Source organism: Pipistrellus hanaki, assembly GCF_964339955.1.
Source record: "Pipistrellus hanaki genome assembly, chromosome: 2".
Lineage (NCBI taxonomy): Eukaryota > Metazoa > Chordata > Mammalia > Chiroptera > Vespertilionidae > Pipistrellus > Pipistrellus hanaki.
In genome coordinates this window covers 160,919,209-161,495,924 of record NC_140504.1, presented here as the reverse complement: position 1 = coordinate 161,495,924, position 576,716 = coordinate 160,919,209, and the positions used below count along the sequence as shown (strand labels likewise).

Here is a 576,716-nt window from a genome sequence, read left to right as displayed (position 1 = left end):
TTAGTAGACTTGGGTCTCTCTGATCCAAAGTCCACTGTCTTTCACTATGTCATACTGTGTCCTAAAAATTTGTCCATGAAGTAAATGAGTCAAATACCCTATATTTATTAGTAAATCCTCAACTAAACAGAAATTAATTCATGAAAGCATTTGTAGTAATTGGCATCTTAATTCTCATTGAGTGAGTTAAATTTTTTTTACTCATTTAACAAATATTTGATGAGTAAACTTTATGCTGAGGAAGGAGGTAATTAAATAGGATAGGATAGGATATCTGTTCTCAAGGATCTCCGGTCTAATGTAGGAGACAAAATTACACTATGGCATGTAAGAAGTGTTATTATAGGGATATATAGATCCATCAGGGAGAAGAGCTACCCCATATCACTTGGTGAAGGGAAAGGAGGGAAGATCAGCTAAGGTTGTGCAAAGATGACAGAATCAGGGGTGTATTGAAGGAAGAGGGTATAGCCTAAAAAAAGGTCCAGGGGCAAGAAAGTCCGAGTTCATTTGGGGAGATTGCTTTTATAAGAACATCAAGATTCCCTCTAGGAGAATGGGAGGAGGAAAAGACTGGATAAGGAGAGAGACCAAGCCAGGGATAGCCACCTTCAGTAGTTTGAATGCAGTCCTGAGGGCAATCAGGTAATCTTGTCTCAGGAGTCTGCTCTTAAAACAACTGCAAAGCCAGAGTTTGCATCTGGCCCTCTCATCTGTGCACTTGAAGGGGCAGAAGATAAAGCCTTCCCCTTTCCTGAGTCCCCTGGACTAAGGGAATTCTACTGTAGGTAGCTAGAACCAATTGGTCCTGAGCCCAATGCCAAAGAAATTTTCATATTTCTTGGTTTCCTTAGATCACTCTTTGATGTCACAGGGCATTTTGTAGGGAAAACATATGCCAAACATTCCCCCAATATCTGGGCAATGCCCCCACTGAGATGTGAAGAAGGAGAAAGCCCCTATTTGGAAAGCCCCAGGTGCCTACATTTCTGGCCCCTTTGTGTTTTCATTCTCCCTCTCTGAAGTCACCATCAACTCTGAATCCCCGTCAGAGAACACAACTCACTCCTCCACTTAATAAGCCCAAACTTCCCTGGGCCAGTATGCTCAGTGGTTAGAACATCAGCGCACACACCTACAGGTCTCAGGTCTGATTTCTGGTCAGGGGGCATGGACCCAGGTTGCAGGTTTTATTCCCAACCCCAGTTGGGGTGTTGATGTGTGAGAGGCAATCAATCAATGTGTCTGTCTCATTGATGTTTCTCTCACTCTCTCCCCCCTCCTTCTCTCCCATTCTCTCTGAAAAACAATGGGAAAAATATCGAGTGAGGATTAACAAAACAAACAGAAATAAGGCCAAACTCACTATCTTGTCACCCAGCACACTGAGGTGTTGCAATCACAAAGCTGGAGAAGAAACTTTACTGTTTTAAAAGAGGTCATAGAGGCTCCTTGAGCAGTTGAGAGGCATTTCTGGTGGGTGGTCATATTTTTAAGTACCTGACAACATTAACAATAGTTCTTTCTTGGGGTGGAATCACTGGGGCACATCCACATTCTGTGTTTTTATATTTCTGTATTATTTTAAGTCTTAACCTCCTGTTTTATATGTGTAATTTAACAAATGAATGTGTAAGTATATACTTGAACCCACTGGAAACATTATTCTTGTCACTTTTAAAAGAGTGTGAGGTGTGCAGAGTGCAGGAGCTGGAGGCGACTTTTGAAACACCCTTATTCCAACTGTGGTCCAGCAGCAAAAGTATCACCTGGAAGCTTGTTAGAAATGCAGACTCTTAGACCAAGCCTAGACCTATGGAGTCAAAACCTGCATGTTCACATCCTCTGGTGATTTATGTACACATTAACATTTAAAAAGCCCTGATCTAGTCTAGCCAACTTCCGGATTTTTATTGCTGAGGAGCCTGGAGGAATCAGGGGGAATCATTTGTCACACGTTCACACAACTGTCAGCACCAGAACCAGGGCTTCAGCTCCTGTCTTCCCACGTCCAGAGCAGACCTTCAGCTGTGGGGTCTTCCTAGCACCTCAGTTTATTTTTCTTTCCTTCATAAGTGAATGCATTCTGAGTCTCAGGGCAACATGGAAGGTGAAGGAAACTTAATCTCTCAATAAAGCTCAACACCCCCAAGTAAGATAAAGCACTGAAGACTGGGACTTGGATCCACCAGCCCTATATTGTCCGAAAATCTTATTCTAACAGTGTTTGAGAGAAAGCTGTTTAAGGTGGATTTAGAAACGAAAGAAGGTGGGGAAACCAACAGGGCCAGCGACATCAGGGTATTGCTGGAAACCCAGGGGAAACATTTGGGAATCCCTTAGCTGTTAATCCCATTTGTACTGTTGGAATGAGTCACATGCTGGCTGCTGCCTTGAGTACGGACTGCTTACGACAGCTTTCACCAGCTGAACTGGTTAGAATTAGAATTCAGCCCCTTCTATATTCATTCAGGTGAGCTCATCCTAGCCCTTTGGCATGTCTGGGGGAAGAAAGGCTGGGTCTGAGAACTGGCTGCTCCTATTGAACTAAAGGCATCCCTCAGACAGGGGCGTACCTGACTCAAAATAAGACTGAGCCAGCAGAGGGGCCAGATCAGAGAGGCCACAGGTCTGAAGCTGGTCCAGTGGTTTATGGGGTTCTGTCCCTCAAGGTCATTCAAGGACTCAGTTTTGTTCTTTCTTGATGCCTGCTCACTCCCTAAAGGGCAGCCCTTCTCCTGTGGTTGTAGCCGCTCACCACCACCATGCCCTCCATCCCCGTACGTGGATAGTGGGAGAGAAGACATGGAGGGGAAGCAGCGTCCTTGTAAGGAAGTGAATTAAAACCTCACACATCCAAAGCCTGGTCAGCTGGACACTTGCCGGATGATCTAAGAAAGGGTTCTTGACCCCAATCATGCTAAAAGCATGTCGGAACCAGACAGACATGTGTTGGAGATTCAACTCCCCTCTTATGACTCTTAATACTCTATGACCCTGGACCCGTTTCTTTACTTCTCTGTGTTTTGGTTTCCTCACTGTAATATACGGACTACAATTGTTCTTATTCCACTGGCTTATCAGTGGAGAAGGGAGATAACATTGATTACTATTGTGAAATGAGTAACTCGGGAAGGCATTCAGCACAGTACCTGGCACAGAGCAAACATTCAGTAAGGAAGGACTATGGGGGAGAAAGAAAAAAGCAGAAATAGATTTATGTAGTAATGGGGCAGAGAAAGAAAGGAAGAAACCAACTGGATAACATCATTTAAACTCATACCACCAAAAGTGATTTGCCTACTCAAATCCACAAGAATGAATTGGGAAACTCATTTCCCTAAAGAGGGGATGCAAATGAGTGTGTCTGTCTGTGAGGATTACATTTCTCTCCCTATCCTTCTCCTTCCCCAAAGAGAACTGCTCAGGAGAAGAGACCTCAAGTTTGCTAAATACCTACTGTGCGTAGGGCTCTTTGTCAACATCTTTCTTTTTTATCCACCAACACCTCTGTTGGGATGCAAATTTTATTTACTCCATTTTATAGAGAAGGAACCAGGACTCAGAGAGGTTGACAGCTACACTCAACATAGTGATGGGTCTTGGATCCAGACCCGCCTCTGTAGGACCTTCTCCAGAGCTTTGAAGGGTTTGTTTAGTGCACTGGAGGCTCTCCCTGGGCCCAGCCAATGGTCACCTTGACTTGTGCATTGACACCATTCATCACCAGATGGTCCGAAAGTGCTTCAATGGGAACAGAATCATTCTCCCAGGAGCCGCCAAGGTGGTTAACTTTTATTAGCCCCACTTCACCCTGAGAGGAGGCAATTGAGTTAATTGAGCTGAGAGCTCCTTAGTGGTATCAGTGAGATAATGATCACAGCTCCTGGCTGCCAGCCCCAATGAGAAGCTTTTGTTAACTATCTTCCCTCAGAGAAACTCCAGCACTCAATTGCTCATTAACATGATTTGGATAATTTCCCCAGCAGCCCTCCAGTGAAACAGCTAAAGAAGAAAACTATAAAGCCCATCAGTTCAGATGCCAGCATCCCCCCTCACCCGCCCCCCCAATCCCCACACCTTATTCTTCCTTTCTTTCCCCAGATCTGAAATTCTGGCTGGGACAGTCACCAGTCACTTGCTAGGTGGTAATGTCCTAATTTATGATGTCCTCTCTAGGCCTCATTGTAAAATTAGACAATAATACCATGTCATTCATGAGTTGTTTCAAGGACTAAAATGGTAAGGTTGACTGTGGTGCCTTGGACTGTGCCTTGGGTATAGGTGGTATTTGATGAGGGAGGGAGAGAAGAAGGAGGGAACTAAGGAAGTAAATGGATTTATGGGGTGCCTATTGGGTGGCAGGAAATGCATAAACATTATTTTATTTGATCCTTACAACAATTTTATGAGATAAGACAGACGTCTCACCCTCATTTTACATAGGAGGAAACTTAGAGTGCTTTACTAAATATTGTACAGATAGTAAAAGCAGTGATTCAAACCAAGTCTGGGTGTTTCAATGCCTTATTTCTTCTTTCTCTTTCATTCATCTCTCTGTCCCCTAATTCCCTCTGTTTTACTTTTATTTGCTTCTTTTTACTCTTTCATTTTCTCTCATTCACTCATATTCTCACTAGAGGCCCAATGCATGGATTCATGCATTGGGTTCTCAGCCTGGCCTGTGCCCTCTCAAAATCTGGGACCCCTTGGGGGATGTCAGACTGCTGATTTTGGCCCAATACCCACAGGCTAGGCCAAGGGACCCCACCAGTGCACAAATTTGCACTGGGCCTCTAGTATGTATATAGGATCTTTGGTTAATCTCTTCCTGCCCCCCCCCCCCCCTTCCTCCTTCCCTCTGAGATTCATCAGTCCCATATTTCCATGCCTGTGCATTAGAGTCTGCCCTCTGGTGGTCAGTGTGTGTTGTAGCTACCAGCCAGTCATCTGGTTGTCCAGTTGACCTGTCGCTTAAGCTTTTATATATATAGGTTCTCTTTCATTGTTGGACCCTCTCAGACCATGTTATTTCTCTAAGTAACTAATTAAGAAAAAGGCAAGGGGAAAGATTGGACAAAGATATAGAAGCCAGAGTAGTAGAGGAGAGGTCTGAACCTTGTTTTGCATGTGGACTCAGCCTGAGAGGGGCAAATTGAGAGAGAGAGTGAGGAAAATTAGGAAGGCAGTGTTTCCACTATGAATTTACATACTAAGGGTCAAGGCCAAATCCCAGGAAAACTTCAATCTCTAAAATATCTTTAGAAAATGAGATGAAAAGGCTAATTTTTTTCATCTCTCTCCATAGGAGAGGCTCAAATCTCATCTAGACACTTGGCTCAAATATCCAGCTTTGCATTTTATCACTCAAACTTTGGACAAAGCCCTTTATGTCCTCTGAGCCTCAGTTTCTCATCTGTAACATGGGTATCATAGAAACATCCCTAGGTTGAGCCCATGCAATGCTCTGCACCTGCCTGGCACCCAGCAAGTACTTAGCAAGTGTTCAGCAGCACTAATACTGCTGCCATCATTAACCTAGGCAGAAAGCTATGTCTCTGATTCCTCCAAACTGCTTTTTCTGACATAGAGGCCTTTTGTAAATGTGAACTTTTCCCTTGCTGCAGACTTCCCATGGTGATCTGGCCCCTTTAACTACAGAGGTGTCAAGGAATCTTTGTGAATCAGCCATCAAGTGTGGGCTGCTTGACGTGACTGTGGGGTTGACTTACAAGTTACTAATTTTTGGAGGTGCAATTTTGAACCTTCCCACTGGTGGCACAGTGCATGGGTGTAATTACTGCTGATGAGTTTACTGAGGGGCTCATTAAAGTGTCGGTATTAATATCCATATGAATACTTTCAACAAAACCTTTTGTTCTTGGAGTAGGGAGTGTGGGAGGTGGTTACAGGAACTGTCTTGCTTTTTCAAACTTAATTGTCTAAATACAATGCTGTCTCAGCAATTCAGGACACTTTTTTCACTCACTCTTTCTTTCTTCGCAGGGCTCTGCCAAAAGCCTACTCTGGTAACAGGAATGATTAGTTCGTGTTTCAATAAACTTGCTCCATCAGTCACTTTATCTCAGCAGGGGAATGGGGAGTGGAAATGAGCTCTCTTTAACCAGTTCGAGCTGTTATTTATTAGAGATGAGTCTGCGTCAAGGGCTGTGGGAGTTTGGGGTGAAGAGGAGATTCATAGCTCATAAGCAAGTCATCTTTCTTTCAGCCAATACTTTGGGCTACAAATGAATGTCAGGGTCACAGTCCACCTAATGATAGACCTACCTCCTTTTGCAGTCTGCTGTATTGATCATCGCTAGCCTAGCTCTGAGAGTTCTTCACTGTGCAAAACTTTGCTAAATTGATCTTCGCAATAATGCATGGAAGAACTATTATCAGCAGTTTCCATTTGCACATGGGGAAACTGAGTCTCAGAGAAATTAAGTAATTGCCTACGTTCACTTGGAAATCAAGTAATGGCAACAGTATTAGAACCCAGGTTTGAATGATTTTTGAGCCTAAGCTCCTAATCACACTCTGCTGTTTGCAAAAGTTTTAGGGTTCCTGCCACCCCACCCTCTGACTTGCACAGGGTCATAGTATTTTATAACTGGAAGAGACCTTCAAGTCCTTGTTTGCCTGAGAATAGGGGTTCTCACCATATGGGACTTACAGTTTTAAAATCAGGACAGTCCCAGTCTGACCAGCATGAGTTGTTCACCCTAAGAACTGTACAGTTGGCAAGATTATCAAAGCCATAAAAAACACAAGCTTCTAGACTACTATGAGGTACTCTTATTACCTCTTCACAGGTTCCTCAACAGACAGAGCAGGAGCTGGAAAACAGATCCTGAGCCCCTCATGCCATTTTTATTTTCCAATAAGTGAAGCTGTGAATGCGAGTCAAGGAGCGTTGATTAAGCTCCTACTTTGGAAGAAGCTGGGCTGTGGGTTAGCACAAGACCAGCAGAAATAAGAAGAATCTAAGCAGTATTGTCCACTAGAACTTCCCAGGATGGGGGAAATGGTCTATAACTCTGCTCCCCTATGGAAGTCATTAGCCATGTGGGACTAGTGTGACCAAGAAAGTGAATTTTAAATTTTAATTTTTAGTTAATTTTCATGTCAATAGCCACCTGTAGCAAGTGGTTGTCATATTGAAAAGTGCAGGTCTAATGGATATGATTAGTATATCAAAGGGATTTTCTTCTACTTATTTCAGAGGCATTTTCAGAGAGCAGATTCTATAGTACGTTCACTCTTAAAAGAGAAAAATTATTTCTTTTCTAAAGGGCAGGAGAGATGAGAGCAGAAAGGAAGCACCATTTTGGGTGGTGGCCCAGGTGCCAGTCCTGAGGAGACAGTGGTCACTAGGACTGTGGCTGGTGAGTCTGCATTTCTAATAGCTCCCAGGTAATGCCACAGCTGCCAGGTCAAGGACCACACTTTAGGTAGCAAAATCCTGCCTTTCTTTAAAAACAAACTCCCTCCTTTTCTTCCACTGTCCAAAACCACTTACTATGGAGAGAAGGAGAAATGACAGGTTGTAAGAGAAGCGTTCAAGCTCTGAGAAAGAGTGTGTTTCCTTGTTAACCTGAAAGAGGAAATCTTCACCATTGGAGAGTTGAGGGTCTCCTTCTCAGGTGAGTTTCATCCAACATCCATTTCCTCTTGGTTCCATTGGATGGTACACCCAGCCAGGAGAGGGTATTGAATCAGAGGGTGGGCACTGCTAAGAATGTGTGCTTTGGATTGAGGCCTATTTGGGGAAGGATCCCAATTCTGCTCCCTACCAGCGATGCATTCTTGTGCAAATCGCCACCATCTATTCTTCTGCAACTCCATGGTCACTCCTTAGTCTGTTGAAAATTGAGTTTGTAACTCGTGGCAATGTGATAAGAGAAATGATGTGGAAAGTGCTCGACAGAGTACATAGCTAACAAGTGTGTCTTCCTCCCTTTCTATCCCTCTCACCATTCCTTGGCCTCATCTCTTCTGGGAAGCATCATCCAAAGGCAACACTGCCTGGTGGAGAGACAGGGCTTCTGGAGTCGGATTGAATTCCCCAGGACTTTATTCCAGCCTCACTTCCCACCATGCACTGCTGGCGGCAGCTCTGAAGGGAAGGCCAGGAACCTGTTACTCCACCTTCTTACCCAGTGCCCAGCACAGACAGGTCCTCAGGCCTATGTCACTTCCTCCTCTCTGCATCCCTCCTCTAGATTGGAACCACAGAACAGAGAGGTAGAGAGCAAGAGTGCAAGCCTACTCACTACAGTGTGTCTGTGCTGAAATTCAAGTAAGTTTTGTTTTGTTTTTTTTTAAAAAAAAGTAATTATGTCATTTCTGTGACAGAAATGACATAACTTCACATCAAGGGCCCATGTTTTCATTGATTCTAATGATGTCTTGCCTTGTGCCTCAGAAGAGTCCTAGAGGCAAGACCAGGATGTTAATCTAAAATGAGCACAGCTCTCTTCAGCAGCCTGGCCTGTGAAGAAGGGGATCCTACACTCCCTTCCAGCTCTTCATCTCTCCCAGGTGCGTGGTGAGCGGGTCTCTTCACGAGGGCCCCCCGGACTTGCAGTTGCTGACTCTTGCTGTATAAGACATTCGAACACTCTTGGCTGTCCATTACCTGCCTGAGCCACCTACTGAACTGTCAGCTTCTGGGTCAGCAACATACAACTCACCATAGCCACGTTTGGCATATACTTGGAGTTCAATAAGCATGTGTCAGAATGTATTGGCTGTTCATTGTTTTGATACTACCTAATGTGCTAGATTGCAACATTGATTTCTATTCTTCAATCCACCCCCCTCGCCATCTCTCCTATGACTAAGCCCCTATGATGTCCCTATTCTGTCCCCATTCACCCCCCCCCCCCCCCCCCCCACACACACACACACACTGTCTGCTGCTGTCGATCTGGGATGAAGAGCTTGAAAAAGAATACAGCTCCAAAGCATGCATTCTTCTTTTTAATATCAATGGAGAAAGAAAAGAAGACCCCATTCTGCAGGGAGCCTATTTTCCTTCTCGAAATGTTCAGAGGACTACATTAAGATAGAAGTTGGACAGAGGCCATGCAGACACGATAGCTCAGCTTTTGACAGTTACTCATTTTATATCTGATTAAGGATTGCCTGGCAATTGACAAGGGTTTCTCCTGCGAGCCTGGTTGAATCCAGATCCCCTCTGTTGGGCCTTCCCCTCATAGTCCCGGGTCTTTTCAGGGTCTGTGTCCAGGCTGGGGGCCTGGAGATTCTGAGCTCCTGTTATTTCCCTCCCTCCCTCCCTGCTTCCTTCCTTCTTTCCTGGCAGAGGCTATATCCTGTTGCTCTGAACAAGGCCCAAGAGAAAGGCCAGCAGCACGTTATTGTGCTGGGAATGAAGACAAATGAGCCCCTTGCTGCGGGGCTCCTGGCATCCTGCTGGAGGAAGGAAAGGACAATGCTCAGAGCAAGCTGGCTCTGTTGACCCCTGGAGGGGCTCCCCCACCCCTTTCCGGTGCAGCGTTTGTCAGCCCCAAAGCCTCTACTTCCAGAGGAATCACTGGGTGCACATGTGAGGTGTGTGGTGCCCCCTGCCCGCAGGTTCTGATTCCAGGCCTGCCTCAGGAAGTGTGGCTCAGAGAGCCCTGCTGGGTTCTGGAAGAGAGGATTGGCTGCTTCCCTCTCTGCCATGGTGCCTCGGCCGTCACTGCACATCCCTGGGCCTCTGCTGGGCATTGTTATAACGGCACTTCGTGTGCCTGAAAGTACCACCTGTCTCAGTGGTCCCCAAACCTTGCTGCTCACCAAAGTCACAGCCCTCCATCCTAAATGCCAGGCAGCTGTGCAGGCACATGAGACAGACATTTCAGTGCACCTAGGAAGCATGCTGTGATGATCCCAGCTCCCCTTCCCTTATATTGCTCCCTTCCAACCCCCTCTGGTAAATAGGTGGGGAGAACTGGTATGTGCCAGGAACCAGAAGTGAGTCTGGAAGGAGTAGCAGTTAGGAGGCTGAGCTTCAGAGACAGGTTCCGGGCAATGAAAACACAAACCCACCACCAGACAAGTGGCCTTAGGAGAACGTATGAGCATTAGGTACTTCCCTTTATTCATCTAAAAAATAGCAATAATAATAATCACAGTAATAACTTCCTAGGATTATTGTGAGGGTTGAGTTGATATGTCCAAAGTTCTTAAAATAGTACTTGGCAGGTTGTAAACACTATATAAGTGTTGACTAACATCATTATCCTGACTTTCACAGGCCTATCTCTCCTTCAGTGAGCATAGAATTAATAACTTTTCTGGACCTCATGGCGGGACAAGTACTGGTGCTTTAGGAATGAATAAAGTGAGCTCCTTGCCCCCAAGAGGTGTAAAGGTTAGTAGAGTCTTCCTGACTCATTAAGAGTAAAACAATATCATCACAGGCCAAGTCAGAAGGTGTTTAGCCCACAGGACATTTGTAGGGAGTGCTTTGGGGTTAACATCTGCAGAAGGGGTGAGGGCAGAAGCAGTATTGACAGTGAAGAGCAGTCCAGGATGCAGGCCCACAGCAAACATGGCCAACCCCAACGAGGTCTCTGGAACCAGAATGACTCTTCAAAGTGTCCAAAGGTAGGCCGAGGTGGCCAAGTCAATCCTGCATCAATCAGTCACTGGCTGTGGGCTGCCCCAGGAAGGGCATGACCTGGGGAAGGTGGCTCCACAGCTGGGGCATCTCTGAAGGCTGTTAGCTGGCAGCACTCCCAGTAGCTGGAGTAACAACAAGCTCTTCATTCAAAGGGGATCAGGATGGTGCAAAACAGCTTCTACCCCGAACCTGGAAGGGCAATTCTGATTAAATGACAAAGAGTAAAAATGAATATTTTAAAGGATGAGTAGTTATTAATATATTTTAAACCCCTGATAGTTCTATGGCATTTCATAGTTTTCAGAGCATTCTCCATACAAAAGCTTATTCATGCCTTCCATTCTGGGGTCTCTGGGCAGCTGAGAAGCCATATGTTGTAACAGGAAAAGCACTGGGTTTGGAGCAGGAGAGGGCACTGTGAATCCTGTTCCACCACAGTGTAGTGGAGAGTCATTAAGCAAGTTCCTCATGTTTTTTTTGGTCTACTCTGTGAAGAGGAAATGATCATACATAATTCACAGATCTGCTATAAGCATGCAATTAAGTAATAGTCATAAAACAGAATGTCTGGCACATAGCTGGAACTCAAAAAGTAATAACAACTTAAAAAAAAACAATAAGAAATATTGTCTTCCCTAATTACAAAAATACTGAGGTAAGACCATTTTCTAGGATCGTTTCTATAGGTACATCCAAGTCTATGGCTTACCCACTGAGTCCAGTACTATGTGACCCAAAAATTTATCATCTTACCTACAGAACTTGTAGAAGTTGATCAACCTTGGAAGGGTCAATTCAGGTGTTTTGCTTATGATTAACATTAGAAGTTGTTAGAGTTCATCTTTTTGTAACCTTCATAAATCCAGGGTTCTGGGTGGTCTCATCTCTACATAGAGTTGACTATAAAACAGTGGTTCTCAACTTTTCTAATGCCTTGACCCTTTAATATAGTTCCTTGTGTTGTGGTGACCCCCAATCATAAAATTATTTTCATTGCTACTTCATAACTGTAATTTTGCTACTGTGATAAATCATAATGTAAATATCTGTGTTTTCTGATGGTCTTAAGCGACCCTTCTAGTGGTTCTCAACCTGTGGGTCGCTATAAAGGGACATAATCCAGTAGTAATTAAGAACAAATCTCCAATTTTTCCTGTGTTTCTTGTGAACTTTAAGGAAGACCAATTCTCATTACTAACTTATTAAATTATACTGTTCCAGAACCACACACTATGCTTCCTGCAAAGCACATACTGTGTGCTCCAGTGTTCCAACAAATACAGGAACACCATCTCACAATTCAGCCTTCAAGGTTTTATTTCCTTTCCTATATTTCCTTCTCAGCTCTTGGTTCCATAGATCAATTAATTTTTCCCTTTCTTTCTGCTTTTCCCTCTACCCATTTCCCTCTACCCATTTCCTAGATTTAGCATCACATAAATCAAGAACCCATATTAGCCAAATTAAAACTTGCATAGATGAACTGTGTCTGTGAAGGAGGAGAAGGAGGCTATGGGCACTGGCAATAGTCAAAATTATTAACAACTGATGCAGTATAGAAACCTATGACTCAGAATAGATTGCCAAAAAATTGAATTAAGGTCCCAGAGGCCCTCAGATGTGCAATGACTTAATTACTTGGTTGCTGAAGGAAGAAGTCTGAGGAGTCTTGGAGAAGGGTCTCCAATAGCTGAGGCAGCAAAGGGGCCTACTCAGGAGGCTAGGGCCAGCAGTGACTTAAGAATTAGTATAAAATATTTGTTTCCACTATTTTAATAACTAGTACAGTCTTACAAGTAAGTTGCACTGTGTTGTCTATCCATTAAGCCTGAGCTCTTACCACCACCTTATATACCCCAAAGAGCATCCAAGGAGTTTGACTGTGGAAACCATAGCACATTGCTTCCTTTCTCTCTCTCTCTCTCACGACATTATAGTAGTATGCTAAAGAGAACATAAGGGCTGGAATCAGAAGACTAAGGAACTACTCAACTCTGCCCCTCACTGGCCCCGAGAACTTGGACAAGCCTCTTACCCTCTGAGTTTCAGTTTTCTCCTTTATTCAATGGAAATAATAATACCAATGTCTAGGAATGCAGTGAAGATGAAACTTCATCATATAAGTAAAAGCCATTGGCAGTATGCCTGAGATATAGTGTGTGCTCAATAACTGCTATTCCCTATAGTTTCTGTCTCTTGTGATCCGTTTCTCCTGGTTTCATATCCCCTATCTCTAATGCCTTGGGTTCATGTCCCTAAAGTGGAGACACTCAAAATAAAATAGAATTAAAAAATCCTATGGAAGCTTGACAGATTATCAAGATCTATAAAGTCTGGCATGGAGCAGATAGTTCTAAAAAGGGGAATCCCATGGTCAGTCCCTTTCTGCCTAAGAATAGCAGACCTTCCTTCTTCTCCAGCTGCGGTGGAAAGCAGAATTCATCAGCTTTGGGGTCAAGGTTAACTGCTTTAGGAAGATGATTGAAATAGACATAAACTACTTAAGACTTTCTGTATATGTTACACACACACACACACACACACACACACACACACACACACACACCTTTGTTTCTCTGTAAGAGATTCAATAAGACATGCTAGTCCAATTCTCTGGAAGCGGATGAATGACATTTGGAATTTTGATGATTTTGTCTAACTGCTAATATTGCTTGGTGGCCATCTGTATTCTACATCAAGCAAACTCATGGCTATTTTGTTTCTCTTTCTCCCCCAAATGATTACTGCTTTTATAAAGAGCAGCTGTCCTTGTTATTTAGAGAGTAGGCAAGAATGTTTCCATACCAATTCAACCTTCCTTATTGATTTATTTCATTGATTAGTTTCAAGCAAATTCTAGTTTTAAAAAATGCCATGACATGTAAAACTGTGGTGGCTTTATCATTTGAGCAAATATTATTAGTTAAGGCCACTCTAAGGTGCATTTTGTTTTTATAAAGATATAAATTAGTGCAAAACTACTTCATTAGTTATATATATTTCTTAGTAGAGCTCAGTAAGGGCTGCTTTCCTAAGAACAAATAAGAATGTCCTATAAATAACAATAACAGTTGCCATTTACCAAGTGCTTATTATGTGCCAAAGTACCCAATATAAGTACTACATGGAGGATAAATGAATTAGATAGGGGAAATTTTACTAGAACACCATTCATGGAGGGCTCTGTGCTTTTTTAGAAGGGACTTTGGTAGGCTGTGTGGGGTGGGGGTGGATCTGTGATCCCTAAAAAGTTAAACTACTTTTCAAAGAGGATCAGCTGGATAATAGCACCCCTTTGGGTTTACAGAGTAGGATGTGCAAGTTTAGATGTGAAATTTGGTCAAGAAATAAAATGGAGTAAGAGATTGAGGGAGGCTCAAGGGAGAATTTGAAAGTGGGGAAATAGAGCTTGATGTGGTAAACAGATGAGCAAGTTTAGGGGCAGCACCAAAAAATAGATTCAGGAGAAGAAAGATACCAAAGAAGGATTTCAAACGCTTGTTCTGTAATGTGTAATGTAAATCACCTCCTTATTCTCCCTGCTAAGATCCCCAGGAAAATCCATCATTGGTGGTAATGAATTTCTTTGGGAGAGTAAAAAGGTGCTGAGACCCACATTAAGGTTGGTCTGAGGTAAGGGTGGAGCTGTAGCTATGGACTGCTTACTTTTGAGAAATAATAAAAAAATAGTAATCCTATCTAATAAAAGGATAATATGCAAATTGCTGTCACTCCAACACACAGGATGGCTGCCCCCATGTGGTCAAAGATTGCCACCTCTATGTGGACACAAGATGGCTGCCACAAGATGTCCAGCAGGGAAGGGCAGTTGTAGGCGATCAGGCCAGCAGGGGAGGTCAGTTGGGGGCAATCAGGCCTGTAGGGGATGGCAGTTAGGGGTGACTGGGCCAACAGAGGAGGGCAGTTGGGGGTGACTTGGCCTGCAGGGAAGAAAAGTTGGAAGGGGGGGGGGGACTAGGCCAGCAGGAGAGGGTAGTTAGGGGCAACCAGGCCTGCAATGGAGGGCAGTTGGGGGTGACCAGGCCTGCAGTGGAGGACAGTTAGGAGCAACCAGACCTGCAGGGGAGGGGCAGTTAGGGGCAATTGGGTTGGCAGAGGAACAGTTAGGCATTGATAAGGCTGGCAGGGAAGTGGTTAGGGGGTGATCAGGCTGGCAGGCAGAAGCAGTTAGGGGCAATCAGGCAGGCAGGTAGGCAAGCAGTTGGGAGCCAGCAGTCCTGGATTATGAAAGGGATGACCAACTGCCACAGGTGAGTACAATTAGTCCCATTTTACAGATAATAAAACTGAGACCCAAAGAAATTAATTTTGCCCAGGTTCACACCAAGAGCATGGATTTGAGCCTTGAATTGAGGAACTCCAGATTTGTTGTCACATCTACTGTTGCCAGCTCCTTCCCTCTGCCACTAGCTCCCAAAGATTCTGGATTTGGGAAACTATGAGCCCTACACTGGTTCTATAACTGCAGCCCACTTATGACTCAGGCGTTCATGCTGAATCAACACACATGCTGTGGTCTTCCTAGATTCAGCTTTACCCTGTATTGCAAGGGACCAGAGATTGAAGCTGGCAAGTCTGGCTCCTCTAACATCCCAAGTTCTGGCATGGATGTGAGCATGCAATGTTTAGTCTATTGTTTGTTTCTAACAAGTCTACATCTCAAACCCTTTTAAAAGAGGATTATGACTTAGGAATCCAGAACGAATGGTTTTTCCAAAGCACTCCTGGTCATGTCTTCTGCATTTATTCATACAAAGATGTTTTATCATGTTACCTTTTCCAGCTATGCAACTGAAAATGTCAAATATCACGGGAGCTGGGAATAACTGACAGGCCATTCAGAGGTGCTGTGTGTTTAGGCCCATGAAACATATTTTCACTCCCAAAAATGTGTGTGTGTGTTTTTTCTTTTAATTGAGAGCTGTTTGCAATGACTACATTAAATATTCAAACTCCTTTCAGTCACAGTTATTCTAAATTGTTGAAGGGCATTGGGAGGTATGTGATAATGGACTCTGACTCTAAGGAGATGAATCCCAGATCCATTACTTACAAGATGAGTGACCTGAGGCAAATGCCTTCATTTGTCAAGGCCTCAACTCAGTATCCTCATCTATAAAAAGAAGATAATAATAGACTTATTATACTCCATGACGATAGGTGTGAGGCTTAGTGAGCAAGTGCATGTAAAATGCTTACACATGCCTAGATACATGGTAATAGCTCACTACTGGTTAGCTTTTATTATTTGAAGTCAATACCCCTCAATTCCTTGGGGGGATTTAATAATTTGGGTAAAATACTGGCACAGAATAAGTGCTCAAGTAAACGGCATTAATAGCATTGTGATTGTTATTGTTGATGATCATAATTAACCCTGGAGTCTACCTCTTGTGCACTCATCCATTCATCCATTCACAAACCCAAAGTCTGATATTCTCTCAGCACTGGAATGAGTCAGATTCCATCCCTGGTGTTGGGGGGAGGCTGGCTGATCAGGAGAAGGGTTTTAACCACCTCCACAGAATGAGAGAGTGTTCTAGGGCCAGCCAAGCAGAAACCAGAAACCAGTGGAAACAGTAACTTCTGGAGCAGGAATAAAGAGCAGGAAAAACTCTCAGAAGGCACTAGCTGAGGGCTGGCTGAAGGAAGTGTGGATGTTCACTGGGGAGACCACTGCAGTCCGGCAGCCTTGAAATATGAGGCAGCATATGTTGAACTTGGGAAAGTACAGATGGTTTGAAATGTTTTATGCATAGGAACAAAAACATGGAAAAGGAGTTGAGTGAGAAAAGAGCTGGCTAAGGCACAGGGTGGAGGGCTGTCTATGTATAGTAAGGACTTGGGCTCCATACTCAGCCTGTTTGAGGAGTAGGAAGATCTGAGGGGCTAGAGAGTTGTGGGGGTGGAGGGAAGGAGATGGAAGGGAGAGATACAGGAACTAAGACTGGAGAAAGAGGCAGGGCTTTATCACTGGTGAAAGAGGCCCCCGATTTTCTTGCTCCCCTTTTTAATGCTCTGCCTGCCTTGAGAGGATCCTGAAGGCCACTGTCACACAGACTGAACCCAGATTTGACCTCAAATGTCCTTCCCAGTGGAAAGCCTCCATGCTCCATGTGTGGTCACGCCCCTGGCTCACATGTTCTCCAGCAAAAAGGGCCCGGGCACCTTCTATCAACATATATTTCTCTCCCTTTAGCCCCCTCATCCTCCTATCTTTAATTTTAAAAAGGGGGGCAGAACATGTGATTTGAGGAGGGAAGCATTGCTTTGAAGGTTTTGTATTTCACTCTAAGGATTGGAAAGGAAAAGACTCTACTCCCCCCCAAATTTTTATTTGGAAAATTTCAAACTCACAGAAAAGTTGCAAGAATAATACAATGGTGCCTTTGCCCTTCGAGTAGCCCCACCAAATGCTCACATTGGACTCATTTGTGCGCTCTCTCTCTCTCTCTCTCTCTCTCTCTCTCTCTCTCTCTTCTTCTTCTTCTTCTTCTTCTTCTTCCCTGTGTTTATCCATTTTACCTTTTTGCTGAACCATTTCAATATTATGCAGACAACATAATAGTTTGCTCCCAAATATTAAGCATGGGTCCCTTAAGAACATGCAAACAGGAATATTCTCCTATTTAACCACAGTTTTCACAATTAGGAAACTTACATTGATAATATACTATACATATTATAATATCATGTAATATGCAGTCCATATACAAATTCCCCCAATTGTCTCCAAACTGCTTTTTATTCCTGTCTTGTTTTGTTTATCCAGGATCCAATCAAGGATCATGCATTTAACTAACTTTTTTTTTTTCAGTCTCCTTTCATGCCAGTGAAATGTTTGAAGAGTCTATGCCAGCAGTTGTGCACAATGTCCCTCAATCTGAATAGGTTTATTTTTGGTAATTAGATTCAGGTTAATCAGTTTAGTTTCATCATGAATACTGTATAGATGATGCTGAATCCATCTTAGGGCCACAGCAGTCCCATCATTGACGATATTATCTTTGATCATCTGGCTAAGTGGTGTCTATCAGCTCTCTACACTGTATAGGTTATTTGTAATTGATAAATAACCTATAAACTGGTACTTTGAGGCTATAAATATTCCATTGCTCAACATTTTTAACCTAATGATTTAGCATCATTGATGACTCTTTTTTGAATCCAACATTATGCTAGTTGTAAATGGTGATTTTGTATTTTTAGCTTTCCTGTCATACTTCTTAATTTATGCTTTCCTTGCCACCCATCTGTAGGACACACCCACTTCTGACAGTCTTGTTGCTTACATTAAAATGTCCAAGATTCAACTTCCATTCAAATTCAAAGTCCAGTTAGTCCAGTTTAGGAAAAGGTGTGCGACTTAATCACAGTTGCACCAATGCTAGGGGAAGGGGTTATTCCTCAAAGAAAGCTTGAGGTGCAATCATTAATAGTGGGAGCAATACAAGCCAGGCAGGCAGAAGCAACAGATACCTATTAGAACAAGGAATTAATATTGCTAGGCCTTCTCCCATCACTGCATGAGATACTCTAATCCCAAAGAGCACTTATTTAAAAATAATAGAAAAAATGTTACATCAAAATATCAGTAAGATATTCAGGAGTGGTTCAGTGCTCAGAGCGGCCCAGACTCCTTCCATCCTATACTTCACCACGTGTGTGGCTTTCATTCCCAAGGATACTTGTTGGTAGCTCATCCAGCTCAAGTTTTTACTATTTCACCCCAAAGCAGGAAACAAGTAAAAGTAGAAACTCATCATACTGATGCCTTATGTATAAGGATATTTTCTGGAAGTTGGACATAGCATTTCTGCTAGCTTCCTTCTTAGTCACATGGCCGTGCCTAGCTACAGTGAAAACTGAGGAAATGTGGTCTTCTTTACAGACAATCATTTGCCCAGCTAAGAACTGGGGGTTCTATTAGTCCAGATGAAGGGGAAACCAAACTGGGAATAACTAGCAGCATCGTCTACAGTTCCCACAGAGACATGCTCATGTTAAAGATGACAAAAAAGAAAGCTCAGTGAAATTGAATAACCTGGTAAAAGTCACAGATAGTAAATGTGTCTGCTTCCAAACAATGCTATCCTGGAGTGATTCTGATTCTGTCTCATTTGCTCCCCACTCTAACTCTATATGTCAGTGCAGTTTTGTTAAAAGGCCTTCTTTGTGGATTGAGTTGCAGCTTCATGACCTAATGACATTAGCGATATCAGGTCTTTCTTAGAAATGGGCTCTTCCTTTCTGGCCAATGTTCCCTAGACCATCAGCACCGACAGCTGAAATCGTGGTATGTACATGACAGTGACAAAGATGCAGATGGAAAATAGAATGACAGTGGGTGTGTGTTGGAAAGTGCCCCAGCCTGGGAGCCTGGATACTGAGCTTCTCCTCACTCATTAATCATGTGCTCCTCATCGGATCAGGACCCACTGTCCCCTGTTTCCTCCCCCACATGTTCCCTCCTGCTCCGATTCTTTCTCATTTTAGGTGATTACTGCTTGCAGGATGATTAAAACTGGAATCTGGATTCTAAAAGTGTTTAGAGCCTCCACTTCCCTATGGGGTACAATTGTAGAATCTGTTGAATTGCAGGGCCTGGCTTGCTAATTGGCTTTGCATTTTGATTTTGTAAAATCTCTGAAGATTACTGGGAGATGCTCATCAACCAGATGCTCTATGAGAGCAGGAACCTTGTTTGATTTTCTCACCATTATATCCTCGGCAATGGTCACAGCTCTCTGTATGTGGTGAGCTCTACAATATTGATTGACTTACTATTGACTGACCTAGATGATATCCTTGCTGGACAACTGTGACCAATTATTCCCCTCCTCTCCCTCCTCAAAAGCAAGCATTGGCCTCTAGGAAAGGAGTCAGGAAACTAGGATTTGTACAGGATTTATTTTATCTCATTCACTTTTCACAATCACTCTTCAAGAAACCTACTAGAACACCCCTTTCTTTCCTTTCTTTCTTTTATCTTAAAATATATTTTTATTGGTTTCAGAGAGGAAGGGGGAGAGAAAGAGAGAGAGAGAGAAAGAGAGATAGAGATAGATAGATAGATAGAGAGAGAGAGAGAGAGATACAAATATCGATGATGAGTATCCCTGGTGGGGGGCACCCACTGTGTGCCCCCCACCGGGGATAGAGCCCTTAACCTGGGCATGTGACCCTTTCTTTATGGATGAGAAATCTGAGGTTCAGAAAGATAAAATCACTTGTTTAAAATTACATCCTTTCTAAGGAGAAATGTTCAGGAAATATGGGGAAAAAATACAAAATACACCTGAAATACCCAGGAGCAGACCTGAACAGTGTTTATGCCACAAAGTTGCATGGAGGAGCAGCAAATAACTTGTGGCCATGATAATCTCCCACAAACATGCACATCTCCATACATGGGGTGTGGAGTGAGTGCCAGGAAAAAAGCAAAGTGCAAACATGTACACTTAGGGCACCACCTTTTGAGTAAGGAAGAAGAAAACACAAGCATATCTATCTGCTTACTTTTGCAAAAAGAAATGCAGAAACAATCTGTATATACAAAAGCCTAAGTGACCATTACAACCAAACAACCAAAATGACCCGAACAAATGGAACAACTGGTTGACCAGTCACTATTACACACACTGACCACCAGGGGGCAAATGCTCAATGCAGGAGCTGCCCCCTGGTGATCAGTATGCAATCACAGCCAACTTCCCTTACTGGCCAACTTCCCTCGGCCCCTCCCCCAGGTGGGCCCCAATAGCAAGCCAGGCCTAGGGACCCCAGCCATGCATGAATTGATGCACAAAGCCTCTAGTAAATGAGAAAGCAATACAATTCTACCTACAAAGGGCTGGGGGAATGACGTGGAAGAGATCAGGGAAAAAGAAAACATCTCTATATAGTTTTGACTTTGGAAGCATGTTAATGTCCTAAATATTACACAAATAAAATAAATCAACAAGGAAAAATGTAAAACTGAATACAAACAGAAATAAATGTACCCGGTAATTAATTACACAAGATATTCAAAGGCAAAAAAACTGCTAAGTAAGACATTATTGGTTCAATTGGGGGAAAAATGGAATATAGACTATATAAAAGTGTTCTATTAATTTTAAAGTTCCTGAAACTTCACTGAGGTTATATAAGAAAATATATTTGTTCTTATGTAATACACACTAAAGTACTGAGGTCTAATATATGGGGCATGATATATGCCATCTGTTTTCAAATGTTTACAAAAAATAAATTATACATTAATATATAATATTACAATGTCCCAAAATCTTCTTGCAGGTTTAAGCTTTAACAACTTTGGAAGTATAAATGTTATATACTTAGAAGCAGTATTATTTTAAAGTTTAGGTATATTTCTTTACATTTATTTCATCTTGTGACTTGTGAATAACTTTTTATTTTAAATTTTTGTTTCAAAACCTATTTTTTGTTGTTGTTGATAAACATTTCTCATTCAATCAGAGTGATCAATCAAAAAATTAAAAGATGAAGAGAATGGGATAGAAAATGTGGCAAAATGTTAAAAATTGGTGAATCTGGCCAAAGGGTACCTAGGAGTTCCCTGTACTATTATTGCAACTTTTCTGTACGTTTAAAATTTCTTCCAAAAAAAAATGATTGTATAATTGATGAGTGAGCTCTCCATGTTTTATTCCTAGGATAGTCTGATATTAAAGACCAGGTTCATTCTTCTTCACTGCACCTCCTTTCATTTCAAATGGCCCATTCTCACTCTAATCTTTGGGCCAGTCAGACCATGGGCACCACTGGCCAGGACAGGGCAGTCACCCTGCAGCTGTGGAGCAGAGGAGGAAAAAGGCTCCTGATGCCCTTGGCTTTGAGGGACTCACACTCTAATCCACTGAGCTAACCAACTCCAGACCTTTCCCTGCAGAGAACCGTGTAATAGGCATGTAGAAACGATGAAGGGGATTGCTGTGGAAACTTGTGTAAATAACTCTTTGGCAGGAGAAAGATGGCCAACACTTGTTTTTTTGTTCTCTGGTATTCATTAGAGCCACCCTGTGAGGGACCTCTAAGCCCTGGATCTTATTCATCTATCTGAGTTCATTCTTGGTTCAGGGTCCACATGGGTGTGGGTGTGGAAAGAGTTGGCAGGGATCAGAAGAGGGTCACTGACTCTGGCTTTCAGTAGTGAGTATGGTTCAGATGTCCCCAACTAGACAAGAATGATCTTGAGGCCAAATCTGATTGCTCATTATGTTTTTCCTAACCCATAACTTCCCTCTCCCCTCTCCTCACAGTCATTTATTAATTTATCCATCCAGCTATCTATCCTTTTACTCACCCATTTACCTACCCACTTACCCACTCAATAATAATAATAGTTAGATTCAAATCATGACAGGCATAGTGCTTGATACTGGGAATATAATGATGAATGAGACTGGTTCTTGCCTTCAAAAAGAAAAAGGGACAAACAATTTAGTACAGTATGGTAAATACTGTGATAGTCACAGATACAGGTAAAGAGAAGAAGGCAGGCCTGTTATGGTCAATCCAGGGAAGTCTTTGGAGCTGGGTGTGAAAAATGATGGGAATAGTGGGTTAGGCAGAGAAATAGCTGAGCTAAGGCAGGGTAACCCAAATTCTTGTTACTCAAAAGTGGGGTCCATTGATCAGCAGAAGCAGCATCACCCAGAGCTTAGAAATGCTGACTTTTGGGCCCTAGCCAATTTTGCTCATTGATTTGAGCATTGGCCTGTGAACTGAAGGGTCCCAATTTGACTCCGGTCAAGGGCACATATTGATACTTTGGTTGCAGACTCAATCCCCACCCTGGTTGGGGCATGTGTGGGAGGAAGTCAAGCAATGTGTCTCTCTCACATCAATATTTCTCTCTCTATGTCCCCCCTTCCCTTCTTCCACTCTCTCTAAAAATCAATGGGAAAATATTCTCAGGTGAGAACTAACAAAAATAAAGAAGAAAGAAAAATAGACCCTTGCCCCTCCCCACGTCTCTCTCCCCCCCCACCCCACCCCTACCTACAGAAGCAGATTCTGCATATTAACAAGATCCTTGGAAGATTCCTATGCACATTAGTGCTTGGGAAGCCCTGATCTAAACACAACTTCTTGGGGACATTGCCAGCGGTTGCCAGGCATTGCACGCTTAGTGCAGAACTCCCTCTCAGTCATGGCCACCTTCCATAAAAACTCAGATTCAGCTCTGGGCTCTCCTGCTCCCTAACTCATTTCAAACATCAACATCCCTATCCTAAGGTTTTTGGGAAATAAGGAGTTCCTTCCTCTGGAAGCATTGCTAGGTCAAGCTTTCTTCTTTAGCTATATCATTTCCTGTACTTTTTTGTTTTGTTAGTTTGTTTGTGTTTTGTTTTATTATTATTATTTATTTATTTCAGAGAGGAAGGGAGAGGAAGAGAGAGACAGAAACATCAATGATGAGAGAGAATCATTGATTGGCTGCCTCTTGCATACCCCCTTCTAGGGAAAAAGCCCACAACCTGGGCATGTGCCTTTGTTGGGAATCGAATGATGAGAGAGAATCATTGATTGGCTGATTGGACCCTTCAGTCCACAGCCTGATGCTCTATCCACTGAGACAAACCGGCCTGTCCTTTTTTTATACCTATTAATTCCACTCTGAAGTTATTTGCCCAAGGGAAAAAAAATAATCCCTCCAAAATGGCATTTATACTCAGAAGTTTGATGTTTACAGCCGTGTCTTCTTCTATCATGAACAATCAAAGGAGAAATAACCCGAATGCCTGGCAGCAGCGCAGGTGTGGAGAGAGGAGCGGCAGTTTCCTAAGCACAGCTGGGGACAGCCAGCCTGTCTTCAGGGACCCTGGGGATGTCGTGGAAAATGCCTGGCTGGGGAGTCAGGAAATCTAGGCTTATTTTTAGTTCCATCCCTCTACACCTGATCACCTCGGGTAAGCCCATGTGTCCCAGGGCTTCAGGTTCTTCAGTGATCGGTGATCACCAGGGTCCTTGGTGCCCCAATTCCTCCAGCACAGAGAGGAGAGGCTGGGAACACCAAGCCCCTGGGAAGGGCGGCATGGAGACAGATTCAAGCAGAGCTGATAGCTGTAGGTAGGGAGAGAAAACCAACATGTATTGAACTCATATTCTGTGCAGACTGTGATAATCGTAAAAGTTCATGGTTGCTCAATGCTCGCTGTTGCTGGACACTGTATTAAGTGCTTTATGTGAATTAACTCACGTAATTCTCAAGTCAACACCATAAAGTAGGAATTGTTATTTCCTCATTTTCCAGGTAAAGTTGAGGAACAGGCCCAAAATCACTCTGTTGGTGGGCAGAAGTGGGCGTCCAACCCTCATGGACTGATTCCAGGGCTCATCCACTGAATCCGAAACTTGAAGACAGGCCCAGCAATCTCACTTTTAACAAGCCCCCTGACCCAGGTGATACAGATGCATGATACTTTTCTCCAACCGCGGCTTTTAGTGTTCATAACAACCCTTAGAAGGAGGGATAAGGAACACCATTATCCCGAGGCCACTGAAGCTCAAAAGGATCACATGCTCAGAGCCAAAGAGCTACAAAATAGCAGAGGCAGGATTTGCACCCAAGTCTGCTGATGCCTGAACACCAGCTCTTTCCGGGATACAGTGTCCCTCTGCAAATTCGGTAGAGGAGAGGGAGGCAGAGAGGAAGGCACTGGCTCCGATGTGGGTGGGGAACAGGAGGAGAATGGGGGCGGGGGGTTGGGGGAGAAGGACGCAGGTGGGTATTTCACCAAACCTTCTCTCTTTGGTCACTGGGCTGGTGGTGGCCTTGGTTCTGCCTGGTTGGCCAATCGCATGCTGATTTTCCTGGGCCCCACAGAACACAACCTATTTTTAGCTCAGTCCTGATGGAACTAGTTTGCCAGGTGTTGCCAAATCACAAGAACAATCACACCCTGGTAGTAGGCGGGCTCTGCTTGGCTCACAGACCACATAAGGCTGCCTGGGCATGCACTCAGCCTCCACCGAGATGCTGGTCCCACCTGGACTAGCCCTAAGTGGCAAGAAAGTGATCCCAGGGGAATTCAGACCAGGGCACATCCTTTCTCTGGCCATGGGATGCTGTGGATGAGGAGGCTGTGCACAATCAGAGGCCCAGAAGGCCACTGTGACTTACCCCTGGTCACGCACCAGTTGGGGGTAAGGTAGGAATCCGAACCCGGCTTTTTGATCCTTTTCCCTTTATAATGCAGACAGTCCTGGAGTTCTCCAATATGTTTGTGTATTTGTGTTCTGTCTGCTCTGTTAACAACAACAACAAATTAGCCAACAAACGCCAGTGCCTATTATAACAGATGGAGCTTCCCAGGAGGCAGTTTGCAAATGGAGGCAGCAAACCAGAGATGTCCCATAGGAGGCAATTCTATGCACAGCAATAGCAATCCAGTGAGAATGGAGCAAAAGCAAGAAGTGTGGATCCTGGTCACAACTGTAGGTGACATTTTTATGCTAATTTTCCTCAAGAGAGTTCGAAGTTCCTTCCACTTTGTTATCTAATATCCCATCACAATGTACCCCAGAGGGAAGAGTAGTCAGAGGAGTCGGAGATGTTTTAATATTATTAATTATAAAATGATAATAACTGCTATATGTGGTGTCAGCCTCTGTGCTTTGCATTTATTAGCTCGTTTAAGCTTCACAATAGCCTCATGAGGTTGGTAACATCAGCCTCATTTTATGAGCGAGAAACAAAGACACAGAAAGTGTCAGCCAGTCACTCCAGATCACACAGCTCAGATCAGAGCCAGGCCTGGCAACTCCCAAGCCTATCAGCTTAAACATATAGCATACCACCTCTAGAACAGAGGAGACTAGTTGGAAAGCAGGGGATAAATAGATGGACACACAGACATGAGAGTAACCTTCACATAGCAAATGGGTTGTTTTGTGGAGTGAGGGATAAGCAAGACCTGTTTCCTAGCCAAAGCAGAGCTGTTGGAGAGAAGTTACCAGGCAGCAAACATGATTCAGGGTAAGAAATAAGCATTGCGACTCACAAAGTAAGCTGCCTCAGAGGTAGCCTCCAACTCTGGGATGTGCAAGCAGAAGCTGAATTTGATTCATATAGGATGGAGTAGAAGAGAGAGAAGTCTGCATGGGACATTCCAAGACCCCTTCCAGCTCTGAGATTCTGCAGGTTGTGAATCTGTCTGCATCTGCTGGGTAGAAACCAACCCAATATTTCACACTCAGTATTTTGCTCAGGGCACCCGGCACAGGCCTGCCTAGGCAGCGGGAAGAAAATGTTTCCCAGGGTATGGATTCACTAGAGATGCAGTTGACTTCTGCTTTGTAGGTCTTGGAATAGGCCATCAGAGTGTAGCTTCCTCTTTGCCGCACTAGCAGGTCTTCACCCTAGCAAATGATGGCCCAGAGTAAAGCCCTTCTATTCCAGGCTCTCTTGCCCCTAAGTATGTAATGTGATTAAAATCTAATGTGATTAGATGTAATTAGCAGATTACTAAAGAAGTGGAGTGTGCCAATTTCAAGCAGTATCCTCTATCTTCCCATCCTCCTGCCTGAAAACAGATCTAATAATGAAGTTGGAGCGGTATCTTGAATCATGAGGTGGAAGCCATGAGCTGAGAATGGCAGAGCAGGAAGATAGCAAGAGCCTGGGTCTGATAATCAAGAAGCAGCCTTACTGGGCCTGGCCTGCCTACATGACATAAGAGAGAAAGAGGTTTAGTGTTATTAAGGGTTTCTGTTACTCCTAGCAGAAACCAATTTTAATTCTTATAGAGTTGAAAAAATTCAAAAACAACCAAAGAGGAAATGATTGTGAAAATGAGTCCAAAGGACTATTGAGATATAAATAACTATAGAAGAAAAAGGTAAAAGAAGGAAAGGAGAAGAGGAGGAAGAAGAGGATGAGAAAAGGTTACCAATGTTAAGAATGTGTCCTGTTTACCATCAGGCTCTGATATTCCTGATGCCCGATGAAGAAAGAACACTACCTACTGCCCATCATCACATTACCACTGTTCTAGTTCACATAACCATCACATTTCACCTGAAGTATTGGGTTGGTTTCTACTTGGCATCTGTCTCTAGTTTCCTGTACACAATTGTATAAGACATCAATATCACTCACTCCCTGGCTCCAAATCCAGGCCTCCTTTCTAGATTAGATAAAGGCCCCTTAGCTTGACACATTAAAAAATCCACCATTCCTGCCTTGTACCCACATCACATCCCAGCCCCTCATGCACTTCCCATTTCAGGAAGAATAAATTAGCCACTATTCCCAAATATGCCTGCTAAATTCCTGCTTCTGTTCCTTTGCTCGCTCGCATTTGTTGCTCCACCTTTGTCCTCATCTCTAAGTGCTGACATTTCATTTGTCCTTCATGTCCCTGCTCAAATGCCCCCTTCTCCACCTGGAATCAATCTTCAAACCCGTGAATTTCCTACTTTGAAGGGCTGACTCCTTCAACCCCCACACTAAGTCCTTCAACAACAGAAAGAAGGAGAGGAAGACAGTGTCTCTCTGAAGCTAATGATTATGACTAGTCATTGTTAAACTCTGTCCAGGATTCCCCAGAACCTCTTAGTCCCAACCCCTTTATGTGACAGCCTAGAGTTCCCAATAAGCTGCCCTTTGCTGTCTCTTCATTCCTGTGAAGATTTATCAGGCCAGGGAAAGTAAATGACATATCTCAATATTTTCCATTCAGGAGACTACTTTCTATTGTTGTGGTATTCATTGTAATATTCTCTTCCCCTATAAAGACCCACCTCATTTTTCAAGGCTCTGCTCCACTTCACTCCTCTATGGATTCTTTCAGTCAACTATCATCTCTCCCTACCCAGCTTTCTCCTTCCTCCTCCCTGCCCCCCACGCCTTCTCCTTCCTCCATGATATAGATCTGAACTTTTGTGCTTGCTAGACAGGAATAGCACAGAGCTTTGGGGTTAGACAGACTTGTCATTGGACAAGATAGTAGCTTTGCCCAGCTTTAGTCTCCCTACCTATAAAATGGGGACTCTGCTCACAGAGTAGTGAGCAGATTATGAAGATTACATAAGACTTTATTTATTTATTTTCTTATGTAATCTTCATAATCTGCTCACTACTCTGTGAGCAGAGTCCCCATTTTATAGGTAGGGAGACTAAAGCTGGGCAAAGCTACTATCTTGTCCAATGACAAGTCTGTCTAACCCCAAATAAATAAATAAATAAATAAATAAATAAAAAATAAAATAAAATAAAATTTAAAATTGTAAAAAAAAAAAAAAAAAGATTACATAAGACTAACTGGTGCTAGAAAGAAAGTTAGCATCACCTGTCATTGGGGACTCAGCAGCAACAAAGAATCTGACACAAGGGAGGTGCTTACTGTGGGGCTAGTGAATCATTGAGCTGTTCAATTTGAAGCTCCTGGAGGGAGCCACATTCTTTGAGGTCAGCTGGGGGTCAGTGATTGCAATCCTACACGTTAAGTGAGTGTTACTGTGATATTGGCAACACCTGAGCAAGGTGAGCTTGATGGTGGAAGATAAACCCTGAAACTTCCCAAGACAGAGAGAGAACACGACCTCACGCAAGAGACTTCTCAAGTGCCCAGTTTGGGGTGTGGGACAGACAAACATCTTGGGATAGCCTGAGCCTCCCAGTCACCAGAAAGGAGAGCAACATGGAAGTCTTCATTGACCTGGTAAGTCCAACAGAAGGTTTGATGAAAGATCTCAGGAGATGTGAGTCCATGCTGGTGAGACCCATCTCAGGGAGCTGGATTCTCTACCAGTCCTGGTCTGAGAGAGTGCTTTGGATAATTGCAAGTTTTCAGAAGAGCCATTGGGGGGGTGGGGGTGGCGGGGGGAGAGAAGAGAAGTGGGGGAAGGACAAAGACTCCACCTTCTGGGAAAATTCACTGAGCTAAGGCATCAAGGCTGAGGAAAAGAGCCTAAGTCCTGGTGTCCCATATTCAGTGGGTTGTCATGAAAACAAATGAGTGAAGTGGTCCCAGTGGGAGAGCCAATAGGGAGTGGTGAGAGTATACACAGGAATCTGAGTATAACTAACTATTGCATTTAGGGCTCTTGGTTCAGATCCTCCTGGTTGTCTAGAGCAGTGTTTCCCAACCTTCTCTCATGATGAGAATCACCTGGTGGAGTTGTTAAAACACAGATTCCTGAATCCCAACTAAGAAGTGCTAAACTAGAATTTTTGGGAACATATAGGTAAAATTGTATACTTAACTAGTACTCTAAGACAGATGTTATATACAGAGCACTAAGTTAGGTATGCAATTTTACCTATATGTTCTCAAAAATTCTAGTTTAACACTTCTTAGTTGGGATTCAGGAATCTGTGTTTTAACAACTCCACCAGGTGATTCTCATCATGAGAGAAGGTTGGGAAACACTGGTCTAGAGAATATATAAATCTGGATCTCACAATTTTTAGTTTTTGCAGTTTATTCAAAAAAATTTATAGCTCTGTACCAATCAACATCATGCAGGCCAAACCCACCATATTTCTAGAAAATACGAGGGTTCCTGAGCTGACAATCTTTGTGGGAGATGTTCTCTATGTCTATAAAATGGTCCAAAATTTGGAGTTGGTTGACTCACATGGTGGTAGCTGCCATCATGTATCTTAGAGAACATGCCCTGTTAGTATGTTCCCTTTAGTGCCCACTGTTATTGCTACCCTAACCAAAAGCTGAGCATTTGAGAGCACATGGAGGCTGGAGGCAGACAGATCTGAATTCTAATTCCAGCTCTGCCACTACCCCAGGTCTGTGATCTTGGGCAAGTGATTTAACTTCTGATCTCATGTTTTTTCCACTGGCAATAGTAGCTGAATTATTGGGATTTACAGGTGCTCCACCTATTAACCTCTTCTGTCCTCTAAACAACCTTATAAATTAGGCAAATTACCATTATCTCTATTTCACAGATGAGAAGGCTGAAGCAGAGAAAATGAAGATTTCACAGCTAGTGAACAGGGAGCTGAGATGTGAACTCAGACATCTATCTGCAGGTCTGTGTTCTTAGCCACTTTACTCTGCATACTGCATAGAATCTGAGAAATGGGGAAGTTGGTGGGAGTGACTCCAAGGATTTCATGAGAATAGAAATGAGGCCCTGGCCAGGTGGCTCCATTGTTTGGAGCATTGTCCCATATGCCAAAATGTTGCAGGTTTGATTCCTGGTCAGGGCACACACCTGGGTTGGGGTTCAAATCCCTAGTCATGGCATATATTTCTCTCTTTTTCTCCCTTCCTCTCTCTAAAATCAATAAGCATATGAGGATTATTTTTTTAAAGAGGATGTATGTAAGATAATTAGCTAAGTGCCTGCATATACTAACAATACAATGAAAGGTGCCCATTATTATTATTAATTTTCAATGTTTATCCTCACTTCTCCTCCATTTTTCTCCTTGCCTCTCCCTCTCCCCTTCTTTCTCATTATTACAGTAAGGATTATTGCAGCACCCAGCTCAGGACAAACCCCTTTTTTATTTACCTCCAAACACCATGGCTATTTCCTCTTCACCTTTCTTTTGCTGTAATCCCGCTCCTGTCTCTCCCTTTTTTGTTTAATCCTAGGGATTATTCTCAGGTAAATCTATCATTAGGTAATGTCTTAATAACACATTTTCCATAAGATAGTGAGTATTACATATTCCTTATAACCAGTCATGCTCTATGATAGATATTACCCTAAAAAGGAAATCCATGACTCACCATAAACTGAACAGCCAACTGGGAAGCCAGGGTGTTCTCACATGAAAATTATTATTGTTTGATTGATTTTTAACCCACCCACTGCCTGAGGGCCCTTTGAGTCATGCTGTACATACGTAGCATGCAAACTAGCAAGGGCTGATTGGCTGGGGATGAAGTCAGGGATATTTAATATCCTATATTTATGATATGCACTTACAAGGGGAAAATCTCATCTGTTTTTAAGCAATTACTTATAATCAGGAATTTGCTGGCAACACACACATGTGTGCACAGGCACACACACACACACACACACACACACACACTGACAATGGGTTCCACACCTCACCTGCCCCGGCAGGCCAAGTGCAATCCCTCCCCATTTCTTCCCTCAAAACCCAGGAGTGAGCTGTGCGGAAGGTGCTCCAGTCTGGTGATCAATCGCTCATGACTAGTCTGAACCCGGGCACTGTTACTTACTTTCTGTGTGATGTTAGATGGCTAGCAAACTCTCTGAGCCTCCGTTTTCTGAAATGGAGATATCTTGGGGATTAAGTCAGATAAAGTGCCTGGCACAGAGCAAAGTGTTTAAAATGTGGCACTGCTGAGGGGGCATAGAAGAACACTGTGAAACAATTGGTTCTCTGGTTTGTATTGATGGATCTGGAACCATCCCTCCAGAACACACCAAAGCTGAAATCCAGGTCCTTCCTCAAGCACTTGTTGCATGTCAGGGACTGAGATAGATGGGTGCAAGGTCACTTAGCGAAGAGTGTCAGATCATTCTTGCTACCACAGAGCTTACAAGTAACCATGATTCTCTAAGTTATGCCTAGTCTTCAGACCACCTGTCTCTGAGTCACCTTGATTCCTGTGCCTCAAGCCCAGACTTAGTGTATCACAGTTTCTGGAGGTAAAGACTCGGGTCCTGCATTTTTTTTTTTAAGTTTCTATGATTAACTTTTAAAATTAAATTTATTGGGGTAACACTGGTTAATAGCAGTATATAAATTTCAGGTGTGTGACTTTATAACACAACATCTGTATACTCTGTTGTGAGATCACCACCCAAAGTCTAGTCTCCTTCTGTCACCTTGTAGTTGACCCCATTTACCCTCTTTGTCTTTCTCCCAACCCCCTTCTCCTCTGGTAACCACCATTCTGTTTTCTGTATCTGTGAGTTTGGTTTTTTTATTTGTTTTGTTAGTTCGTTAGTTGTTTTTTGTTTCATATGCTACAGATGAGTGAAATGTTCTTGTCCTTTTCCATCTGACTTATTTCCTTAGCACAATACTCTTAAGATCATTTCATGAAAATGGCAATATTTCATCTTTTTTTCTGTCTGAGTAGTATTCCGTTATACATGTCACATCTGCTTTATCCAATCATTATCAAAGGACACTTGGGTTGTTTCTATGTCTTAGCTATTGTGAATATGTTGTAATTAACACAGAGGCACACATCTTTGCAAACAAGAGTTTTCAAATTTTTCAGGTAGATACCCAGAAGGGGAATTGCTGAGTCACATGCTTGCCAGCAGTTAGCAGCATCCAACACTTAAGGTGCATTGACTATTCATTCTACAAATATTTGTTGAGGGCATTTCTGTGCCAGGCAACATGCTAAGTATGCTACATGCATTATTTCATTTAATTCTCTAAAGAAATGTATATGGCAGATGCTGTTAACTTTATTTCTCAAGTCAGAGAGCTAAGAGAAATACATACTTTATATCACTGGATATGTTAAGCATCATGACAAAGGTACAGAAAATGTGCTCTGGAAACACCCAAAAGGGAAAAGCCACATCTAATTAAGAGAGGTTGTACAATGGAGACTCTAAAAAGGCCCAGAACAAATGTCATTCCAGCTGTCCTGGATTCCTTTTGGGATTGGCAGGTCACTACCTCACAAAGAAGCCAACTGCTTGCAGGTCTCCTGGTTACCAGGTATAGAAATGTCGATGAGCCATTCCTCAGGGAGATTCATGTGTCATTGAATTGGTTGGCAGAAAAACTGATCACTTTATAAAGATTTCCATATGCACCAAGAAGTTAGTATTGATTTTTTCTATTTGACTATGAGGAGATGTGAGGTAATTTTAAAACAAATCACCATTCTTCAACTATTTTGAGTTAGTGACACTTATTTTCTCTAAATAAAACTAAGTCGGTGTGGTATTTGTTGTTACGAAGCTGTGAACATGCCTACCAGATAAATAGGATTAAAGAGAGAGAATATTTCATGTTGGCAAGGGTGTGGTGAAATGGACCTTCTCAGAAACTGCTAAAGTTGATGAGAATATAAATTGTAACCTCCTTCTAGGGGTTAGTTGGCAAGATGTGTTAAGAAGTTGAGTGTACATTCATGCCCTTGAACTTTATCATCCCCACTCTGAAAAACTCTCTGAATTAAAGAAGCAGAAGACTTGGATGTAGATTTATAAATCAGAATGCTGTCCCACAAACAATGCTTTTTAAAAAGACATTAGATCAAAGACAGTTTAAGCATTCTGCAATAGAGGTTGGTTAGGTACATTAGCACAAATTCATATGAGAGATGTGAAATTAGAAGCTCCATCAGGATAGGGAATCTTTGTCCCTTTTTGTTTGCTGCTGCATCCTCGTTGCCTATCACAATGCCTGTCACATAGTAGACACTCAATAAATATCTGTAGGATGAGAATAGCTTATCAAAGTTAGAAAGGAGTGCTTTGACATTGGACTGCCTGGCCCTCATTCTGCAGTGGTGAGAACTTTGCCTTGGTACTCTAGTCTGCAAAATAAGAGTGAACAGAACTTTTGCATAGGATTGTTTTAAAAATTTAAGGCCATAATAAATACAGAGGTGGCATAAACATAGAAGCACTAAATAAATGTTAGTTGCTTTATTATCCTTGCAAATTAAAGGGAATGTCAAGGTTAACAAAAACTAGCACTCAACCACAGATAGGGAGATTTTGCAATAGGAAAGTACAAATATAGTATTTACATTTAAAGACAAGAGAGAAGCTTACTAAGTGATATGATCTCTGGACCATGAGAAATACCCTAATTTTCATAAGCAGAGGAACAAGTTGTCCCTTAAAGACTTGTATAGCTAAAGATCAAGTTTAATGCATCTATGTTTCAGTCTCTACATTATTTTTTTTCCAGTTTTTTTTTTCATATAGGGTTTGTTTTTTTTTTAATTGATGAGAGAGAGAGAGTGTGTTATATATATTATATATATTTGTTGTTCTACCTATGTATGCATTCATGGACTGATTCTTTATGTGCTCTGATTGGGTATTGAAACCTTAGTCTATTGGGATGATGTTCTAACCAACTGAGCTACCTGGCAGGGCCAGTCTATATATATTCCTAACCCCTGAAGGAATCATAGCAATTCAGCAGGATCTGGGGGAATTGGGGGCGGGGGTGGAGGAGAGAGGTGAGAATCATGCTGTAATCAATTATTGGAATGTCAAGGATGGAGGGCTTTGAAGACTTCATTTACATCAAGCCACCGTTTAGTGTTGATTGTTTATCTTTGTCTGCTTGCTGATAAGAGACCCCCCCTCCCCAAATGAAATTTAGTTTTTGGAATATTTCTAGGATTTGTAAAGAAACTCTGGGGAAGTTCTTTCTTTTGCTATTTCAAGGTTTTCCTTTAAGCACTGCTTTGATTTCAGACAAAGCACATGCTCTGAGCACTTTTCCAGAACTCTGTCTAACAACTTCAATCAGATCTTGACCATCTAAAGATCCTAAAGGATAGTGCATGTTTGCTGAGTTTGCTGTGAAACTTTCTGGTGGCATGGGCCGCCCACAACAATCTGTGGTTAAGAGCAGGGATACTTGTTTGGGGTGACTTTGTGCTTTAAGGAGCTATAGACAGACTTCCCATTATGCAGTCTGAAGATGTTGCCCAGGTCACCAGCCTTAAACACAATATGAAAGCCAATAGGAAAGATTATGGCGACAATGTTTTGTGGCTTCACTCTCACTTCTGTATTGTTAGGCTGGTCTTCCAAAGTCTGGGCCACGGACCGAAACCTGGAAGAGGAACCAGGCCTATACATAAAATGCAAATATCAACTATTGTAATCAAGGGTGAGTGAGCCCTGACTGGAGGACATGTAGAGTATATTGGGAATACTTTTTAACCATAAAACAAGGATAACTTTTTTAGTTTTAAATGGTTTTAAAAAAATCAAGGCAGCCAAAACCAGTTTGGCTCAGTGGATAGAGTGTGGGTCTGTAGACCGAAAGGTCCCAGGTTCGATTCGGGTCAAGGGCATGTACATTGGTTGCAGGCACATCCCCGGTAGGGGGTGTGCAGTAGGCAGCTGGTTGATGTTTCTAGCTCTCTATCCCTCTCTCTTTCTCTCTGTAAAAAATCAATAAACTATTTTTTTAAAAAAAATCAAGGCAGAAAGGTTTGGTGAGGTGGTGCGCTAGCTGAAATGCAGACTCCCAGGTTCTGGGCTAAGACATTTTTATTCAGTGAATCTGGCGTGTGCACAGTTATATGTATTTTAAACTCACTAATCTGGGAAAACTTTCTTTTAGGAAATAAATGCTCTTTTTCTTGAGAAGTTACTTCAATTGGCACTTTGTACTCTGCAAATGTAGGTACCAGGATTCATCATGATGGAAGATGACAAAAAAGGGATGAGATTGACATTTTTCTATTTCACAACATAATAGGACTAGAGGGTTTTCTATTGTTTGCCCTTGTCTGAGTCTTAGCCCTTGAATTAAGGAGAGAAAGGAGCAAGGCCCCTGGCAGGCTGCAGCCAGGAGTGGAGGCTGAGTCACTGCCTTCAAGGGCAGATGATGAATACCACTGTCGGACAGCCAGCTTTAATTGCTTCCTCTCCTGTGATGTGACTTCCCTCCCTCATCACCAAACCTTCAATAAGATGCTCTGTACAGCATGGCTCTGTGTTGGTGGTGCATTGCGGGATGAAGAGAATTTCCTAGTGAAACACTAGATAGAACTGGAACAGCCCTGAGGAGCAGGGATGGGAGAACTGGGTGAGAAATGAGGTGGGAAGGACATCATAGAACAAAGAAGCAGGGGTTCATAGGGAAATATCCAGAAACGTGAGGGGTCCTCCCTTCAGAACCCTTGAGAAGTATTCTGAACAAAATAAGGGTAAAGGTATGGATGTATGGAACAGAATAACAGAGCTCAGAATATGGGGGAAGGGGGATTTGAGGGGGGACAGGAAGAGTTTAACCAAAGAACATATGTGCAGATATGCATAACCCATGGTCACAGACAATAGCATGGGGAAGAACTCAGGTAATAATTATAATTATTATTTTAGGTAAATGTGGAAAACACAAAAATGAAAATAAAAAAGATATCCACCACCATCACCTAAAAAGTTTACTTCTGCCCATCCAATCAATTAACCCCAAACACCACTGACCACAAGAAACTGCCAAACAACTTATTGTCACTGTACATTAGGTTGCTGTCTTCTAGAATTACATGTATAGATAAATGGAATCATAAAATATATATACTTTTGCATATATACATGGCATTTTAGGTTTATCCATGTGTTGCATTTTTCTGAAGATTGGTTGGTTGGTTGGTTGGTTGATTTGATAAGAAAGATTTCATTGTATGGATATGCCAAAGTGTGTTTATCCATTCACCCATTTGGTGATCATTGGGCTTGTTTCCAGTCGGGATAATATCAATAAAGCTGTTGTGAATATTTGTGTGCAAATTGTTGTGTAAACATACGTTTTATAGAAATACCTTGAAGTGGAATTGCCACAGTTTGGGTCAATATATTGATATATGTTTAACTTTATGAGAATGTACATATTTCCCAAAGTGGTTGTATTGTTTTTTGTTGTCACCTCTGAGACGTTTAGTTTCTACACATCCTTGACCATACTTGATATTATCAGCCTAAACTTAGCCATTTTAATGATTGTGTTCTGGTATCTCACTGTAGTTTTAATTTGTATTTCCCTAATAACTAATGATATTGAGCCTCTTCTCACTTACTTATTAGCCACTCCTGTATCTTTTGAAAAGTGTCTTTTTCAAGTTTTTGCTTACTTAAAAATATTTTCTGTCTTCTTATGAGTTGTAAGAGTTCTTTATATACTCTGGCTACTTGTCCTTCATCGGATTTATCTATGATAAATATTTTACCAGTCTATAGGGTGTCTTATTATTCTTTGGAAGAGCAGTTTTTAATATTGATTAAGTCTAATTTACCAATTTTTCATACTCTTTATGTCCTATTGAAGAAATACTTGCCAACATAGAGATTGCAAAAGTTTTGCTGTTTTCTTCTGGAAATGTATAGCTTTAGCTTTTCCATTCAGATCTATGATTCATTTTAAGTAATTTTTGTGTGTTGTGATTTAAGTTAGTAAATCAGTGGTCTTGTTTCCAACCTTAGGATGAAAACATTTAGTCTTTCATTTTTGCATATGTTAGCTATATGTTTCTATTGATACTTTTTAGTGGGTGGTGGAAGAAGTTCCCTTCTGCTCTTGGTTGACAAGTGTTTTATTTCTTAAAAAAAAAACAAACAAACACATGAATGAATATAAATTTTGTAAAATGATTTTAATTTAAACTTGTACCTCTGGAATAAACCCCACTTGGATACATTCCTTATTTTATTTGATGATTTTTAGAAGGAGATTTTACATTTATGCTCAGGAAAGATATTAGTTTGTATTATTTTCTTTCTTATAAAATCTTTGGTGTTTATAGCAGGATAAGGATAGCTTCACAAAAGGAATTGAGAAGTATTCCCTCCTCCACACTTTCCTGAATCAGTTTATGTATGATTGGTACTATTTCTCCCTTAAATGTTTGATGTGATTTACCTCAAAAGTCTTTATTGTTATTTATGGGAAAGTTTTAACAACAACTTCAAATTCTCTAGTAGTGTTAAGGCAACACAAGTCTTCTATTTTTTTTGGAACCAGTCTTGGTAATTTGAGTATTTCAAGGAATTTGTGCATTTCATTCAAATTGTTAATTTTTGCCATAAGGTTCCTTATATTACCTATTTCTCATTTTAATATCTGTAGGATTTGTAATGCTGCCCCCTCTTTTATTCCCATAATTGATCATCTGTGACTTCTTCCTCTCCTATAGAGATTAGCCTATAGAGATTAATTCATTTATTGATGTTTTTTTAAATGCCAGATTTTAAATTCATTGCTTTTCTCTAAGATAATTGGTCTATTTTTTTGTTATTGATTTCTGCTTTTATTTTTATTATTTTCTTACCTCTACAAATTTGAGTTTAAAGCAGTTTTCATTTTCTAGCTCCTGAAGGTGGGTACCTAATTTTGGACATTTCTGATTTTCTAATATAAGCACTTAAAGCCATAAATTTCTCCCTGACCACTGCCTTAGCTGCAACCCACAAATATGAAGTGTGTTTTCATTTTCATTCAGTACAGTAGATTTTTCAATATACTTGGTGATTTATTTTCTGAGCCATGAGTTATTGAGAACTGTGTTGTTTAATTTCCAAATATTTGAGGGTTTTCCAGACATGTGTCTGGAAATATGACTTCTAATGTATTTTTATTGTAATCAAAGAGCATACTTTATATGATTTTAAAACTTTTAAATTTACTGAGACCTGTTGTATTCCCTTGCATGTGATAGATCTTGTTAAATGTTCCATGTGCACTTGAAAAGGAGGTGTATTCTATGTTGCTGAGTGGAATCTCATATAAATATTAATAATATCAAGTTGGTTGATAACTTTGTTCAAGTTTGCTATAGTTCTTTATACTTATTAACAATACTAGAGGCCCGGTGCAAGAAATTCGTGCATGGGGATGTGAGTGGGGGAATGTTCCTCAGCCCAGCCTGTGCCCTCTTGCAATTTGGGACCCCTCGGGTAGGGTCCCTAGGCCTGGCCGGAGATCAGGGCCTATCAAGGGCTTTCTTTCCCCCACCGGCAGCTGGCCCTGCCCCCGCTGCTGCCATTGCTTGCCATCTGTTCAGTGCTGCCTCCCCACCCCCGCTACTGGTAACCTCCTTCTGTGGGTGACAGGTATGGGGTATGATTGCTTAGCTGGCCTGGGCCTCCCTCTTTGAGGCAATCTATCATAGGGCACAAAGAGTCCCTGCCCACCCAGCTGGGGCTCCGCGATCAATCACAGGGTAGAGGGTGGCCTGGGCCTCCCTCTGTGGAGCAATGGTGTGGCAATGTTGGGGCCCTCCTGACAGCTAATCAATAGCATCACACCCATCTTAGCTGGCTGGCACCAGTGCGTGTCATAGCCTGGTCATCTGGAAGGTTGTCTGGAAGGTCATCCGGATGATCATTCTGCTGTTTAGTCATTTGGTCAATTTGCATATGCTTTTATTATTATAGATTACTGAGACAAAAGAATTGGAATCTTCAAATATTGTAGTTTTGTCTATTTCTCCTTTCTGCTCTGTCAGTTCTTGTTTATTCATTTTGAAGATCTGGGGTAGGGATTCAAAATTATTCTGTCTTTTTGACATGATAAAACATTCCTCTTTCTCCCTGGTCATATTCTTTTTGCTAAAGTCTACTTGTCTGGTATTATTATAGTCAGTCAAGCATTCTTAGAACCGGTATTTTCAAAGAATATTTTCTACTGTTTACTTTATGCCTTTATATTTAAAGAGGTTTCTGATTGAACAGCAAATTGTTAATCCTTGCTTTTTCATCCAATCTTTTAATATCTGATTTTTTTATAATCCTCACCTGATGATATATTTATTGACTTTTTTAGAGAGTGGAAGAAAAGGAGAGAGAGAAACATTGGTGTGGCTGTTCCTGCATGCCCCCCCACTGGGGATCAAGCCCACAACCTGGGCATGTGCCCTGACAGGAAATCGAACTGGCAACCTTTCAATGCACAGGACACCACTCAACCAACTGAGTTATACCAGCAAGAGCTAGAGAAGTCTTTACTCTTAGTATAACCCGACAATAAGACATGACATTCTATGATCTCTACTGAATGTCCTAGGAAATCTGCAAGGACATTCCACTCTTACTGGTTGGTGTCTCCCAACACTGTGATCTCTCTGAGTTGCACAGCCTATATCTTCCCATCGATTCACTGCCTGATCTCATGGTTTTACTCTAGGTATACATAACTTAGTATTCAGCAAAGATACTGAATATTGCTTTGTACTTTGAATACTGTGCTCCACAATTTCAGTCACTTCAGCCTCCCAGATCACTGATTTCTTTCTATCTTCTTGACTTAGTGATACTGTTGTGTGCTGATTGGGACTCCCCTTCTGCAACAAGCTCCAGAATGTGATTCCAGGCAGAGGGCCAAGGATAATGACTTATGAGTGACATCCTAGGAATGAGTAAGAATTGATCAGAAGAAGGAAGTGGAAGAAGTTGAAGGTACAGCACACACATGAAAAAAGTCCATTTTATTTTTTCAGGGAATTGCATGTATTTCAGACTGGCTGAAGTGTCAAATGGAAAGAGAGGAGTAGTGTAAGGTGAGGCTAAAAGAGATGGAGGAGCTGAGGAACATAAGGTCTGGTTAAAATTTTAAATGTTACTTTAAGAGAACTAAGGAACTGTTGAATGGTTTATTCAGGTAAATAACATGGTCTTTTTGTGTTTTGAAAGGATATCAGTTTAGAAAACGGGTCTGTAGGGAAAAATAGTGGTCCATCAGGAAGATACATCATTCATACAAGTAATCGATTATTTGGGCCTGAACTGTTATTGGAAATGAGAACCAGGATTAGTAAATGGATGAGAGATATTAGAGGCATAAGCCCCTGAGCTTGGGGATTGGTAAGAAAGAGGGAGAAGCCATAGATAGAGAGCATGTGGTGTTTAGATGACTTGAGCATTCTACTAAGGTATAGCAGGTTTCTTCGTCTCTGTCTGGATTGACTTTTGTCTTGTCATAGATGTGATTCCAGCCTCCTGGTTACCTGGGTCCATGCACTGTGTGTTTGATATTGTTTCCTATCCTGTCTGCTAAGTTGCTTTCTAACAATCATAATCTGTGTCCACCAATACCCAATAGCCCGGACTACCAGTTGGGTACCTTTCTGGTTCTATCTCACTCCTCTGTCTGCCCTGGCCCCTGTAGCTCCAGCTTGACAGTTACACCATATTTATTTCTATGATTCATGGAAAATTATGACACAGAACTGACAAAATGATACTTAGAGATACATATTAGAAGGAATTAGGCAACATGTGGTGTAATGCCAATTTTACAGCTGAAAAAAATAAAACATAGTTTTATCATTTCATTCCTACATTCACTAACCTGTGTTGACTGTATCACCCTTTTTTGGGTCAAAAAGGACTAGTGAATAATTATAAATCTACTAGCTGTAGATTTCTTACAACCTTATATAAGTTATAAAAGATGGTGGTTTCCTTATATTATGAATATCAAGACTATTGGAGAGAAGGTTCCACCTGTAGTGACTAGGCCCAAAAACTGACCATAAAGACTGGTGGGACCATGGCAAAGACTAGTAGTTGTCCATAATATGGGGTTTCCTCTCCCTTTGGGGTAATAAAACCTTTAATGTTTAGGTGAGGACTTGTCCCAGAATAAAAGCCTTATAGTTAGGTGGTGTGTTTTTAAGGCCCAACAGAAAGGAGATGACACGCTCAGAATGAGATAAGCTAAGGAGGGTTCATGCTGAAGGGGCTATTTACTAAGGTTGGGTGTGGAAGAGCTATAAACACAGTGCAGTAACCCAGAGCTCATGGCAGCTAGGCTGTCACCTCCTTTAGGGCCCAGTGAAATGAAGGGAGTGAACAATTAGAAGAACCTAGAAAAAGAGAGCAGTGGGTAGAATCAACCATTTGCAAAGATCAGGCACCCTCCATTAAGGGACAGAGCCCCAGCCTAAGCGTACCTTGAAGAGAGGGATCTGGAGAAATATATATTTTGCTTTCAATGCTTCTGTTTTTCTGACTTCCTGCCAGAGCCCCTATTGTCTGAACTAGAACCATGAATGCCAGAAACTCCAATTTCCCATTGATATGGTCTATGCAGCCTCCTAAGGCAGAGGCTAGATGATGAGGAAAGGCAGTGGGTCTAGACAGGTACATGGGAAGCCAATGAGCATGCAGAAATTATGTAAATGTTGGCCAATGGAATAGAAGCAGAAATCATTCCATTTGGGGGGCACACCTTTAAAAAGAGGGGGCATGTCTTCCTTTTTCCTGTAGGCTGGATAGATGACATGATGATGGGAACATGAGCAGCCATCTTGATCCATGAGATGGAAGTTACATCCTAAGATTGGTAGAAAAACATAACAGAGGGAATGTGGGTTCCTGAGGATCAGGCAACGAGTTCTGTCACTTACATTCACTAGTTCTGGTCACCTACATTGACTTGAGTGAAAAAGAAACTTATATCCTTTTTGAAGCCAATGTGATTTTGGGTTTTCTGTCACTTGCAGCTGATGCAAACCCTAACCAATTCAAAGACCAAACAGGAAATTCTTTGGGGGTTTAGACTGTATTTGTTATGATTTGTTTATTTATTTGTTTTTACGTATAAGCATCTGAAATTGACTTTGTTTATCTTAAGCAAAAGGAGAAATTTATTGGAAGGATGCTGGAGGTGTCTTAGAGAATCAAAGGAAATGCTGAACAACCAAGAGAGGAGAACCCAAGGCAGTCTGGTACCTCAAAATTTGTCATGGCCTCTCAGCCTGGAGGGCTGCCACCAATGTGATTCAACCCCTACAACTCCGTTCTCTTCAGGAATCCATTCCAAATGTCACGTTTCTATTAGAGAGAATCTGAGTGGGCCAGCTTGCGCCAGGCTCTCCTGTCTTTGCTGGAGGAGGGTCACAACACATACAGGGTCACTGGAGTCCCCAGGATTCCTATAGCCATGGACACATTGTGTATCAGACTGTCACCCCAAGAGTTATGGTTTAAAGTAGTAAAGGTACCCTCACTTCAATCTATAGCAATGTCTAAAACATGCATGTCCGTAATAAAGTAACAAGTTCTTTGAGGCTATGTTTAGAAACATCATAAGCAATAATAATGCCTGATCCACAGTAGATACCAAATGCAGACTCATTTCCTTTCTCCCTGCAACACCTGAGGTTACAAGCCTCATTACAAAGTATAGATAGGCAACAACTCAAAGCCACAATTTTGTGTAATTTGAAATTTTGTATACCTAAATCCACCAAGATTCTCAATATCATAATGTTCTAGGACATGTTTTAAATACGATTGACAGGGGGTTAGGGGAAAGGACTAAATGGTTTTAAGAGTACACAGACTATCAGGGAAGAGAAGCATGTACAGAAATCAATAATAATAAACAGCGAGTTGTGTGCCATAATAGAATTAAGTATCAGTCTCCTTGAGAGCAGCTGAGAGAGTTGGAAGAGGTGAGGTTTGAGGTGTATAAGTAGGAGTCCTACAGACATAAAAGGGGAAGGGGGATTCTAAGCCAAAGTAATAGCATGTGTAAAACTACTGAGACATAAAAATGCTCAGCTATGTTCAGGAAAAAACCGACACCTCCAAGTGGCTAGACTCCTAGGCACTGACTGGAAATTCATTTTATTCATTCAGCAGTAATTTACTGGCTACTGGTTACTGAAGAAATGATCTGTGGTCCTTCCCTTTCTGTAGAGAGACAAGCACAGTGACTATGATAAGATGAAGGCTATAGCAGAGGGCAGAGTACACCCTGCTATGAGATAGAGGCAGGGGAAGAAGCAGTATCTAAGAACTCAGAGCTGTATGCAGGAGTCAGGGCTTTGAATGCCATGTTAAAACCACTTGAGTTTTTTTATCTTGTGGGTCATGGGGACCCTCTCAAGTTCTCCTGTGTTTGTTAAAGCGAGATGATCCCAATTTGTGGAGGCTGCTTCACAATCTTATGATTCAAGACAGATAAACCTCATTTGTTTTGGCCTTGTGCGCCAGGCACTGTGCCAGGGATTTGACATATGTTATCTCATTTGAACTGAGATTGGCCTGCAGGTAGAGAGGGTTATGTACCCAGCTTTGGAGGTGAGCAAGGCAAAGAATAGAGAAAGGCGTACTGTTGTGTGATAGGGAAGGTTGGAAGCTTTGTGCTATTTTATGAATAGGATACAGGGCTCAAACTCTTCCTTCCCTTTAGAGTAAGGTCCCTGCTTTAATCAAAGTGGGCTACCATTTATTGTACAACATGTCAAAGCCTTAGATTACTCCATCAGTCAGGATATGGGCAACTCCAAACTGCTTAAACTAAGATTTATTTCTCACAAGCAATGGGAAATCCAGGAAAAAGCAGCCCATCAATACCATTAGAGGTGCAAGCTGCTCCATTTTGCCAAGATAGCTGCTGGACCCTGTTCCTGCCATGCCTTGGATTGTACTTCCATTCCAAGAAGGAAGAAGGGGTGAGGAAAGCCTTTATCAAAAGAGGTTAGCTTCCTTATTTCTAGAGACTTCAGCTTACATTCCATTGGCCAGACCTATGTCACGTGGTCATTTCCAGGTGCAAGGAGGCTGGAAAGTGGTTGATTTGCTGCCCCCTCGACCCCCAACCCAGACTAAGTCACCAAGGAAGCAGGAAATAGGTAGCAAGTTGGCAGCATATGTAATCTCATTCCATTTTCCCAGCAGTTCTGTTGGGTAAGGTTATCGCATTCTACATATGGGAACATAGACTCACAGAGGAAAGTAAATTGTCCAAAGTCATCCAAGTATGAGTCATGGAATAAGGATTTTAAAGCAAGTCTGTATCACTCCAGAGCAAATGATTGTTTTTATGATACCATTCTGTCTCCCTTAGCAGTGTGACCTTGCACAAGTCACAAAGCCTCCTTGAGCCTCAGTTCCAAGATCCATAAAATGAGGATGATCATCTCTGACTCAAAGGTTCTTGAAGCATCAGCTTAGATGATGGTTGCAAAAGTGTTGGAAAGGCTAATGTCTATGGCACCCTGATTCTTATCCATTCACCCTTTGCTGAAATGCTTCCTCCGTGGTGACAAACAGGAATGGTCCTCAAGGAGCACAGCTCCGACACTGGAATGTGAGCTTGGCACCAGTCAAACCTCTTAACTGGCATTTCCTATTTGGTCCCCACCACAGTTTCCCAGGAATTTCCACTGGCTGGGGTTCCTTTGTCCACTCCGACAGCTGCCTGTGCAGATGAGTGATGAGCCACATTCCACAGCAGGTCAAGTTAAAATAGCTTGCAAACCAACCATTCTGGCTTTCTTGCCTTCTTCTCCCCAGTGCTAATCCCCAAGCAGAGATAGACTCAGACTCCTCCTCAGACTGTGTTTCTTCTGGGGCCCGATCCTGAGATGAAATAAACCATGTGAGCGCTGAGGGAGTCATCCCAGCCCAGACCTGCAACAGCCCACCTGCTCTCTGTCTCTAGGTTTGGGCTCTTGGGAGCATCAGCCTTGACAGCTTTGCCTTCATTTCCCCTAATGAGTTTCTTACTCCCTAGCCAAGGCCCAGGCTGAACCTCAGATCCCCTTCCTCGGTGCCATTAGGCCCCACATGTCCAGTCAGGTGGTTTGTTTCACATTTTCCTCTGTATTAGCATGGGGCTTTGTCCATACTTTTATTACAGTGCAACACTTGTTATAGCCATATTGCATTAAACCTCCTAACAAGTCTGGCTTTGCTTTCCTGGAAACCAGAACTTAACAAAGAACAATAAGGTAATAGTGATGTAAAAAAAAAATCATGTTCCCTCCTAAAGGAGGGAAGGAGGGAAGGAAGGAAGAAAGGAAGGAAGGAAGGAAGGAAGGAAGGAAGGAAGGAAGGAAGGAAGGAAGAAAGGAAGGAAGGAAGGAAGGAAGAAAGGAAGGAAGGAAGGAAACTGAAGTCCCTTTCCCTTCCCATCTCTGTACCTTATCATCAGTTTTGCCTTATCTGGTGTGTCATAGGCATGGACCAATCAGAATAGGCAAAGCTAGAGTAGTCTGTGGAGAAAACAATTCGTTTCTTTTTTTCTTTTTCTTTTTTTTTTTCAGTTTACAGTATCTGTTTTTCTCCATTTCAGCACATATAGACCTATTGAATGTGTTATCACTTCCTAACCATTGTATGAATATACCACAATGTTTTAAAACCACTTCCTTACTTTGGAAGCTTCCAGATTTTTACTATTACTAGAGTGTGCTAGAATGAACATGCTTGAAAATACATGTATGAGCACAATGTGCTGGTTTTCCATGTGTCAGAGTTCTAGAAATGGAGCTTTGGGGGCATCTTCAAAGTTAATCCCCACTAAGTGGACATAATCACACCCATTTCCTCAGAGCCTCACAGACCCTGGATAGTATCAATCTTTTTAACTTTTGCAAATCTTGAAAAATATCTCATTACTTAGCTTACATTTCTATAATGATTAGTGCAGTTGAGCATCATTCTATATGTTTATAGGTCATTTATCTTTCTTCTCTACCATGACTGTTAGCCTCAGCATTTGACCGCAATGCCATTCAATCCTGAGATCCATCTCTCACATACCCCACGAAGTGTTTCAACCAAGACTGGATGACACAAGAATTTAAGATGACGGAGACAACACTACTCTGGAATCAGAACTCCAAAACATTTTCCTGTAGCATTTGCTTGGCATCACTGTGTTTGCTACCACATTTACCCTTCACTGGAATTCTGAGGACAACTCCCAGGCCATCCACATTAAGCATCGGTTGCGGGGCTGAGGGAAGAGTTGTGTGTGGGGGCTTTTGTTTTGCTTTGTTTTTGGTTGTCTCGTCTGCATTGCTCTTGTCTTTGCTTTGTCCCAGTCTGGCTGTGTCCCTTTTGTGTGAGATGATGTCTAGCTCTGCCACACTCGGACCTGGGAAGTCACCTTCTCAATTCAGAGCTCGTGGTATTAAATCCTCATTGTCTGTTATATCTGCATGATGAGTCAATTTTGTTTCATTTCCAATTCAAGGAGCACCTACTCTGTGCTAAGCCCAGGAAATACAGACATGAATAGCACTCAGTCCGTATTTCAGGGAAGCCCAAAATGCCATGGAAAGGAAAGCCATATGCAGGGCATTGAATGGTGATATGGTCAAGTCACCATGGAGTGAAGCCCAGGGCACTGTGGGAGACAGGACTGCTTACCCCTCATGAGATCTTGAGTAGGTAAATTAAACTCCATGTGCCTCAGTTTATTCATGGCAAAATGCAGAATATAGCAACACTGAGCTCCTAGGATTGTTATGAGGACTAAAAGAGTTAATTCAAATAACGTGCTTAGAGCCTGTCATGTAGTAAGTGATCAATAAATGCTGGTTTTTAGTGCTATCATCATCATTGTTTTTATTAATATTATTAAAAGTACAGTAGAAGGGATTTAACTCAGTCTGGAGGCTACTGGAGAAGGTGATGGCGGGGTCAAGTCTTAAAGAGAAAGTGGATATAGCTTTGATCTAGGGGTAAAATATTCCATTGTTACTAGTACATTGTGTTGAGCAGTGACAACAGGCTGGACATTTAACTGCTACAACCTCATTTACAAATAAAATGCTCAGGCACAGAGAGGTCATGTAATTTGCCCAAGGTTACAATATTGGTACCATACAGTATTCTTAGTTCCTCTGTTTGATAGATAAGAATGGTGATGTGCAGAGCAGTCAGTGTCAGGATCAAGATTCAAACCCATCTCTCCCAAACTCCTAAATCCACATTCTTCCCATCACACTATGTTGCCATCAGAGGGAATGCATGAATCTTGTCTCGTGGGGACTTTGGAACAAAACAGTGGCTGTGGTTGTCTTATTTCTAAATGAAACATCTCCATGCCTCTCTTCTCTGCTCACAGTTCCCCGTGAAACCTCTGAGAGAGGCAGTGATAGTGAGTGGGCCCCCTCTGCAACATGCCTGGATGCTGTGGTGGGAAGGGCAGCAAGGAAATGTGAAGTGTGGTGATGGTGGCCTTCTCAAGGGTGGGTGATACATGGAAATTTTCTGGCATTTCAAGGGACAACATCTGAAAGGAAGTGGAATTTTCCTGAAGCCTGGGCAGGAGATCTCTGTCACAAGCTATTGATTTGGGGCGTGCAGCTCACATTTAATCCAGTGATTAATTTGGAGGGAGGCAACGTGCATGCTGGGCTTTCATTTATCGAGTTTAAAAGCATACGGCTCCTGATTTATTTTGTCTTCATTCGTGCAGGGCTGTTTTATTGCCAAGGGTTGAATGACAGGCTTCCCGGCAGGCTGTAGAGCCAGGTAAAATTTAAATGAGGAACATAAAATCTTTCAAGGCACTCTAGTTGTCTTTTGTAACTTATTAATCACACCTACTGAAGGCTGGTCGACCCTCTGGGAACAGTTCAGCAAAGGAAAACTATTTGGCCTACTCAGCTTGCCAATCCCTTTGCTTTCATTTTTCTATTTTTGTATATGGGAGAACTAAGGTTCCCCAAAAAGAAAGGGACTTGCCCAAATCATACTATGGATTAGAACTAAAATTAAGTCCTAGACCTGCCCTGACAACTCAGGACCCCTGAAACACAAGGAGTGTGTAGCTCCAAAAATGTTCCTCAAATGTTTACGTGGTCTCATAAAAAAATTAATGAATTAGTCCTGGCTAGTTTGGCTCAGTAGATGGAGCATTGGCCTGTGGACTGAAGAGTCTTGAGTTCGATTCTGATCCTGGATTGTGGGCTCGATCCCAGGTCCTGGTTGGGGCATGGGCAGGTGGCAGCAAGTAGTCAATGTCTCTCTCTCACATCAGTGTTTCTCTATTTCCATTTCTCCCTCTCCCTTCCACCCTCTCTAAAAAGTCAATGAAAAAAAATATTCTGGGGTGAGGGTTAACAACAAAAATATTTTGATGAAATAACATAAGCACTCACTTATCTATATCTCTTCAATGTCCCAAATAAGATATGCTTCTTTTTACTGCTGGGTCAATGCATATGTTATCCATCTGTCTGGAACATTTCTCTCTGGATGGTGGATAGATGGATGGGTGGGTGGATGGACAAACAACCTCAAACCTCAATTTATAGTTCATTTCACTAGAAGTCATTGCCTCTTTGTATTAGTGCTCATTATATCAATTGAAACTGCTTCTGACTCACTAGAATTTTACTTTCTCTAGCATGACTTTATCATTTGCCCGTGACTCTCTAATTGTAACCTTTGGGTCTGAAATGACTCCACTTAATTCAGAAAATTGCCATACTTCTCTTGGTACAAGTCTTTGCTCTTAAAAATTCAAGAAACTCTATTTGATGCATTGGGGAGGCAATCTATAGGCATGTGGATTCCCGGAAATCAAATAAAAATTAAATTGAATTCAGAGTGAAAAAGAACATTAGATTTATGTAAGTGAACCACATTAACTTGACGGGTGGTACAAGTTCAAAAAAGCATGCATTTCCAAAAGGGATTGGGAATGTGCAAGGCATGATATAAAGAGGATGGACTGCTAAGGAGCAGCTATAGACCACAGAATCAAAGGGAGGGGTGAGCATGAAGAATGTGTCTTAGACTATATTGTTGGCATCACGGAAAAGAGAGATACCTAAAAGGGTGGATGGCTGGGGTGCTGGGAGACTTGGGAGATAGGTTATTCCTTATTTAATGTACGTGTTCTTTTTAGTGCCTATTATGTGCCAGGCCCTGATCTGGGAGCTGGGTATATAGCAGAGGGAAAAAAGTGTGATAGAATTTGTATTCCAATTTCAGGTCTGTTACTCATTAGCCACTTGACCTGGGATAGTTTGCTTTGCCTTACTCATTTGTAAAATGTGTGTATCCTTTCATGCTTATTGATAGCCTACCATGTTTTGTGGCAGACACCATGCTAGGCATTGGATACTCAACAGCAAACAAGACAGATATGGTCCCTGCCCTCTCAGATTTTTGACTAAGGGAAGAGACTGACAAGGTATTAGAATAAAGTATTTCCTCTGAGACAATAAGTAGGACTGACTGAGCTAGCACTTGACATACGAAACTATTAGGACTAAATGAGATAAAACATTTAAGGGCCCTGTATACCTAATGGCACAGGCTCTGGGATCAGACTGCTTGGGTTCAAATCCCAATTTGGTGACTTATTAACCAAATAATTTAAGGAAGTTACTAAACCTGTCTCAGTTTCCTCATCTATAAAATGGGAATAATCATAGTACTTAACTCATAGAGCTGGTAAGATGATTAAATAAGTTTATATTGTAAAGAGTTTAGAATAGTACCTGGCACATATTAGGTGCTCATTGATATTTATTTATTAACTAGAGGCCTGGTGCATGAAATTAGTGAATGGGAAGGGGTGGGTGGCGTCGCTCAGCCTGGCCTGCACCCTCTCACAATCTGGAACCCCTTGGGGGATATCTGACTGCCAGTTTAGGCCCAATTTGGGGTCTAAACTGGCAGTTAGAAAACCCTTTCACTATCCAGGACCACTGGCTCCTAACTGCTCACCTGCCTGCCTGATCACCCCTAACTGACTCTGCTTTGGCCCCTGCCACTGTGGCTTTATCCAGAAGGATGTCCGGAATGACATCTGGAAGGTCATTTGGCTGTCTGGTCTAATTAGCATATGATGCTTTTATTATTACAGATTGTTGTTAGCACAGGCCCTGGCCCATGGTGGGTGCTTATGATGGCTAGTTCCTTTCCTCCTACCCATTGCTCTTCTGAAAGTCCCACATTCCTGGCAGAGAACAGTAGTCTGTGTTTCATGTTCCATCATTTATCAAAGACCCAGACTGTGACCACAAAAGGGATTGTTCTCTGTGTCATTTATAATTTCTCCCTGTCCTGGCATGTTAAGACTTTGCATGTTAAGACTTTGAAGAACACAAAGGTCTTTTCCTGTGTTTGGCTGGACTGAGCACAAAAGGTTGTGGTAAAATTAGAGCGACAGGGATGAGAGAACTTGGAAACGAACTTGGGGCTCGAATGGATGAGGCTGGCTCCTTTCCCAGAGCCTCATGGAGCTGAGAAGTCCTGGCATTGCTGTTCAGCTGTAAGCTTGGTCTTTGGGGCTCGCACACCTGTTAACAATGCTCGGCTCTGCACTCACAACTGTGCAGTTTCCTGGGTCACATCTATCTCACATTACTACTGTGAGGATCAGACCAAATGACTGATTCTCAAAGGCCTAGAAGTTAACAGAACTGTGGCCCAACCTTATCATCAAAGATCATTCATTAAATACTTAGAGCAAGCTTCCTTCTCTGTGCTGAGTTGGGAGGTATTGTGGGTTTATGTTCTGACAGTCCAACGCCTTTCTCCTCCAATGTTCGAAGGACTGGTCTATACCCTCCTGGGAATGTAGCCTTAGCATTAGGCTCTCAAACTCCATGAATACAGGAACTGGAGAGTCTCTCTCCTTGCTATGCCCCCAGATGATCCCTGCCAGGCAGCAGAAATGCAAGAGAGTCCCACCAAGAGGATAAACTGTAGGAAGACAGGCAGGCAAATGCAGTGGCATGGTGAAGCCACATTGTATCAGGAGTACTTGTGTATCTAAGGCTGTGTTAGTGCAATTCCCTTCAGTTTCTGTCCGAAAGCAGGAATGGCAAATCAAGCAGAAAGCAGCCCGGTTTGTGTATAGATTTTTAAAATTCTGTCATGTTTCATATGTTCAATAAACTGTTGGTTTTACATGTAGGAGCCATATGCAAACAAATTGAAGAACAGACTTAAAAATGTTTATAAACACTGACAAAAACCAAATATATAGTGACTTATTTGTAGAAGACCCCTCCCTTTCAAGATAAAATTTAGCAAGAAATGTACCAGGAACTCACATTTTTTCTAAGCAATATATTAATAACCAATTTACATTATCTGTTTCACAAATTTTAAAAGTTATTTTTTTAAATCTAGTACTTTACAATTATTATTGTTGTTAAGATTATTGTTAATTATTCTGTGTAATTGTGGTTGCTACTGAGCAGATGACATGCACAGGGCAGGCAGTCAGGAAGGAAACCCTGGGAAGCCACAGCAATTGCAGACCCTGCAGGCTTTGTGGATGAGGAGTTAGGGTTAGAGTAGGGAATTCAAAAAGAGGAAGATTCAAACAGAGAGAAGGGGGCATTTCAGGGGAAAATATAATGCAAAAGGTGAAGGGTCAGGCTTCTGGTTTGTTCCTGGGGCTACCAGTCAGACTTACTAACATCAGCCCTGAGCTGGTCTAGCTGATCACTTACACGGGTGGAGAACATTTTTCTGCCAAGAGCCATTTGAATATTTATATCACATGAGGCCCGGTGCACAAAATTTGTGCACAGGGGGCAGTTCCCTCAGCCCAGCCTATACCCTCTCCAATCTGGGTCATCCCTCTCACAATCCAGGACTGCTGGCTCCTAACCACTCACCCACCTGCCTACCTGATCACCCCTAACAGCCTCTGCCTGCCTTCCTGGTTGCCCCTAACTGTCGCCCCTGCTGGCCTGGTCAACCTTCACTGCCCCCCACTCCCGCTGACACCGTCACCCCCAACTTCCCCCCTGCCTGCCTGGTTGCCCCCATATGCCCTCCCCATTGGTCTGGTCGCCCCTCACTCGCCCCCTGCTGGCCTGGTTGCCCCCAACTGCTTCCCCCTGCTGTCCTGGTTGCCCCAAACTGCCCCTGCCCCACGCAGCCTGCTGTTCAGTGATTGCATGAGGGTGTCCCGACCAATTTGCATATTTATTAGAATAGATTCTCAGGCAATACAAAATTATAACTTAAAAATTAGCCTGCTAAGCTCCTCCCTGGCCCCAGACCCTGATCAGGGCTCATGCAGGAGGCAACCAATACATGTTGGTTTCTCTCACATGAATGTTTCTCTCTGTCTTTTCCTCTCTTTTCCACTCTCCCTAAAAATCAGTGGAAAAATACCCTTTGGGTGAGAATTAACAACAAAAATAATTATCCTGCTATATTTGTTCAAACATTTAAATAACTCACCCCTAATGCCTGGCAGGGCCAGACCAAATGATTGCTCCAGCCTTATATGGCCCCCAGGCCAAGATGTTCCCCACCCCTGATTAGAAGCTGTGTGGTTTCTCTGAGCCTCAGCCTCCTCACTCATTAACTGGGTAATTGCTTCACAGGGAAGAAAATTGGGACCCAGTCAAAGAACGGGCAGGAGTGAATAAGAGTCACTGATATTGACAGGCCAGGTGGGAGGGTGACCTATGAAGATCCTTCTCATGCCCAGCATTCTATGATCAATGAGTCAGATTCACAGGCCCTGCTTCTGATGTTGCTACTCACATATCTGCCCCATTCAAACATTCAGTCACCCATTTGTCTCTGGTCTGCTATGCATTGCACTCAGCAAGGTAAGATCTGAAAGGCAGTTAGACAAAATGATATCAAAATCACTTCAGTTTTTAAAATATATATTTTATTGATTTTTACAGAGAGGAAGAGAGAGGGATAGAGAGTTAGAAACATCGATGAGAGAGAAACATCAATCAGCTGCCTCTTGCACACCCCCTACTGGGGATATGCCCGCAACCAAGGTGCATGTCCTTGACCGGAATGGAACCTGGGACCTTTCAGTCCATAGGCCGATGCTCTATCCACTGAGCCAAACCGGTTTTGGCCAGAATCACTTCAGTTTTAACATCCAATAAATCTTTTTCTAGGAACTGAGAAGATTCCACACACACACGTCCTTAAATTAAATTGCAACAAAAACAGGACAATTAAAACTATATATGCCAATTTGGGGTGTTACTGAATCTGTGGGGTCACATGTGGCTTGGGGAAAATGCTTAGACCTCACTGCTCGGGCAAACATTTAAGTCATTCATTGCCCACGTTGGTCTGTGGTGAATCAAAACCACTCCAAATTCTACATGAGGAGGGTGACTCTCTCCAAACTTCAAAAATAAGGCATGAACCCTTTCACCCCTGGAAACCTCCCAGTTAGCATTTCCTCTTCCTGATGTGACCTCACAGCCTGTTCCGGTAGCTAATGTTGTGTAACAGCACCCCAAATGCAGAGGTTGAAAACCACAGAAACATTGACGTTGCTGCTGAATCTGCAGTGTGGGCCAGCTGAGGGAGGACTTCTTCTCTGCTTCACTCGATGCTGCGTGGCTCCAAGGCTGGGGCTGGAGTTACCCAAAGGTGAGCTCCTTAGGCATCTCCCTGTAGCTCTGTGACTTTTCCACGTGGTGGGCACATGCAGCAGCTGCAGGGGAGCCAGATCAATAACAAGTCAGTCAGGGCTCCCGATGCGTGTGTCCCAAGGGAGAGAGCACCTAGCAGAAGCCCTATCATCTTCTGGTGGCCTCGCCTCAGAAGTCACCTGTATCCCTTCTGCCTTCTGCTTGGGTGAGAGCATGCACAGACCCCCACCCAGATCCAAAAGCAAGGAACACAGACCCCCACACACTTCGCTGTCCGAGGCAGGCCAGTCCTATTGTGAGGAGAGCATGTGGGGTGGGAGACAGATCTTGGTGAATCCACGTTGGAAAGTGTAACATGCACCCACTCTTTCTGTATCTGAAGAACTTCTCATGCTTCAAGACCCAGCATAAACCTCACCTCCTTTAGAAAGCCTCCTGGCTCTCCTAAAGCGAGTTCCTTCTCCATGAAGGCTTCATACCTCTACTTTCTGAGCACTTGGCCTTCTAAAATGGCATCCTTTGTGTGTCTCTTTCTGGAGACTGGACCATGAGCTCTCCAAGATCTGGGGCTGTACCTCACATCTCTATGCCCCTAGCTTTCAGCAGTGGGAAGTGCTGAGGAAATAGGTGTTACTGCAGGTTAGGCTAGGGTTTCTCATGCCTGGGCTACATGCATCGGAATGTCTAGGTGCTTCTTAAAAATGTAGACTCCCAGCGTCTCCATCAAACTTCCCGCATCGACTCCTGGGGCTGGGACTGAGAAGCTGCATTTTAGTAAACTCCCCGGAGGATTACCATGGGTAGCCACCTTTGTAAGCTATTGTGCCCCCATTGCCTATCTGTGCCTGGCACAACAGATACCTGATGAATGGATAAATGAGTGAGTGAGTGAGTAAATGAACTGGGCACACAAAACTCAGTTTTCTCTTTGGACTAACGTGATATCCAGTTCTGGTTCCAGCATCAGATACATGGACATCCCTCAAGGTCGTGCCCAGGTGGGGCTCAGTGCCCCACTTCTTAAATGGGCTGGTCCCCCAGAGGAGGTGGCTGAGACAGTGGGTGGAGAGGATACTGGCAGTTATAAAGTTGGTGCATCATCTTACCCTCTACCAGAAGGCTCCTGTCCCACTCCCACCTCCTGGTGTCCTCACCCCCAAGCATCCTGTCACATCCAGATCAGAACCATTCTGGAAGCAGCATTTGCTAGTTTGACATTTCAAAATAGCATCAAGGAGGCTAAAGATAGCTAGGTTACAAGGGAGGTTAAACAGCTTGCCAGATGACGCCAAGCGAATCCAGTCTTGCCACTTGCTGGTCCGAGGAGCACTTTGATGTTTTCCCTGTATTTGGAGGAGGAGAGGTGTTAGACAGAGCGAGGGAGGGTATTGAACCAAGAGCCAAAGGGCACAGGGTCCGTCTGACTTTAGTGAACGGTAAGGAGTGTGGCAAAGGAGCACCTCTATTTCAGAGGGCTCGGTGAACACACTTGCTTTCTCTAGTTGTCTAACGCAAAAAGCTTGGCATAGCAAAACCCACCCTCGGGGCTCCCAGGGCCCTGTGTCCATCTCAGCATCTGGTTTCCCCTCAGACCAACATGAGAGGATTCATTTGACTTGGGGAAACAGGTTGTCCACCAGAGATGGTAAAAAACAAAATATTTGTCGCCAGCCCTTTACTTCCTTTTCATTTTAGCTGCATTTCCCAAAGCCAGATTGTCTGATTGTGGATTGGGGGAGGTGAGGCCAGAGCCAGGTGACTGGGGGGGAGGGGACACCCTGTTCCCTAGGCACCCAGTATCTACTGAGAGGTCAGCCTGTACAAATGATAAGACCTATCATGTATGGACTGTTTATGGTTTGCCAAGCACTCTGCTAAGCTTACACACTTCACCTCATTTATTCTCACAATGATCCTATGCTCCTATGCGTTAGGCAATAGTACCTCCTCCATATAGCTGAGGAGCTGAGGGTAAGAGAGGGGAAGCCACTGGCTTTGGGTACCCCAGATGGTGAGCTGCAGAGCTGGGATCCTAACTCAGGTGCATCTGACTGCCAAGTCTGCTGTCCATCCTCCCAACCATGTTGAATCACCTCCCTTTACAGAGATAGCCAGAATAGTTGAGCGACCTCCTCCCCTGCGTGCCTGGAATTGAATCCATTCCAGGAAACAAACCGGCTTTAGAAAGGGAACCCTTGAGATGGGCAGGCCACAGGGACGACACCCGCGCCCTGTGACTCAGCAGCCAGCCCACTTGTCTGACCTTTTCCCCTGTCACTGACATCTCATGAAGGGCTATTCCTGCTGGCATCCTGCAGCCCCGGGGGAAGAGGCAGCCTGAGTCACAAGGGACAGATTGAATGTCAGAGTTGAAGTGAGTCTCTGCCTCCCCCGTCTGAGTGTGACTGCAGCTACCCAGCTGGTGGCGGCAGTGCTGTCCCAGCCGGAGACTTTGGCAGGCAGGGTGGCTGAGGGGCAGGATGCTGGTCCTCTGGCTAAAAAAGGGGGTGGAGGAGGAGATGGCCACTCAGTTGTGCTTGGCTTTGGTTCCAAGTTCTGTAATAAGATTCAGGTGTCGCCAAAGGCCCCCTGTCTCTCAAGAGCAAATTCAGTTAAGAGCAGGGGAGGGTGCACTAATGGTTTCCACATTTGGGCCCCTTTGCATCAAGGACTTTCAAAGCTCTGGGGGCAAAGAATCTGACCTCACCTCTGAGTACAATTTTGCTCTATGGAACCCAAACGTGCTCGTTAAACACCTCTTATGAGTGAGGGTCTTGCGGCTGGACTTTGAGAATATAATGAGAAGCAAGCAATCACTCCTTCTCCCATTCTTCTCCTCTTCTTCCTCCTCTTCCTCTTCCCCCCTCCTCCTCCTCTTCCTCTTCCTATTCCTCCTCCTCTTTTTCTTTCTCTTCCTCCTCCTCCTCCCATCTCCTCTTCTCCTCCTCCTCTTCTCCTCCTCTTTCTCCTCTTGTTCTTTTTCTTCCTCCTTTTCCTACTCTCCTCCTCTTCCTTCTCTCCTCCTCTTCCTCCCCCCTCCTCTTCCTCCTCCTCTCCCTCCTCTCCTCTTTTTCCCCCCTCTTTCCCTTCTTCCTCCTCCTCCCTTTTCCTCTTCTTCTTTTTCTTCCTCCTTTTCCTACTCTCCTCCTCTTCCTTCTCTCCTCCTCTTCCTCCTCCCTCCTCTTCCTCCTCCTCTCCCTCCTCTCCTCTTTTTCCCCCCTCTTCCCTTTCTTCCTCCTCCTCCCTTCTCCTCTTCCTCTCTTCCTCCTCCACTTTTTAAAGATTTATTTTACATTTGCAGGGTTATTTTAATGAGCAATCATTTTTACTGAAATGGTAACAGAAACAAAATAAAAATATTAAATTTATTTACATACAGGTGGCATACCATATTTTGATAAATGGAAGGGAAATAAAACAAAAGGAAGAAACCAGTTTCATTTAGCACATTATAAAAATGTTTTTAAGAAAGTACAATAAACATGTAAGAAAATACAAGCAAACACAGATGCAGCCTGCCTGGAGCTTACAACTGGTGGGAGAGAGAGACAGTACGCCAGAAAATTCCAAGGCAGAGTGCAGAAGGCTGTGGGTGCCGTGGGAGCAGAGGAGGCCACCTACCCGAGCTTTAGGGGTTCAGGGAAGGGTATATTCCCATGTGAGTGACCTAGACCTGCAGGCTGAGGAGGAATTCATTGGGGGAGCTGGAGGAGCCAGGACCAGGGAAACAGCACATAAGAAGAGCTTGTGTGGAGCAGGGGGGAGAGAGGCCAGTGCAGAGGTGCAAAGGAAAATATGTAAAGAGCCCAACCAGTGTGACTCAGTGGTTGAGTGTCGACCTATGAACCAGAAGGTCATGGTTCCATTCCCCATCAGGGTACAGGCTCCATCCCCAGTGGGGAACATGCAGAAGGCAGCCAATCAGTGACTCTCTCTCATCATTGATGTTCCTATCTCTCTCTCCTTCTCCCTTCCTCTCTGAAATCAAAAATATATTTTAAAAAAAAAGAAAATGTGGAAAGCAATAAGTTAGAAATGTGCAACAGTTGGTACAAACTTCATGTCTTGAAGTCCATCAAAGAGAGCAGGTAAAGAACTGCGAGAAGGCCAGGGCTACAATGCAATTCACTTAGAAATACCAACCAGTCTGGGTCAGGACAAGCTACGTGCAGGAACAGCACTTAGGCTGCAGCTGTGACTCAGGGCACCGGGCTCTCCACCAGAGTGATGGCCAAGGGGATGGAGCAGCGGGGAAGGGGAAGCTGGTTACAGGGTCAAATTAACAAATTATATGGTCCTTACCTTCCAGGAGAAAACAATTTTGGCTGGAAAAACAGTTTCTCCCTTAATTCATCCCAGTCTCACATGCCTGGAGGGCACTTAGAGGTCATTGAGTTCCATCTCCCTTCACAAGAAGCCCAGTGCTTTACAACCTGGGTTTGAATTGGCTTTTTCAGTGTTGGGCAGTTGGGGGAGGAGTCTGGGTGGGCAGCTGGCCTGGACACCAGCGTTCTGGTACTTCCAGAAACCCCTGGACTTGGGAGAGTGTGCATCCGGTGGGCAAGGCCCATGGCGCCAGGTAATGGGGCAGTTTCCAGGCGTCACCTATTCTGCCAGCTGGGATGGGGCAGCCTGCCATTGCCACCAAGCGGAGCCCCCAACAGAGGGAGCCACCAAGGCTGGCAGGGGCTGAGGGCACCTTTCTGCCAACAGACCCTCCCACAGTGCTGGCGGAGTGACAGCCCCGTGCCCAGGCTTGTTCCTGGAAACTGCTGTGATAACAGTCTCTGAGTGAGAACCAACACTCACTGACCTTTTCCATGGGCAGAATCCACTGGAAAAGGTCATTCTTTTTAGAGTATGTTAAAAACGTAATGACAGCAATTCCTTCAGCTTGTAAAACCCTTTTAACATCCTCTGGGCACAGACAACACATCTTCTCTTTCCCTGAGCAGCGTTTTACAGCTCCGAAGTACTTACACAGTGACACCCTTGATCCTTAGACAGCTCTGGGCAGGAGGCAGAGATCCTGGCCCTAGAACCTCCCAAATCCTTGCCCTGCCCCCACTCCTCCCAGACTGCAGGTCCCAGAGCTTCCTCCTCTGTAAACTGGGAATAATAGAGCCATCTGAAAGATAGCTGTAGGCATTAAAGACACTGAGACTGCCCCTAGCCCATTGCCATATTGCAAACAAGGTTGCACAATGAGGAGTTGGGTCTGACACGTAGTCTTAGTCAGCTCAGGCTCCTGTAGCAAAATACCGTAGACTGGGTGACTTCACAAACACCTTTATTACTCACAGTTTTAAAGGCTGAAAGTTGAGTTCAGGATGTGGCATTATTGGGTCTGGTGAGGACCTTCTTCCAGGCTCCCAGAAGGCCACTTCCAGCTGTCGCCCTCAGAGTGGGGCGAGGGAACCCCAATGTCTCTCCCTCTTCTTATGCGGTCACTGATCCCATTAGGGGAGCTTCATCCTCATGATTTCATCTAAACTTATTTACCTCTCAAAGGCCCACCTCCTCCTAACATCGCTTTGGGAGTTAGGGATTCAACATGAATTTGAGGGGGACACAAAATTTAGTCCATAACCCAGTGAGTCTGAAATAAACTGTACTTTCACTTTTCCTCTCCTTCAAGGCCCCACGTGGGAGCTGTCTTCCCCCGCGCCCCCCGCACTTTTCCTTATGCACCCCTACTTCTCCTTATGCACTCCGACTGGAGATCCCATTGGCAATGTAACAGCCAAGGAACCTCTCCCCAAAAAGGCACACGTACTGTATGTCAATAGGCACCACACATGCCTTCCTACCCACACAGTTCTGCTCAGTTTCAGGGCATTCACAGGTCCCCTGAAGCTCACCCATAGACTCTAATTTTAAAACCCGTTACAGCACCCACATGACACAAACCGTCTCAGCCACGAATGGTGGTTCAGTCATCTCATTCCCCCTGGGAGATGATCAACTCCATGACGTTGGGGATCGGCTCTTCTCCTTCAAGCCTGCATTCCATATAGTGACTGGAGAGTGACTGGTAAAAAGTGGACATTAACTGAATACTTTGGTAGATACATGAGTGGATGGTTGAAAAGGATGGGTAGGTGGATAGATAGGTGTGTGATTTGGGTGTATGGATGAGTGGGGGACTGGATGAGTGGATGTATAAAATGGTGAGGGGTTGCCATGTTCAGAGAAAGATCCAGGCAAAGAATAAGAAGATAAGTATGTGGTTGAGGGGGACTCACGTGCTGGAGGACGCTGGACGCTGAAACCCTGGCTGAGGAAATGATCAGTGGAGAACATGGGATCTGGAGGGATCAGAGCTGAGGGAGACCAGAGGGAACGCTGTCTTAGAGGCTTGGTCTGAAGCGGAGCTGTGTGCTGGGTGGGTCAGGAAGGCTGTGAGTCAGAGAGCCAAACCAGAAGCTGGGCAAGAAGCAGGAATCTCTGACTGAGAAAGGAACATTGGGACTACCTGGGAAGCAGAAACTGCAAGACCCATTTCTAAGGACAAAAGGAGAGCCGGCAGGACCCAGGGTACAGTGGGACAGCTGAATAGAGACAGGAATCCAGGGCATGTGGGATTCTCTGTCTTTCATTTAACAATCCTATGCTGAGCCTCTCCTGGGGACCAGGGGTTGGTTTAGGGACCAGTGAGAGGTGTGCAGGAGGTAGCTGATTGATGTTTCTCTCTCATCGATTTTTCTGACTTTCTATCCTTCTCCTTCCTCTCTGAGGATAAGACCCAATCCTAGCTATCAGATAAGAAAGAGACATTAACAAAAGTTGAAATTTATGGAGCATTGGCTATGGACCAGACACTACAAGTTTGATATGACTCTCCTCAATCACAACCATCTGAGGGAGGTCTCCTTATCATCCCCACTGAAAAGATTCAGAAATTGAGGCACAGAGAGGGTAAGTAACTTCCCCAAAGTAACTAGCTAGTAAGTGTCAGAACCAGGATTTGTACCCAGGTTCCAGAGCCTATGTGCTTCCTCCCTGAGATACTACTGCCACTACAGGAACGATTAAACAATAGTCATAATGCAGGGTGATGAGCCACACGACGGCAATCTGTACTGTCACCAGGCTACACAAAGGGTTGGGTGAGTCTGGGAGGATCTTAAAGAGAAGACTCTTTGGAGCTGGGCCTTGGAGAAAGAGTAGGCGGTAAAGTTGAAGAATGAAGGAAAGGGCACTCCAGGCAGAGAAACCAGCTTGTGCAATGTGCACAGACACCAAGGCCTGGGACAGCAGCGGCCTGTGTGGAAAACCCAGAGTGGAGTGTGTGTCTGCTTTGCAGGGTGGGGAGCTGGGAGGGGGAAACCAGCTGCATACTGGGAATGATGCTTGGGAATGTTCCCTCATGCTGTGTGAATTGTTACAATGGGCAACATGCTTTCCAATTCCTTTGATCATCCTGAACTACTCCAACATATTGGCAACTCAACTATAAAGTCTATCCCTACTTTGGAGATAAACAGGTCAAGGAAATTAAATAACTGGTCAAAGGTTCCATCCCCAGCATGGAGCAGAGACCAAACTCCTCACCACAGTAATCTGGGCACTTCTGGCACAGAAAACATTTTGCTGAGCGCTGTTGGAGCAAAGGTAAGGAAGACGGAGTTCTCTGTGTTTGCTGCTACAAAGGGAGATGAGGCAACTCAGTCAGAAAAGAACCGGCTATCAAGCCCTGACAGGAAAATAACTGTCAAGATAATCACAGTGCTTCACAGTTCAAGGTACATGAACATGCAGAACCTTAGCATCTATGAGGACACTCTGTAGCGAAGTGGACCCATAATCCTTTGGTTCCCATTTTTTAGATGAAAAAATTAAGGGGCCGAGATATTAATGGATTTGCCTAATATCACACAGCTTGTAGGTAAAGACCTAAGACTCAAACACAAGTCTTTCTAATGACAAATGTGTTAAACCCACGAGGCTGCTAACATGATAATGGCCAATATTGATTGTATAATTACTGTGGGCTAGCTATGCATTCAGTGATTCCTTACAACATTTCATTTCTACTAATATGAAATGAAAAAGATGCTGCTATTGATCTCATTTAAACAATAAAGACAATACATCTTCTCTTACCCATGAAAAAATATGCAAATGGAAAATTTCTCATTGATAATTTTTATTTTTATTTGTATGCTGAAATGATACTTTGGGCATACTAGGTTAAAGAAAATATGCTGTTCAAATGAATATCTTTGAACACTTTTTAAATGTGGCTACTAGAAAATTTAAGATCCCACATGTTGCTCATATCATTTCTATTGGGCAGTGCTCATGGTGACCAGCATTTGGTACATACTAGCTGCTCAATAAATCGTTGAATCTATGAGTGTCTAGCACCAAGGTAAAAGTGAGTGCATATTAATCTTTCTCAGCGAGGTGACCCCCCTGGGACATGGCTATCTGCCTTGGCTTACTCAACTAATTTTGGTTGAGGCATGAATAGCTGATAACAGTTTAAATGATTGTCCTGGTTCAAGATAAGATTGACATTTTAATTTTAATTTTCCAGAAGTCAAACAAAAATAGGCTTTTTACTCCAACTCTGGGCCCCTTGCAGAAGAAAGGTTCCCTGAGGAAAAGGAGAGAGAGGGAACAGTAAGTGCTGCGAGGGAAGGCTTATTGTGGGCTGGAGAGAGTGGAGGACCTTGGAGATGCTGAGAAAGGGGAGAAAAGGCCAGTAAGCATCCTACCAGCAGGCACTGCATTTTCACCTTTGCTCAGAGCCTAGTACCAGTACCACCCAGGGCATCCAGCGGGCAATACATAACTCCTTGTTAAAAGGACTGAATGAGAATGGCAAAGGAAAGGGAGTGGGAAGAACAAAGTCGGACGGGGCGAGACAGATGGAAGAAAACAGGCAAGTCAGACTTCTAGCAGACAGGGCAGGATAGACACAGACTGGGACACGTAGAGGAGTCTGGCAGAAGGGGAGAGGCCTTACTCGCTGGGGCTGAGAGGCCAGGCTCCACCCTCCACTCGCCAGGGCGGTGCGGGACCGCCCATCCCGGGGCGCAGCGTCAGAGAGGGGCCCCTCACCCTTTCCTCCCCCTGCGGCGCGACGGCCAGGCGGCCGGAACGCACCTAGAGAGCGGCCGCCTAGGGCCTCAGACAGTCCGGGGGAAGGTCATGGCCTCGCCGCCGCTGCCGCAGGGACTTTCCCGGGGCAGGAGTGGGAGGACCCGGGAGCGCTGGCCTTTAACAGCCCAGGTCACTCTCGGGCGGGGACCAACCCGCCCAGCCTCTGACGCAAGGAAGTCACTCCGCTCCCCTGCCCGCCGCCCGCCCGCGGGGACGTGTTCTCTGGCCTGACCTTTCAGTCCCTCCCCAACTTCAAGGCGCCAGCGAAACCCCTTCTTTCCCCCAGCCCAGGGCTTTTCCACTTCAGTGCCTCAGAATAACCCGGAGGCTTTGCTATCTTTATAATTTCCTTATCATTAGAGAACATTGCCTGCCCCTCCCCTCCCTTGTCTGATTCAGTGGGTGTTGGGTGGGGCCTGAGATGCATACATCTCTATTAACTTGCCAGGTAATGCTGGTGCCCCTGGTCCGGGGACCATCCCCTGGAAACCACTGTGGTGTAATATGGGGCAATTTTCTCCCACAGTTTCATCCCCAATGCACTCAGTACCTTGTTCAGCCTCTCCCTGAGCCTGGAACCCCTGACAGCTGTGGGAAATGGGAAGAACATGGGGCCTGCATCTGGGCACAGCCAGTGGACCCCTGGAAATGCCAGCTCCTGTCCAGGGCTTTCCCATTGCAGCAGCTGCTTTCTTCAGTCTCTTGGGAGGCCCGTGTGTGGGGTCCAGGGCAGAGGCCTGAGTAGTCAAAGCTGAGTGGAAGCCAGGTTAATCAAGTCCAGCTGCAGAAAGCCAAGTCGAGAGGAGAGGGTTCATGGAGAAGGTCTGTTCAGTCAACCAGTCTCCCCTAAGCCCTGCCATGGACATTTGCATTCAGTCAAAAAGTGTTAATTGAGCAGGTTCTCTATGTCAGCACTGTCTCTAGGGTGTTGGGGATAATGCAGGAAATACAGCTAAACTCATTGTCTTCAGGGAATATGCTTTCAAGTATGATTAACAGTAAACATAATCAGTAAATTACTGAGCATGCGAGAAAGTAGTAAATGCTGTGGTAAAAAAGAGTAGGGTAAGGGAGTGCCAGTGGAGTTTGCGATTTTAAATGAGATGGTTATGAGGGGCCTTATCAGGAGGGTGACCTTTGAACCAGGAGTTAAGGTCTTTGGCCATGTGACAGCTGAGGGGAAAATGTTTCAGGCCAGAGGGACAGGGCAAAGGTCCTCAGACAGAAGCATGTCTGGTATGTCTGAGGCTCATCAAAGAGATCAGTTTAACAGGAGTGGAGGTGGGGGAGGGGAGGAGCTGAGTAGAAGGGTCAGAGAGAGAAGAGGCAGGTGGGATGACTATAGGGCTGTGGGAGGGGCATTGTTAGGGACTTGACTTTTACCTTTAGAAGTTCTTCCACTTTACTTTTTTGCCATGATTGTTCTTGCCTCTTCTATCTACAATACCAGACTCAAGAATAGCCCTAACCATCCCCTGATTCACAGCTGGAGCTGGTTTTGAGGAAAAGGCAATTTTCAGTAAGTTGCGGGGCCTCAACTTCTCAGATTTGGGACTTACAGAGGTCATGATTACTCTTTCTGACCCTCAGGAGAGAAGATTGGGAGCTCACATTTGCTTTCAGCATCCTCTTTTCTCTTCTCCCATCACTCTCCCACCTGCTCCAGGCTCTGGTTCCCCTGATGTGCCTGCTCCCCAAGGCTTCCCAGCCTTCTAAGCAGCAGTGTTTAATCAAAATTTAATGTGAGCCCCACATGTGATTTAAAATTTTCTCGTGGCCACACTTTGAAAAGTAAAAAATAAAAATTATTTTATAATATATTTGATTTGCCTGGCTGGTGTGGCTCAGTGGTTGAACATTGACCTATGAACAAGGAGGTTACAGTTCAATTCTTGGTCAGGGCAAATGCCTAGGTTGCAGGCTTGATCCCTAGTGGGGAGTGTACAGGAGCCATCCGATCAATGATTCTCTCTCATAATTGATGTTTCTATCTCTCTCCCTCTCCCTTCCTCTCTGAAGTCAATAAAAATATATTTAAGTATACACACACACACACACACACACACACACACACATATATATATATATATATATATATATATGCTATAAAGGTTTGAAACACAGTAGATGCTCATGCTATATATATGCTTATGATATATATATATATATATATATATATATATATATATATATATATATATCATAATAATAAAAGACCAACAAAGAAGTGTCATGACCAAAATGACCAAATCACTGGTCACCATGAGGTGCATGGAACACCTCTCAGGCCCTCCCCTGTGGCTCCCAGGCTCTGATCACAGCAAGACTGTTGGGTGGCAATTTCATGTGCTGGGCCTCTAGTGTGTGTGTGTGTGTGTGTGTGTATTTGTTTTGACCCAGTATACCCATCAGGCCAATATGTAATCAATATATAAAACTTAAATAACAAACAACTTTTGTTGTTGTTTTTTGCACTCAATCTTGAAAACCCAGTGTGAACCCTTATGGCACACCTCAGTTCAGACAAGCCACATTTCAAATGCTCTATAGCCTTATGTGGCTCGTGGCTACTTGGACAGCCCAGTCCTAGACTGTACTGCTCCTCTCTGCCCTTCCCCTTTACAACATAACTAACTCCTCTTGTTTCCAGACTGAGCTGACACTTAGGAATCCTGCATTGATTTCTCCAATACCCTAGTTGGCCTATGAGAGTTAAATGAATTGATATATAGAATAGAGTAGTTTCTGGTACATACTAAGTTCAATTGAAGCCCTAGCTATCATTATTATGCCCCTTACATGGGACCTTGTCTCTGGCACAGATAAATAAATATTCCATATAAATTTAGCAAATGTATTACTAAGTGAATAAGAAAGTAAGCTTGAAGTTATGATAAGTACTTTAATTCTAGCATTACAGTAGATATAACCACAATCCTGGGTGACAGTGATATCAGATTTCATTTGTACAGAGGTTTAGATAGTAGACATAAAGAAAGGTGAAATTTGGTCTTACCAGTGTCACCCCAATAAATTCAATTTAAAATAGGAGGGGAATACATCTGAGCTTAAAACAGAAAGAAAAAAAAAATAGCAGGGTATTGTGGTGGAAAGAGCCCAGACTTTTAATTCAGACAGACCTGGATCTGAAGTTCTATTATCTTACTACTTGTATGACCTTGGAAAGGTCAGTTAACTTCTCCAAGACTCAGTTTCTCCAACTGCAAAATGGGGATACAAGCATCTATTTACACGATGTAACTATATACACAGTAAATATGTAAGTGGCAAGAACCTCAAGTATGTTACTTAACCCCTCTGTGCTGAGATACCTACCGTGTGTGTGTGTGTGTGTGTGTGTGTGTGTGTGTGTGTGTGTATTTTTAGTATTTAATGAGATATGATACTCTACTATAAAGGTTTGAGACACAGTAGATGCTCATGCTAGTGTCTGCTTTCTCTTCAATTGTCATCCAACAGCATAACATCTTTTTTTTTCTTTCTCATTTTCCTCCTTCAATGGAGGAGAAAAGTTCAAGCCATTTATTTACTATTTCAGGGAAATTGAGCCCTCTTGCCTAGTAGTTAATGTACAAGTTTAAGCTAAGCAAAGGCTCTTTAGCAAAACTGTGAAATTGCGATTGTCATCTTCCTGCCCCTTTGCCTCCTTCTCCAACCTCCCTTCTTCAAGAAAGCCCTTCTCTTGTACCATGTTAGTTCCTGGCATTTTATTCTCTCTCTGGCTACACACACACTCTGAATCTTGCTGCGCATTAAAGAGGAATTCCAGGCACCTAGAAAGGGTTGCCACTTGCTTCTTGGTGTGGTCAAAGCTCTCAGAGCTTTGCGGCCAGTGCTTTTCCCATTCGTTCCTAAAGGTGTATTCATGCATCTCCCCACTGGACCCCTGAATGGGATGGGTAGATGCAGCCACGTCTCTGGATCCCAGCTCTTAGTAATCAGCTGGACACATAGTAGGTGCTGGATAAGCTTGTGCTAAATGCATATGTGAATGCATGATGCCTGCGTGTCTGTTTCTGATTACTTTCCCTTCAAAACACCCAGAAGACTGACAGATGTGTGCAGTAAGAGCTGCCTGGGAGGAAGCTGGCTACTCATTTAGAAACAAAACAATACGAAGAAGCTTGTCTTGTTGGTGTCCTCTGGGAACAGAGAGGAGCGGGAGGGGAGTTGGGAGCGCAAGAGAGCTGACAAGGTGCCCTCTCTAGCACTGACTCAGCAACCCCAGCCCTGTGGACACAGGAGGATCCTGCTTTCAAGGGCTGAGTCACGTGAATAACTGGAAGAGTTGTTTAGATCAGAATGAATTCCCAGAACCTTTCCAACCAACCAGCAGGCACATGCTCTCTCCCTACCCTAAGCGCTTTCCAGCTTTGTGACTTAGCAGAAAAGAGCACCAGGCCTCGGTTTCTGGGAGGGGAGGGGCCGCAGGGGACCTGGGCACAGAAGTCCTTGCCATTCCCATCACCCAGCACTGCAGGTTGTTTCTGGACGCTTTCCTGTTTCCAGGAAGATGTAGAAAGAGACGAGCATTGCTGGCATGAATCCTGCACTGGCTGCAGGCTGTTGTGTCAATCAGGCGAGTGTGGACCACAGGTCCCGGCACCTCTCAGGGAGCAGTTAGGGTACCTGCGGATACTAAAGTCCCCCAGAGTCTAGGCAGTTATCTTGTGCTGAAATGAAATTAGAGGTTTGTGTACCCTGGATGAAACAAGATCTCTAAACTGCAGCCCTGGAAGAAACTTCATGGGAGGGGGAGGCCATCCTCCAAGGCTATGTGAGATCGGTCACAGATCTACAGATTTCAACTTATCCACAAGCTCCCAGAAATGCCCATTCTGGGCTCCACAGAATCCCTCAGTGAGTACCCTGTCCAAAATACTTTCCCAGTTCAAGCCTATGTCAGTGTTTCCTTCCTGAGATTTTGCTCTACCCTCTTTGATACCTCAGCTACTGTGAATGTCCCCTAAAGGACAGCAAGCAGCCCTGTCTCCACATCGCTCATGCTGGTGCTTGCTCTAGGGCAGTAGTTCCCAAACTTGAGCATACATCGGAAGCACCTAAGACTTGTTAGCTCAGATTTCTGGGCCCTACCCGCAGCGTTTCTGGTTCAACAAGCCTTGGATGAGGCCTGGAGATATGCATTCCTAACAAGTTCCCAGGAGATGCTGATGCTGCTGTTCCAGGGATCACACTTTGAGAACCACCACCCTAAGGTAAAGTTCTTTCATGTATTTTTAGGTGGAAGACCCATCTGAGAATCTGTTGATAAGACTTGCTACCACTCCCCGTCCCCCCCCCCCCCCAAAAATACACAAATTTAAAAATTTGACTACAATTTAGGGTGCACTAGACTTGCAGAAATCTATCCATGAATGTCTAAGTTAAAATTACTCCTGATTTAGGGTCCAAATCATAATTCCTAAGACAATTACAGGAAACAAATTGTATCCTTAAGAGCAGAAGCATTTTATAGCAAATTAGTTGAGTATTTGATTTCTTTTGTTGTTGTTATTGTTGTTGTCGTTAATCCTCACCTGAGGATATTTTTTACCTGAGAATATTTTTCCATTGACTCATTCTTTAGAGAGAGTTGTAGGGAGAGGGAAAGGGAGAGGGAGAAAAGAGTTTCAGTTTAGGTTCTAACCATGTCAAGTCTATCATATTGCAATATTTTCCCAACTGTTCTCTTTATTCCAACATCTCCCCCTTCCAAAGCATTTTTCACACAGTATCCAGAGCAACCTTTCTAAAACCCATCTCATTTTGTCATTCCCAAGTAAAACCTTCCAAGCTCCCCTGTTAAGTTCCAAGACAAAGTTCATGCTCTTGAGCATGGCACATGAGGTCTGCCTTGATCCCTGTCACCTCTCAGACCTCAACGCTCAATGCACTCCTCTCTCTCCCTTCTGTTCCAGAGAAGGAAAGTACAGGATGATCCTAGGTGGACTATGCTTTTTCATACTTTCTTGACTAAACTCAGAATGCTTAGTCTGCCCCACATGCTCTTCAGCCTCTTTGAGGCAAGCTTCTACAGGACAGTCTTCAAGACTCAGCTGGAGGAGCCATTTCTCTACCCCTTTCCCTGAACCTCAGGTGGAGCTGATCTTTCCCTTCTTTATGGTCCATCGTACCTTGCATAACATACTTCCTCTAACACTTTAGTGCATGTATTTGTTCATGAGTTCGTGGAGAGCCTGCTAGTCATTCTCCCTATAGCCACTTTCACCTCCTGCAGTGAAAGTCTGTTTCCCGGACATTCCTGTAATAGGGTTCTAGATGCAAATTAAGTTCCATCAAAAGATAGGCCTAGATGAGATTTGAAACATATAAATGAAAGAAGGGAAATCCCACTGGTTTTGATATTTCTGCTGGCAGGTACAGTTGTAGAGATGTGAAGTTTTTCTGCATTGTATTCCAGTAACTAGTAAACAGCTTTATGATTGTCAAGAGTAAGTTTTAACAGCACAATAATGGCTTCCAAATGCTACTCCCTGGATCCCCAGATTGCAATTTCTTACACATTTTAGAATCCAGAACTCACTATTCAAGTTGGGGCCTCCTCATTTCCACCTTTCTGCTGGAGCAGAGGTAGCAGCTCTCTCTCTGGTCATCCATATGGACATCTATGATCTTCATAGGCCTTACAATGGCTTTATACACATCCAATCATATTCAAATCTGTTCTTGAAATATCTATATTTCTTTCTTTTATTTCTTGAATTGAATGCTGAGTGAAGTATCTATCACCCTCAACCTGTTGAGAGCTATTAGTAAGCTTATCCATGTCTTGTTTATCATTGTATCCTTAGCGTTCCCAACTGCCAAGACAGACTTCTGGAAAATGAACCCCTTAAAGAAGTGGGTGAAGCCACTAATCTGAGCTGGAGAAGGATTTGATTGATGGTGGACTGGGGGCAGGCCATTGATCTGCGTTTACCAAATGAGCTTTGAGGACAGCACTGCTCTCAGACCAACTAGCCAACACACACACACACACACACACACACACACACACACACACACACACACCATAGCCAAAATAACACAAAGTAATGATTGCATGAGTGAGTGGAAGAGCAGTGCCAGCTTTGAAAGAGGGAGACTCAGATCCTGTTCCTCACTGTGCAATGATTAACACCCCCCCCCCCACACACACACACAAAGGCACCTGGCCCATCAGGAGGCCATCAGGAGAGAATAAAGGGGAAGAGGCTTGGGTAGTTCCAACCGGCTGGCTTATGAAGGTGCTTCAGTAAAACTGTGAAGAATGGAGAACACAATGAGTACCGGTGGGCACAATGTGGCCAGAGACCACAGAGGTTGGCTGTGTGGGACAGGCAGGTAGAGTGAGGAACATAGTCTGTGCAAAGATCTCAAAAGAGCATAGTGGGAAATCCATGCTCTTTGGGACTCAGACCGACTCATGATCATATTCCAGGTCCATTGCTAATCTCTATGTGTCCTGAGTCAACTTCTTCCAACTCCATGAGCCTCTGTCCCCTCACTCATAAATTGGTAGTTACAACTCTTATTCCAAAGAATAAGCCTCCCTGCCCTTGGGGTGGTGGTGGGGGGCTGGCATATAGTCAGCTTTCCTCAAGCCCCTTCAGGTCCTCACTCTCTGGATGCCCTTGAATCCTGCCTGGCATTTTTCTAGCTTTACCTTATAAAATAACTAATCTAGTGTTTTCTTTTATAATTATGGTGCCTGATGGTAAGGTACTAAAGTCTGTGTGAAGGGTGATTTCTCAGTCAATTCATCTTGCTTGAAAAGGCTTAAGGCAGGACTCAGATTCCCAGAAGTTTTTTAAGCACAGAGGATGGGAGGTAGGAAGGAGCCTTTCCAAAATGATTGTTCCAGCCAGCTGGGGAGAGAAGGCAGAACTTGGCCTTGCTGCCCTGTGTAATCACTTTGCCCATGCCCGTCAGTGGGGCTATTAGCATTTGACTCTAAGCCAGTCTTTCTTTGGCATCTCTGGATTGAATGCCCAGTCTCTTTCTGTGTGCCCTTTGTGATCTATTGCAGGGTTATTGTTGTGAATTTATCCACCCAAAGGAGCAGACAGTTTCTACTTAATGAGAGTGATGGCTATCTCAGATATGCCTCATCAAGATATGTCACATTTCCTTGCAGTAGAGAAAACCAGAGGTTCTTCAGGGAAGGCCTCTGCCCTCAACTACTGGGAAGGCTGTTCCCTGGGCCCTTGGCATCTTCTATAAAGCCTGCTGCTGAGTTCATCAGGACAAGTAGTACTGAGGGAAGGAGCCTCATAGGAATGGAAGTGGCCCTTGGGAGAGTGGTAGTGATAATACTTATCTAGAACCTCAGTGACATCAACCACAGGGGAACTTGGAGAAATGGCTAGATACCTGTTTGGGAGTAGAAATCAGAATTAAGAAGAAAGTGACCACTCCCAGGTTCCTATTGTGTGCACAGCATTGTGGCGGGGGATTTTGTAGCTCATGCAGACTAGGCATGAAACAGTTAAGCTGTTTTATTGTGAGCCTCTGGAGCCAGCAAGACTATTGATGTTACTGATCAGGAAGCATGTCCTATAGGGAATGATTCCTGTACAGCAGAGGAACTTTTTTTCTGGTTGAACTGTCTAGAAGTTGTTCTTTTCTTCTTGGAGTGCCAGAGGCGATCAATAGCTAGCATCCTGGTCTCCTGCCCCTGCCCTTTCCCCACCATGCTCATACCCCTGGAGCACACTGGGTAGAAGTTCATAAAGCCACAACTATGCTTGTGCAAAATGGAGAAAAACAACGCTCCTATAGGTGCTGATAACCATCTGTATCTTTAAGCTCCTGCAGACAAAGAGACTGGAAGCTCTCTACCATTACTTCAAAAAATAACTCATAGGGAAGTTCCTATTGTTTTGTCTACCTGAGTAGGATATAAATACAGAAGAATGCAGAAAGAGAAGAGGGCAATGTAAAAACAGGATGACCAAGAAGAGGAGTCATTAGATCAGAAGGTTCTAAGATCCCTGATAAAAGACTAGTCTCACAGGAGGCATCTGGGTGTGTCATGCCTGTGTGCACGTGCCTGTGTGTATGTGTCTGTGACAAGCTGTATATATTATACACCTACAGAAGGGAAGAAGAAGGAAAAGAAAGAAATAATATGCAAGATGCCACTCCAGCTATCATTCTACATGAATATCTGGCTTTGAGGGAAGTCTGACAATTCTTACAATCAAAATTCTCATAAGTAGCCTCGTTTTTAGTAGATGGCCTTAACAATGGTTATTCCCATTGTTTTGATACCACTCGTTTAAGAAAAGTGTTTGATCTATTTCTCATAGAAACACTGGGAGATAGGTTTACCAGATCCATTTTACAGAAAAAGGAACTAAGGTGCAAGGGCATTCACTGAGTTGCCCAAGATGAAATAACTTACCAAGTAGCAGAGCTGAAATGCAAGTTCAAATATACCTGACTATTTCTAAACCAATGCTCTATCTATTAACAATGTTCATCTCCTTGATCTGTGTTCTAATGTGAGAAATGTCCTCTGAGAGAAGAAGAAAGCTAACTACAAAGGGAAGTTAGGATTTCTTTTTTTAAGTAAACAATCCAAGTAAAAACAGAGAGCACAAAAGATATAAAAACAGAGAGCACAACAAAGAGAAGAAATACATAGCAGATAAGCACATGAAAAGATGCTCACATATTTAGTCATCATGGAAATACCAGTTAAGCCTAAGGTTAAAATACCTCTACGTGACAACTAGAATGACTGAAGCTGAAAAGAATGGTCAAATTAAGTGTTGGTGAGGATATGGAGCAACTGGAGCTCTCAGACATTGCTGGCAAGAATGTAAAATGGTACGACCACTTGGGAAAACTGGTAGGCAGTTTCTTAAAAATATAAATATGCATCTACCATTCAACTAAGCCATTGAGCTTCTCAGTATTTATTGAAATGAAAGATTTGTACATGAATATTCATAGTAGCACTACTTATGCTGCTAGGTATACTGCTATACACAGCAGCATCCATACTATAAATAATAGTTAGCAATAAAAATAACCAATTAATAGTGCCTACCTCTCATAGGATAGTTGGGATAATTAAATACACATAAAGCTCTGGAACAGTTCTTGGCACATAGCAGGGATTTGATAATGCTGGGAAGGGAAGGGAACGGAAGGGAAGGGAAGGGAAGCTTTCTGTATCTCAATTTTCTCATATGTTTAAAAAAAGAAAAAAAAAGGAAAACACTTATCCTTGGTGGTTGTGAAAAGTGAATGATGTTATAGGTTTATGGCCTAGTCCTGTGGTTGGAAAACTGCAGCTCAAGAGCCACATGCTGCTCTTTGGCCCCTTGAGTGTGGCTCTTCCACAAAATACCATGGCCTGGGTGAGTCTATTTTGAAGAAGTGGTGTTAGAAGAAGTTTAAGTTTAAAAAATTTGGCTCTTAAAAGAAATTTCAATCGTACTGTTGATATTTGGCTCTGTTGACTAATGAGTTTGCTGACCACTGGCCTAGTTTAATGCCTTGGAACTTGTAAGTTTCTCAAAGAATAAACTGTTCTTTCCTTCCTACATCTTAGTTCCCTCGGGGAGAAAGTACAAGGACAAGTTCAGGAAAAGCATGGGCTTTGGAGTCAAACATATTCTGTATCAAGTCCTGGCTCTAGCTATCTGGCTCTGGTAAATTATTTTATGTTGCTCACTGACAAATATTTATGTGTCAGGCACTTTTCTGCCTGCGGAAGATACAGGAGTGAGCAAGACATTGAGCTTATATTATAGTTTGCTCATTTCTTAACTAAGAAAAATAAAAATAATCCTTATGGCTGTAAGGATTCATTGAAATAATTCATGAAGAGTTCCTGTGACTTATAGATGCTCAATAAATGCTGATCCTTACCCATCCTTCCCTTCTTTTGCATTATAGAATGCTGAAAAAGCATTAGGTTGGGTGCTATTCTGGCATTCCCATTGTAGCCCTGCTGTTAACTAGCTGTGTGATCTCAGGCAAATACCTTAACCTACCCGGGCCTCATTTTCCTTCCCTAAAAACAAGCATTAAATGAAATAATCCGTAATATAACTTTTGGTTGGATAGAATTCAATATTTCTCAAAAGCAATCGTTCATCTTATATTGTGGCAGAGTGAGAATGCTATACGGTGTGATGATTTAAAAACAAATTTATAACTAACATTCATTAATGACTTACCAAATCCAAGCCCTGTGCTTTTTTGCTTTAACTCCACAACAACTCTATGATGCATGTATTATCATCTTTATTTCACATGAGGAAACTGAGCTTCAGAGAAATGAATTTGTAAAACCAATGGAATATAGTGACTCCATAAATTAATCAGCATGTCACATCAGGAAGGCATGCCTCCTGCCTCCCAGCTCTTATCCCTGGCTTCTGTGCCGCTGTATCTCCCTGTCTCCATTTCTGTGGTTGGGTCCATGTGATAAATAGGAAACCAATTATTGTTGTTCAGGAATGATTTTTTTTTTCTTTTTCATATTGGCCATCTGCTGCTTGTTTGGCTAGAAGTTTGGCAAGAGTTTCAGTTCATTGTGGAGGTCAGACCTAGAGGAAATAACTAGGTGATCATGGCAACCAGCCTCCCAGCCACACCACAGTGATGGCAAAGATGGAGCAGTCTATGGAGAGTCCAGATGTCCACTTTGCCATAAATGCTCTGGCCTCAGGTTCCTCAGTAGGGCCTCTGCTCTTTAGTTCTAACATGTTTTCAGTAGTAGAATGAAATATTTAATTCACACTGCAAGATCCACAGAGCACCTGGGGAGGTGGCATGGAGACAAAATCCATTGTAAGGGGAATAAGTCCAAGGAGGGGTGCAAAAGTAATTGAATGTAGCCTCGGAACAGGGAAGTGCTTTACACCAATGCCTTGTTAATCCTTACAGCCTTCTTATTTGCACAGAAGGTGAAATTAAAGCTCTGACAGTTAGAAATGACTTGCAGAGCTAGACAATAAAGAAATCAGGATTTGAACCTTGGTCTGGGTGTCCCTAAAGTTTTATCATAATACCTACGTTCAGTTGCGATGGTAACCTATCTTAAGATTGTTATCTGCTGAGGTGGAGAAAGGGCTGTCTGGAAGGTCAGATGACACCAGTTCTGAAGGCCATGCCATTGGTTAATGTAGTCACCCCTACACTGCCCAGGTTGGTGGGATTCTGCCCTTTGGTGAGACCTAAACCGTTCTAGCATGAGCTGTATATCTTTCCCTCGACCTGGTTCTTTTAAATCCATGTCCTCTCTGCCTTAGCTAGTTTGGCTCAGTGGATAGTGTCAGTCTGTGGACTGAATGGTCCTGGATTCGATTCCAGTCAAGGACACATGTCCAGGTTGCAAAATTGATCTAGTGAGGGGCATCTGGGAGGCAGCTGATCAATGATTCTCTCTCATCATTGATGTTTCTGTCTCTTTCTCCCTTTCCCTTCCTCTCTGAAATCAATAAAAATATATTTTGAAAAAAATAAAAATAAATCCATGTCCTCTCTACAGTATTTTTGTTGTGCCCAAGGCAGTATATCGCTGTTGTGTCTAAGCTCTAGTGTCTTCTTTTGCCTTATTGAAAAAATGACAGAATGTTCATGATGCTCTCCAGCTCCTGAATCATATACCTCCCATCTGACCTTGAAGTTGGATTGCTTTCTACCTCATAGATCTCTGAAAACTCCTGTTTCCCAGGGATGGTTTCAAAAAAAATCCCAATCTTTAGTGATTTTTCTTCCCTTTTCCACATTCCTGTAATTTTTTAGTCTTGTGAGATTATTATACACATTTTGCTTGATGAGGCCTGGTTGTCCCCAAAGACTTTAAGAACAGAAAATTCTTATATCCCCTAATATAGGAGTCAGAGACCTGCCTTTGAGCCCCTTTTTCCACCACTAACTAACTCTGTTACCCTGAGGAAGTGACTAGATATTTTTACATGTGTGAAATAAGAAGTAAGACAAACCACAACTGAGGCATCTTTCAATGCTAAGATTTGGTAATTAAAGTATTCCTTCTAGTAAACAAAATTTCATTTTCAATATGAAAGTTAAGATTGTTCAACCTGCTCCTCACTTTAGAATGGACAGGGTTACCTCTAGGATTGATACCAATTTACAATTGACATCTAGCATTTGTGTTTTTTTCACCTCACGTTTCTCTAAGTTCTGAAGAGGTCTATATGAGATTTTAGAGAACTGTCTTTCTATCTCTCCTGATGGGTACACCACTGGATAAAGGGCAAATAGAGATGATGATGGTGCCAATGAAGAAAGTAAACAAGTTAAATGATACCTTTAAGAAATTGAAGACAAGGGTTTCCTGGGTCAAGCCAGGCCACAGTAAGAGTAAGGAAATAGCCTCCAGACCTCGAGCAACCCCTCCAAACAATGGCATCCTTCTCTGTTAAATGTGGATAATGGTACCTTGATGGTCATGAGGATCAGTGATGAAATGGATAAAGCATTGACATTTGGAGACACATGTTGATACATTTACCAGTATGGATGAATTGACATGGTGTCTTGGATTTGCTTTAAAATAACTAAGAATAGCCCTAACTGGTTTGGCTCTATGAATAAAGCATTGGCCTACAGACTGAAAGGTCCCAGGTTCGATTCCTGTCAAGGGCATGTACCTTGGTTGTGGGCACATTCCCAGTAGGGGGTGTGCAGGAGGCAGCTGATTGATGTTTTTCTCTTATCAATGTTTCTAACTCTCTATCCCTCTCCCTTCCTCCCTGTAAAAAAAAAAAAAACAAAACAAAAAAACAAGAACAAAAAAACAAACAAACCACACACACAACAATAAAATATATTTTAAAAATAAAATAAAATAACTAAGTTTAATGGTCAATGGATATTCTACAAGGGAGAATTCAACAATCTTTTGAATATTCTTTTAAATCAATGGTGCTGAGACAATGAATACCCACATGCAAAGGAATAAAGTGGGACTTCTATCTCACACCACCCATAAAAATTAACTCAAAATGGATCAAACACCTGAAAATATGAAACTCTTAGAAAAAAGCATATCTTTGTGGCCTTTAATTAGTAACTATTTCTTGAGTATATGACACCACAAATGCAAGTAACAGCAACAACAACAAAAATAGATAGCTTGGACTTTATCAGAATTAAAAACTTTTATGCTTAAAGGGATAGCATCAAGAAAGAGTAGGCTTAATTGTAACAAATAGTCCACGCTGGTGGAAGATATTGACAATAGAGGATGCTATGCATATGTGGGGACAGGGGATATATGGAAAATTATACTTTCCTCTCAATTTTAAGAGCCTAAAACTGCTCTTAAAAAAATAAAGTCCTTAAGAAAATTAACAAATTAAAAATAAATGATTAATAAAAGGTGTTTGGGGAGATGTGGAGAAATCGGAATCCTATGTACACTACTGGTGGGATGTAAAATTGTACACCGCTATGGAAACCTATCTGGCATTTTCTCAGAAGGTTAAGTGTAGAGTTCCTGTATGACTCAGAAGTGCCTCTCCTAGATATAAACCCAAGAGAAATGAAAACACATGTTCATTTGTGCATAAATGTTCTCATACACAAATGCTCTTAGAAACATTATTCATAATAGCCAAAAAGTAGAACTCAATGTCTATCATCTGATGAGTGACTAATTAAAATGTAATATACATCCATACAATGGAGTATCATCTGACAATAAAAAATAAAGTACTGATATGTGCTACAAGATGAATGAACCTTGAAATATTATACAAATGACAGAAGTCAGTTACAAAACAACATATTGTATGATTCTATTTAATGAAATGTCCATAGTAAGCAAATCTATAGTAACAGAAAATAGATTAGTGGTTGATTATAGCTGGGGGGAGAAATATCTGGGAACAGGGGGAGATAACTAAAGAGTATGGAGTTTCTTTTTAGGGTGATGAAAAGTCTTAAAATTGTGGTAATAATTGCAATTCTATGACTATACTAAAAACCATTGAATTATAAGCTTTAAATAGGTAATTTGTTTGGTATGTGAATTATATCTCAGTAAAATTGCTATTCAAAAAATATATGTAACCTGGACTAGGGTATCAGGAGCGCATGAATAAAAGGAAAAAGGAAACAGGATTGATTGGCTACTATTTGATTATATTGAAGTTGGTACCATATGGAAGTTTATTATTCTATTCTACCTACTTTTGTATATGTTTAAATTTTATATATTTAAAATAAATTTAAATAGAGCAGTAAGATAAAATAGACTCGCAATAAATGGCATTATTATTATTATTATTATTATTATTGAGGCCTGGTACATGAAATTTGTGCACTGGTGGGGTCCCTAGGCCTGGCTGGCAATCAGGGCCTATCGGGGTCATCTTGCCCAGTCCTGATCAGGACTTGCCAGTTGATGGCCAGGGCCTGCTGGATAAAGGGATGGACCTTGGGAGGTTGGCTGTGGGAGTGCACTGACCACCACGGGGCAGCTCCTGCATTGAGCGTCTGCCCCCTGGTGGTCAGTGCATGTCATAGCGACTGGTCAACCAGTTGTTCTGGTTGTTCGGTTGTCTTGGTCACCTAGGCAGAGATAGATAGATGATAGATAGATAGATAGATAGATAGATAGATAGATAGATAGATAGATAGATCATAGAGCCAGGCCTCGAATTTAAGAATTTAAGTATATTGCCTTAAGCATCAATTATACATCTGACAGTTTTCTTTTAATTTACCTAAATTCTTTTTGCAAGAATTAGCACTTTTTTTTTTTTTTTTTCATCCTGGTCCCTGACTCATCCTCTTCTTTGTTTCCCCAGGGCCAAGCTGTCACTCTTGCTAATTTTTCTTCCAAAGGACTCTTATCTTTAGCCATCCTTCAAGCGCATTTTCACGTACCAAGACCAAGTCTTGGGAAATTCCTCCATGTCTACAGCACCCCTGGTCTTCTCTCACAGCCTTGGGTCATTCCCTCCCATGAGTCTAGCAGCGATCTCTCCTGCATACCACACCACCACACACTCTCTCCTCACATGCTCCTCTCCCCCCACCCCCCCCCCTGCTCAGAAAGTAAGAGGCTCTGTATTTCTTATAGAATAAACTCTCCTTTTTTCTCTTGAATTCCTGTCATCTGATTTGTACCCATCGCTCTGATCTAGCACTTCCATCCGCCATATTCATTCAGGCACTTGTGCATCAGGTGAGGTGAATATTCACTCGTCTTACCCAGTCATGTTATTCCATCTTTCTTCCCCCTGATTGGTTTGGGGAATGAGTATGTGATGAGATTCTGAGCAATAATGTATAAGAGAATGTCTGTTGGGAAAAAGTACTTCTTGGGGATAAAATGTTTTTCTTAAAAGACATGAAAGAAGAGACAAGCTCTCTCCTTCTGCCTCCACACCCACCACACTCCCAAACGCTCCCAAGACATCTAGGCATCTGGGAACAAAATGCAATGTGTGGAATTGCTGCAGCCCATTTAGACCATGAAGAGAAAACCAAGAATGAGAAAGATGCACTACTGAACTGAATTCATCCAGTCTTGGAACTGAGCTGCCTCTGCCCATCTTATTAAATGAAACACTGAATATCTTCATAGTGCAAGGCAATTTTACTTCAAATCCCACAATGTCATGAACAATCTCAGAGTCCCTCTGGGTCTGGCTCTGGTGTAAGAGTCAGCCAGTCTCTGATTTCCAAGTCTCCCTTTGCCACTTATTAGCTCTGTGAATTTGGCAAGTGACTTGTATTTTCTAGTCTTCTGCAAACTTAGCCTGCATCAGAATCACCTCGGAAGGGGGAGAGGAGTTGTTAAAAAAACAAACAAACAAAAAAAAAACACAGATTCTTAACCCCTTTCCTCCCCTACTCCCCTCTTCCTCTAATTTTTATTCTGTTGGTTGGTGATGGAGCTGAAGAATTTGAATTTGCATTTCTAACAAGTTCCCAGATAATGCTGTTTCTCCCAGAACCACACTTTGAGTAACAACGTGCTGGGCCTACGTTTCTCCATCCATAAAACAGGCATGAGAGCATTCTCTAGAAGGCTTTATGAACACTAAACACGATAATGTAGATACCATGCTTGGCACAGTGCCTGGCACAGAATTATGACTCAGAGATGGTAGCTATTATCATTAACTTGTGAGGATGTTAATCTTAAAGTTGAGGGCTTAGTTTGTGCAAATTCCAGGAACAGACACATTCCTGTGGCATTCTGGGCCGTAGCAGGCTTTCCCGAAAGAAGAGCCAGAAGAAACCTGTTGACTGCAGATATTAACTAGGTGGCTGTGGGAGAATGACATGAGTGATTTGCTGAGATTATTGAAAATCATCTGAATACCGCTAGGTTAGAAGCAGGCAGGAGGAAAATGGCCTTCACTTATCAGCCTTCCATTAAAAGGGTTTGTAGTGTGTATCTGCATTATCCAAATGATTAAAGAGGTGAGGCCTTAAAGAGGGGTGGGGGTGGCAACAAGACTGGCCGGCTGTCTCTAAAAGAGAGAAGGCAGTAAAAGATTAGTCATTAAATAAATGAAGTTTAGTCAATGATCCAATGTCTTGGGAGTGTTCAATCACAGGAGAGGAGAAGCTTCTAACCTCACAGCATTAAAGGAATTCATAGAGAAACATGCTGCTTCAGGCATGCCATTCTCTTGCTGATTCTGGGGTAAGAAGAATTAAGGAGACTGAGAATCCTGGCTTTTTAAAATTTTCTGTAAATTATTTTCCTTAAATTCTCAATAGACCTTTCTTTACTTCCCAGCAGTAAAGCAATGTTTCTACTGCTTTTGATGTTGGTACCTATCATATAAACATAGCCTGAGTCCTTAAAGCACAATGCTAATCATTTATCTACAATATCTCATTGAATTCCTTTAACAATGCCATGAAATGGGTTCTTTTATAGATGAGTAAATAGCTCCAGAAAACTGAAGTGGTTTGGGCCATGTGTCTAGTAAAAATAGTAACTTTAACCTGGACCCAAATGGTATTTTAAGTTTAAAATAATATGTATCTCTAATTTCTCACTTTGTTCTCCCCAGAATGTCATGTAGGTATTAACATTTCTGGTTTACAGATTGGGGCCTGGAGATTTGAAACTCTTACATGACACATCCAAATGTAACCATGGATATGAAGCTGTGAAATTAGAGTTGGAACTCTACTGTATCACCCTGCCATTCAAATTACTCAGAATTGTTTTTAATGATAATTTGCATGATATACATATTTACAATTCATTTACCATCAATAAATGAGACAAAAAGAGTTTCTAAAATCTTTTCTCACACCAGTTTCTTAGAAACAGAGTTCACTTTTATTTTTATTTATTTTTTTTCTCTCTCTCTTTCATTTTCATGTCCTGCCATCCTTAAAGTGGGTATCACCTCTCCAAACAGCTCATCTTCTGATTTTGTGGTGAATGCCTATATGTTAACATTTCCATGGCCCCTAGAGAGCCGGAAAGACTTAGTCATAGATCTTCTTTCTTATGTCATTTCTTTTAAATAGTCCTTACCACCTGTGAATTGCAAAAGGTCAGATATTATTATCTCAATATTAAAGATGAGGAAATTGAGTCAACAGAAAGGTTAAAAATCATGTCTAGCCGAAACCGGTTTGGCTCAATGGATAGAGCGTCGGCTTGGGGACTGAAGGGTCCGGGGTTCGATTCTGGTCAAAGGCATGTACCTTGGTTGTGGGCATATCCCCAGTAGGGGGTGTGCAAGAGGCAGCTGATCGATGACTCTCTCTCATCGATGTTTCTAACTTTCTATCTCTCTCCCTTCCTCTCTGTAAAAAAAATCAATAAAATACATTTAAAAAAAAATCATGTCCAAGTTCACAGCTGTAGTCCATCTGATTGTAAACCCTGCACTCTATAAAGCTTGACTTTGAGTTGGTCAGAGGTCTGACTTTGAGAAGAGTCTGAATTGGCCAAGGATAAGCTTAGGATCAGACTACTCTTAAGCAAATTTCTCATTTTCTCTGGTTTTAGTTTCCTCTTTTGTCAAATGGAATTTCTTTCAAGTGTGTGAAGTGCTTGCTACCATGCCTATTTTAGAAAACATCAATAAAATATTTTATATAAATTAAATAAATGTATTTAAACTTCTGAAAATGTTATAGTTTTAGCTCCTATTTTTAGATCTTTGATACATTTTGAGTTAATTTTTGTATATGATATAAGGTAAAGGTCAAATTTTATTTTCACATGGATATCCAGTTTTTGAAACACCATTTGTAGAGAAAACTGTTCTTCCCCCCATTGAATGGTCTTGGCATCCTTGTTGAAAATCATTTTGCTAAAAATACATACATACAAGGGCTTTTTCTTTGCTTTCATTCTGTTCCATTGGTCTCTATGTCGGTCTTTATGCTGGTACCTCACTGTTTTGATTACCATAGCTTTACAAGAAGTGTGAAACCTCCAACTTTGTTGTAGACTAAAAAGGAGCCACATGCTAAACCTGACAAGCTCAGGGGAAGCAACATGACCTGTCCTTCAAACTCAGAGACAGCCAGTAGCCACATAGATGGTCTTACCACAAAAATTCCTAAGTAAAGCAGGCCATGGCAGGTAGTCACATCCTAAGCCTGTAGATTTCTGGACAAAGCTCAATCTTCATCTTAAGTGAGCCTTTCTGTTGTCTTTTTACATCAAAGATAACATACCTCCTTTTCCTGTAATCTTCTTTGCCAACTATAGGACTCTCTTTCACGGCCCGCGTAGAAAGAGTTCCAATTCAGGGTTCAGGTTCTGGAGAAGGACCGCACACAAATGAAGAGAGACTTGAAGAAATTCAATTTGGTGACATGGGGGGCCAGGCGGTAGTCCAACTCTAGTGGGAGAACTACTCCTGCTCTGGCCCTGCCATCCCCTTTTATTGAGGCTTTGGGGAAAACATCTTAAACAACATAAACAGAAATTTACATGTAGCCCCTGGGCAGGAAATAACAGAAACTTACACAGGACAAATAAGGTAGATTCTGCTTCAGCTAACATAATCTCAACTAAAGGTTAGAACAATTAAGGTTGTTGACCAGCCTTCCTGGCTTCCTGTCAACATCACTTTTTCAGTGAAACTGATTTGGTTTCAAGCAGCCAACCCCCTTAGGGCACAATCACTACACCAGAGCACAGAATCCCTCATTGTTATCTTGTTCATCAAATATCATCTCTATGTGCTGTAAAAGAGGTATCCTGCACTCGATAATGTAGAAGTATGTGTCTCTTGTTTTACTCCATCTCAGAGATTTCCCCACTTTGTTTTCTCCTGCCCCTTTAATCTACCACCAATGGATTTCATGTAACTCTCCTCAGGTTTCCTCCTTTGATTTGAATGTATAAAATAAGCTGCAAAACTGCCATTTTCTGGAGCACTTTCTCAATCCATTGAGATTTTGCTTCCTGGCAATTGTCATTTTGGCTCAAATAGACTCATAAAAATTCTCTACAAGTTTGACCATTTCTTACATCCGCATTGTTCCCCCTTTTCAAAAATTTATTGGCTGTTATAGGTCCCTTAAGATTTTATATTAATTTTAGAATATGTATTTCTATTTCTGCAAAAACTTCATTAGGATTTTAATAGGAATTGCATTGAATCTGCAGGTAGCTCTGGGCAGTTTTGGCATCTTAACAACATGTCTTCCTTTCCAGGAACACAGAATTTAATTTCATTGTTTGTATCTTCTTTCAGCAATACTTTGTAGTTTTCAGTGTACAAATCTTTTGCCACCTTAATTAAGTTTACTCCTAAGTATTCTTTTTGATGCTGTTGTTTTTCTAATTTCCTTTTCAGAATGTTCATTGTTAGTGTATCGAAACAAAACTGGTATTTTGTGTGTTAATTTTGTATTCTGCAATGTTGCTGATTCATTTACTAGTTTTAACTGTTTGGAGGGGTTGGTGGAATCTATAGGATTGTCTATATATAAAATCATGTCATCTGTGAAGAGACATGATTTTATATATAGACAATCTTACATCTTTCTTTTCATTATGGATGTCTTTTATTTCCTTTTCTTGCTAATTACTCTGGCTAGGATTGCTACTGTTATGTTGAATAGAAGTGGCAAAAGCGGGCACCATGTCTTTTCTGATCTTAAAGGAAAAACTTTCGATTTTTCACCATTGAGCATAATGTTACCTGTAGGGTTTTTTCATATAGGGCCTTTATTATGTTAAGGTTGTTTCTTTCTAATTCTAGTTTTCTGAGTGAAGATTTATAATTATTAAAGACACTTTGGTTGCTAAATGGAGGATGTACTGGGAAGCTGGGAGTTGAGCTAATATCAAGGAGACCATTTTGAAAGCAGTTGTAGTAGTTTAAATAAAAGGTGATGCAACCCTGAGGTAGGGAATTGTCAGAAAGAATGGAGTTGAAGGAAAGGTTATAAGAAACTTTTATAAGGTAATAGTAGTAGATCTTAGTGATCCACTTGATGTGCTAGAAAGGAAAGGGTCACGGATGCTTTCCAGCTTCCTGAGTTGGGAAACTCAATAAAGGATACCCTGGAGAGGGATAGTTTTGTGAGGAAAGATGATGAATTCCTTGAAGATGAGGCCCTCAGGAAAAGGCAGTTAGGAGAGGTAGAAGCTTCAAGAGAAAGGCATGAACTGGAGGTGGGGATTTTGAAATATGTCCACACAGGTAGGTGGTGGTCAAAACTATTGCATGGAAGAGTTGAACAAAAGGTTACAGAAACAAATGCTTGGAGGGTTCAGACAGGTAGGAACCTTTGTGAATGGGACCTGATGCAATACTCTAAGGGAGCTGTAGGACATGGGACACATGACCATGCATGCCCTGCCCAAAGCTTTCCAATGTAATCAGCCAACCAAGGACTTTATTGTGCATGTAGGCCCTCTCCCATCCCAATGTTCTACCTCATAAAACTAAAGGAATAGGTTTCATCACATTAACAGAATTTTAGGGAGTGTGGCCTGCCAGTTGGGAGGTAATTAGAATCAGGATATGCCCCCTGCTTTCCCCCTAGCACTCTTGACATCATTCTAGGCTCCAGCTGCGATCGACTCTGTTCTTTGCTGTGTTTTTTTGCAGCATTACTCGGAACAGTGGCTGCGGGAGCTCAAATTTGGGAGCCTGGGGGTCCTTAATACGAGAGAGCCAAGAGAGCTCAAGGCCCAGGCCAGCAGATCTGGCTCCTGTTTCAGGGCCTGGAAGCGAAGTTCTTCAAAACGTCAACATATTAATGAACTGCTGAAGGCTTGGCTTCCCATGTGTGGGATTTTTGGAAAGAAAAGGTTATTTTTGTTGTTGTTTTTATACAGAAATAATATGATCTGACTTCTTAGCATTGCATTGAGTTCTGGGCAGCCAGGATAGGAAGACCCCCCACTGGAGTGAACTTCTGAAGCCAGTTCTTGCACGAGCCTGGAGCTCCAAGGGGATTCAGGCCCAAGAAGCCAGAGGTCAGCATCTCTGTTCCTGTTTTTCTAATGAATGGCAGGCCAACTAGGCCAGGGGATTGAGACAACTGGCCTGGGTTGTTGAGGCTATTTGTTTGAAATGCTGGTTTGAAAAAACTTAGCAAATCTGAATTTGCCTCTTTGATGGCTGTGTGGACCAGGAAGGAGATTTTAGGAGGCTCTTTCCAGAGATAGAAATAATCAGCACCATTAAGCAACCAGCAAGAAAATTCCCTCATCTTGCTGAATAATATCCCATTGTATATATACATATACATACACATATATTATCTATATTCTAAAATGTTAGTGGCTGTAACACCATAACAACCAAATGACCAGTCACCAGGAGGCGCATTGATGGGTCTTGTGATGCAGTGGGTCTCAGTCTCGAGCTGCAATGGATCTAGGTCCTGGTGGCATGGTGGGTTTCTGGGTCCTGCTGGTGTGGTGGGTTTCTGGATCCCACCAGCATGACAGGTTCTGGGTCTTGCACAATTATGTGTGCTGGGCTTCTATTCTATATATATATATATATATATATATATATATATATATATATATATATATATATATATATATAAACCCTGGCATGCAAATAGACCGAATGGCAAAACAACCAAACAATCAAATAACCGGTCGCTAAGATGTGTGCTGACCACCAGGAGGCGCTCACAGAACGTGGCAGGAATCAGCAGCAGAGCATGGAACATGGCGGGCATTGGCTGCGATGGGATGGTGGAGCAGGTGAGCGGAGCCCAGACCAAGGCAGAGTGCTGTCCTTGGGGCAAGTCTCTAGTGGTTGCTGAAAATTCTTTGCTCCTGCATGCCATGGTCCTGCCTGGCACTTACACCTGCTGCCTGAACTTGCCACTCACACCTGCTGCCAGTGCCTGGCGCTGGCCCCAATCACTTGGTGCCATCAGTGGGTGCAAGTGGTGGCTGCCGGCCCCAATCACCCCTCAGGCTCCACCTCCCCCTGCTACTGAGGGGGTGATCAGGCAGGGCCGGCAGTCACCTCTCATACCCACTTCCAATAATGGAGCTGCTGCTCTCACCCATAGGCAACGCTAGCCCCATTTGCACCCGCTGCCCATGCCCAGGGCTGGCCCCAATCGCTCAGTATCATTAGAACCATCAGCGGGTACGAGTGGTAACTGCTGGCCCCAATCGCCCCTAAGGGCTTCTCTACTTCCTCCTGCTTCTGAGGGGTAATTGGGGCAGCAGCTGTTACTCACACCCACTGACAGCGCAGGCCCCACTTGTACCCACTGCTGGTACTAGCCCCAATTGTTCCACGCCATCAACAGGTGCAAGTGGGGCTGGGACCATCAGTGTGTGGGAGCAGCGGCAGTGGAAGAGGGGCTGCCAGCAGACAGGGGGCTGAGGGCCACAGAGGGAGGTGCCAGTCAGGGGAGCAGAGGATGGGCCAAGACCTGTCCCTGTTCCCACTGCAGCCTTGCAACCCACAGTTCCTTTCAATGTGCACAAATTCATGCATTGGGCCCATGGTATATGTATAATATACATGTACTTATACTTCACAACTTCTTTATCTCTTCATCCATCAATGGACTTTGCCCATTTGAGACACATTTTAATAAAATCTGTGGCCTACAGCATACTCATGTCCTCTTTGGAGCCTCATGACAAACCTGTGCAGTGAGTATTTTTATTTTCCCCATTCTCGACAGATGAAGAAACTAAGGCTCAGAAAAGTTAAGCAGCTTGCTCTTGGCATCACAATAAATCAGTGAGATTCTCCACATCAGACACTCAGCTCTGTGTCTGGCCCTGTTGACATGCACAGCAACGTGTTTGTTATTATTTTGAATAGTTGGTCGGGACTTAAATTGAGGTGTCCTGGCTGTAAACTCACTATTCCACTTGTCCTCCATCCTGAGCTCTTCCTCTCCAATCTCCCTCTTGCTGAGTCTACCTTGGTAGCCTACCTGGTAATGATGAGGGCATCACTGACATGATGCTTCCCTATGTCAGGAACTGTTCTGTGTGCTTTCCAGTTATTGACTTGTTCCCATGCCCTCTTGCCCCAGACCACCAGGAACACCTCTGTGGTTGAACAGCATTGTGATGACTGAGGGAGAGTGCACATCATAGGGGACCATGGTGTATCTCACTAGCAGTTGTTAACAGGGTCTTAGAGAATGTGAGCTTGAGGTAGGTGATTTTGGTGAGAATTCAAAGAAGCAAGTGTTTGCTCTGCATTGGGCACATTTATGAAGCAAGTGTAATTCTATGATTGGATTCTTAATGACTCTTATCTCCAAGGAGAATAGAAAGAAGCTAAAGAATTAACTAGGAAAGGCCCAGCAATCCTATCAGCTGGGAGAGGGGGCATGTTTGGTGTTTTTGCTTTTTGCATGGTGACCATTTTTGTATGTGCTTAGAAGAAATTATAAAATAGTCTCTCTTTTTTTGTCTCATTTGTGAGATTATTTGTGTTCAGTGGAGAGCTTCACAACCCAGCTGCAGGTCCCCAGCCAGCACCTAACCACAACAAGGTTTTGCTCCCAATGGCCAACCACCTCACAGATGTCAGGGACTGCTCAGCTCATCCTTGTTTACTTCATCTTCACAACAAATGCATGAGTTAGGTTTTGTTAGTATCCTGGGTGCGACACAGAACTTAAGTAACTTGCCAAAGAAATACAGCTAACAAATGGGAGAGCTAGGGAGAGGGTCCAGATGGTTTGGCTTCAGAAATCTTCTCTCCTCACCACTAGGCATGCCACCTTTTCAGTGATCTTCCTGGGACCTTAGCCTACCTGTAACCCCTCAGCATTTGACCCTCATAGGACACTCTTATCTATTTCCAACCATATGCTGTGGATTCCCTGCCTGGATATTCATGTGGTTAGATTCCAGAAGTCCACGACAGGCCTCTGGAAAGCAGCTGGAATTCCTGAACTAATAGGCTGCCTGGACTATTTGCTCATTCCCAGCCCAGATTCTCTGAAGACCTGCTCCGCCTGCTTCGTTGGACAGCCCCCATCGTCACCTCCCATTCCTCCTCAATGTCCTCTCCACCCTGGTTAATGAAGCTTATTTCTGGAGAGGCTGGATTTATGGCCTCCCTGGCCTCCAGTGCCTATAGTTGTGACATCCTGAAAGAATCTGATGAAGGCCCCCTTGGGCGTTAGATGCTGCCTGCAATCTTGGAGGCCTCGATGCATGGGGGAAAGAGCTAGTTGAGTCTCCGCCTAATAGATAACTATTCTTCGGCAACTTATTTAACCCCTCTGGATTCATCAGCCATGCAGCTAAGGGTGACAGTACCCACCTCGTGGTGGTATGATGTATAATTAGTGGGAAACAGGATGGGATTAAATTTCCTGGCTGGGTTGATGTGGAATAGAGAGAGCAAACAAAATAGGACAAAACAAGCTAGAAACTGTTCCGCACATGGGAAGCCCTCCAGAACTGTTCATCCCCCTCCTCTTTGGAACTAGAAGTAGCATCAGGTTGGGGACTAGACCTTAGAGGCCATGAGAACAGACACTGGAATCAGAGTTTCGTGTGAGAGAGACAGAACAGTAGCCTGTTAATAGCTGTGGACCTGCTAACAGAAGACTGCTTATGTTCATGCAGGTGTGTTGGAATTTTGGATTAACTTCCAAGTGACTCTTTCTGCAATTATCCAAAAGGGGGAAGAGCAAGGTGCCAATGCACCACCAAGGAGCCTCTGCTTCGTGTTTATACACACACTTTCCAGGCCTTCCCACAGCCTGTCCAGGGGAGCCAGCTCCTTTTCCTGGGGCTCTGCATCTGTCCCAGAACCACCACTTCAGCTTCTCCCAACCCCTTTTTCTAGAGCCAGTGGAAATTCATTCAGGACAGCTTCTTCCCACCTCCCACTTGGTGTATAAAAATGCTCAACACTCCTGTTACATTTTTTAAAATACATGGTTCATATCCCTGTTCGATGCAGTGTTTATGCACCTTATACTTGGAAGTTTGTGTGATCCAGGGCAGGTTGCTTCACCTCGTGGGCTTTTCTCTCTTCACCTGTGAAGCTGGAGTCACTGACTTGCATGGTTGTTGGGATGAGTGGGGAGGGATGGGACTGAGGAGCTCCCAGCCCAGGTGGGTTCCCTTCCAGACCTCTTACCCCACTAGGGTGTTTGCATTTGGAAAGATGCAGAAGGAGAAAGGACAGTGCATGACTCTGAGATTGGAATTGGTAACACAGTCATTTCAGGCTTCAGGGAGTCAGGGAGGGAGGGCACTCCCTGACCACATCAGTGGTGTGAGTGGCACTGGAGAGTTTCAGTCTCTGAGATGCCTAAGAATGTATGATATTAAATGTAATGGGAAGACTATTGGATTGAGTATGAGTATGAACATCTCAGTTCTTGATCAGATGCCACTATTTCATGACTTTGGGAAAGTCCCTTAACCGCCATCTTTTTCTTCTCTGCCTCCTCAATAGCAGAAGGGAGGTTCCCATAAGCTAACTGCTAAATATTTTACACAATCATTTCTAGTGGGTACTATCATTAGGCCAGTTGACAGAAGAGGAAACCCAGGCTTAGCAAGGTCAAGAAGCTTGTCCAAAGTCACACTGGCAATGAGTGCTGGACAGTGAACCCAAATGGGCAGTCTCCAGAGCCTGTGCTCTCACCTTCTACCACAAGTTCCAGCAGCATCAGAAGGCTTCCCACTGCCTACCTCAAACCCAGGAGAAAACTGCTCACCCCACCCACCTCCCACCCCGCCTTCTTCTAGGGACCTCTGAGGATCAGATGAGCTGTGTGAACTCTGAGATGCATTGCAAAGACATGGTGGTATCCTATGCCCTGTGGCTTCCAAGGGTAGCATGAGCACAAAAGTCCTTAGCATGGACCAAGAAAGACAGATCTCAAGTCCAAGTGCAGGCAGTCTTTCCACAGGGAGTGCTCTGAGCAAGCTGGGCTGCCTCAGAGGCAGGGTGCCCTCCCCACGCCCACCCCTCAGAGCAGCAGGGAGTTTCAGTCATCCCCTAAGAGAGCAGGGTAATAGGAGCCCCTAGCACAGGGCTACCCCTAGAATAGGTAGTCCACTCAGTAGGGTTCCCCTCCTCTTCCTCTCTTCTTCATCTGTGTGGTGCTCTCGGCCACCATTTCCCTTCCCGATTTTGTGAATTCCCTTATTCCTGTGAGGTTGCCAGAGTCGGACTTGAACTGAAAGGCATTTGCCAACTCCATCACAGCCCTTGGGGCAGGGGTGGATATGCAGGAAAACATTTTTCCTAAACTCTGGCTCAGACTCCTTCAACATCTGTGGAAAACAAGGGAGTTTACCACACAGCTCTCACACAATCAAACACTCAATTAATGCTTGGCTCCCTGGCGCGACCTTTCTCAAAAAAAACACCGCATTTAAACATTTTTCTCCACCTCTCCCCATGCTTCTGAGAGAGGGAGTTCTGAGGCCAACCATAGAGAGAGTCTTTGGTTTCCCTCCTGCAGATTGTTGTTCTAATACTGGGCCAAAGCATGCAGAAGGGACCACTGAGCTCACCCCACTGTGACCTCCTCGGGACCTGGGAGGGGACAGCACTGGGACTGAGGTGAATAGCTCACAGGGAGCAGCAGCTCCTGGATGGCTCCTGGCATGGCCTCACGTGAAAGGACAGGAGAGCCATTTTCTTAGGAACTCTGGGAGAGGGGTGTGTGTGTGTGTGTGTGTGTGTGTGTGTGTGTGTGTGTGTTTGTGTGTGTGTACCTGATAAGGGAGAGAGAGACACACAAAGGGGGCAGAGATAGAGACAGACAGAGACAGAGAGATTGAAACAGAGATGTGCTATGATGCCTTTGGGAATTTGCCATCCCTTTGAGATCTGGAGCCCTGGCCTCAAAGTGTGGTCCATAGACCTGCAGCATCACCAGCACCCATGCACTTGAGCTTGTCTGAATCACAGCATCAGGGGCCTCACTCCAGACTGACTGCATAGGAACCTGCACTTCGTCAACACCCTCGAGCAGTTCCTAGACACACTGAGGTTTAAGGTTAGGTAGCCTCAAAGCTTCCAGCTATGTTCCGTGGAAGTCCAAAGCCCCAGGGCCCATTCTATGGAAGTCTAGGCTCCTCTCCAAACTGTGAATTTCCAGGGAGCTCAGTTTCTCAGGGTCACCACAGGGGACTCTGGACTCTGGCATAGCTGCTTCCCTCACATAGGACAGTGTATATAGCTTCCTTTGCTCTCTTTTGTTCACTCTCTCTGTTGTTTCATATTAAACAAGATGGGGAATTTAATTCCTTCCTCAGTTTCCACCAAAAAGCAACTCACTCAGAGCATGAGTGTGTGTGTGTGTGTGTGTGTGTGTGTGTGTGTGTGTGTGTAGATTTTCCCAAAATGTGCTGAATAGTGGGGATGGAGCAAAGCAACCACTGTAACCACTTTATACTGAACACTAGACATCTCTGTGCCTTGACCACACAGCCCTGGGAAAGCTTCCCTGGCCTAGGTGTCCCTTGCTCCCCCTCACCTCCTTTGTGTTATTTCTTCCACCTCTTCTCCTTGGCCCCTCTCCTCTCTTCTCTCTCATACCTCTTAGGCACAAAACACCCCCATTTTCTCAGACAGAACAGCAATGACATCCCTTCTGTAGTCTCACACTGTGTTCTCAGGATTCACCTTCTGCCCTACATGTCTCAAAAAGACAATGCCTCCCATCTATTGATATGTTCATAGCAGCACCATTCACACAAGAGGTGGGAACAACCCACCTGGTCATTAATAGGATAATGGAGAAACAAGATGTGGTATATGCATACAATGAAAAATTCAGCCTTAAAAGGGAAAGAACCCTGAGGACATTATGATAATTAAATAAGCCTGTCACAAAAAGACAAATACTGTATGATTCACTTATATGAAATATTTGAGTAATCAAATTCATAGAAACAGAAAGTAGAATGTTGGCAGCCAGAGATTGGGGAATGGAGAAAATCAGAGGAGTTGTTTGATGAGTATCAAGTTTCAAGTTTCAGTTTTGTAAGATAACAAAGTCCTGTAGAGAGGTTGCACAACAATGTAAATATACTTAACACCATGAACTGCACACTTAGAAATAGTTAAGATAGTAAATATTTTTTTTATTTTTTTTAACCACAGTTAAAAATAAACAGAACACCGATATTCTGAAGAAAGCATGTAGTCCTCTGAGCCTTAATATATATATATATATATATATATATATATATATATATATATATATATATATATATATATATATATATTAGAGGCCCATTGCATGAAGATTCGTGCAATAGGCCTTCCTTTCCCTGGCTGCCAGCACCAGTTTTCCTCCAGCACCCGGGACCCAGGTCTTTGCTCTGGCCGCGACCTTTCATTTTTGTCCTGGCCAGAGCCTTCAGTCTTCGCTCCAGCCGGAGTGCTGCTCTTGTAGCTCCCTCCATCCCCTGTCCTCTCCTCAGAGCAGGCATCCTGCCCCACCAGGCCACTCCCCACCAGCATGCATGCTGCCCAGAGGCCCGGAGCAGCTGGGGGGCAGGACTGCCACCATCTTTATCGGGTTAATTTGCATACTCACTGATTGGCTGGCTGGTGGACAATATGAGGTGACGGTCAATTTGATATATATATGTGTGTGTGTGTGTGTGTGTGTGTGTGTACATGCTGTCCTCTGACTATACCTCAAAGGCTGTTTTGGAACTAATATAATTTGATGACTTTGAACAACAACAACAAAAAAGATAATTGTTTCTCCACAAGGTCACTTTCCCTTGTGGCCTGTGTATCTCTCCAATTTCCCCTCTCTATCATATTCTCAGGCTCTCTCGTTCCCCCTACCTTGCCCCTCTTCCTCCATGATTTCTTTTAATGTTGGTTTGCCTCAGCATTCATTCCCTTCTCTCTCTTATGCTTCTATTTTCTCTGGGACTTCACTGACTCTTAAAGCTTCAGGTAGTTCTGTGGGCAGATGAACGCCAACCTTTAACTCCTGTCCAGATGTCCTTCCTAATTCAAACTAGTTTATGCTACTGTCTATAGGACTTCTCTCTATGAACCTCTACTTGGCATATTCAAAACTGAACTCATCACCTTTCCCCACAAATCATCTTCTCCAAGGTTCTACTCTTAGTGAAAAGTATGACCATCTACCGGGTTGAAAGAAATTCTGGAATCACCTAATGATTGCCTTCCTCTGATTCCCATTCTTAGCCTTTAAAGGCCTACTTTCCAGAGAAGGTCTCAGATGAGTCATTTCTCACAGGTTCATTTCTCTCTTGAGTAACCCTTGAAGGTGGCTGCAGGGTGGCTGAACTCTGCTTTGTATGTCTCTCTTCAATCCATGAACATGCCGTTCTTATGGCAAGGGGGGGAAAGATAGGATTGAAATTTGCAATGGTTCTTGATGTTTCTGCTTAATCTTGGTCTCAATTACTCCCACTTAGAATCCATCAGCTAAAACAAGTCCTATGCCCAAGTCTGATGTTAGTAGTCTGGGGGGGTGCACTTCTCCAGGACACAGTCCCAGCACAAAGGTTGGGAATGTAAAATTCTCCTATCAGGAGGAGTGAAGAATTATGTCCAATACTATAATGTACAACACTGCTTGTGTGTGAGATTGACTCCATCTGAAAAGAGACCACTGTTAGAGGGGTGCCCAGATGTTCTCCAACCTGAATCCCAGGAGGTGCTGCTCTCCTGAAGGGATGTCCCAGAAGCCTTGTAGAAAAAGTGTTGGTCTCATGGGAAAAGATCTGGAAGATCAATCCAAGGTGTAAAATGTCAGGAAATTCGCTTCGAGTTCTGGCTTCCTCTTGAGTGTTTTTCACTTACTCATGACCTTTGTACAGGAATCTACAGGAGTGAATACCCGGCAGCAATGTCTGGACATTGTGACCCCAGCCCTTGGCTGCAATTAAGCAGAGCAGGAGAAGGCCCCTGGCCTAAACTGGTCCAACAAAAGACTCATCTGTCTGTGGTAATGTGGAATCCAAGCAGAAAGAGAAGGCCAAACTCTCCTGTGGTTGGTGAGATAGCTTGTAAAGTTGGAAGTTGTTGTTTTTTTTTGTTTGTTTGTTTGTTTTTTTAATACATTTTATTGATTTTTCACAGAGAGGAAGGGAGAGAGATAGAGAGCTAGAAACGTCGATGAGAGAGAAACATCGACCAGCTGCCTCCTGCACACCCCCTACTGGGGATGTGCCCGCAACCAACGTATATGCCCCTGACCGGAATCGAACCTGGGACCTCCCAGTTCACAGATCGACGCTCTACCACTGAGCCAAACCGGTTTTGACTAAAGTTGGAAGTTTTAGGAGGCTGCTATTCCTCTAACCCAGTGGTCAGCAAACCGTGGTTCGCAAGGCACATGTGGCTCTTTGGCCCCTTGAGTTTTTAGCTAAGGCCAACTTAGGAGTACCCTAATTCAGTTAATAACAATGTACCTACCTATATAGTTTAAGTTTAAAAACTTTGGCTCTCAAAAGAAATTTCAGTCGTTGTATGGTTGATATTTGGCTCTGTTGACTAATGAGTTTGCTGACCACTGTTCTAACCATTGGCATTGAGCAGCAGAGAAAGTCAGTCTTCAGAGAAAAAAGACAGATGCAGCCCATCGGCCAAGTAGAGAAAAGAGGGGAGAAGGAGAAGAAGCAGCATTTCCCAAGTTCCCTGCAGCCCTCCTCTTCACAGTTCTTGTCATTCCTGGCACGAGTGTGGGTTCCCTAACTCACCTCTGCATCTTACAATGAATTTCTCTCTTTAGCTTAAGCTATAATAGCTTCAGTTGGTTTCTGTTGCTTGCAACCAAAGGTGCTTTGAGCAATTTATATTTACCATGCTGAGCCTCAGTTTGTTCAGATGAAAAGTCAAGATAAGGACTATTATTATAGGAGAGAGAGATCACGGATGGAGCAAAATGACTTAGCAGTTTTGCTCTGAATTTTTGAAAAAACAAGAAAAACAATGATAAAAGCCAATCAGAAATCTATCAGACACTGCTCTAAGTATTTTATACATGCCAACTCTTAATCTTCTCATCAACCTTATTTTGTGTTTTTTTTAAATGAATGACATTAGCATTTTATTTATTTATTTTTCATATAATTGTTTTTTTTTTTCTTTATTGATTAAGGTATTACATATGTGTCCTTATTGCCCCATTTCCCCCACCCCACCACACATGCTCTCACTCTCCAATTGTCTGTGTTCATTGGTTAGGCTTATATACATGCATACAAGTTCCTTTGGTTGATCTCTCTCCCTCTCCCTTTCCCTACCTTCCCTCAGAGGTTTGATGGTCTGTTTGATGCTTCTCTGACTCTGGATCTGTTTTTGTTCATCAGTTTATGTTGCTCATTATATTCCTTAAATGATTGAGATCATGTAATATTTATCTTTCTCTGACTGGCTAATTTCACTTAGCATAATGCTCTCCAGTTCTATCCATGCTTCATCAATCTTAATTCGAGCCCCAGTGCACAAATTCATGCACCAGTGGGGTCCCACAGCCTGAACTGTGGGATTGGGCCGAAACTGGCTCTCCAACATGCCCTGAGGGTTGCTGGATTGCAAGAGGGCACAGACCAGGGAAGGGAGGGACTTGGGAGGTTGGCCAGCTGAGGAAGGACCATGGGAGGGCCCCAAGGCACATCATAGAGAGCAGTTAGGTGGCCTTAGCATATCATTAGCATATTATGCTTTGATTGGTTGAACAGACAACCAGACACTTAGCTTTTATTAGGCTTTTATTATATATGATAGGTTCTGTTCTTACCCTTATTTTGCAGGTGAGAAAACTAAGATATAACAGAAGTTTAAAAACTACCCAAGGTCATATAATACTAGGTAGCAAAATACTATTCTTGGCTTTTACATGTTTCCTCATCTGTAAAGTGGCACAGATGATAGACTCCCCAGGGTTGAATCTTAACTAAAAAGGTCTTCACGGTGTAGATGATACATAGTAAGAACAGATAAGAATACTCATTATAAATCTATTTCCTTTATTGTATTGCAAATGAAGAAAATAAAACATGCAAATGTGAAGGAGTACAATTCTGTTTAGATGGCAGGAGATGGATTCATGACATTGATTAACCTAAGCAGGGAGTCAGCTTGAGAATCTATAGTACTTAAAAAAAAAAAAAAAAAAAAGGTCTAAGGCCCTCTCTATCTAGGGAACTCAAGACTTCACACTCTGCAGTGTTTGTTGACCATATGACCTTTAAAAAATAAATAAATAAATAAATAAATAAATAAATAAATAAATAAATAAAATTAAAAAAAAAAATCCTCAGCTTTGAGAATGGCATGTTTCGATTGGATATGAAGTAGGAGAGATCAAGGGAAGGGAGAATCACTATACTGTACTATATCTCAGGGGTCCTGTGGGCACCAGGCCATGTTACAGGTAGAAAAAGGAGCTCCAGGAACTGAAGTAACCAGCCTTCAGCAAACAATCAGGGAGCTGGAGCCCTGGTTTCAAACACAGGTCTCTCTGACCTCACGTTCTCTGCTTTCCTCCTCATTCTTAGATAGCTATTGCTGTTTAACAAATTACCCAGAGCCAATCATTTGACACAACAGTCAGCATTTACTAGTATTATCTCGGTTCCCGTGGGTCAGGAATTCAAGAGCAGCTTAGCTGGATGGTTCAGGCTTGGGGTTTCTTATGGGTTACCATCCAGGTATCCCTGGGGCTGCAGTTACCTGCAGTGTGACTGGCATCAGGGTCCACTCCCAGGGGCATGGCTGGCGATTTGCTGCTGGTGGCAGAAAGGGAGGCTTCTGTTCCTCCCCATGTGGGCCTCTCCACAAGTTACTTGAGTGGCCTCACAGCATGGTGAGTGCCTTCCCCGAAAGCACGCAATCCAAGAAAGTGAGGGAGCCAGGGAAGCTAGGTTAGCCTCCAAAGGGACTTAGATGTGACCTAGCCTCAGAATCATGTCCACCACATTTTATTAATTAGAATAAAACTGACCTCCTTCAAGGGAGAAAAATGAAGCTTTGCCTTTTGTAGGGAAAAGAATGCTGGACGTATTTTAAGACCACCACACAGAGCAGCATGAGAAAGAATTGACAGCTGCGGTCTGAGGTTGCCTCTCCTCTGCTAAAAATGAGTCAGAGCCTTCTAATACCTGTCAGGTTAAAGGTCAGTATCCTCAATGTGACAGCAAGGCTGTGCAGGCAATGCACATGGCATGCCCCAGCCTCAAGACAGGACTTTCCCCTTCCCCTTACATGCCTGGACTGCTTGTATTTCCTCCGAAATGCCACACTCCCCTGTGGAGACAGAGACAAGATGTCCGCTGCCTCTGCGCCCTCCCCCAACCTACTCTTCACTTCCTGACCTTTGGGTTTGCTCATCTTTCAGATCCTGGTTCCAAAGTCACCTCTTCAGAAAGACAAATATCACATGATCTCACTTATAAGTGGAATCTAAAGAACAAAACAAACTGATGAACAAAATAGGCCCAGAGGTATGAATGCATAGAACAGAAGAATTGACCTGGAGTGGAAGGGTTGGAGGACAGAGGATGAGAAGAGATTAAATAAACATATATGCATATATGCATGACCCATGGACACAGACAATAGTTTGGGGAGAAGGGGGCAAAAAGGGAGAAAATGGGAAACATCCATAATACTCTCAACAATTAAAAAAAAAAAAGAAGTTATTTCTTTATCAAACCTTCCCTGACTTCTCAGACCAGGTCAGGTCCAGTCAGAAGCTCTTATGGAAGCTTGAATTTTCTGTAAGGTTGCCTTTCCATTTGCAGTTAGGCAAGGATGTGCTTATTAGATCTAAGCTGGTCCCACTAGCGAGCAGTGCGTACGGAGACTGCATCTGTTGTTTAGTTGCCTGTGCATCCCCGGCACTTCCCACAGTGTTGAGCATATAATGTGGAGTCAATTACAGATGTGTTGAAGGAATGAATGCCCAGACAATGATCTCCTCCCAGCGGGGGTTGTGCGAGCGAGCTGAGAGGGAGCCACCTTTTTGTAATTAAGTGTGTTTCAGATCAGGGTTGAACCTGTGACTTTTCAGGTTCTTTTCTTTGAGGGGAGGCTTTGAGATTCTGTCTGCCTCCTGGGGTGATTCACTTCTGGCCCAGGTGTCAGGTCTTCTGGCTCCTAGGCCAAGCATTCTGAGGGGCAGCCCCTCCTAAGCTCAGCCAGCAGCCACCTACTCATACCAAGCCACCTACTCATACCAAGCCACGGAAAGGCTGTGTTGGAAATCTCTGGGAGTGGCTGCCTGGGGGCTCACGTGATGAGGCCCTCCATGGCTCCTTTAAGAAGTTTTACAAGGTTAAGGTTTGCTCTAAAATAAGCCCACAAGGCTTTTTTAAAAGTTTCTAAAACCATATGTCCACAACGTCCATTTTTTTGAAGGGCCAGTGAGCCTTTAAATGTTTCAAAAACCACTACTTGGCTTGCCTCCCACCATGGAGAAAGTTCAATATGTGGTGTGTTTAAAAACAGACCTGCTTTTAAGTCTTCCAGAATCTGCACCTGAAAAGTTCTGCTCCTATCAAAGGGTTCAAGATGGCGACCAGCATGCACGAGGCCTGGAACCCCAGAGGCCCGAGCTGGTACCACCATGAGCAGCTGCCCCAAATAACCACAAAATGGCAATTAAAGAGATTGGCTCAAGTCTTTCTCTTCTATTCCCTTTCTTCCCTCACAGGACTCTTCATATTAGGGCATGTTGTGGATTCTCCTGTTACATGAACACACATATGCACACACATGCACAGAAGCCATGGTGTGCCCAAGAAAATGTCCTCCCAGACAGAGCACCTATCCAATAACAGACAGCAAATGAAGAAGAGCATTCCTTTGTTGTTATCTTCCTTCCTTCCTTCCTTCCTTCCTTCCTTCCTTCCTTCCTTCCTTCCTTCCTCCCTTCCTCCCTCCGTCCCTCCCCCCCCCCCCTCTCTCTCTTCACAAATACAATATCTATCTATCTTTCAGGTGGGAAGGCAGGGGTTAAAAGTTAGCGGAAAGCAATAGAATCAGAAATGCATTCTCACCAAAGACATTTTGCAATTTGTAGGGATATTGGAGAAAAGTATGGAATGTGATGCACCCTATTTCAGGCTTCTTGAATCCTTCAAGCCTCAGTAAGGAAGCCTTACTGATCTCTTTACAGACATGAGGAAACTGAGACCCAGGGAGGTCAAGGCTGTTACTCAGGCTCTCACAGATCTATCAGCCTCCAGGCACACACATCTTGCTGCTTCCCTGACAGAAGAATAGAGCTGTTCTTAAATGGCCCTAGTGCAGGGGGGACAGGGATCAGTCCTACAAGAGACATATTAGGATAACAGGATACGGGAGGATAGAGGAAAGAGAGATCCCTTCCAGCTAAGAAGGTCAGAGAAGGTCCCCATATAGCTCCTTGGGGCCATAGGAGTAGGTTCTCTCTTCCCCAAGGAGCTCACCTCCATCTCCGTTCTGTGTAAGTGGCACATGTTCAGTTTCTGCACAAACATCAAAGGCTGAACCACCTGAGAGACGATTGTCTAACTTCAGCTCAGAGTCAGAGCATTGTGGGGAGGGAAAGAGCAATCCTTCTCTGACACTTTGGCAGGTGTCCCCCAGCTTGTGCACACACACTCAGGGAACTCACTGGCTTGCAAACAAGGTGAGACAATTCTGACGACTGCTGAATTTATTCTTTCTGTCAAGCCACACCTAGGTCTCCACCCGGTGGTTCCATATTCTGCATTTTGGAACAGCATCAAACTGGTCAACTCTCAAGACCACAATGGCCCTACAGATGGGTGGAGACACTTTTCACTTACTCCCCAATGCTTCTCTTCACTCAACTAAACATCCTTGGCTCTTCATTCTGGTATAAAGGGGTAGTGTAATAGGCAGAAAGTACATTGGTCCTAGAGGTTTGAATCCCAGCTTCACCACTCACTAATTATAAATCTCTGGGCAATTTATTTCACCTTGCTGAGTTTAGGTTTCTTTATGGTCAAAACAAAAATAGCACTATCTACCACAGAGGGCTATTGTAGAGATAAATTGCAATAATCCAGATGGAAGTATGATCAGATGCCTGGAAGATAGTAAATATGTAGAAAATGTCACCTAGTGTGAGAGGGACACTTCCCTGTTTGGGGACAGAAAGAAATGAGCAGAAAACTCATTTGGAAGGACTATGGCACCGAGGCATTTAGGAAGCTGAGACAGGTACAGACAAACTGAAATGTCTCAGAAGCCTTCTGAATGACCCTCAGAGCAGAGATTCTCAAACTTCAGCATGTGTCAGAGCCTTGGTAAACCCTGAGTGCTGGGCCCTAGCCCTGGAGTGTTGAGTTCAGTGGGTCTGATGTGGGGCTGGAGAATTTGCTAGGGTTGCAGATCCAGGGACCACACTTTGAGAATCGCTGTCCTGGAATTTAAATGGTGATCATGTGACAAGTTAAGAATGATTTTCCCCCAAGCATAATGCACATGCATTTTGTATCTTACCTCAATCAGTCCTCCTAACAGTCCTCTGAGGTTACTATATCATCATTTTCTCTTTAGAGATGAAGAAACCAGCATTGGAGGTTTGTTACCTTGTCCTTTCGGCATAGTCTATGGCAGAACTAAGATTGAAATATAAGTCAGATCACCCCCAAAGTCTGTGTTCTTAATTACCATTTAGCAAATGAGTAAAGGGAGGCACACAGAAGTTAGACCTTGACTAAGTCACCCATATAATGTGTATTTGAATTAATTTCAGATCCAAATCTGTCTGTCCCTGCTCCCAAGTCCAGGCCTTAGCTCAAGCTTCTGTGCGAGGCAGAGGGCATTACAGGCTGGGATCCTCCTGGCACAGAGCCTGTGACCCCTCCCCTGGTGTAGGATTTCCATTCCATCCTTTTCTCTTTGCTTGACTTCTCTGGATAATTGCCTCCTTTCTCCAGGCACTTGATAGGGGAGACATGGTCTTCCTGGGGATCGAATGACCGCAGCAGGAAAATAACTTAGAACAGGCAGTTCTTCATGCTTCCTCAGCTGGTGTTTTCCTTCGGAGCCTGGAAAGAAATGTGGCCTCTGCACACCTTAAATTGGACCATCAATTATTTGTGTGCTGAATATGCAGAGCTCATTAGCGCTGTGTTGGCCATAGCAGAGCACCTGGGCTGAACAAAGTAAACTCGCTTCAGCTATTGCCATCTGAGCCTCCCCTCTGAGTGCAGCCTGGCCACGACTTGCCAGGCACTAATGTGACCAATTATTTCTGTCCTCAGTTACTAGGTCATAAATCCTGCCTTGGCACCAAGTCTCTGGTTTCTGGTGGAAGGTTTGGTAAAGGAACGACTCTACCTTCTGGTGGTGGAGGGATGTGATGTTGTGGTTAGGAGTCTTGGACTTGAAGCCAGAGTATCACCAGGACCTCATTATGGCCTGTCAATAATCAGCTGTGAGTGACCATCATGGTCCCATTCTACCCTCAACTGTAAAATTGGCCGAGTAATACCCACAGTTGCTCAGTGACACCCGGTGTGAGAAGAGGGCAGGCATCTCTAAGGGGCTACGAGGTTACCTCGGTCCTCTGAAGTGCCTGGTGTGGTTTCCTAAAAAGAAGGTATGGGGTGAATCCTAGGCTTCTTTCTCTTCTGAGCCTTTGCACTGACTCTTAGCCTTTCCAGAATGTTCTTCCTTCTGCCTTCTGCACACCTGGATTATTATCACTCTTCAGTGATCTCCTGACACATCACCTCTTCAAAGAAGCCTTCCCTGGCAACTGAAATCCTCCTCTTTCCTCTCTCCACATGTCCCTATTATTTTCTGAAACGCCACTTTCTTTTCACTATCTTCAGCATGAAACACAACCTAGATGCACCTCGTTTATTTCTCTGATTGCGTGATTCTTATGCAATGACTTCACGTGCTGCCCGATTGTCCTTGTGCGATGTTCTGAAGGAGAACTTGCCGTCCCTTCTGTGAACTCCACTCCCCTGAGAATGCAATGATCGCTCTTTGAAAAGCCTGTCTTAGAACTGCTCCTCTGGGCGATTCAGGCTTTTTAAATTGAACAACCAAAACAAAGTTGAGTGTTGAGGGTGACAACTGGTTTAAAATGTGGGTGTTCATTAGCTCAGCGTCACTGTTTTTATTGGTGGTCATTGCATGTTGTAAATTTGATCTAATGTTTTTAAAAAGGCAGGGAAAACAAAATGGAAAAAGACAATCCCGGCTTGGAAGGAGCTCAGTTAAAGGGAGAGAGACATAAAGTGGCCGACAATGCAGGGCCATTTGCCGAGTTTGCTGACAGTGGAAATAAAAGACACAAGGGCTGGTGAGGTGAAGAAGGGCCCTGAAAGCAGCATGAGGATTGGCAGGACTGAGAGACAGTATAGCAGGTTCAAGGACCAAAAAGGAGCTCAGTGTAGGCCAGATGTGAGTAGAGGAAAAAAGAAGGACTCACAAATACCTCTCCATCTCTACCCTAACTTTGTGTTATGGCTATGTACTTACTTGTCTATCTGTTGGTCTATCTACTTGTCTGTAGTTGGAATCCCAGATTCCAAGTCCCCAGGACCAAGCAAATGCTTTTCCAGAAACAGCACTCAGTGACCACTTACTGAATGAAGTTGGAATAAAGGGCCAGGTTTTGAGGGCTGAGGGTACAGGTGCAATGGAGGTTGTGGGTGGCAGAGAGATCTGCAAAGTTGGACAGGGCTCAGTAAACTGAGGAGAGACAAGATTTAGGGGAATTATAAAATATAACTCTAACTTGTGTTTCTCAGGTGCTAATTATCTACCAGATTGTAATGATATTAGGTTATGGCATCTAAAGCTAGGACTGTGCTTCCCATATTTCAGTGTCATTTTGGCCAAATTTCTGGTCCATGCTTTTTTGAAATATCTACACACCAACCTGAAAGCATCTCCACATACACACTGAAAGGCAAAGTAAGGCAGTGGGACGTGATTAGGTTTTGGAATAAATAGATCTGTGTTGGAGTTCTAGCTTTTTACTTCCTTTATGATTGTAGGCTAATTGCTTAACTTCTGCAAGCTTCAATCCTTTTAACTCTAACAAGTATCATAAAGCTTAGGTTTCTAAGATATCGTGAGTGCTGAGGTCACTAATGCAACTCATTGATACAAAACTGGGTGTTGGGTATTTAGCAGCTCACTTTGACTTTGTTTCTTATTACATTTCACAAAAACCCTGCAAGGTAGGCATTGTAGTCCCACTTTATAGGGTAGGAAACAGGGCCTTGAAAAGAATAAGTGCTTTGCATAGCAACAGGTAGCTAGCAAATGGCAGATCTGAGCCTTGAAAATCAGCTTTGATTCAACAAGGGAAATGCCTTTTTATCCATCCCTGACACACATCCACCCTTTGTGGTCTCTTCAGAAAAGCAGATATAAAAAGCAACCACTTGCACACTTAATGATTGCCTGGTATTTCTTTTCCACTGGGGGTGGGGGGGGGGGGGGAGGGAAGTCTCCAGATTATAGTCTGTCCAATAATTTAGCACTTTAGAGTTTTTGAAATTTTCTTGTTTCTTTGCTCTTCAATAGCATATGAGCTAGGCAAGGCAAAGATTATCATGCCCATTATATAGATGAGAAAATCAAGACTTACTCTGAGCAAAATGACTATAGCTTTCCCTCATTCTCTGGGAGAGTATATCCATACTGTTTGCCACTAGGCAGACAGAAAAAGAAAAAGTAGAGGGAATCTAGAAGATGTGAGTATATCCATTTCCTTCTCATTAAACTGGTGTCAGAATCACCTTTTGTAAGGCCTACCATTAACCTTGTCAAAAAAGTGTGGCATCTCTGGAAGGGCATCATAAATAGAGGAGCATTAGAGCAAAATTGAAACAGAAGCCATAGAATAGGGGAAAGGAAACCAGATATCCAATGACAGACTCTGGCTGGCCCCCAAAGTAGGGGGAAGGAATATATACCCATGTCTCCCCACTCATCCACTCACCCACCCCTTTTCATTGCTAATCTCGCTCTCCACACAAATGTTGACATCTGCATGAAAACTCAACACAGGACCAGATATTGTGAAGAAGGCTACACCCATCTGTGCAAATAACCTTTTAGAAAAGTTATTTGGAGAAATACATGCTCTAGATTCCCTGAGGGTGACTTGAGAAGGAAAGCATTTTTAAAAAATTAATTTTGGGGTTGCTTTCCTCCCCAGCTATCATCCCCCTCCCCAACTACATAGAAAATTCACTTGGGAGTCTTCCTTTTCTCTTCTCCTTCCCTCTTCAGAACAAGATCAGAATTTTTAACACATTCTTGTTTCCAAATGATAAAAACCTGGAATGGTGGCCAAGCAGGGAGCTCTGGGCCCGGAGAGACCCAGCTTGTTTATGCTGGTCCTGTGCATTGTCACCAGGCAGTCAGATGACTCAGGTTGCAGGACCAGCTCCACCCCTTTCTCAGCCTTTCCCAGCTGTCTGCTGTGGACAAATCACAGATTGCCTCTGAACTTCACTTTATTCACTTGTAAAATGGGGAGACACCCCAGAAGAGTGGGAAGATTCCATGAGATGACTCCGGGAGACATGTTTCATAGAATGCTCTTCATGTGTATCTAGGGGAAGGGGGGCGAGAAGATGTAGGAGATTAACCAAAGACTTTATATGCATATATGCATAACCAATAGACACAGACAATAGTGTACTGAAGGCCTGGAGTGGTGCAGGGGCTGGGAGGAGGTGGGTAAAGAGGGGGTGAAATTGGGGGACATCTGTAATACTGTCAATAAAATTTAAAAATTAATTAATTTTAAAAATGCTCTTCATGTACATTATTATAAGGAACCTGACAGGCACATTCCCCTTAAATTTCAGAGCTTTCTCCTCTTGCTGCCAACTTATACCTAGTAGATATGGTCCATGGAAGAAATGTATCAGTCCCAAAGATAATTATATATTGAAAATGGGATTTGAAGGGAGGGGAGGGAAGAACAAATTACAGCAAGTGGGAAATCTTGTATTCTTTTATTGCTTTTTTTCTTCCTTTTAAAATTATAGTTTACATTGGGGTAACCTATTTTTGGGGGTGGGGGGTGGGGGGAGAGCCACTGTTATGGAATCCTGGAAAAAGAGCTCTGCTAGGAATTCACTGTGTGACCTTGGGCAAGTCACTCTGTTGTCTGAACTTCACTTTTTTAACAAAGGGGCTAGCCCAAGAAAGTCATTAAAATAAATGTTGAATAAGAGAATACAATCTAGACCCAAACAGAGCTGTCTTCAAATATCAGATCTTGTGACTTACTAACCATATGACCTTGACCTTTCTAAATCTCTGTTTCCTCATCTATAAAGCAAGGTTATTAAATATTGAGGATTATCTAAAATAAAATGCATAAGAGATTTAATAGTGTGTTTGGTATAGTAAGAATTTAAGAAAAATAAGTTGCTATATTATTAAAAATGTCATCATCATTATCGTGACTAAAACTATTTGAACTTTAAGTTGAGGTCAGTCTTAGCTTGAGTGTGGTCTGAATGGATACTGCCTTCTCCCCAAGACCCACAGCAATACCCCAAACTGATGCACAGCTTTGGAAAGGAAACCATGCCCTTCTATGTTCTTTTTCCAAAGTCTCCTTTTCCTCCTTGCCCTACCCTGCCCTGCCTGGCCCAGGGCTGAGAGCTGGAGCGGCTGAGCTTTGGTGAACCTGGTCAGGCAGCCAGGAGAGAGAGGAAACCAGAATAAACATGTTTTGCAAGAGCAAGGCTAGTTTAAGTGAAAGCAATTCTAAATAAGGACAATACAGAGCCTTGGCCGCCTGCTGGCGGCTTCCTCCACACAGGGGTGGCCATGAAAACCCAAAGGTCAGACTGATAAGCTGGGGGTGCCTGCAGTCAGACTGGCGGGAAGCTCAAGACATCCATCATTTGAACTCATTGTAGGCAATGGGGTGTGGCTACCCCTGTAGGGAATCAGAAAACCCAGGCTGGTTTTCAATCCCAGCTCCTCTATTGTGACCTAGGTCATGTCTTTCACCTTGCTGAATCTCAGATTCCCTCTTAATTTTTGAAAGAAAGAAAGAAAGAAAGAAAGAAAGAAAGAAAGAAAGAAAGAAAGAAAGAAAGAAAGAAAGAAAGAAAAGGAAGGAAAGAAAAGGAAGAAAGAAAGAAAGAAAGAAAGAAAGAAAGAAAGAAAGAAAGAAAGAAAGGAAAGAAAAGGAAGAAAATAAAAGGAAGAAAGGAAAGAAAAGAAAAAAGAAAAGGAAAGGAAAGAGAAAATCTGCTCTGAGTTCCCATAAAAATATTTTATTAATTTTTTTCAGGGGGTGTCTTTACTTATTTTATTTATTTATTTTTACATCTTTATTGTTGGAAGTATTACATATGTCTCCTTTTCTCCCTATTGACCCCTTCTAGCCCTCCCCAGGTTTTCACCATCCTATTGTTTGTGTCCTTGGGTTATATGTATATTTATACAAGTTCTTTGGTTGATCTCTTCCCTCCCACCACCCATCCAGCCCCTTCCCTCTGAGATTGGACAGTCTGTTCCATGCTTCTATGTCTCTATCTATTTTGTTCAACAGTTTACTTTGTTCTTTAGATTCCACATATGAGTGAGATCATGTGATATTTGTCTTTCTCTGATTGGCTTATTTCGCTTAGCATAATACTCTCTAGGTCCCTTCATGCTATCTCAACGCCCATAAAAATATTTCAAAAGACAATTAAATCAAAGTGATTACAAACTGTAACATGATTTGCAAAACTTGGGAGGTAGTCAGAGCCGGGTTTTAATCTCATCTCCACTGCCTGGGCAAGTCAATTAATTTTTCTGAAACTTAGTTTCTTATTTGTGTGTTTTATAGCTGTCCTGGGCTCTAAAGATCACAGGGGCCATCAAAGCAACAACATATGGTCACTGTGTATTGGTTTTCTACAGTTGCTATAACAAATTAACACAAATGTTAATTTGTGTTAATTTGATGGCTTAAAACAACAGCTTTATTCTCTCACAGTTTTTGGTGAACAGAAGTCTGAAATCAGGATTCTAGGAAAGAACACATTCCTTTTTTTTTTCCAGCTTCTGATGGCTGCCAGCATTTCTTGGCGTATAGCTACATCATTCTGATCTCTACCTCCATGGTCACAATGCCTTCTCTTCTGTATCTTTCAAGTCTTCCTCTTATAAGGACACTTGTGATTGATTGTATGTAGGGCCTACCTGGATAATCCATGATAATCTCCTCATCTCTAGACCTTTAACTTAATCACATCCACAAAGTTATAGCTACATAAGGTAATATTTATTAAGTTCCAAGAATTAGGACCTAATACCTTTAAGTTCCACTATTAAGCTACACTTTGAGATTTTTAAGCAGTAGAACCACTACTACACATATTAACTTCCTTATTATTAAAATGATGGAAAGTCTCAGAAGGATCCCACCATTTAAAAAATCTTGTGATTGGCCGAAGCTGGTTTGGCTCAGTGGTAGAGCGTCGGACGGAAAGGTCCCAGGTTCAATTCCGGTCAAGGGCATGTACCTTGGTTGCGGGCACATCCCTGGTAGGGGGTGTGCAAGAGGCAGCTGGTCGATGTTTCTCTCTCATTGACATTTCTAGCTGTCTATCTCTCTCCCTTTCTCTGTTAAAAATCAATAAAATATATTTTTTAAAAATCTTGTGATTGAAGCTAACAATTAGCTTCAGTAAATGTGACAGAACTAACAATGTGGAAATTCTTCATATTACCCTGCATAGAACTCCATTTTAATTATCTCTTTATCCCAAGCAAGTGACCCAGCAGAGACACTCAGTACAAGCTTGAATGGATAAATGGAAGTATGAAAATATTTGAAAATTTAAATTTCATTATGGGTATAGCAGCATGGCATATGTAGATTAAAATCAGTTTATTAATTGATTAAATATGAGACCTTGGGCAAGTACTTAGCCCACCTGCAAAGCTCCAGAGATCTAATATGTTAAATGAAAATAATTATAGTATCTACCACTTAAGGTTTGCAAAGAACAAATGAAATGATCCATGTAAAGACATTTTCATGGTGACTAGCATGTGATAAGCACTTGTAAAATATGAGAATTAGCTAATATTAACTTTAAAAAGTTGTCAAGTTCGATATTTTAACATATCCTTTATAAATAATAAGAATTGACTAATTAGGGGGAAAGAGATGGTTAGTTTTGGGAGAAATAGGAGAACTAGAAATATATCTTCAGACTTACACTAAAAGATTCTGTTTTCCTCTCCTTCTTCAACTCAGATTTCTACAAGGAAGCAGATTAAGCTTTTCTCTAGCTTTAATTCCTCCGTTAAAAGAACAATAGCAGCAACAAAATTTTAATCAACTAGGGTCTTTTATTCTTTCTTTTAGGAATTTCTTCAATAAATATTTTCTGAACACCTATGACCTAGAATTTCCCTGAACTCCTACCCATCATTGAGAGTTTCATGGATCCAAGGCTATTGTGTAGCATGGGCTCTTAGCTATAGCTGTGGCTCAACTGATTAGATGGAATTGGGTAGAGACATGATTGGTAACTGAAAGAATAATATCTTCATCCAGAAGATCTGGAAAAGACACTAAAACATATATACCAAAGTCAAAGGAATCAGAGGGCCTTGGGAATGACAATGAGTTGGGTGAGAAGAAACACCTAGAATATATGTTTTTGTGGCTACCTTTAATGTGCATGCTTTGCTTGGAAGAGCAAACTTCATTTAAAGAATTTATTTTCCAGGATTGTATTATCTACCAAGATAACAGATATGTACACAACAAATTTAAGATGGATTTTGGAAAATACAGTTCTAGAGGCGTTAGATTATTGACAGGGAGATAAAAGTAAAACAAACAAACAAACAACATAACATCAACAAAAAACCCTGGTGAAGGACAAAGGAAAGGGGGATGAATTAAGGAAAGTGTTCTAAAGAGGGTGACATGGCATTTCAATGGGTCTCATGCCATTTCCTGTAAACCCCAGCCCTTTCAAAACATACTTTGAAGAATCCCACACAAGAGATTATCTGGTTGAGACCTCTGCTTTCAAGGGCCTGTTTATCCACATTTTCAATGGTTGCCAAGGCCCAGAAAAACACAGGAAATGGTGGTGGACAGAAAATGATAACTTAGATTTTTCTGCTTCCTAATACTCCCTACTTCTAGACAGGATATATAAGAAGGAAATACAATCTTTTAAAATTGAATTTTCTAGATCCAGAGTAGCCTCTAAAAGTATGATCAGTTAAGAGAAACAAACAAACAAACAAAATCCAATTAGCAATGGGTTAAGTAGTCAGAAGTGTACTCCTGTCTTGTGTAAAAGGGATCTAAAGCTACTGGTCCACAAAAGTTCATAGCAACAATGTTCAAAATAGGAAAAAATAGAAATAACCCAAATGTCCATCACCAGATGAATGGCTAGACAACATGTAGTATATACATAAACATATTATTCAGTCATGAAAAGAAACAGAGTACTGATATATGATCTGGTGTAGTATGAACCTCAAAAATATTATGCTAAGTGAAAGAAACCAGATGCAAATAGTCCTATGTAGCATGATTATTATATATACAACTAGTGGACTGGTACACAAAATTCATGCACGAGTGGGGAGGGGGATGTCCCTCAGCCAGGCCTGCACCCTCTCCAATCTGGAATCCCTTGGGGGATGTCTGACTGCTGGCAGTTGGAGTTGGACATCCCTCTCACAACCTGGGACCGCTGGCTCCTAACTGCTCACCTGCCTGCCTTCCTGATCACCACTAACCACTCTGTCTGCCAGCCTGATCAACTCCAACTGCCATCCCCCCTCTTTCTGGCATGATTAACCCTAACTGCCCACCCCTGCTGGACTGATTGCCCCCAACTCCCCCACACACACGCCAGCCTGCTCGCCCCCAACTGTCTCCCCACTGGCCTTCTTACCCCCAACTACCACCCCCACCCTCCTGCTCATCCCAACTGCCTGCACCTTGTCCCCCACCCTCCAACCCTGGCCTGATCATCCCTAACTGCTTCTGCCTTGGCCCTGCCACCATGACTTTGTCTGGAAGGATATCCAGAAGGTCTCTGGAAGGTCTCCTGGTCTAATTAACATATTACTCTATTATTATAGATGTCCTTAATAAGCAAATACATAGACATTGAAAGCACACTAATAGTTTCCAGGAACTGAGGGAAAGGAGGAATGAAGAGTGACTGCTTAATCATCATGGTGTTTCCTTTTGGGTGATTAATATATCTTGGAACTAGATAGAGGTGATCATTGCCACCCGCCCCCCCCCCAATAGTGAATATACTAATGCCTGTGATTTAGTATAAATACACATTAAAATAGATAACGGTTCATTTCATGTTATATTAATTTTACCTCAATTAAGAAAAATTTAAAAATCCAGAGGTGGGATCTTCAGAACTGGTAGGCAGTTTTATGAAAACTTCAGGGAACCCAGCTCCTCTGTCTTGAAGTTCTTTCACCTGCAGCTTTAACATCTACCTTATGGTCCAGAATGGCTTCTCTAACTCCAATATCACAACTACCTCTCAGTCATCAGGAAGGAGAAAGGAACATAGCGGGGGAAAGAGGGAAGAGCCCTAAAGAATGACATATGAATTGGGATTAGATGAATGGACAGGAATTAGCCATGGGAATAATGACAAAGATGAATTTTCCAGAAGAGGGACTAGGAGTGTCCCTCAGGTCTGAGAGTATGGTGGGTGGGGAACTGGGAGAAGTCCAGGGAAGCTGGCAGATGGGGAGTGAGGAGGACAGTACCAGAGAGGAGAGCATGAACTGGATTATCCAGCCCAACATAGGCCCTGTCTGGCTCTGGAAATCCATCTTCTTTCCTCTTACTATCCCAGTGCTTGCTCATTTTAATTGTACTGTTCTCTCGTGCCTTAAGGAAACGGATTAAAAAAGTAACCCTGTGAGAGAAGAATCTAGCATGGCCTTTGGTACACATAAAAGCACACATTTTATCTTCCAGTCAAGGACTCCTAAAAGTTATTTACTTCTCAAAGACAGCTGCCATGCCCCCGTGACTCCAGGGTCCTCTCCGCCTCCTGACAGTGTGTTTTACTGCTGCTCTTCCAGAGGTCTTCTCCATTGTCTCCTGCCTCCTATGACCTCATTCTCAGTGCCAGCGAGAGCCAAGGTAAATTGTGGAGACTTACAGCCTGGGCCAGCTGCTGAGATGTGAACTGGTTATTTGTCTCCCCAGGTCCTGAGGGAGTAGCATTTTGTAGAATGAGGAGGCTGCTGTATCCTGGGGTCCAGCAGTGCTCAGGGCTCTATTTTGGCTTTGAAAGGAGCTGGGATTTTAGGTGCGAGGAGCACAGCTGGAGTCAGCATGGCTTCGCTGACACTCGCATGCCCAAAGAGAGAAAGCAAGAGCCTGCTGCCTCAGCTGGGGCTCAGGACATGTTGGCTTGCCCTGGAGATGCCACAGTTTGCTGTGATCACTAAGAATGGTTGAGCTGGAGGACCTGAGTCCCAGACAGGTGAGATGACTTTCCCAAGGGCAGACATTGACATTGAGGTAACTGGTCAGCTTCAGGGACTACCAGTCACCCCACTGAATGTCTTTTGGCATGAATCCAGGAGACCTCTATCCAAATTGCTGAATGCTGACCAGAACCCCTGAGAACAAAAAGGAGAGAAGATGCAAAAATTAATAGAGAATGGGGACTTCAACACCAGTGTATATGGGTGTTGTCTAGTGCCCTCTCATCTGGGAATAACCGTTCTCCATTGAGTCCTCTCCATAAGATGAAAGCCAGGTGCATTACATGTTTAACCGCACTTTGTCATCATTCCAGTCCCATACGGTAATATGCTTATCTCCATTTCACAGGTGAGAAATTGAGGCTGTAAAAGGTGACATGACTTGCCCAAGGTCATCTAGCTATTAAAAGACAGAGTCAATATCGACACCTCAGTTATGTGTGACCTCAATGCCCATGTTCTTGGTCAATATCTTTTATGATTCCCCTTTAAATGCTCCTAACCAGGACTTTTCTATTCAGACAGATATGGGATCATTTTTCATAGCACCAGGAAGAGATTTGAGGAAATCACCAAATCCCCATTTGATTAAAAAGGAAAACAAGGTGGCTGAAGACTTGAGATGCCAGATGGAGGCTGGTGATGGATAGAGGTGGAGGAGACGCAGGGCTTCCTGCCTCCTGTGGTCTGCAGAGTTCCTGCAACAGGCTAAGTGCAAATCCACTTCCACCTCCTTCTCTCCAGGAACCTGTCCTCCATGGACCCCACCCTCTGGTTTATAGTTTGGCTCAGGCAGTAGGAGCCCCCCTCAGGAGTCCCCAGAAAAAGAAAGAGAGGCCAGAGTATTTACTCCCTGCTCCCTTATGTGAGGCCATATAAGATGGACAGTTGTCTGTGTTCCTCTCCCACCAGCTTGCTCCCTTTGTGTCTAAGCCACTGCTTAGCTCTGTCTAAGGCACTGTTACCAGCCCCCAGTACTTCACTGCCTCTTGTTTGTTTCCCTTAATTCCATTCATACCTTTGTTAAAGGTCCCTCCACTAACTCTTCTCAATAACCCCATGCAAGGGAGCCATCAGTTTCCTGTTAGGATGCAGGCTAATTCAGTATCAGAACTTTAGTTCTGGAAGGCATGTCTAAAGTCTTCTATGGTTTTCAACTTTTTATTTTTACCTGCTGAGGTCAAGTAAGAAGCATGACTATAGCATCAATACAGTTAGTTTTAGGAAGCACCTTGCCTGCTCAGCATCCCCCCCAAAAGCACCTCTTCCAGGCCTCCTTGCACCGCTCCTCGAAGTGCGAACACTATAGGGAGTGCACTCCAGGGCCCGCTGACCTAACCCAAAGCCCTCACAGGACGAGAGAGGCGGTTGGCACATTTTCCAAAGTGTCCTTTGTTGGCCCAAGTGGGTCTGATTTATGCCCTGAGCCTTCATCAACAGTTTGCCTCAATCTCTTCCAAAGTGTAAGGTCCCATAAATCTTCTTTGGGACGACAACTCGACCGCCAGCCCGTGTTACACAAACACGAAGAAATGTCATTAAGGCAACAAACAGCCTCCCCGGCCTCGGCAGCGGCCTTCTCTGCCAGGCTCAAGTTACTTAAAATCAATATTGAAACAAGGACAAAACCACATGTTTGCAAAACCAAATTAGAGGGGTCTAAGACCAGACCTGGTGATGCGGTTACATCATGCCCGGCCCAGCTGGTCTCCTGGGACTCGGTCACTGGGCTTGACCCGGCCACACGGGCTTCCACCCCCTCACAGTCCCGGGAGGCGCTTGTCCTGAGTGTCTGACCTCACCAGACAGGTGATGCTGAGGGTCAGAGGAAGTGAGAAAGGTGGGCTCTCACAGAGCCAGGGATGGGGCCCACGTTCAGGAATACGAGGTGTGATCTTTTATGCCTCCTCAAGCGTTGACTTAGGAGCTGTGCTAGGTCTACACTGGGGTATGGGCATCCAGGAGTGAGCTCAATGGTGAGTCTCTGCTCTCAGGGAGCTCATCCACAGGGAGGTGGAAGAGGAGGCAACTGGGCATTTTAATACTGAAGGGCAAGTGTCCATGAGGCAGTGAAGGGCAAGGGTCCAAGGGCAAGTGTCCATGAGGCTACTGTGCCTGAGGCCCCTCAGGCACAATAGCCCAGCACTGCCTGGGGGTCTATTTGAGAAAGTTTCCACCGCGGATACCCTGACAGCTGCTCCATCTAACCTCTTTCTCCGCTTTGTGTGCGCCAGGCCCATCTGGAGGGGGTGAAGGAGAGAAAACCCTGCCTTCTTTCTTTCTGCTGAGTGAGGAACAGGCCTGGAGCCCACCCAGCGTGGCTTTTCTGGACCCTCTGCTTTCTTGGAAGCAGCCTGTCCACAGACACCCCTGCCGCCACTTAGTTTCTCTGCTGGGTGTGTGAACAGGATGGGCAGGGCTTCTGGAGATGGGCCACCCCTCAGACACAGGTGGCTGTGTGGGTCTGTCCTACTTGGAGGACACGGTGGCTGTGTGGGTGGATTTTCAGGAAGACTTCCCAGAGGAGGTGTTATGGCCAAGACCCTGAGGTTTATAAGATGGTTTGGAGTTATCCAAGCAAAGAAGTAACAAGTGTTCCAGGTAGGATCAGCTTGTGAAAAGACTCAGGGACATGAAACATTGATGGTAGTTCATGTGGTTTTTAACTTTCTTTAAAAAATATGTTTTTATTGATTTTAGAGAGAAAGAAAGAAAATCGATGAGAGAGAGAGAGAAAAACATTGATTGATTGCCTCCTATACACACCCCAACTAGGGACCGAACCCACAACCTGGGCATGTTCCCTGCAGGAATTGAACCGGCAACCTTTTGGTGCATAGGAATGATGCTCAACTAAGTCATACCAGGCAGGGCCAATTTTCAACTTTTCATCTCATAGCACGCATAAACTAGATCTGACAAAAAAAAAAAAAATGGGTATCCGTTTGATTTATTCACATGGGACAGCTATTGTGTTGGCTGTAGTCATTTTTTTATATTGGACAATCTAAGGGAAGGGAGGTCAGTGTCCCTGACTAAAATAGTTTTAAAAATCCTTGCAACACACCAGCATGCCTACCATGGCACACAAGTTGAAAATTGCTGGGTTAGAGCAAAGGTATGAGAGAGACAGATGCTAGGGCAAGTACAAGATCAGGAAGGACCTTGTATGCCAGGATAAGAGTGTAAACTTTATTCTGAATGCTATCGGGAGCCATTTGAAGGACACTCCACAGAACTGTAATCTTAAGTCACTGAGATGGAACTACTGGAATTTCTTGGATGCCTCCAACTGCTTACCTCTGGGGTCCTAGGCTCCGAGGTTTGCCCTGAAACTCATGCAGCCTTTGGCTTCATGCTCTACCTTGGGAGCAGGGAGTGACCCCCTGGCCCAGACAATGGGCTCATCGCCACGGTGTCGGGCCACTGGGTGGAGGCTCTCTAGGTGGTGCCTTTCAGACATGAGCTGCACCCATGATGTCAGAGGGGTGGGACATGGGGAACGAAGTGGGGTGTAACAGCTGCTATCACGGTCCCCCTCTTCCCTCCTAAGGAATTATAAACCACTCCCCAGGCTGCTGACCCAGGAGTTCTTGCACTTCTGGAGAAACTCATTCCTTTCATCAAACCCAACTTACCCCTGAGACTGTAAGGTCACAACCTCAAGTTGATCTAGATTTAGATCCTGGCCCTGTTATGAGCTGTGAGAGCATAATTACTTTCTCTGAGCCTTACTTTTTCTCTATTAAATGGAGAAAATAATGTCTCCCTCACAGGGTCATTAGGAGTACCACAGAAGAAAATATTTGTAAATATTTGGCAGTGTGTATTAGTTCTGCCCCCAGAGAGTTTTCTTCTTGTGAAGTTTGACTCTCTTATTTGTCATCTACGGACCTAGTCAGCTCAGATTTTCTGCCCTAATAAGAGAATTAGGAAAGTATTGTTTGAAAACATGAATATCATTGACCAAACTAAAAAAAAATCTGACTTATTTAAGTTTATATTAATAAACCACACTCTAGCCCAGACTGGTTTGGCTCAGTGGATGGAGCATCAGCCTTCGAACTGAAGGGTCCCAGGTTCGATTCTTCTCAAGGGCGTGTACCTTGGTTGCAGGGCACATCCTGAGTGGATGGTGCAGGGGGCAACTGATTGATGTTTCTCTTTCATTGATGTTTCCAACTCTCTATCCCTCTCCCTTCCTCTCTGTAAAAAATTCAATAAAATATATTTTAAAATAAATAAACCACACTCCAAGTCAGGTGCCATGAATTTATGAGAGTGAAATGCAAAGAACCCAGAACTCCTGGTAGCAAGACCTGAGTTGTGCCCTTGGCCAAGTCCTCCCTCTGAAAACAAGGTCCCTTCCAGTATTTTGTTTTTAATACTCAGCTGAGGGTATATTTTAATTGATTCTATAAAGAGAGGAAAAGAGAGAGAGAGAGGAAGAGAGAGATATATCAATGTTAGAGAAAAACATCAATCAGTTACCTCCTGAACATACCTTGACAGAAATCAAACTTGCAACCTTGTAATAAATAGGCTGATGCTCCAACCTACTGAGCCACCCTGCCAGGGCCCTTCCAGTCTTGATGATCTCCTGCACAAGTTCATAAACTATTAGACTCCGGTAGGTCACCCTTACGGCAGGGATAGGAGACAAAGCACCAAAGGGTGTCCCACTTTTTTTGTTCACATAAGTTTTGTGAGTTTCCACACAGGCCTGCAGCTAAGGAAAGAGAAGTTCTTCCATGGGAAAATAGTTAAAAAGTCGATGCTCCAAGAATGAATCATAAAATATTCCAAGAATGTCAGAGAGAAATATGACATACCCCAGGGGCCCCCCACGGGGAGTGCAAGAGGGGAGCAGCTGGCATTGCCGCATGCTGAGTCTGATGCTGTCTCAAGTCCAGATTCCGAAGAGATTAAGATGGTGCAGTGCCAAGGTGGGACTTCTCTCCCCTGCTTTCTATCTCCGTCTTCTGGACACTAAAGTCCTTTCCAGGGCAAACCCATTGATACTGCCTCCAACTCCTGTGTAATAGATAAGAGATGTTCAATGCCACTTACTGTGTTATTTGGGGCAAGTAAATCCATCCCTCAGAGCTTCAGTTTCTTCACCTGCAAAAAAGAGATACAAATATCTATTTCTCAAGATTATTTAAAGGAGCTAGTCTTTAAATGAGGAAATAATGTAATAAAGCCTTTAGCCCAGCATCTTAGGAAGGGCTCTATCAATGACAGCTAATATTTTGGGAGAGAACAGCTGGGAGGAGTGGCCGTGTGCTGCGTGCCTGGCCCAGGCCCTGTCTGAATCACCCTGGGTCTCAATGGATATATACAAATTATGAGGCTAGCTTTGGTTTGTCATCATAGATCTAGAGGTCTCCACAGTGTGGGAGGGGAAGTAGATACTTCTTCCAGCAACAGAAACAGAAAAAGAGTTTCCAAGAGGAAAACAGCCAGGGGTGGAGACCTGGCTACCAAGTCTGCATGTGGACCTGCAGCTGGGCCAATACTGGAAGGGTGGGTTCTGAGGGTGTGGTAAGCTCTGTGGGATTCATTGAGTAATTACTCAACAATCTCCCCTGGGTACCTACTACCTGCCAGCCACTGGCTTTGGAAACTAAGGATACAGTAAAGAACACGTTGCTGCAGGAACCATTCATAGTTACTGGGGTTGGAAAGAGAGCTTCTGAGGCCATACAGCCCAAGGAAGAAACCTCACTGTGGCCCTGGGCACATTACTTAACTTCTTGGAGATTTAATCTCCTGCTCTGTAAAAGGGGTTGCTATGACAGTTAAATGAGATGATAGACACAAGCTCTTGGCAAAGCCCTAAACTCAGAGTAAATGCTCAATTAAAGTTAACTATTCATGCCCTGGGCAATGTGGCTTGTTGGTTAGAGTGTCAGCCATGCATCAAAGGCTTGCATCCTCAGGTGAGGATTAACAACAACAAAAAGTTCACTATAAATTCTATTATTATTCTATTAATAAGCATGGCCAAAATTTGTAGGCTCATTTGGCCTGGGGCCGCAGAAACACAGATTGACTGCATGCATGACAACAATTGCATGACTAAGGCAAAAGCCCAGTCCTGGATCCAGAGGTGCATGGGGGAAGGCAGAGGACACTTGGAGTAGGTGTGAAGAAGGAAGACAACCAGGATTCCAGTGGTCAATACCAAGGATGGAACTTGGGCACTTATGGCAACAGGGCAAACATAAAGAATTCACAGGCAGCCTGAGGACAAAGAGAGAGTGAAGATTCTAACCAGAGTAGCTAGTGTTCAGAACAGCCCTCCCTCTGCACCCTTCACCCCCCAGGTGTGCCATTTTGCTTGTGCATTACTTTGAGCTTAATGAATTTACAGAATTTAAGTTAACGTTCTTGCCCCATAATAAGAGTTATCATGAGAAGTAACTTTTTATGTCCTATGTATAGAACAGGGTAAACTTTTAATTACTGAACATTTCTCCTTGTTGTCCTATGAATGACCTTCTCCGCTCTGAAGCCCCAAGATGTTTATCTCATCCTCAGCTCAGAAGGTCATATATACTTCATTTTCCCTTTTTGTTGCTGAAACTCTCATGTATATGGAGTCTCTTACTCTCCCATGTCTGTGGGATTCCCACAGAGCTTCTTTGAGTTCTGTGAGCTGCTCTAGCAAATTAATCAAACCCAAGGATGTGGTCCTGGCAACCTCCAATCTATAGCAAGTAGGTCAGAAGCCCAGGCAACAATCTGAGCTTGATATTGGTGTCTGGAGTTTGGAGGATAGGGGCAGCCTTGTAGAATTGAACTTTTACCCTGTGGAATCTGACTCTATCTCTGGGTACATAGTGTTAGAATTGAGTTGAATTTTCAGACATCATGCTGGTGCCCAGGAATTCCTTATTGGTGTGTGGGGGAACCCTCCTCCACACTTTGGCAATTGGTCTCAGAACCCCTTTACCTACATTCCAGTGAAAACATTTATTAAACACCCACCTGTGGTGACTGTTTGACCTGTGCTGGAGTCCTCACTCCCAGTTACTAATATAGAGAGGAGTTGGCACAATGGAAGAGCCTTGCCTCAGGAGTCAGACAGATGTGGATGGTAAATGAGGTGATAATGGGTAGTTTTTATAGTTTAATTCCTCAAGACTTACTTCAAAGGACACCCAGCTAGCATGGTTAGCATGTAGGACTGCACTGAATGGGGTATTGCAGAACAAATCAGAGTCCCTGTGTCAGAAGACCTGGTTGCAGGTCTCATACAAGTCATTTAGCCTGCAAGGGCCTCAGTGTCCTCCAGCATGAAACCAGAATGCAGGCCTAGAAGCTGAAAAGACCCTTCCAGGATGACAAAGTGACCTGGGACCTTGAACTAAAATCTTGAGCTCAAATCCCACGTTTACTGCAAATCTACCCTGTGACTTATGGTGATTCAACCTCCAACCCCTACCTCTCCCATATTATTGGTTTCTTTGATGAACAGAGAGAACTGATTCATCCAACACTGAGCAAGTCTCTTAAGTGATGGCTGTTTCCTCTCCCACATCCTTGAATCACAGGAACTGGGACTAAAGATCAATTAGGTGTTCTTGCATCCAGCCCATTGCTCCTTCCCACTTCCCAAATCCCCTGGCTTGGAAGCTCATTAGATACCCAAGAACTGGGAAAATGAGAGCCTGGGTCCTAAGAGGATAACTGGGGATACAGCATTTCCATTGTACTGTTGAATCCACTTGCTTTACATAATAACTTCAACTCAACTGGGAACAATGCTCTTGGATTCTAATTGTTTTCTTTCCCCAGAAGAATACACAAAGGAAAAAGAGTGGGATGAACTAATCTTCACCACTAGTCCATGCCACTACAGTTGCTTTTCTGGGGGCAATGGGTTTGCATCATTTCCCTCTCCTTACCTATTTTATATTCCCCTCACCTTCTAGCACCTCTGTTGATCTGGGTGGTTCATATGAGAGGACAAGAGTCATCCAGATTCTCATCCTGAAGAGGCTGTCATGCTTTTCTTATCCATTTACTATCAGTTTTGGGCAGATCTTTGTTGAGAGTACTGAAAAATGCCTCACTGAATCTCTTGGATGTCAAACCTACCCTCCTTGCCCCCATTGTATACAGTAGCCCCCTCCCCCACCTGCTGACAATCAGAATTAATAAACCCTGACTAAGATTGTCATTCCTCTCCTTGCCTGCTGGTCTTTAGTCATAAAGAACCCAAGGTGACCAGAAAGTAGTTATAGCTTATAATTTAATGGGATTCTTAGAATGTAGATTTTTTTTTTTCTTTTTGGAGCCAAGACCTGTAAATCCACAGTGTCTGGGATAATGGGAATAAAAAGTATTAATACAAATTCTCCAAGTTGAGTATCAGAAATAATGGTAAGCAAGACACTCCTACTTCCAGTCCTTGGTTCCTGGACCCATGAATTCTACCTCTAGGGGACATAGAATCATATATTGGTAATCAATATAGCATGTTTAATGCATCCTGGAAGGTGGGGTCCTTCTTTGCAAGGTAACTTTTCAAGTCCAACTCTTTAAATGATGCTTCAAACGGCCATTCCATAACCTTACTAGGGTGGCACTTTTTGGATCATACAAGATATGGCAGGACCAATGGATCACATTATGTGGCATGCCATACCTCCTTTGCCATAAAGCAGGTTCTTTATTGCAATATGATATTATGCAGAATCTCTTGTTGATGGATTAAATACTCAGTAAACCTTTGGATGGTGCTTCTGCCCAAGACCTGCAAGAAGAAATGGCGTCTTGCAACTAGAATATGTGCCACTAAGTGCCCCCTATTATTTGAGAATTCTATCATTCCCATTGCTGTGAGGTATCCCATTCTGTGATACTGTCTTCTCCTGCCATTAGCTCAGATCTATGTAGGACAGGCAACTGAGCTTCTCAACAATGCTTGTTCTCTTCTGTCCAGGTGATTCCCTATTGTGTCAGTAAGTGGAGTGTCTTCTCACAAAACATAATTGACTGGTGTGTTTTCTAGAGTTACCTGTATGTTCACTCTAATATGCCCACTTTGTTTTGATCCCCCCTTTCACCATATACTATGGATCTGCTATGGCCATTTTATTTATTATACTTGATCCAATGTTGGCTAACATGTTTTGGGAAGGTTCTATGATCCATTGTATCATCTCCTGAGGTCTTTCCCAGCATGCTAAATCCTATCTGACAGGAGAGTGTTCTCATACTGATAAGCTATCATTTTCCCACCCCAAACCTCAGAGTCCTTTTTCTTCCCAATCAGGGTCCTGATCCTAGTTTAGCTGGCTCACTGTGGTTGAGAATTCAGGCTTCTCTAGAGCTCTGGAACCTTTATATCAATAGTTAAGTTCTGGGCCTGAGCCTCAGTTTTTTTCCTGTCCTCTGGCTGCAGTAAATGAGAGTCTCTCTACATGCTGCCAAGTAAGACTTCTAACTTTCACATTTTGCATATATTAGTGATTAATCAACCCAAGTTTTCATAGCTTTTTCTGATGCATTAATTGTACTCAATCATCCTATTCCATTCACATTATAATAATCTTTTCCTTAAGCCTCTTGAATAGCTGAGATGTAGCAATAGTTATTGCATTCCTCCCCACCAGTCTTCCATTCACCACTGATTGAAGTGTTAACTATTGTATGACTGGAGCAACCAGCAGCTACCAGACTTTGCATTCCACCAGTGATAGGGTCCCTTTGCCCACAGGATACCCATTCACAATTATGCCCCACTGAGACAAGAGGTCTTTGTGTCCCTGCATCAACCAGTTATTGAGAGAGTGAGCAAAGCATGGTCCAGGAAGCTTCTTCCATTGAGGTCAGTTGCAGGGAGGGGTGCATAGGTGAGTTGTCAGGGAATGAATACCATAGTCCTGATATGGGGCACACAAAACAACATTGAAATTAAAGGAATACTCTTACCACCCCCACTGCAAGTGTCTGCTCAAAGTCATTTTACCAGTGAGGCCCCTCCCTGGCGCTCTCTATGCCTCTTACTTGGCTTCGTTTTACTGCCTAGCACTTATCTCCATCTGCAGCTCTGTGATTATTCACCTCCTACCATCAGACTTGTCTACTCCAGACTCCCTCGTGGTACTCCATCACGTAGAAGTGGGCCTGGCACAAGCTAGGACCCTAACAAACATAGACTAAATATCAAATATATATATATATATATATATATATATATATATATATATATATATATATATATATATCTACTGTGTGCACCTCACTGAAATTGCTGTGAGAACTAAAATAAATCTTTGTAAAGAGACTTAGCTCACAGTAGACACAATGCCACTAAATAATATAAAAATGTAAATGTAGGTAAAGAAGCGCTTGTGAATATATGTCTGCAAGTGACATAGGGATAAGAACAAGGACCTCTTGCCCTAGTTGGTTTGGCTCACTGGATAGAGAGTTGGCCTGCGAACTGAAGGGTCCCGGGTTTGATTCCCTGTCAGGGCACATGCCCAGGTTGCAGGCTCGATCCCCAGTAGGGGGCATGTAGGAGGCATATATATATTTAAAGGACCTTTTCACTTTGCAAAAAGATACTGCAATGGAATCTTCTAACCCAGAGCTAAGAGCAGGCCTTTGACTCTCCATAAGGCAGGGAGACTAGGACTTGCTTTTAATTTCTTTCAGCTCCAGCATTTAATTGCAGACTTAAGAGGGGCTGAAGCCCATAAAAGATTCACCTTGTTTCTCTGAATGGATACATTATTTACCATCCAGTCTATAAAATATTTACCCATTTCTCAGCCGACTGCACCCTGTTCAGTCTTGACATCACTGTTGCTCAAAGCTGATCAAATAGGCAACTGGCACCTTTCCAGAAAGGGACCGAGAAAGCAGCTGGTAGGGGGCCATATTTTATGAATTTGTCAGAGCACATAGTAATCAAAGGTGTTGAAAGCCTTTCTAAGGGGACTAGAAAGGGGTGTGGGTCCTTAATCCCTTCCCACCTCCACCCACTGGCTCTAAAACATGCCAGGCCCAGTACATTCATCTACTTAGGGTACACTCATAGAGCCCCTATTGTGTGCTACAGATCTCAGAGAGGTGAATGGAAATAAGGCACCTTTCTGTGCCCTTGGTGAAGAAAACAAGCCCAATGGTAAAGCACTGCAATAGCACCCAAGCATTGGGCTCTCTCTCCATGTGACCAGCATGTGTAAAGCTCATGCCTCATGAGCCAGATGTTTTGGTAGAAATTCTGTCTTCTTTTATCACTATTAGTGTCTGACCTAGGACAAGTTACATAACCTCTTGTTGCCTCAGTTTCCTCAAGACATTAATAGTCCCAGTTTCCTGGGATTACTGAGCATAGAACCTGGTTCATAGAAAGCACTCAATAAAAGTTAGAGGTGAGGAGGAAGGGGAGGAAAATCCTCAGGACAGCTCTTTGTGGTAATACATTATAATAATCATTTTACAGATAAAAGCCTGAGTTTTAGAAAATTAAGTACAAATTTATGTATAAAAGGGAAGGCCAGGATTCAAGCTCATGTCTGCCTAACTCCAAAGACTATCATTGCAACCACTGTTTATACACCCACCTACACACACATATGAAAAATGGCACAATTGTCAGTTTTACCATGATAATAATGGTAAACAAACAACCAAACAACCCTCAGTAAGATTAGATTTCTTTATTTGATTTTATAGCAACCCCTTTCTTTGCAGTCGTCATGGTAGTAATAATTTACCAATTTAATTAGTATTTGCTATTGTCTGAGTCCTGTGTTTAGCATATATTCCCACTATCCATGGTGAATGTTTCACATGCATTGCCATTTAATCTTCATGACAGTGATAGGATGTAAGTAATATTTTTCTCCCTATTATATTGCAAATGAAATTGAAGCTTAAAGAAACAGAATAACTCACCAAAGATCATACAGTTGAAAAATAGGAGAACTAAGATTTTAACACATGTTGGTCTAATTCTAAAGAGGGAGGATACTAGAGGAAAATGGGAAGGAACCAACTTCTCCCTATTAAGGGCCACTGTCAGGCATTATGCTGAGACTCTTCCTTTGTCAACACTGTCTCTTTTACTCCTGATGAAAATTTGTGTTCACAACAAGATTTTTGTTAAGACACGTTTTTTCAAGCTCAAGGGCAAGCCTTGCTAGAAGAAGTTGGCAAGGGGAGAGAGAATGCTGGCACTGAGCAGGAAGTGAACAGAAAACATGCAAGGCTACAAAGTGCTTCAATACAGCCCCTTGCTCTAATACTTCCTATCCATAGAGTGGGCCAGTTCAGATAACACATCAGGAGCCCAATCCAGGGAGAAGGGTTTACAAAAATGGTACCAGAAAATACAGGTACCATTTATCTTCTCAGTCTTTTATGTTCAATGGCTGTTCAAGTCTCAATGACCACTACTGGTGAAAACATTTAGCAGAAAACGAAATTGAAAATGGATAAAATCACACAAATATAATGGGTTACTGACTACAAATTGACAGTTATATCAATTCTTCTTTAATATGAATAGATTTTTTAACCAAATTTTGTAGAATTAATGTTCACAAGAGAAAACTGACCATGGCAGAAGCTATAATCAGTTTAGTTTGACATGGGAAGAAATGATGATTAATAAAATACTCATTTATAATTTATAAAAAAGTATTTAATTTTAAAATGTAAATGGAAAAATCCCAAATAGTGAACTGTGTTATACACAAGTTCAAGAAGAAAAGGAAAGAAAAAGAAAAAAAGAAAGTCAAGCAAAAATATAAACTGGTTTGATAAAATTTGCTTCCAAAACATATTTTGACCCATCAATGTGAGTATAATTTTGATTAAAATAGTTGACTCATCTAGTTCAGTTTAAACATCTTTTGGGTCAAATCCATGGTGTCCTTACATGGTATTTATCTTACTCAAGGTCTGCTGCTGTGTTGAGGGTTTTACTTAACATTCCCGTCATCTCAACAACAACACTGTGTTATAGAATTGCAATCTCCAATTGTTAAATGAGAAAACTAAAATTCAGAAAAGGCAAGCAATTTATAATATTTGATTTAGTACCAGGGCCAGGGTTATTCATTGATTAAAACAAAATAGTCTTATCAGGGAGTGTTGATGGTCATCTGGACCTCCCTTTCTGGATCTCAGGACATTTTGCAAGGGGTAGGAGCACCACTTATCTGCTTTGCCTCGCCAGGAAGGTAGGTGTGGAAATGTTGGGATTTCAGGAAAGAAATGAACTAGCGTAAGGTTTCAAATTATATGAAAGACCTGGGATTTTCCTGATCTCCAGTCCACCATGCTTTTCTGTAGAATAATGATATTTTTTAACACTTGACTGGAAGTAGGGAGCTCTCTGCTCCAAGAAGAATAGAGTTGCATGAATTGCAAAGTGATTGATTTATTCACAGCTGATAGCATTCAGGGAATTTTCTCTCTCCATCTCCAATTCCTCCCAAAGTAAAATTATCCATCAAAGATATCCTAAGTCATATATACTTCAAAGATTACCCTAAGGTCCTTGTGCTTGCTAGGCAACACTCAAAGAGTGGAGATAAGGGGTCTAAGTTTGGTCATTATAATATCAGTGTTTTCTCTTGTCACTGGTTTCTCTATGAAGCAGATCTCTCTCCTCCATTCAATAGCTATCTAAATTGGGAGTTCATGAAGAAGATAACTAGAGACAGCTCTCTGGGGAAAGAAATGAAATGTTTCTAGTGTGTTTTCCATTTAGTTATATTCAAATCAAGACAATGAAGTATTGAACTACATTTCAAGTACCTGGCATGACACTGTTGTAGTGATCATGATAGAGAACAATTTTCTAGGACATCGTAGGTGAGTGACCACCAGCCCTGTTTTTTCCAAGCCTGAAGGGTTTTCCAGGATATAGGTCTTTTAGTTTTAAAATGAGACACAGTGTCAAACAAATCTGGATGGTTGCTCACCTTCTTGTTCACCATGGTATCACCAGCACTCAGGTGAGTACCTGGCATGTAACAAGGCTCTGCCACTTTCAGTTCCTTGATTTCCTTCCTTGTAGAATGGGAACAAATGGGGTTAATATGTGTCTATCATAGGGCTATTATTCCATAACTAGGGGCTTTAGTTATCTATGAGAAGTGGGTCCCTCAGCCTGACCTGCACCCTCCCCAATCTGGGAGCCCTCTCCAATCTGGGAGTTTCTGTCTGTCTTTGAAGTCATATGAGCAAATTTTCTGAGACCCCAACCCAGTTTGGTTTGTTGCTCACAGAATAATAATGGCTTTTTTTCCTTTGCTTCATTAATGGAGATTTCCTGGAAGTTTTAGGGTATCTTCCCTTTAATTTTTCCTAGACATTCTGATTTTACTTTTCTCTCACCTTTGCTTTTTCTCCATCCCCCACCACAATAGTAACTTGCTCCAGGCTCACTTTGCTCTAGTGTCTAGGAGAGCCATCTGCCACCAGAACTACAATTCCCAGAATTCCTGGTGCTCCCGCACTCTTGGTTTTTCCTTCCTGCTCTGCCAAGTCCTCCAAGCCACTAGCTCTCCCTCTCTGCTCTGCATCTGGTGACTTGGGGAGCCAAGTTCCCTATGCTGCTTCACTCTCCACCAGCTCTCCAGCTCTGCTCTTTGCCAGGTGCCTGTGTTTGCAAATTAACCCAACATCTTTGCTGGGCTAATTTGCATACTCACTCCTGATTAGCTAGTGAGTATAGCAGAGGTATGGTCAATTTACATGTTTCTCTTATTATATACGATAGTAATGTTGAAGGAGAATTATTACTGTTATTTTTTATTATGTCTAATAAAATAACAGAGAGTGTTAATAATCGCTAAGAAATGCAATCCAAAGCATCAGCTTCTTAAGATTGGAACTACAATTTATGGTAGCACAGCACATAGCACCATGCCCGACAGAGAGAAGATGCTTCATGGTTAGATGAATGAAAGAATGAGTAACTGGATAGTCAGATGAATAACTTTGTGAATGAGCAGAAAATGATTAAATTAAATTCTTTGTAGGATTCTTTTTAGAGTCAAAGTTTACATAATGCAACCCCTACATTTTTCAGAGTCCACATTCAAACAAAAAAATTATTGGTAGGATTAGGTTAAAACTGAATAACCTAATTCATATATTTCATTTTTAACATATTAAAAATGGTGAAAAAATCTCAACTATTTTTATTCATTTTTTTTTCTGGTGACTTTTCCCAGCACAAGAAACTTTAACTCAGCTTGTAGTTTACAGGTACTCTTCCAATAGCAGAGTTTTTGGGTTTGAGTCTGATTGCATACCTGATCTCTGCTCTCAACCGATAATTGGTTAACTTTGGAGGTGGCTTCAGAAACAGACCTGAGAAGCTAGAGGGACCATCCAGCAGCCTGGGTCATCGAAAGACAATACCCTCAGCATCAGAAAGTGCAAAGTTCCTTGTGCCTGACCAAAGCAAGCTAGAACTCCCTGCCTGCTTTCTCTTCAGTTCTACTCTGCCTTTCAAATTCTAATCTCCTTCTGGGCCCCAGTCAAACCTCTCCTCTTATATCTTTGGCTTCTGTCATAGTTCATACTTGAGATCCCATTAGACTGGGAAACTTAAGGACAAGGACTTACTTTACTCATCTCTGTATCCCAGCACTTAGCACAGTGTCTTGTGTAGAGTGGGAGCCTAATAGATGTAAGAATGAGTGAATGCATAAATTTATTTATTTTTTTATGCTAGAAGTTTCAAAAGTGTGCAAAATTATAACATCTGCTGTTCATTTATTTGTTTGTTTGCTTTTCTGCAAAGAGCTTTATTGTTTTCATTTGATCCAATGTATGGGAGAGGGCTCAAGCATGGTTAAAAGAATGCTTAGTGGTCTTGGGGAGAGGCTCAAACAAAAGCCAGACACCAGGGGGATGCAGAGGGGCCCCTCAAAGGCTTCTGGGCTCCAAAGGCTCCTATTTGTGTTTGTGGGTGAGTGTTTCGAATAGATACTCTTCCAGCCCAGCCTGGGGGCCAGCCAGCCTGTGGAGGTGAATCAGGTGTCACCCATCTTCTTGATGAGTTTCACCTGTTCATCCAGGAAGTGGTTCTCCCGGAAGTCACAGAGATGGGGGTCTGCATGGGTAAAAGCCTGGGCATGCAGCTCAACAAGAGCCTGGTTCAGGTTCATCTCCAAGGCCAGGGTGGCTTCCATGGTGTCCTGAATTTTGCCCACTCACCTTGGGGAGACTTCAACACATTCTGAAAGATAATTCAACCACCATGCTGGTTTTGCATCTTTAAGTGATTGATGCTCAGTACCCTCGAGCCCCTTCTCCGCCAACTCTTGGAAATGGCCCACACCCTTGAGAGCCATATCATTCCAGTCAAAATAGAAGCCCAGAAAGAGGTAGGTGCAGGAGGCCCACAGATGACGGTTGGCCAGGCAGTTGACTGCAGCCTCCATCTCCATAAAATAAATCTGATAAATTTGGGAGCTCATGGTTGTTCAACAATAGGAATTAAGGTCAAACAAACAAACAAAATGGTGTTGGCTGGTCTCAGAGGCTGAGGGTGTTGAGGTGGTTCCAAAGGTGATGATGGGGAAAGAGGTTAGAGATTGGTTGGAGGATGGAAAAAGGGTGTTCCCAGGTCTGTTCAGTCCAAACACTGTTGAAGCAAGAGACAGATCCGGGACCACCGAGGGTGCTGCCTATGCTCTTTGCTTCAAGTGTGGTTTCAACAAATGGATGAGTTAAGTGATAAATGAATGATTGATATGAATAAATATTATTAATGAACTATTAATTATGTGCCAGACACTGGCTAGAACCTTTTAAATGTTATCTTAATTCTTTCAACAACCCTGCTTTATCTTTTTCTCCTTTGTGCTTAGCACTATCTAACATGCCATATATTTTACATATTTACTTTGTCAACTATCAGTCTTCCCCACAAGAATTAACCTTCAGGAGAGCCAGAATTTGGAGTGCTTTGATCACTGTTGCTTCCCTTGCCTAGAAGAATTCAGTAAATATTTATGGCATAAATATTGAATAAATATTATTATTCCTAACTTGCAAAGGAAAAGCTCAATTTAGAGATGCTAAAACATTTTTTAGAATTCCTGATCTTGTGTCAGATACCCCATGACTTCCATGCTTTCACTGAAAACTGGTAACTACATTCTGAGATAGGTATTATCATTACTCTAGCAAGGGGAACAGAGGCTCAGGAAGATGAGGTCATCAGCTCAAGTCAGAAAGCAGTGCATCTAATAAAGAGCTGGGTCACAATTCAATCCTTCAGTGGTGTGGCCTCAAAACTCTTGCTCTTCCCATGACCTCCATTCACCTTGCAATGAGAAAATGACCCAGACCCGAATCAGAATATTCAGGGGGAAGATGCTGTCACACACCTAGAAAAAAAATTGAGGGAACCTATTACAACCCAAGTCAACTGAGAAAGACCCCATTGAACAAAGAGCATCCTTTTAACATTAACAATGCAAAAAATGCTGAATGCAGGAGATTGGGAAAAAGTTATTAGGAGGAGAAAGACATGCCAATGACTTGAGCTCTTAATGAGATGCCTACCGTGTCTAAGAGTAAGCAATTTCCCAGAGGGCTATTTGATGTGAAAGGAATAGTAAGGAGCACTACAGTGGCACCCAGACACATTGTCTCCCATACACACCTGCTCGGGGCTCAGCAAAAGACAGTGCGTAAATGTCTGGAATATTACATAAAAGCTGTCTGCCTAACCAGTCAAAGCTATTAAAATCCATCTTGCTGAAATGAACCCTGAGAGCAGGTCAAACAAATCTAATTTTTATTGTTCTTTAAGGAGATGGCTATGTTGGAGACAAAGGAGGAAGGGAGGAGGCCAGTTAGAAAGAAAAAAAAAAAAACCAAAAAAAAAAAATACCCTAGAGGCCTTAAAAAATTAAATGTTCAAAAGAGCTGTGGCAGGCAAGATAAATGATATATTACAGTGCTGGTTTAAACCTAATTGATGACTAATGTTGTAATGCATCTGAACCTACACTGATCTATTATCCGTCTGGTCCAGGCTGAAGGGACATAGCAAGGAGAAAAATTGCTAACTGTTTTAACCTGATGGAACTTTAAAAAAATAACCAGCACAGTTACTTTAAAAGATAAATGGCTGGGTGTTGACCTCCTAATGTATATCAGGGTCTTGCAATGCAAAATCAAATGTTAATTAAATAGAATCTAGTGCAGGAACAATGCAGAAAGAGCGTGGTTCAGAGCTCAAGGGGCCATAGAGAATGATGTTGTTTGGTTTCCTACAAAATGTTTCAAAGACACTACCAATGGAAAGGTAGTGATGGAAGACCATAGACAAGTCATTGAAAAATCAAATATACATACAAACCCCACTTGGATAACACCTACATACAGTTGCACACCTAAATCACAGTCATTGGAAGGGGAGAGTCCCAACAGTGTTTAAATCCACTGAGATAAATTAGAGAGGCCTTATATTCTTGAGCTGTATCAATACAATCTCAGCACAACTCTCAGAAGGAAAAACAAAGTAAGATGTAAGAATGTTTAAGAATTCAAGAGCTAACTTGAAAAGGCTCCTGATGACCAAGTCTAGCATACATTAGCCACAATAATGACTGTAATAAATTGTAACCAAAGAGTTAAGTAAAATCAATGAGTTATTCTGATACAAATGAATAAATATGTGAATGAATGAATGAATGAATGAATGAGAAATCTCTTTGTTAAAGTAGAGTTCCAACTAATAAGTATGTAAGAAATGAGGCCCTAATTGGTTTGGCTCAGTTGATAGAGCATTGGCCTGCAGACTCAAGGATCCCAGTTTTGATTCCGGTCAAAGGCATGTACCTTGGTTGTGGGTACATCCCCAGTGGGGGGTGTGCAGGAGGCAGCTGATTGATGTTTCTCTTTCATTGATGTTTCTCTCTATCCCTCTCCCTTCCTCTCTGTAAAAAAATCAATAAAATATATATTTTTTAAATGAAATGAGGAAAGTAGAAAATCATCATAAGGCAAATAGCAGTTATGACTGTTTCAGATAATAAATCTTCAATAGATACTAAAATTAGAGAGAGAAAAAGATGAGAAACAGAATCCTTAAATGTTCCAGAATATCTCCTCTTTGAAGACACCTTGACAAAGGATCATGGTTAATATCAATACCAATGGCACAAATGGATATCATGTGCCTCCTGATAAAATGCACTAAGAAGGATACATTATTTCTGTAGCATTCTTTTTTTTTAAAAAAAATAGTTTTTATTATTGATTTCAGAGAGGACGGGAGTGGGAGAGAGAGACAGAAACACCAGTGATAAGAGAGAAACCATTGATCAGCTGCCTCCTGCATGCTCCCCTCTGGGGATCCAGCCTAAAACTCATGTGCCCTGACAAGGAATTGAACCATAACCTCCTGGTTCATAGGTCAATGCTCAACCACTGAGCCACACCAGCTGGACTCCGTGGCATTTTTTATAAAAATGCATAACCAGAATGTAAGCATGAGGAAATATCAGACAAATGAAGGAACATTCTACAAAATATCTAGTCATTTCTCTTCAAAGATCAAGATGATGTATATCAAGGATCAAGTGAAAGAATGACTCAGGAAAAATTTCAAGTTAAAGGTGACTGTGACAGCAGAGAGACACAAGCTGTGATGCTCATTTGCATGCAGGCCCAGAAAATAAGACATCAGCGACACAACTGGAGAATTTTGTATTAGGGCTGTAAATTAACTACTAATATTATATCAACATTCCTTTCACATATTCAATAATATTACAAAGCTAGAGTGGAAAAAATTGTTAATATTTGGGGAATTAGGGTAAAAGGAAGATATACATTCTTTGTTCTGTTTTTGAAACTTTTTTTAAAATCAGAAATTATTCCAAAATGAAAGGTTAAAAAAAGTAATATATAGAATGTCATCATCATGCTTTCTCTGAAGACCTACATCTGGGGAAGAGTCACCACCAAAGTCAGTATATCCTTATTCAATTGGAAAAGGAAGAAACCAGGGGCAAAAAAAGGTGATCATTTTGAACAAGTTCATCAAAAAAGATCAAATAGCATCATAGGCATGAGCAACCTCAGAACAACTCTCACCAAATTGCTTTTGCCTATGATGGTGCCTTGAGAGAGAGAGATGTTATTAATAATTATTATACCATTTATTTAATATATACATTAAAGCTTATGAAAAGATATTTTCAATATTTTAAGAAATGGAGAGAAAGAATGCTTGTTTTCTAAAACAGGCGTGTTTTGCTAAAAGAGAAATTTAGCCATTTGGCAATGGATGGAAGTGCTAACTCCAGAGTCTATGCTTATTACTGTTAGTCCTGGTACCAGAAGAGAGTGCAGAGCTCACCTACCAGTGACTTTTAAAATAAATCCAGCTAGATTTGATCCATAGCTTAGGATGAAAATTAAAATGTGAAAAGAAAAAAATAAAACAAGCAAGTTTTTAGCCAAGTATACAAGTAGTTAGGGAAGATTTCCTAGGAAAAACTTTACTTACTTCACATTAATCATTAATGGACTAACTGCTAATAATCCTCATTTGTTCAGTCAACAAGGATTTAATGACCATCTTCATATGCAAAAACAACAGCACATACATACACACAAAAACAAACAAACAAACAAACAAACAAAAAACCCAAAACAATGCTGGGCCTTGATGGGTAGGAAGATAAAAGTCACCTATTTGGACCTATTGCCAACTATGTTAAGATCCATCATACAACATTCCTCCTCCTTTCTCTCGTCCTCTTCCTGCCTCACCTCCTCCTTTTCCTTCTCTTTCTCCTTCTCTAGCCCTTTCTCTTCCACCTCCTTTTTATCCTCTTCATCCTTCTTTATCTTCTCCTCTCCTTCTCCTTTCCTCCTCCTCCTCCTCCTCCCCCTCCTCCTCCTCCTCCTCCTCCTCCTCCTCCTCCTCCTCCTCCTCCTCCTCCTCCTCCTCCTCCTTCTTCTTCTTCTTCTTCTTCTTCTTCTTCTTCTTCTTCTTCTCATTCTCTTCCTCCTCCTTCTATTAAACTATGGAAACATGAAAAAGGGAGGAATTCATTTTAACTGAAAGATTTAAGAAAACTTATGGAATGGAGAGCCTTGGGCAAGGTCTTTAACAAGGAGCAAGACTTTAGAAAAAGCTTTTCAGGCAAGGTACTCACTGGAACAAAACTAGACTGGTAGGGAAGTTCAAGGAAATGAGAGTTTGTGTGAATGGTCAGAGCATGTGGGTATGAGATGATGAGGGCAAGGAGTAAGGGCAAGGCACCAGGGTAGGAGCAGTAGGACTGCCAAGGCAGGTTGTGGCTGATCGTGGGAAAGACATTAGACCCCTCAGGAGGAATCCTCCTTTCACGTTATTGGCCAAATAATGGTTACTTGTGCAAGGAGTAAGTGTTGAATAGTAAGTGTTGGATTTCTTATTTTCATCCAAGATTTGAATCCAATTCCTAAGGGTTAGGCCCAGGAATTGCGTTTACACTATCCCAGAGTCTTACAAACACTAAAATGACTCCCTGAGACCTCTATTTGGACACAGGCTGTTATTTTTGTATTTCTTTGAAAGAACAAATTATATATGCTGTCCTTTAAGATCCCCTGTAATCCAAACCTTTTAAAATATAAACTGGCTGTCTCTCTGTGTTGTAAGAATGGGTAGGGTTTGCTTATAAGGGCTCATTTTCCATGACATATTTTGATGGAGGTGGAGGAGTCTCCAAGTTAGCAAATAAGAACAAACATTCTTGGGAAGAATTATTAACATCCCTACTAGTGTGGGGGCTGACAAGCCAGCTGCCCTCCACAGAGGCACCAAGCCACCTTCCAGGCTGGCCATGACCACTCAAGCTCCCGGACCACTGGCTGGAAAGGTCAAAGCCATATTTCATGAAGCTCAGTTAGTTCAACAGATACATCTTGTTGAAAAACCTCAAGTACTCTGTAAATAGATTTCTAGGATTTTCTTGAAAGGTTTATGAGAACACCATGGCTTAGCACTAAGTTATGTGAGTAAAAGGACCAGAATGCACCCTTTGAAGGGATGTATGCCTCGTTGCAAATTTGTGCGTAACTACCCAGATAAGCACACAAGCTTTGGGGTCAGGAAGACCTGGGTAAAATCACAGTTTTTCCATTTACTGGCTGAGGATAGAGGCAAGTGATTGAATTTCTCTGAACCTCAGCTTCTTTGTGGCTATAAGGCCTAGTTCTCAAAATTATTTTGAGGGCTCTTTTATCCCCAGATATCTGAGTGACTCACAACCACATTGCCTAGTATCTTCACTCAATTTTCCTTCTCAGTTAAGTCTTCCCCAACCTCAATATTTAATGCCCCCAACTTTTTTTCCCTCTTGCCATGCTTTATTTTTCTCCTCAGTACTTATCACTTAATAATACACTATTTTACAATTTTTATCTTCTTTAGTTTCTATCACCAACACTAAATATTAACACCACAAGGAGAGGGATTTCTGCCTGCTTTGGTTGCTGCCATATCCTTTGTGCCTAGGACAGTGCTTAATAAATATTTGTTGAATGAATGAATGGGCAATTAAACAGTTAGTCCATAGGAAGATTCCTGGCCCAGAACTTTTGGTCAATATGACTTGATAAGTTCATGCTTCTACTGCCCTTGAGTTCCAAATACCCAGAAATAAGATTAAAACCACCAAAAGAAAAACATTCAAAGTCTCACTATGCTACATAAAATGTTAATATTAGGGGAAGAAGCTGGGTGGAAATTATAGGAACTTTCTGTACTATCTCTGAAACTCCCTGTGAGTCCAAAATTATTTTTAAATATAAGTTAAAAAAATAACCATGGCAGAAATAAAAAGAAAGGTAATCAGCTCTATAGCCCAGAAATAGAAGCAAAACATAGCAATAATCAAGGACCAAAGGTGTGGTCCTGTAGGCTCTTCACCTAGCCAGCAAAGACAGCAGGCAGCTGAATTTCTGGTCAAGGAGAATCAAATGTGGCAAGGAACCAGAGAGGCCTTCATACACTCAAACTGAGAGTTTGGTCGGGACTACCAATCCATGAAGGGAGGCTTAAAGGCATACAACTTGTTGCCCAGGGCTGTAGTTTGTATAAAGCACCAGGAGATAGCAGAATAGCTGTGCAACTAGAATTTGAGCCAAGCTATCTGCTATTTGCTCTTTTATAGACAAGAGTGAAAAAGCAGTATTTAAAGAGATAATGCACAAGAAGTTTTCAGCATGGAAGTTAGACCATTAAACTCAGATTGAAAGCAGCAGGAGGGCCAAAGATAAATAAACATAGAACTGTGCTTTTATAAAAAGTACAGAACAGCATCAATACCAAGAAAATCTTCCAACCTTCTAGAGAAAAAAGACACATTATCTGTCATAGAACAGCAGAAGTTCAGCTGTAGGTCAATAGATGGATTCTGAGGAAAACCTTGGGTAAGGGGAGGGGCAAGAAAACTATTTCTCAACCCTCTTTGTGAAAACATTATGAAACTAGAGGCCTGGTGCATGTTTAGGCCCCATCCCTCTCACAATCTGGGACCACTGGCTCCTAACCAGTCACCTGCCTGCCTGATTACCCTAACCCCTCTGCCTGCCTGCCTGCCTGATCATTCCTAACTGCCTCTGCCTGCCTGCCAGATCACCCCTAGCTGCCCTCCCCTGCCAGTCTGACCTCGCCCCTAACTGCTCTCCCCTGCCGGCCAATTTGGTTCTGATTGGTCAGTTTCTATGCCACTCAGCATCAAAAGCTCTGCCTCCTAAGCAGCCATTGGCTCCTTACATTCACCCAGATTTGGTTCTGATTGATCAATTTCAATGCCAAACATCATCTCTGGGCCTATAAACAGGGCCTGATCAGAAAGGTGCAGCTGATCAGCAGCCCTGGTGGAGGGGTGGAGAGAAATGGAGGCATGGCTGGTTGTTGGCCAGTCCAGGAGAGAAAGAAAAGCAACTTCTGATCAATGGCTGCCACAGAGGCTATGAATCAGACCCTGCCTCTCTCTCTCTGCAGGACTCTCTCTGGGCCTGATCTGCACCCCCCTAAGCAATCAGTGCTGGGTCAGGGCACTGGCAGTGGTGCCAGTCAGTGCAGGGTCACCATGACAACCCAGCACTGACTTCCGATCTGGTTGAACCTTCTGTCATAACAGTTGTTATGACCCTGGATCTTTATAATATAAACTAACTGTCCTCCCCTGCAGGCCTAGTTGCCTCCAACTGCTCTCCCCTGTTGGCACAGTCACCCCTAACTGCCCTCCCCTACAAGCCTGGTCACCCCTAACTGTCTTCTCATGCTGGCCTGGTCGCCTCCAACTGCCCTCCCCTGAAGGCCTGGTTTCCCCCAACTGCCCTCCCCTGCAGGCCTAGTCCCCCCAACAGCCCTCTCCTGCAGGCCTAGTTGCCCCAACTGCCCTCCCTTACAGGCCTGATCACCCCCAACTGCCCTCCCTTGCAGGCCTGGTCCCTCCCAACTGCCCTCCCATGCTGGCCATCTTGTGTCCACATGGAGGTGGCCATCTTGTGTGTTGAGTGAGGATCAATTTGCATATTACTCCTTTATTAGATAAAATAATGTATATTTGTTGGTGCTTGGATCATGTGGTTATGAACCAACATATATTCACATACAAATAAACAGACATCTTAGAATCACAGTCATGAAGATAATATTGCTTTATTTGAGCAGATACATATCAACTTCTCTGCATTTTGGGAGCCCTCACCATCATCCCAGTGTCACTGAAGTGTTATTATATAGATCACATAGTTCACTGTGTTTTTGCTATTGTAAATTTGTCCACAGTTTATGAGCTAATTCACCACTGAATAGTTTCCATCCAAATGTAGATGCTAGAGACAGTTTAATTCATGTCTAACTTCAAGGCTGAAGTGGTTGAGAGCTGCAGTTAAAGAATCAAGCATTTGGTAGAGTGAGCATTATAAAGCCTATGACTACAAAATTTAGAATGTGAATTTCTGGCCAAAAATTTTAATATCAGTGATCTCTTTTAAGAAATCATATTAAAAAAACTTCTCTGGTTTTCAAGATATATCTTTTTAAGGTCCAATATTGGTGAGAAAGATAATAACCCAAATAACAATACTATGTGGTGTGCTCTTTTTGGTATTATAGATTGAGTTAGAATTTTAAATGTATAACCATCAATTTAAGCCTGGCATGGATTTTGCTCATGCTTTATTCTCTTCCAAATTACAAATGAGAAAAAAAATAAAGTTCCCCTAAATAAATTACTTCTCTAAGCAAAATCACATAGTTATGAAGAAGTAGTAGAAACAAGACTTCAACCTAGATTTTCTTGTCTAGTCCAAACACCCTTCCCAGTTATACCAAAGTCTGTCTGTCTTGCTCTTTACTTTGTGGTTATTTTTAACTGCCTCCAGATGTAGAGTCCCTTAGCCAAAGAGCTCCAATCTCTGATGTATTTCACAAAAGAATGACAGTCAGTAGATACTTGAGCTGATAGGGATCTTAGAAACTGTTCCAGATTCATGCTTTAAGATGAAAAACCAAGGCCCAGACTGATGGGGTCACTTATTGAGAGGAGACCAGGGTCAGAATCTCTCTCTCCTCAATTTTAGCTTTTCTGCTGCTCTCAGAAACTTCATAAGAAATGCTTCACCTCCAAATTCTTGCAATTGTATTTATTTACTCATCATTTGCTGTGGGTCAATTTGTGGTTTACTCACTAAGAACAAAAAAATTTATACTTCAGGAACTCTTAGTCCTATAGGGAAGATAAATACATAAACAGTTATAGTTACTATGTTGGTGGTTTACACAGATGAAATGAATTAGCAAAAGGGGAGTAATTAATTAGGCCTTTAGAATAAAGGAAGACTTCACCAAAAGAATTAGAAGTTGACTTTTCATGTAAGAAGAGAAATTTGCTATCCAGATTAAGGAGAAAGGGTCTTTGAGGAAGGAATTATTTGTAGAATGGAATTAGAGCTGTGAAAAAACCCTGAGAGATGTATGCAAGTCCTTGGGTCAGTCACGGGAGACTCAGAGGAAAGTGATGTGAAAAGAGAGAGGAAAATCAGGCATCAGATGAAGGCTATGCCATATCAAGGCATATTGACTCTTTCCACATGATATTCAGGTATTCTGAATTCAAATTCCTAGCTCTTTATTTAAAATATGTTTTTATTGATTTTTTGAGAAGAGGGGGGGAGGAAGAAAGAGAGAGTGATAGAAACCCTCATGGATAGGCTGCCTTCTGCACATCCCCCACTGGGATTGACCTCACAACCCTAGCATATGCCCTGACCTGACCAAAAATCGAACCAAAGACCTCTTGGTTCCTGGGTCAGTGCTCAACTGCTGAACCACGCCATCCAGGAACAGATTCCTAGTTCTTAAGCTATTACCTTGCCATCTCTGAGAGCTACTGGTTTTGAAAGGGAGAAACTGAGTCCTGAAGTGATTCCAAAGATATACAGCATGGAGAGTAAGAAGAGAGGCCCCATTAGTCTCCATCAGCTGTAGGAGAAATTCATGATAAAACCACAATAAGATAAATCCACTAGAATAGCTAAAATTAATAATACTAGTTACATTAAGTGTTATCAAGAATGTGAAGCAACTAATACACTTTCATGTATTAGTAGTGCCATTGCAAACTATTTCCGGCACTGTGGAAGACTTGTTTAGTATCAGTTGAAAGTATAATGCAAAAGTTCTAATCCTGGTATTTACTTAAGAGAAATGAAAATACATATCCACTAAAGACATGTACAAAGATATTTATAGCAACTTTATTCCTAAAAGCCCCAAATTGGAAACAGCATGAGTGTCCATCAACAGAAGGAGGGGTTAGCAAATTGTGAAAAATTTATTCAGTGAAATAGATCATAGTAATAAGAAAGAAAACAAAACTATTTATATAGATTTTTATAAATGGATGAACTTCATAAATGTTAAGCATAATAAAATAATCAATCACAAAAAACATTCATGCAATTATGAATGATGACAAGTCTCAAGATCTGCTGTCAGCAAGTTGGAGCCCCAGGAGAGCCACTGGTGTAGTTCCAGCCCAAATGCCAATAGGCTTGAGACCCAGGAAGAGCATGAGTTTCAGTTCAAGTACAAAAGCAGGAAAAAAATAAAATAAAAACTGATGCCCCTGCTTAAAGGTCATTAGGCAGGAGGAGCTCCCTGTTAGTTAGGGGGAGGCCAGCTTTTTGTTTTATTCAGGACTTCAACTGATTGATGAGGCCCACTATATTAGGGAGGGAAATCTGCTTTAACTAGTCTATCAATTTGCATGTTAATCTCATCCAAAAATACTCTTATAGAAATACCAGAGTAATGTTTGAGCAAATATTTGAGCATCCTGTGGCCCAGTCACATTGACAAATAAATTTAATTACCACAATTGTATTACCTATCACTATTAGTGAATTTTCTGGATTAAAGAATATTGACATTTTGAAGGTTCTTCAGATGTATTATAGATTTCTTTAAAATTGTTTGTACCATTTTACACTTCAGTCACCAGTCTAGGAGAGGGGCTGGGACACCATTTAATGAAGCAAACTATGTTTAGGTGTTACTGAATGTTAATGGCAAAGAGCAAATCATTTTGGTTTGGTAATAAGCATCAATATTTATGCTTTTCAGCAAGCCCAAAAAATATGAAGAAGGCCAGATATCATGAGATTTTAAAAATTCAAGATTAGGGAAGATTTTCAAGCTCATTTTACAAGGCCAGCATTATCCTAATTCCAAAACCAGATAAGACACTACAAGAAAGAAAATTATAAGACAATATTCTTGATGAGCATAGATGCTAAAATCCTCAATAAAATATTATTAGCAAAATGCATAAAGCAATATATTAAAAAGAGTATACATCATTATTAAGCAGGATTTATTCCAGGGATGCAAATTTGGTACATATATCTGCAAATCAATAAACATGATACACCACATAAACAAAATGAAGGACAAAATCTACCTGATCATATCAATAAATGCAGAAAAGGAGCATTTGATAAAATCCAGTCCCTATTTATGATAAAAACTCAGCAAAGTCGAAATAGAGGGAACATACTTCTATACAATAATATTAAAAACCAAATATGAAAAACCCACAGCCAACACCATAATCAATGAGCAAACACTAAAAGTGTTTCCCTTAAGATTGGAAATAAGACAGGGATGTTAACTTTCACCATCTGATTCAACATAGTACTGGAAGTCCTAGCCATAGCAATCATACAAAAAGAAATAAAGGCATCCAAATTGAAAAGGAAGGAGTAAAACTGTCATTATTTGCAGATAATATGATATTGTATATAAAGAACCCTACAGATTCCACCATAAAAGCTACTACAACTGATAAATGAATTTAGTAAAGTAGCAGGATACACAATAAATATCCAGAAATCAGTTGCATTTTTATACCCCAACAATTAACTATCAGAAAGGTAAACTAATAAAACAATGCAATTCGCAATTGCTTCAAAAAGAATAAAATATGTAGGAATAAATTTAGCCAAGAATGTAAAAGACCTATGCTCAGATAATCATAAGACCCTGAAGAAAGAAACGGAGGAAGATACAAGTTAGTGGAAGCATAAACCATGTTCATGGATAGGAATAATTAGCATCATTAAAATGTCCATACTACCCAAAGCAATTTACAGATTCAATGCAACTTCTATCAAGATATCATGGCATATTTCACAGAACTAGAACAAACACTTCAAAAATTTATATGGAAGACCCGAAATAGCAACAGTGATTTTGAGAAAGAAGAATAAAGTTGGAGAAACCACACTACTGATATCAAACTATACTACAAGGCCATAGTAATCAAAACAGCATGGTACTGGCATAAAAACAGGCATATAGAACAATAGAATAGAATAGAGAGCCCCAAAATAAACCCATGCCTTTATGGTCAATTAATATTTGACAAAGGAGGCAAAAACATACAATAGAGCAAAGATATTCTATTCAAAAACTGATGTTAGGAAAATTAGGCAGACACATGCAAAAAAAAAAAAAAGAAAGAAAGAAAGAAAAAGAAAAAAGAAAGAAAGAAACTAAACCACCTTCTTATACCATACATAAGAATAAATATCATAGTACTCCTTATGCTTTATGGATTATTTACTTTATTCATCTTTTTTCACTATTAGAAGGTCTATAAGGGTTAAAGTTTTATTCATTTTGTTCACCCTTTCACCTCCAAAGCCAAGTACACTGTCTCCAGCAGCTTTTATTCCCGTTTTTTATCTGATAGGTATTTGCTAAATGAATGAATGGTGTGTGTATGTGTCTGTGTATGTGTGTATGAACCTAGGCACCTTGAAAAAGTATAAATGCCAGATGTGTTGGTTAATCTCCATTTGCCCTCTCCTCTAGACCATTTTCTACCTTGCTTTGCCCTGCTCTATGCTTCTGGAAACTGATTTTGTCAGGTTCCATCACATTTACAATCTGGCCTTCAGTTGGATTTAGCCAATGGGAAGAACCAATAGAAAATGAGAAAGCCAAGCAGAGAAAGGCTGTAACATTTCTTTCCTATTCCCTCCTTTACTCTGGCAATAGCTGTGACTCTATGCCTGCAGCTTCTGCTGAGGCAGCTTCTCCAGGGCTCCAGTTCTTATTGGGCTCTAATATACTATTTATTCCCTTTGCCCATTGGGGAGATAATGGCTTCTCACTGTTAACACTCTCAGAATGCCCCCAAATTTTCTGTTTGCTCTTTTGTTCTGCCCACACTCTTCATTTAAACTATCTGAATCCTGTTCTTTCAGGGATCCTGACAATGTACTGTGACAAATGCAGATAATTTTTCTTTGCTCTCCCAGCTGCTAGCCCGAGTTTGGAGAGGGTGTACTCTCAGTTGCTTAGCACTTACCATTGATTCTACTTCCTGATCTCCCTTTCCCACTGGATGGTGCACAAGTAGAGGGCAGAGAAAACAGCTTCTTTCTCTCTGCATCCCCAGATCTAAGGCAACAGCCTCCACTAAATACCTAGTAGCTCACTGTTGGCCCGCACCTCATCTGTAAAGTGAAGCAGGGGGACTGAACTATCTCAAAAGTCATTTTTTAAGTCTTCTTAAGCAAATGAGGCAAAGACAATGTTATTTTTAGATCTCCCCTCTTGGAAGAGTTGCCCAGGAAGATGCAAACAGATTTTGCCTTTTCTGGGATGGTTTCTGAAGCTGTCTTCAGTGGGCAAAATGCCGTAAGAAGCCCATATTGAGCAATTTATGTTGGAGAAAAGATTTACTGCAAAAGATCATAGTTCAGATCAGATTTAATAGACCAGTAAATGGCTTCTTAACAAGGACATTTGGTTACTGTTACATTAAGTTTCCTAAGATACTTTGTTCTGTTCTACTGAAAGGTTGCAAAGGGCTATAAAATACAGGCCTTCCAAATTTGATAAAAATAATTTCATCTTTTTTGGAGATTGTTCTTCTTAAGTGACAGTATGAAAATAAGCCTCAAACGTTTTCTTTTTCAGGCACTTCCTTCATTTATTTTGGAGAAAGTTTGGCCTGGCTTATAAGGAAACCCCTTAATTGTCACTTAAAAGTAGAATTGCGTCATTGTGGATAAGACATGATGTTCAAATAGCTCCCGGGGGCCTAGACTCTTGGAAACTCAGCAGGATTTTAATTGTAAGCAGACAATTTGTTTTGGATTGTATGCAGAGCATGAAACTATAACTGCTATAGGATCTAACAACATAAAAGAGATTAAAGCCTAGTATTTGCTGCTTTCTTTCTTGATCTTAGGGAATCTTTGTAAGCAAGGCACTCAGATGTAAGGTTATTCTGTATCCTTTAAAAAAATCTGAATTGTATTCATTATTCGCTCCTGGCACCTTGAGGGGCAATATCATTCTGGTTCATTCCTATATCACCGATGCCTAACATTATTGCCTATATCATCTGCACCTAATACACTGTATTCCATTGATTCTAAGACATGCTTATTTTCAGTTTAACAACTCTGAATCAGCATGTCTTATATAATCAATGGCATGTCATAGATTAATCAGTTTTTCCTTCCTCAGTGGTACACAAAGTCATAATGCCTGTTAACCATTGATGGTGTCTTAGATTCCATGAAATGTGCATGTTGATTGCCCATGGTAAGCCAGATTCTATGTCAAGTTCTCTAATGCAGTATTCATTACAACATGTCATAATAACTCCTTAAGGAAAGTGTTATTAACTCACTTGACAGATAAGGCTCAGAGTGGTGGAGTCAATTGTCTAGAGTCACAATTTCTGCTTGAAAAAAATAAAGTTGGCTTCAAACCCAAGCCTGATTCCACAGCCCATATCGTCCCATTATATTGTGCTGTTTCCCAGTGGAGTCTCCAGTTAAACATATTTTTATTTATTTATTTTTAAACATTTTTATTGATTTCAGAGAGGGAGGGAGAGGGAGAGAGATATAGAAACATCAATGATGAGAGAGAATCATTGATTAGCTGCCTCCTACATGCCCCCACACTGGAGATTGAGCCCGCAATCTGGGCATATGCCCTGATCAGGAATCGAACCAGTGACCTCTTGGTTCCTGGGTCGACACTCAACTGCTGAGCTGCACCCGGCTGGGCAGTTAAACATATTTTAGAAACCTTATGTTAAAATTTAGGATGCTTCACTACAGTTTTACCTTTCTTTACTCTAGTTGTCCTTAATTTAAACAATATATGCCACCCCAAAGGACTCTCAGAGGTGATCAGATTGCAGAAAGGATTGTGGGTCCATATTTGCCTTTGGGCTGTGACATATCTTCTGCAGCAGCAGCCTTTCCTTCCTTATCGAAAACAATAGCTCCTCTGCATTCTTCGGGAGTTCTCTTTGGAATGAGACTCAAAAGGCAGGCGACTGTTGGCACTATTACTTGATTATTCTACCAGCAGTGTTTTGAACATAAAGTCAAAATGCATGATTTGACCACTAGAACCAACAATATACTAAAATAAATGTATTAATAATAATGTTATTGATCATAGTTACCATATACTAAGCATCCTTTAGTATTAAGAACAGTGTAAAACCGTGTGCATAATGAGTGTTCAAAGAATGGTAGCAAGATTACTATAAGTACCTGAAACCTGTATACTTTTATTAACCAATGTCACCCCAATAAATTTAATAAAAAAAATAAAGTAATAAATAAATAATTTTTTTTTAAAAAAAAAAGAGTACCTAAATGACCTGCTTCACCGACTTAGAGTGCAGCTGAGGTCACATTTTCACTATTTAAAATTAAAATTAGCATGGCTCTGGCTTCTCCCTCTCTTTTTGCTTTCACCCTTTGAATTGCTTTCTTACAGCATTTCTAACACCTCTCATGGGGTCATCACAGTCTAGTTACCTTCATTCTCATCTGGCTCAGTGACATTCTTGCTGTTTTAGACCCTTTCAAAGTTACAGAGGTTTTTTTGTTTGCTTATCTGTGTGTTTGTTTTCTTTTACACTTGATATTAGCTGAGCAGCAATCATTTCATTTATTTTTAAAGAAAGAACAACACTACACTTCCAGTGTTATTCTTGGTCAAGGTTGTTCCATGTCTGTGCTCCCAATCATCCTTGAAGCATGAATATTGGCCACACATTTGACAGAAATGACCTTCCTTTATACTATCTAGGTACTGATACTGAACCTGGGCAATCAGTCCAGAAATTTTCTCCTGGGGAGTTCTTTTTGAGTAACCCTTCTTGTCTTTTTTTTTGTCAGTAGACCTCAGTTGGGGCCATCTCTAGTCATTGCAAAGGGTGTAATAAAATTGAACATGTAAAGGAAAGCCAAGATCTCAATGGCTTCTGGGACTCTGCAAATTTTCCTACTTCCACCCAAGTGATTCTCTTTGCATATCAAGGAAGAACACCCCTCCCAAAGCAAAAAATAAAATGCTTTGTTACAGAATTCCCTCTGGCAAAGGGTGCCCACTGCCTTTTGTTTTTATAACTAAGAAGGGCCATCAAGTGAAGAAACTGTTTCCTGATAAAAGAAAGATAAATTTCAGCTAATTACAAAATATTTTTGTTGGACTACCTGCTAGGGTACTCCACAACAGTGAGACCACTGACCATTCTGCCTGGGTAAATGGCTCTTCCTGTTCCCCCTGTGCTAATAAAGGTGATTTCAGAAACTCTTCTCTTTCTTTCTCTGGGCCTCTAAATTCTAGCTCCAATGAGAAGATATTTGCAAATGATATGTATGATAAAAGGGTTAATGTGCAAAGAATATAAAGAACTCGTACAACTCAAAGTCAAAAAAAGCAATTAATCCAATTAAAAAATCAGCAGAGGACATGAAAAAAATGCTCAAATCATCAGGAAAATGCAAGTCAAAATCACAATGACAAATCACTTCACACCTACTAGAATGGTTATATAAAAAAGACAACAAATAACAAGTGTTGACACAAACGTGGAGAAAAAGAGAACCCTCCTGAACTGTTGGTGGGATTGTCAATTGGTACAGCCACTATGGAAAACAGTATGGAGTTTCCTCAAAAAATTAAAAAATATAACTAACATATGACCCAGCAGTTCCACTTCTGGATATTTACTGAAAACAAAAACAATAATGTGAAAGATATATGTACTCCTATGTTCATTGCATGCTCTATATAATAAAAGCCTAGGTGGCATCATGCTCTAGTGCAACATCATCACAAGATGGCCAACACAATATGGTCAGCAGGGGAGGGCAGTTGTGGGCTATAAGGCAGGCAGAGGAACAGTTAGGCATCAATCAGGCTGGCAGGGGAGCGGTTAGGGGGCAATTAGTCAGGCAGGCAGAAGTAGTTAAGGGCAATCAGGCAGGCAGGCAGGTGAGCAGTTAGGAGCCAGCAGTCCTGGATTGTGAGAGGGATGTCCAACAGCAATCAGACATTCCACAAGGGGTCCCAGATTGGAAAGGGTGCAGGCCAGGCTGAGGGTGCAGGCCCATGAACAAATTTAGTGCACCGGGCTTCTAGTTATTTATAAAAGCCAAGATATGAAAGCAACTGAGGTGTCTATTGTTAGACGCTTGGATAAAGAAGATGTGGTACATATATACAATGCAATATTAATGAGCCATAAAAAGAGTGAAATTTTGTCATTTGCAACAGCGTGCATGGGCCTAGTGAGTATTATGTTAAGTGAAAGAAGTTGGACAGAAAAAGACAAAAACCATGTACTTTCACTTACATGTAACCTCCAAAAAAAAAAAACCAAACACGAACAAAATGAAACAGAAAAAAACTGATGGTTGCTAGAGGGGAGAGGTGGAAAGGGGGAAGGTTATTAAGAAGTACAAACTTTCATTTATAAAATAAGTCATGGGATATAATATATAATGTACAGTATAGGGAATATTCAATAATATTATAATAACTGTATGATAATAGGTGGTTACTAGACTTACTGTGGTGATCTCTTTTTAAGGTATATAAATGTTGAATCACTGTATTGTACACCTACAACATATTATTGTATGTCAACTATAATTAAAAATAAATTTAAAAAAAATCCTAGCTCCAACATTCACTATGTTGTCGAATCTATGAGTCTCATGACCAGATCTCTATTCAGTACCTACTTAGAGTCTGGCACTTAAGTGGTGCCCAATACATTTTATTGAATAAATTTCTGCTTCTCAATGTCAAGAGATGCCTTCATTTGGATACTCTGTTTCATTAGAAACTACACATGTCTGAAATTGAGCTTTTCTGCCTATAGAGATTGATGTTCTCCAAGTCACCCTCTCTTAGTGGTGCCACCAGCTTCTGAAACAAACCTCAGGTCTGAAGGGTTATCTTGGTCTGTTCCTCCCTTCCACCTACTCTGACCAGTTTCCCAATTTGTAAAATGGGGATAATAATTGTACTTAACTCATAGGACTCTGGTGAGGATTAAATTAGTTTAAATGCAAAAAAAAAAAAAAAAAAAAAAAAAAAAAAAAAAAAATTCCAGAAGAGCCCCTGGCATATAGAAGGCAATCAATGCTAACTATAATTGTTTTCTATTCAGAAATGGAAATTACTACATGTGTTGTGACTGGGAAATTATCATAGTCACAATGAAGATGAAGGATGGACCCCCATCCAAATTGTGGTACTCAGGTCAAAAATAAGGACTCTACCTACACACAGAGTGTTATGATAAAAGCTTTATTACTAACATAATGAGGTTTCCTGGGGAAATTAGGGTGGCTTTTAAGTACATTAAAAAGTGGCTTGTGAAAGCAGCGACAAGATGCTTGGTTGGGGTACTTATGGTACTGGGGTAAGGATACCTGTGCATGGTTTGAACTTCCCACTAGTGCCAAAGAAAAGAGCAATGGATGTTCCTATCAGCTTGCCCAGATGTAGGGAAGAAGGAACACAGGAAGAGTGAGGCTTAAAAGCTATCAGCTATCAAACATTTTTTTAAAAAATGGTGTCAGATTCTTTATTGCAGAAATAATAGGACAAACCTCAGACAGTCAGCTATGAAATCTTTCCAAGTTTGAATCTGAATTCTCTCTAATTTGTGTCTTCTTTCTCCTTCTCATGATACTGAATGAATGAAGACACCAATCACTTCTTAACTTCAAGAAACACAAAATACCCATTTCTACACCTCTATTCCCTCTACCTCATCTTGCCATCTCTGTCCCCAGCCATCTTTTTTGCTAGTATAATAACTCCAATGTGAGTTTTCCCTCTCTCTCTGAGGTTCCTATGGGCCTTTTTTCCTGGATTTTTGTTGTTGTTGTTGTTAATCCTTACCTGACGATATTTTTCCATTGATTTTTAGAGAGCATGGAATGGAAGGGGAGAGACAGAGAAAGAGAGAAACATAGATTGGTTGCCTCCCATATGTGATCCCAACCAGGGCCAGGGATCTAGCCTGCAACCAAGTGCATGCCCTTGACCTGAATCGAACTCAGGTCTCTTTGGTACGAGGTCCAGTACTCTATCTACTGAGCCAATTGGCTAGTAAACTTTTAAAAACAGAATCCAAAAATTATTTGACATTCTTTTCAAAAAGATGTGGAATCTATGCCCCTTCCCTTGACTCTTTTTTAACTGATGAGGCACAGCAGAAGTGATGCTATTGATGACTTCCCAGACTAAGTCCATAAGGTCACACAGCTCTTATTGGATGCTTGCCCTGGGGGAAGCCAGTGACCATGTAAGAAGAATGATCCCTGAGTCTACCGTGCTATAGAGGCCAGATACAGGGGCACCTATTGACAGCCCAGCTGAGCTATGAGACCGCTAAGCATTCAGCCAATCCAGTCTTTAGATGCCTACAGCCCCAGCGGATGTCTGTCTGTAGCCATATAGGAGACACCCCTCCCTGCCCCCAGCAAAAAGTTCCCAGGAAGCTATTCCCAAAGTCTAATTCACAACATTCTGAGGAAATCAAACAGCTGCTTTTTGATATCACTAACTTTAGGGTAACTTGTTGTGTAGCAATAATAACTGGAAAAGTCTTATTTCTGCCATGAAAAAATTAGTATCAAAGTATAATTTTTAAGAAATTACAATTATAAAGTGAGCATATATGCAAGACGAATCTAATTAATTAATGAAGGAACCAGCAGGTTAGCAAAGATCATTCAAAAAACATGTGAGGCACCAATATTGATATGCACCAAAGAAAGAATGTTGGAATAATACTGCTAGGCTAAATACAAAACTGGTTAATGTCCTACAGGGCAATGAAACTAGAATCTTTGGGTTTATTTTTTCCTCTCAACAGAAATAATTTGTGTCTGTACTTTAAAAAAATCTGTCAATTATGATGCTTCTTTATAGAATCTGTGCCTTGAATAATAGTCAATAACGTGTCAAACAATAGAGAATTAAATAGTCCTAGGGAAGGACTATTAGATAATGCTCCAGTATGATATGGAAAGAACATGCTTTGTCTAAGTGATTGGAGATTTTTTTTATTTAGGACCTACAGTAGACTTCACTTTTTAATAGAGATCTTTTTCAGTTGCCAACAACCAAGGCACAAATGGAAGGTCACTGGAGCTTCGGTCTCTGTGACACTCAGTGGGAAAGAGACACGAGGAGGTTTTTTACCAACACCTTCAAACCACATCATATTGCCACCCACCTGCTTCTTGTGGCCATCATTTAGCAAAATCTGTGGTTTTCAGATATTACACGGGTTCAAGAGCTGACTGGGTAATTTTCCTTTGGAAATAATGGGACACAGTATTTATTTTCAGACTCTGTTGAAGCTTCTATCATAGTGTGATATATTTCATTTAAGTAGGAGATGTTTGTGTGGAAAAACATCAGTTTGTGTGGAAAAGTCATACCCTACACTTTTCTTAAACCACCACTCACCAGTTGAATTACAAGCTTGATGATATCTGGTTTCCGGATCTGCAAAATGAGCTGGTAATACTTACTTTCTCAACTCAGAGTGAACTTAAAAAATGGTACAGCTCTGTTCATTTAATAATTGTACAGCGATGGATTGTTGTTGTTGTTATTATTATTATTATTAGAGGCCTGATGCATGAAATTCATGCAAGAGTAGGCCTTTGAAGGCATGGAGGCTGCCTGGATCCCTCCCTCACAGCCACAGCAGCCTTTCCCATGGCTGCAGCCCCAGTTTTGTGCAGAAGGTTGTCCGGAAGGACGCCGGAAGGATGTCCAGTCTAATTAGCATATTATGCTTTTATTATTATACATTATTATTATTTTTATTACCTATTTGAGTATACAAATGATGGGAAAGGAGGAAATAAATTCCAGCCAACTTCAGTGTTAAATGCAGTCCCGCCCAACTGGCTGGGCCTGAAGTTATTAGTGCAGTTGACTACTACCCATGGAATTGCTTGAGTGAACAGGGTGTTTTGACATCTATGACAGGGGCAGCTCAGCAAATCCCTTCACTTCACTTTAGCAGTGACTCATAAAAGGAACTCAGAGAAACCAAAAGTGAGCTGAGGAAGTCTCCTGAGCCTTTAACACAGTGGATCTAGAGGAAAACTGGGCTTCCAAAGAAGAGAGGAAGGGCTACTACCAGTTTTGGATCCCCCACAAATAGGATGAAACCCAGGCTTTGCTTTTATGAAGCCCTGTGGTGGCAGGGAAGTCCTTACCCTTTATGAGTTTCAATGTCCTCATCCATAAAGTGAAGATAATACTCAGTCCAGAGTTGGAGATTTGAAACTGAGGATGAAATAAAATCAGAGAGTCCCCCCTAGAGTAGGTAGGTAATTAAAAAAACTCAAATCCTTGTTAATAGCAGAATGGATAATACATGGGGGTATATTCACATTATAGAATATACTCAGCTCTGAAAGGAATAAACTATATGTACCAGAGAGGCTGAGACTTTGTAATATAATCAACATAAATGTGTGTGCATGCATACTGTATATTAAAAGAAGGGAATAAACATCACAAGTTAGGAGAGTTTGGAGAGTGGTTAATTTAGGTAGCTTAGAGGGAGAATGAAAGAAGGGAAACACAGTCTTCTGATTCTAATGTTTGGGGGCAAGTTCAACAATATTTTATTTTACTATCAACAATGATGCACATTTACTCATTATTGAGTGTGAGAATATCCTTAATAATTAATTCAGTGTGTGCAACAACACAGAACAGGCATTCAATAAATAAATCTGTCTCATCTCCTTCTTGAGGTTTTCCTTCTGGAAATGTTTCTTAAAAAAAAGAAAAAAAAATGTTTTCCTTACATTATACATGGTGCCTTGTCTTTAATTAAAGCTAAAAATTATTAGGATAGCCATGATTACTTGTTCCCATCTTTGAGAACTATGTTACTTGTACAGTAGTTTAATTCTCTTCTCTATAATCAGTCCTCCCTAACTTCTATTTCCCACTCACATCTATAAAAGGGTAATATGCTAATTAGAGCAGAGACATCTTCCAGATGATCTTCTGGATGTCCTTCTGGACAAAGCCACAGTGGCAGGGCTGAAGCAGAGGCAGTTAGGCTCAATTAGGCCAGCAGGAGAGAGCATTTAGGGGGATCAGGCCGGCAGGGAGAACAGTTAGGGAGATCAGGCTGGCAGGGGAGAGCAGTTAGGGGTGATTAGGCAGGCTGGCAGAGGCAGGTCCAATTAGGCATGCAAGGGAGCAGTTAGAGGTGACCAGGCAGGCAGACATTGTGGTTAGGGGTGATCAGGCAGGCAGGCAGGCAGGCAAGTGAATGGTTAGGAGCCAGCAGTCCTGGATTGTGAGAGGAATGTCCAACATCTCCCAAGTGGTCCTGGATTGGAGAGGATGCAGGCCACCCTCCTCTAGTGCATGAATTTTGTGCACTGGGCCTCTAGTTTGTAATATAATAAGGGGGAAATATTAAAAATGTCCTACTTCAGACAAAATAAAGTCAAGACTGCCAAGCTATACATAGGCCTTTTTCAGTCATGCACCAAATTAAAATTCATCCTTCAATGCACTTCATTCCAGTCAAATCCAAAGTCTTACTTTTCCCCAAACACAATAACTGTATGCACCTCTATGCTGTATCCTATCCTTATGGGAATGCCTAACCACTTTTTTTTTTTTTCTGAAAAAAAAAAAATCCTGCTCTTCCTTCAGAGCCACACTTAACTGTCACTTCCTCTATGAAGTTCGCCTGAAAAACTCCACCAGAACTGTAGCTATCTCTTGTATGTTCCTATATTACTTGAAAAATACCACTATTTTAGCCCTGAACATACAATGATTGTAATTACTTCTTCACATGTGGTCTCCCTGACACTTGTGAGCAGGGACAATACCTACATCACCTCAGAAGTGTCTGGCACATTACAGACAGGCGGATGAAAACTGGCATAAGTGATCAGGTGAGAGATTGTTATGCTGAATATTTCATACCTCCTCTTCTCACTGCCAAGTCTTTGATTCTGATGTGGTGCTGGCTGGGAGTACTAAAGAGATCCAATGTCCAGTCAGGGAGGTTTCTTGGATAAAGGGATTCTCTCTGGAGCTTGATGGATAAGAAATATGTAAAATATGTAAAAGGGGTATCTTCTTTGCTGGCTCTGTATGTCCCTGGTTTTCTCCCTTGACCTGCACTCATTGGCATCCTAGGGACAGAGCTCCCATGGGTCCCCATAAAGGTGCAGAAGATGACACTCTCATGAGAGAGTTTCACAGAAACACACAAATACTGGAAGACACAATGTTGGGTGGCCTGGGAACACTTTCCCATGGGGAAAAGTTGGGAGCTACTTTTAGATTACTTTATTTGCTGAAGTATATTCCCTCTTCTGAAAGTTGACGGAGGGAAATTCAGTTTATAAGTGATGTCAGTGAGACAGTACATGATTTTAGGACCCCTATTAAGTGAATGTTCTACCACTCAGGGCTACACGTACACATGTGCAAGTACCATGAACAACAACAACAACAACAAAAATAGTATGGTGTATTGACCAGAGAACTGGATTGGGAATTAGACCTGAGCTCAAATCATGTTTCATATACATGTCTAATCAAATATCCTTGGACAAGTTACTACCTTTCCTGGTTATTTCGTTTGTCATTGATGAAATAGGCAGAAAATAACATTTACCTCATAGGATTGTTGTAAGACTAAATGAGATGTAAAACTATTCAGCACATCAGAAGCATTCAATAAATAGTAGCAATTACTACTATTTAAACTATTTTCTGGCCCTGACTGGTTTGACTTAGTGGATAGAGCATTGGCCTTTGGACTGAAGGGGCTCAGGTTTAATTCTGGTCAAGGGCATATACCTTGGTTGCAGGCAAATCCCCAGTAGGGGGAGTGCAGGAGGCAGTTGATCTATGTTTCTCTCTCATTGATGCTACTAACTCTCTTTCCCTCTCCCTTCCTCTCTGTAAAAAATCAATAAAATATGTTAAAAAAAAAATAAACTATTTTCTGCAAAAAAGAAAAAGATAAGGGGTGGGCAATGTTACCTATCTTCCAGGACAGTTAAATGAGGAAGCCTTTAGTAAAAATATTTAGAATAGTGTTTCCCAAAGAAGAAACCTTAAAAAATATGGAAATTTATCTAATATTTTTTAATATTCTTTCCACAGTGTAGTCAGAGACCCTCTTTAACAATACTTTAAAAAAATATTTTAATTGGTTATTTAGAGATAGAAGGAGAGAGAGAGAGAGAGAGAGAGAGAGAGAGAGAGAGAGAGAGAGAAAGATACATCGATTGGCTGTCTCCTACATGCCCCTATCAGGGATGGAACCAGAACCCAGGCATGGGCCCTGACTGGAAATTGAACCAGCAACCTTTGGTGCACAGGATAATGCCCAGAAAACTGAGCCACACAGGCCAGATCCCCTCTTTAACAATCTATGAATCAGCTATGAATCACTTAACCAGGAGAAAATATATATTTAAGGGTCCCCCAAAAATGTATACACACTTTAACAGCTGACTTCTATTACATTTTAAAAATTAAATGTATTTTAATAAACACTGCCTTTATTATTATTCAAAGCGTGTATGCCCCCTTTTTTTTTTTTTTTTTTTTTTAGGGGATGCCCTGTAGGTAGTATATGTACACACTTTAAAATTCTAATACAATTATAATGATGGCCCTCTGAATTATATATTTTTTAATGTATTACTTGGATCCCCGTATAAGTTTAAATCCCTGATCTCAACAAAGGAACAAAGTGTAAATTAGAGGAAATAAGAACTACTGGAAGATTATTTTTTTCCTTTGTCTTAAATTCTATTATTCATTTAAAAAACGGTTAACCAAGGCAGGCAGTCATAAGTATAAATTAATAAACTCTTTCGGTGGAAAAAAACAGGAAATAATGGCAACTATTTCTTCTTTCCTCTTCAAAGTTGGATTGGTTTAGTCTCTGCCCTCTTGAACACACTATAGATTCTAATCCCCTTTGGCCTTTTCTTTTGATTGAAGCTAATGGAATTGTTTCCCCCTTATGTCCTCATTTTCCATTCCTCAACCTATCTGGACTTTTGCCTCCGAAGGTTAACATTGCCATGAAGTCATATAAATTAATCATTACTATTTAGACAGATTTATTCAGAGTTCTCTCCCCACAGATATCTGTAAGCATAGTGACTCTGACATCCAGAATTGCCCAGTGGGGTTGGATATCATATTTACAGTGTGAAGCCCAAAACTAAAAAAAAAAAAAAAAACCTCTCAAAACCTCCACAACTTTAGGTTCAATTGGAATTGAATGAGAATGTGTATCAAATAATTGTCCTGATAGGTTAGGAAATTCTTCTCAAGCAGGATTGCTTAGTATTGGTCTGGCTACACATACAGATGAGCTTTGGTGAACTTTGTTCAATTAATTTGTCTTAATAGGAGGCATTAAAATTGGAGACATTGGAGCATTGAAGATAGCCTTACCCAACATGTGTGGGTTGGATAAGATGCACACATTCAGTCACAAGCATTCAGGGCTAGGAGGTGTCTAAAGGACAATATCATTTTTTATGGAGCTTCCTTGCCAGCAGCTTCTCAGCAGAGGCCCAGGTAGCTACCATCCATCAGTCGGAACTGCCGGAAGAAGAGAAACCCCTTTGCCATCTAAGCTAGGACAAAAATGCTTTCTCATTACTTCCAATTTTTTAAAATGTAATGAATACTAAGAAAAATTGTTAGACACAATTAGATACAATTTAGGTACATTTTTTAATTAAAATCTTTTAGACTTATTTGGATATATTTTTTAAGTGACATATTGCTTTTGTGTCTATGTACAAAAGGAAAATGTAAGCAAAATACCCATTTCTATGGTTTGTTCAACTATTAATAGGTAAATCCGGGGGAAAGAACAAAGCTAGGTGGTCTGCAGAAATAGCCCTTTTTGAATTTTTGGGGTTCAGTTGAAACCATTTCAGGATCTGAGCTGGTAGAGAAGTGGGGAGGAGCTCTGGACAAAGGGAAGCGAGGAAGAAGCAAAGCCATAGTCATTAGTCTGGTGTGTCTGTGTGTACGAATGCTCATCTACAGTACTTATATGTGTGTGGTGTATAAGTGAATATGAGATTGTGTGTATGCATGTGCATGTGTGTGTGAGTGTGTTTGAATGTACAGGTATTTGTGTGGTTTGAATGTCTGTGTGTTTGTATCTCTGTGTGACTATATTTGTGCCTGCATGTATATTTCTGGGCACTGTATTGTGGTTTCTTTTGTGTGTCTGTGTATCTGTTTATGTGTGGTATATGATATGAGTTTGTGTGTGTATGTCTGTATGTGTCTGTGTGTTGTGTGTAGAGTGCATATGTGTCTGCACATGTGCTTGTATAATTATGTGTATACTAGGGGCCTGATGCACAAAATTTGTGCATTAGCCCTGGCCCCCGCCTGCCACTGCTGTGGCCTGGGCCCTCTGCTGCCTCTGCCTCGGCCCCCACCCACTGAGGCTTTGTCCAGAAGGAAGGATGTCTGGTTAATTAGCATATTATGCTTTTATTATTATAGATACTTGAGCTAGTATTATGAGCCTGTGGGTATGTGTGCATGACTCTATGTGTATATGTGTTTGTGTGTTTGTGGTTGGGGGAGTGGGAGGACAAAGCTACCACTAGCTTACTCTATACTTTGTGCAAATTAGGAAAAGTTGCCCCATCTAGAGGACAACCCTAGGAGCAACCTCTGAGGGTCAGAGCATTACTAGCAAAGTTGGACTGGATTTGAGCCCTCCTTAATCCCTGCACTTGGTGTCTTAAACAAAAGAACAACTTGGCAGGTGTCAGGGCATCTTGGAAGACCTGGAAGTCCACTTGGCCTCTCCTTTGCTGTGCAGGTACCTTGTCATAGGATCTAGTCTGAAAACTACCTAAACCAAGGTTCTCTCATAGTTTCCAAATGACATTATTCTAGAGAGGTTCATGGCACAGTTTCTCCAACCAGAGGCAAGACACGGCCCAGGCTCCAGGGATGCGAGCAAGCCATCTGTCTCCCCGCTCCTTTGGCCTTATTGTCTCATGGCCCTGGTCTCTCCTCTTCCACCTGTTGCCTCAGTGCAGAAGAATGCCTTTTGGGGTTTAGGGTTGCACATTGTTGTCATGGCTCATCACATAGTTGGCACTTTTATTAAAATGACTCAAGGCCAAGAGGCTGTGGAGTTGTGTTTGGGTGGTGTTAGGGGAGAAAGATAGGTGTCAAGCCAGGTTAGATGGTGAGTGAGGTCTTGGAAGTGTGGAGTGGGAGAGGAAACTGGAGCCCCAGGTGGACACCAGTATGAATATTAGGACTTGCATTCATCTAAAGTAGGGGTGTCGAACTCAATCAGAGAAGGGGCCAAAATCTAAAATCCAGCCTAAATCGTGGGCCGAATGGTTTACTAAACAGTCATAAACTGACAATGTCATAAACTGACAGCGGAGTGCAGTGATGACAGCGTGGTGCGGGCCACATTGCAAGGCCTGGCAGGCTGGATTTGGCCCGCGGGCCTTGTGTTTGACATATGTGATCTAAAGCCTTTCTTTCCAACATGAGCACTCTGCCCACTTTAGCTTCTCAGCAGGGACTCCTTCTTTGGCAGTGTCACAGGTGGTATCTTGAGATAGACGACTGACCTCGTCGGCAAGTTGCTCCATCGTTGTGAGCCTTGGTTTCTCCAGCAATCATCTCTATTCCCTGACGTGGTGGTTGGGAGGAATCACTGAGACACTGCACTGAGGTGCGAGCACAGTGCCCAGTGAATGTTAGCATAGTCTTTTCTTCCCCTTTGCACTCCCACCCCTCTCTTCCCACCAGCCATGGGGTGTCCATAGCATTTTGTGCATTTGGTAAAGCATCCAGCTCTGACCTAGAACCTAGCAAATACTCACCATTCAGCAGATGTCTGTTTAGTGAGGAGATAAAGGCAGGCAGGCAGGCAGGCAGGCAAAGGGCACGAAGGAAGTAGCAGGTAAGTAATAAAGTAAGTTGGGACTTTTCCATCATTGGAAATGTGCTATTGGCATTCTTTAAAGGTGAGGGTTGAGCAGATTATTATTTTTTTCAGTCTAACTTTATTTTCCCCAACACCATTTATCCCCTCTATGCCCTTTTCTACCTCTGTCCCTCCCACGCACTGTCCCCACACTATTGTCCATGCTCATAAATTATTTTGTATCTGAAAGATGTCTCTTGGTGCTGGTCAGGGTGGGGAGCTCAGCAGGCACAGCTAGTCAGTGTGTTCACCTTGCTGACCATCTGTCGGGGGTCCAGTGAACGATTTCAGTTACTTTCCTCCTGAGATGACGGTGTGGATTTGGAAGACTTAGAGCAGTGTTTCCCAAACTTCTCTCATGATGAGAATCACCTGGTGGAGTTGTTAAACCACAGATCCTGAATCCCAACTAAGAAGTGCTAAACTAGAATTTTTGAGAACATATAGGTAAAATTGCATACCTAACTTAGTGCTCTGTATATAAAATCTGTCATAGAGCACTAGTTAAGTATACAGTTTTACCTGTATGTTCCCAAAAATTCTAGTTTAGCACTTCTTAGGTGGGATTCAGGAATCTGTGGTTTAACAACTCCACCAGGTGATTCTCATCATGAGAGAAGGTTGGGAAACCCTGACTTAGAGTGTCCAAGCAGTGCCACCTGATCCTGAAGGAGGATCACGTTCAAGGGAGGCTTAAAGGAGTTTGAATTGAGAAAGAAAGAGAGGAACAGAGACAGGAGAAAAGTTTGCTTGATGGTGAAGACCCCAGTAGGCAGAGAAGGGCTGTCTCAGCCATGTTATGCATCTGTGATTACAGAGTACTGTGTTGGTTACTGAGATTCTAAAGCAGAAGGCACATTTCTCGCCCTCCAGAGGCTTCTAATCTAGGGAATGAAATTTCTCTAAGCCTCAGTTTCCCTATCTGTATAATGGTTGTGATAATAGCCACTTTGTGGGATTGCTGAAGACAATGTGTTCCAAAGCCACTGTTTTCAGCAAATCACCAATCTACGTTAGACCTCAGTCTAAATCACGTTCCCTGTCTCATAGTATCCTATTTCCCCTCCTGCTTGCAACAGAATCAATGATATGTCTGCGTGCTTATTTTATTGAATGTCTGTTTCAGGACTGTAAATTCCCTGAGGACAGCAACAATATTTATTCTTCTCAACACCAACTCTTTAGTGGCCAGAGCAGTAGGCCCTCAAAAAGTCTTTGTTAAATGAATGGATATATACATGTATAAATGAATACATGAATCACTATACCGATTTCTGTGCCATGACTCCAAGAATCTCAGGGAAATCAAGTTATTTCCTCTGGTGAGGTGGCAGGTTGCTATCGCAGGAAGAAAAGCCTCTGGAGAGAGTAGTGAGAGGATCACAGGGCCTCTACGGGTCATCAGAGGGAGCAGCCTGTCTCCTGCCGGCCTCCTAGCGTTGCATGCAACTGTCTCAGAGCAGGAAGAAAATTACACAAACTTGCAGTTCAGCTGGTTCCAGGATTTCACAACCCAGCTCGTTCTGTTTCGCTCACGTCTGATGTGCTGCCTCACTTGGTGTGACTTGGGACGTGCCGAGTGAAAACTGACTCTGCGGGATCCCAGGCTGCCCGACAATAACCCTGAGTGAATGTCTAGACTTTCCAACAATAAAGTCTTCTAATTCAGAGCAACACAATAACCCTTTCTGCAGAGTAGGGAGGAAGAAAGGTGAAAAACAGATACGCTGATAATTGCCGGGCATTTAATGTATGCATTCTACGGGTTCCAGAGGTAAACACAGAGAACTGAAGGGTACAGAAATACTGTATAGTCCTGTCCTGGGTGAAACAATGTAAATTTAGTTAGATAACATTTGTAGCTTTTAGAAATATTACATAGGTAATCTCATCTTAGTCTCCCTGCAGCCATAAAAAATGGGAAAGTATGGATCACATTTGTATTGCTATTTGTTTCTAATATACAGGGCAAGTGAGGCAACTGGAGATAGTCCAACTGTAGAGCTGGTGGTAGCTGCAGATATGAACTTGCTGCCCATATCTCATGACTATCAGTATAGGGATCATTTTTTGTTTTGTTTTGTTTTGTTTTGCTGTTGTTTTTTTTTGTTTGTTTGTTTTGTTTTGTTTTGTTTTTTGCACTGCACTGTCATGCACTGGCCTTTATATTGGTCAACAGTGTGAGCATGCATGCTTTGTCACAATCCCCCCATCCTTCTATAATGTATTTCCAATGCACTTTTGGGATGGAACATTAGAATTGAATAAATCAAGGGGAGGCAAGCGAAGGCCCATGGAACAACTTGGCCCATTGTATGCTTATGTAAATAAAGTTTTATTAGAACATAGCCAGGCTAACTCATTTACACTGATCTACAGCTGTCTTTGCATTACAGAAGCAGACTCCTTGCTTTATTGTACTCCTTCCATTTTTAAGGTCCTCTCGTGGTCCAAGATGGTTCCTGGTGCTTCAGCCACTGTGCTGTTGTTGTTACTACTACTACTGATAGCATGATAACTAGAGGAAACAAAACAAAATATGAATACAAAAAGCCTAGAAACAGAAACATCCATAAAGGCAGCAAATAGGCTTTCATTCAAATCTAGCCAAGATGAGACTCCTGCCATAGTTCCTGGGGGCAACCAGCATATTTCATTCCTCCCATTCCTGGGCACACTGGGGAAGATCTGGAGACTGTGTCTTACCTGCATGCAGGATCTCACACTTTACAGAGTATTTCTATATTTATTACTTCATTTGCTCTTCACAATACTCTAGAAAGAAAAGATGAAGAGGTCTTATTATTATTTCTACTGTATACCACGAGAAACATAAGTGCTAAGTAACCAGATTCAGTATCCTCTGTCTTCCCAAAGATGATTAGATCTTCAGAGGTTTGTTAAGAATGGAAGGTGAACATTCATTGCAAAGAAGAAAGGAAATGATCCAGGACTCCTAGCAGATGCAGCTAATCATGTGGTCTCAGCCCCACTGAGCCAGTACCTGTAAAACAAGGATCAAAGCATCTTTGGACGTCTGGGATTGTTAAGAGGCACAGGGCACATAGGCCAGTCGCTGTCATTACCCAGGCTTACCTCTCATATCTGGTTTGTCCTTAGAAAGATATTTCCTTTTACTGGGCACCAGTTAACTTTTCTCGGAAAACAAAGGGCTTGGCCTCAACGATTTGCTAAACTATCTTCCCAATCTTGGGTCCCATCAGCCTAGGACCCGCCTTTTCAAAAGAAACTGCTCAGATAAGAGCTCAGGTTGGAATTCTCCCTCTGGCTAAGAGCTAGCTGTGTGTCTCAGTAAGTGCTAATCATATTTCTGACTCTGCATCTGAAAGATAGGGCCAAACAGTGTCTATCCTGTTTCCGTGAAAATAAGACCTACTTACAGGTTTCCTTCTGAGTGAAATATAAGGCATCCCCCGAAAATAAGGCCTCCCCCTAGGCTAAACATGAGAGATTTGGTCCACTGATTCTGAAAGAAATGGAATCACAAGAAATTCACCAGGAAATTCAGGAATTGGATTGTTATGATGATGTTCCAGAAGATGATGACATGATTGTCATTGAATAAATGAGTAAATTCTTGATACTGTAGGATTCACAGTTTGTCTGGTTTGTGTTGACAACTACCATACTACTGTACCGTATACAGGTAATAAATTTCCTTTATTTTCATTTAACAATAAATGTGTATCGTATTCTTCTTCATGGAAAAATAAGACATCCCCTGAAAATAAGACCTAGCGCATCTTTGGGAGCAAAAATAAATATAAGACACTGTCTTAGTTTCGGGGAAACAGGGCAAGGATTGTGAGGATAAAATTAGGTAGGTGTTTCCAGGCCCCACAGATTGTAACTCTTCAAAGGCTTAGGAACCCCTCCGTTTTGCAGATTTAAAGACTGGGATTCCACTTCAGAGGGTCGGCCACAGCATTAGATGAGTGAATTCATGTAAAGTACAGTCAAACCTCATTTTTTAAATGTCTCAAACAATTTGCTTCTCAACCTGACAAACCTTTCATGCTGATACCTGTATGACCTGTCACCGGTCTCTCAGACAAAGAAAGGGGAGAATGCCAGAATATGAGTCAGTGTACTGCTCTGTACTGCTCTTAACAGCTCAAGATATTGTGCTGTAAATATTTTTGTAGGTTTTTTTTTTTTGGCCTTTGTTTCTCTTATTATTAAATTTTCATTTTTATTGTACATTTCATTTCCTTTTTGCTAACTTTTCGTTTACATTTCATGTAGTTTGTTTTGAAAGTGTTTACAGATTAAAACAGTACATTCGATATGTACAGTATATAAGAAAAGTTAAAACAGGGGATCCTTTGGGGATCTGGAATGGATTACTTCCATTTACATTATTTCTAATGGGGAAAAAAAATACTTCAGTTTTTGAACAGCCTCCCGAACGAATTAAGTTCGAGAACCGAGGTTCCGCTGTACCAGGAACAAGACTTGGCACAAAGTAAGCATTCAGCAGATATTTTTTATTATTTTTTTTACATCCGTCTACAACACCAAGTCCTGGTGTTCAGTCAAGGTCGAGAAGTGGCTGTAAGGTGCACATAGACATGCACGATCCGGGGCGGCCCAGGGTTAGCGGGGGTGAGGTCTGGGAAGTGGGCCCCCGGACGGGAAACTCTCCGGGGGAGCTGACCAAACCCCGCAGGTGTCTTCAGAAGCACCGCAGGGATTGCAGTTGCCCTGCGCGATCTTGCTCCGCACTTACCAGCAGGGCCAAGCCCCGGGCGGCAGGGCGACGGGCACACCAATCCAGCCAAAGGGCCAATCGGGAAGCAGTTTACGGGGGCCGCTGCCGGCCGGGGGCGGGGCCGGGCCGGGATCTGGGCGTGGTCTGGGACGGGGCGGGGCTTCCTTCCCTGGAGGAGACCGCCCAGTCCGGTTGCAGTGTAGCTCTGCCGGGCGACCTGCAGAGTCCAGCTAGCTAATACGTGGTATCTGATTGGACAAGTAAGTGACCCTCCTCTCAGACCCACGTGTGCACCAGGGCCAGTTGCAGACGGGCAGCGCGCACGGTATCCAATCGGAGAGTGCACCCGTCCCAAGCCTCCCTCCCTGGTGGTGCCTTGGCCACCTCCTCTTCCTTTTCCTCCTCCGGGTGCTAAAGTCTCATTCCAGCCGGGCCTTGGCTCCCGAGACGTTGTTGGGCTCCCCCGTATCCTCTCCTGGGTGAGGCGTCCGGCCACTCAGCGGGAGGGTCGGCTTTTACTGCATCCCCAAAGCTGCCCATGCGATGTCTGGAACCCGAGGTCCCCTGCCATCACTGTCCATTTGACTATGTGCACTTCTCTCCCCTTCACCCCCTCTGTCCTGACCCGCATTTTAGGATAGTTTCCCCAGGCATGTCTGAGCCATTGAATTCAAATCTGGCTACAGAAGGTATTTTTAGGGTCGGTGTTGCTTGTAACTTGAAACGCTATCAGCAGCTTGTGATAAAGTTTGAGGTGCAGTTTAGATGGTATACTACTAGAGCTGTCTAGTTATAATTATCCTGGGGAGGTAAGTCCTTGGGACTGATCATTCCAAGATGCAAAAATATGAATTTCCTTAATCATTGACTATTTTCCACTGAAGCACTTCTCTTAACTCATTCCATTCCTAAATTAAAGTGGCAATCATTACCAAGAAATGGAAGAGCCATAATCATTTGTTTAATTTTTAAAATAGGAGTTCAGGGATGAGGAAGAGATTAATCTCTTGAAATGCTTATCCTCCCTTGGAATGTGGCTGTTATTTAGATGGCATAGTTTTGCTTTTGCTTTGTTTTGCTGGCTTTTCCTCATTTCCCATAAGCCACCAAGTGTATCATCACCTGCTTTTTTCTTTTGAAGTTGTCTGCTGGGTTTTTCAGCCTTATGACTTCCCCCTAGTCTTCTGGGAGTCTCCTGGTAATGAGGGCGGGCCTCTGCTTGGCTCTTGACCTGGTGGCCACTGGCCTGACTATGGGAGAGACCAGTTGAGGTGGACCTCCTGTTAAGAATGATTGGGGGAAACAGACCACAGATGTTGAGAAGGGCCTGGAGATTGATTTGAGGGGGGGGAGGAGGGATGGCGAGGGGTGGAGGTAAGGAAGGTTGGGAGCCTCTTTGCCTGGATTTGGAAGTCAAAACATGAGTATTTGGAGAAGGAAATAACCCAGAGGGTGAACTATGTCTTTCTAGACGGGTTTTAGTTTACTGGGAGGAGACTGGGCCTTCTTCCAGGTGATGTTAATCTTTGCTGTGGGCCTTGTCTTTTCCGGGAATCTGGTTCCCTTTCCCTAACCTTTCACTTCAAATCATCATCAATTCAAATCATCCTCAATTACCAGCTGGTTTTGAAAACAATTTGAAGTGGTGAATCTTGCCTTGAAACTCCCAGCCAGAGTGGGACCACCCTCCGCTTTCCCAGGGGATTTGATATCATTATTTTACCAGAATGTATTATAGGTCATTTTACTGCTTACCTGCCTGTCTTTTTATAAAATGGGATTTAGAATCAGCCCAGGTAGTATAAGAGGAGGCCATCCAAACCAGTTCCTCAGTTCATTCATTTGTTCACACATCTTGTGGCTGGTGTGGGCCTGGTGCTGTGGTAAAAGAACAAGACGTGGTCACCTCTGCTTTCTCCAGTCTGCTGCTGTCTGGTCTGACAGGGGGGATTATATCTATATGATAGGTTAGTGCTGTGGCAAGGTGTGCAGAAGGGCACATGGCCCAATATGGGGTTCAGGAAAACTTCCAAGAGGAGATAATAACTAAGCTGAGTTACAAAGCCTTGGTATGCGTGGGCTGGAGAAAGACAAAGGGGAAGGATTATACTTTATTTGGGAACAACATGTGCAAAACTAGATAAACCTGGCACATTGTTGATTAGTATGGCTCATCAGGAAAGGGTGAGAAATCACCAGAAAGGAGGCTGGGGCTGGGCTAGGTGACAGGCCAGAACAGGGAGGGTCCAGTGAGTCATGGTAAGGGAATTTAAAATGTGTCTCCCCTGTTTTAGAAAGTTAATTCTGCCTGCAGGGTGAAGACTGGAGGAAGGCTATTATAATACAGGTGAGAAAGAGTTAGGGTAATAGTTGTGAAACTGCAGAGAGATTAGGAGAATAGAATGATTAGGAATTAATTGCTGATTGAGTGTAGGGGATGAAGAAAGAATGTATTACTCAAGATGCCATGGGGAAAAGAAGGCATTCTTAACCTGGGTATTTTTGAATAGCTTTATCGAGATCTACTTGACATAAAGTGAACTACATACTTGAAGTGTCTAATCTGAGAAAATTTGACATCAGTATATAATCATGAAACCATCACAATCAAGATAAATAATATTTCTAATACTCCAAAAGATTTCTTGTGGCCCTTGGTAACCTCTCCCTATCTAGGACCACCCTTCCACCAAAGCAATCAGTGAATTAGCTTCTGTCTCGTTAGATTATTTAAGATTTTTTAGGACTTTATCTGTAGCGTCATATGATATGTATCTTTTCTTGTGAGGTGACTTTTCCTTAATCCTCATCTTAAGATTCATCCATGTTATATGTGCATACATGGTTCATTCCTTTTTCTGCTGAATAGTATTCCATTGAATTATACTACGAGAAGTCCGTTGCATGAAGATTTGTGCAATAGGCCTTCCTTCCCCTGGCTGCCTGCACTGGTTTTCCTCTGGCACCTGGGACTCAGGCCTTTGCTCCAGCCACAGCGTTAATTTGCATACTCCTGATTGGCTGGTGTGCATTGCAGAGGTATGGTCAATTTGCATATTTCTCTTTTATTAGTGTAGATGTTTTGTTTACTCATTTACCTGCTGATAGATTTTGAATTATTTGCTGCCTTTGGCTACTACAAATAAAGCTGCTATGAATATTTGTATACAGAGACATGCTTTCAATTCTCTTAAATACCTAGACGTGGAATAGCGAGTTCACATGGGAGGTGTATGTTTAATTTTTTAAGAAACACCACGTGTATGTGTATTTCAAAGTGATTATACCATTTTACAACCCCCTCAGCAATGTGTGAAATTCTCAGTTGCTCCCACAATTCCACAATTTGTGTGTTCACTTTCAAATTTTAGCCATTCCAATGTGGAATCCTGGCATGTGGTTTTAATGTGTATTTCCCTAATGACTAATAATTTCAAGCTTCTTATGTGCAGCCCATATATTTCATGTATCTTCTTGGGTAAAGTGTTTATTAAAGATTTTTTTTAATGGGCTGTTTTCTTATTGAGTTTTGAGAGGTTTTTGTAATATATTCTCATTATAAGTTCTCAATCACATCTGAGTCTTTATTTTCTTAACTATCTTTTGAAAAGCAGAGTTCTTAATTTTGATAAAGTCTGGTTTATTAATGTGTAATTCTTTTATGGATGATGATTTAGGTGTTGTATCTAGCCTCAGGTCTCAAGTATTTTCTCCTATTTTTTTTTTTTTAAAGAAGCCTTATTGTTTTTGGTTTTACATTAAATCCATGATCCATTTTAAGTTAATTAAAGTTAATCTGTAGCACCAGTTGTGGAACAAAGTTTATTTCTTTTTTTGGGGGGGGAGGGGTATGGTATCAATTGTTCCAGCACCATTTGCTGAAAAGTTTATTCTTTCCCTATTCAGTTGCCTTTGCATCTTTGATCAAAATCATTTTACCATATGTGGACCTATTTCTGGTTGTTTTATTCTGTTCTGTAGATCTTGTTGTCTATTTTGATGCCAGTACCAGGTAATCTTGATAACTATAGTTTTGTAATAAGTATTCAAGTCACATAATGCAAGTCCTTCAACTTTGTTCCCTTTAAAGTTGTTTTGGTCATTCCAGATCTGTTACATTTCCACATTAATTTTACAATGTTGTCATTTTGTCAATTTCAAAATAAAGGCCTGCTTAGCTTTTAATTGGGCTTTTATTAAATCTATACATTAATTTGGGGGAGATTGACTTATTTAGGTCTTAGGTTCAGCAATGTTTTGTAGCTTTCAGTAGATAGGTCTTGCACATCTTTGTCAGATTATCTGTAGGTATTTCATATTTTTCTTGTTATTGTAAATAACATTGTCTTAAAATTTTAACTTGTACTTGTTGCTACTTGTGTATTGATCATGTATCCTACAATCTTGCTAAACTGCCTGTTATTTCTAATAGCTTTTTGTAGATGCTATCAGCTTTTCTATGTAGTGATCATGGTATCTGTAAGTAAAGTTTTACTTTTTCCTTTTCTTTTTTTTTTTTAAAAATATATTTTATTGATTTTTTTACAGAGAGGAAGGGAGAGAGATAGAGAGCTAGGAACATCGATGAGAGAGAGATATCGTCCAGCTGCCTCCTGCACACCCCCTACTGGGATGTGCCCACAACCAATGTACATGCCCTTGACCGGAATCGAACCTGGGACCTTTCGGTTCGCAGGTGGACCCTCTCTCCACTGAGCCAAACCGGTTTTAGCTACTTTTTCCTTTCAATGAGGATGCCTTTTTTTTTCTTTTTCTTGCTATAGTGCACTGGCTACAAGCATTGCACTTTTTAAACATATATTATCATTTTTTAGAGAGAGAAGAAGGGGAGAGAGAGAGAGAGAGAGAGAGAGAGATATTTGTTGTTCCACTTATTTATGCATTCATTGGTTGATTCTTGTATGTGCTGTGACAGGGATGGTACCCGTAACCTTGGTGTACTGGGATGATGCTCTTACCAACTGAGCTACCTGACCAGGGCCTAGCTAGAAGCATTTTTTTTTTTTTCATCATTAACTTTGATGTATATTCTTTGTTGCAGCCCTTTATCAGGTTTAGGAAGTTTCATTCTATTCCTGCTTTTCTGAGAGGTGATTTTTTTGGTATTTGTTTTTAAATGAAGAATGGATGTATTTTTGTCATTTCCTTTTTTTCTATAACTATTGAGATCATTTAAAAATTCTTAATATGATGAATTACATTGATTTTTTTTTTTAATATTAAACTGAACTTGTATTCCTGAGATAAGTCCCACTAGGTTAGGACCTAGTATCCTTTATATATATATATATATAATTTGTTTTATTGATTTCAGAGAGGCAGGAAGAGGGAGAGAGAGATAGAAACATCATTGGTGAGAGAGAATCATTCATTGGCTGTCTACTGTATGTCCCTTACTGGGGATTGAGCCCACAGCCTGGGCATGTGACCTGACTGGTAATTGAACCATGACCTCCTGGTTCATAGGTTGACACTCAACCACTGAGCCATGCTGGCTAGAACATCCTTATTATATTTTGTTGGGTTCTATTTGGTAAAATTTGAAGAATTTTTGCATCTATTTAATAATGGATATTGATTTATAGTTTTCCTTGTATTATCTTCCTAAATTTATATCTAGCTAATTCTGGTCTCAGAATGAGTTAGGAAGCATTTCCTACTCTTCAATTTTCTGTAAGCACTTGTGTAAAATTAATATTAATTCTTCCTTAAATGTTTGATAGCATTCAAACCAGTGAAGTCATCTGGGCCTAGAATTTTTTTGTTTTGGGGGGGAGGGAAAAGTCAATAATATGGGACTATTGACATTGTTTCTTCTTGAATAAAATTTGATAGTTTGTGTAGTTTAAGATATTTGTACATATCTTCTAAGTTGCTCACAATAGTCCCCTATTACCATTTTAATATCTATAGAATCTGTTGTGATTTCATATCCTTCATTTCTAACATTGGTAATTTGTGATTTTTCTTTTTATTTTCCTGATAATTCTGGCCAGACTTTTATCAATTTTATTGATCTCAAAGAACCAGCTTTTGGTTTCATTTATTTTCTCTCTCTCTCTCTCTCTCTCTCTCTCTCTCTCTTTTTTGTTTTGTTTTTTTGTTCTGAAATTTATTTTTTCTTCTGCTTACTTTGGGTTCCTTTTACTTTCTAATTTCTTAAGGTGTTGATGAGGCCATGTGTTTGTGACTCTTTCCTAATATAGGCATTTAATATACATTTCCAAGTACTGTTTCAGCTTAATCCTACAACTTTTTTTTTTTTTTTTAAATATGTTTTTATTGATTTCAGAGAGGAAGGGAGAGGGAGAGAGAGATAGAAACATCAATGAAGAGGGAGAATCATTGGTCAGCTGCTTCCTTCATGCACTCTACTCAGGAATGAGCCCGCAACCCGGGCATGTGCCCTTGACCGGAATCGAACCTGGGACCCTTCAGTCCACAGGCTGACTTTATCCAGTGAGCCAAACCAGCTAGGGCTAATCCTACAACTTCTGCTGTTTGTTTTTTTTAATTTTATTTACTTAAAATCTTTTTCATTTTTTAATCTTTTTTTGATCCATGGATTATATAGAAGTTTGTTATTCAGTTTCCAAATATTTAAGGACTTCCTATTACTATATATTACATATATTTCTATTAATTTATTTATAACTTAATTCCATCTGGTTACAGGACGTGCTTTGTATAACTTGAATCCTTTTAACTTTTTGAGGTTGGTTTTTGTTTTGTTTTGTTTTTGCACCCAGAATATGATCTGTCTCAATAAATGTTCCAAATGCATTTGAAAAGGATGTGTATTCTCTTGTTGGATAGAGTGTCTTTAAGGTCAACTTTATGACTGCTACTGTATATTATAACTTGCTGATTTTCTATCTAATTACTCTGTCAGTTATTCAGAGAGAGGTATTGAAATCTCATGATCATTGCAGATATATGCATTTCTTCTTGAAGTTCTACCAGATTTTGTTTTATGTATTCTGATGTACTGTTATTAGGTACATTAATATCTAGGATTATTTGGCTATCTTGGTGAATCATCCCCTTTATTATTTCAATTTCGATAATATATTTGCTCTGAAATCTACTTAGTCATTTTTCCTGGTAGTAGTTGTGCTCTAAAATGTACTTAGTATACTAATGATATAGCTGCTTCAGTTTTTTTATTTTATTGCTGTTTTATGCTATATCTTTTTCCTCCTTTTACGTTTTAACCTATTTGTGTTCTTATATTTAAAGTGGGTTTCTTGCCGAAACTGGTTTGGCTCAGTGAATATAGCGTCGGCCTGCGGACTAAAAGGTCTTGGGTTCGATTCTGGTCAAGGGCATGTACCTTGGTTGCAGGCACATCCCCAGTAGGGGTAGTGCAAGAGACAGCTGATTGATAACTCTCTCTCATCAATGTTTCTAACTCTCTACCCTCTCTCTTCCTCTCTGTAAAAAATCAATAAAATATATTTAAAAAAAAAAAACATTTAAAGTGGATTTCTTGTAGGCAGCATATAGTTAGATTGGATAACAAAGCAACACCTGACATTTCCTGCCTTTTCATTAGGTTGTTTATACCACATTGAATGTAACTATTCATTTGGTTTGGTTTGAATATTCCATCTTGCTTCTTCTCCTCCTCCTCCTCCTCCCCCCTGCACTTTCCTCCTCCTTCTCCTCTTCCCCCTTCCTCCTCCTCCTCCTCTTCCTCCCCCTCCCTCCCCCCCCCCTCCTCCTCCTCCTCCTTCTCCTCTTCCTCTTCCTTCTCCTCTTCCTCCTCCTTTCTTTCTGTATTTGTTCCTTCTGTTCTTTGGTCTCTTTTCCTTTTTCTGCCTTCTTTTGGACTATTTTTTTAAAATAAATTTATTTTTCTCCCTTATTGGTTAATTAAGTATAACTTTTTAAAGACACTTACCTGAGGATATGTTTTTATTGATTTAAAGAAAAAGAAAGGAAGGAAGGAAGGAAGGAAGGAAGGAAGGAAGGAAGGAAGGAAGGAAGGGAGGAAGGGAGGGAAGGAGGGAGGGAGGGACGGACGAGAGAGAGAGAGAGAGAGAGAGAGAGAGAGAGAGAGAGAGAGAGAGAGAGAGAGAAACAGAGAGAGAGAGAGAGAGAGAGAGAGAGAGAGAGAGAGAGAGAGAGAAACATCAATGTGAGGGGGAAATATTGATCTGTTGCCTCTCATACACACCCTGACCAGGAATCAAACCCAAAATCTACGTATGTTCCCTGACTGGGAATCGAACCTGCCATCTTTTGGTATACAGGACAACGCTCCAACCAACTGAGATACCTGGCCAGGCAATTACGATTTTTGGCAGGTATAATTTCAGTGGTTGCTTCATGGTTTATATTATACATCTTTAATTTATCAGCCTACTTTCAAGTGGAATTATACTGCTTCATAAAAGGACCATTTAACAATAGATTTATAGTTTTTCCCTTCTAGCCTTTGTACTACTTTGCTGTATGTTGCCCATTTTACGTTTATATATGTTTAAACATCATAATACATGGTTAGTTTAGTTTTAAACAGTCAATTATATTTTTATTCACATACTTTTAAAAAATTCTTTCATGTACCCACAATGTTACCCTTGTCTCTTCATTACATTTTTTAGATTTCTATGCAATATCATTTCTCTCGCTGCTTCTCATAGTGCAGTTCTGCTCCAGAAGGACTTTTTAACCTTTTGTCTGGGAAAATTTTTATTTTAGCTTCAATTTTTTTTAAAAATATATATTTTTATTGATTTTGTACAGAGAGGAAGGGAGAGAGATAGAGAGTTAGAAACATCAATGAGAGAGAGTCATCGATCAGCTGCCTCTTGCACAGCCCCCACTGGGGATATGCCCGCAACCAAGGTACATGCCCTTGACCGGAATCGAACCCGGGACCCTTCAGTCCCCAAGCCGACGCTCTATCCATTGAGCCAAACTGGTCCCGGCTATTTTAGCTTCAATTTTGAAAGATTTTTTCTCCCCCAAGTGGTAAAGAATTCTACATGCAAGGTATTTTCTTTCAGTACTTCAAAGATCTTAGCTCAATTGTCTCCGAGCTTGCATTATTTTACTTTTTTTTTCCTTTTCTTTCGTGAATAATCTCCCTCCTCCTGCCTATCCCCCATCTGCTTTTAAGATTTTCTCTTGATCATTGCTTTTGAACAATTTGATTATGATGTTTATTGGTTTGGTCTAGCTTTATTTATATTTCTTGTGTTTGAGATTCATTGATACTCTTGAATCTGTAGGTTTATAGTAAATATGGGAAATCTGTGCCCGTTATGTTTTCAAGTACTTCTTATGACACTTTTTCTCTCTTCTTCAGAGCTTCCCATTTCACATGTATTAGGCTACTTAAAGTTTTTGTGTAGATCACTGATACTCTGTTCATTTATTTATTTTTAAAATGTTTTTATTGTTGTTGTTTTTTTCTTTCTTCTTCTTTTTTTTTTAATACAGAGAGACAGAAAGAGAAACATCGATGTAAGAGCTCAGCATCAATCGCTGCTTCCTACATATCCCCCACCCAGGACCCAGCCCACAACCTGGGCATGTGTCTTGAGTGGGAATCGAAATAGCAACCTTTAGGTGCATGTAAAGTCACCCAACCAACTGAGCCATACCATCCAGGATGCTCTGATTATTTATTTTAAAAATCTTCTTTCTTTATTATATTTCATATAGTTTGTATTACTGTATCTTGAATGTCACTAATATTTTCTTCTGTATTGTCTAATCCCATAAAGTCAATTTTTCATCTCAGATATTCCAGTTTTCATTTCTAGAATTTCAACTTGAGTCTTTTATATATATATGTTCTATGTCTGAACTTTTAAGCTCAATCTTTCCTCTCGTTTTTTGAACATATAAAATCAGTTAATCAGTTATGATTTTTAATAGCTATGCCTGTTAATTCTAACAAATGTGTCAGTTCTAAGCCAGTGTCCATTGACTTTCCTCATTTTGGGGAGTATTTTCTTGCTTCTTTGCATGCCTGGTAATTTCTAATTGATCAGACATTGTGTTTTTTGACTTGTTAGATAATTTGTATTTCTATAAGTGCACTTGAGCTTTGTTCTGGGGCATGTGTAAGTTATTTGGAAACAATTTGATCCTTTTGATTCTTGCTTTAAGCTTTGTTAGTTGGGATCAGAACTATTTCTTCTTCGCTACTGTGTGAAACCCTCTGCATACTCTACCCAGTGCTCTGGGAATTGAAGTTTTTCAGTCTGGTTCTTTCACATAGGCACTATTCATGGGCGTGTGAAGTCCATTCACTGTTCATTTTAATCCTGTCGGGTGTTTCTGGCTCCGATAGATTCCTCACATGTATACAGTGATTGATACTCTTGGTAATACTTGAGGAGTACCCTTTGCAGATGGCTGGACTTCTCCCTTTGTCTTGTCTGTCTGTCTGTCTGTCTGTCTCTCTCTCTCTCTCTCTCTCTCTCTCTCTCTCTCTCTCTCTCGCACTCTAGCCTCCTTGTTATCCATAGATTCCTAACTCTTTCTCCTCAACTCAGGGATACTGCGGGGCTTGGCTTGGGTCCCAGGCATTAAACTTGAACAATTTCAGAATACCCACTCTTTTTCATCCTCTCGAATTTCTCCAGAATCCCTTTGCTTTGTTGCCTGATTTCCAGTATCCCGAGAACGTCTGTTTCCCATTTGGGTTTGTTTTTTAAGTTGTTCTGGGCAGGAGGCTCAGGATGCTTTCTGTTACTCGTTCTGGGCTGGAAGTAGAAGTCTTCAACTAGAATTGTTAAGAAAATGTAAAGAGCGGACTACCTGAGGATGGGAGGAAGGGATTTTGAGGTCCCCAGGCACCAGTAATAATGGGGACCTCTTTTGCCACTTGCCGAAGCCTGGAAAGGGCACAGTGAAGGAGGTATATCAGAAGGACACATAAAATACCCTCATCTTAGGATATTTTTCAATAAAGGAACTACTTAGAAAGATGAGGGTAGCCTGAATCCCTGTGGCTAATCACAGCAGGTTTATTATATCCCTCTAGTGGGGCAAGGGGAGGAATGGTTAGCAACTGAAAAGGAGAAAGTCATGTGAAGAAGGCTGCCTTGAGAGGATCTGTTACCTTAGTTCAAGAGGTACAGCTAGTTCAAGGCCACTCCAAAGGAAGGGGTCCTGGCCTTACTCTCCTTCCTGCTTTGAGGCTTCTGCTAACATTCGCCATTGGCCAAACCCAACCAGAAGACAGAGGATTAGAGAGCCTTGGAGATCCAGACTGTGGTCCACAGGACACAGAGCATCAGAGAAGGATTGAGAATAGATATATATTTGGTGGGGGAGGGGGACAAACAGCAAATAATCTGTGCAAGGAGTCAGTGAGAGCCTCTCGATTTCTGGCTACAGGATCAGCGCGGCTGGTGGTGCCAATCTCTGACATGGGAGAGAAGGAATAGTAGATGTTTGGGGAGAAGGTTTGACATGTGAAGGAGACAGGATGAGGTTTCCTTCCCACACTCGTCATGTTTTCCCCTGGAGGTCTTATCCCCCTTCCCCCCACCCCCCTTCATCATCTTAAATTGTTTAGGAAGTTTTTATCAACCTGGATGACAAGGGAAGCAGAGTTCACACAAGAGGTACATTTGCAATGATTTATACGTGGGGCGGCTTTAGGGAGAGTGGGGAAATCAAGTAGAAATCATTCAGGCTAAGTGTATTACCAGTCCCTCGGCCATCTGGATTTGGGGCTGCGCTACATTGAAATCTGTTGCAGATAGGGTTGAGAGCCAGGTAGCTTAAACTCTGGTAAACTGGCTGTTGGATGCGGATATTAACAAAGGACTCAGGCCCTGGCTGGTGTGGCCCAGTTGGTTGAGTGTCATTCTATGCATGGAAAGGTTGCCAGTTTGAGTCCCAGTCAGGGCACATACTCCATCCCCAGTAGGGGGCATGCAGGAAAGAGCTGATCCATGTTTCTCTCTCCTTTCTCTCTAAAATCAATAAAAGCATTTATTTATTGATTGATTTTTAAAAGAAAGGATCCCAGCTAGTGTGGCTCAGTGGTGGAGCATCAACCCATGTACTAGGAGTATATGATTTGATTCCCCCGTCAGGGCACATGCCCGGGTTGTGGGCTCAATCCCCATTAGGGGACTTGCAGGAGGCAGCTGATGAATGATTCTCTCTATCGCCTCCCTTTCTCTTTCTGAAATCAATAAAAAACATTAACAACAACAAAAGACTCTGTGACTGATTGGATATGGAAAATGAAAATTGAGAAGACAAATTCTGTAAAATCAAGAATGATGTAGACAGATTAAGTTAAGTGTAATTTACCAAATTCTTGGATTATAGAATTATGTGGCCAAATGAGGCTGTTGTTAAGATGTTTAATGGTTACCACGTGACATAGTGGAAAGAGCATAGGATTGAAGTCCCACTCTGCTTTCCGCTGGCTCTGTGAGGTTGGGCTTGTGACCTGACTGCACACTATGGTTACCCACTCTGTAGTGGTGGCCACTACATGGCCATCTACCAAGTCACTAGTACTATGCCTGGCACAGATTAAATACTCATGAGAAATTTATTCATCCAAGATGAGGGTTGGCTCCAAATACAAATATCTTTGAGAAACATTTGGGTTTATATGAAAATATATATTGAGTAAATACAGGTAACACTAATTTCTAATGATATATTAAGGGAATAGTAGAGTATTGGAACAGGGTGATGACAAAGTCCCCCTTCAAAGACAGTTGGTGAAAACTCCCTAGCTCCTTTTCATTTTCTTCTGAACAGATTATTCTGATGTTAGTGTAGGGATTGCATATTTGGCTGTGGAGACCACTGGTTTGTTCCAGCACACGTTGCAAACAGAGGGCCTCCGGGAAGGTAGAGAAGACCTTACCTGTGCTGTTAGTCCAATGTATACCTCATCTCCACACAATGTCATGTGGAAACATGGGTATCTGAAACTCATTCTTGTTAAATGTATCAAGTGCCCCTTATCCCTCTCCCTATCTTATTGTTGCAAGCAAAGCCATAGGATAGAGGAACATCAGTTACAGGAAAATATTCAGCATAGAGGAGAGAAGACCCAGTAGGAGGTTGCTTACCTAGAAGGGATTAGATGGTTTGGATGATCCCATAGGATAAAAATGAGGACCAGAGGGTGGAGCCATACAAATCAGAGTTTAACTCATGACAAGGAAGAACTTTTTTTTTTTTTTTTTTTTTTTTTTTTTTTTTTTTTTTAACTAATAACTGCCAATCCTTTGAGAACCACTGAAAATCTATCCTCTTTAAAACAAACAAACAAACAAAGCACAGTACAACTGTGAACTTGCTTTTACCTAACACTTTTTTCTTTAAGCTCCTTCTTGTTTTTAACAGCTGCTTATTAATAACATTTAAATTGTTTCCAGGGTTTTTGTGAGTATGCTCTTGCCCTTTTATTTTATTTTTTAAATGTTGTAATGGACCTTTTTGTATATTTAGCTGAGACAATCTATAAATTCTTAGAAGTAAAATTGTTGAGTAAAAGTGTAGATTTTGAAAATGGGAAGATATTGGCAAATTGTTCTAAAAAAGATTCATCCAATTACTATCCCACTAATAATGTATGACATTATATCCTCACATTCTTGCCAGAGTGGGTATTATAAAAAAATTTAATTTTTGACAATTTGTGGTATGATTGTATCTCAATATTGTTTTGACTTGTATTTTCTATCGCATTTGAGAGGGGAAAGGTTCATATGTATCCATTGCATTTATTTTTTCTGTGAACTGCAAGTTTTTGTCCTTTGCCTCGTAGGAAAAGGGAACAAACAGTATGAACAAAGGTGCCAACCCTTTGAGGGGTTGCTAATACTTGTGAATGGTTGCAGTATCAGGGGTTGCAATCAGGGGTAATGGGAACAGTAGGGCAGGGACAGAGGAAAGGAGGTTAGAGAGGCAGGCAGGGCCAGAGCTTTGAGGTCCTTGTGGGCCAAATAAAGAGCTTGGACAGAAGCATCATTGGTGGTGGTTAAGCCTAAACTGTAGCTCTTGGTAATTTTGACAGGGTGTCTGTGTGTGTGGCATGGCCAACTGTCCAGTTCTCCAAGTCTAATCCTCAAATAACTCATTCTTAGGCCTTTCACCTTGGGTCTTAAAGCCACTGGGCCATGCTTGGTAAACAGGTAAACAGGAGAATAGGCCAGAGACTTCAGACATCGTCTGGCGGGGCGTTGTCTCTGGGAGGGTGTTTCTGTGTGGGGAATGGATTCTATTGCTCTTCCTAATACTGCCCTGAGCCCTTCCTGACAGCAGTCATTAAGGTCGGTGGTTTTTCAGTTCTTTTAATTTGAGTGGCTTTCTGGGAAAAGCTGTGGATGCTGGCCAATATGCTAATGATAATGGCACTGCTTTGAAGGTCTGGTTAGTTCTGTAGAAAATCATTTCAGAGTTAACTGGATCAGCAAATCAACAGCAGTCCCTTGGAGAAGAAAGTGACAGAGGGAGAGAAAATACATATGCAGAGTGGGGCAAAAGTAGGCTTACCATTGTTGTTTGAAAAATAACGTAATCATTCATAAACAGTAATACAAAAATAAACTGTTTCAGGTTCTCACGACTGTAAAACTGTTTTGCCCATCCCGTATATTTAATATTTCAGAATTCAAAGACTCATATTTCAAAAAGAAGAGTCCACATAATAATAATAAGTCGCTGCTTATAATTTTCCCTGCTGTGGGCTTAGCTGCGTAATTGGTATATTGGGGTTAAAATACACTGACTTGGCACTTAGAAGCAGGCCACCAGCCCTCACCCTCTTTGTATCTGCTCTTCCATCTTCCTGTCCCCAGAGTCCTGGCAGGAGAGTGGCCATCGGATTCTAAATCTGGGTTTCAGTGGACTCGGGTTTTCAGAGAGAGAGAGAGAGATGGACTAACATGGGGGTCTTGGACTCTCTCCATCTTCCTTCTCCCCTCCACACATGTGCTCATGGAAGTGGGGCCCTCGGTCAAGGAGGGAGAGTGTTCCAGGGGAGGGGCATGGCGCTTTATACAGAAGAGAAGTTTGCTGATATTGCTTCTACAACTCTCCATGCACAGAGAGTCCTTCAAGGCTTTTTATTTTTAAAATGTATTTGATTATTTAATATAGGGGTGGGGAACTTGTTTTTGTTTTTTTCTGCCAAAGGGCCATTTGGATATTTATAACATCATTTGCGGGCAATACAAAATTATCAACTTAAAAATTAGCCTGCTATATTTGGTCAAATATTTAATTAACTCACCCCAATGCCATGGCAGGGCCAGGCCAAATGATATAAGGCCCACGGACCAGGCGTTCCTGATTAAATACAACCTAGTAATTTCCCATTTACTATATCACACTACACTGTGCTCACCTGTAGGGACAGCGAAGCAGGGGACAGGACGTTCTCAGTTGATAACCAGTGCTTCCTGCCGTAGCCTTTATAGTGCCATGGGGTATTTATTAATCAGAGTGTGGAGAAGGCATTTCCAATCACTGCGTGGCTGAGAAGCTTCCCAGGATAAGCAGACCTGGAGGGGCATTGTGAGTGTGTCCATGATGAAGGCACCTTGTTAGTGTGAAAATCCAGGACCCTGCAGGGTAGTAGCAGGAGTGCTGCTGGGACTCAGGCCCCCTTCCTCTGGGCTTTGTGGCCATCACTGGGTGTTGACCCTCAGGATTGTGTCCTCCCCTGTAATGGGAGTGACAGCACATACCTTATACCTGCGGGTTCCCCTTTGCCTTTCTGTGCAAGAGGCTATCAGGGTGGCAGCATGAAGAGCTGGGAAGGCAATATGACAAGTGAGGAGGCTTGTGTTTTTTACCGTAGGAGATAGGAAGGGGAGAGTCAGCAGGGTTTCGTGGAAGAGGATTTAGGAGATTCAGAGTTTACTTTGCTCTCAGGTGCTATTTGCTATTGGAGTTTGGGGACATTATTTGAAGAGCCAGATTTTCCACCCACGATTTCTTTAGGACCTGCACTGTGCATTTGGCCTCGGCATGGCTAGATTTGGTATTTTCTTGGTGTCGACTATTGTGCCATCGCCGGTGTGGCTCTTTCTTGGAGGGTGGCAGTTTCTGGTCACTACCCAGGACTGGCCTTTTTTTTTGATTGTTTTGTAATAATTGGGCCCAGGCCTTGGCCATGTTACACCTTTTTAAATACTGAGCTTCTGATTGCTCTGCTGCCTCCTGCATTCCCCCTACCAGAGCTTGAACCCACAACCTGGGCATGTGCCCTGACTGGAAATTGGAAACAGTGACCATATGGTTCCTGGGCCAATGCTCAACCACTGAGCCATACCAGCGGCAGGATTGGCTCTGTTTTGATCCCTGTGGCTGTCATATGGTGAGGCTGGCCAGGGTGTTGGGTGAGTGCTGGCTTCTCTGCCTTTTGAAATCCAACGTTGAATTAGAAAGTTTTCTCCTCTCTGATTTCACACTATTCCCCTTCTTCAATCACCTTGTGTTTGTCTTTAAAAATGGGCTCAGCTGGCCACCATGGCTCAGTGGTTGAACATTGACCAGGAGGTCATGGTTCGATTCCCAGTCAGGGCACATGCCCGGTAACATGTTCGATCCTCAGTGTGGGGCATGCAGGAGACAGCCAATCAATGATTCTGTCACATCATTGATGTTTCAATATCTCTCTCCTTTTCTCTTTCCCTCTGAAATCAATAAATATATATATTAAAAATGGACTCAGTTGAGAGCATGAAGATCCTCAAAATCCTGAAAAATACTGAGTTTCTGATCGAGTGGTTGGAAAGGTGATGAAAACTGAAAATTACTGCATCTGTGTCTGCATTCTGTTGACAAAGGTGGAGTTGGAATAGGATGCTTGACCCTAGAAGTATGGTAGGATTATGGCTAGGATTAGGATTAATGTGAAGCCATTGGTACAGTTTTACTTAGGTGCATTATGTTTAGCTTGAAATACATAAACTCGAGGCATCACCATTTGAATTTCAAAAATAAAATTCTTACATTAAATTGTCGGTTCATAAAAATTAGAAATGATTTTTTTTCAGCTTTCTTTTCTTAGTGTCCAGGCATAGAAAACACACTTAATATTTGTTGGAATTTGAGCTGTTAGATATGTTGCAAACACGTATATATTATCTAATACATAATTAATATATATTAGATAATACATATTAAAAGATTTCAGGCATCTAGAAGTGATTTGGTGTTGGATGGGAAGATCGGCACATAATAATAGTCCTAATAATTGCTACAATTTATTGAGCACATACATCAGATACTGTGCTAGGCATTTTAGTTACATAATCTCAGTTAATCTTTGAGAGAATACTAGGAGATGGTAGCCTTTCACTTTAAGAGAAAAAGCACCTGTCAGCAATCTGCACTTTTTGTTCCATGTGTATTGTTGATAAAGCCAATGAGGGAGCCAGTTACTATTGCCATATGATCTCTTTCCTGCCACTGTGAACTTTCTCATCATCTTAGAGCATATGAGGTTTGTTTAAAGTGGTATTGAGTTCTTTATGTTGAGAAGACTGAAGGGGACAAGTCTACTATTGCATATCTTTTTCTTCCCAAATTTACCAGCCCCCATGGTAGTATAACTAACTAAATCATAACTAACTAAATCTGTACAGGAGCTCCCAGCAAAGTCTAAAGATCAAAGTTGAAAGAGGATATCGAGCTCCCTCCCAGATCCCTGGGGCACTGTGTCTGTGGACACAGCCACCAGATTAGTCCTGGAGGAGTGGCTCTTTAAGAAATAGGACTGAAGGTAAGCTCATCACCTCCAGAGGTTTGTTGTCTTTGGAAACAGCATTATTACTATTAGGTTATTTAGGGGAAAAGAAGGAGAAAAATAAAAATAAGGAACAACCCCTCAATGATTGGTTTTTAACGCAGTATTTGCAGCGTTAACCCCCCCTCCCCCCCCTTCTTAGAATTGCTGAAATAGTTTTGCAAAGAATAGCCTCCATGTCCAGGTCTCTCTCTCCTTTTTTTCACACTGCATTTGAGCAGCTTGCACATTGGTTGAAGAATCAGCCGTGAAGTCTGTGGTTTCCTGTGCACATTTCTAATAATATTTATACAGGCTCTTTCTTAATGAACCATATAAATATTTATCGTAAGAACCATCTTTTGATGATGAATAGGGGCTAAAAATCAGTCCGGTTTACGCTGGGGACTTGGACAGGCGGCTTTGCTGCCCTTTGAAGCGTCCTGTGGCTGAAGAGTTAGGGATGGCTCAGGACTTGTGGGCAGTGCACTTGAGTTTCTCTCCAGTATCTTTCTTTCTCTTGGCCTCCTCCGTCCATGTCCTTATTTTTCTTTGCCTGACCACTCTCTCCATACCCCCATCAGGTTTGCCTTTTAGAACATTCATCTTTGCCTAAAAAGAATGAGGTGGGACCATTCGTAAATTGTGCTTTGGAGCTTTATCCACTCAACCTCCAATCCCAGCACCTCTGCTTCTGTGCTCAGTGACCTTCAACAGCTATGTCGTGGAGAACCTGTCTCCTCTACTGGAGAATGGGCTCATCGTGCTGATCTCACACGGTTGTTAGAAAGATGCAATGAAATCACATGGGTGATTTGCAGAGCAGAGCTTACTACATGCTAGCTGTTGCTGCACTTGCTGTCGATATTGTCATTGGAGAAGTGGTCAAACTTGTTTTTTAATTTTAGGTTGGTGTTGTGGAAAGAGCCCTAAGGCTTACCCTAAGAGACAAGAGTTCAAATATGGGTGCTGCTATTTAATGTTGGTGTGACTTGGGCAAATTTCTCCATCCCACTGAGGTGTCACATGGGCAAGGACTCACCAACTCGATTGGGTTTTAGTCAAGAGAGGTTCACACGTGTGAAAGTGCCAGACACACAGCAGGGTCCTAATCCTTTAAAAAAAATTTAGTAAAGGGAATAATGTTTTCCATTTGCAGTGACTTTATCTTTGGAGCCACAGAGGCACTGGGATACAGTTCAGAGTCCAGGACTCCTGCAGATGGAACTTCTGACCCAGGAACAAAGGGCACAGAGTGAGTGGGAAGGCAAGGAAAGCCCTTTGGCAGAGTTTGTGTAACTCCCAGGGTTCAGTTACAGGGAAGCTGCCCAAGGGCTCGAACCTCTCTGCTTTCCTGCTTTCAGGGTCCATGTCTGGAAACAATCAACAGAGATCACTTAAAACTATAATACTGGAAAGCATGGTGAACCCGAAATATTTAATTAGGATCTGTTTCTTAGAAAAACATGAACTGGGAGGTGTGAGAGAGCCATGCTGGGAAGATAGGAGCCCTTTTCCTGTGGGTTTGACTCTTCACGACTGATCTTTGGTAATACGATCTAGAAATGATGGTTTGCCAGAGAGGCAGCGTGGCGTGGGGGAAGGGTCAGTCTCTGAAGGTGAACAGCCCGAGTTCTGAGTTAGCCTATCTGAGACAAAGTAGGCAGGGTCCCCCAGCAGAGTGCTTGGCCATTTGATAAATGGAGGGGTGTCAGGGGTGTAGCATCTTGAGAAAACGGTAGGGACTGTGGAGCCAGAGGGAATTGGATTGCTGTCAGCTATCTTACTTACTAGTTGCATAACATTCTGGAGTGAGTTTCTTTCCCTGTCTACAACTCACTCTCCTCATCTGATTATGTTCAGGGTTAGTGTCAGAATTAAAAGTGGGAATGTATAAAAAACAACTGGGTGTCAGACTTGGGATCTCTGTATATAGTCATATATATGTCACTGAAAGTGTATCAAGGACGGTGTGTTCAACTCTCCCATGAAAATTGCAGTAAGGTGTTCCACAGGCTATTTCTGAAAAATCCTATGATTTTTCTTTTGAAGGGCAGACATTAGGAGAGAGTTCATGTTCAGGTCAGTATGTCAGTGAGGTCAATAAGTCCTCAATGCAAATCAGATGAATTTTGGAGGATTTCCATGGCAGATATTAATAGGTGCCAACCATGGACATAGAAATATTTTAAAAACGTTACCATAGAATATGGTATTTCATGATTTACACAGATCCTGAGGAAAATTGCCCCAGTAAATTAGTTGTCTTAATGTTGTTGTAAGTAGTTTTTTTTTTTAAATTGTTTTATGTATTTTTGTAGGATATTTCCCAAATAAATTCTAATTTTAGAACAGTTAAAAAAGTGGTGATGTCAACAAGCTGCTTAGCACAGCAGAGACCTACAGTGAACATGGCACCTTTGATGATTTCCCTAAGGACAGGTGACCTGTCGGGTTCCTGTGGTGCCAGGCAATGGGCTAAGGGGACAGCCGTGACCCCAGCAGCAGTGCAGTGAAATGATTAATGAACCAGGAGAGGTGAGGCCTCCCCTGAAGGGTGGGCTCTTTCCTGTTTAGCAAAGAGATGGGTCTAAATGCTGAAACTGCAGAGTGGAAATCCTCCTCCTTGGATTTTACTGGAAATAAATCAGGATGTAAAATGGGACAGGGGGAGGGGTGGGAGGAGGGGTTACAATACTGTACTCCCTGCAGGGGAAGCCAGAGTCAAAGGGAAGAGGAACCTAGGTGTGAGGAAGTGGGCCCTAGGCCCCCTTCTTCTCCCTCCTCCCTCCCCCCTGCAGCAGAATCTCTCTTATGTTTGGGATTGGCAAGAGTGGAGACAAGTCTGGATGGTGGCTAACCAGGTCTGTGTCAGCAAGAATGTTTGTATTCTTCATTTTCTGTTGATTTCTTGTTTCTCCCTGAAGTGCTTAGAGTAGTCTTTGGAATGTTCTAGCCAAGGGCAGAGAGTTGTTGGTAGGCTAAGATCAGTGTTAAGGAGCAGCACCCCAGACCCCTTCCCAGTGGGGCTGTAGGAAGCTAAGAGAAGTAGGATGTGTGTGTGTGAGAGCAGTAGGGAGGTGGACCAGCCAGCTTGGCCAGCCTTCGTCCTTTTCAAAGATAATGACACGGAGGAAACTCTGAACTGGGGCACTGTCCCATTTTGTCCCTCATTGTATCCTGAGTTTTGAGCTGGGTGCCTGGCACAGTCCGCATTTCTTCAAATTGCAGCTATCATTCATTGCAAGACACATCGTTATTTCTGTTACTGCTAAGAAAGAAAAAAGGCTACCAATGAATTGTATGACGCCATTGATCATCAGGTTCAGTCTGATTTTGCAGAAGAAAAATGAGTGTTTAGAATTTAATAAAATGTAGCTATAAGCATCCAATAAATATTTGTAATTGGATGACTGAAGCACGTAGATATTAGAATCAAGACAAAACACTATTCCATCTCAATACAACTTAGGAATGCAAACTGTATTAAAACATGAATTTGTTCATCCTTGTCTTCTATTGATTCAATGATTTAGTCATTCACTCAGTAAACATTTATTGGAAACGGATTATGTACCAGACCCTGTGCTAGGAGCTGGCAATGTGGAAATCAATAGTTCCCTTTGTCAGGCTCAGGCCCGTAAGGGAGATGGATAAGGAATTTAAAAAAAAAAAAAAGGCGCAATTCTGAGTGGTAAGTTTCCACAGAAAGTAGGGACACAGCGGCCTGGTGGCTGCAAGGGACAGAGAAAAGCAAGGAGATCTTCCCTGAAGAGATGATGATGGAGCCAGATCTTACAGTGTGGGTCTGTGGTCACCAGGCAGGAGGAGGAAAGAATTAGGGAAGAGCAGGTCTGAAGTGATGGGCAGTTGGGCAGCAGTGGGATGCACTTGGGAATCTATGAGGAGTTTTGGGATGTCTTGAGCTGGGGGTGAGGATGGGCAGGACGGGGTTGGACACAGCTGGACAGCAGGTAGCAAGAAGCTCCTGGAAGCCTGAGATGTGATGCTGAGAGCCTGGGACTGTGTATCAGCCCTGAACCAAAGGTGGCCCACCTTCCCGAGTCCTGAGGGAAGGAGGAAGGTGGGGCCATGGTGATCTCTGCTTCAAACTGAGCAGCTCTGCTTTGACCTGCTTCATTTAAATTTTCTGAGAAGTGTCTTGAAGAAAAGATGTCACCGTTGAATGAGTGAAGTGAAGGAAAGCATGGTGTGAATACTGGTGCTGCTAGTCCTTTGGGGCTCCTGGAGGGTTGTAAATGAGGGGGAGAAGATGAGGAAGCAGTGGGCTGGAGCCTGAGAGTTGTTCTCTGAAGCTCTGATGACGGTAGCAAATGTTCTTACTATAGCTTCCCCGTTTTTCTCTCCATCTGCCAGCCAGCCAGCCAGCCAGTCAGCCAGCCAGCGGGGCAGGCCCTGCTGGGAAATCTTTGTGATAAAGTCAGAAGCAGTTGCTTTTAATGAAGCTGTTTTTGTCTGGAATAAATATCCAGGAAGCAGTAAGCAAACATCTGCTGGCTGGCTTCGTTTTAGTGTCCCCCAGTGTGACGTTGCCCAGGAAGTGTTACCCTTTGGAAGGGGAAGGGGCACAGAACGCTGCTGCCCTTGTTGAAATGGGACTCTGGGTGTTAGGATTGCCCCAAGCTCACCGGGGGAGCTGTAGCATGTTAACCAGCATGGCTGTCTTGGGGCAGGGGGTGGGGTGGGCTTGTTCCAGTTCTTTGAAAGCCAAATATGGCACATGAAAGCCTCTCTGAGATTTCTGTCCTGTGGGCTGATCTGACCAAAGGGACTTGGAGTGGCAATGAAGGCGAAGGCATTCCAGAGTGTCCTCCAGTCAGATTTCCTTGTACCTCCCAAGGGGTCTGTAAAGAAAACAGATTCTCTGCAGATTCCTGGTCCTGCCTCCGGCGTGGCTGCTTCCCAATTCGCAGTCTCTTCATTGCAGGACTGCAGGATGTTTGCCTCTTCTCCAGACCTGTACTGCCAGCTGTTAGAAACACAGGAAAGAGCGGAGACTCAGGAGCTCACAGACCTGGGACTGCGGGCCCGGGGTGCCCCTGAGGGCTGCTGGCTAAGTTCCTTAACTTCTCAGAGACCTATTTCCCCATCAGGATAATGTGCATGGTCATAATAATGCACATTTACTGTTCTTAAGCATGTGGACTTAGCATTAAGAGAAAACTTATGTACTTCTTGGAGCCTCACCTTGATCACCTGTAACATAGAGATTTGAATATACTCGTCTTGGCCCAGTCGGTATGGCTCAGTGGTTGAGTTTTGACCAGGAGGTTCAATTATGGTTAGTACACATGACAGGATTGTGAGCTAGATTCCCAGTAGGGTGCCTGCAGGAGACAGCTAATCAATGATTCTTGATGTTTCTCACCCCCTCTCTCCCTCTCTCCCTCTCTCCCTCTCTTCCCTCTCTTCCCTCTCTTCCCTCTCTTCCCTTCCCCCTCCCCCTCCCTCTCTCTCTCCCCCTCCCTCTCTTTCTTCCCTTCCCTCTTCCTCTCCGCTTCCCTCTCCCTCTCCCTCTCCCTCTCCCTCTCCCTCTCCCTCTCCCTCTCCCTCTCCCTCTCCCTCTCCCCTCTCCCCTCTCCCTCTCCCTCTCCCTCTCCCTCTCCCTCTCCCTTTCCCTCTCCCTCTCCCTCTCCTTCTCCCTCTCCCTCTCCCTCTCCCTCTCCCTCATTTTCTCTCTCTGAAATCAATACAAAAACATTTTAAATATAATCACCTTGGAGAATCCTAGTGTGGAGTAGAGGGAGGTTTGTGCTTTTCACAGTGCTTGGCACATAATAGATGCTCATATAATTATTTATGTGAATGATTGTGTAGATGAAGTTCCCATTCAGTATCATGGCCACTGTCCATGTTTTGACAAACTCAGTAAGAATAAATGCATATCAGTTACCTCCATATTCTCAATTCTCCTATAATCCTTTACTTACCTTTATAGTACTTTTCACTTGGTATCATAACTTTGCTTAAATAATCATACAGCTGTTCATAAATGTTTCACATCTGACCTTCTCCCAAGAATGGAAATTCTGTATCTGGGAAGATGCCTGTCTTGTTCACCCACCACCTAGCTCATGCCTGTTACCATACTGTTAGCACTCAACATTTTTGGGGGGTGAATAAATCATAGAAGGCCACCAGTTTGTTAGCTGCACCCCTTTCATTTCCACTTTCAGTAGGTCTTGAGCCTGACTTTGCAGACCCTCTTGGTCTTCATGTGGTTTGCCTTTGATCCCCGTAGGCCAAGAGAACGCCATGCCTGGTGGAGATCAGGAACCAGGGCGCTACTACGTGGGTGTGGATGTTGGGACGGGCAGCGTCCGTGCAGCTCTGGTGGACCAGAGGGGCAGCCTTTTGGCTTTTGCAGATCAGGCAATTAACAAATGGGAGCCTCAGTTCAACCATCATGAGCAGTCCTCGGAGGACATCTGGGCCACGTGCTGTACTGTCACCAAGGTAAGACCATAGCTGCGGTGCTCCCTCCTCACATGTGCTTCTGCTGAGTGTGTGGCGTGTGTCCACCTGGCTCCAGGGACAGTGTTGGCAGTAACTTCAGACACAGGCTTGGCCTTGCAGGAGCTGACATTCTAGTAGTGACAGAGACCAACAGCCAAGCCAAACAGGACATGATAGGTGGTGGGAGCAAAGTGATTGTGACTGGTGCTGAGGAAAGGGTTACCTCTGAGGGGCATAAGGTAGAGGGGACAGGGGATGGGAACATGCAGGCATAGCATGGTCAGGCATGACCTAAAGTGGAAGAAGTCACTGATAATCATCGCTAACATCTGTGCTTCACGTGTGCCCATGTGGTACAAAACGTGTTAACATGGATTATGTAGTTGAATCTTCACAAGGAGGCAGGACCGGAACCTAAGCACTCTGATTCCAGCACTGCACCCTTAGTCACTGGGCTGACCTGCCTTCCAAGCAGACAAGTGAAGGGAACCTCATTTTGTTCAGAGGTAACAGCATGTGCAAAGGCACTGTGGCATGAGAATATGGTGTGTTTTGAGAAAGCAAGGAAGTTGGGCAAGTGAGGAGCAACTCAGTTGTGCTAGGCAGATGTTTGCCTTGAGCGGCCTTGGATTGGAATCAGCTTGCTGGCTTGAGGAAGGAAGTGATGCTGGCCAATGCTAGTTCATTTTTAGTTTCACTTGACTATTCAGTTTTATATCCTGGTGATCATAAACAACAGAGATTCTTTCCTCCCTATTTTCCAAAGGAAAAAATGAAGTCCTGGGTCCTCTCTTTTCCTCCTAGTTTAGTTCCTCAAATATTCATGAAGGGCTTGGCAATTTACAATTCACCCTTCTATCTGTATTGATCAATCTGTTTAAACTTTAATGAGCCCTGGGCTCCTGTTAGTGCTCCAGGAGAAGATGGCAGAGAGAGGAGGTAGGAGTGGGCGGCACTGGAGCAATATAGGAATAAAAGAAGGCACATCTTCTCTTCTGCCTGTTTAATTTTCCTCCACCTCCCCCCTCAGCCCCACCATGGTGAGAATCTTCTGTGTATTGCCCTTGGGCCTCCTTTGTTCTTCTAACATATAGCCTTCCTTGCCATTAAGGAAATTGTCAAGAAGAAAATGTAATCCCCCAATGAAAAGCTACTTTAAGAAAGGTCTGCTCTAAGTACAGTACAGTTTAATGGCAGATTTTAATCATCTCTCAGTGGCAGCCAGCTCGCTGTCTGTGTGGGCCCCTTAGCCACACGAATGCTGTGGGCACTGGTCCTGAGCGAGGCTCTTTTGCTACAGCAAACCTGGATGGAGCTGCTCCCCTCCTTAAGGAAGGAGGCATCTGTATATTAGCCGCAATCACAGAGCACCAATTCTAGAGCCAGACTGCCTGCATCGTCATCCCAGTTCCAATGTTTATTAGCTTATCATCCTGTATCTCTCTCTCTTGAGGTCTGTGGTGAGGATGCAATGAGCTGGTGCATATGCATTGCCATCACAGTGCCTAGAAATGCGTAAGCACTTCGTTTCCTGTGGCAATGAGGATGAGGAAGACAGAAATGAGGGGGATGGATTTGTAAGACAAAATGTACTTAAAAGTCAAAGTTAGTTAGGAAGGCACACTTCATAGGAGCAGTCACTATCCACCTCCTGGTTAGGGTTCTTTCTATGAAAGATCCTGAGAAGCACTGGACGAGGGCAAAGTGCAACATAAAATCCATTTTGACTTGTTGGCTCTGTTTTCTCAAGAACGTTAGAAAGTTAAGAGCTTGAGAGCAGTTGTACTACGTCCTTCTCTCTAAGTCATTCACTTGGTTTTCCCCATAGTCAAGTTAATAAAAGAACAACAATAATGGATGGTGACGATCATAATGGCAGCTAACATTTCTTGGGCACTAATTAGGTTCCAGGTACTATGCTATCATCCTCATCCAGGTATCTTATAAGGGAAGCTTAGGCGTTACTTCATTTTATCTGTATGACAGCCTCTTTTTTAAAAAATTAATCCTCACAGAAGATATTTTTCCACTGACTAGAGAGGGCGAAGGGAGGGGGAGAGACAGAGAGAGAAGCGTTGATATGAGAGAGACACATCAATTGATTGCCTCCTGCACATGCCCCCACCTGGGGTCAGGGATCGAGCCTGCAACCCAGGTACAGTGCCCTTGAATGGAATCGAAGCCAAGTCCCTTCAGTTTCTCTGTCCACTGAGCCAAAACTGCTAGGGCTGTATGACAACCTCTTGATATAGTTTTTATTATTCTCTGTTTTGGAGCAGGAAGAAATGAACTTTGATGAGGTTATGTAACCAGCCCAAGGTCACATGACTGATATGCACCCCACCCCCACGCTCTGCCTTTTGCCTTTCTTTCCAGCCTCCTCTCACCCTGCTAGGAAATGTATGAAGCCACCTGAAGTATTTTGAATTAGCCACTCACTGTGTGGAAAACCTTGAGCTTCCTGTGATGGTTGTACTACCTACATTGAATTACAAGTACCCTTGCCTGGCTGTCCACTTATGCAGAATATGTGTGCACCCCCAGCAAGGGTGATATCTTGTTTATCTTTATTTCTCTAGAGTTCCTCACTTGTAATATGCTCAGTTCATATTTGTTGAGTTTATCAATGAATGAAATGTCTCTGTTTTCATTATCTGGAATGTTCTTCTCTTACCTCCTTTACCTGCCCAACTCCTTGGTATCTTAAAAAAAAAAAAAAAAAAAAATATATATATATATATATATATATATATATATATATATATATATATATATATTATTGATTTTTCACAGAGAGGAAGGGAGAGGGATAGAGAGCTAGAAACATCAATGAGAGAGAAACATTGATCAGCTGCCTCCTACACACCCCCCACTGTGAATGTGCCCGCAACCAAGGTACATGCCCTTGACCGGAATTGAACCTGGGACCCTTGAGTTTGCAGGCCGACGCTTTATCCACTGAGCCAAACTGATCAGGACTCCTTGGTATCTTACAAGGTACGTTTAAGTCTTGCTTGTATATTAGCCGCAATCACAGAGCACCAATTCTAGAGAACTGCATCGTTATCCCAGTTCCTGACCAGTTCTTCCCTTGCTTGTCAACCTCCGAGGAAAGAGGGTGAGAAGGCCTCTCTGTGGCCTCAGAGGCCACCACCTTCACATGTCTCCTTACTGGCCCTTAACAGATTGCATTTAAGTTGGTGACTTGTTTGGTACCTTTTAAACCATGAGCTGAGCTCTTGGGAGAGAATTGTCCTTGTAGCCCTGCCACAGGGGTGGGGAACCTTTTTCTGCCAAGGGCCATGTAAAATTACCAACTTAAAAATTAGCCTGCTGTATTTGGTCAAACATTTCATTAATTCACCCCTGATGCCTTGGCACGAGCCAATTCAAATGATTTTCTCAACTGACCGTAGCGTCCAACACATGGCCTGGAACAGATTTTGTGCTCAATAAATGGTTGTTGAATTAGTGTTACTTAGAGTTAAAAACAGACCATTAAAAAAACATTCTGGTGTCCCTCATCTTATTGAAGTGTCACAGTGACTCTGTGAGACAGATTGCCATTCTTCTTACTTGACACTTGAAGATAGTGAGGCTCTGAAAATAATAAGTGTTAGAGACAGGACTGGACCCCTAGGGAGATGGCTCCAGCTCCTCTTCTCTCTTCTCCACTGGGATTGGATAAATCAGCCAGGGCTATATATATATATATATATATATATATATATATATACACACACACACACACACACACACACACACACATATATATATATATAAAACACATATATATTATATATATAATATATATATATATTTTATTTTAAATTAACAGTTGACATGTAATATTACATTAGTTTCAGGTGCAAAACATAGTTATTAGACATTTATGTACCTTACAAAGTCCTCCCCCAACAAGTCTAGTACCTATGTGATATCGTACATAGTTATTCCAATATTAGTGACTACTGGAGGCCCAATGCATGAAATTTGTGCAAGGGGCTTGGCCCTCGCTGCCCCAACTGGCCCTCGCAGCCCCAGCTTCATCTGGAAGGTCATCTGGATGGTCGTTCTGGTGTTTGGTCTAATTAGCATATTAGCTCTTAATGACACAGGATATTACTTATGCTCTACTTTATCCCTGTGACTATTTTTATAACTAATAGTTTGTACTTCTTAATTCCTTTCACCTTTTCACCCATCTCCCTAACCCATATTCATTGAACCCTGTTTTATTTGCAATCATCCATTTGATTGTCATACAAGTTGGGTAGGGAAGTGGTTATTCCCTTTTATCTTTGTAAAGAAAAACTGATACCAGAGACTTAACTGACTTCCCCCTAAGTCACCTAGGGCAGGCCATAGGTGATAAGCCTAAAATTGGATAGGATAAATATGTGTACCTCTCCACATCTCTCCATTTCCAACACAACATACCTTCGGCGTTTGTCTAGATTCATATGAGAACCTAACCAATTTCCTCATGTATGCTCTTTCCCTTCCAGTCCATTCTTGTTCTTGGAGGTGGATGATTCTCTCTCTCTCTCTCTCTCTCTCTCTCTCTCTCTCTCTCTCTCTCTTTTTTTTTAATATGCTAACCTGATCATGTCGCTCTTTTGCTTATGACTCTTTAATACCATTTGGATAGAACTGAAATTCCTTAACATGGCCTTCAGCCCTTTAGGGCCTGCTTTCACCATCCTTTTCTGTCTCCTCTATCGATGCCTCTGTCATCTCTGAATCCCAGCCACCTTCTCCTGCCACGTCCTCAGTATGAGGTGCTCCCTCCGGCTTCTCAACTCTCACACATGTGCTTTCTTCTACCCGCCCATTGCCAACACATTTAATTCCTGCTCATCCTTAGAGCCACACTATCCAATGCAATATTCACTAGCCACGTGTGGCTATTAAGTTCATTACAGTGAAATACAATTTATTTAAAAAAATTTTTTTAAATATAAAATTTGGTCTCTCAGTTGCACTAGCTATGTTTCAAGCGCTCAGTAACTATTTGGCTGGTAGCTACTGTGTCTAACATCACAGGACAGACCATTTCCCATTGCAGAGAGTCTCGTGGACTAGAGCTGCACTGCCTTTATGTTTGGAAGTCGGGTCTTCAAGGAAGAAACCTTTCCTTGCCCAATATCACCTCCAGATTGAGCCCTGTTTTATTTGCAAAATGTTTTCACAATATCTTGTAATTTTCCTTTCTAGATAGAACATTCACTCTTTGATGAATCATTCACTCTTTGATTAATATCAAATAATAAAATCATTGCATAAACAAATAAAACGACAGAATAAAGAATAAAGCCATTTATTTTTGGGATTAATTATCTATCTTCCCTAACAGATTTTATGATTCAGGAGGGCTTTTATGTTCCCTATCGTTTGTTTGCTCACCCAGGTCCTAACATACAGTAGATTCAGGGATTGTAAAAAAATGAGTGATTAAAGAGATTGTGACCTCCCTACTCCCAGTCAGTGGAGAAAGTTTGAGGAAGGATGTAGGACTAAATGTGACTCTGGGGTACTCTTAAGAGAGGACGTTCAGAACCGGAGAAGTGCGAGATGGTTTGAGCGCCAGTAGGAGGAAGAAGGGAGGCTGGGAGTAATGGTAGGGGCACACCTGGCTAGCTGGTTCTGAGGCCCATAAGGGAGCTTTTTGAGAATCTTCCAGAATTTCAGAGTGACCAGCAGCAGATTCAAGATGGCTTGCTGGGAACAGGCACTACATTCATGGATGCCAGAATGATTCTTCTAATGAAGTTCTGGGGGCTGAGATTCCTTTGAACTGTCAGCTCTGGGAGGCTTGTGTTCTTCTTGTTGGCATGCACAGGTACTTAATAATATCTGCTTTACAATGAATGGCTAGATTAGAATGTTGGTGGAGGAATAAGTAGAAGGGGGAGGATTGAGAGACTTAAGAAGAAATATCTAACAGGATTTGATGACAGTGGAGAGGAACGAGGTAGAGGCAGTTTCAGAGTTTCTGTTCTTGGAAGAATGTTGGTGTCACTGACATAAAAGGAAGGATTTGGCCTATATTTCCCCACCTTATCTTCAGGGACAACACCACACCTCAGCTAGGATGCTGTGCAGGTGATGATCCAAGATCGGCTTGATTCATTTACTGAGCCACTAGAGGAGATTCTGTCAGATCGAGAACCCCCAGGGGCCCACCTCTGGGCCTTCCTTTACACTGGCTTTCTCCAGATTTCCAAACGGTCAGATCCCCAGGTCCTTCAAGTATTTCCTCAAATCTCACCTCTCAGCAACCACCTCTTCCTTCTCCAGCATTACTGATCTCCGACGTATCACTTTCTTGTATATTATACATACACTATATAATTTATTTGGTTTGTTAGCTGTTATCTACCTCTATTAAAATATAGTCTTCAAAAGAGCAAGGAATTAAAGAAATATAATTTGCTTTCCATTGTTTCCCAAGTACCCAGAGGAGTTCCCAGCCTTGACCTTAGAAGGAGGCTGATTACATTTGCCAACTGACTGAATGAGTGAGTAATTGAATAGTGTAGGCAACAGGGAGCGATGGGCCTGAAGGAATCAGGGCTCAGGGATTGCATAGCCCCACACATGCCCCCAGAGCTGACAAAGGCCTTCACATCAAGATTTAAAAGAACACAGGACCAGCCACACAGAACTCTATTGCAAGCTGGATTCTGTCTGTGGGGCCCCAGGTTTTGACCCCATCTCCAAATAGAGCTCAAGATAAAACCAGGTATGCCTCTGACCTTCCAGCTCTTTCTTTGGAAACCACTATCTCCCCACCAATATGGCAGAGCCTGCTGATCTAAAACATATGCTGGGTTGAACTGGTTCCCACAGTCAGAACAAAGCTATGTACAATCCCTTCTCCAAATATTTGTTTGCTGCCCCATAGCTACGAGTTGACAGTTGCTAGACATGGACCAGGTTACCAAACCAAGTTGTTGTAATTGCCTTCTCTGGAAATTCTCTAGAAGAGCAATGTGCTTTCTCTCTAGCCAGGGAAATTCCCTTGATGCCAAGGCATTGGGGTGAGTTTACTAGATTGCTTTCTTCTTCCATTTATAACAGTGTAGAAAAGAATCCTCAGGTCAGCAGGTCAAGTCCCAGGGGCCTTCTGGGTAGTGTGACCCTGGCGGCCTTGATTCTGAGATGTTGTAGATAGAGGTGGGGTTGTAGGGTGGAATGGTCCCACTCTTGGGTAAGCATGATGATAAGGCATTTCCATATAAAATTGGGAAAATTAGAATGGCTCCCCAACAAATCAGATGTAAATGCATGTCACAATTTTTCCAGTTCCTGGTGATAGGTAGAGATGGAGACACCGAACCTTTGTGACCAAAAGGCCTCAGTTAGACTGTGGAAGGAACTCTTCAGAAGGGATTCATAAAATAGATTGAAGGGAGTGTTTGCTTTGCTTCTACTGAAATCTTACTGCCATCATGATTCTTAGGAACATTTGAGTCTATCCACTTTTTTTAATCACTATCCTTTTGCCTATCATTTATATATGTGCTTACATGACACAGAGAATATACTATAATCTATATAATAAAAGCCTAAGTGACCGTTAAGGTGGAATGACCAGAATGACCTGTCACCATTGGTGTGCACTGACTACCAGGGGGTACACGCTCAATGCAGGAGCTGCCCCCTGGTGGTCAGTGCACTTCCACAGAGGGAGCGCCACTCAGCCAGAAGCCTGGCTCACGGCTGGCAAACACAGCAGCAGTGGCAGGAGCCTCTTCTGCCTCCGTGGCAGCACTAAGGAACAGTGAGCTGAGCAGTAAGGAGCGAGCAGGTGGGCAGTAAGGAGTGAGGGATCCTGGATTGTGAGAGGGATGTCTGACTACTGGCCTGGGGATTGGGCCTAAGCTGGCAGGCAGACATCCCCCAAGAGGACCCAGACTGCGAGAGGGTGCAGGCCGGGCTGCGAGACCCCCCAGCCCTCCAGTTTATGAATTTTTGTGCACTGGGCCTCTAGTTTATACATAAAAATGATTCAATTGAACAATCAATGAGACATTGAGTGGGTTTTCCATCCTTTACATTTATTTCTTATACTAGTAGCCTTGTGCATGAATCCATGCACCGGTAGCTCTCTGTGAGGCTTGGCTGCTCTATGCCTGCTGTCCAGATGCTCTCCGCAGCCCAGAGGTTCATCTGCAGCTGGGTGCGGAACACTTGCCTCATCGAAGGTTAACAAGGCAAGGATTTCTCCCCACACACACCCCCGGCTGCTCTGTGCTCTCTGCCCAGAGGCCCTCCAAGGCCGGGATGGAACACTTGCCTCGTCACGGTGGTGACAAAGCAAGCATTCCACCAGATCTCTCACATTGTCCACTCTCAGTGGCTGCCCCCCTGGGACTGGGGGACTCTGGGGCTGAGAGGAATGGGTGTCGCCATCTTGTGGCTATGGGCGCCACCATCTTTGTGATGGAGTGATGGTTAATTTGCATATTACCCTTTTGTTAGATACAATTTACTGGTTCCAAAGCACTTTCAAACCAATTGACTCCTTTGATCCTCCCTTGGGAAATATCTTTCCCCTCAGGGAATTGAGGCTCAGAAAGGTAATGAGATTAGTGGCAGGATTAAACTGACTCACAAGTGGTAGAGTTGCAACCAGAAGGTGGCTTTTTGACACAATCTTCTAGGTTCATTTCTACTTCAAAGCTGCCTTGTGGTATTGAGTTTATTTAGTCTTCCATGTTTTCTCACCTATTTCCTCCTTTGACCAGCTGTAGGCCTGTGAGAGATGGGTTTGCCCAGTTCAGGCTGGCAGTGTCTGGTCACGGAGGCCAGTGGGGCCACAAGGCAGGTAGAAGTTAGGGCTGGCCTATTGATTCATTGATTTATGTCTTACAAATTCTAAGGAGACTTGAGACAGATAATTTATTCTAATAATGGCTGATATTTATCATGCACCAAATGCCAGATGTTGGACTAATCACCCCTTATTTTGCTGCATTTTCATGACATCATGAGGAGATATAGGTACAAGTAATAGCTTTGTGCAACCAAGGAAACTGTTTCTCCGGCTTCCCAAAGTCTTATGACTGGTAAGTGGCAGAGCCAGGCTTTAGATTCAGATTGTACCCAGTACCATTGGTTTTAACCACTATCCAGTGATTTCCAGGCCCAGATGTAAGGATGGACTTGCCAGTCAGAGGAAGCCATGCCTATAAATGCTATGGAGATGTGGCCCAGCAAGGCCAGAGGGGAATTAAAATGGCTGGAATTGTGTAACCTTTCCTCAGTCACACATAGCCAGAGTGGCAGAGCTAGGCTCTGAAACCAGGCATTTGAAACCAGGTTGACATGACGCCATGCTGCTGGACAGGGAATTGGGTTTGGTCCTCATGCTCTTGTAAGTCTAGATCAATCAGTGTCATAAAGCAGAGGGCATTCACTTGGCGCTGTGGGGCAAAGGTATTGCCAGAGGTCACTAATAAATATTCTCCCCTAGTGCACATGCCCTCTCCACAGGGTGAGTCTCTTGGGCATTAGGAAAATCTCTGATGACACAGGTGGACAATATGGTGCAATAGAAAGAACACAGGTTCAGAGTTTGAATTCTGGTTCTGCCATCTACTGGCTGTGTGACAAGTGCATTACTTGCTCCCTCTTCCCTCCCCAGTCCTCCACTTATATTTTATGAAATGGAAATATTAAATATATCTTCAGAGGACTTTGTAAGGATTAAATATGATAATGTATGTAAAGCACCTGGCACATAGTAGGTGCTCAATTCATGGTAGCATTACTTGACAAATTGAATGCTTTTTTGTTGTTAAAAATCTATAATGTGTTTAGCTCCTATATGAGGAACATGGTATATAGTAAGAATTTGAATCCTAGGTTACAAGAGTGCCATTCCAAAACAGGCAAAAATAATTATGCATTTTTAACAGAGATGGATTCTTTTGGGTTGGCTTTTGTGGGATTTAAAAGGTTTGTCAGGTTTGAAGTTACTGGGAAATGGTAAATGTTAATGATTATGGTCACTCATGTTTTTTGCAAAAAAGAAAACCATAGAAACAAAAATAAAAATTAGAGTTAATTAATCTATTATTCTACAAATTATAAAAATTACATAATGAAGTGAAAAATCTCCTATATCCTCCAACTGCCATTTCTGCTCTCAGAGGCAATTACCATTAACAATTTGTTGTGTAGCCGAAACCAGTTTGGCTCAGTGGATAGAGCGTCAGCTTGGGGACTGAAAGGTCCCGGGTTCGATTCCGGTCAAGGGCATGTACATTGGTTGCGGGCATATCCCCAGTAGGGGGTGTGCAAGAGGCAGCTGATCGATGACTCTCTCATTGATGTTTCTAATTCTTTATCTCTCTCCCTTTCTCTCTGTACAAAATCAATAAAATATATATTAAAAAAAACACAAAAAACAAAAAACAATTTGTTGTGTAAACTTTTTTCTTTTATTGTTTTTTACCTTATTGTATTGAAATGGATATCTTTCCATCTCATTTTTTTATGGCTCAACTTTTAAACCTATATTTAACAGCATGAGGTATAGTTTATACACCATAACATCTACATATATTAAATGTATAATTCAGTGATTTAATTAAATGTACAGAGTTGTGCGGTCATCATGCTAATCCAATTTTAGAAACTTTCTGTTACTCTAAAAAGTTCCTTATTTCTTTTTTTGCTATTACTGGTAGTTCTCACCGCATAGATAGATAACTTCTTATCTACTGTCTATATTTATAGTTACTCATTTTAGACATCTATCTATATAAAACCCTAATATACAAATAGACTGAATGGTGGAATGACTGGCAGAATGACCAGTCACTATGACATGCACTGACCACCAGGGGCAGATGCTCAATGCAGGAGGTGCTCCAGGCCATAGGCCCTGACTGGCAGTGGTGGCAGGGGACAGGGCCAGCAAGTGGGCATCGCCAGGCCAGCCATGGTGGGTGTGAGATGGAGCCCCGATCACCTCACCAGTCACCCCACAGATCGGTCCTGATTGTCAGCCAGGCCTAGGGACCCTACTCATGCACTGGGCCTCTAGTTTTATACAAATGAATTCATAGAAAATGCATTATTTCGTGTCTGACTTTTTTCACTTAGCATGTTTTTAAGGTTCATTCATGTTGATGCACATATGAGTATTTAGTCCTTTTCTCTTGCTATGTACTAGTTCATTGAATAGATATACCATAACTCATTTGGTTAAACCATGATGGATATTTGAATTGTTTCTAATTTTGAGTTATTATGAGTAATTCTGCTATGAATATGCACATACAAGTCTTTGTGTTGGTATATGCTTTATTTTTCTTGGATAGATATCTAGGTGTGAAATTGTTGATTTGTATAGTAAATTATATTTAAAAACTGTCAACCTTTTTTTTTTTTTTTCCAAAGTGGTTGTATCTTATATTTCCATCAGTAGTGTATGAGGGTTCCACTTTCTCTATCACCTGAGCCAAACCAGCTGGGGCTGAGTTTGTTTTGCTTTTAAAGAAATCTTTGTCTAACTGATGGTCACAAAAGATTTTCTCCTATGTTTTCTTCTACAAGTTTTATAGTTTTCATTCTTATACTTAGGAATATGATACATGTTGAGTTAATTTTTGTATATGGTATAAGCTAAGTCCTTTTTTCCCCTTCATATCATACTAGAGGCCTGATGCATAAAATCATGCTCGGGGCGGGGAGTGGGGGTGTCCCTCAGCCTGGCCTGTGCCCTCTTGCAATCCGGGACCCTTCAGGTAGGGTCTCTAGGCCTGGCTGGCGATCAGAGTCTATCAGGGCTTTCCTGAGTGTTTTTTTTTTCTTTTTTCTTTTTCTGCATCTCTTGAGATGATCATTTGATTTTTATTTGTGCTTTATCCTGTTAATATGTATAATACATTAATTTATTTATGGATGTTAAACTACTCTTGCATTCCTGGGGTAATATATGATCTTGGTGAATAATGCTGTTTAACATATTGCAGGATTCGTTTCTTAATATTTTGTTAAGGATTTTTATAGCTATGTTCATGACAATTTTTGATCTATAGTGTCCTTTTTCTTATGTCTTTATTTTGGGGGTAGGCTTGAATATCAGGGTAATACTGGCCATGTAAAATGTGTTGGAAAATGTTCTCTCTTTTACTATGTACTGAAAAAGTTTGTGTAGGAAAAATATTGTTTTTTCCTTCAAATTTTTATGTGTGTAATTTCTCAGTGAAGCCATCTGGTATTAGAGTTGTTGTTTTTTTAAAGTTTTTTTTTGTGATAATGTTATAAAAACAATTTTGATTTTTCAAGAATAAATACATTTCAACTTGTTTTGCGGCTTTGGTAAATTTTTATAGTCCCCTAGATAGATCTTGTTGTTTTTATATATGTTTTTATTAATTTCTAGAGAGAGAGCAAGGGAGAGGGATAGAGAGATAGACACATTATTGATTGGCTGCCTCCTGCACTTCCCCTCCTGGGAATTGAGCATGCAACTCAGGCATGTGCCCTGACTGGGAATTGAATCCATGATCTGGTTCATGGGTCAATGCTCAACCATTGAACCACACTATCCAGGCACAAATGGTTGTTTTTGATGATTTTTACCCCTCAGTTTTATCCTTCATTTTGTTAAGATGATTTGCTGACTTATTCATTCCACCACACCCAGAACTTGCTTCTCTAAATCTTTTTAATTGTTGTAGAATATTTCATTTTACAGATGTACTATAGTCTATTTAATGTAAAAGTTTTTCTAATTATTAAATATATTCTTATGCAGTGCTGCAGTTAACCTTTATATATAGGTGACTTTCTTTGCTTAGGCTAATAATTTGCTAAGATACATTCCTAGAAGTGGCAGTGCTGGACAAAAGTAATGCATGTCTTACATTTTAAAACATACTATGAAATTATTTTTCAAAATTTATACTACATTAGAAGGTCCACTTCTCCATATCTGGCCCCTAAGATATTATGCTATTAATCTTTTACATTTTTTTGCCATATGGGAAAAGCAAAGAGTGGTATATTTTAATTTGGTATATTTTACATTTTATTGGATTGGAATAGAGTTGGGATTCTTTCTATATGCTTTTTAACTATTTTTTTTATATTTTATGAAGTGATGCATCATGCCCTTTGGTTAATTTACAGATAGATTGGTTGTCTTTCTCTTATTTATTTATAAATCCTAATGTTGAACTTTTATTTTACGTTGTAAATATTTTTTCTATTCTATAATTCACTTTCTTCTAGTCATAATTTCTTTTCATTTTTTAAAAAGCCTTGCATTGTAATTTATATTCTTGTTTTCTTTTCAAACAGAAAGTTGTACAAGGGATCGATTTAAACCAAATCCGAGGGCTTGGGTTTGATGCCACGTGTTCTCTGGTTGTTTTGGATAAGCAGTTTCGACCTTTACCAGTAAACCATGAAGGTAGGACCATTCCTCTCCCTCTCCCTGGTGGTGGGAGACATGCTGGGGCAGACTTGGCTGATCAATCCAAAGGGCCCAGGTGGGACATGAGGGCACAGGTCTCTTACCAGTGAAAGTGAGACTTAGAGGAGAAGCATAGATGCTGGTAACCATGTCTCAGAGGATAAAAGCTTGACTAGCATTTGGTCATAGTAGGGTGGCATCAGGGGTCTGGATTCTGGAGAGACTTGGGTCCATAAAGCACAAGAGCCACCGCAGAGAGCTTGAGGAGAGGACATGGACTCAATATTAGCTCAGAGTGGGTAGTCTTGAAACAGACAAGTGGCCTGGGTGTTTTTTTTGGAAGAGAGTACCAGTGTCTAATTGTTTTGCAAATGCAGCTCCTATACAACACTCATTTGAGTGTGTGAGCCAAGTCCATTTAAAGGAACTAGAACAAGGCAGACAGGATCACATATCACACAGAAATAGGGAATAGATGGCCTGTTTTCAATGGCCAGACCAAAGGACATTCACGTTTAATAAGACTATTCTAATGAGGTTGTGACTCAACAAATGTGAAGTGTCACTTGGGTTTTCCTTCAGAAATTTTTCACAGGGAGTGAGGATGTGTCCCCTTTGGGGAATTTCTGTCAATAGCCGTAGCCTGAGGTTCAAACTCAGAAGTCTACACTGGTCAGGTAGGTAATGCATAATGATAAACTTCAAGTGATACTTTTTTTTTAATCTTCACCTGAGAATATGATTTTATTGATTTCAGAGAGAGGAAGGGAGAGTGAGAAACACTGATGTGAGAAACATCAATTGGTTGATACCCACATGGGCCGTGACTGGGGATTGAACCTGTAACCTAGGTATGTGCCCTGACTGGGAATGGAATCTGCAGCCTTTTGGTGTATGAGATGAATCTCCAGCAAGATACTTAACTTTTTAATGAGCAGAGATCATTTGGGAGTGGTGGAGATTATGATGCACCGGAAAGTGCATCTAAAGGAATGTGGCTCTAGGTGTTATCACAGTCAGTTGTTGCCACGGTAGCCATTACAGACATGTTTTGGGCTGGATTATGTTTAAGAACCCTTAGTAGTGGATACTGCTGTAGCAGCGTCTTTCTGCACTGGTGGCTGTGGATACTGGGGTACACTGGGACACCTGGGGATTGGAGCCAGGCAGATCCTGGATCTTAGCTATAGCACAGGAGTAATGATGACCTTTTTTAACTCTCTCTCTTATCTCTCTCTCCTCTCTCTCTTCTCCCCCTCCCTCTCTTTCACACACACACACACACACACACACACACACACACACACACACACACACTTCTCCTTGCTATACTTATTAGCACCTACTTTGTGCCAAGCCCTATTATTAAGTGCTGCTGGGGCTTCAAAGATGACTATGGACTGTCCTTGTTCTTTTACTGGCTCAGTTGCATTTGTCTGGAAGCAGAGACCGAAGGATGGGGCTGAACCAGCAGACCTCAGCTCAGCAGCAGCAGGCACTCTCCAATTATGACATCTGTCCAGCCATGCAGCGAGGCTTTCAGCACTTCCCTTATTGGCTTTAAGTCCAGGTCAGGTGATCGCCTATTAGGGATGCTGTAGGGGAATTCTTATTTGGGGTGGGGTGTTAGGTGTTAAAAGTTCCAAGGGCCTTAGCTGGTTTGGCTCAGTGGTTGGAGTGTTGGCCCACAGACTGACGGGTTCTGGGTTTGGTTCTGGTCAAGGGCACGTACTTTGATTGCAGCTGGATCCCTGATCTGGGTGTGTGCATGAGGCAATCAATCAATATGTCTCTCTCACATTGATGTTTCTCTCTCTATGTCTCTCCCCTTCTCTTCCACTCTCTCTAAAAATCAATGGGAAAAATATATCCTTGGATGAGGATTACAACAACAACAACAACAACAAAAGTTCTAAGAACACTTACCTTCTAACCTTCCAAAAACACATGCTGTTTTTAAAACTCTGGCTGTATATTCATGAGCCTAACCCCCCAAATTTGTATTCAGTTGGCTTAGTATGAGGGTAGGCCATCAGCATATTTGAAGCTCCCTCAGTGGTTCCAGTATTGCAGAATCACTGGGCACAGATGAAGGGACAGTTAAAACAGCAGGAACAAAAACAGTGAAGTGGCAGATGAGAGTTTCTTATCAGATCTGCTTAGATACCTGCCCTTTCTGGATCTTATCATTTCTCTCATTGTAGGCATAATTGTCTCCTGTTAACAGACCTTATGTTAAAAAAAGGTAGCTAGGTTGCGCCTCTAATTATAAGTGTTGAAAAAATTATATTTCACCTAAAGGTTAAGATGTACCCATTCATCAAATGCATCCAGCTGCAGGTGCCCCTCATAGTTTCCTGCCTTTCAACAGGTTCTATTAAGGGTAGATTTTATCTGAAATAGATTATCCTATGTGAGAAAATGGTATTAGAATTTTAAAGGTGGCTTAAAGATTCTTTAACGATTGCTGCTACCTACATGACAGTGACCGACTCTTTTTTTTTTTTTAAATACATTTTTTATTGATTCCAGAGAGGATGGGAGAGGGAGAAAGAGATAGAAACATCAATGATGAGAGAGAATCATTGATCAGCTGCCTCCTGCACACACTATATTGGGGAATCAAGCCTGAAATCTGGGCATATACCTGGCAGGTAATCGAACCGTGACCTTCTGGTTCTATAGGTCAATGCTTAACCACTGAGCCATGCTGCTGAACTGTGGTGACCAATTCTTGATTGGTTAACTGGAGTAATTGTTAAGAGCAGAGAGTGGAGTCAGGAAATTAACCATCATCATTAAAATCAAACCTACAGCTCTAACTGGTTTGGTTCAGTGGATAGAGCGTTGGCCTGGATGGAGGCTGAAGGATCCTGGGTTCGATTCTGGTCAAGGGCACATGCCTTAGCTGTGAGCTTGATCCCCAGTAGGGAACATGCAGGAGGCATCCAATCAATGATTCTCTCTCATTGATGTTTCCAATTCTCTATCCTTCTCCCTTCCTCTCTGAAGTCAATAAAAATATATATTTTAAAAAAATCAAACCTATAAAGTGGGCAAAACTGTTAGACGTTAGATGTCAACCACAAACAAAACAATAACAATAACAAAGACCCACCAAAAAAATCCCCCAAACCAAACATATTCAGTACAATAGTTTAAGAATAAAAATGGTTGCTATCTGATGAAACAGTCTCATTGTTAGGCCATTTTTGTTTTATCTTTCTTCTTTTGAAGACCAGAACAGCCCCTGGGATGGACAGTGGTACTGTGGCTACTGGCTTCCTGGGTTAGACAGTGGCACATTGGTGCCTGCTTCCTCCCTCTGTGGCCCATGAAACTCAAGGCATAACTATGTTTGGGACATCCCAGCTGTAAGAGCTCTTGGGAAGGAAGGTAACCAAGGGGCCAGGGAAGGACTTACTTCGTAGGCTACACTGCAATGGACACCTAGTACTTAGAGGTATTTGCTGGTTCACAGTCATTTTCTCCCTTCAAGTATGCCTGGAACATAAGGTGTTCACAATATTAATTGATTGCATACACGGATAAATAATCTGCCCTTAGGTAAACTGGCTACAGGCATACGCGGGAGCTCTTGCAAGTTTGGTTGCTGACCATTGCAATAAAGTGACTATGGCAATGCAGCGAGTCCCATGAATTTGCCAGCGTATAGAATATCTATGCTGTAGTCTGCTAAGTATGCACTCGCATAATATAAAAAAACCCACAATGCCCATCCCTTAGTCAAAAAAAACACTTTATTGCTTAAAATTGCTAACTGTCATCTGAGGCTTCAGTGAATTTTAATCTTTTTGCTGGTGAGGATCTTATCTTCAATTTGTAAACACGCAAAGTGCAGTAAAATGGGGCATACCTGATATAACCCAAAGGCTGCTCGTCCATACTGCCCCTGGTTCTCTTAAAATATGATAGCTTCTGGGTCTGAGCTCAGTGTGTGTAGCGCCTCCTTTCTTACTCCTTCACCTGGTGAACCAACTAAGTTAAAGCTTTATTGCCTCTTGGGAGCTCTCTGTGCAGCCTCAGGCTCAGTTAACCTAGTGCCCTCTCTGCTCCTCCTCCTCTGTTTCCCACGTCTGCCACTTCTGTCCTGGCAGTCAGCACATCACATGCTTCCTAAGGCAGGGTCTGTGGCCCCTTCTTCTTGCATCTCAGCACTGTGCGTGGCAATAGTAGCTGCTCAATAAAAGACTTAATTAATTTTTCGTGGAGTTTTTATTTGTGATTTTCTTCAAGAACTGAAAATCTATTAACTTGCCAGGTTTTTTTATTAACTATATATTTTTATTGATTTTTTACAGAGAGGAAGAGAGAGGGATAGAGAGCTAGAAACATCAATGAGAGAGAATCACCGATCAGCTGCCTCTTGCACACCCCCTACTGGAGATGTGCCTGCAACCAAGGTACATGCCCTTGACCGGAATCGAACCCAGGACCTTTCAGTCCACAGGCAGATGCTCTATCCACTGAGCCAAACCGGTTTCGGATAACTTGCCAGTTTTTACCTAAAAGTAAAAGTTAATAATCATAATAAATACAATACAGTTTTGAGCCTGTGCAGTTCTCATTGTGTCATTCTGGCTACATGTTGAGAGCCTTTCATGTAAAGGCAGTGCTAGCTGATTGCTTCTTTTGGGGAAAAAATGTTTTTATTGATTTTAGAGAGAGAGAGGAAGGGAAAGGGAAGAAACATTGATTGGATGCCTTCTGCATGCCTCCTACTGGGGATCCGGCCCGCAATCCCAGCATGTACCCTGACTGAATAGAACAGGCGGCTTCTTGGTGCAGGGAATGAGGAGGCCCAACCAGTTGAGCCACACCGGCCAGGGCTGGTTGGTTCTTTATAGTTGAAAGTTCAGCAACAGGTGTTTTTGTCTTCCAGCAGCACCAGATACATCCTATACAATATTTAAGCAATACTGATATTGCTTCTTAAATATCATACAATCACACACACGTGTGCATGTCTCTGTGTGTGCCCACACTCTCACATTCTGATTTGATGACAGGTCTGGAATGGAACCTGGACATCAATATCTCTAAAGCTATCTAGGGATTCCAGTGTGCAGCCAGAACTGAGAACCAGACCTTGTACAGTAGAATCATTTTGCTGTTAAAAAGAAATCTGAGGCATGCCTCGGAAGGTCTTATGTACTTTCTCTTACTTTGGAAGTATTTGTGGTTTTTGAGGAGCTTTTGTGGTGCCTCAAATCTCTCCATGCAGGCATCCCAGTGACTGAGCCCTGGCCTCCTTTTGATGATTATGACCTAATTTACATATATTTTAGGTTGTCTTTTTGTTTTTGTAAGTTTTAAAAATTCTTTTTTAAACATATGAAAAATAAATAACAGCCTCCTATGTGCCCACTACTAAGAATAAACAGATGGAATGTTGCCATATTTGCCTCAAATCCTTTTTTGTTTGAAAAGGAAGAACTCCTCGAAGCTCCAACCGTGCCTTCTCCCTCTCACACCCTTTGCCCAGCAGGTGACCATCCTGCTATGATTGATGTTCACAAACATGTTTCTGTGCTTTGACCATGTATGTACATACCCAAAACAACAAACAATATACATTATGTTTAAAAATATCCCAGCTGGTATCATTAGCATTGTTGATATGTGGAACTCAAGTTTACCCATTTTACTAATTTATTTATCCCTTCTCTGCACAGATGATCTGTTCTCAAAGTACACTCCATGGTTTTCCCAGCTGTGAGATAGTAGGCATGTGCTCAACTTCAGAGTCAGGTCATCTTGGAAAGCGACTGAGATCAGGGGATTGTTTTGAGACTTAAATGAGATATTTTGGTAAAATGTTTAGCTCAGGGCTTAAGTCACACACACACACACACACACACACACACACACACACTCACACACTCACACTCACACACAAAGCTTTTTAAATATTTGCTATTAGCAAAGTTACATATGTAGTTGCTACAATTACTTTGCCATTAAATAAAATCATGTGTGAAAGTGCCTGGCTTACTTACTATTGGGTAACCGTTTATCTTTCCTTCTTATAGTTTCCCAGGCATAGTCACTGCTGTTCTCTGCATTTTGCCTTCTGAGGAAGTAGAGGGCTGTCAAGAGTACTGAATGGCTTGCCCATCAGTAATGCTGAATTACCATGTGGGGGGAGGGAGGAGGGGACGGACAGCTCCTCTGAGGTGCGAGACAGTGAATGTAGCATGTGAGGGGATATGCTCCTTTCCCAGTTGGGTTTAAATTCTATTCCTCGTGACTTACTTCTTCTGAGTGTGTGACAGGTGCTTGCTGTATTCTTTATGTACATTATTAATCCCTATATGCTATTAGGTATTGCTACCCCCATTTTATGGATGAAAATGCTGAGGCCAAGAAAAGTTTAATACGTTTCTCAGTACATCACTACTTATCACTGAGGAAGCATTTGCCATTAGGTATGCATGACTCCAAAACTTGTGTGCTTCCCATTCCACCCAATGAACCAACTGAGTGAGGGAAACAACTTATTTTTAAAAGCTATTTTAATTAAAGTGACTAGAAGTTGGAATATAAGCAGACCAGAGCCATTGAATAGCTGTGTTCTATTAGTATATTATGCCCTTCAAATACTTGTCCACATTTAAAGGAGACAGATCTTAAACAGCCAAAGTATTGTTTGGGGCTTATTTCTCTGGCTGTTTTTCTGCATATATACCCAGAAAAGTTTTTCCAGAACAAAAGGGATAAGAAAGGAAAGGAAGAAGCTGAGAGAGAATGATGCTGGTAGAATTTGTTGTGGGAGCTTGTCTGGTTTTAGTGTAGATGGTTAACTCTGGGTGCTTTAGTCAAAGAACACATCTCATGAAGGGAAAGCCAAGGCTGGGCAGAGTGTTCTATTCGGCCTGGCAGTGATCCTTTCACTTGTTCCTTGTGGATGGGGGAAATTATAAAAGTGGTGTAGTCCTTTGCCCTGGGGAATCCATAATAGCACTTGACTTAGAAGGATGCTAATGTGTCTTCATCGTTCTCTTTCTGCTAGGGGATTCCCATCGGAACATCATCATGTGGCTGGACCACCGAGCCGTCAGTCAGGTTCACAGGATCAACAACACCAAACACAGCGTCTTGCAGTACGTTGGGGGCGTGATGTCCGTGGAAATGCAGGCCCCAAAGCTTCTGTGGCTAAAAGAGGTGAGTGCATGGAGTGGAGGGGATACTAATACAGTGGACTCTTGAACAATGAATGGTGCCGACACCCTACGAAAGCCTATAACTTTCAAGTCTCCCAAAACATCAACACTAATGGGCTTTTATATATGCAAATACTGGAACAAATACTAAACAGTTGATTGTCACATATATTGTATGTATCGTATACCGTATTTTTATAGTAAAGAAAGCTAGATAAAAGAAAATGTTATTAAGGAGATTATAAGGAAGAGAACATACACTTACGGTACTGTAGGTGTTTATTGAAAAAAATCCACCCATGCAGTTCAGACCTGTGTTGTTCAAAGGTAATAGTAGAGGATTCCATTCACTACGGATTTGTCTGTACCAGGCACCCTGCCACAGTCCATTATGTTTGATTTTCCCCAGCAACTCCCTGAGGAAGGTTGACCCCATTTTATTGATTACTTTGCAGTTAAGTGACTCTTGTTTTTATGTGTTTAACTCATGGAAGGCACTGTGATAAGTGTTTAACCCAGATGATCTCTTTGGATCCTGACAGCAATCCTGAAGAAGGGTTTATTTTATTTTATTGGTGTGTGTTTTGTAAAGAAGAGAACTAAAGCTCACAGAGATTAATCAACTCACCCAAGTGACAGAGCCAGGATTTGAACCTAATAATGGCTGACTCTGAAATTGATCCTCTGAATATCCAGTACCCATTTGAAGTTCAGAGAGGTTAATTACCATTCCAATTAGAAAGTGGCAGAGCTGGGATTTAAGTCCAGGTCTTCTGACCAGAATCTTCTTTCTCTATGCACGTTTAGCCCCAAATGCTTACTCTGGCCTTGGTGGCATTTTCGGGTATTCCTCTCTCATCTCACCTGCACTTGAGTTTTCATGTCCTTGAGTAAGATGGTGATCTCTGGTCAAAGCACTTGCAGGTCCCATTTCCAGAGGTCAGGATCCTTTATGAAGTGTAGAGAGTGGTGATGTCAGCTTAATGGTTCCCTTTAGAGATGGATGTGTGAGAAAGTTCAAGTCCTCTGGGAACCTCTGGACTAGAAAACCCCTAGGTGGTCTGCTGGAGAGAGAATCCATCTAAGAAGTAAGACCTGGCGTGATTTATTCAATGGCTCTGAGGTGTCAGATAGGCTGCATCTTCAATTACTCAAAATATACATGGGGAAGGGGGAAGTTTAAGGTGCTGAGAAGGTGTCCCTGGACTGCCACCATGGGGCAGAAGGGAGATAAGCAAAAAGGACATCAGTCATCCATTTATGCCTGGCCAGCATGGCGCAGTGATTGAGTGTCCACGTATAAACCAAGAAATATCAGTTTGATCACTGGTTAAGGGCATATGCCCGGGTTGCAGGCTTGATCCCCAATGTGGGGCAGCTGATCAATACTTCTCCCTTCCTCTCCCTTCCTCTCTGAAATCAATTAAAAGAAGAAGAAAAAGTAAAAAGAAAATTTGAGTAGGCTTGGCTTATTACCTACTTTATATATTTAACTGTTTTGTGAGTTTTAATTTCTAGAAAGGCTTTTATAGTTGCTGCAGTTCAAAAGCTACAGAGTGTCTTAGGCACTGGGGCTTTCAGGACCCTGATTTTTCTTGACTAACATCACATTGTGTAATTTTGGGTGGACGATTCTCATCCCAGACGTCACTTTTTCCGTTTATATAAAGTTTGAAAACCTGATCCAAACATATGCTGAAATACAAATCAGAATCTAGAACCAGGCTTCACTGCCCCACACTCTGTATTCTGTAGCATTAGCTCATGCTCTCCTAGCAAGCTGTGCCTGGTAGAGTGTATGGGTCACAGAGGCTGAGAGGGAATGTTAAATGCCTTTCCCAAACATGGTAGAGCCAGAATTTCAACCCATGTCTACTGGGCTCCAAACCCCAGTCATCCACTCCTGTCTCATGGTACTACCCTATTTCCCCGAAAATAAGACAGTGTCTTATATTAATTTTTGTTCCCAAAAATGCGCTAGATCTTATTTTCAGGGGATGTCTTATTTTTCCATGTGCTAGGTCTTATTTTCGGAGGATGTCTTATTTTCGGGGAAACACGGTAAAACCCTCTGTAAAGGGTGCCACTTAGGGTAGGACCAGGAATGAGAGCAGTGGCGTCCTTCACACCAGCCCAAACATGGTGCAAGAGAACAAACGAGGTGGATATAACACCCTTCTTGGCCACAGGTAAGGAAGAGGGGTAAGGAATTGAGGAGGACCAGGCAGGTGGTCATTGGTGCACCATCAGGGCCTTATTGAGCCCCTACTTCGTGGCCAGCTCTGGGGTGTATACCAAGGAGATCTACATATATATTCAGTATGAGTTTCTCAGGATACTTTAGAGCACTTGAGATCAAAATGCTCTAAATAAAGCCCATAGAAAATAAAGTTTTAGATTGCATAGCTCTGACCATCACCTTCTAAGACCATCCATCCATCCATTCCTCCCTCCACCTAACCAATACCATTTCAGAATATTCTGAGTAAGAGTCTAAATATTGCTCCATCCTGTATTTAATTACCTGAAGGTTTTTAAATCCATTTGAAAAAAAAAATTGAAATTTATTGTTAATTTTTGGTAAGCATGCACAGGAATCCTTGCTGAGAGTCCCTTTGGTATTGCAATCTGAAAACCAGAGATATTTCTAAAATCACTTTTAGCATCTCCTTAAAGCCTGACCTGGCTGCTTTATAGCACTTCTCAAACTGTAATGTGTAAATGAATTAGTTGGAGAGCTTGTTAGCTTAAGATTGGTAGCCCTGCGAAGGGCAGGGAAAATGTGCATTTCTAACTTGCTCCCTGGTGTTGCTGATGTGCTCTTGCAGGCTTAAGAAATCATTTTCAATGCTAAGGGCTCTGCCCTGGCATCCTGAAAAGCATCTATTTGCAGAGAATCAGTAAATGGGTTTTTATATATATTGATTTCAGAGAGGAAGGGAAAGGGGAGGGAAGAGAGAGACAGAGAGAGAGAGAGAGAGAGAGAGAGAGAGAGAGAGAGAGAGAGAGAGAGAGAGAGAGGGAGAGAAATATGAAAGGTGAGATAGAATCATTGATTGGCTGCCTCCTGAACACCCCCCCCCCCCCCCTGGAGATTGAGGCTGCAACCCGGGCATGTACCCTGACCTGGAATTGAACCAAAACCTCCTGGTTCATAGGTTGATGCTCAACCACTGAGCCACGCCGGCAGGGCCAGTAAACAGTTTTTGGTGGGTTATGGGAGACTGCGACACAGAAAGCTAGATAGATTCTATAGAGCTGTTCCACTGCACATTCATGTCAGAGCATGAAACTGTGATAGGTTTATGGGGCTGTCATTTGTTCACTCTTTATTCATTCCTTAATTTGCCAAATTTAAAAAAGGTCCTGCTATAATCCAGTAATCTGATAGGCATTGGGGGTGTGAGCACAAAGATGACTCAATGGTTCCTTGGGACTTATCCTAAGAGCATTGGGGACAATGGAGGGGCAGTACTAGAATAAGGAGGGAGTGGGTGGAGGAAGAGACAGGGAAACCTAAGTACAGGCACACAGGACTATGCCAAGTGCTTTATGAGAAAATAATTTGCTTCCTGGAGGAGTTGAGATGAGCCTCAAGACATGACCCTCAAGAGTGGAGGTTTTGCTTAATAGAGACGACAAGGAAGACATTCTAGAGAGAACTATAGTTCTTTTATGGTAAGGGACATAGGTCCTAGGACCTGAGCTTGAGTGGAGCAGGAAATGAGGCCAGGGCTCAGTTTGTTAAAGACTTATTTGGTGATAGAGATTGGTTGGTTGATGGTTTTTAGCCAAGGGAGGGAGTGTTCTTGATCCCTTTGGCAGGGTGGAGGAGACTGGATTAGGTGTGAGATACTGTGTTGGGGAGTAAAAACTTGTTTTCTTCCCTTATAATAGCACTTTGTTACGTTTTCTGTGCTCTTAGGATAAGTTCCAGAATTTGTAACATGGGCCAGAAGATGCTATGTAATGTCCCTTTGCGCCTTTTCTGTGCTTACTGTGTGGCCCTCACCTTGCTTACTCTAGGCCTTGCACAGGGATGCCCTCAGGGTGCCTCAAACACACCCAGCTCTTCTAAGCCATTCTTGACTTGGGCGTGGCCCATGGGCCACATCTGGCCTGCTGCCTATTTTTGGGTGTCCTGGGAGCTAAGAATGGCCTTTATGTTTTCAAATGGTTGAAACAGAATCAAAGGAAGAGTGATATTTTGTGACGTGTGAAAATTAGATGAAATTAAATGTGAGTGGCCGTAAGTATGGTTTTACTGGAACACAGCCACCTCATTCATCTATGCGTTGTCTAAGGCTGACCGAGCCGAGTAGTTGGGCCAGGGACTGTATGGTCTGCAAAGCTGAGAATATTTATTCTCTGGACCATTAGAGAAAAAGTTTACTGACCCCTGGTTTTGATGATGTGATGCTGTGCCTTCTGTCCCTGAATCTTCTTCCCTCTACTCACCACTGCTTGTAACTCATCATTTAGGTCTCAGCTTTATTGTCACCTCCTTACAAAAGCCTTGACCCTCACATAAATCAGAAGTATCCTGTCTTTGCATTCTTCATCTTACTCCATTGTGGCTTTCATAAATTGTAATCATATGTCAGATCGTATGATGATCTGTATAATGCCTGCCCCTCCAACCACTGTAATTCACAGCAGGATGGAGACCTTATCCATTTTGTTCTTTGCTGTGTCCCTACCCCTAATCAAATACCTGGAACTTAACAGGCACTCAGCATATATTTTATGAAGAGGGTGACCCACCGAGGGTCTGTTGCAATATTCCAGATGATAATGCGATCTGAATTAGGCACTGTGGGATGCAGAAGAGATAGTTTCTATAACTCTTCGGGGGATAATATCAGGAGGACATTGAGACTGGCTGTGAGGAGTGAATTAGGTGGACGAGTCAGAGCTGAACACTCCCTTCAGTGTTGCTGTCATTCATGTGCTCCTTGTCCCAGTCTGAAATCAGATGTTAGTGGGAGTTGGGCAGAACTAGGAGTGCAGACTTCCCGGAAGGCAGAAGTGATGTACTGAGACCACCAGAGTTCTTGGACCAAGTAACTTAGGCTCTAGTGCTGCAATATGGAATCTTAATCCTGCCCTTTATACTTAAAGTCGCTGTGCTTCAGGTTGATGTATGTCTCCTTAATAAGAATTGTCAGATAAAAAGGAAAATGCCATTTGAATTTTTCATAACCCCCAGCAGTCTGGCTTTTCCATTTGATCTCAATGAATCTGACTCTCATCTTAATGAAGGCCAAATGTAAATTAAATTCTGTCAGGTGGAGCAGCTGGAGTCTCCTATCTTTATAAACACGAAACATTGCAGGGATAACAAGGTGCAGACTGAGGAAGGTCAAGAAAGTTAACAGGCTGATGCCAGTCCTGACAGCTCAGTGTTAATGGAAGATAATTAACTGGCTTGTAGAGGCTGCATGGAGACATTCCAATGGACTTTTAATGCATTTCCTCATTTTGCCACTGTCAGCAGAGCGGAAAGCTAAACATTTTATAGTTTGAGATTTTCATTGTTTATTCCAAAGGTCTGGAACCAACTGGCTGGAATGTCAGAGGATTTTGTTGATGGGTTTTGAAATACATCTGTCCCTCCCACCTCCTCAGTCTGTGCCTCTCTAACATGCTGGGAAAACGAGTAAAGGGTCTTCTGATTCGTTCTAATGTGCCTTTTCCTAAATATGTAGATTCTGTGGAGGAACCTGGGAGCTTGGATGTCGGAGAAGTGGTTTGATAACTTCTACTCTCTATGGAAGGTGTTAGTTGAGTGCTTTGAAGTAAGAACTATTGAAAAGAAAACTGTTAGAGGTCAGGAAAGCCTGGTTCCTGTCCCTTCTGTAAAATCAGAGGCTTGCCTCAGCTCATTGTTAGAGCCTTGTCTGGCCTTATTCTTTCATTCTTTCTAATGCTGTAGTAACATGTATTCTCTTATCGTAGGTTTCTTCTAATCTTGATACTCTATGAAAGATCTATATATGTTTTTTTTTCCTTTGATATATACTGATTTTGTTTTGTTTTAATGGCAATATGATAGAAGCTATAATCTTTTCCTGTTATTATTCTGGCTTTAAATTCCGTGTATAGCTTAATATGACTCACCTACATTTATCAGAGCTAATACAAGATAATGAGAAACTTTGGGAAATACAACATGGTTTAGTCATAAAAAAAATAAAAAAAAATTAAAAAAAGAAAAGAAAAAAGGACAAGATCAGAAGCCAAACACATTTGAATTTAAATATTGCTGCACCATTTACAATTTACGGACCTCAGACAAGCTAAGTCAAGTTCTCTGAGTCTCAGTGTACTTTGCTGTAAATGAGGATACTCTCAGCATTGTGGAATTATTGTAATTTAGGGAGATGTTATGCTGTACATATTCATACAGTAGCTTAATTTTCACTTCCATTGTGTTTAAAAATGTATTTGTTTGTTTTTCTGTACTGATGGGTATATAGCAACATCCTTTCACCAAAGGAGAGAATTTTAAACACCAGAATATCTTATTTCATGGAGCTGGTTGTAATGAGTGGTATGTTTTTCCTGTTTGACTAATAGCTAAGGAAAGTTTCTGAAACCATTGTCGGTTGTCAGAGATTTTCATAGAAAATAGACAGAAGAAAAGAACAGAACATAGTTTCAGAGTCATTCATTTGTTTGAATCATGCACATCCTATGTGTAATACCTACACCAGAGACAGCCAGCATTGAACTGCAGAGCTGAAGAATTTACTGAGTACTTTCTGCTTGTTTGCTCTAAGTCATCATTGCCTCCAGCCTCAGAATGATTTTCTTTCACAAGGATTACTTTATTTATTCTTTACACCCATCTCCTAGGGTATATATTATCTCATTTTACAGATGAGGAAACTGAAGCTCAAAAAATTTGCATGACATACTCATAGTTTTGTACCATGTAAGTAGACCCACATCAAGAGCCATACCCCAACTCTGCCCCATCCCCCTCACATGGGGGCCTGTGCAGTTAGTTCACTGTGGGAATCCAGAATTGGTCTCTGTCTTCAAGAAATTACAGTCTGATTGGAGAGGAAAGCTGTAAATCAACTAATGAATAAGAGCCCAATGAGGAAATAGATGAAAACAGTAGCTGAAGTATATATAATGCTTATTATATATCTAGCACCCTTCTAAGTATTTTATCCATGTTAACTCATCGAATCCTCACAACCACCCTGTGAAGTAAGTAACATCATTTTTGGGTGATAAAATGGGCCTGGGGATGTTAAGCAACCGTCATTCAGCTAATATGTGGCAAGCCTGGGATTTGAACCTTGGCATTTCAGATCCAAAGCATGGGCATCACCCTTTCACTTTATCTCCTGCCTCTTCAGTTGTGTGCCTTGCAAGGTGTGACTAAACTAGTTCAGGGAGAGACTTGTAAGTGATGACTTCAGGAGGATCTGAGGCCAGGAACAATGGGTGGTGGGTTCATTTTCTTCATTAAACGAAAATTGAGTGTCTCCTTTGTGATAGGCAATGTGCTGGGCATCGGATGAGCAAGACAGATGAGGGCCCTGGGTAGGATTTGGGGAACTTAGATTCTAGTGTAGAGAGCAGAAAATAGACAAGGAGACTGTTTTATTTTCTGGAAGCTTGCTATGAAGGGAAAACACAGAGGAGCAGCTTTGGCATGGCTTCCGAGTTCTCTCTTGGGAACTTTTGTTTGGCCTGAATGATGAGGTTTTTCAGGAAGAGGGAGCAGCAGATTCACCCAGGGGAGGAAAGCACCTGTGAGATCAGCCAAGGAGCTGGCAGGGCTGGGAGGGAATGAGCAAGGCAGAGAGTAGGAGGAGGTATGTAAGGGCAGTAGGCAGGGCCAGATCCTGGTTAGCCTTGAGGCCCTGGGTGAGAATTTAGATTCTATTCTAAGACCAGTGGGATATGGTTGATGGATTTTAAGCATTGGTGTGATGCGATCTGTTTTACAACCTAAAAAAAAAAAAAAAAAAAAATCACTCTTGCTATTTACTGAGTACATGATAAATATTTGTGGAGCAACAATAAGTTTACACTGTACTACTAAAGAAAACAATTGCAGGATGAATGTGTAATCTTATAAATGCATTTGTTTTTAAGAAATTATCTGTATAGCATAAGAGACTGGTGTATATACAAAAACTATTCATAATGGGACACTATCTATGGTTGGAATAGTTTGCTACTGTTATAGCACATGCTAATGCTTTTATTACTTCTTAACAATTTTTCATTAAAAAATAAAATTGGTTGGGCATCCTCCTGGGCACCCAAAGGTTGCGGGCTCGATCCCGGTAAGAGGCCTGCAGGAGGCAGCTGATTGATGCCGCACTCTCATATTGATGTTTCTTTCCTTCCCTCCCTCCAATCCTCTCTCATCCTTTCTCTCTAAAAAATCAATAAACTATTATTTTTTTAGAAAATATTTTCCTATAAAAAATAATCTTTATAGTCATAGCTAACTTTCCTGGTTGACAATTCCTCATTATTTAGTATGGAATTCCCCCCCTCTCTTGGGCTTGTTTTCCCAAAAAGCACCATATTGGGGGTGGGGGGGGGGTGCTTCATCTGTAGTATCTTCTCTAAAACCCTTAGTGGCATAATTTTATCCCATTATACAGATGAGGAAAGGAAGGCCCAGAGGGCTTCAGTCGCTTCCCCAAAGCTACACAACATGTAACTGGTCTACCCAGAATTCTCACCAGGTTCTGCCTGCCTCCAGCTCCTGGGCTCCTCTCATTGGCCCTCACTGCCTGCTCTCAGAGTGCACTCATTCCTTCCCATGGGCCATGGTTATAGGCAGGCAAACCAGAGGCTTGAATCTGGTCCCCAGATGGGTTGTGTTTGACCCACCCCGTGTTTGGGGGAGGGGGGGGAAGTTAAAATTAGTTTCCAACATTTATAAACTAAGAAATTGTACATAAAAATTCAGACTTTCTGCTTCTCTAGAGAAAATAACCAAAGGACTTGGCTATCCCGGCTCCACATTCCCATGTGGCAGGGATTGGCCAGAGCTGAGTAGATGGGGCAGGTGTCCTTCATTTCCCAGCAGTCCCCACCCAGCCTGCTTCACTCATTTCTTTTTCAGCAAGACCCCTCCAGGCATTTGGATTGGAGACCCAGGCTGTGGGAAGCTTTTCAAATAACCCATCATTCCTTTTCCTCTAATAGAATGCCGAGAGGAATGGAAAGGCTTTCCAGATGGTGCATTTCTTGGTCAGTGGCTCAAAGGGTATCATGCCCACACACCTCTGGACACTTGCTCGCTGCATGAAGTGACCTTTATGGTTTTTCTTTATGCCTGGAAAACTTATAATAATTCCTTCCTTCACTTGGGAAAACTTATACTAATTCTTCAAGGCTCCAGGAAGCTTTCCTTGACTTTCTCTCTTAAATATTTCTTACCCTGTGTCCCCAATGGCATCCTTCCCTTACTTTGACTTGGAATTTATCACACTATAGTGTGTGTACCTGGCATCTAGGGTCACATACTGCTTAGTATTTAACATTGATAACAGTAAATATTTTAACGGGTGAGTGGATGAACTGTGAGAACATTTATCATGCCATTTTTTATGGCTGGGTGTGTCCGTCCAGTAGCTCCATTCCAAAGTCAAGATCCACCACGTGCTGAGCCTAGGTTAACTTTCTCTTCCCCATTGTGGAAAAGGAAGTTGGGAGCATTACCATTCCTTTCCACCCCAGAGCCACCCCTTGGCTACAGTCCTGTTAGCATGAGTCACAGCTGATTTTATATGTGAAGCAAAGGCTCTAGGTGGAGGCAGTAACTCCTCCACACCTCTCCTTGAGGTGGACAACCCCTTCAGGTTGCTCCCTTCATCCCCTGAGAGAATAAGAGTCCAAGACTCAAATACTGAATCAAATAGCCTCTCTTTAGAATGCTTAGACCAGGGTGCTGTTGCGTTCGGACAAGATTCCTCCCCACCTTGAGCAGCGAGGACACTGTTTTCAGCTATTGTTGGGGCATCTGCTGTGGATTTTCTCTCCGGGGTGGTCTGCCCATAAACGGGGCTAGTCACTGAATATATGGGGTGTTGGGGCTGATGGCCAGCCTTCAATGACCTGGATGGCGAATTATTTCTTTACCGTCCTTGCACTCACATATCAGAATATGCCAAATAGATACCGTATTCTTTTAGTTGTATAGTCCATCAAAGTAATTTTAAAAAAGCAGACAAAAGAGAAAAGGACTTGGCCTGATACCTAGTAACATTTAATAAATGTCAGCTATTGTTACAGTACTATATTTTGGATTTAACTTCATGGCTTATGGCAGACTTTGACATCTGGTTTCTTTATTTGAGCTATGACTTTGCCTTGTGAGATAAATATTACTGTTTGCCACATTTTACAGTTGAATGCAACAAGCCTCAGCAGATGAAATGACTTATCCACAGGTGTCAGGATTGGTCTTCCTGAGGGTCCTTTTGGCTCTCAGTCCTGTCTTGTTTTCTTCTGCTGCACCATCCATGCTCCTTCCTCACCTGCCTATGAGCAGGGGCCAAATATACTTGTCTGTTGTGTCCTCAGAGCCAAACACAATGCCTGGCATTGAAAACATATTCAGAACATATTTGCTAAATGAATTCATGTTTCCTGGTCAGAACCAGACGAGACAGCTGTGGTAGTAACCCCCTCGTGCCCACCTCCTTGCTGGCAGCCATTCTGACCTCTGTGCAGGCTGTTCTTGTGTCGCCAGGGAGGTGAGAAAGATGGCTAAGTCCAGCTGGCTTTATGCCTACATGATAAGATTTGATGTACAGCAAACATTACATATAATTCTTTTTCTCACACTGGCTAAAATGGAGGTCACACCTACTGGATGAAAATAGCCTACAACAGACAGTGCATTTAAAGTGTGTTGTGATGTTGGAACTCCTTAGCAGGATCAGCCTCGTTGAAGGGAACTGTATTGAATATATGGATGCATGAGGTAGGTAGATGCTGATGGAAGCAAGGGAAGAAGCAGCCCTCAGTCAGAACGGTTGCAAAACAAGGGATTCTTCTGGAAGGATAAGTAAATCTTATCTCTGTGGACATGTGGGTTGGTTTTACTCTTTGTTATTGTTCTGTTATCTTCTAAATGAGCAGAAGTGTTCTGCTGTTGCAGAGATACATTCATTTCATCGTGAAACAAACTTGTCTAGTACCTGTTATGTAGAAGGCATGGTGCCTGATGACGGGAGACAAGGTAGGAGGCAGGAGTATCCTTTATCTCAAGGAGCTTCCAAAGAAGCCGTGAAAGCCTTATTTTCATGCATTTTATTAAAAATTTCAAGAATGTGGGAAAGTGGAAAGAATTTTATAGGGAACACTCAGAACTATCATGTGGATTCTGCCATTAATGTTTTATTGCACTTGCTTTCCATCTGTCAGCCCACCTAAAGTTTTTCCAGTAAGTGGAGACATCCTTAGACTTGTGAACGCAGTTTGAAATATTAAAGACCCCTAATAAATCCTGTCTAAGATATTGACCCTGCTTGATTGCTATCTACAAACATCATCAACTCCTGCATGGAAATTTATTACATATCTGCTCTGTGCTTTTAAGTCTGCTATTTCATTTAATTCTTCAGAAAATCCTGTGAGGTGGATGGTATAACTTATTTTGTAGATAAGGAAGCTGAGTTGGAGGGAATTAAGTTACTTCTGCAATATTGGAACAGAAACTGAATTTTTCCAACTCTAGGGAGTGGATTTAAAAAGGAGTTGCCAAGGTTAGTGGGTCAAACCTTAGACTTTATCAGAGAAGGTCCCCCTGTCCAGCCCACAGGTGAGACACCTAGAGAGATAGTTCTCGTAGTTTACATTTCAAATTCCAGAGGACATATTTGTTTGAGTTAACTTTTTTTTTTTAAAGATTTTTAATTGATTTTTAGAGAGAGAGGATGGGAGGGGGGGGGGGGAGAGTGAAGCTAAAGCTGCCTTCTGCACACCCACTACCTGGGATCAGAAATCCTGATCAGGAATCGCTCTGACCAGGAATCAAACTGTTAGCCTTTCTGTGCATAGGACAATGCTAAATTAACTGAGCCACACCAGCCAGGACCAAGTTAACTTTTTAAGATAAAATATGAACTCTAAAATAAAAAGTTATTGAAGTTGTCTTCAGTTAGATTTACCATTAAAGAACCATGCTTGAGATGGGGTGAGATCTGCTGGTTGTGTACCTAAGATACACACATTCCAGCACATTCCTCTTTGGTCTGTGACCCAGCACATTAGAGTTGCCTCTTAAAGACTTGGCCACTTCCTCCCCTTTGCATTCACCCTCACTGATGGTAGTTTGATAAAATGAGTAAATTACTCAACTAGTTCCTTACCTCTCTGAACCGAGGGGCCCTGGATGTACTTCCACAGCCAAGACCTCATTCGAGGCTTTTCTCTAGGCATCAAGCAGTGGCCAGCCTGCTGTTTGAATGATAGAAGTGACTTAGGGATCCCCATAAAAGCCAGTGTCTGTCTGAATCCCTCCCATATGGACAAGCTTATGGATTAGGCCAAACTTGTGAGTGACCTCAGTAATAAAGGAAAGTCTAATCTCAACTCTGCAGCCTCACCAATAACCCATACCTACACCCTCTCAAAAAGCTGCATGAGTCTGACTTCACCATTGACTAATGAAAAGTACTGGTCATGGACTAGCACCAGGTCATGGTTTGACATTTGGGAAGTCTACATGACCTTGGAGTTTTCCTTTAATGCTGCCATTCTGTGAACCTAAGAGAGAGAGGAGAGAATGAGGGCCAGAGTGAGGCCTATTGCAGTTGTCTGGCCTTAGGCCTTGTGGTCTGGCTTTGGCTGGGGGTCAGAGACAAGGCCGAGGACCTGGGAGAGAGCGTGAATCACTGGGCAAATATTTTTCGAGCACCTCCCATGTCCTGAGAAGCAGCAACTGGATAGGAGTGAAGGAGGATTGGGTTTGGAATTCCAGTGGTCAGGGTTTCACCCCAGGCTTTCCACTTAACATCTGCATGGGCCATTCATGTCACTTATGGGCCTTAGTTTTCTGTCTGTAAAATGGTGTGGATGTATATTCTGTATCAGGAGATGGTGGGGGTCATGTATGTTCAGATGATGATGATGATGGCACAAGTTGCCTTTTGGAAGGAAAATTAGGGAGGTCTGTTTCTCATATACTTATTTCTAGGTGGAGCAAAGAAAGCCAAGAGGGAAAGGCAATAAAATGTGCATTGTTCTTTATGGACAACTTGGAGAGCAGGGATCATTCCTGTTGGAGCAGGTGGGAAAGGCTGGGAGAGGTCACTTCATGCAGCTAGCGAGTGCAAGAGCTGGGATCTCAAGCACATCTAACTGTGGCCTGTGCTCTTTCCACAGCAGCTCACCAGCCAGGGGTTGGAGGAGTAGAGGAATCAGGGAGAGTAATTTCATTCTCAGAGGCTGCAAGCAATGTTTCCAGAGCAGTTTCACTCACACTATTAACTTCTAAGTTATAGGGTGTTGTCTTTTAGCTGTTTGAATGATAGAAATTAGGTCTTAGCCGGTTTGGCTCAGTGGATGGAGCATTGCCTTGTGGACCAAAGGGTCCCAGGTTCGATTCTGGTCAAGGGCACATACCTAGTTGGGGGCTCAGTCCCCAGTGGGGGGTATGCAGGAGGCAGCCAATCAGTCATTCTCTGTCACCCTGATGTTTCTATACCTCTCTTCCTCTCCCTTCCTCTCTGAAATCAATAAAAATATATTATGTAAAAAAAAAAAAAAAGGAATTGGTATATATTTTAGAAGTGGTACTACTGAGCTCCTGCTAGAGTTGATCAAGGACACCCATTCATTCATCAACAAGCATTTACTGGAAATTTATATTTTATCTAGGTACTTTGTTAACTGCTGGGAGAGCAGCAAATAAAGCAGAGTCCCTGTCCTCAGGCTGCTCATATTCTAGAAGAGGGACAGAACTTAGGTCACAGTGCACTGTGAGTGGAATGGAAATTTAGGTCAATCTGAAGAGGTGCTACAGTTAGTGGAGTGGAGTGTGGAGGAGGTGATAGGCTGGGGGCTGTTTGAGTTATCTGAGCACTAGGGTAGGGTGACTCCTTGCAGAGGGCAGGCTGGTGGATGGAGGAGCCTGGGGAAAGGTCTGGCAACGCGAGGAAACAAGATGCAGGGTGGTGAGAGCTTAGAATGTGAGCGCAGCCCAGTGAGTCAGTCAAAAACCACCTTTTGAGTCCCCATTATGTATTCAATACTATTCATGATAGGAATTTGCTTTCTGGCATCGTAGGATGGAGCGAGTTTCCCTTGGCACAGTCGGAGGAAAGAGAGAAGCTGTTCACCACACCTTGTCTGACTCTCTGACTTGAGGGTCGGCCTTGAAACCCTAGGGAAGACAAGCTGTGAGTGCTCCTCTCTGGGCAAGTCCTCCTCATTGCAGTCATCTCAGGACTAGACTAGACAGTGCCCCAGAGGACAGAGCTCTGAGTTAACTCCTCCTACCCAGGAGGGTGGGTCTGAGCTCCAGGCTGGGCTCTTCTGGGGTGGGCGTGTGACTCAGAGGCGGTGACATCATCCATGACTTCATTCACCCAGAGGAGAGACAGTGCTGACCCAGCTGGGCTCTGGCTTCTGCCCTACCTTCTCCATGTTTTGTCTCAACGGGGATATTGTCATGGTCCTGCTGTTGTTTTCTACACATCGTTTTCTCTTTTTGTCTTTTTCTCTTATTTTCTTTTCCTGTTTTTCTCATTTTATTTCCCATGTGAAACCTGTTCTTTTCACCCCATTCTCTTTCTTGCATTGTCCATCTTTCGCTTTTGTCTTTAATTTTATCTCCTTCTTCTTAATCTTTCTTGTTACAGTTTCTTTCTTGCTCATCTTCCCTTTAGCCTCCATTTTCCTTTCTTTCCAAACTCTTTCTCTACATAGATACTGCTCTCCTGCCTCCCATACTTCTCCCCTCCAGACACCTCACCAAGTTGTTGCTGTCCTAACAGTCCTAAAATTGGATCCACCAGTCGCCCCTGCTTAGGACTGATGGTGTGGCTGCCTTCCCTTTTGCCTTGAGTATCTAATCCAAATACAGACTTACCCTTCCTTTCCTTCAGCACACATTTCTCAGGCTGCCCTTCTTAGGGGTCCTTTTTTGTGGACAGGGATGCATCTGATGCTTCTTCTTACACTTTTGCTCAGGGAGTCACTTCAGCTTGGACTGCCCTCCATCCTATCTGCCTTCGTCTTTGCCTTCCCTCTACTCTAAGGTCAAACACTACCTCCTCAGTAATACCTGCCCTCTACCTCCTGCCTATAATAGTATCTTTTCTTCATGGACAGGATGTATTTTTCATTTATAAATCAGGTATTTTAGAACTTGAGTTGTTCTTTACTACTTATACATTCCTGCTGAGGGCTACATATACACAGATTCTTTGCTCTATCCAGGATGCAACCTGAGGGTCAGGACCAGTTCATTCTTACCTTTCATGGCCCGTCTTCATACTTACACAAACCTGGCTGCAAGCTGGAACTTATAGATAAATTGTTGAATGTTCAATAAGTATGTCATTTAAGAAATAGTTATTTCATGTTAAGTCTAGGAATACAGATTAATAAGTTAAACCCTTCCCTAAAAAGAGCTAAGAGTCTAGTAGGGAAGACAGTTCTCACCATAAAATTTTAATTTGTGGAGGAAATTGAAATTTACTGGAAATGTGCTAGGGTGTGCATATTAACATGTACAATCTCATTAAATGGAATCTTACTAACAATACCATGAGTGAAATAGTGTTGTAAATTAGCAAAGTGAGATCCAAAGATATTAGATGAGTACTGGCCAACACAACTAAAAATGGGAGAACCAAGGTTTGAACTAAGGTGTATCAGTCTAGAAAGCCCCTGTCCTTCCTAAAGATGGAAACAGGAGTTAGAACTGACATTCTGACTAACATTAGAACAATTTTTTAAGAGGTGCTTACAGTGTGTCAGATGTTGTTCTAAACACTTCATATCCCTTTGCTCATTTGTTCCTTCAACAACTCTATGGTATAGGCAGTAGTATTGTTCTCTCTAATTATTATGGGACAAGGAAGTCTAAGAGAAGCTGTCTCAAGGACATGCGCCCATGAGGTATTAGTGCCGCCCTTGGAATGTGGCTCTGTAGAAGAGACAGCAAAATGTGCAGTCACCTCAGTGTAGAGTAGATATTGCATTACTTGAACTGCCACTGTGTCAGCCCATTTGAAGAATTGGGGACTGTGGGGGTGCTGATAGGTGAAGTCATTGACATGTGAGGTAAAGAGGAAGCCTGGAGCTAGATCACAATAACCTTGAAGTGTTCATTGTCCTCCACAAGGACCCTTCACAGAAGATGCAAGTAGTGTTCCTTGAAGGGATGTTGCCTGTGATGTTGGACCATGAGGTGTCCACCGTAAGGAAGGGTTTATGAAGTGTTGATCTTCTTCTACAAGTTGAGTAGGGAAGGTATTTCTCAGCCGTGGCTCTTGTAGGAAATGAACAGTGGTATAAACAAGGAAGAATATAGATACCCAAAGAAGCCCCAAAGAAATGCCATATTGGAACTGTAAAGTATACCGATCCTTTATGGTTTGGGGATAACTAAATTTGGCTTGAAGGACATTTGGGGAAGAAAGAAGAGGGGGCATCCATGCAAGCCAGCCTGAACTTGACACAGGTTGTCCTCAGATATCCCAGAGCATTCGACATTTGATGGAGCACCTTTTCCTGCTGCATCCCCCTCTCCAGTGGTGCTTGGCAGCCATTCAGCATGGTGCTGCACTGACCCAGACGTCCAAGCCAAGAAGTGAATGAATCCATTTCCCAATTAAAATGAAACTTCTCCAGAGGACCTGCTCACCCCGAGAAGAGAAATTTATCTTCCTGGCAGTCTGGCTTGGCTAGAATATGTCTCTGCTCCTAAGATAGACTATGAAAAGCCATTACTTGAATGAGAAAAGAGAAACTGGGACAGTTCTTATTCACAATCTCATTTATTTATCCATTCATTTCTCATTTCTATTTCCATAAACTTCTATTTAACTTGTACATCTCTGCCCATTCATTTCTTTTATTCATTCAGCTAATGTTATTCATCATTTATATATCAGATACAATGCTGGACCCTAAGAACAGAGAGATTGAGAAAAAAAATAAACACTGTCTCTGCCTCTTAGGAGCTTTCAGTCTAATGAGGGAGGCAGGCACACAAACAGATGATGAGAAGTGTGGTTGGGATATTCACAGAATATTATGGGGCGTACCATAGAGGCACCTAATTTTGGAATCAGGAAAGATTTCATGGTGTGGGTATCATTTAAGTTGAGTCCTAACTGATGAGTACATGTTAGGATGTTTCAGATAGGGTACACTATGAATAAAAATACAATGGTGAAAGAAAAAGCACAGTGGATGTGGGTGATGTAGTGTGGTATCTCAGAGTGTTCAGAGATGAAGCTGGTGAATAAGATATGGATTGTATGTCTTGTTAATGAATTTGATCTTTCACTCCAGAGGTAGTAGAAAATGTTGAAGGGTGCATAGTATACTAGATTGGAAGCTCCCTATAGTTTGCTCATTTTCTTAGCACTGAGTGTAGTACCTGAAATGTAGAGGATGCCAAATAAATACTTGCTTAATTAATAAATGATTTACATAGCCAAATTTACACTTTATGTAGATCATTGTATTCTAATTAGCTATACATAGGGATGGAAATTGAAGGGGTAAGATTTAAAAGTTAGGGGGTGCTGTGTAACAAACCACCTCAAAATTGAGTGGTGTAAAAAAACCACCAATTTTTTAACCCTAGTAATTATGCAGGTTGCTTATTTGAAGGTTGTTTATTATGCAGGTTGCTCAGAAAGATGCCTTAATTGATTTCCACTGAATTCATTCAAGAGACTATGGAAGTAGGTAGGTTTGGCTAATGCTGGGTAGGTTTGGCTAATCTTGATTTTGTTCAGCTCTCTTGAATGACCTTCACTTGGCTGGATAGTTAGTTTTTGTTCCATTTGTCCTCTCATCCTCCATCAGGCCAGATTGAACTGCCTCACATGGCAGCATTACATTCCATGAAGGCAAAAGCAGGGCTTCAGTTGAGAACTATCACAGTGCTACTTCTTCATTCCATTGACCAAAGCAAGTCATAAGACCAGCCCCAACACAGTTGACCCTTGAACAACATGGTTTTAACTGCATAGGTCTACATATACACAGATTTAAAAAAAATGCAGTTGGTTCTCTGTGTCTGTACATTTCATTGTTCTATGCCACTTTATATAAGGGACTTGGGCATACTCAGATTTTGGTATTTGCTGGGGGTCCTGGAACCAATTCCCTGTGGATACCAATGAAAGCCTGTTGTTAACTTTTTGGAGAGTCAGAGTCATATGCAGATTCTCATCATTGATGTTTCTATCTCTCTCTTCCTCTCCCTTCCTCTCTGAAATCAATAAAAATATATATGAAAAAAGAGTCATATGAGGATTTTCAATTGTGTCTCTAGCCCCTGTGTTGTTCAAGGGTCAACTGTGTGTGTATGTGTAAAATCTCCTATTGGATTATTGGCTCTATTTCTTTGAAGAACCTTAATTTATACATGGGGGTGAAGAGATGGGAACTTCTTCATAAATTAATTGGGAATTTAAATTAGGATGATTGAGTGTAAAGAATGAGAGAGAAATATAGATGACCCTTGGGTAACTGGACAGTTGACATAGAAAATCAAGGAAGGGAAAACATTTTGGAGAAGATAACATAGTTCATCCTGGGAATGTTGAGTTAGAAGTGCAGTGGGACATCCAGGAGACATGTGTCAGAAGAGAGTGTGAATGGAGTTTGAGATTTGGCATGTTATTCAGCTTATATTTGGTCAGAACGATGGGAGTAATTGAGATTTCCCTAAGTGTGAACAGTAAGAAGAGTAGATAGGCAAGAACTCTGGTAGCATAGACATTAAAAGGGCGACTAAGGAAAGGAGCTCAAGAAGGAGACAGATAAGCAATGAGAATGGTGTGAAGGGATCCAACAGAATGAGATATTAGGAAAGACCTTCTGAGCTTTCCACTTTTCCAGCTCGTCTACTTTTTTCATGTTTGTTCCAAGACTTTATATCCCAAAGCCTTCTCTTCATATTAGGACTTCTTCACTTCCTTCCTCATTTTTTCCCCTCCTTCCCTTCCTTTCATAGACAATACCGCCCACAAGAAGTGGTGCTATCTATGTCACATGACACCTCCTTTTCTCCTGCCCCTTCTGCATTTTGTTAGGCTTTAGGAAGATAGACACATGAAGTAGTACTGGGCTGGCCCACAGAGATCTACGTTTCAGTCTGTCTTTCCACTTCTCCATGTATGACCTTGGAACAGTCCTGTTGTGGCTTCTTTCTGGATTATAGTTTCTTAACATGCAAGGTGAGTTTTATAATTTCTTGCTCTCCCTGCCTTAAAGAATCATATAGATCAGATGAGATCATGCACGTTAAAGTGCTTTGAAAAACACCAAGCTCTGTAGCAGTAATTAGAGTGAAACTCATTGGCTTATCAGGCCCTCTACATTATTGCATTTAATTCTCACAATATCCCTTTGAGTTAGATGCTAGTAATAGGGCATTTGAGGAAATTGGAGCTTAGAGAAATTAATTTGCTTAAAGCTACACAGCTGGGAAGTGGTGAGGACAATAATTAAACTCAGGTCTGCCTGACTCCGAGGTTCTTAGAGCCCACATACCAAAGCCTCATTCTCCTAATGCATGTGGTGGTATCATTCCTGGGCCAAGTCCGCTCTGCTGAATATGATCAGTTTTCTTGCCAGTGATAACATTTTTATGGTTGGGAGATCAGCTCTAGTGTGGATTATAAATTTGTTTTTCTGTACAACAGAAGGGCTCTAGAGGAGGTGGTGGCAGGAGGGAGGATGTGTATAGAGATCCACTTCTTGAAAATAAAAAAAATTGAAATTGCATTATGGAATTATTTTATTTTATGAATAAATTCTATGAAGGTACTGGTAATCCTTCTCTGATGGGGGTAACTTTTACTTGTCAGTTCAGGGGTTTGTTTCTAGGATGCGACTCTTCCAGTAGCATAGCTATTTATTTTACTTGACCTTTTGGCTTCAGCTCAAATCTCTCCCCCATGAAGTCTTTTCTTGCCACCCTGATCCCAAAGTTCTTTCTCTTCTCTGAACTCTGTGATTACTCATTAGAGGCAGCTATATGGCCACACTCAAAATAATGTGATAAAGTTATATGGCTGACTCACCCAAACCGTATAATAAGTCCATTGGTGTTGGACTCATTACATATTGTCATACATCATCTTAAATGAATTACATCTTTCTCCAGCTCCACTTTGACTTTAAAAGGGTTTGACTTTAAATTTCTTTATGCCTCTTGAAACTTTTTGCATTTTTTTTCTCCCATGAGTAAGCTAGCTGGCTTCTGCCCTCCAGGAGTTTGTCATTTTGAGGTGCATTTAGGCACATGAATATATAATCTATACTAATAAAATGGTAATATGCTAATTAGACCAGACATCCTTCCAGAGAAAGCCACTGTGGCAGGGGCTGAGACAGAGGCAGTTAGGGCCGATCAGGCTGGCAGTGGGGAGCAGTTAGGAGGTGATCAGGCCAGCAGGGGGGAGCAGTTAGGGGGTGATCAGGCTGGCAGGGAAGTTATGGGGTGATTAGGATGGCAGGGGAGGGCAGTTAGGGGCAACCAGGCAGGTAGGTAGGTGAGCAGTTAGGAGCCAGCAGTCCTGGATTGTGAGAAGGATGTCCGACTGTCAGTTTAGGCCCGATCCCTGCGGAATCAGGGCTAAACTGGCAGTTGGCTATCCCTCAAGGGTCTTGGATTGGAGAAGGTGCAGGCTGGGCTGAGCCTACTTCCCTCCCACCCCTCATGCATGAATTTTGTGCATTGGGTTTCTAGTTAAGATATATCAGAGGATGGAGGGATTCACTGGAAAGATGACATTTGAACTGGATTCAAAGCAAAGGTAGAAGTTTGGGGCAAGATGGGCAAGTCAATTCAAGTAGAGGCATTAGTTCCCATAGACACATGGGGATATAAAAATGCATAATACATTTGGGGAAATGAGGTGAGAGCAGGGTGGAGAGAGCTAGGAGGGGGTGATGGCAGATATGTCCAGAAGAATTCATAAAAATAATGGCCACATTGGAGCCAGGTTCTTAAGTGTCCTGAGAACCTTGCCAAGGAGATAAAATGTGGTTTTAGGCCATGAGGAACTGTCGAACCATTTTCAACAAAGGAATGGAAGGGTGAGTTTAAGTTTTTAGAAATGGATGCCTTTCATAGCACAAACCTCTCAGTGTATCTGTCTGTCTGACTTGCAACATGTCCAGTGCTAGATCTTTCTCTCTGGGATGGTTTTAAACACACAATTGTTTCATTCACTCTGGGAAGTTTCTGGTTGAGGGTTATGACCCACTTTATGTTTTTTGCATCATTTTTCTTTTAAGAATGACATCCAGGGATTAAGTTTCTTCCTGATACAGCTTTCCTCTCTGGACGATCAGCCTGTGCCCTAATTTGGAGTCTTGAATGCAGAGTGAGGATAAGGCTTTGATTTTTTATTTTTTTTTAATTTTTTTTTTATGGGTTGTTGTGCTGGAGAACAGCGTTGTGAGTATTCGGAATGCTTGGGCAGGATCATTTATTGGGTGAGGAGTTAGGGAGCTCTGTTCCCTCCCTTTTATTCACTGCCTACAGCAGACAGCCCACATAGAATCCCTTCGCAATTAATAACAAAATACTTGGATGACCCTCTTGGAACTGGTCATCCCTGCTTTCTCAAGCTGCTCCTAGACCCTGGTGTCTCCCGACATGCCTTGCAGTATCTGCCTCATTTTTCACACAAGTTCCCACAGTGTCCAGAAGCCACCAGAGACCTCATTGCCTCCACAGAGGGAGCGGCGAGAGTGCTGTGTCTCCTTGCCCCAAGGCCTGGGTGGCTGCTGCCTGGCCTGGAGTCTTGGATATGCTGTCCTTCCTCCACCCTCTGCTGAGACCTGCAGCTGTGTGAGCTTTGGGTAGCGCCTCCTTCCAAGAAGTGCTGTTGTTTTATGAAGTAATACATGATTAAAAAAAAAAAAAAAAGTTGAGTTGTTCCTTTGGTTGCTTTCAAGCCTGGGGGATTGCTTGCTCAAAGGATTTTTATTGGATTGCAGAAGGCTTATTGCCAAATCACACACCCCAAATCATGGTTGATGTCTTTTTTTTTTCTTTTCTTTTCTTTTTTTTTTTTTCCTTTTCTTTTCTTAAAAAGACTCATTTTTGTTAGTTGCCTGGTAACTGGAGATTAGACTTAACCCATTTGGCACAGAGCTCAACTAGCTTGAATTGGACTTAGCTATTGTGTGATAGGATACACTAACATTGGCGTGTGTTGAGACCTGCTCTATGTTCTCTCAGAAAAGGTAAGTGCATTGCCCAGGATTGAAAGTGAAATCTCTGAAATTAAAAAAAAGAATTATATATGTAAAAAATTAGGTTTGGGGGGGCTTTTTTTTTCCTTCTTCTTTTTCTCCTTAAAGAATGACAGTAACTTCTTTCATGACCCTTCTCAAAGGCCAAAACCCACCTCCTGATGGATCTGGGGCCTTGGGGTGGTGGTGGCTGTGGCATAATGGGAGGATGTCACTTTAGAGCTGGCAGTGCTGTGTGTGACATCGGGCTAAGCCCTTGTCATCCAAACCACAGTTTCTGCATCCTCCCTATTCGACTATTATGTATGGCCTGCACACCCCAGAATCTTTCTGAGAATCAGATGAGTCAAGGCACATGGGAGCACTGTTGTATGCTGTGGAGAATTTAAGGGCAGTCACTGTGTCTTGATGTAGACCTCGTGATTACAAGGACAGAATTAATTCAGTAAGGTCGAGGCCCTCTGCTGGGACTGAACTGACTGGGGAAGGGAAGAGATGGAGAGATTTTCCCAATGGAACTAGATTAATAATTCATCCATGTGGGCTCCTATGCCCTTGGCCAGAGTGGCATTTGATGAGCAAGCACTTGTGAATCAGGTGGCCCAATGTGAGAACAGCGTGGGGTCTTCACAGGTGGTCTGGCAGCCTCTCGGAGTGAGGGGAATCAAGCTTCTGGAGACATTGCCTCTCATCTAACAAACTCACCCTTCCCTCTGCTGGCTCAGCTCCAGGCTGCTCTTGTAGTGAAAGCAGGGACCATTGTCGTCTTGCCCTCTAGACCTCTAGACCACATGCATTTTTAAGGACATCTCAGACTCCTAATAAGATGTTGTTTCTGGTTTCTCCTGTAGATAGGATGAACTGGGTCCTTGGCTTTGATCAATGAAGCAGACGTGATCTCAGGAATAAATGATGCTCCCGGCTGCCTTGTGCCTCCTACCCTCAGTGTGTGTCTTTTTGGCAAGAGGACTGAAGTTCCCTGAAATGTTCTGCTTGGGAGCTGTTGCCCACAGTGGCTGTCTGCGTGGCCACAGGCTGAAAGCTCTCATTGTGCGTGGTCTTTCATGACCCCACAGCTCTAACAGAAGCAGTTGTTTTCTGAGTTTTGGAAGTTTGCTCAGCTCTGGCTTGAAGCCCTGGTTGTTGCTGCAGTGGCTTTAGTGGTTCATTTCTGGTGACTGGTCTTGGATTTCTGGAGCCTGTCAGAGGAGGCAGCCTCTTCTCTTTCTGAGAACCAACCATGGAAGCCACAAAGCACATGGAAAGAGATTCCTTGGAATACCCAGGAGGAATACTAGTTTCACTAGCTTGACTCACATACGAGTTTAATTGGCTACCATTTTTTTTATTATGACCTGTTAGTATATAAAGATACCACTAGTTCATAGTTGTTTCAGGCGTAATCAACTTCAAGTGTTTTTGTTTTGCTTAGCATTAACATATGTGAATATTCAAAGATAAATTTCCTCCTTTCTAGATAGAAGTTCTATCTAGATGCTTCGGAACTTAAAGAAATAAACAACAACAAGTATAGAAAGTGGACTGTTCTCATCAGAATCCTTTTGCTGTTCCTGTTGTTTTAAAGGAAGCCTGTGTCGGGGTAATATTCAGTTTTCTGCTGTGCATAGATGCCTGTGTTTGTGTTGTGGTGGTGGGGAAGGAGGAAACAGGAAGAACTCATAGAATTGGAGGGCCGATGTCCATAAAGGCCAGCTGTATGTCTGTGAAATGGATGTGATAACACTCAGGACTTCTGTATTGTTCTGAGGAGACACCACATCTGGAAGCCCTTTATAAATTCTGAAGCCCTTCCCACCTGAGAGACCAGGAGGTGAAACTGAGCAGTTTGGTTGCTGGACAGTTATTTATTGAGTGCCTCCAATGTGTCACCCTCTGGCAGACACTGGCCTGTGTCTCTTCTGAACTTGTGAGTTGTTGCCCTCAGAGTCCCCAAGTCCCCATGTGCTTATGATACAGTCTTTGTTCTTGTAGTCTCATGGGGAGGTGATCATTGGAACCAAGACATGGACAGTGCCTGGGTGGTAGGAAACCTTATTTGCTGTTGCTTCTAGTCTGTTTCCCACTTCTCTTTATGAAGTTCTACTTCTCCAGGTACAGGAGATGACCACCTCACTGTTTCCAAGTTTCCCTCACCTCCAGTTTCGTTCATAGGCAGAAGTTAAATGACTCCATTGGATACTGATTCTCCCTTCTTTGGAGAAGAGAGCTGATTAGCTCAGGTCACATGTCCATCCTGGTCCAGAGGAAGGAAATGGAGTCACAAAGTTTGTACCTCACAACTAAGGGTCCAGTCCTGTTTAGGGGGAAGAGAAAGACAGTCATGGGACATCGTGGTGAATAAACTGACAAGGTCCTTGACCTTATGGAGCTTAAAGTCTAGCAGGAAAGAATGACATTCACACATAATCATGTGGTGGTATTGAGAGCCAGGCCTGGCCTAGTAGGAGATCCTGGAAGGTCTCTCCAGAGAAGGTTGGTCAGGATTAACCCCAGGGGGCTGGGTGATGTGGGTCCTGGGCGGGCATGGGGTGGTGAGTGAGGAATGAATATTCCAGGTGGGGTCCCCAGAGGAAAGAAAATCCCCAGTGGCAAGAAAAACTCTGACCCCATTGGCAGCATGGGAAAAACAAATGTTTTAAAACCTTATAATAATAACTTGATTACATGCCATTCTCCTTGGCTTAGATGGGAGGTTCTTTGAGGGCAGGAATTATTGGGAACTAGTTGGTCTGGGGAGAATTTTACACAGGCAGGCCATGTTCTGTCTCAAGCATTAATTTCTTAGTGTGGTTTTCTTCCCAGCATTCAGCTGTTCAGCTTTGAAATCTTGTATGTCTTGAAGCATATCCTTTGGCCCTTCACTGGGAAGATGGATTGCACACCTTCACAGAGTGTGTTTCTGACCCCTCCAGGTTGGCAAAGAAGGATAAAAGGGAAATTGTGGTCATTTTTGGAAGGATCAATAATTGCCAATTTTTCTTTCCTATATATAATAGGTACTGCTTTTACATCACCTCCTCTCTCAGCTACTGAACAGATGTTTTATTGGGCATTGTTGGCTATGCTTTTGTTTAGAAAATTTTGAGACATTATTGAAAGAGGAGAGGGGTAGAGAAAAGAGCCCATAATTGATTCTAATATATATTTTATTTGGCAGAACTTGAGAGAGACTTGCTGGGATAAGGCGGGACATTTCTTTGATCTCCCAGACTTCTTATCGTGGAAGGCAACAGGTGTCACAGCACGGTATGTTAATTACAAGTTAGGTTTTATTTGCGCTCATCCATTCTCGGGTGTCTGTATGTATATTGTTTTCTTAACTCGCTTTGACTAGACGCACTGTTTATACATCTGCATGCGATTTTGCATACTTGAAACATCTTGAACCCATCTTCTACCTTCACTGCAAATGCCCAAGCACCACTGTTCCTAGGAGGCCAGAATGTGGTATCCAAGGTGAAGACCATTCACTGAAATTGGACACATTTGAAAGAGACATGAACAGTCCATTATGAAATGTGAGTGTTTTTTCCAAAGGTACTTTTTACATAGTGAGTAAAAGGAAAATATATTTTTTGGCCCCTAAGAATAAGATAAGAGACATATTTAAAAAAAAAATTTCAATTACAGTTGACACACAATATTATATTAGTTTCATATGTACAACATATTGGTTAGACATTTATAAACCTACTAGAGGCCTAGTACACATTGGGTCCCTCAGCCTGGCCTGCGCCCTCTTACAATCCGGGACCCCCTGAGACCTGGTGCAGGGACCCCATTGGTGCACAAATCCATGCATCGGGCCTCTAGTATTCATATAAGATCCTTGGTTAATCTCTTCCCACCCTTCTCCCTCCCCACTTCCCTCTGAGATTCATCAGTCTGTTCCATGTTTCCATGCCTGTGTGTTGAGCATCTTCCCCCAGTGGTCAGTGTGTGTCATAGCTAACGGTCGAACAGTTGCTTAGGCTTTTATGTATTTAGATGAAGTCATCATCCCAATAAGTCTAATACCCATCTGACACATTGCATAGTTAATCTGTTATTGACTATATTCCCTATGCTGTACTTTACATCTTTGTGACTGTTTTTATAACTGTCAATTTGTACTTCTTAACCCCTTCATTTTTTTCTCCCATAAGAGATATGTTTTTAAAGAAGCTGAATGGGTGTCTAGTGAACCTATTTTTCTTTTTATATTAATGAATTATTGCAGAGTGTAGAGGTATATATATGTTGAAGTCAAGAATAACTTTTTAAAAAGTATGAATGTTATAAATAAGTATGTGCTACATGGCAGAGACAATTAAAAAATACTCATTGAGCCCTAACTGGTTTGGCACAGTGGATAAAGCATCAGCCTGTGGACTCAAGGGTCCCAGATTTGATTCCTATCAAGGGCATGTACCTTGGTTGCGGGCACATACCCAGTAGGGCATGTGCAGGAGGCAGCTGATGGATGTTTCTCTCTCATCAATGTTTCTAACTCTATCCCTCTCCCTTCCTCTCTGTAAAAAATCAATAAAATATATTTTTTTAAAAGATAGAAAAATACTCTTTGAGTGTGAAATTGTTGTTGTTATTATTAAGAGTGGATGTATGCATGGATCTCCATATGTACATATGTATATACGTGGGCAGGTTTGATAGGAAATCTTAAAGTGTACACATCTGTTGTCATTCTGACCTCAGTTTTTAGGGGATATACAAGGGGGAGCAGCAGGATGGGGAGGGGTCTTCTCATCTTGAAAATGATGTAAAATCTGTATTGAGAAAATCTGTGAGGAATAATTCTCAGAGGACAGAGAAACCTGTATAAATACATATCTTTGCAGAGGCAGTTATTGTTTCTTAAAGTTAGCTCATTCAGAAAGGGCTAACTCTTCCCGTTTTCCTTTTTATTCAAACTTTAGGGTCGCTGGGAACAGGAGCCCCATTTTCGAGGTGCTCTTTGTATTTGTCTCATTTTTTACAATTCAGACCTTTTCTTGTAGGGAGTTGATAAGAACGTGGTGGTTCAGCAGCAGGGACTTCCAGAAAGGAGATAGAAGAGGACACACTTCACAGGCACATCATTTTTCATTGGATTATCCTCCCCTATCACCAATGCTGTGGTTGTTCCTCTAAGTCTCAGGGAAGTGGGGATCCACATGCATGTACAAATGGCTTCAGTAAACCCCAGGCACTCACCCCTTGGGAGGAGAATACTCTTGGGGAATGGTCTGAACTTTACCCCAGAAGGTACAATTAGTCACCCTGACACCATTATCACCAATGGGGAGGCTGGTGTGTGGGTGAAGATGTCATCTTGGGAATTCCTTTTTTGGTGTGAAATTAATTGTCTGAGGTTAGTTCTGGAAGTACCTTTCCTTTCTGTAGTTTTATTTTATTGTATTATTTTATTTTATTTTATTTTATTTTATTATTATTTGACCTTGTGCTGTAGTTAAAGAGTTGTTTTCATTATTTTAATTAAATGGATCTATTTAGTCAAAGCAGTACTTACAGTGTGGGTATTGGCAATGCTCCTGGCCTGAAAAACTTGAGGACTCAGAAACACAATTATAGATGGAGTAGGACCTTGCTTTCCTTCTCTTTTAGTGTTGACTTGCTCCCCAGTTCTCTCTGATGGTGCTGAGTAGTCTAAAGAGTAGGCTTTTTGAAGCTAGCTCTGGCTCAGGTAGATTTAAATGTGGTGGTTTCCAGTTTATTTTGTGTATGTGTGTGTTTTAAATATTGAGAGAGAGAAGGAGAGAGGTAGAGAGGGATGGAGGGAGGGAGAGAGGTTAATTTATTGAGAGAGAGAGAGAGAAAGAGAGAGAGAGAGAGAGATGTTAATTTATTGTTCCACTTATTTATACATTCATTGGTTGTCTCTTGTATGTGTTCTGATCGAGGATCAAACCTGCAACCTTGGCATATCAAGACAATGCACTAACTAACAGGGCCCAAGGCTTCCAGTTTTGAGCCTACATATAGAATCAGAATCTCTATAAGGTACCTGGGAATTTTATGTTTAACAAGGGCCTCAGGTGGTTATATGATCTGGTGATGTTGGACAACATTGCCTAACAGAATATACATGCAAGTAATAAGTTATATGAATTTGTAGAAAGTAAAATGGAGAGCTCCTGCTTAGCTATCAGAACATGCTGGGAGCTTCCAGTTCTGCTCATGACAGTCTCAAACCCCAAGCAAGCAGAAAGCTAATGCACAGAAATGATTTATTGGCTGTCCAGTCATTCCTGCCTTTTTTTCTAATTGGCTTTGACACTTGTGACTCATTCTGTTTTTATTAGTACACATTTGCAGTCCTCCTCTCCGTGCCCCTTGCCCTATACTTACGCACTTGCTGGTACCTTCAGAGGCCTCCCTTCAAGATATTCTGGAGCAGAGCCCGGGGACCTTGGATGCCAGCACCGAGTTCCTCTTGCAAAGGTGGCTGCCCTGTTCCTGGCACGCCTATCTCTTATTTCTGTCTTTCTCTCTGGCTGTTTCCTTTGTCTCCAGTTCTTTCTCCCTTCTCTATTTCAGCCTGCACCAAACAGGGTGAAACCGGTAACCCCTCTGAACTTTCTCGGTTGTACAACTGGATAATGACAGCACCCACTCCATGGGTTTAGTTACGGATTGAGCGAGGTAACAGGAAAACTTCCAATCCAGTGCTGAGAGATTTTTTGAAGGAGTTGGCGATTTTATTTTGTTCCCTTTTTCTATCGATTTTGGCAGGGAGTCTTTGCATTAAGTTTCTGGCGTAGTGGAAAGAGGGAAACCTTTGTAGTCAGACTGACCTGGGTTAGTGTCTCTCTTTCTGTGTACTGTTTGTAGGAACCCGGAGCAAATTATTTATTTTCCTCTCTCCCTGTTTCCTGAGCCTCAGTCCTCATGGGACATCCATTCAGGGTTATAAAGGGTCTTAGAAGAGACTATGGATGAAAGGTGCAGTACATACCATACTATTTAAAGAATGTGTGGTTCTTTTAATGAATATGCCCTTTGTCCTCTCTTCCAGAATAAGGAAGATGAGGGAGGGTCTGAAATTGAATGGAAAACACACACACACACACACACACACACACACACACACACAAAACTTTGGGCAGTAAAGTATGAACTTGGCATCCATTAGGCCAAGAAGAAGTTCAGATTTGGTGTTTATTTGGCTCTTACTGTGATTGTTTTGGGAGGCTTTGGGGTAATGTGTGCCAAAAAGGCTAGATGGTGTTTTTTATTGTTCTAGTGGAGTTAAGGATAAAAAGTGATTGGATTTCACCTGTCTTAGAGCTTTCAGACTTGTTTTGGGCAGTGACAGGAGGTAAGAATTCCCCACCTCTTCTTATCTGTTTTGCTCCCCTCCCCTTCTTCTGTTTCCCCACTCCCCGTTAGTTATTGTTTTCATCCTTCAAAATATGGCAGCTACTCTTGTTTATCTGAGTCATGAGAAAGTCACCACCTGGCTTATGATTAATTTGTAATTCAACTCCATTATTTTTATTATATTAATGAAAATAATCATTGCTATTTTTTGTTAATACTACTAATAATGGTAATTATCATTTATTGCATGCATTTTATCTGTAATAGGCATATTATCAAATGTGCATCCCATTAGCCCTGAAACCATTAATTAAAGCAAGTCGTGGTGTTACCATTTTGCAGTTTGAGAAATGAAGCTGAATGTTTTTAAAAATATATATATTTTATTGTTGTTTTTTACAGAGAGGAAGAGAGAGGAATTGAGAGTTAGAAACATCGATGAGAGAGAATCATTGATCAGCTGCCTCTTGCACACCCCCTACTGGGGATGTGCCCGCAACCCAGGTACATGCCCTTGACCGGAATCAAGCCCGGGACCTTTCAGTCCGCAGACTGACGCTCTACCACTGAGCCAAACTGGTTTTGGCTGAAGCTGAATGTTTTAATAATTAGCCATATTCTAGCTGTTGAGTGGGGAAACTGTCCAGAATTTTGATAACATGAGAAATGGGAAGTCATAAATTTGAATAATGAAATTTTGTATAATCAGACAAAAACATATTCATAACTCTTCTAAGGAGATTTGAAATGACTGGTAATAAAATGAGATAAAAACAGTGATAAAAATTTTTTTAAAAAGCACAATGGAGTCTGGCCAGTGTGACTCAGTGGTTGAGCATCAACCCATGAAGCAGGGCACATGCCTAGGTTATGGGCTGGCTTGATCCCCAGTGAGGAGCATGCAGGAGGCAGCTGATCAATGATTTTCTCTCATCATTTGTTTCTATCTCTCCCTCTCACTTCCTCAATAAAAATACAATAAAATACATTAAAACACACACACACACACACACACACACACATGAAACAACACAAAGAAGTGAAAAACTGAAAGAATGACTAAGGTGAAACTAAGAGCATCATAGAAACTATCCCGGTTCTTCATAATTACCAATAGGTTTGTTTCCAGGCTTTCTAGCAGCCAAAGCAATGACTAGAATATAATCAAGATGAACTGAGTGCCCAGATAAGAACCTGACTGCTGTTTAGAAGAAGTGATCTACTTCTAACACTGGGGCCTGGATAAATTTCTTGTAGATTATAAGGGTTGGTGACATTCTATAAATCATTTAAAAGCATGTCCTATTAAATTCAGTTATAATTTCAAACAGACTTCTTTTTTTTAAAACAGTTTTAGAATTACAGAAAAAGTATGAAGACAGTACAAGAGAGTTTCTATATACCAGTACCCAATCTCCCCTACTATTCACACTTAAGTTAGCATGATACATTTGTCAAAATTGATGAATAAATATTGTTATAAATATTATTATCATTAAGTAAATTCCATACTTTGTTCACATTTCTTTAGTTTTTTTCCTAATGCCTTTATCTGTTCCAGGATTCTGTACAGGGTACCATGTACATTTAGTCATGTCTCCTTACACTCTTCTTGATTGTGGCAATTTCTCAACTTTATTTGTTTCTGGTGTCCGTGACAGTTTTGAGGAGTACTTGTCATGCATGTAGTAGCATGTACCTCTGTGGAAATTGGTCTAATGATTTTCTCATGGTGAGACTTAGTATGTTTTTTGGGGGGAGGAAGACCATTTTCTGATGAAGATCATTCTCATTATCACAACAAGGGTCTATACTATTAGTATGACATGCTGATGTTGACCTTGTTCACTGCTCAGGTCTCCGCTGTAAAGTTACTCCTCTTCCCCTTCTATATCCTATTATTTGTATATAGAAGTTATTATGCACAGCCCGCATTTAATGAGTAGGGGATTCTGCTTCACTTCCTTGGGGTCAGAGTATCCATACATTATTTTGAATTATTCTGTGTGGGAGATTTGTCTGTTCTCAACTCATTTATTTTTATTGCTTTGGATTTAAAGACCAGGGTCCTTACAGACAAGGGATACTTTGGCAAATTTTCTTTAGAAGTTACATGTTAGAATTTCTGAGGTGTTTCTATGGCATATGAGAAAACGGCTGAATTTTTGGAATCTCAGTTTTAATTTTTTTCTCATATGCCTTTATATGATGTATTTATCTTCCCTTTCCTTTTTTCTCCATCTCAATATATAATTCTGTGCAAGTTCTTAGTAAATATTCTATCTGCTATGTTAAAGATATTAATTGATTGTTTTAGAAAGGTAATCCCTTTTAAAATAGTAATTATTTTTCTGACTTGTGTGGTTCTCTATATTTTCGGTTTATAAGGGATACTATTTTTAAAAAATATATATTTTATTGATTTTCCACAGAGAGGAAGGGAGAGGGATAGAGAGCTAGAAACATTGATGAGAGAGAAACATCGAGCAGCTGCCTCCTGCACACCCCCTTCCGGGGATGTGCCTGCAATCAAGGTACATGCCCTTGACCAGAATTCAACCTGGTTTCAGCTAATATAAGGGATACTATTGTTTTATTTTTTTTTTCACGGTCATCTGCTAAACCACATGTGTCAAACACAAGGCCCGCGGGCCAAATCCAGCCCGCCAGGCCTTGCAATGTGGCCCGCACCGTGCTGTCATCACTGCACTCCGCTGTTAGTTTATGACATTGTCAGTTTATGACTGTTCAGTAAACCATTTGGCCCGCGATTTAGGCTGGATTTTAGATTTTGGCCCCTTCTCTGATTGAGTTCGACACCCCTATGCTAAACTATCCACTAAATGGTCAGATTATTGTTCCAAGCCTGTCATCATTTTCCAAATCTAATCTCCAGGATTTCAGAAACTAGTATCATTAGTTAGACTTGTATTTTATTGTGTTTTGTTTTTAGAATTTTTAAATTGTAAATTTATACAACTTATTTTTTACTTAATATATTATTGTGTTTTTATATCAATAAATATTACCTGAAAATATATTTTGATACCTGTATAATATTCAATCCTATGTCAGTATGTGTGCCAATTTTGCCATATTTTTAGGCTAAAGTTTGTATCTTATTTTAAGTTCAATTTTTATTACTAAATGTAATTTTTCTTATATTCATCAACCACTTATTATGTCAATTACTAATTTGTCAATTAGTAATTAGTAAGGTATGCCACTTACCTTTTTATGTCAATTACTAATATTTATATTGGGTTTAAGCGTTTCCTTAAATATTGGTGAGATCTCATTATTTTTTTATTATTGTTTTAGTATTTCCCCCAGGTGCTTTGAAAAAAATTAAAATCTACAGAAAAGTTGAGAGAATAGTATATTGAGCACCATATCCTTCACCTACATTCATCAATTATTAACATTTTGTTACATTTGTGCTCTCAAATATGCAAGCATGTATTTATTTTTCTGAATCATTTGCAAATGAATTGTGGACATCACATACTTCCCTCTTAAATTCTGCAACATGATCAATCACCAAAGAATATGACATTCTGCTCTATAAGCACAATGCCATTATCACACATAGGACATTTAATATTAATACTCATTATTTAAGCTCCCAACAGGTATTCTTAAGTGTTTAAGTAACACTCACATTTCCTTGCCATTGGGGTCCTTACTCATAGAGACTACATACAAAGCATATTAGCTGAATGAAGAATAAGCATTGTCTTAGAAAATATTCTTTAACTTCTAATGTATAGAATTTCTCATATACTGGATGAATAATACAGCTCAGAAGGGAGGCTAACCCAGTATGTTCTGGCTTATGTGTACATTTAGGGTGTTCCTCCAAAATATACACACACTTTGAATAAATATGAAGTCATTAAAATACATTTCATTTTCAAAATTGAGCTCTTATCTGTATTCATTTTGGGGGGACACTCTCTATATAGGGCATGGAAGTCCAGGTATGTCAGCTAGATCTCAAGTCTGGTAGCTGAATCAGCCACGGGAAAGCAGACCCTGCTCGGGTGTGCCTACTTGAAGCCAAGGCACGTTGGTTGCACCTGGGCATAGAAAATGAGGAGTAGGCTTGACGTTGTTCTGGGCATTCATTGTCTTTAACAGAGTGATCCTTAAAATGTGGCTTAATATATTCCAGAGTCTCAGCAATCAGATGAATTTCCCTTATCTCCTTGGACAGTGATCGGCAAACTCATTCATCAACAGAGCCAAATATCAACAGTACAATGATTGAAATTTCTTTTAAGAGCCAAATTTTTTAAACTTAAACTTCTTCTATCGCCACTTCAAAATAGACTCGCCCAAGCCATGGTATTTTGTGGAAGAGCCCCACTCAAGGGGCCAAAGAGCCGCATGTGGCTCGCGAGCTGCAGTTTGTGGACAACAGTCCTTGGAGTAAACCCAGTAAGGGGAAGGGGAACAAATCATGCTTCCTGAGTGGTGAGAGCAGGTGGGTGCAGTCTGATCCTCCACGAGCTGAGATTTTAGTAGGGATGGGAGATGGGTGGAGATACTTTCACTGTAACATCTGCCTCTGGTGACAAGTCTTTCTCAGTTGCATACCTGGGATCAGACTTGATTTAAAAAAACAACAACAGTTTTATTGAGATACTAAAGGCCTGATTCATGCAATTTGTACACTCAGGTGGGGGTCCCTCAGCACAGCCTGTGCTGTCTTGCAGTTCGGGAGCTCCATAGAGGAAGGCCTCACCCATTCACCATAGCCCACAGGTTAGGTAGCCTGGGCCTCCCTCTGCAGGTGATCCATTTCGGAACCATGTGATCCATTGTCCCAAAGTGGTAGGTCCTGCCCACCTGGCCAGGGCACCAAATCTGTTGCCCAGCAGAGGGAAGCCCAGACTACCCAGCCAGCTGTGCTGCAGTGGGTGGGTGGGGCCTTCCTTTGTGGGACAATCAATCACGGACCCCCCCCTCCTGCACACCCCTATTGATCATCACCTCCCCCCTTGCTTGTGGCCTGGGCCTCCCTCTACGGGGCGTGGGGCAATGGCTGGGCCCCTGACAAATCACATTGCACCTGCCTTGGCTTGCCTGCACTAGTGCATGTGATAGCATGGACTTTGGACAATCATTCTGCTGTTTGGCCATTTGGTCTATTTGCATATTATGCTTTTATTATTAGAGATATTTCACATATTCTGTAATGCACCCATTTAAAGTATTCAGTTTAATGATTTTGATATGTATTGTATTATTAATTTTTATAAATTGTAGTAAAATATATATATAGCATAAAATTCACCATTTTAACTATTGTTTATTGTACAATTCAGGGACGTTAATTACATTCATTGTGTTGAACAACTATTACCACTCTCTCTCCAAAACTTTTCACCCTAAACAGAAACTCTGTAACCATTATGTAATACTCCCATTCCTCCCTTCTTCTAGCTGTTAATCTCTAGTGTACTTCCACTACCGAATTGTACAGTCTAGTCTAGATAACACATATAAATAGAGTGATATTTGTCCTTTTGTGTCTGATTCATTGGACTTAGCATAATATTTTCAAGATTCATCTGTGTTGTATGTGTCACTTGAATACATACATCCTTTTATGGATGAGTAATATTCCATTTTATTCAGATACTACATTTTGTTTTTATTCTTCTGTTGATGGACCCCCAGTGGGTACTTGGGTTATTTCTTCCTTTTGACTGTTGTGAATAATGGTATAGTGAACACTGATCTATAAGTATCTCTTTTAATCACCTCTGCTTGCAGTCCTTTTAGATCTCTGTCTAGGAGTGGAATTTCTGGATCATATGGCAGATTTACATTTAGCTTTCTGAGGAATCACCAGCTTTTCCACAGTGGTTGCCAAATTTTACATTTTCACCAGCAGTGTGCAAAGGCTCCATTTTCTCCACATCCTTACCAACACGTCTTTTCCCTCTTAAAAAAATTACAGTGATCCTTGTAGTTGTAAAGTACATTGTCATTGTGGTGTAAGAATTGATATTTTCATGTTAGGAGTCTATTGAATGAAACTAAAATTGATCAGATTTAGAAAATTGTAGAGGTAACACTTTTTGGCTGGATCTTGGTTGAAACTTGATAAGGATTCTCCAGATAGTAGGAATCAGTGAGAATCAATCAGTGGGTATCAGAGTGTGTGTTTGTGTGTGTTTGGGGGAGAGGGATCCATTATTCCCAATTTGATTATGTTAAAGTCTTTTGATTTGCATTGTTTTATGATTGTACTGAGGGCTGATTTCTCAGAACAATGGAATAAAAACAGTTCTAGGTTCTAGGAAGAATGATATAGTTATAAAAAAATAAACATCTGCTTATTTTTAAAATATATTTAATAGTGCTGAGAAATGGCTTATAAATATTAGATTTTCTTTACCCTTGTTTTTGGGAAAAAAGAGTACTTACAGTCTCTATAGAAGAAATATGGTCCTTGTCTCTTCATTGATGAATAATAGAAATAATAGAAAATGCAAAATAGTAGAAGCTTAAACACATAAGAGTTCATTCTCTTCTGTAAATAAATCTAGTTGTATAGTATCTTGGGTAACTTTGATAGTCTATGACATCATCAAGGGCATTAGCTTTTTTGACATTTTTATTTCACCATCGAAAGCCCTGACTTCTGTTCTCAAGGTCACCTCATACTCCAGGATGTTTGCTGGAACCATTATCAAGTCCACATTTCATGTTGCTGGAAGAAGGAATGCGGAGAACTGCAAAAAAAAGGATGTACCCTACATCTGAGTCAGCCTTCTTTTAAAAACCTTAGAGGATCTGCATAATACTCCTGCTTGTATATCATTGGCCAACACTTGGGTTTATGTTCCTCCCTCACTGAAATGGAATCTGGGTAAAATAAGCTTTTAGCTGGATACGTTGCAACCTGAACACAATGGGTTTTTCTTACTGCTAAAGAAGAAAGGGAAAATTAATATTGGGCAGGTAAAAATACAAGTTTTCAGTAAATTACATTGACCAATATCCCAGAAACCTCAAGGAGGAAGGGGAGCTGGTGGAGGATAGAGTAGATAGTTTTAAGCAACTGTACCTCACAAATTCCATCATTCACTCAATTGTTTGCTTATTCCTTGCGTATATATTAATGGAGCATCTAAGAGATATCCTTTACTTAGCCTAGCAATAGTTAGCTACACATTTATTTAACTATTGAAATCCATATAAGGGCTATTGCCAAACAGTTTTTAGCTCAAAGTATTGCTCTCCCACTTATCAGCTGGGTGAATTTGGGTTAAGCCATTCTATTACTCTCAATCCCAGTTTCTCTTGTTGTTGAAGGAGGAGGGCCAACAATACGTGGGTTTGCTTTATGGAGAAAGTAAAGCAACATGGCTAAACCCTCTCACTGGCTTCTGCTGCATAGTAGTGCACAAGACATTCTACTTCCACTGATCTTAACCTTCAGTGTTTTATTTTCAAAACTTGAGGTGAATGAATCCACACTGAGTTAAACAGCTTGTGTGTGGGGTGTGGATGACATGCCATTTAGAAACCCAATAACCTGATTGACAACCATTCACCCTTGTTTGGGGGTTTTGTCTTACTTCCTATGGATGTGATCAGGGTTCAGTGAGTCATGGATAGTGTCACCAAAGATCTTAGAATTGTTGTAGGTGTGGAGAAATGAGTAGGTGCCAGGAGATCTCAGACGGGTCAGTATTCAAGACTAAATGTCTGAGGAGGGCAGAAAAAAATGGAATCTGTAGTCAGTAGGAAGTGGGGGAATGAGGTGTTAATGTCCTGGTTTCTCATCCATGCCTCTCAGAAGCATCAGAATCAAAGCACAGATTCTTCATGACCTGGAGTCCTCCTGCTGCCTTATACTAACACTAACCGCTCAGGTCACAGGTGCTTCCTCTTCATCTGCTATATTGAGGCAAACTCTGAGGAAGGTGGACTTTTCTTGCACTTTTCATGGTAAAGCAAGTCTGGATAGCTAAGATTAAGAAGAACCTCACAGGACAAAGGAGTAAAAATGTGTGACCTCAGTGGTTATGATGTATATTCTTCATTAAGAATCACTGGTCTGAATTTGCACAATTTTCTGTAATCATTTTTTAAATCTCTACTGCATATATCTAGACATATGTTTTGTATGCCTGAAAGATACTAGTCAGTATATGACTGTAATTTTCCATTGGAGCAGCAGTAATTTTCTTAACAGTTTTCTCTGAGACCTTGAATCATTTCTATAATTTAATCCCACTTGCTCTTTTTAATATGGTAGAGCAGGATGATCTCTGAGTATGATTCCTCATTTACAAATAGCATGACGGGATATTGTCTGCTGAATATGTATTGAAATTGTAAAAGTGCTAAAAAAATAAATAAAAGTCAGGGAAATCTCATCTTCAAGATACAAAAACTAAATCCTGGAAGGGTTTTATGCTAAGGGTAAAACTAATGGGTGGAATAGGCATTAGATTTTAAGGAGGACATTCCCACATCATACATTGTTCAGAGGATCTTTCCCTGACCTGAGAAGGCTTCCCTCAGGATGGGCAGGGCATCTTGGTCTCTATGGACTTTCAAATTAGTTTCCTATCCAGGATTGCAGACTATTGGTGAAGTCTTGGTGAACTTGGTGGGCTTTTTAAATGTTATAGCTGTGTGTTTCAGGGTAGTCTCTAAATTTCAGTAAATTTGGTTCAAGTATCAAACCCAAGGGCTAGGAGGGCTTGGAGCTCAGATATGTGAGGTGGTGTGGTTTGAAATTTGGTCCAACCAGGTCACCCCTAGGCCTTGGGAACTCAGTTTCTTCATTTGTAGAATTTGGTGGTTGGGTTAAGTCAGTAGTCAGCAAACAGCGGCTAATGAGCCACATGTGTCTCTTTGGCCCCTTGAGTGTGGCTCTTCCACAAAATACCACGTGCAGGCATGCACATACAGTGCAATTGAAACTTTGTGGCCCATTCGCAGATGTTTGTTTTTGGCTCTCAAAAGAAATTTCAATCATTGTACTGTTGATATTTGGCTCTGTTGACCAATGAGTTTACTGACCACTGGGTTAGCCCCTTCTAGGACTAAAGTTTTGAGTCTGTCAGATGTCATTGTGTTGACCAAAGTTTTTTTTTATTATTATTCTTTCTGAAAACTCATTCATTTGAAAAAGTATTGCTGAAGTCGTCTAACATTAAAATTCAAACCTTGGGTATATAATTTAGTGTTGAAATGCTATACCATTTTTTTTCTCTTCTTTACTTCTATGTAGTGTTTTTTTGTTTGTTTGTTTTGTTTTTAACATATCTTCTTTTTTTCATGTTTTCTTCATTTTCCTTTATTTCTCTCTCTAAACTATTGTCAAGGGCCTTTGAAAAAAATTCTTAAATGTTATTAAGAAATTGTAGTCAGGGAGCCCTTTGTTCCCGAGTCATTTAGAAGATTGCTTTCCCTTTTGTTAAATACAAAAAATTGTCAACCTGTATCGTTAAAATGTGCCCCAAACCACATTCACCAATAAAAAGTGTCAGCTCTCATCGTTGCCCAGATATTATTCTTTCCAAAAGCTGAGCGCTCGCTCTCCAGGCTTTCCAAACAGTCTTCAACTCATTCATCTTCCTGGTTTCGTTACATTTTGAACCTCTCTGGGTCTATATGGGGTGGCAGCCTGTCTTTTAAAAATTAATGAGTTCCAAATGCCATTCAAACTTATTTCCGCCATCCCCCCTCCCTTCTCCAGCCCTGCCTGTTCCAGTCTTATGTTCTGTATAAATATTGAGCTGGAGATAGTTTCTAAAGAAGTGTTTGGACTTTTAATTAACACTGACAGCCTGTCTGCTTGGGATTTTGCTCTGCTGTCTCCATGGAAAAGTCAGGCAGGTCAGTATGGAGAGGGGAGGAGGCTGTGCAGTGGATATGTTCCTGGCTGCTGGCCCTAGAGACACTGAACTCCGAGCCAACCATGAAGTCATTTTGAATTTAAGGAGTCTTGCTAATCCAAGGCAATGCGTCTTAATTTGACAAAGTAAAGGCTGCCCGATAAGCAACCCTAACTACAAGTTCTATGAAACTGGGGGTGTTTGTAAGTTTAGACTGTGCTAGAGAAATGTGGTGATGTGGGAATGGGCTCTTTCTCTTCTGTTTACTCTCTTTCCCACCCCATCCCCCTCTTCTCTCTCCTCTCTCTCTTACTTACTTTGGCCCAATTCAGCCCTGCAGTCTGGCCTCTGCAGTGGCTTGATGTGAAATTTGAGAAACATATGTAGTTTTCTATTTCAGGAAAATGATCTCAGGGATTGAATGTGGGGTGATTTTTTTTTTTTTTTTTTTTTGTTCTTGTTGGCTGTTAAGCTCTGATCTTGCCCAGTGTGGTTTTTTGATGATGGGAAAGAGGCTTCGAAGAGCTTTTTATCAGAATTTATGTAATAAACCTTAAGGCTTGGTTTCTTTACTTGGGCCCCCCACCCCTCCCCAGCCCACGACACAATGTCATCTATTCTGTCAGAAGTGGGAAGAAGTGCACATTGTTCCTATTACAACCAACTCATTGCTGCTGGCACACATACATACAAAAATGGCCACTGTGTCTGTCGTTCACAAAAGCTATTTTAAATGTAGTTCAGTGGAGGACCAGAGGTTTGCATGCTGTTGCCTATAAAGGAAAAGCAGTCCCCAGGGAGAAGCGTGCCTTTGTTTTGCCTTGGAAGGGCCAGTATTCTTCTTTGTTCTAGAGGTGAGTGCCAACCATGGGCCCCGTGCCCTGCAAACCAAACGTCATTGATCCTGCAGTGCACAGACTGTGTGGGGCCAGCGTCATGGTGACCTGTTGCCAGGGAGGGCTGAGTGGGGCTCAGGCGTGGGCCAGGCTGAGACTGGCTGTGAGCTGGGGAGGCAGGAGGTGGACTCACAGTATTTTCAGTTAGGTCTGCCCTGCCCCATGTCAGAGGGTCTGCGTGGAATGAGGCGTGACTGCCGCCCGTGGGAGCATCTCACTCGCCTTGTAGGGAAAGGCTCCTGACCTGTGGTTGTCCATAGACATGAGATCTTGAAGAGAGTAGAATGTCTGTGTTCATCTTTATATCCAGGAGTGCTTGCTGAATGCTTAAGAAAATGTTGTGCGGATGGGGGTCTCTGTCTCCTCTGCATATCCTGATGATGCAGAGAAGGACCTGCCTCTCCATCCCAGAGCAGGGTGCATGCAGAGGAAGGAAGAAGGAGAAAGCAAAAGGGAGGCATATGCAGAGGGAAGGGAGCTGACATTCCTGGGCAGAGCACGTGTTACCCTACTTGATCCGTAGTGTGTCATTTTTACGGATGAGGAAGCTGAGACTCAGAGATCACACAGCTACTTAGGAGCAGAGGTTGGATGTGAATCTGGGTTTGCTGTGGCCCATCTTCCTAACAGGGAGAATGGATGAAAAACCTAGTTTCCCTCTCACTGCACTCATTTCCGCCTCCTTTTTTTTTTGGTCCTGTAGGTGAACTGACCATCTCCCTCAGGCCCAAAGCTCTGGCATTTGTCGAAATAGTTTGGAAAAAACCCTTTCACAAGGTGAAGCTTATAGCCTCAGGGCCCCTCACTTGCCTGGGTCCTGCTGTGCTAGTAGCTGCTGGGAGTGTAGAATGTTCCAGGTGGGGACAGGTTGCTTTCAGGAAGCATTTCTAATCTAAAAAAAAAAAAAAAAAAAAAAAAGGTGGGTGGGTAGAATCTACTATTTAATAAATCCCCAAAGCTCTGCTTATTTGTTTTAACTTTTTCCTTATTGTAGACATTTTCTATTGCATCTGATTTTGCATTCATAAATTTGTATTCCTTTTCTTAAAGAGTTCACCACATAAAAGCTTCAAATCCTGGATTTTCCCTCGCTAGTGGTGTGAGAGTATCCTTCAGGGTACCATGCTAGCCCTGTGACCTTTAACAAGTGATTTTCATTTCTGCACTTCATTTTCCTCATTGGTATTTCATGTATAGGCTTGTTATGGGTGTCCAAAGAGTTCATGTATATAGAGCTTACAGTACAGCATGGTGAGGACTCAATAAATGTGGTGTTTAGTTGTTACTAATATGAGACCCAAGTAGATGGAGCTTAATCCCAGTGTCTGCCATTAAAACATTGACCTTTTGGAAGGGATAGTGCCAGGACCACTTTAGACTTACATTAAAAAGCCCAGACTATCACTTTATGCATTTATTTCCTTACCGTCTTTGACCATCACCCAAATGGATTCAAGTACACTTTATTACATGGAAAACTGGTGATATTTTCAAAGATCTGAGACAAGAGCTGTCTTTCTCTGCCGTTCTTCATCACCCACCAACATTCCAGCCACATCAGACATCTTGCTGATCCCTGGGCCTTGTCACGTCTGCTTGCCTTTGTACATACTGCTCCCTCTCTCTAGAATACTCTTCAGGATCGCTGTCTACCTGCTGAACTGTTGCTTATCCTTCAGGATGCATCTTAAACATCGGACCCCCAGGGCATTAAGACACTCCTCATTGTTTCTGGGGTTCTTCTAGCAGTTCTCTGGTCTTACTGGAGTTATTACCAGCACATGTTTTTCTCCTACTAACAGAGCCTTTTGGATGAAGACACCACCATTTATTCACTTTTGCATCCCTAGTGCAGGACATGGTACATATTGGGAGCTGAGAAATTTGGGGGGTTGATTGGAAACAGTTTTCCTTTCCATACCCTTCCTACATTTAAGAAGACAATAGTTTGTTCCAGAATCATGTTTGTCCCTTGGTTTATACTCCAGTTTAATAAATGCTTTTTAATGCCCGATTGATCTCCAATCTGAAATAACTTTATAGCCTCTTCTCTTTGTTTCCCTGCTTTTAACCCTCTGATGTAAGCAGATAATGCGCTCTAAACAAGCACTTCAGTTGTGTCTTCCTTGATAAACTGACTTCAGAGTTCAGGACCTTGTATACGTGGTCCACAGCTCTATCCCAAATTCCAAACACACGGATTGCCACAGAATAATAGTTATAGAGGTAGAAGAAATAGTAATAATAGCAGTGTTTGTAGTTTATACTAATAACAGGGTAGTTAACATATGCTGGCTCTACTGTGAGCATTTGAGATATACCAGTCCCTTCAGTCCTCCTAATATCCCTGTGTTCTATAATTATCATGCATAGTTTACAAATAAGAAAAGTGAGGTTCAACGAGGCCAAGGAACTTGTCCAAGGTCACACGATTTAGCTGCAAAATTGTGATTTGAACCCAGGCAGTTGGCTGCAGAATTCAGGCTTTTTACCACAGTGGTATACTGCCTCTGGTTAGCACTGATCAGCTCAGCACTTCTTTGTTAACTGATTTGTAAGGGAATCCAACAGAAACCTATTTTTCTAAAGTAGAGAGTTCACTGGTTAGGTGATTATTCACCCCACACCAGTGGTTTTCAAAGTGTGGTCCCCAGCGCTGGCTAGTGTGGCTTAGTTGTTTAGGTGTCTTCCAGTGCACCAAAAGGTTGCCAGTTCAATGCCCAGTCAGAGCACATGCACAGGTTTCTGGCTTGATCCCAAACATTGACATGCAGGAGGCAGCTGATGTTTCGCTGTCACATCGATGTTTCTCTTTCACTCTCTCTCCCTCTTCTTTCCTATCTATAATCAGTTATTTAAAAAAAAAAAATGGTTCCCAGACCAGAAGCATGTTCATCACCTGGAAATATAGTAGAAATGCAAATTCTCTAGCATCACCTGAATTAAAAACCCAGGGAATGGGGCCCAGTAATCTGTGTCTTAACAAATCTTTTATGAGTTTCTGATGTATGCTGATATTCGAGAACCACTTCCCAAGACTGTTATTTTATCTGGAATTTTGCCTCTTCTTTTGGCCTTTCTCTCCTTCTCCTCCTCCTCCTCCTCCTCCTCCTCCTCCTCTTCCTCCTCTTCTTTCTCCTTCTCCTCCTCCTCCTTTTTATTATATATAGAAAATACAGACATTTTACCCACCTCCCCCAAGTTTACTGAGATATAATTGATATATGATATTGTATGTTTAAGGTACAAATTGTGTTGATTTGATATCCCTATGTATTGCAAAGTGATTACTACCATTGTGTTAGCTAATCATGTCACATAATTGCCATTTCTTTCTTCAGTTGAGAAAATTTAAGGTTTACTCTCTTGGCAGTTTCCAAGTGTATAATACAATATTCTAACAATAATCACCATGTTATGCATTGGATCCCTAGAATTTATAATTGGAAGTATACACCCTTTGACCATCATCTCTCCATTTACTCAACCCGCCAGCCCTTGGCAGTCACCATTGCACTCTATATTATAGAGTTCAGCTTTTCTGAATTCCTCATATAAGTGAGAACGTACAGTATCTGTCTTTCTCTGTCTGACTTATTTCACTTAGCATGATGCCCTTGAAGTCCATCCACATTATTTCAAATGGCAAGATTTCCTTCTTTCTTGGGCTGAATAATATTTCAGTGGGTGTGTGTAAAACATTTTCTGCATCCATCCATCCACGGATGGACACTTAAATTTGTTCATATCTTGTCTATTGTAAATAATGCTGCAGTGAACATGGGAGTGCAGGTATCTCTCTAAGACCTTCTTTTCATCTCCTTTGAATCTATACCCAGAAGTGGAATTGCTGGATCATGTGGTAGTTGTACATTTGATTTTTTGAAGGAACCTCCATACTGTTTTCCAAAGTGGCTGCACCAGCGTACATTTCCACTAACAATGCCCAGGGCTCCCTTTCCTACATGCTCTTGGAAAGGGAACTTTTGCTCTCTCTCTTGTCTTTTCAGTGTTACTTTGTGGCTTTTCTTAAAGTGAGTCATACCTTTTGGATATTTCACCTGCATCTTCCTGATTTCTGTGTTATGTGGGGGACTATGCTCTAGCCTCAGGGAATGTTTTGCTAGGCTTCCTGAGAGATTTCAAAATTTGGGGTGGGTTTGGAGCTTGATAATTTTTTTTTTCCAGTGCTGATGGATTTCAGGATCCGGGACCTTAAAGATTACAATATCCCTGCCATCCAGCTCTGCTCTCTCAGGTTCCCCTAAGTGGAGGGGAAAGAAGGAGCCCAGAAATGCAGGATAACAGAGGAAGGGGAGGTAGCAGAACCAGTGAATGAGGAACCAGGTTTCATGTCATCGAACTTTCCAGAAATATCCTCGTCCCTATAGACCTAGTTACACACAGTAGAATAAGGACACTGGACTTTGCATTTGATTTGGAATCCTGGCTCAGCCCTTTTATGTATGTGATTTTGGGAAAGTGATCTTGCTGAGAGGCAACTCCTTCATCTGTAAAATGGGGATAGTACTACCTACATCGTGAAGATGCTGTGAGAATTTGTTGAGGCACATGAGCATCTAAATCATGCATGTTGTTTCTGTGTTGAGGGGAAGCCATAAGAGCTTAACTGAGTCACTAGCATCTTCACCAGAGAGTATTCTAAGAAATGGATTGTAGGATTTTTAGAGCAACAGGGACTCCAGAGTCCTCCAAAATCACTGCTATTCCAAGGCTGGAATTCTGGGAGGTCTAATTCCAGGGAAAATCAGGCACCAGATTGAATGCTTTATGTCTTAAGTCTCCTCATTTTCAAAAAGGTATCTAAAAATGATTTAACAATGTCAGGATTTAGACTTAAGGTTTTTTTGTTTTTTGGTGTTTTTTTTTTTTTTACGTGTTCCAAGAGGCCACTGCTGCAAGGCAAGACCTAAGGCCTGTACAAATATTGATGCAACTGTCAGAGGTACATGGTATTTGACCTTCTATTAATAAAGACAAATTATTGCATTTCTGTGATATTTGAGTCTGTAAGAATTTCCCTTAATTCCACTGGTATTCTATTCCACAGCTACTGGGGCTGCAGGGACAGGGGACATGGGGTTGTGTTTCTGATTTATGAGGTGGAATATTAGTCTGATTTGTTCAACTGAAAGTCACAGATGGTTCAGATAACAGCACAGTGAAACCTCCTGACTGATATCAGCCACAGAAACAGCTCAAGTAGTTGGTGGCATAGGAACAAGTTTGAACAGAAGTTATCCACAGAATAAAATACTTATTCTTTGGGGGACAAGTAGGGAAGTGCAAATAAATAGATGCCAAGGCAGATAAAGAGCAGGTTAGACTGGGAGTGGAAGGACTTTGAAGGAGGGTTTGCGTGGACATTTGCAGGAGGTAGGCAGTGGAGGCGTCCTCATGGCTGTTTGCTAACACCATCTCACTTTGTGGATTTTTCCCTTTCCCCCAGATTTTACTGGTGGGCCACACCAGCGTAACAGGGCAGCAAAGGATAGCCTGCATTACTTAAAAAGAAATCTCAGCCTACACAGGGTAGCCTTGTTATTTTTAACCCTTGCCTTTGCTGCATGCAGACAGAGCACTTTGGAATCAGTTCATCTAAGCCTCAGACTTCAAAGGGAGCTCATTCTCATTTGACAGCAGTCATGTCCATTTTTGCCAACTCTTTGACCTTTTAAATAACATGCACTCAGGTCTGACCTGTCAACTGTCTATAAAAACCCATCCAGATCAAGGGCTCAGTATTTTCAACAGCACAGCTAAAGGAGGGGGCCCTTCTCATTTTATTCCTCCAGGACTTGTCCTCAGGGGAAGCCAGCTGCTGTCCCGAAGTCTTAATGAGAGGTGTCTGTGGAAGCCTTGAGATGCCGGAGCCTCAACTTACATGACGATCCTGTACCCTTTTATTACAAGTTGCACAGGATGTTTTTAGCCACTCACGTCAGCATTTTTCTCCAGCTGCAGTCAATTTTATCTAATTCTTGTTGATCATGATCATTTGACTATAAAAGTATAAAAAGGAAAAAAGAAGTATTTCCAGAGTCCATTTGCTATGAGAAAATAGGACATGTTGACCTTTCCATTTCTGTCCATCTGGGGGCTTTTGGCTATGAGGGTCAGTTTACATGTGGCTCTGGGATCACTCTTTGGTGTGCTTCAGGCAGTCCAGATGTCTGGAAACGTTGCAGAGTGAAAAAGAAAGCTAGAGAGAAATCTGATTTGATTCGACCAGAACCTTATTGGTTAAGCCAGTAAGCTTCCAGTAGCTCTGATCTATGATGCGTTTTTGTATTTCCGTTGCTTCCTTATACAGGGTGGGGGTAAGAATAGTACCTATTCCAAAGGGTGATTGTGACTATTGACGGTATTAATACTTGTAAAGCATTTGCATAGTAATGCTGGCACATGGTAAGTTCTCATTAAATGGTATTGTTTGTATTGGTTTTAGAATTAATCAAATATGTGTTTAAATGTCCCCTCTGTCATTTACTGGTTGTGTAGTCTTGGAAAAGAACAGAATCAATCAACATGGCTGCCATTTATTGAATATTATCTTATAATGCCAGGCATTATACTAAGTACATTTTACAGGTATTTTGTTTCTCTCTTTATTCTTACTCACACTGTCTGAGGTAGGTATGATTATATCCATTTTATAGATGAGTAAGGTAAGGTTTAGAGAAGCTGTAAAGCTTGCCCAAAGTAATAGAGCTAAGTTGCTGGTAAAGCTAACTCTCTGAAGTTCTTGTTCTTGGTTACCTACTTAGGTTCTCAAGACATACTATTATCATTTGTAACAGGAATAACAATAGCTCTTTGTAACTAGGTGCTGTTGTACATAAAGTACTTGGCATTTACTGGGCAGTCTTGACATGATGCACTGGGTTGTTACACCTCATTAGAACTCTCTATGCAGTAGAAATGTCTATCTTCTGTTTCTAATGCCATGTGTCTTTCTGTAGGGATTGAAAGAAAGGTCAGTGGGGTCTTGCATTTCTCAGAAATTTGAATCACATGTATGATCTGGTGCCATAGATGCTTGACTATCTATGTGTATGTATACTTTTCATAGTATGTGTACCACGTAAGGAATATCAAAGTCTTTGAAATTATGGACTCAGACCTGGAAGTGTCTCAGCCCTAATGTTTTGCTTTTCTGTTTATTCTGAAAGTTGTTAAGGAAACTGGCTCAGCTAAAGCCAAGCATTTGGGAATCAAGTACTTTTGGATGGGCAGGGTGGAGCCAGCGTTGTACATACACTTTTGGCACTCAGAAGCAACAATCATCCTTTATAGTGGTATGTACAGATGTAATATATTCCATTATGTTTTAGCCTATATTTTCTGCCTTAGCCAGTGAAAACACTGACAAGTTGGATCGTGGGCCTCTGCCTCATTTTTTTCTCCTTCTGAAGTCAGATCTTCCATATGAAGGATCAACACCCACTTCATTTATTCAATTTCCCATTCATTCCTTAACCCCTTATCTATGCCTTCACCCCTACCATCCACCTGAAGTGGGTTACCATCCACCAGTAATTTTCTTATTGTGCTTTATGACATGAATGTGTACCCCACACATGTCTACACACCTGAATATCAGTCCCACATTCTCCAGGGACACAGTGGTAAGGAATTGTCCTAGGGTATCATTTAAAGTTAGCAAGAATATGTTTTGGGAACTTCATTTTTCTCTAACACTTATTTTATTTACTCTGTATTTTAAAAAAAAGTATTGGAGAGGATTTATCACTCTTCATATACACAATTGTTGATTTTTTTTTTGGTGTGAAATATGGAGGCCATAAGGTTGGCATTTTTCTTTTAACTCATCCTTAAAAAAATATGAAGAATTCTAAATAGAACCTTTTTTGGAAAGAATTTTGGGTTTAGTAGAACTAAATAACCAAATATTATCTTTAATTCTTTATTATTGTTATATTTTACTAGAGGCCCGGTGCATGAAATTCATGTGTGGGTACGGTTCCTAGGCCTGGCCTGCTAACAGGGTCATCTTCCTCGAATGCCTGCAGCTGGCCCTGCTTCCACCCCTATCCCCAGTTCCCCATTTGCCATCGGGCTATTAGAGCCCAGTGACCAGAGGATAGGCCTGAGAGGTCAGCCTTTTCTGCCTGCTCACTGGCCCTGCCCCCACCGCAGGTTGCCCTCTGTGTGTGGGGTGACTGGTGGGGTGGGGGCCTTCGCCTGGCACCACCTGCATACCCTGCCACCCATCCCCATTCTCAATTCACCATCGGGCGATTGGAGCCTGTTGGCTGGGGGAAGGGACCGAGAGGTGATTAGTGTGCCTCATAGTGACTGGTCGAGCTGTCATCTTGTTTCACCATTAGGGTCAATTTGTATATTACCCTTTTATTATATAGGATGTTATGAGTGTTAGAACCAAACAGTGCCATAAAGATTCTAAATCTTTCTCATTTTAATAGTACTTTGCTTTATATTACTTAACTTTTTATATGGATTTATAGTCTCAAATAAGATACATAGTTCTTTGTCAACTCAATAAGTTACTGATCTCTCTCTCTTGATATTTGGTTTATCAATCTATTATCATATTAAATTATTTCACATTTCTTAATAATTGATTAGATACATAGTAACAGTTTTCAAACTCATCATTCATAGCATTTTGCTTCCATAGTAATAAATAGATATTTATATTTCAACCAACTTACAACTTACATCTTCTAAATATGAAGCTTATAAATATATTTTTGTACCTCAAATTGGTTTTATATTACTAAAATTCATATGCTGGAAGTGAATACTAGGATATGAACAGCAAATCCCATACTGCTTTGTATTACTGACAATGTTATATTGTCTAGCTATAATGGAGACCCTGGCTATGATCACTGTCATTGAACAATGCCTGAGTTGACAATGAAATAAGCAATGCCAGAGATTGAGGTCAAAGACAATACCGGTAGTGATTTAGGGTAAATACTATTGCCATGCTAACCTTTAGTGTATTCTGGAACGATCTCCATTTTAGACATCTGGAAATGTTGAGGGGTTGAGATCTTAAGTAAGCTGTTAAGGTTTCAGGACCAGTAAGTACTTGCCAGAATTTAAGTAATAAAGGTCATTCCTTTAACTACCACTGTCCTACAAGCCACTCAATAAGCATTTGTCTATTAAGCAAATCAATTTCTTCAGAGAATTGATTCTAGTGATAAAGATAAATAACCATAATAAATTATAATTCAGTGTGAAAAATGTGTGACTGCAGAATGAACAGTACACAATAAATTGGGGTGAGATTGGGAACAACTTGAGGGAAGGAATGGAAAGAGGAGCGTTTCAGAGGAGGCACAGAGACTGGGTTCCCAGCCTTTCCTTTGAGCTGCCATGCAGCCTGTCTCCACCCCGGACACAAGACATACTGTTCAGTGTTTTGATTTATTTGTTCATCTTCACCTGTCACTAGACTGTAAGCTCTCCAAAGACTGGGGCTGAATCTCATATTTTCATCATTTAGTGCAGGATCTAGTACCTAACAGCTATTTAATAAACACATAATGATGAGTTATATCTCCAGGGGTGAAGACAGTGGACAGGTAGAAGAAGACAAGACATTACAGCCAAAGATATGAGTGTAAATGAAGATGTGGAAACTCACTGCATGTTGAGGAAACAGTGGGCAGTTTGGAGTGGGCTGAGCATGGCAATATAGACTGATGTCTTGTGAAGGGTGGTTAGCCATACATACTCATATGCCATGATAATAAATGATATTAGCCCAGTGGGCGTGGCTCAGTGGTTGAGCGTCAATCTATGAACCAGAAAGTCAAAGTTCAATTTCCAGTCAGGACATATGCCTGGTTGTGGGCTCGATCCCTAGTGTGGGGCATTTCAAGAGGCAGCCGATTAGTGATTCTCTCTTATCATTGGTGGTTTCTATCTTCCTCTCTGAGATCAATAAAAATGTGTGTGTGTATGTGTTTTGTTTTTTTTTAAAATATATTTTTATTGAATTTTTTACAGAGAGGAAAAGAGAGGGATAGAGAGTTAGAAACATTGATGAGAGAATCATTGATCAACTGCCTCTTGCACACCCACTACTTGGGATGTACCCACAACCAAGGTACGTGGCCTTGAGCGGAATCGAACCTGGGATCTTTCAGTCTGCAGGCCGATGCTATATCCACTGAGCCAAACTGGTTTTGGCTGGGTTATTAAATTTCTGAGTGCATGACTTTCCCTGTTACATCTTCATCTCTTTAAGAACAAAGACAAGGGCTCGAGAGCTAGGTTATTTCATACGGTAAAAAATATGTTTCCCTTTCTCACCTCTGCTGGTCCTCTGCTATGTGACAGTGGGCATGACACCTAGCTTTATGGTCCTGCTTCTCACATAGTGGGCATTTGATAAGGATTTGTTAATTGGATCAATCAATGTGACTATTGTTGTTGTTTTTTTTGCAAGAAACTTTGGAGGAATTTGAGATACAACTATGTAAGAGACTCAGTATTGTGCCTTATACTTATTCATGGAGTGGAAGACAAGGGTTAGAGACTTTCAGACAAGAGGGTTACTGACCATTTAAATTGGGTAGCAGTTCTGTGGTTCAGAATGGCTAATCCACTTGGAACTGAACCTAGACAGTGGCAGGTTGTGTGTGTGTGTGTTGCAGGGGAAGGCAAAGGCGGGGAGGGGCATCAAATCCCCTGGAAGAGGAATTATTTGGCCAAAGGAACCAAGACTCCCAGAGGTTCCCAATGGCTCCCAGGGTCAAAGAAAAGGCTCCATTCTCAGTGGATGCCACCCTGGAGTGCAAATCAAGTGACAGGTAAGATGCTCAATTGTAGATCTACCCAGCAGAGAAGTCAGGGGTCAGTGAAGCCTGGGTGTGGCATTCTCAAATCTTGAGGCCCTAGACTTAGTGCTGGGATATAGGCAGCACAGTCCAGCCCACTGCCTTGTGTGGCTGAGTCTAAGTCCAGAGTTTTGCCTCTGGCTGTGGTCTGCCCGGGGCTCATCATAAAAGTTGCAGGGTCATGATAGGAGGGAACTGATGCATTTTGGGAAGTCAAAAAATAAAGCAAGGTATGAGTTACCAGTGAGTTGAATGCTTCTGGAAGTCTTGTAAGTGTTCTTTGGGGTGATAAAGGAATTTTGTTTTTTCTTTTCTTTCTCTCTATAAATTATACCAGAGGGTAACGTTTTTCTCTATATTGATGTTGATAACACTAGACCATGCTCTGTATATGTCCAATGCAGTAATTGGGAGAACCATCAATTTCTTTATTCCTCATGCATTAATCAAAGCCCTGTGATGGTCCCTGCTTGTAGGGACATTGAAATAAAAGCCAGACTCTCCCTCAGTCACACTGCAGTGCATTTAGCACCATAGCTGAAATCTAGTAGGTTCCAGACTTTGCATTAGCAAAAGGGGGAGGAGTGATTACTTCTGTCCAGGGAATCAGGAAAAACTTCATAACATGGAAAATGAGGGATGAGCACGAATCTACCAGTGGATGAGAAGGGCTGCCTGGCAAAAAGGCAACCTGTGCAAAGGTACAAGCAGTCAGGACCATGATATATCTTGAGTGTGTTAGCATAACCAGAACATAGGTCGTATGTAGGGAGCATTTGGGAAGGAACGGCATGTCCTCATGTGCTTTTCTCAGCCTTTGGGTTTTGAATGTTCATGTCATGGTCCTGGCCCCACGGCTGCATGCCTCTGTGGTCCTGGGCGAGCACCTGCATTTTCCTATCCCTTAGTTTCCTCATCTGAGATAATAATAGAACATGCCTTACAGGGTGGGCCTGGGAATTTAAATAATAGCATAAAGCACTTAGACCAGTGTCTGGCACATCAGTTATAAGTATTAATTCTATAATACATATAATTAGCTAATTACTGATAATTATTATTACTCAAATTTTAACCTATAGTCAGAGCGGAACAACCTGTTGAAAATAATGCTTAAGAAAGGTGACTGTCAGCCAGGTGGAGTGGAGTGTGAATTGGAGTCAAGAGCTAAGGGGGGAGAGGGGTTGGGGTGTGGGGATAAGCATCACAGTATTCCCAGGGATGTTGGAGGATGGGACTAACATAGCTTGGAGAATAGGTTTGGAATGTGCTGGAAAGGTAGGCTTGACCAAATTTGCTAAGAGATGAGATGAGAGTGAGAACCTCCTTCTCACAGTATTTAGGAATGTCACTGGGTACATGCTGATGCTAGTCTAGCAGGGTACCACGGAGGTGTTGGTGACAACCACACTGTGCATTCCTGGCATCTTCCCCTTCATGACGTTTTCGGCCGACTTCAATGTGACACATGATGATGAGCATATTTTACATAATGTGTGGCTGGTGAAATCACGGAAGATTAGAATTTCCCATTTCAATTTCATTTTAAATATGCATGTTAAGCAAAAGAATATAATTCATCTTTTTTAGACTGCTGAAATGTTGTTTTGGCCTCTTGAATCAAAGGCATTCCGCAAGTGTTTTCTTTATTACATGCCTTAAACTTTAATTAGAATTTAATTATAAGATCCTGAAGGCATGAGGAGTAAGAGGAGCAGATGGGATGGTAAAAGCAGCTTAGTGAACGAGGATTAAAGATTAAAAGTTGCTCGTTAATGGCATAAGGAATGAACGGGGCTAAATTACTGTGCTTTCGTGCTATTTCAATGCTTTTTCAATTCTGCAGCTTAGTTTTATTCCTGGTTTGATGCTGAAGAATATCATGAATTGGGTTTTTTAATTTTTTTTTCCAGTCCCCAGAGGTCCTTACATCTGAAATAAACTCAATGGGCATGTTTTATTTGAATCTTCATTCTAAACTCAGATCCATGACTATTAGTAAATATTTTTTTTTAAATATATTTTTATTGATTTTTTACAGAGAGGGAGAGAGATAGAGAGCTAGAAACGTCGATGAGAAAGAAACATCGACCAGCTGCCTCTTGCACACCCCCTACCGGGGATGTGCCCGCAACCAATGTACATGCCCTTGACCGGAATCGAACCTGGGACCTTTCAGTCCGCAGACCGACGCTCTACCACTGAGCCAAACTGGCTTCGGCTATTAGTAAATATTTTTGAACACGAACATAGAAAGCAGAACCAAGGTGCAGTCTCTCTGTCCCCTCTTTCCTCAAAGTATGGGGGCGGGGGAAGATGGATAGATGTTTTGGGTGTTTTTCTACAGTTGTGCTTCTAAACTTGGCTGGACTCATATCATTACTACAACATGCACCCTGGAGATGCTTCAGTGTCGCAGTTCCGGGATGGTGGGAGGAACTTGTGAATGGAGCCAAGGCCCTTACGTAACCATGATCTAGGACAAAGCCCTTTACCTCTCTGACCCTCTTTCCTTATCTATAAAATTATAAAGAATTTCTACTTCAATGTTGTTATAAGGATTTAATCTGAATTCATTAATTCACAAGGATTATTGAGGGTCTACTAAAATAGTGCCTGTACTCAAAGAGATAGCTGAGTCCTAGCTGGTTTTTGCTCAGTGGTTAGAGCATTGGCCTGCAGATTGAAGGGTCCTTTGTGTTTGATTCCGGTCAAGGGCACGTACTTGGTTGCAGAATCAATCTCGGCCCTCGACAGGGCACATGCAGGAGGCAACCAATGCTGTGTCTTTCTCAGATCAGTGTTTCTGTCTCTCTTCTCATTCCTTCCATTCCACTCTCTCTAAAAATCGAGCTAGCTCAAAGAGCAGAGGGAAAATAGACCCATAAATAAGTCAAATAATGTAATGTGCAGTAGCAGAGGTATGCATAAAGCACCACATGGATGCAAATGATTGACAAAGACAATTAGAGCCAGGAGATCATGTGTACCTAAGAATTTTATAAAGTGGCATAATTAGGGATCCAGACATGCTGATTAGTTACAGAATAGATAAAACAAGACATATGACAAAATTAGATTTTCTTCTCTCTGGTCCCCCTTTGAGAGCAGTTTGCACATCAGAGGCCCAAGTCCTATTTTCTGAGTTGAACTGAAAGCAGCTCACATCATCTCATGGGTAAACATCAAATGAGTGTAAGAGAGAGATGGATGGGGAAGTGTGAATCCATGAATCCAGGCTCAGTTGGGTCCCTCCTACTTTTAGCCTATCCCACGGTGAGCCTTACCATTTTGCCCACCTGTGTCCTTGGCTGGAGGAGAAGTTGGGATTTGGAGTGGGGACACCTTGGAACTGACCCTCATATAACACAGTGAGGATGGCCTGCTGAGATCCTTGGGATGATCTCCAGCTAGGCTAATGATTCCATTACTTAATGTTTTATGCCTGGTTTTCTTTCATTTTTGAAATCTTAAATTTAGAATCCTTTTGCCACTTAATTAGAATTTTAATGTAAAGTAGGCAGGCAACAGTGGAAAATAAAAAGGAAGTAAAATTACCTAATGAAACAAAAATATTTCCCTCCCCCACTATCCAAGACCACTTTCTATTCTTTAAACTTCTTTTTTTGGTTGTTGCTAATCCTCACTTGAGGTTATTTTTTCCATTGATTTTTAGAGAGCATGAAAGGGAGGGGAAGAGATATATAGAGAGAAACATTAATGTGAGAGACATGTCTATTGGTGGGATTAATCCTCTTGCAAGTGCTGGGATTAAGCCTGCGACCAACATACATGCTCTTGACTGGAATCAACCCTCAAGCTTCAAGCTGTGGGCTGATGCTCTAACCATTCATCCAAACCAGCTAGGGCTTTAACATCTTGATGTACAATCAATTGTAATCTGTATTTGCAAACCCACCTGCTTGTTAAAATTTATTTGTAATCCCCAAGTCAATACTGTGATGCTTTCATTGACATTCTCAGATGTGCACAGAGTGGTGACACATTTCTGAGCTTTCCAGTATGCACATACCTAGCTAGGGTCAAGCAAGATGGCCCTGCGCATTCTTGTGTCCACTCTCAGACTGTAAACACCTGTCTTTTTTTGTGGTCTGTTGGTGTCACATTTTTCTCAGTTTTTGTTGGTGATTTCACTGTTTAAATGGCCCCTAAGAAAAGTGCCCTCTGTGTTTCTTAAGTGTAAAAAGGATGTGCTGTGCCTTATGGAGAAAATACGTTAGATAAGCTTCATTTAGGTATGAGATAAGCACTGTTGGCCCTGAGTTCAGTGTTAATAAATCAACAATATATGTCACTTGGGGTGTTTTTAAACAGAAGCAAACATAGGACAAGATTATGTATCGATTGGTTGAAGGAGATGTGACCAGAGGCTCACAGGAACCTAACCCTCTGTTTCCCCTAGAAACAGTGGTTTAGTATTTGCGGAAACTTTATAAAAGTAATGACTGTGAATAATGAGAATGCATTGTATATCTTTCTCCTCTTCTGGCTCTCTCTTTCTTGATCTTCCCATCTCACTACCTCAGTCTCTGTATTGTACATAGTGCATCGATACTCTGTGCTTCTATCACTTATACAATATCTAGTAATTATGTTATCATACAACATACTATTCTGGGCTCATCTTTCAACTTACCTATTTTGCTGTCCTTAGTCCATTTTCCCTCAGATCCATTTGTTGCTCTTGCCCTTCTCAATATTCCATTCCAAGGGTTCACCTCTTTTCTGACATTTTGACAATCGTGGAGATGGGAGAGCAGGAGGAGAAGGGAGCCAGAGAGTTTTTCTTTCCTCTTTGTACCTTGAGAAGCATCCCCGGCAGTGGCCAAGTTTGCTCCATTCTCACTGGGCAGGCCCCCATGGCCTCAGCTTCTGCTGGGTCACCTGGCTCTTGAATTCCAGCAACTGTGCCTTCTCCATTTTCCTTCCAGCTGACCAGAGGGGAGCAGCTTCCTGCTGCTGCTAATCTCTGAATTTCTTCCGTGTCCTTTAGATAATGCATCATATTCAAAAGCCAAGGAAAAAACAAAAAATGAGAGAATGGTAGCAAGGGTCCAGCGCTCTACAAGGGTGACTGAGAATGGGGTGGAGAGTGGGGTTTGACAGTAGGGCCACACATGTTGAGAGTATGATGCTGAGCTCTGCATGGACCCGTTATACAGCGAAGATGCCATAGACAGTTGGCAAGCAGCCTGTGCCTCTCATCCTGAGCTTCTTTGTCTGGGATATGATTCCCCTAAACCTGACTAGCTCATTCACTGAGGGAGAAAAAAATCTGTTCTGATAATTATTTTGACAGAGCTCTTACAGGGCTGCATTTCCAAGATTATGTACTTTTTATTCCCTTTTCCACTTTAGGACCCTTTCTCCCAGGAGAGTGAGATCCCCTCTGGGTCTTATACTCCATTCCGAGCCTCTTGTGTGGATGCAGTCCTTATTAAAAATGTATTTTCTCTCAGCCTTGGCTGCAACCCCCGAGGTGTGGATTACCAGAAAGACAGGCCTTTAGGGCTGAAAGACATTTGTGAAGAACCCCTGTACCAAGTGGCATTAAATATTTATCATCTGCCACATGTAAATTGTTCATCTTTCTGCTTTAGCTCTTGGACCAAAAGGTTTCTTTTCTCCTCCTCCTCCTCCTCCTCCTCCTCCTCCTCCTCCTCCTCCTCCTTCTTCTTTTAAAGATGTTAAATTGATTTTTAGAGAGAAAGGAATGGAGAGATGGAGAGAGAGAAAGAGAAACATTGATTGGCTGTGAATGGGGTATGTGCCCTGACCTGGAATCCAACAGATGACCTTTCAGTGCATAAGAAGACACTCAGCTAACTAAACCAGTTTCTTATTGTGTTTTTTTGTTGTTTAGTTTTGCTTGCTTGTTTTTTTATGCTAAAGTGGGGATCATAAAAAAGCTGCTTTTGACCTTGCTGTGGTATTTTCCTGCCCCAGGACTATGGGACATTTCTTTGTCCTCATTGCAACACTGTAAAGATTGCTTCTGACGTTCAGTATTTCATGCAGGAGAGGGGATGTGTAATCATGATGAGAAACATCTCAGTTCTGGGGCCAGCAAATGGTCCCTGCCACTTGTAAGCTGTATTGGCTGGGAATTTGATATTTACCTCTTAAGTTTGCTTTGCAGGTAAGATGGGACAGCTGCACTTAGCATAATTCCTGCCATCCCATGGGATGTCCATAAAAGGAATGGCTCCCTTCCCTCTCCTCATGTCTTAGGTTCTCTATCTGGGACTTTCCAAGTACATTTCTGAGCAACCTAGAATAAAGTATCCTATCTAATAAAAGAGTAATATGCAGATTGACACGCAAGATGGCTGCCCCCATGTGGTCAAAGATCCTGCCCCTATGTGGACACAAGATGGCCACCACAAGATGGCCAGCAGGGGTGGGCAGTAGTTGGGAGGCACCAGGCCTGCAAGGGAGGGCAGTTGAGAGGGATCAGGCAAGCAGGGAAGGGCAGTTGGAGGCAATCAACCCTGCAGGGGAGGGCAGTTAGGGGTGACCAGGCTGGCAGAGGAGGGAAGTTGGGAGCAAACAGGCTGGCAGGGGAACAGTTAGACATCAATCAGGCTGGCATGGGAGTGGTTAGGGGTGTTCAGGCTGATAGGCAGAAGCAATTAGGGGCAATCAGGAAGACAGACAGAGAGCAGTTGGGAGCCAGCAGTCCTTGATTGTGAGAGGGATGTCCGACTGCCCATTTAGACCCAATCCTACCGGCAGTCAGACATCCCTTGAGGGGACCTAGATTAGAGATGATGCAGGCTGGGCTGAGGGACAACCCCCCACCCCGTTCACAGGGCTTGTAGTGCTATTAATAAAAAGCAAAAGCACACAGTTTAATCTTATTAGCTAGAACTATAATGTTGCTCCGGCACCCTTCACTGTTCTTAGAATGGCTTTAAAAATTATTTTGATCTTGCTAAAACACTGCAGCATCTCAAAGCTTATTTCATCCCTTGTGATTTATACCTGAAAACATACAGAAGTTTAGATAATTTTGACATACAGACATGCATGCCTGTGTGTATGTGTGTATCTATATCTATATCTAAACCTATACCTATATCTATATCTATCTATCTATCTATCTATCTATCTATCTATCCACTGTATATTCTCTGTGTGTTTGTGTATCTATGTCTGTGTGTGTGTGTGTGTGTGTGTGTGTATGCTCTTTTTTTCTCTGTGTATGTATGTATATAGGAGCATACATATAACTCTTCAATAAATGTTCTTTTAATGTTTTATTTTTATTTTCTTAAAGTCTGTGTTCCACATCGTTTCCTCTCCCACCCCCACTCCCAGCTCCCAGAGCTGTTTATCCTCACTCCAGACATGACCTTTGGAAAGGTGGCAGGAAAAATAAACGGCTGGTGTGTTTAGGGGCAGTCTGCATTCCTTTTAACTCTCGAGACCAGGCTTATGCTTGAGCATTCAACCCATTTGTCCTGGGCTCAGCCACTTTGATTCCTGCTTGAAAATTAGCCTGTTGTCCAAGATCATGAGAGCCCCATGGAGCTTTCTGGGTCTCACCAACTCAAGAGACCCATGAAGGGCTGGATTTTATGTGTAACTTTAACCAGTGCAGCCTTAACTGGGCTTTTGTTTCTTTATTTAATTTTTATTCTTATAACCTTAACCTAATTTCTTTTTCAAGTCTCCACCCTCTCCGGCACACAATTCCTAATCCCTCTTTTGTCCTCAGGTTTCCCTCCAAAGTCTAGAGTATGACATTTAAATCTTTTTTTTTTTAGGCAGTGACAGAAGTCTAACATACACATGGAATTACTGGGTTTTTTTTTCTGTTTTTTTTTTTTTTTTTCTAGGTCACTTTGGAAGATGAAACAAAGGTCTTAGAATGTGGGATTCAGAAAACATGGGCAGATGTGGTGGTGTAACTTGGGAGAGAAGTGTGGGTTTTAGACAGCATGGGACGCTTCACTTGGCCCTCATGTGGAAATGAAAGTGTGGGCTTTTCTTTCTCTGTAAGGGCCCCAGGAGCCAGGTTTGTGGATAGCTTAGACAGGAAAGGATTGAGGGGATAAATGCTTCCAGACCCTGAGCCTTGAGCACTTGCCATCATTCAGACTCAAGAAAAGGAGCAGGATGCAGGGGGAGGCTCAGGGGGTTTCCACACAGCTTCCCTGAGCTACAGCTTGTGTGTTTCCATCTCCACATGTGTCCGTGGTACCATGGAAAATACTTTCATACCTCCATCCACCTCTGCAACCACCCGGAGAAGGACACGGCAGTGTTTTCATTTTACAAGGGAGGAAACCAAAGTCCTGAAGTGAAGGAAATTGAAGATGTAACCAGGATCACAATGACTCTGGACTAACTATCAATAGTTTGTAGATTGTCTTTCTCTTTCACCAAGGCCTTCTTTTCTTTTTGGTTTATATGGATCTTCTCTGGAACTTTCCTTATTGCATTACTTCAGGTCTGTGAGCTATATGTTGCATTTAGGCACAGTTTTATGCAATATCTATCTGCCCAGTGTATGTCCTTACAGTAACCCTGCAGGAGGGGGGAGCGTTCCCATTTTCAAGAGAAAATCCCTGAGGCTTTGTGGGATACAGGTAATTTGCTCAAGGTAACACAGGACCCAAGAGATGACTCCTGAATGGAGCCCAAGTGTGATACCAGAACTTTTGACAACTCTATTGCACTAGCTCTCCACGTAGGAGAAGGTGCCTTGATGCAGGGCCACTCAGCATAGAAGTGGTAGCTACATGCCCAGTGGTGCAGCGGTGGTGTGTTTCATGTGCTATTACAGTCTCATTTCATTTTTTAAAGATATTTTTTAATTGATTTTAGAGAGGAAGTGAGGGGGGGGGGAGAGAGAGAGAGAGAGAGAGAGAGAGAGAGAGAGAGAGAGAGAGAGAGAGAGAGAGAAACATCAATGATGAGAGATAATCATTGATCAGCTGCCTCCTACACACCCACACTGGGAATAGAGCTCACAACCTGGGCATGTGCCCTGATCGGGAATTGAACTGTGTCCTTCTGTTTCATAGGTCAATGCTCAATCTCTGAGCCAGGTGCATTTTATTTTTATTATTATTATACTAGTGACCCGGTGCACAAATTTGTGCACATTGAAAGGAAATTAATTAGAAGAAATATTTTAATATTGCTTTTCGCCCTTTCTCTATAATAGAGGTGTCTGAGATGAAAGAAAATTAGTAAAATGTACATGAAAATAATATATAAATTGGTTAATAAAAAACAATAACAACATGATATAACAACGAATATTTTCTATGAAATTTTTACTACCAGAATCTTTGTTTATCATTATATTTTTAAAAATATGCCTGGTATTCTGGAAAATTTATATTATTTGGAAAAACTTTGCCTTTGCTACAACATCTAGTAAATTTTCCATCAGATGGTTTTTTTATCGGAGAAATATAGGGATAGGCAAAATTGACATGCAACAGTCATTCCACCACAACTGTGTTCAATAATTGCATCCTCATTTATTTCATTTTCTCTATGAAAGCAATTCCTACCAGTATTGGTAGTACTTGTCAATGACTATTCTTCAGACATAGTTTGTCGACAGTGTCACTTTCTTTCAGCTTCAGAGGTACCTTGTGCCAATAGTTGGTCTTCAGACATATTCTGTCGACAATTTCAGTTTCAGAATGTCAACAAAAATATGATGTTATTACCTGGTGCCCACAGCCACCATTTGTGGGCTGGGCTGGGCTGCAGACTTTATTTTGTACCATGGCAGTGTCGGCTGGGATTTTGGTGGGCTGTTGCTCCTGAGTGGTGGTGGGGCCTGTATCCCACTTGTGGGAGGCCAAGTGTTGCTTTGTCAGCCCCAGGTCCTCGGTGCTATTTTTCTGTGCATGTCACGGCAGCTCCTACATTGATCGTCTGCCCCCTGTTGGTCAGTGCATGTCATAGTGACCAGTCTGACATTGGAAGGACACTTAGCATATTATTTATACATATACATATATAAATATGTGTATATATATATATATATATATATATATATATATATGTGTGTGTGTGTGTGTGTGTGTGTGTGTGTGTTGTGTGTGTGTATTCTTTTTATTTTATTTTTTCAATTATTTACAGATAATCCCTAGGATACTTAAGAATTTTTATTTTGTTCTGTTGGTTATAATCCACTAGAGTCCTGATTCATGGAATTCATGCAAGGGGCTTGGCCCAGCTACCATGGTGGCTAGGGGCCTCTGACTCTGCCTCTGCCCCCACCTGACACAGCTTGGCCCCAAAGGACATTGTCTCACTAATAGAAAAATGTAAAAGGCTGGTCAACCTTGAAGCTCTGAAAGGTCAGAGCCAACCACTCCCTATCTAATTGAGACAATGGTAATTGAGGCAACTTCCTCATCTTGTAATCATGTAAATCCTTACTGATATGATAAACTGCTTATTACCTGCCTAAGGGCTATGGGTGTCTCCCACACCTGCTTAAGGGTAATGGGTATATCCCATAGTCTCGGAAAAAAAGGGGTAGCAAGGCCAAAGCCTAGTGGTAGTCCTCCCCCTAGAGGTGGATTCCTACCTGGCCCCCTATCTTTCCCAAATTAACTCTTTTCTAGTCTCTTTATTTGTGTGTGGCCTTTTCCAGAAACCGGACTCTGAACAGGAATCCTAAATCACAGGGGACATGATAAGAGATCCCACCAATGATGTCTGGTCTAATTAGCATATTATGCTTTTATTATTTTAGATTACTATCATTATTTTGTTGCTCAAATAGTCACAGATTTCACCTTTAGGAAGCCCTTCAAGTTGGCTTCTGTGTCTTTTGACTTGTCCCCATCTGTACGTTCTGGGATATGGATGTCACTGAGTTCTTTCCTTGCTTCAGCTGTGAACCAGCTGGCTCTGCAAGGATCCCCAAGGGAAGCCTGCTCTGGCTGTTCTTCTTCCTTTATTCCCAGCTACCCCTTCATCCACTCTAACCTGATTGCTGCTTTTTCCAGTGCATTGACACTGCTGTTGCTAAAGCAGTTCATGGGCTATATTGTTGTGTAGCAGACAACGCAAATGCTCCATATCTGATCCTCTCAGAAGGATGGTAAAGAAAAGCTGCATCACTTCTTTCTTCAGCTTTCCTGGAGGCAGCCAGGTTTGCATGGTCTCTGAAAGGCATTCTACAGGTATGAACAGATAGTGCTAAGGATTCACTGTCATTGCCACCAGTATCACTCTGTGCACAACTTGGACCTGTGGAGGAAATTAATTCTCCTTTTCTCCCTTTATAGATGGTTTTGAAATAGGGTTTATACAACTTAGGGTATGGAGCAGGGAGGTTGTGGATGGTCCTATGGAGGAAGAATTAATTACTCTTAGTGGGATCAGTTTGACACTGCAACTTCACCTTGTCTTCTCCTTACTGTTTCACTCCCTTGTCCATCACTCTCCTTGTGACTGCTGAGATCTATTGCCTAATGTGATCCTGGGCATAAGCCCTGACAAGCTCAGGATCTGCTTTTTTGGGAATCCAGGTGGAGACATGCTGTGTTTCATACTTATTCTCAATAACCCCTACCTTCTACAATATCATATCCATCCATGCATTTATGTCACTTCATTTCTTCCTTTAAATCTTACTGATTGAGAGCTTATCTGTGTGAGGCATTGTATACAGGAACATGAAGACCTTGATTGCACAGAACTAATAGTGGGGGAGACAGAAATAACCCAATAAAACAAAATAATTCAGTAGAATGATAATGAGCTCTGAAGGAAATGCTACAGGAGAGGGGTAGGAAGGGGTCAAATAATGAATGGCATTGAGATGGTTAGTACATACTCCCTGAGGAGGTGACATTTGAACTGAGGAAGGACCAATGAGGGGAAATGAATGGAGGGCCGAGCAATCCATTCAGGAGGAGGAGGAAGACATGAAGGACCTCAAGCAGTTGTATGCTGGACCTGTATGAAGAACAGCAAGGAGGCCGGTGTGACCTAACCTAGCAAGCAGGGGGCAAGAAGTTGGTTATGTGGCCTAGAGAGGTAGGGAAGGGCCATCCTTTACAAGACCTGATGGGGTATGTTTCAGAGTTTGGATTTTTCTACATGTAATGGGAAGACACTGGAAAGTTTTGGCTGAAGAGGGACCTGATATGATTTACATTTCAATGGGCAGTTTCTCCATGCAGTGTGGAGAATGGGTTGTTGGGAAGTAAGTGTAGAAACAGATAAGAGGCCATTGCAGTAATTTGGGTAAGAAATGCTGGTGGTTTGGACTTAAAGATGTTGAGAAATGTTTAAATGTGGGGTATATTCTGAAAAGACATGCTAACGTGGGAGAGGGGAGGTGGCAAGAAAAGAGTAATCAAAGTTGAATCCATGGCCACTTGATGCCCTTGACTCTGATGATACTATGGATGCTAGCACCATTCCGATGGGTATGTCTGGGTCTTGTTCACAGGTTCCTCTTGTAGAGGCTCTTTATGTGAGTTTGCAGAGGCTCCGGAGCTTAGTTCTCTGCTCTCCCCCAACTGCCAAGAGTTTCCCAGCCACAAACTCACATTCCTAAAGGATCTCAGAAAGCAGTGAAGGGAAGGCACAGGCCATCATAGCTGTGCACACACACCCTGTGAAAGTAGGCAGCCATGCTGGCCATGAGCCTGAACTTGGCCTCGGGCGGGTGGCAAGGGAGCGGGGAGGTGGCGAGCTTTCTGAAATGAGCTCCAGCTGGGTGTGTCATTGGGAGAGGACATGCTGCCTGGTAGTACAAAGGCTTCCAATTTCTCAAGACAAGTTAGAAATCCAGATTTTTACAAGATTCACAATCTTAAGATTTTTATATGTTGGCTGAAACTTTTTTTCAGAACTCTGGCTGGGCTGGGGGAGGCAAACAAAACAAGTCTGTGTTCCAGATGTGGTCCTTGGGGCATTGGTTTGTAACTTCTGCTGAAATATTCTTTCTGGAATAACTTGGTGTACATGGTGTGGTTTTATGGATTTAATTTAAGCTGTATTTCCAGCAGTTTTCTTCTAAATATAGCTAGCCACTGGCTGTTGTTCCATAGCTTTCTACAGCTGTCTCCTACCAGCGTGTCCCCAGCTCAGATTCCCTAGCAACTTGCCCCTGTCCTACCTGGTCCATCCTAGAGACTGACCATCTCCTCTCAGAGCTAGAAACACAGTCTCATTCTTGAAGGCTGCCTGGCTGACAGACTGCAGGCCCAGAAGTCCATCTCTGTATCTTATTTTTTAATTTTCTAAACATTTTTCATTGCACATCTTTCCCTTCCTTTTTTAAACATATATTTTTATTGGTTTCATGGAGCACAAAAGAGGGAGAGAGAGATAGAAACATCAATGATGAGAGAGAATCATTGATTGGCTGCCGCTGGGGATTGGCTGCAACTCGGGCTTGTGCCCTGATTGGGAATCGAACCATGACCTCATGATACACAGGTCAACACTCAACCATTGAGCCACACCATCCTGGGGCTCTTCCTTTTTTATTCCAACCATAACTCAGTCGTTCACCTAGCTTTGGAAGCAGTATAACTAAGTCTCCACTATTACACCCATTTTTACAGATGATGAAACTGGGAGTTGGAGAAAACTTGTAATTTACCCAAATCACTCAGAAGTAAGTAACAGAGTGGTCGTTTGAACCAGGCAGTGTTAGTGCAGAAAATGTACCTTTCATCAGTACCAAATAATAAATCACTCATCTATTTTAGGGGAGATTAAAGGACAAGAATATGATCTTGACAATTATTTAACAGTGTACATATTTAACAAATTCCCATGTTGTACACTTTAAATATATATAGTTATATTTATCAACTATTTCTTGAAGTAGTTGGAAAAATTAAAATGAACAATTCAGTGGAATAAATAAAAATACCCATAAGAAGTGGAATTACATAGACAGCATCATCTAACAAATAAAATTATATATCTTCTGTGACAGTATCCCCTAGATATAAAGTGGTGCTTGCTACGTACTCAGAGAGTATTTGAAAACACATCTTTCCCATGCAGATTTTAAACTCTTCTTTATTTTGGATGCACTTGCTTCATCCCTGCCGTCAGCCGAATCACAGAGGAGCTCAGTGCAAATTGTGCACGTCCGGTGTTCACAGTGAAGACATTTTAACATCCCTTACAAATATGGGAGTCTGCGTGCCTGAAAGGAAACAAAACCAGCCCTCCTGCCGGGAGCCTGCTGCCTGCTGTCTCTGGTCCTGGTTTCAGATGTGCTTGCAATAGGCTCATCTGCTTTGGCAGCTTCGCCCTGCGGTCCCCAGCAGATAGGCCTGAGCTGCTCCTGGAAGGCTGTTCTGCCTGCCTTCCCTCCTTGGCATGTTCCAGAGGGTATGCCGTTGCTGTGTTCATGGAGAGACGCTGGCAACTTCTCTTCGACTGTGTGGCAACCCCACTTAGTGGTTTGTTTTCTGCTCACTGCAGAGGGTAGCTTTTATTTGGGAAAAGACAGATTTTAGCCACCCCAAGACAGCAACCTTATCTCAGTGCACAGCCAACAAGCTTTACAAGAAGCCCTCGGAGATTTTTCCTTGACAATATATAACTCATGGTTAAGACTGAACTTTGGATTCAAACGGTGCTACATTTGAGTCCCAGCTCATTTCTTTGAGCCGATTTCTAATCTGTAAAATGAGAAGAATAATTACTGTATAGGATAATTAGGTGGCTTCAATATAATAATGCCTGCGAAACCCTTAGCTGAGCACTTGGCACATAATAAACACGCCGTGATGTTAGTTATTACTGTTGTTATTAAAATAGCGGTTTAATTATTGCATTGGCTCCTGTAACAGCTCTTCAGTCCACCCCTATTATGCCTTCTCCCAGCATAGCTCTCCCTGGAAGGAACTACTTAGCGATTGTGAAGCCATGAGTGGTCAGCATTCCTTGCTGCCCAGCTTTGAATTGATTAATTAAACAAAGTCTTTTTAAGTATCCTCTGTGTGCCAGGAGCTGCACATCTGCGAATGTTGTGCTGTGAAATTTCACCCCTTTGTGTTCTCTGTTTCTAATAAGAATGTGTTATTGTGGTTTCTCAGATGTGCCGTGTTTCTTCCTACAACCTCCCCCCCTCCCCCGCCCCCAGCTTCTGCACAGATTGTTCCTGTGACCTGGAATACTCTCTCACTTATCAAGTTGGCAGATTCCTACCCTGAGCTCAAATCTCAGCTGAAGCCAGCTCAAGTCCCCCAGGGAGATTTAAGTGCTTTTTCTGCTGTCCCGTGTGCTGCGCTTGGAGTTCATCATCCATTTATAATATTCTCGTGAGTGTGTGTATTAGAACTCTTTGCCTGCGTCTCTCTTCCCTGGAATAGGGGCACTTTGAGGGCAGGGACTACGTCTGTTCCCTTTTATATCCTTAACAAAGTGCTTATAGGGATTAAGTTTTGTTTATGGGTAAAGGGGATGATGAATAGTTGGGTATATGGGAAAAAGGAAAAAAAAGAATATGTGAGTTAAAATAAATAAGTAGTGAAAGGACCGACGCATGCCATAGAGACCTGGCTTTGAGGTGCTGTCTGTCATACTTGTAGGGATGGCAGGAATGTAAGCACTCGGCGTTATGTGGGCTACATGCTTTGAGATCTTGGAACATACATAGCAAGTGGCAACTCGCAAGTTTTGCCAGGAGACATGTATTGTTTCAGCTACTCCATGTTTATTTACATTAAAAAAAAACACACACAAAAAACCATTCAGATAGCACACATAAAATACAGACTTCTAGCTTCCCAGATTTGGTGATCCCTGGCTCCTTCTCCTGCATGGAACGGTGTCCTAAGAAGTGGGGCAGCTTTCCTTGTGGGCCTGTGCTCCGCAGGTCCCTGTCCTGCTTTGCGCATCCATGGTACCATCTTGCCCTTTGAGTGCACTTGAGTGTGTAACCCCTGCTGTAGAGGGCGATTTGCAACACCTCCAAGCTGGGGAATGAGGAGGGGATGGTTCAGTGTGGGAGGGAGGCGCAGTGGGTGAAGGGCCTAGAGATGTGAAACTACCTGGGTGAGGAGAGCTGGCATGATTCCTTTCCAGCTGGAGCACAAGGAGTTTGCAGGGGATAGAAAGAGTTGGCTAAGGTCACAGAAGCTTGCAGGGCCCCTCACAGGCCATTTTGCATTTTTTGCTAATTTTGGGTTTTAGCTGGTTGTACATGGGAGCTGGGTGATGGTTTCAGTGAGCAATGACATGATTGGACGTGCAGTTACAAGGCCACTCTATCTGTGGTAAGGGGATGAATTTCAAAGGGCACAGGGGTCCATGCAGGTGTATCTAATAGGAGGCTATGTGGTTAGTTGTTTTCATCCTGGAGCAGTTTTGTTTTTCAGGGGACACCTGTCAAGTCTGGAGTCATTTCTGTTTGTGATGAGGGGGCAGGCTGTCGGCATCCTATTAAATGTCCTACAGTGCACGGGACAGACCCCACAAGGAAGACTTATCCAGCCCCAAATGTCAGTAGTAATGAGGTTGAGAAACTCTGCTCTAGTCCAACTGAAAGTTACGGGATCATGAACTTCATAGTGACAGTGGTTTTCTTAGGAAAGAGTGGGGTCAGAGTGGTTCCAGGAGGTGGAATGAGCAGGCCTGAGCCACTGATGATTTGTGTTTGTTAGAGGAGAGAAAAGAAGGAGGAGGAGCAAAACAAGGAGACAGAGCAGAGCAGTATGTATTTAGCAAATCAAGAGGAGACCAGCCTTTAAAGGTAACTTGAAGCTCTGAGTTATCAACTCGGTCACTCATTTCTATTGACTAATCAGTACCAACAAGCACTTTCTCATCCTTTAACAAAATTTTAAGAACAAACTGAGATTTGTAATTTGCTTAGTACCTAAGCAAACTTAGTCTATTTGGCTGGGGGGGGGGGGGGGGGCAAACTTAGTCTATTTGGCGGGGGGGGGGGGGGAATACAGGAAGGCTTTTCTTTATACTTTGGTGCTTTAATTTGCTAAGATTTGTACTTATAGGTTTTTGAGATAAAGGAATGGGCCAAGGTTAGGGTAAGTGCTTTCCCAAGTCACTTTTCCGATGCATTTTTCTCTCCAGAAATTTATTGATCCTTTATAAAAATCCTTTAGAAAAGGGGAAATTGTGAGAGGTTAACTCTTTCAAAATGTGTTTGAATTTTTTTCCTTCTAACGTGACTGTTTTGACACTTGTTCTTCCTAGTTAAGGGAAAGTGGAACTTAAGGCTTGATAGCTCTTACCTTCCTTGTGCTGAAATTTATTGGATCTATTCTGTTGGGGCAGGAAATTCAGCTTTTGAAGGACCAGGAAGAGGACTGAGAGTGGGTAGTGGAAAGGAAAGATTGATTGATAGTGACCTAGCATAATTACCCAGTCTTGGAAAAGGTTTTTAAAAGTCCCAGATCTTCACCACTAACACTGATTTATCCAAATCCTTGTTGCCTGGAGAACTCCTGTATCATTCAGGATATATGTATCAGGCAGAATTCTGAAGAATGGGATGGCCAATACTTTGAGCTTCTGTTTCCACATAATGATAACTGTTCTTTGTCTTTCCACCCTGGAAACTGCCCTGCTCCACTGGCATCCATCTAGTGCCCGCTGGGACACCTGTGTCCGCTCTGCTAGTCAGTGTGTCAGTCAGGGTCCCTGCAGGAAACAGGTGGCAAACTCAAATAGGGTAATTGGAGAAGAGTGGGCAAGTGTCGGGAAAACCACAAGGATAGTGCCAGACCCCTAGGCTGTGAAAAATGGAGCTGATACTACCTCTGGGCTTTAAGGACAAGGCATTGGGTGTGTGTTACCAGGTGTTGGAGAGATTGTTGTCTGGAAAGGCTCGCCAGTGTGACCGTTATGGAGAGCCACAGCCAGGCCACACTTTCCTCTTGCCTGCTCATATCCCGCTGTGTCCCCTGTTGGCCAAATCTGGGTCAAGGCCAAAGGGTGGAGAGCCTTTCGGAGCACTCCACACTGGTCAGCATCCTGGGTCAGAAAGCAGGGTTGGGAAGGTTAGAGAGTGACTCTGTAGAGGCAAAAGGAAGTCGGCTGGGACATTTGGATATTCCTTTTGATTGGTTGGTTCTTGTGGTCAGATATTGGTGGAAGAGTCAGGTTGTGGGGGTGGGAGGGCTGTGCTCTGGAATCAGAGAGTCTGGGACAGAATCACATCTGCCCACTTGCTAATAGCGATTCTCAGCTCCTTTAAATTCACAAAGCCCTTAATTCCCCCTGTATTATGGGAACAAGGGTAATGCCTACATCAGAAGGCTCAGGGGAGGCTCAAACAGAAACTATTTCAGTGCTACTTCAGACTTAGAAAGGGCTCCTTGAAGCTATAGTAAAATGTGAGCAGTATATGTCAATAAAGTTGTTGTTTTATATATATATATATATATTACCCTTAGTGTATATACCCTTAGTATAAAAGGGTAATATGCAAATTAGACCAGATAGACCGGATGTCCTTCCTTACAAAGCCAGGTGGTGCAGAAGAAGTAGCAGCGTGGGAGAGGCATTGGCATGGGCTGGTCCAGCATCACGGCCCTTTCTGCAGAGGCAGTGGGAGAGGGGGCTGCATGGTCCCAGTCTCAGTGCTACCCCTTCCACAGAGGCAACCACAGAGGCAGTGGCACGGGCTCAGTGCCACACCTCCGCAGAGGCTGGACAGGGTGTGACCTGCTGTGCTTCAACCTCCCACAGCCCATCTCCCAGCTTGCTTGGTCCCATATCTCCCCGCACCCACCAGTAGGTGGGGGGCAGGGCCAGCTCTAAGAAGTGAGGACTGAGGGTCAGCAGCCGCAGCAGGGAGGGGGTGGGTGTGTGTGTGTGTGTGGGGGGGAGCAGCACCTTACCCTGATCGGCCCAGTCACCTCCCGCAGAGAGAGGCCAAACTGCTGCTCAGGCCTGCTCCTGTCAGTAGGACATTCCCTAAGGGCTCCTGGACTGTGAGTGGGGGCAGGCTGGGCTGAGGGACCACTCCCCCAGTGCATGAATTTTCATGCACCAGGCCTCTAGTATATATATAAAACAAATATAACTGTGTTGTGAGATAATGGTTGATTTTTTTCCTTTATTACATTTTTCTGTATTAAAGATTTCCTGCCATCAGAAAAAAAAAAGAAAGACATCCATTAGTGTTATTAATAAGCATGTTAGTTCTGCTCTTCAAAACATTATTCATGGCTAATGTACTCTCTGGGTTACTGCCGTGCGTGAGTTAGCCACAGCAGAGCTGTCTTGACTGGAGTCAGAGGTATGCCATTTTCTGTGCTTGAACACAGGCTCAGTTTTTTTTTTTTTTTTTAAGATATTTTATTGATTTTTCACAGAGAGGAAGAGAGAGGGATAGAGAGTTAGAAACATCGATGAGAGAGAATCATCGATCAGCTGCCCCTTGCACACCCCCTACTGAGGATGTGCCCGCAACCAAAGTACATGCCCTTGACCGGAATCGAACCCGGGACCTTTCAGTCCTCAGGCCGACGCTCTATCCACTGAGCCAGGGTGTGACCTGCTGTGCCTCAACCTCCCACAGCCCATCTTCCAGCTCAGTCTTACAGCCCAGGAAGCCTCTGCTGATCCATCAGGTGCCTCTTGAAGTTCCTTCTCATCTGAGCTTCCTTTTCATAGCCCAAAGCTATTCCCAGCACTTCTCACACTGTATTACAATCACTTCCTCTACTTCCCTGTGGCTCCTTTAGGTCCAGGACTGTGCTCCATTCACCTCCACAGCACCAAAGTTGTCTCTGTTCATAAAAGATGCATTTATTCTTGTTGCCTAGTTTCCCCTACAATGGTTACAGAGAGTCTTCAGACTCATATACCATAGCTTCTACAACAGAGCAACCGGCCTTCGCTTTCTCTTTTCTCAAGTTTCAACATTCGGGGGAAGAATTTTGATTATTTTCATATAAATCAGGTCCACATCCCTTAATGAGTCAGCTATACTCATTGGAGTGGTATGTTATAATGGTCTCAGCTTTAGGCAAGTGCCCGTTCCCAGGGAATCTGTGGTGGCCAATAGGGTGGGGTCTGTACAGTCTTGACAGCTCTCATTTAAATATGGAGGTTGAAGTGGGGAAGAAGCATGTGTCAGGAATCCATTTATAAGAGGGAAAGAATTGGTTCTTGGAAGGTGAAAGAATCTTAGATATTCCAGTGGTTTGTGGCCTTCTAAAGCTCATCTCTGCCTAACAATGTTAACAGATATGCAGGCATTCATATTTCATGGATAAGGAAAATAATGTCTAAAAAGCCTCTTTAGAGGGTTGATGGTAAAAAAAAAAAAAAAAGTTGAGAAATACTGTGTTATAATCACAATAAGAATACCTAACACATAGAACTTACCAAGTGCCAGGAACTATTTTGAGTGTTTAATATATATTATTATCTAATTTTAACAATATACCCATTTTACAGTGGCTTCAACAAATAGGCCTGATTTCCTACTTTCACTCCAAAATAAAAGTGCAAAGGTGGTTTGACTATGTCAAAGCCACCGTATCTTTAATTCTGTAGACTTTTCCTTCATGTTAGTTATTGCAGGGTGGTTGCTGTAGCTCTATCCATTATATCCCCCTTTTAATGCTGGAAGGATGGGAAAGGACTAGGGAAAATAGAATCTCTCTCTCTTTTTATTTTTTTAAATATATTTTATTGATTTTTTACAGAGAGGAAGGGAGAGAGATAGAGAGCTAGAAACGTCGATGAGAGAGAAACATTAACCAGCTGCCTCTTGCACACCCCCTACTGGGGATGTGCCTGCACCCAATGTACATGCCCTGGGACCTTTCAGTCCGCAGACCAACGCTCTACCACTTAGCCAAACCGGCTTCAGCAAATCTCTCCTTTTTTTTATGATAAGAGTCCTAGGATCCCTCCTCCTGGACTCGGGTTAGGTTTCATTGACGGGTATTAGGTTGCATGGCCGCTTCTAGCTGCAAGGGAGGCAGGTAAAGTGGAAAACAGATTGTCATGGTTGTTTTAGGTGTACCTAATCTAATATGATAGCCACATATGACTACTTAAAATTTTTTTTATTGATATATAATTCATATGCCATAATATTTACCATTTTAAATGTGTATTTTAGTGGTTTTAATATGTTTGCTCCATTATGAAACCATTACCACTTTCTAATTCTAAAACATTTTCATCACTCCCCAAAGAAACAGAGGTCTCCATTCTCCCCTCTGAAGACCCTAATAATACTAACCTACTCTCTGTCTCTATGGATTTTTCTGTTCTGGACATTTCATATGAATGGAATGATACAATATGTGGCACTTTGTATTTGGCCTTTTTCTGTTAGTATAATGTTTTCAAGGTTCACCCATGTTGTAGCATGTATCAGTACTTTTAAAAAATCAATTGTACTTTAAAAAAATCAACGTAATAGTAGTTCACCACATGGATGCATCACATTTTGTTTACCCACTACTTTTTTTATGTACATTTAGCTAGTTTTCACTTATTATTATTATTTTTTAATCCTCAGTGAAGATATGTTTTTATTGCTTTTTAGAAAGAGAGTAAAGGAGAGAAGGAAAGAGAAACATTGATCAGTTGCCTCCCATATGCATCCCAACTGAGTATCGAATCTGCATCCTTTTGGTGTACAGGATGATGCTTCAACCAACTGAGCCACCGGCCAGGGCTTCACTCTTTAGCTATTGTAAATAATGCTGCTATGAGATTCATGTACAGGTTTTTATGTGAACATATTTTAATTTCTCTTTCAATTCCTTTGGTCATATTCCTAGGAGTGGAATCACTGGTTTTTATGGCAACTCTGTTTAACCCTTTGAGAAAATGCCACGTTATTTTCAAAGCAGCTGCAGCATTTTATACATACGTCTTACCAACACTTGCATTTTTCTTTTTGTTGATTTAGCCATCCTTGTGGATGTGAAATATTATCTCATCATGGTTTTCATTTGCATTTCTGTAATTATTGTTAATGTTGAGCATCTTTTTATGTGCTTACTGTTTGTTTATTAACTTTAGAGTTATATCTATTAAGATCTTTTGCCCATTTTAGATTGTGTTATTTGTCTTTTTGTTGTTGAGTTATAATGGCTATTTGAATTTAGATCAATTAACATTAAATAAAATGAGAAATTAAACTCCTCAGTCATTTTAAGTATTCAGTCACTTTTTATGGCAAGGGGCTACCTTACTGGACAGTTGCCTATATATAGCATTTCCATTCTTGCAGAGATTTATTGGAGAGCACTGGCGTGGACCATCAAGACTACCATTTGGAGCCCTAGCCAGTTTGGCTCAGTGGATAGAGTGTTGGCCTGCAGACTGAAGGGTTCTGAGTTCGATTCTGGTCAAGGGCATATGCCCTGGTTGCAGGCTCAATCCCCAATAGGGGGTGTATAGGAGGCATCCAGTCAATGATTCTCTCTCTCTCTCTCTCTCTCTCTCTCTCTCTCTCTCTCTCTCTTTTTCTCTGTTTCTCTCTCTCTCTTTTTCTCTGTTTCTCTCTCTCTCTCTCTCTCTCTCTCTCTCTCTCTCTCTCTCTCTCTCTCTCTCTCTTTCTCTCTCTCCCTCTCTCTCTCCCTTCCTCTCTGAAATCAATAAAAATGAATTTTTTTAAAAAGACTCATTTGGAACCCTGGTTGGTATTGCTCAATGGTTAGTGTGTTGGTCCATGCACTGAAAGCTCGAGGGTTCCATTCCCTGTCAACGGCACTTACCTGGGTTGTACATTAGCTCCCCCCAACCCCTACACCCACCCCCATCAGGTTGAGTGCCTGAGGCAACTGGTCAATGTGTTTCTCTCACTTTGCTGTTTCTCTCCCTCTCTCCATCCGTTCCTTCCATTCTATCTAAAAAGCAATGGAAAAAATATTCTCTGGTTAGGATTAACAACAAATAAATAAAGACTGTCACTGGGCACATGGCTACTCTAAACAAAATCAAGGTTTTGTTCCACTAAGGAAGGATAGGGAAATGGAATATAATTATAAAACATTCTTCAAAACTAGTAAGATGTCCTTGATTTCAAAGAGATGGATATGTGTATTTAGCATATATCTCCTGGAGATGCATAGAAGTTTCCCAAGGAAAGAGCTGGTGCAGGGGGTGAGTGAGAGGCCAGAATTCTATACTAGGGATTGGCAAACCTTTTCTGTAAAGGCCAGAGAATAAATTTTCTCAGCTTTGCTTCTTAGGGCATCTTTCACAACCATTGAACTTAATCATTGTAGTGAAAAAGCAGTCAGATACAACATGAAAATGGATGGGCATGACAGTGTTCTAATCACAGTTGATTTATAAATAAGATAGTGGCTGAATTTGGCCCACAGGCACATTTTGCAAGTAACATTATGTGGAATGGTATGGAAGCTTATAGGGGCCTAACATGCTGCAGTAAAGGGAATGGAACAGTGTTTGGTATGGCTACAAAATAGGCTTTAGGGTTAATGGTGTAAAAAAGGCTAGGAAGAGAGACAACCAGATTATAAAGGTGCTCAATGCATATAAATGTTTTGTTCTAATATCTTTGTATGTTTGTTTGCTTTTAAAAATTATTAAGTGACAAGTAGCCGTCAAAGGTGTATAAGTTGGAAATTATACAATACAATTACTAGGGGCCCAGTGCACAATTTTTTGTGCACTGGGTGGGGAAGGAGGGTTCCTCAGCCTGGCCTGCGCCTTCTCACAGTCCAGCACCTCTCAGGGAATGTCCGCCTGCTGGCTTAGGCCTGCTCTGAGAGGGAACATCTCTCTCGCAGTCCAGGACCCCTTACTCCTTACCACCCGCCTGCTTGTTCATTCTTACTGCTTGTTTCACTGCTCCTTAGTGCTGCTGCTGAGGCAGGAGAAGCTCCCACCACCGCCATTGCACTTGCCAGTGGTGAGCCTGGCCCCTGCGTTGAGCATCTGCCCCCCGGTGGTCAGTGCTCATCATAGCGACCAGTTCTATTTGCATATTAGGTTTTTATTAAATAGGACATTGGCCTTTGAGATAATCCTCTAGCAGCATTGTGGATAGCAAATTGGAGAAAGTGAAGCTAGAGGTAAAGAAGAACAGTTAAGAAGCTGTTGAAGCCTGGCTAGTGTTGCTCCATGGTTGAGTATCAACCTATGAACCAGGAGGTAACGGTTCAATTCTGGGATTGGGGGTTCCATCCCCAGGAGGTGGCCAATCAGTGATGTTTCTATCTCTCTCTCCCTTCCTTTCTGAAATCAATAAATAACAGAAGCTGTTGAAGAACCTAAACAAAAGCAGTATTATTACAAGCTGAGGAATTCTGTTAATAAGTATACCTGTCTTCTAATCATGACAGATAATAGACTGTGCACAGTATACCGCTGACTATGACTCAGGTTGATTGTGTGTCTTGGATACAGATAAAGATCTGGTAACTATCCTACAGTATAAATGTAGGCAACCAAGCTGGTGACTCTTGTCCTGATTAACCTCTTCCCTGTGGGCTGGGCAAGAAGCAATATTGACTTAAATGAAGTGCAAAGAGTGGAACTTGGCCATGCGCCTCTCATAGCCTAGGAGAGTCCCCTGGAGCCCGGAGGACTGTTACTGAGCATTGTTCCAAGAACATCGGTGCCCCTTGGAAAGCTGTTGATTGGGGAGACCCTGTGGCCTTGAAAGAGTTAATTTCTAAATGGGAAAGGAAGCTCAACCTCCAGGGCTCAATTCTGAAAGGCTGTTGGAGGGGAAAAGGAAACCTTGATGAACTCCTAATATATGAAGTTGGGTCCAGAGTTAAGCACCATATGGAGGTTTGCCTGGGAATGTCTGCCATCAGTAAAGATGAGTTATTCACATGGGCTTAGAAAATCACAAATGCCAATTATGTGTTAATATATGTATATAAAATTATGTGTTAATATATATATATAAAATATATATTTTATTTATATATATATATATATATTTTTTTTTTCCAACATGATAACTCTGGCCTGTGAATACAGTACATATTTTCAAAACCAGTCATGCAGACTGCGTCATAAGAACTCCACAATAAATGTTGCTAAGCTATTGATAAGGTGGTTTTCCTATTTGTCTGAAGTTTAATTTGAAGTGGGATAGTGCATAGTGATTCTTAATCAGCTTCATTCTATGCCCATTCTCTATAAGAAAGCAGCCTGGCTTGTTCACTAGTTAAGTCCTCACTGATTCCTGAAATTGTGAAATGTAAATGTATTTTAAGAAGCAACCCTAGCTGATTTGCCTCAATGGATAGAACATCAGCCTTCAGACCAAAGGGTCCCAGGTTCAATTCTGGTCAAGGGAAACTTCCTCCCCAACCCAGGCCCTTGGTCAGTGCATGTGCAGGAGGCAACCAATCAATGAGTTTCTCTCACATTAATATTTCTCTCTGTCTTCCCTTCTCTCTTCCACTCTCTCTAAAAATCAATGGAAAAATATCCTCAGGTGAGGATAAAAAGAAAAATCTATTTTAAGAAACAGCTCTGTGCCCTTCACAGGGCAGAATTGTATCTCACCCCACGAATGAAGATGAATGAGTATAGAGGCATAGCTTTTCTCCCTTTGAACATATTGACTCCAAATGCTGGGAACACCAGAAAATATCTCCTGATTCTAACTTCCAGTGGCCAGATTTATGTCCAGTGGGAATAATGAGTATGTCTGAGGGTGGGGCAGACAGAGGTGATAACATCAAAAGGGACTGACCTTTGTACAGGGGCTGCTTCTTGAAGTCATTTTTCTCCTAGTGGGCATGCACTTGTGTGGGTCAGCCGCTGTGATAAAGGGCTCCACTTCCTCCCAGGAACCCTCCCGGGCAGAGGCTACAGCTCGCCTGGAATATCCGTCTTTGACACTATTTTGTGGAGGTGTGATGAGAGAGGTGAGGAAAAGCCATCCATTTGCTGAATCCAACACCCTTGAACAGAAGGGACTGAATGAATACAGGCTATTTGGAATTCATTGAATTTGTCAAGTTGTTCTTTAAGGTTGATGGATTCAGGACTTCCCTAAATATGTTTTGCCAAGTGCCTCTGCACTGGTGTCTATTAAGGGCAGTGCACTTGAAATATTTCTGATTCTTCTACCCTGAAATGACTAAAATACTGTGTGTCTGAGATCTCTGAAGTCCAGAAAGGTCTTGTGATTTTTAAAAATTAATTTTATAAATTAAAAAATTAGTATTTGCCCTTTAATGCAACTAACAGAAGTGGGTAATCCCACTAATTACAAAGAGGCCCAAATTCACCCCCTGCCCCTATTTCTGGCCACCGAGAAACTTGGGGCACAAGTATTTTTTCTGGGCTATTTGTATCAATGGCTATTCTAGAGCATGTTTATGATTTGCTTTACATGTATCTGATTGGGAAATCTGTTGTTGAAAAACTGTCCAGAAGTCGTTAACTTTTTTTTAAATGAAGTGTATTAAGTCTTTTCTTAGAACAGGGAAATCTCTTTGTGACAAAGAATAAACAAACTCCAGGATGAAAAAGCTAGTTAGGTGACCTGGTGTCCTCAACAACCACAACAGAGGGGGAAGAAAGGGAGGTGGAGGGGGAACTGTAATGAAAAGAGATCCAGGAAACACATGGACCACTTGTGATGTATGGCCCTTGTTTGAACCCTCATTCAAAAGACAACAGTTAGAAGAAAAATAAAACATTGCAGGAAATAGGGACATAGAATGGACATTTGGTGATATTATTTGTAATTGCAATAATCATATGACAACTGATTTTTAAAAGCTATTTCACATTTTATAGTTGCATGATGACGTATTTGCAGAAAAATAATACAAAGTCTGGAATTTGTATTAGAAAGAATTGGGCCAGAGTGTAGATGAAACAAGATGGCCATGGTAGAAATGATCTGAAGCTGGGTGATTGGTACACGAGGGTTGACTAAATGATTCTTGCATATACACAGTGGAATACTACTCAGCCATAAAAAGGATGAAATAGAGTCATTTACAGCAACATGGATGGATCTTGAGAATATTATGCTAAGTGAAATAAGTCAGAAAAATCTAAGAACCACACAGTTTCACTCATATGTGGTATATAAAACTGAACCTTAGGAACACAAACAGCAGTGTGTTGGTTGCGGGGGGTAAGGGAGGGGGTGTGAGGGAGAAGGGAGTCCTAATATGAGGTGATGGGAGAAGACTTGACTTTGGGTGGTGGACATATATTGCTATATACAGACTTTGTAACTTAGAAATCCTCACATGAAACCTATAAGTTCAATTAACTAAAAATAAAAAATAATATATTTGAAATTTAGCATACTAAAGTTTTTAAAAATGAACAGTTTGGAATCTAAAAGTTTTCAGTTCCTAAAGGTACTTCTTTTTGCGCTGTAGCTTTTATTTCATACCTTCTTTTCCCCAGTGCAGGGATATTTCTCTCTTTCCTCTCCCTCCTCCTCTCCCTCCTTCTCTCCTTCCCTACTTACTATCTTTTGTCTTTCTTTCTCCTCTTTCCCTCCCTCCCTGTCTTGCTTGCTGTCTCTCTATCATTTTTTCCTCCTTCTTTTCCTTTCTTGACCTTCATTTGGGCTGACAAGAAAAGAAGGCACATGTTTTGTATCAAGTTGCAAATGTACTTGGATATATTATATTATCTTGGCAGCACAGGGCCAGGCTCTGTCTGGGGAGTCAGATGAGTGTTTCAGACTTACCTAGGCCTGCCTTGACCTCTGAGTTGTCTGTCTTGGATAAGGTCAAAACTTGAATGGATCACTCACACCAAAATTGGTCACTACAACATGTTATTTTATTTTATTTTATTTTTTTAAATAAAACAATTTGCCATTAGAATGTGAAGGATTCGGATTGAAGTTAATTTTTATCATTAGCTTGGATTGCAAAGAAAATGTTTGGATCCCAGTCCCTATTTTGTTACTTTGTTGCTGTTTGTGATATGGAATGAGTTTTTGGTTTTTAAAGGTTGTTGTGCTATTGGACTGACATAGTCCCTGCCCAAATAGACAGTTTGGATCCCAAACTATCAATAGCCTCAGAAAGTACATCATGATGGCAAGAATCTTCTGAAGAGACTTTTAATTAAATTTATTTATTTACTTATTTATTTTTATTTTTAGTAAAAGTCTTTGGTTAACCCTCTGGGAATTCTGATTCAATGAGTCTGGTTGAAACAGAATATAAAAATCTTTAATTTTACAGCTTTTCGGACGATTCTCATGATCATTAGATTGGAGATCTCCTAGACTCAGTAGTTTTTAATAGATTGGAGGGATTCTGGTTGCTCAAGGAAAAGAGTGAGATTGAATTTCTGTATAATTTTGCCTTATTATAATGGCTGTGGCAAGTTTTTCCATCGCTGTTATTGTTTTTACTTGTTTTTATTTAAGATAACTTGCTTCTGAGTAAGGCCTTAAGTCTGGTAGTTAATATATAAGTACTAGGTCAGTGGTCGGCAAACTCATTAGTCAACAGAGCCAAATATCAACAGTACAATGATTGAAATTTCTTTTGAGAGCCAATTTTTTTTTTAAACTTAAACTTCTTCTAATGCCACTTCTTCAAAATAGATTCATCCAGGCCGTGGTATTTTGTGGAAGAGCCACATTCAAGGGGCCAAAGAGCCACTGTTTGCCGTCCACTATACTAGGTAATTGACAATATAAAAAGGAAAATCAAGAAAGGAAAAGCAACTAATATTTGAGTGCCTACTATTATAGTAACCTCGACTCTTAATTAATACTTCTCCTTTAATTTTTACCCCATCCGTGAAAAGCAATTTTTAATACCCACTTTTACTTTTGTTGAAATTAAGCTCAGAGAAAAAGTTCAATATTTTATCCAAAAAGTTCAGTATTTTATCCAAAGTCACACAGTAAACCTATGGCAGGAATGTCTGAACACAGATTTGTCTTGATTTGTCTTTCTGTTATGCCATGCAGCCTTTCTGGACACAGAGGCCTGTTTTTCAGTCATTTTTGCCCCCACAGGATTGTGTAATATGAAGGAAATCTGCTTAGAGGTCAGGAAACCCGACCAGTGGGACGTGCTGCCCGAGCTTCCTTTAATGGGCTGTACCGGCATGTTTGTTTTTCTCTGTCCAACACCGAAGAAAGCCATTGTCACTGCTCAGAACACCAGGGTGTCATCACTGGGAACTGTTTAGCAAAGGAATGAAGCTGCTGAGGGACAGAATCCTCTCGTAGGTGGTTCAGTCACGTCGGAATTTCTTTTTGGCTGTTGGCATAGGCCTGAGATTGGGGGAGTTTTGTGCCGCTGGGGACACCATCCAGCATGCTGGCTTTGACTGTGTGAAGATCAAAATGTCAGCTGGAAGAAATAATTCCCCTGTGAATTCCCAGCACGAACTGTCACTCACTCACTCACTCACCTGCCTGTGTAGACAGAGGCAGTGCAACAGCCTATACTGGTCTTCTTCCCGCAGCCTATCTGCTTTCCGGATCACTTTTCTCAGAAGGGATCCTCTTAAAAATGAAGGTCTGATTGTGAACCTGCCTTGTGAAATACCTGAAGGGACTCTAATACCTCCAAGAAAAAGTCTGAGCCCCTCTATGTAGCATTCAAGGCCCTTCCTGGTCTGGGCCTGTCTCTCAGCCACATTTCCCAACCCTTCCAGCACGGGAGCAGTCAGAGCCCTTCCACTCTGGGTTGTTGTCTGATCACCACTGTACTCTAAGCTCTCTAGGGTAGGAACTTTGTCTTATCTACTATTGTACTGTCACGCATATATAGGTGCATAGTGCCTGATACTTCAGTGAATAAATGACTGGGAGACACTATTCAGCGATATTCAAAGTCAAAGGAAGGCATGACCCATATGGGCTAGAGTGGACAAGGAAGGATGCACAATGGTCAGTTGTGAAGGATTCGGGCTTTGAAGAATTAGCAGAATTGGTTGTGAATTTTAATCTTAAGATAATGGCAAATCAAGTTGCTTTGGATGAGATTAACATTGAGAAAAGGGGCACAGCTGCACCTTAGTTCGATAAGCCAGGTCAGGCAGTGCTTATACAGGATTGGTTATTGTTATCATAATTATAATTTTGTTGCAGATATTAGTATTACACCAACAGTTGTGAAATATTTTTAGGATTTCAGGCATGTTGTGGAACTGAGGCAAATAAGAATCTTGAGACAGGTGGTACCACTTACAAAAGAGAATAAATCTGAGTTTGGACCCACCCTCCTCTCCCTATCACAGATACGAATTAAAAATGTTTTTAATTCTCCCCCTGGAGGGAGGACACACTGAGTATTCTGAGTCAGGCCAGGAGAGTCCCTGACCACAAGACAGCTGGGAGCTGCGGTCCATGGAGAGTGCCTAGGACGGAGGTGAGAAGGCGCCTCCTTGTCTGGTGGCAGCAGCTGGGGCCCTCTCTGCTTCTCTAACCACAAAAATCCAACTGGAACCAGCCCATACTGGGATGCTGCCTGCCAGACAGAAACAGGTGGCTTCAGGCCACTGCTGGTCTCTTGGTGGCATGGACGGCATGGCTGCTGCTTTACTCATGGGCGAGGGAGCCAGGGAATGGCTGAAGTGAGGGTCATCACTCTGCATTCCCTTCCTCACCTGAAGTGACTCATGTTGCTGTAGCTTGAATTTCAGTTCAGTTCTCCAGGCTGGGAGGATTGCTCATGCTGCTGAGAACCAGGCTTGACCCGGGATATTTAACCATCTCCGCATCTTCCATCAAAGCATTTGAAAGAGATACTTTATTGTCCCTTCTTCTTCACCTGAAACAGAAGAGGGCTTTCCCAGATTAGGTTGCATGTCACTTGCTAAGTGCAGCCCTGAGGAGGAAGAGGAGCAGGATGTACCTTGGACATCTCCTTGAGGATGATGCATTGGCAACTTCAAGAGGCAGGGTAGGAGACGGAAGTCACACCACTTGAGGAGTTAAGTTGTCTATGTTTGGGGTCAGGATTGTCACTTACTAGATATGGGACCCTTGGCAAGTCACCTAACTCAATGGCCTTCTGCTTATTTTTCACTCGAAAAGAGGGGGGGGGGGACCAAATTGGGAACACCAGATGGATGAGCTCTCTCATTCCAGTTCTTATCGATTGGAAATTGCTGTCTGGAGCTTAGTGTCATCTGGGATGCCTAGGAAGCCAATATCAGCTAAGGGAGAAAGAGCAATCAACTATTGATGGTTGCCAAGCTTGTGGACAGGGAGAACGTGGTTCATGTACCAGGTATTATCTGACTGGATGGCAATTTCTGCCTCTATTATTTTATGATTTCATGTGTCCTACAGGCAGTAATTCTACTGGGATCATGCAACATCTTCCAGTCTTAATAATTGACTGGGGCTTTATTATGATGGTGAGGAATTTACACACAACCTGACTTAGTGAGAATTTGGGATTCTATTATTTAACTTCCATCTTTATGAATAGGGAAACTAGGGCTCATAGGATTAAATGATTTGCTTAAAGTTACTTAGCTAATCAGTGATAGAATGCAAACCCACAACTGCCTGCCTCCAGAACGCATGTGCTCTACTGCCACCCACACTGATTCCTGGTTGGGGAACACCACAATACAGATTATGATTAAATGCCAGAATGGACAGCATTGTCTGTTAGTACACAGAGATCAAAAGGTGCTTGAGAGATTCAGTAACTGCTCTTTGCCCAGCTCTTTCGAGCTTACAAAGTACTTTCAAAATACTGTGAACATACTGAATTCTAGCGACATGCAGGACACAGTACGGAATGCTTTACATGGAGTACCTCACTTAAACTTCAAAAGGTGTTACTCCGTTTTGCAGATGATATAACTGAAGATCAGAGAGTAACACAGCTTGCCTCAAGGTCATGTGGCTAAAATTTGGCCTGGGGCCCACCTATCTCTGGACTCCGTGAAAGCACTTTTTGTTACTGGTGAGTCCTGACTGGATCACTTGGCAGCTTTAGTGATGTTTAGTATATAAAAGGTGGGGTCAGGATCTCCCCCTTTCCCCCCGCCCACTCATGCTTATTCTGTATTCCACACTTGGTGAACACCTTGGCCCATACGTACCAATGTAACAAAGGAAGAAACCCCCCTCTACGCCTTCCACCTTCCTGTGGCTGAGGCTGAGAGCCCCCCACTGGCCTAGCCATGGCCAGGAAGTGCTGAAGGTGGGCCAGCACATGAATGATTTCAGACGGAGGACAGCTTCATTCTTTCATGAAAACTGAACACAGCACACCATCAAATGTATGGCTGCGCTGAATGCTGCAGATTAAAGAGAAGTGAGCAGTGGAGTAGACTTTCAGGAAAGTAAATTCCTTGGTGTCCCTGATCAAGTTCATTTCAGTAACTCTGGTATTTATTTAAATAATTAACTAATTTATTTTTATTTATTTATTTTTTTGCCAGCTTAGAGACTTAAGTCTTAAAATCCATGCAAAAATAGGGATCTTCAGAAGATAAGTAGACCATTATTATTTGACAGTTCAACAGTTTCTCCTCTTGACTTTTTTCGTTGGGTAATCTTCTGTCTTTCCAATCAACTCAATTCATTTGGTGCTATTGCTTTCCTTTTATGAAAACGATTCATCCTAGAGATTTGCTAAAAATAGACTTGAAACTATAACCCTCAAATTGCAAATACCAGGGAATCTGAAAGTTGCCTGTTCTGGAGTTTGCTGACTTGCCTGTATCCCACAACAATAAGTCTCATTCTCCACCCCTCCCAGCTCATTTTCAACATATGCGCACATACACCCTTGCACACACATGTGCACACATACATGTGCACACACACACACACACACATATATGCACACTTTTTTTACTTTGTGTTCACAGGTAGAAAGGGCCCACATCAGCTAGGCTGGGCCTCAGGTCGGTCTGGTTTAAATCTAAGCTGCCTGGGCGATCTGGGGTAATAAGTGAGTGACAACAGGTGCAGATTTCATTACACCCTTCTGAACTCAGCCCATAGTTCTTTCTTTGATTATTTTCACCAAACACCCTTGCTTGAATTGTGTCCAATAAATTTTATAGCTGCATGATCTTGTTTCAGAGCCGAAGGGAGATTTTTCTCTCTCCTTGGATAAATGATGCCTAAGTAAAAACCCCACTTCCTGCCCCTCCTCAGTCCTTAAGACATAAGTACCCCCAGGCCTGAGCTGCTGGGCCTGGGATCTTCAGTCTCCCACTCGTGGGAAGAGCTAATTTTCTGGTCTCCTTTTAGAAAAGCCAAGAATTATCTGGCAGAGAATTACCCACATTAGAAAATAATTACTTGGCGTCTCTGCCCTGTGATAACTAGAGCCCCAGGCAGATCTTTCCCACCAGTGTCCGCACCCACTTCTATTTAAAGCAAAGTATTGCTCCAAAGGCCTCAAAAGCCCCTTCTGAAGGTTCTCTCTGGCACGTTGTGGCATGAACCACCCTGAAGGGTGGCATGAAACAAGGATTTGTTTCAAGGCTTTTTGGTACAAAGGCCCAGGGTAGTGAGCCATTTTATATCATATTTGAAGACTTGAATGGCTTTTGCAGGTACTAGACGTGTTTATGGGCCCAGCATGCAAACTTGAGGTTGGGCCAGATCAGGGTTCCTTCAGCAATCAGCTGTGGTCTGAGAAGAGAATTGTTTCTGATAAGATCCTGTGTTGTTGTTTTTTTTTGACACTTTTCTATTTTGATACTTGCTCAACTGCCCTATTCTCCCATGTGGAGACTGTGTGTGTGTGTGTGTGTGTGTGTGTGTCCATCTGGCTCCCAATATATGTAGAAGAAAGATGGTGGATTTGTCCATTTGTTACTGGAGGTGACCTGAATACAGCTGGTGAGCTACCTCAGGCCCATCAGAATCTAACAATGCCATGCATCTCATGGTTTAAACACTGCTCTCCACCGATCCCCTCACATGCTGTTTGTCCTGTACTTCTCTCCTGAGCTCCAGACTGAAGAGCAAGCTTATCATTAGAGACCTCTGCTTGCTGGCTCTCAGGTTCTTCAGCCTCAACTTATTTTCTCTGAAATAAACTTGCTTTTCATCTAGTGGTTCCTATCATGGTGAAGGTGCTGTCATAAGTTATCCAAACAAAAAACCTTGATATCACACCTTCCACATTTATTACCATTGCCGACATGATGGGCAGACACTAGCTAGTGCTTCTCTCTTGTCCCCGGGTCCATTATCCTCCTAACTGGGCTCCTTGGCTCTAGTCATCTTTCTGACTTTCTCTAGCTTCTACACCACCTCACCCACTAACTACTCCTCATTCCTTACTCCTCACCCTCACCAAGCCAAGCTCTGTCTAGTCTTATCTTTAAGTGTGGATCTGATATTGCTTGTCTATTTAAAACCTTCAGTAGTATCCCATGCCTACAGGATTCAAGTATTAACTCCCTTGAAAGCATATAAGACCTACTGTAATCAAGCTAGTCCCTGATACTCCTTCCCTCCCTCACCCCATCCCCACCCTCTGGGTAGAGGAGATCAAAAAGCATAACTCTCTTTATTCTCTTTCAACTTTACTCTTTCTCAACTGTTTGTATTATATATATATATATATATATATATATATATATATATATATATATATATATATATATATATTTCCTTTGCTAATAAAGCCTTTAATTGGCTACCCAATGAACTCCGGCACTGCTGTATTACTAGGCAATAGCGTTACCTATGCTTAAATGAGAGAGCTTGTGTTGTTAGTCCAGGGATCGATGGTTTTCATGACATCCACCAAGAACCCAGGTGGCTTTCATGCTGAACCATCCTTAATGTGATGCCCTCGTCTCCATGGGCCAAGCTGGCTTTCAGCTACAAGCTCCTTCCAGGCAGCAGGATGGAGCATGGATGAAGGAGAAATACTCCTTCTCTTCTTAGGGGCACATTCTAAGGGCTAACATATCTCTCCTTCCAATCCGTTATGGTCCTCTACCTGTGTGTGCAGCAGCAGCAGCAGCAACAGTAATGGCGGTGGTGGTAGATCTCTAGCAAAAGTTGTAATAGGAGTAGGAAGAGTAGGACCGGCAGTCAGAGTAGAAGTAGGATTATAATTTCCATTCACAGTTTCAGAAGAGGGTGAAAGGTTAAGAATCCTGACCAAGGTCACACAACTAAGTAAACAGCAAAGCCAGCATGGAACCAGAGTTGTTTTGTTCAGAGCCCACCACTAGGCTGTGGCAACCTTTTGGTCCAGTCACATTGCATGACAATTGTTCCTACTAGATTCTGAACTTCCAAGTGGAAAGACTTATCTAGTTCACCTTTGTGTTTGTCGACCAAGGATAGAGTCGGTAACCAGTACATATTCCAGCTTATAAATCCGGGTTTCTAAGCCTTGATAGTCTTGACATTTAGGACCAGATAATTCCTTGTGGTGCGGTTGTCCTGTTGGGCATTATAGAATGATCAGCACCAACCTTGGCATCTACACACTGGATACCAGTGGCACACCCTTCTAACCCTCAATGCCCTCAGGAAGATCACAGATGTCTCCAGACATTGCCCCCTTTCCCCTGGGAGGCAAATCTTTCCAGTTAAGAACCACTGATTTATCCTACCTTCCCTCTCTGAACATCTCACCAGGATAAGATTTCCTCCCACAGGCAAGCACTTGCTCTTGGTAGATGTCTGCCCTTATCTGGTAACAGAGAAGTGGAACGACAGGGGTGAGGAGCCATGAGTTTGTCTTGTCACAGCCCAGGAAAGGGAAGAACTCTGGCGTTTACTTTTATAACTGGGACTAAAATTAGCACTCAGGGGTGATCTTTGTTTACCACTGCCAAAGGCTACTGTCCTTGGAGAAAGGTCAAGAAAAACTGGACAGGAGGTGGGTGTTTACAAGTTCTGTCCATACTATCTCATGATACTACCCCACAGGCTCTCATGTCCCTGACCCCTTGTTAATTAGAGCTGAAGAGGCCACATGGGGAACTTCGGACATTGGTTTCTGACTTTGAAGTAGGATCCAGAACCCAGGACGTCCTCCTGGATGCGTTGCTCTACCTCATCCCCATGCCTAGTCTCAGTCAGGTCCTGTGATGCCCCTCCTTGGTAGCTTCTCTTCTTCATGGCTCTTGGGGGCAGAGTGGGGGTAGGGGGCAGGCTCAGAGTTCTGTTGTTTTCTAAAGAGCCCTGTGTTTTAATTTCTATTATGTGCGAAATAACTGCCATGACCACCAGATTGGTGTTCTTCTGGATTGGTGGTTGGAGATAGCTCCAGAGATTCAACCAAGAAGGGAAAAAGGTGTGGCAGCAGAGATGAGCCCACTCTTGCCCTTATGGCAATAATGCTACCCATCCCATAGTAGAGCTGTCTCTATAGGCCAGACACTAGCTAAGTGCACAGTCCGCACCAATCTAGACTGGCCCTTTCTCAGTTATGGCAAGGTCTAGAGATAGCTGAGTAAGCTCATCTTCAGGTCTTCTTAAAACCTAAGGAAGGCATGCAAACCCTTGCTTTTTTTTTTTTTTTTTTTTTTTTAGCAAATACAAGTATTTGAGATCTTGGTTTCTATTCTCACTGACACAACTACCTTGTATGTACACATCTCACTATCTACACATTTATAATGACTTACAAGAAGTTATGCAACTGACATTTGTTTAAGAGAATCTGGAAGAAAAATCACAGTTGCTAATATTAGTGATAACTTGGGCTGTGCAACTTTGACTCAGTGACTTAGTTTAATTCCATGTCTTCTAACCAGAACTGTTGGGAGGCAAAAATCAAATGTGTCAACAATGCATAACAGGCTGCTGGGTCAGAGCTGCCTCCATTTTTTCCTTTGGTTACCATGGCTCTCCTCCTGGTGGATCACTGCCCTCCCCCTTCATCCCTCTTCACTGGACAGTGCTTGTTTATTCTGTAGATTTCCACTGAGATGTCACGTCCCCAAGCAGTCTGTCCTAGACCCTCAGAGTTAATTCAGCCCCTCTTATTATATGATTTCACGGTACCTTGCACTTTCCCCACTTAAGACAATTGAATCTATGTAATTACAGGTTAATCATTGGCCCCTCTTCCTGCCTGCTGTGTTTAGGAGGGTAGAGAGCATATCTACTGGCACACAATGGACATTCAGATTGACAGTCACTTAAGTCAACCTGTTAGTGGCATCCATGTCATTAAATCCTCTTATATTTGGTTTTACTTTTTATTTTGGAAAAATTCAGAGATTAATTCAATAGGAAAGAGAATAGTATAATGACATTTCAGGTGCCCGTTACATGAAGTGGCTGAGAACATATTTGTCTTACATTCTGCTTCCTATGCGATGGGTCTAGTGACTGCTTTGGGGGGAACGTTAGAAAAATACTTCATATATGTTAACACTGATGTTATAAACATGTATCAAGATGTAGCTTGCTCTGCGTTGATGTCCATGTGCACATGTGCCTCTAGCAGTGATGGCATGAATGTACCAGCATGAAAGGAAACATGTAATTTAAAATGTTCTGGTTTAGAGTTTCTGAATAAATGTATTGGAAAACATGAATATTTCAATATCATGAGGAATTAGGCTTGAGGGACTAGCTCTGACTGTTTGGGGGAAATCAGAGTCAGTTTATAGGCTGGCAAGAGAATTGTGTCGTGATATAAAATCTACCCTTGCCACATGCTCTTTGTACCAGTCCGGGAGAGATATTGGGGTTCTAGAACATACTATGTAATATGGAGATTTCCTATATGGTCTAATGGGCAGATTTCAGGGGAAGTTTGAAGTACGTGTGTGTGTGTGTGTGTGTGTGTGTGTGTGTGTGTGTGTGTTTAAATGTGGCAAGTTGAAGAAATATGAGTGCTGCTAACAATAGGTATTGTTCACTGAGCGCTGCATGGGTCTGTTGCTATGCCAGGAGGTCCTTCACAGTATATCTGTTCCTTACCACAAGGACAAGGTTTTAAGTTCGATGTCACTCCCCCCTCCTAAATGTGAGAAAATGGGCAGGATCAGAGAGTTTTCCAAGCCTGCTCCAGAGCAAGCACAAAGCTGGGGTTTTAATCCAGGCCTGTCCGATTCCAAAGCCTTGGCCCTTTCTATAATACTACACAGCATCCTCAGGCATCCTCTTTGTTTGCTTGAGGGGTAAGTATCAGTTGGAAACTTATTCACTTCTTTCTTCATTTTATTTATAACTCAGAATGCTTTACAAATTCTGCAGAAGTAGCTAGCTCTAAGGTTCAGGCATAGCATAGATTTTTTTTTTTTTTTTTTTTTTTTTTTTTTTTTTTAATGGCTGATGGCATTTTCTCCTCTTCTGGTTTGGAAAGATTTTTCACAGTCAGATACCTACTGTGACAACTGTTTAAAACCCTTCTTGAAGGTGCCAAGTCCATTCCATTAGCTGTTCTTCCACTAGGCAGTCAAATCCATTCTGAATGCATTTCTGTGGATGCGAAGCCAAAGGTTTTGGTTGGCAGCTATCAGTTAATAGACTGGATTGTAACTTTTCAATACAGTATTAGGAATTCTGTTAGAAAATAATGCCATAATAAATCTGTTCTGATTTATTCCAGTTGAAGGGGGACATAATTAGGAAGTGAATTTATTTTGACTCAAGAATAATAAATACCTTTTGATTCACATTTAGTGATTTACAGACTGGGTCACTTACCTAACCCCAGCCAACTTTCAAGTTTTTGTTCTTATTACTTCCCAACACCTGCCTTTGCTCAGGTTACATGAGGCCATTCCCTGTGACCAGGCATGATTCAAATATTCGTACTCTGTGTCTTTGTTTATGTTTATCACATTTATCATCTTAGAATATTTAAGATCTACCTTATAATCTACTTCTTCCTCAAAGTTTTTTTCCTAGCATTTGACAGCTCAACTACAGATTGCCTTTCTATTCTTTGTTACTCCATAGTTTGTATTTTGTGAATGCTGCTTATTAGGTCTCACATCACAGTTATGGATGGAGTAATTTTCTCTCCTCCAGTAGACTGAGAGGACTGGGACTCATGTTTTATTTCCATGCTCCTGACACCTTGTACAGAATTCGCACTTCATAGCCACTCAATATATTTTATTAAATTGAAATTTAAAAAGGAAACTTGTGTGCTTTTATTTAAATAAGACTATAAATTAGGCACAACTGTCGTCATGAATTTGAAATTCTCAGAAACGTTATTCTTCAGTGGTGTTCTTTTATTGAGATCGAAGAGGTTGGCTTTACTTAAGGGGGGACACACAGTGGTCACCTTTATCCCTCTGTGGTGCCTTGCTAAGCGCCGGCAGAATAAGCATGGAGCGTTCTGTGTGGTTTTACCCCTAAGTTTGCAGAGGGGGACACCATTTGGGCTCAGGATTAGTGAGCAAGTTCCAGATATGAACTTAGAATTTGGCTTTTCGCTTAATTTTATGTTGAATTGAGCAAAGCTGGGCTGGTTGCTTCTATCATTTTTTTCATTTAGTTCAAATAATGTTCATCCAGTTAGAGCTGGACACAACCTGATTTCTCCGGAGTGTTCTTAGCTAGTACTGTCTCAAAGCAAGTTTTCTTTGAGTAATTATTGTTTCATTAGTATTTTCTTTATATCAGATGGTGATAGTGATGATGATGATGGTGGTGAAAAGGAGAACAAAAATAGTTATCTTTTATTGGTCATGTGCTGTGTACCATGCTCCATGCTTTATGTGAAGACTCACTGAATTTCTGAGATAAGTACTACTGTTACCCTCCTTAACAGACAAAAAAAAAAAAATGCAGGGAGGTTGTCTCACTCACTGGTGAATAGTGGCATCACCATGTCTGAGCTAAAACTTTTACTCTGCAAATGTTCAGCAATGCTTGCCTCACAGCGGTGTGAAATCAAAAGACTGGACAAGTCCTTTGGAGGCCAGCTAGACCATCTCCCACCTGAGGCAGGATCATACTAGAAGTGATGCCTTGGTGCATAGATTGCCTGAAACATCTCATACACAATGTCCTTCCACCTGGTGAACTCAGGCTCACATGTCAGGACTCACAGCTCAAACTACTCCTCTAAAGGAAGCTTCCTTAATGTTCCCATGGAGAGTTGACCTCTTTCTCTTGTTGCTCCTAAATATCTTACATTTCACCAATGCAATTCCCCCACCTCCATCATCCAGAGGGTGTGTTCCTATGTTTATAGTAGTTAAGGACATAGGCTCTGAAGTTGTTTAGTGTCAAATGCTGACTCTACCCATGTTGGTAGGTGGTCTTAGGATACTTTTCTCTCCTGATAGACTAATAATTTCTTCTTCCTCTTTAAAATTTTTTTTATTCATTTCAGAGAGAAGAAAGGAAAGGGAGTTAGAGATAAAAACATCAATGATGAGAGAGAATCATTAATTGGCTGCCTCCTGCATGTCCTCATACTGGGGATTGAGCCCAAAACCCACACATGTGCCCTGACCTGAATTGAACCAGTTAACCTCCTGGTGCATGAGAGGATGACCAATCACAGAGCCACACAGGCCAGGCTCTTCTTTTTTTAAATCCTCACATGAGGTTATGTATAGAGAGGGATGGAGGGAGGGAGGGAGAGAAGGAGAGAGGTTCACACCCCGACCAGGGATCAATCCCACAACCTAGGTATGTTCCTTAATCAGGAATAGAACCCACAACATTTTGGTAAATGTGATGATGCTCCAACCAACTGAGCTACCTGGCCAGGGAAAGATTGGTAATTTCTTGAGATCAGAGAGATGATATTTACTATGAATGGCTTAAATCTCAAAATTGCTACATTCCTTTTTTCTTTTAACTTTAAAACCTCTTAATTTTGAAATATATGCTCACAGAAAATTCCAAAGAAATGACAATTATGTCCTTGTACCCTTTACTCTCCCTTAGTGTTGACATCTTGCATAGCTATAATAAAATAAGAAAAACAGAAAACCTATATTGGTACCATCAACAGAACTTATAAAAAATTATGTTCGTGACATTAATAGCAAGTCTGTCTATATCTTCCTTCAGAAGAGCTGACATACTATTTCTGCCAGTTAGTTTATGAACTTAATTCCTGAAGGGCATTGAGAACTAAGATTGTTTGTTGTTGTAGTTTTCAGTAGACTGTATTTTTAGAGTAGTTTTAAGTTCATAGCAAAATTGAGGGCAAGATACAGAGATTGGCTGTATATTTTCTCCTCTCACATATGCACAGTCTTCCCCATTATCAACCTCCCCCATCAGAGTAGTGCATTTGTTAAAATTGATGAACCTGCACTGACACATCACTGTCACCCAAAGTCCATGTTGTACATTATGGTTCTTTAGCGATGTTGTGAATTCTATGTGTTCACCATTGTAGTGTGGAGTAGAGTAGTTTCACTTCCCTAAAAACCCTCTGTATTCTGCCTATTGATCCCTTGAGAACCTAGTTTTGAGTTTTGTTTCTTTTTCTTTTCTATTTCCACTTCCTGATCCTTTTCTTTCCTTCCGTTTTTTTTTTTTTTTTTTTTTAATATATTTTATTGATTTTTTACAGAGAGGAAGGGAGAGAGATAGAGAGCTAGAAACGTCAATGAGAGAGAAACATCAACCAGCTGCCTCTTGCAAACCCCCTACCGGGGATGTGCCTGCAACCAATGTACATGCCCTTGAGCGGAATCGAACTTGGGACCTTTCAGTCTGCAGACCAACGCTCTACCACTGAGCCAAACGGGTTTCAGCTCTTTCCTTCCTTTTTTAAAGAAAAAAGATGCTTTGAAAGTTATGAAGACTTCAAGCCTTTGCTTGTGGTTTACCAAGTCATTTTCTTTAATATTTTTAATGTTTTCTCCTCTTGGCCTTGTTTAAAAAGTCTTAATCTGGCTTTCTCCCTTTTGTGCCAGAGAGATGCTTCTTGTGTTAAAAGTCTCAGCTCTGCGAGCTAAGTAAGCTCTGTGGGTGCTGGAAGAACCAACATCATAACTGAGAAGGCCACTAATATCACTATGGTGACCTCCTCATATCATTATGGCCACTGTCATTATGTTACCCCTCGGTCACCTGGAGCATAGTGAGTCCTGCCAGAGGGAGAACAGGGTAAGCGAAAGCATTCTAGTGCTTTTCCATTTTGCATCACGGGAGAGATATAGCACTATTTCTAGAGACCCAATTAGAACTAGAATAAGAGAACTAGAACCATAAGACCTGCTAAATATCCACATGGGTTATATGTTTTATGCGCTTGCAGATGGTGTCATTGGGCAACATCAAGCAGAGCAGTTTGGGGTGTTTAATGTGAGGGATCATTATTTATTTTAACACCTTATACAGTTGTCAGTGTCTCATTTAAAATAAAGGTAGAGAATATTGGTTGAATGCCTATAGTATGCTAGATATTGTGCTAAAGGATAGCATAATGCAATTGTTATTATTAAGATAATTTGTAAAGATAATCCTAGCTTATCATGAAGAGATTAATTTTCGCCCTGGGCGGTATGGTTTAGTTGGCTGGAGCTTTGTTCTATAAGTATCCACAATGGTTACAAGTTCAGTCCTGGGTCAGAGGGTGTGTGGGAGGCAACTGGTCTGTTTTAATCTCACATATAGATGTTTCTCTCTCTCTCCCTCTTCCTCACCCTCTCCCTCTTCTTTCCCCTCTCTCTAAAATCAGTAAAAGCATATTTTAGAGTGAGGATTTTTTAAAAAGCCTAAAAAACCGAAGAGATTAGTTTTTAAAATTTATTTATATTAAAGAGTATTCTCATATTAAGATGATGTTTTTTGGATGCACCAGAGGCCAGATATTAATTACAAAGTGGCCTAATAGCCAAGCAGAATTGGAATGCCCTGAGCCAGTTGGCAGGAGCTATTTGAAACTGCCCCCTTTCTCATCCTTTGCCAAGAATCTAACATTATCTCTTCATGGCAGAGCAGCTATGAATGACCATGTATTAATATAAATTTATTTTCCCGCCCCTCCTCCACCACCACCATAAGGTGCTTTAGAAAGCCTTTACTCCTTCTCATGTATTTCTTGTCTGTTGCATTAGATCCCAGGCTTACTGATATGTACACTTTAGATAACTTTGGATCAGACCAGTACTCAGCTTAACAAATGGCAAGTTTTGGATTTCATTAAGACTAAAGAATGTTGGAAGATAAGGATTGAGTAGATACCACTGTCTGTCCCTGGTGATATACAATGTGTTATCTTCTAACAGGGTGGGCCAAAATGGAAGAGGTATTTGAATATTGGAGTTTATAGCATGTGTGGGAATGTTCTCCTTTCTGAGTTACCCTGGCATAGATGCATGTGTCCTCAGTCTCTTCTGCATTAGAAGACCTAGCTGTGTGACTGGGAATAGGTCTTATTTTCAGTAACCTCATCTGTATCATAGGGTAGACATTTCAGAGGAAGTCAGCAGCAGGTTGTGAGACCTTCAGCCAAGGGTTTAGAAGAACTAGAGGGTGCACCCATGGTTAGTTTTCAGATGGCTGGAGCCACAAAGCTGAGATGAAGCCTCATGCCTAAGAAGTCAGAATAAGCCTAAAATCACTGAGTCAGAAACCCTCCATTTCTAGAATGGAGAAGAAGCAAGAGCAAAGGCAGAGGCAAACTAAAGAGGCTGGGGATGGGGCAAGGTCTGACCATCAAAAGACAGCCCCATTTTAATGGCCCATAGCCACAGACTACTCTTGGCAGATGCTCAGTGGGAACCCTTCACCCCTTAGTGGAATAATCTAAGGCAATATATATAAATTGTTTTTTTCATGTTCTTCAATAATAGTTCCTTATTATATTTACACTTCCTAGTATTTATTAGAAATTTGAGCAAACCCTTTATAAATTTCTCTCTTCTACTGGACTCTAAACTCCACAAAGGAACAGACAATATCTGTGTGCGATACAAAATAAGTGCTTACTAAATGTTTGTTGAGTGACTGAGTGACGTTAGGGAGGAGGGAGGGAATGGTTCTTTTCCTCCTTTGGCTGTTGCAGGGAGAGGTGCTCACTGAGATGTGTCTGTTCCACACAGTCTCTGGCTTCCAGCCCTTGGCATATGTGTTCCTTCCCACCTGGAGAATTCTTTCCTCCCACTGACACTTGCTTCTGCTTCTGCTTTGACTGCTCCTGCCTCTTTCTCGACTCCCACATAGACTGACCATCAATCTCCTTGACATATTTTTTCTTTTGCAAACTTCTCAATGCTTTCAGTTTGGTGACTGTGAACTCAGAATATCCAGGAACCCATTTTGTCTTTTTATGATAATTTTATACATTTCTGTTCTTACTCATTATGGGTTGGCTTTACAGCTGAACTCTCAGAAGCAATCTTAATCTTCATATCTTGAGGGAGCATCTAATTGTTGTCCCTGCATCCTGGCCACATGGTTTGTATCTCCCGAACATCCTCACGGGAAAACCTAGCTACTTATTGGTTCTCCAGGGCTCTGTGTTTTTTGAGCTCTTCATCTGCTTTTTTTCCCTTTCTTATTTTTCTGTTATTGAGAAATCAATAAATATTAAGATAACAGAAAAGATAAACACAGAGAAACCAAATATCTCAAATGTATTATACTCTGTCATATGCACTAATTAGCCTTCAGGGTGGTTTGTTAATATCTATATTAATAATAGAGGAATATGCAAATTGACCAAGATGCCATCACATAATGATCAATCAGGATGGGGGCGGGGCTGTGGTGGAGAACTCTCAGCAGGCCTGTGCCTGGGGTCCGAAGGGTGCAGAGAGGAAGGGAGAGCAGATAGGCAGTTAGGAGGATAAGGCCAGGAGGGGAGACCAGATAGACAGTTAGGGAGGTCAGGCAAGGACGGGAGAGCAGTTAGGAGATAAGGCCAGGAGGGAGAGCAGTTAGGGGGATTAGGCTGGTAGGGGAAAACAGGGCCATCAGGCTGGCAGGGAAGCAGTGAGGGGCATCAGGCAGGCAGGCAGGTGAGTGCTTAGGAGCCAATGGTTCCAAATTGAGAGAGGGATTCCAGATTGGAGAGGGTGCAGGCCAGGCTGAAGGACCCACCCCCTCCACCATGCACAAATTTCATGCAAGGGGTCTCTAATCTTTTTATGAATGGGTTTCAATAAGTACATAGTTAACAAGTATAGATTTTTAATTGACCAGATAAGGGTTAGAACTTCTGCATTATTCCTTCCTAATGGTATGACTTGCAGTGAGTTACCCAGTCTTTTTGAGCCTCAGTGTTCTTCTCTACCCAATGGGTATCCTGAGAGTATTCTTACTTGTGGGAACGGTTGCAGTAACCTACATAAAAGTACTGCCTGGTGTATTATAGGGGCTCAATAAGCTAGCCTTAGTTTCATCCCCTTTTCTTTTGTTCTCTGTCCCTCTCACCCCCCACCCTCCTTGTCTCAGATTGCCTGGAATTATCATCTTTATTTTTCAGGACATAAATCCTAATTCATGAGTAGAGGGGTTTAACCAAGATCTTGGATATATTGGCAGCGACTTTAGGATCTTTTGTTTTCTAATTCTTCTTGGGGGCCTGGGAAAACTTCGTGAACTTGATTATTTATTCAGTTCTTTCATGCTCCCCATATTGTCACGGCCGCATTTGAACCATGTTATCGGCAAGTCTAGCTGAAAAGGCAGTTTAATATTGCCCTGCGTTGCATCATTGCATACATTATTCCGCTCTGTCACGGACCTGTCAGCAAGTCTTGATGAAGTACAGAGTCAATAGTAACAAGCCTGAAATCTGACAGCCTTTTTACAGAAGCAACTCTGATTGGTGCAGGGGTAGTTCTTCAGAAATAAGACCTTCTTGGTCTCTTTGTTGATACAATTAGCCACTCGGTCCAAGTCCTATCTCCCCAGAAACTGTGTCTTCAGTGCTGGTAATTCAGTCTGTTTCATGACTTGGAAAAACAGAGCCATCCTAGGCCTGGGATGCACTGAAGGCTGCAGCCAGAAATATCTTGGTAATTTATCCCCACTCTCAGCTCTAATTATTCTGTTATTCACTAGCTTGCTCGACTGAGACTCTCCAGTTCTGCCTTCTCCAAGCGGAAGAACAAAAGGTTTTCCTTGAAAGTGGGGGCCAGGCAGTGTCAAGGCATTGAGCTGCACAGAAAGAATGCAGCAGCCCTGACTGAGTTATTGTTTAGAAAATCTTGTTGGAGGAATACGTGATAATGATCAGGCCTCTGGAACTCAGCAGGCCTATGCTTTTGATGTGCACCTAGCTCTGCATAAAAGCCGTTTTCTGCTAAGGCTGTTCGTGGTCTCAGGAGTGTGGCTGGGATCTTAGTGACCTTTTCCCTGTGTTTCTCCCAGAGTTTGGAATCTCCTACTTGCCTGGAAATACTCTGCAATAGTGAGCTCACAGTAAATACTTTCTGAATTAATGTGGTTTTTAAGATAATGATAGCAGATGCCACTATTGATGGTAACAAATGAACTTTACTTATATCCTGCCATTATATATATATATATGTATGTATGTATATATATATATATATACATATATATATATGTATGTATGTATATATATATATATACATATATATATGTATGTATGTATATATATATATATATATACATATATATATATATATATATATATATATATATATATATATATATATACACACACACACACACACACAAATTGATTTTAGAGAGGAGGGAAGAAATAGAGAAAGATAGAAACATCAATGATGAGAGGGAATCATTGATCGACTGCCTCCTGCACACCCCCTACTGGGGATCAAGCCTGTAACCTGGGCATGTGCCCTGACCTGGAATTGAACTATGACCACCTGGTTCATACCACTGAGCCATTCTGGCCAGGCTGTCCTGCTATTTTAATCCTCCTCAGACTCGACTCCTCTGGCCATCCTGTTCTTTCTGTTCTTCTGTGCTCCCAACTAGCAGTAGTTCATTTCTTTTGACAGGTCACAATCCTTCCGAAAAAACAAGTCCTCACAATATAAACCTGACAGCCAAGAGCACTGGGAGTTAAGTTGGGGTAAAGATCTTTAAGGCTGACTTATCTTGAAGAGACTTGGGGAAAGGCAGGTCCTTCCTCAGTTTCTCTCTCTGTTTATGTCAACATGCCCCTGCCCATAGCTGGGCCTTGTCCTTCACTCTGTCTGAGGATGAACCTCGGCTTCTTTCAGGGTCTGGGAGAGGCACCCCGTGGGCTTTCAGCCAGCCTGCTGTGGTTAGCCTCACTTCTACTCCCATTTTCAGACATACCTGGTACCACCACTTCCTGAACTGGGCTGGGTCTCTGCAGGGTATTCATTGTGTTTCTGGGTTTCCCCCCCAGTTACTTAGGTTTTATCTTTCCAAGTCTACTAAGAGGGTGACTACTCATCCGTCTGTGTTTTCTGGCTTTAGCTTTCTGTTGCTGTCATCTTCTGTCCTGTTTTCTTTGTCACTGTGGGTTTTGCCTTTCTGAAATATTCTTGTACTTCCACTTTTGGGGAATCTGTAAAGGAACTAGAAGTCAACATGTGTGGTCAATTGGGCATCTTTACCTGGAAGTCTCTTTTTGTGTTTGTATTTTTCAAAAAAGGGAAAACAGACAGATTAGAGATATAGCATTCTTTTGTATCTGGGGAAGTAGGGGATGGGAGGGATAGAGGTAGGCAAATTCATTTTTAAAAAGTTGCCTTTGTGCTGTTGAGGTGGAGAGTCTGTGCAAGGAGCTCAGTGTTCTGCTGCCCTTAAACTCTCTGGGAATCTGACTTTTGTCTCCAGGCCTCCACAGAGAACAATAACTGAAGATATGTAAACAATTAAAAAGTGATTAGGACCCTGAAAGCTTTCTTCAGTAACTGGCATTCTGGGGTTCTCATTCATTAACACAATAAACATATACTGAGCTTGATGCTGGGGAATGACATGATGAGTAAGGCAGATGTGGTCCCTGCTGTGGGAGGTTATGGCCAGGCCTGCTTTACTGAAATTCCCAGAAGGCCAGATGGAGCATCAAGGAATGAAACACAATAAAATAATGACATTCTTTTATGTGAGGAGGTAGAACCTTTAGTACCGCCTGGCTTTCCCACTAGATGCATACTCTACTTTTAAGATTGTCTTTTTTCACTGTGTTTTCTTTTTTCTTTCTCTCCATATTTAGCCTGCTTTGGTTTCCTTGAGTTTGGCTTTGTGGGTTGATAGCTTTTATTAAACTGAGAGAAAAAATTGGCAGTTGTTTTTTTTCAAATATTTACGATTGGATGTTTACTCCTTTGTCAATTTTATGTTGTTGGGTGTCAGGATTTTGGGGTCTTTCTCTAAGGAGCTATTTTTTTTTTTTTCTGGTAGGTGTTAATGTACTTTTGGCTGAGTTTTATTCTGTAGAGTCTTTTTAAAAGAATTTCATTAGAGCAGGATCAGAACAGCCTTTCCACCAGGACATTTCAGTCACACTTATAAGGTATATGTCACCGGAATGTCCAGAGTGATTCATGAGGACATTGCACTCTAACTTTAGTAACCCCAATGATCCTCAGCTCTGCGAATTCTGAGAACTGTTCAGCTCACAGCTCTCCTGTCCCTCCGCACCGACATGGAATGTCCGTGTACACATCTGCCTATGGGAGTCAACAGAGATGGAGTGGGGCCCTTGGGCAGATTTTCGGGGCTCTCGTCCTGCATAGCTACCCCCTCTTTGGAAGTCTGTGCCACCACAGTTCCCAGCCACCTCAAATTCTCCGAATTCTGATTTCAGTCTCCTCAGCTTGGTGAAGCTGCTGTTTTCCTTGGCATCCCTCTTTCTGCTCCGTGGTCTGGCATGTGCTTCCAGGCAGAAAGCCAGCATGATCCTGGGGCTCACCTCATTTGCTTCCTCCTCTCAGGCATCTGTCCTGCACTGCCTGTTGTTCAAGGTCTGAAAACACTGGTTTCATATTTATTCCCCTAGTTTTCTAGTTGTATAAGGCAGGGGTAGACAATTCATTATCTGTTATTCCATCATGTTTAGAAGCAGAAACGTCTATTAATTTCTACTTCAACACATGTTTCTATCTTGATGTAGCATTTAGCTTTATCAGATACTTTTTATTCTTCTATATGAATTGATCATTTTTCTCTCCTTTAATAAAATACTGTGGTGAAATGCACTCATAGATCTTCTATTATTAAAACATTCTTGAATGTAGTTCATGATGTATATTTTCCACATTTTTATATTAAGTTTGGTCCCATCTTATTTAGAATTTTTGATGCCCACATTCATAATGTGCGAGTAGCCCTCTGATATTTGTTTCTCATCCTGTCTTTAATTTATTTTTTAACATAGTTACATTAGCTTTATAAATAACTTGAAAGCATTCCTTCTTCTTTAAGACTCTTAAAATACATTGGAGTACTGTGCTCCTTGAGTATTTGTTAGAATGTTCTACTATAAGCATTTGGGTTTGAAGTTTTATTTGAGGGATGATTTTTACTACTGACTTCATTTTATTAATGATAATAAATCTATTAAGGTTTCCTATGTTTTCTTGAATCAGTTTTGATACGGTTTGTTTTTCTAGTTATTTGTTAATTTCATCTGAACTTTCAAATTCACTGGCATAATGTTGTTTGTGTAATCTTTATTAACTTTCTATTAATGTCTGCTTTATCTGTAGCTGTATCTGCCATTTTCATTCCAGATGTTTGGGTAGTTTAGGGTGTTTTTGCCTTCACTCCTTTTTCCTCCCTTTAATTATGCCAGAAGTTTCTGTTTCATAGAACTTGTTTTTATAGCCATGTTTGGCTCTGTTGACTTTCTAAATTTTATCTTGTTATTTTATGTCTTATCTGCTTTTATCTTTACTATTTCTTTTAGATCTTTTTCAGATTAATTTATTGATGTTTCTTATTAATAAACTGGCTGCTTAGGGTATTCATTTTCAGACATTTTTCTGTTTCAATAAAAGCTTTCAAAACTAAATTTTTCTGTAAAATACCACTTTACCAATCTAATCTCTGCATGGATTGTAAAACATTTCCTTTCTCTCTCCACTTATATGAGCATATAGAATTAAATTTGTTGACTCTATTTGAGTCATTTAATACCTCAGCAGTGATATTTCTTATTATCCTATTGCTTTGCCTGTTAAAATTTTGAAAGTATAATAAAATCTTTAAATATTTATCTCCTTTTAAGTGCTATTTGTTTTGGAGTTCCTTTATATAGTTCACACTAGGTTATTCCTTACATAAAATTGAATGAATAGTGATATTCTTCTTGGATTTAAGCATTTTGTCATTATGGAATGTTCCTCTTTGTTATGCTAATATATATTGATATTTTTAATTTTGTACTCTACTTTGGTATTTATATTGTTATTTTAAAGAAATGTTTTTGTTATTTTCTTTTTCAACATTTTTAAAGAAACACACAAACCACTTTATCACATTTAAAAAATACCTGTATTGTAAATAGGTTGTAGCTTAATTTTAACCTCAATGTAATTATTATTTTAACTAATTGTGGAATTCAGTTCACTCACAGTTGTTATAATAACTGAAATAATTGGTTTTATTTCTTCTATCGTTTTTGTTTTTTTGTTTTTATATACGTTACCCATTTTCCATTTCCTTTTTATTTTAGTTGCCTTAGCTTGGTTTCAATGATTTTTTAATTTTCTCTTTATTTTCTTTTTTGCGCATTGTTATTTTAAGAGTTCTATAAGCTTTTTGTTTTTATTAGTGATTGCTTTCTCTGTCCTTACAACCAACAGTAAACTTATGTTGAAATAGTTGCTCTGAATCAATTATAGTTTGGTTATGTTATTTCTTAAGTACTATCCTCAGATAACATATATAAGAAGTTCACTTTTTCAGTCCTTGCATGTTGAAAATGTTTTCTTTTTTTTCTTGACAGCTGAATATTTTGTCTGGGTATAGGATTCTGGGATCATTTTTCTTAAAAGTCTGTACATTGTTCCACTGTCTTCTGCATTCCAGAGTTGTAGATGAGAATTCCTTAGCTAGTCTAAATCTTTTGCCTTTCTAAGTAACTTATTCTTTCTGTCTGGAAACTTGTATAATTTTCTGTTTATGCTTGAAATTCAAGTATTTCCTGGATTCACTTCCTGGATTTAATGAGCCTTTTAATCTACAGGCTTAAATCTTGCTTCAGTTCAGTATTAAAAAAAAAAAAATTCTAGTAATGTATTTACTTAATTATAACAACTCCTTCATCTGTTTCTTTTTTCTTTTCTTTTTTTCCAAAGAAAAATCTCTTCTGGAATTCCTGTTATTCTCATGTTAGGCTGCTGGATCTGCTCTGTGAGCCTCTAATTTCTTCCCTCATTATCTCTCTCTTTGTGTCTTTGCTTCGGAAAGTAACATATGTCATTCCCTTGCTCTTCCAGATCATTAATTTGATTTTCAACAGTGTGAGTGGTTTTCTTAGTTTTTCTGCAGAAATTTAAAGTTTAACATTTAAAATCAGTGTTGTTAGTTCAGAAAACCTTTCTTTCTTGCATTCTTCTTCTGATTTCTCATTGATTTCATTATTTATGTTCTCTCCCAATTTTTTTCATCACTTCTGCATCCATGAGACCTGCCTTATAGATACTCTAGTGATCTTCTCCAAGGCAAATTTATCCTCCTAAGTTAGGTATTGTTTGCACTTGGCCTACTCATTGACCTATGTTATTTTGATGCTCACATAGGTTGGTACCATCTCTTTGGCAAAGTGAAAGCAGTGCAAGGCACAGCAGTTGCTCCCAGGGCATTCTGGATGGCAGTGAACCCTTCGTCCTGGTGGGAGCAGCACTCCTCTCAGCTCGGGGTGGGGAAAACCCTTTGTTCTGCTACAAAGACCTTGGCTTTATTCACTAACAGTGTAATGTCCTATACTTTTTTTCTCATAGAAATTTTTCTGGGGAATATGTGCCTCAGATGAACTCTCTAAATTTTCCTAATTCCATTGCTTTTACATATTCATATTATCCAATAGCTGATTTAAAGAAACCCCAATGTAAAGGACTCTTGTAGTGTGCCATTAATCCTGATAGAAGATGGAGTTTCCAGCGGCATCTGCAGCTGAAAATTTTACTGCTTCCTGGGTTCAGTCATATTCACTCCAAGTATACTCTCTGGCCATCTAATCTGAATTTCTATGAGTACTGAATTTCTAAGAGGACTTGCCCTTATTGGGGAGGGGAGGGGATATTTATAGCATTACTAAATTATTCCTACTTGGAATAATTTAGTAATGCCTGAAAGTGTTGAGTTGTTTCACTATTGATCTGTTACAAACCACAACCAATGCTCAGTGATTTAAGGCAATAATCATGGGTAGCTCCTTTAGGCTGTGCTCTGCTGGGTGGTTCTTCTGCTCCAAGATGGACTTTCTAACTTGGGATTTGTTGCCTGGGCTTTCTGATCCAGGCTAGGCTTGGCAGTCATTGCTCTTCTCCACTGATCCTTCTTCTGGTGCTAATGGGCTCCCCTAAGCAGTATCTTCTCATGCTGATGACAGAAGTGCAAGAGAGCAAGCAGAAAAGACATCATGAATCTTGAGGCTTAGAATCCAAACCAGCATGGACAGAATACAAAGTCTAGAAGTAGGAAAAGAGGTCCTGCTCACAGTGACAGGGGAGTGAGAAGAGGAGAGCACTACAAATTGCATGACAGAGGATGTGGATATGTGGAGAGCCATAGATTGGGGGCCAAAACCTCAACCTACCTCAGCTGATAAGAATGATAATGCAATATTTCCAAGTTCTAATACTATATCAAAGGAGAGAGCTGTGAGTTTAGCTTGGAGATAGCAAGGACATTTTGCAGAGATGACATTGGAGCTGGATCATAAGAATGATTTGGAGTTTGCAAGTTGACAAGGATGAGTAAAAGCAGTGATCAATTTAGACAAAGGAACAGTCAAAGTAAGGCACAAAAATCTGTACATGAATGGGCCATTTGGAGAGAGAAGTCCTATGTGGTTTGATCGTTAGGAACTATCCTTCCACATCCCCCTTTCCTCCATACATTGCTCTTTCCAGTGAGCTGCCAGAGCTTCCAAGGAACTGGAATTTCAGGCATTGAACCTAGGGGAGTTAGCCTGCTGTATAATCTACAGAACATGCTACACAGGTGGCTGCCTTCTCTCTATCTCAAAAAAAAAAAAAGTGTCTTGCTTAAGTCAGGTGAAGGATTTAGCACATCCCTATTACATTTCTACTGACACTGTCACACCACTATATCTAGGCCATTTAGCTTAGCTCATTGTGTTCTGCCATCTGAAATTTCTTAATAATAAATTTTTTTGGCTTTCAAAGTTTAGACCTCACAAAATGTCACCTCCTCTATGGAGCCCTCCTTGAAACTTTTCCCCTTCCTCCTCCCACCAGTTCCTATCAGGTATTCCTGTTAAAGGTTCTCATTTTTCTTTCCACTTCCTTCAGGACATTTTGGCTGTTTGTTAGTATGTGATTTTAAATATGATTGTTTGATCAATTCCTGTCTCCTCAATGAAATTGTCAGCTTACATGAGAGCAGAGGACCAGGTCTTTTGCATACCACTGGTTCCCAACAATCCAGCACAGTGCCAGGTCATACTAACTGTGATAATAAATGTTTAGTGAGTGAATCCATGTGAATGGCTTAATGAGATGCACCTAGTTGGGTGTATGAAATAGGTTTCTTTTTAAACTATGGTAGCCCTAGCCAGTTAAGCTTAGTGGTTAGAGCATCAGCCCATGAACTTAAGGTTCTGGGTTTAATTCCAGTCAAGGGCATGTATCTTGGTTACAGGCTTGATCCCTGGCCCTGGTTGGGGGGCAAATGCGTGGGAGGCAACCAATCAAATGTCTCTTTCACACTGATGTTTCTGTCTCTCCTCCTTCCTTCCACTCTCTCTAAAAAAATCAATAGAAAATATCCTTAGGAGAGGATTAACAAAAAAACAAAACAAACAAACAAACAAACAAAAAAAAAACCACACAAGCAATCGTGATTTACCATTTAGCTGTGACAAGGTGAACAAGTCATTCTTTAGTGTTTCCATTCAATCAATATTCATTGTGGCTTGACATATGGCTGGATGTGGACTAGGTGATTTTGCTCTGAAGGAGTTGCTGGTTTAGTGGGAGAGATGGAGAAGTGAGTAGGCAAAGGCAGTTACTATGATAAGTGTTAAGATGAGGATATGACAAGAACTTGGCGAAGAGGCTTTGGACTCAGCTTGCCTTCCACAAAGGCCTCGGGAAAAGGGACAATGTGAGCTGAGTCATAGATTCTAAGTGGGAGTTACATGCATAACAGGGAAGAAAACTGTGGGCAGAATGGAGCAAAAGACTCAGTGCCCTGGGAAGTCAGAAATCAAGGCCCACTCTGGGAAACTTTCAATAATTCAGTAGTGCAGAATGGAGTGAACACGGGAGAGAATGGCAAGCAGAAGGGTCATACTACAAAGGGTCTTTTAAGCCTTGCAGAGGATTGGACTTTCTCCTAAAGGTAATAAGGAATAATCAAAGGATTTTTGATTAAGGGTTGATAGCTTCCGATTTTATTTTATGAAATTTGAACACATGTGGGAAACAGATTGGAAGTCAATAGGAATACAGGGAAGATAAATAAAAAATAGTTAATTACACAGCATGATAAGGGCTGTGATAGAAGATCCTCACATGTTCTGGGAGTTCAGAGGAGATGTACCACTCAGAACTGGGGACTCAGCCCAGATTAAAGGAAGTGTTTGTGTTATCAGGGTGAAGAAGCTGGGAAGAATTTTCTAATTAGGAGTACGGCAAAGGCACAGAAATATGCAAGGACATGATTTTTTCCCCCTAGAAAACTGTAAATGATATTTTATTGCTGGAGAGTAGAATATGAAAGGGGAATAGATGAGAAATGAAGCTGGAGAGGAAAACATGTAACATTCACATCTTCCTCCTGTTAAATATTGCTTTATACTGGAATGTTTGTATATACAACAGGCACTTTTTCCCTTTTTATTGGATTTATTGGGGTGACACTGAATAACACAATTATATAAGTTCCAGGTACACACTTCTATAATACACTGTACCAGACATTAAAAAAAAATCTTTTTTATTATAGAGAATTTTGAACATGTACAAGACAGGGTAGTATAATACATACCACTTACCTGTCACTTAGCCTCACAACCACCAACTCTTGGCCAATTCTTCCCTATCCACAACGCCATTCACTTCCCCTTCTCTTATGATTTTGAAGCAAATTCCTGATATTTTATACATAAACTAGAGGCCTGGTGCAGAAATTCATGCACTGGATGGTCGGGGGTGAGAAGGGGGTTCTCTCTGCCTGGCCTGTCCTCTCTCACAGTCTAGAACCCCTTGGGGGGATGTCTGCCTGCTGGCTTAGGCCTGCTCCCCATGGTCCTTAGCGCTGCCGTGGAGGCAAGAGTGGATCCTGCCACTGCCACTGCACTGACCAGCTAGAGCCCGGCCTCTGGTTGAGCAGTGTTCCTCCTGTGGGAGTCACTGACCACCAGAGGGCAGCTCCTGTGTTGAGCATCTGCCTCCTGGTGGTCAATGTGCATCACAGTGACAGGTCATTCCATCGTTCAGTTGATTTGCATATTAGTCTTTTATTATATAGGACTAGAGGTCTGATGCATGAAATTCATGCAAGGGTAGGCCTCCGTTCCCTGGCTGCTGGCTTTGCAGCCCCTGCCTCGAAGCCCTGGCCCTGCCCCCCACCTGCACCCACCTTGGCTTGGCACTGCCTGAGTCTGCCACCACAAACTCCCAGTTCCCCAGTTCCACGGAGGACCTCCACTCCCCCACCCCGATCGATGGGCCCATGACCTGGGCTCCCTCTGCAAGGCGATTGTGGGATGATGACAGGCCTGGCATCAGTGCATATCCATATCATAGCATGGTCATCTGGAAGGTCATTCTGCTGTTTGGCCATTCATTAGATTTGCATATTACACTTTTATTATTATAGATAGGATAGTTTACTTTGTATCTCTATAAGAAGAATTTTTGAAATGTAACCACAATTATGAATATCATACCTAAAATTTAATATAGTACAGTACTCAATATCATAAAATAGCTGTCAGCATTGTAATTCCTAATTATCTCACAAATGTCATGTAAATATAAATAAACATACAAATATTTACATATACTCTTTGATCAAGATCTAAATACAGGACTGAGACTCTCATGAAAGTGAAAGAAGGTACACAGTCATTAGTGGGTGTCATTGGGTTCTTTTGACTGAACAGGCATATATAATTACCTAGCTAGGTTTATTCTACTTCTTTAACACTACTGCAACTATCTGGGCAGGTAATTGGAAAAACATAAAGGAAGCCTAGTTCACATTATTGTTTCTATCTCTCTCCCATTTTCTTAGATCTCTGTGCTCCCTGGTGTGCAAGTGGACATACTCTGCAGAGAAAGGCTGGGATGACAGTTTCTGGAAGATGATTGGTCTGGAAGACTTTGTTTCCGATAATTACAGCAAAATAGGTACAAAACAAAACAAAACAAAACAAAAAATCTGGAGAGTGATTATGTCTATGTATATATGAAGATGTTGATGGTTTTTTGTATGAATTAAAATACAGGGACCTAGCCCTGTTTTACAAGAGTAATGAGTAAGTTAAGGTGGTAGGCTTTTATGGTGGGGCTTACAGAAACTGAGTGGAGATACCAGATATGAAACTGCACTGAAATATAAAATCTTAGACATTAGGCTAGACTGATGAAGATATTTGCACAGAGAAGCTAGGAATAGCATAATAAAAAAAAGGGGGGTACAGAGGAAGGCATATGCATCATTTCCAGTCATTGCAAGTACAATGTTTTGTGAGTTAGATTCAAGGTAGCAAGCAAGGTCATGAACAGAAACAAATAATTGAAGAGATGAAAATGAGAAGAATCAAGAACAAAACAGAAACTGGAACATGAGCCAGCGGTTTTTAACTAAGGCTATAGGGTTTCAGACTTCCAGTTTTTTGTGGCACTGACTGGTTCATAAAGGTGACTAGTCAGAGTTTACCTGGTGAAAAGAATTCAGATACTATGTTTATATAACAATAGCTGACATTTTCAAGTTTAAAGTTTGCATGTTCATTTCACAGAAAGATATTTATTTCCTGTAGTTATCACTTAGAATTCCAGTAAGCTGTTACCAGGTAAACAAATACATCTGATTAAATAGAATTATATCTGCAGTGTTTAGTGTTTTGGCTAGGATGTTATAAAAATAAATTTTTAAAGTACAGTGGCTTACACAAGATAGAAGGTTATTTCTGTTTCACGTGATAGAATAGAGATAAGTGGCTATCATCAGGGGAGCTCTGCTATTTTCACAATGCAGCCTCCAACTTGGGGTCCGGGATAGCTGATCCAATTCTCATCAATTTCCAGCCCTTGAGGGGGGATGTGCTTTTGGGGAAGCATAACGTGGATATCAGCCATGCAACTTCTGATCACATCCCATTGATCAGCACTTGTTCTTAAGGCAGGCTGCAAGGGAAGCTGGGAAATGTAGTCATTGGCTGGGCAAACATGGGTCCATTCATGTGACTAGCTAAATGTTAAGCCACCCTTGATAACTGAATCACATAGCAGGCTATTTTAGTTCAACTTTTCTGTGGTGGAGTCCTCATGCCAGCGCTGTTAAAGTTCAGGAATATGATAGAAATATGAATATTGCTGAGTTGGAGAGAACATAGCTTGGTTTCTGTGGTCTGTTCAGCTACTAATAAGTCCAGGGGAAAGAACAAAGCCATGTAATTTGCAGAAAGAGCCCTTTCTGAAATTCGGTGTGTGTGTGTGTGTGTGGGGGGGTAGTGGGGAGGAGGGGTTCAGTTGAAACCATCTCAGGATCTGAGCTGGTAGAGAAGTGGGGAGGAGCTCAGGACCAAGGGAAGCGAGGAAGAAGCAAAGCCACTGTCATTCATCACCTACTCTCCAAGTCCTTTAACAGATGATTTGTTTTATATATTATCTTGTTTGCCCCTCACCAATCTGTTTGCATAGCTATACCTATTTTACAGATGGTAAAACTGAAACTCGGTTCCTTGTGCATGCGTAAGTTGTAGACTCAGTATTAGAACTGGGTCTGACTCCAATTTTCTACTAAAGCAGACTGCTCCCCTTTGGAATATATGAGGCTGAGGGAATTCATGCAATGATATGGTTGGCCTCCAGTGGGGTTAGGCAGCAATTTAACAATTAGAACCCAAAGCCAACCTGAGCTAGATTGGAACAAGAGCACATACAATCACATTGTATATGAGGGCATGAGCATAAGAATTTTGGGAAACATAGTTTAGCCCATGGTCACAGTGCACTGGTCATTAGCGCTAAGGCATAGCCACCAAGTTCTCAGCCCCCAGTCTGGTGCTTTGGAGGTGGCTCCCCCATGAGCTTCCTACTTTGATGAAGAACCATCAGGATTAAGTGTCAGGGGAGAAGCTCTTGTTCCATAATAAAAGGTGCAAAGTGGACCTGCAACTCTGAACTGGAGCTGAGGTAGAGGTAGTTCTGGCACTGTGTGAACTTGGACAAGTTTCGTATTGTTTCTATATCTTGTTTCTATAGTCATGCCTAAGAAAGACATAACTAATGATAGCTACCACTTCTCAGACATGGTACTGTTGAATTACAGCCATTGTGTTTTTAAATTTTCAAAACTGTGTGATGGAGTTATTTTTATTTACCCTGTCAAACTTAGCTGAAAACTATGTTTGAGAAAGTGGAAATGTGCCTAATGAATGGTCACACAGTTTGCAAGTGGTAGGCACAGAATTCAAACCTGTGTTTGGGTGATTCCAAATCCTGCTTTAACCATTTTGCATACTGACTTCCAAATAACATTATGTGCCTATAGCAGGTAGCAAATAAATAGCACTTTTTCTTCCTTCTATATTCCAAGCACATTTCTGTGTGCTTTTGCATACCTTGTTGAGGTAATTTTCATAACCAATGACAAAAATACATATTGTTACCTTGTTCGCAGATGAGACTAAGAGAGATAATCTAGTAATTTCCTCTAACCATATACAAAGCTAATAAGTGATGTTAGGATTGAAAACTTCCCAGTGGGAGGACCTAAGAGGAGCTAATCTTTTATTGGAATACATATGTCAATGTCAATGACTTAATTGTTCCAATGATTTTTAAAATTTATATGCTGCCCTCCAATTTAGTTGCTCTTACTTAAATATTCCCATGGTATGCTGAACCTAGCTTATTACAGTACATGTTGATGACCACTTTACATGTTTTGATTCCACACTAGACTGTGAGCTTCTTGATATCTGGATTTTCATGTATCTGTCTTTGTATTCCTGCTCCTGTCATAAGGCATCACACATTTTAGTAATTAAACTACTGTTTGATTAGTAAGTAGATTAATAACTGGGATGGCTGGTACTTGGATATTATTGTCTTTTGCCATTAAAGCTGAAATGATGTTTACTGTTTTTAGCAGTATCTTTGGTGACTTGGACCCAACTTCAACTCTGATTTTCTGATTAATAGTAGGCCCTTGAATAATGTCATTTAGTTATAATTTTGATTAGAAAAAAAAAATCTATTCCCACTGGGGGCACTGACTGTATGGAGTTTACACATTTGGTCCCAGTCCGAGTGAGGGGCACTGAGAGGGGTTCTGTGATGGAACAGTGTCCTCTTCAGCACTGGCTTCTGTCTTGGGCCCTAAGCTGCCTGGATAGGCTCTGGTCACCTGTGACCCTGAACTGGAATAATCAGGTTTGAAAATAATCATATATAATTATTATATTTGTTTCTATTAACCTTTCTTAAATGTATATATAGTCACATTCATTTCAGTGTTTATTATTAGAATTATACCAGAGGCCCAGTGCATGAATTTATGCACCAGTGGGGTCCTTTGGCCTGGCCTGTGCGATCAGGCCAGAACCAGCTCTCTGACATCCCCTGAGGGCTCCCAGATTGCTAGAGGGCAAGACCAGGCGAAAGGTGCACGATTGAGGCTGGGGAGGTCCACAAAAGGTTGGCCAGCTGGGGAGGGACTGTGGGAGGGCTCTAGAGTGTGTTCTACCCATCCTGCTCATTCCCAAGTGGCCGGACCTCAGCAGCAAGCTAACCTACAGGTCAGAGTGTCTGCCCCCTGGTGATCAGTGCATGTCATAGCAAGCAGTTGAGCAGCCTTAGCATATCATTAGCATATTGATTGGTTGAACGGATGACCAGACACTTAGCATATTAGGCTTTTATTATATGGGATTGGATCTGTATTTAGAAGTTTGGTGATGTTTATATGACCAGAAATATGCAATAGGAATATAACTCTTGTTTATGTTAACATAGGGTAAAATTAGTTTCATTATACATAATTTTGCTTAAAGTTGCAGTTTCCAAGACCCTGTCAACAACATAAGAACTTAACTATACTTTAACTTTTTGATGCTTTTCCTTCTCTTCCACAGGATTCATGTTTATTTTAATTTTCATATTATTAAATTTTTATTGAGGTATAATTGACATATAACATTGTATTAGTTTGAGGTGTACAAAATAATGTATGCATTGTAAAATGATGGTTACTACAATAGGTCTAGTCACCATCAGTCACCATAAAAAGTTGCAAATTAATTTTTTCTTGTGATAAGAATTGTAAATGTTTACTATTCCAGCCACCTTCAAATATGCACTATAATGCCATTGATTATAGTCTAGATATTGTCCACAACATCTCCATGACCTATTCATCTGGGCCTCCCCCGTCTGCCCCCAGCTTTCTCCCATTTCATCCTCTACATTCCCTCTGACAGCCACCACTCTGTTCTCAGTATTCATGAGTTTCTCTTTGGGTTGTTTTGTTTTGTATTTTAGATTCTTCTTACAAATGAACTCATATTGTATTTGTCTCTCTGTATGACCCAATTTCATTAGCATAATATCCTCTAGGTTCATCTATGCAAGAGGCAAGATTTTATTCTTTTTAATGGTTGAGTAATATTATATATATATATATATATATATATATATATATATATATATATATATATATATATATCATGACTATATTCATTCATCCATTGATAGACACAAATATTTTCATATCTTGGCTATCTATAATCATAAAAGTGTAATATGCTATTTAGACCGGATATCCTTCTAGACGACTTTCCAGATGAAGTCTGGGCTGCGAGGGAAGCCTGGGTTCTAGGTGCCTGCCAGCATTCGGAGGGAAGCCCATGTCCTGGGTACCTTCCAGGGGCCAGAGGGAAGCCCTGGTCCCGGGTGCCAAAGGGAAGCCAGTGCCAGCAGTGGGGGGAAGGAAGGCCTACTCTTAAATGAATTTTGTGCATCGGACCTCTAGTTATAAATAATGCTACAGTGAACATAGGGTTAAACATCTTTTTGAATTAGTGTTTTAGTTTTCTTTGGATAAATACCCAGAAGTGGAATTGTAGACCTTGTGGTAGTTCTATTTTTAATTTTTTGTGAAACATCCATACTGTTTTTCATAGTGGTTGTACCAATTTACACTCCAACCAGTAGTGCACAAGGGTTCTCTTTTCTCCATATTCTCACCAACATTTGTCATATCTTGCCTTTTTGATAATAGCTATCCCAGCAGATAGGAGATGCTGTCTCGTTGTGGTTTTAATTTGCATTTGCCTTATGATTAATGATGTTGAGCATCTTTTCTTGTGCCTGTTAGCCATCTGCATGTTTTCTATTGAAAAATGTCTATTCAGATCCTTTGTCTATTTTTAATCATTTTTTAAAATTTTTGCTATTGAGTTGTGTGAGTCCTTTATATATTTTGAGTAATATATTCTATGTAAATATTTTATTTTACCCATTGGTTGTCTTTTAATTTTGTTGATGGCTTCCTTTGCTCTATAGAGCTTTTTAGTTTGATTAGTATATTAGCTCTGCTAATAGAGAAATACCTACAGGAAATACTCAATAAAAGTCGATAATGTTCATCTAGCAGAAAATTTCCAGAGTATCTTTATTAGATTTTGCCTGTTAAGTTAATGGATTTTTAATGGATGTCCTAAGAAGACATACTATTAACTAGAATGTTGCCATCCATGAATTAAAACTTACCCATTCATCAAAATTAATTGTGATATTTCCTTTGGTTTTCATTTCTGGTGACTTGAACTTGGAGTTTCAGTCTGCACCAAAAGTGGAAGATGCTGAGAAGGATGCTAACTTTAAGGTGTGACTTTCAGAAACTCCTTTGGAAGCTACCTGTAGACATTCTTTAGCAATTCTTGGAACTATGAAAAGTGAATCTCAGAAGCCTCCCTATGAAGTGTTAAACATTTCCAGTGGACTCATTGCCCGTTAAGATATGGGCAATAGAGTGCAAAACCTTTTAGCAGATTTGAGCAGCATGTCATGGATTTGAGCATTAATACAATTACCATAATTTGCTCCATGTGGAGCTTTTAGCCAAGTCTTTACCAGCCTTCCTGGACTTGTGCAGTAAATAAATGCTTTCCCTGAAAACTGAACACCTCAGCAACTGATGGTCTTATGGAGGGATAGTTTTGAAGTAAATTATTTATGAACTGTAAGTTAAGGATCAAATGCAATATTTATATCGTGCATTTCAAGGACAGGGGAAGAACTTTTTCATTGTTTTATGTAACTACATGCAAGTTTTCAAAACTGAGTATTACTGCCTAATGCCTTCCTTTAGGGGGAGGTATTTGGATGGTGTGGTTTGGGAACATTATAAAAGTAAGGAGAAAACTTTATTTTTTTAGTCAAAATAACATAGTAGAATTTTTTTTTTTTTTTACAATTGAAACTATTCAAATTGATTTAATGTTCAGAATTAATGAAGAAAACACAAACCCAGGGTTCTGTAGGGAATTATATATCCATAGTCCAATAAAATGATCTGTGTCAATACATTTTGACCTTCAGTTCCATGTGACTCATTCCCAGGTTACCTATCTAATCCTAAACATCTATCAAAAGCAAACAGGAAGGAAGTGATCAGCAGGGAGAGAGGACCCTTAGGAAGATAAGCAACATCCCACCTGTTCTAATCGATTATCCAGGCTGGCTTCCAGCGTGTTCTCGTGGCCTTCTTACTTCCTGGGAAAAGTGCTTTAGTGTTTTATTGGGGTAGGCAAGCCTCTCTACGAACACTCGTGTGTACAACATAGCTGAGTTATAGAGTGCATTACAGGAAGAGCTTTGTTATAGAAAGGGTGCAGTGTGTTAGCTTGTAGGTCGTTCATTATTTGGGATCAGGGATGCCAGGCAAAGATGAAATGTGCAGCCCACGTAGAAGGAGTTTGTGCCTGTTACGTGAGAGGCAGAAATAAAGACAAAGAATATGTGAGGAAGACAGTTCCTTGAGGGAGGGAGGCTACACTTTTTCGCAGGTTTTCTCTCCCTCTATGAAACTGTATTATAAGCCTCGGACACTGTGGGCAGTCATCTGGCACATAGTAGATACTGATGAGATGATACGACTGGCTTACAGAAAGTGATTTCAACTCAGTGTTTGCAATCCTTTTCAATAACATATTTGTCACTTAACACGTTTCAGATGGATCATGAGAATTCTAACTTCATATTACACAGTGTTTTACATAGTATCACACTTTAAAAAGATATTAGTTTGTAAGAACATGTAATAAATAACCTCAAAATGCAATGGGTATTTAATTTTAAAGCGTGCCTTTAACATTTATGTAAAACGGTTTTTGTACTTGTTCAGTAAAAACTTATCTGGCCACTGGCAATAAAATTACTGGTCTGCGATGTGCTTAGAAGGGACTCCTGCGGAAGGCATCCTCCAACCTGAATGGTAGCTGCAGCAAGCCTCATTCCTGTAGCAGACATGGAGACCGTGTCCTGGCGGGGATATCAAAGGCTCTTTCCATAGAGGAAAAAGAACAAAGAGAAAAACTTATTTTAGGAATAGCGGGAATATCACTTTTCCATAGAGTAAAATAAACCCCATAGTTAACTCCATAGTTAAATCTGCATTTTATAGATTTTTGTCCTGTGGGCTTAAAACCTGTAGGTAAAGTATATGATGAGAGCACAGATGTGCCAGTACTTGCTGCTGTTCTGCTCTGAAGTCAAAGCAGGTGAGAACAATCCGCAGAGCCACCTAAAGCAAAGTGCAGCATTGGCTTTGGTTAGACTGAAGTAAAGGGCAGGGGGGATCCTACCTGTCTTTTAAACCTAGCTGGACCTTGGGACCTGAGTGACATTGACAGTGCAGTCGTTGACCAAGGAGCTGGGACAAAAGACAAGAGGTCTGGTTGGGCTCACTTCAGCACTTGATCTGATTAATTCAGAAACTCGGAGAGCCCACTGGCCTGAATGTAGGTAGTTTAAGGAGAGAAATATGTGCCCAGCCTGTGCTGACTCCATTTCAAGGGTGTGGCTCTATTTCCTGGTTAACATGGCCCCATGGATGATGGACTTTTAAAAAATGTATATTTTTGCCAAAACCGGTTTGGCTCAGTGGATAGAGCATCGGTCTGCGGACTGGAAGGTCCCGGGTTCTATTCTGGTCAAGGGCATGTACATTGGTTGCGGGCACATCCCCAGTAGGGGGTGTGCAAGAGGCAGCTGGTCAATGTTTCTCTCTCATCGGTATTTCTAGCTCTCTATCCCCTTCCTTCCTCTCTGTAAAAAATCAATAAAATATGTTTATAAATAAATAAATAAATAAATAAATAAATAAAAAATTAAAAAAATGTATATTTTTATTAATTTCAGAAAGGAAGAGAGAGATGGAAACATCAATGGTAAGAATCATTGATTGGCTGCCTCCTGCATGCCCCTTACTGGGGATTGAGTACTCAGCCCAGGCTTGTGCCCTGATCTTGGATCAAACCATGACCTCCTGACTCATAGGTCAATGCTCAACCACTGAGCCACATCAGCCGAGCCTTTTTTTCGATTCTCATGGGTCAGCTAAGCGATTCTTTTTCTGATGGATAGAACAAGGATGAGTATAGAAGCAGGAGATGGTCTAGTTAACATTAGTGCTTCCCTTTCCTGAAAGAGAGAAGAGGAAATCTCCTTGTAGAAACACGGCTGAGGGTTTTCACCAGCAGAATTCATCATGACCAGTATTGGGAGCCAGAATCCAACAATGCCATTTGTAGCTGTGCATATTATAAAATCCCTTTAAGCTATTAATACCCAATTTTCTGAAATCACCCAATAAAACTGGGCATGTTTACAAGGATTCATGCATTTATTTCTTAGAATGTGAAACTCGTTTTTCATTTGGAGCTTTGTTGAACTACTGCTGTGTGTTGGTATCGCCAGCTATAGGAGCTGTCTTTTGTAGTTTATATTGTGAGGTCTTTGGCCACAGGTAATCCACATCTTCTAAGCTCCTTGGGGCCTCTCACACTCTCTTCCATGTCCTGAGCCTTTGAGCTTGTCCCATCTCTTCCTGTTTAAGTGATAGAGCAAGGTCTTTTCTATGCTTGAGGCAAGTCCATCTTCTCTGAGTGTTGTACTATCTTGTTTTACCCTTAAAAATAACACTTTGGTCGAAACTGGTTTGGCTCAATGGATAGAGCCAAACTGGTTTGGCTCAATGGATAGAGCTTGGGGACTGAAAGGTCCCAGGTTTGATTCCGGTCAAGGGCATGTACCTTGGTTGCGGGCATATCCCCAGTGCCAGGTGGTGTGCAAGAGGCAGCTGATCGATGACTCTCTCTCATTGATGTTTCTAACTCTCTATCTCTCTCCCTTCCTCTCTATACAAAATCAATAAAATATATTTAAAAACAAAACAAAACACTTTGCCTGATGGAGAATGACCTAGAGGTCTTCTTGTCAGATAATGACCCATCCAGTCAAGCATCCTTCCCTCCAACCACACCAATGAGTGCCAGGAGCAGGGCTAGGTACTGGAGATACAGAAATGGATGCACCACAGTCAGTCAGTCGCCTTGGGAATCTCATGCCTGGGCAGTGAAGGGTGGGGATAAATGAATAAATAAATCATCTTTGTTTTTCAGTAAGTCTAGAGAAGTCCAAAATACTGCAGGAAGCAGAGAAGGAAGTCACTAACTAGAGGTAATACCAAGGAAGGATTCTCATGAAATGGCGTTTGAGAATTGGCAGAAGTTTATGAGTGGTTGTTTACCACAGAAAGAGAGATGAAATCTGAGGAAGAAGAAACAGCACAGGCAAGGACATGGAGTCAGGGGAGAGTGTGAGGTCCCTGAGTTGCCTGGCGTGGCTGGAGCAGAGTGATCCTGGGGTGTGATAGGAAGGGGACTGTTCTTAATTTCTAATGGGACTTCTATCTCCATTGAAGATGGGGTCACTGGTGAGAGATCCAGCATAGCAAGAGTGGCCCCATTGCTCTCAAGAGATAGTTTCAATTTCTGCCTTTGCCATTGCTACAAAGAAAATTGAGGGCAGTTTTAGAAGTTTTATAGTTCCTGTGAAGGTGTGTGTGTGTGTCAGTCTGTGTCTGTGTCCCAAGTCCATTTCTTTCCTTTACTTACTTGCAGTATCCATTACTTCTTCATTCCATAAGCTTTGTTGTAAAACCGAAATGGGATATCAGATACCATACAATAGTGTGGTTTATGAAGCCTGTAGACATGTTAGCAGTTATAATCTTCAAGTGTACCTCGGCACCTGGAGTGCAACAGTCTTCACTTCCTCAACACTCTGCACCCTGCCTGTTGGGCCTGAATAAAGTGACTGTGCTCCCCAGTTCTCACCACCCTTAGATTCCCAGAAGTTCTGTTTCAGCTGCTGGCTCTTCCAGGAATAGCTCTGCAGAGCCAGAAGAGCAAGGAAGCAGTGATGACCACACCATGTTGTAAGGCAATGGTTTTCAAAGGTTTTGTTGGATATAAGGTTTCAAGTAACTGCTCATCCTTTCAGTATGGCATCTGGAAAATATTTGGAAGCCCCCAGAGGGTGAGGTCAGCCTCTTCCTACTGCTAGACAATCAGTTAATACCAGAGCTGAAAGGGATCATGGAGATTTTGCTCTAATGCCCTCATTTTATAGATGAAGAGCCAAGACTCAGGGAGGTAGGGTGAATTTACTTGGTCTTACAGCATTTCCCAGACACAGCTGAGACCCCCCCAGTCCTATGCCTGTTCCACTACTCGATGCCACCTTTCCTGTTTGACATTGCTCATCTGTGGTCATTTAGCCAGTTTAGAAATGGTTGTTTGAAAAGGTTTATTAGCACCAGATCAGTGTCACCAAGGCAAAGACTTACATAGATGAATTCACCCTTCTTCAATCTTTAAAAAATATGTGATTTTATTAATTTTTAGTGAGAGAAATGCCAATATGAGAGCCCAACATCAATTGGCTGCCTCCTGCATGTCTCCTACCTGGGATCAAGCCTTGCAACCCAGCATGTACCCTGATCTGGAATTGAACTGGCAGTCTTTAGGTGCACCAAACGATGCCCAGTCCACTGGGCAACACCAGCCAGGGCAGTCTTCAGCCTTGCAAATGCAGGAACTGGACTTTACCCACGCAGCCAGTTATATCTAGGGACATATAAATCAAGCTCTTAAGCAACTGATTTATATAAACAAGAATAACTAAGTAGAATATTAGCCAATGCTTATGCTAATGGTTAAGAATTTGGTCACCAGAGCCAGACAGGCATGAGTCAGTTCTGGCTTTGTTATCTGCAAGCCATGTAAGCCCTGCCATATATATTGTTGGGTGTGGTACTTAATTTTTTTGAGCCTTAATTGGTATATTTTGGGGATGAATGAGCATATTATGAGGATCAAATGAAATAATGCAGGTGAACTGCTAGCACATACAAAGTCTTCAGAAAATGTTACTTATTACCACCTTAACAACTTAACAACTGTCCATTCTCCAGAACTCCAAGGTGATAGATCATGTCTGCCAAAGTCAGTACCCCTTGAAATATTCCATGTAATTATTACCAAATCTTTTGACTTTGGGGAATGCCATTTTTCTGAGTTCCACTCTTGGGTTCAAATAGCTTTTTTTTCAAAGTAGGATATAATCAAAATAATCAGATTTCTGCTTCCTAATTAAAACTATTTCCTTGAGAGGTTACCTTGATCAGAATTGTAGGTTTTCCTAAATTATTCAATCCTATAATACAATCCTTAGCTTTCCCCCCACGCACAAAGGAGCACATATCCATAGGCAAATAAAAAGCACAGGACAGCCCTGGCCAGTGTGGCTCAGTTGGTTGGAGCATCCTCCTGTTGCAGGTTTGATTCCCAGTCAGAGCACATATGCAGGTTGTGGGTTTGATCACCAGTCAAAGCACAGGCAAGAGGCAACTGATTGATGTTTCTATCTAACATCCATGCTTCTCTCTCTCTCTAAAATCAATAAAAGCATGTCCTCAGGTACAGGATTCATTGGTAATAATTAACTAGGAAACTCTCACTAATGCTCCTATAATGCTTCATGACTTTAGAAGAGTATTTCTTTCCGTGCACTATTACATTCATTTTTCACATCAAATTTGGAAAATAGGTTTTAATAAATTTGGGGAAACAGGGTATGTCCCAGATTTTTTTCCCCATATTCTCTCTTGTCTTAGAAAATATTTGAGGGAGCTTATAACAAGTAGACAAAGATAAAATAAGGTAAGTGGGATTAAAGGTTAAGTAGTTCCAAAGATGGAAACAAAAGGAATTCAGATGGGACTAAACATATGTACCAATGGCTTAAATGTCCACTTTAGCTGAGTTTCAAATTTGCTTTAAATCCTCAAGCAGCCAAAGTGACGGGGAATATCTTGCCGGTAACTCAATATGATGCCCAGGAGAGAGAAAATATAAAAGTAATTATTCAGAGAAACTAAGAGAAACTAAAAATAATGTGAGTAATCAGATCAGATAAGTTTTTCCCCTTGGGGCCTGCATTGTGAGGTCCCTGTGTGAGGTCATCCTAATTGCCAGGCATTACTCAGGTATTACTTTCTCCATGTGGCATGTAGAACTTAGGTCCTCATAGGTTAAGTAATTTGCTTACTACCTGACACATAGCTAGTAAATGGCAGAGCCAATATTCTAATTCATATCCATAGAGTTCTAAAACCCAATTTCTTTCTGTTATCCCAAAGAACATTTAAAAAATAAATAACCCCACTCAGCAGCTCTGAAAGATAGAGCCTTACATTAATGTCCACATCAGGACAATATATGACATCACAAAACTCAGTATCATAAGGCTCCCTGGGCAGCTTCTGTACTTTGAATTTAAAGGCAAATGCCTAGTGCTTGGTAGAAAAGCCTCGGGGAAGGGAAGCAGAACATGAAGTATTAATACACATCGTAAAATCATTACCTGGTCCCTTAAGTAGCCTCTGAAGTAAAGACAGTGGAGGGAAAAATTGCAGGAGGCTTTCCCACCCCCCTTCCTAATAGATTATATATTTCACCAGCTAAAAGGGTATAAAAATTTAACGGAATTTTTAATGTCTTTCTAGGTTTTACAATACCACAAAGAGATCATCTTCATTTTCTCTGCCACGAGAACAGATGGGTGGCAGGGGTGGGGGGGCTGTGACTCATTACCTTCTCGTGTCTGTAGAGGCTGTCTGAGAAGCAGGCAAACTTCAGGGATCAATAGGGCTCAGAGCAATGCGGTATCTGCCAACAAGCCTTGGAAAGGCCATTAGTCAACCAGTGACCTGCCAACCTGACCACAGCAGCCTTCTGATGTGGATTCTCAGAAAGGTTAGCCCGTGCTGGGAAACTGAAAAGGTCATGGGTATCTCACCATTAGAACTCCACAGAGCTGGGTGAAGGGTACTGCTGAGGAGCTAGGAATTCAGAGGCAGGGGCCACCTCAAAGGCCAAGGTCACCACCTACAAGGTACATCACCAAGAGAGGCTAAGTAGAAGAGGCAGCAGCTATGACATGCAACACAGAAGAGTAACCAATGTAAATGGCTGCCTTCCAAGAACAATGATTTAAATGACTTCTAAAAGGATGACAATAATGGCATGAGGTCATTTGTCCAACCAGATCTAAAAGCAAGTCCCAAGTTAAAAACTTTCAGAAAAAGGAAAAAATAATCCCATACTGAATTTTGACTAGCAATGTGATTAAAACACATGCAGCTTTGCAAGGTGTCATATTGTTCACTCATTATTCTCCCAGAATTTCAGAGGAGCTCCATGCTAGATAGAGGGAACAAGGCCTTAAAACATGGACACTCTAGTTGAGGATACAAAAGGAGAAATAAGTAAGCAGCAGGTGCTACTGAGGCTTACACTATGCCCCAACACTCCAGACAGGAAGAGTGTTACTGAGAAAAGAATTTCAAAAAAAGGTTAACACCTAAGGTTAGGTTAACAGAACTTATTCATAGCAAACCTGGGCTAATTTTTAACATCATCCTCTTTCACAAGTATATGCTAAATAATCAAAACCAAGATATCTTCCATCATTACCATGAAAGATATAGGTCAATCATTTTTAGGAAGCAAACTTTTGTTGGAAAACTGGGTTAATGGATGACCATTTCTTATCTCTGAGCAGCAATTCTATTATGTTCTTTCTATTATGTTCTTATAGGCTCCAAGATCACATCTGAAACTCATTTTCCTAGTTGTGGGCATAAATACATAAACTCTCTTAGGTTTTTCATTTTCTCTCAACCGCATTTGGTCTGATTGAAACAAGTATTCTGGGATAATGATTTCAACATAATTTCCCATCCTAGTTGTACTGGTCTTCTTTCACCATGCTCCTTCCTGTCAAAGTCCTTACAAATGCTGTCCCTTCTGACTGAAACACTGCTCTCTTCATTAACTCTTCACAGAGTTAATGCATATTAACTTAGCTTAATCATCACTTCCTCAAATGTTTCCTAGCTTCTCTGGCAAGGTCATATCCCCTTATTACAATTTTGAAGCCCCCTTTGCCCATTCTTTGCAGCATTTATCTCAATGGCAATCATGAGATTGATTAATACTCTTTCCACTCAAGGAAAACTCAAGGAAGGCAGAAACCCTGTTGGCTTTGGTTCACCATTGTTCTCCAATAATGAGAACAATGTCTAGATTATTAAGTTAATGAGTGAGAACAAAAACGGGCAATCATAGGTGTTGAGTGTTTCCTCTCTTTTTCATTTAGCTATTAATATGATCATGTCATTGCACATAATTAGCCCTACCTTCTCAGTTTTCCTTCCTTTGAATATAATTATCATAAGTCCTTTCTGGTTTTCACTGGATTTGGCATTAGGGGAGTCCAATGGTATCTCCATTTGTCATTATGATATTTTACATAGCATTGAATCTTCTTGTGTTGTTTAATTTAGCAACTGTTTACTTGAGTCTTACTAGAAGCTACCCTGTTTCCCCAAAAATAAGACAGTGTCTTATATTAATTTTTGCTCCCAAAGATGCGCTAGGTCTTATTTTCAGGGGATGTCTTATTTTTCCATGAAGAAGAATACAGTACACATTTATTGTTAAATGAAAATAAAGGAATTTTATTACCTGTATATGGTACGGTAGTACCTTAGTTGTCAACACAAACAAGACAAACTGTGAATCCTACAGTATCAGGAATTTACTCATTCAATGACAATCATGTCATCATCATAACAATCCAATTCCTGAATTTCCTGGTGAATTTCTTGTGATTCCATTTCTTTCAGAATCAGTGGACCAAATCTCTCATGTTTAACCTGGGGAGGGCCTTATTTTCTGGGGGGATGCCTTATATTTCACTCAGAAGGAAACCTGTAAGTAGGTGTTATTTTCGGAGGATGTCTTATTTTCGGGGAAACATGGTAGTTGGTACTCAATAGATGATTAGCATATAAAAAAATGAATAAATGTTAGAGAATACACACAAACAGATGCTTCAGGGGAGAGTTAAAACAAATAAAAGAGGTTTGAAATAATGAGTTTGTGCCTTTAAGATTTCCAAATGACGACATGGAGTAAGCAGTGGGTCTATCGGGTCTAGTAATAATTAATGTCGTTTTAAAACATTCGTTTAAAATCTTGCTCGGCGTTGACTTGTATTGACATAACCTTCAAACACGTGGTATCTACAGAACGTGTGAAGTGCAATTAACAAGTTTTGCTTGAAAAAGTTTGTGTTTGGTTTGGTTTTTGTTGCAAAACTAGGGCTAAGAAGATGGCGGATGAAGAGCATATTCGGAAGAAAAGCAAGTGAGGCTGCAAAAAACATCTGTAGTGCTCTTGGTCAAGATGCAGTTAGAGCCAGAAAATGCCAGCGCTGGTTTGAGAAATTTCGCGAGGGAAATTTTTCGTTAGATGACAAGAGTGGTCGAGGCCGTGTGTCCAATTTTGATCAAGAAGCTCTTCAAGCTCTTTTGGTGCAAAATCCTCAAATTACCCAACAAGAGCTTGCGACAACTTTAAATTGTTCACAAAAAACAATTTCCAATCAATTGCGTGCACTTGGCAAAGTCCAAAAGTTTGGAAAATGGGTTCCTCATGAGTTGACCGACAACAACCGAAATCAAAGAGTCACAATTTGCAGTTCGCTCCTCTCTCATCAAAACCGTTTGCCGTTTTTAGAGCAAATTGTTACCGGAGATGAAGAATGGGTGCTGTATGTTAATTTGAAACGGCGGCCTCAATGGTTGGACAAAAATGAGGCTCCGCAGCCCACGCCAAAACCTGACTTGCATGCGAAAAAAGTGATGTTGTGTGTTTGGTGAAATTTTAAAGGAATTCTTCATTATGAACTTTTACCATCTAACCAAACCATTACAAGTGCAGTGTATAGTGCCCAATTGGAAAGGTTAGCCCAAGCTTTAAGAGAAAAAGAACCCGCGCTGATTAATTGGAAGGGCATAATTCTTCACCACGATAACGCACGACCGCATACTGCAAGAATCACTGCTGAAAAACTGCGCCAGTTGGAATGGGAAGTTCTCCCTCAACCTGCATATTCTCCTGATATTGCCCCTTCTGATTACCATTTGTTTCGTTCTTTGCAAAACTTTCTTCTTGGAAAAAAATTTAATAATGAAGAATGCCTCAAAAATGCATTGACCGAATTTTTTGCATCAAAATCACAAGAATTTTACAACAGAGGGATTAAAATGCTTCCTGAGCGTTGGGCACAAGTAGTAGAAAACAACGGCAACTATATTGTTGATTAAATTTTTTTGTATTGCTTAAATAAATTCAATTTAAAAAAAGTATTAGAAAACGACATTAATTATTACTAGACCTAATATTTTGTGAAGAGGGATAAGGCTAGGAATAGAGATTTGGAAGTCATCAGTGTAGATGGTATTTGAAGCTGTAGATATGTGTGAGATACTCTGGAGGAAGAAAAAAAATGGATCTGGGGAAAGGAATTCAGTACTTAAAGGTCAGGTAGAGGAGGATGTGCCTGCAAAGGAGGCCAAGGAGTAATGAACAGGGAGATAAGAAGACCAGTAGAGCTGAGAATTGGAGGGCACAATCTCCAGGATGCTGAAAGAGAAATTGAAATGAAGACTGAAAATTCTCCATTTGATAAAGTGACCAGGACTTTAGTGAAAGCTACTTAAAGGCAGAGGATAAGGGTTGAAGAGGAAATAATTAGTACAACTAACATTTACCACGTATTTACTGTGCCATGTGCTACATATGGATTATCATATTGCAACAACCTTGTGAGATCTGTAGTAATCTTATCCCTTCCCCTCTCCTGCCTTCATATACTGTAGAAGAGGGTAAATGAGGCATAAATAAGTCCGTCACCCTAAGTCACACAGCTGGCTAGTGTGGATTGAAGCCACATGTCAGATGTGTAGTCACGCTTCAAGGCAAGACAGTCAGATGCCAAACTGAGAATACTAGCTGAGAATACAGAGCCAGCAAGTTTAAACAGTTCTTGAGAAATTTTATTGGGAAAGAAAAAAAAAAAAATGGGGGCAGTGGCTGGAGGAGGAAGAATAGTTGAAAGTGGATGGAGTTTTCCATTGCTTTGTTGGTTGCTTGAAGATGGGAGAGATTTGCTTGAGGAGATCTAAAGCTATGAGAAGGTTCTAACAGTGAGTAGTTGATTGATGATACCAGAGAGAAAGGAGAATCAGTGCTGTAACTGTCCCAAGAAGGCAGGAGGGAATGGCTCCTGGAAAAGAGTGGGGATATAGCCATTCTATCCTATATAATAAAAGCCTAATATGCAAATTGTCATCTCTGATGGTTGTTTGACCTGGAGACTGGGAGTTTGATTGCTGTGACATGTGCTGACCATGAGGGGCGGCATGGAACATGGCAGGCATTAGCGACATGCTAGGACCTCTCACTGGCTACAAAGGTGCTGTGAGAGTGCAGGATGTCCGCCAAGCTCACTCTCACTCTCACTCCCCCTGCTACCTTCCTCCAGGACACAAGAGCTTGCACCACGGAAGACCCAGCATCCTCCAGGTGAGCTAGGCCACAGCCACTGGGACCACAGGGACCTGTCGGGCTCCCTGTGGGTTTGCACAGGAGCTAGTCTGTGAGGCCACCAGGAGAGAGTGTGCTGCCTGCCCCCACTTTCATGCAGTGACACTGGGCAGCCCAGAGGCCACAATGTGCCCTGGCCCGCAGCGTCCAGCCATGTTCACCACATCTCCACATGGGGACTCAGGCACCATGACTCAGGCAGAGGGGGGTGCATGGGGCCCAGAGGCCCAGGTTCTGCCCAGGGCCCAGAGGACAGTTGGAACCTGCCCTTCCACACTAGATCCCTGCACTGGCCAGGCCTAGAAACCACACCTGTGCATAAAATTCGTGCACCAGACCTCGAGTTGTAATAGTAAGAAGATGAGTCCAGAACTGGGAGGAGCATACGTTCAGAAATGGGAAGTTGGGAAAACTCCCTTCACATAGCTTCTGTTTCTATAGATGATCATCTGAGAGAGTGGGGAAGTCATAAGTTTGAGAAGAGTGGAAAAGATTTAAATAAGGAACAGTGGAGGAAGATGATCAGAGAAAAAACGTGGAGGTTTATTGAAAGATATTGAGAGCATAGGTGAAGGGTTATCATGAAACTATTAATCTGACCTGTTGTGTGTTATCTTCAGCAGAGCTAAGCATTCTGGTTGCAAGCACAGAGAGAGGGGCTGCTCAGTTGTTTTGTTAATCCTGGTGAATAGTAGCACCACCAGTTCTGCACTCCCTTGGCACCTCCTTCCTTTTGATCCCCCCTATTTACTCAGTTACCACGTGCTGTCAGCTTTATGCTCCAACTATCTTTGTAATCCATGAACTCTCTCTACCTTCAGTGCTACCATGTCTCTGTTTCTATCATCTGCCACCTGGACCATTAGTCAGCAGCACTTCTCACACTTCTCACTGATTGGAAATTTGATTTCTTAAATTCATTCTGCAACTACAGCCAGCTTCAGCTTTTGAGAATGAAAATCTAATCCTGTGATTTACCAGCATAAACCTTCCCAAGTCTTCCCCTTGCTCTTGGGGGCTCAGAAGCCTCTTCATAGCCTCCTTTTTTGGCACCATTCTCTGCCTCTGTCTCTGTCCTCTAGTCTGTAACCCATATTTCAGTTTTCTGCATATAACACCCTTGACCTCACCATAGGGCCTGCTCTTATATTCTTATTGTCTTGCTTCCAGTGTCAAGTCCATGTTCTAATGGCAGAAGGAGGACAAGGACAATGGGCAAAGTGTGCATGTTATCTGAGTCTGCTTCCATTTCAGGATGTCATTTTGACACCTCACCCCATCATTCCTGCATCTCATTGACCAGAATTATACAATATCATGTGAATACCACTATCTGTAAGGGAAGCTGGAAAATAGAAGTTTTTCACTGGTCACATTGCAGCCTTCAATAAAAGCAGAGTAGCATTATAAAGAAAGAAGGGAAGGATGTGTACTGAGTAGGAAACTTAGAGTCTCTATCATAGATTGATCAGAATCTGTTTTCCAGGTGAAGGATTGCTGATAAAATAACAAAGTGAGGACTCAGAGCTGAGTAATACCATGTCTACAGGAAAGAAATTGCCAGAACATTCAGTTGAGGTAGGAAAAAGGAAGAGATGAAGCTGGAGTAATAGGCAGGGACAAATCATAACAGCCTTTCTGTGTGATGATGAATTGCTAAAACTTTATCCTATACTAGAGGCCCAGTGCACAAAATTTGTGCCAGAGTAGGCCTTCCTTCCCCCAGCTTCCAACACTGGCTTCCCTCTGGGACCCAGTACCTGGGCTTTCCTCATAGCCCCAGCTTCATCCAGAAGGTCATCCAGTCTAATTAGCATATTACACTTTTATTGTTATAGATGTTAATGTTTTCTAAATGGCATTTTATACCCCAAGTGGTGTCAAGCAAAATGGTCCATTGAGTATGGATAGAAAATTTAGAATGTCTATTTATCTTTATTTTATTTGTTAAAAAAATATATTTTATATTTTATATGCACACACAATCACATAACTTATAAATTCAATAGCACAAATATTTATATTGGAAATCCATGCTAAATACTTTTTTTAAATGGCAAACCCCCTTATAGTAGGCATCAAGGAATTGATGAAATATTTTAAACTAGGAAAGACATGGTCCAACTTGATCATTATTTTCCTTTAGAATATAAAGTTCTTTAAAAAAATATTTTTACAATTTTAGAATGTTAGTACTTGGAAAGGAACATATAATATCTACATACTTCCATTTTATAAGGAAGATAACTGAAGCTCAGGAATGTGAAATAATTGGGCCCATACCTGAATTAGTTTGAGGCAGAGCTGGACCTCTAAACTAGACTCTGTCTCCAAATGCTCTTTGTATGTTTTTTTCACACAGTAGTGCATCATTTCTTCCTCATAACGATGCAGAGGCCAAGGTCGGACTACAGGTGTCTCATAAACATGCACCCCAACCACACAGAGTTCTATGAGAGTGAATTACCTGTTTATCCTTAGGATTCTGTTGACTATTTAGTCAACCTGGAAGTCTGGAGGCATAGTTTCTCCCAGGTTCTTTTTCCATGTTGCAAAAACCATTGGGAGTTCAGTTCATCAGAGAGACTTTTTGACGCTGTGTTTGCAAAGCTTACAGGCTAAGAGATGGAACTGAACAGATTTCTGACTTGGGAAGATAAAGACTTTCCAAAGGGTGCACTGTTCCACTTTTTCTCAGCTCTGTGCCTTTGAAAAATACATGTTCCCATGGGAACGTGTTGGTGTTTGGATATATTTCACAAAGAGTATCTTGTAAAACCTGATAGGGGAAAAACAGTCTGATTTATAGAATACTATTTCCTGATATTGTGAATACTAGCTCAGGTCTATGTTAACCACTTGGCCAATGTAGTGGGTTTACTTCTTCATGCCTTCATTAGCCCAGCTATGCAAGGAGAAGAACAGGGATTCTCTGATAACCAGATGGTGAAAAAGATCTGTTCTCTCTCGAGCATACTCAACTATTCAGAAAATTCAGTTTATAAGGTGAACAGACCAAGGGTTAGATGTCTCCAGATGAATGTGTTTGTCAAGTTGATGATCGTGTTTACCAAGATCCGTTTATCACCAGCTGAGTCCTCGTTTAATGGCTTAGGTCACCCTGGAATTATTTCAAAAACCAGCCTGATGTTATAACCTCCTGTGGGCTTGCCAGACACAAATCTAAAGTGAAGTCTGTAGTCTTCCTGGTAGCAAACTTCAACCTCAAGCTCAATTATATGAATCATAGACAATTGTTTTTATATTTGAGGAAGGTCTTACCCTTGCAAAAATGACCATTTATTTATAAGACAGAGCCTGATACACACACACACATACACACACTCCCACACACACATAACACACTGTTTTGTTTTGCTTTGAAATTAGAATCTTGACTATAGCTATAGGACCTGGGAAGAGAGTTCTAATTTATTTGACAATCCTACATAGTCTATGAGATTTAGTTTGGATATTGAAATATTGCCATTTCTGGAGTATTCTAATGGCTTCTTGGCACAAGAAAGAATCCAGATTATACCATATAATTTTATGGTATTTCAGGATAAACATATATATGACTAGAGTTCCTGATTTTTATTACTTAGAATACAAGCTGTTGCTGTTGACAGTGGTTCAAATAAAAGAAGAATTTATTTTTCTTGGTCCAGGGTTGGTACTGCACCTGAATGGACTCAGGGCACAGGCTTTTCAGATGGTCTTCTGCCATTTATAAGGTTTTGTCTACACAACTGAAGGAAGGCCCATTTCAGCCTTCAGGCAGGAAAAAGGAGAAAGGTGAACATATGTTCCTTTCCTTTAAGGTCATGAACAAGTAATTGTACACATTATTCCTATTCTTATTTCATCCACCAGAACCTCTTAGTTATCTAATTTTGGGGCTTTTAATTATCTAACTAAAGGCCCGGTGCACAAAATTTGTGCATGGGGGGATGTCTCTCAGCTGAGCCTGCACCCTCTCCAATCTGGGACCCCTCGAGGGATGTCCAACTGCCCTTTTAGGCCCGATCCTACTGGTAGGATTTAATGGCTTCTTGGCACAAGAAAGAATCCTACCGGGAGGATCGGGCCTAAAAGAGCAGTCATACATCCCTTTCACAATCCAGGACTGCTGGCTCCCAACTGCTCACCTTTCTGCCTTCTTGATTGCCTCTAACTGCTTCTGCCTGCCAGTCTGATCACCCCTAACCATTCCTCTGCCAACTTGATTGATGCCTAAATGCTCCCCTGCCAGTCTCTTTGTCCCTAACTGTCCTCCCCTGCAGGCCTGGTCACCCCTAACTGCCCTCTCCTGCAGTCCTGGTCACCCCTAACTGCCTTCCCCTGCAGGCTTCAATGCCCCCAACTGCCCTCCCTTGCAGGCCTGGTCCCTCCCAACTACCCTCCCCTGCAGGCCTGGTCACCCACAACTGCCCTCTCCTGCTGGCCTGATCGCCCACAACTGCCCTCCCTTACAGGCCTGCTCCCTCCCAACTGCCCTCCCCTGCTGGCCATCTTGTGGTGGCCATCTATCATATAATAGTGTCCACATGGAGGCAGCCATCTTTGACCACATGGGGGCAGCTATCTTGTGTGTTGAGTGATGGTCAATCTGCATATTACTCTTTTATTAGATAGGATTATTACAAAAGTTGATTCTGAAAAAATAATCAATTTTCCCTTTCTGGGCCTCCTTTTCCTCCCCTGTATATGGAGGGGATTGAACTCTATCAGCTATTCTCACTGGAACATGTGTAGAGCCACCTGAGGGCTTCCAGAAATGCTGTTTGCCAGACCCACTTAAAGCGTCTGACTCAGAAGATCTGGAGTGGGGCTTGAGCACTGGCAGTTCCAGCAAGTTCCCAGGTGAGGTCCTAGCCAGACTTTGAGACCCATTGGAGTAAGCATTCCCCGACCCCCCACTTTCTTCCAGATGTTACTCACTGGATGGTCAGTGTATGGCCAGTAGCTTCATGGTCTGTATTTAGGGATGAATAAAAATAATACTACTTTATGTAGTGACTTCCCAAATAGCTTTGGCCAAATTTGAAGGTTATCCAGGAAAATTCTCAACATGAATGGGGGAAAAAACTGATGAAAATCACTCCTTCATTTACTCATTTGCTCCACAAATATTTATTGAGCTTTCCACGTGCCAGGTATTGTGCTAGATATACGAAGTACAGCATGATCGAGGCACAGCTGCCAGTGCCTGTGATGTGTGTTTAGACTATGGAGAAAACATGAACTTTTGTTATTACTGAAAAGTGAGTACAAGGATATGAGAATAACTGTTCTGAGGAATTTGTGATTAGAACTTCAAACTTTATCTCAACAGGCTTATTTTCTACTGTGATCTTAATAAATTGTCTATTTTTCTGTATTTGGTTTGATTTTTGTTCTTTGCTTTTTGAGGTACTTCTGTTGTGCCAGCTCCATAAGTGGCATATCCATTTAATTTTTGCCAAACTTAAAGTTGCCTTCCTGTCCTAGATGAAACCTTGGCTTTGTTCAGAATTTGCATTTTCATTTTTAGCAGATAGTGACAGTTTAAATGAATAGCGAGAACAGAAATCCTTGTCCAAAGCAATTTCCTCACTATTATTCCAACTTCAATGAAATTAGAAGTCCTAGGGAGATGAATTTAAATAGTCATTTCCACCTCCATCTGCACTTCCTCAAATTGGCTTTTTTTAAAGGCAAAAAATGAAGGATGCAGGTAGGGTTCTGAAGGGAGGATGTCTGTGATAAAGAGAGATGGAACATAATGACTGTACTGATAAAGCTTATCATTAATTGAGTGTGTGTTATGTGTCAGGGACTGTTGCCCAGCATTTTACATGAACCATCAGGTAAACTTTCAACCAATGAGCTACAGGTAGGATTATTACCTGTGTTTTACAGATATGGAAATGGGAGGCACACAGAGGTTAAATAATGGCCCAACATCACACAGTTATTTAGTGGAGGAACAGGGATTCAAAACTAGGCCTGTCTCATTCCAAAAAGCTCATGCTTTTTAACAGTAAATTATATCCCCCGTCATTTTAGTCCATGCATTTTTCATGGGGATGGTGCTGAATCATTTGGCTTACTGGTTTTCTGACTCATCTCACTGACTAGGGCCAGATTCAATGTATCTTCTGCACTCTCCCTTGTATCCTCTTTCTTCCTGCCCTTTTTTCAAGTACAGTCCACCTACTCCATCATTTTTATTTCTTTCCATTGGCTTTAAAGGAATAACTCCTTGTGGATCATCTCTGTAATACAGCAGAAGTCTGATAAGCTTGCCAGGGAATAAAAGTGCATTTGTTCAGTACTATAATGTTTATTTGAAAAGGATATTCAATCACAGATGTGACTTTTTTATGAGCCTTATTCTATATCCCTGTGATTGTCGGGGGGGGGGGAAATGCTTCCATAAGTAATGCCTCCATGAAGAGTTACTATCACATGCATTATTTTAAAAGATTTGGCAATAAAAAGCACTCAAATTATTGATAGTCCATAATTAATATGAAGTAAATAATATGTTCTAAAATGCAATTCACCATGATAGTGATGAAAATATGGGCTTTTATTTTATTTTTTATTTTATTTTATTTTTGAAAGTCAGACTTAAAAGACAGGCTATCCATCACAAACGAAATGGTAAACACATTGATCTGAGGGTTCTGTTTTTCTCTCTTCATTGGCAAAGACATGATTCTACTCTTCAAAAGAACGAGTGGTTTTATTTTTTAAGCTCATTAAGATGGTTCAAAAAGTCTTGGCTAGCAAACACTTTTTAAAAAAAATCAATTTTTCAATAATTTAGAGTGAACCAGATACATACAGTTACATTTTCCTTAAAGGGGGTATGCTTTCAAAATAAAGTAGAGGCAGCTTTCTAGGTCCTGAGAAAATGTGCTTGAAAATGTCCTTTGATGTGTTGGACCCAAAGCTTTGATAAGGAGGGAAAGGACTGGGCTCAACTTCCCAACCTTACCACTGGCTCGTGGTACATGGCCGGTAGTAGAGACAATGCTAAATGCTCACCTCATCTACAGAATCTCATCCCTTTCATTAATACAATTCAGAACTTTTATTAACACAGCTCCTTAAAGATGACATTTCCCAGACTCCTTTTTCACTTTGAATGTTTATCTGAGTTTTGGCCAATGAGATATAAGCAGAAGTGTCCTGTGGGATTCCTGAGAAGTCTGCTTAAAAGGGGGTGGTGGTGAGGGAAGGTCATGTTTTCCCTGCTGCCTGCATCAGGTGGGTGTCTAGAGTCTGGCACTCTTGTAGACATTTTAGATGAGGAAGACCAGGGCTGTTCTCCAGGGAGGACTGAGCAGGGAGCTTTTATGGCCCAACTGTACCAGCCTGGGTTGTCTACCTCTGGACTCCTTTACATGAGAGAGAACTTGTTCTCTCTCTCTCTCTCTCTCATTTTTTAATGCCACTGTTTTTTGGATTTGTAGCTGTATTTCATCATAACCAATAAAAAGGGTGACTCATCAGGTTTGGGGAAACAGCAAGTGCATTAGCATAATAAGTTAGTCAGTATTGAGTACCCTCTATGCCAGGAACTGTCTAAGGGCTTTATGTGTAAGAGCTCACATAACTCATTCACCAGCCTTCTAAGAAACTATTATCCCCATTTTGCAGATGATGAAACAGATGGATAGAGAGGTTAACTAGTTTGCCCAAGGTCACACAGGAGATGAAACCAGTAGATCTAGCTCTAGAACTTCCTCTAAATCACTGGTGGACAGTGACTTGACAGTATTGAAAAACCAAGCAAAAGCTGGATTCAGAGCCTAGCTTTTTCCCACTGGCAGATAACCCTGACTTTGTCCCTAATGATGTGAATGTCCTCTGGTATATGGCTTAACTGTGATGGCCCTGCCTGGACAAAGCCCACGCAGGTCTGAATAGTTGAATGAAGCTGAGGAACAAGGGACATGTAGCACAGCAGCACTGCCATGTAGGGAGAATGTTTAGTGCTTAGTATTCGGAAGGCAGTCTACAGTTGTTTCTGGAACTGACCTGGCAATGCTTGATGAAGGGCCCTGTGAGTGGGAAGAAATAAACATTGTGAATCAAAAGGAAGGGTGCCCTAGCCAGTTTGGCTCAGTGGATAGAGAGTCAGCCCACAGACTGAAAGGTCCTTTCTGGTTCTATTCTGGTCAAGGGCATGTACCTCAATTGCAGGCTCCATCTCTGGCCCTGGTCAGGGCACATGCAGGAGGAACCAATTGATGTGTCTCTCTCACATGGATGTTTCTCTCTGTCTCTCTCCCTTCCTTTCACTCAGTGGGAAAATATCCTTGGGTGAGAATTAACAAAATAAAAATAACAAAAGGAAAGGCAACTTTAGAGTCTAAGGAGGCTCTGGGAGACCTAGGAAATGCTGGTTTAATATTGGTGGAGTTAGTAAGTGAAGAGGCCTTGTAGGTTGGGTCAGAGTTGGGTCTATAGTTGGTCAGTTAAGCTGCCTTCTCCCTCCTGCTCTTTCTGTGTCCCAGGTTTAGCTCCCTCCATGCTCTCCTGCATTAGTACCTGCACAAACATTCTTCCCTCTGCTGGCCATGCTTCCCCAGCCTCTCTTCCTAGGTACATTCTGCTCACTCTCTGGTCTCAGCAACCTACAGGGAGACTCTCCTGAGTAGATCAGATCTCAGTATATACCCTCCAGGTACGGTAGAACCTAACAAAGAGGAGGAATTGGTTCTAAAGTCAGAATTGTGAAAATTTTGTCAGCCAGATTTATCCTTGAAAATCCCTTAGGGAACCAGATCCACAGTGGGAACTGACAAACCAGCACGGACAATTTCAGTAGCTTCTTTATCTTTCTTTGAGATACTGGCCTATTTTAGGGTCTAGGTTGTATGAAAAGAGTGCAGATCACATACAGCCAAGTAAGCTGGGCACCCAGGGACTGTTAGGTAGGTAGGTCATGTTGTGAATGGCGTGCCCTGAAGGTGTTCAGTGCACGCGGGCCTGTACACAGTTAGATCCCTGTGTAGCAAAAGGAGATACTCACCTGGTGAGAAATGGGAACTGAAGCCAACCCAGGAAACAGGTGATTTCTATCCCACTCCCTGAGTGGAATGGTGAAATCCATTATTGCATTATTTATAACGTTTAATTTCTTTCTGCATCTCTTTCATTTGCTTCTTGAATCCTTTGTACAGTTGAATTTGTGTCACATCTATGCAAACCACAGATCTTCTGCACTTCCTCTTATCCCCCTCATTACATGTGAATTTTTCATGGATTGCTCATAATTATGTTCCAGCCAGATTATACTTCTATGAGGACAGGGGCCTTGCCCATCTCAGTGCCTGCTGAGGAGGCCCCAGCACCAGCACAGCACCTGGCTCAGCTTTTCTGAGCAGTTCCACACTAAGTAATAATATGGCTTTCCACTCTCCTGCCTTCAAGAAGCTCCCCTAAACCCTCTCAGTGCTGAGATCCTAGCTGCTGCAGCATTCAACTAATTGAGCCTGGGGTGGAGATAAAACCTGTCTGGGCTGGTACTACACTAAATGCTACAGAAAGCCCGAAATTGATAATTATCCAGAGTCACTTGATCTATCTAAGGGCCTAAGGAGCTTAAGGAGCTTTGGACCACCTCGGCTCATTATCACCTCATTTAGCACTCCCCCTCATCTAAAGCTTTTCTCACAACCCTCCCTGCCAGCCCCAGGCCCCAAGGCTCTTCCCCACTCCTTCCCTCTCCCACTGAGGCCCTTTCATACAAGAACTTGACTGAAACATGAGCTGCAACACATGTCAGTATTGGTTTCTGAAAGGCTATCTGGTAACAACAGCATCATCTTCTCTTTAATTCTTGAAAGTAAAAGCAATGAGAGAAGTGAAAGCGGGAAATACCTTAATACTCTCATACCTTAATATGTTAACTTTGCCTTTCTCTAGCCCATTTTACACAATTGAAACCCTACTTTATATGCTAGTTTGTCACCTGCAGTTTTAAAGTAACATAATTACATATTTATATTTGTATTTTTCCCATTATGCCCTTTATCAATATAATTTTAATAACAGTATGATATTTTGTTAAGTGATCTATTATATTTTTAAAGCCTTCTATCAAGATTGGACACCAATTTTTTTTTCACTTTTTCCTTTAGAATATAAATATTGTGAGATAAAAACATATACAAACATTTCAAAGAACCTCTTTGTTTATATTTTCTATCTTTTTGTAATTTTTAAATTTTATTGTGGGTTTCTGTAGGCAGATTGTGTTGCTCCTTAGCTTTCTTGACAGGTAATTTAGGATTCAGGTTGCTTGGGATTGTTAAATCAGTTACCATACATCATTCTATCTTTTAATTTGCAAAACTGTTTTGCTGCTATGACCTCTTCTCATATTTTTGGCACTGTGAGTGAGTTTGTATCTGTTAAAAGACATTCCCCTTCTAACTTTGCCCCCATTAGGATAGCTACTATCAAAACAACAAATAGCAAACATTGGTGAGTATGCAGAGCAATTGTGCACTGTTGGTGGGAATGTAACATGGCACGTCCACTATGGAAAACAATATGGTGGTTCCTCAAGAAATTAAAAATAGAATTATCATATGATTCAGCAATCCATTTCTAGGTGTGCACACCCAAAAGAACTGAAATTAGGAACTTGAAGATAGATAGATAGATAGATAGATATAATTCATATCAGCACTAATTCACAACGGTCTTTTGTCCAACAACAGATGAATGGATAAAAAAAAATGTGCATATACATACAATGGAATTCAGCCTTAAAAAGGAAGGCCATTCTGACACATGCTGTAATATGATGAACCTTGAAGATACTATGTTAACTGAAATAAACCAAAAACAAATCACAAAAGGACAAATACTGTATGATTCCACTTCTATAAAGTGCTTAGTGTAATCAAATTCAGAGACAGAAATTAAAAAGTAGTTGTCAGAGGAGAATGGGGAGTTATTGTTTAATGGATGTAGAGTCTCAGTTTTGCAAGATGGAAAAGACTTCTGGGGATGAATGGTGGTGATGGTTGCACAACCAGCCGAATGTACTTATGCCACTGAACTAAAATGGTAAAGATGGTAAACTTATGTTGTGTTTATTTTACCACAATTTTTAAAAACACAAGAAATACCCCCTTTATTTTATTTTACTACCATCTTGAATGAGAGAGAGATAACTAATTAATATGTTCAGTCTATTGCTTAAAACAGAAGTCTATTATTTCCTGTTTTACAGGAATCCTTTTTGAAGTTAAATGACTTTGTCCTGGTCAAGGAGCTACTGTGTTTCCCCGAAAATAAGACATCCTCCAAAAATAAGACCTAGCGCATGGAAAAATAAGACATCCCCTGAAAATAAGATCTAGCGCATCTTTGGGAGCAAAAATTAATATAAGACACTGTCTTATTTTCGGGGAAACAGGGTAGTCATTGGCAGGTGAGAATTTAATCCTTTTCTAGGAGAAGTTTGGGGCTTTTCCCTGCTGAGATACATAGCTCACTTCACTTCAATGCATTCTTCCAATAACGAATATATATTAATTAAGCATCTTATTCATGTCTGCACTTTGGAATATAGCAGTGGGTAAGAATGTTAAACTTAATGTACTACACATATTACATGACAGTGTGCAGTGGGGATTCCATATAATAAACAGGTCCATAATAAACAAGACATGGCAGCTATTGATATATAAACTTCTGCCCAAAATGTGGTGGGAGAGACTTTTGAGTTGCGGTCTCATCATGGAGACAGTTTCAGAATATGAGCATGCAGGCAGGAGTGTTCCTGGCAGAAGAAAGAGCATGTGCAAAGGCCCAGGGAGAGGAATAAGCTTGGCAAGTCTGTGGAAGTAAAAAGACCAATTTAGCAGAATGTAGTTAGAAAGGGGAATGGCAAGAGATGGGGTAAAACATTTTTAAAACGTGAAGCCTCATGAGCCAGAGAGTAAGATGACAGAGTTTTTCTACCAGTAATAATAGCCACTGGATAACTTTCAGAAGGGAAATGATGTGACAATGATTTAGGTTTTCACATGCAGTTGGCTTTCACTAAGTATTTAGCTTATAGCAGGTGCTGGGTAGATAGATACCAGAGATGCAATATTGAGCAGACACTGTTGCCCACAAGGAAATTACAGTCTGGTAAGGAAGAAAGAACAGAGCCAGTAAAATATATAGCCCACTCTGTGTACACTCTGGAACTAGAGAGGATTTTTAGGAAACAAAAATTTCCATGATCAAATTCAACTGGGGATTCATACTTTATATTCCTTAGAGAGTCTCAGTGCATACCAGTGTATTGAAGTCGGAGAATTATTGCAGTCTAGAAACTTAGTTCAGCTTGGCATTCCCTAAACTTATTTGCACCAAGAGCTTCTTTTAAATAACACCTCTTAATAGCATTTTTAACTTACTGAGTGCAAAACACACTCTGGGAAACACTGAATTAAGGAAACATGGCAATTAGGTTATGCAACAGGGGTGAGGGCTAGATGGAGAGTGGATCTGGCACAATTTAGTGTGTGGAGGAGGCAGGCATTCAGGATGGCCTTCCTGGAGATGGTGACTCCTGAGTTGCTTCCTAAGGGGTGAGTAGGGGTTAGCCCAGGTGAAGAATGAGAGTAGGATGTTCCACAGAGAAAGACCAGCCTGAGCTCAAACATGGCAACCCACACAGCCACACATTTTCTAGGAAAATCTATTTACAAATTTTAAGCAGGAAGAGGACTTTTGCCTATTTTGCATCTGAGTATAAGCAGTTGTTTCAGATGCAGAGTCAAATGCAATTTTCCTTATCTGGATTTTAACATGAAGTACCCATTTCTATTGTCCTAGGCCCTAGTCCTCTGTTGCCATGGTCTGCCTGTCCAACCTGCACCAGTGTCCTTTCTGCACCTTTCTCTTCTCCTGCCTGCAGGTGCTGTGCAGCCAGAAGCCCTGGCTGTGTCCCATCCTCCCCCTGGTCAGATGGCCCCGCCTTCCGGGAAGGTGCATTTCCTGTTGGTACCTACAGCTCTGTTGGCACTGCTATTTCTGTCTTTACATACTTTCTGAACATTCTCACACAGCCACTTCGTTTTCCCTTCCACTTTCTTCCAGGTTCACATTCACATTTGCTTTGTGCAAGGCAGTGTAATTAGAGGATGTCTCATTTTCCTGCAGGAGACTATCTCTACACAGCATGACACACAAGATTAGAAAGATTTTCGAGGCCAGAGGATCTCTGTCATGTGCACTTGGTGCCTTCAATGTCATAGAAAAGGGTTTTTTCACACGGGTTATTTTTTCTTCGTTGTTACTCAGTGATTAATTAACAAAATAGCTCCCACTTATTTAGTGCTTACTATGTACCAGGCACTATACTTTATATTATTGTACTAGTGGTCCAGTGCATGAAATTCCTGCACATTAAAAGGGAATTAATTAGAGGAAATATTTTAATATTGCTTTTTGCCCTTTATAATAGAAGAGTCAGAGATGAAAGAAAATTAGTAAAATGTATATGAAAATCTCCCTCCTGTCAGAGTCTGGGGTGCGAAGCGGGACCCAGAGTTAAGTCCCTGCCCACCCGCACACACCTCAACATTGCATGAGACCCAGACCCGGCTGGCCTCACCCCTGTCAAGCCTCACCAGGTGCGGGGCTTGACCTCAGGTCCCCCAGCCTGGCCTCAGGTCCCCCAGTCCAGCCTCAGGGGGTGTGGTTTCAGGTCTTCCGGCCTGAGGTCCCCCAGCCCCAATGCTGAGGCAGGGGGCATGGCCTCAGGTCCCCAGGCCCAGCCTCAGGTCCCCCAGCCCCCAGCACTAGGGCTTTAAGGTGCCAGGCGTGAGGGCATGATGATCATTTGCATATTAGCTCTTTTTTTATAGGATGTGTTATGAGGAGGAGGCTGGAGAGGACCTTGCCCAATGTCATTCAACAAATTAAAGAAGAAGTCGCCATTTAAACTAGGGTGCAGCTGTCAAGTTCACATGTCCACATGCCATTAAATACATCAGCTATAAACATTCTGTTCTGGGGTTTCTGTGCTTACACCTCCTTGTGCCTCAGGATCACCAGGGGGCTTTCTAGGGCTTAAAAAAGAAATTACAAGAAAAAAAGTATTAGCATTCAGTTTCCTAAGGCTAACTCTTCTGTGCTTTTATCTGTTTTTTCATTTTTTCACCAAGTTTATCAGACCAGTGTTATCAAAGTGGGTTCCCCAAGGAGCAAGGTGAACCACCCCTGGGAACTTGTTAGAAACACATTGTCTCATGTGTTTAATAAATAGACTCTTCCTCTTCCCCTCTTCCCTTTCTACTTCCCTCAGGGAAAAAACTTTGAAAGTCCAGCTTTTTAGCTTTAGTGAAGGAGATGATTCAAGCTAAAAAAGTCAGCTAGCTATTCTGTGAATTCATTTTGTGAATTTTGTAGGGATAGCTGGTTTCTCTTTTTGCTCCTTCTTTGTCCCAGGAGGCTATGTGAGGCGGAAAAACAGTGGGACCTGTGAGCATCGGACCCTCTGCTTGCCCATGGCCTGAGAGGAAGCACTACCACCCTCCCATTGGAGACTGAGGCTAACGGTTTCCTACTGAGAGAGTTTGATGGCACCACATTTGGAAGGTTTGATTCCTGGTCAGGGCACATGCCCAGGTTGTGGGCTCAATCCCCAGTGTAGGGTATGCAAGAGGCAAAATGATATTCTTTCATCATTAATCTCTCTCTCTCTCCTTTTCTCTCTCTCTTCCTTCTCCCTCCTCTTTAAAGGAAATAAAAATATATTAAAAACAAACAAATAACAACCAGAGCAACTGAACTCCAACTCCATTCCTGCTGTTTATTTGAAGTGAGGCTCAGACAAGTTGCAAGTCAATCCTGTGTTTTAGTTTATTTATCGTATTATGGAGATGATCTTCCTCCTTCATGGGATCAGTAAGAGTTTAAATGAGATAAGAGCTGTAAAGTATAGCTGTAAAAAGTGTGCTGTATATGCTTGGACTTTAGCTGGTACTTAGTAGAACATGGTCCCCTACCTTATACCATCATTTTCTTCCATATAACTTTCTCTGTATGTGAGAGGGGGAAAAGGGCAATAAAATATAGTATACTGAGCCCTTTTACATTCATCATCTGATTCATTCTTCACAGCATTTCTTTTATGGCCTAGTCTTCCCAGCTTATATAAGGAGACATAGAGCTTATACATAACCCTGATTCTTACAGCTACCCTGTTTCCCCAAAAATAAGATAGTGTCTTATATTAATTTTTTCTCCCAAAGTTGTACTAGGTCTTATTTTCAGGGGATGTCTTATCTTTCCATGCGCTAGGTCTTATTTTCGGAGGATGTCTTATTTTCGGGGAAACATGGTAGTAAATGATGGCCTGGGTTTGAACTACAGGGTGCCTGACTTGGGCTCTTCCCACCCTATCAAAGGAGGCTGGGAGAGCATTTACCTAAGGAAGGAGATTCAGGTGGTTTCAGGTTTGATTTTTCTGGCTAAAAAAAAGTGTTTGTTCATACTTTCAGCTTGTTTATCTAGTTCAGGGGTCTTCAAACTACGGCCCGCAGGCCACATGCGGCCCGCAGAGGAGTCTGATCCGGCCCGCCAGGTTTTTTGGGCAGTGAGCACAGCCGAGGTGTTACAGTAGGAATTAGTAGTTCATATAGTCCGGCCCTCCAGCTCTCTGAGGGACCGTGATCTGGCCCCCACTTTAAAAAGTTTGAGGACCCCTGACTAGTTCCTTGAGGATGTGAGCTACTAGCCTGGAGGGTGTTAGACACTTATGGTTTCCACTGTCAAAGTGCGGGAAGACAGAGGTGCCATTCCTAAACTCCTCAAATAAGCCATGGCTCTGGGGCAAGGGTGCAATCAGAGATGTTCTCTACAGTGTTATCCTATATAATAAAAGGCTAATATGCAAATCGACCAACTGGCATAATGACTGGTCACTATGATGTGCACTGACCACCAGGGGGCAGATGCTCAATGCAGGAGCTTCCCCCTGGTGGTCCATGCACTCCCACAGGGGGAGCTTCACTCAGCTAGAAGCCAGGGTAACGGCTAGCAAGCACAATGGTGTTGGGAGCCTCTCCTATCTCCTTGGCAGTGCTAAGAACCCCTTGGGGGTTGTATGCCTGAGAGCTTCAGAGCGGCAGGTGACATTCTCCGAGGGGTCCCAGACTGTAAGAGGGCATAGGCCTGGCTAAGGGACCTCTCCCTAGTGCACGAATGTCTTACACTAGGCTTCTAGTTTATAATAAGAATCATTAGAAATGACAATGTTGTGTTTTACCTGAGCTCCTGGAAAACAGTGAGGATTAAGAAATGCTCCCTTCTCCCCCCACCAACATGCTTTGTGTAAGTAAGCCAGGAAATGGCTTACTGCAAAGAGCTACCCTTCTCCATATGACTTCGATAAAGACTCATGGATGCCTCACTTGTTTACTTAGGACAAGGCCAGATGCAGACCATCCAAATTCCCATTCTTTGCCATATGAATGATTAGCTGAACTGCTTGTCCCCAATGATCAATTAGAACAAAATGCTTGTTAATAAAACTTTGGTTAAGGTTCTGTTTTTCCTCCAAGCCTCTGAACTTTGGCCCATTCTCCACCTGAGCAGCTTACAGCCCCCCTTAAGAGTCCTGTATTATTTGGGGTCCTCTATAGAAACAGACCAGTAGGATGTGTGTATACATTATAATGAACTGGAGGCCTAGTGCATTAAATTCGTGCCTGAGGGGCAGGGGTCCTCTCAGCCCAGCCTGCACCCTCTCCAATCCAGGACCCCTTGGGGGATGTCCGACTGCTGGTTTAGGCCCGATCCCTGGACTGCTAGTCACAATCCTGGACTGCTGGCTCCTAATTGCTCACCTGCCTGCCTATGTGGTCATCCCATACTACCCCCCCTGTAGGCCTGGTCACCTCCAACTGCACCCCCCCTGCCAACCTAGTCACCCCTCACTGCCCCACCCCCCCCCGCCAGCCTAATCACCCCCAACTGTCCCCCCTGCTGACCTGGTCACCCCCAACTGTCCCCCCTGCCAGCCTGTTTGTCCTTCACTAATGCCCTGCCAGCCTGGTTGCCCAACGCAGCCTGCTTGTTCAGTCATTTGGTCATGCCTCACTAACCCCCTGCTGGACTGGTTGTTCCACTTAGCCTGCTATTCATTCATTTGGTCATCCCTCACTAACCCCCCCTGCTGGCCTGGTCACCCCATGCACCCTGTTTGTTCAGTTGTTTGGTAGTCCTTCGCTAACCCCCCTGCTGGCCTGGTCATAGGAAGCCGTCTTGTGAGGGCATGAGGGTCGATTTGCATATTACCTCTTTATTATATAGGATAGGATTGGCTCATGTGATGGTGGATGCTGGCAGATACCAAGGTCTGCAGGCTAAATCGGCAAGCTGGAGACCCAGGAGACTCATGGCATAGATCCAGTCCACAGGCTGGCAGGCTGGGATCCAGGGTGAACTGATGTTTAAGTTCAAGTCCAAAGACAGGAAAAAAGCCCAGTACTAGTTCAAAGGTTGTCAGGAAGGATTCTCTCTCATGAGATGGAGGGTTATAAGAGGTGTCAGACTTCTTGTTCTATTCAGGCTTTCAACTAATTGGATGAGGTCCACCCGCATTAGGAAGGACAGTCTGCTTTGCTCACTGTACTGCTTTAAGTGGTGATCTCATCCAAAAACACCTTTATGGAGATGCCCAGCATATTGTTTGACCAAATATCTGGGCACCATGTGGCCCAGTGAATGTAACATCAAATTCACCATTACATGTTTCTCCCTACAAATAGACCAGCTTCAGATGAAAATACTCTGTTACGTACTATGTACTATCCATTCTTACTCTTTCATCCCATTTCCGCATACTCTGTTCTCTCTAGTTTTGTTCACTCCTCTCTGAAAAAAAAAAAAAAAGCCCTTTTTGTCTAACTCTTGAAACACTTATGGATCTCATAGTCACAATATTCTTCTTATTGCAATAATTCCTACCCCCCTTTTGCAGAGCCCCTTAATCCCCTTACAATTATCCTCATTATGTCTTTCCTTGCTAAGTCTGGATTTGTTCTTAATTTGAGAGAATCAGACTAAGTGTTTAATACTAAGCGATTGGTTAAATAGTATGGCACATACAGATTTTTAAAAAGGATGTATTATACTCCTTGCTGAGTAAATATGTCTATGACATACCACTGAACTAGAAAGACAGACTCTAAAAGTATGCACATAAGTGATCTTTTTTACATAAAATTAAATATCTGGGAATCTTAATGTTTTGGAAGGATATGCTCCACTAGTTTCTAATACAGGAAAAGGAAAAATATGTTTATAGTTGTGAGTACATGAAGCATAGAATTTATTCTTGTATTATTATTTATTAATTATTGTATTATTTATTTGTGTTATCTGTAAACCTACTTTTGCCCATCCATATATTATGGTGATAATTATCCATGGGAGGAGAAAAATTAGGGGAAGGTTATTTTCTCCTATCATTCTGTATTCTTTGAATTATCTATCAATATATAAAAGCCTAAGTGACCATTATGACTGATCAACTGAATGACCGGTCATCCAGTCACTGTGACATGCACTGACCACCAGGGGGAGGAGCTGTCCCCTGGTGGTCATTGCACTCCCACAGCCAACCTCCCATGGTCGCTTCCCTCCTCCCACCATCCCCCCCAACCCTCGCTAGCCACCCCATTGGGCCCTGATCTCTGACCAGGCTGAGGGACCCCACCCATGCATGGATTTGTGTACTGGCCTCTAGTCTAAAATGAAGTTCTATTATTTTATAAGCTGCAGAAACATCACAGTGCATAATGGCTTCACGGTCTCAATTTTTGTGTGTTGGTTTTTTGTTTTTTTTAAATAGTCAATTCTGATCATAGAAGCTAGGGCCTGGTAGACTGCCTCATGGCTATCTACCCTTGGTTACCTTCCAGAGGCTGTACAATCCCAAAAATCTGTTCCTAGAACCAGCTTCCAAAGGCGTCCTGCACAATCCATCCATTTCCCCTTAGCTCACTGCATGGAAACCTGTTTGATGTGGGCTGCCCGCTTCTGCCCTCAGTGCTCCCTGTGGCCATTAGGAAAGGAAGGAATAGCTGGTGACACGCTGGGCTTTGGGCCAGCCTTCCTTTTTTGTTTTGCTAAGGTCCTGTGTCCAAAGGATGAGACTTTAAAAACAGAGAAATTAGATTTTGTTTCATTTGTAATGCTTGGGGCTCCTAACTTCTTATCACTGGAGCATTTTCCCCCAAGTCTACATGAATCTCCTGCTCCCCATACACACTGGATGGCTTAGAAGGAGACAGGAGAGTTAAATGACATTAAGTTAGAGCGTCCTTTTTGCTATCTTCCCCTGCTAAATTCCCATGGCAACATGGCTAAGGCCTTCAGGGATTTTACTCCAACATCTTGGCCAACTGCCAAGCTGGCAAATTCCACACACGCACTCTTGAGCACGGTGGTGCCAGGGTCCTCCTTTACCTGGGATGAGGTCATTGTCTTAGTGCGTAGATAGTGGATACTTTCTACATCTTCAGCTTTTGTTCTGTGGCAAAGCTTAGGAAGGGCTTAGTTTCCCAGCTCCACACATCCATCCTCCCCTGGTTAACCTCTGAACTGACAGGCTCTCATCATAGATTGAGTTCTAGATTTGAACCTCTGTTCCTCAATCTCCCCCCATATCTGGATGGCCCCCTCAGGTGCTGGGACTAGGACATCCATCATTTGGGGCATTTCTTTCTCTACTTGAACCAGATCAGATTTATATACTGGGTTCTGTGATAGACGGCATTTGGGCACAAAAGCTATGGTCCTTAGGAAACTTTAAAAAATATAGCCATGTTTCATTTCTTCATATATTTGACGTATTTATGAACTTCGGTGAAAAAAATAATCTCACATCTTAGGATAAATAACAATAGCAAACTTATTCTCTGATTATATATTTGTCCTTTGCTTTATTCTCTGTATATATTTGTAACCATATATCAAAAGACCACAGCTATTAAACTGCAAGTGAGTTCTTCATTTCAGCCTCTCCTAGTCCAGTTGGATTCTCTCTGCAGCCCTCCTACATATGTATGTATGTGTGTATGTATGTATGTATGTATGTATGAATGTTTATGTGTATGTTGGAATCTACGAATTATGTCCCTTTCAGGGCTCTCAAACACAAAGACTCTTATCTTTTGAATATTGTCTCTGCTGTTTTGCCTACAAAACCTGTCTGAAGGGACACATTGTTTTCTGCTTTCCATATTCTCTCTGATAAGTGGTTGTCAGGACAACAGCATAGAAGGTGGAGGGTCATTGATAACCACATGGGTTCTTTAAACAAACACGACCAGAGTGAATTCCACTGTGCTTGAAGACAGTAAAAAAGAGGCCAGGTTTCAGACAGATCCTTCCTTGGACAAATGTGATATTCCCTTTACAAATTAGCCACAGTTGGAGTTGCTCCTACTGTTATTATAAACCCTGAATCAAGACATTGCATTTGTTGGATAGTATGACTGTCAGCACAGCATGGGCTTGACTTTTTAAAAGTATATATATTTTTATTTATTTCAGAGGGGAAGGGAGAGATAGAAACATCAATGATGAGAGAGAACCATTGATCAGCTGCCTCCTGCACACCCCCTACTGGGTATTGAGCCCGTAACCCCAGCATGTGCCCTGACTAGGAATCGAACTGTATTCTCCTGGTTCATAGGTTGACACTCAACCACTGAACCATGCTGGCTAGGGGTGGAGCTTGACTGTTACAGCACCCTCTTTTCATAGCACCCACCTGTGCTTCTGACAGAGACCCAGAGGCGGGCAGCATGGTGGTTCTCTATTGTCTTAGTAACAGACACACAGAGTAATTGCATTGTAGGAACAAATGATCTGCGGTCTCCACAGTGTCCCATATAGAAGAGTTTATGATTTATATCACCACAGAAACTGAATTCAGAGACTCGCCATAACTTTTCCCAAGGCCCTGCAAAACTTTGGGTGTGGGTGTGCACAGAATTAGAACCAATTCATCCAGATGCCTAAAACCACATTCCTCATTATATAGCCCATGGCCTTACTGTAAAACAAAACAAAAGCAGGAACAAACATTTAAAAAGAGAGAACATTTCTAAGATAAAGTATATGCTTTTCAAAACAAGAGTGGAAAGCCATTTCCAAAGGTAAAATAGTTGGAGGGAGGGGGGAGAAATAGTATGTTATTTTGTATTCATTAGAGTAAGCAATTAATTCTGCCCTCCAGGGGTGAATTTATGTCTAGCTTATTTGCACATGAAAGTATAAGATTGGCTTCATTTATATGAAAGTAAGACATCTGGTTGGGAAGTGAAAAATTTGGTCAATTACCTGATTCATGTTTGGTCTACATGGTAGAAAAGCCCCAGATGTCTTCAGATCACCAGATGTTTGGCATTTTGTGTGGTTCACACCAGACCCACTGAAGAACTTGTTCGCGTGAGAGTTTGCTGTTCGGTTTACCCATTGTTAGGAGGCTGTTATCATTTTGTAAACCAGCAGTTTGCAAACAGTAGTCTAGACAAGAGACCAGCACTGGGCCCCTGACCAAGCGCTCCCTGGTGTGTGATGAAATGAGAAAATAAGGTCATAAAAGGAAACGTATTTACTTTAAAAGAATGTCCTTTCTTTTGAGATCATCCCCCTCCTATCTTTTTAGTGATAATAAAACCTTCTGCCAAATTATCTCTATTCTGGGGTTTGTTTTTAATGAATCTATGGGACTATACATTGTGAAACCATGTCAGTCTTCAGTTTTCTTTATAGACTTTTTTTTTTTTTACTGGATCTTGGAAAAAACAACACACAAAACTATGAAGACCACTGATTTAAATGTGGTAATATCTTCAGCACAACGGCAGCTGTTTTCATATATTCCCTAATTTTGCCAGTCCCAGCAGCAGATCTCCGTGGCAGAACTCTTTGTCTGGGTCTCGAAAGAGTTGGTCATCTTAACAGTCAAGGGTGTTGCTTTCAAAGTAATAAGTTTTCCTTTAGGAACAAGCATTTGGTCCTTAAAATAACTCCAAAGAGGACACCATCTGCACTTTTAAAACATTTCACTCTGGAGACATGCCATGGAGACATGACCACAGGGAGACACTTTTTGTGCTGGGAAACTGAATTCCATCGCTATGAATATTTTAACGGCTTTCACAGTTTCTGCGGTTTGCTATCATGACCCCACAGGCATATATCCCCACATGTTGTAACTTCAAGGATCTCTTCTCAAGCTTTATAAACTCACCAGACTGAACTGAATAACCACTTTGTGCCAGGCGATATCCAATACATCAGGAACACCACGTCTTAATAGCCATAATAATATACTGATTATGTATTTGCCATGTGACAGCATCCTGAAGTGCTTCATAGGTATTATCTTGCTTGACTCTCATAACCATTTTGGGAGACAAATAGCATTATTATTGCCTTTTGACAGGTAAGGAAAGTATAGCAGGGAAATTCAATCGCTTGCCCAAAGAAACAAACCCTGCGGTTGGTAAAGCCAGCCAGCCCACCTCCTAACCTGAACTTTTGGGTGCTCTGCTAAGCCTCCTGTCTCCTAGGAATGCGTTTTCCAAAAGAGCTCTGCCCTCAAGGCCGGTTACAATCTAAAATAGAAGAAGAGGCACAAAGCCATTATGTAGAACTGAATGATGTAATTCCAAGAAACATGCTGTGGGATTGTAGAGGAAAGAGTGATTAATTATGATCTACCCAGGAAAGGCTCTTTGGAGGTGGCCTTAGGCGAGGTGAGAATAAAATAGGGCATCGGCAATTATCTAGAGAATTAGGTCACTGTGGGAGTCAACATGGATGATTTCAAGCTAAAAAGACTGCACTTCATGCTCTGAATACTTCGGAATGGCTGCCTTCACCTCTGGAATTCATTGGACTTATGCCATCTCCCTGTGACTTAGAGCCCTGGTTAGGCAAGCTTCCTGCTCTAGTTGGTGATGGGTAGAGGAGGGCAGTGCCACAGCAGAGGGTTTGGAAAACTGGAGGAAGTCTGCCTCTCCTTGGAGCCCTGGGTTTGATTCTAGAGTTTCCTGCTCCAACTGAGTGACCCCAGGGAAGCTGCCTCCCCCTCAGGGTTCAGTGTCTGTACAGCAAAAGGAATGCACTGAAGTTGATGGTCTTGAAGGGTCGTCTGAAGTCCAGAGTCTTTGATTTTGGAACCTGCCCAGGAGAAGAAAGGAAGGAACTAGAAAATTCAGCATGCTGGGATTTTATGTCCCTGGACATGGTGCTCCATAGGAGCCTCCTACAAATGAAGCTGCCTTCCTTTTCTACCTATGACAGTCAATATGCCTTTGAGAGCATTCTCCCTGGCTCTAATCTCAGCCTTATTTAATCTTCGTGGTAAAGTAGAAGACGCCAGATTTTTAAATCTGAGATTTCTGGATTGAAATCCTGATCAGGCCCCTCATCACATAGATGCTTTTGAAAAAATTATGTCATCTTCTGTGCTTGTATTTCTACAATTATAACATAGTGATTCTTTTTTTATTATTGATTTTTTACAGAGAGGAAGAGAGAAGGATAGAGAGTTAGAAACATGGATGAGAGAGAAGCATCGGTCAGTTGCCTCTTGCACACCCCCTACTGGGTATGTGCCCGCAACCAAGGTACATGCCCTTGACTGGAATTGAACCTAGGACCTGTCAGTCCACAGGCCGACTCTCTATCCACTGAGCCAAACCGGTTTCGGCACATAGTGATTCTTATATTAGCCTCATAGGTTTCTTTCTAACATTGAAGGTGATAGCAACTGAAAAATATCAAGAAGAGTGAATGAAACTTGTAGGTTTTAATCAATGGGCACTATTACTATTAGGATATCTCTCTTCTAAAATACGTGCTGCGTGTGCCACTCCTTGGCCCGCTGGCCTACAATAGTTACTGGTGGTTTGTCAGAGCAAGTCTAAAGCCTTGGTCTGATGTCCATCCCCTTTCTCAGACCCATTAGTTACAAGACCTTGATCTTTTCACCTGGAAATTAATAGCATCCACTTCTTGAATCAGACTTGACCAGGCTAGGGGAATATGAGAGCCTTCATTTCAGTGGATGATGACATCCATTTTGTCTTACCACCATAGCAGCACTGTTCCTAGTGAGAAGCTTGGGCCTGCAAGTCAACCATTTTCTAGGTACATGCACATGCATAAGCCTGAATGGATTGCATTGTTCCCAAATTAGGTGAGAGCATACTTCTGGTAGGATTATATTAGGAAGCATATTCCTTGTCTCAGTGGCATTCAAGGGTTAATCCAGTTAATCCAGTCTCTTTACTCTCCCAATTGATACTTATATATCGTGTGTGTGTGTGTGTGTGTGTGTGTGTGTGTGTGTGTCTGTGCGCGCACGTGCACGTGCGTATAATATTTTTGTCTAAGCTGATTGATCTGTGTCTTATGGTCTCTTTAAAAGAGATATATACATTTAGTTGGATGAACATTACTGAGAATTTATTCTCAGACATTGCTGGGTGCTGAGGAGAAGAATACAGAGATAAGTAAAATCATCTTTGAGCTATTCTCATCTAGCAGGAAAGAGGGAAAGAGATAAACAGAAAGGAAAAAACAACAACATAAGGGTCATTCAAAATTAGACTTAAAATATATGTCATGTTTATTTATTAAATGCCTGTTATAGGTCAGAATACAAGGCCAGGAATATAAAATGTACAAAAGATTGTACAAGTCATAGAACTGCTTACACAACATAGTTACAAGATATAATTCAGAAGAGTCATTGGGTCTGCATAGTGTCTACTGAAAATAAGCCCTGTGAGGACAGGGACCTTATCTATCTTGTTCCTTAATGCATTTTCAACATTACAACAGTGCCTAGCATATAGTAGGTACTCAGTAAACATTTTTATAATGAATGATGAGGTTATCATCAGCAAGTTTTATATTTAATCAATAATTCAAAATATAATTTAATTCCTAGTAAAAAATATTTAGGAACTAAATGAAGGGAAGTGAACAACATAATGTTTCAGAACATGCCAGGTTTGAGTTTTTCATAATTTCTGACTAGCTCAGGACATGTGTAACTCTCATTCAGGAGCAAGAATTACTGGAAAGGTTTTCAACTAGTCTTATACCAGTTGTGACTCCAGATCTAAAAGTCTCTCTGAGATAACCTGCCTAAGTGAACTGAGATTTCTGTAGAGGAATTTAGGTGCTGGGTATGGGTCAAGTTCCTCATTCTGTCAGTTCTTATAAAAGTAAGTATCAGTAGCCAGTCTGTTGGCCGCCGTAGGCACACGGTGGTGCTCTGTTTTATTCAGTGTGAGTTCATGCTTCACGGAAGTGTGGGCTCCACCACGTTTGGACCAGTTCCTAACCATCTTTGAAACCACCCCAGTGCAGTCTATGCCCAGGAGAGACAACAAACTCATGTCAACCATGCATGCTTTGAGAATAACTCCAGCCTGTTGTTTGAGAGTTGCTGATTCTTATTTTTGTTCTTTCACCTTTAAACCAAACTGAGAGTAGATTCAGTCTGAAGGGACTCAGAGACCCTCTCTGCTGGCAGGGCAGGGTGTCGCTTAGCACCGCCTGGCCAATCTGATAGCCCTGTTGACCTTGGCAAACATAAGCAGGGACCGGTGCTCCAGTGCCAAGCATGGAGGAACCAGGGTCAAATGCCACCCATGCCCGAACCTCTCTCTGGCATTTCCATGGGCTCTGAGCCAGTTCTCTCCCCCTGGGCTTCATCTCATGTTTGTAGGAGCACAAAGGAACTCTGAGCCTTCCAGTTAATACAACACCCCGCCCCCACTCCCCCTTCCTGGAGAGGATAACAGCTCTGTTGACCATTATAATGCATTTTCTGTCTCCCAGCAATCCACACAGTCATTAATTTCTGCTGCTGACATCAGGAAAGAGGATTATGTGTGTGTCTGAAACTGTTCCCAAAGTGCTCATTAGTCATAGATAATTGAAAAACTGGTAGGGGAAGATTTGGTGTAATAGTAGCCCCCGCCCGTGAGTGGGACTGCAACCACCAGTTAATTGTAGGCTCCAGCATTTGACCGCTCACACCAAACCTGCGCATATAAATGGGAAATCAGTGGACAGGAGCCCAAGAGCCCTCGGAGCAATTGCTGTGTTACACCCTGAGGTGAGAGTGTGTTCAAAAGGACAGAAGGCAACAGGGTCAAGAAAGTAAGTGAAGTGTCCAGGCCTCTCGCCTGCCTTCAGGCCTAGGTGTAGGGTGTAAAAAAAGGTGCACAATATTCTCCTCAATTCAGTTTTGCTTTTAACTTTGGTCACAAAAGAAACACAAAGTCATTCACATATGGGCTCTCATACTCCGAGTATGTACTATTCTGCATCTTGCCATTTTCACTTAATTTATCATGGACTTCCTTCCAAAACCATACCTTAATTCTTCCTCATTCATTTCAATGTCTATGTAGTATTCTGCTGAATACGTGTGTCTAATTTATATATGCCCAGCTGGTATAGCTCAGTGGTTGAGTGTTGACCCATGAACCGAGAGGTACCTGATTCGATTCCAGGTTCGGCTACATGCCTGGGTTGTGGCCTCAATCCCCAGTAGGGGGTGTGCAGGAGACAGCCGATCGATGTGTCTCTCTCTTCAATGTTTCTATCTCTCAAACCTTCTCCCTTCCTCTTGAAAATCAATAAAAATTTACTTAAAAGTAATTTATTTACCCAGATCATATTTAAGGGAGGAAGCAGCTTTTTAAAAATTACACATGAAGTATAGGTTCAAGGTAGAACCATTAGAAATTGTGGATTAGTTAAAAGTCCCTCAAAAAAATATTCATAATTTCTCCACCCAGAGAAAGCCTTTCTCTCTCTATTTTTCCCCCCTTAGGGATGTATTTTTACAAATATTCTATCTACTTTCTTTGTCTTAAAAAATAAAGTTGCACTGTACATAATATTTTGCAGCCTGCATTTTTCAGTTGGCTTTATTGTTTAAAAAAAGAAATCTATTTTTTCCATTCTAGCTTTTCTCCACGCTGCAGGTTTAACTTCTTAAAATGCAAACGGAGTGGAGTGTGGGAAGCTCTGGCTGGCAGGACCTCGCCTTGGTCAGAGCTCCTTGGCCGGCCGGCCTGAGGTCCCCTGCTGCCTCTCTTGTTCAGGCGCCCAAACTGCTCCGCTCCTCCCTTGTGTCTTCCTTGCTAACATGCTGAATGCTGTGTCCCTTGGGGCTCTGTACAGCGAACCCAGTTTTAGCTCTAATGGCATCCGTTTCCCCTGAGCATTATAGTCTGAAACCAGCAATCTGCCACCTGTCTTTCCAGACCAGGCTCAAATGTCACCTTCATCCTGATTTCCTGGGCCAACCTCCCCCTCTCCGCTTAATGCTCTGGGAGCACCATTTACATTCCACCTTTAAAGCAGTTTAGACATTGGCCTGAGAGCCTCGGTTTGCCCAGGACACAGTGGGAGTCTTTTGGGGTCAGAGGCAGCAGTTGCATTTATACCCCACACCTAGATCTGTGCACAGGTGGGTGAAGATATATGGGCAGTATCATCCTTGTTACTGAGGTGTTTGTTACAATGCATGCATGAATGCTTGAATGAAGGCTGGAAGAAACTGCAAAATGCAGAGGCTGTGAGGCCCTGATTAATCTGGGGAAACCAATGCTGTGAATAATCTCATTTGATGGTGGGAGGAGATTATTTTGGGAAGTTATCAAGGCGCACTAGCACTTGCCTCTGACAGCTCTCCTAGTCCCCTCTACACTGCTGGCGAATGAACTCACAGTGTGACCTGGTGGGCGATTTCTCCCCGAGCCCCTCCTGTCTCTATCACCCTGTGTTATGCAGAGCTGTTTCTTTTTCGTGTCTAGATAAACACTGTCTTCCTGCTCAGGGTCCAGGTAGAGGCTCCTGAAAGCTGAGGTTCCAGTATAAAGGAGAGATGTAATCCTGGTGCCTGTTCCTTTTCATTCTGAGATCACTGGACTGAGGAGAAGGCCTGGCTCACCACCTTGGGTTGTGTTCTCTGGAGGGACACATTGTGGCAGATTTGGGGGCATGGGATGTTTATTAGGGGTGGCCTGTGTAAGGAAGGGGCAGTGAGTAGGATTGGGCAGAGGGAGAAGTGGAGCCATGATGCAGCCCCCAGGCTCCTTGGCCACCCAGCCGAGAGCCCTGGAGTGAGTGCTGTCTTCAGAGCCCTTCCCTTCCCACTCTGCTAAGTCGCCAGGGACACACGTCCCCTCTCCAGGTGACCTGAAGGAGCTGGTAGCTGCCAACCTCACTCCTTCCATCCCTCCTGGGGTCCAGGCAGTGACATCTACCATACCACCATCCAAGCCACCACCAGGAGCTATTTTTCTTGCACCATAAAATCTCTCATATCTGCCTCCATTTCTGCTCTCACTTGCCAGCACCTTAAGGAAGGCCCTCACCTTTTCTCTTTGGTTACCAAAATAGCTTCACCACTGTCGTTGCTTACCCCCTTCTGTCCTCTGCTGCCATGTTACTAGAGAGATCTTTAAAAAGACACAAATCCAATTGCCTCACTCCCTGGCTTACCACTCCTTCTGAGCTCATTCTCAAGGTGGTCTTCCTGATTAAGTTCAGGTACCTTAGCCTGGATGACAGTGTAGCTCTGTCCTCACTTCCCTCTCCAGCCTCATCTGTCTCTGCCACACCCTGCCAGTCCCCACCCCAGCTTAAGTCCCATTGTCCCTTTTGGCAGTCCTCCCTCTTTCTTGGCTTTTGCTTAAGATGCTACCTCGGCTAAGAGAGCTTCCTGTGGTTCTTCAGCATAAGGGTAGAACCCAGAACTCCTGATTGCACACCCAGAGCTCTCTCTGCACCTCGCCCGCCAAGGCTTCTTTCTAAATTACTGTCCAGGGCACCCTGCTCATCCTCCTCTGGTCTGGAAACTTTTTTTTTTTTTTTTTAATGAAAATTACACCTTTTATGTTTGTTAAGATTGAGGATCCAGATGGAATAGAATTCTCATTTAGACCTTCGTATGAAAATGAACACTAAAAAAAAATCTGAATGTACAGGCATACCTCAGAGACAGTGATACCTCAGAGACAATGCAGGTTCAGCTGCAGCCTTCCACAATAAAGTGAGTATCGTAATAAGGCGAGGCGTAATCTTTGCTGGTGGGGTTCTAACTTCCAATTGTAAAAAATGCAACATTTGTGAAGCGCAATGCAGTGAAGCACAGCTAAGTGAGGTGTGCCTCTGATGGGCACATCTAAATGGTGCTACTTTTTAAACATTTGTTTAAAAATACTTCACTTGATACCTTCATTCACTCAAAAAACAAAAAACAAACAAACAAACAAAAAACCCTTTCTTTTAAATAGCTGCACCAAAATACAAAGTAGTGAATAAGAAAGTATGCAGGTTTGATGTGACGTAGTCAGAATGAAATCCAGGGCCTGTGTGACGAGGAGAAACTCACTTTCCCTGGATAAGCATGACTTTCCCCATCCATCTGGTCAGTGCTCGCCAAGGGGTTGTGTGACAGTGAGGTGAGGAAACGCATGCTGTGTTCTTAGCACAGCCCTTGGCCCAGAAGCACGCAGTAAATGGGAAGACTGCCTGTTTCTGTGCTGTATACGAAACACAGTGCCATAATTAAGGTGGTGTCCAGAACCAAATCATGCACAGCTTTCTTCTGGGTTTCTGCCTGTCTGGGCATTCAAAGCATGAGACTAAAAATCCTCCTTGCTCCCACCCCAACATCTGAGCTTCTCAACCTTAGAAATCCAGAAGAAATGCAGTATGGGTGACATACATAAAGTATTCTAGTAGCCTCATGAAAGTAAAAAGAAATAGGTGAAATGAATTTTAATATACTATAACCTAATAAATCAAAAGTACTTCAACATCATTGATATACATTTATGAATGAGATACTTTGCATTTGCTTTTCTGTACTATCTTTGACACCTGGTATATATTTTCCACTGACTACATCTCAGTTCAGACACTAAATTTCCACTGTGAAATACTTTATTTCAATTTCTTTAATTAACAGTAAAAAGTACTTTGCACACCCAAGTTGTGCCAAATGTACTTGAAGCTTTTTAGTAACTGAATTGTGTACCATTTTTTAAAGTTGAAGTGAAATGAATTAAGTGAAAAGTCTGGCTTCACAGTTACTCCAGCGCGTTTCCAGTGCTCAGTCCATGTGCACCTAGTGGCTGTCATTATTGGGTAATGATGCTTTGGAAGCGTGGCAGTGATTCCAGTCTTCTTTCTCTTCCGTTTTTTAGCTAAGCATTTTTGAAAGAAACCCATTACCTAAAATGCATGGAGATGTGTTGTGCAGGTGCTTTGTTTCCAGTTAGAGGAGGTGGGTGAGCCATTTCCCTCCACCTCCCTCTAACCCCCACCCTCAGCTCCACACCCAGCAGTCAGAAAGTACCTCTGCCATTCCTGGAGCTCTCTTGTAAGGTGTATTTGCACCAAGCGAATTGCTGACCACACATTCAGAATAATAGGATCTTAGAGCTCAGAGGGATCTTAGCATATATGCATGTCTACCTCCACCCCTCCTTGCAGATAAATTCCGCAGTGGTAGGTAGAGGGAGCACTCAGCCTCCTCTAAAGACCTGGGAGCAGAAGGTTCTCTTTATTCTGTTCTGACTTAAATGATTCTGTGTCCTGATCTCAACTCCCTAACTAGGTTGGGGGCAAGGACTGCCTTTTACAGTGCCACAGCGCCCACACAGAGCAAGACAATCAATAAATTCTTAACTGAAGGCCTGACTGACTGCAGGAATTCAAGGTCACTTGAAATATTAGGGTCGCTGCATTGCGCAACTCCAGAGAACACCATTCAAATTGTATGCCATGGTTGTCAAGTCTCAACCTTGTAAAGTTTAGACTGGGCTCTTTTTTTTTCTAACTGAGAGAAACTTAAGAAATTCTTTACTGCAGCAAAATTATTCTTTTCCTTATCCTCTGACAGGAAGCAACTACATGAGTAAATTTTCCCAGCATTCTTAGGAATCAATGTTCATCAGGGAGCAGGTATGGCTGTATGAACATGTGCGTGTGTGTGTGTGCATGTGTATGCGTGTCTGTGTGCATGTGTGTGTAAACTATGCTGGTAGAGCTGCTCTGTTAGAAGGAACAGTTTGGCTATGTTAATCTAGTCTTCAAGAAGTCACTGCATATGTATCTTCTGGAATTTCCTATTAAGGAGATGTTTCTCCAGTTTCAAAGATGCCATTGAGCTCCTGGATTTGTAAAGTACCCCAGAGCATTTGTAAAGAACCCAGAACATATACCTGTCACCCAGTGAGCAGAGGGGCTGTTTGTGGCTGCATGACTTCTGTCTTCCTGAAGTTGAAGAAATGCAGAGGAAAGGGGAGGGAAGAAAGGGGTTCACTTAAGAAAATCCTTTCTCTACTGTTGTATTTTTTCAAACTGACAGGTGTTTGTTTTTTCTCCTGTCTCCCCAGGAAACCAAGTGCTGCCTCCTGGAGCTTCTCTTGGAAATGGGCTTACCCCAGAGGCAGCCAAAGACCTTGGTCTTCCTGCTGGCATTGCAGTGGCAGCCTCCCTTATTGATGCCCACGCTGGAGGACTAGGTAATCATCCCTTACTCCATGGCCACTACCAACGCTGTCCGCACATGGATTATTCCCAAGAACCTAAGATGCTCCTTTCCTATTTTAAAGCATCAAAGCCTGTTGATTCAAGATATAGCAATGTAAAGTCTTCTCACAGTTAAGCATTTGGATAGAATTATAGAACTTCTTATTAAATATATAATTTATTTATAATTTTATTAATTTTTTCCATGCAGAATAATAGCAAAAAAATGATCTGAGTCAATATGTTGATAGTTCTCTGGTTTACTAAAATTCTGAAAAAAATATATTCACTTCCAACTAGCATTTCTGATGGTGGTTTACTTACCTGTGCTGTTTCTTCTAAAGGTGCTCCATAACTTTTACAAGTCTAATTGATTTATTTTCACAATTTATTTGGTTTATATTCTATATTCAATTACTTGAGTATAGTTGTGATTTCATCTCCTAGATAACTCTCAAAACTAACATCCATGTATTATGTATTCTTATTTCAAAGACCCATTAAATACTTACTATGTCTCAATCATGGTGCTAGGGCAGTGGTTGGCAAACTCATTAGTCAACAGAGCCAAATATCAACAGTACAAAGATTGAAATTTTTTTGAGAGTCAAATTTTTTAAACTTAAACTTCTTCTAACACCACTTCTTCAAAATAGACTCACCCAGGCCATGGTATTTTGTGGAAGAGCCACACTCAAGGGCCAGAGAGCCACATGTGGATCTCAAGCCGCAGTTTGCCAACCACAGTGTTAGGGGATAATGACGTTAAAATAAAATCAAGGTCTTTTCCCCCAAATCCAATGGCAAGGCAGAAAATGAGGTAAGAATTACAGTAAATTGTGCTAAGTCTATCTTCTTTATCCTTATTGCATTTTGGGAGGTAGTTCCTAGGGGTTGTTCAGATTCTCAATAACTCACTTCACCTATAGCCATATCTTTTTTTTCCTTAGTTCTTCTTTCTAACAATGTTCTCTTTTCTAATTATGGTTGAAACCTCATGAGATCACTTTAGTAGATCATGACCATTGAATATTCAGAATAGAACAACCAGAGTAGAAATTATCAGGGTACATCTTACAGAGCAAGCTTTGTGTGGGAAACTTAGGTTTCCATTTTATATCTATATCTCTGTACATGTGTGTACTGGGCCATACCGAAAATGAATTTCTCACCATAGTCAAAAAATGTTGAAAGATATTCTAGTCTTTACTTCATATTATAGCCAAGAGTTATCTTTTAAATACTTACCTAGAATTGTGTTCCCAAAATCCTGTCTGAGCATCAGACTTCTGTCTTCACACATATATTTTTCTTCCCAGGATGATTGGTCCTTCACTTCTCCCCATGGCTAACTCCTGCTCTAACTTAAAGACTCATATCATATGCTTGCTTCTCTGCATAGCCTTCCATGGGACAGATTCTCCAAGTTGTACTTCTTTCAGTGCTTTTCCCCACCCCTACTGAAGAAATGGTCACATTGTGTTGCAATGACTGCTTTATCTACTTGTCTTTTCCACTAGGCTAGGAGCTCCTTGAGGACAGGGCATTATATTATTCATTCTGTGCAGAGCCTTGTGTCTGATTCCTACAGGTGCTTAATAATTTTATTAAATGAACAGTTACATGAAGGCAAGAATATGGTGAAATGACCTTGACCTGTGGGGTGGAAGTTAATCTGGTTCTTTATGCGGCAGACTATTAGGCCATATCTTGCTCTTCTGCACAGTCCATGGACTCTCAGAGTAGAATAGCTTTCATTGATCTGTTACCATGTCTGTCTTACTCATCTCTGTGTGTTTAGGATCTAGCATAGTGCCTGAGGCATAGTGAACAACCAGTAATAAAGGTGAGTTGTTTGAATGGTGGATAGCAGTGACTGAAGGCAGGGTGCTTCCCTCCCTTTTCAGTATGAGCAGTATATGTTTTTGTTTAAAGAAAAAAAAAAATAGTATTGATTCCAGAGAGGAAGGGAGAGGGAGAGAGAGATAGAAACATCAAAGATGAGACAGAACCATTGATTGGCTGCTCCTGTATTCCCCTTACTGGGGATCGAAGCAGAAACCTGGGCATGTGCCCTGAACAGGGATTGCACCATGACTTCCTGGTTCATAGGTTGACGCTTAACCACTGAGCCATACCTGCCAGGGCAGCAGTATGTGCTTTTGATTGGAATGTCATGATTTTGGTTTTTAAGGACAGGTACAGAGAACTTGGGGTCTAGGTAGGTACAGAATGAATGTTCCCTCCCACGTCTCCTCTCTTTCCCAGACATGTAATCCTGCAGTGTCTGTGAGGTGAAGGTACAAGGGAGGGAAAGTGGATAAACCTTGGGGTCTAGGTAGGTACGCTTAACCACTGAGCCATACCTGACAGGGCAGCAGTATGTGCTTTTGATTGGAATGTCATGATTTTGGTTTTTAAGGACAGGTACAGAGAACTTGGGGTCTAGGTAGGATGTAAGCCTGACATCCTATCATGATTGAGGCCAGGGAAGCTTTCTCCATCATGCTTTCCCACTTATCCCTGGGGTCACAGTGTCAATCATCCACCCCCTTGGCTTAGACCACCTTAGGATGAAAGAGAGAGGCTGCACCTTGGAAAGCTTCAGGACTCAATTTCCCTGACTGTTTCTCAGACCTCCCTATGGGTTAAACCAATTCGCCCTCTTGCTTCTGCCCAGGACTCACTGGGCCCTCCAGGAGGGGAAACCCCTATGGCACCTGGAACTCATAGGCACTCAGAGAGTGTTGGTGAATTGGACTTAAAGGAACCCACACCATTAAATGTCCCTACTCTTTTCCTAAGTCAGTGAAAGAAATTTATCCTTAGAAGTTGTTGTTTTTTAAAATACATTTTATTGATTTATTTTTTATTTTATTTTTATTTTTTACAGAGAGGAAGGGAGAGGGATAGAGAATTAGAAACATTGATGAAAGAGAAACATCGATCAGCTGCCTCCTTCACACCTCCTACTGGGGATGTGCCCGCCTGCAACCAAGGTGCCGGAATCAGACAGGAGATCTTTCAGTCTGTAGGCATAAGCTCTATCTACCGAGCCAAACCGGTTAGGGCACCTTAGAAATTTGGGCTGAGACCTTTTGTTCCTTTTAAAATACAAATATGCTTAAGTGGGTGAGTTTCCCTCAAGTTTTTAAAAATAAGTTCCTTAACTGGAAAGGTAAAAGGACTTTGGATTCTTAAAAGGCTGTGCTTAGGGGCCAGCAGTGGCTAGGAAGGACAGGAAAGGGATCCCAGAAACTGTGGGAGAGTGAAGACCTTGTTAACTATTGTGACCCAGTTTTATCCACTTTCCCTCCCTTGTACCTTCACCTCACAGACACTGCAGGATTACATGTCTGGGAAAGAGAGGAGACGTGGGAGGGAACATTCATTCTCTTTACTACTCTACCTTCACCCCTCCAGGATGTGGAGAACCGAGGCCTGGAAGACTTGAAAAGATTATCTACCTTCTAATCATGTAGTGACTACAGGAGCAAATTGAGTGCCTGCACACCTAAGAGTTGGTGGTCTGGGCACTAGGGATTATCAGCAGACATGAACACAGCAGACAAAAGCCCCACTCTTTTTGGAGAAAAAATTCTGGTTGTTCCCTCCTGGCCTGCATGTTCCTAGCTCAATAGGAAAAGTTTGAGATGTATTGAAAGCTCCGAATATGGAGAGTGAATATTTGGATATAAATTCTTATTCTCCCTACCTTGTACCTTGGGCCAGATACCATCCCTCTTCACACTTCTGTTTCCTCTTCTGCAATAAGAGATAGCAATGGCCCTGACCTGTTTTACTCAGTGGTTAGAGCATCTTGGACTGAAGGGTCATGGGTTCAATTCCTAGCAAAGGCCACATACATCGCTTGCATATTTGCACTCTGTTCAAGGCACATGCAGGAGGTAACCAGTCAATGTGTCTCTCTCAGATCCATATTTCTCTCTCTTTCTCTCTCTCTCTCTGTGTCTCTCTAGATTAGGGGTGTCGAACTCAATCAGAGAAGGGGCCAAATTGTTTACTGAACAGTCATAAACTGACAATGTCATAAACTGACAGCGGAGTGCAGTGATGACAGCGTGGTGCGGGCCACATTGCAAGGCCTGGCGGGCTGGATTTGGCCCGCGGGCCTTGTGTTTGACACATGTGCTCTAGATCCTTCTCTTTCCCATCCTCTTCCCTTCCCTTTCACTGTCTCTAAAAATCTATGAAAAAATATCACGAGGATAAAAAAAGATAGCAATGGTCCCTCATGGGGTTGTTATGATGTAAGTAGGTAAAGCAGCTGGCATAGCATGGCACATAGTAGGCATAGAATACTGAGATGTCTCTTTGGTTTTCTTATTCCAGAACCACACATCTGCACCAAGGAGGAACTTTTTAGTGAAAGTTCTCTGAGTTACCACCCTAGAGAACACTCCTCCTTTTGAGAGACAATTGGGAAAGAGCCTCTGGCTTTGATTCCCTCTGCCTTCCTTGAACCAGCCCTGGGTTCCTTCCTGGGCTCTCGGTAACAGGACACAGATGCTTTAAGAAGCTGTGTATTTTGAGGGCAGAATCAATGTCAAGAATGGTTCTATGGGCTCTGTGCTAAGAGATCGCTGAATGTCAGGGTGAGAGTTCAGCTCTGGAGGTCGGAATTGGATGCCATCCAGGCCTGGCACAGACAGTCCCTGGCAGTTAGGGTCCCTGACCTGGCCTGGCCTCTCTTGCACGTCACATTCTGATTAGTAGGAGGGGCCAGCACTTTACTTTGGAGAAATCCTCCTGGATTCTCATTCTTAAAGGAAGCTGGGGACTGGAGGATCAAGATCAAAGAAGCAAGTAAAATTCAACTCATGCTTTTTCCAGCCCTGGAAAAAGAAGAAGAAGGACTCTGTGGGAATACAAACCAAAGATAAAAGAACATTTTGTTCCTAAGGTGCTGGTTAGCGAGCTCTTCAGCAGACAGCCAGAAGATAGGAGTAGCTTTCTGTGCTCTTTCTGGGGGTGGTTCTGGCCAGGGCTCCTGCTGCTGCTATTTTTCTAACTCATAAATAGTGTTAACTTTGTTCCAGGTCTGTTCTTGGCTCTAGTACCCGAGCTGTCCTGAAAGGCAGTAACAACCTGATTTCTACTTCAGGCCCCTCTCCTCTCAGTTGTTTTTATCGATCAGACAAACTCCTGATTACCTATGAAATTTTGAGTCTGGTGTTACCTCTTCTGGGAGCCTTCCCTGGCTCCCCACGCTGACTTATGCACTTCTTCCTGTTTGCTCCGACTGTGTCTCGGACTTGCCTCCATTACTGTACACATTATACCATTGTGTGTGTGCAACCTTGTCTCATCTACCAGTTTGCAAGCTCTTTGAAAGAAAGCACTGTGTCATTCCATCCTTATATCACAGCATCAAGCCTACTCCTTGGCACACGGAAGACCCTTAACTCGTGCAAATTCAGCAAAAAAAGTGAATGGATGAGTGAATGGCATTCCCTCTGTCATGCAATATTACAACTGAGAACTGTAATTCCCTCTCATTGCAGAGGCAGTTGTCCCTATATACCTGGATCAATGCTCCAGAAAGCAAAACTGTGCTTTGAGCTCTCCGGGATCTACTCCAAACATCTAGAGATCAGAGTCCATTGTGCTCCTATCACATTAGCAGGAGTTGGTTCACAGCAAGCTTTGTGCCTAGGTTTTGCATCACTCTTTGGTTCCAGATACTGAATTCTTGGCCAGATGTTGAATTGACTTAAGTTACTCATCTGGGCCAGATATTGAATTGGCTTAAGTTGCTTATCTCAGTTACAGTCAAACCAAAATGATGATGCAGAATTTCTTTCATTGCCCCCCCCCCTCCTTTTTTTTTTTTTTTTTACTTGCAGAAGAGTTGGTTTAGCCAATCTTGCAAAAAGAGCTTCGGGTTCATGCCCTCCTAAACCAAAACATAATCCAGTGAACAATAAGACATGCCAATTTCCTGTCTCAGGATCATTAGTGTTCTAGAAGCAACACTGATTCTCAGAACTACTTTATGCATACTATTATTTTGTTTCCTTTCTCAGATGAGACCGTGATGCTCACAGAGACAGCTTACCTTGCCCATATCCACACAGTAGCTACAGGGGCATGATTAAATCCATGGCCTCTAATTCCGGAGCTCACACTTTTTATCACTGTGCCGTATAGAAGAAAGAGATCTTCTATTACAATGTGAATCATTCCATAATCGCATAACCAGTGTTTGCCAAGATTTGAACTTGAGTATGACTCCAAATACTAGTTTTTCCCTCTATACTAGTGATTCTCTACCAGGGCTGATTTTAACTCCCTAGGGGGAAATGGGCTATGTCTGGAGTCATTCTTTTATTGTCACGCTTGGGGAAAGGGGGGATGGTTCTGACACATGGAGGGTAGAGGCCAGGGATGCTGCTAAACATCCATCAGTGCTCGGGACAGCCCTCAGCAGAGAATTCTGTAGCCTCCCATGTAGTAGAGCTGAGGATGAGAAACCCTACTCAACCGAAACATCTCCACTGATGTCAACTCCCTGCATCAATTCAGTTGATTTTTGTAGAAGCCAAAAAGCAACCCAAAAGAAGGGTTCTGCTAATGTGTTAGTACTTTGTCAACATATATTTTATGACATTAACTCTTCATAAAAAGAGTTGTGAGATAAAAAAGTAGAAACGAAGACTATGGAATGGGGAGTGTAGGGTGATTCCCACCTCATATGCCTTCTAAGAGTCAATATGCCTTCTAGACCACGCGTCCTTTCAACACGTCACACATAATCCCCGCTCTGCTCAGAGCAGAGATTTGTGGTGGCCTCTCCTTCTCTCCCCACATAGACAGTCCTACTCACTCATCAGCACTCATGCTAACTATTGCTTCCCCTGTGGAAACTTCTCCCAACTCAGCCCCACTCTTAGGAAGAATGAGTCTCACCCTACTCTGTGTGTCTGCAACACTTTGTACCTGTTTCAGTTTTCCTGCCAAGCTGTGTGCTCCTCATCCAGTATAGAACCCAGGGTCAATCCTCAGGAAATCAGAGAATTCATTAAGATAATAAAAGTGAGAGGATTTCAAAGGCTCGGGAAGTAGAACTGCTAAATTTGGGTGAGGAGACTTTAAAATATATAGATTTCTAGGCACCTTCTCCACCTAGGAGTGTAGTTACAAGGTAGAACAACTTGTCTGTGGGACAAGTTGGCACACCCCACACAAAGGTCAGAAGCAGTAGGGCTGTGCAACTGCCCGTCTGATAAATCAGACCAAACCAGAGCCATGCTGAGAAGGATCCAGGCCAGGCTCTCCGGCCAGGAGCTGGGGGCTGGAGGGAGCTGATCCAACAAGACAGAGAAGGTGAATCCAAAGAGGCAGATGGTCTGTAGGGAATGGAAGGGATTAGATAAAGCCATGTGGGGGAATCTGGAAGGAGAGAAGCAGTGTCAGTGCCCGAGCAGACAGAGCCTGGGCAGTTCTGGGAGTTCCTGGATGCGGCTCAGAGGGGAGGAGGACTTGGTTAATGCGATTTTGAGTTTATCCTTTTAAGTTGCGGTTTGGTTTAATGAGAACTGCTGCTGCCTGAGGCCTGAGCAGCTGCATGAGCTATGGCCTGTGGGAAGGATAGCTTGGGTTTCCTGTTTGCAGGCCCCCTGCTTCTCCTGGAGGTTTGTGCTTCTCTGGATTGGAAGGACTTGGCCTTAGCCAGGAGACTGGTTTTGACTCTCTGGCCAGACAGAAGGAAAGAGTTCAGGGCCTTGTAGCTACAGCCAGCTTTCTCTGTCCTGCCCTGTCCTACTCATCTCTAAATCTTGTGCCATCCAACTCAGGAGGTACTATTGTGAACGTTTGTAGTTGACATCCATGCTTCTGTTTGAATAATGAGGGATCATAGGCAGTAGAACTAAAAGATCTCTCAAAGATTTTCTGTACCAGATTCTTCAATTTGCAGATGAGAAAACTGAGGCCCAGAAAAACAGTGAGTCATCCAAGTTACCCCAGTCAGAACTGAAGTTAGAAACGTCCTAACACATCAGCCAGGGTCCACCCCTATCATGCAGCACTGTCTTCAGATTAGAAACAGGGAATCATTCCAGGAGTCTGAGCTCTATGGGTCGTGTGAAATAAAAACAGGCTTTTTAAGCCAGACTAGCTATTATTTGACTGTGTAGTAGGGAGATCAGTCATATCAAAGTTGATGTTAATTTTGTTGATTGATGTTGATATTAATCACATCTGTGTGGAGATTGGCCGTTTTAAAGCCATCATCCAGATATTTTTATCTCATTACAGAAGATAAAAATATACCCAGGGGGTAAGGGGATTTTTCCCAAAGTTCCAGGATCAGGAAGGGTTGGATCAAGACTCAAACCCTAGCCCTGCTATGTGGCTCAGTGGTTGAGTGTGACCAGGACGTCACAGTTCAATTCCTGGTCAGGGCATATGCCTGAGTTGTGGGCTCGATGCCAGGTATAAGGGGTACAGAAGGCAGCTAATCAATGACTCTCTCCCATCATTGATGTTTCTACCTCTATATCCCCCACCCTTTCTCTCTAAAATCAATAAACACACTATATATTTTTTTAAAAAAATACTCAAACCCTGATCTGTGTGTCCCTCCCCATGACTTCATATGTGCTTTGGTGCAGTTTTTGTGTCAAACCATGAAACAGGTGCCACCAACTCAGTGGAGCAGTGGGAGTTCTGTGCCAAGAAGCCCTGGTTTCAAGCAAATCTCTGACAAGAGCATCAGCTTCAACAACATATCTGATATTCAAAGGGAATTTTTAGCCAGAAAGTTCTATTTTTTCTCTCATGTATTTACATATGACTGAAAAGATGAGCTGCTGTTTTCCTTCACTGAACTTGGGAGTGAAAACAAAAAGACTTAACCCAGCCCCAGGTTCCTATACTGCCAACCACCTGTTAGGAAGACGTCCCACTCCAAGTTCAAAAGGTGGAAGACTGCAGGAAAAGTGGTTGTTTGGGGGCCCAAAGTCTAATATTGCACTTACGTCACTGCTTACAAGAGTAGGCTTACCCAAAGGTCCACTGTTTCTCATGGCACAGACACGCAGTGTCCAGTTAATATCCCAAGCACTACTGTTTACTTTGGGCTTGCACGTCAGCAGCTGTTGGTGGGAAAATGCACATCTCCAGTTATCACCCCTGGGGGCAGACTCCTGTCTGAACTGCTGGCTGGTTCCTTATCATCTCTCCAGAGGCCTGGTTAATTTTCTTTCTTCCATTTTTCTCCTAACTGTGCATTCGGGTAAGTCATTATAAAGAACAAAGAGAAACATTTTTATTTCACTATTTTGGGGTCTAGGGATATCCTCATAGCACCCTGCAGCCAATGTAGATATTAGGGCAAACAGAGAAGAAAAAATGCTTGGAATACAGAAACATTGCACTAGTCTTCAATTATAACATTCAGCAGCAGACCTCACTCCAACTTTCCATAACTCTAATCCTCATCATACACTGTCCTGTGACTTTGATGGGAGAATTTGGTTTCTAAAGACAATGAAAACGAAATCTCTTACAGAAACATAGCACAGTAATTCATTCAAATCCTGATTCCATTTGGGAAGTCATCTGACATTCTGTGCCTCAGTTTCCCCTATTGATGAAATGAGAACAATAATAGTACCTGCCCCCACAGAGTTCTTTAAGAATAAACAAGTGTATATCTCTAAAACACTTAGAACAATGTGAGACAGTGTTGTGTTTTGTATGTTCAGTTATGATTAATGTTATCTCAATAGATTTACATTATGAATCATAGCGGTAGGCAAGAGAAATTAAAAGATCTATTCCATTATTTTACAGTTGTGTGCCAGGCATTGTCATAGATGTGTTGGATATAGTGAACAAAGACAATTTCCTACTCTGGTGGAGTTTCCATCCTGCTGTGGGAGTTCATAAACTCCCGTGTAAACATGTGTCCATATCTTTATGTACACTGTATGTATAAATGCATGCATTTATGTATAAATACATTTGAATATCAAGACTACAGAAGAAATAAACAAACTTAACAAAGACAATTAAAACATTGACATTGTTCAAGATTTTGCTTGCCTTGGTTCAGTCATAAATTCAGCTGGAGACTGTAACCGAGAAAAAAAAGGAAGGCTCAGAGACTTGGAAAGGGAGAAATGAAAGAATTAGGAAAGATCACCAAGAGCAAAGATGTGTCATTAGAGACCAAGGCTAAGGTCATCCACACCCTGGTGTTCACAGTTACTATGTACGGATTCGAAGGTTGGACAGTGAAGAAGGCAGATAGGAAAAAATTGATTTATTTGAAATTTGGTATTGGAGGAGAGTCTACAGATACCCTGGATAGCCAGGAAGATGAACAAGTGGGTCCTAGAGCTAAGGAAGCCTAATGCATCGCTGGAGGCAAAAGTAACAAAACTGAAGCCATCCCACTGCAGGCACATCATAAGAAGGTAGGGATTTTTGGAAAAGATGATAATGCTGGGAAAAACAGAAGGCAGCAGGAAAAGAAGAGGACCAAATATGGGATGAGTTGACTCCCTAGAAGCCTTAAGTGCTCTTATCATGAGCTAGGGATTACCTAAGTGTTTATTTAGAAAATACTCAATGTGGACAAGTTTATAGCATATACATTCTTACCACCTCCATCAGTGAAATGAAGAGAAGAACCTTGTTCTGCCTGACTCCTGGCTTCTTCCTCTTATTATTATAAAGCTTTACCGAAGCCCGTGTTAACTGAGTTAGCCATAAATTATTTTATTTTAAAAAAGGTTAAAACAAAACAAAACATGGAAATCTTTGAATCCAATGTTCAGGTCTAGAGAAAGCTAAGGCTCTTTAAGAAATTTGTTTAAAGGCGTGTTAGGCTCAGATTCCAGAGCAGAGTTTAGCCTAGAGAGTTAAAGTGTACCAGCTTGCGACTCACCACTGTGAGAACCTGTGTGGGGGTGGTGGGTCTCTCCCAGGAGTATCAGTAATATGCAGGAACATTTTGCATGCCTTCTACATTGAGGCCTCTCACAGATGTAAATTGTAAAGAAAAATCCACACAGTTCAATTCTGTGAAATATATTAAATATGCCCGAATAATGTGGCTCTTGTGCATACATCGTCTGCTTTACTGTGGTGTAACATTATTGCCCAGCCTAATGCATGTGGCCTAATAATTCCTTCCCATGTGCATATCTCTATCATTTAATGTAGCACATAGACAATAACACTTAAATATTTCAATATATGATTGCATTATTGTCTCCTTCACTTGGACTGAGCTTTTTTGTGGGCAATGGAATCTGGTCATATTCATCTGTTTAACTTCAGACCTCAGCACTTAACCCAGCATATGTATTGGTGAAAGATTTTGTTTTTAAACAATATGCTAAGCACTATACTAGTTACTGTGTTGAAGACAATAATATAGGGAAATCGAGATACAACTTTTGGACTGAGTTGTTTAGGAATTTGAAAAAAAGGAGATGTTTCTATTGAAACAGTGAGCAAGATAAGGACAAAGATACTAATTTTAATTGTGTGACTTCAGCATGACAGAAATGCACTGGACAATTTGAAGGTATCATCTGATCAATTCCAGTGTTCTGTCATAGCAGCCCCAGTTGACTAAGACAGGCCACACAGCCCCATTGAAAGGGTAGAAAGAGAGGGAAAGAATACCTGTGGACTTGTCAAAATTTAGGCTGAAGGTTGGCAAGCAGAGGGCAGCATGTGGGAAGGGTGGGATGATAAGGACTGGCCATCTTTGGGGGGACCATGCCCAGTGATAGCACCACAGGTCAGAGAGGAAGTTGTTAGGCCTGGTGGGGTGACTGCTTCATATAACCTCATCCAGTTGCCACCTTGGCTGATGCTGAAGAAGTCCCGGAGAGCCATCACTCCAAAGGGCCTAAGGAGATAGCACTGACTTGAACACATACTAGATTTGTGTATAGGTGCTTTGAGATGGCGATTTGAATGTTATTTTTAAAATCATTTAAAAATTTAGGAGAGAGAGAGAGCAGAGGAAGAGTAAAAAAATAATGTGGATATATAGCATGTATATCTATGTATACTCAAAAAACATATATGAGAATACCCATAACACCCTTCCCACAACCTAATGGTTAGAAAGAAATCATGATTTCCAGAGCCTGACTACCTGGGTTCCTGTTCTGCCATCACCTACTCTCTGTGTGGTCAGTTGTCAGTTAACCTGCTGGGTCTCAGTTTTTCATCTCCAAGATGGACATTGTAATAGGGGTTGCGAGGACTAAAGAAGTTAATGAGCATAAAGTACTTAGAACAGTGTCTGGCACATGTAAATACTACCCAAGTGTTAGCTGCTGTGATGGTGAGGATGTCCAGAAAACCCAAGCCTTTCCAGATGGGCTGCAGCAGGACCAGGAGTTCCTGCAGCCAGGGTGGAGGAGGGTCCGGATCTGAAGTCTAGGATGAGTGAGGAAGCCTGCTGGACCCACACCTAGGAATCCCTTCTTCCTGCCAGAGGCCTTTTTGTGCTTCTGTTGCTGTGTACTGGTGTCCTTGGCTCCCAGAAGATTGGAAGCATTTTGAGGACAGTGATTATATTATTTTCAAGTTTTATCTCTCTCTCGCGCCCCCCCCCCCCCCCCCCGCGCCCCTGAAGTGCTAAGCGCATTCCTGATGTAGAACTGAAATATCAGTAAATGTATCTCCAATGAAGTCCTACTGAAAGGAGCAGAGAGAGAATACTATTTGGGCCTAACATGCCCTAGTGCTGTTCTTTCCAAATAAGATTGTATTGTTACACTTTTCCTTGGAAATCATCAATTCTCTTTCCAGATGTGCTATCTGAGGCTTAAGGAACTCAGGCTCACTTGCAGTGAGTAGGTGGCAATGTCTGGACAGATCTCCCCGAAAGCACCTCTTAGCTGCCACCCATTCCCCACTAGGGCCTGGGACAGGCACGGGAAGGAGAGCAAAGCCTGGACAGGCTGCTGTCCCGAGAAAGTGGGTGACAAGAGCAGGTGCAAAGGAGGAAGCGGAGGGCTTGATCTTGGTCTCTGCTGAAGCAGGGATGTCGTTCCAACTCTATAGTTTTTGAAAAATGCCAGTGCATTCCTCCTGGGACTTTCTGTAATTCGTTTCTGCTCTCATCTTGCACTCTATTTATTTACCTAAGCCTTTGTTCTCCTTGAAACAATTTCAGCCACATGTCATTCATTGGAGTAAAACCCTGGGCCCTTCATCCTGCTCAGGTTTTTGTTTTTGTTCCTCTCTCCAGCTGCTCTACATATCACTGAATTCTGACTCTCTGGCCTGACTCTTACCCAGTGGTGGGGGTCACCTTACACTCCCACCCTCCCTTTCCCAGGAAAGAGGCGGAGGAGTAAAGTCAGGATCCAGCCTCAGGATCTATTTTTCTTTTCTGTCTCCCTGTTGTCTGAAGCTCGGGACAAGGTTAGATTAATCAGTCTAGGTGTGGTGGAGGCCTGTGACCCTCCCCCGGGGAAATCCTAGCCCCATAGAAACTTGGCCTGGTTCTGGCTCTCAGCGTGAATTCCAGGCTTTGAAGACTCTGTCAATGTTCAACTAACCCCAGCAAAACCTCTGGAGGTTTGAGGGAACCGAAACTCCCGCCAAGGGGAGGAGGGAGGAGGGAGGAGGGAGGAGGGAGGAGGGAGGAGGGAGGAGGGAGGGAAACTGGCATCGTAGGCTGGGGAGAGAGGAAAGGTAGCATGCCAATTGGGATCTTTTTCTCTGAAATGTCAGGCCTTTTCCCTCAGGTGAAGTGTCCTGAAGAGTCTATCTGAACAAGTACAGCCTCCTCCTGGCATATTTCTGGAGCATCTCACTGGTGTGCTCTGTGTCATTGAGGGGGTTATGGAGGCTACTTGTTTCCATCTCCAAGGCTCAAGGAGCCGCCAGATAATTTTGTAAATGAGACCATTTGTCTAGGAGCAAGAAAGGGGTGTTGAATGTGACCTAGTCCTGGTGTCTCCAGGAGAAACTAGACACCAGCATTTACTTAGCAGTTCCTATCTCTCAGGCACAAGGCTACTTGCCTTACACTAGGGTGACCAGTCATTCCATTGTGTTCATAACTGAAGGGGGTGGCTCTGGGGACACTGGATGTATAGTGCTGAAAGCAGGAATAATGACCCTGTGAATAGATGCCATTATTCCCACCTTACACTGGAGCAGACTGAGGAGAGCTGAGTTAGCTTATGGAAGTTTGCACAGAGCACCTGAGATTCTGCTGGGACTCAAATATAGATGGATCTAACCTCAGACCCAGAGGGTTCCACCAAACAAATTCCTGAGAAGATAAGGCTCGTCTCCTTCATACTGTGTAGCCAGCAGCCTTGCATCATCTGATTTTCTCTCTCTCCTGTGTCTTTGTTTTACTGAAGTGCCTTTCCCTCCCTCTCTCCTGGCTCTACTGACTGACATAGCTCTTGCCTCGCCGCCTTCAGGAGGCCCTCTCTGACCATCTAAGATAGACCAGGGCTCATGGCTCCCTGCTTTCCTTAGACTTATTCAGATCGGAGTCACCAGCTGATCCATGCTATCTTCAGAGTGTTTGCATGTTCTTCTTTTCACTTTTGGATCTTGTAGAATGAAAGGAAATAAGTTCCATCTTTAGATTTCTAGCTGGGGATCAATATATAATGATTGAATTAATTATTTTATAAAATATCAGAAGGCAGCTGTGATTTAAATTCATAGTTTTAGGGCTAGTTAATTCCATCAAGCTACATTTCTGGTTCTTGGGCCAGTTCTCTTAATTTTGGTTTCTTTATTTCAGAAAGTAATTTCTGTGAGTTAGCTTAGTCATTTAGATTAGATTTCAACTTGCCCATTTATATATCTAATGCCTGTGAGCAAAAGAAAAAAATGCCTTTTATGAGGTCATTGATGAGAATGTCCAAGTTATCTGGAGTCTCTGTGAAGTTTGGAAGAAAGGAATTTCTGAGATCAAGTTTTTGCTTTGTCTTTGCTGTGGATTTTGCTCATGTTTCCTAAGTCTCAGATTTTCCAGCTATTACATATAGCCTACCTTTGAGATTTTATCTTTTGGGGTAGAAGGGAGGAACAGAGAAGTGAGATTCAGTTGTTGGAGGGTCTAGTCTTTGTTTTCTGGGTCTCCCAAGGGCTCTTGTGCTGGCTTCTGATTGGTGCAAGTTAGGATAGAGTGTGGCCTTTAGGCAGAAATGACAAGTGCCATTACCAAGTTGAATTACAGTGTGAAGGGTACCATATGTTATCATGGCTTTTAAAGATATATACAGCTCATGGTTTCTTCTCAGTAATGTTTAAAATGTTAGCCTGGATTGTTATTACTACCGTGCACACTCTCTTATTCCCCTGGGTCCCTCATTATTCTGTCACCAGTATATACTCAAGGACAGAACACAAATGTCCCAATCAGTCCAAGTAAACCCAAAGAAGTCTGGCATGGCACATGCCATGCTGAAAGGGAGGGCCTGAACTGCGATGCCAAGCCCTGCTATTAACACCAAAGATGGAGAGGTGTCCGTGGTAACAACTGTGGCAAAAATATATTGAGTAAACTATGCTATACTCTCTACTCACTTAATATTTGTAAGCACCCTCTGAGCTCCATACTACCATCATGGCAATTAGATAGATACTGGGACTGAGGCACAGGAAGGTTAAACGATTTCCCCATTTTGCCAAACTTAAAATCAGGCAGTCCAACTCTAGAGCCCTGATTCTTAGCTGTTATACTCTTACTAGTTCAAGTACCTAGTAAAAGTCTTCCTCAGCTTATTCAGACAAAGACCTTTTCTATCATCTTTTTGGCTCTGGAAAGGGTGAGATGTGGGGGAGGTGGATGGTGACAGTGTTGAGGGATATAAAGTTTCTTTGTAGACTAATCCTATAGGATTTTCTTTGAAGGTTAACCTACTTTAGGATTGAGATTGGTTGAATTCTAAGCCACATTTTTTTCAAAGTCAGGTTGATGCTTTGCCAAACAATGGGATCACGGAAATCTTTTCAGCTGTGTCACTCCCCTCATTTCTTGGGGTTGAGAGGAGCCCTTTGGGCTTGCCTATGGCATGAGAGCAATAACTCCTGAAAGTGATCTGTGTTCAGCTGGGCTGCTGTGAATGCTTAGAATTCTTGTTGGTAATTAAAAAGAAAGGAATTAGGTTCTGTAGGTATGCATGTGATACCTTCTTCCCCTAGTCTAGCTCCAAGAACCTGGGACAAAATACTTGAAAAACTCTGGTGTCATTTTCTCTATAAGTAAAATAGTGTGGTAGTAACCACCTCTCAAAATCAGCATAAGAGCTTCATGCCACAGCATTTGCAAAGCTTCGGGCACAAGGTCCTTTCAGTAACCCCAAGGACCTCAGGACTTTCCTCTTTACCAGTGCCTTTACGCTTCCAAACAAGTTGTGTTGTGAGGCTCCAGCTATTTTACTCTAATCCACGAGTTGTCAGTCGAAACTCTCCAGTCTGTTTCACCGTGAAGTCATATTTAAGATACAGAGCATCCCCCCATGATTAAATCTGCTGTCTTTGTGTAAAAAAAAAAAAAATACCTTGTGCTCTACTAGCAAGTGTCTTGTGCTACACACACTCATTCATTTGTTCAACAACAACAAAAAAACCTGCCCTGGCCTTGGTTTGCTCACAGTCCAATAGGTGGAGACAGCTATTTACTAGTAAATACATAAGTTACAGATACTATGATAGAATCTGTACAGTGTCATGTGGTAAGTACGAAGGAAAGAAGCTCTGAGGGTTTTCCCTAGCTGGGGGCTGGGTGGAATGGGTGAAGAAATGGTCAGGAAAGGCCTCTGATGGAAAGGCTGATGCAACCCATATTTCCCAGGTTGATTGCTGGACACGGAGTGTATTATGGACTTTTCTCGGCAGAGGGACCCGCATGAGCAGATACTTGGGGCATTGAGGAGCCAGGCTCATTCAGAATTAAGTAGAAGGCTTTATACTTGTGCTAAGCACTTCTGTAGGTCTCAGACTTAAGAGCTCCCATTTGTTGAGTACTAGTTTATTCCACATAAACTAATATCCCCACATTGATTTTGTAACATGAGTGTTGTTATCCAAAATCTTCAAATATAGAAATTGAGGTTCTGGAGATCAAGGCATTTGCTCTAGGTTATGTAAATAAGATTCCATCCTAAGTCTGAGAAGAACCATAATAACAAAATCTAATAAAAACAGCAAGGCTTCCTGTAGTTCTAGTCGTGTTCTAACCTGCAGTGTCCTATACAGCATCCACTAGCCACTTGTGGCTGTTACATGAATTAAAATGGATTAGAAGAGAAAGTTCAGTCCTTTGGTGGCACTAGCTATATTTCAGGCGCTCAAGGGCCACGTGTGCCTGGTGACGTCTGTGGGCAGTCAAGATACAGAACTTCTCTGTCATCACAGAGTGTTCCTTGGGGCAGCACTGGTCCAAGTACTTTACCTATCTTAGCAAATCTGATCCTTATAACAGTTCTACGATGAGGATACTAGTATTCAAATTATACAGATGTGGAAGCTGAGTCATAAACAAGGTAAGAAACTTGACCTTGTCACACGATGAATGAGCCATGTTTTTATTTTATTTTTTTTATTTTTTATTTTATTGATTTTTTTTACAGAGAGGAAAGGAGAGGGAGAGAGTTAGAAACATCAATGAGAGAGAAACATTGATCAGTTGCCTCCTGCACATCCGCTATTGGGGATGTGCCCACAACCAAGGCACATGCCCTTGACTGGAATCGAACCTGGGACCTTTTTGTCTGCAGGCCTACACTCTATCCACTCAGCCAAACTGTTTCTGGTGAGCCCATGTTTTTAAGTACAGCATTCACTATATTCTGTATAACAGAAATGCATATTCATCCAAAGATAGGATTCAGTCTTCTTGTATATAACTGGCCTTTGGTCATCTGCAGAGAAAATGGCTTTGTATAATTCTTACCCCTTCAGGAGCTGACAGTTATTGATGCAGGCTTTGCATACAAGAAGGCATTGTCTCCAGAGACCTTCCTCCCCAGGGACCTCATAAACCTCTTTGCCTGCTTAGTCAAGCAACTCATTTGATGGGATTTTTCAGTTTTTCATTCCCCTAATGGCCCAATCAGGAATCTCAAGTTGATACAGTCTTTGATAATGTTCAAAACCCTTCTCATCCTTTTCCTCTTCAGAGATTGTTATATATTGTCTGAGGTGGTTATTTTTAAAGATACCAACATATTCATAGCAGACTTTTATTTTTCAAACATAGGGGAGAAACTTCAGACTAGGAGACTGAAATCTTGGTGAGCCCTACCTCTGCCTCCAAGTAGCTTAATACACTCAGACTGTTACTTCACCTTTCTGAAATTTAGTTTCTTCAACTGTGATCTGGAAATAAAATAATACATATCACAGGATTTTCTAAAAGCTAAATGAAGGGTACAGTGTTTGAGGATGCTTTGCAAGCTATAAAATACTTTTTATAGCTATAAAGTATGAGATAATTATAACATAAATGCTAGAACTTGGGGTGTTTTTCTTCTGTATAACCCTTTAAAGTTTTCAAAGCAGTTGTGGCTTCATAAATTACAGGATAACCTACTCTTAATCATAACATTTGCAAAGTCTCTTCTTTATATAAATATAGTAGATATTCAATAAATGTTTGCATGGAAGGGTGGATAGTTAGTGGATGGAGGAGAGGGAAGGGGATATCACATAGAGTAAATACAAGTTCATGACTAGTGTTTGAGTTTTTCCTTTTTAATTTTGTTTTAAAACATATTCCTTGATATGAATTGTGTTCTTGTGCATGATAGGAAGTAGGAATCATTAAATAAGAAGCCCTCAATGGATTCATTGACTCAGTAAGGTTGTCTTTTCTACTATTTTTTTTTTCCATTGAATAAAAATTTATTGAGCAACTACCATCAGCTGAGTATTTTGCAATGTTCAGGGGAAAACACATTTGAATATGCCACTATTTGTGTGGGTGTGTGCCTATTTCTTCAGCTGCTAATTTTAAACTTTCTGCATAATGCTGAATAAACTGACACTTGTTCAGTTGTATGAAGGGCCCAGCAGTGTTGAGGGCTGAGCATGTCAAAATCTCATCCTGTGAATTGTTTCCTGATGTTACACGTGCAGCCCATGACTCCTCTATGAGTTGCAAAATGTGTTTATTCAGAAAGGAGAAATTCCTTCCTGCCCTGTGTTGCTTTCTGTGTTTTGGTCCTCCAAGCTCTGTGTGGTCATAGAGAAAATGAGAGAGGTCAGCTCTCAGGGTCATGTGATCTCACAGCCAGCCTCGGCTCTGTGCTGCTGAGTATAGAGAACCTATCTTGAGGGGACATTGGACTTGACCTGCCTCTCGCTGGTACAGGATGAGCCTGGCTCTAGGTTTTCTATGTCTCCAACAATAAATGGGAATGAAGGTTATTAAGAGACGGTTTTTCTGCCCTCCTGTTTCCAAGAAAGAGACACTTGACCTGCTGTTTTAGAAGAAGCACTGTGAATATGTGTACTTAGAATGAATGAGAAAGGACCTACATGTGTGATCCATTTCTCTCACTGTGAATGTGAGGGAACAGTTCAGACTTTCAGGTTGTGACTCCCAGCCCCACTTCCTGAGCTGTGTGTGACCCTGGTTATGTTACTTCACATTTCAAAGCTTCGGTTTCTTCATCTGTATAATGGGGGTGATGAGAGTACCAGTCACCTTTGGTGGCTATAAGAACAAAATGGAATATGTCTAAAGAGAGAACATGCAAAAAGATTTCAATTAAAAGAAGCTCATGTCTAGTGTTTCTTCCTGTCCAATATCCTTTTGCCCTGGGTTGGGCCCTGTGTCATTAAGGGCCCTCCCAGAAAAGTATAAGGTGTTCTAAATATGTAAAAAAAAGAGGGGATTTAAAATCTAAAATGGTGACCCAGATGATAGAGAAGCTAAGAAGGGCTATGTTTCCTTCCTGATATAAGCAAGCCAGAGATAGGTCAGCAGAGGGAAGCTGGACTGAGGAACAGAGGAAGGAGATGTATTACCAAGCTCAAGGGTGGTAGACACCAGGAGATGTGGGAGTTATGGTGGCCCTGTCAGTGGAGCTGAAGACTTGGGGGAAAGCAGTCACCAGACACTGGGACAGCAGGGGAGGAGACATGCTCTGGTTTTCCACTTCCCTCAGCCCTCAGGTCTCCTGGCTGACCTTGGCCGACTTGGCACCTGAGAACAGCAGTCTGCAGGGGCAGCCCCACAGCACTGAGCAGAGCGTGGGCCTTGGGGAAAGCTAGTAGGTGCAGGACTCTTACAGCCTCAGCCGCAGACCTAACACTACGATAACAGACACAGAAAGTTTGAAAGAGTCTTACTTCCCCCTGCTGCTGGGCCTCTGAACAATAGCAGAGGTTTACAGATGGCTGTGCTTGGGAAGGTAGAATTTGGAAAAAGTGCTGGAAAAACCTAGAAAGCTGTTGGAATGTAAGAAGCCTTTCAGGGACCCCTGGATCGTGCTTTCTGGAAAAGTCTGCTTGCTGAGCAGCCAGCACCTTCCATATCTGGGGATTTGTGACTGGAGGAGACACCCCCACCCGCCCTTCACCTACAGAACTCAGCGTGGGCCCACCCTCTTTTGGAAACCTCCTCAAACCCCTACAAATGAACTCAGCTGCCCCCGTGTCTCTTTCTATCACATACTGATCCCTGTATTGAAATAGTCCCCTCCCTCCAGACTGTGAGCACCCAGGACAGGACTCGCCTTCTTTTCTATACATCCCCAAGCATTCATACTTTCATTTCCTGCTCTGTGCTAGCAACTATGGGGGAAGTGGGGTTCTGGACTGCCAAATGTGGATACGGCAGTGTCAGCTTCAAAAGATTTAATAATAAAAGGAGAGGCAGGTGGAGACTAAGGAAGTCTAGTGGTTCCATCTTTCAGGGAAGCCTTCTGGTGAAGTAGCATTTGAGTTAGGAATAAATAGGAGTTATCTCCGCAGAGAGGCTGGGGACTAGTATTTCCGGCGAAGGGGAGAGCAAATGTAAAAAAAAAAAATCTTGAATTGGGGAAGAGCATTGAGAGTTGGGGATGGAGGACAAGGCTGATGATGTCAGTGGGAGCTGTTTCTTCATGCATCTAGGTCTGTGTGTCCTTCCCTAAGCACTTTTCACCTCTTATCTGTGTTGTAGTTAGGAATGTTGCATGTTTATGGTTCCCACATCACTCCTACTTATATTTTTGTGCATAGAAGGTACTTGTTGGATACTTGAACAAATGGCAGCTAATACTAGGCTCTAACAATCCCTTCCGATCTCTTGTCACATTTGCAACTTTGCTTGCCCAGCCATTGTCAAGGAGTACAATCTGAGTTTGATACTTGGCTTGCCTAGCAAGTATCAAGAAGCCTGAGTTCATATCACTTATGGGAAACTCTCTGCTATCTGGCATTCTTTTAACAGAAACTCACTGTCCATCACCGTGGCCTTTACCATGCAAGTCCTGCAGTATGTACCAGCAAGGATGGTGACCTAGAAAGATGTGGTCATCAAGCCTTCTTTGAGATTGAAATGTGTTATATTGAGTCAGATTCCATTCAGCATTGCTCCTTACTATCAGGGTCCTTAAACCTTCACATATGCATTTATTTCTCCATTAATGTGTGTGTCATTTATAGTATCAACCTGACATGATGAATATGAAATGAGACTGCACATATAAATATTCAGCACAGTGCCTGGTATTGATTGAGCACAAAAATCACTGATAGCTGCTGCCTGGTGTATTCTAATTTATTTACTCCTATTATTACATTGTTAGATGCCTACAGTGACCAGAGTAAAGTAAAAACAGAACTGGTCCCTAGTCTTCCCAAGGCTGGCCAATATGCTCTTTTGGTTTCTACTTGAGACGGGCCTACGCATGGAACACTTGCTTTCTCAATGTTGTTTGGCTATAAAAAAGAGTGTTTTGTGCTTGTTTTTAGCTATCTCTCCCCCTCGCCCCTCCTTTTTTTTAAGAGGATTTTGTTTTGTTTTTGCTTTCTCACAGGAGTGATTGGAACAGATGTGAGAGGGCACGGCCTCACTTGTGAGGGACAGCCAGTGACGTCGCGGTTGGCTGTCATCTGTGGAACATCTTCTTGTCACATGGGGGTGAGTCTGCCAGACCAGGGTTGGGGGGAAGGCCCACGCAGGGGAGGGCAGCCGGGAGGAGAGCTAAGCCGCCAGCCCTTCTGCCCCCTTGGCTCCTTCTCTTCCTGTAACCCGTGCTAGTCTAGCCTGGAGCCTGGCTCTCCCTCCAACAGCCTTGCTTAATTTGCCAGATCTTTTTCCAGGGGCCAAATTCTTAAAAAGTGTGAAAAGGGTTGAGTGTGCCTTTAACATCACCCCGGCCAGAGAGCCGAGGTGGTGTGAGGAATGAAACTGGATCTAAAGATGGCAAGTCCTCACTCCCAGACTGATCTCTCCCTAACAGGGAGCCAAGCCTTCTCTGCGAGGGTGTCTGTTTTCCTTGGCCGTGGAGCTCCCTCCTAATCGATATAAATCCATCTCCCTGGGAGCGGCCTGCTGATCTATAGAATTAGGCTGCATATCATGACTTCAAAAGAACACTGATAAGCAATTTTCACTGTGTTAATTTTTCTCCATGAATTAGTGGAAAGGCTTTCTCCAAGATTGCAGTTAAAATTTAGTGCCTACCCTAAAATTTATATCTTTTTTAAATGCATGAGTCTGAAAGCATTCCATTTCGATAAGTACCCATTTCTACCATATTTTTATTTAAAAGTCATTTCTCTGTTAAATTTAGATGGACGACTCCTTGGATTTTTCCCAGACAAGTAAAATAGCAGGGAGATTGGGGGTACGGAGGGGGAGGAGGAAGGCAAAACTGGGGAGATGAGCAAGGATTAGGGTGGGTGCAGTCCAAGGTAGAAGCTCTGAATTATGAAGGGAATCACAGGCCATGAGAAACTGTTTAATCACTGTAGAGACCAAAGAGCCATTTTCATGGAGAAATATTTTGGTTTAGTAAATATTGATACATTTGCACAGCCGTGATCCTCTGCTCTTGTGTCTGGGGCTGTGCTAAACCTTGGGGACAAAAGGATGACACAGGGTCTCTCATTGATGAGATGGAATTGAACCAGGTATTATGAGGCAAGGCCCATAAATACACATTCAGGTTAACTTGTGATATGGAGCATCTGCTATGTTTCAGGCATTGTGCAAGGTGTTCTCACACACGGCTTCCCCTGTCACAGAGATGGTGGAGCCAACCTCCTTTGTTTCGAATCCCAGTCCTTCCACCTTCTAAGCATGGGCCCTTGACCCCTCTGGGCCTCAGATTCCTCACCTGCAAAGCGGGTAGACTTATAGTACGGATGCCATGGTACTGTGAGAGTGGAATGTGATTGTGTAATGTGCTTCACCCAAGTAAGCACCTCACTAGCTCTCCATCACTTGTAAGCACAAGAGTGTTTGGGCAGAAAGGAGGCAGCGATGGACTCTGCCCGGGCAGGGTCCGGACTTAGGTACCTCTTTCCGAGGGGACATTTGTGTTGTGCTGCACTTTAGGGACATAGATTTCCTTGAACTCCACCCACCAAAAAAAAAAGGAAAAAGTTTATTTGTTTTTCTGGGCAAAGTCTTAAATGGATCTTCTTTGAGTTTAAAAAACAAACAAACAACAACAAAAAACATAAGCACAAAAACTGGCCTTCCTTCAGCAGTCCCATTGTAAGGCCAGGCTGTCAGTGAAGGGAGAGACCCATGGAGGCTGAGGCTGCCTCAGGCAGGAGGTACCACCAGGGCTGCAGCCCTTCTCTTCCTTGACGTGGCTCTACACTTGCCAGCTCGTCTTCACTGAACACTGATTGAAACCTGTTTAAATCACCTGCCGCTTTCATCTAATCTGACATCTGAATTCAGGCACCTTGACTACTCAGCCAGATTTCTGGGCTGAATCCAACCCAAGCGAATGTGAGCGACTCAAAGATATCTTTCCTTCGGGATGATATTTTTCCTCAATTGTCCATTTTACAAGTTGGGCAACTTGGGCATGGAGAAGCCCAGTAATTTCCTCAAGGTCACAAAGCTATTAGGTAGGAGCTATGAACTCATCTCCTCCTTGATACCTGTCTGTGCTATGCAAGAATCTAAAGTGCCACAGAGTAATGGAGACCATCATGGGCTTTGGGATCATCAGAGTGGGTTTGAACATCTGCTCATGCACTTCTTGGGCCCTGTGAGCCTAGGTGAGTTGCTTCACTTCCCTGAGCCTCAGATTCTTCATCCACCACATTGGGGGTGATGATGGCGGCCTCACAGGGTTGCTGGATGACATGAATTATGTACATCACAGACACTCAGAAACGATGGGATTCTTATTACACTTTCCCAGTGATATAAAAGGCTCCCACGAAGCAACTGTTTGGGCTTTGCTGAGTTTGATGGGCAGCTGCAGTTGGTTGCAATGAATGAGGGCCATAAAATGCCAGTTTATTATGGTTGCATTGTGCTGGAAATAAAGCCCCCGCCCCACCCCCACCCTGCTTTGTACTTGGGAGTGGGAAGGGACCTTCTGGGCCAAGGGGATTAATCATCAGCTTTCATGTTATGTGGTGAGGGCGAGACTGTGGTCATGCTGGCATCAGAAAGTACCTTTGATCTCGCTCAGGTGCTGGGCGCCTAGCAAGCCAGCAACAATAACACCTTTGTGAGGTCTAGGAGAGGTGCTGGTCTGAGGAAACACTCCCAGGGAAACTCAAGGACCCTCTTTGTTGTGGTTCTGGCAAATAAAACCACAACTGTCAGGAAAAATTCACCATACAGAACACAGGGACCAGAGGGGACTGTGGGCTTTAGAATAAATGGGTTGTCAACCTGGTCTGAAGAATTCTTTCTTCCTTTCTGCTCCTGACATTCGTCATTTGTAGGAACATGAATTCAAAACTCATGGAGCATTTTGTGCTCCACAGACTGCTTCTTCCTAGATCACCCAGAATGAATGAATGAATGAATGAATGAATGAATGAATATCCAAGTAAACGAATATTGGTAAATAATAGGAAGCTCCCTACCTCCAAGTCCCTGCTAATTTCAGGAATCTGGGGAAAACCTGAGGTTGAACATAATACTTATTAATCAGGCCTTTGATGTTTTAGAAGATGTAAGTGTGGCTTGCACATTTATCTTTCTTGTAGATGATTTAATTAACAAGAGGAAAAAGAAATCCTCCTCTTTGTTTTTTTGAACTCCATGAAAGCAGAAAGGCTTGTTCAGAGTTAATTACTAGCATGTTACCAAAACCCAAGATAATGCACAGCCGGGGTAAGCCAGAGGTTGAAAGGTCACGGGGTCAGAGGGAGCTGATCCTTGCCATTGTGCCAGCATCTCTTGCCTTGAGCTGTCAAATCAGGTTGTAGCTTGGCAGCTTATCTTCCAGCAAGCATGTCAGTAGGGAGTGATCCTGGGGAGGGAGAGGGGAAGTTTTGAAGAGGTAAGGTTTGAACAGAACAATAGTTGGTGAGAGCCAGGAGTTACATCTGCATCTTAAATTGTTCAGAACTGAGGTTTCCATAGTCTTCAATGAATGTGGGGAGAGTGTTCCCTATCACTGAATGGGCATGTAGTCTCAAAGATATGGGCACGTAGATGGCCCCACCACTTCCTGTGTGAGTTGAGGTAAGAGATGCCATTTTTTGGTGCCTGTGTTTCTTCCTGTTATAGGAAATAGACCTTACCCATAGAGTTGTTTTGAGGATTAAATGAAGCAAACTTTGTAAATAGCTTGGCACTATACCTAGCAAAATATATCTAATATGGTGTTACTATTAGAAACTAGAGGCCCAGTGCACAAATTCATGCATGGGTGGGGTCCCTAGGCCTGGCTGGCATTTAGGACTGATAGGGAACATCTCCCCCAGTCCCAATTGGGCCGATCAGGGCCTACTGGGGCCAGCTGGCCTCGGGGAGGGACCGCGGGAGGTTGGCTGAGGGAGCTCACTGACCACCAGGGGCCAGCTCCTGAATTGACATCTGCCCCCTAGTGGTCAGAGCATGTCATAGCTACCGGCTGATCTGGTCGTAATAGTCGCTTAGACTTATATACAGAGATGGGGTGTGTGTGTGTGTGTGTGTGCGTGTGTAAATATATATATTTATACACACTGTATATGTGGTATATATATATAGGCACATATATGTATATATATGCATGTATATGATGGTATATATATATATTGTATATGTGGTATATATATGTGCATATATATGCATACTGTATATGTGGTAACAGATTGCAATTAGGGACATCAGGATGAACTCATGTTTAACTATATTTAGAGAAAGATAGATGCATATGGAAACATTTATAGACATGTGCAAGCATACAGGTTAGTAAACTTATTTCCTAGCTCTGACAGCAGAGAGAACCTAGAAATGACACCCCAGCAGCTGGTTGTTACAGGGGCACTTGGGGCCAACAACTTGATTTCTAATACTATTCTCTAACAAAAACATCTAGGGCTCCTTGGAGAAATGGTTGGTTTTACGACGGGGGCAGGAAATAGACAAGATGAGCCTGGAGCATCGTATAGCCTCACAAAATAAGGAAGTGCTTTAAAAAATTAGTTATGGATAATCAGGAGCCCATGGACGGAGGTTTCAGAGGCCAGAACTAGAAGAATTTGAGCATCAAAGTAGAGTGGTATTGATTATAACCCAAAGTAAAACATACATGTAATGAGTCCATACTGATATGAATAAATGATTGAATAAACACATAAATGAACAGAAGAGACAAATGTCCCTAGGCAGGAAAATTTCAAGTATTTTTTGTGGTTTTTCCCCCTTGAGAAGGTGAAGCATAACTTTCCACTCCTTCAGTGTGAGCTGCTCATAGTGAGGTCTTCCATCAAAGACATTGTGGGAAGGAGTGGGGGTAACTTTAGTGAAGAATCTGACAAACACTGCCTGAGTCAGGTGACCAAGGTCAACATCAATAATGGTGACTAATGTTGGTAATATGTACCATTGATATGATGTGATGAGAATTGTACTTTTTGCTTATTATCTTCCCCCCTTCCCCCCCACAAAGAAACCTATAACCACGATCTAATCATAGGAAAAAACATCAGACAAATCTCATTTGAAGGACATTTTACAAAATACCTGACCAGCACTCTTCCAAACTGTCAAGGTCATCAAACCACAAGGAATGTTTGAGAATTTATAGCAGCCAAGAGGAGCCTAGAGAGATGTGACAACCAAATGGGATGTGGTGTCCTGGATGGGATCCTAGAACAGTAATGAACATTGAGTAAAGCTAAGGAAATCTGAATACAATGAGGCCTTCAATTAGTGATCATCTATCATTGTCTCCCTTTATTGGTGACATATGTACCTACTGTGTGATATTAATGATAGGAGAAACCGGCTGTGGGGTATATGGGAACTCTCTATACTGTCTTTACAATTCTTCTATAATCTAAAGCTATTCTAAAATCAAGTTTATTTTTTTAACCAATCATTTACTAAATTAATATCTCAATAAGAAAACATCTTTTTGCATTCGCCTGGCTAAGTGCTCAGCGTATTAAGGTAAGTGAGGCAAAAAAGTCCTCCCTGAGAAAGAGACAAGGAGATAAGTACAAAACAGTGGTGGTGACTACGGTACACGCAGGCCTGTAGTGTGGTAGTAATATGGAGAGTCTTCAGTAGACCAGGAGGTTTCCCAGAGAATATGCTGTTTGTAGGGACATAGTTCCTGCAGGCCCAGTTTCAGGCACGAGGCCCTGGCCCTCCTCAACTCCACTTTGTTTGTAAAAGACAGAAAAGAATAACCAGACAAAAACAACAATAATAGTATCTGCAATCACTTACACTGTGATTACTATATTGCAGGCACTATTCTAAATGCATCTATAAAAATTATTTAGTCCTCATTTAAAAAATGGTATATAGTAGGTGCTCATGAAGTATTAGTGTTCACTTTTTTCCTTTTAACCCAAATTCATGGTGTAGCTACTCTGACATAGTTCAACCTTCTACTCTTTTGGTCCCTAGCACAGACCACAGGAGCTGTGATTTTTGTGTTTGTGGCACTAACGTGTGTTTCAGATGATTGCCTTGTATCGTGGTTTCGTGTCTCCGGTGCCTTCTTTTGGCCTTCCTGTCTGGTTTCGAGCTAGGTACACAGTAGATGCTTAGTGACTTTAGGTTGGGTTGGTCCTCCCTATCCCCACCCCTATCCAGGGGGGTCATCATGCATTATCTGTCTGTACTGAGTGGGACCTGACTGGTTGGGGAAGCCCCTGGGCCTGAGGTGCTGTCAGTCTGTCCCCACCCCTACTGGACCAGGATATCTGGGGGTCCATTTCGCCTCTTGAGAAGTAAGATTTTCATTGGAAATTTTAACTTTCCTGGGTCCTGGGAGACACACATCTGCTCTCTCTTCTTTCCTCCACCATGGCAGTCCTCTCCAGAGCTTTACTCACCCCACTGCCCTGTGCCCTTGGGAGAAGAACATGAACACCCCACTCCAGCAGCTCCTCAGGATGCACCTTGGCTTAGTGGTCTCTGTTCTTTTGGGGAAAGAGAGGTCAGGAGCATTGGGGTCTTTGAGCTATAACCAGAGAACAGCCACCCCCAGGCCTCAGCACATTGTTGGACTTGTGACTTGTGTCCTTTGGGTGCTGACCATAGTGGGATCTGTAGCCTTTTCACACCATTGGAGGAAAAAGCTCCCCCTCAGCAAAGAATGTGGCCTGGGCCTGGAGCTTGCATTCACCCAGCCTGTGTTGGAGGAACAAAGGGTGCTCCACATCATGACTTAAAAGGGAAATGAAAATTCAAACCACAGTAAGAGCACCTACACTGATTAGAATGGCTGACGCTGAGGCAAGGATGTAGGGAACTGGGACTCTTCCACACAGCTGGTGGGAATGGGAAATGGCTCAACCGCTTTAGAAAATAGTTTAGCCATTTCCTACAAAGTGCCGCCTACTGTGAACCAGCCATTGCATTCCTGGAAAAGCTGGGTGGTACTGTCGGATCCCATGTTTCTGGAATCCCATCAGTACCACAGCAAAGTCAGGTGTTGAAACAAGGCCTCTCCGAAGGTCAGAAACAAAAGCCTCTGGTGAACGTCTGTCAACTGGCCTGAGGCCTGCTCTCCACAAAAGATGGCAGTGCTCCTGGGAGAACTGTAGCAGTGCCAAGAGGGGGGGATAAAACTGGCAGCAGTAACGATGATGGTGAATCTTCACTGTGGGCTTATTGTGGGCTAAGAAACTTGACTATATCATTTTATCTAACACTCATGATATGCACCGAGTGGCCAGATTATTATGATTTTTGAACGCATAATAATCTGACCACTATATGTGTGGGGTGTGTGTGTGTGTGTGTGTGTGTGTGTATACATCCATCCAAATGCAGTTATCAGAATTATATTCCCATTTTATAGGGACTGAAACTTAAGTACTTACCCCAGGTCATCGAGCAAGTAAGTGCTAGAATAGGTTTCCTACTCGGGCTGTTGGACTTCAGAGCTCACCAGCATATGCTCAGCTCTCAGCAGAACTGTGAGACAGAGGCTGGGGAGGGGCTGGCCATGTGCACCCTGTTTTGCGGGAAAGGGGGTAAAGTGATTACAAGGCAGATCTTTCCTAAAACTTGATGAGAACTGCAAAGTTAGGGCTGGATTGCAACTAGACCACAAGGCTCGTGTTCTCCCTCCTTCCCAGACTTCCAAATCACTGCCTTTTGAGAGGCCACCATCTAATGGTAACAATAAAAAAAAGATCTCACTTGTCACCGTCGTCCCCTGGGAGGAGAGTATTTATGGGCTCCTTATTTAATCTGCTTCGTTTCCCTGCTGCTCTGTGGTCAGGCACTGAATTAGGCAATTTGAAGACAGGCGGCTGACTTCCCAAATCATGGAAATGTTTTTGAGTTCCTTTGGAAGAGCACAGAATGAAAACCACACTGATTTTTCCCCTTTTCCTATTTACCACTCATCTGCTGTGTGGGTGACTCTGATACTGCGGCTGCTGAGGGCGATCTAGCAGCTCTGAAAATGTTGGTGCTTTTCCAGTGGTTCAGTGGGGATGAAAAGATGCTGAAGACAGCTGTTGTAGAGCCCTCTCTAACGATCAGGTACTGTGCCAAGGGCCTCAGCATACTCAGCTCATCTGTTCTACATACATTTAGTTCAGAAGTTTTAATATTTTTGCTTTGTTGCTTTTCTCTCTTTTTCCCCCCCTCACATTCTCTAACTCTCTTTGTGTGTTCCAAGGGCCTTTTTGTTCATACATTATTAAATTTTCCTATTTTTTTGTCCCCCAAAGCCATCAGAGAAGTTTGGGGTATCTTTCACTTAACCAGTGTTAAAAACAAAACAAAATACAGGAGACAGAACATCTAAAAGACCAAAGATTGCCTGGCTGGCTTAGCTCAGTGGTTAAGCATCAACCTATGAATCAGGAGGTCATGGTTCAATTCCTTGTCAGGGCATATGCCTGGGTTGCAGGCTTGATCATGGGGAATTTATGAGGCAGCCCATCAATGATTCTCTCTCATCCTTGATGTTTCTATCTCTCTATCCCTCTCCTTTCCTCTCTGAAATAAATAAAAATATATTTAAAAATAAATGGATGAAAGAACAAAGATCTCAGAAGAACCCATAGAAATTCTTTAAGCTATCCATGCTGAAGGATTGAAATGGGATGTTTCTTTCTAATGAATATTCAGTGACTCTCTACTGCCAGCAGGAAAGAAAAAGTTCAAATGGGAAAACTGACTTTTGGCCATGTTTTTATAAATTTGGGATATATTCAATTAAAAAAGATTGGAACTCTTAAATCTTAAGGAGCTGAAAGTTCCTGTAATGTTGTATTATATTTTTTAAAACTCTTTTACTGAAAGGCAATTCATGTACCATAAAATTCACTGCTGCCATGTATTTTTAAAACTTCCAGAGAACTCAGTAATGTTTGAGAAAGATTTAGTGCCCATCGTTTAGATTACACTGTGGAATGATACCAGCATGTGGTCTTTATTGCTTAGAGGGGTAACAGACATTTATCACAAAACCTTAAGTTTCCATGTACATGTACTCAGTATAGTACCTGACACATGCTAGTAAATATTGTACTTCCTGAAGGACAGACAGAAATATATGGGTAATAGTCATTAAGATTTGTTGAAGAACAGATTGTACCATACCAACTTTATTTCATTTCTTGATGGATTGACAGCATATGTAAGCCAGCTAGTCTTCAATGAGGCTTTAGGTTCTTTCCTTGACTAACTGATCTTTTCCCCTTGACATTGGTCACAAAAGCGCTTCACCTGAAAACTGAGGTTTACCACTGAATTATACTTTGGAGCTGGCCAAATGCAAATACCATATAAAACTGGCCATGATCCAATGGCCAGATTTGTGTTTGAGCTTTTCAACCTTTTGCTTCATCCTTCCGTGGAGTCAGGCAAAGACAGCCATGCTCCTGTTGGGTGAGGGGACATTTACCTGAAGGTTTTGGAATGATTGGTCTGCTGCTTGGGACCTGCTTGACTTACCATAATGGGACCTCCCATATTTATGCACCCATTATCTGCTGACAATGTTGAAATTAATTGACTGTTCCTTGGATTAATATGCAACTCATAGCTGAGAGGTTGGCTATGATCTTAGAAAACAGTCTAGAGTCTCTAAATTTTGAGAAATGGCCCATGAAAAAGGAGATTGAGCCCACACAGAGAATGGCTAATCATATTATACATATAATATAACATATATATTTGTTCTTCAGTATTATGCAAGGCACTAATTTGCATTGACCTGACTACCCTAAGTAGACTGAAGATGGTCCTGAATATTAGGTCTGATTACTTCACTCTCCCAATTAAAACCTCTTGGCAAATCTCCCGAATTAGCTGGACATTGGAGATGGCATGTGATCAGAACCCTGGCTGCCTTTGGCCTCATCTGCTATCCCTCATCTTTCATCCCATGTTCTAGCAGGTCCATCAACTCATTCTTATCTGAATTCCATGAGACAAAATGTATTTGAGAATAGAAACTATCCAGATTTTAGAAAGTTAACAGAGTCTATATATTGTATATTACTTCTTGAGAAGCTCCCATAAGCAAACACATTAATATTTCTATACTAAAATTTATAAATATTCATAACAAGTAGGTTCCATAGATACTAAATAACTTGAATAGCTAGATAAGATTTTTATCATCAAATGAATCATGAAAGAACTTTTGGTATTTGAAATGTGTTGGGTTGAAGAAATATAAGCCTATAATTCCTCTTCTTGAATATTTGTTTTCTCTGCCAGGAATGGTCTCATTTCCCTTCTACATATGAGCATCATTATCACCAGAATCATCATTATTATAATTCACTCATATGGAGTACCTTCTATGTTACTTGATACTGCCAGTAAGCTCTGGGGTGGTTCTCATTGTAGTGCGATCCTTATTGTTCAGGTAAGGAAACTGAGGTGTGGAGAAGTCACAGAGCAAGAAAGGAGGAGCTAAGATTGAACTTAGAACAGGATGCTGGAACCTGTGTTCTTAATCACTCTGCTGCCATAAGTCTGTGTCTTCCTGAAAGTTCCAGTTCAAGTAGCATCTCTGTGAGTCTCTCCTCCTCCCTCTCCGTCCCACATTCAGTGAATTGGACCCTTCCATCTGTCTGTGCACAGTTCTTCTTTATTTACCCCCACAGCCTGAGCTCACTTTATGCTCTTTCTCTAGGGCAAATAGTAGGTACTCAAGTTTACCTAAGTTCACCCAAATAGATATGCTTATAGATAGCCAATAATTTAAATTCCCAGTGAAGTAGATAGTAAGCACCAAATCACAAGTTCAAGGTTGTAAAATCTGTATCTAAAAAAAAATTCAAAAAAGAAAACATTAGGTTGCTGCATGGTATGTAAAGAAGAGCGATTCATAGGGGACATTTCAGGGATGAGCAAGGAACATGTTATATTTAATGATGACTAGGGTTTATTAAATATTTACATTATGGCAGTTTCTGTGTAAGACAGTCTGTGTATAGTATTTCTAATCCTCACAACAAATATGTGTGATTAATTTAAGTAAGAGAAAGATATGGTAGCCATGTTTTAAATTAGAATAAAGGAGCCCTGTGGCTGGTATGGTACAGATGGTTGAGCGTCATCCATTCACTTAGAGGTCTTTGGTTCAATTCTTGGTCAGGGCACATGCTCTGGTTGTGGGATTGATCCCCAGTAGGGGGTGTACAGGAGATAGCCAATTGATGTTTTTCAACTCTCATCAATGTTTCTCTCTATCCCTCCCCCTTCCTCTTTCTCTAAAATCAATAAAAATATATTTTTAAAATAAGATAAAATGATGTTGAATAAAGGGTAATACTAAAATATTAAGATTAAACTAAAGCTAAATATCATTGGATGGTAGTAAAATGGCCCAAAAGAGTATATTTCTCACCTAAGAGATGATGGAACTGAGGTCAGAGAGATTATGGTGGTGGAGAAGCCATGTCTGGCTGGGCTTCTGTCTTTCATATCCATTCCTTAAAAATCTTAATGTGGCTCCTGAAGAGTATCTCATTATCCTACCCAATACTGGGTTCAGTTTTGAGCTCTGCTTTTGGAAAAAGCTGCTGGATCCTGGAAGGGATCACATAATATACAGCTACGATGTTTAAGAGCAGGTGGGTCCCTCAAGCAAAGCTTGGAATGGTTAGGAGACACAGGGCATTTTAGATTGCTGGAGAGAAACCACAATGGTTCTTCTTGTTTAAGAACGTTTTTGTAATTGGTAAAATGACTAACTCTTCTTGGTGCTTTAGAGGTTATAAAATGCCTTGTGGCATTTGATACTCAGAATAACCATGTGAGGCAAGCAGAGCAAGTCTTGTTTTCTTTTGCAAAATGTGGCTCTAAGAAACTGAGTGGTTTATCCGAAGTCCCACAGCTACTGAGTGATAGGACCACGACTCAGATACAGTTATGAGCAAACCTCGATGCATCTCTAGTCTGTCCATCTCCATTTACTCAAATCAGTGGCTCCTGCATCTGGGGAAAGTCTGGCTCATCATCGGAAGGGTCCTAATCCTGTCCCTAGTCCCTGTTGTGGTTGTCAATTCTCCATAGATGCAAGACAGTGGTTCTCACTTAATGTGCATAAAATGTACCTGGAAACTCCTTAAAGGTGTAATTCCTCAGGCCTTACTCCCCCAGGGTCTGAGTCAATAAGTCTTACTAGGAAGGAGCATATGGGAATCTGTCATTTTAACATGTGCCCAAGTAATTCTAATCAGGAACTTTCAGAACAATGGCTTTAAGCTCCTTCAGAGGAGCGAGGACATCTTTCCATCACTGTTTCCTCGGTGCCTTGCAGAGCTCCTTATATATGAAAGGAACTCTAGACTTTCCCTTGGTGAAGGTAAGAGTGAAATGAGTGAATGCAAAATTAGTGTAATATGAAGTCAGTCAAGCTGGACAGTTCGTCATGCCCTGCCATCCTTTCAAAGGAAGTCTGTCTTGGATAGACACACAGTTGGGACTTGCATAGAGTACCTGCTAGACCTGCCAACAATTAGAGATTTTGAATGCTTTTTTTCTTTTGCAAAGCAAGATGAAGGGATGTAGTGAGACATGCCATTTGCAGTCTTCTACAGACAAACCCAGAAACCAAAAGCATAGACACACCAGGACGCAACAGGAAACCACAAAGGCCTCAGATCTTTCCGTGTAAATAGGAAGTCAGAGTTTACACTTGAAACCACAGTGCAGTGTTGAGTCCAGCTCTCTGCTCAGCCCTTCCTTGAGCCTAGGCACAGATGAAAGATGATGCCACCTGGGTGAAATTGTTTTAGATATTTGTTCTGGGTAGGGCTTGGAGGAAGCTTCTTTTGTTTGTGCTGGTGCATGATTTGGGACACAAGTGCAGATCAGACTTGAAAGCATTAATTAGTCTCCCTGGTTTTTTTTCCTGCAGTGACACCTGAAACCCACATTTTCCTCTGAAAAGTAATATTAACCCACATCCATTCACAGAGCATTTGCTATTGACAGTCTTCTTTCACATGCACCACCTGTGGACCTTTGGGTTCAGGCACATAGCATTGGAACATTGGTGGACACTTAATATGTACTCCGTGTTTGTTGGATTGATATCTGTAATCTCATTTGATTGCAACTATTACATTGGGAATGAATAAGTAGGATACAAATGATTACCACCACTTTGAGAAAAGGAAAATACAGTATGGTGGCAAAGACCTGGTTTTGAAGTCAGATAGACCTGTGTTGACATCCGAAATACTTCAGCTTTCTTATCCAAAGTCCTTTCTGTGTTTCAACCAATTGTTTTTAAGCAACTACTATATGCCAGGCATTGGAGTGAGAATAGTGAGCCACAGTAGGCATAGACCTGACGTTCAGGCCAGAGGATGAGGAGAGTACTGGACAAGCACAGGATATAGATCATTACAGACCTTGATGAGTGCTTTAGGTTCATACCCTGCTGGGGGGGAGTGTAAAGTGGAGCAATCACCGTGGGGAACAGAAAAGCATTGTCTGATAAATTTGAATATGTCATGTACCATCAATTCCATTCATAGGTAAAAACCTGGAGACTTATTATACCTGTGTACCTATGTGTACCCAGAGACAAGTATAAGAATATTCATTGCATTACTTTACATAGTAGCCCCAAATTTGAATCAACCCAAATTTCAATCAATAATAGAATGAATAGCTGAATTGTATTATATTCCTACAGTGGCCTGCATACTTAAAATCAAGGAAATACAGCAAGGTAGAACAACATAAATGAATCAAACAATTTTAAGTGAAAGAAGTAGGATATGAAAGAAATAAACATTATTTAATTCATATAAAATTCAAAAAGAGGCATAAGAGAACAATACATTTACGAACCTATAATAGAGGCACTAGACTTAGAAAGGCAAACAAGGAAATATTTCTACAAATATCAAGACATTGGTTAATTATATGACTGAGGTTGCTGGTTGTTGAGGAAAAAAGAAGCCTTTCAGAGGGACTTTTGTGAGTGTTCTATAGTGAAGGATGCATCCATACTCATTATCTGTCTTTAAAATGCACATGGTGTTTGCTTTTAGAGAGAGAGGAAGGGAGAGGGATAAAAAGATAGAAACATCAATGATAGAGAAACATCATCAATGGGATGCATCCTGCATACCTCTCGCTGGGGCCCGAGGGCACACCCAGGCATGTGCCCTGACTGGGAATTGAACCATGACCTCTGAGTTCCTGGGTCAACACTCTACTACTGAGCAACACCAGTCAGGCGACATGTATGTTTAATATACTCTTATGTATGTGTGATCTATAGGTTCTGTGAAGCAGAGGAACAATAAATATGGCAGCATAAAGGCAAATGAAACTACTTGAGTTTAGGTGATAACTTCTCTAAGCAGTGATGTTGCAGCTGACATAATTTGTTTAGGTAAATAAACAGAGTCTGATGGGAAGGAACAAGGATCAGCAAGTGGTTTAGAGCAAAGTGGTTCAAGAAGAAAGGACAGCAGAGTAATGGGAGGGAAGATGGCAGATGCGGAGAGGTGCAGGGGGGAGGAGTGATACAAGTTAAGGCTGGAGAAGCTAAAAGGGTAAGGAATACTAGGTTTATAAGCCTTATAAAGGATTGGGTCTTTTATCTTAAATGGAGTAGTTTTAAGCTTGGTGGGTCACATAATTGGATTTATAAAGGATTAAAATAAATGCAGTTTGGGGAACAGATTGGAGATAGACCAGAGTGGATGCTGGGAGACTAGACAGAAGGAGATCTGGGTGAGAGATGAAATCATGGTTGCTTATCTTGAATTATGGGTGAGCGGGAGGGGGTGGGGAAGAAGAGATGGAGAAATGTGGATATATTTGAAATACGTTTAGAAGATAAAACCAATGGCACATTTGGCCATGAAAATTCCACAGTTGCTGAGTGGATGCAATAAAGGCTTCCTAGAGGTCTGACCTCATCTTCCCTGATCAGCCCCTGCCCAAGGATCGGAGACCTCTGGGTGGAGAGCAACAGGTCTCAGGCATTCCTTACATGAGAAAAACTTTTTGGTTACTACTTTCAGATATGTTTTTATATAAAAACTAGAGGGTTGGTGCACAAAATTTGTGCTAGGATAGGTTCCCTAGGCCTGGCCAGTGATCAGGGCTGACCTGTGGGAAGACTGGCTGGGTGATCAAGGGCCCCCCCCACCCTCCCCACCCCCCACCCCCCCCCCCCCCCCGCTGGCACCTGCCTTAGCTGGCCTGGGGCCTATGGGATAGAGGTAGCCTTTGCATTGAGCGTCTGCCCCATAGTGGTCAGTGTGTGTCATAGTGGCTGGTCTTCCACCAGTCATTCCTTCATTTGGTCGATTTGCATATTAGGCTTTTATTATATAGGATTAAATGTTTTGCCTTTGGATCTTATCAGAGATCTCTCCAAGAAATAGCCATGTGAGCACATTATTATTTTTGCTGTAGTCCTGCCCAAAATGCCTCATCTGAGTTTAATCGTGAGGAAATGTCAGAAACCCAAATCAAAAGGTATTCTATAAAGTAACTGTACTCTTCAAAAATATTAAGGTCATAAAAGATAAAGACTGAAGAAAGGTTCTAGGTTGAAGGAGACTAAAGACACATGGCAACTAAAGGCACTGTGTGATTATGAATTGGATCCTAGATGTGAGAAACATTTTGAATAAGGCCTATAGATAAAATAGTATAATGGTATCATTGTTTATTTTTCTGACATAATTGTACTATGGTTACAGAAGATAATATCATTTTTTACAATACTCACTGAGTATTTAGGAGTAAATAGGCATTATATATGCAACTTACACTCAAATAGTTCAGGGGGGGAAATTTATAGACACAAACAGACATATATAGGTTTATGTGTTGCATATATGTGTATATATACTTATATATGTATAATGCTTATGCAAAACATTGGGAGAATCTTGATGAAGTATATACAGATTTTTATACTATTTTTGTAATTTTTCTGTGAGTCTGAAGTTATTTTTGAATAGAAAATTTTAAAATAATGAACAAGGAATAGCCATGTGAAGATTATGCTTATATTTGCTATTATCATGCTTATGAATTGATATGTAATTCATTGAATCTCACATAAAGTTCCAGAGGAGAAATTGTTTTAGAATTTATCTAGTTAGAAAAGTGAACCTCATTTAATTTCTTCTTTCCAGGAATAAAATCTCTATAACCAAAATATATGCATTTTTTACTCTAGAAGCCAGGAAGCTCAGAGTTGAAATTTCACACTGAAGTTGAATACTGAGCCTCTATTTGTCATATTTCTATTCTTCTTTTCATTAGCCTTACATAACAGAGTCTATTCTACTTATGTATTACCATAATAGTTGTGTATGGTGTGAGTGAGTGTGTGTGTGTGTGTGTGTGTGTGTGTGTGTTGGGAAGGGGTGTATTAATATCTTAAACCCTTTGTATTAGCTTCCTATGGCTGCTGTAACATATTACTACAAACTTGATGGCTTAAGACAGTACACATATATTTTGTCAAGGTTCTGAGACAAGAAGTCCAAAACCAGTTTCACTAAGCCAAGATCAAATGTCAACAGGGCCTTACTCCCTCTGAAGGTTCTAGTGGAGAGTCTGTTCCTTGCCTCTTCCAACTTCTGATGGCTGCCAGCCTGCCTTGGCTTTTGGCCTCATAACTTTCATCTTTGCCTCCACAGTCATATTGCCTTCTCTTTATCTGTGGCCAGTCTCCTTCTGCATCTTTCTTATCTGGACACTTATGATTGAATTTAGAGCCCACCTGGATGATCCAGAATTATCTCCCCATCTCAAGACCCTTCATTCAATCACTCAGCAAAATCCTCCCTCCCTCACCCCCCATATAAGGTGATATTCACAGGTTGTAGGAATTTGTAAATGGGTACTTTTTGGGGGGAAGGTGAGGGGTGAGGGGAGTCACTGTTTAGCCGACCATGCCTTTTGTGAAAAGAATTGACAGTAAATAAAAATAAAATTTATTAGTTTATTTTTTTACTCTATTTTATGTATATCAAAGGAGCACAGATTAAAGCACAGATCAAATTCCTGTACAATTGACTTTTAATTGTTTTTATGACTTGCATCTAGTTTCTATTATATTTCCTATTTGGTTATTTCTGGAGTCAGGAAATACTTTTAATTTTTTAAAAATTGATCTTATTTCCCCTAAGCTTGGTAAACACTCTTATTAAAATTTAAAATGTATATGTGTTATACACTCCCTGCATATATTGTATCTTTTACAGTGATGTTTAAACTATAGAGCTAAAGGATCTAATGTGGTTTGGGTGGTCAGGGAAGGCTTCTGTAAGGTAGTGATATTGAACTCTGATATTCTGGTGAGAAAAAAAGGTGGTCCAAGCATAGGAGATGGTATGAGCATAATCTATAAGATTATATCACCTACAAATTTTGTCTTTGTCTCCTTCTTTATACCTTTGTTGTTGGTAATTTTTGTCTAATTATGTTTGTTAGGATCTTCAGTATTATGTTAAGCAGTTAGGATAATAAAATAATAAAAAAAAAATCTCATCTAGTTCCTGATGTTAGAGAGAATTGTCCAAAATTTCTCTAGTGAGCAGGTTATTTGCTGGGGATTATATATCCTATATAATAAAAGCCTAATATGCAAATCGACTGAACTGTGGAACGACTGGTCACTATGATTTGCACTAACCACCAGGAGGCAGACGCTCAAGGCAGGAGTTGCCCACAGGCCCCAGTCACCCCACTGGTTGCCCCACAGATTGACCCTGATCAATGGCCAGACCTAGGGAACCTACCTTGATGGATTTTGTGTACTGGGCCTCTAATACATATATATATTTTTCTTTCACATATTGAGAAAATTATCTTCTATAGCATACAGGTAGATGCTCAGTAGCCTGTGTTTGAATGAGCATTAAGGATTATTTTATTTGACAGTCCCATTCCACAACCACTGAGCTCTGTCAATGGAACCTCATGAGGGCAGTGACCATTGTGGACTCAGACATTCAATACTGAATGAGTAAATGAATGAACGGATGAATGAATGAATGGAAGGTCACTAATAAGTATTTGTTGAACTAATGAAAGTTAGCAAGTTACTTTTTAAACTGAACCAAAAATCTAGCTGCTTCTCACACCCCTAATAAAATGAATAGAGGTCATGGCAGTGTTATTCTGACATCCTCTGAGCACCTCATGCCATCCTCTGGTCATTTGACATATGAGTCAATCATAGAACATTCTACCACTGGTTATTAGACATTGCTCCTAAAGATTCGCATTTATTTGAACCAAAGCCAGGTATATATACTCTCCTTAATGGAATAATTGCTTATTTCATTTTCTCCTTAAAGTTGGCCATTCATCTCATGCCACTGTCTTTCCATTTATATATGCTGTCCATGAAGTATTGAAAGTGATTATCCTGAATTCAGATAAGAATAATCATAAAGGATTGTCTTAGTGTGTGACTATAGGGTTCAGAATTCCAGGATTGCATTAGAGAGATGTTGGGTATAGTGGAAGGCTTAAAGTTTACATAAGAAAGTCAGAGCTGAAAGAGTGAGTAAGGAGATATATATAGTGGCCAGATTATTATGATCTCCGAACGCATAATAATCTGTCCACTTATTCAGTCAGTGTGTGTGTGTGTGTGTGTGTGTGTGTGCATGGGTGGGGTCCAACCAGCCTGGCCAGGGGGAAGGGACATGGGTGGTTAGCCAGCCTGCCTGCTGCCCAATCACCCATGTCGAACTCCTGGTTGAGGGTACAATTTGCATATTAGCCTTTTATTATATAGGATATATACTGAGTGGCCAGATTATTATGCATTCGGAGATCATAATAATCTTGCCACTCAGTGTGCGTGCGTGTGTGTGTGTGTGTGTGTGTGTGTGTATCCTATCTAATAAAAGGGTAATATACAAATTGACTGTCATCTGTCACAAAGATGGTGGTGCCCAGTCCTCTCAGCCCAATTGGAGTCCCCCAGTCCTAGGGGCAGGGGGGCAGCCACTGAGAGCAGGCAGTTTGAGCAGCCTGGAGGAATGCTTGCTTAATCGCTGCAGCAATGAGGCAAGCGTTCCACCCCAGCCATGGAAGGCCTCTGGGCAGCAGGCATGGAGTGGCCAGGGGAATGGGGGACACTTGTGTTGTTGCCCTGGTAATGAGGCAAGTGTTCTACACCCAGCCATGGATGGGCCTCTGGGCCGTGGAGCAGCCAAGCCCTGAAGAGAGCTACTGGCATAAAGATTTGTGTGCAGAGCCATATATATAGGTGAATAACTGAGGGAAGTTGGTTAGCATAGAATAGGCAGTTAAGTAAAAATATCTTAGTACTTTTAAATACTTTATAGTGATTCTAATCTTACATGAAATTCCCATTTCAAAAGGAATTACATTTAGTATTAGTTAAGTAATACCAAATATTAGAATGCCTAGGTTTTAGAAATTGATTACTTATTCCTGAATTGGGACTTTACCCAAAAGCCTTTGATGACTCCCTGTTGCTGAGAAAGTGAAGGCTGATTCATGTAGCCCTGGCCAGCTCTGTCCACCTCCTCTCCCACCCTGTACACTCTGTGCTCTGGGCACATGTAACACAATCTTACCATAGGGTTTTCCTTTCCTTGGACTTCTGGAAGAGACCAGCCCACCTATGGAGGACTTGCTAAAAGATTATAAAACTAGTGTTAAAAGCCACACTGAGGATATAAAACACAGAGATGGAAAGAGTTGACGGTAAGGACTAAGGAAAGAGGCTGAGCTTAACTATTGTACCTGACATAATAAAGCTAAAAGTGAGTGCTTCTTTGGGAACAGGCTGTATGTCCACTAAAGAAAAGGCAAAGGGGTGTGTGGGTCCAGCACCAGGGAGGCAGCTGGGTACATCTTAAAAATGAACCCATCCAAAAGGATCTATGGAAAAAGCAACTGGGTTTATTCCTAAAGACCAGGAAGGAAAGGGAGTCCTGCCTGACCAAGAGCAGTGAAGAGATGGGGAGAAGTAGAGAAGGGTAAATGTAATGAGTTTTTCAAGGATCATCATTTCTGCTCAGCTTTTCTGCCTGGGCTGGTCAGTGTGTTTAAATGTCCTGGTCAGAGTAGCAGGTGTGGAATATTTGAATCCTGGAGGGGCAACAGGTGGTAGAAAGGGCAGCTTGGAGAAGAATAAATGGATCAAATGAGGTTAGGCACCGACGGGCTTTCTGGAGAATGGCGTTTGAGGCAAGACTTTTCCTGCCTGGAACTGTTGATTTAGCACAATAGGAGAAACCACACATGCTTATACACCCTGAGGCTGATCTGCAGCTTGGAGGTTCCGAAGGCCAAGGAAGGCCCGGCTCTGTGTGGAGCACTTACGTAGCTTGTGACCACAAGAACTTTCGGGCAACATAACAGACGATTATCGTTCGTTATGCGCTCAGTCATGAACCAAAACAAACCGTAGCAACCGCTGTGCAAGTGCAGCCTCTGATAATCCTGACTGTGTTTGAGAGGGGACAGCAGTGGGTTTGTGGGCTTTTGGCTACAAAGCAACCAAAACATAAATGGGAATTATTTCCCCTATTGCCTTCAGGAAAGAAAAAAAAAAAATTCCTACTCCTTAGCGTGTCCTGAAGGGACCTTTATGATCTGACCCCTATGTGACCTTCCTTTCATAGGTTTGGCATTTTCTTTTTGCATCTCCTGCTCCATAGCTGTCTGACTTTGAGCAAGTTTTATAACCCCTCTAAACCTCAGTTCTCTCATCTGTAAAATGGGGATAGAGCTACATATCTTACAGGCCTGTGATAATTATTATGCAAAATAGTGCAAGTGAGGCCACTATCAGTCTTTTGCTCACAGCATAAGCCAAGTCAACATTAGTGTGATTTGTGTTATGATTACTGTATATTCTGTATTCTAGCCAAAGCACAACACATTCTTCAAGGTGTTTCAGACTAAGAATTTACCCCTTTATCCGGGTACTTATCAGAGTATCTTGCCATTCTTGGATTCACCATCAGACATTCTAACCATATTGAAAACTAGAACAAGGACAGTATCTTTTTCATCTCTGTTTTCCCAGGGCCTGGCACATAGTAGGTGCTCAATTAAAGGCTTACTGTTTTTGGAGAAGCTTGATTCCCAATAGGCCCAGATGCTTCCTGGGGCCTTCTCTCCTTCCCCAGGGTAGGTACTTACCCTGTATCAGAAACCACACAGGTGCTAGCATGCATCATCTCAGTCATAGCCCTCAACCCTAAAAGGCAGCTGTTATGTAAAGTCTTAAGAAAAGAGTGCAGAGCCTCAATTAACAGAAATACCTCAAGTATAAACATATTTTTAACCATCAACCCAGGAGGAACACAATTTAAGATCCAAGCAATCCTCTTGGTCTGGCCTCAAAAATGAGACTTGGATTTTTTCCACCTACTGCATCTGCAGCCATCCCCACCCTCTCCTGGAACCTGTGTTATTTGCACCTTGCCAGGACTAACCATATCTGTCTGTACTCAGGACTCAGAAAAGTATAGATTAAATATTTCCTGTCTTTAAAAAGTAAGAGTCCAGAAAGCTAAATAGTCATCTCTCTCATTGATTTCTTTAGGCAAGCAGTATGTCAGGGCTTTCTCTGCATTGTCTCTCGTCCTCTGGAACACTTTGGAAGGTGAATACTTTTGTCTGTCTTTCATGTGGGAGGGAACTAAGGTTCACCAGAGTCTCGTCTCTTGCTGCCTGGAGCCATCATTCTGACTTAGCTGAACCCAAACTCCTTTCTTCATGGCACCAGTCTGTTTCCGGGAAGCAGTGTCACCAGTGCCCAGCCTCATTAACCAGTGCACCCATCTCTGAATCCCCCAGAGTCAGGCATTGAGGGCTGTCTTCTCCTGTCATGGCCAAGTGTTCAGTCACCACCCCACAGGAGCAGGCCAGTGAACTGGAAAAATAGCTCTTACTCCTAACTCTGACATCTGCCCCTCAAGTGAGATCCAGATTCTCAAATTGCTGGGCCAAGGGTGAATCAGCCCACAGCACACAGAGGGTATCAGCTCACCGAGAGTTCTGCCAGAATTCACACATCCTTAAAGCCAGCCTGGCTGGCCCTGGGGGCCAGTTTCATTTGCTCTTGTCTCAGATTGGCATGATGAGTGGAAAGAGAGGAGGGGTGCAGGACCTCAGAGAAGACACCAATCTCCAGAGCCAGGTTGGGGTTGCTCAATAAGAGCACTCTTATGCAGCACCCTTACCCTCGCAGGCACCCAGAGGCCCTTCTCTGTAAATCCAAAGCAAAAGTAAACATCTGGGAAGGGCTTGTTCCACTGATCTTGTTGTTCATTTGACTTTCCTGGTTCCCATGTAGCAAGAGTCAGCCAGGTACTACATGGAAGAGGCATTGGAGTCTGACAGACCCAGGTCAAACCCCGCTTCTACCACTTGGCACTTGTGTGACCACCAGCATGGCTTTTAATATTTTTTTTTACTTAAAATTTATTGGGTGACATTGGTCAACAGGAGCATACGGGTTTCATATGTGGATTTCTAAGTTATAAAATCTGCATATAGCTACAGAACTACAATAATCAAAAGAGCATGGTATTGGCAGAGAAACAGACACACAGATCAATGGAATGGATAGAGAGCCCACATATCAAACCACATATATATGGACAGTTAGTTTTTGACAGAGGAGCCAGAAATGTACATTGGAATAAAGATCGTCTCTTCAATAAATGGTGCTTGAAAAAACTGGAAAGCTACATGCAAACAAATGAAACTATGACAGTTTGAACATTTCCGAGTCCCCGTTTCTTTTTCTTTAAACTGGAGGAAATGGCAAGCACATGAAGATGCACATAAAAATGCGTAGCAACTAATCAGCACGTAGTAGGTGGTTGACATATGTGAGCTGCCTTCCCTCCTGTGTTCATTTGTAATGCCTTTCTAAAAAAGGACTAGAAGCCATTAAAATTGTCATTTGTTACATTGTGAGCTAAATCCATTACTGATTAATAACACCGAAACTCTATTTCAACCACTCTCCCAGAACTGTAACTCTGTCCTACATGGTGTCATGTGTTTTACAGATCGCTGCTTTTGTCTCCCTCCCCCCATTCCTTTTTCTAAGGAAGTCCAGATGGGCAGGGATACGTTCTCATAAGCTGGAGAGCCTAAGCCAGGGGTGAAAATCAGGCCTGCTTCACACGCAGATGATCTATTCATAACAAAAGCTGCCTCCTGGCCATTGCCCACAGCTGAACACTGTTAGTCTGAAGCCATCATTTCATTTGTTTCTGATTGTTCTGCAGTGTTTACATATCTGAAGTATTAGCCTGGCCTTTTACAGGAGTGCAGGCGGAGGGCAAACCCTCCCAGACCCACTTTCTTTCTGAGCGCCTTTCTTCTGTTAGTGCCTGCCTCTGTGTTATAAGCCATTTCTCTTTTATTGGAGCCCATTTACACGGGGAAACAAAATGTAAGTTGTTTCTTTTTTGTTTTTTGTTTTTCTTTAACATGAGACAACATTCTCAAAGAACTGCTATTTAATGTGGAGAAGAGAGGAAAGGTATCCCTAGATATTCCCTCCCTCCCACCATCTCTTCCTTTCTTCCTCCTTCCTTCTCTATCATATTAGAAAATTGCAAGGGGCATATTCCATTCAGGGCACAGGAGAAGCTGGGCTGACACCAGGTCAATGTTAAAGAAGGTGCTATCCACCTCTTGTGTCCTTGCTTCTCATTTTTACAACCTTGTTTTCTCTCCCTCCCCCCCCCCTTTTTTTTTAAGTGTCTTGGGAAGGGTATGGACTCTTGAGTCATATTTGAGTTTAAACCCTGGTTTTTCCCTGTTGGTAAGCTTGGGAACTTGAGTTAATGTCTCTGAAGCTCGGTTTCCTTTTCCATCAAAACTGGGTGTAACGCAGGCATGCCCAGCACCTTAGGAAGGGGACTGTGTGTGCAAGCGTCCCACGTGGAGATGACAGAAGGCTTCAGAGCACATGTCACCCCAGCTGATGGCAGTAGCTCCCTGGCACACTGGCTTCATCCAGAATGGTAGGGCATGGGGGGGCATCTGTCTGCTTGGATGCCGGTGCAGGTGCCATTGATGTGCAGTCACTGGCCACACAGTAGGTAGCCAGAGAATGTTGGGTTTCACATCCTCTTTCTCCATCCCTCTTTCCTGACCCCTTCCCACCCAACCATCCCTACACGTTAACACTCTCATCAGTTTCCTTCCTTATGGAGCAGGTGTAAGGGATAAACTCCATCAGTCACCCTGAGCACCTCAGCTGACGTTCCATAAACATTGCTAAGCGGTATAGCGCTTCTGCAGCTACTCAGTAGGGGAGCTACCCAAGTGTCTGTGCAAAGTTTTATCCTCTTCATCCATCCCACGTAGCCTGTCATCTTCAATAAGGCCAGAAACAGACAGAGAGTTCTGCCCATGAGGATTCTTCAAGTCCCACATTCCAGTACTAAACCTGGGGAGCAGGAATGGATTCTGTAGGGACCACTTCCAAAAGGCAGTGATGGATGTGGAGACATGGAAATTCGGACTTTCCTGAGAAGATGCCTTGGCATACATCAGCCAAGGCTCTCTCTGCCTTTACACAATAGGTTTGTAACAGGGGAACCCCCCCAGGTTTTCCTTATTCCCAGTGACAGATCTTGCAATGAGAAGTCAATCCATCTGGGTGACAGTGTTGATTCCCTAGAGGAGTCGGTACAACCTCTGGACCCCGCTTTAGAATTCTAATCAAGATGGTTTCCATTTACTTTTTAAAATTAAATGCCCACATGTACTCCAATCCATAAAGAAGAAGGACACCTTGGCCAGGATGGAGGTGATGATATTAACACAGGCTGTATACGTATTTCTGGGTCATTAACTGTACCAAGGCCTATGATAGACTGTGTAAGCTCAATCTGTACAAATCTAAAAAAGTCAAGAATGAACACACCAAGGATCATGGTCACACATCAAGTTATTATAAGATAGAACATTGAGAGTCAAAGCAGGAATTCTAGGTCTGATCTGTATGAGATGATATCTTAGACCAGATATTATCCCACAACAGGGGTAACAGAGAGACAGGAAGAGACAGTGTGTGTGATTTAACTGGAAAAATTGGCTATCTGGTGGAGGCGCTGTGTAATAGGGTCCCATATGCTACAATAGTTGCAAAGGAGAAGGCTGTGTCAACCTTGTCTGCACCTGCTGGTCAGCCTGCGTGTGGGGCTGCCTCCAAGCACCTGCTTAACTGCACCCTGAGGCTTGGAAGAAGGAGCTGCTTTTCCTAACCGCTAATGCAGAATCAAAGCAGGGTGCGGGCCAGGCTGGGTTTGAGAACCACCTAACAATTGGTACCATGCTCATTCCTGGTGATGTAACAGAAAGAGAAGATATGATTCTGACGATGAGGGACCAACTCATTTTGTGACATCGGAGCAACAGAGCAAAGAATCCACGCTGATGCATACTGCGCAGACAGAGCAACCTTCCTCCTCACTCCCTAATCCCCCCCCCCCCCCGACTCCTCATCCCCAGGCCTCTACCCTTACAGAATCTACAGAAGAGACCAATAACTGTTTACCTACCATGTCTTGTTTGGGCTGTGAAGAAAATGCAAGATAAGATTTCACATCTTTGGAGTTATAAAGCTCTTGGTGCTTTCAAAGCTGAAAGCCAGTCTGAGTTCCCTGGAGCCAATGGGGCATGTGCACAGGGAGGCCAAGTGAGGCTCCTTGTCCATAGGGGAAGGGAAGTTTGGGAAAACTTTAGGAAGGCTTCAAAGTTTTCTCAGCTATTTAGTCTCTCTTGCAAAACAGCATTGGGTGCATTTATTATCGGTGAGTGAGAAACATGTGGATTCCATGTCTATTGTGACCACAACTGGGTTTCAGAATCATGAAGAATGAGGAATCCAGGGTTTAAGGAATCCAGAAAAGTTTGAAAATAATTCAGAACATTGCAGACACTATTTGGCTGCCTCCCTCTAACCCAAATTCGGGGACTCTAGACGGGGACAGACCTGCTCAGTGCCCTCCTGCCCCTCACCTGGCCAAGCCCCAGCCAGGACTTCTCTGTGAGCAGGTTTTATTGTTCTTATTTTGCTCCAATGGAAATAAAGAGACTGTGTTTCTAAGAAGGGCAAACCTGTTACTGGAGGAATCTTAACATTTCAGAAACCTCCAAATAGAGGTGAGGAAAAGCTTGAGAGCCTGAACGGTATTACCACTCACCCCTTAGAGGTGACTGGACATGTATGATATTCTAGTATTGGTCAATGTTAGGGACATTGCTCTGTTAGTCAGAATTTTAGCCATGCTTTGCATTTGTGTGGTGCCTCAGGTTACAAAGGGTATTACATACATATTATATATTAAGTACATATTACATACACTTACACACATACCATGTGTTTTGACAGCCCACAGTTTGGAAGTACAGAGGTTTAAGGGAAGATGTAGGGAGGAGCACCTAACCCGGCATTGGGGTAGAAGTCAGGGTTTAGAGCAGGGGAGGAGGGTAGTGGACGGGGGGAACATTCAGCCAGCAGGCCATATAAAGCCCACAAAATCATTTGGTCTGGCCCTGACAAAGTATTAGGGTTGAGTTAGTTAAATGTTTGATCAAATATAGCAGGCTAATTTTTGAGTTGGTGATTTTATATGGCCCACGAATGATATTATAAATATTCAAATGGCCCCTGGCAGAAAAAAAAGGTTCCCCACCCCTGGCTTAGAGAAAGCTTCCCAGAGCAGTGACTTTGAGTGGAAGGACATGTGAGGGTTAGTAGACAGTGAGAGGGAATGCGTTTTAGACAGAGAGAGGAGAATTTATGAGGATGCAGAGATAAGAAAGAAAATGAGACATTGAGGGATTTCCTAGGTTGTGATAGGCTTCTTCAGTGAAAAACAATGGGTGCAAAGGATGGGGAAATGATAACATGTGTGATTAGGCCAGACAAGTATTTAAAAGCCAGATCAGAACAGTCTCCTGTCATGGGGAACATTCTAAAGGGTTGAAGTGGGGAAAATGATATAATTAGGTGTGTGTATTGGAACGATCGTTGTGCTGGAGGCATGGAAGTTGGAGGCTGAGCCAGCTTGTGAAGGGGTGAAGGGTGGGGAACAATATTTGAGGCAGGGACACCACCTTAATCACTGTTGCAATAATCCAAGCAAGAGGTGATACAGGGCTGGACTAATATAGTGGCAATGAGGAGAAGCAGAAGAACCTGTATTTGAAAAATAGAGGTGACAGTACATGTGATGTATGGTGGGCAGAAGAAAGAGAAGAAAAAGTCAAGAATGGTATCCTATCAGATGGGTAAATAGGGTACCATTCATTGAGACAGGAACCCCAAAACAAGAGTGGCCAAGGGAGGAAGGAGGGCAAGCTCTATTTTAGACATGTTGAGTAGACATTCAGGTCAAATGTCCAACATAGAGCCCAAGAGCAAGATCTGAATTTGGAATAAATATTTGGGACTCCACAGCCTAAAAATTATTATTACACACATGGGAGCAGATGGGCTGTCCTCGAGAGATGAGGTGAGTGAGATGAGCACAGAGGAGGCATGCAGGAGGAGGAAGAGCCTACCAAAGAGACAGAGCGAGAAAGGGCTAGAGGCTGGACCAAACCGAAGACTTTGGGCTCCATATCTTTCCACTGTTCCATAAAGGAATAGAATTAAACTGTCTGTTTCACATTTCTTGAGAGTATTTATGTCCTCAAGTATACGTTATACCACTTAGGACTCATACAGAACTCTGTGGTAGATAAGATGATCCCTGTTTTTAGATGAAGAAATTGAGTCTCAGAGAGGCTCGAAGGCTAATAAATGACATATCAGAATTGAAACCCAGATTAGTATGACTCCAAAGTCTATGTATCCTCACACCACTAAACCACATTCACTGCTCTACACATGCCCTCAAATGATTCATTACACTTGAATCTGAAAGTGTAGACATGGAGGTGACTGCTTAGAGCCCCATTCATAAACGAAATTCGCTGTGCTCTTTCTGCATTGTGCAGTGAGTAGGGAGTTGGCTGGAATGTGAATAAATGTTTTTTTCTAGTAAGATGATAGCACAACCCTTTTGGAAGGAGAGATGAGCCACCACGGAAATACTCAGTCCCACACATGCTTGCGGCTACCCTCTGAAATTCCCAACCTGGCTGGAGGCACTCAAAACAAAACCTCCTGCTCCCTCTCAGGACCACTGGCGCCTGGAGCCTGCCTCCTGCCCCTGCCAGAGGCTTAGGCCAACCTCCTGGGTGATGGGGAGGGGAGGGCAGAAGTTGATGGTGCTAGAGTTGCATCCTGCTCTGAGCCCAGTCATCTCTCCCCAGAGAGGTGTGAGCAGGCGCCTGGGCTTTATCACCGCAGGGAAAGTCAGCCGACAGTAACACAGTAACTGGGTTTTGGGTGAACCTCAGCCAGTGGCATCCACACATGGAGCCAGGTTGGGTGCACGCATGAAAAGAGGCAGGAGCACATGGGGAGAAGCTTCTAATCCCTGCTCAACCACCTCTGATCCGTTTGCTAACCCTCCTTACACCTGTCTCTTCAGCTGGAAGTGGGCTGTGGAGGTTTAACCCCACAACCTCGCAGGGTAATTGTAAGCCTGGATGCAGATGTCCACTCACAAGTCACTGGATGCCTGATTTGCTCTCCAGCCCAGTGCTGCACCCCAGCTCCTACTAGACTGTAAACTTCAGGAGGACAGGGAGCATGTCCCTTATGTGGCTCAGAGGCCAATGTTTCTACATCTTTTCATGTTTAAAACAGTAGTTTGAATTAGTGTGTATCCAATAAATATTGGCGGAATATTTACCCAACTAATGTAAGATACTGTAGACTAGGGGTGTCGAACTCAATCAGAGAAGGGGCCAAAATCTAAAATCCAGCCTAAATCGCGGGCTGAATGGTTTACTGAACAGTCATAAATTGACAATGTCATAAACTGACAGCGGAGTGCAATGATGACAGCGCGGTGCGGGCCACATTGCAAGGCCTGGCGGGCTGGATTTGGCCCGCGGGCCTTGTGTTTGACACATGTGCTGTAGACAGTAGCCATTAAATATAATCCTGAAGGCCACAGTCAAGAAACCCTGCAGTACTCAGCTGGTGTGGCTCAGTGGTTGAGCGTTTACCTATGATCCAGGAGGTCAAAATTTGATTCCTGATTTGGGCACATGCCTGGGTTTTGGACTTGATCCCCACTGTGGGGCATGCAGGAGGCAGCCAATCAACAGTTCTCTCTCATTGTTGATGTTACTCTCTCTCCCTCTCTCTCCCTCTCTCTTTCTCTCTGAAATCAATCAAAATATATTTTTTTAAAAACAAAAGCCTGAGGTAATCTTGGCCACAGGTGAGAGAGTAGTGGAGGAAAGTGGGTACTTGGAGAAGCTCCAAGAGACTGCCCAGTGCAACCCCATGAGCCCAGGCTATGTGAGGGCAGAGTCCATGCAGAAATGGCTTGTTGGAGAGTTCTGCTTGACCAGCTGGGATGGAATGACTCAACTTTATGAAATCTTAGAGTATTTTGAAGGCAAAAACAAAAAAAGATGTGAAACATCTCTAGTCCAATTTTATTTATACATGAGGAAAAGGAGGTCTAAGGAGGAAATAAGTTGATAGTTTATAGCTTGGATCCTGAACTTCCTTCTCTACTGTTCACTAATAATTTAATCTCTGTCACCTTCCTTTGGTAGAGTAAGTATAATAATAAAACCTACCTCATTGGGTTGTCACAAGTAGAAAATGTGCCAGTGTCTAAAGAGCCTAGAAGCTTCTTTGGCACAATAATAAACCCACAATAACTTTAGCAATTGCATTTTATTATTTCATTCTCATTTCCCTATTGTTATTGACTGACTTAGAGAGTGGTTTTACTGAAGCTTTTTCCCGCCCACAGTTGTTCAAAAATTGATTTTTTTTTTTACAAGCAGAAGGGTATGTTGTTGCTAAAATACAGGCATCCTTCAAACCCTATGCTTTTTTATTAAAGTAAGTTGCAGAACTTTAAGCTAAGCCCTCATGAAAATCAGAATGCTTGTTCAGCTTCATGGCTCTGAGCTTTGCTCACACAGCCCTTCCTGCCCAGATGCCCTGCCCTCTCTGCGTAAGGAAACACTTACTCCTCCATCCCAGCTCTGAGGTGACCAACTTGGGAAGTGCTCACTCTTTTCCAGGCAGTTTGGGCTCCTACAATGTTCCTCTCCTACCTCTCCTAACAGCTGGCTTATGTTGTTGTGATTTTTATGACTGCCTGCTCAGACTAGGAGCTCCTTGAGGAAAGGACTGTGTCACATTTATTATTATTATTATTATTATTTTCCTTATTATTTCAGCTTTGTTATCAATCTCAGTGCCTGGCATGTACTGTGCAGAATGTTTTATTTCATTATGGGTTTCAATAATTATTTATATTAAAGAATATGTCAAATGTCTGCATACAGTAACAGTACTAAATTGAACACCCATGTACCAACACCCATGAAAAGCAATATCATGAAAGAGAATATTGCCACTATCTTTGACATGCAAATTTTAACTGTAAATGTTAACTATCTTCTTCTTGTATGTTACTTAATATTCTGGCTCTTTGAAGCAATTTCAGATCTTTATTTGAACTTGCCCATAATAAACAATGCTCCAAGTTTATACCAGCTGAAAATATAGCTTTGTTTCTATATCTTCTTCTGCTTCGTTATCAAGAATATTGACTCAGTAGGCCAAGGAAAAATCTAGAAACCTCTTTGCAGAGATATGGTCATTCAACCCAGTCACCTGACTGGCCCATCACACACTCCGTATTTCAAGGAGAACTAAGATTTACTTGGTATTTAACGCAAATGATCCACTCTTTATATGTTATAGCTTATTTAATCTTTATAAAAATTCTCCAACATTCATATCATTGCTACCATTTTGGAAATGTGAAAAAGGAGGCCCAGGAAGATTGCCTTGTGTGATATCCCTATGAGTACAGTACAGAAATTAAATCACTTGATCCCCATAAAAAAAGAGAAACCAGAACTGACTAGAATGGCCATTGGGAATAGAATCAAGATAGGACTTGGACTGAGTCATGCTCTCTCCTTGTTTCTTCACAAACATATCAGGGAAAACCTATCAAAAGTCTTTTGGAAATTAAGATTCCCTGACCTACTTGTGTTTAAGGCCAGCTCCTTCCGTTTGAGTGAGTGCCTGTTGGTTATAACAGCTTGCTTTCGGCCCTTGAAAGGCAAAGGAAGGATTCAAGTGGCAGCCTAAAATCCTGACCATACTTTGGCAGAGCTGCATCTAGAACCTGCAGAGTGGGATGTCTGGCTACTTTGTATTTTTTATCACATTGGGCATCTTATTTAACTCTCTACCTCAGTTTACACATCTATAAAATAGGAATAATGATAGAATCTTCCCTTAGGATTTTTATGAGGATTAAGTGATTTAATTCCTGTAATGTCCTTAAAATAAGGCCTTTTGTCAGTACCCACTCAATCTTAGCTGTTGTTGTTGCCAACAGCACCATTATTACTGGGAAGCCAGTGTCCTGTATGGACACCTGTCATCAGCAGAGCAGAATGAAAATAACTCTCTTCTTTCGGGTAAGAGAGCAGCCTCCGTGCCAAGATAGCCATCAGCATGCAAACAGCTTTCACAAAAATATTTTTAAATATTTAGGTGGATTGCAGAGGATTAAAGCACTCATAAATATACGAACGTGCTTTCTTTTTCTCCCTCAAAACAAGTTGTGCTTGAGGAAAGGACTTCCCACAGCACTTCCCAAGACGCCATGAGCGCAGGGCCTGGGCGTGTTGGGAAGTGCTGTGGGAAGCATACTGCTCTGTCTTTGCTGCCTTGCTTTACCCAGGATGTCTGATGAGAAGCATGTGACTCCAAATGTCTGAGCACAAACAGGAGTCCACTCAGAACTTGCTCCCTGGACAGAGCCAGGCAGAGCCTCCCACTGGCGTACTGAGCAGCAGAACCACAATCTTCTTTTTTTTTTTTTTAATATTTTTTATTGATTTTTTACAGAGAGGAAGAGAGAGGGATAGAGAGTTAGAAACATCGATGAGAGAGAATCATCGATCAGCTGCCTCTTGCACACCTCCTTACCGGGGATGTGCCCGCAACCAAGGCACATGCCCTTGACCAGAATCGAGCCTGGGACCTTTCGGTCCGCAGGCTGACACACTATCCACTGAGCCAAACCAGTTTGGGCCAGAACCACAATCTTCTATGAAGTCCTGCTGTTTCACCTCAACTGGTGAAATTCTCCAAGTCTAAGCTCATGTCCATTCTCTAAGAAGCCACCTCTGGACCACCTCCCTCCTCACTCCCAGTGCTCCTTCACATTTTATGTTTTTCTCTACAATCCTGTGCACCACACTGTGTACTTGTGTGTGTGTGAGTGTGTGTGTGTGTGTGTGTGTGTGTGTGTGTGTGTGTTTAAAATATGGTTTTATTGATTTCAGAGAGAGAAATAGAAACATCAATGATGAGAGAGAATCACTGATCAGCTGCCTCCTACTGGGGATTGAGCCCGCAGCCCCGGCATGTGCACTGAAAGGGAGTCAAACCATAACCTCCTGGTTCATATGTCAACACTCAACCATTGAGCCACACTGTCTGGGCCACACTGTTTTGTTTGCTCATTTCCTTGTGGAGCTCCCTCTAGATGGACAGCTTCTTGAAAATAAGAACCTTAATTTATCTCTGTGTCCCTAGGACCCAACAGAGGGAGATGGCATGCTGTAGGGTGATTAATAAGTGCTGGTAGAAGGAAGGGTATGTATCAGTTATGAATTACCACAAACATGCTAGGTAACAAACAAATACAGCACCTTAGTGACATACAGTAGGACGTGTTTTTGTTCACACATCCCTCCAGGCGATTCTGGTGACCTGGGCTTGTTAGCGGCTGGTCGACTACAGGGTTTGCTGATCTTGTTTTTGCTCTCATATATGTGAAGCATCACCTGCAATGCCTGGGCTGACGTAGTTCTGTTCATGACTTTCCATCCAGCAGGCGAGCCTGGGCCTGCTCTCATGGCAGAGGTAGAGGAGCAAGAGGTGGAGCAGAGAAACACACAGGCCTCTTGAGGGTGAGGCCTGGAAAACTGGCACAGTGTCCCCTCTACCTCATTCTGTTGGCCATAAACAACTAGGCTGGCCCAGATTCAAGAGGTGGGGACCCTACCTCTCAATGAGAGAAGCTGCAAGGCCACATTGCAAAGGGGGTGGATACCTGGATGGGTGGAAAATGGACATCGTGTTCACAATCAGTCCGCTATGTAGGGGGATCCAGCAAGGAAATGTCTCACTATTTTCTTCCCAAACTGATCTCTTTTGCTGTCCTGGCATCTAAATGGATTTATCGGAAAGGTTTCCAAAGATGAAGCCATGCCCTTCCTTTAGAGGGAGTGACTTTGCTCCTGTGAAAGCTGTTTAATAAGAAGCTAAATGCCATCATCATATAATCACTAGATGGGAGGATGAGAAGGCTCCTTCAAGCCCAAAGGTCAGTATTTTCACAGACCTTGTCTCTTTCTTTTCAGATTAGCAAAGACCCGATTTTTGTACCAGGTGTCTGGGGCCCTTATTTCTCAGCCATGGTTCCTGGGTTCTGGCTGAATGAAGGTGGACAGAGTGTTACTGGGAAACTGGTAAGTTGATCTGTAATGTTTTTACACCCATGACCAGTTCATTTGTCACACTACCCATACACTGAGTATCTGGAAGGTTTGCAGGATCCTAAATCAGAACTAACTTTCATAACCTATGGAGCATATGAAGCACGTGCTTGCCAGAGGAATAAATGTCAATCTGGGCGGTGATTACTAACCTATCTTCTCATCTGTCTTTCACCCAACAATCCTTTTATCATGGCAGCAAAAGTGATATTGTATTCTGTGAAAAGGACCGTGGTACTCCCCAGTCCAGATCCTTCCATGGTTCCCCATAGCCCTGGGGACATAGTTCAGACAGTTTTCTGTGTGCATCATTCCCTTGTGGTGTTTCCCCTCCAGTCCCACACCCATACTTGTCACCAAGGCTAGATTGCCTTCCTCATGCCTTATCCAGGACTTAGATTACTCCACTCCTCTGTGCCTTTGTGTGTGCTTTCCTCCTGCCCCCAAAGTTCTTTACCATCTTGATTGTTTTACTTGTCCTTTAAGACACAACTTTACTTCTTATCATATTCTGTTATGCTTATTGGTTTTCTAACCTGCCTTTTCCAGAAATCTGTAAGATTCTTAAAGGCAGGAATTCCTTTCTTTGTATCCAGCTCAGTTCTTAGAAGGTACTTGCTAAACATTTGTTGAATTCCTGCAATTGTCCAACAGAGAATACAGAGATCCAGAAACTTGAACTGAGCACTGTGCCAGAGGTACAAGGCAGAGAGTTGGCACAAAGCAGAGTTCAGAGACTCTTTGCAGAGAAGAAGGCATTAGTGTTGAGCCTTATATGATAAATAAAAACAAATTAGGAAAGAAGGGTCGGAACACTCTTCAAGGCAGGAGAACTGGCATAAGAACAAAGACATGGGAGCGAAAATAACAAGGCATATTTGAGGGTAATTGTAAATAGTCCAGAATTTCAGCTGTGGCATAAACTTGTCTTAGAAGAATGACTTACCATAAAAGAGAGTTGGGCAGGGACCACATCATAAGAATTCCCTGTAAAACATGCTAAGGAATTGAATTTTATCTAGTTGACCAAGACCAAGGGGAACCAGTGAAAGGTTAGAAAAACGGACAGGATTGTTCAGATCTCTGTCATAAAACCTCTGGCTAGCAGCACTGAGAAGAAGGCCTGAGGACACGTGACTAGAGGCACCGAGGCCAGTTTTAGTAGGTTCACCCATGGACCAAAAGCCATGAGGGCGTGGATGAAGACTGTGGTGCTGATGACCGAGGTAAAATGGGCAGACCCTGGAGGGATTAGACCTGGAAGGCAAGAGAAAATGAGACTTAGCCTCACTTACCCAACCTCACATCTACATGTTATTTTGAAATCATCTGTTTATGGCAGTGGTTCTCAACCTTTCTAATGCCGCGATACTTTAATACAGTTTCTCATGTTGTGGTGACCGCAACCATAAAATTATTTTTGTTGCTACTTCATAACTGTAATTTTGCTACTGTTTGAATCATAATGTAAATATCTGTGTTTTCGGATGGTCTTAAAAAACCCTTCTAGCGGTCTCAACCTGTTGAAAACGGCTAGCAAGATTGAGACCCACAGGTTGAGAACTGCGAGCAGGGTCGCCTAAGACCATCAGAAAACACATATATTTACATTATGATTCATAACAGTAAGAAAATTACAATTATAAAGTAGCAACGAAAATAATTTTATGATTGAGGGTCACCACAACATCAGGAACTGTATTAAAGGGTCAAGGCATTAGAAAGTTTGAGAACCACTGGTTTATGGTCTGATTCCCCACCAACTCTGCTAAATTATTCAGTCAAATTAAAAGTGACCTGCCCAGCCAGCATGGATCAATGGTTGATCATCGACCTATGAACCAGGAAGTCATGGTTCAATTCCTGGTCAGGGTACATGCCCAGGTTGCAAGTTCGATCCCTAGTAGGGGGCAGCCAATCAGTGATTCTCTCTGATCATTGATGTTTCTATCTCTCTCCCTCTCCTTTTTCCTTCCTCTCTGAAATTAATAAAAATGTATATATTTTTAAAAAGTGATCTGATCCAAGAAGGAAAAAGAATAAAAGAAGAAAAAAATTTTAAGAAGTGATCTGATCCAGAGCTGGATGGAGATGCAAGTACCCATTAATATCTAGTATTTCTCAGTGTGTTGCTATTTTATACTTAGCTGCTTCAAATTCACTTTTAGAGTCAGGGAAGCATAGTTGGTGGATGGCTTCCAAGAGCGTATTCTTTGCCCTTGCTCTTGTGACACACTGCAGAGATTAATTAAATGAGTTAGACCCCCATTACTCCCTGGTTTTAAGGAGCTCCTTGTCTAGTAGGCAAGCTCAGTGAGTGTAAAGTAAATAACATCTGATTGGTCTTAATAACCAGTGCTGGAAATGTATGGGAGTGAGACATCACTGAATGTCTACAGCACATTGGGAGGGAGCTTTACATTCTCCTGTTTAAACCAGTGCCATGTATTTATACAGCTTTCAATGTAAATATCTGTTCCTTTTCTGTGACACATTGAAACCCATTACTGAAATATAGCCTTTTTTAACCTTGCATCATGGTGCCATCACCCTTAGCCGACACAGAACTCATAGGAAACACAGCCCAGAGGCTTTTTACAACAAGGATAAGGATCCAGTAAACCAAGTCTTTGTGCCAGATGCATTGTCCATGAAGCTGTCCATCAACAGGTTTTCAGAGACTTGGTATGCAAATTGAACATCTGTGTCAGTCTGGAAATGCTTTTCCCAGTATTTGACTCTGAGTTTGCTCTGTTGCTATGGATATAAGCCATCTTCATCCAAATGTTATGTTATTGCAGAGAAGAGTAGGTTATTCCTCCTTCCTGAGCCAGAATTTAAATAAAAATTATAACTTCTTTACCATTAAAAAAAACCTCCCATAAAAGTCCAGGATGGTGTTTCATAGGAGTCATGAGAATTGTTGGCCTTTATCTGGTTAGTTGATTGTGCACCATCAAGTAATCAGGCTGCATTTGTCATTCCATGTTGTGCAGTTCTACATCTGTAGTTTCCTTGGACATATGGATGAGGCATGATTGACTCATGGCTTACAGAGAATGAAATCTTAGGAAATTTAAACACTAGCATAATAGGTTGAAATCTGAATCAAGAAGAAAACAGTCTCCTAAAGCATCAGTCCAGGGAGGGCAAGCAAAGAGATAGAAACAAAAAGTAAAATGAGAATAGTAATGATGGTAATACCGTAGTAGTAACAACAATAATCGCACCTTACTGAGTGTGTTTATCCACAGCAAGGATTTGTGTACATAATTTTGTTAATCCTTGAATGGCATTCAAAACAATCACAACGCCTGATATTTTGAAGGCTTATTTCCCTGATTTCATTTCAAGAGTTTTGCACGTACTATCTCATTTAGTCCTCTCAAAACCCCTGTAAGATAGGAACAGATATTGTCCATGTTTGTAGGTTGAGGAATTGAAAGCTGGAGTAGTAAGCACAGCCTGGAGAGATTACTGATGCCCTCACAATGGCCTTTCTACATGGTTCCCTTGCAATTCACCTCTCCTTTTCCTTTCCTTTTTCTCCTTTGTTCTTTCATGACAGCGCATTGCCGTCATAAAGGACATCATAAGAGGAAGTGGCATCTTTTATGTTTTGTTTCAAATGCACATCGTCTCCCATATGCCATGTCTGAAAGTGTCTGTTCATTATTATATTGTCCCCAGTATATTCTAATCACAGTCGTAAATACATCCTCTAAAGCAGGAGAGAGGAGCATGAAGATGAGAAGCGAAGCCAAGGAGGGAAAAGAAGAGAGTTTAGAAAAATAAAAATGATCTAAACTCTAGATTTGAAAAATAGATATTTTGTCTCATTTCTACAATTAAATACAGATCTTCCAAAACAAAGCAAGTTCTTCATTCCAAGCATGTGGATAAATTGGTACTTTGCAAAAAAAAAAAAAAATGTCCATCTGGTTAACTTCAGGATGAAGAAAAAATAGGATAGGATCTTTTCTGGCTCTGGAACCCTTACTGTTTCATCTGACTGAGATTTGGACTCATTTTTTACTCATTTCAAGCTTGTGCCTCTAATATTTATTTCCCCTTAGAAAAGCACACACTCGCACCCCACAGATGATTGATTTCAGTTACATCAGTCAAGCACCCATCAAGGATTGCCTCGTGCTTGTCAATACTCTCTCCAGAGCAGTTGTGCAAAACACATTGCTTTTAGCCCAGACTTTTTCCACAGAACTTAAACTCACTGCATCCAGATGCGGACCTCATTTCCAACTGGACCTTGGCCATCTCTCTCTCCATGCACCCTTGCCTCTCGTACTTGAAGTCACTTTTATTGTGGGGGGTGGCGGGGATGGAAGGCTACAGCAAGTTTCTAAGCCACTCATGTGATGACATTGGCTTTCTGGGATCATCGGCTTGGGTTGGGGTTTACCTTTGAATCGTTTGAACCCAGAATTTAAATTTTTGAACTTGAGCCACAGGGTCACATGTAGCGGTTTGCCTGGCCTCCTCCCTCATTATCAATGCCAGTCAGCCTGAGGCTAGCCTTAGGAAGACAGACAGTCTGTGTGTGAAGAGCTTGCAGTATTCACAGTGCTGTACTGGTTATGGAGGTAGTGATTTCATTCCTTTCTTCATTCATTCATTCGTGATTAATCAGTTGAGAATATTATTATATGATTACTGTCCTCTAGTAGTGTGCTATCTTATGGGAAAGTTGGATATACAACTGATAGTTATAATTTATTTCTGCACATCACAGTAGATTGCACTGCCCTTCAGCCTGCTGGGGATATGTGTTAAGTTTCAAGCGTTTTTAGGCTCTATTAAGATGCATTATTTTATCTGATCTTCACAGCATGTGTATGTGTGTTATGATGTCAATTTTACTAATGAATAAATAGAACAGAATAAACAGAATAGTAAGGGAACTTGATTAAGGTCTTTCATTTGTAAGTGGGAGAGCCTGATTCAAACCCGTCATCTCCCACAAGCCCCAGACCTTTCCAGAACTGGGTCTGACTAGTGGGGATATGTGTTTCTGAGTGTTTCTTAGAGTTCTCTTGTATATTCCCTTGAGAAGCAATTATTGTCAGTTAGTGACTTTCTGCTCAAGTGTTGTGAAGCAAGTACAGTTGGCAGGCTTTGTGAGGCCATGAGAGAGACGTACGCATATCAATATTGACAGGATCTATATGTAGACATAGGTGTGTCCCCAGCATTTCACATTAGCTAATTGGAATGACTTCATGGATACAGGGACCAACTGCGTAAACAAATGGCTCCTGGAACTCTCCTCCTGCCCAGGCCTTCACTATATTTTTACATACAACCCAGATTCCTACACAGCCAATTCCCTTCTTGCTTCTACTCTTTTCCCTTCTAATTCCTATATCATTTGGGGCTGCTATAACAAGGTAGCATAGAATGGGTTGCTTACATACAACAGAAATTTACTTCTCACAATTCTAGAGGATGAAAGTCTAGATCAGTGTCAGCTTGGCCAGAGCCCTTTTCCAGGTTGTAGAGGGCCATCTTTTTGTGTCTTCACATGGCTGAAGGGGAGAATTCTGGACTCTGCAGACCCTTCTAAGGGCACTAATCCCATTCATGGACTCCATCCACTCTCATGACCTAATCATGTCCCTAAGGCCCCGGCACTCAAACACCATTATATTGCGACTAGAGGCCTGTTGCACAAAGATTCGTGCAATAGGCCTTCCTTCCCCTAGCTGCTGGCACTGGCTTTCCTCTGGCACTTAGGACACAGGCCTTCACTCTGGCAGCCACCTTCCATCTTTGCTCTGGCCAAAGTCTTCGTTCTGGCTGGAGTGCCGCTTCTGTAGCTCCCTCTACCTCCCACTATAGTAGGCGTCCCACCACCCGGCCATTCCACACCTGCATGCCTGCTGTCCAGAGGTCCAGAGCTGCTGCAGGATGGGGCTGCCACCATCTTTGTCAGGTTAATTTGCATGCTCACTCCTGATTGGCTTGTGGGTGTCATGAAGTAATGGTCAATTTGCATATTTCTCTTTTATTAGTGTAGATTAGAATTTCAATGTATGAATGTTGGGAAGATACAGACTTTGTCCACAATACCCTCTCTAAAGGTTGCAGTTAAAGCAATCTTTCTAAACCTAGATATGACCCCGTCACTCTTGATAGCTCTCCAATGATCTATGGAATAAAGTCCAATTTTCTTATAGTGATACCATTGGTCCTGTGCATGAATCTGTGTGTAAGTAACTTGCTGCTGCTTGCCTCAGCTGGCCACCCACCCATCGCCACTTTCCACCGCACTGTAACTCACATCCTACTGATCAGTCATTACCTTCACAGTGTAATGACCATTTGTCTATTATCTCTTTATTGTATAGGAAGGATTTATTTTCACAGCTACTATTTACTGAGTGCCTACTATGTGCTAGGCACAGTTCTGATGGAAAAAAAAAATCGGTGACTAAAACTGCTTCTTCTGTCCCCCCTCCAAAAATCTGTCCCCATGTCAAGCTTACAAACTAACAAGAGGAGACAGATAATACACAAGAATATCATAAAGCAATAAGTAAATTAATCTTATTTGGTGATATAAGTTGTTCAAAGTAATAGAGAAGGAAAGCTTGTAAATCAGCAAGCAATTTGCAATTTTAAGTGAGGTCAAGATAGACCTCATTGAAATGACATTCAAACAAACAACAAGGAAAAAAAGGAAAGCTGGAGAAGAACCTACCAGGCCTAGGAAACAACCAGTGCTAACATCCTGAGGAGGTTGCCTGCCTGGGCATTACTGAAATAGCAAGGAGGCCACATGGATAGAGCAGAGTGAACCAAAATGAGAATTGTAGGGAATAAGTTCAAAGAGGTACTAGGTGTTCCAGTTAATAATGCAGAGTTTGTAATCAAAGGAAACCTGATAATTTCAAGAAAAACATCACTAGTGCTTTATTCAAAGTAATATCCATCGCTAGCTACACATTTCCCCCATCTTTAGGTAAGTTGTGGATACTGGCCCAATAGAACTTTTCTTGTTTTGAAGCAAGCCATTCAGAGAGCCGATTTTCCACTTCTTTGTACATTTTGAAGTGCTGCTCAGAAAGTGCATGTGCCATAGAGAGGAACAAGTGGTAATCTGAAGGAGCAAGGTCTGATGAATACAGCAGGTGGGTTAATACTTCCGAGGCAAGATCTTTTAATGTGTCTTTAACTGGTTTGAAGTGTGTGATGGTGCATTATCATGAAGCAAAATTACTTTTCTCTGTCTTCTGGCCCATTTTGGTCATTTCACAATCAAAGCGTGGTTCAAATGGATTATTTGTTGTTGGTAGTGATCAGCATTAACTGTTTCACCTGGCTTTAGAAGCTCATAAGACACCACACCTTCCTGATCCCACCAAATGCAGAACATCGTCTTCTTTCCAAAGTGATTTGGCCTTGCAGTTGATGTTAATGGTTGATCTGGATCTACCCATGATTTTGTGCATTTGGTATTCTCAAAATCCACTTTTCATCACCAGTCACAATTCGTTGCAAAAAGGCTTTCTTTTGTGCCTTTGAAGCAACATTTTACTGATGGCTTTTTGGTTTTCCATTTGTCTTTCGTTCAGTTGATGGCACCCATTTTCCTTCCTTTAAAATCTTTCCCATTGCTTGTAAAGGATCGAAAATTGTTTGCTGAGCAACGTTTAATCTTTCTGCAAGTTGTTTTTGAATTTGACAGGCATCTTCATTCAATAATGCTTATAATGGTTGGTCTTCAAACTTTTTCAGTTGATTTGGATGTTCTTTGTCTTTCACATCAAAATCATCATTTTTAAAGCATTTAAACCAACATTCAAAAGTATCTTGAGATGGAACATGTTCACCATAAGTTTCCTGAAGTATTCAGCAGCACTTTTCTTCAAAATAATGAGTTAAAACTTACCACAAATGTGCTTTTTTTTGGCATGAAATTTGACATTTTTAAGTATAAAAATATCTATGATGCTAGCACCTTCAGAAAATTTGACATATGAAGTTTTGAAGCTTGTTGCCAATACAACAAAATAACATACATATAAAATCTCATATATATCAACATATGTGTAACTCCATTTATTGAAAAAAAATTTGTATTATTAACACTACACTTAGTAGTCAGGGGCCACTGTATGAAATTTAGCTTTTATTCCAAGTGAAATGGAAAGCCATTAGAGACTAATGAGCACAGGAGAGCTATGATATAACAGATTTTTAAGGGATCCTTCTGGTTGTTGGGAATAATAAACCTGCTATGTTGGGAATAATCTCTGGGGTGAGAGTGGGGCAGATAGAAGCAGGTAACCAGAAAGAGGCAGTAGTCCAGTAGTCCAGGCAGTAGTCCAGTAGTCCAGCTGAGAAACGATGGCAGGGGAGCTGGTAAATTGTGGTCAAATTTTTATGTATTTTGAAGATAGACCCAACAGGATTTCCTGATGGAGTAGACGTGAAGTGTACATAAAAGAGAGTGGTCTATTTTTGAAGGATAGCACTGTTATCAATGTAGAAGATTGATTAGATGTCAGGGAGGCAGAGGGAGGAAGAAGTCAAGAATTACTCCCAGGTTTCTGACTGTAGTAACTGATACACCCCCTAAGATGAGCCTCCATTATTTGTCTTCATCTTAGTAAAGAGCACCATCATTTATATTTTATTAAAGCCAGAGAATTAGGATTAATTCTTAACTCACTTTCCTTCTCTGCCAACATCCAATCCATTACATTACAAAGTCCTATTGATTCTAAGTCCAAAATATATATCACCAGTTCATGTTTGGTTCTCCACCTCCTTTCCCAGCACCATTGGCCAAACCACCATTTCTCTGTCATAGTCTATGTCAAGTGCATTTATTGTACATGTCATAGAGTTGGGTCTTGCTTTTCTATAGTCTTATAATCTCTGCTTTTTTAGAGTATTTAGAGTGTTTAATCTAACTATATTTAATGTAAAGATGAATATGGTTGGATTTAAGTCTTCTATTTTGCTATTTATTATGCCTATTATTTTTTTTCTCTGTTTCTTCTTTTCTGCCATCTTTTGGATTTATTTAATATTTTTCAATTTTCAGAATTTTATTTGCATTTATCTTTAGGCATCATTTTTTTTCTTATGAGAAGTCAACCATCATTTTTGCTTTTTGTTTCTGTTTCTTTGTTAATTCTCACCTGAGGATATTTTTCCATTGATCTTTAGAGAGAGCAGAGGAGAGAGAGGGAAAGACAAAGAGAAACATCAATGTGAAAGAAGCACATCAATTGGTTGCCTTCTGCATGCACCAGACCAGGGCCCGGCCGTGGAGGACCCTGCAACCAAGGTATATGCCCTTGGCCAGAATCAAACCTGAGACCCTTTGGGTCTGCGGGTCGACATTTATCCACTGAACCAAACCAGCTAAGGCTCAACCATCATTTGTATTATTCTTCTGCTATGTACAGTATATTATTTTTCTCTGGCTATTAAGATTTTCTGTTAATATCTGGTTTTTAGTATGGTGTGCTTAGGTGTGGTGGTCTTTGGATTTATCCTTCTTCTTCCAGATTTGAATTCGTAGATTGCTGTCTTTCACCAAATGAGGGGAAAGTTTAGCATCTATTTATTTAAATATCTTTTTGCACTCCATTTGTTCTCACTTGTTCTGCTGTAACTTCAAGTATACATATTTGAAAAATTTGGCTAGTATTCCACAGGCCCTTGAGGGATTCTGTGTGGTTTTTTTTCTTTTTCTTTTCTCTCCTCCTCAATTAGATACTCTTTCTGTTAGGTCTGTTTTCAAGTTCATTGAATCTTTTCTCTGTTACCTCCAGTTAGCAGCTAGGCCCATTCGCTAAATATTTATTTCAGATATACTTACCAATACTAGAATTTTCTTCCTTTTTCGGCTTTAAATCTTTATTATTGCCTGTATCCATCAGTTATGTATATATGCATACAAGTTTTTTGGTTGATCACTTCCCACCCCCACCTACTTCCCTCTGAGATTCCACACTCTGTTCCATGCTTCCATGTCTCTGGGTCTATTTTGTTCATGCATTTATTTTGTTTATTGGATTCCACATATGAGTGAGATCATGTGATACTTGTCTTTTTCTGACTGGCTTATTTCACTTAGCATAATACTCTCCAGGTCCCTCCATGCTGCCTCAAAGGGTAATATATCCTTCTTTTTTACAGCTCCATAGTATTCCATTGTGTAGATGCACCACAGCTGTTTTATCCACTCATCTGCTGATGGGCACTTGGGCTGTTTCCAGATCTTAGCTATTTTAAATTGTGCTGCTATGAACATAGAAGTGCATACTTTCTTTCTGATTGGAGTTTTGAATTTCTTATGATACATTCCCAGAAATGGGATCATTGGATCAAATGGCAGTTCCATATTTAAGTTTTTTAGGAAACTCCATATTGTTTTCTATCCTGGCCGCACCAGTCTGTATTCCCAACAGCATTGCCAGTACTTATCATTTGTTAATGGTGGTCATAGAATTTTCATATTTAGTAGTTTCTATTTCTTTGCTATTTTCTATCTTTGTATTAATTATGATAATATTATCTATTATATCCTTAAGCACTGTTAAATTACCAGCTTTAAATTTTTTGTCTTCTAATTCTAACATTTGTGTCATCCCAGGGTCATTGTTCATTAAATGGTTTTCTCCAAAGGTGGGTTAATTTTTCTATTTTTCTATGTCTAGTAATTATGAGGTCATATTTATAACATTGTGTTTTGATATATATTCTAAGACACTGGATTCTCATTTCTCTAAAGAGTATTGATTTTTTTTTTGTTTTGTTTTCTTTAGTAAAGATAATTTATTTAGCTCAACTTGAACTCCAGATTTTGTCTCTCCTATGCTAGCACCTTCTGAAATTCCTCTTGAGTTCTTTGCTGGGTTACTTATAATGTAATTCAGAAATCATCCAGAGATTAGTGTCACATTTATATGCATAATGCTGAGCTCCCTTTCTATGGTTCTCACTACCTCTACCTTACTACTAACTGCTGTAGTTGCCTTGAACTCTGACCTCTCATTTCTTAGCCTGGAAGGCTGCATATGTCTTGAATATTAGCAGTCCTCTATGGCTTTGATTGGGGCATCTCCTCAGGCAAAAATCTATATCAGGAAACAGAGAGGATCCAAGATGGCTGCTCAGGTAGACACCTAACCGTAGTAGCACACAACAATTTCAATGAATACAACTAAAATGTAAAGTGGACATTGCCCAGAGCTATAGGTAGTCGACTGACTGAAAATTCTACAACAAGAAGGAAAGAGAAAACCAGAAGGAAAATCAGAGGAGCTGAAAAAGCCTAAGGTACAGAGACATGCTGCGCGCAGGCACTTGCGCGCGCGTGGAGAGGATGCAGCCGGGGAGGAGGAGAAGGCTGGGTGCCTGCCTGGCATTCCCTAGCAGGAAGGAAATAAAAGCCCCAGACTGGGCTGAACCCCAGGACCGGCAGCTCTGAGCCCCAGTTCTGGGCCAGTTCTGAGCCCCAGTTCTGGGGACCCAGGCTCGAGCAGGGGGAGACGGGGCTGTGAGGCGGAATCCCAAGGGAGCGGCGAAAAGCGGAGCCCCCGGAGTCACGCACATTGCATGCAGAGGACGGAATGTTGACTTTGATGCGGGATTGCCCTGGCTGGAAGAAACAAAACCTCCGGCAGTGCTGAGCCCCAGTCCCGACTGCTCTGAACCCCAGTTCTAGGCCAATCCCTGGGGACCCAGGCTCAAGCAGAGGGAGACAGGGCTGTGAGGCGGAACCCCAGGGGAGAGGCGAAAAGCAGAGCCCCTGGAGTCGTGCACATTGCACGCAGAGGACAGTCTGTTGACTCTGATGCTAGACTCCCCTAGCGGGAAGGAGAAAAAAAGCTCCAGACTGGGAGGAACGCAACGAGGAGCAGGAGCCCCTGCCGGACACCGGCCAACTGGTCGCCAGCAAGGAGCCGGGCAACAGGGCCCCCCCGGGGGGGGGGTGCCCCTGGGCCTTTGACCGCTGAGCGCGGGGCACGGAGCCAAGGCCAGGGGCTGCTTCCTGGGCGGCGCCGACCCCTGGCAACAGGCTGAAGCCGCGCAGGAGCCCGCAGAGAACAAAGGGGTGCTGCAGGCCAACCTGCTGAGCTTCCAGGACAAGGAGGAAGAAACCGAAGAAGTTTTCAATGTGAAGAAATCAAGTGAGAGCAAAAGATAGTAAAATTACTCAAGACAGAATACAAAGAAGATCTTGAAAAATCGAAGACTAAGTCAGAACTCAACTCAGCAGCCAACATTGCAACATAAATGCGTTTAAAAAAAAAAGGACAGAATGTTGGAATGGCGGCGGCCAGGCCTAGAGTGGCCAGGCACAAGGCAGTGACAGCCGGGCCTGGAACAGCAACAGCCAGGCCCCAGAGCAGCAGCAGCCAGAACCAGAGCAGCAACAGCCAGGCCTGGAACAGCCAGACCTGGGGCAGTGGCAGCCAAGCCTGAGGCGGAGGCGGCCAAGCCCAGGGTGGCCAGTCCAGGAGCACCCAGGCCCGGAGTGGCCGGTCCTGGAGCAGCTTGGCCAGAGCAACCGGGTCGGGAGCAGCCAGGCCCAGAAAAGCAGCAGCCAAGCCCTGGAGCAGCCGGGCCCGGAGCATCCAGGTCGGGTGCGGCCAGGCCCGGAGCAGCAGCAGCCAGGCCGGGAGCGGCAGTGACCAGACCCGGAGCAGCTGGTTGTGGAACGGACCAGAGCAACAGAGGCCAGGCCCGGAGCATCCAGGGCCGGAACAGCTCGCTCCTTGCCTGCCTCCACCCCAAGGCTGCCCCTCAGACATGGCTGGAAACTTTTGGGGGAACTTGAGGGTCTGCTGAATCAAGTGATGAAGGCTTAGATCTGGATTTGTTGAGTTAGTATAGCGCTGGGGTGTTGATCTGTGAGTGCCTTGTCTGGGGCCTGGATGAGGTTGGTTGATCTATTTAGAAATGTCTTTTGTGTGAAGTTGGGCATGTGGAGGTATTATTGATTTGAGAAAATGCTAAGTAACTGATTTACTATTTGAAAAATTTAAAGTTCTGAAAGTTTAAGGTCTCTTGCCAAAAAGAGGTTTTAAAGCTAACACCTTAATTTTAATGGAGAAAGGGGAAGACAAACCCTTCCCACCCAGAACAGGTAATCCAATTCCAACTAGCAGCTATGTTTAAACAATGTGTCCATTTACACTTGAATGGCTACACATTTTGATAGCCTAAGGGCAAGTTTACATGTAAACAAGTTTGCTTCTCAATTCCCAGGGCAGAAAAAAAAACAAGGTTTAAAATTATTAGATTTTAAAATTTATTATTAGAAGTATAAACGTTTATTAATTTAAAACAACAACAACAACAACAACAAAAAAAAAAAAAGGAGATTGAAACACCTGATGAACAATAATAGCTGTTCATTGTAGTAGAGTCGGCAATATGGGAGGGGAGTGGACAAACTGTTCTTGGGAAAGGGGGAGTGGTGGAGGGAGGAAGAGACTGAACATAAACTGTGCACCTATGGATGAGGACAATGGGGGGTGGGGAGGGGGCAAGGGTGGGGTGGGAACCTGGTGGAGGGGGGAAGAAAAGAAGAACCTTTGTAATAATATGAACAATAAAGATTGATTTAAAAAAATTTTTTAAAAATCTATATCAGGAAACATGTAGTGATGTATTTTTCTTTATACATGTCTACTCCTCTCCAGCTTCTACCTGGTTTTAGTCCCTTTCCAGTGTCTTCAGATAATTATTTGATATATTTTTTTAGCAGTATTTATAATTATTATCCTTGGGAGAATTTTTATGATATGAGATATTCAATCCATATAAGAAGTAAAACCCCTGAATTATTTCTTTTAAAGCAAATAGGATTACGTTAGTACCCTGAGTCTTCTATGTCTTTCATTGTGCTTAGAATAAAATCTAAAGCCATTGTCACAGCCTGCTTGATTCTCTCTACTTCCTAGCTCCCTATCCTCATTTCACACATCTTTCCTACATGCTTATTCCAGTGGAGTCTCACTGGATTCTTGCCAATTCCTGACATATGACGCTCTACTCACTACAGGATCTTTGCCTTTTTTATTCTCTTTACTTAGAAATTGTTGATTCTTTATTTTTATGTTTTAGTTTGAATTTAACCGCCAGGTTTTCCCTAAACCCTCTATTTAAATCAGTCCTTCACATCACTAATCTCTCTGTAATTATTATACTTATTTATTGAATGTCCGTATCTTTCAGTAGAATATAGTCTCCATCTGGACACAGTTTACATCTGTCTTAATTGCAGTGAATCCCCTGTGCTTACTTACTAGGACTAGAACAGAGTAGGTGTTCAATTAATTCATTTGTTGACTCTGTAAAGAAACTTACCAGTAAGGCCATATTAGAATATTGGCATGCCCATCTTCCACTCACAGACAGTGGCTTTCATTTATTTTTGTATCCTGATTATTAGATTGGTGGTTGACACAAGGTAGCCATATGTCACATACTAGTAAGTGAACTAATTAAACTACAAAAACACACAAAGCAACCAGTTTTGATGATAAATAAAACTGACTAAACTAGTTCTGCATTAAATCCGAATTCATCCACTTGTAAGTGAAGTTGTTTACATAAAACTAAAATTAAGTTGTAAAGAAAAAAAAAAGATGATATTTTCTTCCAGGAATGTTGATTGTTATTAGGTTAGGCTTTCTTCTTTCCTTTGATTTTCATAATATTTTTTAAAATATATTTTATTGATTTTTTACAGAGAGGAAGAGAGAGGAAGAGAGAGGAATAGAGAGTTAGAAACATTGATGAGAGAGAAACATCGACCATCTGCCTCCTACACATCAGGGATGTGCCCGCAACCAATGTACATGCCCTTGACCGTAATCAAACCTGGGACCAAAGCCAAATCGGTTTTGGCTCATGATAGTTTTAAAGCTGGGAAAAATCAGGCAAAATGTTTTCACTTTAAATTACAAAACTAGGTTAATGAAGAGCTGGAATAGCTTAGATGAAAAAAAGTGACACTACAAGTAAATAATAGTGGAAAGAAGGCAGGTATGGCAAGTGATGACCATTTCTCTGTGCCTAATGATTTCTCTGTCTGCAAAGCAAGATGTAATACAGCCTCAAGACTCATACATGAAACTGATTTTAATACAGAAAAATTCATCATGCAATAAGATGGCTCTGTTTTAGCAAAATAGAACCTAAAATTCTTTAACTCTAAGTTTGCCTTTGTTACAGGTTTCCTTGCATGTGAACTTTATGCCAACAGTTTTAATATCTCAGGCAATGTAATTTTGTTCTCTGTGTAATTTTACAAACAGTTGTGTATTTGTCATGTTAATGTGTTAAATGTTTAACAGAGAGAACTAGACATGTTCTCGTCCACAATCATGCCCCGAGTCAGAACTGAAGTCGGGTCTCAGGATTTTTTGTCTGTGCTTTCTCTGCAAGGGTCAAAACCTCAAATACCCGAAGCAGTCAGACAGTGCAAATGAATAAACAGACTTGGCAAATATTTTTTCTACTCCCACAGAGAAATTTTTCTTTCAACTCATACTCTATGGCTGAATTCCATGATCCCTCCTTTTACAGAAAGAAGGGCATAGCAAAATAGATCTCCACAAAAATGAAGTATTAGTGCAGTCCTGATTATACACTGATGAAATCTGTGTCTGTTGTTGGGACGTGATAGGGAGTGGTGGTGCTTCTTACAGACTGTCTGAGGGATCAGTCACCACTCTGCTCCACCTGACTCTTGTCATAAGAGAGCATGGGTGGCCTGTATCTTCAAAAGAAACCCAAGTATGGATATTAAGTAAAATCTCCAAATTTTAAAATATTGGCTCATTTTTTAAAAAAAGCATTCTATTTCCCAAATAAAATACATCTGTGGGCCAGATGCCACCTCATACTGACCATTTTTGATCACTATGTTATACTATACTAGAGGCCCAATACACGAAATTCGTGCATGGGGGAGGGGAGGGTTGTCCCTCAGCCCGGCCTGCACCCTCTCCAATCTGAGATATACCTCTCACAATCCAGGACTACTGGCTCCTAATCATTCACCTTCCTGCCTGCCTAATGCCCCCAACTGCCCTCCCCTGCCAGCCTGATCTTGCCCTTAACTGCCTCTGCCTTAGCCCCCCACCATCATGGCTTTGTCCAGAAGGAAATAAGACATCCGAAAGATGGCTGGTTGACCAGGTCTAATTAGTATGTTACCATTTTCTTTATATAGATTGCATTTCTACTTATCCCATGTTCTCAAGGCAGATGCCACCTTTTTAAGCAAGGGCCAGAAATCCAACCCAAGTTATATATTGTAAGGTGGCCTCTCCCTTTTGATCTAGACCTAAAAGTCATCTTAAAGATCTGATCTAATCCAGTGTGGGCTTCCTATCTAGTAACCAAATAGTTGGTAGATTTTTCTGCCTACCCTTCTAACTGCTTGCTCTCAGAGCTGAAATCTGAGAAGATGGAGGAGAAAAGAAAATAGAACTAGAGTTAAAATAGCGCTGTCTATATATTCCTAAGGCAAACCACTTGGCAAATACAGTGATTGTGGTTAAACTGGTTATTTCATTGGAAAACAAGGAACCAATAATGGGACATCGTGTTCTTCTATATTGTGCTAAATGCATTAGCAAATCAAATATAAGTAGAGAGACTAACCCTAGGAACAGGCACTCCAGGCTCTTGAAATGAATGCTCAGTTTTTTGACAAACTGGCTTGGTCTTTGCTAAGCAGGGTGGGCCTTTACCACCAGATGCTATGGAAAAAAAAAAAACAACAACAAAAAAACCCACAAACAAAAATGCAGCTGACCATTTGTGATACTGTTCTCCTAGCTATTTTTACTCTTTTGGTGGTACCCCATCTTTTTAGCAATAGGTGTTATGAACTGAAAGGCACTCTATATACCACTCACCACAACCTTTCCTGAAAAGCAAATTTTATTAACCCTATGTTACTGTTTAGGAAATGAGGTTCTGAGAAGTCAAGTAATTTTTCCTACATAGCACAGAAAATAAGTATAGACCATGAATTTGGACCCATGCCTGTCTGTTTCCAAAGTGCATGTTCTTTCCACTAAACCACTGTTTTAAAATGTCCATTTTATTTGCATTCAGGTATGATGACGTCAGCAGATCAGATGATATTGCCACAGATGATATTGTTACTCTCAGTTCTCATCTCTGTGGCTTATATACCCTACCAGACTTACATTCCTTCACTTGTTTTTTTTTTTTTTGTTTGTTTGTTTTTTGTTTTGTTTTTTTTTTAACATTTTGCTCCCTAAATCAAAATAATTTTCTTAGGCCTCAAATAAAATAAAACTCTAAACACTGAAACACTTACCTGATGTTTAAGACCCACTTTGTCCCCATGCTCCTTGTTATTCTCTATTTCCAACACTTCACTTATTCTCTAATTTAATATTCAGTTACCTTGTGACCAAATTGTGCCTCTCACAAATAGACACCCAGGAGATATGTGGTAAGTGCTACCAAGAAGTACATGGTACTCTGTGAGCCTGTGTTGCGCCTCCGTATGGTTTGTGCATCCTACCTTTATTCAACAAATGTTTACTGAGCATCTATAATATTCCAGGCATATGGCTTGACCAGTCTCCATATTATCTGTAACCACCCATGTCTCTCCATCTTCATCTCTATTCATCACCAAATCCTTTTTGAACACCTTGCCTTCAACTCTTTACTCCTCCAAACTGCCTGTTCTTGGCCTCTCAGCTGAAGCCTCACCTCCCCCAACTATACTATAATTGCCAAATTATAGATCTCAATGCTACTATGTATTGTATTATCTTTCTTATTTCCCACTGTGTTCCAGGAGGCTAGGCACAGTACCTGATGCATTCAGCATTCAGTAAATACTACGTAACTGCCGTTACGTATGCACCACAAATGCTAAGTTCTGTGCTTCCTCCTGGGAGCTTATTTAAATACTAGAGGCCCAGTGCACAAAATTTGTGCACTCAGGGGACGGGGTCCCTCAGCTTAGACTGCACCTTCTCACAATCCAGGAACTCTAAGGGGATGTCTGACTGATGGCTTAGACCAGCTCTCTGTGGGGAACAGGCCTAAGCCATCAATCAGAAATCCTTAGCACTGCTGAGGAGGCAGGAGAGGCTCCCACCACCTCCAGTACACTCGCCAGCTGTGAAACCAGCTTCTGGCTGAGTGGTGCTCCCCCATGGGAACACACTGACCACCAGGGGAGAAGCTTCTATGTTAAGTGTCTGCCTCCTGTTGGTCAGTGCGCATCATAGCGACTGGTCATTCCACCTTTTGGTCAATTTGGATATTAGCCTTTTATTATATAGGATCCCTTCTCTCACCTCCTACAGTACTTCCCACCAAAATTAGCATCAAATGAAGTAAAGCCTTACTGATGCAGCCTCTTTAAGGTCCAGAATATTCCTCATCATGCTAACCCAGTAGAAAATAAGCCTTCAAAACCTGCATTTCTCCCCATTGAAATGACCAATTGCTTTGTTATAATGTTGAAATATTCTGCAAAACTGTACAAATAGAGTTCAACAAATTACATTATACCTGGAAGTTTAATAGGTAATGTGGTATAGTAGTCAAGAATAAGGACTTTTGATACAGAGCGACCTGGCTAAAAACAAAAGGATCTATCACTTACTTATTCCCCTGTGACCTTGGGAAAGTTACTTTATCTCCTTTACTCCAGTTTCTCATCTCCATAGTGATCAATAGTCTTTTCCATGGAGGTATTGTAAGGAATAAATGAGATAATGTATATGAAACGCTTAGTTTATTATTAATATAGTAGAGGCCTGGTGCCCAAAGATTAGTGCACAAGGGGTGGGTCCCTCAGCCTGACCTGCACCCTCTTCAATCTGGGAGCCCTCAAGGGAGCCCTCTGCAATCCATGAATTTCTGTCTGTCTTTGCAATCATTTGAGCAAATTGTCTGAGCCCACAACCCAGTTTATTTGAGACCACAACCCAGAATAATTGAGCTCTTTTTTTTTTTCTTTGCTCCATTGTTGGAGATTTCCTAGAAGTTGCAGGATATATTCCCTTTAATTTTTCCTCAACACTCTGACTTAACTTATGTCTCACCTTTGCTTTCCCTCCATCCCCCACCTGCAACAGTAACTTGCTCCAGGCTCACTTTGCTCTAGTGTCTAAGAGATCCTGCAACACGTCTGCCACCAGAACTACGATTCCCAGCATTCCTGGTGCTCCCCACTCTCTAGGCTTTGGCTTCAGGTCCAGGTGCTACACAAATCAAAAGGACTGTGAAACTCCAGCTGTCCCCAGGCGGGGATGACAGGAATGGACACTCTTGTGGCATCCCTGGGACCCCGCCCACAGGCTCAAAGCCAGTGGGGTCCCAGGGATGCCCGCTGAGTTGCCCCAGCTACACAGAGGGCAGGTGGGCATCCCACCCCACCCCTGAGTGCTTGGCACCTGCGCATAAAGCCCTGAGCAGCAGGGGTCTGTAACATCCACCCTCAGCCACTCAGTGCCTGTGCACGTGCGCACTGCCCACAAGACTGTCATATTTGTCAGGTTAATTTGCATACTCCTGATTGGCTGTGGCCACCATGGAGTTACAGTCAATTTACATATTTATCTATTTTGAATATAGATGGCAAATGAGACAATACATTTTTGGTGATATATTTATGCTATTATTGGCATTGTGGGAGATATTCTCTAAATCCAAGCAACCCTGTGTTTTTAAAATATTTTTGTTGATTTCAGAGAGAAAGGGAGAAGGAGAAGTGAGATAGAAACATGGCTAATGAAAAGGAATCATTGATTGGCTGCTTCCTGCATGCCCCCTACTGTAGATCAAGCCTGCAACCCAGGCATGTGCCCTGATGAGGAATGGAACCATGACCTTCTGGTTCATTGATCGATGCTCAACCACAGAGCCATAGTGGCTGGGCCCAGCAATCTTGTTTTAAAAAGGAGGCTGGGGAAGGGAAAAGGAGGTTTTTGAGGCCCAGAGAAGCTAAGAGAGTTGCACAAGGTCACACAGCTAGTTAACATCAGAGCCAGCCTGCAAACCCTGCCAATGTGGCTCCAGAACCAGTTCTCTACCTTCCTACACAGACCTGGCTCTCAAGAAGCATCCTCAGAGAGACTATCTCCATGAGGCCAAAACAACCAGTTGGTTCATCGTTTGAGTGAAAATAAATCTCTCATAATAGTTGTTTTGGAGTTCTAGAGACTCATGTAAACTTTGAGAAGACATACAAATTAAGTTCAAGATCCCAATACGGTGTTGGGTGTGTTCTAGCAAGCAGAGCAACAGCAGGGCAAAGCACTCCTCTTCCTGATGCATTATATATATTATTTTGTTTAGAGCTGCCAAGTGGCTTAGAGAATAAAATCCTAGACATGAGAAGAAGATAGTTGTCTGTGGAGCTCGGACATCTTTGTCCTTGGAGAGCTACTGGTATGTTCCAGTTCCCCATGTGACATAACTTTTCGATCAGAGGAGGTTCTTTTGACTCTTCTCGGACAACACTTCTTTCTTTTTTCTTTTTTGTTTCTTAACTGACTCTTCCTCCTCACAAGGTCTTTCACTCATCTTCTCCATTAGTAAGACACAATGAATAGTTCAGGGTCTGGCATTGCCCTGGGATAAGAGCCTGGATTAGGAGGTGAAAAAGGTATGACCCAGAGGTTAGTGCTTCAACACCAGCTCCCCCAGCACTTACCTTGAGTTACCCCTTCTTCTCACTCATTTTATCACACCTCATTCTTGGACTTGCTGCTGCTAAGTTAGCCTTGAGAGTTTAATTTCCTGCTACTGTTTTCTTTAAACTTCTTTCTTAAAAATTCAAGATAATTTTTATTTTCATTTTTTTATTTATTGAATTTATCAGGGTCACATTGGTTAATAAAATTGTATAGGTTTCAGGTGTACAGTTCTGTAATTCATCATCATTGTTTTGTAAATCCAAGAGGCCAACACTAGGTTAAGCAAAGCTAGATTTCTTTAAGAGCTAAAACACTCTTGCTGAGCTGGCTTTTTAACATTCTTAGATTCTTTATAAACAAAGAGTTGAAAGAAACAGACATTTTGATAAATATTTTCTGGCTAGAAAGAGACTAGAGAAACTGTGAAACTGACCCATCTCTCTCTCTCTCTCTTTTTTTATTTGTTTGTTTGTTTGTTTTCAGATAGACCACATGGTGCAGGGCCACGCTGCCTTCCCTGAGCTGCAAGCCAAGGCCACAGCCAGGTAACTGCTTCCTTTCAGCACCCTATAGCTTCCATGCCCAGCTATGTTGAAGGCACTCACTTTAGGCTGAAAGGTGATTTTCAGAACCTGTGGGAAATGAGAATGCCTGGAAGTATGTGGTTATAAGGCAGTCATCCAGGTGATCTAGAGCACACAGATATTAACTTTTTAAATGATCTAAGGAAGTTCAAAGAAGCTAAAATATGCCAGGACCCATGGAAGAGAAACTGATGTAATAGAAGGAATATGGATTTGGATTCAAAACCTCTTGGGTTCAAATCCAGCTTTACCACTCCTTACCAGGTGTGTAACTTTGGGCAAGTTATTCAACCTCTTTAAGCCTGTCTCTTCATCTGTAAAATTCAGAATAATAACTGATATGGAGTAATTGCTAGGATATATCATTAAGAAAGTGGAATGCAAAGAAGTGATGACTGTATATTCTCTTTCATGTAAATAGCAGGCGATATAAGAACATATATGTGTATTTCTCATTTGTGCAAAAGAAAAACACAAAGGTTAAACCAGAAACTGAGATTGATTATCTGTACTGGGTGGATAGAAAGGAATGCAAAGACTAGGGGGATAGGAACAGGAGAGTAGGCAGGCATGGCACTTTTCTGAGTGTTTTTTGTACAATGATAACTATTCAAACTACAGTGATGCTTCATGTGTCCCTGAAAATAAATAGATAGATAACTAAAGAGATAGATAGATACCAGGATATGTGTGTGTTGTGGGGCATGGGTAAAATGAAATACAAACAGTTAAAAAAAAAAAAAAAAAAGGAACCTATTGTGTTAGTAATGAATACCATAATCACCCTAAAGAGGGTTTTGGAAAGAGAAGAACTAACATAAGTAACTTTGGGGGAAAATATTTTGACAATAGGTTGTATAGCTACAGATAAAATAATTGAACATAAATATTATGCTGTACATACCAAATTTATTTTTCAAAGATGTACGGGTTTGCCATTCTGAAACTCCTTTATGTGTATAATACATTGAGCAAATAAAAATATATGTGTATAGTGAGAGACAGGTTTCTCACTTATCAGGAAAGGGGGAGATTAGAATGAACCCTATCGTACAGGGTGGAAATCAGAAGTATTAGAAGCAATTTGTGATTGTTTCATGGATATAAAATAAATAAATACAGATATGTGAGCATACATACATTCATCTCCTAGGTCCCTCTTCTGAGATGGCCTGGAAGCAATGTCACCCTAGTACTAATGTGAACACTTAGCACAAGAGCTTGGTGTCGCACTCATGCATATATTTCTGTTAAAAGGGGCCATAACTATCATCAGATTCTTGAAGGACTCCGGCATGTAAAAACCACTAACACAGAGACAAGAGGACTGGATTTGGAGCTCAGAGATTTAGATTCATACCCAGCTCCAACATGTATTATGTGTGAACAAAGTGTCCTCATCAGAACATGGAGAGTAGTTATGAGAGAACAAACTTCTGATAACAGAATTCGCTTGGAGATTAGTGAGGTAATGTCTTTGACAAGGCTATGAAAACTGTACTCAGATAATTATGACAACTCCTACTACTTCTGCTATTATTACCAATGATTATAAAAGAGGAAGTTTTTGCCATGCTTGTTCTAGTATGAAACAGCAGATGTCAATCATCCATAACCTACCTGACTTTTTGTGGAAAGGATAATGGAGTAGCAAGAACACAGGGCTGGAAATTAGAGTGGGGATTCTTGTGTCAGTTATGCCATAAATGCCTTGGTGACTCAGTTTCTTCACCCATAAAATCACAATGATACTGCCCTCTTTTAGAGGTGTTATAAAGATGAAAGTAGATCATGGAAATGCCAATCTGTGAAGATCTTAAAGCTCAACGCAAACCTAAGGGATAGTTAGACTTTGCAAGGAAATACTCAAAATCCAGAACTTTTTCCTATAGATGAACCTCATGTGAGTACTGTAGTTTTTACTGAAAATAGGAAAGAAGGATTTATGGATTAGCATGTAAACTCGGAGAAACAGCAACATAACAGCCATTAATAAAATTCAGTCTTGGAGTCAGACCTGTATTTAAATCCCAACTCTTTCCACATAGGAATTGACTTCCTACCACTTTCCAACCACCTGCTTGGGTTTCATCTTGTGATTCCCTTTGGAACTAAGTTTCACCAAAGCATTGCCTATACTCTTGGTCACTATTTCCTTACTTTGAACTTCCTCCTTCCCACTCCAGTGTAAATTTTGTAACCATTGGCCTCTGAAACATTTATTTTTAAGGTCCTAAGTGACCTCTACTGAGTCCTTGGGATGTGACCCAGGTCCCTTGAGCTCTCAGCGGTATCTGGCACCAATGCTTTTGCTCTCCTTTATTAACACTCTTTTTCCTTGGCTTTCTTTCTGGAGTCACCCTCTTCCAGTTTTTCTCCTGTGTCTCTGACTCCTTAATCTCCTTTTCAAATTTATGGTCTTTTTCTAGAACATAACATCAAAGCTCATCATAACTGGGTACTCTCTTTGCCCTCTTTCCCCACGTGATCCCATCCACACTCTTGCCTTTATTTCTTTCTATAATTTGAGGATTCTCAAATTTTATCTCCAACTCATCTATTGAGTATGTATTCAATAAATATTGGTTCTTTTTCATTTTTTCCCCTTATATTGCCTTGCAAATGAAAGTTTATCTTTATCAGATCTATGAATATTCTAAGACTATAGGATCCATTGTCTTTCAGGGCTCAGAAAGAAATGGGCTTAGCTATTATTATTAAAATGAAGTGGGCTGCCAAAACCGAGCATCGGACTGCAGACAGAAAGGTCCCAGGTTTGATTCCGGTCAAGGGCATGTACATTGGTTGTGGGCACATCCCCAATGGGGGCGGGGGGGGGGGGGGTGGAAGCAGCTGGTCAATGTTTCATCAATGTTCCAACTATCTATCCCTCTCCGTTCCTCTCTGTGAAAAATCAATAAAATATCTTTTTAAAAAAATAAGAAATAAATAAAGTGAAGCAGGCTGTTTGGAGCGGACAGCTAATCCCATGGAACCGGGAACCATGTGCCACTTTGGGTGTGACTTTGGGCTCTCTAAAAGCAGGCCACCCCTATCTTAGAGCTTAGCATCAGCAAATCCTATTTGAAACTGTAGAAACACGTGTTGATAAACAGATTTAGTATTTTATACTCTTGATTTACCATAATCCTTTTAGACAAGACATCCCTGAAGAGAAATGTCTAGTGAGCTTAGAAATTAAGTAAACACAAGCTAGATGTGCCCATGCCTGTAACTGACAACCTAAGTCTCCCTGTATGTGGGGCCAAACAGCCAGAAATGGTTCTGCTTAGCCAGAGATCGCCTTGCATTTGATACTAACTTGAGCTCTTTTTCTCTAAACTACATGTTGTCTTAATTCTTCTAGACCACCTCGATCACCAGTGTCTCAGAATGAGGTCCTGGTGACGGTAGGGTTCAGTGGGGAGATGTTAGCACAGTCTATAAGTACTAGATTCCAGGTTGGCAGCAGAGCAAGAGTTAAAGTGCATTCTCCAGACTGTCTGATGAGACTCGTAGGCTCATTAAATACAGGTATAATATCACAGGCATATTATGCCTGTATCATTAAACCTACTTTTAGTGTTCAGAATATGCCTGTGAATGTTTGTCTATTTTCCTCTAAAGGCATATTATGATATAAAAGTGAAACACACACACACACACACACACACACACACACACACACACACAAACCCAAAGCCCTTGATTTTGTTACTGGCAATGTTGGCAGTGAAACAGCACCCCTTGTTACCAGTGAAGTTAGACCTCAGCAGAGAAATAATTCAGAGCCAGGAACTCAAGTTATAAGATAAAGTTTATTTATAAATTTATAGAGGTAAGTAGGAGTGAGCCAGCTGGGTGCATGGGCTCAGAATACAAGTTACCGAAGCAAAATAAAGGTCCTTGGAACTTAGGAGAGAGAAAGGCACCAGGGGGAAAGAATGAGCTGGGGAGGGAAAGGTACAGGATTGATCCAGAGAGAGAAAGCGAGAGTGCTGGATCCTGCTCTTGAGAGTTTTAAAGGACTGGAATTTTAGGGGCAGTTTCAGGGAAGGATCTCAATAGAATAGTCATCAGGTTTATGCTGATGGGCCAAAATGAGATTTATTCCCTTAATTTCATCCACCGTTGGGTATGGTTGGCACAAATGGCACTAATAGGATTTCTTCTATCTATCTCCCTGAGTAGGCTAATTTATGCTATTTGTTCCCCTGGTTGAGGAGGAGAAGTGTAAATTATTTACTGTTAAGTGTCCTTGGTTAGGAAAGATAGGATTTTTTTGAGTTATTAGATGGCTGTAAACTGCTTGGCCATTTAACTATCTGTCTCACTTTCCCTAATTACACTTGTTCTGTCTTACTAACCTGTCTCATTTTCATGGAAATTATACACACACTTAAACATAGACATGCTCACATAACACACACAACACACACACACTCTAGAGCAAGAGAGAGGAAGAGAGAGAGAGTAAAGTGAAGAGAGAGAGAGATAGAGAACACATTTGCACACCAGGTATTGATAAGCATTTCAAAGAAAAATAGAGATGGGTGAGGAGAAACATGGAGTGAGGGATGTTGGGGTGATGGGTGGGGTGGGAACTATTTTAGGTAAGAAGCCATCCTTGAGGAGGTGACACTTGAGCAGGACTTTGAATAAAGAGTGGGACTAAACTATGGTTGTAGGGGAGGGTCCCTCCAGTCTGAAGGAATAACAAGGCCCAAGGCCTTGAGCAACTCTGGGACATTGGGAAGGCCATTGTGGCTGGGACAAAGTTGGGAGATAGCGGGAGGCTGGTGCAGGCAGCATGTAAGCCAAGGGCCAAATCATGTGGGTCATTATAGACAATTGTAAGGACACTGGATTTTATTCAAGTTTTAGTTTTTGAGCAGGGGAAACAAGATCAGATTTACCCTTTAAATGGATTAATTTGGCTCTGGAGACTAACTAGACAATTGGTGGGGAGAAAGAGACAGAGTGGAAGATACAGCCCCTGACCTCAGTGAACTCAGGAGTGGGGGATTGTAAGCAGAGGACCCCAACCTGGTCCGAGTTGCTTTTGCTGAGGTCCCTGCAATCAGTAGTAATTTCTTATTGTGATTCTATTATTTTTAGATCCTTTAAGATTGTCAGCATGAAGTTCTCCTAATTCATTCTCTTAACCTTGCTTTTCTCCCACTTTCTCTGGATTTTCCAGTTACCCCTTTCAGGATAACCCATTTTTCTTGATCTCATTTATTTCTCAGACCTCTTTTGTTAATGTGAGTTCCATAATTTCTGTGAATGAATTTCATAAGGCAAGGAAGATAATTTTGGGCCAGAGGGGGAAAATAGGCAAACATTCACAGGCATGTTATGAAAATTAAATGTAGGTTACTGCAGCTACAGCATGGTGTGTGCAGTGGTGAGGAGGGAGAAGAAATGGAAAACATGTATGTAACACAGTGTTATGTAGGGAAAACCAGATAATAAAAAAAAATCTTTGTCAGGCAATAGAGTTTGTGCTTCATTTCAAGGACAATGTGGAGGATCTGTTGAGGGGTTTAGATAGGGGTGGGCATCATAATCAGAGTGACATTTTAGAAAAATTCCAGGAAGGACTTCAAAAGTTAGGAGGCCAAAGCTCTAATCCAGGCATTTGAAGATGGCCTGAATAAACTAGAAGCTGTGGAACTGGAGAAAGTTGTGCTGGGTAGATAAATATTTAAGATCACAAATTGACAAGTCCTGGTGAGAAATTAAATTGAGAAAGAGAAGAGTAAAAAATGGTACACAATTGACTCTGCCCCCAAATGGTTGCTTGAGCAATGGCTTCAATGACATTGGCTTTGATTAGCTCAAGGAACCCAAAAGGAAAAGCGACTATACCAGAAAAGATGATGTGTGTCACATTATGTTTATGTTGAGTTCCCTTTGGACATCCAAAAGGAAGCGTTTGATGGGTGGTTGGATATTTGACCTGGAACTCATGAGAGTGAAGCAAGGAGGAAATAAGGCCATATATTTGGGAGTCCTCAGCCTAGAGGGTAACTGGAGCCAAGGGAGGAGAAAGAGATTGCCCAAGGATAAATAAAGAGTGAGAAGAGGGACAAGGACAGATCTCTGGGAGACTTCACATACCTAAGAGACAACGAAAGAAGTAAGAACCAGATAGAGTGGAGGTAAGAAAGCCAAAATAATACAGTGCCCTAGAAATAAGGGAAAGAGAACAAGTGCGTAAGAAGTGGTCAAGTGGTACAAAATATAGAAGAAAATTCAAGTAAAATAAAGGCAGAAAATGGTCCATTGCAGTTAGGGAAAGGACATAGTATCTTTTGTTAGACCATGCATTCTGGTTTTTGGTTTGAAAGAATGGTCACCATACTTCTGAGCAGCCTATGAATCCACAGAATGACATGATTTGTGGAGAGGGAGAGGAGGGGAGAGATTCCAGGGGGTGCTGTCTTTATTTAACATTGTAAGCAATAATGTCTGAGAAAATTCTTCCCTGTCTCTCAGATATTTTTTTAAAGCTGGAAATTAATCTCCTGTGATGGGAAAGAAGAGAGAACTGTTTATCGATCATCTATCATTTTATAGGGCTCAGGACTCCGTATTCAATATTCATGGGGGACTGTAAAGTAAAAGTATTAACTCTGATTGCAAAACAGTGAACTAGGTTTGGAAAGGTTTGGTGTACCTGATCACCCACAATGAGCCTAGGACAGCAAGAATTTCTTCCTTTGAGACAGGATGGATGAGCCTGGAGTTCATGAGAGGGAGGGAGAGCAATCCACTTGGAACAGTCAGTATGTGATTCCCGAGCTGGAAGAGGGCTGACAGCCATTGGAGAAGAAATTGATAAAACATGCAAAATGAATCAAAGTCAGAACCCCAGAAAGGTATCATGCAAGGTTAAAATTATGTGAATAATGATGTGCATTTGTTATTTTAATGTTTTCCAAGTGCACTTCATTTTGAATGATATACTCAGATAGCACACATGGTCAGGTATAATTGAAAAAATATGCAGGAGAATGGCTGCATTCAAAGAATAAACATACAGCTGCAAGAAGGTTAGGAGTCAAGGGGGTAAGCATATGCCCCATCCCCGAGGGATCTCATTAATTCATGAGTGACCATATATGTAGAAGCTAAATGAATCTCACCGTGTGCGAAGACCCACAGTCAATGAGACAATGACGAATCAATAATAATTAGGCCTATTGGTTTTTGTTGATCCAGATGTCTGAAACCAAATGCCCTGCCCTGAGATGCCTTGAGAGGCAAATGAAAACACATAATCTTCTTTTAAAAAATCTCTTTGCTCTCAGTGCAGTGATGATGTTCTGAAGAGGAACATTGCTACAATGGGTGCAGATTCCCCTTCTGGCCAGGAAGGATATCCTCGAGGCTTTGGTTGTCATTATGGTTCCTGTTGGACCAGGAGCAGGGAAATAGAAAACCAGGATGTGATTATATGCCATCCAGATAGATGGCTCAGGCCCTACCTTACATGGAGGCCACGAAGGAGTCTTTTTCCTAAGTCTGTCATAGAATCATGATAAAACGGGGTTTGAATGTGGGGCTTTGACAGATCATTTCTGACCTAGAATACAGAGAACACATAGCTGCAGCACCACTCAGAGGAGGGTGGTCACCTGTCCGCACCTCTTTGTGAGTCTCCTCTGCTTTCCTCGCCGGGCTGTGGAGGAAGGCGTGGTGCACACTCAGGGAGCTCAAGTTGATGACAGTGTGGATGGGGAGCCTTTTTCCATCCACATCGCCATCCTCCTAAGGCAGACTTACAGATGGGAATGAGGTGTCACAGCAAGGAGCAAAAGATTGCCTGGTAGGCAGGGCCGCCGTTGCCTCCACTCAGGCATACGTCATACAGGCATACATTCTCACATGTATACTCATGCACGCACTCACATAGTGCATTTTTGCTTTCCTACCTTTTCTATACTAGAGTTCATCTTAAAATTTGTATTTATTACAAAGGTTTGAAAACCACTGCTGTACTCGTTTCTAATCGAACAACTTTCAGGAATGTCGGGAGCTCATTGGGAACACTCACATGGGTACAAAACTGGAACTCAAAGTCTCTGAGCTGTCCTCCTAAAATGTTCTAAAAATGTAAATCATAAATACCATCTAGGTGTCTAGATGTCAGCCTTTCTTGGACACTGAATTCCTGGACTTTTTCCCCTGCCATTATTCAAGCCCTGTTTTTCATGGTCTAGGCTAGGGGTGTCGAACTCAATCAGAGAAGGGGCCAAAATCTAAAATCCAGCCTAAATCGCGGGCCAAATGGTTTACTGAACAGTCATAAACTGACAATGTCATAAACTGACAGCGGAGTGCAGTGATGACAGCGCGGTGCGGGCCACATTGCAAGGCCTGGCGGGCTGGATTTGGCCCGCGGGCCTTGTGTTTGACACATGTGGTCTAGGCCATTGTTCCAAAGAGACCAGTGGAAAGTGACATGGATGCCAATCTCTGATAAACCCACTTTCTTCAGGAAGTATTGGTGCAAGGCTTTAATAAGGAAACACCTTTGAAAAGGAGAAGGCACCACCTTTAATCTTTGTGACATGCAATGAAATTTAACCCAGATAGGTAGGTATGGTGACACCATTTCGCTGTATGGGGAAACTGAAGTTCAAAGAGGCTGTCACTTACCTCTGGGGTAGGTAGGGCAAGATCTGAACCCATCATCTAATCCCATTGTCACCTTACCATGTAAAGACTGAGATAGGTAGTCTGACTCCCTCATCCTACACGTGAAGAAACTGATATTTAAAAAGGAGAGAGAACTGACACACTGTCATTTGGCGGGTGAAGCTGAGAAACCAAGTCTCCTGATTCCTGATTCTAATTGCATTTACTCCATCCTCTCACTTCCCTTAGCAAATTCCGATCCTGAGCCTGGGCACGTATATTTGTCTCCATTCGTCATCTCATTATTATTATTATAATTACGAATTCTAATTTTCTAAAATCCTTTGCATATGTACAGTATTGCACAGCTTACAGAATACTGCATGTTCACCTACATAATCTCTTTTGATCTTGACAATAACCCTATGAGGTAAGTTGGACAGGGAACGTGTATCTGGTTTTACAGATGCAAAGAAAGTGGTTCCGAAAGTTTGAATAACTCTCTCGTGGTTACACATCTCCTAGGGGCAAAGCCATTCTGGATCTGGTCTTCTGATACCAAATCTTCATACTTTTCCCTATAGCACACCACCTTTTCTTGGTGATAGTACAGTGATTTCTGAGTACGGTGTGCTAGTTTCCATGGGTTTGGGGCAGTTTCTTTGCTGAAGCTTTTAGGGCTCTGCATACTTTCTGGAACTGGTGTGGAAGTACAAATGGTTTCTTTCTGCAGAATAATTTGCTCCCTAACCCTACCCCCCTTTTAAAAACAAAATCCACTTCTCTTCCAGATGCCAGAGCATATATGCATATTTGAACAGTCACCTGGATCTGATTAAGAAGGCTCAGCCTGTGGGTTTCCTCACTGTTGATTTACATGTTTGGCCAGATTTCCATGGCAACCGGTCTCCTTTAGCAGATCTGACACTAAAGGGCATGGTAAGTGACAGCCAGTCCTTGCACAAAGGTGAAGGCAGGCCAAATGGGCTGCAAAAGATAAGGAGAAGCAAAGTGAGGAGAAAGGAAAAGAGGGAACATTAACAAAACAGACCAATGGCCCACGGGCTTCTCGCAGATGTGTCCTCTGGGGAAGACTCTTGCTGCTCCCAGGATGACCTGCTGAAAGTTCTCATTGTTTCCGAGGCAACCTTTAGCATGTTGAAAGCAGTGTTTCTTACATTTAGCTACCACTGCCTCTTTGTCCCCTGGAGTTGCCTGAAGTCATGAGCCCCTGCCCATATCATTTTTGTATTTACATCAGTTTTAAGAGTTATGTTTTCCATTGCCATCCCCAGGCCATTAGGAAAGTAGTAAATATTACCCCCTATGGTCTTGCTTGTCACAGCCACATATCTGCCCAGGCTCTGGGGGTCAGGGCTCAGAGGCCATGCTAACATTATTAGGATTTCAAATGGAACTGTGGCAAAGGTAAAATAGAATTAGTAACTTGTGGGTGGATAAATTCAGCTATCAGCGTCCTTCCCAGTGCAGAGATTCTGGGCCCTCCTGAAGTTTACATCAGAACACAAAAAATAAACTAGATAAATTAGAAAGAAGGAAATTTGGAGCTAGAAAATCTCCCCCCAACCCCAGATCTCTTCCTCAATCTAATTTTGAATGACATCAAGATAATAACCCGAAAAACATCCAGTGTCATGTTACCCTTCAGAGCCTACAATGACTACTGTCTCTAGCACTCATTCAGTAAATATTTGCGTGGTACCTACTTATGTGCCAAGCTCTGCTGTAGATACAGTAAGGTACAACAATTCCTACATTCATGGAGGATGTTTCAAGGGAGGGAAGGGAGTGCTTGATAAAGCATATGCATAGCAACTAGGATTGTCAAGATAATCCCCAGAGGGCAAGAACCAGGTATGATTTCTTCTTTTGGCTCCTGAAACATTTCCCTGGGCACATACTAAATATGTAATATGTACTTACTAATAATTGATAGTCAAAATAGACATAACAAAGAGTTCATTTATTTCTATAAAAATTATACATATGAGCAATTTGCTAATACTAAATGGGTTAGTTGCTACTCTTATTATTCATGTGATAAGTACTTAATACCAATGTTAATGTCCAAGTAAATTGAGGCTCCCATTTTTGTTATAATTGAGAGCACTTTTGTTCATCAATTAATTCTTTTAACAAACACTTTTGTTCATCAATTAATTCTTTTAATTCTGTTAGAAGTGGTGGGGGATATAAAAGTAGTCATAATTCCAGCCTTTGGGAATGGGACTGTCTGTGGGGGCAGACAATATATAAGCAGGCAATGAGGATATTGGGTCAAGCTCCAGATGCCACTCAGGGTCCAGGGCTCCCTGGATGCATAGAGGATGATGATCTCAGTAGTCGGGAATGACTTCAGATTGGAAATACATTGACACTGAGTCAACATGGGGGAGAGGGTTCGGGCTCAGGGAAATCATAGTAAATGCAGTGTTTCAGGAGAGGTGGTAAAGAGAGAGAAAGGCATAGTGAATGTCTATACTTTGGGTTCCTTGTTTCTTACCATTGATAGGTCACATTTAGCATTAGATCTTGATAATAAAAAAGGAAGACATTTGCTCATAAAACCATTGGGCACTCCCTTTGCTCCCTCTGCTTCAGCAAGCATCACTCTCCCAGTTCTTTAAGCGTGGATGACCTTCAGTCAGTCATTCAGTGCTTATTGACCACCTATTGTGAACCAAGAAACTGGACCTGTCCCAAGTGCACATGAAAGTGGGGGAGATAGTGTGAGTGTGTGTGTGTGTGTGTGTGTGTGTGTGTGTGTGTATGTGTATGAACATATTAGTAATCATCATGCTATGTGATCCATGTAATACAAATGTCTTCCAAGCTGAAGGAAGTGCTTGGTAAATATCTGACTTTGAATTTTTTCTAAAATGTGGCTTTAGGCCGAAACCAGTTTGGCTCAGTGGATAGAGCATAAGCCTGTGGAGTGAAAGGTCCAAAGTTCAATTCTGGTCAAGGGCATGTTCCTTGGTTGAGGGCACATCCTCTGTGGGGGATGTGCAAGAGGCAGCTGATCGATGATTCTCTCTCATCAATGTTTCTAACTCTCTATCCCTTTCTCTTCTTCTCTGTAAAAAAAAATCAATAAAATATATTTTTTTAAATGTGGCTTTAGATCAACAAGCTCTCATGCAATCTTTCTCAACTTCACTTGAAAATAATGGAGCACAGCTGGCATGTTCCAGTGGTTGAGCGTCAACCTATGAACCAGGAGGTCACTAGTTCGATTACTGGTGAGGGCACATGCACAGATTGTAGGCTCGATCCCCAGTAGGGGGCATACAGGAGGCAGCCCATCAATGATTCTCTCTCATCATTGATGTTTCTATCTCTCTCCCTCTCCCTTCCTAAAAAAAAAAAAAAAAAAAAAAAAAAAAAAGAAAATAATGAAGATTTTTTTTAAAAGCATAAACTCAAGCTGACTTTGACAATTAAGATGACCCTGAACTATGAAAACTAAAATTGACATTCCCAGAGGGAAACTGGGAAGATGTTCCAGAACCTAAAAGATTAAATGTAACCTGTTTGATAAACATAATAGATAGCATATGAACAAATAAACCACCAGCCTCACAGGTGGGTGGGACCCTCCGCCTCCTGCTCCTTAGCTTAAAAATAAATGCAGGCCCCTTTAAGACTAAACACAGGGCAGTCCTCTGCTGCTGTGGTTAGGGTTTCATGTTTTGTTTTGTGTTTTGGAAGCAGCAGTGAGTTTAATTTCCCAGAACTCTTCCACAACCCAAATCTTATCTTCCCCTTCAGTTCAGTCCATTAGAAAACTGCCAACCCAAAAAGCCGGCAGGGCAGGAAGTGTGATTTGAGGTAAATCGTGACGGCCTGCAGGCTGAGGAGCCTGAGTAGAAAGTTAACCCTGTGGATTTGAAGGAGGGGTGTAGTTTTGTTTGTTGATTGTCTGCCCTGGGGTTAGAAAGTCAGGCAGGAGTGACCCACCTCTGGCCAACAAATCCACCCCAAGTAAAACTGCTGCCTCTGGGGCTTGGCTCCTGGCTGTAGATCTGAAGAGCCCCAGCCAAGTTTCAGGGAGAGGGGTGGGAGTAAGTCATGTGGACTGAATGCTGGGAAACACTGAATATGGATAACTCTGGTTAGAATGAATGAAAACAGTGATGAAGTGAATCCATTAGGAAAAACACGTTGCATACAAAAAAAAAAAAGTACCATTTTAAACACTTAAAGAAATGCCTCTTATAAACTATTTACTACCCAAACTAAAAGAACACATTTAAAATTCCTTGGCATATTCAATAGGATTTTTTTTTAAGGTATATAGCTCAGTGAAATAGGTCAAAAACTTATTAGGATGAAAAGTCAATGGAATTGGGGGGGAAAAAAGGGGAAATGATAAAGACAACCAAAAATACAATAGCAGAATTAAAACCTGCATTAAAGGCAACAAAAATAGTTTTTACAAAAGAAAATAAGGTGAGGGCTGAATAATAATTTAACATACTATTTTTGCCTGTGTATCATATATTTTAAATGTGTTAGGAAAAACTGTTTGAAGGTGGGGGCTCTGGCTTCTTTACTTTTTAAATTGCAACAGTGCCTAGGTCAGAGACAGGCACTGAATAATTGCCTGTGGTTAAGCAATCATTTTAATCTTTATTTGCCAAAGAGGAATGAAAAGTGACTTGCCCTGCCCGAGGTCCCAATGCCAGGAAATTGCCGAGCTTCAATAAGCATGAATCCTGACTTTTAAGATGTACACCTCATGAGGCAGCCTGGAATTCTGGACTCTTAAAAGGAGTCATAACAGCTACATCATGCGTGGCTTAATACTGAGCCACACTCCTCAGCCGGGTCCTTGCTCCCCTGTTCTGACCACCAGCCTTCTTGCTCTTTTTCCCGTTTTTACCCTTGCCTTGGTCCTTGGATTAAAGCTCTGACCCTGTCTCTTCTCAGTTATGGTTCTAGTTTCCTTCCCAACCTCACCGACTCGGATTTCAACAGTAATCGCCACTCATGGTTCAACCTGGCTCTCGACCCTTCCACTTTAGGTGCCTACCCTCATCAGCAGGAGCAGAGCACATCCCAGGCCTCCTCCCATTATGCTTGATAGAATCATTTTCTTTTGTCCTGCTAATAGTTGGCTGCCTGCCATGTGGCTGGCTATTTTATATCTCCTTTGGTGATGCTGTATCAACCCACAGAACTAGGCTAAAAAGAGATGATGATTAGAGGGTGGGCAACTTAACAGTATGTCGGGACCAAGTAGCCACCTATGTAAATAGTTCCCCTTTCCACTTAATGAATGAGGCATGGAGAGGTAAGGGCTGCTGCACATGCCATATTTAAACAAAGCAGAAGCTTGGCTAATGGCAATCGATCAATGTCAAAACCTTTAACACTGGTAATACTAGGTTCTTTAAAACCAAACCAAAACAAAAAATGCTTACTTTTAAAGCAGTGATTTTCAACTGGTGTGCCACAAGAAATTTTAAAACATGCAATACCTGCCTATTTAGTGTGGTCACTGACCTCTTTTTCCTTCAGATTGTCAAATAAAAAAAATATGACAACATCTAACACAACAATAGCCATCTGGTGTGAGTGACAAAAATTATACCGATTTTTTTTTGTCAGATCAGCAAAATAATATATATTTGGTGTGTTGCAGAATTTTAAGGATGCATTTATGTGTGCCATGAGATGAAAAAGGTTGAAAATTTCTGTTTTAAAACAAAGAAACATGACATGGCCACACATACAGATAGATGAAGGTAAATCCTCACTACTAGGAATGCATGCATGGTGTGTGTGTGTGTGTGTGTGTGTGTGTGTGTGTGTGTGTGGTATTGTTTCTATTTTGAATGATTGGGTGGGTGGTTTTATCCCTGTGAAACAGTAGAAAAAGCCTAGATTTGAAGTCAGCCCTGTGTTTGCATTCTGGTTTGAGAGTGTATTGGCTGCGAGGTCTCTGACCTTAGCTCTGTGAGGTCAGTGTGCTCAGCATAAGCAGGAGAGTCACAGGCTCCCTTGCAGCATCATTGTCAGAATCAAATGGTGCACAGATAGCAACTGCCAATGCTTTTGAGTTTGTGGCTCCTTCTTAGTGGCTCTTCCTTGCACAAGCTGTTAGTTGGATTGAGTCCCAAGTAGCCCGTCATGAACTCTCTACCTTAGTCCCAGCACCAACTGGACTCACCAGCCATGGAGGTCATCACCACAAAAAACCCGTGAGAGCAGCTGAAAGATCGCCTGGTCCATCCCAGTAGCCAAGCTTTCTAGGGGATAGAGATTAGTCTTCTCTATTTAAGTCCTTGATCCTCCACAACAGGAATCTCAAATTTGGCAAACTTTACAAAACAGCTAGAGCTGGAGGCATTTTGAAAGAGTCCTTTCCTCCTTGTGTATGTGGTCATTTTTAAAAATATATGTTGATTGATTTCAGAGAAGTGAGAGAGAGACAGAGATAAAAACATCATTGATGAGAGAGAATCATTGATCGATTGCCTCCTGCACACCCCCTATAGGGGATCCAACCTGAAACCCTTGACCAGAATTGAACCCAGTACCCTTCAGTCCACAAGCTGACACTCTTACCTACTGAACCAAACCAGCTAGGGTAACCACTTTTTATTCTCAAATTAAAATGGCCTCTTCATTTTGATTTTTAAAAATTATTTTCCTGAAATACCCACTTACAGAATTAAATTATCTCAGAGACATATCAGCCCATGAGAATACGCCATGCTCACCATAGGTGGAAACTCATTTTCTCTGCTTCACTTTGCAAGTACAGCCTAACCCAGAATGGAAAGTTACTTTGTGGTTCTTTGAAGAGCCGTGATCTCTAATGTAGGCCATATGCTGCTCAGACTGCTGGAAAGGTGAGTGCTGCTCCACAGGTTCTTCAAAGCAAGCACAGAACACGTGTGCATGTGGAAAACTAGGAGGGAGTCGAGAAAGAGGCGTTATGAGATCTGAGCCAGTTCCCAGAGGACTGAATCCCAGCTAGAGGTGGGCATCACTAAACAGAGTCAGATGTGGATGGAGTCAGCAACTCAGATGAGTGTTTGCAAGAACTCAGTGGAAGTCGGAGGTTGTATCCTTGTGGCTTCCTTTGATGAGATGATGGACAATGGAGAAGCTTTTCAGTGAGATATAGATAAGCTTTGGCAACATGAAGGCTCAATTTGTTATATTATGTTGTGATTTAATATTGTTTTATTTTGGCTATTTTTCTACATAATATTTTTGCCTATGAAAATTGAACCTGATAACAAAGCTTAATATCTTCAGTATCATTTAACTGTTTTTCTTATCATGTGAGGGGAATTTTGTTTTCATTTATTTATTTATTTTAAAATGTTTTTATTGACTTGACAGAGAGAGAGAGAGAGAGAGAGAGGGCGGGGGGAGGGAGGAAGGGAAAGGGGATAAGATATAGAAACATTGATAGGAGAGAATCAATATTGATCGGCTATCTCTTACACTCCCCCTACTAGGGATTAAGCCTGCAACCTGGCCATGTGCCTCAATGGGAATCAAACTAGTGACCTTTTGGTACATGGGACTGTCATTCAACCACTGAGTCATACTGGCCAGGCATTTTTTGTTTTTATTGAAGCAACTAAGTTCACAGCTGGTATTGTGATTTATAATAGGTAGCATATTTTAGGGTCCACAATGTGCCAAGCATCATGGTAGAAACTTGACATGCATCATCCACACTTTCATAACAATTCTGCAAGACCCCCATTTAAAAAAAAGATGTTTTTTTTTAAATCTTTTATGTATACACTAAACAAATACAACTGGAAGAGGGCAGTGTATTGTGGACAGAGCTCTTCCCAAGACAGTACAGAATGAGGACTGAATCAAGTAGGAATCTGCCAGGAAGGCCGAACAGAAATAATGGGAAAGAGTTAAGGTGAGAGGACCAAGATTGGGATCCAAGTTGGTGCTTAGGACAGGATTGGATGATAGTAAGGAGGGGCCAGAACAGTTGTCCAGAAGATCTTGGGAATTCTGACATATCAGCATAACTCTAGATTTAGAGCTTCAGAAGCAGAGCAGGCAAAGGTGTGAAGTGCTTGGTACATCTGGCAAACAGTCCATGAACTTGTGCTGTGGGGTATTGAGTTCCCCAGTAGAAGAAGATAATGAGGGATCATGTCAGCCCATCATCTAGTCATTGTGTGTGTGTTACTTTTCTGTTGTCGCTGTAATAAATTACCACAGACTTTTAAGCTTAAACGTATTTTCTCCCAGTTCTGTAGGTTAGAAGCCCAGGCTGGCTCAACTGGTTTCTCTGTTCCAGTTTTCACAAAACTATCATGGAGGGCTCTTATCAGCAGGGCTGGGACTAATATGCTACCAAACTCATTCAAGTTGACCATATTAGGCTCTGTGCTGGTGCAGGACTGAGGTCCCTGTGTCCTGGCTGACTGTCAGGCAGGGGTCCTCACCTTCCAGAGACTACCTGCATTTCTTGGCTCCTTGTCCTCTTCCTCCATCTTCAAAGCCAACAATGGCAGATCAAGTCCTTTTTATGCTTTGAATCACTCTGATTTCCATTTCTGCCTCATTTATCTTGTCTTCTTCTTCGCCCATATCTCTTGACTGACTCTTCTGCCTTCCTCTTCTGCTTCTAAGAGCTCATATGCTTACATTGAGCCCAACTAGGTAATCCAGGATAATCTCCATATTTTAGGGTCAACAGTCTAATAACTGGTTCCATCTGCAAAGTCCCTTTATATCGATGCCTAGATTAGTGTTTGTCTGAGTGACCAGGCATTGGCGAATCTTGGGGAAACATCACTAGAATTCTGCCTATCACATTGTGTCAACACATTTATTTCCTGAATCTGGGTGAGTTTTGGGCAATGCCAAGGATCAGCCTCACTCCTGAGACTTACTGAAACGCATGCATGTTATTGGGTAGACCTGTCCCCATCTCCTCCCTCCAGAAATTTCCTTTAAATCCTTCTCTGATCCTCCTCATTCCATGCTATTCGTCCATAAGCTCCTCCTTCATTAATGACTAAACAAACAGAACATTTTTTCTGTTCCTTGGTGTTCTGGAAAGCTTTCAACCAATTCCCCAGAGCCATGGATACCTCATCAAGTTCTGATGACCAATCTCAGCACTGCGAATCCTGTTTCTTGTTTTCTATAATGTTTAGAGATCCCTTGAGAATCTATTTCTAATGCCTCCACTTTATTTTATAATCACTTCAATTCTTTAACAAGTAAGAAGGAAAAACTTAGCTAGCTAAATTACTAATACAATATTTAATCTCAACTATTTTAGGGCCTGTGAAGCTATAACTCACAATGCCAAGTTTAGGACAACTATTCCCATGTGTTACTGTATATCAAGACCTTGCTGAAAATGCAAATTGCTGGGCTCACACCAAAAGTTCAGTCAATCTGAAGTTGGATATCAGGAAATCTACATCCAACTAGGATCCCAGGAAAGAGTTCAGCATTGTGCCCAAGAGTAGGGGGAAGTGCACTGTCTTTCTTATTCACATAGTGAATGGAAGTGTGTAGGTGCATAAGGACTAAGGCTTCTACAGGGAGTTTCTGCAAGTGAGTCCCCCACTAATTTCTGGGCATTCAGAGACATGCTGCTTCTTTATACTCCTGCATGTTCATACCACTAGCATTATAACCCTGATATTGATGGTCAGCATACACTTTGCCCTGCCTTTCCCACCCTCTACAGCCATTAGTCTTCAGCAGCCCTCATTAATACCCCGCTGGTGCCCATAGCATGTTGAAGGAGATGCTTTATTTAAGTTAATAAGTGGGATTGAGCCCTTTGTGCATTCAAGAGAAAGGGAAAGGAAATGAACATTTTTAAATGTTGCCTGTGCACACATAGTTAGCACTACAAGTGTCTAGCTCTTTTAAACTCAGTACTGCTTGCTGAAAAAGTAAGATACTTTGCAAATAATATGTAATTGTCACATATATTATTGAGATACTATTATTTTACAAGTAAAAAAAAATAGGTCAGAGAGGTTACAAAACATATTGTTATGCAGCCAGTTAGGGGTTATGTCAATATATAAACCCAGGTGTCTTGCTGCAAAGTTTACTTCTCTACTCTTCTCAGCTTAGAAATCCCCATATGTACATAAGCATTTTATAACCATTATCTAAGATGTTGAATTCATCACACACAGTTTGCATCTCTTTGGCCACCATATACAGTTTTTACACATCTCTAAATAGTAATTATACATGTTTTCTCCTACAGTTCTCATTACACAATAGCCAAATAAATAAAATGTGCTTACCATTGCAGCTGTCTCCTGGGGATTCCCCATACATTTTGCTGTTTAGCCCAGACATTCAAAATAGGCACATGCACATCTGTAAACACATTTCTTCCACTTATGCATTCTTCCCACTTCCTCTTATTGATGGAGCCATTCAGCCTTCAGCCGGGGGTGTCAGCTCATCTGCCCTATCCCAGCTGTCTCACTGCTTACAAAGCTGCACCTTCCACAAAATATCCCTGGCATTCCCAGGGCACTGCTGTCATCCTCCTACCAACAGCTCCCTCAAGGCCCTCTATGGCCTCCGAAGCAGTCCACATGGCAGGCATTCCTTGGAAAGTTCCATCGTGGGCTGTCATTTGACTTTTGCCAAGGCAGGGCTGAGGTCCATGGTATTTGAGAGAATCAATAGGAGTAATCAGATGCCTTCCAATGTCTCAACCTGCATGCATATCAGGTGAGATATCATAAAAGCAGGATTATCCTCCCCAGTGCCCTACACCTTAACAACTTTGCCCTGTTAAGAGAAATGTTTTCCAATGAGTCACATCTCAACTCCAGGGCCCCGATGCTAGTGGTGAGGGAATATGGGAAGTAGCTATGGGAGAAGCTGGCTGACTCCCTTTTATACTGAGGATCTTCTTCCCAGGAGTAACTTTTTCTCCCTTGAAGGATAGGTGTGTTTTATTTATCGAAAAAAAGAAATGCTGTATCCCCCCCATTTGTCACAGTTCCTATAGTGCTCAACAGTTAGATGTAGTGCTGATTTCCATTGATTATCTCATTCTCAGTTTCCAAAGAAAAGAAACTATTTTCTATTTTCTGACCTATTAGCTCTTGGAGAGACTCAAAATTTAGAGACGGGTCCATGACAGTTTTTTGCTCCAATGCCAGTGCTTTTTAGAAGTCTGTGTCTTTATGAATAAGCCTATTCTGGCAATATCATACTCCTCTCTGTAGGGTCTTACTAATTGGGGAAGGTATCAAAACTATTTACATTATCATGTTATTATAAAGGGCACTGAGATTCCTAATAAATGAATAGTTCTTCCTATATACAAAGTCAACCCCACCCTCACCCCTGGGCACCACCATTATAATTTATCCAAGTCTGGGTCAGGATTGCCCTATAGGAGAATGTGGGTCTGCCTAGCAGATATGTACCCAGTCACGCTGATGAGTTATGACTTGATTCACATCACATTGATGCCTGGGGAGAGGAAACCAGACATCCTGGACTGGCTCTGGAAGAGAGGCTTTCCCAGTAGATCAACAACAGAGACACTAATGAGGCCTGGCCAGTACAGAATAAAGAGAGAGATATATCATTCAGGACTAGTGATCTTTACCCAGGACCATGGCTTGCCATGGGGCTGGTTACTTATACAAGCTATTCAGTTGCGGGGGGATGGAGGGAGGGGGGATGAGGGATGACAGGCTGACATCCTGTTCACTTTGCTCCTTTTTAGAAATCACTCTCTAAGATGTCATCCCTTAATCCACCTGAAGGGGCACCATTTTTATAATTCACACAAAGGTTCCTCATGTGCTACAGGGACCCTACTTTTACTCCAATCTTATGTAAACCACTCCTCCCTTGAGGAATGGTTAGTATGAAGGTTGGGGTGTTGAGGACATGGAGTGAGCAACTATAAGTGATCTTCCAGTGTGCTGTCTTGGGACATGGAGCAAATGTCTTGTCCCCTTCTAAATATATGAGGAGGTTAAGTAGTAGTATCCTTTCCTAATTGTATGATGACAGAGAAGGATAGGCTATTAGGAGAGAGTAGTATATGAAAGGAAGAGAGACCGTTGGATTGTCACTAATTCACACATTCAACAAGTATTAACTTAGCATCTCCTATGTGTCAGGCACAGTGCTAGGTATTGGAGGTACTGTGGTGAAGAACACAAGCAGACTTTCAGAATACTTAGGTTTTGGTTTCTATTTTTCTATTCTCTGTGTGCTTTTAGGCAAATTATTTCCTCAGGAAGATTATGAAATGAACTTCTATAATAACAGCATTGTTTATGTTCTCTCCTAGTTCAAACGTGCTTATGTCTGTTTAAGTCTCTGGGGAGTTTCATGAGAGATGACCCTTCACAGAGTTCCTGGCTTGAGAGTTCCTCTCCCCAGAGTTCTCCTCTGGTCTCTCCTTCAAACTTTAATGCTCCTCTGGTTTAAAATCAAAGCCATTTTCTTTTCATCTAGCTTCGCAGTTACTTGCCAAGAATAACTCTCAACAGGAATCCCCGTATTGACAGACTGAGTTGAGTACTCAGAACAGCTGGAGCATAGGATGCTAAGTGAGGAAGGACAAGTTCAGGTACCATAGTAGTGAGCAGGGGCAAGTCCGGGAAGAAACACATAAAACAGCAAAGTCATTTCTGCTTCAAAACAAGGGTAAGAGGTAGAATGTTTAACAAGGAGTATCATGATCAGATTTGCATTTGAGAATAATTATTAGCTCTGTAGTGAAGAGATCTGCCCAGGGGCTAATTCAATAAGCAGGAGGGACATAATGGTGGCCTTGTTTAAGGAAGTGAGAGACAGGATGAAGAAAGTGGAGGGATGCAAAAAATAAGGGGGTAGGGGATCAAATGTGCAAGACTTGGAGACTGGGTAAGTATAGGAAGGTAGAGGAAAGTCAGGGAAGAGTAGTGTCTGTGCCCTGCCAGCAGGCCAATACTGGTCCCTTAATCACGGTGAGGGGTGGAAACTGGAGAGCTGAAGTAAGATGGACCACTCTGCTCTTATATTATAATGCAAGATGCATGTCACCATCTGTTGAACTCTAGACCATGCCCCTGTAGGCTTTGAGTAAATGCATGTTGAGTGAATTAATTTTTGTAATGTGAAGATATAAAGTGAACTCTGGTATCAATGCCCACAAACTTCACGTTAGGTTTGACGGAACCAACGTTCTTAACCCTATGAAAAGGTCCCGAGAGATCACCTCAATGAAGGGGAAATATGAAAGTGGGATGGTGAACAAGTCTCAAAGGCATTCAAACTCAACATCCTGTTCAGTTCTGGAATCTCTCAGAGATTGACACGTTCCATATAAGCATGTGGTTCCGATTGACTTTAATGGGATTCCCCTGAAAACCACAGATTCTAAATTATCCCCTAATAGGTATAACACTTACAGGAGACATATTATTTTACCCTGAATATCCCTTGGATGCTGTTACACTGAATCCTGACAGTAGCAGAACTTGGAATAAGATCAACTTTTATGAGAATGCCACTACTACTTGTTATTGCATTCTGTAAACCAAAGGTTATGTGTAATAAGATTTTTTTTTTAAGAAGAGGAAAGAAATTTTATTCCATGATCAGAAATACTAAACACAATTTTCCTATAGTATTTGTTTTGTTTTTGTTTCATTCAAGGCAAGGCATTTCTGAGGAAGAAGGAATCATTTTTCCTAATCTGGAGATTAAACAATTTAGTAGTCATTTCACATTCAGCTCACAAAAAGGGGATTTGCATAGGAACTTGTTTCAGCAAGAAAATACATCTGAATGTGTTTCGTGGGAATCAACTCTATCCATGGCAGCTCCTTTTGGCCATCATCTTTTTTTGTTTCCATCTCTGCAGGTCACTGGATTGAAACTATCTCAGGACCTTGATGATCTTGCCATTCTCTACCTGGCCACAGTTCAAGCCATTGCTGTAAGACACTTTAATGCAATTTTTTTTATTTCTTTTAATGTTATTAAGGAAATATAAGGAAGGGAAAATAATTTATAGTATTTATTGAAAAAATCTGCATATAAGTGGGCCAGTGCAGTTCAAACTCATATTGTTCAAGGGTCAGCTGTATTTCTCTATAAATATAAAAACATACATTTTTTAATCATTTGTTTTTAAATTATAGTTGACATACAACATATTATTTTTAGATATATACCTCAGTGATTAGATATTATATAACTTACTAAGTGATCATTCTGACAAATATCATACCCATCTGATACCATACATAGCTATTACAATACTAGTAGCCCTGAGCATGAATCCATGCACCAGTAGCTCTCTGCAAGGTCTGGCTGCTCCCAGAGGCTCTCCACTGCCCAGAGGCCTTCCACGGCCAGGGTGGAACACTTGCCTTATCCCCGTGGCAATAAAGCAAGCATTCTGCTAGGCTGCTCACAAGATAGGCTGTTTTATGGGAAATCCAGTAGAAACTGATTGGGTGGGCCTGAAAGTTGGGTCAGGTGGATTCTCATGGAATCGCCAGGGCAGAGCCAAAGATATTAGCCAGGTTGATGGAGATTCAGATATGGTGTCCTTCTGCCAGCTATGTGATGGGAGGGCTCAAAAAAGGCACAATGACCTCTGCCAGCACTGGGAGAATGCCGCCCCCTCCCCCGGATGCTCTGATGCTGTACACTGCAGTTCCTCCCATGTGTCCCTGATGCCATTTAAGCTGATGTCTCAGCGCTGGAGCTCAGAGGGAGTGAGCCAGAGCCAGAGTTCCAGCTCTTTAAGAGGAACTGCTTGGGACTCCAGCAGCCTCTGTCTCACTCAGCCTCAATCCCCACTGGTTTTTACAGCCTGAAGTTATAGGGACTTCTCTTCCTGCCACTGGAACCCTGGGCTGTGGGGCTGGGACCTCTACAGCTGAGATATCCCTCCCGATTTTTATTCACCACAAGTGGGTATGGGTATGGGTCTGTTCCTCCTCTCCACCCCTCCTACCATTCTGGTTGTGGCTTCTTTATATTCTTAATTGCAGGACTTTCATTCAGCTAGATTTCATGTGGTTCTGAATGATGGTTGCCATGTAGTTTAGTTGTAATTTTGATGTGGTTATAAGAGTTTTAATGCTATTTTTTTTTCAGAGACTTATGGTATCAGTAAACTTTAAACCATATGTATTGCAAGATACATCATATGCTTTTGTGACAGAGATTTTTAATTAAAAGGGAGCTTGCCAGAAAGAGAAGGGTGTCTGTTCTGAAGGAAATCTTGATGAAGGTCTTCACTTGCTTTATTAATAACTTCAAGTAGCTGAAAGCTGAAAGGTGTTAAAGTCTTTGACCATCAAACTTTTCATTTATCTAATTTATCTTCTAAGTTGAATTGAATAGAAGCAAGCAAGTAGCTGCCATGTATGCTTGCATTAAGAAAAACAGGGATTAGGAATGTCCAAATTTATAAAACACATGATATTATTCACTTTGCAAAAAAAATCAATTATAGAGTTTCTTTAAATAGTAAACTTTCTTAGAAGACTAAAGTGTTTGGTTTTAGATATTAGCTACTTACTGTATGTGAAAGTTTCAGATGTCAGGAATGGAGAAAGAAAATAATTTAAATCTAAAGTGTTATATGCTCTTAAACTAAAGGTCAATAAAAAATGAAAAAAAATTACAAAAGCTCAAACATGATTGTCTAAGGAATCTTATTCTCTAGAGGGGACTTTGGGTGGACTACAAAAGGCTTCTAACCCCTAAAATCACGCACAAAAGATTGTATGCGTACAGGTAAGGAAGTGCATGTTGAGGTAGTGACTCAGGGCTTTCACGGTCTCAGAGCTGGTATGAACCCCCAAATAACAGGTATTCCAGTGAACTTAGCCACTCTGGATAAAAAAAAATGGGCACCAAAAGAAAGGAAAAATCAGTTCATTAAGTTCAGATTCAAAATTCCTTTTCAGAAACATGCCTATTTAAATCACGTGTTTGTTTTTGTTGTTGTTGTTTGGGTTTTTTTGGTTGTTAACGCTCTGTGGATATACTTCTATGCTATTCAATTATTTCTCCATACCTCTTTCATAAGCTCATTGCTTCAAACTATATGCATTTTCCCCACATGTCCGTATCACCTGCAAAGGTGCTTTCCTTATGTGCAGATGTGTCCAGGCACCATGCTCCTATAATAGGACAATAGAACTTCCCACCCACTAACAGGACATGTGGTCTTTCATGTAACTACGTAGGGGTATGGAATCAACCAGCTTGATTAAACAGTCCTTTTTGTTTATAGACAAGTTTGAATTTATTTTTCTAAAACCACTGTCTTATTGATTTAATAGCTTGGCAAGTTCAGTGAAATCAGTCAGCCTGCTTTATTCATGGGGACATGGTCAAAAACAGACAATTCTCACATCCATCAAAATGGAAGCATGACTAGTAAGATGAAAATGGAGAACAGCAGCATACATCATTAGTAAAAACAATGATTTAGTGATCTGTTTTATAGTAATGATGATAATGATAATAAATAATATAGTTTGGGGGTATGGTGTTCCGGGCACTGTGCTAAATATTTTACAGACATTATCTGGCAACCTTGTGAGATATGTATGATAATCCCTATTCCACAGATTAGAAACCTAAGCCTCAATGAAGTTAATCAGTCAATTTCATATAACTAGTAAAGGGCAGAGCTGAGATTTCTAAAATAAAGCTAAATAGGTGATGTATTGAGAAACTTTTATTTTCTGATTCCTCACTGTTACTGTATGGAAAGTCTTATAATGACTTGCTGAACTGAATAACCTTGGAAAAGCAGAGCTGCATTCTTGTTAAGAGGTGGACATGAAGAACAAGGCCACTGAGGGTGCACACCACAGGATCCTAACAACTATTACCTCTCATTGACACCCACTCTCAGTTCCAGGCACCGAACAGAGTGCCTTACCCCTCTGTGGCTTAAGACAGTAACCTGTTCATCAGCGAGATTGTCCTCATTTTACACACCAAGGGAAATCCACTTGCCAAGTCCAAACTGCTAGTGTATGGCAGGGTCAGAATTTGAACCTCTGTCCGTCTCACTGCCACATGTTATCCCTTTATATGTCACTATGCCGCATTTGCTTTTGATCTACTTGTAAAAGCTGCCTGGATAAAACAAGCTCTCAGGCATTCCCAAGAACAGTTCTGACTTGGCACATCCTAGAAAACATTGTTAGTTTGTCCAGGATTGTCTTATATGGGTCCCCTGTCTGCTAAATTCTGCAGCAGAAGTCTAAGAATGTATGAACAAGGATAAACTTAATGCAGATGGTGTGTGTGGCAGAGAGGTGGGGGTGGGGTGGCAGAGCCACTACATTTTTCCTAATACCACACACTGGGAAAGTCAATCTTGTATGCAATAGGCCGTACATGTATTAAAAGCTATTATATTTATTTTGTCTATTGACTTAATGACCTTTATACTACCACGAAGGGGGAAAGGGGTGCGGTGGGGGGGGGGGGGCGATTTAAGACAGAGATTTCTCCGTAGGACTTTGTAATGGAGTCTGTTGAACTGTGAGGAGTTCAGTCTGTTTTGCAAAAGTATCTGTGTGTGCTGATCTTTTAGGCAAAAATGTGCATTTTAATCAAGCAGTCTGATAACAGATATTTTCAAATAATGTTAAACTTGAAAATGAACATCGCTCTCATTGGCTTTGAATAAGGCCCCGGCACCTATTTTGATAGGTTATAGTTAGGTTAATTGCTCTCTAAAGTAATATCTGTGATTGGTATTTTGAATGGAATTGAAGACACATTGTAAAGAAGTTAACTTGGGACCCTGTGAAATCCTCTTCCAAGTAAAATTCTCTCTGGATCACACTTCACTGAAAAACCTGTCAAACACCCAGCTTTTCCATAGCCTGTCCATCCATAGTTTTCTTTTCAGAGTAGACCCTTCAAAAGTACTATTTGCATTTGAAGTCTCACAATTTGCATTTGGTTCTGTACATTCCCAGTGGAATGGCCTAATTTTAATTTAAATCTCTGTGAAAACAGTTTTTCCAGAAAGGTGAGCACAGAATTATGGTAGCACAAAGCCCTTTGGCGAGCATCTGAGGCGGTGGAGTGCTTCAGAGTGGAGGCTGGGACAGGGAAAGGGGAGGCCCTGTAACTAACGCTAGTGAGTGGGAAATTTCGGCCAACAATGCCTCACAAGGGAAAGACAGGCTGTCACAGCCCCTCTGGAGGGAGTGCCTCTTGTACTGATCCTTTCTTTCCATTTCCCAGGCACTGGGCTTTGTGTTACTCTCAACTCAGGCCCTCTGATCACATGAGCCCAAGTCCCGGGTTTAGAAATATCAATTTTGCATGTCATTTCCATGCACATTGAGAGGCAGTTTCTCCCACCTATACAGTTTCTATTGCCTTAAGCAAATTTATAACTCCTGAACGAGAATAGCAATATGTGGTGTTCGAATTTGTCAATGATTAGAGATGACATTTAAGCGCATAGCAGAGAGCTGATCATGAGAACAATTCTCATGTCTAAACACTCCCCATGCATCCAACACTGACACTCTTTTAGGCACCCTGTCTATAGCAGCAACCTTACAGTGCAGGGCTTACTGTATTTCATGAAGGTGAAGACTGAAATTTAATTTTTTTTTCATGTTAATTCTGAAAATCCATAGAATTTTTAGGTGAACCTCATGTGATATTATTTCCATTTTAAAAATGATAATTGAGTCTTAGAAAGGCTAGGTAGAGGTTTGATTCAAGAAATAGGCAAAATGCCTTAATCCTTTACATTCAAAAGCCATGATCTTACCTATTACAGATCAGGCCCCTAGAGCAGATGAGGGTTACCTGTACTCCATGGACACCAGATGATCCATGGTGGACATATGGGCACCTGTAGACCTCTGCAAATTATTTATAATACAGTTTCGTATATGACTTTTTTTCTGGGAGGTCAGTAGGTTCTATTACATTCTCAAGAGGGTTCAAGACTGCCAAAAAGCTTAAGAACATCTGGGGGTAATCAACCATAATCAATAAGCAGCATCTGGCCTTATGTGGTACAACATGTTTTAAATTTTTTTTTAAACCCACTACAGCTGTGGATTATCTTCAGCGGCCCTAGTTTCACCTTATCAGATTCACTAATAGCTTCTACAAACCCCATAGACCTTGGGCTGGAATGGCTGTTCTTTTGCTCCTGAACTGTCTCTTCCTCATCATTTATTCCACAGCAATCAGGATTCCATGGACCCCAGATCACTCTTTAGTCACCTCCTCTCCCAGAGGCACCTGTAGCCCAGGCTTTGCTTGCCCTACATTCCACCCCCTGGGGGGTCATGGGAGCATTCAAACCACTTCTCAAACCTTATTTCTTTACTTTGGCTAAGCTTCTATGGCATGCCCTCAAGCTAAATTATATCCCCTCTAAGTACTTGGGTACCAACTTGCCAGTGACACTGAACTTCCATTTGTGATACTGGCTCATGTATTCTCTGCAGCTCAAACCTGACAACTTTTTGGTGGCTGAACCACCTGTGGTCTCTCAGATCCTTGACCTCCTCCTCTCCCTTGACCTGCTCATCTGTGTGCTTCAGCATCTCACTCCCATGTCCACACCTAGGACTTTGTCATCTCCCAAAATTGCTCATCCTCTAAACTTTTTAAGGGCTATATCTCTACCAAAAAACCTCTTCTGGCCGCCTGAGACCACATCGCACTTAATCTTTTTTGTTTTTAATTCTTATCCCAAACGAATTAGGACTTGGGAACTTCTAGTTTTTGAACTTTCAAATAAATTATGCTTTTCAGCCATTTGAATGTCCTCACTAGCACTAACGAATAGTATATTGAGATTCACCATGATGATCCTAGAGTGGTATCCTCCTCCCAAGCATCTATATTTTCTTACTGAGTTTCATAGATTTAGCAATACAAAGATGAGGATAACACATTTTATGAAGCCACTCAAGGGCTGAAATAAAGATACATCAGAAATGACCTGATCCAGCCAGAGCCTGTGATTTTTATATCATCCCAGGTTGTCATGCACTGCTGGAGAATGGATTCTGGCTCTGGAAGCCTTGTTATGGGAACCACTACCTGGTTTCATATGATAACAAAGGTCATTTTGCCCTTTGTCAGCCCAATGCCTGAGTCCCTCCTTCTCTGTGCATTTAGAACCCTTTCTGTGTTTCTGCTACTCCATTTGTTGGTGTCCTTTTTCAAGGAACAGGTGTATTAGTTCTTATTTAAGGAAAAAAATACAGACGCAGGGACCACTGACTATTGTTTTCAGAACACTGTTGCTAATCACTCCATTCCTAGTTCCTAATAGAAGACCTGGGCCACCACAGACTAATCAAAAATTGGTTTCTTGAATGAACTGTATTAATATCTATTAACTGTGTTAAGGTTGTCACTTGTTTTGATCAATATCATGCAGCAACTGATAGAAGCAAATGTTGTAGTCATTAGGAGGATTCCCAGGTGTGAACCGTGTGATTAGAGACACCCTTATCTCTTGGGGGTCTCACTGTCAGAGGTAGAGACAGGCGTAAAGCTCTCAGGGGTGTGTCCAGCACTGGGTGAACACTTCATAAATGTTCTTTTGCTCTCACCCTGATGCTTCCTTCTGTTTTCCCTTGAAGTTTGGGACCCGCTTCATTATAGAGGCCATGGAGGCAGCGGGGCACTCGATCAGCACTCTTTTCCTGTGTGGAGGCCTGAGCAAGAATCCCCTTTTTGTGCAAATGCACGCAGACATTACTGGTAAGTCTGAGGAGGAGGACGGAGGGTCATCTTAGCCTTGGCAGCAAATGGTCATGGCCACGATCTAGACAAGGTTGAGAAGAGGAGCATAAGGTGGTATGCCAAATTATTTCAACTATTTACTATGCTAAAGTGTTTGTTTTTTAAAAATAACTCTGGAATCTTTGTCGTGACGATGGGGAAAGCAACTTCTTTGGGAATCCAACTATGGGATGATGGTAGGAAATGAGGTAAGAGAGGTCCACAGGGTGAGGTCCTAATTCAGATATTTACTCAATAGTACTGCATACCTCTTCTGACATAGACATTGTGGAGAATATTGAAGATACAGAGCTGAATAAATTATAATAGCTGCCCCCAGGGAATTCAAGATGTGTCGAGGAAGGCAGGTAGCATACAGACATGTTAGATTTAGTGTAGCCAGAGCTCCGAGTGAGGAAAGCACGGGGCATAATGGAATCAAAAGGGCTCCTCTCCCTGGTGTGGAACAACCGTGATGGTGCAGGGCAAGCCATCTGGAGGAGTTGATGAGGAAATGCAGATCCCAGCTGCTATGAGGACTGTGGGTCTGGCGGTAGATGGAAATTTTGAGCCCTAAAATTCTGAGGCCTTCATCAGAATCAGGGATCATGACACAGATGGGAAGGATCCAGAATGGTGGACTGACCACTCTGTGATCTGAGCAGACAAAGCAGAGTAGGATCTGTAGGGCAGACCCATGGCTCCAAGGAAGGGGCCTCTCTGACAGGAGGCTTGCTGGTGTCCCAGAGGTTGGCTTGGACTGCCATCCCTCTGGACCTGATGCCCTTTCCCCTCTTGCTCCTTCCTCTGCTAGTGTCTCCTGGGACTGCCACTCACCTCCCAGGACCCATCCCAGGGTGGCCAGTCCTCGGGGCAGCAAAGTAGGGGAGGACTGGACCCTGCTCTATCACCAGTCTGATATGAGTCCACCCTACACTTCCCACCATTTACCATGATCTTTGGCTTTCTAGATTCCTTACTTCTCTGACCCCTGATTCCTTACTTATCAGAGGGTCAGGTTCTCTGCTCCAGACTCTGTCACATCATAGGTCCCTTCCTCCTCTAGGCCATGTAGATTCTGGCAGATGAGAGCTTTCCGAGATGTGATGGGCGTAATTGACCCCTACATATCATGAGATCAAACAAAAGTCGTTTATCTCCATTTTATAGATAAGTAGACTGAGGCATAAGCCAGAGGACAACATAAAAAAGTGCACAGTCCAAGGGCAAATATACCAGGATATTTAGTACAAAAATTACTCCCATTAACCAAGCTCCCATTGTCTGTGAGTGGGAATCACTCCATATACATCTAGTCATCACATACCACCAAAAGGTAGACATTGATGCCCCATTTTACAGACAGGGAAACGGAGGCTCATGGAGGTAAATTACATTAACTGTCCAAACTGAAGCACACAATAAGGAGCAGGAACAGATTAAAACCCAGGTATGTCCAGGCCCAGATTTCTGAATTCTCCTGCCCAATTTGTAACCATTTGATGATGGTGGCTCCTTTCCTGAAGAGCCCAAAGCCTATGGAAATAAACCATTCTCACGCAGAAAGAGGAAGAACGTAAAAAGTCACCTACATTTCCTTGTCATTTTCCCCAGGAGGGATACCATCACTGCATTTTAAAAAATATATATTTTTTATTGATTTCAGAGAGGAAGGGAGAGGGAGAGAGAAATAGAAACATCAATGATGAGAGAGAATCGTTGATTGGCTGCCTCCTACACCCCTCCTACTGTGGATTGAGCCCACAACCTGGGGCATATGCCCTGACCTGGAATAGAACCATGAACTCCTAATTCACAGGTTGAAGCTCAACCACTGAACCACGCTGGCTGGGCTAACCATCACTACATTTTATCTAAACCTCAGCCAGTTTCATTTAGATTAGAGTCCGACTTAAAAGTTGATCTGTGAGTGGCTTTCCAATTGTCAGCTTTCTAATAGCCCCCAAAACTCCCATTCCCTGGAGGAAGTGGGAACCCGGTAACCCAAGGCAGGGCCATGTGACCAGCGCCCAACCTCTGTAAAAATGGATCCTCATCCAGGCCTGACGCCCTTGAGCTGACTCAGAAGCAGGGGTTGTCTAGGCTCCACAGAAATTTCTGCTTTGGAAACCATTCCTCGGGCTGTTGAATGAAAAGGCTGTTAATCGTTATTTGGATTCCAATTGAAACTGGACCCTTTGTCCCTGACTGTGGACCAGTTACAGTTCCAGACAAAGGGACCTTTTCTCTGGCCTGGAATTCCTCTGCCTTGGGAAGCCTGTGAGTGACAAGTGATGGCAAAGTGCATCTGCCTTCAAATGCTGGGGGTTCTGCTAAACTCATTAATGCATCAGATAAAATAGTTCACATTCCAGGCGAGGCTGCCTCCTTCCTCTCCTTCACCCAGCACTGGGGGGAAAAAGAGCACGAAGCATTCATCTCTGTAAAAGGCACACACAGACTAAATAAATAAAATAATCACGACAAAAGGCACATGCAGAGCAGTGGGTGCAGAGGTAGAGGTCTAGGTGCCTTTAAACCTTGTCATTGCTCCCATTTTTCCTGCAAAGAAAGATCTGACACTATAAACCTGGTACATGACTCTCAGGAATGCAGGTGGAAAACACAACGGACTCTGGAAGATATTTTGGAGAAAGTGTGGAGCAGGCTGTGGGGTGGGATCAGCTCGGTGACTCCGGGCAAGTCACCTTACAAGTTCCTCGAGCCTCAGTTCCCTCTGTGAAAGATAGAAATAATGTGATATCCTTCCTATCGAGTGTCCTAAGGAATGAATACTCACAAGTTTGTGAGCACTAAGCTCGGTGCCTGACTCAAAGCAGGTGTTCAATAAATGTTACTTCACTTCTTTCCTTAGTCCATACCGCGGGGAAGGAGGTGTTATTTGAGAAGGTTTCGTGCGTGGCACGTAAATCTTTGCCCTGTGGGCTTGGCCAGCCTGGGAACGTCCTCGACCTGAGGGGAGGAATATGGTCCTGCCCTGGGTATTTGGTTCACCATGGTTTCAAGAAATACGTGGTGTGTCCTCAGTAATTGTAGGTTCCCCCACTGACTTGGGACTAAATGTTCCTCCTTCTAGATTTTGTTTTTCAGTACTGGCAATTTTGGTAGGAGTTCCCTCTTTCTGCCTTATTTATGATTGTAATCATCTGTTCATTTATTTCCTCCGAAGCCTCTTCTGAGCGTGCCCAGGAACAAGCAGTGAGCGGGGCCTGGCGGTGCCAACAGGGTCTTTACAAGCAGGGAAAGTGCCCTCAGTCTCCCTCCAATGTCCGAGGAGTCCAGTGGGACCCAGAGGACATCGGTGTCCCTATGAGTCAGGTCCAGGCAGGGAACAGATGGCACTTCAACTGGACTTACTGGAGAAAAGTCAACCAGGATCTGTTTCCAGAGGTGTGGGCAAGGTGTGGGGAAACTCTGACCACCAGGCAATTCCCTGGGGCCACTCACAGTCTTACCACCCGTAGGCTTACAGGGCCCAGCGTAGGAAGGTAACCAGCATAAGATAAAGGGGCTCCACAGCTGGACCTTAGTCGAGGATGCGGCCAGAGGTCAAGCAGGCCCTGGATGTGGTGCACAGAGGTCAGTATTCCAGGGCTCAGGAAAGATAGGGTCAGGGGAGAGGGAAGAGATGGGATTGACCTGAGGGGCAAATGGAAGCAGTGAGTTGGTTCCAACTCAGTGTAACAGGTGTAGAGAGACTGCAGATATAAGGTCCATTTTAAGAATCATAACAACTAATGCTAATTCAGTGCTTTCTATAAACCAAGCTCTGTTGTGTTGTGTGTGTGTGTGTGTTTTTTTTTAACATATTTTATTCATTTTCTACAGAGAGAGAGAGAGAGAGAGGGATAGAGAGCTAGAAACATCGATGAGAAAGAAACATCAATCAGCTGCCTCTTGCACACCCCCTACTGGGGATGTGCCCGCAACCAAGGTACATGCCCTTGACCAGAATCGAACTTGGGACCTTTCAGTTCACAGGCTGACGCTCTATCCACTGAACCAAACCGGTTTTGGCCAAGCTCTGTTTTAAGTGCCTTACTTACCATAGCATTTTTATTCTTTATAGCAGATTACCTGTGCGATAGGTGGCATTTTAACCCCATTTTTGTAGGTGAGAAAACTGAGGCACAGAGACGTTAGCTAACTTGCCTAGGACCACACAGCTAAGTCAGCAAGGAAACCAGAATTCAAACCCTGGGCTGCAACTGGAGAGCTGATGGGGGACTCACCAGGTTTACTCTGGTTTCCAGTGCCCAATAGGAGGGGGCCTGCAAGTAGCTCCCCCCTGAGTAGGACCTGTGAGGCTGAAACAGGGTAGAGGGTTTTGGGAGGTGAGTGACATCTGGAGCAGCTGCCTCCTAAAAAGCCCCAGTGCATGGGGTGGCAGTCACACTCTGTCTGCCTGATCCCAGATCCTGCAAAGGCATTCAGTGCTCTATCCTGGCTTGGCCAGCGCAGCACTCCATGCTCCTGGATCTGTCCTTGCCCGCTAGAGGTCCCTTCCACACTGGGCTAGTTTCCAGCCCAGGAGAAGTGCATGCAGAAGGGCTTCACTCACCATGGATGTTCATTCTAACAGCAGCGGCCACCATCCTCAGGGGCCAATCATAGGCCAGAAAATGTGCTAAGCACCCCATGTGCCCTTTCTCATGAATCCTCCCAGCAAACCTGTGTGGACCATCTTCTCATCATCCTCATTTTACACCTGGAGAACCCGAGGCCCAAAGACTATAAATGACAGGAATGCTGAGGGACACGGGGCTGGGTGCACCAGGTCTGAGCTTTTCCCGGAGACCCCACCACCTGATGCTTGCGGCAAAGTCTCAAGTCTGGCCCTGTGGGATAGGGCCTGTATCCCTGAGCACTCAGGGATGTATGTGGGGATTCTGTTCCCTGCCCTTTTTGTCTGTGATGGGTGACAGCTGCCCCAGTCCTAGAGCAGGAGGCTGAGTTAGGAGACGGTGAGAATGCAAAGGAGGTTGGGTCTGGGGAGTCTTCCCAGAAAAGTCCCGTCTTTAGAAAAAATAGGTCTGATATCTTGAGTAGAAAAAGATTTTACAGTCTTTCCACAGAGCTTACCTCTGTGGAGTTTGCTGCCATCTCCTGATTAGCAAATACATTTGTATTTATATTTCATAGACGTTTTATTTATTAGACACACACACACGTATAAAACCCTAAGAATTCTAAGTGATTTGTATTAAACCCACTGTGAACCCTCAACCTCTGGGAACTGGCATGTGGGGTTCACCCCTCCCCTGCCGGGAAGCCCCCCTCCCCCCCCCCCACTCCTTCAAAGGCATGCTTAGTCCTGATCTCCACCCTGGTGCCTCCACTTCCCTTCCTAGTTTGTTCTTCCATAATTTAAGTGCTCAACGTGAACTAGATACTGGTTTCAAATCCAAGGACAAAACAAAGTCTCTGCCCTCATGGGGCTTCTGTTCTAGCAGGGGAAACCGACCATAATAAAGAACAGAGGACAGGAAATAGAGAAGGGGGTAAGGAGCGCTGTGAGTAAGTTGTCATCTCAGATCTGAAAGCCACCTTGGGAAGGAGGTATTTGCGCCTAGACTTGAGGTGAGAGCCCACCAGCGGTTGAGCATCAACCTATGAATCAGCAGTCTGGGTTCCATTTCAGGTCAGGGCACCTGTTCGGGTTGTGAGCTCCATCCCCAGTGTGGGGTGTGCAGGAGGCAGCAAAAAATGACTTTCTCTAATCATTGTTGTTTCTCTCTCTCTCTCCCCCTCTTCCTTCCTCTCTGCAATCAATAAATATACATTAAAAAAAAAAAGACAGAGTGAGAAAGAGTTGCTGTGCAAACCTCCAGAAGGAAGTGGCCCAGACAGAGGAACACAGAATTAGGAAGGAACAAGGAGGTGGGGCAGTGTGGCCGAGGGGAGAGGTGAGGAAGGTCAGGGTGGGCACCAGGCCTGGAGGGCCTTGTCAGTCATTGTACTCAGACTCAGAGAAGTCGGAAGCCACCACAGAGATTAATCACCCCCTCTCTTACTACTTCCCTTTTCTTAGTGCATCTCAGTTACAGAATTAACCCTCTTTATCTCTTTCTCATCCATCTCCCCTTGGAGCCCTGAATAGCAGGACAGAGTCCAATTCATCTCTGTATTCCCTGGGCCCAGCAAAGCACTTAATAAGCATCTGTCCATTGAATTGAAATGGAACCAAATGGTAGGCAGCAGCTAACAGAAGCCCAGGAAACCTGGGCAAAAAGGTCTCATGAGTTGACCTATATGGTGTTGGCTCCCCTGGGGCTCTTGGCTACAGCACCAGCAGGCAGAGGCAATGAAATCATTTAGAGCCAGGGAATCCCAAGGGACAAGGGGGGAGTGGGGGGTGGCGGGGGTGGGGGGGGTGGGCAGCACGCAGGGAGCCTCTTGCTACCTTCACATCAGGTGTCTTTGCTGCTGGGGCTGCCTGCCGGCTCCCCAAGGTGCCTAGGCCCTGCTCCCTAACGAGGTGTGGTCTTGTCCTGTGCAGGCATGCCTGTGGTCCTGTCCCAGGAGGTGGAGTCTGTTCTTGTGGGCGCTGCTATTCTGGGTGCCTGTGCCTCGGGGGATTTCACTTCTGTGCAGGTATGTGAGGAGCCAGGGGTGGGCCGAGGCAACTCCCCTGTCTGTCACAGTCCTTCCTCTTGACAGCAGCTCACAGCTTGCAAAACACGCGCAGGATATAATTAAGGAATGATAGGTTCCAGCCAGGGAAAGCACAAACACTTCTAGCCTCAGACGTATTTATTGCCGTTTTTATTTGACTTGGCCTCTGTTCATGTTGGTCATTCTGTTTTTCTTGTTGATTTTTTTCTCCTTTAAAATAGCTCTTAAATTATTTTTTAAATTTTCCTTTGACCACTTTCTTTTAGCACATGGAACAGGTAAGGTTCAATGCTCCCATTTTTCGTGTAAATTTTGATTATTTCATCTCTACCCAACCCTGTACAAATACCTTTGAGGCCTCCATCAACAAGAGACACAAATGAAAATGTCAGTAAAAAAGGAATTAAAAGGCAAAATAAGGAACAAAAATATAGGAAGAAGGAAATTGGTGGCAGTGATTGAGCACACAATTTGACTCAGAGCTTCCTTGCAGCCAAGACGAAAAGAACACATGATAAGTTGCATAACTCTTATTTTCAAAAAGGGGAAACATACCAGATTTTTGAGGAGACAGAGCTGTTTCCTACCATTGAATTGCAAAAGACATTTCACACGTGCGTGGAGTTTTATGGCGAGACTTTGAAAGAGAATATAATAGTATTAACAGCAGATTTACAAAAAGGCTGGGAATCAGCCCGGGTATATGCAGAGAGCACAGGCTCTGAAGTCAGACTGCCTGGGCTCAAACACTGGTCACACTGCCTGCTGACTCTGATCTGACCCTTCTGCTCTCCGCCCCATTTGTTTGTCTGTAATAATAATCAATAGCACACCCTTTGCTGGAATCGGGAATGCACATCTAGTCCCATAACTGGTTACTCTATTATCCCCATTTTATAGTTGAGGGACATGAGGCATAAAGAAATAAAGCCCAAGTTGAAACAGCTAGTAAATGCCCAAACCAGGAAGCCTGGCTCCCAAGTCTCAGCTGAGAATTCTGGAAATATTTGTTCATCAGAGAGCTTACAGGACTTGCCCAGGTCTCAAGGTCAGGACGAGAAGCCAGGTTTTTCACCAGGAGCCCAGTAATTTACTGTGACCCTCTTGTGTACCAGGAACTATGCCAGGGGCTTTTCATATAATCTTCCTGATATAACAACATATGTGGACAACAGAGACCCAGAGAGATGGCAGCACTTTATGGTTCACTGTTAGAAACAGACAGATGCAAAGTCTGACTTCAATATCTGTGCTCTTTGTACCACGTTTGGGGAAGTGTGCTGCGCGACATACTGCCCAAGCTTCTCAAGTGGGTGCCTGGGGAACAGCCCTTCCAAGGCACAGAATCCATTCTAGAATGCTTGTGGACTTAACTGCAATATTTAGACTAAGATGGTCAAGTTGAACCTTCAACTTCTCCTGGATTTTCTGGTACTCAGAAACATTAGAGGTACTTATTTATTGTTGAAATGTCGAGGACTTGTCAATTATTATTTTAACTAGAGGCCCAATGCACGAAATTTGTGCAAGGGGCTCAGCCCCCCACAGTCATGGAGGCTGTCTCTGCCTTGGCCCCATTGCTGCGGCTTTGTCTGGAAGGTCATCCAGTCTAATTAGCATATTATGATTTTATTAGTATAGATGTAATCAACTTATAAAGATGTTCTCATAACTAAATGCCTTGCCCTTCCTGGTACAAATTATAATCATTAAAACAGTGGAGATGCTTGCTAAGGCCCTGCATAGGTTACCTCATACTATGGACCAAATGTTTGTGTCCTCTCAAAATTCATTTACCAAACCCCTAACCCTCAGTGTGATGCTATTTGGAGGTGAGTCTTTAGGAGGTAATTAGGGATGATATTGTGTGGGGGAGGGGCTTAGGATAGGATTAGTGCCCCTAGGAGAAGAGATACCAATGAGCTGTATATGTACACTTGCACCTCCCCCCCCCCCACACACGCGCACACACACACACACACACACACACACACCCTGCTGTCCCCGGCCTCCTTTCTCTCCTGGCGATACTGGGAAAGAGCCCATGTGAGGGCACAGTGAAAAGGTGGCCCTCTGCAAGCCAGGAACATGGTTTCAGCAGAACCTGGTCGTGCTGGCAGTTAGATCTTGAGCTTCCTGCCTCTAGAACTATGAGAAAATAAGTTTCTGCAATTTAAACACTCCATCTGTGGTGTTTTGTCATGGCAGCCCAAATGGACTAAGACATCTCATTTAATTTTGACAGCCTCCCTTCCTGCAGGATGGATGTTTTATCCTTGTTGATGTATGAGGAAGCCAAGGCTCAGAGAGGTTCTAAATCATTTGGCTATAGCTCATACGAGACAGCAGAATTGAAACCAAGGTTTCTCTGGATCGATAGCCTATCCTAATTTTTATCCTGTTTCTACGTTGTTTGATTTTTTCTCTTTAAAAATATTTTTTTTGGCTTCCAAGTTGTTTAAAGGTGTATTTGCTGAAAAGAATTGTCATTGGTCACAAATCAGGAAATAGCCTGCAGCCCAAACAAGAAGGGGCTGCACCATCCACCACTTCATACCATGACTTGGTGTCTTAGTCAAATTGAATTTTCCAGCTCCCAGAGGATTCTACTGACATTTTTTTTACATGAGGTTCCTCATTCATCTCCTGGCATAGGCTCTAAGATATGGTCTATGGAATATTAGCATTGGCAACTCAAATAGCAGCTGTGAGGCACACAACATCTTAAGAACAAGCTCAGGTCTCCAGTGCAGCCCAAGGACATAGGTGCCTCTTCTGAGACACTGCCATCTAGTAAAGGTATCCCTAAAGTGAGACCTGATGTCTTGTCAGTCATCCCATGCCCTAGAGAATTGTGTGGTATTTGCCTCTGTGTTTGCCTGTTGTGTAGCCTCGATGTCACCTGGACTCTCCAAGTGCTTCATTTATTTGTTTGTTTTATCTCCTTTTCAAAAAATATTGAAATATCAAGTGCCACTCCTGTGAGACTCTTACTATGCAGAATTTTTGAAAGCTCTCATGACCTCGAGAGCCCTGGCTGTAATTATCAACATCGTTCTAATGACTGTGATTGGGACTGCTTTGCAAATGTGAATGCATGTAGCCTTGGCTTCATTCACTCTTCAGAAAGGATGTGCCACTCTGGCCAACCTGGCTGCCCCAGGCCTGGGGACCAGCTCAGGATTCTGGCAAGTTGAGGTAAACAGAGTTGCTTCTTCCCTGGCATTCCTAGTTTTCAACCTAAACTTCAATATATATTTTTTTCTTTGAAGTTCAAAGATCCTAGTATGGTCTTCAGGGTGTCTGCCCCTTCTCCCTTTAATAAAACTGAGTAATTCCTACCAGCAACCTAATGATTCCAGCAGGCCAGATGTTTTGTCTTCTCTCTGGTGGTTGGATGGATGACTTTGTTTCTTAAGCAGGTGTGTAGAATTAAATAGAAAAAGCCAGTTATCTCCTCTACATTGAAGGAAAGACTAGGAAGAGTCCACAGGACCCAAGCTGTGAACCTAGGGAAGTGCCTCCGTGCCTGGGGAAACCAGGGTTTCCCAATTTCCTGGGCATGTGAATTGGTGACTCCAGCTTACGTTGGTGATACCAATGATTAGAAGGACTTTACAGTTGTGGGTTTTACTTATAGCTCTTGCAAATGTCTGCATATTTCAATTCGTGGAAAGTTTTTTCAGATGCAGGGAGAGGGACAATGGATGAAATTTTTTGGTGGGAAAGATCGGTCAATTATGAGGCCCATTGCTATTCCACATTTTGAAACCTACTGACAATTCCAAGTGTCCACCTTGTGTTCTTTTGTCCATTCATACCTCAGTATCTCTTTTCCTGAACTTTCTTCCTTTAGACATCTAAGCCATCCTACTATTTCCTTTTCAAATTAGCATCTCATGAAAGATATTGACATAAACATCCATTCTCACTAAAGAACAGTGATGAATAGCATTTTAAAGAATTATTCCTCTCCTTTTAGTAGTATTAAAACTGTGTCTTTAGTAGACTGTGTGATGAGAATCATGTCAGGGTTGTCTTTGTATCTACAATTTAATCAGTAAAATGGAGTCAAACCACAGAGATGCCACTTCCAGTTGAAAGTTCAGCCTTTGAATAGGTAGGAGGGGGCAAGGGAAAGAGGCTCCCTCCTTTTATTGGTAGGCGTATGGAATCCACACAGTCTTGACCTCAATGACATTTCATTTGATCACTCCCTCATCCCTAGAAAGTCACACACCACTCCCTTAGCTGTCTGCTCTCCAAAGTGTTCTCTGATTCTGAACAACCTGGAAACCAGATGCTTACAATTAGATGTCAGGAGTGTCCCATATACTTCTGTGGGCCCCGGGCCCTAGAAAATTAACAGACTGACAAAAATAAGTGTATGAAATGTCAATGTGTTTATATTTTTAAGCACAGACCATAGAGAAGTTCTAAGACATACAAAGGATGCATAAAACAAGATGCCTTGAGAGAAAACTCAATCCAATGGCCAAGAGGCACGCACTCAAAGTGGCCCTTCCACACTGCTTCCTTCAAGCCCCTGCAGATGTCATGCACTTTCTCTCATTTCTTATCTTCAGAGACATGTGTGTTTTTTTCCTTCAAAATTATACAAAGCAAGCTGTAATTCTAACAATGCTATTTATCCCTGACACCCACTCTTACCACCACCACCACCCTCAAAAAAGCATAGGAGAAAACATCTGAAGCAAAAAAAAAGACAGTGACAAAAAATCAGGATGAATTTAGCAATCAACTTAAGACAGGTACCAGTGTAAAGAAAATAAGCCCCAGGAATCAACCAATTCATCAAACCGTTCTTCTCCCACAGTGTGAGGGTCCCCGCCTCATAACCATTGACTCCATGTGCTCCCACCATCAGCTCTCCCTGTCACGTCCCCCACAGACTCCCGTGTCTTGCAGAGCAATCCACATAAGTGGGGTAGAGAGCCGTGATTACTCACACTTTCTGTAATGTGCACCCACAAGATAAACCATCCACACTGACTGCTGTGGTACAATATATTCTCAAGGTCAGTCTTTGCAGACATCCTTATTGCTTAGCTGAAGCCTCTCCTATACTTTTCCATGAAGTTCACTTCACTTAAAGACAGTTCTATTCATCACCTGCTAAGTGCTTCTTCGTATACATGTCCAATCTTCTTTATTTTGTGAGTCAGCTTTCTGTGGTTTTTAGTTCTCTTTGGCTATCTGTCACCAAAAATAACAGTTTTACATTTGCAAAGTAAAGCTGATTATCATGACTGGTTTCTGGAGGTTTGGAAAGACTGATATATCATAAATGTTCAGGAATAGGAAGCCATCCCATTTCTTGGCACATCTTATATAATAAAGAGGTAATATGCAAATTGACCATCACCACCCTTGCATAAGATGGTCTCCCCATGTGACACAAAATGGCCGCAACAAGATGGCCGGCAGGGGAGGGCAGACAGTTGTGGGCAATCAGGCCAGTAGCGGAGGGCAGTTGGGGGCAACCAGGACTGCAGGGGAGGGCAGTTAGGGGCGAACAAGCCTACAGTGGAGGGCAGTTTGGGGGAACCAGGCCAGCAGGGCAAAGCATTTAGGGGCTACTGGGCTTGTAGGAGCCAGCAGTTGGGGGGACTGGGCTACAGGAGAGGACAGTTGGGGGCAACAGGGCTGGCAGGGCAGGCTGGCAGGGGAGGGCAGTTTGGGAGGACCAGGCCTACAGGGGAAGGCAGTTGGGGGCAACCAGGCCAGCAGGGTAGGGCAGTTGGGGGCAATCGGGCTGGCAGAGGAGCAGTGAGGTGTCAATGAGGCTGGCAGGGGAGTGATTAGGGGTGATCAGGCTGGCAGGTGAGCAGTTGGGAGCCAGCAGTCCTGACTTGTGAGAAGGATGTTTGACTCCCATTTTAGGCAGGGATCAGGCCAAAACTGGCAGTTGGACATCCCAAAAGGTGTTACAGATTGGAGAGGGTTCAGGCTGGGCTGAGGAACATCCCCATTGCCCCCTCTCCCTCCATGCACAAATTTTTTGCACCGGGTCTCTAGTTTTATTATAATTTGTTTTGGTTTTTTTTTGTGTGTGTTTTTTGTTGTTGTTGGTTTTTTGTTTGTTTGTTTTTGTTTTTGTTTTGTGTGTATGTGTTTCTGTGGAATATAACTAATAATTAATGTTCATTGCGGGGGGGGGGGGGGGGGGGGGGGAGAGAAAATCTAGCCCTGCCTGGGTAGCTCAGTTGGTTAGAGCAGTGGTCTGCAAACTCATTAGTCAACAGAGCCAAATATCAACAGTACAACTATTGAAATTTCTTTGAGAGCCGAAAACTGACTTCTGTGCATTGGCCAAGAAGTTTCAATCACAATATAGGTGTGTGCCCATATGTGGTATTTTGTGAAAGAGCCATATTCAAGGGGCCAAAGAACCCTATGTGGCTCTCGAGCAGCAGTTTGCAGACCACTGGGTTAGAGCATTCTCCCAATAGGCCAAAGGTTGTAAGTTTGATTCCTGGTCAGGGCACATATAAGAATAAACCAATGAGTGCATAAATAAGTGGAACAACAGATTTCTCTCTCCCCTCTCTCTCTCTCTCTCTCTCCCTCCCTCCCTCCCTCCCTCCCTCCCTCCCTCCCTCTTCTCTCTCTCTCTCTCTCTCTCTCTCTCTCTCCCTCCCTCCCTCCCTCCCTCCCTCCCTCCCTCCCTCCCTCCCTTTCTCTCTCTCTCTCTCTCTTTGTATGTATTTGCATGTGTCTGTGTGTGTCAAGTCAATAAATTTTGAAAATTTTTAAAGAAAATGTAGTTAAGCAAAAAGAAAAATATGCAAACAGTGATCTTAATACTCTAAAATAACCACTATTTAAGATTCTCATTGCCATTATATGTCTTTTTATACATATTTTAAAATAATTGTTTACTATATAAAAATGTGTTCATACAATGCATAGTTGTAGCCTTTCCCCCACCAAAAAGTATAGAAAACATCTTTATTTATCATGTTTGCAGGCTGCCTAACTTTTTACCACATAGAATCCTACTATCACTTTTTCAGTCCTATTCTAAATATTTAAGTTGTCTCTATTGTTTTGAATAATGCTGCAATTAATAATCTCTCTCTAGCTAAATTTTTGTGCACATCCTCGGTTATGTTAAAAATACATTATGAGGTATAATTGTCCAAAGTATGTCTAACTTTTAGGATTTTGATACATTTTAACACTTTATAATCCCACCAGAAGTATATAAAAATTCAGGGTTTGCTCTTCTTTTGTACAAGGAGTATATTGCTATGACTTTTAGTTCTATTTAGCATTCTGCCTCAGGCCTTTTATGATCTTATCCATTTCACATATGGTCCTGATATTGTCAACTTTGTTTAGTCACCTTTGCCCTTTGCTGCTTAGCATGTGTTTCTGGAGATGTGAGATTCTGGTTTCTAATTAAATAGATTCAGATTTCTGATTGAATTTTCAGAGTGTCCTGTCTCATATGTCAAAGCCTCATAGAAAGTCAACAGAAAATCCTGGAATGGTAATTAATACTTTAAAAAAGGATTAAATTAAGAATGTGATATGGGCCCTAACATTCATCATCCGTATTGCCACGCCTGGTTAACAGTACCTTCCTACCCTTTCCACCCTTTCCAGCATTGTTCCCTCTCCAAAATAAATAAACGCAACGCATTTAGGTTCTGACTAATTGTAAATCTCCTTGTTTCAATCCACTTTGCAAAATGGAACCATGGTGTCAAAGTTAAAATATTAGCTCAAGTTTAAAATTCCAGTTTCAGCCGAATCCGGTTTGGTTCAGTGGATAGAGCGTCGGCCCGTGGACTGAAAGGTCCCGGGTTCGATTCCGGTCAAGGGCATGTACCTTAGTTGCGGGCACATCCCCAGTAGGAGGTGTGCAGGAGACAGCTGATCGATGTTTCTAGCTCTCTATCCCTCTCTGTTCCTCTCTGTAAAAATTCAATAAAATATATATTTTTTTAAATTCCAGTTTCAGAAATTGGTTTAGTATATTAAGATACATAGCATTGGGCTGTCCTGTTCCTTCCAGGGCGATGCAGGAGCAGGGCTTATTACTGTCCCATCACTTTCTGTTTCTGGTCATTTCTAGAATCCTTGCAGCCCTGGTGGTAACAGTCTCCACTGTGCATGTGAAGTCCAAGGAATGGGAGGCCATATAACCTTGCTTGATACAAAGTCCATGCTCTTTTTATTACATCAAACCATATCCCAGTGAACGTATGTCCAATGGTTGGCAAAGTCCAGAATCCAATATGCCCATGCAGCTGCCCTTCACATGTGGTGTGGTTTATTAAAAATACCAGCTTCACACAGTTGTCAGTACTGTTTGGTTGAGTAGCAGATATAGAAATAAAAACTAGAAATGTGCCCTCTTTGGTTTGGAAATTTTCTGATTCCTTTTGCCTAGAGAAGACTTTTTTTATATGCTTGTCAATATTGTTTTTTATTTGCTTTTAATCATAATCTGTCCATTTACTTTTTATAGAGGTAGGTATTAAAAGTACTTTAATTAAGAGCTTTAACTAACACACACTTTTTATAGTACTGTTATTAAAATGAAGATTTAAGCTAAAAGTTTTCCCAAATATCCTTCTCCTCCTCAAGTTTTACTCAGGAATGTAAGAACTGGGCTGTTATCAAAGGAAAAATGGGGAAACATGAATTGAGTCCTTTAGAAACATAGAAGGTTGCAAAACTATATTTCTAAAAGAAATTTTTTTTTTTAATATATTTTATTGATTTTTCACAGAGAGGAAGAGAGAGGGATAGAGAGTTAGAAACATCGATGAGAGAGAATCATCGATCAGCTGCCTCTTGCACACCCCCCACTGGAGATGCGCCCGCAACCAAGATACATGCCCTTGACCGGAATCGAACCCGGGACCTTTCAGTCCCCAGGCCGACGCTCTATCCACTGAGCCAAACCGGTCCCGGCAGAAATTTTACTGAACTCTTTGACTTCATTTTATTTGAGACAACATTTCCTACTGGTGTAAACCTGATAAAAACATGTAAGATCTTTCCATAGAAACATTAAAAGCCCAGTGCATGAATTTGTGCACAGGTAGAGTCCCTCAGCCTGGCTGCCAATTGAGGCCTATTGGGAGGCCAGGCACCCCCCAAAACGTGGCTGATGGGGGGCCCATCGGCCCTGAGGAGGGGCCGCAGAAGGTTGGCTGGCCAACTGTGGGATGTTGGTTGGCCGGGCACTCCCCTCCAAACCCCCCCAATCAGGGCCATAGTGGGACCAGCCAGATGGGAGGAGGAGGGGCCGCAGCATGTTGGCCAGTGTGTGAGATTAGCTGTGGTAGTGCACTGACCACCAGGGGGCAGCTCCTGCATTGAGTGTCTACCCCTGGTATCAGCGAGCATCATAACAACTGGTTGACTGGTTGTTCTGGTCACTAGGTCGCACCGGTTGCTTAGGCTTTTATATATATAGATATACTTAAAGTTAATTAATTCTTCATTCTAATAAACATTTATGCCTTTATGTGTCATAAAAAAAATTCCTTACTGGAAATGAATAGGTGGGTATTTTATTCCTTTGCACTAAGTAACTCGTGGATAACATATCCATGGAGTATAAGCTTAACATTCAACACAGTAAGTTAGGCTGTTGAACCAAATAAGAAATCATGAAAGATAAGACCTTTAGTTAAATCAGGAATTTTCTGTAATTGAGTGAAAAAAGTCCTGAAAAATTACCACACACACACACACACACACACACACACTCATACCACACGCTATTTGACAGAGTTGGATTCAGGGTTATGGAATGTTTAGTCTTCCTTGAAGTCTATGAAAGAATTTTGTTTACAATCAGCATTGAGGCAAATGGTGGAGAACTATGCAGAAGGGAAAAATCATTATTATACTTGCTTATTAGAAGTATTTTGTTCTCTGCAATAAACCTTAAGAAAGAAGCATGGGTTTGGAAACTTGAGTTGGAGTATCTTTAACCATGCATGAAATGTAAACATAAAAAAAAATAGATAACCTTTTAAAAGGTGTGTATAAGGAAAGAGAAGGCCAGGCGGGTCCTTGGGGAACATGAAGATGTGTATCAATCATTCAGGCTGAAGGTGTGCGGGCCAGTTTGCTGACCTGGGCCCCCTCTGGATGGTGTGTTACAGATGCTCAGTGAGATAAGGTCCTTGCATCAAGAATCTAAGTCCATGATGACATTTTATTCAGAGCAAGATGTTCTCATTCAAGGGATCAGTGTGTATGTTCACATTTTCGGGCAAGCTTCTGTCATTAGGACCTGCTCTTTGAGTAGCACTGGTCTAGACTCCAGGGCTCTACAGATGACAGACATGCTGTGTCCTCAAAAGGGACTCCCCTATCCCTGCGTCCATGCCCTGCCCTACTTATCCTGAAGACAAGAAAACTAACACTTCTTTGCACTTCTCTGAGCTGGGCATGGTGCTAAAGTAGTTCAGATGACAGCTAATTCTTTACAGGTAGGGATCTGAAGCTCAGAAAGTATAAGGGATGTACCCAGGGTTTAAGGACAAGTGGCACAGCTGGGAATGAAGCACAGATCTGCTCCAATGTCTGTGCTCTTCTTATGTCTCCACTGCCCCAGGGCAGTGCTTACCCTTATCTGACATTAATACCCTGGAAACAATGTGGCCTTATAGGGAAGGAGACCCATGGCTGTGTTCTCTGTTGTCAGTAATAACCAAGTCATGATTTCTGGGAATAGACACACTCCAGCTCCCCCAAAATCAGCACTATTTGTGGGTCCTGTGGGACTCAACTTTACAAAGCCTTTCCCAGTCTAGCCAGCCAGATCAGTAAGCAAAATCCTTTTGTGTCTAAGTGGCTCTTATCAGTTTCCATCTCTTTTTAAACCTGGGAGGTCAGGAAGAAGATGGAGAGAAAGAATTCACGGGAGGGATGCATTTCCTTAGAAATGTTATTAATTGTCCAGGCAAAACAAGCGAAGGAAATAAAATAGCTGCTCCTTACTAAGTTAAGGCATCTTCTTCCCTTATCTCATTAAACATTAAAAGCACTCTTGGTTTAAGTAGGGCAAATTAGTAATTAAGTGCTATATAATCAACTTGTGTAAACATAATATGGAAGGGGAGGCCAAATTAATCACTCTGCTGGCTTGTTTTTGCCCCATTAATGCACCTTTTCCTCGGGCCCTTCCTGTGATGTCAGGATGTATTTTCTGCCGCCCGTCCTGCTGGAGGCCAGTGGGCTGTGGTAGCTGTGCTGACAGATGACAGTTGTCCAGGAAAAGGTGTGTGTCTGCTCCATGTTTAATTTCTTAAGCCATGGTTCATCAGCAGGAGCCTACCATGTGACAGGGACAATCCCCCGTGGCGGCAGGACACAGAGTTATACACATCTCAGTGCCCATGGAGTTTCCAGTCTAGAGGGGAGACGGTAGATACACAGAGATAGTTATGAAAAAGTCAACACTCAGTGTCATTGGCAGAGACCATGGGGCCTTAGCTTGGGCTCCTGTCATGGTTCAGCCACTTACCTGGGGTAAATTAATCTGTTTGCCTCAGAGCCTTCATCCATAAAATAGGACAATCACATCTACATCATAGATGGCACAACTTGTGTTGGAAGGATAAACATGTTGGTACATGTAATGTGGCCTACTGTTTATTTAATGTCAGCTGTTATTTGTTTACTAGAGGCCTGGTTCACAAAATTCATGCATGGTGTGTGTGTGTGTGTGTGTGTGTGTGTGTGTGTGTATGTGTGTGTCCCTCAGCCCAGCCTGCATCCTCTCCAATCTGGGACCCCTCAAGGGATGTCCATCTGCCCGTTTAGGCCCAATCCCACTGGGATTGCTGGCTCAATCCAGGGCTGCTGGCTCAATCCAGGACTGCTGGCTCCCAACTGCTCACATGCTTGCCTGCCTGATTGCCCCTAACCACTTCTATCTGCCAGCCTGATCACCTCTGTCTACTCCCCTGCCAGCCTGATCAATGTCTAACTGCTCCCCTGCTGGCCCAATTGCCCCAACTGCCCTCCCCTTCAGGCCTAGTTGCCCCTAACTGTCCTTTCCTGCAAGCCTGGTCCTCCCCCAACTAATCCCCCTGCAGGCCTGGTCCCCCCAGGTTGCCCTCCTCTGCTGACCTAGTTCCCCCAACTGCCCTCCTCTGCAGGCCTGCCCCCCCCCTCCCCAACTGCCCTCCTCTGAAGGCCTGGTCCCTCCCAACTGCCCTCCCCTGAAGGCCTGGTTCTCCCCCCCCCCCCCCCCGCAATTGCCCTCCCCTTCAGATTTGGTCCCCTCCAAAATGCCCTCCTCTGCAGGCCTAGTCCCTCCCAACTGCCTCCCAACTGTCCTCCCCTGCTGGCCTGATTGCACACAACTGTCCTCCCCTGCTAGCCATCTTGTGGTGACCATATTGTGTTCACATGGGGGTGACCATCTTTGACCACATGGGGGCAGCCATCTTGTGTGTTGGAGTGATGGTCAATTTGCATATTACTCTTTTATTATATAGGATTATAATTGCTATCCAATGAGATAATGAGGCACCAAGGAAAGAGTGCCTTTAGCGGCCTTGAGGGCTGGAAAAGTCTTGAGAAGGCAGCTTTTGGATGGGTCATTGAGGGTTAGCTAGTGATGGAGCTGAAGGGCTGGGTCAGGGGGTGGGGGTGGGCATAGGACCCAAGTTCTGCTCTTGACTTTGGTAGTGGAGTGCCTTCCCTGAAAGTAGAGGAAGGAACCTGTGTCTCTGTCCTGCCAAATATCTCCCCATTTCTGCTCAACACAGTAAATGTGAGCAGTAACTGCGAGAGCCTCTGTTATACGGTATTATAGAAGCTCTCTGCCAAGTATGGGTAAGTGAGCTGAGTCCACTATAGGTGGATAAGAGGAAGTCAAATGAGACAGAAGAGAAAATGTAGCTCTCTAAGTCACCTGCACTGCCAGGTGAGACTTCTCCTTGGCCTGCTACCTGTGCAAACAAACCTGACTGGGAAGGTCTTTCATTTCCCTGAGATTCAGTTCCGTATCATCTGCCCACACAGAGTTGCTGCAGAACCTATGAAGAAAAGCACAGTGAGCACACAGAAGGCACTCCTGCCACCTCCTGCATTAATTTAATTCACACCACAAACCTGTGAAGTAGGTGGTTTCATTGTCCCCATTTATAAAGCAGGAGATGGAGACACAGGACATCCATACGCTAGCCTAAGGTCACCTCGGTGGTTAGTGGTAGAAAGAGGCCGCACACTCACATGGTCTGGCTCCAGACCCGGCCTCTGCATGGCCCCTGCAGCCCAGTGCTTCAAAGGCACCTGGAGCTAGATTTACATATTAGATGCTAGAAATAGGGCTGATACCACTTGGCTCTGTCCCGGCCCCTCACTTGTGATAAGGAAGAAGTTCATTCCTTCTGCTGCTTGGGGGAATGGTAAATGTGGGCTCATAGCCTCGGACTCCTATAGCAAGTGGGAAGGGGAGCAGGCCAGATTGACTCACTAGGAATGATCAGTCCTTGGATGCAGTGGGAATATGGTTGCTTACATGGATCTTAGCAGTTTTGCTTAAGGAATAAATCAATTTGTTAATTTGTTTATCTTTTGTAGTCAGCTTCCACAAGGGATTTGAGCAAGCTTATAATAAGGACTGGGCACCGCCATTTTTGTGGTGCTGTGATGGTTAATTTGCATATTACCCTTTTATTAGATAGGATTCATAGGCCATACAACATTTTCAACTTAAAAATTAGCCTGCTCTTTTGGGTCAAACATATTTACCTCACCCCTGATGCTTTGGCAGGGCCAGACCCAATGATTTCTCAGGCCTTGTAAGGCCTATAGGCTGGACGTTCCCCATCTCTGCAGTAGAGGATCAGATGGTTTGATTCTAAACTGGATTGGAGAATGTATGCTCTGCCTAAAGACATTTAAATTTAAATTGTTTTAATCCTGTGTTGGTGAGTTCCCCCCAAAACAGATTTATGGGGTAGATTTGGTCTGTGAGTCTCTGACCTATAAATAAAGGGGGTACTTTGAGCTTCCAGGTGGCTACTACAAAACTGGGAAATATGCAGTGTTCACCAAATCAAAGAGGCATACCAGCTCCCCAAAAGTGACCATCTTTCCTCTGATACCAAATTCTAAATTTGCCATTTCCTTCAAAGTTAACCTAGAAATTGTCCCATGGCCTTTCACAGAAGCAAGAGGATTCATCATATACCACCTTGTTAAGAAGCCAGAGCATGCTATTGAAACTTCAGGTTGTGGATTGCCCAGGTTTATAACTTCCTAGAGATGTCACTTGTCTCTGGAGTAGACCTGAGATCACCCAGCATGGTCCATGGATGTCCCTTCTCCCTGAATATTCCTTCCCTTGGCCAGCTTTGCAAGCAAAGCTGCGTCACCGACCTGTGAGTGTCTTAGAGGCCTCAGCACTCAGGCTTCCCCAGGCCTGGCATCGGGGAAGTGCTAAGATGAAGCACCCATCAGTCGAGAAGGGCAACAGATGCTGAAGCATATCAAATGTCAGTAAACAACAAGCCACAGAGGCCACTGACCTTGGCACTCTCTTAGCAAAAATGTCCTGTTGCCTCCAAGAGGGAACGCCATGGACCTTTATAAACTACATTAGGTGATATGCTTGTGTTTTGTTTTGTTTTAATCTCTATGTTTTTTTAAAGGCAAACTTAATGCTCACAGAGTGTTCTAGGCTTCTAGCCCTAGAAACCCAGGCTTCAAAATCTCCTCCCAGTAATTATGGGAAGTTTTATGTTCAACATATCTAGCACCCTTCCTTTTTCTCTTAACTGTATGATTCATAGGACTCCAATTAAGAGCATAGACTCTAAGACCCCATAAATCTGGATTTCATTCCTGCATCCAAGGGTAATAGCTGTGGGTTAAATCAGTCCCTTCACCTTTTTAAGCTGGCTTCCTCATTTGTAAAAATAAAAATAAAAATATGACTATTAAAAGTACATACCTCCTAAGAGTGCTGTGACAATTAAATGAGACAGTATGTATAAAGTGTTTACCACAGTTATTGGTATAAATAAACTTTTAGAGAGTTATACAAAATGATAACTATGTTGCTCACTATCATCATTAGCTCACTAGCACATGTTTTTTCACCCTATACATATATTATTGAATGATGGCAGGGTCAATAATTTGCCTAGTTGCTCTCAAATAACTTATTCACCCATCCTTTGCTGTGTATTACATTTCCCAGGCTCTCTTGAAATTGGGTTGGCCAATAGGAGATACAGATGTAGGCAGAGGAGAGAAGTCGGGAGGGACACCATCTGCCTCTCCCTTTCTGGTTCCAGCTCTGGCCACTCAGCTCTTCTTTGGTTTTAGCTCCAGCCTGACATGTCCAGTCCCTGGCTGTGGTCACAGCATAGCCTCCTACTGTCCCTTGATTCCCTAAAAGAGGAGCAGCTTTCTGATTTCTGAGTTGCTTCAACATCACCTATTTGGCTTCTTGGTTTTCTCTGTCATGCATGAAACCAATTGCTTGCATTAAATTTGTTCTGTTGAGAAACCTAGAATAGTTTCAGTTCTCCTGGCTGGACTCTGAATGTTATGGTTAATTCTAAATATTAAAAAAGAAGTCAGTCCTCACAGTGAATTAGCCTCCCTTCCTCTCTCCCGAGTAGAATTAGCTAGGCCAACTGGAAAAGGAGTAGCTTGTTATGGAGAGCAGCCACTTTCTCTAAGTGAAGCCCAAGGGATAAGATGACCTAAAAATCTGCAGCTCTGAGTTAGGCACTGAGGCCAGTAGCCTCCTGTGGCGTACCACCTCTCTTAGGAGTCATGACTTGATTACCAACAGAGCAGGCACATTTCAAGATAGTACTTAGTGAAAAGGAATAGAAACTCCTCTTTCTTGAGCCCGAGCTATGGACCATTCACTATTCTAAGTGAGTTATTATTCTCATCTTCCAAGTGATGAAATGGGGGCCCAGAGAGGGGAAGTGATTTATCTAAAGCTATCCAGTTCTAAGTAACAGTGTTAGGAGTGTAACTTAAGTCTCTTAAGTCTCAGAACCTGTGTTTATTGTAGACTTACATCTATCTGTTCCCCAGTTTTCCAAGCTTTCTTCCCCTTCCCAAGCAGATAGAAAGAAAGCTACCTACAGAGCTCTGATGGCTCTGGCCTTCTTGGAGAGGCTTCCTTACAGAAATAATAGCCAACCTTTTATATCTGATTCTCACAACAGGTCTATGAGAAAAGGTTATTGTTTTCATTCTTACAAATGAGGAGCTGACGCAGAAAGTGCAAAGCTCATACCCAAAGTCACGCTGGGGTGTTAATATTCAAGCTGGACTTGGAATGCAGGCTTTTCTGTCTCCAAGCACACACGCTTTCTACTGGTGACATCTAAGTACGAGCTGTGCAGTGTATAGGGTGAATTGTCTTTTATAAATAATAATAATAATAATAATAATAATAATAATAATAATAATAATAAAAATACAAGACAAGCATGGCCAAGTTCCCCACCTCAAGGAGCTGACAGTCAGACTACATAAATAACAAGGCAGCAACCTGAAACCGATGAGTGCGGCTACATAATCCGCTCCCTGGTAGCCACACGCAGGGAAGAGAAGGTGGTTCTGAGTAAGAAGTGGGGCTTGACATGGACACATTAACTTAGGACTAGCAGAGAAGCAGCAGGTGGAGGCTTTTGCAGGTAGAAGTACGAGTGAGAGCAAAGGGATAAATGCAGGCAGCCACTCGCTCCTATGCAGGACCTGGGTGTCGGAGTAGCAGAAGAAAAAGCTGGATATGTGAGGGCTGCAGTTGCTTAGGGGTAGGGGTTGTTAGCTATAAACAGATCAATTAGGAATTTGATCAGGAGTCTAGGGAGCATCCTTTGCCCAACATCCCTAAACTCTATTGTTTTTTTTTGTTTTGTTTTGTTTTTTTAAGTCGAAAGCTAATGGCCTCATTTTTGAAAGAATCAACAACACAAAGTGCTTCTTAGTTGATAATACAGCTTCCTGCTTAAGAAAGATTGCCTATCAAATTGGCCTGGGAGCAATAGTCAAGGTTGGCTACTTATCGCTGATATTTTTGACGAGTCCCTGAAATCGAAGAGAAGCAATCTTTAAAGGCCCCTAGAAAGCTATCCTGTCACTAGAGCACATTTGCGTCTAGCCTGTTGGAACATACCATGTTGGAGATTTTCAGCATGGAGAAGGCACCTTCTGAGGCAATGCCACTGAGCTACTGGATGGAAGCCATCCATCTCACACCAGCTCATAATCTACCTCCTCTGCCCTCCACACCTCCCTCCCTGTCAGCTGACCCTTGGGTCTGGAGGAACCTGTGTGTTGGATGGAATAGATCAGAGGGAAACTCCTACCAAGTTGGCCGGGTCAATTTCACCTGTCAGCATCTCTGATAAGGAGGGATCCTGAGAGACCAGATTTGACTGATTGGGTTACAGCAGTTGTCTTCATCCCAGTAAGCTGCCTGACCACTCCAGGTGCCAGAGGGGAAATTTGTAGACAATCCTGAAGTGGGGATTCAAGCAAGTGCTCAGATGGCTAGGAAACTGCCTGCTTTACAGGGAGTCCAGCCTATTGTTGTGTGGTGGGCAACTGGGACCTCTCCCCAAGGGGCTCCTAAAAGTGGTAGCAGAGGGGACTCCTGGAGCAGGCACCAACCTTTAATCCTTACAACAATTTTTGTCTATTAATCCTTAATCCTTACTACAATCCCATGAGGTCCTGATAGTAGTGCTTTGCAGATAAGGAAGCTGAGTCACAAAGAAGTTAAACACTTTCCCAAGGTCACCTAGCTGGTGAGATATGAACTTGACCTTCAGACCCGATAGTCTACTCACTGGGATAATACTGAAACCCATCTGTGGCTTTGGCTGGGAAGCTCCTCTTGGGAGGCCAACCTCCACACTTTCCTGCCACCTGTGCTTACCCATAGCACTGCCTGCAGGTGTTTCAGGCATGCTTACCCCGCTCGATTGTGAGCTTCCAGGTACGTGGTCAAGCCTTCCTTATCCTCCGCCGGCAGTGGGTGCTGGATAAAAATGTGTTGTACCAAATGGGAAGTGAAGTGTTACAGAGACTCTGTGACCTCCCTGGAGCTGGCTAAGCAGGCAGTTTCTTGTGGGGGTTACACAGAAAGCCATCCACATACAGCAGTGGTGCCCCTGTGGATGGATCATCAATAATGGGTAAACTCTGATCCCAGACCCCTAGTATTAGTGGCATCTCTGAAAATACTGGACCCACACTTCTGAATCTGTCACTCTCATTTGTCTAAGATAAGCTCTCTGGTGTTTTGTGTTGGTCCAGTTACCAAAGCACTTACTGTGTGACCTGGGGAAGAGGTCTATGTCTCTGGGCCTCCAATTCCTCTTCTTTCAATTGAAAGAATCAGGTGCGGGTTTTCAAATAGTGTCAAGTAATGTTTACGTTTGAGAAGCCAATATATAAAACAGATCAAAGGTGAACCGAGTTTCCTGCTTCCCATCACTCTCTTTCCCCACGGCATGGCAGCCGGTCATGAGAAGCATTGGTCTAGATTGTCTCAAAGGAAATAACCCAAAATATGTTAAAGCAACTAATACTAATAATTAATGCAATAATAAAATAGCTTCAAATGAGAGATCCAGACCAAGGAGAAGGGCAGATTTGAGGGCTCTAGTGCTGTTTGCTCCTGGGGGAGGTATCAGCTTGGCCAGACTGTGTACAGTGGGGTGGGGACGCCCAGGCCTCTGGCCAACGCCTCCATGTCTGGAAATAGCATGCGTGTTGTGGCACCAGTGAACTAGAAATTCTATCTGGGAGATTGATTTTCCATGTGGGGATCTGACCTCTTGCTTCACAGGCAGAGGAGATCAGACTGTTCTGGGAGGAGTCAGTGAGCAAGCCCTCTGAAAGGTCTTTCCTCTCTATTTTTTTTCTTTCTTTCTTTTTCATCTATACATTTCAAAGGGGATATCTGACTGTGTTGGAGGCTTCACACCACCAGTTTGGGTCCTCGGGGCTTAGAGCACTGAGATATCCATACCAACATCCCCGACCCTCACTCTCACTCACCCCCCCTCTCCCCGACTTCCAACCCCCGCCCCCCCCCCCACCGGTGCTGTGTGCTAGATTGCAGAAGATTTAGTTCCATTGATGTCCCTGGACTTATACAAAACCCTTTTGGAATTTTGGAATTAGGGATGAATACCCCATTTCCTTCACTTGAGTCAATTTTTACAGATCCCTCGTGCAAGAATCTTATTTAGTTATTTCCGTGGTTATAATGCCTGATATAGAGATTGAGATAGAGTAGCTGCTTGGTAAATATTTGTTCATTCATTCAACAAATATCCACCTAGGCATAGCAATGAACAAAATAAACATCATCCAACTCTTATCACATTTACAATTGAGTGAAAGAGACAGTTAAGAATAAATAAACACAGACCCCGCTGATGCAGCTCCGTTGGTTGAGCGTCATCCTGAGCACCAGGTTGTTGGTTTGATTCCTGTCAGGGCATATGCCTGGGGTTGTGGGCTTGATTCCCAGTAGGGGTGTGTGGGAGGCAGCTGATTGATGTTTCACTCTCACATTGATGTTTCTCTCCCTCTCTCTGAAAATCAATAAAAATCTTAATATGTAAATAAACAAATAAATTAATGCTTTATCTTGGGTTAAGAGTTATAAAGAAAAAGGACACTTTCTATGGAAAAACAAATCAAAATACTTGATGAATGAATAGAAGTAAAATGACCTTAACTGCCAACCCTACATATCTGTCTCATCTCATCTCTCTGTAAATAATAATTATTGCTGTTATTTTACTAGTTACAACTGCTACCATTTATTGTGTTCCCACTACATTCCATGCTCTGTGCTAGCATCTTCCTGTTTGTTACACCACATTCTCCACATAACCTTGCCTGTTAAACTTTCTTATCCCTTATTCCAGATGGAAAACAAGGCCTGGGGAAGATACTTAACTAGTTCATGATCAGAGAGCTGATAAATGTCAAGAGATGAAATTTGAATCAAGTTGATTCAACAGAGCCTCTTCTCTGAGCCAAAGGGGGAAAAAATCCCAAAGGTTATCACCGGAGGTCCAACAGGGGTCCCTGCTTCAGGACCACCTCATCACACCTTGAGGCAGAAAGGTCAGTTATGTTAGGTGATCAGAGTGAAAAAAAGGGACAAAACGTTGTGGAGAGTGAGAGGGAAAAGGAGGAATATAATATTCTTGACTTGGCCATCTTATCAGCCTAGCAATAATAAACCATCACCATGGTAACAGGAACTCTTAATTAATGGAAGATGTTGAGTCACTTTAAAAACCACACCAACCACATGCCGAGGTTGTGCTGTAAACCTCCCTCCCCTGCTGCAGCTGGGCCACTCTTGATAAGGACTTGTTGGAGAAACCCGTCTTTGGAGGGTGTGGCAGACTCTGGACTTGGCATCAGAAGACTGCATCTGAGCCCCAGATCTACCCTTTCAGAGCTCTTTTGCCTTGAGCAATCCATTTGTCATAAGTGGGATTAATTTTATCTCCATTCTTATTACTAGTAGTAGCTTTCTGAAATTCAATTTTATTATCTATAAAATGGATAAGTAATCTGTCTAAAGCATTGTTAGGAGATTTAAATAGAATTAAGGATATGCAAGTGCTTAGTAAACTATAAAATAACTCACAAATATAAAACATTATTAACCCCAGGAGGCTGCCTGCTGTACTAGGAAGAGCTTACACTAGAATCAGACAGATATGGTTCTGTATTTAGTGTTCCACCTGAACAAGCCACACCCAGACCTTCAGTTTCTTAATCAGTAAATTTTTTAGTATAAATCTGTACAATGGCCTACCCATCTTCCAAAATAAGAATTGCACTTAGCCTCTCTGCTCCTTAGTTTCCCCGTATAAAATGGAGGTGACAGAAGTATCTCTGCCAAAAGGAGGTTGTAGGACTTGAATACATTAATATAGGAAGCTCACTTAGAACCATCTGGCATAGACAGTGTGCCATGAATTTTAATGGTGGAGGTGGTGAAGGTGGTGATGGTGAGGTTGGAGATGGAGGTGGTGGTGATGGAGTAGGAGAAAAGGAGGGGGTAAAGAAGAACAACTGCAGTGTTATGTGTATATAGAACTGTGAAAGCTTTGAGGTGTTCTGAAAATTAGGACATTTGTAGTCATTGTCAAAATACTTTTGGTCAGCTATCTACCAGTTTTCTCTAAGGTTCTATGTCTATGCTGCCTTTAGGTCCACATCTATAGGCATGTCTTTCCTGACTCTTGGCTGTGTAGTTTAAGTGGTGGGATGAGAACTGGGATAGAAACCAGGGGGGAAAATTTGCTTAGCACCTATGTTCCCTGTAGGCCAGGATTTCCCAAAGAGTGCCTGATGATACAGGAAAAGGTATTCCTGGATACAATTCATTTGGAAATCTTTATGTTCATGTAAACTAAGTGTCTTTACAGCAAGACTTCTCTTAAGACTTAAGAGATAAACACACATTGTGAATTTCCTAGGTTTCAAAGACACTTTCCCAAATTTACTTGACCAGAGAATTAGTATTTTATGCAACATCTTACTTGGCCAAAGTTTCAAGTACCAAACATTGGGAATGCTGTCATAAACCCGTAGTCAAGACCATCATGCATACAAGCAATCCCATAAAGCACATTTGAAAACTTCTATGAATCTCCTCATTAATCCATGTACTCATTTAACAAATTAAATGTGTGTCAGTGCTAGATTTGGCAGAAACTATGTGCTTGATGGTGGAAAAGAAAAAGTAAATGATATATTACCCATCATGTTATAGTTCTGATGGGCCTACTGGGGCAAGGGAGAAATTGCCAGGCAGTTTCAATACAGTGTGACAAGTGTCCAGATAAAGAGCACAGGGTGCCTTGGTACCAGTGGCAGGGCCTTCTTATCCATTTGGTAGGTCAAGGAAAGTTTCCCAGAGGAAGTAACTTATAAGCTGAAATCCAAAGGAATTCTTAGCACTGTGTAACACCTTTTCAATACACTTTCCCATGCATTGCCATATTGCATCCTCATAGCAACCTCTGTAGTCTATACTAATAAGAAATATTGTAATTGACCATCACTCTGTGACACACACAGCCAATCAGGAGGAAGTATGCAAATTAGTTGGACAAAGATGGGAGCTGCCATGGAACCAGCTAAAGTGGGCAGGAGGCTTGGGTCACCCTCAGCAATGGAGGAAGCCAAGCTTTCTGCCCACCTGGGCTGGCCACCAAAGGAGAGGCCTGTGGGCAGCGGCCACGGAACAGGTCAGAGTGAGCTGGAAACTTGGGTCATCCCCGGCGATGGAGGAAGCCAAGCTAACTCCATCGCCAGGGGTGACCCAAGCTTCCAGCCCAACCTGGCCAACCACTGAAAAAGGGAGGCCTGTGGGTAGCAGCCATAGGGTTGACCTGAGCATGTGTGAGGTTTGAGTAGCCTGGGTGGCCGCCAAGGGAGGGACCTGCAAACAGTCCTTAGCCCCTCACCCAGTCTAACCACACCACCATCAGGGTGAAAGTCCCTGCTGGGGACGTGGCCAGCCTGAAAACAGCCCTCAGCCCCTCACCCAGGCTGGCTACACTCCCCCAGTGGGAACCTTCACCCCATAGGGACATGGCTGGCCTGCAAACCGCCCCAGTCCCTCGCCCAGGCCGGCACTGTCCCCATTGGGTACCCCTACCCCAATGGGGGCATGGCCAACCTGCAGACCACCACAGGTCCCTCGTCCAGGCCGCCCCACCCCCAAGAGAACTCCCATCTTGATCCAGGACACTTTCAGTGCAAACCAGCTGACCTTCGTACCAGGCCTCTCCATCTATACTAATAAAAGGGCAATATGCTAATTAGACTGGGAGACCTTCTAGGAGACCTTCCAGACATTCTTCTGGACAATGCCACGGTGGTGGGGCCGAGGTAGAGGCGGTTAGAGGCCAAGAGGGGAGGACTGTTGTGGGTGATCAGGCCAGGATGTGATGGCAGTATAGGTGATCAGGCCAGTGGCCGGGGTGGGGCAGGGGGTGGGGGGTTGATCAGGCCAGCAGCAGGGAACTGTTGGGGGTAAGCAGGCTGTCAGTGGGGGTCAGTTGGGGGTGGGCAGGCTGGGGAGGAGGGCAGGTGGGGGCAAGCAGATGGCTGGGGGGGCGATTGGGGGCAAGCGGACTGGTGGGGGGCAGGTTTATCATGCTTAAACCTGCAGTCAGACATCCCCTGAAGGTCCCCAGATTGGAGAGAGTGCAGGCCAGGCTGAGAGGCACCCCCCATGCACGAATTTCACGCACCGGACCACTAGTTAGATATAAGAAGTTTGGTGAAAGTTAGGTTGTGACTACCACTTAATGAGCTCCTATTACAGGTTAGGCACTGTAGTAGGCATTTTATACACGTATTGCATTTAATCTTTACAACAGTGACTAGTAGCCACAGTTTACAGATAAAAAATGGAGGCTTAGGTTCACGTTTCACAAAGCCTCACATGTAGTGAGTGTATAGAACTTGGATATGAACTCTGGTCTGTGTGATTCCAAAGCTGTCTACCACTGGATCATGGTCCACCAGTGCAGAGCATGGACAGGGACTGGTCAGTGACAGGGTTTTTCCCCAGGCTGGGAAATGTAGGCAAGTAAGCAGAGCATCCTAAATATTTTCCTTCTTAAATGATTTATGTTACCCTGACAAGTACATTTCCCCATCAGTTGATGTAGAAAGTCCTGTGCTTTTTTTATATTACTTTGTATGAGAGTATTTTGTTATGGTGAGTTCTTACTTGGCAAAAATAAAAAATTGCTAACCTTATGGCAGTCTCCAAAGTAATTTTGGAAGAAGTTTGTGTCCATGAAATTTTAACATCTTGGAAATACTCTGCACTCAACTTTATAGAACATACCCTTCCTAAAGGCAAGAGGAATATGAGCCAGCACATTGCTCTGGGATTTGTTGGTTCAAACTTGGGTGTGTGACTAAATTTCATGGGCTCACATGTCCAGGAGCCGTAAGTGGAGATAAAGTAGGATAATGCGGCATTTCCCAATATGCATGCATACACCACCAGTGGCATTTGCGATTTTAACTGGCAAGTGGACAATCTTTTTCTAATACCTCTATATTTATTTTAATATGTATTAGGAAAAACCATAACCAGCACCAAACTTGGGATTTTATGGATGTTTTGCTTAGAAAAAAACAAATTTTAAAAAGAGAAAATGCTCTTGCTGCTGTGGCTCAGTTGGTAGGGCGTTGTCTCATGCACCAAAAGTTTACTTATTTGATTCCCAGTCAGGACACATGCCCAGGTTGTGGGTTCCAACCTTGGTCGGGGTGTATGCAGAAAGCAGTCCTATATAATATAAACCTAATATGCAAATAGACAGAACAGGGGAATGACTGGTAGCTATGATGCATACTGATCACCAGGGGGAAGACACTCAACACAGGAGCTGCCCCATCCTGCAGGTCCCAGGCCAGCCCAAGGCAGGTGCCAGCGCTCTCCCCTCACCGCCCCCTGCTGATTGCCCCACTGATTACCCTGCAAAGGGAGGCAACCAGCAGCAGTGGCGGGGTTGGGGTCAGCAAACAGGCAGCACAAGGTTGGCCAAGGTGGGTGCCAGTGGGGGGCCCTCCAATCACCCCACCAGTCACCCACAGGTCATCCCTTATCGCAGGCCAGGCCTAGGGACCCTATCCGTGCATGAATTTCATGCACCAGGCCTCTAGTCAATCTATGTTTATCTTTCACATCAATGTCTCTCTATCTCTTTCTCCCTCTCTCTGCCCCCTCTTCCTTCTTTCTAAAATCAATAAAAATATATTTTTAAATAAAGAAAAAGGAACTTATTAAAAATTTAGAAAAATATGGCATACATAAAAAATACTATAGGTAGTACTTGTATATGGACACAACTACAAAGATGGTATGTGAATTACTAAAATGTGTGAAGTAACAAGATGACATGAGTGAAAGTGCCTCATGCTTAGAAGTCTTTCCTTTCGGATTCACCTAGCTATAGAAGTGGCAGAGTCCATGACTATACTCAGAGTCTCAGACTCACAGTCCAGTGCACCTTCCTGGCCTCCCTTAGTCTTTGCTTCCTGTCTGCCTACTTAACCCCACATCTGTCCTCCCTCCATTCATAGCCCAGGAGAGGTGTGGTGAGTAGGCCTTGCAGAAGTGGCTGAAGTGTAAAGGAACTTTCCCTCAGAGAGTAAAGAGCATTAGCATTTGGGAAAACTGGACTTTTGAGTCTGAGAACCCAAAGGGCTTCAGGGATCATCCCTTTTAATCCCTCATTTTTTGAAGATGAGGAAGTTGGGATCCAGAAAGGGGAAGTGCTTTGTTTGTGGCTAGAGAACTCTTCGCTGGCCAAACCAGGATGAGAATTCATATAAAACATGCAGATGTAAAATTTTACATGTTTTAAAAACCATTTCCTCCAGACTTCCTGCTCTCCAGATAAGTAGCTGGAATGTAACACAACACGACTTTCACTTCCACAAATCTGTCACTTTGGAAGGTCACGCTTCACACCGTGCCAGGCACAAGTACTGTAAATGGATACTGGACAAGGCGTTCCTGGCTGTTCTCTTTGTGTTTGTTTCAGTTGTGGTAAAACACATATGACATAAAACTGACCATTTTTAAGTGGACTGTTCAGTAATGTTAAGTATTATTCACGTTATTGCATAACCAATCTCCAGGACTCCTTTCATCTTGCAAATCTGAAACTCTCTACTCATTAAACAACAATATCCCATTCCCCCTGCCCTCTGGGCCCATTCTGCTGGCAACCACCATTCTACTTTCTGTCTCTATAAGTTTGACTACTTTAACTACCTTATATAAGTGGACTCATACAGTATTTGCCTTTTTGCAACTGGCTTATTTCACTTAGCACAGTGTCCTCAAGGTTTAACCATGTGGTAACATGTGTCAGAATTCTCTTCCTTCCTGGTTGTATTCTTACTTCAACACAATCATAGCCATAAAGACTTTGGAATGCTTAATTAACATTTTAGTGGCTTCTGGCCAGTGGTGATAGTGGTGATGGGAAGCAGTATCTGAGAACACAGCCCTCTTCCTCCAGTCTTTTGCAAGTAGGTGACAAGGGAGATAAATGATGTTGTAGGCTGTATCCCTCTCCCTCTCTCCCAATTTCCTTCATTGCTGCTGCCCCAGTCTTTAGTCAGCCACAGAAAAGAAGGGGTTGTGGGGGATCAGAGGTTAAAAAGGTGGACTTTTGGTCCTGGCCATGTAGCTCAGTTGGTTAGAACACGATCCGATATGCCAAACTTACGGGTTTTCAGGTACATTCAAGAATCAACCAAAATCAATCAATGAATGCATAAATAAGTGGAACAAATCTCTCTCTCTTTCTCTCTCTCTCTCTCTCTCTCTCTCTCTCTCTCTCTCTCTCTCAATCTCTCTCTCTCTCTCTCAATCTCTCTCTCTCTCTCTCTCTCTCTCTCTCTCTCTCTCTCTCTCTCTCTCTCTCTCTCTCTCTCTCATTTTTTCCCTCTCCCCTTCCTTTCTCTCTAAAATCAATTTTTTAGAAAGTGAAGTTTCAATTAAAAGAACCTTGGGTTCTAGTACAACCTCTGTAACTTACTAAATGTATGGTCTTAAATAACGTGATTAACATCTCAGCGCCTCAGTTCTATCTTCTGTAAATGGACGGAATAATATCTGTATCTAAAGAGCCTGCTTTTTTTTTTTTTTTTTTGTCCTTTTGCGGTATAAGGTATTATTTTCTGGATTTAAACTTACTTTATCAAATTAAAAATAAGACTAATCCCATGACCTCTTCTGCTGGGTTGGGTGCAGATGTAATGTGATGTTATCTGCATTCTGGCCACTCTGAGATGTCATGTTACAGCCTAGGGGATTAGGAAACCTTGTGATATTGGAAAGGAAAGAGTGCCCATCCTTTTGCAGCTTCTGCACGTCAGATATTTTATTTTTCCAGTAGAAACACTGATGAAAACTCTATTATGATACTTGGCTGTTTGCATCATTGTCATTTTCTGTTTCCCCTGCTTGTCTTAACCACCCCTGCCCTCCCACCAGTTCCTGCCTCTTGATCAGTATCCAGCATACTGCCCAGAAAACTATAGATGCCCTCCTCTATTTAAAAAAAAAATGGTTATGTAATGCCGTGGGAATCAGTCATTGTCTTCCTGCATTCATTTGACCACTTGCACATTCCTCTATATCTGAAGATACTCTTTTCCCATTCCATTACCCCCAGGTAAATGGTACCATTCATTCAACCTCTCAACTCTGGCAAAGAAGGAAGCCAGAGTGTACAAACCCATTCCAGCTCCTCTCTGAAGTTGGGTATCTGTTTTTGCTGACCACTTAGGGATTTTTTTTTTCCTGTTTCTGACCCTCCCTTCTCCTTTCTTTGTTAAGCAGGACAGCTGTCCCCAAAGGGATGAATCCATTACCTTTCACCAGAGTTGAGTTCCTTTTTCATAAAATGTTTCTGTTTTGTTTTGTTTTGTTTTTTGTTTTTTAAAAGGGTTGAGCATGCATTGAGTGTGTGTATTTAATTTTTTAATATGTGTGTATTCACAGCCAAGAGATCAGGAAAGCCTTAAATAGCAATGAAACTGAACTGTCCCATTGTATGTTTTATGTGGCACTGATTCCTAAATATACTCTTAGCAGCCAGGTATTATTTAATACCGCCCCGTTAATCAAGGTGCCAAATATAAATGAAAACCATGTTTAAATATGTTTAATAAGATTATAGCTTTTGGTTGAATATCAAATAATGTAACTACTTTTTGTCAGCCAACCCTCATTCACTATCTTATTTTTTACTCTAAGCACTAGGTTTTTGTGCTATCAAGCCAATCTTAATTATAAAATATTTTTAGCAACATATGTGTTTGCACAGACCCCTTAAATATAAATGTTTTAGAGAAAGAGAAAAACCCTGAGGTGCCCCCCTTCCCTCTCCCCCGGGCTAAATAATGAAATGTCTCTTCTTGGGGTTGAGCCCTTAAATTAAAAAGGAAATTAATAATTGTCTTAGAGATACTAACTTGTTTGCAGCTTCTGTAATAAATAGTATATTCCTTTTGAGCTGTTATTGCTTTTAAAGTTTTGTACTAAATGTACTCTTACTATGATTATTTTTTTCTCTTCCTGAGGATTCAGGCTTCTGTTAGTTTAGCAATAGCAACACCTAGAGGCTGTAGGGAACATTGCATGTGCTGCTATAATGTTCTCAGAACCTTTTTAAAAAGGAAAAAAATCCCCTGCTCTTTGAGATGCAGTGACCAAGTGCTTGTGGTCTTGGGGTTGAAGAAGAGAGAAAGCAAGGGCAACTTGATAAAGACAGGTTTCTATTCCATCTACCAGGCTTCCAACCTGGTGACAAACCAAAAAAGAGTTGTATCTAAAAAGTCTTTTTATAGAGAACTAGCCAATCATGGCATAATGTATTCCGTTTAGCAGATTTTTTTTAAAGTTATTGATAAAATAGCATCGCATTTATGTAACATGTTTAACTCTTGTTCTTGTTTTCAACAGTTTGCTTACTCTTTTCATCCTTGTAACAGGCATGTCCCATAATGATTGCAGCAGCAGAATTATGGTATGCGGGGCTTCAACTTGCTGCCTTGTGGTAACTCCTTGCTTCTCGCATCTCCAAATGTTCTTCTCTTCTCTTTCTTCAATATTCTTTATGTTAGTCCTTATAAAGTTTTATTTCAGCCTTTTAGCCTATTTGTTTTCACCACTAAAGTTTTATTATCGTTTCTTCTAATTTGTCACATTTCTTACGTGGTTCTTCATGTCTTAAAATTTTTAAATCTTGATTGACACAGTAATGAATGTGTTTATTAAAAATACATTTGATTATACAAATGCTGATAAATAGATTTTATTAAACTGCTTTGCACTATGTAGGGACATAAACAAAATCTTTAACTTTGTACCCTGTGGAAGTTCTGGGCTTCATTTTAGAAAGGAAAAGTAAATATAGTATATGGCAACACATAAAATTCATATGAACAAATACTACCTCTCTGCCATATCTCTTCGCAGATGATGAAGTGAAACCAGTTGTGTATTAGATGAAAACTGAAAATGTTAATTTGAGAGAATGAATGAATGGATGCCTTTGTTTGCACACATATTGTAGGGGAAGCTCATGGCATCGAAGTAAAAGCTAAAGTGCATTTTGCTAATTCATCTTGATATCTCTGTTGCAAATTCTGCCCATAATTTCCCTATAGGCAGCCTCTTATGGAGACACATATTATTATCAAAAGGGTGCTTACCTAGTCAATTAATCAATTATTTATTTGGAGAGAAGCTGAGCAATCATCTTATTCTGAGGGCAGCCATGTCAATGGGTCTGGACATACCCAAAGCCCTACAGCGCATTCCTCTTTCCTGAATATTGCTTGTATGGGAACTATGGGATTGATGAGTGATTGAAAAAAAGAAGTCATAACTTCAATGCTTTGCATGGGAAGGAGAGTGGCTGATAGTGTATTCTAGATGCCAGAGGCAGATTGCTGGCGTGGGAAGTAGAGACCTGGGCTCTAGTCTTTGCTCTCCCATTAACTTGTGGTGTAGCATTAAGCAAGCAGCAGTTCTTTAACCTGTACAGTGAAACGGTGTCAGGCAATGCCCAAGGTCCCTTCCAGCTCTGGAATTCAGTGTTCACTTCAGTCTGTCTGCTGAGGAGAGTGAGGTAGTGAGTGTGTGGGCACCAGCTGGCAGCAGCCCTGTCCTAGGTACTTGCTTCTCCAGAAGCATGGGAATCTCTGGGCCCAGGACACTCTAAGAAGATGTCCTGATCTGCCACACTCCTGAGTGTCCCCCACCTGTGTTCTCCCAGGGCCATGAATAACCACACCCCTCATGTTCTCCTTCCTCTGGAGTCTGTTCCTCTATAGTGGTCCAAGAGGAAGACTATTCCTGATGTCGCCTTCCCAGGGAGCCTCTGATCTGCCCATTTGTCCTCTCCGCCTCCCACTCTAGAGCCACACCACAGCCATGCAGATCCCAGCCCTCCACTGACCACAGTGTGGCCTGCCGGTTCCTTAACCTCTCCATGCCTCCTTTTCCTCAACTTTGAAATATGCATACGATTTGTCTCAACCTCAGGAGGTTATTTGTGAGGCCTCAGATGATCCATATCAGCAGATAGAACAGTGCCTGGCACATCGTAAGTACTAAGTACATCGCTGCCTTCCTTTTCATATATTTTCTGTCCCGTTCTCAGGCCAATGGGAGAGATACTAGGGTCAATGGGACACCATCTCTGCCCTGACGTGGCCAGTCCAGAACTGTTACCTGAATGGGACTGTGGGGCAGACATTGTGCCTAGATTACCTCGTAGCATCCCTACCCAAGTCCAATGTGTTGCTTGTTCTTCCCAGTGCACGCTCTGGAAATTGCAGCCTTAGAAAGTCACATGACAGCCCCAGCATCATGCAGTTAGTAAATAGCAAAGTTGGAATCGGAGGTCATGTCTCTCAGATACCCAATCCCATGTTCTTCCCATCTTCTCACCCAGCCACCACAAGCTTCCATCATGTGGTTGGTTTTGAAAGGAAAAAGAAGCAATGCATTGTGGTAGTGATCAGAATGGAAACTAAACTCTCCTTCCCAGGGCCTCCACTTCCAGCTTTTAGAAGAGGTGGGCAGGCTCGGGAGCCCAGCTCCCAGCTTAAGCCCATCTGAAAAGGATCTGTCTTTAAAAGCAAGGAGCCAGAAAAAATAATTCATACTAAAAACAAACTCTGTCATGAGTCATTTGACTTTGCTTTCCCCCAGAACACATAGTTTATGTCTTGGGCGAGCTAAGGCGAAAGGAACATCTGATATGTTTTAGGCCAGCCAGGCCATTATTTAAGGAGTTTTGTATCCAATATGTGCCCATTGGACCCCGTGGTTTAAATCAAGGCTTGTGCTGATGCAGCCTGACGGTTTGTTATTTTTGTTGTCGCTGGATTGGGGTACGATTGTGTATGAGTTTTATCAAGATGAAAATAACCGCTTTGGTCCGAGATCCAAAAGTTCTTGGGTCATGAACTAGCCCAGGCAGTAGTTATTCTGAGGGAATATGTGGACACATGTTCAGATGTGTGAGCACCTTTGAAAATGAGAGAGAGCATGAGGGGAAGGAGGCTAACACGTGAGCTGCTTTTCTTTCCTATCAGCAGAGGAGGGAGCCTTGGCTTTGGCTGAGAATGTCTCTCAATCCCAAGTCAACAGTCCCTTACCCAGGGTGGGAGGCAGGTGCTGTGTCTCTGTGGCCAACTTGCTCTTCTTTCGATAATTGAAAAATGTTAGGGATACGCTTACATTGTAAAAACTCAAACAGTATAGAAATTCAGAGTAGCCCAGCCGGTGTCACTCAGTGGTTGAGCATCAACCTATGAACCAGGAATTCATGTTTCAATTCCACTTCAGCACACATTCCCGGATTGTGGGCTCAATCTCCAAGGTGGGTCATGCAGGAGGCAGCCGGTCAATGATTCTCTCTCATCATTGGTGTTTCTATCTCTCTCTCTCCCTCTCCCTTCCTCTCTGAAATCAATAATTTAAAAAAAAATGCAGAGTAAAAGGCAAAAGGCACAAACCTCTCCTGATCCCACTATTAAACATTTTGTATGTCTTTCTAACCTTTTGAATTTATTCACAGGCATATATTTGCACAAATATAGGATCATACAGTACAAATTGTTCTGCAACTCCCTTTTCACTTACAAGAACTTTTGGAGTATGTTAATGAATGTAAAGCTCCCCCCTGTCTATTACATATTGGTAGTAATTCCAGCGTCTCTATGTATAAACATTATTTAACCAGTATCCTATGGGTAGACGTTTAGTTTGTTTCTAGTATCTAGCATTTATAATTGATAATGCAAGAATCTTCTTTGATAGGGTTCTTTTCAGACAAGTACTCTGAAGATTTCTTTTAGAGAGATACAAAAAAGTGGAATTTCTACTGGAAGGATTTATGCATTTCAATTTTTATTAGCTGTGGCCAAAATGCACTGCACAAAGGCTTTCTCCATTTGTGTTCCTGCCAGTGGCTCCTCTGTGCCTTTGCCAATCATGTAACATTTTTTTGCCAATTTCTTGAGCAGAAAATGACTGTTCATTGTTCTCTTCCTTTGCCTTTGCCCTGTGACTGGTAAGCGTGAACGTTTTCCTCATATCCACAGCCACTTGATTTCTGGTTTATGTTTCTGGCCAATTCCTATTCTTTCTTCATTCTCTTATGGGCTGTCTTTTTCTCATTGATTGGGAGGAATGCTTTGTGCACTCTGTGGATCAATCCTTTGTCATGTGTCCTGAAGATTTTCTTATAATGTGCCTTGCGTCATATGCCTTTCCATATGATGTCTTGTATAGGAGTTTTAAATTTCCATATCTCACATCTGTGGATCTCTTTCTTTATGACTTCAAGATTTCTTGGAAACTTTCCCTGTCAACTATTTCTTCTCCTGAAGCTGGTGTGTTGTGTTTTTTTGTGGTGTTTTTTTTCTTTTGTGTGTGTGTGTGTGTGTGTGTGTGTGTGTGTTTGTTTGTTTGTTTTTCAGAATGTTCACATTTTAAACTGAAACACACCAGGTTGGCAGAATGGTCTCTGTGTGGAGGCAGACACTCTTGGTAATCTCACCATTAATTATGGGAAAACCCTAAACCCTTATGGATCAGTCACAGGTCAATGAGAGGCAGCAGGGAGCTAGCCATGAGCATGCAACCTGAGGTCATATATTTGGGCCTTGGACTGTATCAGGCTCCTTTACTTGCCACTATGTTTGGAGACATCACTTTGCTATTCCAAGCCTTAGCTTATTTCTCTGTAAAAGGGGGTGAATCATCATTTCAAAAGGTTCTGATGAGGTTTAACAGCTCCCACATTTCAGCACATGGTCGCTACTCAATACATGTTTGTTTCAGCCTTTCCTGATAAAAGGTCCCCCCGCCCCCACCTCCTCCTTGTACTTTTAAATGTAATTGGTCATTTAAAACTGTTTACTTCCATCCCTTCTGAGGATTTTGTAGCTGAATAGTGGAATCACAGCTTGCTCCAGAATCTGAGGCAATTTCCTCATGATGTGTCCCAATGGGCCTAAAGGAAACGAAACACCTACACCATTGCTCGGTGCTGGAAAATTCTCCAGGGTGGCCGACTGGGGTGGGGGTGGTGTGGTCTGCTCTAATCTACTGGAGTGGACAGTTCCTTCTTCTAGGCTTTTGTAGCTTCTGGGTTCACTGAGCCTCCTGCCTGTACAAGGATAATGTCCTCTGCCTTGGACATCATCTCTTCCCTTCTCCTCACCTGGCATCCTTCACTTCTGGTAGCAACACAGTGCCTAAGGCTGAGAGCCAAACACTCATGCTGGACTGCGTGGAATCACAATTTAATTTCACTCTTCCTTGTGAGGGGCTGGAGCAAGTTTCTTACTTTTCTCTGCTTCGACTTTCCTATCTGTAAAACAGGAATTCTAGTATTACCTACCTCATAGAGCTGTTGCAAAAGTCAATATTTATAAAGCACTTGCCACATGGTCCAGTGTGCAAGGAGCTACAAAGAAATTGTGTCCAGCATCTGAATCCTAGCTCCTTCTTTCACAGCAACTTGACTTTGGATAATATACTTATTCCAGCCTCAGGTCTCTCATTTGTAAAATGGGTATGAAAATATCTACTGCGTGGGATTGCTGGGAAAGTCAAATGGGATAATGGCCTGTATAATGGTTATAGGTATTCGATATGTGGTGGCGACGCTGGCACTGATTCTTGAAAGAGATGGGAATGAATGTGTAGTGAGTTCTGAATGCTCAAAAGAAAAGAGAAGAGGCTGGTGATTCAAAGAGAAGATCTGGAGGCAAACACTGGGTTTTATTCAACCTCCACCGCTCCTGGCCCTGTGATCTTGGACCTAAACTCTCCAACAGTTTCCTAATCTGTAAAATTAATTAATAATGGTGCCTACCTCTAGGCTTGTTCTGAAGAGGAAATGACATTAATTGGGCACATAGAATGTTCTTAATACAATGAACTATTATTGATACTCCCATCTCCTGTCCATCCCAGGAAGATCCCTCGTGCAGTCAGGAGTCTCTGGGCAGAAGGCACAGCAGCAAACACAGAACCACAGCTCGGTTCACTCTGGTGGATTTGTAGCATAAGGTAGGAAATAGGAGCAAAACTCAGGAAGGGAAACTGAGCCAGGAATCAGGTTTCTATGGATCAGTCCAAAATAATCAGGGCAGAAAAGCAAAACAAAAAAACCACAATTAAGAATGTCCATCAGGATTTATCTTTAGCAATATATATCATTTTAAAACAGTTTTGGGGGGTAGATAATCTTTTCAATTTTCACATTGTGAAACTGAGGGTAGAGGTTAAGTGACTTGCTCAAGGTCACAGACCATTGAATAGAGGATCTGGAATTGGAGCCCAGGTCTGTCCAGCTCCAAATCCCTCATTGATGTGCTGTTACTATAATATATGTCCTGCCTCTATTGGGAACGACTCAGAGGCCAAGCAGGAGGGGGAGATGAAGGGGGGAGGGGAGAGGAAAGAGAGAGGTAGGGAGGACGCTGTGAGACCAGAGGAGGCAGAGGCAGGGGCAGCAGGCCCAGAGCTGACAGGCAGCATATAAAAGTTTGGAAATTTTGCCTTAAGAAACAAGAGAGTGTTTATAGCTGAAGCCAGTTTCAGCCGTACCCTGTGTACTAGGCCGAGGATAAACCAAAACACAGCCATAAATAGTACTCCCCAGAATGCTCCTTCTGTGTGGTGCTGACTGCGGACACCCTCCACGTGAGCATGGCTGAGCCTGTCCCTCTGCATGGAGTCAGCCTCGGCCCCTTCGAATGAGGTTGATAACAGTGCCTAACTCTAGGCTTGGGTGTGAGTAGGAGTACAGGAATTACCAGATGTTCAGCCATGCGAAGTCTCCACAAACGGACCTGCTGGAGGAAGCAGCATCCCGGAACCCAGGACTGCGACAGGCCTTCTTAAAGCCACTGCTTCCAAGGGGCCCATCCGAGTCCAGTGGCCACGCCCAGCTTATTACTGCTATCCTCTCTCTAACTTAAAAAAGAGCCTCAAAGCTAGAAGAGACTTTAACAAGTCCTCTAGTCTAATGCATTTAAAAGATGGGGACACACCCTGACCAGTTTTCTTAGTGGTTAGAGCATCTGCCCTTGGACCGAAGGATCGTAGGTTCAATCCCTAACCCTGGTCAGGGTGAGTGCAGGAGACAAGCAGTCCATATGTCTCTCTCACATCGATGTTTCTCTCTCCCCCTGCCTCCTCCCTCCTTCCCACTCTCTCTAAAGATCAATGGAAGGAAGAAAAAATATGGGGACACTTGGTTATAGAGAGAAAACCTGAGACTAGATCCAGGCCTCCTGATTCTGAGCCCACAACATGGCTTGCCTAACACTGCCCTCCTGAGCCTTTCCAATCCAGTAAGGACCATTTACCAGCTTCTCCAAAGGCAGGGCTGGGGTGTGAGAGATGGGAAGGAGGCTGCATTTTTTTTTTTTGTACGTAATAATCTTACCTTCCTCCAATTTCAGTATTTCTTCTCACCTGTCGAAACTAGTCTTGTGTGCTCTACTCTCATTTCACTAGAAACAGGTCCTTGGATTCCCAGTTATTGCTGCTCACTTGTCCAGAGCTTTTCCTGTGCATCAGTGCTGCCTCTGGGACAATGGAAAGGCCTGGGACCAGGAGGGTGACTGGCTCAGCCCCTGTGGGTGGGCTTCCCAGGTGAGACAGTGCCCACCCCAGGCATCCTCCCTCATGCTTCTGGTGCAGGTGAGCGGTATATCCACAGTTAATCTTTAAATTAGGTTATGTGAGGCAGGTAGATGTAGTAGCATCTCCATTTACAAATGAAAAATTGGAAGTTTAGAAAGACAAATCACTTGTTCGAAGCCACACAGCCAGAAAGGGAGAGTTGGGACCTGAACCTAGATTTGTCTTAAAAATCCAAGGTATAAGCTCCTTCAGGTCCATCTGGCTAGAGAAGGTGAGATCAGTGCACACACACACACACACACACACACACTCTCACACACACACAATGAAAGAGTGCTTTCTAATCTGTGATATGCCGCCCATCAGTGAAGGGCCATAAGGATGAGGATTGGCTGCCCAGGCCAAGCCAAGCACACTTAGTGGCTTCCAGCAGCCAGTGCTACCTCTGAGGAAACCTTCCTTCCCAGGACATGTGGGCATTGTAGCCATTACTCAAAGAAGCTATTTACAAATGAGAGGAGTGGAGGAGTGCTTGAGGGGCAGGGATCTGTAAGCCAGTCAGGAGTTTTCCAGTGCAGTGATTTTCAACCTTTTTCATCATATGCACACATAAACCAATTACTAACATTTTGCAGGACACCAAAAGAAGATTTTTGTTGTTGTTGTTGTTGTTGTTGTTTTGGGGTGTTTTTTTTTTGGTTTTTTTTTTGCTATCTGACAAAAAAAATAGACTATTGATTAATTCATACTGGATGGCTATTGTGTTGGCTGTTCTCATATTTTTTATTGACAATCTAAAGGAAAAGATGTCAGTGCCCCTGACTAAATAGACAGGAATTGCATGTTTTAACAATTCCTGCGGCACACTGGTTAAAAATCAGTGTTCTAACGCCATTGGAGGGCTACTACAGGCAGGGCTGGCTGCATAATTTGTGGGGCCCACTGCAAAATGAAATGGGTGTTGGTCCATGCCAGAGAAATCTCCCCATCCCATAGGCTTGCTGCCTCAGCTCATGGCTGACAGGTGACCCCCAAGGGTTCCCAGCTTCCCAGTTGCCAACCCAATACTCCATGCTAGTGGGGGTGAGAGTGAGAGCCACTGCCTTGCCCCATCCAGAAATGCTGCAGGCTCACTGCCTGGGCTGGCTCTCCCCATATCTGCTCTGGTCCCCACACTTCCTCCCACCCTGTGTAACCTTGTCACCACCAGGGGTGCCTGGTCAGCAGTGGGCATATGGAGTAGAGCACCCGAAGGCAAGAAACAGCCAAGAACCTGCCCTGGAAAAGAAAAGGCAGTAGGCCCTTCCCCCAGCACATGCCCCACTGTCCCATCAGCCTTCCTTTACAAAGTATGGATTGAAAGATAAAACCATTAAGAATCTCAAGACAGCAACAGCTGATCACTGAACCCCATGCTTGGACACTCCCTGGTGTGGGGCCCTGGTAGGTACACAGGCGCCACACCCATGAAGTGGCCCTCATGTTAGGTTCTTAACTAAGTTTCACTAATCCACAGGAAATGGAAACCTAAGGGCATTGTCGGAGTCTTCAGCAAAGTTTGATATGGACAATTGAAATGATTTCCCTTCGTTCTGAGATCATGGTCATCTTTTGTTGTTGTTGTTGTTGTTGTTATGACATAATGGTCAGAGTAAATGGTGAGTCATTGGTTTTCTTAAGGGCCTTATATGACAAAATAAAAAGCTGGCAATTTTTCCCAGGTTGCCAAAGGGTTTGCATGCTTTATGGATCCAAGGTTTGGGATCTCCTGAGCTGTCTAAGCTCATGGCCCTTCCTGCTTGTGGAAATGGAGCTTCTTCCCCAGCCACCAGCATCAGAAAATTTCCACAAAGTATTCATTGTATTCTTCCATATTTCCTAGGTATATGTTTTTAAATTTTTCAATATTTTATAATTATTTTCACAGAGAGAGGAAGAGAGAGAAAAAAAACAAACAAACATAGATTGGTTGCCTCTCACATACACCCCTACTGGGGATGGAGCCCACAACCTGGACATGTACCCTGACCACCGGGAATCGAACTGGTGACCTTTGGGTGCACTGGATGATGCCCACCCACTGAGCAACACCAGCCAGGGATCTAGGTATCTCTTTGATCTTCTGACATCTAAAAATTAGTGGAGTATGTTAAAAGAGCAACACAGAATAAGGGCATCAAAATTAAAATTCAGAGTCCAAAACATCCCAGTTTCCTAGGATCCTAGAGAGAGAAGGGCCCAATGACTGTCATTCCTCCAAATCTCCTACCATCCAGAGTTCCTGAGAAGTGCAGAGCCTGCACCCAGCACAGACCCAGCTAGTACCTCACGTCCTGGCATAATCATTGATCATTGATCACTAAAAGTGTCTAGGACTCAAAGGCAAGCTTATCCTGTAATAAGCTATGGCCATCCTAATAAAACACCCCTTCTCTCCGGAGGCAGTGAGTCCCACAGAGGCTGCTGTTTTCCTGACCAGGAAGCCCATGGTGGCTAAATGAATGGATGCATCCATCCTACCAGAGGCCCGATGGGGTGCCAGCCTGGAGGATCCATTTAGATTCTGGGCATCTTAAGACCTAACAGTGTGTGAGTCCACCCGTATGATTCCAGTTCAATGGCTTCCACCATTGCCTTGTCATGTAGGAGCATCAAGTTGAAGGCCAAGCGGCTTTCTATCCTTTGATGAGGGAAAACAGGTCAATCCAATGGCCCTCCGAACCCTGGACATAAACAACATGCAGTGCCTTTGGGGGATTGCCACCTTTTACTCCAGAAGATGTGAAATTAAACATAAGCCAGTAGCTGATTTCTGTGCAGTTCACATGCACAGAACCAACCATTGTGGTATCTTAGTTGCAGAACCAGACAGACTTGCCCAGGAATAGACCAGCTGGTAGACAGGGCTTTGGGGTGAGAGAAGAGGAGGAGGAGGAGAAAAGAATAACAAGGCAGATAGGTGGACAACAGATAGGTGGACAGTTTGGAAATGCACAGAGTTTGTGCCATTTGATGGCTCTTGCTTTTACTTTTTATTCCATGTATTTGATATATGGAAGGACATCTTTGCTGTCCTGGCCTCAGAGTCTCAGATTTAAGAAGCCAATCGTTGATCCGAGGAAGAGTTCCATAAATCCCACTTGCAAAGCCTTCAGACAAAGAACAACTTGGGACAAGCTGGGGAGTTTGCAGGGCATTTTGGTGACATTTCTGGATGCCCTTTGTTTCCCCCTTTTAAGAAAAGCCCTTTATTTCCTTGCTTTCTCACATAACAGCTTGGAATTCATGCCCCTTCTTCCCCCTCATCCCCCACCCCCACAAGCATCTGAATTTGCTGGGTTTGTTAAGAGTCAGGGCGTGAAGCATTTTCCATGGTAGAAAAGTGCTGGCATCCCAGCGCAGAACTAATGTGGGATTTGGGAAAACTGCTCTATTTGTGCACTTAAATAGGGCTCCCCAAGGCAGCTGATCCATCGGTGTCATAGGAAACCGACGCTGGGGCCAGGGAAGGCTGGGACTGTGAGCACTGGGAGAGCATGAGTGTGTACTCCACACCTGTTCCCCAATGACTGGGACAAGGAGCCACAGGAAAAAAGTCAGGGGCTTTACTACTATGCTGTTTGGATCCCAGGACCTGTTTCTTTCTTCAGTGTGTCACCAATGTTTAAGTTAAGTCCCCAAACAGAGCAAGGTTTTCCCTTTTCATTATGAATTAAGATCTTGGTTCTGTTCTGATAAGACCTTTGAAGTTGACAAAAATTGTGGTGGAAAAACAATAGACTGTAGAGTCCAACAAGTCCAGCTAAGGGCACTGAGTGTGACTTTGCTGCTGTTAGACTATGTCAGATCTTGGAGAAGTCACTTGGCTACTTCTGAGCTTGAGTTTTCTTCCCTAGTAAAGGCATTCTAGCACCTAGTTCATAGGTTCGTTATAATGACAGCAGCTAACATTTGTGGAGCAATTACTGTGGGGGGCACTGAACTCATGGGCCTCTACAAGGTCGAGTCTGTATCAGAGGCCCATTACTTCCTGTGGGCTAGTTCTGGCCCTCTGCCCATTTCTGCAAATAATGTCTTATTGGAACACAGGGATGACCATTTACTCACATCTGCTCACGCAGTGGTTGCTCTCATGCTATGCTCCAGGTTGAGTAGTTGAAACAAATGGTGTGGCCCACAAACCCAAAAATCTGTAATAATAGAAATGTAATATGCTAATTAGACCAGATGTCATTCCAGGTGAAGCCGAAGTGGCAGGGGCTGAGGCAGAGGTGGCTAGGGGTGATCAGGCAGGCAGCAGAGTGGTTAGGGGCAATCAGGCAGGAAGACAAGCAGTTAGGGGCAATCAGGCAGGCAGGCAAGAGGTTAGGGGTGATGAGGCAGGTAGGCAGAGGTGGTTAGGGGTGATCAGGCATGCAGGTGGGTGGTCAAGGGTGATTAGGCAGGTTAGCACAGGTGGTTAGAGTCAATCAGACAGACAGGAGAGCAGTTAGGGGCAATCAGGTAGGCAGCGGCAATTAGGGGTGATCAGGCAGGCAGGTGAGTGGTTATGGGTGATCAGGCAGGCAGGTGGGTAGTTAAGGGTGATCAGGCAGGCAAGCAGAGGTGGTTAAAATCAATCAGGCAGGCAGGCAAGTGATTAGGGGCAATCAGGCAGACAGGCAGAGTGGTTAGGAGTAATCAGATAGGCAGGCAGGTGAGTGGTTAGGAGCCAGTGGTCCTGGATTGTGAGAGGGATATCCAACTGCCAGTTTAGGCCTGATCTTGCAGGGGTCCCAGATTATGAGAAGGTGCAGGTAGGCAAAGCCCCTTACCCTCCACCCCACCCACGTGCATGAATTTTGTGCACCAGTCCCCTAGTATTTACTACATGGCCCTTTATAGAAAAAAATTGCAACTCTGGCTTTAAATGATGCCAATGTAAAGTTGAAGAAAATAAGTCATAGTCATTTTAAGTAAGTTAACTGAGGTCACACAGCTGGTAACAAGTAGAACTAGGATTGGAACCCACTAGCCTGGCTCCAAAATGTTTGCTCTTCACTAGTATCCTGTTTGGAATACTATAAAATGCCCAGCACCACCTGATATGTAGGGGATGCTTAACACATCTGTTTGGTTAGTGATGCTTTGCACTCCCCCTATGGTACTTCTTTTCTTTTGCCTCCCTTCCCAGGATCCTCTCATTTCCAACTGCCTTTTCCTTTTCTTCTGACAGATTATATTTTCAATTCAGCAAACTTCTGGGAAGTTTGGTAGTATCTCAATCCATCAAACAATTCTAGGAGGTTGGTATCATTACCTTCCTTTTAAAAAAAAAATGGGGGAAACCACTTCTGTCCTCTGAGCTCCCAAGAAAATGTATTTGGGACCCCCTCAGAAGAAATGTTGCTGAGACTTTGGCAATATGTTTTATGCTGAAAACTAACATTAAAGAAAAGCATCTCAGTGGTTGCTTGAGAGAGGGTTATTATCTAAATGGAAAGTAAACCAAAATATTAGAACAATAGCCAGCATTTTTAAAGACAAGCTATTTAGTGCAGATCATCAGTGGGTGTGAATTCAGACAAGAGAATGGGCCAAGGGTATGAGGTGTATGGTCAGTTTCCTAGTACACAGTCCAGTGTAAGCTGGGCCTTAAGTGGAGTCAGGATTTAGAAAGGAGAAGCTCAGATTTGGGCATCATGGGGAGAGGAAAGGAACCACATAGAGAAGACAGAAAGGAAATGTCTCAAAGGGACATGCCCAGCAAATCCCACAGAACCGTGGAAGTCAGAATGCATACAGAGGGGGAACGCATGATGCAGGACTTTGAAAGCCAGAGGGACAGGTCTGGGTGTAGAATAATAACAATGATAATTATGATAACACCTATGTGCAGGATTGCTGACCAGTATCCTCTGTATACATTTTCTCCTTCAACCCTCCTAACCATCCCATGATATACATATGATCCTGTTTTGCAAATGAGAGCACTGAAGTCTAAATTGATTATACCCCTCAAATATTAATGGGAAAGTTAGCAACAGGATTTTCATGTTGTTACTTTCTCCTGTGGAAAGTGCTTGTGGTTTGGATTTTATAGTGTACCTATACAATGTAATTTAGGTTCTTCCTGTAAAACTGGTCCTATTTGTTCTGATGCTATTATCTATTATCAGTTATTTATGGTCTCAGAGGGAGAGTACAAGATATTAGAGCTCTACACCACCTGGACCAGTCGGTTACCCAGCAGTGGGGAGCTATGGAACACTTTTGAGCAGGGGATGCTATAATGAAAGAAGAGAGTCAGGCTGGATGGGAGTTGGGAAATACAGGAGGGAGAAAGTAGTATGAACCCAGAAGTTGTGAGGTGACCTTGGATTAAGCCATAGGACCTTGGGTTAGGAATGACGGAAGAGGTCCTGGCAAAAGAGATGGGCAAAAGTATGGGTCAGAGGGCTGTGACCAGCACTGTTTAGACCTAACTACCGTGTTTCCCCAAAAATAAGACATCCTCCGAAAATAAGACCTAGCGCATGGAAAGATAAGACATCCCCTGAAAATAAGACCGCCTAATACCCTGTCTCCCTGAAAATAAGACAGTGTCTTATATTAATTTTTTCTCCCAAATTAATATAAGACACTGTCTTATTTTCAGGGAAATAGGGTACTAGGCGGTCATGCCTGAGGAACATAGAACTTGGAATCTGAAGATTTAGGTCATAGTTCCACTGCTAAAAGTGCATGTGTGAAGGAGAAAAATGGGAGGATTATACACGGGTTGAGTTATACAGCATCTCATTGGATCTTCTCATCAGCTCTGGAAGATGGTAATGATAATTACAGAAAACATGTAAACACCTCTGTGTGCCGGCACTTTCTATATTCTCTTCTAGCCATTTTCTATGTATTAAATCACTTGTCCTTCATAGAAAATTCATGAAATAGGGCACATTGTTATTCCCTTTGTATAGATGGGGAGACTGGGGCACAGAGAGGTTAAGTAACATGACTGTGGTCACACAGCTGGTAAATAGATAAATTACACTTTGAACCTTGGCATTTTGGCCCTGAGTCTATACTCTTAGCACTTTTACATTTCCTGTAAGTTGCTGTTACCCAAAGGAGCATTCTAGGTTAGAGTTCTTTCACCCTTTCAGCTGCATATTGACAATCCCATCTCTACCCTGTGGGGTCAGGGACCTCCCACTGAGAAGGCTCCTTGCCACAGCCTGGTATTGCTCACAGCCTGTCTGGAACCTTTCCCTGTCCCCTCCTAATCCCCAGGCCCCCACCCTGGCCTCCTGGCTCCTCCAAGCACCCTCTGTTCTAGCTTCCTGTCCCAGTACCACTCATGCTGCTCCCCTTCTCAGAATAATTTGCTTTTGCTCTTGGGACACTTTTACCTCTTTCATTCAAGGTGACTCTCCAGTTCCCAGGATCTTCCCCGCCACCAGCCTACATGAGTGGCAGAGCCACCAGGTTTGTACCAGCTCCTCAGACAGGACTGGACAGCTCAGCTCGTTTGGCCACCTTCTCAAGGGATGGTCTCTGGCAGTTGTCCCAGTCCCACCTGTTCCTGGCAGCTGCCAATCCAACTGGATAAGGCTAGTTTGGGGAGCAGCAAGAAGACTTCTTCACCCTAATTAAGTCTTTCCTAACAACAACAACAAAAAGGGCAAAAGTGCCTTTTGAAAAGGAGTGTTCTAAAATACTGCATAAGATGCTATAGCAGCTAAGGGCATAGTCTCTGAAACCAGAAGGATGTTGGTTCAAAATCCAGTTCTGCCACTTGCCAGCTGTGTCATCCTAGGAATGCTCAGTCTCAGTCCTTGGTTTGCAAAGTGGAGCTAAAAGAAGACCTAACTTATTAGGTGGTTGTGAGAGTTCAGTGAAATGCTGTATGTGAGCACATATCACAGCCCCTGACCAGCAGTAAGGGCTTAGTAAATGGTGGTTATTAAGTATCATTACACACAGAATCATTGAAAACTCCCTGGAGACATTTCAGTCAGTTATTCAACAAACATTTACCGAGATGCTACTACTGTCTGCCAGCTCCATGGTGGGTGCAAATATGGATAAGTATGATTACAAAAGAAAGCAATGCGAATAACCATTTATTATAGGTCACACATGGTTCTAGGCATTTCAGGGGCATTGTTTCATTTAATCTTGATAAGGGCTTTGCAAGCAGACATTATAATTGTCACTTTACAGATGAAGAAACTGAGATTCAGAAAGGCTAGTTCCCAAAGATGTGGCCGATGGTTGAGTGTGGTATCAACTACTCATTAAGTAAACCAATATATTCTAAGATCAAGTTTCCACTATTTTACTCCCATCTCACGGAATAGCATGCCTTTGTTTAGGTCACTTTCTGGTTAAAGGGAAGTTCACTGGAAAGTGTTATTAATTCCATCCTTATTGGTCCAAATCTCTAAAAGAGGTGAGCATTCTTTTTTTTTTAATATATATTTATTTTGATTTCAGAGAGGAAGGGAGAGGGATAGTGACATATAAACTTCAATGATGAGAGAGAAAAATTGATCAGCTGTCTCCTGCCTGCCCACTACTGGCGATCGAGCCTGCAACCTGGGCATGTGCTCTGACCTGGAATTGAACCACAGCTCAGCTGACCATCAGAGTCATCAATCCCAATGCCAGGCTACACAATGAAGAAAATGAATAGACAGATTGTATACACATTGTATGTGTGTTCATAAAATTATAAAATTCTGCACACACAAAAAAAATGACCTCCTGGTTCATAGGTCAAAGCTCAACCACTGAGCCATGCCCACCGGGCGACGTGAGCATTCTTAAAACTCTCTTAGTTTTCAGTCCATGAGACCTGTGGGCTGTCCTCCAATGACAGGGGATTTTAGCATCATTCAGGATGCCTTCCCTCAACACACAGACCTGGAAATAGAGATGGAGAAGGTGGCAGGTGAGGAGCTCATGCTAAACTCACCTCAGACATGCTTTGCAAGTTACATTGTTTTGTTTTTTAAACAAGTCCTTGTCATGAGCTTGCTTTTTGGATTTGTGCCTTCTGCCTCCAGCCATTGAAAAGCTGAGTATGTCAAGGAAACAAAGGTCCTTCCATTACTGGAGGTCCGAATTCTGTCTCTACTTCGGTGCTTTGAAACTAATTGCAGACTCTGGCGGCGCCTCCATGTACAAAATGAAATGAGAGTTTGAGTCAATTACTTAATAACAAAGAGAGGAAAATCTACTTTTCTTTCCATTATCTAAAGATTTCAGGCATATGTAAGTGGTGTGCTTTTTTAAATTGAATTATGTGAAAAATTGGCCTCAAGCCTTCATTTCACTTTGCCCGTCAAGAAACAATCTCAAGTTTTGTTTCAGATGAGAGGTGGCTCATCTTAGACTGCTTCCCAGGACCAGAGGGTCTTGCTGGAACAATGGCAGGCTAAGAGATGTTGGTATTAGCGTGATAGAATATTGGTGTGTGTTTGGGGGAAGACGCTGTATTATGTATTTCATTTAAATTTTTAAAAAGGGCTGTAATAACTAGAATAATTCAAGATGAAGAGTTTCCATTCTTCTCACTTATTGATTCATTTATTTAGTCCTTACTGTGGCCAACAAGGCCTTTCTGATTTCATCTCCTGCTGTTCTGCCCCTCGCTCGGTCTACTCCACCCACTAGTACCCTGGCCTCCTCTCTCTTTCTTTCCACATGCCAAGCACACCCCTGCCTCAGGGCTTCCAGACGAACAGTACCCTCTGCATGGAATCCTCTTCCCTAGATATGTACACAGTTCACACCCTCATTTCCTTCAGATTTCTACTCAAATGCCATTTTATCAGAGAAACTAGAGGCCTGATGAACGAAATCCGTGCAAGGGGCTTGGCCCTTGTAGCCTCAGCTTCGTCCAGAGGGTCATCTGGAAGGACATATGGAAGGTCGTTCGGCTGTCCAGTCTTATTAGCATATTATGCTTTTATTATTATAGATGCCATTTCTGGCCTCCCAACAAATGGCCTGCTTCACTCCTCTCATTCATCATCCCCTTACCCTACTTGATTCTTTTTCCTATTCGTTACCACCACCTGATATAATGTATGTGAATTTGTATATATGTACATGTACGTATATTATTCTAATAAACTTTATTTTTAGAACAGTTTTTTTTTTTTATTACAGAAAAACTGGAAAGATATATAGAGAGTTTTTGTAAACCCCATACCCGGTTTTCCTTATTATTGTCTTACATTAGAGGGGTACATTTGTTATCACTGATGAAGCAGTTTTGAGGTAGTAGTATTCACTGAAGTCTATACTTTATTCAGATTTCTTTAGTTTCTACCTATCGTCCTTTACATGTTTCAGGATCCCATCCAGGGTATTAGATTATATTTAGTCATCATGTCTCTTTGGGCTCCTCTGGTTCTTGATGACCTTGACAGTTGTAAGGAGCACTGGTCAGAGATTTTGTAGAATATTCCTCCATTGGACTTTGTCTAATGTTTTTCTCATAATATGTGTGCAGTTAAAGTTTTGTGGGGAGCAAGACTACAGAGATAAGGTCCTATTCTCATCACAGGATATCAAAAGTACATTATCACTGGTAGTGTTGACCTTGACACCTAGCTGAGGTAGTGTTGGGTTTCTTCCTACAAAATCACTCTGTGTTTTTCCACTTTCTATTGTGTCCTCTCTGGAAGGAAGTCACCATGTACAGCTCAAACTTAAGTGGAAATTAGGCTTCCATTCCTTGGGTAGAATATCTAAATCAGTTTGGAATTCTGCATGGGAGAGTCATCTCCATCTTATGCATTTATTTACTTATTTACTCAATAATTTCTTTGTAACAGTGGGGACTCATAGGTGTTTGTGCTATATTTTGGGTTATTTTCCAATAATGTATTCTGTTGCTCATTTGTTGCAGTTTTGGCCATTGGGAGCTCCTCACATGGCTTCTTTATTCTCTGACATAACCCCTTGAGTTTGGGTGTGTTTTTAATTACTTACTTTCCAGTACTACAACAGTTCCAGGCTCATCTTGTATATCACTGCCCCAGCCCTTGAATCAACTTGTCCTTCAGGGAGCCCTGATTCTTTTTATTGGAGAATGGTATTAGAAACCAAAATCCGGGCACTCAGTGTGCTTATTCTACTGTGGTGTTATTGCTTCTAGGCCCTTCCAGCTAGCTGACAGTACCAGGAAATATATGTGTGTATGCTAACCTGTGCATATACTCCTATCTAGAACTATTTCTATATGTACTCATCAGTGTTCCATTGCATAAATGCACCAGTTTGTTTATTCATCCACATACTAAAGGATGTCTTGGTTGCCTCCAGTTTTGGGTGATTATGAATAAACATTCACATGCAGGCTTTTACATGGACATAAGTATTCAAAACCAGTTGGGTAAACACTCAGGAACACAATTCCTGGTTGTATGATAAGACTGTTTATGTTTGTTATAAGCTACCAAACTGTTCTCCAAAGTGGCTGTACTATTTTGCATTGCCCCCAGAATCAGAGTTCCCTTTGTTCCACATCCTCCTCAGCAGTTGGTATTGTCAGTTTTTTGGATGTGGACTGTTCTAATAGGTGTATAGTAGTATCTCATTGTTGTTTTAATTTGTTATTCCCTAACAGCAAACGATATTTAGCATCTTTCTATATGCTATTTGCCATCTGTTTATCTTCTTTAGTGCAATATATGTTGGATTTGATTTGATTTGCTAATTTAGTATTGCGGATTTTGCATTGATATTCAGGGGATATATTAGTTTTAACTTTCCTGTTTTGTAATGTCTTTATACCTGGTTTAGATATTAGAGAATACTGACTTCACAATTAGTTAAGATGTCTTTCTTTTACTTCTGTTTTTCTAGAGGAGATAGTAAATTGGTATAATTCCTTTCTTAAATGTTTGGTAGAATTTACTAGTAAAATCATCTGGTCCTGGTGTTTTGTTTTGGGGGGAGGTTATTAATTATGAATTCAATTTATTTAAAAGATATAGCTCTATTCAGATGATGTGTTTCTCCTCATCTTAATTTTGATAGTTTGCATCTTTTAAGGAAATAGTCCATATTCTTTAAGTTATCAGAGTTGCTCATAGGATTCTTTTATTATCTGACTAATGTCCCTAGGAGCAGTAATGATGACCTCTCTCTAACTTCTGATATTAATAATTTGTGTCTTCTCTCTGTGTATCTTGGTTAGCCTGGCAAAGATGTATCAATTGCATTGGATTTTTTCAAAGAGCCCATTTTTGGTTTCTTAGATTTCATCTGTTGTTTTCCTCTGTTCAGTTTCATTGATTTCTACTTTGCATTATTCCTTTTCTTCTTCTTGCTTCTTAGACTTTTCTTCTTTTGCTTGCTTTAGGTTTTAATTGTTCCTCTGTCTCTGGGCTTCCCTACGAACTCCTCCCCAGAGTGAATCTGCCTCTTACAGCTTTCACCTGCAATCCATTCTTATTACACTGGAGCCCTGTTAGAGTGGTTTTACAAGGTGAGAAGGGAGAGCCCTCTATAATCTTTTTATTAAATCTTAGCTCTTAGTGAACCTGCATCCTTGGGCTATGACCTTCAAAGATGCTTCTTACCTTTTCCCTCCATCTGTGGTGAAACTGGAAAGCTACAAAGGCCCAGCATTGGAGAGGTACCCTCCCTTGGGTGGGATAGGCTCTGGGAAAGTCTTCTCCCCTGAAGAGCAGGCCTTTGTTACAGAGAACTCTCTGGCATCTTTCCCTCCTGCTGCGAGAGCAAAGGGGGATGATTCGCCTCTTCCGTGAGAACCTGGTAAGATTCCTAGAAGTAAAACACATGAAAGTGTGGGCCCCTCCACTACGACTGCAGCCCCGGGGGTGTCTCAGTCTTATGCTGGCCCACTCTAAGCCCCAGCACTTCATCAGAGTGACCACTTACATGTCCCTGCAAGTGTGTGGCTCCAGGGGCCTCTGCTCTAAGTAAGGATTCCTCAACTGTGACTATGGATTCTGTCATCTCTCTAGGTCTCAGGGTGGTGGTTTGCCCTGTAACCTCAGCTCTCCAAAAAAAAGTCCAGGCAACACCGGTGATTTTCAGTTACTTGTCTGTTTCCTTGTAAGAATGAGAATAATGCCTTCTATATTCTTTATATATTACTCTCTCTATTCCTTAATGCAGTGGTCTGCAAACTTAGTAAACAGAGCCAAATATCAACAGTACAACGATTGAAATTTCTTTTGAGAGCCAAATTTTTTAAACTTAAGCTTCTTCTAACGCCACTTCTTCAAAATAAACTTGCCCAGGCAGAGGTATTTTGTTGAAGACCCACACTCAAGGGACCAAAGGGCCACATGTGGCTTGCGAGCTGCAGTTTGCTGACCATAGCCTTAATACATTCCCTGATTTTCTTGCAAGGATTTGAATTTATGAAAGTAGGGCTGTGTCTTTTTTATTTACTGCTATATCTTAAGTAATTAGAATAGTACTTGACTCAGAGAGTAACAGGTGCTCAATAAATATTTGCTGAATTTATTAGTTAGTTGATACTCACTGAGCACATCAATATACTAGGCATTGTGCCTGGTACGGAGAGTCCGTGAAAACGAAGGACCTCATATGTATACATGCTGGAAGAGGGAATGGCGGACATGTGCATTAAATGGAAGTAACAGTGAACTATAGGTTCATTGGGGGTGTTGAGCCACAGAAGACATGCACCTAGACTGGCCTCAGCAGGAGGAGCTCAAACATCACCAGAGGAGGAGACCATCGCTGGGTTGAATTGTCCAGAGTGAGTAGCTGCTGGCCTATGTGTGGGAGGATGACCTGGCAGAGGGGACAGCATAACCCTGCAAAGTCCATGTCAAACAATGTGCCATGTGATTTTTCTCACCCACCTCTTGTAATGTTTCATAGTCCATACAAGGCAGGCACTATGAACTCATTTCAAAGATCAGAAAGTTTCAGTGACTTGACAAAATGTCACCAGTGCTGAGCGATGGAACAATGCCGTTGGAGTCCACAGTCCTCTTTCTTTCTGCCACACAATGACTAAGGCACGACTCAGAGTCTGGCGGAGGAGCCAAACCCGTAAACAGATCTTTCTGGTCCCTACACTGCCTCAGACTTTGCTTCATTGTTGTTTTGCTGTAAAGGCTGCAGCCCTGGAAGTTGTGAGCTGAACATCAGGGCTGCTTTGCAAATGCCCACAAACCACCGGGGGGAGTTTTGTCAGAGAAGGCGGGAAAGAAAAATAAATGTGGGCTTCTGCTCTTTAAACTCCAGCCCAGCGAGGCGGACTTCCCGGAATGCTTCAGGCTGCTTCAAAGGCCCATTGTGGAGAGTCTCCAGATGTGCGTGGAAAACCTCACTGGGGAGCTTCCCTGTGAAGGGGCCTTTTAAGCTTGAACTGAGATGAAGGAAGTTGACATGATGAGTCCTACCAGGTGGCCTGCTTTCTGAAGGAGCCCAGATTCCACTGTAACTTTAAGAAGGCGGGGGAATTAGCCAGCTCAGATTCCTTTGCCCAAGACTGCATCTTCTTTGATTGCAGAAAGCAGGGGTCTTTGTTGCTGGAGTGAGGAGTGGGGGGGCCTTCACCACATGATTTATCTACCTGTAAATTGCCAGTGGCAGCCTGGCCCTTCCTGCAGCCCATCCTGTGAGGGCTGGGAAGGATTTCAGGCTGGGAAAACGTCAAGGCCCTGAGTGGTCCTTGCCAGTTCTTACAGTGATGCTGCTGAGTGTTCTGAGAACCAGCATTCTCTGGATGTTTGCTCTGAGGCTCTGCCCGAAGCTTTGCTTAAGGCGTCTGCTCAGTGCCCCATCTGTCCTGGATTCGGGACCCCATCTTTTTCCTGCTAGACCGTGGGAAGCCAGAAAGACCCAGGTTTAAATCCCTGCTTTCGGATCAGCTGTATCATCTCAGACACAGTAACTTCAACTTGACTGTGCCTCAGTTTCCTCATCTGTAAAAAGAGGGCAAGCCAGGCTGCAAGGGGGCAATGCTTTGTTGAGTGGACGCACACTCAACCTAGTAAATTCCGTCTTGTTTTCATTCCCTTCCTGTTCGATCCAGCTGAACACTGGAAGGCAGGGGCTGCCCTGCCCCATTTGGCCTTTGAATGCTCCCCTGCAGCTTTTTTAATCCTGTCCCTGCAGCGTCCACATGTGCTTCGCTGAGTATTCTGAGATCACAGTGTCTTTAGGGGGAAGTCCTTTTGACTACAGCTAAAATTAGGCCTCTCTTTTGCTCCTCTGTTTACCACCTTCCTTCCTATTTTAACTAATTGGGGGCATTGACACTCAGAAGCACTTGAGAAAAGTTGGGAGAACAGCTGGGAGTTGTTTTAGATAGCAGCAGCTGCTCCCTCCCCGCGCAGGCCTGGAAGAGGATGATCCAGGGTCTCGAAGCAGGAGGGTGCCCAGAGGAGAGGAAGGGGTGCCAGGGCCTGTCTGCAGGTTGGCAAAGGGAACAGGGTGGGGGGTGTTATCATTGTGGCCTTCACCTTCTGCTGAATGACGTAGGATGGGAGGACAAAGAGGGCAAGGGGACCAGAAGAAAGAGACCTGAAGGGAAGGGAGGTATTCAGAAGTTGAGCTGGTGGTTAGTTATTTTATTGGATATTTCATGCAAACTGTTACTCCAGCTTAGACCACTGCAGTATTCTCCTAACTGGCCTCATGCTCCATGCCTGCTAGCTCTCCACTGGAACCAGACAGAGCATGCTGTTTCACCCCCTGGCACTCCTGCCATGGATTTCTGCCCTTGAATTTAGGAAAAATTCTAGATCCCACCACAGGGTTCATTTCCTCTGCTGGCCATTCTTTTCTGGAGTCAGATTAACCTGAGTTTTATCTTGGTTTCTGTACCTCCCAGCTGTGTGGTCTTGGGCAAATTACCTCACTTCTCTGTGCCTCCTTTTTATCTGATAACTGGGGACAATTATAGTAATTAATTCATAGACTTGATGTGAGGATTAAATGGGTAGCTTTTCTTTTTATTTACTTATTTTTAAATTAATAGCTTTTTAATCTTTAGAATAGTGACTGGCACATAATAACTGCTCAGTTATCTTGTTATTGTCATCACTCATCATTATTATTATTTTTATTCCCTTGGCTGTAATGCTACCCCTCCACCCCAGACACCAACATTTTCTTGACCTAAGTCCTCCTCTTCCTTCATCCATGTCACTCCCAGAGAGAAGTATTCCCCGATCCCAACCATCTCAGCTAGTGTTCCTTCCACAATAGGCTGTAGCCCTTTGTGCTTCTACTCCACAGTACAAAGTGTAAAGCATCATGATAGACATCTTTGTGAATATTTGTTCAATGTCTCCTCCACAAGGCTCGGAATTTCCCAAGGGTGGGGACCATGCTTTTGTTCACCAGTGACTGCCAGAACCTAAGATCATGATCAGCATGTAGTAGATGATCAGTAAATGTACAGGAAGGGAAGGACAAAGAAGGAAAGAAAGATGGAGTCAGGGATTCAGAGGCAGGGGAACAGGAAAAGAAGATTATTGGGGGAAAGTAAAAATACTTCCAAAGCCCACCCTCCTAGGAATCTATCCTCTCTCTCCCTAATGTATCAAAGGCCTTGAAGTAGCTTTTTGCTTCTTGCTCCCTCTATGGACACTTCTCTCTCTCACACCTGACCCACCTCTTTGAGGCCCCTCCCTAGACTTCCCCATCATGGTTTATCTTGGTTTCTGTACCTCCCAGCTGTGTGGTCTTGGGCAAATTACCTCAGTAATTTGCAGTAGTATATAGGATGAAGATTCCCTCTAGAGTAGTGATTATCCCCTAATCCCTTCTGGTTAAACACCATAATCAATAATAAATAAATAAATAACACAACATAATAAATGTGTAAACATATCCGACTGGAGATATTATCTTCATTACATTGTCTTATAAGGAGAAAATTCCAGGAAGTGAACCATAGAGATGGGCAAGTTTTTGGTGTCACCCATTCCCTGGAGACTTTCTTCTTTAAGAAGACTCTTTGCCTAACACCACAGAACTTTTCAAATATGTCATGGCAGAATTGGGGGTCAGGAGGCTGTCCATCTGTCTCATCTTCGCTGGTTCTCTGCCTGCCTCCTGTTCAGTTCTAAGCCATTCTGTTGATTTCTGTGTGTGGCCAGGGGGCTGCCAGGCCACCTCCGTGTGCTGTCCTTGCGGCCTCTCTCCTGGATGCTGGCTTCCAGCATGAGGACTGACTTCACTGTGACCCCCACCCCACCCTCCGGAGACCTGGGAGCTCTTCTCTCAGGGATTGGACCACCCAGAAAGGTTGCCTGGAACATCATTTTATTTTTAGGGGGAAAATATAAAAAAAATATATTAAGAAAGGAGGACGTGATACCGCACCATCTCAAGCATGTTTTACTGAGGATTATAGTCTTGATTAACAGTCAGGTTTGAGGTGGCCTACAGTGGGGATGCTGTTCCATAGCACTTGAGCAAAGGACATCTTAGTCTTAATGAACATGTAAACCAACAGGCTCCCATTTCAAAATAAAAACATAGGCCACAAAGATGTTTGCAGAGATACGTTTATCCAGCAGCTTAGACCCATGCCAAAAACAACATCGACTTCTCTCTCTAGGGAACATGCTGGGATCTTTTGCATTTAGATCTTAATCTAGGGTTGCACAGTTCTAAAGATAATCCCAAATCTGGGCTAAAGTACAAGCAGTTTCTGGCCCCGAGCAGGTTCAGTATCTATTACTTCTCAAAATATCTGTCCTTAGAGGGGTGTCTTCTCTCGCTGAGAATGGTGGTTCCATGGGAGGAAGGTTGGGGTATCCCTCTTCCTGGGAATAGTTCATTCCATCAGGAGGAAGGTGGGGGTGCCTTGAAGCTCAAAGTTATACTCAAACCTTCATTCTTCACACCTGAGCAAGAATTTCCTGGGCTGCCTGGAGGGAAGAAGGGCACAGCTTCTCTCCCTCTCAGAAGAGTCTGGGCCCTTCTTCACTGAAGGAAAACTTCACAGAGGTGACCCTGTAGGTTGCCCACTTACTCACCTGTTCATTCACCAGCTATTATTGGGCCAGCACCATCTACCTGCTAAGCCCTGTACTTCAACATGAACTGTAGTCACAGCCTACCCCAGTGGTCGGCAAACTCATTAGTCCACAGAGCCACATATCAACATTACAACAATTGAAATGTCTTTCGAGAGCCAAATTTTAAACTTAAACTTCTTCTAACACCACTTCTTCAAAATAGACTCGCCTTGGCCGTGGTATTTTGTGGAAGAGCCACACTCAGTGGGCGAAAGAGCTGCATGTGGCTCACGAGCTGCAGTTTTCCGACCACTGGCCTAACCTCATGGAGCTGATGTTCTAATGGTAAAAACAGACACTAAGGAAATAGTTGTACATATAACCAATACTTGTTATCAGGGCTTACCAGGAGGTGGCACAGGGTGTGATGGGAGTATTTGGGTGGGATTTAAGATCTATAACATGTGAGTTGTAATCCTTACCTTCCAGAGTGGCTAAGTCAGTGTCTTAGGAAGGGTGGGAAATATATTGGTGGAAGAGATTTGCCTTGGAGAGTTTGCCTAGTGCTGATGCATGCAATAATAAAAAGCAGAGGGACCTCTTAGCTGGTCTAATTCTTAGATTTTAATGCTCTACAGACAATGCCATCCCTCCACTCCCAATGCCCACACCTTTTGTGAACAGCTGCCACCTCCCTGCCTTTGGCATACCATTCAGCAAATGGATTCTACTACCTGGCTTTGAATCGTAGTTCTACCACCTTGAATCTTGGGTGATCTTGAGCAAGTTCAACTTCTGTTCATCTCTTTTCTCTCCCTGGAAAATAGGGATAATCTTTTGAGGTTGCTTCGAATATTGCTGAGATAAGGTATGTACTCTTATATGGTGCCAAACACACAGGGCACTAAAAGTGCCAGCCATTGCCACTGGTGTGCACTTCATGAATGGGGGTTCTCGTTTCCATTTCCGTCTCCTCCATAAGGGCAGAAGTAAGACCTGTTCCCCCAGTAGGAAACTGTTGGGGATGAGCAGGTGTGGGAAGTGGAGGGAATTCCCTCTAGTTGCTTATTTAAATGGACCTTCCCATCTCCATTCCAGACTTGAAAAGCTGCTAAGTGCCCCTTGAATTTCCCATCCACATCCTACACACCTTTCCCAGTGGAGCCTCCCACCCCATGCAAACCCCCCACATAAAGGCTGCTGTGGTTCCGGGCACCAGTTTCTTGCTCCAAGATGTCTGTGCACAGGGGCCCTAGTATTTTTCCGTGGCCTCAGGGCCTCTTTCATGACACCCACTTTCACACCCATTTCCTTCCATCCCCTCCTCACCACCTTAAAGAAACGGAGGTGTCCCTGTAGAAAGCTGTGAGCCACACACTGTGGTGGGTGCCCCGGGGCTGCACTTACACCCCCAGGTTGTCAGAGATGCTGCTGCTTTAAAAAGAGGTGGGGGAAGTGCCTTCACATCTCAGGTGTAAGTGTCAGATCTTGCAGCACTTACAGGGACAAATCCATTTCTTACTGAATAATAGAGCTTATAGCCCACATGACTGGCTGATGTAAGCTCTGGCCAGGTCTGTGAGGAATCTTTGCAACATTGTTAAATCTTGATGTTCTTTTCTGGTAGCTACTGTCCTTGAGCAGGAGGGGCCCAGGCTGAGGCCCTGTCTCTCTCTCTCTCTCTTTCCTGTTACCCACAGACCCTGGATAAGCCCTTTCAGATCAAAGGAAGCTGGCTTTATGCAAACTGCTCTAAGCACCAGTCTTCACTGTCCCTCTACCTAAGTGAGCCAGATGCCTAAGCCACAAAATCTAAAAGTTCTTTAGTATTTCTGACGACCTTCTCCCCAGCATTTCCTTCCATCATCACCTAAGCCTCCTGAGCACCTGTCATATCTGTGTGCACCTCCCTCGTCTACCAGTGCATCCTAACCTAGCCCTGGACCTCTGCTCCTGGCCCCCGTAGGCTGGAGGTGGCAGAGCGGCCTGGGGTGGCATCTCTGGTTTCCCAGAGCTCCAGGGAAGGAGACTGTAAGGTTCCAGTGCTGTGGCCCCTTCCTGCCTCTCAGCTATCTTATGCACATTTGCCCTCGCCCTATGTGCTCCAACCACACTGGCCTTCTCATTCCTCGGAGTGTCCTTTTCCCTTCCTCCATGTGGTTTGTGCCTCTATGGGATGCATCTTCCCCATCTTCCACCTAATTAACGTCTGCACACCCTCTAAATGTCAGCTAAGCCATAACATATAGGCTGCTTGCTTTCATGCACACATACACATAATACATATCACACATACATTTCATGCATACCGTACTATACATGCACATGTACCATAAATACTGTAAGTCAGTGCAGCTGAGGAATGATGAGACCCTCCCTGGCCTCCGTGCCCTGGAATAGCCTAGAGGAGGAAGGAACCCTCATCGCCCACATTGGGGCTGCTCTGCAACACAGGGAGGGTCTAATGAGACAGCTGTCTGAACCATGCTGTCCTTCTCAACCTTCCAAGCAGAGAGGGCCCAGGGGGAGGCTGTAGACAATTCTTATTCTGTTCTTTCTTCTAACTTGGCACATTATTTCTTGGTTATCTGGCAGAGATTCATTTGATTTATGCAAATACACCAGCAATGATTTTCTGCCCAAGCTACCAAGCACAGCCTCACCTTTATGTCTGGCCATATCCAAAATATTCTTTCAAATAATTGAAAGAATTGTTCTTTTGGGTTTCATTCTCACAGGAAGAGATGATGCAAGAGGAGGGAGGGTGGGGAAGAAACCCTTGGGAATTTGAGAGTGATTTGAGGACATTCACTAAAAGAGGTCCACTCACTCTCCCCCGCCCTCCACATTCCTGGTCCCTTCTGCTTACTGGCCCTCCATGTTCTCCCTTCCCTTCATCAGCTCATGAGAAGGATGTGCAGCCTGGGAGTCCCGAGTTTAGTCGTAGCTTTGACATCAGTTGCTTTTGTGGTCTTCTCTGAGTATTGTCACTTTCCTCTTCTGAGACATTCTCAGCACTGTCACATGCCCCCGTGAATCCACTGGACCCAGCAGTAACCAAATATAAGAGCACTTGCTTTGCTCAGCCTGAGTGACTCAGTTGAACTGAATCATTCTGTGCACCAAAAGGTTGCCGGTTTAATTCCTGGTCAGAGAACATGCCTCAGTTGCAGGTTTGATCCCTAGTGATATGAGCAGAAGAGGGAGAGAATGCCATGGAGCTTCCCTGTGCATCTGGTATATAGATATGATCTCCCTGGGTATTCCCAGGGGCATGACACATGGCAAATGCTCAGTGATTATGGGCTGAATGGAATCTTTTAGGGACCATTTTCTGGGTCAGATAGTCTCTAGTTGACAACATGATCAAAGATTAGAAATCAGAGTTGCAGAGCTGGGAACAGTGCACAGGGAGCATTGGAAGCAGGTTGGGATTCCTGTGGTGGGACCTTGGAGTCTAAGCGCTCTCTTGGGCTATAGATGACATCTCTTGTAAAACCTGCCAGTGCCTACTGGGCAGTTGTGAGGATGAGACGAGTCGAGGATGCAAAGCTCTTGGCATGTGTACATGCTCAGCAGAAGCGGATCCCCCCACATTCCCATCCCTCTCTCATCCTTCTAGGACTGAACCACTGCTTCCATTCCCCACATTATCTTTTCTCCCGATACTGCCTTCCAATCAGAAGATAGAAGAGGTTGCCCTATGGTTTCCCAACCATGATCGCCCTGCGGATTTTTGGTTGTTATGTTTTGGTCACTTTGGGGTCCTGGTGACCCTAGGTGACCATTCTGCGGAAGCTGCGATATTTTGGATCATGGCTTTCTTCCCAGTTTGGAATAAACACCCAAAGCTTTTTTTTTTTTTTTACCTTTTATTCCAACTCTGGTTTGCCATCTGGTGCCTGGCTTGGCTGCATCTGTGTTTGCTTAATGACTTTAAGCGAAGGCCGAGTTTACATATGGGAAGAAGGCGAGGGCTTTGCTGATGTCTTCCATATGCTCTTTTATTCCTATATTGTGATTTTTGTAACCTCACCAGCACAGATCCCTGCAGACAATCATCACATGTTCCCTGAGGCCCGCTGCTTTGTGTGTTCAGCTGGGAGTTTTCCTGAGAACGTTCTGCAGTGCCCATTCCTTCAGCACAGCCCGGGTGGCTTTGAGATGGGCACAAAATTAAGGTTCTTGATGGGCCTGCTTTTTGAACAGAGAAGGCTCACTGGGTTTTGGGTGGCCCTAGGGAAGAGGCCTGGGGACAGGGCCTTTCTCTCCATTTGTAAATGGTGTGAATTCAGACAAGTTCTGTATCCACTCCGGTCCTCTCAGTGCATTCATCGCAAACCCAGAGACTACCAGTGGGTTGGCTCTAACACCCCACAACACCCGCTCTCCCTCATTCCGTTTCCTCCTCTGCCTTTTCCAGCTCTTACATATTGGTCCGCAAGGCCCCAGTGTGAGTCTTCCCTCCTCTCAGCTCCTGAGTGGAGGTGCCTATTGGGGGGAGAGGGGGACCCAAGAGAGGCAGCCCACCTTCTGCGTACTGCTTGAGTGAAAGAGGATGAGACCAATTTCTTGTTTTGCAAGCAGTGATCTTAATTCCTCCCCCTACAGTCTACTTTGGGCTCAGTTTAGTGTGAAGGCTCCTGAGCTCCCGAGACAGAAGGGCCCTGGGCTTGGAACCTGCCTGTCCTCTTAGCAGCTTGTGGCCCTGAGCAGCTTTCTTAATTTCCCTGAACCTTGCCTTCCTTCTCTGTAAAACGGGGGCAGTACCTGCCCTGTGTCATTAGTTCTTCGCATGGTGTTTTGTATAAAGCAGATTACCCTCACGTTAGTTAAAAGGGAAGAAATGCTCCACCTGTTCACAGAGATTCCTCCATCTCCCCTTGCCTAAGTCCCCAGCTAGTTTACTCTCCCTCTGATACTCTCCGATAGCACCTGTACTTCCTCAATGGACTCGGAGTTCCATGAGGTCAGGGATCAGAGCTGTCAGGTTCCCTGATGTGGTCAGGTTCACTGATGTGTGCCCGGCACACAATAGGTACTCAATATCTAATGGTTTTAACAACAAAACTTGCAAAAACTGGCTCAAGCTTCCCATTTTGGAGAAGAGGAAACTGGGAGCCAAAGAAAGGAAGCGACTTACTCAAAATCACAGAGCCCAGACTAAGACTAATCCAAGACCGAAGCCTCCTGATTTCCAGATCAGTTCTCTTTCCAGTACATCATGTGCTTGTCTATAATTTAGTAACCAGAGGGAAGCAGACCGAATTCCCTGTGTCTTGTGAAATCCAGAGCAAGCTCATATTCATAAACACAGCTGACGGAGTTGTTGTTTTCTGTGTTTGTTTTAGGTAAAAGGCCTGGAAGTCCAACTCAGAAATAAACTCCGTGTTTCTAAAACTAGAAGCTCCTACCACTTTCATTCCCTACAGCCCCCATTCTGTTCATTGTTCATCTTCCTTCCCCTCATTAAACAGAGGCATCAGCTGGTGTTCTGTGTTGAATGGTGCCTTCATTCCATGCTCCTTATCACTCCCCTGCCCAGGCAGCATGTCATGTGTAGCACAAGATTAGGAAGTGCTGTCTTTAAATAGTAGCACTCAAGAAAACATTACAAGATCCTGGGTAGTTCTGGGGCATGTGGGGGAAGGGCAAGAAGGGGAGGAGTTGGATATAATAATTGTAACAATAAAGGAAACACAAATTTTAAAGCTATCAGCACTAATTTGATGGTCTGCATGCATTTTCTCAGTAACTATGAATAATTCTTTCTCTTCTATTTTACAGATGAGTAAACTAAGACACAAAGAGATTAGCTCAAAAGGTACAAATAGCCCAAGCCATTCAGGTAGAAGAGCCAGAGTTTCAATCTAGGAAATCTAGAGTCCATGATCTTGACTGCTTGACACCTGACAATGAATTTGTTGACCTAACAGTTAGGAAATTCCAAAAAGAACAACAGAGGAAGGTCCCAAAATTGCTTTCTGTAAATATTACACCCTGATTTATTCATCCATCCATCTACTCATTCATTCTGTCATTTCTCAGCGAGGATAGAAGGGTTACATTATATCAGTTGCTGGGAATATAGAGGCCATTAGATCTCACAGTCTAGTTGGGGAGACATATCAGTAAACAGACCTTTATTCTACTATGCGCCAAGTGCTAAGATAGAGGGAAACCAAGGGGCTTTGGGAGTACAGAAAAAACTATAAATCAGTTTAAAAGGAACCACAATGTTGTATTATGGACTTGCATTCTATGCCTTTCCCTCTCTCTGTCTGACCTCTGCTTCCTCCCTACCCTGCTGGCTTCACAGTTCCTTCCAGCCCTTCTCTTATTTTGGTGCTTTGGTGTTTTCCTTGGTCTCCCCAACTATTGGATACAAATTCACCCTCTTTGTTTGTCTTTTCCCTCTGACATAGGTTTAAAATAAATTCTGGCTTAGCCAGAGGGACTTCTGTTCTGTAAGCAAATCTAAGCTCAGCCCTAATTGTGAAATCAGGATGTACAAGCCCTACCTCTCATGTGGCTCTGGCCTAGGATAGTTGGAAACCCAAAGCAGGGAGCTTTAAGGAGTGCAGAGGGATGGATGGGTGGGTGGATGGATGGATGGATGGATGGCCTGTGTCTTAAATAATTTGCTTAGTTACCAACCTAACACACCAAGAAACTGACCCTAGTGATTAGCCAGTATCCCTTGCAGCTCAATCATTATGCACTGTTTTAATACCATTACATTTTGATTATTTGCTGCCAGTTATAGTTCCACCTCTGCTGGCCAAAGAATTTTGCAAGTTCAGAATTAACTTTGAAGTAGGCCGTGTAAATTTCCAAGGTGGTCAGCCTCTGAAAGCTTCTAGGATGTTGCACATCCTCTAGTTTCAGTCGCCCATTGGCTTGCTCCATCTTAAACAAAGTGTCTCCCATACATCTGTAAATGGAGCATATCTTGGCTAAATGATTTTTTTGTGAATTAGAGATACCAATTGAATTTGGCAACTAAGAGGCCATTAGTGGTGATTCTTCTTGGTCGGTGTGTTTGATGAAATAGATAGTACACTCTGTTCCAGCTATGGAAGAAGTTTGAGCCAGAAGGAGGATAGGGATTGAAAGAAAAGGGTGAATTGAGATTCTGGAGATTGCCATGAGGTGGGGGAAGGCATCAGGTAAGAATGCTGGAGCAAATGTGAAAATAGGGCTAAGTCAGAAAGTGGCTATTAGAATACTGAAATAGACATAAGTGTAGCTGTCTCAGTAATGACAGTTTCAGGGTGTGGTTTTGGGAGTGAGTGCTGAAGTAAAGTGGAGACTAGAGTTCCTGGAGTGGGAAATATTTTGAAACCAGTGAGACTCAGCATTGGATAGGCCTTGTAAAGAGATGCTGAGATCTTCCACGATAATGACAAATCTCCAGGTGGTTAGGGAAACTTCAATGTAGGCCTTGGCCTCATTTAACATAGAGATGTGAGCAAGAGGCTGACGGTGACAGGGGAGGTAGGTATGATTGTATCTCCATCATTGGGTGGTGTCAACCTCAGAGGAGCAGGATGTTTGTTCGCAGATGGAACAACAATAGTCTGGAAATGATCATGAGTGCCCTGGGAATATTGACACTCAACACATGCATGGGAAGTCTTAGTTTTTTGGTTTTTTCTTCTTAATATGTTTTTATTTATTGTAGAGTGAGCAGAAGGGAGAGGAAGAGAGAATATTAATGTGAGAAAGAAACATTGATCAATGGCCTCCCAAACAAGCCTCTGCCTGGGATTGAACCTGAAAACCCAGATATGTACCCTGGCTGGGGAATCCTTGCGACCTTTCAGTGCATGGGACTGCGTGAACCAAGTGAGCCACACCAGCCAGGGCACTTTTAGCTTTTGATAAACTTTCTGGGAAAATAAGGTTTGTTTCAGTTGGTGAGTAATTAGTAATAGTAATAATAACAACTATCCTTCTAAGCAATAGTCCACAGAACAGATTATGAAATAGGTATTTAAATTCCCCTTTTCAAAATGAATAAATTGAGGGTCAGAGTATCAACTGGCAGAGCTAGGATTTGAATCATGGTATGTATATCACCAAAGCCTTTGTTCCATTGTGCATGGTTAAGCGTACAGGTTCCAAAGAAGAAAAAGAGTATAGCTTCCAAATATGTGTGATTTTCTCATTTTTCATCAGCGTCATAAAGTAGATAAAGTATTTAATACAGTGCTGGGCCATAGTAAGGACTCAATAAGTGTTAGCTACCATGATTATTGTTGTTGAGCTATTGCTATTATTATTTCTGTTCCAGCTTACTGCAGTACTTTATGCCTTTTCACACAGACATGTGGGTAGGGCCATTTCTTTACAATCCACAATAGATTATTAGATGGGTGATAGTTTGCAGTTTGGGAGTCTGCAATCTGTCTGATGCTTTTAGCAAGAAGCTTGATATTTTTGCTGTGCCCAGTGCCATGTTTTCTGTGACTGGATTGCGATGAAACTTACTTTGCTGCAAAAACACAGTGGGGTATATTCCCTCTCAGAGTGGCCTAATAAAACCCTAATGTGCTGTACCATTACTCTAAGTCACTGGTTTACTAGTTAACTGAGAGTTAATAAAAACAAAAGACATGTGCATAAAACCAACAGATTGTAGAGTTTGCAAAGCATTTAGAAATACTTTAATCCAACCCCTTCGTTTTACTGATAAGGAAAGTGAGTCCCAGGGAGGGAAAGGGTCTCACTCAAGGTCATACAGCTGGCAGTAATTGTCTTTCCAAAATTAATGTGAACAATATTTCCATATGTCAATGAATGCACTGTTCTACCCCTGTAACCACAATATCATGAGGATGATTGACTTTGCCTAATAGCAGAAAAAGCTAGCTTTTAGGTCTTTCAGGGCTCTGAATTCATCAGATTCTAGTTACAAAGTAGAGCTCTTCCTGTTGGTTGTGCACTCCTCAAAGAATGGGCCTGGTCTAATTCATGAGTTAAAGCACATTTTAAATCCTACCTCAGCCATTAACTGGTATAGGCAAGTCACCTAACTTCTTGGAACCTCTGTTTCCTCATTCCACATTAGGTAATAAGGCTTCTGTCACTGAATGCTTGTGAGCATCAGAGGAAGCAAGATGCAGATACATAGTACCTCTCCACGGGCATTCAATAAGTTTGTACTTTCAGCTGATGTTTAACTAATGCCATGCTAAACGCTTGGGCTACATCAAAAACTAAGCAAGCCAAGGACCCTGCCTCCATGAAAGGACAAGTAGAGGTGAGGAAGAAGGAGACAATCAACAAGGATACAAGTGAACTAAAGATAGAATCTCAGGTCATGCTATGTGCTATGAAGTCTTATAAAGACAAGAAAGTGAAATGATGTGAAAAAGAGTGTTTGGGAGAAGTGGACCGTTTCAGCTCGGAGTGGCCAATGGTGGCCTCATAGAGATTATATTTGAAAAGGACCTAAATCATAGGAAAAATCTAGACAGTCAGAGATCCAGGACAGGAGGGTTCCCAAAAGAAGCAGGAAGGCCCTGGACAGGAGCAAGCTTGACATGTGCTTGCAATCAACAGCACGGTGGCCAGTGTATCTAGCATGTTGAGCACAGTGAACAGGACATGATATGAGGGTGGAAACTTTGTCACAGCTCCATCTTGAAGCTCTAGGCTATCCTGCAAATTTTGAATTTCATTCAAAAACCAGTGGAAGTTCATTGTAGTTTTTAGGGAAGAGTCCCTTGTATAACAAAATACAAATGTTTGATCTTTGGCCCTGATTCCTGGAAGGCGTGGAATCTCTGAAGGGAAAAGAATGTATTTTACATACCGATGAGAAGACTGGTGGCTGAGGACCTTGGGTAGCTTCAGCATGGGAGTTGGTTGCTGGAAAAGCCAAGGCCTGATTAAAGAGAGGTTGGAACTTTCAGTGTCACCTCCTGACCACCAGGGAGGGAGAAGAGCTGGAGAGTGAGTGAATCACCAAAGCCAATAATTTAATCAACCCTGCTTTGTAATGAAACCTCCATAAAAACCTCTAAGCCACGGGGTTTGGAGAGCCTATAGTGGTGCATCCCAGAGAGGGCAGGGAAGCTCCACATCCCATAGCTTGTCCCGTATGTCTCTTTTATTTGACTGTTCCAGGGTTGTATCCTTTAAAGTAAAGTAATAATAGTAAGCAAACTGCTTCCCTGAAATCTGTGAGCTGTTTTAGTCATTAAATCTATGGTGGCAGGTGAGAATTCTACCCCTGCTAAGTTAAATAAGTCAGTCAGAGAAAGATAAATATCACATGATCTCACTCATCTATGGGAAATAGTGAATAAGATAAACTGATGAACAAAAACAGATCCAGAGACAAAGAAGCATCGATCAGACTGTCAAACCTCAGAGGGAAGGTAGGAGAAGGTGGGGGTAAGGGGAAAGATCAACCAAAGGACTTGTATGTTGCATATAAGCCTAACCAGTGGTCACAGACAATAGGGGGGTTGGGGCATGAGTGGGGGGGGGGGGTTGGGAAGGTAATGGGGGAATGAGGACAAATATGTAATACCTTAATCAATAAAGAAAAAATTTTTAAAAATCTACGATGGGAGGGCTGGTCATGGGAACCTCCCCTTTACTGCTGGTCCAGCAGACATAGAGGAGGCCTGGGCTTGCTACTGACATCTACAGTCTTGTGGGACTGAGTCCTTAAACCTGTGAAGTCTGATGCTACTCTGGGTAGTTAGTTTCCAAATTAAATTGAGTTGTAGGACAGCCAATTGTCTGGAGATTTAGAGAATCAGTTGGTCTGACATTTGGAGTCAGAAGTATTGTGGGTAAAAACATCACAAAAGGATAAATTTTAACTCACCTTATTTGCTGATTGACTCAATCATATTTATGGATGGCCCATTCTGGCCAGGCTCAGTTCTTAGTGTGCAGTGAATGAATCAATTAAGAACCCCTGGTCACATGGAGCTTGCATGCTAATAAATGCAAAACTTATGGGGGATTTACTTCATGCTGGCTCTGTTCTGAGTACTTTAACCTGGAGTAACTCACATGATCCTACCAACAGTCCTATGAGAGACATACTACCATTATCTCCATCTTTAGAAAACAGGCATAAAGAATTTCAGTAGTTTGTCCTTGATAATACAGCTAGTGACTGATACAGCCCAACTTTACCCCCGGCAGTCTGTCTGATTCAGTCAGAGCCTATCATTTTGTCTCTCCCTGAAAACCACCCTTGAAGGGCCCCAACTGCTATGAGAATGCCAGAGTGGAAGTTAGAGGAGGGGACCAGTTGGGGGGTGATAGAGAGTCTGATACTGGGATTTTCAACAACACTATGAGTAGATACTATTACTCCCACTTTATAGATGGAAAAACTGAGGCTTAGTTCACACATCCAGTAAGTAGCACAGTCCAGATATTACCCTAACCCTTTTATTTCTGAAACTCAATATCTTTCCACTAACATTTCCATTTCCTGCAGAATTGGAGAGCTTCTACACCTCCACCCTTCCTTTATGATCAAAAGACTAATTTGAAGTATATTTTGGCATCAAGATTAGAAAACTAGGCATTTAAATTCTTATTCCCTTTTGGTAGGCATATAAGTAAAAGTTAAGTAAAATATGGATATACCAACATATATACTTAGACACATATAAGATGTTTATTTTTATCATTTTAAATTGAAATATATTGTGCATAAAGTGAAATATATAGATCTTAAATGTACAGTTTGATGAAATTTGATAACTGTGTACCCCTAAGTACTCAATACTCTAAACAAAATATATGCATTTGTATGTAGGTAGGTAGGTGGGTAGATAGGTGGATTTAAAATTATAACTGAGATATTGAGTCTTTATATCATGTTAATGATGAAGACTTCTCCTACTCTTTCTTTTCTCTCATCCCTTCCTGCTTCTAAATTGACATTATTGTTCCCAGTGCACGAAGGTTGTACAGAAAACCAGATGTGGGTCAAAAGAAGACTTTGTCAAAAATAAAAACAAAAATAACTAAATGAACAACTAGCCATTTCTTAGTGCTTGTTGGAGGAAATCACGCTGCTATCCTCTCTGTTTTTCTGTGGAGGGGTCATGTGCCTCAGCCCACACATTAGCATGTGAGCCTGTTGTTCCAGTAAAATGAGTCAGAGTTCCTCAAGAAGGCAGGTTCGTGTATCTCAGAGCTGTGTGTCAGCATCTCTGAAAAAAGGTACAATGTGCTGTATTGGTGTGTGTCACACACACACACACACACACACACACACACTCATTCTCACACAAGACATCCTACAGCTAACAAGCAACAGAAGTGGGATTTGAACTCAAGCCTCGGGGACTTAAGGATGAGGCTTCCACATCACAGCAAGGTACAGGAAGGACCATGGGGCCTATATGGAGAGCTAAGCACAGACCTGCAGTTAGAAAATGGGCTTGAATTCTGCCTGTACTACATATTGCCCCTATGACCTTGGGTACATTTTATACTGTTTACTTACTTGATTCATAAAGTGAAGATAGATGATAACATCTGTGTCATATAGTCATTTTGAGGACTTGGGGAGTGTTGGCTAAACCGGTAACGTAGCAGTGCCGTGGAAGTTGTCTGCTAGGTCAATATATGGCCAGTAGAAGTTTCTTTGGTCATACAACCTATCAGTTAAAAAAATTTTGAGCTTGTGTTCTCAATACATGGAAACTTACTTAAGAATGGACATATACGTGTTCTGTGCTTGTGGATCCCATGCTATAAAACAGTTGAAACACAGCTGTCTTCATACTAACATTATGCAGTATTTTAAGGTGCACTGTACATCGAAGGCCAAGTATGTTTTTGATGATTGCTTAATACGTTTGTTTGTTCCTGTGTATCTGGATCTCAGACAGTATTCTTGATAATTTTTATTTTCTCCCAGCCCTTATCTGACTAGGTCTTCATTGTTTTTACCTTAGAGTATAAAGGACTAGTAAGCCAAGTCTCTGTTACCTGGGTCTCAATTTGAGCTGTGCATGGGAAGCGAAGCAGCCATGGGGGCAGGAGACCTCCCTCATAATGGGAGAAGGTTCAGGCACCTGCCACGTTGCGGGGGTGGTGGTGGTAAGGGTCTGTGACCCACCTCTATTGACCCCCAAGTTCTCTCCTGATGGCTCCTTAGGTTGTTCCTTCCCTGAGGAATCTTACTCGCTTCTGGCTAACCAGCCATCCTCCGGAGCCAAGCAGGGTGATGTGAAGTTTAGTTCTTTCTTCTTGGTAGCCTATGCCCCCATAGGTTCCACACCCAGCACCTGCCTCAGGAATCCCTCACCTGCTGGCGAGGCCCGGGCATTGATCTCATATTTTGGGGAACCCATGTTTCTTCTCCAGAGAGGACCCAGCTCCCCCCACTGGGCGGGCCGGAGATCCATGGTACCAGCCACCATGGTGCTTCAGCCTCAGCATGAACTGAAAGGTCAGGCAACAGTTGTGGGCACCTGGACCACGAGAAGAGGTTCATTTTCAAATATAAAAGTGTCTCCATTTTTTCTTTTTTTAAAATCCTAACCCAAGGATATGTTTATTGATTTTAGAATGAGAAGAAGGGAGAGAAAGAAAGAGAGAGAGAGAGGCATCTATGTGAGAGAAACATCAACATTGATGGGTGTTGATTCCTCCAGTTCACACCCTGACCAGGAATCCAATCTGCCACCTTTTGGTTTATGAGATGATGCTCCAACCAACTGAGCCACTTGGCCAGGGCACCATTTTCTTATTTAGTTGAATCTGAATGATCAACATTACCTTTAATCCTTGGACTGAATCTTTTTCAGCCAGTTGCCCATTTTGTGAGGGTTGCTTTAAATAAACTGGATAATCCCTATGACCCCTTAGGCCATGTGAAGAACAGCACATAGCAAACCCTGGGAGCTGTGGACATAGAGTTGAGGACTCCCATGCCTCTCTTCAGAAACCTCACATCTTACCTGGCCCATGACTGGGTGATGTTTGGACCAAATGATGGATCTGGTGACATTCTGCATATTAAGGGTTGGCCAAGCTTAATTAATTTCCTTAGACTAAAAATTATATAAATGGTACTTCCAATCCTTTCTTCCGGAATCCTAATGCAACACCTTGAGCTCTCCCTGGAGTGCATACATGCCATTTTAGGAACACTGGCTAAGGAGATCTTCATTGTCCCCATTATGACAGCTATTGTCCTTTTCTTTAGCCACTGAGTTATCAGGAGCCAAGCACCTGTGAGGGTCACCTGGGCATGAGACCTATGGTGACCTCTCTCCTCCCTATGGGAAGCTCACAGTATAGCTCCCACGGTGCCAAGCCCTGGTTGTTCCCTGTAGATCATGTCTCTGGACACTTCTAAGCTTGAGGTACTCTTTGGTGCCTACATCTAGACTTCCCCATAGTCTCCCCAAGTCTTAAGGCCATTGTTCCCCTTCCCCGGGGGAGAACTAGAAGATACCAGACCCTCCCCTCCCCAAGTTAGTGTGTCTGCCTCTTTGGAATCCCCATCTTCTCCATGGGTGCTGAGAGCCCCTTCCTTGCCTTAACTTCATTTCCCTGGGTAACTCACCCCAGTGTAGCCTAAAGCCCTTCGGTAGCTCCCAGACCAGGCCACAGTGCATGAGAACTGGGTGTTTCCCGCGCCCACGCAGGCCTGGTGGTCGCCAACGCTGCTCCCAGAGTAGTGAGCAGTGTGTGCAAACTGGTTGCTGGGCCCTGACCAGGCGGGGAAGGGTCAAACCCCATGAATGCCTCCTTTCATGGCCATGGGACAGGGCCCCTATTTTCCCCACAGAGACCCTCCACTTGCTTTCAGAAGTAATGATCAAATGTGAACTTTCATGGTTTATTTATAGCTCTGCTTTAGAGAAAGAGAGAAAAGAAGTGATTAAAATGCGATTTTACCAAATATTTTGTTTTTAAAAAGCTCCTATTGTGTGGGCAGAAAGTAAAGAGAAAAGTCACTGCATTCATTGTGCTGTCTAGACTCTCAAACAAAGAGGGTAGCGTGCTGTACATTAAGATTGTCCGGCTCCTGCCTGCTGACAAAAAGTATGAATTTTGAAGCCAACTTCAAATAGACCCCTTTGAACAGAAATATATTGTGGGGGGTGGCTATATTTAGCACGTGTCAGCATTTCCATAATAACTCAGTATTGTTACGCTGTGGTAATTTCCAGATTTATTGCAGCCAGTGGGTTCATGAGGTTTCAGTTTTATGTTAATTATTTGGAGAAATTAGAAAACTCAGCAGTGCTATTTCTGATGACAGCGCTGTTCTCTGGGCATTCTCTTTACTGTGTCAGAGACCCACAGTGAGCCCTGCCTCCCAGGAGAGAGGAGGCTGAGCACCAGTTACTTTAACTGCCCATAAGCATAACTTTGCATTTTTTAGAATGCAGTATTTTTTTCTTACATTATCAAATCAATAGATGCCACAGTAGAAAATTTCAAAAAACAAAAAGAACAAAAGAAAGAAATATCACATGCTCTTGAACCTGTTCACATTTCAATACATGTTGATCCAGTGTTTATTGCGCCTGCATATGTAACTTGCACTTAGAACAAACAAACTTCTTGAGATAGAACTGAGGGACAACTGTGTACTCCCATGGCTCCTTTATGTTTTTGCAGCTATTTTTTCTCTGCCCTCGTTAGAAATTCTGATAGTTGCACTAGTTTCTTAGATATGTACAAAGTCACTTGGATAATACAAAATTGATGGTCTCTTAAGTTGTAGCCAAAGTTCAGAAATGAGAATATATAAAAATGTATCATCATCATCATTTTCATTTTCATCTGGAGATACGACCTCTCGGCATTCCTCCGGCTGAGCTGCTGAGGGAGAGAAGGGGGCTGTGGTCAGTCTTCCTTCCTCATTCACTTGTCCCCAGCACATTTGCTTTCTTTCTAATGCCTTGGAGGTGCTCGGAGGGATCAGGGGAGAGAGGTTGGGCATGTAGGAAAGTTCTTATCTAATCAGCATTGCCATGAATGGTCTGCATGCTCTCTTAGCCTAATTGGTGTTTATAGGCTCTGTCATAGATTGTGTTGGAGGGCCCCCACTTCCGGAAACCTCTCTTACAGTATCTTGTCTTTGTTAATGCTGCCCTGTTCTAGTATTTGCTTCTCCTCTCCTAATTCCTTAGAAAGCCAGTAGATCTCTCAAGCTGACTCTCTGCCCCATGAGGTGCCATGTTGGATGGGACTTAAGACAGCCCTGGAAGCCTCTCAACGGGAGCCACATCAGGTCTACAAACAGTCACGCCTTTTGCAGTCTGACAGCTGATGACTGTGCGGCTGATCCGGGTGCCACCTGCCCTCCACTTCTACGCTGAAAGGCCAGTGAGCCCTGCCTTCAGACAGGAGCCACACTCATTCCAGGGTCCCACCACATCAGGGACAGGCCGAGTCCATTGGTCTCAGTGAGGCCTGCTCTCCTGACTTGTGATGGGGACACACTCCTCTCACCCCTCCCCTAGAACGATGCCTGATGCACAATAAACCCTTGGTTGTCTCCTGAAAACCAAGCTCTTTTTCTGACCTTCCATGTGGATGAAAGATTTAAGAGTTGATGCATGGGTCCTCAACCACCCCTTTTGTGAATCCTTCAGGGTGGTCTGTTTGCAGCTCACTTCGGTATCTTATATCTGTCATCCTTATATCTCAGCCAAATCTTCCATTTTAAGTGTTCTCTCACATGTATGGTCCTTGAGTTCATTTATCTCGTACATTCCCCAAAAGTGTATGCCGTCCTAGATGCTGAGTTTGGCAGCAGAAATAGTTATAGCAGTTCGTGTCTTCAGGAGCTCCCTGTCTAACTGGGGAGATGGATGTGCTAAGAAGAAATCGCAGTGCCATGCCATACATGCTCTGATGGCTGGAAGCACAAGCTGCTGTGGGAGCAAAAAACACCATCTAGGAGGGAGCGGGCAGGCAGCGGGATGAGTCAGAAAAGCTCTTCTCCGTGGAGCTGAGTTCAGTGCTTAAGTCTGTACTTTTTCTTGGGGAAAAAGTCACCTCTTTTTAAACTTTTGAAGTCTCTATTGCTGCTGTTTGTTTCTTAGTAATTTGCTTTAAAAACAAGCAGAGGTGATAGGAAGAAAGGAAGAGAGAATCCCAGGCCTTTCTTTTGTCCACAGGAAAGTGACATTTATGGGGCACCTACTGTTGTGCAAGCTTCCTGATCCCGCCCATGAAGGCAGTCCTGGAGTGTGGGCTGAAGCCTGAGCCCTGCCTGGGGAAGCTGGCCATGGGGTTGCCGAGGCCGTCTTAGCAAGACGCAGGGATTCTGTCAGGGAGTCAGAACTAAGCCTGGGAAGGAAAACATTCCTGACACACATTGGGTGGGCAGAGCTCTTCAAACATCCTCCTGGAGTGGAATGCCATTGTGTTTGACAATTGGTCCCATCGCAAAAAAGCTCCGGACTGCCCTTTTTTTAGTTTTTATCCTTTGGCCATGCTTTCGTTTTCAATAATATTTTATAACTTTTAAAATCTCCTCCTTGCTTAAGGCTGCTGTTTCTTTTCTGTTGTCCATCTGCTTGCTGCTCTGAGCATCCTGATCTCCCCTCTCTGCACTTTTTAATCCATCGAGGGCAGGTAACTAGTTCAGAATGTTCTTGCCATTCTTGGGGAAGAGTTGCTAGAGCATCCTTGTAGGAGGAAATGTGTGTTAAGTGATGAACAGAGGAAGAAGCCTTCATATTTCCTCACCCTGAATAACCATGAAAAGGAAGTTTGTCTGTGTCCAACGTAGTGTTTGTCACACTATTGTGATCATGGTGAACGTCTTTTCCATTCTGTGGAGCTACTTGATAGGACCCATGCATTCTATCTCTCTATATTCTGTGTATACACATTGAGTGCTGTGCTTGGCACATGGAAGGAGCTCGGTGTCTTTTGTGAATAGTCTAGGTGCTGAGATTAAGAAGCAAATAGAAAAGCCTCTGGCCTCCTGTAGTTACACTCTGGTTAGGGCAGGGAGTGGAGAAGGCAGATAAGGAACGCATGAACCAGTGCATCCATGGCATGTGAAAAGGGAAGATATGGTAAATAATAAATGTGTGAGTGAGTGTGTGTGTAAAACTTACAGGAAGGTGGCAAGGATAGGGAGGGGCCAGCTTGTGTACGTTTTGAAGATACACAAGGTCTTTGACATTCTGTGTGATAGTCAGCTTGTTTACATTGCATGTGAATTTCTTGGAACAAAGAGAATGTCTTATGCCAATCTGTGTCCCTAGCACAGTGACTGTTACATAGTGAGTAATTAATAAATATACAGAATAATAAGATGTGACCCCGGAGTGATCACATCCTTAACAATAAGGCCTCAGTAGCTGCTTCGAAGACAGGACCTCTTTTGAGGACCTGTGTCGTGTTATTGCCCGCAATCTCCCTAATCTATTGGACTCCAAAGTGTGGGTTCACGCCATCCCCCTAACTTTGCCATAGCTTTAACAGCAATGGGAGACTTCCCAAAGGCACTGAACCATTTCAGTTTCACAATGGAGCCAACACCATCTATGGTTGACGTGGATGCTATACACGCCAGACATGTCCACCCAGACGCTGCTCCTGGCTGCCTGCTCATTGTTCCCTTGTAAAGACAAGAGTGTCTTAAAATCAGAGTCCAGAACTGAGTGGACTTAGCCCAGAGGCCTGTGTCTGCACTCACAGCTTCAAAGACTGCTGGGGAAAAAGCCCAAGGTGAACTGAAGAGGCCTTAAATAGTTTATCCTCCTGTACAGGGGCCAGGTGGGTTCTAGTCAGTTATTGTTGTCTTGAGTTAAGTGGACAGTGTCCTCAGTGGCTCATTATGTTGCATTTTAAACCCAGGTGTCCAGGCAATGGGAAGGAGAAGGCATTGTTTCCCACCATTTCCTGTGAGCAGTCACAACAGCTTCACCTTCTAGGCTGCTTATGCCCTGGAGGCCTCAATATTCAACCTTTTATTAAGCCCATGCTGTGTGTTCCTAGGTGTAACTTTTAGTGTTTACTGGGGTTTTATTTCCATTGCCAGAGAAAGTAAGTTCGGAGGGAAAAAGACTAACTGGATATCTTAAGGGGAAATTAATTCTAGTTAGAATCCCTTGCCTGGGACAAGCCTCACTTTGGGTTTAGCTTTCCAACTCCATGTTCTCTTTTGCAGGAGGCAATGGCAAGAATGAGCAAAGTTGGGAGAGTTGTGTTTCCCAGACTTGAGGATAAAAGGTAAGTTATGTTTTATATGCACAATGCTCAGGAATGAGGGCATATAAAGGCATGCAGCTCTAGGGCTGGAACAAGCCTTGGAGGTCAGTTAACCCAGTCCTTTCCTTCAATAGTTAGTAAAATTAAGTCTCAGAGAGCTAGAGTTTCAAGGTAGGGCCAGACCTGGGGGTCAGATACAGACGTCTAAACATCAGGCCAATGCTCTTTTGACTAGGTCAGTGGTTGGCAAACTCATTAGTCAACAAAGCCAAATATCAACAGTACAGTGATCAAAATTTTTTTTTTGAGAGCCAATTTTTTAAAATTTAAAGTTCTTCTAATGCCACTTCTTCAAAATAGACTCGCCCAGGCCGTGGTATTTTGTGGAAGAGCCACATTCAAGGGGCCAAAGAGCCACATGTGGCTTGCGAGCTGCAGTTTGCCGACCATGGGTCTAGGTCATGAGCAGCAAATCTGCCTTTCTCAGTTCTAAAATGTGGATCTCATATCTTCCGTCAAAGGACACAGTAGCATCTGTCCATTCTTTTACCCTTTGCATCACTTGGCATTGAAGGCTACATCATGACCTTGATCAGTACTTTAACCCCAATCACAAATCACTAATTTATTGACCTCCTACTTTATTTAAGACATTATGCTCATTAGCCACAGCTTTAGAAGGGAATAAGACACAATCTTATTTATGCACACAGATCATTTCAGAACAAAGGGTAAGTTCTATACAGTTGTCCAAGGAATTAAGGAATGGGACCCTGGAGAGTGAGAGGAGGTTAAGTCTTAAATGCTTAAAAGAAATTGTCAGATGAACCAAACAGGGAAGGACATTCTTGGTAGAGGGATTAACATGCAAAGTAATAAAGGTGAGAGCAGCATGGTATGTCAGCTAACTTCTAAAAACACATAATTCTGAAATGCACGGTATTAAATGGGGAATGGCAGGCTGTGAACCTGGGCATTGGGGAGTAGACAGTCTCATCCCCTGGGGAGTCGGAGGCCATGCTAAAGACCTCAGGCTTCTCCTGCAGGCGGAATGGAGGTGCTGAATGGACCTGGTCAGATGCGGAGCTTAGGAAGATTCCCCTTAGAGCACATGTGTCAAACACAAGGCCCGCGGGCCAAATCCAGCCCGCCAGGCCTTGCAATGTGGCCTGCACCGCACTGTCATCACTGCACTCCGCTGTCAGTTTATGACATTGTCAGTTTATGACTGTTCAGTAAACCATTCAGCCCGCGATTTAGGCTGGATTTTAGATTTTGGCCCCTTCTCTGATTGAGTTCGACACCCCTACCTTAGAGGATGAATTGGTGGACTTAAGGGTAGAAGCAGAGATCAGGTGGAATAAGCCAGGTGAGAGATGAAAAGACCTAAATCATTGGTAGTGAGTTTAAAGACAAACAGCCCTGGCCGGGTGCCTCAGTTGGTTGGAGCATCGCCCCATACACCAAAAGGTTGTGGGTTCGATTCCAGGTCAGGGCCCAAACCTAGGTTGTGGGTTCAATCCCCGATCATTGGGGTGCTTACAAGAAGCAACCAATCTCTCTCTTTCCTATCTATTCACTGACCCTCCCACAACTTCAGAGGGAAGTCTAGTTTATGTTTTTATTTTTTCTTTAATATATTTTTATTGATTTTCAGAGAGGGAGGGAGGGAGGGAGGGAGGGAGAGAGAGCGAGAGAAAGAGAGAGAGAGAGAGAGAGAGAGAGAGAGAGAGAGAGAGAGAGAGAGAGAGAGAGAGAAACAACAATGATGAAAGAGAATCACTGATGATCAACTGCCTTCTTCACGCCCACCCCCACCCCCACCCCCACCCCCACTGGGGATGGACCTTGCAACCCAAGGCATGTGCCCTTGACGGGAATCAAACCCAGGACCCTTCAGTTTATAGGCCTATGCTCTATCCACAGAACCAAACCAGCTAGGGCAGGAAATCTGTTTTTAAGTTCTCCCAGTAAATCCATGTGCTCCTTTTGCAAAGAATCTTTAGCTTCTGGCCATCAGCTGGGAAACTGCCTATGACACAGTGCTCTATCACCATCTGCAGGCTGCCTGAAGATTTGCATGTAGAAAGGGAGCCAATCTCCCCTGAGCAACTGGCACATCTATCTCCTCCTTGATTCAAATCACATTATTATCTGTAGGGAACATACACTTAGGAGCAGCTGAATGAGTGTGGAGAGAACTTGGAGTGTGGAAAGGGGATTCGCTTGATTTTAAAAGTCAGCATCTCAGAAAGTATTATTTAGTGACTATGGTTCAATATATCACTTAAGAGGATCCTAAATCTTATCCATATTTACATGTGGTCTTAGAGCAGTCTCTTACAAGTGCCTGAGAAAATTTTGTTCCTCAAAAGGCATTATGAACAGAATAAGAAAGCATCCCACAGAATGAGAGAAAATATTTGCATATCATATATCTGATAAAGAATTAATATTCAGAATATCTAAAGAACTCCAAAAACTCAACAACAAAACAAACAACTTGGATCAAAAATAGCCAAACGGCCCAGCCAGTGTGGCTCAGTGGATTGAGCATTGACTCAGGCACCAACAGGTAGCTAGTTTGATTCCCAGTCAGGACACATGCCCTGATAGCAGGCTAGATTCCAAGTAGGGGTTGTACAGAAGGCAGCTGATCAATGATTCTCTCTCATCACTGATGTTTCTATCTCTCCTCTTTCTCCCTTCCTCTCTCTGAAACAGATAAAAACATATTTAAAAATAGGCAAAGTACCTGAATTTAGACATTTTTCCAAAGAAGATATGTAAATGGCCAAAGAAGACATGAAAAGATGCTCAGTACCTCCAGTTATTGGGAAAATGCAAATCAGAAATATAATGAGATATCTCACACCAGTTATGAGAGAAACTATCAAAATATGTGAATATAAGCCAACTGTTGATAAGGATTTGGGTCAATTGGAACCTTGTTGGTAGAAATGAAAATGGTGTGGCCACTGTAAAAAATAGTGTGGTGGTTCCTCAAGAATTAAAAATATAATTACTATATTTTCCAGAAACTCCAATTCTGGATTTATACCCCAAAGAACTGAAAGCAGAGACTCAATAATATATTTGGGTTCCTATGTTCATAGCAGCATAATTCATAGTAACTAAAATAAAGAAGCAACCCAAGTGTCTATGAATGGATGAATGGGTATACAAAATATAGTATATACATACAATGTAATATCACTCATTCTTAAAAAGGATAGTCTGACATATGCTAAAATATGGATGAACCTTGAGGATATTATTTTAGATGAAATAAACCAGTCACAAAAAGACAAATATTATATGATTCCACTTATATGAAATAATTATAACATTCAGAATTATAGAGAGAAAGTAGAATGTGATTGCCAGGGGTTGGGGAGAACAGGAAATAAGGAGTTATTGTTTAACCAGGCTGGCAGGGGGGGCAGTTAGGGGTGACCAGGCAAGTGGGGGGGGGGCAATTAAGGGTGACTAGACCAGCAGAGGGGAGACAGTTGGGGGCGACCAGGCTAGCAGGGGGCGGGGGGCACAGTATGGGGTGACTAGGCTGGCAGGGGGGGCAGTTGGGGGTGACCCAATTCGTGCATCCTGACAGGAACCATGGACCATGAAGCTGTGGTGGGCACAGGGGTGGATTTCAGCCCATCTGCGCTCCTGCCCAGCCTCTCCCAACACTGCCCCGCTCCCCCTGCCACCACTGTCACACACAAACAGTGCAGAGTGATTGGGGCCATCACCTCCCCCTGCAGTGGGTTTGAGTAGCGGCTGCTGCCCCAGTTGCCTCTCAGGAGCAGGGGGAGGTAAAGAAATCCTCAGAGGCAATCAGAACCAGTGTTGGGCGCCTGCAGCAGGTGCAAGTGGGGCCAGTGCTGGCAGCAGGTCTAAGTACCAGGAGGGACTGCAGTGCATGGGAGCAAAGAATTTTCAGTAACCACTAGAGATTCACCCCATGATAATGACCAGCACCCTACCTTAGCCTCGCGCCCCTGCTTACCTACTCCACCATCCTGCTTCAGCTGATACCAGTCATGTTCTGAGCTCTGCCACCTCTGCCCACACCAGCCATGTTCCACATGCACCCCCTGGTGGCAAACATATCAAGCAACTGGTTATTCAGTTGTTCCACTGTTCCATTTATTTGTATATTATAGAGAGATGGGTATAGAGTTTCAGTTTTGAAAATAAAAAGAGTTCAGTGGATGGGTGGTGATTATGATTGTACAATAATGGTAATGTTCTTAATACCAGTAAACTGTATACTTAAAAATGGTTAAAGTGGGCAAATTTCATGTTATGTGTATCTTACCAAAAATAAATAAAAATAAAACTTCTGTATCTTTCACATCTCATGCTATTAGGACCACACTGACCCATATGAGGCAGGAGCAGCACAGGTGGGGGAAAAATGGTTTGGACCTCAGCTTCCCATTGGGGAAACAAATTAAAAATTAAATAAAGGAAAAACATCTATCGCTTGTGTTCTAAGATAATAAAATTATTTGAGAACATTCATTCACATTCCGTAGTACTTGAAAGCTCATGGAATATATCATATTTTCTTGTTTCAAACTATTATCACCCTCTTAAAGCAGGGAAATTGAGGCTCAGACAATTATACAAAGTTGCCCAAAGTCACTCCAGTTCCTCTGCCTACAAAGAAGATGTCTTCCCCATTGTACAAAATGAGGCCAATTAAGTTGTTGCAGAGTTATCAGCATTAGCAGTTTTGAGATCCCCAAGTTAGGCAGTTCATCTCAGAGAGTGAAAGAATTGCTTAGTATTAAATTATTGAGTATCATTAAAAGGAGAAAATTGCTATCCCCAACATAATTACATAATTAACAAGAGGCCCAGTGCATGAAATTTATGTGTGTGTTGGGGAGGGGGGTCCTTCAGCCCAGCCTGCAACCTCTCCAATTCGGGAACCCTCGGAGGACATCCCTCTCACAATCCAGGACCACTGGCTCCTAACTTCTCACCTGCCTGCCTGCCTGATCGCCCCAACTGCCTTCCACCCCCCCGCTATCCTGGTCACCCCCAACTTCCCTCCCACGCCGGCCTGGTTGTCCCCAACTGCCCTCCTCTGCCAGCCTGATCACCCCTAACTGCCACCCCTGCCAGCCTGGTCACCCCTTATTGCCCCCCCTCCTGGCCTGGTAGCTCCCAACTTCCCCCCTTACTGGCCTGGTCACCCCCAACTGCCTCCCTGCCAGCCTGGTCACCCCATACTGCCCCCCCCCCCCGCTAGCCTGGTCACCCCCAACTGTCCCTCCTCTGCCGGCCTAGTCATCCTTAATTGCCCCCCCCCATACACACTGGCCTGGTCACCCCTCTCTGCCCCCCCTGCCGGCCTGGTTGCCTCAACTGTCCCCCTGCCAGGTTATTCACCCCACCTGCCCTTCCACCGGCCTAGTCATCCCTAATTTCCCCCCACTCTCGCCATCCTGATCACCCCACACAGTCTGCTGATCAGTCATTTGGTTGTCCCTCATTAACCTCTCTGCTGGCCTGGTGGCCCCACACAGTCTGCTGTTCAGTCATTCATCTGGTCGTTTAGGTCATCACAGCCCCTAGCTTTTTATATATTAGGATAATTTGGAAACCTTCAGAGTGGGTTTTAGTAAAATCCACATACAACTAGATTAATGATAATATTGGAAAGTTAATTTTTTATTTTTTAAATACATTTTTATTGATTTCAGTGAGGAAGGGAGAGGGAGAGAGAGAGAGAAACATCAATGATGAGAGAGAATCATCAGTTGGCTGCCTCCTGCATGTTCCACACTAGGGATCAAGCCCACAACCTGGGCATGTGCCCTGACCGGGAATCAAACTGTGACCTCCTAGGTCATAGGTTGACACTCAAACACTGAGCAGCCACACCGGCCATGCTGGAATATTAATTTTCTTTTTATAGTCACCGTAACTATCACTGGTACTACTTCCTGTGAGCCAGGCAGTTTGCTAAGTCTTTTCATAGGTTACCTCATTTAATTCACACTGTAGCTTTTTATGTAGGCCCTATAATTACTCTCATTTCCAAACAGGGGAATTTTGGTACAAACGGATTAAGTACTATATCCAAGGTCACACAGTGAGTAAAGTCCAAGCTGCAATTCAAACCTAGGTGTTTGAGCCGAGCTCCTAAAGCTGTGTTTGGCCCCAGCACAGCTCTTGAGTGACCATAATGCTTAGGGTAGAAATGCTTGGGGGGAGGGGACTCCTATTACTCTCATCAGCAGGCTGACAAGTACTAGAAGTTCCAGGGCTATTCTTACAATCGCTCTCCCCCAATTCTCGAGCTTGTACTAACATTCCCTCATGAAGACTTCCTTTCAGAGCACCCCAAGACACACTAACCTGGTTTCATCAACCCTTCACCGCCAGTCAGCTCCTCCCAAGAGGGAGGAGTAAGAACAGAGTGCAAGTCTTCAAGCTACCTTGTCTCATTCAAGATCGGTCTGCCCTACCATCTGACTCATGGCCAACCCCGAGTTCTGACAGGTTTCCCAGAAGAGTCAGCTGGAGAGTACTGGAGGGCAAGGTCCTCTGTGGGACACCTGCAGGAAAGGCGTGAGTCATGTGATCCTAGGGCTCCACAGATAGAGCAGTCTGCAGAGGAAATGTAGGTGTGGAATCTGCAAAGAGTGATTAAAATGTTTCGTCTTGTCCCTGGTGAGGCTGTGGTTTTAACCCAGTCATCAAACCTGGGATTAATCATGTACGAAGTATGTATTGAAGCTGGGAATGTGAATGGTCCTGTGTTCAGCCTGTACATCACAGAGGAGGCTTTCAGTCAGACAGACCTAAGTGTGAATTCCAGCCCTAATGATTTTTATTTATACTACTTTATTTTTTTGTGTTTTGTCATTTTTTTTTTAAGAAGTCCCTGGGTTGTTGTTGTTTTTTGTGGTGTGGTTATTTATATGCAAGGTTATTTATATGTGGTTATTTATGTGCCAGGCTATTTATATGCAAATGTTTTTGCTTCTATAATGGAGATAATAACAGTCCATGCAGGTTAGAGATCATAGAGATAATGCTACCTGCTGCTCAGGAAGGTGTGTGAGCATTGAACAAATGAGGGGTGTCTGCAAACCCATCACAGATACAGTCCCATTCTAAATGTAAGGGGAAGCTGCAGAACAGCTTGTCTGAGATGGGTTCAACATATTCCTTTGTCTCCCACAGATATTATGACAAGAAATATCAAGTGTTCCTGAAGCTGGTTGAGCACCAGAAGGAGTACGCAGCCATCATGAAAGGGGACTGAGCAGAGCTTGCAGGTGTTGGTGCTGGAAGGTCCTGAGGCACGTCACCAGGGACCTCTGTCCCTTCATCTTCTATTCAAGACCCCTTAGGTATCATTTCATCATCTCTGTGTTGTCTTTCAATAAAGAAAACCAAGACATGTGCAACCGAAACTAGAGGCTTCTATTTCACAGCTCCACCATTATTTGCTTGGTAGTTTCCACAGGCACCTACATGGAGACAGATGTTTCACATGGGGTCATAGGATCTCCTATGGGACTAGGTTTGGGGATCATTCAGGCTGAAGGTGGGGTGGGGAAAACGGAAGCATGTGCTTGTTAATTGATTCAATGTCAGTCCTTAGATGGAAGACTTACATAGCTTTAGGTAGGTCATCTAATGTCTATTCTATAGGTGGCTAAAAGCTGTTGTAAGCTTTTTTGGAAAAAATTTCAAACTTACAGAAAAGTTGCAAAAAATAGGAAAGATACAGAGGAACACCCAAGCATCTAATTTTTATGTTTTAACATTTGCCTCATTTGTTTTATCGTTTGTATGTTCTCTCCACACACTTGCATACACATATACACAAGTATGTATGTCTATCCACACACATTTTTATTAAGTCATTTGAGAGTACATTTCAGTCTATTTAACTTTTATATAGCACTTTTAATTAATCTGCCATTCATATTCCAGTTTTTTAAATAACTAAGTAATATCCTTTATGGCATTTTTCTCCCTCCTGTACAGGATTCAGTCTAGAATCAGATATTGCATGGAATTGCAGAATTGTCATCTTGCAATCATCATATTAAAGACAGGTACAGGCAGGAATCATCAGTGGGTCCAGGAGGAAATTTCGATGAGTAATAGGATGTATGCATGTTCTTTAAATGTCTCCTCACAGCTTGTTTATTAGCTACAAGAGGAAAAGGAATGTTAACTGTACAGGGAAGAAACAGGACAGCATCTTGATTGGGAGATCAGAATTAACTGCAGCTGGGCAGATGGACATCCTGCGCCTCCAGATGTGATAGCCTGAGAAGGACACAGCATCACACTGGCTGGGAATGTAAGGCCTGAATTCCGTCATAAGGAAACATCAGACAAATCCAAATAGGCAGCATTCATTCATTTAATGCACTATATTCTTTAGCAATGTCATAAAGACACAGAAAGGCTATGGAAAAGTTCAAGATTAAAGGAAATAAAGGAAACAGGATGGCTAAAAGCTTTTGATGTAGATAAGTGTTTGGAGAGAAAAAAAAATAGTTGCTTTAGTTGATACCGTAATATGCACATCACACTATTTCAGACCCAAGAGTAAGTGCTAATGTCACAGCTTGGATGAGTTTGGGTAGAGGGTATATGGGACTTTAGCAACATAAGTCAGCAGGAATCAAAGAAAAATCCAATACAACATCGTCAACAAAAATCATTTAGAACAAGATTCTGGGCCAGGTACTGAGGTGAGCACTAGGGTACAGGGATAAATAAAACATGTTCCTGCCCTCAGGGAGCTCCCGGTCTAATGAGAGACAGAGAAGAGCAAATCGATGACAGCACATGGTGAGAGGTGCCCAATAGGAGAAGGCACCGGCTGCCAGGGAGCATGAAACAGTCAGAGAAGGAGGCAGCGGTGAAGGGTTGACAGGTGGGATGAAAAGCAAAATGGCACAAAGGCTGTGAGCCCTGGCTTCGCTGTCTAGAAGCTTTGTGGCTTGGAGAAAGGCCTTTAATCTTCCTACTCCTCAGTTTCCTCATGTCGAAAATGAAGATATTAACTGCACCTACTTTACAGGGTCATACGGAGGCTTAAATGAGATCATTCCTGTAAAGCACTTCATTTCATTTTCTTGACTATGCTTATCTTTTTGCAGGGCCTGACATCTAGGAGATGCTCAGAACAATAACAATCAAAATTCCTGAGTAGGATGACCCCACCAGTTGCAAAGGCCAGCTCTAAATAGCATTCAACAGTATTCAGAGGGCATAAAGATCTTAGTTGGCAAGCTCCAGGGAGAAGGTAGATGTGGGTATATAGTGCAGACACAAAAGGAAGGCCAGTTCATTCACCTCTCCCAGAGTTTAGGCTGGGGATCAGAAGGATTTGGGGTTAGGTTCAGCACCTCAGAAGTCAGGTACAGAAGGATCCAGACGGGATGTCAGGACAGTCAGACAGGCTTGAGCTGCCCAAGCTGACTCAGAACCTGGGGCAGGCCTCAGCCTGCTCCTGCCAGGCAGTGCTGAATGCAATAGCTATGCATGGCTGAGAACCCAGAGGCGTGACAGTGAATGACTACCAACTGTTTCCCCGGTCCTCCCTGTATGATCTCTCTCTAGTCCTCCCTGCAGTCCTGAAACTCACGTTCCCATTGAAAAAGTTGGGGCTCAGAAAAGATCAGCCACTTGCCCAGAATCTTTCAGCTGATTCAAATCCAGATCTTTTTTGGTTCAAAGCTTTGGGGGTCACCCTCTTGTGTCCATTGGAGAGGAACCATGCCCACCAACTTCTCTTTGGTTACGGTGCTCATGCCAGCCCTAATGACCAACCCTGGGGGCTGTCATTCTCTCAGGCAACTCATATCCAAACAAAGCCTAACTGATGGTTCCCACTGCTCTACAGGAAAAGGAAAACACAGAGATAAGGCAGGGAACATGGGACCCCTAGAAATCCTCTGGCATCTCAGCAGCAAGGAGCAGCCTGAAAGAAGGGCTGAAAGACCTCAGGAGATGCTAACCCTCTGGCCCTCTGCCGCCCCCTCTGTCAGTGGGATAAGCCTGCTACCTACCTCCCCGGGTTGGAGGTAAGGATTAAAAGAACTGTGCTGGAAGCTCCTAGCATGCCTTGCAGACAATAGGCACTCCACAAATATTGTTTCTGCAGGGTTCTCTTTGTGCCACCTGGCTAGCAGGTTAATCCCAGAGAAAAGAATTCTGGGTCCTACCATAAAGCCAGCGTTTTCAGAAAATGTACACGTCTCTGTGGATTGCTATAACCATGTGCAGCTTGATTATAAAGACTTTCATGACTCCAACATTCATCTTTCTGCACTGGGAAAGGAGGCTTATGTGAAGGCACACCTGTAACATAGAGGTATATTTAGCTTCTATGAATAAGGAATTCAGTGCAGCCAGAGCGGTTTGTAGGGGTTTTGTTTTGTTTTCTTGCCCACTGAAAGCTTTCCTTTGCTGTTGAAGCCTTGCTCAGCCAATCATTTAGCCAAAGAACATGCTAAGGTTTTAGTTTTGGTCACAAATACTTCTCACTTGTGAAGGACATAAATGTGATTTCTGAAGCATCCTGAGAGAACACACCGGAGGAGAGAAGTGGGGAAATAAGTGTGTGTGTGTGTGGGGGGGGGGGAAGACCAGGGTGACAGAATGGTGTGACAGGCTGCAGAGCTTCCATACACCCAGGACCCCAAGCCAGAGCATTCTGGACTCCAAAGGAAGTGTCCAGAAGGGACCCCCTCTCATGGGGACACCCTGACTTGGGTTGGCCTTGATATGCAGAACAGTCTATGTTGTTGCCAGTTGCTTTAGAAGTGAGGGATGAAGGGGTACAAGTTCCAAGGGGAGCAGTACAGATATTGTGGGACATTCCTGGAAGCTTCCAGCTTTGAGAAGGTACCAACCACCAATCCACAGGCGAGGGTAACAGGCTGGAACATTAAGGTCTTCATGTTAACATGGTGCACTATCTAGGACAGGCCTGGAGACAGTCATGTTTTTCAGGTTTATTTATCTTCTGCCACTGGCCAGTGGGCTTTTGTAGGGCACTGACCCTCTTAGGGCTGCTGTTCTCTGTACCTAAACAGTTCCTGGCATGTGTGGGTGCCCAATAAATAAATACACAAATACAAGATAATTTTCTGCCCAAAGAAGACTGATAGAGCTAAAAATATCTCCCAAATATTTCACTTCAGGTCAGTCTGTGATATGTATTAATGTGCCTTAATTGAAGAAACAGAAAACTTTAAAATGTGACATGGTCACGAAGTGTCCAAAACATTATGCCTTATAGCTAAGGACTCGCATGCATGCTCACACATGCACACACACACACACACACACACACACACACACACACATATACACATAACCTCACACCTCATTTTGGGTTGTCACTCCAGCTCAGAAAACTTTTGTGAGTTTTTGGTGTTTTACAGACCATTTCCTATATGATCTCTAATTGGAAACCAGTTGCTTCGTGGTCCAGAAATGCCCATTGTTCACCAGGATACATATGCTTTCAGAATTCAAGGGCATAGTTACAACTAATTACCATCAAAGGATTTCACATGAAGGACATTGTCACATAACAAGAAACTAATGACTGAGTGGAGCTGTGTAATGTAATTATGCTTCAGAGGGGCCTTATGATGAATTACAGAAGAATCTTTGTGCTGTCTCGTGTCTCCATAAATACACTTAACTGCTATTGACAGAAATAGGGGGAAGTCTTGAATATAAAAAGCTTTTTTTTTTCTTTTCCAATTTCTAAAGGGAAAACTTAAAAAGAAAAAGTACGTTTGTAAAAAGGATGTTTCTCCCAGTACTTCTGAATATTTGAAATTATGTAAAATTTGGAAAACAAAAGTAACTTAAGTAAAAACAAAGACGACTGCTAATAAATCCAGGTTTTTCGGTTTATCATGAACTCACCCATTCATCGTATGGTTAATTTCCATCCACGTATAAAATCATTTAAAATTACATATTGGAATAAATGCATCTAAAGACCTAATTTTTATTTGTTTAAGTCATGCTTGAAGTCTTGATTAGAAGTGTTTCCTTTTTAAAATCTAGGGTGAGCATGGTTCTCTGTTGTATAATTTTACATACAAATTGGAAAATGTTTTATTAACCTCTTGTATTTAGACAAAGTCAACATGATGCCTTCTATTTGAATATTTCTTTATCATTTCCATAGTGATTGTATGTATATTATCTCAGCTGCTGCTCATAGTAAATTAATGAGGTTGCCCCAACAAAGGTTGGGATCCCATTTTACAAATACAAAATCCTGGTTCCGTGAGTTTAGGTAATTGTCCCATAATCCAGTAGTTGGAATGTGGAGGCAGGACCACTGTGCTGCTTCTGCCAAAATAGATTCATTTAGCTTATTTATGTAACAGAGGGTAATGCTCTAATTCACTAATTGCTCTCCCCTCCATTGTTCCACTCTTTAGCAGACGCATACTTATCTGGGAGGTTGCTTCTGATGCTCATTGATTGACCAGAGTTCTGTGTTATTTCTATTGGCAGCACAGGTAAGGGGAGAAAGGCTTGAGCCCTGGAGCCACTGGGCCCTGCCTTTAGATCATGCCTCACTGCTTACTCATGGGCACAGTGTATGAACTCATGCAAGCTAGTTAACCTCTGAGTGTCTGTTCCTTACCTATAAAGTGGGAGAAAAGAAATGGGATAATACTTCCAAGTGTCTGGCACAGTGCCTGATATAAAATCTAAGTGCAATAACTATCGGTTTTTCTCCTCAACCAATCCATTTTTACTTTATAGGATTTCTGAAGCATTACTCCTGGCCAAGTTGGACAACTTTATATCCAATGTCTATAGATGAAACTTCTATGTTCCACCAGTGATAACCAACCATTATTGGGCTCTTACTATTCCGGTTTCCCACTTAGGGTCAGAGTCCTGGTATAGTTGCTGTTGGTGCATAAAGGGGGCCAGCATCTGGTTGAGGAGAGAGGGGTCATTCGTAGAAAGAGTTTGGACAACCATAGCAGTCTCATGCTGGGTGCCCAGTGTGATGAAGAACCAGGTGGAAGGCTTATCTATCTGCACTCACTGGACAGGTGCTGCCAGAGGCCCAAGGAGGCCAGTAAGATAGATCTATCTGGAAAGACTCACCTGGGAACAATGAAAACTGAAACATTCTAGCCCTGCCTTTCTCAGCATTGCTAAACTGCAGGTGCTGGGGGCCTGTCCCCTGAAGATTTGGCTCTGTTCCAACCCTGAAGTAAGCCAGCTGTATACATCCAGCCCAGCCCAGCCCAGCCCTGGCTCTTCCCTAGCTGGGTGAGTCTGGAATTCCTCTTTCTGTTATTACCCTTAGGCACCTGAAACCTGGCCAAAGTGCAGTCTTTCTCCCCTAAAACACAAACATATTGGTCCAATCTGGAATGCCCCCTTGAACTGCAATTATCCTTACACCAGGTACGAAGAAAAATGAGTCCTCTCACCTAGTTCAAGGCATTCTTCCTAAGCATTTGTCACAGTCCATACCTTGCATTGCATCTTATGGTACATGAAGGCCTTGCTTGCTTATTCCCTTACTTATGGCCTCACTACTCCCCTCAAATTTGACTTTTGAAACTGCCTCCCTGGATAGAATCTTGGCTCTCCCTCGGCTATAGAAGGATTAAATTCTTCCTGCTTCTCTGACTTATGAATCAGCTCCCCCATCCCACCTGTCCCAGAAAGCCCTACCTCAAGTTAAACAGTATGGAAGACTTAGCTACCTGCATTCAGCAAAGAGCAACTGAAAGTGAGTGATTGACTTGTCTTCTATTTTCCCCCTTAGAGCCAGAGCCGTGCCTTGAATTGTAAGCTCCTTGGGTGAAGCCCTGATACTTACCTAGTGCTCACTGGCTCTCTATTCCTGGGCCAAATCCACCTCAGTAATCCTCCAGCCACCTGGGCTGTGCTGCTGCCCAGACAGACCTCCCAAAGCGAATCCAGGGCACTCAAGCATACTTTCTGGCTAGAAACTCCCACTGCTATGCCAACTACGCTGATGTAAGATAGCCATGGGAGATGTTCTCTGAGTGCTTTCTGTTCTGGGGCTCTTGTGGCTGAGTGGAGCTCTTGTGACCAGTTCATGAGCTTTGAGAAATGATGGATGTTATTTCTGGACCAAGTTGTTAGAGCGAAAACCCCTGGAGCTTTCTTTTCTCCTAAACAGCAGCCAGCAACGTGCCAGATAGGGATTCTCCCTCAGCCCGGTTCCAGAGTGAAGATGCCTCAGAGAAGATACCCCAACAAATCCACAACAAACGTGTAGAGGAGACATAAATCCTTTGTTGTGAGAAAAACTGAGGTTTTTAAGGTTGTTTCCTATCTCAGCATAGTCTTTCCTATCTTTATTGGTATAACTTCTGCATCTGACACGTCTCATGCTATTAGGACCACACTGACCCATATGAGGCTAAGTTTGCCATGATCAGAACAGCATGCTCAGACTTGCTTGGGGTAAGGCTTCTAACTAAATTACTTCCTTTAGTCTCATCCCTGAATAATCCATCATGCTTCCTTTCCCCACTATTTGTGTGTTCAGCACTTAATCTCCCAAGAGTCAGAAGGACACTCTCATTCTATTCCCAAGTTTTCCAAAAGATTATTAGTTGGTATGGTGTGTTAGCTACAAGTGATAATAACCTATTGACAGTGGCTTATATGATAAGCTATTTGTCTCCTTACTAAGTAATACAGAGACAAGCAGTCGTCAAGTTGACTTCTGGCTTGAACAATTCCATCTAAGATCCAAGCCCTGTTTATCCTTCTATCCCCCTGGCCTCAGCCAGCTGGCTTTTGATTTTAGGTTGGTTACTTCCTGGTTGCAAGATGCTGCCACCTATAGAGGCATCTTATTTTTCAGGTAACAGCATCCAAAGCATAATGGGACTTTCTCTATATACATTTGTTTGTTTGTTTATTTGTTTGTTTGTTTTTGCCAAGGAAGAGCCTCCTAGAAAACTCCTCCTTAGGTCTCGTTGGCCAGGTTTTGCATCACAGCCTACCTGGTGGGATTGTCAAGACTGGCTCAGATAACTCATGATGCCCTGGTATTGGGCATATTGCTGTTCCAATGACACCATGGTTCTATGAAAAAGGGAGAGGATGGAGGAGCGGTTGTGTTGAGAGCCAACAGGATTTTCCAGAAAAAAAATATGTTTTACTTGGGGGAAAAAGTGATGTCAACTCAGTTAAACATACTTCATTATTAGAGAATATCTTAGAGTAGTCTTAATATGCTGATGGGTTGTGAATCTCCTGGAGAGATAATTGTGAAGCATCTCCAAGACTTGACCCATCAGAGAAGTTCTGCTCAGAGCATTTTATTGCTTCGGTATGGAACCACCACAGTTGGACCCTAACTAACAAGTGTTTGTAAGGTTTTGATCTAACTTTTATGAATGATTCTTTTTTGTGAATAGGAGGTTTATTAGGCAAATTAATGGTGACTTAATGAACTCTAGTTGTTTTACCTAATTATAGAAACAAAATGCTATTCACCACTATCTCAATTTATTGCATTCACTACTTTACTAACTCAAATATTGACTTGCAAATGAATGTTACTCATTATTCATGTCTAAACTAGACATAAAAAATAGGGTCAAATAAGCCCTCTACTTTGAGATACATTATAATAAGTCTTTCAATTAGATTAGATTGTTCTTTCCATTAAATTGGAGCTTTAGAAGTATGTAGATTAAACCATTGGGATAGCAGGTGTCAAATCCTAACTAATATTACAATCCTCCACTTCCTTGTGATTTTTTTAAATTTAGCATTTCTATTTTTTTTCTAACTGGGAAGTCTTCCTCCTCCCTGTAATATATGTCAGATAGAACATTCCCTAGCCATATACACCTGAGGTCCCACTCTTACCTTCTCTCCCTGTGTACACTCTTAACCCTAAAACACACACACACACACACACACACACACACACACACATCACAGGCAATCTTAACATATTGTTAAGACTAGCTAAAAAGAGTAAAAAGCTCTTTCCTTGAGATCAAGCAAATACCTAAAGAAAATATATTTCACATTGGCTATGTTGTGACACATGGAGTTACAAATACTAATTTTCATGTATTGCTTGAAAGTGGAGCTGATATAAATTCCAGTATTATATATAAATTGCAATACCATCTTTTTGACAATATGCTTCTAAGATTTTTGGTGTTTTGTGTTTTTTTTAAGTGTGGGCATATACTAGAAGATAAACACTTGTTACAATTAAAAAAGGATTTGAAGAAAGCACGCATGTGTTTATTTTTTGTGCAAATGTACATTTTCCTTCTTAACATCTACACATTAATTTTTAAAGTATAATTTGCTAACAGATGGCGTAGCTGTTCCACACAGGTGTTGTGTGGTGCCGGGGAACATATTGTGCTTCCATGTATTCAACCATATGCTCAATCCTGCTCTTCTTCCAACAAACACTTCATAGACTTCCTGCTATTTATAGCAGGAGCGTGGATCTGGCCTTGATATCACCTGCTCTTTTTAGTACAGGGACTTACCAGGAAACTTCTGGAAGCTTATAAAATCGACAGGAAACAAATACAATGCTGACTTTGTTTTAACAGTGATTGAGTTGGTAAGGAAGTACTTAAAAAAAAAACTTTTATGACTGTAAATGTAGAATGGGATAACAATGTGTTACCCTTTTAAACCTTTTATTATTTCACTCTCCCCACAACCTTTTTGCATTTGTATAAAACCTTAACTCAGAGTTTTAAAAATTATCGTTTTCTATACTCTAATTATAATTCTCATTTTCAAGAATGACATTCCGTGTACCAATAAGATTAATCAGAGTGGCTTGCCTTGGGTAAATGCTCTCAGAGGCTTTTGGGTCGTAGTAAAGATCACACTACAGCCATCACACCATCCAATGTAAGATCTGTGGTTCCTCTAACCAGGTGATTCTCACTCCCAGCCCCATATCAGAATTACCTGGTGAGCACAGATTCTGTCTCCAGAGATTCTATTCTGGGATGTGGCCTGACATTGGTATGTTTGAAACTTTCCCAAAATAATTCAAAAGTGCATCAGGCATTAAGAATCACTGCCATTTCACTGTGGCTACGGCCTCCTGCTGGCTCTGGGATGGGACTCTTTGGATTCTATCAATAATAACTAACCCTGCACAGCTGTATGTGTTTCACACATGTTAAGCAGTGTCACAACCACCTTATATTCCTTTCTATTGATGAGAACACTGGGAATTGGGAAACTTGCTAGTAACGTAGTTCATAGTGGCAGAGCCAGGAACCAAGTAATGCAGCCAGGCTCCAGAGCCTGCAGTCGTGTATCCAGCATCCACCCCTGTTTGGACTGGACATGCACTATTATGATCACTATGGAGATGATTCCTGATCAGGGAGGTGTAGTTTAGGAGGAGAAATTATTTTTAACTTCTCATTTTTAGATCATTATAGTTTTAAAAAAATAGTTAGAAATGATACAGAGTCTCCATACACATTTCCTCTCGCTTCTCCTAGCATTGACATGGGTACAATGCTATTAACTGAGCTACAGACTTCAATAGACTTGACCAGTTTTCCCACTAGTGTTCTTGTTCTGGGATCCCAGGCAGAACATTGCATTTAGTCAACTGCTTCTCAGAATTTCTTTGTGATTTATGACCTCGACGCTCCTGAAAATTGATGGTCAGGTGTTTTGTAGGAAATCCCTAAATTTGGGTTTCCTGATGCTTTCTCAAAATAAACTGGAGTTATGGACTTGGGGGGTGAATAATGTCAAGGATACATGCTATAAACACAATTTATCACCAGTGATGTTAACCTTAATCCCTGAGTTAAGGTAGTGATGTCAGATTACTATACTGTAAAGTTACTATTTTTTTCTCTTTTCTCTTTTCACTTAGAAGTGAGTGACTAAGTCTCACCCACACTCCAGGGGAGAGGAATTTAGCTCTACTTCCTGGAGCAGGGAGCAACTATATTTATTATTTGTAATTCTTTTGTAATAAACATTTGTCCCTTCCAGTTATTTACTCATTTATTCAATCATTTGTATCAGCATGAATTCATTGATGTTTCTTTTATTCTTTAGGTTATAATCCAGTACTATCATTATTTACGTATAGATGTTTTTCAAATTGTTCCAGTTTTGGCTCCTTGGAGCTATTTTAGTTTGACTACTATGTCCTTTTCACATATCACCATCTTTAAAAGCATTTCTTTGTTTTCTGTCTCTACAAGATGTGTCAGGCTCATCCTGTGTATTTCCTGCCTCAGCCTTAGACTCAGTCATTCTCCAGAAAGCCTTGTTAGAAACCAAAATGTGGGTTCTAGCTATACTTCTGGGCCCTCTCAGTGGTCAGTGCCAGAACCTTTATGAGTGCATGGATATTAACCCACAAATATACTATATGTGGGTAAATAAAAGTCCAAATAGGTTGTTATAAATATCATGAAGAAAAATGCCATATTCTATGTAAATGCATTATAGGTTTGATTTAAGACAAATGGTGTGAGGTCAGCGTGGTCTTCTCTGAAGCAAGAATACTTATGCTGACATCTGTTGAATGAACAGACAATAGCCAGATGACAGCATTTCAGGTAGAAGGAGCAGCATATGAAGAAGCATCAGGTTAAAAGAGTTCAATGGAATTGAAGAACTGGAAGAGGTCCACTGTGGTGGGAGCAAGTGAGCCAGGGCCTTGAAGCCATTGTAAAGATTTCAGATTTTGTCATGAATGCAATGGTTTGCCATGGAAGGGTTTTAAATAGGGGAAGGAGGGGCATCCCAGTTCACATAGAAATGGAGGCATGTGAAGTGGGAGCCTCCCAACTTCTCAGGGCCCCCATCTCAACTCCTATAGAAGCATTTCTCTGCTGGTAGTCATCTTCAGGAAGCATTGTACCTGGTCCACAGTCTTGTCTTCCCAGTTTTGGGATGTCACTGAGGCCATATCTATAAAATGAGCTCATAACGGGGATACTGGTGCATTTTCATTGAGACATATGTTCTCATGTACTTTAGTTATTTCAGTTCAAAGTTTTTTCCAGGACCAGGCTTCTACGCAATGCCTCACAGAGCTCCAGGCTCCACTAAGTTTTAAGTATAATGTTCCCCTCTTTAGCTTGGGACTACATTGTATACTCATCCAATTGTACTTTCCTCAGCTGTGAATACTTGATAAAAGTTTTCTCTTTTCCTGATTGGTTGCCCTCAGTGAATGCTGGGATTATTTATTTTATTATATCTGTAATTTCATTGTAGGCAAATTGAAGGTTTTCTTTGAAATTCAGACAGTTACAAATTTTCTAAAAATTAACAAAGAAAGAAGCCCATCCTACAACTCAATTCTGGAATTTTCTCTTTGGCTCGACTACCAGCCTCTGCAGGAGAATCCCAGTAACACAGAGCCCCCCAGGTGGCTCTGTCTCTCTCAGCAGCTCCCATTACTGCACAGTTATTAGATGTTTATTGATTGTTGGGCTAAATGAATTAACAATGGTCTGTTGTTTTTGTTAAATAATGAGTCAGTGGTTGTTTAAAAGTGTTTATAGTGTCTTCTGTAAAATCTAACAGTTTTACTACATTTAAAGCAGATTAAGAAAACAATTTGTTTATCAAAAGCATAGGTTTAAAATTCATGGATTAAATATAGCTATAAAAATAGGAATAGAATGTTCTAATCATCTATAGAGTAGTACTGTTAGAAGGCAATAAAGAAAAATAATTATCCCTAGAGGAGCACTATTACCAGCATGGCTTAATTATGGTTTATTTTCCCTTTTCTCTTATGATAATTATTCACCCCTTCAGACTAAGAGAGGCTGACAGTTCACTAACAGCATGGTTATTTTTATCCCACACACCCTGTGGTTTCCTCTCTCATTTTAGTCCCAAGACAATGTGTTCATTTATTTTCAGGTCCTAAATTTGTTTTAACGATGTCTATGTTTAATTAGGTTACTGATTCTCTAATTTAAAAAAAATTAGAACAATTTCATTCTGATATTTGAAAATATATTGAGTGTCATTTAACAGGTTAAAGAAGTCTGTCCTTACACCATGCATAAATGTATGTGAGAAAGCCAGAATAGCATCTAGACTTGGAGTCACAAGGCCTTGGGTGTGAGTGGGAACCCTATCACACAGTAGTTATGTGTGAATTTGGACAAATCAGTTAATCCCTCTGGCTTGCTCTTTTTTTCTTTTCTTTTTTTTCTTTTTTAAGGGAGACTTAGTAATCATTCCTTTGTCCAGCTGGCTGGGTTATAAAGTTCAAATGGCATAATGGCCTGAAAACTGTTCACTTTGCATGCTGTAAAGTTCTTGTCAAGTATGTGTATTCATTCATTTCAGAAACATTTGCTGAATATACACTATCTGTCAGACCCCATATTCATGCCAGAAATGTAAAGATGTTTGAATGGAGGAGGATGATGATGATGACACAGTTTCACAGTTTCATAAGGTTAAATGTTTACATATTATTTATTTTATGTATATAACATCAGAGTATTTTAATGAATTTATGACATTTCCTCCTATTTAAATCTTTTAAATGTATGTTTTACTCACTTTGGAAGCAATAATTTTATTCTAACTTTGCCATAGATATTAAATGCTGAATGCCAACAATGAACTGAAAGTCTGGACTTAAAAACAGGGAATGATTTGTAATTATATTATTTCTAGTAGAAAAGTTAAATACTGGATAATTTTTTTAATCCTCATCTGAGGATATGTCTTTTTTTTTTTTTTACAGAGAAAGAGAGAGAAATATCAATGAAAGAGAAACAGGTCGGTTGCTTCCTGTTCACACTCCAACTGGGGATCAAACCTGCAAACCTAGTTATGTACTCTGATTGGAACTTGAACCCATGTTGAGGATGATGCTCCAACTAACCAAGCCACCCTGCCAGGGCAAACTGGTTAATTTTTGTAAATTAAACTGGCAAATCCTATCAGGCTTTATGTTTAGTTTACAGCATTGTCTCTGATCAATACTTCCTATTTTGAACTGGCAGTGGGTCTAGGCAGATTTTCAATACCATTTCTCACAGGGAAAGACCCCTGTAGCACCTACTTTTTAGTAGTTTATTTCAAAGTCAGAAGCAGAATGGCCATAAGGACTTCAAGTGCAGGAGAAATTTGAATTATAATTGCAACAGGACACCAAAGAATTGTAATGACCATAGGGGGAGCAAAAGGCAGCAAGATAACATGCCAAGTTCAGTCATGCAATGAATACTGATGGAGCATTTACCATATACAAAGCACTGTGCTAGGTACAGGGAACACAGTAGTGACTACACTAATGCCCCCTTCATGGAGTCCAGAGAGGTGATGAAGAGTTAAGAAAGGTTAGGAAGAATCATCCAGACAAAGGAAATAGCACTTTGGAAGGGCTAGAGGTAGAAAGAATTTGAGCATATAAGTGCCTCCTAGAACACAGAAGGCATGTTCTGAGCTGTTCTGTATATCTATGTCACCCTCACAGTATGTGGTACTGTGATGAACACACAGAGATGAGCAACAGCTATTTTTGAATCATTAATACATGACCTCTGGCAGCATTGGAATAGCTGTCTGTGCCCCACCTCAATCCCTGCCCTGAGTTTGTCTACTTCTGAATATCAGACATTTATATCTTCATTGGTAAAGCTAGAATCATGAGATATGCTATACAGAATGATATGGAAAGACAATGAGATAATATATAGGAAAGCAATTTTTTAAATATCAAAACCTCTCAAAGTGTTCATTGTTCATCTTTGAAAACTGGAGGAGTGGAAAGAACATGGAAAAGAACAATATCAAGGATTACTCTATATTGAAAGGGGTCAGAATCCTGAATGTGTGCTTAATTTTAATTCTCAAACATATCAAATAATAGCCAGTTTCTGAAGGAGAAACAGCCTCATCTGTGTCAATATCAGAGTCTACTGAACTTGATGTGGGTGAAAACGGGAAAGTGCCCAGGCTGTCAGCTTGAGTAAAGACATGTCATTTCTCATTTTCCGAGCTCACAGGCCAACACACCTGAGTTTCAAAAGACAGAGGAGAAGATGAGCAATTAAAGACCATGTTGACAATGCTGATTCTGAGAGTTTGGATAGATGAATCTCCAGTTTTTATTATATATTTACATACACATAGATATGTGTGAAAGAAAACGTGTTAAAGCTTTATTTTGGACTTACACAAAAATACAGGTGAGAACATTATAACACACAAATATAGAACTCAAAGAAACTGCTATTGTCAATACATTGATTATTATTCTACTCCATGACATTATGACTTTATGGGCAAGGCTTCTTGATAGCAATCCTTTGGGGCTTTCACTAAATGGTCTTGAATGGGATCCAAGTCTTGAATTGCTTAAATGAATTCCACTCTCTCCTAAATGGCGTTGTAGTGCTGTCTCGGGATGTTAGATAATGGAATTGTGACCCGACAGCTTTAGCGGAGCTAGCTCTATTAATAAGGCCAAATAGGCATTTATCTAGGATGATAAAAACAAATAGCACAGCACTTTAAAAAGTAACCATTGTGATATCCTTGGTATAATGCCACACATTTGAGTCTGGAGAAGGAAAATTAATTATTTGGAGAGGGAATGCATTCACATCTTGAGTATCTTTCCTTTCCTAAAGTATTTGGAGGGTGGGAAACAGTCAGACTATAGTGATGTGCTTCACAGACAAGGAGCTTAAATAAAAGGCTCTCAGGTTATCTATTAAATATGGAAGCCACTATCTCCATAGGGCATTTCTATATTAAAGATACTGTAGTATCACCAGTTAATTTACTGGTCATTTTATAGCAAGCCTAGCAAACACATTTCAACTCCCCTGCCAATACTAATGGATTGGTAGTGGCTGCTGGGGGCACTTTATTGAATAAGACAATGTTAGTAAAATCAACTTTAGAGCAAATATCATGTATGTGTGTGCTTGATGGTGGAGGTGATGGGTTAGCAGTGCCTATACAGGGAGAGTCGAGGCTTTTTATTAGGGAAAAGACTAAGTAGAGGTCCAAAGTTACCTAGTTACTCACTATTCATGAATTAAATGAATAAAAAGAGCAAAAGCCAGAAGTGTAATAATGAAGTTTAATCCTTTACAACTTTTTGGCACGATGAGTTTGACTGTATTTCACATACAGTTGTGAGTTTTGTGTTTCAGAAAGAACATTTCTTAAAATTGTTCATGTGTCCCAGATGTGACCTAGTTTTATTCTGGAAATGGATGCTGAGTGTTGTATAGGGAATCAAACAAGCAAGGCTATTTTAGGAGCCATTAATATAGTACACTTACATGAACCACATATGTACTTCCAGCTGACTAGTGAAAACTTTATTGAGCATGTACTGTGTGTGAGTGAAGAAATATAAACTGGTAAGAGAGAAGTAAAACAAACATATCACATTGTAAAATAAATCTATAATAATAAAAGTGTAATATGCTAATTAGACCAGACAGCTGAACAACCTTCCAGACATCCTTCTGATGAAGCTATGGCAGTGGGGGGCTGAGGCAGAGGTGATTAGGGGCGATCAGACAGGCAGGTGAGCAGTTTAGGGCATCAGGCAGGCAGGCAGAGTAGTTAAGGGCGATCAGGCAGGCAGGCAGGTGAGCGGTTAGGAGCCAGTAGTCCTGGATTGTGAGAGGGTGCAGGCCAGGCTGAGGGATTTTACCCCTCCCCTGCCCCTCACAGTGTGCAAGTTTTGTGCACCAGGCCTCTTGTGTAAAAATAAAAACCAAAGCATAATATGGATAAATATTTGAAGCTGAAAAAAGGTAGAGAAGCATTATATAAAATGTAGTCATTTTTTTTTTCTGTTTTAGGAAAGTGAAGGGGATGCTGCACAGAGAAGGTAGAAGTCTAAATTTTAGGAGCAAAGTTATAATTCAGTTTGATAGTTTCTTCAATTAAATCATGATCAGTTTATGGACAAATATCCACAGATCAATGAGAATACAGGTGGAAAATTCCTAAGATATGCTGGGCATAAAAGAAGAATCATTGAATGTTTCCCCTCCTGAATTTTTTTTTTTTGGGGGGGGGTTAATTCATAGAACATAAAATTCCTCTTGGATTCAGTTTATTTTTACTTATTTATGTTTAAATCTTTATGGTTGAAAGTATTACATGTGTCTCCTTTTCCCTCTACTGTCGTCTCCCAGCCTGCTTCGCATCCCCCACTCCCTGGTCCAGGCCTACACTTCCCCCATTGTCAGTGTCCATTGGTTATGCTTATATGCTTACCAGTTCTTTGGTTAATCATTTACCTTCCCCGCTCCTTTCTTCTCTCTGAGATTTGGCAGTCTGTTTGATGATTTTATGACTCTGGATCTAGTTTTATTTATCAATTTATGTTGTTCATTATATTCTACAAATGAGTGAGATCATGAGATACTATCTTTCTCTGACTGGCTTATTTTGTTTAGCATAATGGTGTTTGGTACATTCACAGTGTTTTGCAAACATTGACCCTAATTCCAAAATACCTTCATCATTCCACAAAGAAATGTCATACCCATCACTAGCCATTCCCCTCTCCCACCACACCTTGCAGCCACTAATCTGCTTTCTGTCTCTATGCCCTTCTGCACATATATGAACGCAAACATACAATACGTGGTCTTTTGTATCTGGGTCTTTTGATTCTTTCACTTAGAATAATGTTTTCCCAGTTCATCCACACTGTAGCATGAGTCAGTATTTCGTTCTTTTTTAAGGCTGAATAATATCCCACTGCATGTATATGCCACATTTTGATTTATCAATTCATCTGTTGATGGGCACAATGAAATGAAGGTAGTACTGCAGATCTCTGGAACTCACATATGACAGGATTTCCTTCTTTTTAAAGATGGAATAACATATTTTCTTTTATCCATTTTCTTTATCTATTCATCTGCGATGGACATTTAAATATATATTTTATTGATTTTATACAGAGAGGAAGGGAGAGAGATAGAGAGTTAGAAACATCGATGAGAGAGAAACATCGACCAGCTGCCTCTTGCACACCCTCTACTGGGGATGTGCCCGCAACCAAGGTACATGCCCTTGACCGGAATCGAACCCGGGACCCTTCAGTCCCCAAGCCGACGCTCTATCCATTGAGCCAAACCTGTCCCGGCTGCGATGGACATTTACGTTGTTTATATATGTTGGCTATTGTCAATAAAGTTGCTGTGAACATGGGGGTGCATGTATCTTGTTGAAATCCTTATTTCAATCATTTTGGGAATATACCTCAAAATAAGATTTCTGAACCATACAATAATTTAAACTTTATTTTTTTTGAGGAAATTCCCTGTTGTTTTCCATAGAGGTTGCACTATTTTGCATTTTACAAGTACCAACAGTGTTACAGGGATTCTAATTTCTCCATATCTTAACCAATAGTTGTTTGTTTGTTTTGTGTGTGGTATTTTAAAAGCTATACTATCCTAACAGATGTGAATGATACCTCACTGTGGTTTTAATCTGCATTTCCCTGATGATTAGTAATGCTGAGCCGCTTTTCATGTACCACTTGTATGCTGGCCACTTGTATGTCTTCCTTGGAGAAACATCAATTCATTTCCCTATTTTAAATCAAGTTTGTTGTTTTGTTTTGCTGTTGAATTGTTGTATCTATTGTATATTAATCCCTTATAAATTATATGGTTTAAAATATTTTTCCCATTCTGTAATTTGCCTTTTCACTTTGTTGTTTCCATTGCTATGCGGAAGCTTTTCCTTTTATTTGTGTTGTTTTGCTTTTCTTGCTTGTGCTTTTGGTATTATATGCAAGAAATCATTGCTAACCCCAATGTCTAGAGCGTTTCCCTTATATTTTCTTCTAGGAGTTTTCCAATGATTTCTAATTGTATTCCATTATGTTCAGAGAAAATACTTGGTAGGATTTCTGTCTTTTAAAATGTATTGTGACATTTTATGGCCTAGATATGGTCATTTCTGGAGAATGTTATATGTGGACTTAAGAAGAATGTGTTTTCTGCTATTATTGGAATGTCCATTAAATGTCTCTTAGATCCCACTGGAGAATAGTGCTGTTCAGGTCTTCTCTTCCTTGTTAGTCTGTCTAGTTGTTCTACCCATTATTGAAATGGGGTATATAAGTGTCCTACTATTATTGTTGAACTAATAATATTTTCCCTTTTTATTGTCAGCTTTTTGCTTCATATGTTTTGGGGCCCTGTTTTTGTGTGTATAATTGATTATTTTCTTGATGGATTGATCTTTTATTTTTAAAGGAAGGAGAAGAGAAAGATGGGTGAGAGGAGAGAGAAAAAAACATCTGTGTGAAAGAGACACACCAATTGGTCGCCTCCAACACGTGCCCCGACCAGGGACTGGGATCGAACCCATTAACCTTTAGTGCACATGCCAGTGCTCCAACCAATGAGCCATTATGTAATATCCTTCTTTGTCTGTTGTAACATTTTTTTTTTATATTCCATTTTGTATGATATTCATATAGCTAACCCAGCTGCTTTTGGGTGGTATGGAATGCCTTTGAACATCCTTTAATTTTTCAACCTAGCTTATCTTTCGATCTCAACTGAGTTTCTTGTAGACAGTCTATAGTTGAATCATGTTTTTGTAAAATCATTCTGATTGGAATTTTTATTTTATCTACATTTAATGTCATCCTACATCATAAAAGCCTAATATGGTAAGTATTTGACTGACCTTTTGACCAGTTGCTATGATGCACACTGACCACTAGGGGGCAGATGCTCTGATCGGTAGGTTAGCTTGCTGCTGGGGTCCTGCCAATTGGGACTGGGTGAGACAGGCCAGAAATATCCTGGAACTCTCCCGTGGTTCTTCTATGGCCCCGATCATGCACTGGTGGGGTCCCTCAGCCTGGCCTGCAGGGATCAGGTCAAAATCAGCTCTCTGACATCCCCCAAAGGGTCCTGGATTACAAGAGGGCACAGGCCAGGCTGAGGAACCCCACTGGTGCACAAATCCTTGCACTGGGCCTCTAGTTGCTGATAAGAAAAAAACATCTATTTTGCTAGGTTTTCCATATGTCTTATACCTTTTCTTATTCCTCAATGTCTTATTCCTCAAATACATACATATACATATATATATATATATATGTATATATATATATGTATTCTGTGTACCAGATGTGACCTAGTTATATATATATTATATATATATATATATATATATATATAGAGAGAGAGAGAGAGAGAGAGAGAGAGAATGAGAGTTATGAGAGTTATGTATAGTATATATTTACAATTTCAACTCCTTTCTCATATTTTTCTACATATTTTAACGTTTTCTTAGTGGGTTGCACAGTCAACATTTTAATTTATAACAATTTAGTTTGAATAAATGTCAACTTAATCTCAATCATATATAAAAGTGTTTCTCCCTTTAGGTTATTATTGCCACAAAT

The 576,716-nt window shown here is 42.3% G+C and overlaps 1 protein-coding gene and 1 long non-coding RNA gene across 13 annotated transcripts; one reads left to right on the top strand and one right to left on the bottom strand.

Moving 5' to 3' along the window:
• Window positions 1-158,740: 158,740 nt before the first annotated feature.
• Window positions 158,741-161,185, bottom strand: LOC311617550. The gene is made up of 3 exons (XR_014794122.1): window positions 161,139-161,185; window positions 159,095-159,163; window positions 158,741-158,906 (listed from the first exon to the last, which is right to left on the bottom strand). It is a non-coding gene; the product is annotated as an uncharacterized lncRNA (long non-coding RNA).
• A 126-nt stretch (window positions 161,186-161,311) lies between these two features.
• Window positions 161,312-556,691, top strand: FGGY (FGGY carbohydrate kinase domain containing). 12 transcript variants are annotated; one of them, XM_084872964.1, is made up of 17 exons: window positions 178,741-178,878; window positions 180,041-180,136; window positions 185,144-185,358; window positions 198,682-198,793; window positions 205,830-205,981; window positions 231,614-231,702; window positions 313,580-313,695; window positions 363,086-363,214; window positions 385,229-385,332; window positions 418,831-418,938; window positions 440,148-440,209; window positions 449,686-449,833; window positions 462,783-462,857; window positions 469,540-469,660; window positions 476,202-476,296; window positions 549,207-549,268; window positions 556,457-556,691. In XM_084872964.1, exons 2-17 carry the CDS (start codon window positions 180,103-180,105, stop codon window positions 556,536-556,538), a joined length of 1,704 nt encoding a protein of 567 aa, XP_084729090.1. In that variant the 5' UTR covers window positions 178,741-178,878; window positions 180,041-180,102; the 3' UTR covers window positions 556,539-556,691. The 12 variants fall into 12 exon arrangements, with proteins under 12 accessions (XP_084729096.1, XP_084729094.1, XP_084729091.1 ...); XM_084872970.1 differs by lacking the exons at window positions 178,741-178,878; window positions 180,041-180,136 and adding an exon at window positions 161,312-161,380; XM_084872968.1 differs by lacking the exons at window positions 178,741-178,878; window positions 180,041-180,136 and adding an exon at window positions 161,527-161,599.
• Window positions 556,692-576,716: the final 20,025 nt, after the last annotated feature.

Excerpts from the sequence above, each read along its gene's own strand:
- FGGY (XM_084872964.1), top strand. The coding sequence starts at position 180,103 with ATGGAACTTCTGACCCAGGAACAAAGGGCACAGA. Across the intron at positions 198,794-205,829 it reads TTTACCAGTAAACCATGAAG|GGGATTCCCATCGGAACATC; the intron begins GTAGGACCATTC and ends TCTTTCTGCTAG. Across the intron at positions 205,982-231,613 it reads AGCTTCTGTGGCTAAAAGAG|AACTTGAGAGAGACTTGCTG; the intron begins GTGAGTGCATGG and ends TTTATTTGGCAG.